The 576,716-nt window shown below is 35.0% G+C and overlaps 1 protein-coding gene, 1 non-coding gene and 1 pseudogene across 2 annotated transcripts; all 3 read left to right on the top strand.

Annotated features, from left to right (window-relative positions):
• The first annotated feature begins 173,563 nt into the window (after positions 1–173,563).
• Positions 173,564–499,002, top strand: HCN1 (hyperpolarization activated cyclic nucleotide gated potassium channel 1). The gene is made up of 8 exons (XM_074357958.1): positions 173,564–174,095; positions 216,613–217,036; positions 361,897–362,058; positions 407,504–407,722; positions 440,678–440,824; positions 461,107–461,347; positions 492,098–492,262; positions 495,485–499,002. Exons 1-8 carry the CDS (start codon positions 173,686–173,688, stop codon positions 496,342–496,344), a joined length of 2,628 nt encoding a protein of 875 aa, XP_074214059.1. The 5' UTR covers positions 173,564–173,685; the 3' UTR covers positions 496,345–499,002.
• LOC123611671 (U6 spliceosomal RNA) lies at positions 393,990–394,092 on the top strand. Its single transcript, XR_006718773.1, has one exon. It is a non-coding gene; the product is annotated as a U6 spliceosomal RNA (small nuclear RNA).
• A 51,820-nt stretch (positions 499,003–550,822) lies between the features above and the next one.
• Positions 550,823–551,704, top strand: LOC105077870 (small ribosomal subunit protein uS2-like; annotated as a pseudogene).
• The last annotated feature ends 25,012 nt before the right edge of the window (positions 551,705–576,716 follow it).

Raw genomic sequence — 576,716 nt, 5'->3', positions numbered from 1 at the left:
TAATCCATCACCTTTACAAAGTTACCATTGTGTATGTGTGTTGAGAAGATTTCATTTAAGATCTATCTTCTTAGCAAGTATACAATACAGTACTATTAACTGTAGCCACGACACTGTACATTTCATCTGGCATAACTCAAACTTTGTACCCTTTGACCAACATCTCGTTCCAGCTCTCCACCCCTCCTACCCCTGGCAACCATCATTCTGCTCTCTGCTTCTGTGAGTTCCACTATTTTAGATTCCGTATATATGTGACATCATGTAATATTTATCTTTCTGTGTCTGGTTTATTTTACATAGTTTAAAGTCTTCCAGGTTCATCCATGTTGTTGTAAATGGCAGCAATTCCTTTTTTAAGGCTGAATAATATTTCATTGTCCATATATGTGTGTCACATTGTCTTCATCCATTCATCCAAAAGTGGACATCTACATTGTTTCAGTATCTTTGCTGTTCTGAGTAATAAAGTAATTAAGAGAGTGTGCAGATATCCCTTCAAAAGACTGTTTTCATTTATTTGCATATATACCTATAAGTAGGATTGCTGCGTCATATGATAGTTCTATTTTTAATTTTCTGACGGGCTTCCAAACTGTGTCCTAAAATAGCTGTGCCAATTTACATTCCTACCAGTAGTGTGCAAGAGTTCCCATTCTCCACATCCTTTCAAATACTTATCTTTTATCTTTTTGATAATATCCATTGTAATCTGAAACTCCCTTGTTCTGAAGGATATTTACCTGATAAATTCCTCAAAGTATTACTCTTCCCAAGTGGGTTTTAGTTCTAATGGATTCAAAATCATGAGCTGAAGAATTATAAGCCTATGCAGGAAGTATAGGTATCAACAAACATGAAGAGAATGATTTGGGGAAGTGGCAGTCTTTCCAGCAATCTTGAAATGGCTACAAGAAAGTAGTTTTTATTTCTAGCCATATCTAAATTCAGCCTTAGTAATAAGGAACTTACTTTTAATATGTTGGCTTTTGACATGCTAATATATTTTATGCGCTGGCTAGCTGGGAACAAAACAGAAATGAAAAGAATATTTGTAACAGATTTAATGACACATAAATGATCTTGTTGCATATACACTGTAGAAATATATACTCTGAGTTAAACTCAATTAGATTTAATTCTACAGTATTTTATATGAGACTCTCTTGGTAGAACTGGGAAATGTATGTTTATATTAGATATTTTCAATTTTCAAGAGTCAGTGTATCTACTGGAAAATATAGTTTCATGCATATTAACTTGTTTGGATTAAATTACCTTTGGGATTTTAACAACAAATGTTATTTGTTTTCAATTCTTCTTGTCTTTATGATTGTTACTTTAAAATATTTCTCTTCTTTTCTCAACAACACACTAACATTCAAAATGAACATATGCCTTTGTAAGTAAACATAAATTCAGTTCTCCAAAAAAATCTGAGTTAAAGCTAAATATAATCTAGCTTTTTCACCATCAGATGTTTGACATCTGCACTGATTTTACACTAACAAACTGAATATTTCTTGAAAAATTCTCACCAAAGAAAGTGCTATATAAAAGGAGATTTAAAATTTCTAGTGTTTAAGAGAAAAAAGCAGCTTAAAATGACATTTTTCTGTTTTTGATACTCATTCTGTTCTCTTTCAGCTGTTTTTGAGGTACTTTTTTTCTCTTTCAATATTAATGCTGTCACCCACTTTGATAATTAATCAGTATTTATTTCAATTCACTTCTATAATAAGTGTTATCTTTTAGTAATCAGTATTGTCAACCCAAGAAATTAGCTAAGTAATTAGTATATAAAACAAGTAAATAGTGCACCATTTAAAAATGTTATTTTATTGAAGTATAGTTATTTAAAATATTGTATTAGTTTCTGGTGTACATCAAAGATACATACATATATATATATATATATATATATATACATATATATATACACACACACACACATTCTCTTTCAGATTCTTTTGCTTTATAGTTTACTACTATAGTTTACTACAAGATATTGAATATAGTTCCCTCTGCCATATTGTCTGACCTTACTGTTTATCAATTTTATATATAGTAGTTTGTATCTGCTAATCTGAAACTCCTAATTTATCCTCTCCCCTTTACCCTTTGGTAACCATAAGCTTGTTTTCTATGTCTGTGAATCTGTTTCTGTTTTGTAAATAAGCTCATTTGTATCTTTTTTTTTTTTTTTTTAGATTCCACATATAAGTGAATGATACGGTATTTGTCTTTTTCTGTCTGATTTACTTTACTTAGTATGAGATAATCTCTAGGTCCATCTGTGTTACTGCAAATGGCATTATTTCATTCTTTTTTATGATTAAGTAGTGTTCCATTGTGTGTGTGGAATTTTTTCCTTTTTTTTTTTTTTTTAATCTATTCATTTGTCAGTCAACATTTAGGTTGCTTCCATATCTTGGCTATTGTAAATAGTGCTTCTATGAACATTGGGGTGCATGGATCTTTTCAAACTAGAGTTTTCTCCTGATATATACCCAGGAGTAAGATTGCTGGATCATATGATAACTCTATTTTTAGTTTTTAAAGAACCTGCATACTATTTTCCATAGTGCTGCAACAATTTACATTCCCACCAAGAGTGTAGGAAGGTGCCTTTTCTCCACGCTCTCTCTAGCATTTATTGTTTTTTTGATGATGATCATTCTGATAGGTGTAAGGTGATACCTCACTGTAGTTTTGACTTGCATTTATCTAATAAACAACTTTTCATGAGTGTACCATTTTTAAATTCCAAATATACTGCCTCTGTTTTCTACTGGGAATTACTTTTAGCTATGAAGCGTATTATCACATTAAAAAAAACAAGAAACAAATTCTGAAAAATTTTCAATGCCCTTTGAACAAAATATATTTCTTTCTCTGGGTTTTTTGTTTGTTTGTTTGTTTTTTGTGCACTTATCTACTCTTTCAGCTAAACTAGTGAAGTTTACCATCTTTCATGGATTAGAATTCAAGTCTTATTTCCTCCATTATTTTCCTGAATATTCTCAGTGCCTCTGAAACATTAGTGTGAATGCATTTTTAAAACCTAGGATGTGTATGTTTTTGACATTTTAATATTTCTGACATCTGAAGCATGCTCTGTAATTGACTGGAATGTTTAATTTGGTAGATTTTGTTATCCCCCAAAGCTGGACATTGTATTGTTTTATTTACTGAGAATTTACTTAACTCCCTCTTGCGTGGCCTTTTTTCACTTAGAACGTTCTTCACAGAATAATGTTTTTTTGCCTCTCCACTCTTGGAGGGGTGCCATTTTTACTTGCCAAATCAGGGTTGGCACTTCACTTAAGTTAGGCCAGTCTGATCCTAAATTTTTTTTTTCACCTGTACCTGGAGCTGAGAAGAGAGAGTGAGAGAGACTGAAACTGTTGGTAGCATTTGAGTTCTGTTTTCTTTTTTTTTATTGAAATACATTTGATGTGTAACAGTATATAAATTTAAGGTATACAGCATGTTGATTTGATGTTTATGTTTTGTTATATGATTGCCATTGTAGTGATAGTGAACACTTCTATCAACTGTTGTTTAGAGTAGAAACTTGCAATTAGTAGTAAATAAGTCCTAGAGATCTAATGCACAGTGTAGTGAACATAGGCAATATTGTAATATAATCATCAAGCCTTCTAAGAGACTAGATCTTAATTTTTCCAGCCACAAAAAAAGAATGATAACTGTGTTCTGTTTCATATTTTCCCTAAGCCTTTAATGGACTATCTCTGCAATCCCATGGTATAATAATGGCTTGACTTTTACTTTCATTACGTAAGATACCGCTGTATACTTATGATCAATCCCCTCTTTTACGTAGGAAATACATAGAGTTCTCACTAATTCAAACTAGTATTGGATGATGTGTCTTGTAATCAGTGTTGCTGTTGAGTTGAAGAAATCTTTTTTTTTTTTTTTTTCATTTTTTACTCTTTTGTCTGCAGCATCATTGTCTGTTCGACTGGCATTTGGTAATCACTGCTCTATCTCAGAGCAGAAATGTTTTACATTTCATTTGTTATAATTTCAGGTATGTTTATCTTGTCTCCTAGTGTTAGTTGTAACTTCTTGAATTTAGGAATCATCAAAAAATGTTCAGTATCTCCAAAATTGTGTTATTTATTTTGGCATCAGAGTTTAGGGAATTTCCAGTAAAAAGTGGTATGAGTGATGAGAGTGTGGAGTGACTGTAATTAATTAAATGATTTTTGAAAGCAAAAGTGAATTTCCTGTATTGAGTTCATTAATTTCCAACCTGATTTTCAGTTCAGCCACTGTCAATCAAGAACCTAATTACAACATGGCCATAGGTCACATAACTGACAATAAAGTGAACCACCATTACTAAGTAGCTCTCTTTAGATGCTGACTCTGTATAGTAATTCCCTCAGATCTTACCTTGGAACTGAATGAAATTAACTAATATTGATATGACACTTGTTATTACTTAAAGCTGTTTTGGCTTTCAAAATCACCTACAGGTTGAATTTTTCCCTTTAGTGTTTTATATTTACCACATCAGAACCAGTATAACTGTAAAGTCTTCTATCATTTAATCTTATATTGTCTTCTGCAGTAGAAAAATTGTTTTCATTTGTCTCATTATTCCTAAGGAGAGGAAACTATATTTGAGATGGATGAAATCCTAATTCCTGGAATCCTCAATTAGCTACTTAGAGCTGCCTCAGTGTCACAGAGGAGAGATGTGAGTTAACGACAAAGCCAGGCAAATTACCAAATTATTAGCTAGAGATATGGCGTCAAACCTCTAGGTGGGAAACTGATTTCTCTTTGTTAGTTATGTCTTAATCCTACCTGAAATATGGAATCAGGGCTCCATGGTTCTTTTGTCTACACTTAGACCCTAATTTCGTACTTCTTAATAACAGAACAGCAAAATAGAAATGAAATCAACTAATAGCATACCAAGAGAAAGGAAATAATTTGTACCTAAGGTCTAGTGAAGAGCTGGTTTGATCTGTCACTCATATCTTCTGATGAGCAGAGTGGGGTAGTTCAGGGAGCAGGAAACCCTTCATCAGGCAAGAAGTTGCCTCAAAATTATTTTACCAAAGGTAAATACTGTTTTACTATGTCACCTGCTTGGGTTGTAGGACTTCAGAAAAGGATGAATTAAAAAAACCCAGACTAAAGAAAACCAAAGACCCCTGCCACCGTCAACAATTAGAGCAGCAGCAGCAGCAACAACAACAACAAACAAGCATTCCTTATGCATCGGCTCTAACTGGTTTTGTTTTTGTTTTTTGTTTTTTTTGAGTAAAACTTCCTTCTCAAACTTATGTGGTCCATCAGATGATTGTTTTGGCTCTGAGCTATATGCCACATTCCTACCTTCAGGAACAACATGAGTAAGTAGATGTAGTGTAGGGAATTATAAGGAACAGAAATGTTCCTTTAAAAGTTTTAGCTCTTCTGAAGATCAGTGGCCAAAACAAAGATTTCTAGGCATGAATAGATACTGGCTTTGTGCAATGGTACATGAACAATTTTGTTTTTCTTCTAATAAACTTTTTTTATGATGGCCAGCATACTGATTTTTCACCTACAGGCATTTAGTCAACACCCCTACCCGGATGGTTTTAGTCAACAGTCTGAACTTTACATTGAGTTTTAAAATACAGTTCTTTGGTCTGGCTCTTTCTTTGGAACCCAATTCAATATAAGTAAATTTAGGAATAAATTTGGCAAACATAGAAAGATTGAAAATCAGGTACTATTTTTCTACTCAGAATTTTTTACATTAACCTACATTCTGTCCTCATTAGTGTGACATTTGATTACCTGGAAAGCTTAATATTATTTGCTTTATAAAATATCAGGTAATGCTGGTCTAAGTATCATCGATGCTTAGGGAATCCTGTTGTTTAAACAATCCTAGGATAACTTTCTGTTTATCTTTTTCCAATTTCCTCCCTCTAAGCCGGGAAAGAATTCCTTTTACATATTCCTGTAACACAATTTCCTTTTGAAAAATTCTATCGTATGTTAGAAATTAAAAAAAAAAAATCCTGGTTTATCCCTATTTGCATTCTAATTTTCTCCCTCAGTGACTACCTCAAGATTAGTTAGCCATGAGGTTCCTCACACTTCTTGGCCTTTACCGAACACAAACAGTTTATGTTGGTTTAGTTGGTATTTCACTACAGAGTTGGTCAGCTTGCCCAAATTCAGATGAGTTCATTTTGAGCATCCTCCTTGGATGATTTTCTATGTATAGAGCTAATACTGGCATGCTGTATTCTAACACCATGCTTATTTTGAAAAGCAGGCTTCATATTTCCTCTCTAAGTTTCTTTGTCACTCTGGAGTGAATACATTGTGAACTCAGTGATATTCTTACATGTAATATGTCAGTTGTCCCCGGGTACACTGAACGGTGACCTTAAATTTGTTTTGAAGCCAGAGCAAGCACTATTCTATTACTTAGTAAAGACTGCTTATTTTTCCTCTATGTCTTATATGACAATTGCACTGGGGAACAGCTATTTTTATAAAACAGACTTTTATGCAGAATTTTTATTTTGCTTAAAATTATTGATATCTTCAAACAGATATCTAATCAGAATTATTCTAGTGAGAAATGATGAGTTGAAAGTATATACTTACAGATCATTTAAATTAAATTTACTTTCATTCTTTCAGGAAAAACATAATAATAAATTTCTTCTACCAAAAATATTATTGAAAGAAGATTACCTAGTGGGTTGGTACACAAGTATTATTATTGTTTTTAAGATTCCTGATACTGTACTTTTTAATCCAGTAAAATTTTTATTCTGTTTATATAGAAGTGTTTTTGGATGACATGATCATAGCTAATGGAGTACCCAGTTATCAACATTATGATAAATAATTATTTATCTAAAGGTTTTTTTAAACCATGGTTATGATTACAAATTTTAGTTAAAACTAGCCATTCACATAGATTAGTTTTATCCTGGTAGACTTTCTGTATCATTCTTCCTCTATCTCTCTTTCTGTCTCTCTGTCTTTGTCTCTTTCTCCCTCTCCAGTTCACCTGGATCTGTGCTCTGTGTTGTAAATGCAGAATGTAAGAAAAAAAAAAAAAAAAAATCATTGTGATTGAATCATCTCTGTCTGTTGACTTTGGTCATCCTAACCTTGACCAGTATTATTAGAATAGAATATAATTTCCAAAGTGGTCTGAGCTGGTTGCAAAATAGTTTGAAAATAGAAAATGAATTTATTTTATTTTTTGAGCATAGAAACATCTCATATTCCATTATACAAGCTTAGAACTTGTTGTCCTCTTCAGTGTTTACTTTTTTGTTAATGACATACATGAATCACTACCTCTTAAATATTCAGTCTTGATAAAACTATATTTATTTCATTGTAACAAATGGCAAACATAAATTAGAAAATACAAAGAAGATGTTTAAAAAAGGATAGATTTGAGGAGCAGTAAAGATCAATTAATCCTACTGAGTTCAGTAAGGAAACTGCAGTGTATACAATTCAACAGGGAAATATCTTTTCCTGACCTCTACAGTATCCTTCAGACATCACAGCAGGTGTGTGAGAGAATTGTCTCAGTCACCAAGTTATCTCCTTCCCTTTCCTGCACCCTCACTCTAAAAAGTGAGTTAAGTATGGAATTCTTAGTGTAATTTTTCACACTGTATCATATATTAAGCATTAACATTTGCAACTACTGGAAAAGATAATTTTATAACCAAGGAACAAGGATGACAGCCATCTCAATATTTTCCAGAATTTTTAGCCAATGTTAATAACAAAAGAATATAGGATATGAAGGAATTCTAAAAAGTCAATATATTTGTACTTTGCATATGAACTGATGATTTACTTAGAGAATGTAGAGCACTAATTAAACAAACTCTCAGAACCGATAAGAATGCACAAAAATTGACTGGATATAAGACATATCAAAAATCTAGTAATATCTTGGAATATAAGAACTAAACTGCTTGAAAATATGAACCACAATATCCTATTTACAGTAGCAACCTAATCAGATATCAAATGTATCTATAATTGGAAACTTCAATACTCTTCAATAATTCATAGAACAACTAGGTAGAAAATCAGTAAGAATACTGAAGAACTCACACCATTATCACCCAGAAGGATATTATCAACATTTATGGAATAATCCTCACAACCACAGCAGAATATAACTTTTTTTAAACAATTGCCAACAGAATATATAACAAGATAAACCATAGCCTGGGCTATAAAACAAACCTCAGCCAATGTAGAATTGAAATTGTACAGAGTATAGTCACTGACCACAGTGGAATCAAACTAGAAATCAGTAACGGGTAACAGGAACTCCTTGAAACACTGCAAAACTAAACAGTAGACTTCCAAATAATCCATGGGTCAAAGAAGTCTCAAGGAAAACAAACTGGAACTGAATAAAAATCAAAATACAATATCATAAAATGTGAGAAGCAACTAAAGCAGTGTTGAAAGGGAAACTTACAGAACTAGATGCTTACATTTGAAAGAGAAAATCTGAAGTCAATAGTCTAAGTTTCTATATCAAGAAATTAGCAGAAGAAAGAGAATAATAAACATAGAGCAGGAATCAATGAAAACAAAAAAAATTAGAGAAAACAGGTAAAACAAAAAGTTAGTTATTTGAAAAGATCAATACAAGTGACTAACCTGTAGTAAGACTGACAAAAATAAAAATAAAAAACAGAAGGCACAAATTACTAATACCTGGAATGAAACAGGGGATATGTCTATAGATTTTGGAGACATTAAAAGGATAAAAAGGAACATTATGAACAACTCTACACATGTACATTTAACAACTTAGATGCAATAGACCAATTCCTTGAAAAGCACAAACTACCACAGCTCCTTCAATTTGAGATAGATAATTTGAATAGTCCTATAACTACTGAAGGCTTTGAATTTGTAATTTAAAACCTCTCAAAAAGCGTCATAGGAGAATTGTACCAAATATTTAAAATAAGATTAACACCAATTCTATACAATCTTTTCCAGAAAAAATTAGAGAGAATACTTTCTAATTCATTCTACAATGCCAGCATTACCCTGATACCAAACTAGATATAGTACCCCTGAAGAGAAAATTAGGTATCAATATCCCCATGAATGTAGATATAAAACTTCTTAACACAACTAGAAATCAGCAACGTATAAGAAGAATTAAACACCATGACCAAGTGAGGATCACTTTAGAGATGCAAATATGATTCAATATTTTAAATCAGTGTAATTCATCATATTAATAGTCTAAAGAAGTGGTATCACATGATCATATCAATTGAAGCACAAAAAGGATTTGACAGAATTCAACACCCACTGGTGATAAAAAGTCTTAGATAAGTATAAACACAGAGCTTACTCACCTTGATTTAAATACATCTACAAAAATTATTAAATGTAACATTACACTTAATTGTGAAAGACTGAGTGCTTTCCTCTAAAATTGGAAACAAGGCAAGGATGTGTGCTCTCTTCACTGCTGTTTAACCTATGTCGACTGAAATAAATGTGCAGCCTAAAAGTTAAAAGTTGTTTTATTTGGCGGGAGGACTCGAGCCGGGATGGCAGCCTCTCATATGGCTCTGAGGCTCCGAAGAGGTAGGGGAGGAGCTAGGATATATAGGAGCTTTACAACAAAGACCAGGTAGTTGGAACAATAAAAGATTACTTGTTATCTAAAGAGAATCAGGCATCTCAAGTTAAAGAATTTAGTGCTTTTCTATGTATGGGAGGAAGCAAACATTAGGGCTCACTGAATTCATTCCTTTGACTAGCACCTAGCTATCTAGGGCCAGTATCCTGTCCTTTCTTATTCTGAGTCCGCTCAGAGTGCACCATTGTGAGTGGCTGCAGGGGCTGGGCTGCAGGCCTGTCCCCACTGGGGGGTGGCGGCAGCCACTGATGACTTGGTGTCAGCATTCTTTGTTTACTGCTATGTTTGCAGTATTTTCACTCACATTGCAGTATTTTTGTTCACAACATCATAGTCAAGACTGTGCCATATTAGAGGAGGAACAGACCCAAAGATCTATGGAACTGAATAGAAAATCCAGAGATGAACCCTTAAATTGATTACCCACTGATTTTTGACAAAGGTGCAAAGACTATTAAATGGAAGAAGGCTAGTATTTTCAACAAATGGAGTTGGAATAATTGCATATCTATAGGCAAAAACAAAACAAAAAAAAAAAACTTTGATCTAAACCACAGCTTTTACCAAAGAATAGATCCTAGATTTAAGTGCAAAAAGTAATATTATAAAACTTTTAGAAAATAACATATGAGAAAATCTTTGGACCTAAGGTATGTTGAAGAATTTTTAAGTATGGCACCAAAAGGATATTTACTTTAAAGAAAAAAATCAAATTTATCCAAAAAATCAGAAAGTTGTGCTCTCTGAGAGATCTAAGAGGATGAAAATACAAACTACACATTGGGAAAAACATTTGCGTACCACACATCTGACAAAGGACTCATATCTCTAACATATAAATAACTCTCAAAACTCAACTATAAAAAGACAAAAATATGCTTTGAAAATGGGCAAAAAGATTCATTTCATTGAAAAGAATATATGGATGGCAAATAAGAATATTAAAAGATGTTTGGACAAATTATGACCACTATGAAGTATCACTACACACCTATCAGAAAAATTAAAAAAAAATAGTGACAACACCAATTACTAGTGAGTAAGTGGAAGAAATGGATCACTCATATATTGCTTGTGTGGATGTATAATGTTGCAGCCACTTTGGGTAATAGTTTGGCAGTTTCTTAGAAAACTATACTTGTACTTACCATACAACTCAGCAATTGCACTGTTTGGCATTTGCCCCAGAAAAAAACCAGAAAACAAAAACTATGCCCACACAAAGGCATGAACACAGTTATTCAAATGGCTTTATTTGCAATAACAAAAAACTGGAAATAATCAAAAAGTATGCACCATGGATGCTACTCAGCAGTAAAAAGCAATAAATTACTGAAACATAAAACTTGGATGAATCTCTGAAATACTATGTTGCGTGAAAAAGCCAATCTCAAAAGGCCACATCTTGTTTAATTTCATTTATATATATTTTTTGAAATGACAAGATTATATATTATATGGAAAAAAGATTAGCTGTTGCCAGTGGGTAGAGACAGTGGAATGAGATGGATGTGATTATAAAGGGGTAGTACAAGAGAGTACTTTGTGGTGATGGCATAGCTTTATACCTTAATAATGGTTGTGGTTACATGAATCTGTAAACGTGACAAAAAGATTTATAATTATATACATGTTTCCAATGTCAAAATCCTGGGTTTGATATTGTGCTATAATTATGTAAGATGTAACCATTGGGGAAAACTGGATGAAAGGTACAAAAGACTTCTCTGCACTACCTTTTCAACTTCCCATGAATTTTTTCAAAATAAAAAATGTTTAAAATATATAATGGATTCAATATCCCACTTACAGTAGTAACTGTACTAAGTAGGGTTCTTCAGAGAAATAAAACCAACAGATTATCTATATCTATATCAGTCTGTTGCTCTAAATGTTAATCTCATCCAAAACCCCTTCATAGAAATACCCAGAGTAATGTTTGAGGAATAAATATCTGAGCACCCTGTGGCCCAGTCAAGCTGACACATAAAATTAACCTTCACAGCAACCTAGCCAAATATTGAGGAATTAAAAGAATAAGGTGTAACCATAAGGTAATGCGTTTGATTTAATCCCCAATTTTGCATGTCTTCTTTTGATTTGATATTTTAGGCCAAGAATATTGTGAATCATTTTTTTAAATTCTGCTTTTGGAATTATCATTCACTGGTAGTAAATATTTTTGGCTATTCTGAGCGTAGCAGAGCTTAATCCACTGAGAATGGATGTTACTTTTTGAAATAATAAAATTCATTCCAAGTAAATTTTGGTGAATACAGTAGTTTAAGTAAGCTACATCATGTCATTTGTTTTAAAAAGCAAATATGTGTTTAAATTAGTCTAACTTGTTTCTTTGTATAGCAAATAAAATCCTCATAAAACAAGATCCCCCAAAATTAAGGAATATTTTGCGTAATAGCAAAATCAACAGAATAAGTATGTTTTCCACATACCAATATTAAAGAGCAGGAATCTTTAAGTTTTTTAAATCCTTAGGTATTTGTTAAAAATCAGACTCATTTTATGTTACAGCCATATATTATATTTCATATGCTGTAAAGTCTTAAAAATTATCTTCAATACTGTCAAGTCCAACTCGTCGTTAAATTGAGAACACTGAGGCTTAGAGAAGTTAAAATGATTTGTCCAAGGTCATGTAGCTAGTTAGTGGCAGAAGGAAAACTAGAATCCGGGTGGCTGGAAATTTTTTCAATAATAAACTGGGAAATATCACGTTAAGAACTACAATGTCACTTTCTTTTTCAGTGTACTGTTAAAGAATGTTTTCACTTTATCTTTTAAATAGAAGTAAGATTGCAGATTTTTTGTAGTACAATTTTGGAAGAGTGAATAGAAAAGAGGAGCTGTTTTTTAACCATGCTGTTCTTATTAAAGGAAAACAATTTTTATCTTAGCTCCTTTCATTTAAGGATTTTAAAATTAGGTATTATTTTATTATGTTTCTCCTCTTTTCAAAAGGAAAGCTAGAATACAAAATTGAATGATGTCCTCTAGTATTGTGGAAGTGGATTTTTACTTCAAATTGAAGTAATTAATTTTTTCTGTAACTTTTCATTGCTAATCTTTCCTTTTCTTTACTTTTATTATTATTACTTTTAAGGTTGGGATAGATAAATTCATACACTAATGTTGAATTGTAGAAAGAAATTTAAATAGAAATTTTAGATAATTATTTGTATAACCCAAATCAATGTGCACTACTCTGTTAGAAGCAACTAATCAAGACCAACAAACATTTCTATTTGGTTTTACCCTGAATTGAGGAGAAAATAACACCTCTTTTCCATTTCACTTAGGAATCTATTGTTTCCAATTAGAAACTTCATTGAACACACTGAAGTTTATATAAATGTAACTTTAAAAATCTTTATCTTTTTCCAACACTAAGGAAAGGGAACGCTCTCTTACTAAGGAGAATTCTGAATCTGTTCAATTCCCAGGCTGTTTGGGGGCAGAAGTAGCATTATAGATGAGAGATAAACAGAGAAGCACCTAAAATGCTGGACTGATTTGCTTTGGAAAAGACATCGAACTGTAAGTGGACGAGAAGAGGGTAGATTTGTAGCCCATTTGCATTCTTTTCATATAATCTTGGATCCTTTTTATTATTTTTGTGCTCCCATCTCCCACCGTGTCTTCACACCAGACCCTGGGGCTCTATGGAGGATTACCCTCAGACTGATTTTGGTTATGCACTTGGAGGACAGAAGTGCCTGGGAATTAACACCCCCTCCCCACCTTAGCCTTTAACCAACAACAGTGCAGCCTATAAATACTCCAACTTTCTTGCCCTAGACTGACACTACACACAGAGCTCTCTGTGGGATTGAACCAAATTGCCTCTCCATGAAACTGTAACTGAGATTGCTCCCTTCCTTGGACTCCTTCCCTTCCCAGAATGATTTCCACACTCCCATGTTGAGAATCTTTTCTAATAAGTTATTTTCATGTGAATCTTTAACTCAGAATCTCTTTCTGAGGACTCTGACCTAGTGGGAAGTGACAGATCACAAAGACAAATTTTGCAATAGGCTGAGCTAGGGAATGGAGGAATTTGGAATGAAGAGAAACTAGAGAAGGTGAAGGTGCTTCTGGGAGTGAAAGAGCTCTATTTGTAGAGGAAAAGATTTGACGAATTTTATTGTATCTTATGAATGGAATCCTACTGTCTTAGATTGAGTTTCCTGGAGACAGACTCTGAGATGGACTCTTGCGTGTAGAGTTATTGGGGAGTGCTCTTGGGTAGTACACCTGTGTTGTTTTTGCTTTTCCTGAACTGATATTTCTTTTGAGTGCAGTACTATAATGAAGGGAGCTGCTGTGTAATCTAGCTTTTTGTGGTTTAATAAAAAATCCTGTCTTTGTATATATCAAAGATAAACAAAAGTGAGTTTCAAATAAATATTTTTTCCCAATCAACAGAAGCTGAAAAAATGCAACAAAAACAGATATTGCAAGAATATTTTTATGCACATGTACATATTAACAACAATGTTGGACTATATATAATTATTGCCTATAAATCTTGAGTAATAGAAAATAATAGATTAATTCTGAAGAAGAGATGTATCTTAGTCGAGCTATAAACTTAAGAAAATGTATACAACTTATTCAGGCTTGTTCTGGTAGTTGAGTCCTATAAGAATGTGCATTTAGCAAACTGCAGAGAAAACTGTTACAATGCAGTATAATGCTACCCTCAGCAGCAGTTGATTGTTTTAAGTTAAACACTGGTCTTAAACTGAGTCAAACACAATGGCCTGTCTTTTAGCCACATTTAATTGGTCCATGATTAAGCATCTGGTCCAAATTTGACTAGTGTGACTTTTCTGCAAAGTATTTGGACTTGGGATTTGTAGTGTAAGATGTCTCAATGTGTGGCTGATGTAAAAACAAAACACCTTTGAGCTGTGTGACTTTGTTTTCTACCCTGAGGAAGATGGAAAATAATCTAATCTGAAGGAGTGAACAGTGTGAAACACACATGAAGAAGGAAGCAGAACCTTTCCTCAGAAGAAAATAGAACCTCTCTGGGACTCGGTTCCCTGGTTCCATTTATTCCCAAGGCCAAGATGTAAACCTGCGTTTGAGACGGCCTAAGTGTTGGGCTCATCCTTAGAGGCGGGAAGTGACTTTATTTAAAGTCTTTGTACATTTGGGAAAGATATATATCTGAAATGACCTCAATGAGTGCTAGATTTAAATCAATATAAGATAGGTTTTAAAAAGGCAGTGAAGAAATTGAACATAGATTTAATAATTATCCAGGGGGGAGGATCTTATAACTGCAGAGTCAAATGCCATTTTTATGAATTTTTCAAAAAGACTACATAAAAGGCAATGCACTTATTATCTACTTGTAAAATCCAAAAGAAGATAAGCGTGAATTAGTATGAATTAAAGGATCTGTGAGTTTTCTGTATACAAAATAAATATTCAAAAGCAACTGTTTTGTGATAAACAGTTAAAAAATGAAATTTAATGAAAATCAGATATTATTTTAAATGTATGACTAGATGAACACAATAAAATAAAATTTTCTGAACATTGAAAACACTGAAATAAACATACCATATAAATGTATTGAAAGTATCAATATAAAAAATATGAAAATTTCTTCTATACAGCTCTAAGATTCAGTGAAAATAGTTTGTTTTATTTTTGGCAAGACAGTGATGTGGAAAGAGCAGAAGAAAGAACTGCATACAATTATTTAATTAAATTGAAAGTGGGCAAGTATTTTGAAATTTGAAGTTAAATATTTATATGTAAATATATTAAAATAGATGTTTACCAATTTCATCTATACTCTAAATATTTACACATTAAAATTGAACAAAAATTAATTTTGGGGAAATAGGAAATCACTTTGTATTTATAACTGCTTTATATTTGGTCATATGCTGGTGAAGTAAGTTTTTTTTTAAGAGCAGTGTAGTTCCAATTTACTTTTTCTGGCTAGGTATTTTAGGGGTTAAAATTCTCTGATTAAATACCTTAGCTAGAATGTGGGTTGTGTTTCCCTCCTCCTGACTTGATTTTCTCTGTCCTTCCCAGACCTCTGTGTTTTCTCTCTGCCAAGACCTCCTCCCACCTGTCAGATCCACTACATATGATGATTAGCTAGTCCCTGGCTTTTCTGTAGTGGGTGAGGTCTCTCCTATGAGGGTGTCACAAACCTTCTCCTTTTACCAACTCCTTTGGCATATCATCCATTTTTAGCTTCTTTACTAATGTTTAACCACTCCTTTTCCTTTCTCTCCTTAAAGATCTTTTTCCTGATATTTTATTTTTACCTTTGGGTTGCATAATGAATCTTATTCCCTGCCCTTTGGTTCTAAAACTGGGTATCAAAATCTAACATGAGTTATACCAGGCTGAGGGACTTGGCTTCCCTCCCTGCTTTCTGTGTCTACCTTATTGGAGGAAGAGGTTTTCTCATAAGCAAATCTGAAATTTATAAACAATCAAACAAAAGACTCATTCAATCCTTCATCACCTAGTTTCTCTCAAAATTTTACAAATTGTAGCTACTTAAATTTGCTTAAGTAACATGTTTGTATGTTTTGTTGGTTTATTTTATTATTTTTTACACTTTCTCTAATTCATTCCCAATATTAATTCCAATGCTATCCTCCCATTATTTTGTAAACTTCTTAAGACAAGGGATGATTTCTTTTCTTAATTTTGTTTATTTACTGAAATTGAAAATGGAGTATGAAGAGTATTTCAAGTTAAATAAAAGTTAACTGTTTTGAGAAAGTAAATATCGCTAGTTTCAAATTATTAATTTCAGTGGAGAAGAAATTTTATCTCAATGGAGAAGCAATAAGTCTCAAACAATGCAGAGTACCTGCATATACATTTTTCTTTGAGTTCTTAACACTAGAAATTCATGACATATTTAATAGTAATAATAATAATAGCAATAGTAGATGTAATTAGTTATTCTAGGTATTTAAATACATCATACTTTTCTTACAATGATTTTATGAGGAAAGATTTATTCATATAAGAGAAAGCTGAAGCACAGACGAGCTGAATAAGTTGACCAAAGTCATCTAACTATTAAGTGGTTAAATAGTGAATTGAATCTTGGCATATTTGATGTCAAAACCTATCTCTTAAGTAAATTAAAAAATCTGTGCAGATTTGCTCCAGCATGATTTGAGAAATTGTTCACCTTCTCTGTTCTATTTCTCTGCTTAGAAATCTTTCTTAAGGTTTCTGTATAGGTCAGAACTGCATTTTACACTGAGTAAATACCAGCCCAAACCATTCTCCCTAAACATGAAGGTTCAAGTTTAGTTTTCAGCGTATAATAGATGCTCATTAAATGATAACTTACTTTTATTAATCCCAGGGGAATAGCAATTGTTCACTTTAAATGTTCCTAATTAGGGTGTAGATGTTGTGGTATAGGTGATTAATATGATTACATGTAGTGAATGTCTAAGTTAGAAAATATTGTGATCAATTATGTTAGCATAAATTTTATTTCCAAATTTCTACATACTAGGAAATAAATTTTGCGATTTTTGTTTTTAAATGTACTGTCATAAGCTTTTTTGGAAACTATACAAGTCCTCTCTCATATCTAGATTTTCTGTTAATTTGTAGTTTTTTGATATGGTTTCTATAAAGATAATTTTGCTTTATTTTTCTTGATTTATTTCTCAAAAATACTGCTTTTATTTTTTTATCTTAATCTTGTTTTATTGGTCAGTCTTCTATTTTCTTATGTTGTTTGTATTTTTTTTCTATTTTTCTTGACTTCACCATATTTTTTAAAGAAAACATTTAAACATTAATGAAAACACTGATAAATTTTATTACACTAAATCTAGAATTATATTCATCAAAAGGCATCATGAAATGGATGTTTTCATCATGGATGAAAACAAGCAGAAACCTGGGAGAAGATATTTGCAACACATAAAATTGACAAGAATTATTAACAGTTTGCCAGTTTTAAATTTCAACGAGTGAGATGATTGTTGCTATATATCTGATAACTACTTGGTAACAAACTAAAATGTGTTGTAGTAATTGTAGAAGATGTATTTTTAAGTTAAACAAGAGACACATGCATTGAAACATAGAATGAAAGTGGTAACCAATGATACAGATTTCACTGAAGATACAGATTTAAATCTAACAAATAAAGATGGATGAAGTTGTCTTGGAATATTTAACCATGAAATATGGGCAGTAGGGTTGCTCACTGCTATCGGTTTGGTCATTATTTATTATGGAGTAGCATTAATGTCAAAAACCTTGGTTATAATTTAATCTTTCCATTTTAAGTCACCTTGCAGAATATTTGGTCCAATTGAAAATGTTCATAAGACATTTGTTCCACTCCAAAATATCCTTGAAATTTGGTCCTATCCAAAATGATTATGAGCATATTTGGTCCATGCCAAATGGTTTTGGATAGGACCAAATAGCAAGGACCTTTTGACATGGACCAAATATGTCCATAGATATTTTAGACAGAACCAAATATGACCAAATTTCAAGGACATTGTGTTGTGGACCAAATGTCTAATGGACATTATTTTGTACAGGACCAAATGTTCTTGTAAATATTGAGGACCTTTTGGCATGCACCAAAAATATCTTATGGACTAAATGTCTTATGGATATTTTGAACAGCCCAAATATCTGCTAACCATGTCTTTATAAGTCACTACAGTATGGTTTGGTATTTGTTTCTCTGGGGATCATCATCTCAGTAACTCAATGTACTCTTTTCATATGTAGTTAGTTTTTATTTTTAAATTTTATGATCTGGAGCTACATATTGAAAGAAAGAGCACAACATTTTTCTGAGAAGAAGCTCACACTGACCAAAGATGGGTCTCTTTTTCAGAGATTCCAATTATCTGTATGTTGGATATTCTTTGTCTATTTGATATTTCAGTTTTCCTTGAGTTATTTCTTTTGTTTTTAATCTTTTGTTTTTTAAGGCATAATGTGTTATTTTTAGAGTTGTATTCCTTCAAGTTTAGTCTTCATTATGAAATAATTATTTTTCTTTTATTTCTTTTGCTTTTCTGAGTTCTGTGATGTTATTTTTTAGTGTTTCTATTTCTATTTTTTATTTTTTCATGTCTTGAATTATATGATTAGTGTATTTTAGTTTGCTTTAAAATAGGATATTATTGTTTAATCTCTTCTATAAGATGTCTAGCTGACATTTTAGAGATATTATTCTGCTCCTTTTTCTATTTTTTCTTTGTTTTGGGTTTGACCTCAATCGTTCCCTCTTGTTCCCGTTTAATGGGAAATTAGTTTTCCTTAAATTTTTGAAGATGTGTTTCAAAGTAGCTTTTATAAGTTCACAACTCCTGCTTCTGTGATTTTCCTGTTGTGTTAAAATTAGAATGTTTACTCTGAGCTCTTCTGCTTCTGTCAGCCTGCCTCCACTTTTATCTGGTTTTTCTTTTTCCTTCATTTCTGTTGCACCCTATCTACTCAATTTTGATTCTACTCAGAGTTGTTACCCCTTGGTGTGAGGCTGTATGCAAGAAGGAAATCTTGCCAGGTCAGTTTAGCAGGTTTATAGGGGATGGACTGCACTTACCACCATATTCCTGCTGTAGACCGCTAGGACTCACCTGCTGTTGGGATGGGCAAAATCTCTTCCAATGTCAGCTGCTATTCTCCCATTTTCTGGCCTTTCTAGTGAATACCTGTTGACTGTTTTGGGATTTGGAGAGATTCAGGGACTATGACACGATTACCATTATCTCCCCAGAATCTCCTTGACTTACATTTAAACTACAATTCAATGACTATTTATTTGTATTTTTCCTACTTTGTAGACTTCAAGAGATTTATCATATATTTATTGACTTTTTTTCAATGCCCCTGTACTTAAATTTTGTCTTTTGGAGCTACTATCATCTCTCAAGCATGTCCTAGTGAGACACTACCATTCTACCTGTCCTCTAAGCCCTGACTGAATTTTAAGATGGATGTAGTTTTATTCCATTTGAGACTTTAGTTATATAACATTTGATATTTTTATAGCATTTATGTAGTAGCTGGACCTCTTAACTCAGAAAAGCGTGATTCAGTATCTTTCAATAACTGCATGAAATTTCTATTTTTAAAACTATATTTAATTTCTACAATTTTGATAGCAGACAACTGACCTTAATTCAAGACTTCCCCTTTTACCCAAGTTTGTTTATTAGTCCTTAAGAGATAGTCTTAAGGCATTAGATGTTATCTGGACCTTGGAGACATCATCAATCAATAAAGTAATCCATTGAAGTATCTTCATTCCCATATGGTCTTGTCTCAATAGGGTATGCAAGATCAGTGCTCTCTCTCTTTCAGTTTCCTTCTTGACAATCCTAGAAACTTCACAGTGAATCAAGCTTATGATTTCACTGACAATTGTTTGGCCACTTATTTCTCATTGGTGAAACGTAGCTGAAAGACTGGGAAGGTGGTGCTTTTTTTCTTTTCTCTTTGGCTGGAGATGTCCCACCATTCCAAACAAATATGGATTTGATTAATAGGGAATAAGGGAATATTTACTAGCAATTTATAGTTCTGTTATCTCATTTATTATATGAGAAAACTGTATCATAGAAAATTTAAGTAACTTCTCAGACATTCCCAACTCCCAGAAAGAGTAAAGCTGGAAATTATTTTTAATGTCCAAACAGTTGGTTCTCATTTCGATACCAGTATAAATAGGCAGAATTTAATTTTGATGACTTTTTCTCCTTCCTCTTTACAGTTTTCTTACCTGTCTAGAACCCAATTGCTTTAAGGCTACCTTTCCTGTTCAAGTTAGAAATAATTTTATTAAAAAATTATATTTTTAGTACTTAAAGTTTTAAAATGATTTCATATATTCTAGTTTGTCTCTTATGTAGATCTGTGCATTAGGAGGGTAAAAGAGGTGCTATTCCCATCATTTAGGTTAATAAATCGGGATTACATTTATAAGTGATTTGTCCAGCATTATGCAACTAGGTACTGGTGGATACAGGACTCAAATTCATACCTTCTGATTCCTATTCTTATTACTAGTATGATATGCTACATGGTCTTGAGACAGTCTTTTCTCTTATGGCAGTTGTACTCAAATTTTATAGTGAAGAGCTCTTTATATTGTCAGAAATTACGCATGCTCTGTTTGATAGTAGTTGTATTTTTGATTGTTAATATTTGAAATTGAATAATTAAAAACTACCATATATTCTACAATATAAATATTTAAAGATATTTTCCAGGTCAAATCTCTATTCACTGAATAAAAATTAATAAATAATGTTTAATAATTTTATAGTTTTTGTGTGACACAGACTACTCTTTATCTTTATTATTTATTAACTCTGCAAAAATTCATTTCAGAGGATCAAATGTCTAAAATTGCATCCCAGGTAATGTGGGAGTTGGAATTCAAATTTATCTGATTGCAAAGCCTTTTAGCCTCGTGTGCTCAAGTGTGTGTGTATATACCGTACTTATTGGGTATACATAAAGTATATATAAAGTGTTTAGTTCATAAATTTTGCAGCTCCCTACTCTATATTGACAGCATCTCTAGTAGGTCAAAAATTGAGTCTAAAGAGTTAGTGGCTTAAGCCTTAGTATTACCATTTTATTTTCAGGATGTGATGCTTAACTCAAAATAATGGAAGATTTACATGCCTTCCCTGAAATGATGCTTACAATAAAATTGTGCACTTTATGTATCAAAATGAATATTTTTAGCTTAGGCAGATCTTTTTCAACAAGCTTCTAAGGTCCTTAATAAAAGACAACTGATTTCATTTTTACTAGTTTTGCCTTTAAAAAGAATGTTTCAAAGGATCTATTGGAAACCTAAGGGCCCAACCAAACAACTCCAAAGAAGAACCTGGGTCTATAACGGCAAACCAAGGGACTGAGATGAATAGACCATGACTTGCATTATTAAGTTAGAGTAATGTACTTTCCAAGATCTGTTGTGTTTAATCTCAAGATTAACACATGTGGTGTGAGTTAGATAATGTGCTTCAGTTCCAAAGACACATAGGAAAATCAATGTCATTACTTTAAAGTTACACCTCATTTCCCCAAGCAGCTACTCAGTAGTTGCAGTTGTTAATTACGTTACAGTTAGAGGAAAATGTGTCTTTGTGAAATGTATTTTCATTCCCTCAAATGTTTTTCTGTTTTCTGAATTTATTGGGGAGACTACTTACAGTAGCTATCCTTTGTGAACTCATGTGTAAATAATTAATTCAAAAAAGCCCTATCAATATACCTGTATAAGTTCAGAACCTGAGAATGGAATGAGATTAGGTGAACAATAGCATTGTTATTCAAGGGAGTAGAGCTCATATCAGTTAGCATGGACATTATTATTATAAAATTTGAACCTCTGGACACTTAAATTTGAGCACAGTTTAACCATGAGGCATGCAAGCTGAAAAGATTATCAAGTGAACAGATGATTATAAGTAGACACACAGAGAAATTAACTTGTTAAATTATACATGGATACATGTCTGCTTAGTCACCAGTATCATATCAATACCAATTCACTTCTTGATTGAAAATGTTACCAGTGTGTAAGGCCAAGACAATGAAACCATTAATGGACCAATCGATGCTAATGATATTGTAGACCTGAATTTTGTGTTTATAAACTATATCAAGCTCTAAATAATCAGAAAGTTGAACTAAATGCAACTTTAGCAGAAGACTGTAAGGAAGTGAAGCTAATAAAACTTTTTTTAAAACCTGAGCTAACTTGTCCAGAAAGATCTCAGGAATATCTTCTCATGGAACATATGTGTTAATAGGGAAAGAAGATGAAATACTGTAGGCCTACATATATTGCTTGTGTGTTTAAAATAATTGTCACTCTAGTCTTTAGTTTCACAGGACCTGCGATGTGTAGTACTTTCAAAATATTTTATTTTCCTGGCTACAGAAGTCATGTACTCAGGCATTACTTTGAAAAGCACCTATATCTAATGCAAAACAGTCTATTAAAAATGTGTATGAGTAGCCAAAATCATGTTAAATGAATAGCATGTTTCAAGCAGACTTCTTTGGAATGGGTAGTCAACCTGCAGAGCATGAACTAGCAGAAGAGTGTTTATAGCTTGAGGGTAAACATTGTGGCACTGTCCTTAAGATGGTCAATGCTTAGGTATACTTGCCTCACCTTCTAACCACTGTCCATACTTCCTTCTCAAACCACATCAGAAAAAAGTTTGCTTTATTGGAAATTATTCTTATAGGAAATGACCTGACAGTTGTCTAATTTTCTAGAGACTGTTTTCTCCTTCCATATTGAACTGTCATCATAAAAAATTACCCTCTTTTGTTAGTTCTATCTCTTTCTAGCTCACTTATTAAATAAAATCCTGTAATAATTTGCTGCTCCAGGATTTTCTTTTGGAAATTAACAATCCTATAAGATAACTGTAGAAGAAAAAAATCTTATTCCTTTAATATAACATGTATATTTTCACTGTTTAATTCTAAAGGAAATTATTGTTATAGTCAGAAATATTGCATAATAATGATATTGGTAACACTGTTTACAGAATTGAAGAAGTTCAGGAAAATTTTCAGTGTTTGAAGACAATATACTTACGTAAAAAAATAATGATCTTAGAGTAACAAATATTGATGATCCAAGAATTTGACCATTTTCATATTTCAGTGGTCCTCAACTAGGGGTGATTTTGTCCTCCTTCCCTGGGGGATTTTTGGGGACATCTGGAGAAATTTTGGTTGTGAGATTTGAGGGAGTGCTGCTGGCATTTAGAGGCAGAGGGCAGGAATGCAGTTAAACATCTTATAATGTACAGGACAGGCTCTTACCTGACCTAAAGAACTATCAAGCTCAAAGTGTCAATAGTGTAAAAGCTGAGAAACCCTGCCATCTGATTTGTTTTTGGTATTGCAACAATGTGGTCTGTAAGTTACAATATTTAAAATGTTGTATTTCTGAGGTTCTGGAAAGAGATCCCTTCTCTAAAAATGACTGTTAGCTTCAGAGAAAATAATCCACAAATTAACTTTTGATAATAGTTTTCTTGTTCATATGTGGTTAGTAATTATATGAAGGAAAGAAAGAAAAACCAGAATGTTATGTATAAATGTAAACACAAGGATTGACAAAAACTAGTTTCTCATTTAATATACAAGGTAATAGAGATACATAGAGTTTACTTGACCTACTAGGAGTCACATATTTGGTGGCAGGGCTGGGCATCATAGTCTATTACCCTACAGACTAAACTGAGATTAACGATTTTATCCATAATTTATATTATAAATTAATTTAACAGTATGTTCTATTGAAATAAATATGATACCAAATAATTAGTTAAGAAAGGGGAGTAGAATTGGTTTAAAACTGCTTAAATTATTTCTAACGTGTATAGATGTTGATTTATATTAAAAGATGCATTTTGAATAAGACTTCAGTTCAAAAAAAAAAAAAACCAGTAAATATTTGTTCCCTAAAAAGGATCTGTACCTGAAATGTTAAATATGGTAAGAGTTGAAATGCTGTTTCTATTTTAGAAAAAGCAATTATGGAAACTCATAGACATTCTCATTCTTTTGATACCAGCATATAATTATTTTGAGTTTGATTATCTTTGGTGTGAAATGAAAAAGTCCTTGCTCTCCTGATGTTCTGATTTTTCTCATTTTATTAGTTATTAGCACCTGTCCTGGAGAGAGAGAAAGAGCAAGGAAAAGAGATGAAATTTTAGGCAGTCAATGTTTTTACTTGTTAATAATAAGAGAAAAGGAGAGAAAGGTAGAAATAAGATTTTATTATCCTCCATGTATCTGAGTGTGACTCACTGCAAAAGACAGAGAAAACAGGGAAGAATTCTTCACAAATCCTTTACTAAGGATAATATTCAATTGTTAAATATATTGGCCCATTATCTCTTTAGCTCATTGGTCATAAATAAAAACATACATTTACTGTGTTTTACAAATTAAAATTGACTTCTGCTTTTCATCATTTATTGTCACAATATCCCTGAAAGTTGATCAAACAGGTGTTAATACCTCTTTTTGTACATATGAAGAAACTGAAGTTCAAAGAGGTTATTTTTTTCAAGTTTACATGCCTAGAAAATCATCAAACTGAGAATGAGACTAGATCTTATGACTCCTCAACTAAGCTGGGACTCTTTTTAATGTTCCGATTAATCCATTTATTTAAAACAGGGTTTTAGGTGAGAAAGGACTTAATTTATTTCTGGGTTTTATGGAGCAAATTTTTGTAAAGAATTATTCTTGTAACTACAATAAAGGTATTCATATGTGCCTAACTTCATGAATCCTTAGAGATCAAAAGGATATTTTTTGAAAGTTCAGAACTTTTTGTTTTGGCTTGTTGGTATGTGTTTAATGTTTTATTTTTCAAGTAGTCTGTGGTGAAGATTGCATATGGGACCCTCCATGGATAATTCAGCCACTTGCATTCAAACATTTCTCCAAATTGTGAGTTCTTGGAGAACAGAGTGTCTAAACAATATTGTATTTGCTGAAGCATTTAGCAAAATGTGTGGCATACAATAGACTTGCAGTATATGTAAGAAGCAAATAAATTAAAGAATAAATGAGTATATTGCTTTGGAATCTTGACAAAGTAAAAATAGTTATATACTGTGGGTAGCATATAGGAGGACTGAAGTTCTGAGTGAGGAGGAATCATTGTCTTGAGCTATCTTTAGGACTTGTTTGATTATTGTCCTGGGAATGAATATAAATGTGAATATATTGCAAGTGAATGTAAGCTGTGTTTTAAAATGAGAGTCTGATACTCCTCTTTACAACAGTGCTCAAAGTCAAAATGCAGTTGAGATCTAGATAAGCAGGTCAATAAAACGTTGAAAAAATGTAATCAATCTGATTTGGAGCAATCACTTTTTCTTGTGCTGCATTTCTCCATAAAAATCTAGGTAAATTCAGAGAAGCAAAATGGGCTCCCCAAACTCACTTTTTATTAAAAGTTGGACTCAATTCATGAAAATACATGAATGAATTCATGGCATATATTCATGGCAACTAAGAATATTAGTATAAGTCACCTTGAGGCTAAGAGGAACTTGAGTTGTTTCTCAAACTTTAAGGATAGCAGCTGGAGGTTGAGTAACCTCAGATAATGACCCTCAGATGAAGGGTTTTTTGGTTAGTGTTTCAGGGAACAGAGCTGGACAGCAGAGGAAGATTAGTCTTGGTCTTGAGGGCAAACCCAAACTAAAATCCAGTCTTAGCAAAATAAGAGAGATAACAGGGACAACAGCTCATTTTCTCCAAGTGAGCGTTCTTCATCAGGAGAAAATGGGCTTGTTTTTCATAAGAATGTTTGAAAAGCAAACCTTTTTTCTCTACAATAATTTTTTGCAAAGAATAGTAATTCTAAAAAAGGTCAACATTCTAATTAGTGCAAATAATAAGTCTTACTCACTAAACCATTAAAATGCAATAACCAACAAATAAGCTGAAAGTTTTGGTTTTTGTTATTATTATCATACACGTGTTCTGATTTTTGACTAAATAGCTATGCTAGCTCTTCTCTAAGTCACAAAGGCACTTTCTTCCCCTTCTTTCTACTTGGAGTACAAATCTGTCTTTTAGGTCTGTGAATTCTGTCAGGGTCTTATTCATCTTTGTATTTCTCACCCTGCTTCACAAAGCCTCAACAGAAGAGATATCCAATATATATATATTGAGTAAAGGAGTGACTGAAAAGATCAGAGTGCACAAGACAGGCCTAGGCCTAGGGAAATGGTTAAAGAGTGTTCAAGATCATGTTTGAATATGATTTATAATGAACTCTGCCACCATGAATATTCATGTATATTTCTGGTTCACATGTGAATGAGTGTATTTAGGATACATAATTAGGAATGCAATTTGTGAACTGTGGGGCATCTACATCTCCAGATTTACAGAATAATTCTGAATTGTTTCCTGAAGCAGGTATACCAGTTTACAGTTCTATGAATGTTGGATAAAACTTCCCAGTACTCCACATCCTTGTCACCATTAGATCTTCAACGACTTGTCTTTTGCAAATGATATTTCTGGACTCACTATTCTATTATTTTCTCTTCTGCAATCCTTAGCCATCTCTCTTAGTTGCTGTAGCTTTACAGTAAGTCTTGATATATGGTACGGCAATTTCACCTGCCTGGTTTTTTTTCCAAGGCATCTTGATTATACTTGCCTTTTTTCTCTTTTACAAACAATTAAGAATCAGCTTATAAAGTTCCCCAAATATTCATTTTGGATTTCTTTTTTGGTAATTATTTTGAATCTAAAATTCAACTAAGGGAGAATTGATATCTTTTAATACTTTAACTTTCCATCTATTGACATGATGTATCTGTTCATACAAGGTAATATTTTCTCTGATTTCTTTCCCCCAAACTAGATTTTAAGAAGCCGTGTATCAAAGTCTGCATACAGGCAAAGACCATTCTTTTACTGCTTCACTTCCCCAAATTCTTTTTATGCTTTTGCTATGAATGATGGACCCAGCTGTCATTATCACAAACACGATGATCAACTAATATTTGAATGGATATCAATGCCATATTATCCATGGAACAGAAAATAGTTTGTCCTTGAAAAGAAGTTATTAATCACAGCAGTAATGGAGAGGAGGTAGTCAGGTAGGAAAAGAAAGAACAGATCTAAGGCCTCAGAAGGAATCACGGTTTTCTGCTTGTCCTCAGATGGCCCAGAGAAATAAGATCTAGAGAGCAAAGTATCTGAAGTAATGACAAATCTAGTTTAAGACAGAGCAACTTAGTTGTGAAAAGGTGGAAACTTGCTCTTTTGGAACTGAGTAGAATTATTTATTGTTACTTTGAATGTGAAAAATGAGAATTTGGAGACAGCAGAATTATACAGGTGATTAGACTATATCAACTTTAAGACCCTTGTACACATTCTTAGATCCTTGGCTACCTGTCAGGGTATGCTTGTCTAGCAAGTACAGATATTAGCTTCCAGATGAACAGGTGGATATTATGTTGGTGACTATCAATGTGATTTCTTCTTACTTTTCACTTTCACAGCACTGGTTGTGTCTTACCAACTTTATACATTTTATTTAACTTTGAAATTTTATATTCACTTAAGAACACAAAAAAGTAAAATGTACCTGCTAAATTATTGCAGTGATTTCTTTTCAGTTTTTAAAGATTCAGAAGCTGAAACCTTTCTATTTATCTCTTTATCAAATCTCAGACAAGGATTATCGAACATTCTGCTCCCAATGAGTACCATTCAGGTCGTTCAAAAAGACCATTTCTACATTACCTGTCCTGGACCCTGAATATCATGATTTCCTTCTCAAGACTTTTATTTTTATGTGCATAAAATGTGACTGCAAAAAAAAGAAAAAAAAAGGCAAAAACCCCCAACAACAATATGACGTCTTATATTGATCATGTGGCTAACCTGTGTTTTACTGATGACATCAGTGTGATATTTTACTACCTAGTTCTCTCTTTGTTTCATCACCTAAAGTTTGACTTGATGGTTTTGTTTAAGGTCAGTCACATCATGCCAAAATTTCTATTATTAAAGTTCTAGAAAGCATAAATAGTCCATTATCTTTGATTTGAAATAGGAGTGTCACGGCAGAGAAAATAGTCTATTTTGGCTTCAGGAACATAATACAAAAAAAAGCACTAAAATATTGTTTCAAAGATAGGTGACATATCTATGATATATGTGTTTTCTCCAGTGTGTTTTCCAGTGGCTTTAATGAATAGCAATGCCTATTACCTAGCAATGCTTAGTAACAATAGTAACAATGCTGGAAGTAGCATAAGTTTGCTTTCGCCCATATTATTTCCCCTTGGTGAAACTCAGCCAAGAAAGATATTCTTCTTTGTAACTAGTGACAAAAAGGGTAAAATGTTAAGCAAGAAAAAGAAAAGCCACCCAGTATGCACTAATAGCTGTCTTCTTTCCCTAAACATGCAGTTATAAATAAACGTTTGTGATCATACAGCATATGCTATTTGGTTTGCCTTCTGAGCATCGTTTTTAAAAGAATTAACCAATTCAGCAAAAATTCATCAGAGATATACCTTTAAAATAAGATAGTGATAGTTGTTTTGAGCAAATTGAGGAAGAATTGATTTCTTGATCTTTGTTTTATATATTGACAAATAGATGATCCAACATAGTTTGAGCAGAAGGGGACTGGACCTAATATTTGTTAAATATTGAATATATGTCAGGAATTATGCTAGGTAGTATTAAAACAGAGAAAGAAATATAATATTGTGTTAACGTGACAAAAATATGATCACTCTTACAGACAATTTGGAGAAGAAGCCCGAGGGACTGTAGAGTCTGAGAGGGAGGAAGCGTAATGAGAGGGGCATTGAAAGAGAGGCAGACAAGTGACTGTGGGGAGAAGAAAGTCTGGGGGAAAGAGTACAGATATGCACAAGGCAAGGATAAAGGTTCATCATGTTGTCTCCGAGAGACACAGAAACATCAGTTAAGCTGGAGCATGGAGTCATGTAGGAGAGCAATTGGAGATAGAGTAGAAAGATGTTTAGGGACAGGATCCAGGAAAAAAATCCTGTTATTCAGGCTCTGAAATTTGAGTGTAAGTCAGTCCTCCAAAAGAGAAGAATGATTGTGTGTTTACCTGTTTTTTCTATTGAAAGTTTCTGGTCTACACGTAGGAAAACTCATCAGTAACATTTGCTACTGGCCCTCTGGTGTTCCTTTCCAGCTTACTGGCTCTTTGGAAATCCCCCCAGGAATACTTTTTAGCCCTGGAGCACCTTGCTAAGCTTATTCCCAGCTTTTGGGAAACTTCTTTGATTGACCAGATTGACCTATCTAGCTAACATTCTTTCTAAAGAATATATTCCTTAATTTTTATCCTTTCTGCCTGGTTAGAATACTCACAGATTATGCATCTGGAGACCATCGATACACCTTCTGTGAAAAAAACATTTGCTAGAGAAAAGAGGAGTGAAGAGAAAGTTCTAGGATATTATCTAGATACAAAGCTTTTTCTATACTTAGAATTATTTTCTTATCTTTGTATTTCTTTAACAGTAGTTTTGCAAATTAAATACATTTACTTGTCTTAGTTCATTGTTAGATCATATCATACACACTTTGCTTCTGTTTCTTTAGGGTAATTCCGATTTTATTAGCTTGCTATTACCTCCTGAGGATTTAAATTAGTAGGGATTTGATGCAAGTGCATTGAAGTCATTAATTGAAATGTTTCTCATCTTATCTCTTATTCAATGATTATGACCTATCCTGGAGTATCCCCTCTGTCAGCTATGACAAATATTATTTATAAATGCAAAAGCTTAATAAGAAGGCCTTACAGGAAATTACTAGTACGCCAAATTATAATTTTTCAGGGGATTTTATTAATTGCAGCTTTTTCAGTCACAGATTCTCATTCACATAAATATAGACATGAACATGGCCATGAAGGTACATTCTAGTTGTTATTTTGGACCATAGCAACTCTCCTGAGTTATAGCCAAATGAGTATGTTGCAAGAAATAAGTGAGCAAAAAGATATGGAAGGAGAAAGGCAGGAAGAGAAGAGAGGAGGGATGAATAGAATGTTAACCAGGGAAAACAACAGCAAGGAGCAGAAGAGACGGGGTGGAGGAGAGTAATAAAGGCAGTGAAGGTGTGTGGATGTGGGTGGAGAGGATGGGCATGGCAAGTCTGGGTATAAGTAAATCATAGATTCCAAAATAATTGCTTTCTTTTGCATCGTGCTCTCCTTGTGGGACATGCCGATATTCATGCTTTGTTTCTTCCTGCATTTTTCTAAATTTTGTTGCTAGAGTCACTTACCGTCCACCTATGTAGCATGAACCTAATTTGTATTCTAAGACTCTTATTCTGGCTTTATGAAAACACCTCAGTTGATTACTTTTTAAAAATAATGGCTGGGAATTTGAGTATCAGTCTGCTGTTTGGTTTTTAACAGAACAGTGTAAAGACATCTTACACATGATTGGCATATTTGATACTTATGGTTTAAAGATAATCTGCAGTCAAATCTCGCTTCCAAATTAAAAAAAAACTTACAGGCTATAAAAACTAAATTATTGTTTTATGATGTACGTTTTAATAGATTTTTGTAGTTTGATATGAAAGACTATAGAATCATAGGGCAGCCACTAGAATCATGGATTCATATAAGTGACCTAATTTATTGATAGATACTCCAGTGTATTGTTTAACAACTTAAATTCTGGAATCAAATTACTTGTGTACAAATCTGACATTTAATACTTTCTAGCCATGAGCTCTTCATGAATAATTTAACCTCTCTGATTTTCACTTTTCTCATGTGTTGAAAGGAATAATAATAGTGCCTACACAAAGAGTTGAGATATTGGATACCTGAGACTTAAGGTGAATTGAAGCTTGTTTTATCTTGGCAAATTTATGTATGTGGTTCTTTCTGCCTGTCCAATGTTCCCTCCAGCTCTTTTCATGGCTCTATCCCTTATTTCATTCAGGTCCCTTATCACTGATGACTCATTTTGAAAAAGTATCCATCCCCTTCCCTTGTACTCTCTTCTTTTTCCTATTTATTTTCCTTCTGTACCTGAATTATAATAACTTATATTTGTCTGCCTCTTCCATTTCAGAGAAATTTGTCTAACTTGTTTATCACTATGTCTTTGGCACATAGAAGGTGTTCCAATATTATTAAATGACTAAATAAATTGATGTAATTTATATAAAACAGTCAGCAAGGGAAACTACCATTAATTTTAACCATTAAAGTTAAGTGCTAACTGATATATATGAATTCTTGCATTCTGTTTGTGTTAAAAAATATATATCAGGTAAATTTCAGTTTGACCTTGAGATTATAAAGTTACATGGTATTTTTTCATAAATGCTGGTCAGTATCATTCTTAAATTATATTTTAGATGTTTAATCAGCTTATCGGTATTTGAGGACATTAAGAAACAGACTGACTGACTTGTCTGAGGTTTTTGTAATTCTAGAATGTATTTTTTGTTAAAAATAAACAACTAAAAACTTGTCTTTTCACCTATGAAAATTTATATTCACCTATATACATGGAAATGATACAGAAATAGATTTCCAATTTTTGAAGACTGTGGTTAAAAATATGAATCAGAAAGAATGACTAGTTTTTCTTTTCTGTAAGTTGTTAAAATTCATTTTTGTGTTTAAAGTTAAGAAGGCTAAAGATCTTGCTGCCTATCGTAAATTAAAATTAACTTCATTGAGTTTTTAAAATTTAATGGAGTAATGCACTATAGTGGGATGAGTTGTTCATCCTAAGTGAATTTTCTAGATGACTAGAGCTCGTGCTTACTCTGTTAAGCATCCATACATGCACACACACAAACTCACACATACGAAATTGATTTCTTCACTTTCTTAAACAGAATATACTTAGCAGAATTGAATTCAGTAAGCACTAGTCTGAGTTAAACAAAGACACCACTGCATGTGTTGACAGACTGGCAAAAATCGCAAAAGCAAGCAATGGAAGTAACTAACACAATATTGTAAGTCAACTATACTTCAATAAAAGCAGAATGCAAATGGAAGTAGTGAGAGAGAACCGAGCATATTGTTAGAAGTTCTTTACCTTTTTTGGATATAGATCCCTTCTCCACTCTTAAAAGTTATTAAGGAGGCCAAAGTACTTTTATCTATTTAGGTTATATCAATTAATATTTAGTGTACTAGAAATTGAAATTGAGACATTAAAATTTTATTTATTAATTCATTTAAACATAATAAATGTATAGCACATCAACATAAATCCATTTTTTATGAAAATAACTGTATTTTCCAAAACAAACAAAAAATAGTGAGAAGAGTTATACTGATTTTACTTTCATACAATCAAAAAAATTATCTCGCTTAAGAAGGCAGCAGATTCTCATATCTACTTCTACATTCAATCTGTTACACTCGGTTGTTTTGGCTGACATGATAATGAATATTCAGACACACACAGGAAAGTAGTTGGAAAAGGATATGACAGCATTTCCAGAACATTTGAGATATTTTATTTGTATACTATTACCAACTCAATAAGTAGTAGTTTCTTACAGGATAGTTGAGATGTGGACTCTGAAGTCTTATCAGTGAACTTTTCTTACTTTAAAATGATTTGATCTATGTCATATTTTAAAAGACTCTCTTACCCATACTAGATTTTGTAATATCATGCATTGGTCATTTGGAAAGTGTTAGTTTACTGAGTTGTGCAGATCTTCCAAACGTTAATGTATTTTATTAAGCAATATCAAAAAATCAGATGTATTAATATCACCACTAATCTCCCTAGAAATTGAGAAGCTGCCAAATTCATGGTGGCAGTTGAAAGTTTCCCCAAATTCTAACTTTTACTCCAAAGGTCAAGTTTTACTATCGGAAAAAAATGTGTCAGTTGTTTTCTTTGCGAGGCTCACTTTGTTCATTTTGGGGAAGAAATACTATCAAGTATCCAAATGTAAATAACTGTAGTTTCTCTGTCATTATTTCTTTCAAAAAATGGTATTCGATGAAAAAAGAGGCTAGTTTAACTCAAAATTTAAACAATTGTGTATGTACAATTACTTGAGATATTCATCATACTTCATAACGGAATAAACGTGGTTTATGCATGCTTCCTGTTTTGTCACATAGAATAATAAAAAGACATTAAAAACTCATGTACTCAAAGGTTGATCTTTATCTATTTATTTATTTTTATTAACTGACAGTTAACATAAAATTATATTAGTTTCAGGTTTACAATATAGTGATTCCATATTTTTATCCATTATGACACAATCACCACAGTAAGACCAGTTACCATCTGTCACCATACAAAGTTATTACAATATTATTGACTATATCCCCTATGTTGTACGTTACATCCCTATGATTTATATGTTATATAAGTGGAAGTTTGTACCTCTTAATCCTCTTCACCTATTTTGTCCATCCTCCCACTCCCCTTCCTTCTGGCAACCACCAGTTTGTTCCCTGTATCTATGTCTGTTTCTGTTTTGTTTTGTTTGTTTGTTGTGTTTTTTAGGTTACACATATAAGTGAAGCCAAATAGTGTTTGCTTTTCTCTGTCTGGCCTATTTCACTTAGCATAATACACTCTGGGTCCATCTATGTTGCTATAAATGGCAAGATTTATTCTTCTTTATGTTTATGGCTGGGTAATATTCCATTGTGGTTGTATACATCACACCTTCTTTATTTATTCATCTATTGGTGAGCACTCAGGGTGCTTCCATATCTTGGCTATTGTAAATATGCTGCTATGAACATTGAGGTGCATGCATCTTTTTTAATTAGAATTCTCTCTGGGTATATGCCCAGGAGTAGGATTGCTGGATCATATGGTAACTCTGTTTTTAATCTTGTAAGTAATCTCCATACTGTTTTCCATAGTGGCTGCACCAAATTATATTCCCATCAACAGTGCAGGAGGGTTCCTTTTCTCTACATCCCCTCCAGGATTTATTGTTTGTAGACTTTTTAATGATGGCCATTTTGACCGGTGTGAGGTGAAACTTCATTGTAGTTTGGAATTGGATTTCTTTGATAATTAGCAATATTAAGCAGATTTTCATGTGCCTACTGGTCATCTGTATGTCTTCTTTGGAGAAATGTCTATTTAGAACTTCTGCCCATTTTTTGATTGGGTTGTTTGTTTCTTTGTTATTGAGTTGTATGAGCTGTTTGTATATTCTGGAAATTAAGCCCTTGTTGGTTACATCATTTGCAAGTATTTTCTCCTAGTCTGTAGGTTGTCTTTTTGTTTTGTTTATAGTTTCCTTTGTTGTACAAAAGCTTATAAGTTTGGTTAGGTCCCATTTGTTTATTTTTGCTTTTATTTCTATTACCTTGGGAGACTGCCCTAAGAAAGCATTGCTACAATTTATGTCAGAGAATGTTTTGCCTATATTCTCTTCTAGGAGATTTATGGTGTCCTGTCTTTCTTTAGGCCATTTTGAGGTGCCTATATAATTTTCCTATATCAGATTCCCTCTCCCATTATTCTATATGGTAATTTATTGAATCAATTTGCTGTCTTAGTAATCAGTTACTCCTGCATTGGGGTCATATCTTGTCCTCAACAGGGGTCATATCTTGTCCTCAACAATCCTGGTGCTTAACATAGTATGATATAGAGAAAAGTAAATATAGATTCCAGAGGACCTGAGGTTGAACTTTGGCTTACATACTTTACTGGTTTTGGGGCTCAAGAAAAGTGTTTAGCTTTTATCACCCTTTATTTCCAAATAATTGGACTTTACAATTATCTCTCTTTTAAAAAAAATTATAAAGAAAATTTATCCACCTAAACTGATAACTATTCAATGAACATAGAATTTGGATTTTTCTTCCTCTTTTCCAGTGGAAAGGTTCATCATTATTATGGCTATTTTTGTTGAATAACCCCTAACATCTGATTCAAACATTAATTTGTATATGCATACCTTATAAAATAAGCAATGTAAAATACTTTGCTTTTGTTTAAAAATGCAAACTGTTTTGCAAAGAATTTATTGTTTACTTAATGCATAATAAAAATTACTATGCGTTAAATGAACCACTCTATAATCAGAGAGTAGTATCACATATTACCTAAATTAGTGATATTTTGAGGAGGATGCCTGTTTCAAATGAAAACTTGGCTTCACCTACTGTTCTAATCTATGTGCTGAGTACAGCATCAATCACCATCTGTTTTTTCCCCATCATTCATTTAATTTGTCTCAACATTGTACGTAATTTTTTGTGGGTGGAGACTGGGTGGGGTAGTCATATATTCCGCCCAAGTTTCCTCTTTTAAAAATAGCCAAATGTTAGTAACTGATTTTTGTTTCATCTTTAATATTTAATTTCAATATTTTTTGTATAAAGGTAAAAAGGAAAATGAAGAATAAAGAGATTAATTTCACTGTTCTAAAATAATGCAGAATACTAAACAAAGTCTAAAATTTACTCACTTTATAATTAATATGTAAGATTGATTTTCTTTTAAATAACTTTTTTTATGATTAAAATCAATACAAATTCATTATTGAAAAACTGAAAAAAGAGAGTACAAGGCAAAAATAAGCATGACTCCAAAGTGAAAATAAACTGACCCTCAAATAAAAAAAAGACCCCAAAGTAAAAATGAGGCTGATTTCTACAGGTAACACTTATTTAAAACTTCAATTAACACATATATACAGTTATACATGTATTAAATGAAGGTTTAAATCTAGGTTAGTCTTTCCTCACTTTTTAATTTCTTTGGGTTTTGTCCCACTACCAGTTTTGTTATTTTTTATGTTTGGTTTATTCATGTTGTCTTTCTTTGATCGTATCTACTCTACTATAAACATTACCTTGTTTATGTAGAAAATAAACATAAAAAGTCAACAGTTGTAATCATTTTACTAATTGACCAAGAAGATTTGAAATGAGTATTTGACTAGAAAATTACCTACTTGTGAAGAACTGGAGAGGATTTTTATCTTACCAAATTTAGGTATATTTGTATTTATAAAATAACAGCCTTTTGAAATGGAAGTTTATGCTTTGATTATGAGGGTGAACTTTGAGTTTGTACATACATCCAAAGTTAGAGTAAGCCCTCCGCATTTCATTGATGGCCCAAATATAAGACAGTGTAAATACAATGTGCCCTGTGCTCATCAATTAGAGTTATGTGAAGGATATGTCACCCTTAGGCCCCATATGAAGGAGGAGGCTTTTATTATTAAGTACGAATTTTTTTTCTAAAGTGCATTTAGCTAAAGCACACCTCAAGAACAGTATTATTTCTGGAGACATTATATACTTACTTGGTGATTTCCTTCAAATTCCTCTCTGCAAGAGTACATCATCCCTTCATTTTTTGTAATTGTTAGTCATCCACGAGGCTTCTCACAGTTGCTCAGGCAATAACACTGGCCTGATGACTGTCATTTTTGTATAGTGCTGTCAAAACATCTCATTGATTTTTCAAAATAACAAACTTTCACATTCATACTTCAGTGTGTTGAGTTGAAAAGGCTTTTCATAAGGACATGGTAAGGCTGAAAGTTAGCTAAGTAATTTAATGATGAAATTGAAAGTATGGGGTCATATTATTGTAATTTATTTTTACCACTTTACACTTGCTATAACTATTAATTTCTGAATTAGTTAAGAAATAAACAGGAAACAAGTGAACAGAATTTAGAATTGACTAGATAAAGATATAAAGGTTTGTTGTGTTTCACTTCCATCTTTTCACTTCCCGCCTCCTTAGACTTCTTCTTTCTAATAAACTATATATCTCACTTTTTGATGGAGATTGCTTCAGCTAGTTTTTATTCTAGGAAGGAAAACTAGTTAAAAAAAATCTAAAATGCTAAGATATTAACTTGTAATAGCTGATAATATTTATATTATTTGCCTCTTTTACCCTTAGCAGTATTTTATATTCTCAGGCTATTAACCCATGTAATTCTAAAAAGTTTTGTGGTGATTGTTAATGAACTAAGAGCAAAGTGCTTTCCTCAATGCAGTGAAAAATCAAGTTTAAAATGGAAAGGAACATATGACAGATAAGCACAGTCAAAATTCTCATGGAAAGGGAAAGCTCATTTACAGTCTAGAGATAGAGAAGGAAGAAAGAGATTCATATTTTGAAAATCTCATAATAAAACACCATTGTTTGTTTTCTTTGATTGCATAGTATAACATAGATACCTCCAAGGCATTTGGTCATCTGAAGCCATCCTCTATGTTAACAAATAAGTTATATGGCTTTATCCTGTCTCATGTCCTACAAAATGTAATCCCATTGAGAGAGAGAAGCGGGAAGAGAGAGAGGGACAGAGACACAGACACACACAGAGAGAAAAACTAATCCAAATACCATGTTACACAGAAGTTTCCTTGGAAATTTTGAAGATAGTTTTCCAAATGACATTAATATAATAAATAGATAAAATACTATCTGGATAATTATCTTAATTTATATATTTTAAGGAAAATAAGTACATGGTGGTGAAGGTAGAGGACAGTGTAAAATAGACTAAAAATACTTCGATAGTCCTACATTCATGCACCTAAGCTGGACTAGTATAAATTTGCAGCACTAACGACAAAGACTATTCTCTACATCTGTAAGGGAAAATGGATTTATTTTAGCATTGTAATTTCAACTTCACTCTGCTTGAATATCATCAATATTTATTTAAAAATCCAGAAGAAAAAAATAGAATATTACAAATATTTTCTGAGTGTTTTTTTTTTCCTTTGGACAGCTACAGCTTTTGAGAATGGATAGAATGAGGAAAAATGATATGTGCTGAAAACTTCTATTATCCAAGCCTCATTTAAATAAAATTTCTTAGTAACTAAGTGTAGTTATCAAAATTGAAAATCAAAGATATAAACTTATAAATTAAGCAAACTTTTAAAAGTAATATTAGCTCCATATGGAGTTACAGGAAAAAGTAGACTTATCCTGATATATTTTTCAAGTTTTGAAGTGATCATTGAAAAAACTATGTCATTTTTTTCTTCTTGACCTCATATATGATTCACTTTTAGAAGGTTAGAAATTTCTGACCAAGTTTTTTCTCAATGAGAAGGGTAGAAAAAATTTCACACAAAGACACATAAAGATTTAAGAAAATGTAATATTTGACTTTAAATTCTGACTAATAATGATAATTTTTAAGAAATTAAGGAATTTATATTGAGAGATCTGCCCTCAAAGCAGAACTTAAAAGAAATTGCCTAGAAGGAGTAAGTGTGGATTTCATATGACCTCTGAGAGATAGCCTTAGTAATCTTGACTTTATGTTTTTCTTTAAGATTCACGCCACATAATCATAGGTTTGAGTAACACTTGCTATAGGATTTGTCTCCATGTTCTCATGCAATTTCCTTATCTAGAATTTTCTTTCCTTCTCTTAGATTCCAAGCAAATAACAACATACTCTAAGTCACCACAAGAATTTTCTTTTCTTTTTTTTCTAATAATTAATAACATTATTATTTTATTTAATTTATTTTTTTCAAGGTATTATATATTATTTAATTATTTGTTTTTACATTTTTTATTGAGTTATAGTCATTTTACAATGTTCTGTCAAATTCCAGTGTAGAGCACAATTTTTCAGTTATACATGAACATACATATATTCATTGTCACATTGTTTTTTAAATTGTGAGCTACCACAAGGTCTTGTATATATTTCCCTGTGCTATACAGTATAATCTTGTTTATCTATTCTACATTTTGAAATCCCAGTCTGTCCCTTCCCACCCCCTGCCCCCTTGGCAACCACAAGTTTGTATTCTGTCTATGAGTCTGTTTCTGTTATTTATTTATTTATTTATTTATTTATTTATTTATTTATTTATTTATTTATTTAATTTTTTTTTTTTTTTTTTTTAGATTCCACATATGAGCAATCTCATATGGTATTCTTCTTTCTCTTTCTGGCTTACTTCACTTAGAATGACATTCTCCAGGAACATCCATGTTGCTGCATATGGCATTATGTTGTCGGGTTTTATGGCTGAATAGTATTCCATTGTATAAATATACCACATCTTCTTTATCCAGTCATCTGTTGGTGGACATTTAGGCTGTTTCCATGTCTTGGCTATTGTAAATAACCACAAGAATTCTCTGATCCTTAAAATCTGTGGTACATTCCAGCCTGCTGTTTCTGTGGCTGCCAGTTTTCTCTTCTGACTCACTTGTCTATCCATCTAATGAGGGCTCTGCTTCAGGCCTGTTTTGGATACTGGCTTTGCTCAGGTAGGAGATCAATTATCTAATCTGCCTCCCAAATGACCACCATTTTTCATTCAATTTATGTTTTCTGACCTCTAATGATTACAGCTCTTATAGTAGCTTTAAAGAAGACTTATTCTTTCATTCAGATTTATCTATCTCTCTAAAAAGGAACTTAGAAGGTCAGAGGACACCAAAAGGATAACACGAAATAAATATCCTTATTTCATTTTGAGGAAAAGTTGGGAGATGATGTGTATGTGTGTGTGTGCACACGTGCGCATGTGTGCACATGCCTGTGTGCATAAGTTTACATACATACTTCAATGAGACTTCTACAGGTTAAATATTATTTCATTCAGAGTTAACATGAAAAAAAAAATAGGTCACAGAGAAGTAAAGTAACTTGTTTAAACTCACAAAACCAGTGTCTTACAAAAGAAGATTCAAACCCATAACTCTTTCATCCAAAAGCCCATGTTTTTTCCATGCCACCATGCTGTGTCTTGAACCAGTTATTTTTATCAACCTAACTGGCCAACCAATTTAAACAGTTGAACTTTATATCCCTATTCACATCGTTCCCATTCACTCCATTATTCTTGCCATTAATTCTTGAAAGAAGAATTGAGATCTGAAAATTAGCATCTGTTTTGTAAGTGGAATGGAAATATTCATGGCCAGTTTTCTTAACCGTGGGGGGAAAAAAGGCCCTTTTTATGTAACGCTCATGGCCTGATGAGTAATCACAGTACACCTGTCAACATTATGCAAACACTTTTTTGAAGGTTATGATTTTTTTTCAAAAGACTGTCATAAAAAGAATCAGTCTTTTTAAACTTCATGTGGTGATGCCTCATTGCCATGACTCAGCAGGTGTTCTTATGACTCCCTGGGCAGAAGACAGTTTTGAAATGATTCCATCAGATCTTCAAATTCAGTAATCTTCTAAAGAAATTATTTTAAAGGGTTTTATTTATGTTATTAAATAGATTTGAGAGGTCAGCTTTGGCCTAAAATAAAATCATACAGTAGATGATATTTGCCTTTGTTTTGCCAATTTTATTATATTTTTCCATGACCTTTTTCCAGTTATCCTGTGTTTTCATACCTTTTCTGAGTTTCTCCAGTAATAAGAAAGTGAGGGATGGATTAATTTGCATTAAGATGTGAATAACTAGCAAGGTGACATCCTCAAAAATTTATTTTTTGAACACAACTAACGAATTATCTCTGGTAAAAATACCAGTCTTGGAGACTTTTATAACTGACAGGATGCCTTCCTAGCTCCCTCACAGTAACCCTGTGTAAATGATTATTTTTCCTATGTGCAGTAGTGGAAATGTAGTAGAAAGATTTACCTGATGACACAGAGCCCTTTTTCTCTCACTCACAATCACTGCTGCTCTAAAGACTAGAAGTCAATGTTTTCATATTCATCTTGGATCAAATTAAACACCATTATATCTTGTCAAAACTGATATAATCGTTTATTACAGAGTTGCTGTTTATGCAGTTTTACAGAAATGATGGCTGATTGTTTTGTATCTTTTCACAGGGTATAGGGTTATATAAATTGTTGAAGGACTCTAAATTACTCTAATTGCCTTACTAAAGTTTTCCTGGTTTATATTCTCCATTCCTATGTGATGTGAGAACCGCATGTAAATCAATGAAGTTAGAACACTCTCTCACACCATACACAAAAGTAAACTCAAATGGTTTAAAGACTTAAACATAAGACAGGATACCATAGATCTCCTAGAAAAGAACATAGGCAAAACATTCTCTGACATAAATTGTAGCAATGTTTTCTTAGGTCAGTTTCCCAAAGCAATAGAAATAAAAACGGAAATAAACAAATGGGGACTACTTAAACTTATAAGCTTTGGTACAGTAAAGGAGACCATAAACAAAATGAAAAGACAACCTATGACTGGGATAAAATATTTGCAAATGATGCGACTGACAAGAGCTTAAGTTCCAGAATATATAAACAGCTCATACAACTTAATTAACAAAAAAACAGACAAACCAATCAAAAAATGGACAGAAGACTTAAACAGAGATTTCTCCGAAGAAGACATAGAGATGGCCAATGGGCACATGAAAAGATGCTCTTTATATTACTTACATATATTATTTTTTCCCAATATTTCAGATTTTCAGATCTTCCAGAAAGGTTATCGCAATTAACACTGCTATCCCTATAATGCATATTATTGTCTTTCTCATTATATCTTATATTTTAAAAATTTGTACCAATTTGATAGGTAAAATTATTATTAAATTATATTGCTTTAGTTATTATGAAAGTTGAACTTTTTACTCAAAGAGTTATTGTCTGATTAAGTTTAGTAACTATATTTGTTTTCTTTATTTTTATATTTTAAACTTGTGTTTTTCTTGAATTTGCAAGGTAACATTAAGGCTATATACTTAAGTGTACGTATTTATGCTTGTTGTTGCAAATATTTTCTAGTCTGATTTTTGTCTTTTAATATTGTTTATGATTTATTTTTGTATACTTGATTTATAAGAGAGGTATGGATTTTATTAATTTTTCTTTTGTGATTTCTTCATTAACAAGAGCAATTTTAAATAAATGACTTTATAAGCAAGTCCTTACCAAGATTTCATGTTTATATACTTGGGATATGCTCCAAATCTCTGACATTAGGAGAGAGGTAAAAGAGACTCGAAATGGAAAAAAGTTTCTTTTTAAGATTGAAAAAACAAACACAGTGCAGATCACATTAGTATAAAAAGTTTAGTCACAACCAAGGGTATTATGTATAATATTTTCTGTCTCATAATGTTTGGGAAGACACTACTTTCTTCAATCAACAGGCAATGTCAATTGTAGTAAAAATAGCCACAGACACCAAGGAAAGCATGGTCCTGATTTCCTGTTAGTCCCTGACTGAATAGTTTTCTTCATGTCCTCAGACTTCTTTTCTGAGAACTTAGTCATCATTGCTTTAACTCCAAGTATTTTATCTTTTAAAAAGCTAAAGTCCTACAATTACTGACTTTCATACTATCTTTTCATTTTATCCATGAGTCATTTCTGAAACCTTTTTAGAGCCCACTAATCATAAAAAACCTTTCATTTCCTTTAACACTGTAGGCAGATCATTTCTAAGACTCTTATTACTTAACCACTGTGATCTTCCTTGATAAACTCTACTTAAATTTAATCATTCCACTTATTGAAACTTTTTTTTAAAGCAATAAATATTGTCCAATTTGGCTGTTTTCATAGAAATACCTCAAAAATCTAAAAATAGCACTTATTGCCAACTTGTATAAATATCAAATAATTCTAAGTTTTATACTCTATTTGATCTTTACTCTTTCTGTCCCTTCTACTCTTGAGTCTCTTTCTTTTTCTAAATATCATGCCTGGGTCCCAATGATTAGGCTTAAGGAAGATGCATAGGTCAGGGATATTATAATAAATTTTAAAAATAGTGGCAATGATAATGTTAAGGTGGTTCAAGGCCAGCATTAAAATCAGAAAAAAATTCTATTTCCCTTAGTAAACATATGTGAAGTGAATTAATTCCTAGAAACCTCAAATTACTAAAACTGACTCAAAAAATAGAAAATTGGAATAGACCTATAACAAGTAAAGCAATTGATATGGATATTAAAATTGTCACATAAAGAACAATACAGGCCAGATGCTTTTATTGATGAATACTATCAAATATTTAAAAATAAATAAAAGCAATACTTTGGAAACGCAGAAATTAGAGGAGAGTGAGTATATAACTGCTTATCTATGAGACCAGTGTTACCCTGGTACCAAAGTTAGACAATCTAAATACATCTCAAGGAAAGAAGATACAAACCAATATCCTTTATTAACATAGATGAAAAAAATCTTCAAAAAATATGATTAAACTGAATCCAGCAACATATAAAAATAATTATTTAACATGATCAAAAAGGATTATTCTAGAAATTCAAGGTTGGTTTAACATCCAAAAATAAATTAATGGACTACACTATATCAATGAAATAAAAGAAAATATATGATTATCTTAATAGGTACAGAAAATTGACAAAAAACAATGTTTATTCTTGATAAAAATTCTCAGCAAAATGAACTGTAAATAGAATGAAAATTACTTAGTCTGATAAAAGCATCTATAGAAGTCTACAGCTAACATAAATAATGGTATAAGGCAATATCTTTCCCTAAGATCAGGAATAAGTAATGATGTTCATTATTATACAAATTTCTAGTCAATGCAGTCAGGAAAAAAAAGGAAATGTAAGGAATCTAGATTATAAAGGAAGAAATAAAATTGTCCTATGTACAGAATACTTGATCCTATAGATTGAAAAATCCTAAAGTCACAATAAAATTACAACATAACTAACAAACAATTTCAGCAAGGTTACAAAATAAAATATTGATATAAAAATAAATTGTTTATGTAAGTATATATATTCAATGAACAATCCAGAAATGAAATTAAGGAAATAATTCCATTCAAAATGATTCAGAGTGAAAAAATAGATAGGAATAAATTTAACAAAAGAAGTGCAAAACTTTGTGTACTGCAAACTATAAAATACTGGTGAGAGAAATTAAAGAAAGTCTAAATAGATGGATAGAAATTCCAGGTTTATTGATTGGAAGACTGATATATTAACATGGTAATTCTCCTCAAATTGACCTATAAATTCAGCATTATGAAAATTAAAATCCCAAAAGCCCTTTATTTTTTAGAAAAATGACAAGCTACCCTAAAATTATATGGAAATGCAAATAACCCAGAATAGTCAAAGCAGTTTTGAAAAAGAACAAGAGTTGGGAGTCTAAACTTCCCTATTTCAAAACTGATTATAAAGCTGCAGTAATTTAACTGCATGGTGCTATTGTATGGATAGACATAGATCAGTGGAACTAATTGAGAGTTCAGAAATAAACTCTTATATTTGTGGTCAATTGATTTTCAAAAAAAATAGAGTCAAGACAGTTCAATAGGAGAAAGAATAGTCTTTTCAACAAATGATGTTAGGATAAGAGAATACTGGCACACAAAAAGATGAATTTAGACTCTTACCTCACACCAAGCACAAAATTTAACTCAAAGTAAGCTATAATCCTCTCAGAGGCCAAATTATGAATCTTTGAGAATAAAGTATAGGAGAGAATCTTCATTACCTTAGGTTAGACAGTTTTTAGATATGACACCAAAAACACAATCCGTAAAATTTCAAAATGATAAATTAGGCTTCACATTAATTTTTAAAATTATATTTTGAAAGGAGGGAATGTGGGTTGACTGAACTTTTTGGAATGATGGAAATATCCTACAGCTGTATGGTGCTGATGATCATATAACTTTAAATTTACTAAAAATCACTGAGTTGTACACTTACAATGTGTGAATTTTATGATATGTAAATTATATCTCAATAAAATGTAAAAATATGTCTACTGCATATCTATGTTGATGTATCTTTTGTGCATGTGACTATAACTTGAATTAGATCTTTTAATTTTTTTTTTTGTACTCTCATTAAGATTCTCAAATGCAGAGACCCTTTCCTTTGATTGAGCTCTAATTTCCTTTATACATTATCTACACACAATAAGCACCTAATAAATATCGCAACTGGTGACTCACTCTCCACAGGAATTATGAAGCCTTGGTTTATTCTGTTTATTGGTTATTCTCTTTGGTATTCTATACTGAAATTCTTAATGAGCTATTTTATGTATAATAAAACATTTAATTCTCATATTAACAGTATAGGGGACTATTTTTGCCATTTAAAACATGAAAATATGTGATACATAGATCAACCAAGGTAGCACAAGTAGGGAGTGGTCAAATTAAGACTTGGAACCAGACAGTCTTTGCATTTAACCATCTTTAGTCTCCTGCTTCCCATCTGAAAACAGTTACTTCTGAAGTACATTCATTTTATAAATAATTTTTTTAAATAAAGAAATATCTTAGGAAAGAACCTTGGTGTAGAAGTGAACTTTTTAACTTCATACTATGGGAATTTGTATGGTTATCAATGTTTTGAGAAATTATGTATAAAGGTGGTAAAAAAAAGAAATTTGCAAGTAGAAAAGAAGCATATGATACTGTAGATAATAAAAGTGAGGTCCTCATTTTAGGGATGGCTTTAATAGGAGAGAAGACAGTTTTTACTAAAATAACTCCTTTTTTACAAAATAAAACAGAAACATGAACCTCTTTAGTTCTCTAATCCTGAGTGTTAATTCCTAAACTCTAAACCTATGATTTAGCAAATTGAAATAGATCTCTTTTGCGTAAACCAAGTTTTGCCCTTGTTAATTGTAATCCTTAAGGTTTATACATAAATTTATAATTTAATTGAAGGATTTAAAGAACTTTCTTGAGACCATATTTTGATTAAGTAACAGTTCATCAAATTCCAAGGAAATACAATAGTTATACAGCCTGGTACCTGGGAATCAAAAAAGCAGGAAGCGGAAGAGGAACATGAAAGTGAAATCTTGGAGACAAACTTCACCTTCCTCAAATTTTACTTTAACAAGGCGTGTATCATATTATATTTAAGATCTGAGTATTAGTGAATTTGTTAATTAATTTATTTATTAGCTCAGTCAGTAAGTGTCTGTTAAATACCAACAATGGGCTTGATACTGTTCCATCCCCGGATTAAAATACTGTCCAAGATTTCATGGAGCCATAGTCCACTAGGGGAGGCAGTTAATACTTAAATAATCATGTAAGTTAACAAATTTACTGAGGCTCTGCTGGATTAGTATGGAATTCTAAGATAATATTTTACAAGGGGATTTGATCTAGTCTAGAGACAGTGAGTTGAAAGAACTTTGAACCGAAAGCCACACAATGTAGATATTAACTAGATTCAGTGGAGTTGCATGGGTAAGAGGGCAGGAATGATAGATAGCCACAGAAATTACCAGGACTTTTCTTTATGGTGTATTTAAATTCTAGAATATTTAAGAATGAGCATAGCCCATTTAAATTTTTCCCTTTTAGAATAATAGTCTTTTGTTAAACTATCCAGATGTAAGATGAAGAGAAATTACAATAATATCTTCTGAGTCTCTCAACATTGTGAGATAAACTTTGTTTATCCACTTTTGTTTGGGACAATGTCTGGCAAAAGAAAAGTACTCAAGAAATATTTATTTATTGAATCAATCAACCAATTAGTCAGTCAAAAATATCTCAGAAAAACACTTTGAGTTTTCTATGTGACCATTTCTCCATTAATTATTATGTACTACATAAACAAATACCAAAACGCTTACTTATCTTTTTCAGCTCCTTGCTGCAATTATCTTCTGAAAACATAACGTTTCAACTCCCCCACAAAATGTGTGAAAGCTTTGAAAGCAGATGGACATTGACAATATATTCCCTTGTTTCTTGATGATTTGATTCAATGTGCAAATGATGTAGTTAATCACGCCAAACTAATTCCTAATGCCTGCCTTTTCTCTGATTTGCATATTGTCCTTTAAACAAGGCCTGGGAATGCACAGTAAAAGTCTGATTGGTATACTTATATTGCTTTATATATTCAAATTTTTACTATCTGATTATACTTGCTGCTACTAGGATTTTTAAATAGAAAATGTGTTCTATTGTAAATATTTTTGAATATATTAGAGTCATAATATCTTGCTAAATATCAGAAAGTCACATCTATGGTCAGTTAATACTATGGATTATGTATTTCTCATAACTCTAAATCTTTGTTTTGTGTAAGTTCATCTGTTTTTTGAATTCTTGAATACCAATGCTTCTTTATCTTATTTAATTACCTTCTTAAGTTATCTCTGAATAGACACCCAATGATATGCTTTTACCATGCAAATGAAAATTTAGTTAAGAATATTTTCAATTCAGTTACCCAAGATGGGCAAATTCTCTTAGTCATCCATAGTCAAAGAAAGAAATGGCAATAATTGAATATAGATAAATAGAAGAGTTGAAAGTGGCAATTATAAATTTGTTTATAATTAATTTTAAAATAAAGATAAGTCATTCTAATAAGAGTTCTCTTTTCTGGTTACTAAAATTTCCAAAGGAGATACATTAAAATATTAGCATATATATATTTATGATATACATATTTATATGTATGAATATGTCATTTATTAATTGGCTGATTATTTTTCACATGGATTGATAAACATCTATTAGGCTATGCATTTCCACAAATTCAGTACCATAGTTATAGGGTCATTAACATTTGATTGTTATTAATAATTCTAAAATATTTATAAAATAAAAATGCTTATACCATGTGTAATGTTTAATAATAGCAGCAGATGCTGTGGTGAACTGACTAGATCTCCCCTTCAGAACTGAGCACTCAAACCCCTGCTGCTGGGAGATCTGACTGCTGATGTGTCTGAGCTGAATCCCTTGTTTGGAATTGCACTCAGTCAAAGAGGGCTGCCTTGCTAAAGTCATATCGCCTTCACAGAGGGCAGCCAGTAACCAAGGATTGCTAGATGCTGGTTGTAGAAGCCCACCCTCCTTGGTTCAAGGTGAGATACCATGAGATACCATTCCAATTTCAGTGCTCCCTATGAGGTCAACTGAGGCCTCTATTGTGACTGTTAGAGGTCAGTTCCTCCCTCTAGCCAATCCTGATTTCTTTATTTCCTCACAAATGTTGATTCCCAAGGGTGCTCCCCAATTTCTGTCCTGCATGCAAATTTCTGCCTCAGAATGTTTCCTGGGAAATCTGATCTTAGACTATTGGTGCCAGGTGTGGTCTAGGGAATCTGATTATAAAAGCGATTTTGAAGTTAGACCACTAGCCAGCTGCTGACTTTGAGAGCCCCGTCACTAATGACTGGTGGAAAAGTGATACCTCTGGCATGCTGTCAAGATGCAGTAATGACATTCACTGGGATGGAATATCAGAGGATGCGAATGCAGTTGTTGGCACAATATCTCAAGTTTTTGAGATATTCAGAATATGCAGAATTTATAAGGACAAGGAAATTGAATGGCTCTTGCTGAGTGCCAGTTATACACTGGAAGAAGACAATGAAAATCTGAGGCAAAGTATGAATGTGGAAAGGCTTCCTCAATAGCATTTAAAGCAACTGTGATTTCCTACAGCTGGAGGGCAAAAATCCTCAAAATCATGCCTAGGACTTAATTCTAAGGGTAGATTACCCACAGAGAATGTTGACTGTTTAGCCCTGGAAAGCCTACCACATCAAGGACAGGTCCCTGATTGGCAAATGCACAACTTAAGAGGGAATTCCTCCTTAATATGTGTGTTTTAGCTCCTTCTTGACCTCACCTTACACTTGGCCCTGACTCTGAAAAGGAGAATCCAGCTGGCTAGTGCTGATGCTTCTGGGTGGTAGCACAGTGAAACTAGTTTTAAAGTGTTGAAAATAATGCAAAATAAATTCACCTGCTGTTACAGTAAGGAACTGCTTCTGCCAAATTGAAGAATTATAGACCAAAAAAAAAAAAAAAAAAGTAGACAGCCACAATAACATATAGGAAGTGCAAGTCATTTCTTCTTCCTCCAGCCTTGCAGTCTCTGTCTAGTGACACATACTGGCAGATCCTATAGAGAATCAGCAGGTGAAGCAGAAATGTAGTTTGCAGAGTCCCAGGACCGACATACTTTGAATCTACGAAGTTGAATACAGAAGGGTAAAGCTGACAGATAATCATGTAGTAACTGTTCTGGTGGATTGACAGGAAGTAAAGCCTAATTGCAGTGGGTAACAGAGACAATTGAAATAGAAGATTTTGAGGCAGTGAGTATATAAATATCTTCAGGTTTCTATCACGTGATGCACAAAAACAGGTCGTTAGCTAGGAAGGAATGAGAAATTTAAAAACTTATTTTTATTTTTGTAAATAGAAGAATGTCTATGTGTTGATAGGAATGATTGAATAAGAGGGGAAAAAAAGGAATCTTCCAATGTGGACAAAGGGAAAATCACTAGAGTAATGTTCTTGAGTTGGTGAGATGGGACAGAGGAGGGTTTGGCCTTGGATAGAGGCACAGAGAGTTTGTACATATTAGTAATGATGGCAGAACTCATCAGAATGGATGAACTTAGTTTTATAGGTGTGGTAGATGGAATATGTGAATGTTGTTCTCACTACTTACTCTTGGTGATGTAGCAAGCAAGGTGACCAACTGAGAGGGAAGAGAGGTGGGAGAGGAGGTTGAGGTGTTTTTAAACATTTGTTCGAAAGAGTGGTAGAAGAAAATGACCAAAGAAAGGATCACTTCAGTTTAGTGGTCATGAATTTAAAGTGAAGTGTGTCAGCATGTGTTTTCTCCAACTATATTCAACTGTGAAGAGAGAGGTATGAAATAGGTTGACATTTGTATAATGATAAGATTGGGGTTTGATGGGACAGAGAGACAAGGGGATGGTTTTAATAATATATTGTTGAATGAAAGAAAACTAAAGTGCAAGTAAGAATAAGAAATTTGAGAGACACAATAATGTCTCTCAAAAGATGTTAGGGTGAAAGGATAGTATCAAATGAGCAACAAATAGAGAAAGAGAGTGTGCTGAATTCTTACTGATTAATTTTGATCTTCCTTCGAATCTATTTTGGAAGATAAAAGTTAATCCATAAGCAAGCAAGCAAGCACACATTATGTACACAATTCACTAGTGTCAAAGTGGTTTTTGAAGTGAAGGTAGACTTTATCTTTACCAGTAACTTTTTGTAGTATTAGGTGGAAAGCAAAGTGGTTCGATATAAAACACTGAATATTATGAGATTCAAAACAATATGACACTAAGGATTTGTCACAGGTCTATTACATTGTATTTTGTATAATAGGAACTGTAGAAAAACTGAGGCCCTGACTAGCTTCTCTGAGAGAATTTAACTGGAAAAGTAGGAAATATGACGCCTCTGTTACTTAAGAACTAAAACCACCATACATTCTTTCACCTATGCTGTACAATTCTGGCAAGGAGCATGCTTTTCTCTTTCTGTACTAAACAACACAAGGACTGGGAAAAAAATCAATTGAGCTACTTGCTCCAAGAAATATTTGCTTCTGGAAGATAAGAACAACTAACTTTGGATGGCAGAATTCTAAAATGATCCACAATGATCTATGTCATTGCATAGTCCTCTCCTTTTACTGTGGTGGTATTTATAAATTGCTTCTAAGCAATAGAATACGGCAAAGCGATGGCATATTACTCTTGTAGTTGTGTTATGTTATATGGCAAAAAGTGAAGTATTTTATAAATGTAATGAAAGTCCTGAATTAGTTGACTTTGAGATAATTAAAAAAGAGGTTTTCCTGGGTAGACTTGGCCTTACCAGGTGAGCTCTTTAAAAGAGGCACTGGGACCTTCCTGAGGTCAGAGAGACTCTCCTGCTGTCTTTGAAAAAGTAAGCTACCATTTCCAGAGATGGCCTGTAAGAAGGCCTCATGGCAAGGGACTGTGAAGACCTCTAGGAGCTGAGAGCAGTCCCAGCCAACAGGCGACAGGAAAGCAGGAAACTTAGTCCTGCAACCACAAGGAAGTGAATTCTGCCAAGAACCTTGTATTCTTGGAAGAGGATGACCAGCACGAAAAAGGAATTCAGTCTGGCTGACTTCTAGATTGCAGACTTAGGAGACCTTGGGCAGAAAACCCAACTAAGCTGTTCTTTGAACCAAGGAAATTGTGAAATTAAAAAATGTTGTTTTAAGCCACCAAGATTGTGGTGATTTATTATGCAACAATAGAAAACGAATACACTAAATATCAGCATACTTATCAAATATCAGACTTTTCTCATTACTACTTGCATTGCTGCTCATAACTCCAAAGCTATAGTATCATAAGCTCTGCCCAAAACAACCAGTAACCTACCTTGCAAGACCTGCCTTGAAAACACTTAGCCTAGACCCTAAATCTCCATAAGTAGCTTGTGAGGGTAGAGAGTACAGCTCAGTGGTAGAATGCGTGCTTGGTGTGCATAAGGTCCTGGGTTCAATCCCCAGTGCCTCTGTTAAGGGAGAAAAAAATAACACTGTCAAGCTGGTGTTCTTTCTCATGCAGTAGGTTTCATAAAGTGAGTTTTTCTTGAGCATCAGGATTTCTGGTGGTCTTCTGGAGAGTCAACATTAATTCAGTCTCTGTTACTGTAAATAATGTCAATTAACAAAATAATTAGATGATCTAAATAAAAGAAAGAAAAGGAATTTAAATGTGTATTAAAGTAATAAATATGTATATACACAAATATAAAGTGAATTAAACATATGTCTTGCTTTTTTTTAGAATGTCTCAAGTACTGACTCACTGTAGGTAGATAATAAAGAGCTGCAGTCTGAAAATGTGTTATGAGTAACCCCCTCATGTTCACTTCCATGGGGCTAATTTATTGAATAAGGATTCATTTTCCACAGGCATCAAAATAGAAAGTGTTCCAAGCTGCCTATGTATTCCCAATTGGTTTTGGGGACAGAATGAAATTCCCACTTGTCTCAAAAGAACTCAGTGTCTCAATGTACAGAAATAAAGTATTTACCTTGTCCTCTTTCCAAGGATGCAGGTCTAAAATTAGAAAAACAGTCAGATAAGTAAAACATATCTGAATTAAAATTGTTGCGGTTGTTATTTCATGAATTCCTTCAGAGACAAAAATGGAAAGCATTATTTTTAAGGTTTAGATACACAACCAATGAAAAATTGATTTTATACATTTACAAACAACTCAGCATTATATCAGTATAGTCCTATCCAAACAGGTAGATGTGGATGAAGATGAACCCAGATCACTTCAGTCTTAATTCACTTCACTAGTCCACAGTAGGTGGCATCTACTTACTAAGTGATACTTCACAGCATGTGTCTATTTCCTTTCTAATAGACAGTAGACTTTTTTTTTTAAACTAATACACAGATTCAGAGGGTATACTTCTATTTACAGAAACTAGGTTAATTAAATAAATACATCAGTGTGTCATTTTCAGAAACAACGAATATTTCTTGATTGCCTACTCTTTGGATCAGGCTATATTAAGTACAATAGTATACATCAAGGATCAGCAAACTATGGCAGGTGCAGCCCATAACTTACTTTTCTATATAGTCCATGAGCTAAGAATGTTTTAACATTTTTAAATGGTTGAATAATAATAACAACAATGACATTTGATGCATGAAAATTATATGAAATTCATCTTTAAGTGTTCACAAATAAATTCACTGGGATCACATCAACATTAATTTATTGACATATTGTCTATGGCTACCTTCATGCTACAGTGGCAGAGCTGAGTAACTGGAACAGAGACCATATGTAGTGGTCTGCTCATCAGTGTTCACTGCTGCTCAGTTCACTACAAAATCACAGGGACATATTTATAACTCAGTGATGTTTTAAGCTCAATATTTTTTAGGTGTTATATATGTATGTGTGTATTACCAGTGCACATCTGTTATGTCAAAGCAAGGAAAGAGACTTGAATGTTATTCTTTTGAGACAGAGTCGGTTGTATGTTATTTTGTTATCAAATTTTGTGGCAAAGCATCGTGTTTATTAAGCAGTGACACTATATCTGCGTTAAAAGAAAATTATTAGACTAAGAACCTATCATAATATTCCAAGTTCATACGAAAGCAATGATCAAAAAATTAGAAAATTAAAAATGAGTTATCAGGACAGAATTTTTTCCAAGAAATAAAAGAGAAATGAAAATGACATTACAACCAAAGTTTCCAAGCATCTCCTTTGCTAATCAACCCAGGAAAGTCATACCAATAGTGAGTTAATTAAATCGTATTTGATTGCAGGAGCTAAAGGAATTTATTCATAGGAAAAAAACTTGTTTAAGTCTATTACCCTTTAAGCAAGAATAGCTGTAGGAATTGTTGAGAACATTGAGAAGAACATCAAAAGGAAAACAAGGCAGATTATTTTGAGTAATTGTACTTGGTTCATGATGAGTTCCCCAATGTTACCAACACTGTCAGTTTTTGGTTTTTTTTTTAAGAATGCATGCTGAGATTCAAGGGACTGAAGCATTAGCCTCTATGAATAGTCTGTGAGAGTATTTTCAAAGTTTAGAAAACTCTAATTCATTACTTACTTAAGTAGAATCCACTAAGATTTTTGACACCATGAGTGTTAAAAATATATGTGAAGCAGAAAAGGACATAGTTGAACAAACTTACAAAGCTTGTGAAAGTTATAACAAGTGTAAAACCTATGATTTATCTATTGTATTATTAATAGGTATTATGGAAAAGATTTCAGTGTGTCATGTGCTGTTGAACCAGTAGTGCCAGTGATGAATTTCATTTGCTTTTGTGGACTTGAATATCCTGACTTGCTTTACCGAGGAGCAGCTTGATGGCTTAGCAGTGCTTTGTTGTTGTTGTTGTTGTTGTTGTTTGTTTTGGGGGCTTTTGTGTGTGTGTATGCAGGATGCTGAGGGACGAGATGGAAGTTTCCTGAGGGAGAAGAACCATCCTCAAATACGACTATCAAACACTAAATGGCTTTGGAAGCTAGTTTTTGCTTCAGACTTGATAATATTTCTTAATGAATTCAACAAAAATTACAAGACAAAACAGTGCTTATTTGTGGAATTCACACTACAGTAAATTCATTTTGACAACTAATATTTTTGAATTCCAAGTACTGTCATGCTGCTTTATACACTTCCTGTGCTGTCAAAAGTTAAAACTAGAAGATCTCCATTCCCACACAAATCATAGTGAATGTGTTTGCTCAAACCACAGTTCCATTAACATTTTTTAAACTTCAACACAAGTGCAAAAGAAATTTATGTATTTCAACATCTGTTTAACTTTTCAACTGAGGAGCATCCAGTTAGAAGGACTAATCTACAATGCAATGACACGCTAAAAGGCAGATATCAAGAGAAGAGCCTAACAGAATTCTATAAATGCCCTCCAAGTAATGAATATACGTAATTCAAATCACATGCTTGTGGATTGATATGAGTATCATCAGTATTTAGCAATACCTACCTATGTGAAAAGATATTCTTAAAGATGAAATGTATAAAATATTATTACAAATCAGCATTAATAGATAAATATTTGTTATCAATTTTGATGACAGGAAACATTAATTTTAAACCCCAAGTAAAAAAAATCTTATCCTCCCTCACAAATAGTGATATTATTCTCATTAATAGATCTGTGTTACAAAACATTTTTACTCAATTATTGCTATCATATTTAAATTTCATCCAACATTTTGGAAAATTTTTCTGTTCTATGACTACCTATGTAATATCCTAGATTTTGACTCTTGGTCCACAAAACCTTAAATTTTTACTGTTTGGCTCTTTAAAGAACTTGTCTGACCTCTGATAGTTGAAAAACCACAGAACTTAAACATGAAAGAATAAGGAACAATTTAAGTTTTTTAATGTGTCAAATGAGAGACATTGATAATAAAGAATGTTGGGACAAATGGAGTAAGACCTCTCAGGGAAAATGGGATTCAAGCTGTGCTTTAGGGGTTGGCTAGGAAGGAGGTAGGAGGAGAAAGCATGAAAGAAGTTGCTTTATGCAGGGAACATGACATACACAAAAGACAAAAAGGCAGAGATCTAAACGTTATATTTAAGAAACAATGAGTTGGTCTGTTTGGGTAAGAAACTTCACTTAGGAGGGTGTAAGATTGAAGGGAGGATAGATAAGTTTGTCAAGGCTCCTGAATGCTAAGTGTTATGGACTGAATGTCCACTCCATCCCTAACCCAAATTCATATTTGGACACTCTACCCTCCCAATGTGATTGTATGAGGAGGTGGGCTCTTTGAGGATTAGCTGAGATTATGGAGGTGGCTCCCTCATGAGTGGGGATAGTGAGTGCCCTACAGGAATCATGAGAGAGTGCTTCTCTCTACTCTCTGCCATGTCAAGATGCAAGGAAAAGTGGGCAGCCTGCAACCCAGAAGAGGGCCCTTACCAGAACTCAACAAGGGTGCACCCTGATCTTGGACTTCCAGCCTGCAGAACTGTGAGAAATAACATTTCTGTTGTTTATAAACCACCCAGTCTATGCTGTTATTATTATCACAGCCCAAAGGTGACTAAAACAGCAGGGTAAAGAACACAGACTTATTTTGTGGCACTTCGGAGATTTGTGATACTGAAGGAACTACTCTTACATGCAAATTTCTGTTTATCCTTCACAACTATAAATATCATCTTCTTGATGTTTTCCTTACCTCCTTCAAACAGAATAGCGAATAGAAAAAAGATTCATTAACAACAACAGAAACAAGAGTTGGATGGCTGCATGACAGAAAGAACACAATTAAAGAATATTTGACATTAGCTCATTCTGGTGTTGTATGGTTCAAGGCAGCTGTGGCTTTGTGAGCTCTAGAATGTAGTATCTTAAGTCAAGAAAATTACACACTGTGGTTTCAGAAAAAGAAGTGAAACATTTGACTTAAAAAGAAATTTAGTTTGGTGTCAGATAGATGCCATACATGCTGCACCAGGGATATCACTGACCAAAATAGTATAATTTATTTTTAACCAGATTACTTTTTATTGATTTCTGAATACAATTAAGGCTTAATCCAAGTCCAAGCTTTTGTCCTCATATTGTGGTAGAAAACAATTTTGAAAAAGAAAAGAGGAGGGTTGGAAGGAGAAGGATTAATAACCTTATTTGCTTTCTAATGCCTGACTTGTAATATTATCTCAGGGTGGGCTGGAGATTCCCTGCTGAGTAGCTAGCCCCAACCCCAACTGTCTTTATCTTAGAGAGAAGGTTTGTCAAAAGCAATTTGTAAATTGCAACAGCTGTGTCCTAATCTGTGAACAAATAGATATAATATATCCCATCTAATTATTAATTAAAATGACTGGATTCATCACAACCTTAACCTGGAATAAAAGATATCTAGTTTATATAGAACTTTACTAACTAAGTGAATCTTAAATTTTGCCTGCATTCATTTGTTTAAAAGCACTGTAAAAACATTACCTCTCGTTATTGAACATAACATTTGCTTTTAAATAAACCTATTTTATTATATCTTGAATTTATAATGCAAATGAGTATGTAAAAGTTGGATCTGGGGTTAAAAGCATTTTGCTACCTCTCTCAATGAAAAAATGTTTTTAATAGAGAAAGGAAATGAGAAAATATTATTCCATTAATGTTATATGTCTTTATAATATTTGACTGTCTGTGGCTCAGGGTTCTACTGCTAGGCTTGTTCAGATCCATGAGAGCTGACACAGTGTAATATGAGAATTTCTTACATCTTACCTTGTGTAGGACTATTTTATTCATGCAAAGTTATCTAGTGTACAGTTTAAATGTAAATGATTTATTATATTACTATTTCCCTTTTCCTATGAGGGTATTGAATAGAAGGCTAAGTTTACCAGTGATTTTTTTGCTAAGGCGGAGGAAAGATGATCTGTATCCTGGAGGCATGGTTACTATGAAAATTAAGAAAGCCCATCCAGGTTTGTGAGTTGAGTCAGTAGAAACTAGTAAGGTATAATGAATATAAAACAATAGAATTCAGACTGTCTTTGAGAAAAGAATTATGGAGGCAGAAAATTGGGGACCAGATAGCCAAGTTTTAAGAGAGGCTTGTTGATCTTGGGCAAGTAAATTCTTGAAACTCCAGATGTTCCTGAGACTACCCTCTACACTTATTCTCTAGTCATACATGATTCTTGGATCAGGGAGAGGAAGCACATATCTGAATAAAGTTTCAGTATCTGAGATAAATGAAGTAAATAAAAATGAAGTAGATAGGTTATTTGGTGAAAGGAAAAAAGGAACAGAAACAGCCTATAATGTATGTAGGTAAGCTTTGTGTATTACTTCAGGAGATTCATAAACATTTACCCATAAACACATATACACACACAAATTTTCTGTGATCAGATAATACTCTCCAAATTTATTTGATCATATAAACTTTTTTCCAGTGGAATATTTTGTGTGTGGATGACATTTTATGAAACAAACCTTGAAATTTAGGCACCTGATTTCACTTTGTGATGACAAAAAAATCCTTGAGATAACAATTCTGTCTTTGTATCTCTGTATGCCCAATGCCTGGCGGTGGTCAGTAATGTTTGTTGGCCCTCATTGCTTGACTCAGTAAACTAGCTAAGCCTGTACTAGTTTACCTTTATAAGTGAGAAAGCTGAAGGAGAAAAAAGTTGTGAGTTATGTGCCCAAGGATAAGGGAATTAAATGTGGATCTATTTGACTCCAACCAGGGAGACACCATCTATGCAGATTATAATGTGCCTCACACCTCAGGCACAGCTCCAAGAAACGTCATGCCAGTGATAGGCCCCCTGACTCATGTCATGTGTCCTTGCAAAAGCTGTGTACTTTCCATTCTTGTTGGGCAAGAGTGCCCGCACCTCTTTGTCCTCTTCTAACTGCCCGTCTCTAGCATAAGTCCAGGGGTCTAAGAGAATTTCTGTGGATGTTGGTCCTGGTTTGGGCAACCATGAAGGATTTGGTCCTGGATAATGGAACTTTGAAAAGGTGCAGTCATTTCTAGGACACTGTAGGATTTCTGTTCAATTTGCATTGTCTCTAAGGAGCATAGGAATATGGCTTAGTTGTTACCTTTTTGTCTTTCCCAGAGTGGTGCTTCTCAAACTTTAATATGTATGGGAATTACTTAAGGATCTTGTAAAAATAAAGATTCTGATTTGTTAGGTCTAGAGTGAGGTTGAGATTCTGTATTTCTAATAACCAACAAGATGCTGATAATGCTGCTGGTCTGTACACCAACTTGGAGTAGTAAGGCCCTAGACTATCTTGAAAATCACTGTCAGACCCTTCCCCCATTTGAAATTTAGAATCTTTTTGATACTCTAATCATTTATGATCTCTAATCATTTGTGATAAGTGAGACCAAAATTACCTTCCTCAGTTGAAGAGTACAGTAGTGGGCAAGTCTTGCTTTCCTGAGTTGTCACTGAACTCAGTTGTTCTAGAGTTGGCAGGTGGCAGAGGCTTTTTATAAAACTTCTACCTGGTTGTCATTGTGACTTCGGAGTCTGGTTTTCAAATAATATAGAATGCTTTGGTAAAAGATCGGAGGAATCTTTGCGGGAGGGTATAGCTCAGTGGTAGAGCGTGTGCCTAGCAAGCATGAGGTCTTGGGTTCAATCCCCAGTCCCTCCATCAACAATAAATAAATAAATAAATAAATATTGGAGGAATCTTTGATATGAGTAAAAAAATTGAGAAATTTATGAGATTAGTCACATTTCAAACTAAAAAAAAAAAGATTTATTCAGTTCAGTAGTGTTAGATCACCTATTATTTTGGAGATGAAGAATTCAATGATAACTAAGATAGCCCTGTTCTTGTGGAGGCTACTATCTGATAGAGATAAAAAATTAAAATATAATTATTAGGAAGTTCAGTAACTATAAAACAATATTGCTATATACAGTATAGTATGGGTACAGAAAAAGAACTATATAATTCCACATGGAGCAATTAGGAAGGGCCTCAAAGGGACAAAATGGACAAAGAGGTGGAGGCAAATCTAGGCAACTCAAAGAAGGTAGTCAACAACACTAGGAATGAAAGTGCAAGTGGATTTGAAGGATTGTTCCTCCTGTTACGTGCACAAATTTCCAGCTTGGAATTGTGATAGTGGGAAGATGGGTAAAGATGAGTTTGGGAAGAAATACAGGACCTTATGTGAAAGGGCTTTACATATTATGCTAAGAGATGTTAACTTTAACCAGTTGGCAATTGGCAAGATAGAGTTATTAGTAGTTATTAAGTGTGGAGGACATAATCAGGTATTTGTGATAGAAAGTCACCTTGGTGGAAGAGACAGGGGAGAGACTGGTAACTGGTGTACAGGACTGGGGAGAGACTGGACTCAGAGAAACGAGTTTAAAAAAAAAACTACTGTAATGATAATAATGGGGCCTGAACTAAGGTAAATAACATCTGTAAGATGAAGAGGACAGAACAGATCCCAATTCAGAGAATAAGGAAAAGGTCAGAGCTGAGGAGAGTGCTAAAAGGAGACGTTTTAGCCACTTGGTAGAAGTGATCTTACCCTTTAGAGCTGGCAAGTGACTATAAAGATCATTTGGTTAATATGATAGGTTTCGCTGTATTACAGCACATTTTAAAAACATGCACTTGCTTTTTAAATTTATATTGCTTTTTTTTTTTTTTTTTGTGAATAAGAGCACAAATGCAGATTCACTTGTCCTTTTAGCCCTACCCACATGGACCTTTTAGCCAGTTGTATCCAGGGAAACTGATTGGGTCATAGTGACATGAAGTTGAACTGTCCAAGACACAGAGGGAAAAAGTGTACTCCATCCCAGGAACTTGCTTAGGTCAGCTTGCCCTATAATCGATAGCCTATGTGAATTCCTGGCTGTCGTTTTTCTCTGCTTGTGATATTTCTTGACCACTCAAGAGACAGACCTCTTCTTCACACCGACTCTTCTAGCCTTGTATGCTACAGTTTTCTTCTGTCTGTTTCTCAGGCTATGAAGCCATCCATACTGATCAATACCATGGAAGTTCCTCTTTGTGTTCCTTCTCTAAGAAAGAAGGCAGACACAGATGGATTCACAGACTGAGGTTTATATCAACTACATTTTATGACATGTCCTTCTGGAGTCATTAAACTAGAAGTGCTGAATTACATGTTATCTAATAGAGACCTTCAAAACTTTATAAGGTGCATTATTATTCTATTGTATCACTTGGTTGGTTTAATAAATGCTTCATTTTTATTGGAAAATGCTTTTTGGAAACCCATTTTGCTGTTTTACGTGTAAATGTACAAACTATCCAATCCAACAAACATTTGTTGAAATCTTTTCATATGTACTTCACTGAGATAGGTTCTATGAGGATCCAAAAACAAAAAAGAGGCACAAGTTTTGATGATCTTATAATATGGTTGACTAAATACATATATAGAGAAATAGACGGACTTATACAAATATTGGCATGATACATGACTGTCACATGAATGTAAACAGATCAAATGAGAGCCAATTAATGGCATTTGAAGACTTTGAAGAAGATTCCAGAATAGATTAGTGGGAAAGAGGCTTTGTAGAAAGTCAGGAGTCTTCAGTTTGCTGTTTTATTTTGTAATATTTTTGAAATATTTTCTTCATCAACTCCTGAACACTTTAAAATATATTTTAAATAACTTCTCACAAGCACGTTTCTTGCTTACTCTCTCCATCCACTCAGTTTCTCGTTCTCTCTCCACTTCTTTTAGGTGCATTTTTGAATGAATTCCTCTGAGGAAGGTCTGATTTTATAGAATTCATGCCCTCCGTCCCTCAGAAAGCTTCCAACTGACTTACATGGCCCTCCTCAGACCGAGTCTGACTCAATTCACTTTCACAAACCATTAGACTGCAAGCTCCTTGAGGTAGGAATTGTCTGTATGAAGTCCTGGCTTTTGAGGAAGCTGTGCTATGGATTTACTACATTACAACACAAATTGCATTTGTTCTTTAAAATACAGAGTACATATTTGTTTTATTTAATATTGGTTGGATAATTTCCTTTTAAAAATATCAATCCCTGTCAATTTAGCTCTATTGCCCTTACAAGTAACTAGAAGACCTATCTGACTTTGAGAACGGATTTTATACAGTGCCTGGCATAGAGTCCCAAGAAAAGCATTCATAGATGCGTTGTTAATGATGCTCATAATGACAAAATTTTTTTTTCTAGAATACGTGTTATGGAATTTTATAAATGAGGAAACAGGTAAATAATTTAAAAATTACTGAGTGTACACAGTGAAAAGCAGTAAAAAATAACTTGCTTTTTGGTCTTATAATCAGAACATTAATACATATTTTTTACTTCACTTCTAATTAAACAGCTAAGCATTTTCTAATTAAATTGCTAAGCATTTTCTAGCCCAAATATTATCTTTATTTGTCTCCATAAACTTATCTTCTCCTGTGCAGCAACACTTAGCATAACATTCCTTTATTTCTAAATAGGAAATTTGGCTTTTCTGCTTTAATCTATGTATGTTCCTTGACAAAAATAGTATTCTAAGTAGATTTTTATCAAGTTTCACAAGGTCTAGAAACTTTTATTTGTCTTCCATTTGCCCTGTTAACTGATACTTAAAAGAATCTTTCTACTTCACAGTCATGAATTCCTTGGATTTCTCACTCTCATTTTACCAGTGCCAAAACTTCTAGAATAACTAAACTAATCTTTATGTAAATAGAAACATGCCCCACAGTGCTCCGCAGCTGCTATCAAGATGAAAATACCAATCTTCACCTCACTGTGCTTACACCCAGCTAAGCAGCATCTGTAGCCAAACCTCTTTTGCCTCCAAACAAAGAATTGTAATGAGGTAGTCCATCTTCACAGAGAAGAGATTTGTTTATTTTTTACATTTCCAGAGATGTGTAAAGTATTAGCAGGATCTGATATTAAGGAGTTATTTTATGCCATCCTCATGAAACCCTGCCAAATCTGAGCACGTTTCCTGTTGTACAGTATGATCACAGTTGGCCACTGCTGGTGTCTTTGACTGTAAGGTATTATTGGATATATCCCTAATCCAGTTCCAGGGAGATACCTTGGGATGCTATTTAGCCAGAATTAATTCTGGTTCTTTTACTGGAGAGAAGCTAAAGCTTGGGGCCATCACCATGGGAACTAGAACTCTTCTCCCGGTTGAGTTTTGCAATATTGCAGTTTTGTAATAGCCATCCAAAGTATGAAATTCCAGTGTGATTTAAAAATACAGCCGGTATAAATTTTCAGAGAAAAAATACATATTATTGGAGTTGGGAATATAAATGAAAGGAAAATCCAGTGTAGCCAGTTATGTAAAATTTCAAAGTCTAGGATGAGTGTACTATCTTCAGTATAATTTCTTTTTAAATTTAAAACTATATACATGACTTCACTTGAAATACCTGAATGTCAACTCAGATAAATTATTTCACAGTTAAAAAGATTAGTATAAAAATGAATATGACTCAGAGTTGGGAGTGGGAAGTGTGAGAGCAATAGTTTGAAGGCAAGAAGTGAGTCTTTAAAGTGTCTTACATAATATTCAAAATAAAAATACAGGATGATACAAGCATTATCTTTGCAGACATTGATGATGTATGTGTATAATTTGTGTCATTTTAGAATTAACATTTATATAAAATTTTCTGAGTAAAATGCCTTGCTGGACTAAGCACATTCGAGCAGAAAATCTTTTTTTTTTTTTTTTTTTAAAGCATGGATATTCTGTATCAGTGGTATATAAGCTTTTTCTCATGGCAGAGAATCTAAAAAGTTGAGCTAGGAGTCAAATGGTCCAAAATGAACGATTAAACCTAACAATTACACTGTTGAACCTTAATAATGAATTTTTCCTAATTATTTTTTAAATTGTTTGTGCATATCAGCTTGTGAAATGAAGAAATGATGAAGAATCATCACAAAAAAAAAACCAGACTGTTTTATTCACAAAAATATTTTAAAAATGATTTGTTTTGAAAAACATATTTGTGAAAATAAGGTAGTATTTTTGGTTTTATTTGTTGATAATTTTCAAAAACTGTCATTTTTTCCTCTGATTATGATAGGTAGAATTCCAAGATGGCCCCCCAAATTCCTCATTCCTTGTATACAGATCACATTTGATCTCCAGGACTAGAAATATGATAGATTTTGCTCCTGTGATTAGGTTATGTTTTAAGGCACAGTGACCCTCAAGACATGGCAATCATCTGGATATTCCTGACTGCATCATATGAGCCATATTAAGTAGAGAGTTTTTCTATGGGTGATCTCAGAAAAAGAAGTCAGAGAGATTCAAAGCATGAGAGGGGATTGAAGCACGGGCTGTTCTCCATTACTGGGTTGGACAAGGCCACTGGCAAGGACCTGAAAACAGCCTCAAGGAGCTGGGACCTGTCCTTGTCCACAGCTAGCAAAACAACAGGGATCTAACTTCCACAGCCACAAGGGAATTAATTCTGCCAACAACCTCAATGAGCTTGGAAGCAGATCTCTTGTCAGAGTTTCAAAATAAGAATGCAGCCTGGTTGACACTGTTTTCAGCCTGTGAGACCTTGAGCTGAGAACTCAACCACACTGTGCCTGAACTCCTGACCTGTAAAACTGTGAGGTAATAAACAGATGTTGTTTAAGGCCACTAAGCTTGTCATAATCACAATAGAAAGCAAATACACTGACTTTTCCCAACATGATTGCTTTGTGCTTAGTCATAGACTTAGAAGCTCAAAGCTAGACAAAGCAAAACAAGGATAATAGGGGACATGTATTACTCTTTCATATCATATTTTATAGATTTGAAGAGAGAATCAAGTATGTATTTTCTGTGTAAAGTGCTTCAGGCTACTCTGCTTTAATAACCTGGAAATTCCATTTTATTAGTCAGGAAACAAAACCAATAGGATCTCTCTCTCTGTCTCTGTCTCTCTCTCCACGTAGAGACAGAGATTGGTATACTGCAAGGGATTGGCTCACATGATATTATAGAGGCTGAGAAGTTCTGAGATCTGCAGTCAGCAAGCTGGAGACCCAGGAGAGCCAGTGGTTTAGGTCCAGTCTGAATCCACAAGGCTCAAGACTCAAGACATAGGAAAACCAATGTTTCAGTTAAAGTCTGATGACAGGAAAAAACAAACAAACAAACGGATGTCCCAGCTAGAAGGCAGTCAGGTAGGAGTTACCCACAGGAAGATTATCATTTTTGTTTTATTCAGTCTTTCAACTGATTGGATGGGGCGCACTCACATTAGGGAGGGCAATCTACTTTATTCAGTCTACTGATTCAAATGTTAATCTCATGCAGAAACACCCTCACAGACACATCCAGAATAATGCTTGACCAAATGTCTGGGCATTCTGTGAACCAGTAAAGTTGACATGTAAAATTAACAATCATGTCTATCATGAATTACAGCTTTATAATTAGTGTTTACATGTACTTCAACACATAACTTTCATATTGATGTTTGGGAAGAAGGGAATCATAGAAAAAAAAAACTGAGGGTAGAAAGTGGTAGGGTGAGAAGATAGGGAGAGGAAGAGGGAGAACAATAGGGAGATAGAGGGGAGGGAGGGAAGGAAGAAGAGAGGGAGAGAGAGAGAGAGAATACAGAAACATCAGAAGCCAAAAACGTTTACTTAATAATGTAAAATGGATGATTTACAAAGCTGGCAATGAAGCAGTGGCCCTGAACATACTGTTCAACCTCCTTCATGCAGCATTTCTTCCTTTAAAATGCTGTCATAAAACTACGGTAGGCACTCTGGATCCATGAGTCATTCACTGGTTTAACTATGTTAGGATCCGTGGTTGGTTGAATCTGCAGATGCAGAACCCCTGATATGGAGGGCCAACTATGGGACTTGAACGTCAGCAAGTTTTAGTGTCAAAGGCAGGTCCTGAATCCAGTCCCCCTGCAGATACTGAGGGAGACTATTTAATTTCTCATCCTCTTTGTCAAACTTAAATGAGCACTGATTCTATAACCATAAGCCCAAGGAAAGCTAGGCTTTGATTGCCTATTAAGTACCACTACTTTTTATTCATTTTATATCAACTTAGTGATGTGTTACTTATTATATATATTTAACTTATTAGCCTTTATGCTTTCTTGTTGGTTTTAATGATAGTATTTAGTATCTACAGAAATTTTGTGGCCATGATACTTTTAACATGTCAATAACATTAATTTTCATCCAGAAGAATGTGAAATGTTTGGGAAAATCACAAATTGTCATATTTCAGTGCAAGGAATTTGATCATTCTTTAAAAACATTAACAAATCAGAATATTTGTAACTTGTTTATAAAATGTCATTTTTTATGCTCAATTTCCTTTACTTTTACCGATCTATTTCCATATGCATATTTCCCATTTGACAAAATTACCAAAGTATTTAGAATTTATATTCATTGAGATGCACTAATAGCCAAAGAAATTGTTAAAAGCTAAAAGCTGAATTTTATTATGGTATAGTTAGTTACTGTCTTAGATATGACTATAATTAATTCAATAAGCATTTCTCTATTCATTTATTCACTCAACAAATATGCACTCAATTAATATGCCAGACCTTTGTTGAGTTCTAACTATAAAATGGGATAGATATAACTTCTATATCTCCAAAGCGCTAAGAATATAAGGATGAATAAGACATTAACCTTTCTGTGATTATTTGGGTTCTCCAAATGAAATTAAATGAGCAATACATTTATAGTGCAGAAGGATTAAGGAGCAAGAGATAGAGAAAATGGGAAGAGTCTTCAGACCATGATGCAGGTTTGACACATTTGAAGTAGAGGAAGAAGGAAAGAGGACTGGAAAGGAAGATTCTGAGACTCTAAGAAAGAGCCTTAGAGAATTCTAAAGTGTCTAAGAAAGTTTGGCCATCCTTGGTTGATGAGCTGTTCTCAAGTCATGACTACCTGTTAAAAGAGTTCAGCATTATGCAGAAAAAGGCCCCCATTAAGTATTTCCTCTGGGCTCAGTCATTGGCTATACGCAGCCCATAGGAAGCATGGCTTTAGTACAAATGTGATGGTGGATTCAAAAAGGCAACGTCTGGGCTGTTGGTCAGCCATGCTCCTTGGTGCAGACGTGGTAAATTTTCATGGCCACCAGAGTCTACTCCACAGCACAGATCTACTGCTCCCTGTATATCTTGAGAGCACCTTCTCCATGGTTCCTGTGGCTTCTTTCCTGAGGGCAGATTTGGAAAGGAGAGGTTAGTGGGATGAACTGTACCCCTTACCATTTTAATTGATCTTGAGGCTGAAACTGATGCTTTCCTCCTTTACTATCCATTTTATATTACTCACACCCTTACTTATCACACAGCTGGCTTAGTTGGTGTGATGACCTAGAATCTACCCGAGATAGTTGAGCCCTTGCTAATTATACCCTTTTCAGTCTGGGTGGCTGTGTGTGTCCATTCATGGTTAAGATGGGGAAAGTTATAAAACCAGGAGGTACTCAAGCGATCACTTTGATTCTACCGATCACTTTGGTGTATTCCTTCTTAACTACGCTGTGTAAAAGAAATCCTTTTCTTCCTGCTGGTCAGAGTCAATTACCCCTCCCACAATGATGAATTCTTTTGACTGACACTCTCTGGGCACAAGAAATCCAAAAATGCCTTGCTGGCAGCCATTACCTATAGATCAGTGGAATCATTGCTATGCAGTCTGGAAAGAGTATGCTTCCTTTGAAGACTAGGACTTCTAAACCTGCAGCCTAAATCTTCAGCAATAGAGTTGCAGGGATAAGAAACTCAAATTCTCTGGTGGGTTATTGAATGAGATGGCAAGTGGGGCCACCTTTGCTTTTACCTCTGATTTTGGACCTATGTGTACTTTGTATAGGAGACAGAGTGCCATATGGAAGTTTTATGCATCCTAATGAATGGCACTCTGTTGTTTCCAAATGTTACCTCTGAAGTGGCACTTAGTTTTGCTGCGCGTTTAAGGTTATTCCAAAGCTCAGTGAGACCAGCCAGCTTTGGGATGGTATAGTTTGTGATATGGCCATTAGATCTTATGGTCACGTGCCCACTTTAACACCTCCTGGTCAGATACTATTTTGTGTGGATTCCATGCCTGTGAACCAAGCATTTAGTTAGTCTCCAGATCATGGTGCTGACTGAGGCTTTGTGGACAGACCAGCTAACACCTGGAATAGATGTTTATTGTAGTGAAAAAATATCTCTGATCTTTGTAAGGAAAGGGGCTTGGTGTAGTTGACTTGCCATCCAGTTGCAAATTGGTATCCTTGAGGAAGAGTACCATATCAGGGGCTCAGCACTGATCTCTGTTGCTATTAGATTGAGCATTCAAAGTCCAGCAGTTGCTAGATAGGCTTTGGCAAGTAGAAGGTCATGCTCTCGGGTTAATAGATAACTTTCATCTCTGTCTCTGTGGACAGGTAGTTCACATGCTCATTATCCTTATTTAAGGATGGCATAGATTAAAATTCTCAACTGTTAGAGTTGTTTTATCCACTTAGTTTTTTAGTGTTTCTTTCATTGTGGATGATGTCTTATAGGAATTAATGTGCAATATAAAAATCTTCACACATTGTAACCACTTTCATATGTTCACTGTTGAAATTTCTCTCCTTTGTGTTCTCCTCACACCTTATTTATGTAACAGTATTACACTTGTTGCAATTATTTGTTTATATGACATTTATGCGTTGCTACCGTTTCTTAATTCTTATAGTCTTACTTTCATATTTTTATGTTTTAATTTAGCTATAATAAGTTCTCTGTTTTTCCCAAACAAGTTGACTGGTACTTTCTTTTGCCTTTCTTTAGGAATGGTAGTTGGGCTGGTTATCTTCAAAATCATCTGTCTTCAATGCCATAAATGCTACGATGTTGTCTTCCAAAATTTGGCATAGTAAGTAATAAGACTGATATTAATCTGATTATCTTTATTCAGGTAAAATATTTGTTCAGAAATTGACATGATTTTTTCTTTATCATTAGTTTGCAAACTTCACCAAAAATATATCTGGGTATATATATCTTTATTCAATGTTTGTCACTGAAATCACATCTTTGTTATTCTTTCTTCATTATCCTCAATCACCTTTTCTGAAAATCTTGTCAAAAGTTTTTATATCTCTTCAATTTTTCCTTTTTTATGGTTTTCTCTCAAGTTTTCCTTTTCTTACTGCTAATAAGATGCTGTTATATGCCAAGTAGAAAGAATATAAACCAAAAGGCTGATAATAACACATCATTCAAGGATATGGGGAAAAAGTAGAAAATTTATATACTTCTGGCAGAAATGTGGAATGTTAAAGCTACTTTAGAAAATAGTTTGGCAGTTTCTTAAAAAGTTAAACATCTATTTAATTCAAAATCTAGTATTTACACTCCTATCTATTCAAGGAACTAAAATATAAATGTTTGCAAAGAATTGTTTGTGAATGTTCATGCTATCATTACTACATAACAGTGCTAAATTGAAAAAAATCCAAAATCCATCAACTAGTAAATGGATAAACAAAATGAGGGATATCTATATAATAGAATACTACTCAGTGGTAAGAAGTAACAAACTATTGACATATACAGCAACATGAATGAACCTCAAAGACATTATATTAAATGAAAGAAGACAGACATGAAAGTCTACGTATTGAATTACTCCATTTATATGAAATGTCTAGAAAAGGCAAATATAGAGAGACAGAAAGCAGATCAGTGACTGCTTAGGGCTAGGGGTGGGAACTGGGATTAATTACAAAGTGTCATGAGGGAAATTTGGGGGTTGATAGAAATGTTTTAAAAATTGAATTGTAATAATGGTTACACATCTGTGTAAATTTACTAAAAATCATTGAACTATTCATTTTAAATGAGTGATGGCTCTACTATGTAAAGTATACCTTAATAGAGCAACTATGATTTTTTTGTTTCTTTCTCTTATTGCTCTTGACAAATGCTGAGTTCATATCCTAAACCAATACTGATTTTTAGCTGAACTTATTCTAATATCTATTAACCATATGTGTTATTTTCTAAAATCTACTTTTGTTCTTTTTATATGGCAGACTACTTATTTTGAAAATTAATAGATTTTAAATTTTCAGAGAAGTTTTAGGTTTATAGGAAAATCCTCTGGAAAGTACAGAGTTCCCATATAATACCTCCCCCACACAGGTTGTCCTATTATTTCCATCTGTATTGGTGGGATACATTTGTTATAATTGATGCACCAATATTGCTACATTATTATTCACTAAAGTCCACAGTTTACATTAGGTTCACTGTCTTGGTCATTCTGTAGGTTTGACAAATGCATAATTACATGTGTCTACCACTGTGGTATCATACAGAATAGTTTCACTGCCCTAAAATCTCCTGTGCTCCAGCTATTTGCCCCTCCTACTCTTTGCTCCCCACTACTGACCCTGAGCCCCTGATATTTTAACTTTCTCCATAGTTTTGCTCTTTCCAGACTATCATATATTTGGAATCATATGTTACATAGATGTTTTTAGGTTGGCTTCTTTCACTTAGAAATATGCATTTGAAGTCTCTCTATGTCTTTTTGTAATGAAATATCTTATTTCTCTTTTAAATTCATGAATAATACTTCCTTTTATGGGAGTTCCATAGTTTTTTCCAATCCATTCACCTATTAAAGGACATCTTGTTTGCTTACAAGGTTTAGTGGTTATGAAGAAAGTTGTATAAACATTTGTGTGAGGATTTTTTTGGACATGAGTTTTAAATTCATTTGGGTAAATTAAAAATTTCTGTTCTGTGGAAATGCAAATCAAAACTACAATGAGGTACCACCTCACACCAGTCAGAATGATCATCATTAAAAAGTCCACAAATGATAAATACTGGAGAGGGTGTGGAGAAAAGGGAACTCTCCTACACTGTTGGTGAGAATGTAGTTTGGTGCAGCCATTATGGAAAACAGTATGGAGATTCCTTAAAAAACTGAAAATAGACTTACCAAATGATCCAGCAATCCCACTCCTAGGTATATATCCAGAGGGAACTCTAATTTAAAAATATACATGCACCCCAATATTCATAGCAGCACTGTTTACAATAGCCAAGACATGGAAACAACCTAAATATCCATTGATAAATGACTGGATAAAGAAATTGTGGTATCTATCTATCTATCTATCTATCTATCTATCTATCTATCTATCTGTCTCACGAACAGAATACTACTTAGCCATAAAAAAGAATAAAATAGTGCCATTTGCTGCAACATGGGTGGACCTGGAGAACATCATTCTAAGTGAAGTAAGCCAGAAAGAGAAAGAAAAATACCATCTGATATCACTTATATGTGGAATCTAAAAAAAAAAGACACAAATGAACTTATTTACAAAACAGAAACAGACTCGCAGACTTATGGTTACCAAGGGGGAAAGCAGGTAGGAAGGGATAAATTGGGAGTTCAAGATTTGCAGATACTAATTACTATATAAAAAATAAACAACAATTTTATACTGTATAACACAGGGAACTATATTCAATATCTTATAGTAACCTATAATGAAAAAGAATATGTATGACTGAAAAATGCTGTATATCAGAAATAGACACAACATTGTAAACTTACTATACTTCAATTAAAAAAAAAAGACATATGCAAGACAAAACACAAAAAACTTCTCCTCTGTGAGAATGAGAAACCACAGACAAGGAGAAAATATTTATAAAGCACTTACCTGATGAAAAATTGGTACACAAAGTATACAGAGAACTCTTAAAACTCAACAATAAAAAAATCAAACAAACAAGTTAAAAAATGAGCAAAGATCTAAACAAACTCACCAAAGAATATATACAAAAAGCAAATAAGCATATGTAAAGATGCTTGAAATGTATCATTAGAAAATTAAAGCAGCAGTGAGAAACCAGTATACAACTATTAAACTCTAAAATCCAAAACACCGACAGTACCAAATGTTGGAGAGGATGTAAAGCAACAAGAACTCTCATTTATTGTTGGTAGAAATGCAAAATGGTATGGTTACTTAGGAAAACAGTTTGGCAGTTCTTACAAAACTAAGCATACTCTTTACCATATGATTAAGCAATTGTGTTCCTTGTTATTCAGCCTACTCATTTTAATTAGTGAAATAGTATGATTTAATGAATATCACATCCTTTTGAATCTCATTGGCAGTATAACTAGATTTTTTTTAACTCTGTACTTTAAAAAATAGTTTAATTTTGTTTGCATGTAATTAATTTAACGTTTGCTTTAATACATATTAATAACTAGAGTGAGTTCCCTGTGCTAATTTTTACTGGAATATAATCAATATGTAACGTTATATTAGCTTCAGGTGTACAACATACTGATTCAGTTTTTGCATATATAGCAAAATGTTCACCACAATAAGTATAGTTAACATCCATCACCATACATAGTTAACAATTTTTTTCTTCTTATGATGAGAATTTTTAAGATCTACTCTCTTAATAACTTTCAAATATGCAGTACATTATTATTAACTATAGCAACAATGCTGTATGTTACATTCCCATGACATTTATTTTATAACTGAAAATTTGTACCTGTTGATCCCCTTCACCCACTTCAGATTAGGAGCTGCCAGAGGCAGGAGGTAGGGGGTGCCCTATGCATTATTTTGGGTTATAGTTTTTTAATCTTCTGAGAGTCCCCCTTGAAATGTAAAACTGTGGAAATTCTTGAGCAAATTTCACCCTGTGCATACCAAGTGGGCACTGACTGACTGTGAGCCTTCTTTCCTGGTCAGCAGACATTTAACAGATTAACATGTTTGGTTGTTTGGAAGTATTCAGCTGGAGGATTGTCAGGTTCTTTTATCAGCACTCCCACTCACCCCCAGCCCATATCATGCTCAAACCCACTCATCTCCCAACGTCTGCTGGTGGGATTTCAGTTGTGGCAGTGTGTCATGAGAGCCTTTAGTGCCAGTGAGAATTATGGAAGCTGTTATCGTGGTGGCAAAGGGAGTTAGCTGCGCTATACTGTGCCGAATGTGTTTTTCTCTTTATTTCTTGAGGCTGCCCACATTTGAGTAGGACATTATTCCCTTTCTGTCCTAGCTTTTTCATGGCCCTACCACTCATGTTAAGAAGAATGTCTCGTTATATTTAGCATGTACTGTGGAAAGTCATTCTGGACACTATTGTGATTTCACGAGTCCTTCTGTTATCCTCACTGATCACCCACGGCTCTAGTACCTCAACGACATTTCTGAGCTTGACAGTTGAACTTTCCTATTTCTATTTATTTCTCATTGAGACCCTCTCTGCTTATGAAGTCACATGCTATACACCCAGCAATGACTGTTTTATTCCATCAGTTTGATCTCTCGTGTATCTCTCAGAAATTCCTCAGTGCTTTGGTGCATCAGTAACGCCCTTCACATCTTCCATGAGTATATGGATTATTTTCTTATGTTTTTCATTTCTTTGGATATATCAATGAGATTTTTTTGTAAGGCAAGAGAAATAAATGAGTAGGCTAATTTTATCTTCTTGGAAAAGAGTCCCAGATTTAGAATACTTTTTGCAGTTTTCTCAAATATATTCTGTCAATCCTATTGAAGTTATTTTTAATACAAATTTATTAATACATTAAGTCAACATTCTTGTGATATTTAAATTTTTTTATTTAGAAACATTGTACAATTCTTTGTGCATTTACATTATCTATTACATTTCTAAACAATGTTTTGAGGTCCAAAAATAACAGTTTTGGAAGCTCTTTCTTCCCCTTATCTGGGGTTAGTCTTATTTTGTATACACACACACACACACACATATATATAAACACACATATATTTTATATATATACACACATACATTTATTTTATATATGTGTGTTTGTGTGTGTGCATACATAAATATACATATAGCAGTGGCAAGTCACGAACACAGATGGTTGTTTCTTAAAATCTGTGCTAATATTGGAAAACCTAAGTGACAAAGGGAGACTTAGTGTTATTTTTAGCTCTTAGATCCAGTGGATTTTGACATAATTGGAACGTACAGAGACTCTTAATCTTTGACAGGGTTTAATCAGTTAAATCCTCATCTTCTTCTGCATTGCAGGGTGCTTCTCCAAGGGCAGAACACAACTAAATTTCCACGGGAAGAGTAGACAAATTTGGCCAGGGAATACAAATGAAATATCTATGACCTAATCACAGAATTTTAATTCTGGTAAATTAAAATTTCAAATAGTCTAAAATTAATAGAGTACGATTTATACTTTGGTATAGATGATTTGATGCAGTGATTATGATTTTAATTTTTTTGTATTTTGAATGCTAAATGGATTCATACATTGGTTGTTTGTCTTTATTTTTTGTAGCAACAAGGTGTAATTATTTTTAATTGTATTTTGAATTATATGTATATTGTCAAAGACTATTTTTAGAGCAGTTTTATGCTTACAATAAAACTGAGAGGAGATTATAGAGGTTTCCACATATCTCCTTCTCCCACACATGCATAGCTTTCCCCACTACCAACATCCATCAGAATGTTACATTTCTTTAAACCAAGAATGAACTACAATGGTACATCATAACCATCCAAAGTTCATAGTTTACATTAAGGTTCACTCTTGGTGGTGTACATTCGGTGGATTTAGACAAACATACAATGACATAGATCCAACATTTTAGTACATACAAAGTATTTTTACTGCTTTAAAATTCCTCTGTGCTCTGCCTGTTCATCTCCTATGACTCCCATTCCTGGTAACCACTGACCTTTTTTATTGTCTCTCTAGTTTCAAGAATGTCAAACAGTTGGGATACTGCAGTATTCAGCCTTCTCAGGTAGGCTTCTTTCACTTAGTAATATGCATTTAAGTTTCTTCCATGTCTTTTCATGGCTTAATAGCTGATTTCTTTTCAGCACTGAATAATATTCCATTGTCTGGATGTACTACAGTTTATCTATCCATTCACCTACTGAAGGATATCTTGATTGCTTCTAAGTTTTGGCAATTATGAATAAAGCTGCTATACACATCTGTGTGCAGGCTTTTGTGTAGACATACGTTCTCGACTCCTTTGAATAAATACCAAGGAGCACATCTGCTGGTTCATATAGTAAGAGTATGTTTAATTCTGTAAGAAACTGTCAAACTGCTTCCAACGTGGATATACCATTTTGAATTCCCACCAACGAAGTATGAGAATTTCTGTTGCTCCACATCTTCACCAGTATTTGGTGTTGTCAGTGTTGTAGATCTTGGCTATTCTAACAGGTGTGTAGTGATATCTAATTTTTGTTTTAATTTGCATTTCCCTGGTGATGATTTGTAGCATCTTTTTGTATTGAGTTATTTTTGATAATACAATTTCAAGTGTTATTTAAATAGACTTTTTATGGTTTTTCAGCTCTTTAAATAATTTGAATATTATATTTATAATGTTCATGGAATTAAATCCCATGTAGACTATACTACTGTATAAGTAGAAATTAAATTCATTTTTAACATGTAAATAGGTCACCAGTTGAACTAGAACAAAAACAGTCAATTTACAGCTCATTGGCCTCCCACATGTGACTATTTTCTTTGCATAAGGCTGAGTTCCCATCATAGGGAAAAGTAACACAGATGTTGGTTGATTATCTTTTGAGGTCGTTTTGAACTTAAGATAGGTTATTTCCACCATGATTTCCACATGTTTTGAGGAGCAGGTGAAGGGAGAAGTGCAGTGAACAGAACAGAGGGTGAATTTCTTACATTGTCAGTACCCTCTGCTTATTAGTGATGCTATTTCTACTATTTCTAAATGACTTCAGATTAGAAGAAGCATAATCGGGTTTAGCCATCTGGGTTTGTGCTGAGAGATTGTTCATTCCAGGAAACCTGAACACCATGGTATCTGGGACTGGACAGAGGAGCAGAATCAGTCCTCATGACCTTAACAGAGGGACATTAGCTGAAGATTTAAGTGGGGAATTTCCTTTCTCAGTGGCTGCCTGGAAGAAGGATAGACCTAATCTAGACGTTTCTTTTGACTTTAATTTGTAATTTTAATGTGAAAATAATCTTTAAAAGTTGTACTGTGCATGCATACATTATATAGATCTATCATTTGTTTATCTGTCTAAAATAAGAGCACATTTTGATGATACAATTTTCTCATTTTTTAATTTTAAGATTTTTGTTTTTTTTAAAGGTGGATACTTTTCTACATTTTAATATCAACCATATTTTATATATGACTCTCCTCTACTTTTTAAAATTTCTAAATCTTAACCACATTTTATCCTTTATCTTTTAATCTTTTCCACAAATCTTACTTAATTACTCTTTTGATAATGACTCAATATTTTTGTGATACTAAATTTCATCTTTTACTTTTTGCTTTATGTTTGCAACCTTTTAAAAAGTTTAGTTTTCATTATTTTTTGTTGGTTGCAAGTTCTCTTCTTATTTTAAAATGCTAGTAGTGTTCTCCTTTAAACATTTTCATTTGACCTCAACTTACAATTTTATTATGAAATTTTTACTGTTTTCCTTCTATTAAGTGTAGTCAACTCATTTGAACAACTTTAAATTGTAAAATAGTTATTTTATTCTTCTTGGTATTCGCTTTCAAGACTTAAGGAATGAAACCAGAAGCAGATTTCCTGTCTCTGCAGCCTGTATGGTTTCTTCTAGACCATATTACTTTCTCTAATAATGTGATCTGACCTACTTAGTTGTCATAGAGAGGCCAAAGCATCCCTTCAGTGAGGACATGCAGCTAATCTTGCATTATCTAGGCTATTTAAGGAAAACAGAGCTACACATAATCTAGTCAGGGTGAAGCATGCTCACAAAGCCGTCTCCCCATTCTGTCTAAAATTCTTTGTTACCACACATTGTAGAGACATTTTGCTGAGCCCCAGTATATGAAAATGGCAGGGAGGGAAACTTGTACTCTCTGAGAGACAAGTACATGATGTTCGTATAGCTAACTGTACCATTATGAGCTAGGCATGCTTTGTAATCTGGCTTAAAAAGAAATATGTCCTTCCTCATAAGCAGGGGGAAAAAAGTAACACAATTAGATACCATTTCAGACCCATTATATTGAAAACAAAATACAGTTTTTCAGTATTCCAAATGTTACTAGAGATATGGAAAAATAAGGATCCTTGCAAACTGCTTGTGACATTATATTTGGTGTAACAGGACTGAAGAATAAAATTTCAGTTTGTGCTAAAATTTACACATGTCCTACACCTCATTATTTTTGCTGCTAGATCTATATACCCTTATAGAAGTGCTTCTCAACTTTTTTGGTGTCAGACACCTTTAAACTGTAAAAAATTATTTGAAGACCTCAGAAAATTTTGCTTTTGTGGAATATGTAAATATATATATTTTCTATAGAGAAATTAAACTTCAGAAAAAATTAAATATTATTCATTGATTTATTATAAAACAACATAATACATTCATCACATGTTAAAATAACATACTTTAATGAAAAGTATTTTCCAAAAAAAGAAAAATTAGTGGAAAGAGTAGTATTGTTTACATCTCTTTATCTGGCTTAATAGAACACAGATTCTCATATTATGTCTATATTCATGATGATTTGGTATGTTGTTTTGGTTGAACTATGTGAAGAAAATACATGTTTCAAAAAGAAATGAACCTTTGAATAGCCTTTTCATATAATTATGGATATTCTTCTTTATGCTACACCAGAACTCAATAAATATTGCTTTTTAAATGTTTATTTGCAATGTAGATTCTGCAGCCATGTCAATAAGCATTTTGAACTCTTTTATGTACTAAGATCCATTGATCTATCTTATATTTTGAATAGGTCTTATAACTGTGCATAATTTTGTTACATAACCCTGGACATTAAGAAAATGTTGGTTCAGGAGTTCACTTATGAGACTGTATACTTATGAAAATGAAAAAGTCAAGTAATTTTTAGTAGTAGTAGTATAAAAATGTTTTTGACCTCATCTATGCTCTTAGGAAAATCTTGGGTACCCCTAGGGCCTTCATACTAAACTTTGAGAATTGATGACTTAGAGTAATCTTGCAGCACAAGAGACATGATATATGAGGCTAATTTACATTTTAAATATATTGGGGGAAAATAAGGAACATCTGAATGTTCACAAGGAGAAAAGCAAATTTATGGTAGAATCATGTAGTTAATTGAATGAACTACAGATAAATGCATCCTCATGAAGAAATTTTAAAAATCTAATGTTTAGTAGAAAAATTAAGTTCAATATGATATAATGCATGAAAAATTTAAGACCACGTAAGAAAATGTTGCATATCATGTATGGATACATAAGCACATGGTAAAATATAGAAACCTGTGCAAAAATAGCTGCTTGAGGATGAAGATGCTTTTGTTTTTTTTTTAAGGCATTGGTGACTGAAAATTGTTGTTTTAAATGTTCAAATTGTTGTGCTAATATGCCCATTTTCTAAATTTTCTAATTTTTACACTATCTCAATTGGAATGTGCTTATCTCTTCCATTATTTTTTAATTTCCAAATGTGCATTCCTACCTCATTTGTGGTTGCAGACTGTAATTGTTTTAAGTTGATATCACAAGAGAATAAATTATCTTTATTGCTTTTTGAAAAGTGCATTAAGAATAAATCATGACGTGGCTTTTGACAAATGAAGTAACTTACAGAGAAAAACAGTCAATTATTTTGAATTACAATTTCAAACATCTTGATTCTTAATTTTCAAGGATTCAATTAGTTGGATGCATATAAATAAAGTGATCCAATTTCATTAATTTGTAGCTTTGTAGTACATTAAAATATTATTGTCAATGAGTTCCTATATATTTTTCTTTTAATTCTTGTGCACCTACAAAAAAACTCAGAATTTTCAGAGAGCCCCTGAGTGTGAAAAGACTATCTTAAATTTAAAATGTTCTATAATTACCTTATATTGGATAAACCATGCTTAGTAAAGAACATTTGAATGAAATCATTCAAAATAAAATTATGACCGATTGGAGGGTTTTTTAAACAGCCAATGGATCTTAGGATGTGTATAGTTTATATTACCTGAAGAGATTTAATCCTACTGTCGGATAATTCTGTGTGACTAAATTATCCTAAAAATAAAGGTAATCAAAAACTTTAGTCATAGCAAGAAGTTATAGTCTTCATAAGCAAACATTTTTCAAGTGCACATAAAATGTAAATATTCTTTAAGAAAGAGTTTTAATAAATGTGAAGCTAAGATTATCTCTTTAGGAGGCATACAATTTTAGAAGCAAATAAGATAAATATTCAGTAAATGTTACTTAAAATTCATCATATGTTCTGTTTCATTTTTTCATTGTGTCATTTTTAACACTTTGAATGTGAGAAACCCATAAAAATATTTATCTTAAAGTTTGTTTAATTTTTTCCTATCCTGGTCTCTTATATCAATCCACAGTGTCCTTGAGAGGATACTTTCAGGTCCAACTAATTTTGGAAGACTTGCTAACTTTTTGTTAATTCTATATGAAGCTAACACTAAGTTTGAATTGATGTTACGTGATCCAACACCATAAGATCAGAAAGTAAGAATTCAGAAACTTATTTTTGAATGTAGATGAATCCCCTTCAAAAAAAAAAAAAAACCTGAAAGTATCCTTAAAAATATGCACTTTTTTGTGGATATTAATCCATGTTTCTAAAGGTAAAAATGGTTGAAGTCAATCACTTTCTCCCTCAGGATAATAATTATGCTGAATAGTAAAATTAATAAAAAATGTATTACTTCTGACTTTTACTCTATGTCTTTTACTTATCAGTGTCTAATTTGAATTCCCCCGGAGCATACACTAACTCGGAGACTTGTGTTTATTTAGGAGATGATCCTTGGAAGCACAAGTGAAACATTAGCAAAATGAGACAAGGAAAGGGCATGAATAAGCAGTTTACTTACTTTAACAGTTTTTCTTTTTCTTTTTTTTAAATAAAACTGTTGGAGAACTGGGTAGAATTTACCTCAGGATTGTCTCTCCAGGATACAGGATAAGTTAGGGTATTTATCGCCCATTGGAATCCATCTTTGATTGGGACTTCTCTCTGGAATATAAAACTTTTTCAATACATCTAGGCTGTTGTGTATGCAAAATAAGGAGGCTCTCTAGAGAAAGTCTTTAAGTGGAAAAGCAGAGAGTTATTGTCAATAAGGTGAGAATTTGTCAGTGTACCTAGTCACCGCTGGTAAATCTTAATGGTAGAAAGGCAGTTTTCTTTTTGTTCCCTGTGCCACATCCTGTAAATATATGTGTCACGTATACAAATTAATACAGAAAACAATATAGCCTATCTTAGGTATAAAACTGCTGTCTCCTAAGTTCCTACACCTTTATTTTTCTCTTCTATACTACTAGGTTTTTCTGTCATTCTTCCAACCTTGTATTCACATCTGTGTCTGATTCAGCTCTTCCTTGCTGCTGTGTGATCTATTTGGGCCCCTTTCCCTGGCTTACCCTCACTTCCTTCTCACCCCTTCAGCTCAGCACAGAACTTTTCTCTTCTTTGATTTAGTTGTTGGCCACTGAGTTTTTGTTAATTTATGTCCTGTCCTCTGCTCTCATCTCCACAGAGAGTAGGATAAGGTGATTCCCATTTCTCATTATGTCTGTAATATGGAGAAAACATGTCCAACAAAATTAAGACAAAACAGTATTACCTCATTTAGAGTAAACATTCTCATTTCATCTTCATGAGTAAACTTATCTAGTATCAATGACTAAATAATTCTTTTCTAAAACAGATAATCAAAACCTACATCTAACCTGGTTGTCATCTCAATGAATACAGCAAAGCAATGAATTTGCATTTTACTCAATGCCAGCAAAAACATATTTGCATTAATATATCTTTAAATCTGACTAATAGTATTTATGAGAAGCTTACACATTTTCCCCCAAGTCTTGAGTAAGCTCATAATGCAATTTTATTCCAACCATTTTTAATAAAATAGAATATTGAAGACATTCTAAGATATAAACACTGAGTGGTTAATGACATTCGCTTAGCATTTCCTAAAGTAAATTATGTTGAGATTGGATTCAGTGATTCAGGAAGTCTTATTAGAGCTATTTTGGATGCTCCCAAATTGACACACATCATTTTATTTGCACCAGAATATTAAATATTAAATTTACAATTTTCTTATGAAATCTTAACTATTCTATGAGTAAATGCATAATAGAAAATACAGAGGAAATGCTTTTCTAAATGACACTAAAACTCACTTTGAATTATTTTGTGAGGGTTAAGTTATTATGAATTATAAAACCTGTTTCAATTGGAATGAAAAAAAATTAAATGAAAAAATAATTTTTATACAGTAATTTTCCACAGGAACAATAAAATATATTTTTTAATATAATAAGAGCAAAACTCTTAAATTGAAAGGGAAAACAGGTTTAGGGTTTTAATTCACCAGTGCAAATATATCAATCAATTACTCCTGTTTCTTCTCTTTTCCAGTATAGATAGTTTCTAAAGACGGAACTGATAAGGTTAGGAGAGATATTTTGGAGACACCAAAAGTACCAAAGAGAGAAATCTTTATTAGCAGAGCAAAAAAAACCAAAAAACAAACAAACAAAAAAACCGTGGCTTAGACTTCTTTAATTTGAGGTCAATTTTCGTGCATTTTGGAAATGTGAGTAAAATCAAATTTATACTGTTTCCTCATTAATAAAGCTTTAAGGATGAAATCAAGAGTCTGGGCTTCCTAAGGGTCCTCATAGGACACTAAGGAATAGTTTTGCTTTGAGAAAATTTCTGATTATATAAAAGAAGATTGATTCAAGTACATTGTAATGTGATTGGGAGTCAGGCAGAGAATTCTGGGGAAATGACTACCTATTTTCCAGTACCAATTCCTTCACCCCTGACAGAAATGATAGTGAATTCCATAATTGATTTTATCATGCTAAATTATCTTTGATATCAAACCTGATAAAGACAATACAAAACGTTTAAAAACTATATACCAGTTCTCTGATGGATACAGATACAGCATTTAAATAAAATGTTACCAAATAAAATTGACAAACATCATTCACTGGAAAGGCACAGGGACCCAGTGGGCTGATACCAGACTTGGAGGAAGGGATTCTGCCTATTGGAGGGTGAGGCTTTTGGGTTTTGTAGTCCAGGGAGCACTAGCTCCTCCCATCATATGATCAGGAGGCACGACTGAGGTCTACACTCGTTGTTGCAGCTGTATGAGGTGGTAGAACCTTAGCCTACCTATTCTGCTCCTGCAGGTTCATGGTTGAGGGAGCACTTGAACTCACTGCATTAAGCATTTGGCTGTAGCCCATTTCCTGGGAGTTTTTCCAGGAAGCCACCTGCCTCTCATGAAGTCCAGTCTTCAAGTGATTAGACTTGGAAAAGTTAATCCTGAGCTCAGAACCCCAGTGAAGAAAGTGTTTCAGTTGTGTCAAATGCAGCACATTAAGTTAAAAGAAAAGTGAGGATTGAGAATTAATTATTCGACTTATCAATATCCATTCATTTGGCTCCCTGAGATGAGCTATTTCAGTGGAGCAATGAGTTCAAAGCTGGATTAAAGCAAGTTTGGGAGGATGTTGGGGTATAAGGAGAGGAGAAAATATTTATAGGAATTTTATTTTCAAAGTGGAAAAGAGAAATGCATGATAACACATGTGAAATCTAGAGGTCTTTTTTTCCCTTCTTCATTTTCTTTTTTTCCCCTCCATTCCTCCCTCCTTTCCTCTCTCCCTTCCTTCATTCCTTTCTTTTTTTCAAGATAGAAGGTATGTCAGCACATTTACTTGTGATGGGAAGGATATATGAAAAAGTGAGGAACTGATGATTCAGGAGACAGTGTGGACAATTACTGGAATAATTGTCTTTGAATGGTAAAAGGAGGTAGAACCCAGTGCAGCAGGGAGGAGTTCGTTTTAGACAGGAACACTGACAGCTTTTCATTAATAACTTGGGTAAAGGCAGAACAATGTGCATAAAGACAGATAGCCTGATAGTTATGGTCATAGCATCCTGTGGAGGTTCTCTCCTATTGCTTCTGTGTGCCCAGTAAAATAAGGAGCAATGTCATTAGCTGAGAGTGAACAGAAAGAAGAGTAATTGGAATGCGGAATCTTTGAAAAGATAGTAATCAAATAAAATTAAGTATTTACTTGTAGAGAGTCATTTTCAGTTCCTATTTTGTTCTCATTCAGTGATTTTAGAAATATGTATGTGTGTGTGTATGTGTGGGTATATATATATATATATTTTTTCTTGTTTGAAATGATTCCCTCAGGTTAAAAATTGGACCTTCATTTAAGATTCAGTAAACAATGTGGTTAATATTATTTTGGATCAATGGTTAGCTTTGGTTATAATTTCTGATAGTGGTTACTCTTGACTTAAATATATGTGTTAAGTCCTTCATTTACTATTATATAGGGCCAAACAAACAGAGTTGGCATATTTGGGGTGCAGAATACCTCAATGGGTTAAAGAAGAGAGAACAATTCATATAATTGAGGATGGTATGGAAAGATCTCTTAGAAGAAATGGTACATAAGGTTTGATCAATCATTATAAGCGGCAGTGATAAAACATACCATGTGTGAGAGAAATAGAAGGTCCAAAATGGAATCTTGAGCAATGTTTATAAATAGAAAATTGAAAGAGGAAAAGAAGGAAGAAAGGATGACTAGGAAGAGAAGAAATCAAGGTGAAAGGAGAACTAGGCATTTCAGATCCTCCAGTTATTGAACCATTGCTCTGCTGCCAGGTTCTCTACTCTGGGAACACAGGGGCGAGGCCACACCTCTAAAGCATTCACAGTCCAATGGGGAGACTTAACTGGATGTCTCTCCCATAGTTGGACATTATTAGGTTGAAAAAAATCCTGAACACTTTTAAAAGAAGGGAGTAAAGAGCCAGAGAATAAGGAAACAATTATAATATGTTGAAAAGTGAGTTATTTAATCCAGATATTTATTAGTACATAGACAAGTAAAACCTGGCTATTTTGTTGAATTCTTTTTGTTTATAATTCACTTTACTATATACAAGCAGAAAAAACCTTTAATTGACTACTTTGGGCATCTCTCCTCTGTTTCTGCTTGCTCCATGTTCTCAGGACACAGCAGTTCCTTAAGTTTTTGATGCTGTGAAAGTTCTATGCAGACTGCTGGACTGATTGTACTAGCTTAGGTAACCTTTGAAATTTTGCCATTCAGTGGAGCATGAGGCCATGAAAAATGGCAAGCTGGGAACTATTGGTGAGTTACATACGTCAGAACTACTTATGACTACATTTTCTTCTATAATAAAGGACTTTCTTGCTATACAAACTTGTTGCCACATATAACTTGATTCTTTAGAATTTTATTTTATTGAGTTATAGTCAGTTTACAATGTTGTGTCAATTTCTAGTGCAGAGTACAATTTTTTAGTTATACATGAACATACATATATTCATTGTCACATTCTCACATATATAACTTGATTTAAGACAAAACTCCATTAGCTGAATATCTGCATTTAGTTGACAGAATAATTCAAGTTAAAAACTTATTGCAGAATGAGCTTTCCTCCATAAAACACTCCAGATTATTTTCTTCCTCTGAATAGTAATTAATGAAATGTAGAGAAAGCTTAAATACATCATCAAAAGAATATCACATGCATTTAATATGCATTAGCAAAGATTTTATGGGTAAGAATTTTTCTCCCCTTTCCATGTGAGGTCCTTAACATTTTTAGCTTCTCTAATTTTCATTGGGCAACCCTTGTAGTGGCAAAAGTTACATGCTGGTTGGAGCAGACCTCATTGTTGCTTTTAAGAGTGTTTGTTCTTAGGCACTGAAGACAGGGCTGTAGGCATCTGACCTATGGCATGATTGGGCTCTCAGTGTAGGACTCACACTCAAATCCCTCCTGGTCCAATGCCTGACCTGTGACTTAAAATATATATTGTTTCTTACTAATGTAATCTGTATGTCTCCTTTATTATCTTGGGGTTATTAATTAATATCACATCTATCTTAGTAATTAAGCTAGCAACCCTGAACTTCCCAACCCATCTCTTGAAATATCTTCCTTCTTTTATCAGCATCAGTCTAGTAAACTAGTGCTGTCACTGTCTTCTAAAATGTGTGATTTGGTGACAGAGTCATGAGGTAAAATTGAGATGCAACTTCATTTTAGGATGCAGGAGAAAAGGGAAGACCCTTTCTCCTATTGTTATGCTCTTCTGTGGCCTCACATGCCATCCTGATACTACATACCTCAACTCCTTGGTTCTGAGCTCTTTCCTGAAACAGTTCCTTCCATTTACACACACAGGCAACACTTAGATGGGTTAGAGTGGCTGAAACAGGAAGAGTTTTTATTGTACGTAAACCAGCCTTCTCTAGTGACATATTTGATCTTGGTATGGAGTCTGAATCACTTGTTTGGAATCCCCTCACCTATGAAGAATTTACCTTCTGCAGCTGCTTTTCTGCCATGGCCTTAGATCAGATCACTTCAATTTATTGGAAATATTTCATATTTCATTTGAAGATGTGATAGTCTGACATGTCATTTTATTTGTTTCCTCCCAGGACATTTCTTGGTTTCCTATGTAAATATTTTTATATCTCTTAGCAGTTTTTAATAGCTTCTTTGATAAAAATACAAGTATAATAAAACAAATCAAAAACAGAAACAACAAAAGAAAAAAAGAAAATATTGAAACTCTATCCCAGCTGGCATGCAGTGCTGTGGAAACACAATATTTGGAATTGCAACTTCATTGGGGAGTATAGTAAGACTTTGTGTGGTTTTTTAAACATTAAGTCAATAAGCAAAAATGTCCAGTTCACAGAACAATTTAATTTTTAACAATACAATTGTGATAGCAGAATAAATCATATTCCTAAAAGAAAGAAAAATAGTGAAACACGTTACAAGTTTCAGGAACCTACTCTCATGATCTGCCTTTTGTGGACTTAGTATAACATAGGAAAGAAAAAAATGTAAGACTTAAAAAAGTTACTTTGTCTGGGTCTTCAAAATTGTAGAATAGATAAACAAGATTATACTGTATAGCACAGGGAAATATATACAAGATCTTATGGTACCTCACAGAGAAAAAAATGTGACAATGAATATATATATGTTCATGTATAACTGAAAAATTGTGCTCTGCACTGGAATTTGACACAACATTGTAAAACGATTATAAATCAATAAAAAATGTTTAAAAAAAGTTACTTTGTTAATATCAATGCATACTTAAATTATTGCAACAAGGTGATAGGTACTTCCAGTCTAACTTTGACCAATGTTTATGTAAATCCCAAACCACTTCTTCCATGGGAACGTTTTACTTTTTTCTCTCCTCAGACCAGAATATCATAAAGGGTAAGAGCAGAAACTGTGGGCCCAGACAGCTGGATTTAAATCCCACCTCCACTACTTATTTATTAAGAGGCCTCGGGCAAGTTAAACTCAGTTTGCCAATCTATAAAATAGGAATAATAAATTTATCTATTTCAGGAACATAAAATAAGATACTTCAGCAGTACAAATCATAACTGAGTGGACTTGTTTAATAAAGACATGCTCTGTAATTGTGGTTTTTCACAGATTTTACTGCTAAACTACATAGGAAAATATAAACCACTTCTGACTCTACGTCCTCCTTACTCCTGTCCAATGCAAGTCCCTGCCCTCCTCATCAGAATCAATACAGTAAGTCAGGTAAAAATGGCACTTCTTCAGAGTAATGCAATCTGCAAATATATTTAATTACTCATAAGTCATGATTCATATCAAAGCTTAATGTGACACTTGCTAGCAGAGAAACTTAATCAATTTATCATTTGAAATGTGTTTATCTTTTGAAATGAAGGGCTGAGTTCATCTTATAAAATACTGAGAAAATTAGATTAAGTAATGGGTTTAAGAGCATATGAAGTCAACAGTTGGAACAGGATTGAGGACTCCTGATTCATGGCCCCTTCACTCAACTTTCAAATAATGTTTTGCCTTATGTCGTTAACTTTAACTTCATAAAGATTCTTTGTGGTTTTGTTTTCTGTATAGATATGTAGCCCCAAGTTTGATTATCTAATTAATCTGTAGATGAAACTATAAAGATAATTATATTAATTTAAAGAGGAAGAACCACTTTAATTTCACCAGGTGCTAGAAAGCTTTCACAAGGATTGGAACACCTGGCATTTGGCATCTATTAGGTCAGGATACTCTTCCACATATCCCTTCCTGTCAAAGAGTTTGTATTTTTACTAAATATGTACTTGGCCTTGGATGAATGCAGTTAACTGATCCTAAAATATAGTAATCCAGGTTCTTCAAGAGGTATTTGATGAACATAAAATAAGCATATTTGGAAGTTACCTCATTTTTAGAACTAATGAAATTAATATTGATATTGTTATGGTAACCCCTCTTGGTCAATTGTGCACAGTGTTCTGGGCACTGTATGTCTTAGGTTGGGTTCCTGGGAAGTAGCCTTGAGATGAGGATCCTTCTGCCAGTGATTTATTGAGAAAGGGCTCCTAGATGAATTCATTAAGGGAATAATGGGGTAAGCAGGGGGGAAAAGTGGAAGGAAGACAATGTGGATGCGATTTAGGCAAGCTCTATGGAGGCTAGGATCAGCCTGATCCTACAGGAGCAGCTTGGAGAGAAGGTCTATGCTTCAGGTGTATCCTGATTTTCTATTTTCTGTGAGGGAGCTGGCACCAGTCAGTTGTTGATTAAAGATCTTTGTGAGACGAATGTAAACTCCCAGGCTTTCCACACTTTTACTCTGCAAGGAAGCCCCAGCAGCCCGTGGGCAGTTCTCCACTGTCGGGGGAGGGGTGCATAAAGAGGATTATCTCTGTTCTTTGTGTGAGCTGAACATTAACATACAAAGTTTAGTTGAAGAAACTGAAGAAATTTGGCAAACTGTTAAAAATGACACAATAATAAAAGTTAGAGGTTGAATTTGAATAATTTTTAATTCTTCACAATGATAATCTGTCTCAGATTCACAATGAATTTATTCAAGACACTAAAATAAATGTGATTTTGAAATGCCTCACTTTTATAGAGTAGGTGAGAAAGTGATAATATATGATTTAATACATACTATTCTTGACAAAGCGTTTTCAGAGATGCTATATCCAATTTTTAATACTTCTGAATAAAATAACATCAGATTACTATAGTTAATTGTGTGGAAATTGCCATGAGAAGAATTTCAGAAGAACTTTCTGAAGTTTCAGGATTGGTTTAAGTTAGCAATCACTTTTTTATATGATGTGAAATAATTTACTGAAATATAGTGGGGCCTGGACCTACTACTAGACATTAACTATCTGAGGTTAAAGGGCAAGTGTCCCATTTAAAATAAAAATCTCCTGGGTGGGGTGCTCTTGCTTTAGAGTTTACAATGAATTTTCATGAGCAGTATCTTACTTATTTCCCATACTGTTCCTTGGCTGTAGTCATTTTTTTTTATTATTGTTACCTTATACATGAGAAAGTTTAGGATCAAAAAGATTAAGAAAAATTTTCATGTCACCTAGCTAATTAGATTCATGATCCGAGCCCAGTATTTTGACCCAAGAGCACCATAGGACACTTCTGCATTGTGGGCCAATACTGAGAAATGCACTGTATATCTACTATGTTCAGTATGCCACCTTCACATGCCTAGTATCAGAAATTAACAAATCATCCACATTAAACTGGATGTGTGTGTGTGTAGGGGGTGGATTATGGGCCCAGTTAAGGATCTGATGAAAGCCAATGATTCTCTCTCACAAGAAAAATTCCTATATACATCCATTTTCATATATAATTTGAGTTGATTTTTTAACATCTGAATCCCCAGACTGATAACCTTGTTTTAGAAAAGTCTTCAAGTTTTAGTATCTAAGAGTAGGATGAATGTAAGACAAGGGCTTGAGGAGACTTAACCACATGGTCTACATGTGAGAAACCTGGAGTTCAGGACAGAGGGAAGGAGGTGTAGAAAGTGGTAGTAAGTTACAAAGTTTCATTATCATGTTCATCTATGTTCCCAGATGTCTCTGAATATTCTGTCATTCAATTTTGAGGATGAACTGGTCATGATCTACCTACTCCAGGTTAATATCTTGATTTCCCCAATAGGTAGAGTCTCTGTATTCTGATTACAGTCTCTGTAAACACTCCCCTTTACCTCCCCTACTCATCACTAGGACCATAGGTATCAGTTAATGTTCCAGTAAAAAAACAACAGCATGCTCACATGAAAATAACTTCAAGAATTATTTTATTAAAAAACTATTTACAAAGATTTGTGTAGGCTACAGAAGATGTACAGAGAATAATGCAGTAAGTACCCTAAGGCTGATAACAGTGGGGCTATTACTGACATATCTTAGTAGAGGGTGGAGTTGTTACTAGATAGTGGAAGCAAAGAGTTGTGTAAAAATAATTGTCCCACTTCTTTTCCAATTTGGATTACTTTTATTGCTGCGGCTAGGGCTCCCAAAACTATGTTGAACAGAAGTGGCAAGAAAGGGGATCCTTATCCTGTTCCTGATCTTAGAGGAAATGCTTTCAGTTTTTCACCATTATGATGTTAGCTGTGGGTTTGTCATATATGGCCTTTATTATACTGAGGTATTAATCCCTTTATGCAAAGAGGATTGTCCTAAAAATAGCTATGACTTTGGTCCAGGGACACTCTCAGCCTGAGATAATCACTCACAGGATCTAGGGGAATAAATACTTCCCTCTCCTAGACCCCTCTGATTGTTCATGGGCTCCCCATTGTCCAGCCAAACCCAGTATCAAGTGTTAGGGAATCCCCTGCTATGATTCAGTCAGGTCATTCTCCCAACAGAAAGCAACTTAAGCAAACAGAAAATATCCAGCAAAGAAAGCAAGAAAGCATGTACATACACACAGAGAGAAACACACACACCACTCCTCTTACCTCAGTCAAGTCCTGGGTATCATCTAATTGAGGCAGAATTCAAATTGCTCCTCTTTATGAAGTGTTTTCTAATGCTCTGACCCATACCAGATCTAAAGCGGGTCTTATTCTTTGAAAAGGCATGCTACTTTGAGCTAAATCACTACTCTGGCACTTTATCTGTTTTGCACCTTACTTAAGGAATTGTTTGTCTTCAGTTTTATCTTTTTTTTTTTATTAGTTTAGGAGTGTCTTAAATGGAGAGGCTGTATCTGATACAGTTTTGACTCTTTCCCAGCACCTCAATAAATGTTTGAGTGATTAGACTGAAGGCTCTGAGAATTTAGTTTTGCCTATCTTAAAGTGGGGTATAATTACCAGTAATTTTCTCTTAAAGCATACATCTCATCTTTTTTTTTGCTTTAAGCTTAACAGACTAAAAAGCATTTTATCTAGGTTGCTTGGATACTAATCTTTTCTTCTATGCTGTATGAAAAGACTCTGTAATGCCTTTCAAGCAATTTATTCAACCTTTTAATTTTCTCAAGTATGGAAGACATAGCCAGATGCATTCTAATTTTGATTTGCTTACTCTACCCAAATAAGATTAACATAATGCTTTCTCATATATTAATTTATTTTTCATTCATGTAATACATACTTTGAGATGAGATAAACATATAGAATTATGATCAAAGATGGAAGCCATTAATTGATTATATAGGGAACAGCACATTAAGTGAGATCAGAAAGGGAACGTTAACTTCTTGAAGGAGGCATGCAGAAAGGTTTTCTTCATGATTGTGGTGAGGAGTGTGCTGACAGAAGCATTTTGAGGTGGCTTTGACTTAATGCAAGCATCAGGAGGAGTGAACAAGGTGATCTACATCTTTCTGCCTTTGCTGATACCAACTTTTTACTCTTATTATATGCTTATTTACTTTCTGCACCCCAGATCCATAGATTATTAGATTTAGAAGGGATCTGATCAGTGGTAAAAGTGATACCCAGGGAACAGAATTGGCTCAAGAATAAACAGCCAATTCTATTCTAGTTTTGTTTAGAGACCTGATCTTTTGCCTCCCAGACCAGAGTTCATGTTGCCCACAATCTTTTTTTCTGGAAATATCTAGTTAACCTCAGAAAGCTGATGAGAAGGGTGCTAAAAGCATTTGAAGCTAGAGAGGAATAGAAGGAGTAAATATTTCAGAGCTGACATGAATAAATCTACAGTCCTGCCTGGTTTCTTAATACAAAGTATGATCTGTGCAGATTCCAAAAGCAGTGATTCTGATAGAGCTATAAATCACAATAAAAGATTCATTTTTCTACCCTGGAAGTGTGTTTGAAACTTCTTGTAGGTTGAGAATCCGAAATCTAGAGACTATAAATGAAGAGTAAGACTTAGAGTTGAGTGGACAAGCCAAATATTTTTAAGAAGAAATGAAAAAGAACATATAGAAGAGGTGAGACAGAGAAGCATAAAATATGTGACTTGGCATTGCTCTTAGATGGGAAATGAAGTTCCGTATATGACAGGTCTTTGCCAAGTGCTGAAACATTGTCTTACTTCCTGAAGTGACTATAGATAAAAAGTAATGAAATTATTTCATTCACTTTATTCCATAAAGTCCATACTGTAACTAATTGGAATGATAGGTTAATGTTTATAAAAGTGGGAAAGGAAGCTATATATAATATAGGGATCTATACTTTTTAAAAATTTTCCTTCATTTATAACAGAAAGCAGAGCTCTCTTTTTCATTAAATCGTTGGAATAGCTTTTACTGAAAATTGAAATGGCATTTAACAACATCCTAATGATCTATAATACAGATTTGTAATGTGAGGTATAATAGTTGATTCAGGAAGCTCTTGTCTTCCTTATAAAATTTTTGACAGTCCATACATTATTCAGATTTCTTAGTTTTTACCTAATGTCCTTTTTTCTGTTCGAGGATCCACACCAGGATATCACACTACATTTAATCATCATATCACCTTGGGATCCTGTTCTTGCTTTTATTGTTGCTTAGCATAAAATCCTTCTCTGTTGCTTAAATTATTCTCAAATGTTCTTAACTGGAGTAAGGAAGATAAACATAGATAAAAAGTGTGAAGATCAGGGTGAGAAGAATGAAACTACTTATATTTTATATTTGTATTACATCTGCCTCACTAATTCTGTGCCTTGGCTTTCGCTTCCTGGTATTTTTAATATGAATTGAATTTACAGATTGATTTCAGTTTAGGGATGCATTACCATCTTGAAACATAAGAAATCACATGTTAGGAGGCTGTACATGTGAGCCAGGAAGTCCCAAATGAGAGCCTCTCTATCTGTGTCATGAAAATGCAACTTAACAACATTCATGCCTTTCACTGAATCTGCCAATTACATTTTAGCCTGTGGGCTCATTTAAAAGCATCACAGGAAAACAGACAGCTCTTGCCAACATAGCTAACAAGACGGAATTAATAGCACTTTAAAAAAACATAATTGTAACTCAATGTTCAAAGCAAGGATATGTTAAGGGAACCATAGAATTAAGTGAGGGGAATACTTTAATAGAATTCATTACTTTAGGCACATCTAGAACCAATCTAGTATTGCTTGGAATATGTACAGCTATATTATATGTGTATAATACATACACATAATATATCCATGTATATTTAATGTATACTGTATATGAATGGTTTTCCAAGGCTCTGGTGAAGAAGTGAACACAAAGATGAATTAGACATGATCTCCATCTTTAAGGATCTTACAATGTACTAGGAGCACCATACATGTGTTCACAAATAGGACAAGCAACATTGTGAAAGGAAGTTCTGAGTGTGAACTGAGTATGAAAATGGGCATTCCCAATGCTCTGAATTAGGTACTCTGATGAGAAGTCTAGTCCTAAATTCTACCCCAGCCCAGCATTGAGATGAGAAGAATGAGGCAGGGTGGAAGAACCAAAAGGCAGCCTGCAAGTAAGGGGTATTTTAAAGTCACAATATATTGCCTGTAAGGAATGAATCTTGCTTCTTTCATAGGTATCAGACCAATAGGTATCTACTAAACATTCTTGATGCCTACAGAGCCTGTTAGCTTCACAATGCAAATGGTAAAACAAACAAACAAACAAACAAAAACCAGTGCTTATGTAGGAGAGCAAAGATATGTTTCTTGGTCTCTTGTTTAGACATATTCCTCATTTTTAGTTGTGGTTGACCTTGTAATAGAACCAATTAGCGAATGAGTGGCCCAGTTAGGAACAGCTCCCATTCCTTTCTGTCAAATGTCTGCTTAAATTTCCCTATTAGACCCTACTAGAGTTGACAACAAAAAGACTCTGAAAAGTAAGTCATACTGTTAGTCTCTTTGCAGTGATAGTGAAGTACAGGATTTTAGTATCTTTGAACTCTGAGTTAATGTATATGTACATCTCCTGAAAACAAATTTTGGTGAACTCCAAACAGCATTAGACTATGTAAAAAATGCCATATGCCACAGCCTAGGGGAACAGTGGAGCCAGGAAGTGTGTAGAATTACATCAGAGAAGCCTTCTCTCACTGGAGAAAGCACTGATGCTCACCCCATTTGTTTACTTTCTTTACAGCTCATTGAATCTCTGCAGGAAGATGAAGTGAAGTACGGGTGAAAGCTGAAGCATGTTTGCATACAATCTGGATTGATTTTCTTTATGTAAACATGGCTAACATTGTTGCAGCTTTATTTAAAATAGTTTCTTTTGTAAATGTAAAATAATAGGATTGAAGGCACCGTTTCACCATTGGTTTTTATTTTCATGTAGGAAGGAAAAGAAAACAACCAGAGGATATCTGTTTATTCTTAAGTTCTCACAAAACATAAATTCCACAGAATAAATGCAGGACAATCAAAGTGCTCAGATATAAATATGAGGCCCATGTAGCTCATTCAGAAAAAACTTCAGCTTAGTATGAAACTGAATGTCAGGATAAGGTTTACCATTAGGAACATTCACTAAAGGAACCTTCCTTCACTTTAGGAACCTTACAGTAAATTCTTCCTACAGTTCATTTCATCTTCCTACAAAACACTTTAATACTGTTTTATGAAGCTTGCGTGGCCCTTTAAGAGTACAGAATGGTGTTAATAACCACGACTACTAGTAAGAGAGATAAAATGTCACTGATACAAGGCAGGGGAAGAAGAGTAAGGAAGCAGGTGAGGAATGAATGAACAGGGGAGAAAACGATACTTAACAGTTAACAGATCCATGATTCAGGTACCAGTCTATAGCACCAATGGCCCATGAAACAAATACTACTCATTTTGGTGGTTAAAACTAAACCCTCACAAGTAATAAGTACACATTAAAACTTCATAGAAAGGATTAATATACTCCTCCCTGGCAAATATTTGTAACAAATCCTTCTGATTTAAGAGTAGTGCTCTAGTGTGAGCTCATGCAAACAATAACAACAGGTAACATTGGAAAATGACATGAACAGACATCTATAATGTTTTTACTTTTTAATGTAATTTTTCATTCTATTGACAAATATTTAATTGAATAAATAGAGATTTTCTGGGTATGTTGCTCAGCACTGTGAGTGTGGAGGTGACCATGATGGGTTTCTTATTCTTTTTTTTTTTTAAGTCTTTTTCTATTTCTTTTTTTATTGAAGTATAGTCTGTTTATAATGTTTGTTAATTTCTGGTATATAGCATACTGATTCCACTACATATATGGTATTCTCCTTCACATTCTCCCCCATTATGGGCTATTACAAGGCATTAAATATAGTTCCCTGTGTTATACAGTAGGACTTTGTTATTTATCCATTTAATATATAGTAATTATGATCTTTAAATCACAAGCTCCCTGTCTATCACTCCACTCCCCTTTCCCCCCTGGAACCACAATTTTGTTTTCTATGTCTTTGAGTCTGTTTCTGTTTTGTAAATAAGTCTGTTTGTCTTATTTTTTAAAATTCCATATATAAGTGATATCTTATGACATTTTTCTTTCTCTTTCTGGCTTACTTCATTTAGTATGATTATCTCTGGGTCCATCTATGTTGCTGCAAATGGCATCATTTTATTCTTTTTTATGACTGAGTTTTATATATATATATATACACACATACACACACACAAAAACACACACATACATACGTACCGCATCTTCTTTATCCAATCATCTGTCAATGAACATTTAGGTTGCTTCCATGTCTTGACTATTGTAAATAGTGCTGCTGTGAACATTGGGGTGCATATGTCTTATTCAATTAGAATTTCCTCCAGATGTATGCCCAGGACTGGTATAGCTGGATCATATGATAAGTCTATTTTTATTTTTAAAGGAATCTCCATACTGTTTTCTATAATGGCTGCACCAAACTACATAAAGTCAGGTTTCTTATTCTTAAAGAACATCCAGTCACTTTGTTAAAGATAGAAATACAAACATGCAGCTTAAAATATAAAGATATTAACAAACCATTGAGAAAAGCCAGGGATGGGTCTTAGTGGAGAGAAGTCATTAAAAGATTTTTCAAGTAATGAAATGGTCAGTAATAGGAAAGTGGGTGGATGAGAAGCATATTCCAGGGCAGAGGAGCAACCTAGTGAAACACACTGGTTTCAGTGAATGTGGAAGTAGTTAGCTGTATTTAATTTTTGCCTCCCTTTCACTCTCCCTTTCTGTCTCTGGATAGCTATAGATAAGAAGAGAGATCTAGCCATGAAAAGAAGACATATTATACATCTAAATATTCATTTCCATTTATAACAAAACCAAATGCTATAGATATTAGAAGGGTTGAATTTTAGAAAAGTGATATTTAAGACCGTTCAGAAATCAGTGTAGAAGCCATTTGGGTCATAATTGTGCTATAAATTTCAAAACAGTAAAACTACTGCAGCCTGACAGTGCGTAATAAAATTGCTCACATTTAGTGATATTTTCCAAAACAAAATTTGGATCCTGGAGATTTTTTTGAAAAAAATTATACAATTAAGGAATTATTTAATATAACTCATGTTTTTTAATTGTTGTTAAAGAGGCAGTGTAACCAATTTTAGAGCTTTGGAGTATGCATGGATATTCCTTCCTAAGAAGTGGTCTCCTGATTCAAAAAGGGGTATATGGAGAATATCTACAAAATTTCACAAATAATAATATACCTATATATGCATAGGTTACATATTAATAATTTAAACATCATCTTTCTCTGGATACTTTGCTGGCTCACATGACTTAATGGCTTCTTGAAGCTGTGGATAATTACTTCATCCTCCTCCTTAGCTTTCAAATATAATTATCTTAAATAGCACTTATTTCTGGTTGTTGTATACTGTGTTGGAGGATAATGGAAATGCAAGTAGGCTGAAATTTCTGTATGAGATTTCAGGAGACAAAAGGAACTTTTAAAATGTGATTTTGTTATTTTTTGAGGTCAGAACTATTGTTTCCCCCACCCAGAGGTACACCTCTTCAGTTTCGTTGTGAAAGCAATAAAAAATACTCTTCAATTCCATTTTTCTTACACTTCTCTTCTACTCCTTCAACTTTTGCAAAAAAGAAAACCAATTATTTTATGTCAATTTTGAATTATATGCTGCAATTCTTATGATGTATATCTCCTCCCATATTATGGGAGTGTTGTTTTTTTTTTAACGATCTTGTGCAATAGGCACTGATGTTAAACAATATTCTGATACCTTAAATAATTATTTATTGGTTACCCAATAAAGAAATCTCCCACCACCCTTTTCCTTAGTGATAAAAGAAATTAACATATATCATTATTTTCATGTTTTGTACATCTTGCTGATAAATGTGAAGAACTCATTTCCTAATTATATTAGCGTCTCCTTTCTAATTTGAATCTGTTCTCTAAAGATGGACACAATTCTGGGTTTTTGAACCTCAACATGTTCAATTTTATATAGATTTCTTGATGAAAATGTCATGTGTTCCTAGTATAGAAAATTAATCAGGTCTGCATGGGCTTAGAGCCCAAAATAGGAGTCCCTATCCCCTCCTTCCCATTCTGACTTTAACTATTCATTGGAAAACACCTCCCACCTGCCTAGCTGTTTCTTTAAATTTATGCCTCTAAATTTCTAAATATCATACCTACAATGATATCTTGCTATTATTTTTCAGTTTTAGGTAGTATCTATTGACTTCCCAGTATGAAAGATGGGGATATAGTTCTTCTATACTACCATCTCAAAAAAAATTTCTTTATTTCTTTCATTTTTCCAATGAGTTTTATATCATAGTTTTCATTAGGTCACAATTCTAAGCTTACCTTACTAAGGGTATGTAAATATTATTCACAACCAAACCAGTAGTGTATGATTATTTTGTTCTCTTTCCTAACTCCTTTGGTATTCCAGGAGTTAATAATTGCCTCATCTTTTATTTGCTCAATTCTCAATTCACTGTGTCATTAATCACCAAACCCTGAAATAATGTATATCACCTCTTAATATATGCTGACACATTTGGAAATTAATAAAATACATCCTTTTTTTTCTTAAAGTTATTCCTCCTGAAGCCGTCTGTCCTCTTGATTTGGTCTAGTATAGATGATCATTGGGTTTGCTGCACAAATGTCATCCTTGAATTTCCTTCGTCTCTCTCATGGGTCAGAGCCCATGTATCCTGGAGCCAGTGCCTTCTACTTCATTCGGTGTCTTCCGTATTTTGATGGAATGATTGTGATTTTTGACAAAGGCTTCAGGGGAAATAATTTTTTGAGAACTTGCATGTCTAATAGAATACTCATTCGATGCTTATCAGTACATGGCAGTATGGTTATTTAATAACACTAGTTTGGGAATTCTTTTCCTTCAGAATTGTTAAGTCATTGTTTCATTCACTTCTTTTTTTACTGAAATATACTTATTTACAATATTTTGTTAGTTTCAGGTATACAGCAGAGTGATTCAGTTATACATATATATTTTTTTCAGCTTGGTTTCCAATATAGGTTATTACAAGATATTGAATATAATTCCCTGTGCTATACAGTAAATCCTTGTTGCTTATCTATTTTATGTACAGTAGTTTGTGTCTGTTAATCCCATACTGACTTCCAATTTCTAATGTTGCAGCTAGAGAAATCCAATGCCACTCTGCTTCTTTATTATTTCTATGGGAATTGATTCTTTTTTCCTTCTGGAAGATTTCATGACCACTTAATTATCTCTAAAATTCTAAAATTTCACTACCTTATAATGAAAAGTAGATTTTTATACTACTAAAAATTATTTTAAAACTGTTTTATATTTACAGAAAAAAAATTGAAGGTAGTATGGAGAGTCCCCATATACCTCATATCTAGTTCCTTTATTATTAATATTTTACATTAGCTTGGTCCATTTGTTTTCACTAATAAATCAATATTGTTACCATCACTATTAACTAAATTTCATGCTTTTTAAATATTTCTGTAGTTTTTAACCTAATGACATTTTCTGTTCCAGAATCCCATCCAGGTTATTGTATTACCTTTAGTAGTCGTATCTCCTTAGGCTCCCCTTGGCTGTCAAAAGTTTTGCAGTCTGGTCTCTCAGGTGCAGGTCTTAAAATCTGGGGTGCACAATGTGGGATCCAGTCCCTTTCCTCCTCAGGAAGAAGCTCGGGATTTTGAGTTCCTTCTCTATTATGGGTGGTCACACCAGGAGTAGGGGTTATGCTAGATTGTGTCTCAGTCTTTCCTCTTTCCTACCCAGTGCAAGGCGGGGTTTTTTTTTTTTTGTTTTGTTTTGTTTTCTCATTTGCCTAGTGTGTATGAGTTGTTCAGCTAGTTTGGGGTTTTTTCAGGGGAAATTGCTCCGTGTGTAGCATAAATGCAGTGTGTCTATGGGGGGAAGTGAGTTCAGTATCTTCCTACATCAGCAGCTGTATGAACCTAGAATCTGAATTTGAATTTTTTTACAGGAAATTCTTTATAGGAGAATACATTTAGAGTTAGGCCCTCCATGGCCTTAAATTTTTTCATTAATTATATAGATTAAAATCGTTTATTCTGAAAACATTCTACATTTTCCTTAAATTATTTAACTTGGAGTTCCACAAATCTATTTTTGCTACTTTTTTTTTGTCATTTTATACAATGCTAGAAACATGGCAATAGCTTTTTCGTTTCTCTTCTCTTTTTCAGTTTTAGTAGGAAAGTAGGGAAAGGTATTTGATCATCTAGTGCAGATAATCTAATCTGCCTCTCCTTTAAAGCTGCTCTGTGGCAGCTACCTCTAGTATGTTTGACAGTGGCATTAATGGCTCTGCCTCCAAGACTGAAATTTCCTTTAGCTTCTTCACTTCCAACAGCCCATTCCTCCTTCTCTCTCCAGTCTCCTTTGTGTCTTCTCTAATCTCATCTCCTCCCATTTTGGTAACCTTATTCTTCTGCTTTAAATCCAGCATTGCTAAGCAACTTTGAATGAAAAAGCATGGTGTCTTCCACTCCTGTGTCACAGAGCTGCTCCCAAATTCTCAAGTCACCTATGAGCAATAGCCTGAAAGTCATTCAAGAGACATGCAGAACGCAACTGATATAGTAAGGTCACTGTATAGGTTCAATTTTCCATAGTCCACAGTTTGTAAAATACACCTATGATTCTTATAAATATTCCATTTAGCTAAATCATATTTACTTCTCTCTAGATATAATAAAATAGAAATAGCTTTATTTTTAAAGGCAACAAAAATTTAACAATAAAGGCAGTTTCCATGAGCAGAGTTTGAGTCTTTATCAAGATTTTAAGTTGCAAGTGTTAAGTAAATAAACATGCAACCCAAATAATCCCTTTTATTATTTTAAATTTAGCCTTTAAGCGGCCAGTCAATACATGTCTTCTAAGTCTTTTTGCTTTCAAGTCCTCCTAGTAAGATAGCAATATTACTTTTCTTTGTGGATATTAAAATTTTCAGAAATAGCTTCCCTGAGCCAGCAGTTCTGAGGTGGTTTATTGTAACATGCAAGCAAAGACAGAGCCTGGCACAAGGGAAACTAAGTAAGAATTAGGACGCCTACATTTATTATTTCAGTTTACCATCATTTTCTAAGATGAATTAGGGCACAGAATTTTATTTCCTCACAATTCCAGTTTTCTATCTGTAAAATGGGAAAGCTATTAGTGTTTACCAGATGACGTTTCTCATAAATCAGGTTTATGAACAGAGAATGAAAAGTATAGCATAAATTCAATATATTTAAACAGATTATTCTAATGTCAGCCTACTCCCAAAATATGCTATGCTCTTATGGAAACTTATTTCTGCCTTGCAGTATCTTTGTTGGGTGAGAAGTCAGATAATTGCACAATTTGTTGGGCACTGTCCAAATGAATTTTATTCTGTAGTCTGTTAGGGTAGTTAAAATATTTTATTAAAAGGGATTCATGTCTTTGGGGAACTATAGCCACTACTTATGAATCTCCTTTATCAAAGGCGACAATATTACAAAGACAACAAACAAACAGAAAGGGAAATAAACAAACAAAACTAGATTACTTGAGAAAGATGCCTTATCTCAGATCAGTTCCTTATCCAGAAACCTGAAATTGTTTCACAGTTGACAGTCTCATATATGGCACCAACCTGAATCCCAGCTTGCAAATGTGTTGACGATAATGTAGCAGAACATTATTATTAAAATATTTAATAAATAATTCTACCCTGCAACAGGAACATTACAGTGAAAGGAAGCCCCAAATATACCACAGCCTCCCAGGGTCCCTGTGCAAGGAAACTTCCCTACTCTTAACCCCCAATGAGCCTCTCTATAGCAGAGTTCTCTGTGCACCTCTTCTCTGGATGTGCTGTAGTATACCCATGGGAATTTTCCAGCAGTTGAACAACTATCCAGGGTCCTCTTTTCTGTTGATGTGAATACTTTGACAACTACCTTACTGCTCAGTATGGACTGTCCTCTGCTGGTCCTCTTGAGGCCTTCTTCTCATGTAACAAATATACTGTTGTGGTGCCAAATGGCATTACTGGAGGAGGCTATGTATGTGTGGGGACAGGATGTAGGGGTTACGTATAGGATATATCTCTGTACTTCCTGTTCAGTTTTGCTGTGAACCTACAAGTGCTCTAAGAATAGTTTATTAACTTAAAAAGGTATAACTCTGGAAGCAGTAGTTAATAATATAATTTTTAACATTTGACTTATTTCATGATTTTATGTGTCTGCAGAATACCCACACAAAAAGTCTGGGAAAAACATACACAGACATATTACACCATCATCCCTCGGTATCTGTGGGGAATTGGTTCTAGGATTTCCTGTAGATACTAAAATCTGTAGATGCTCAAGTGCCTTATGTAAATGATATAGTACCGTTGGCCCTTCATATCCCTGGACACAGAAACTGCAGCTATGGAGGGCCAACTGTACACCTTTTTACTATATATATATATGAATAAACTGTGTCCACCCAAAATTCATATGATGAAACCCTAACCCCCAATGTGACTGTACCCTACAGATAGGTATTTTAAGGAGGTAATTAAGCTTAAATGATGTTATAAAGCAGAACCCTAATCCAATAAGATGATTTTCCTTATAAGAGGAAGGAACACCAGAAGAGTGCATGTACAGAGAAAAGGCCACATTAGGATTTGGCAAGAAGGCATATGACTGCCAGCTAGGAAGAGAGGTTTCATCAGAAACTAATCCTGCCGGCACCTTGATTTTAAAATTCCAGGCTCCAGAATTGTGAGAAAATAAATGTCTGTTCTTTAAGCCACCCAGTCATGGTATTCTATTATGACAGCCCTAAATTAATGTTGTATATATATTTATCTATTTATCTATCTTCAGCAAAAAGCAGTTTGTTAAAGCAATATAAAGAGATTATACAAAAGAAAGCCAAAGTGTGAGAAAAAATCGGAGTCCAAAACCCTGGACAACAATAATAATTAAAGGGACATGATTAAAACCGACAAAGGAGTTGGAAAACATAAAGCCTCTAAAGAAAGTCATGAAGAAAAGAATTGTAAGTAGGAAGTATGCAAGAGCATCAAATATTGCAGCCAGTCCTATTAGCACAGCAATGAGAAGTAAGTAAAAGGATTTGCAAGACTAGTAGAGGGAGAACATATATAATGAGTTTCAGAGAGGGGATTGAGGATGTGGAGAGTGTAAACACAAATTACTACTTGGAAAAGTTTAGTAGTGAAGAGAGGGAGGTCAGTCAACCTCTTGAAGGTAAGATCACATCAAAGAAAGGGACTATTTAGGTCAATGGGTTGAGACTTTTTGTGGGCTAGGGTAAAGGAAAGAAAGGGGAGAGAAAGTCCAAACATGAGAAATAGAAGGTGAACAATTATCAGAGTGTGATCAAGGAATGACAAATCCAGGAAGCGAAGGAGTTAAACTTGGGAAGCAGAGAAAGCATCTTGGAGAAAGGCATAGTGGAGGAAGTGGGCCGTTGCTTAAATTAACTCTAAAAGTAGGAGAAAGGAAGGTTAAGAGTATAGTACATAATATTACTGGACGAATGGTCTGAAATACCAGCGAATGAAAAGTTCAGTCACTAGATTTTTGTAATTGTACCTTTGCAGCATACGTTTTCTCCGTTCTCGGTCTAAATTGGTGGCTTATTCTCCCTCAGGTGCAATAATGTAATGTGCTCACTTTATTATACAAGGCAGACTGACTTGTGCGGTGATACTTTTATCCTCAAGACCTCAAGCTTTCCCTCTTGTCATGGTTCCACTCTCTCTAATTTCACTAGCCCCCATCCCATTAATACGAACAAGTTGTGCAATCCTCAAAATAGTTGCCTGGCGACCTGGTAAGTGGTTGAATGTACTAAGATACCATATAATTGCATGTATCTTATTTATTAAAAGCTTATGTATTCCATATGTATCAATATATTTTATATAATAAAGCTATAACATTCTTTATTTGCAAAAAGCTGCATTAAATGGCAGCTAAACTACATCTTCTGCCTAGTTCATTCTCTAGTATAGTATCGATTATATGGATAATTCTTTCAAATAGCATATTAACTTTTTACAAGAATCTCCTATTGTTACCAATGTAGAGATTTTTTAAGGTACTGTATAGAATGGATACTTTGAAAAACTTCTACATTATAAACAGTAGAAATTTCTTATAAAAAGTTATTTAGTGTATTATGCAGAAAGCATATTGAAAAAGTACTTGAGTTCAAATTGATCAATTTTCCATTTGTTTTAGAAGAACCTTTACTTGAACTATTCTTCTAAGTTATATATCCATGAAAATAATTATTTTCATTAAATAATTTAGAATTTAAAAACTAGGAAGAGTATATAAAATTTACTTCTCGAAGATCAGGGTATTCCAGACTCCACCTTTTTAAATGGATAAAGAACTGTAATTAGCACATAAATTCAGAGTTATTTAAATATATTAATGTGCCATTGATGTATAGTTTATGAAAATATAATTTGGCCTTTAGGTAAAATATCTATTTAAATTTGGCATTGCAACACATAACTGGCAGGTTTTTCTTTGAAGGTAAATAATGCATAATAAATAAATTAGCACATGCATTTTTTAATAGTGGTGTGCTCCACGGTGCTTCAAACCAATTAAACAGATAATAGATAAATGAGTGTGGATTATCTCATGTAAAGTTTCAGGATTACATGTCATCTATGAGGCAAAATCTTTCAGTCTAAAACAATCTCTATTTTTTTTTCTTTTTATCAAAAGCCTCATATTTGAGTTAAACGGAGGAAACTTTCCTTTTCCTTGTGTTGTTAGTTTTAACTGTGTGAGACAGGCAGCAAGTAGTAGCAACAATTATTAGCAACTATCTAAATTTTCATGGGAAGGTGAGCTTGCAGCTTATTTTTTTTTTTAAAAAAAGGACACAACTACAGTGAGTACATATGCATGTGAGTGTGTGGGTATGAAGGGAAGAGAAGTGGAAAAATTAGTGCATTTTCTGGGTAGGGATAACATATACAAAAATGATTTGCTCATTTATTTAGTTAGTTTTAAATCATTCCTGTTGAAAAAGAAATTGTAACTGAGAATGAGATGTGCATGAATAAATTACATTGGGGATTTTAATTATCCATAATGTAGAACACTGAGAAAGGTAATTGAGTTATGGGTGTAGTCAAAATGGTGTTGGGACCTGTGTACAGTTGATAGAAGGCTTTGAAAGCCAGAAAGAGACACCTGAATTGGGGTGACAGGCTTCCATAAGGTGCGGGGAAGGATGGAAATGATAAAAATACAATGAGAAGAAAATGACTCAATTTAACTTTTTAAATTGATTCAACCAAATGTGAAAATATTAATTCTTACAGAAGAATGGTGGCCTTGGAAATAGAAATTAATTATAATCAATTATAGATAAATCCACGTGTGTCAGTTTGGGTTGACTCAAGAAAACAGAGACTATGCTAGGTATTTTGACAGAGAATATTTAATATTAATGGTTTGGTTAAACAGGCATAAAGAGAATGAAAAAAATGAGATGACACAGGGATAATAACTTCAGGAAACAGCTACCACTCCTAGAGCTAGGAAAATAGAGGTTGGGAAGAAGCAGGATCTTTAAGTTTATAGGAAGGACCTCACGGAGCTAGCACATGGCATGATCTCTATGGGTATCTCTGAGAAGGGCTGCTAGACTGTTCTGGGGGTGGCGGGATGCCAAAGGAGCTGGAGGATGGAGCCAACTGACACTGCCAAGGTAAAAGCAGCTGTGGTGATGCTGACAAGGATGGCATGCAGACTGGGAGAAGATTCTCTCTATCCTCTTGCCTTCCAGTCTAATGCCCCCTATTGACCAATTTATCTAATGTCTCCTATAGGCTGAATTTAAAAGGAAACCAGCTGGCAAAGGAGAAATATAGTTTACTGAATCCCAGGACAGCATCACAAAGCAAAATGTAAGAGTGGATAAGGAGCTAGGAGACAGTAGCTTAACAATCACATTATATAACAATAAAATTAATTGAGAAATAACTTAGAATGGCAGCACAAGAGCTATAAATTAGATATGGTAGAATGAATTTATAGTCATTAAGGTTTGTACACTGAAATAAGTTATTGGAAAGACTGGCTTAGTAAGAAGGATATTGATACATAATCTTTCTCTGAGGATCTTTAAAAGCAGAAAATAATTTGAATCTGTTGGGTGGTTAACAATTCTCCTGTTTAAAGATAGGGAAACATTATTTTCCAAATCTGTGATTCTAATATCCTTAACACAAACTTAATAATATAAAAGGAAGTCCTCTTTATTGGCAGAATAATCTTCTGATTTATTAGATATATACATTCCTGTTATAAGCAAGGGAATATGATAGATGCAAATATGTATCATATATTAACCTTAACTTCAAAATGTGAAGTCTGTTGGGTGAAACCATCCATGTCACTAAGTAAATAAAATATGGGATATTATAATTTGTATGTGCCAGGTAGATTCTTTATTTTTTAGGTGATAGAAGACCTGAGAAAATTGCTTATGAACAAAGTAAATGAATAAATAATTCAATTCACTGAAGAGTGCAAGCTCTACTGGTTTCAGGATTTCAAACCTGTCAGTAGACAGAATAGTGTTTCATCCCTCAGCTCTGGTTTCTGCACTGTTAGTTTCATTCTCAGAGATTCTGGAATGGTCAGAAGGCAACCAGAAACTATGGTTCTATATTGGTATCTTAATAGATTCAGCAAAACTCGTACTGAGACTCATTGTTTTCCATTGCGTGATGTGGCCAGCCATGAACCAATCACTGTAGAAAGAAATTACACTTTAATTGGCCAAGCCTATTTCACTCATTTCTGGAGTCAGAAATAAAATGAGATCCACTTGAGGTAAATGGGGTGAAGAGAGGAAACTGATTTCATGGAAAAAAATGGAGTTTTACTGGTAGGGAAAATGCTAAAGGATACGTGTCAGCAAGAGAACAGATATCTGGTACGTGATGTAATTGTCACAGGGAAAGACACAATCTGCAGGCATTCAAAGGTAGAAGAAAGTAGTTCCAAGGAAAGTCCTCAAGAAGATAATCTTTTGAGTCTAGCCAAGAGAAACTCTGAAACATAGTTACTTCCTTGCCCTTTTCACCTTCTAGAGGCTACCTGCATTCCTTAGCTTGTGTCCCCTTCTATCTTCAAAAATGACAGTAAACATCTTCAAATCTCTTTCTGACTCTCACACCCACTCCCTCATCTTCCTCGTTCATCTATAAGGACCCTTGATTACATTGGGCCCAACAGGATAATTCAGGATGTTTCCCATCTCAAGATCCTTAACTTAATTACATCTGTAAGGTCCCTTTTGTCAGGTGAGGTAACATATTCATAGGTTCTGGGGATTAGGATGTAGACATCATTGGGGGGATATATTATTCTGCCAACAACAGTATATAATATGATAAACACTCAGAGAAAAAAGCACATTGGCCCAACATTTCAATATCTTGCTAAATACTGTGTCATCTTTCTGGGTGTTTAGAACAATATCAAAATTGGTTTGGGATAACCTAAAGCAATTACTGAATTGAGTTATCAGATACTTCTCTTTTAAATTACTAAAAGTATTACAAACCATGTACTTGATTTTTTTTTAACAGACTTTAGGAAATAGTGGTAAACTGGAAAAAATGGCCACCACATATTGAAGATTCTCACAAATAAACGCAGTTTCTATTTTTCCACCTGTTGCATCTAGGCTTGGATATGTGACTTGTATTGGCCAGTGGTCATTAACAAACATGACACAAGTTGAGGTTTGAAAAGAGCATGCACATTGAGACTTCCTCTCTCTTGCTTCTTTCTTTCATCATTGTCTGAACAAGCCTAGAGGACGAGAGATCACATGGAGAGAGGCATCAGCCACCCACATGTAGTAGCCATCCTTGTCATGCCAACTAGGGGCTCAGACACGTGAATGATGTCCTCATAGACTATCCAGCTCCAGGAAACTGGTCCAGGCCATAAGAACAATCCAGTCAAGCCACAGAAATGTGAAACATAAATGTTTATTGTTTTAAGCCACTAAGTTTTGGGTGATTTGCTATACTGCAAAAAATAACTGATACAGAGATTACTATTGTAATTGATATTGGAAGGCTGCTGCCTGTCATAGAAAGCAAGCATGTGATCACATTTTTTTTATGAAATGACATGAATTGACAAATAATGTTTATCTTCATTGTGATATAAAATAATACTTTGATTTAGTACTAAGCCACTTTTGAAAGGTCGTGTTAGGCACACAATTTTAGGAATTAGAAACCCCAATCCCACTGAACACTTTAGCTGTCTGGTTTATTCCAGCATTTTCAATCAAGGATAAGTGTTTGTGAGTGCTTAGTATGACTATCTGTCCAATTTCCCTACTGCATTTCACCGCAGCTTCCTTGAAGAGTACAGCTACTCATGTCAAGTAAGAGAGCACTGCTTCAGACATTCTGAACATTTGATAGATTCACAATCTAAAATCATGGTTTTATTTTTCTCCTTTTTTAAAAAGGGGGATGCCGTCTTGCTCCCCCAGAAACTCAAAAGATGAGTCTTTCCTCCCAAAAAAGAACATGGTAGCTATTCTTAGGTGTTTCTCTAAGGACAACAGGACAAAATATTCAGTATGAACCAGATTGGGGCTACTTCTTATTGATGTTTACTGTTAGAAGGGAGAATAATTTCTGAGATATTTAACCAGTATATATTTTATTTACTGTAAGTCTTATTTGCAGCTCCTTATCCATTTAATCAAAGACATTCCCAATTTAGGACAGAGTCATCTTACAACTGGTTTGCTTGGGAAGTGGCTTCTTGTACAGAAAAAATAACTATGGAACAAAGTTCTGAACACTTTATATACTTTTATTTCTTATTTTAATCCTACTTTATATATCTCAAGTCTAAATTTTAAGAGAGGTATGTACTACCTCCACATTCCTAAAACAATAGCATAAAAAAGTAAATATTTCAAGCTAGCTGATCCATACATATATAAGTGAAAAATGTGGATATTTTACCAAGAATCAGAATCTCAGAATCTTACATGTATGGCATCCAGTTTAATTCTGAAGATAGTATTTTGGATTCTCATTGAGAAAGCATGCTGAGAAAATATTAATAACACAATAGAGAATAATGAATTATTTTCCATGTTATTGAAACACATTTAATTCTAAGTATAATAGAGTTCATGTTTTTTTAAATGAAATGAAAGAATAGTCTACCAAACTTGGAATAAACGACAGCTCCATGTGAGCTCCCATTTTATGTTTTTAATGTATAAAGTGGAAAGAAAGCAATGTAACAAGAATTTCATAAATAAAAACTTCTGAAATGTAAAATTCAATAATTTTTTTCCATTTAAATAATCACATTGGAAATCAATCTCTTTCAGACTTATAAATAAATTAAATGTCCTTTCCAGAGTGGTTCTCTGTGAATTAGGGTTTTTTTGTTGCCCTTATGGGAATAATCTCAGTGCTGTCAATTTCCAGCTTGGGGAAAGTAATTGTTGAGCACTCTTCCCAGGGCAATGGATACTATTATATTTGTAATAACTATTTTTATGAGCATTTTCAATTTTTCCCTTTTTTCATTCAAATATTTTGCCTCTAGCTCTTCCTGCTTCTCTCTGTACATGCTTATTTTATATAAAACTTTCATAAATGTGGTTGACCATGGTCATAACTTTGTAATAATAGCATTGTTCTAACTTATTTTTGTGAGATTTTTATTCAAAGTACTAAAAATTACTCATATATCATATTCATTCATCATATGTCATTTCAGTGAGTTTAGACAAATACCGGCTTTTTTTTTTCCCACAGATAATGTATTTGAATCCTTTAATATTTAGAACCAAAGGAATATCCCTAGGAGTGAGGATGCCTAAATGTATTATATAATGTGTGTTTGTGTTTAATAATAACGCTGAATGCATACATACGTATTTACATTTATATGCCTATGTACAAACATTTACTTGAAATAATATTTTAAATGGCTTTAACAGATGAAGGCATAGCATGACACATATGTGGCAGAAGTCAGAAACAAAGAATACACTATAAAGGTGTGCAGACATGACAAGTAATTTTATCCACGTTGTTACATCAGCCCCTTAACTTACATCTTTTCTTCCAATCTCTAACTTTGAAGTTTATTCTCTATATTTCTTCTAGAATAACCTCTCTTATTTGCAGATATGATGATTTTACTTCCGTACTCAAACCACTTCAATGAGATTTTACTTTTCTACTCACTTCCAGAATGTTAAAAGTTACCAGGGAGACACTTTATGCCTCCAACAGAATGGTTCCTGCCAAACTCCCCAGTCTTATCCCCCATCATTCCACACAAACTCTACACTCTGGATGTATCAAACTAATTATTACCCCAATTCACTCTGTTTCAGGAATCTATGTATCTTTTTAATATATTATCTCCTTACTATTAAATTATTTACTTTCTGATTAGTTTGTGACTATTTCAAAATTCATATTAAGCAATTTTTTTCTTTGGGAAACCACTTGCAGTCTACCCTTGCAGGGCTAATCAATACTTATTTTTTGCCACTAGTGTGCTAATTATTCATTTAATAAAATGTAATGTGGAGTATTAATAAGCATACTTTCAATTAAATTATTTGCCTCTCCTAATAGATCATGGGTACCATGGCAGTAGAGATTTTATTCATCTTTGTATTTAAAGAAACTAACAGTCATTGAAAAATAAAAGCCCTCACTAAATATTGATTAAATAAAAATATATATAATAACAAAATTATGTATATGTTATATATATGTAATATGAAAATATGTTCCTAAAATGTTAAACTGGAGAAATTTATTACAAAACTATGATTTTATATTCTTGAAAAAAATTGTATTTTCATGAGTTATTTTAATGATATCAGTTAAAATTATGTTTTAAACTTTTCTTATCAAGTTAATTAATTTTTAGTTAAATCTCAGTAACATTTGAATCTTGATCAACATGAATCCCACTCATCATTCTTATTATAATGCTCACTACTTGGCACTGCCCCCCCACAAAGACCTCCTGAATTTTAACATTTAAAAAATGATCCACAAATAAGGATTAAGATAAAATAAAATAAACAAAGACAATCCTGCTTTACTTTTGGAAAATAATTTTTTCTTTGGCCAGTGTAGAAATAAAGTTCTTTCTCATCCATGTTTTTTCTCCAAATATATATATTTTTAAATTCTAAACACACAGAAAAGAAGCTTTCCCTTGTTTTCCTTTTCCTTCAAGAAACATCAAATGCTTTTTCCTTTAGTTTTAAGTCATATTACATCAGCAACTACAATATGTATCTCTTGTACCTTAATTTGATACACAAAAATGGGAGAACTTTTTATTGTGTTGTATTTTATTTTAGAATAAAGAGAGCATGTTTTCATTACACCTCAGTAGAATATTTGACTCAAGGGAATATTTGAAAACAGCTATAGAGAATCTTTCTAAAATTTAAAAAACAACAAAATTTTAACCACAGAGATTTGTATGCAATTAATTGTCTTTCACTTGTAAGTACTTTGTTCGTGAAAGAAAGGCACCAGTGACAGTGGCTGTCCTTTACTCTTGCATCTCACCCAGAGTGATAGACGTGTTCCATTACAGTGCTGATTTTAAGTTACTAGGTATGTAAAGGCCTAATGAAATTTTGTTTCCTTCACATGCTGTTTTCAGTACCACCACCACCACCCCTGCCCCACCAATTTATTTGCAGTTGTTCGCCTATCCCAATGCAAGAAATTCAAGAGAACGTTAATTTTGAGTATACTATTTATACAGAGATTACTCAAATTTGACATGGCCCAGACTAATTAGGATGATTATGTTCAGTATCCTCCAAAAGAGTCTCTTTTCCCATCTATGAATTACACCATCGTTCAGACAATCACTTGAACCTTCTATATTTGCAACTTCTTTGTGCTTCACCTCATATCAAATAAACCTCATAACTATTCTGATTTAAGTCCCCATTTCTCACTCCATTTCTACTGTCTTAAGGCAGATCAGATACAGATATCCAGATTGGATAGGATAAAAAACTTCAGGAGACCCTGAAGAATGAGATAATATCTCCTCTGGGATAAAGACTAGACTTGCTTAAAAGAGGTGGATTACCTGACTTCAGTGCTCCCCTTCTGTAACTCAACCCACTGCACATGTGGTCATTCTTCTAGGTCCTCCAGAGCTTTCCCATGGGAGCTGGGGGCCACGGAGAAGTGATGCAAATGTGCTGATGCTGCTTGCTGTGGTATTATTAATAAAGTCCTTTGTATCTGTTCAAGGAGTCCTGTGTCTTCTACCAAAATGTGTGAAACAGTTACAAGCTGATTTATCATGTGGTAAATAGGATAAAATTCATCTTAGATCTGATATCAGTTTTTTTTAATGTTAAACATACACTTACACAGCAATCCCATTCCTAGGTATTTATCCACATATGTCCACATAAAGATCATATACCAAACCTTTTGAGCAGAATTTGTGCATAATTACCCCAAACTAGAAACAAGTTAAATGCTCATTAACTTTGACTGGATAAAGAAACTGTGGTATATCCATAGAATACTATTCAGCAATTAAAAGGCACAAACTAATAACACATACAACATGATCAATCTCAAAATCATTATGTTAAGTGAAGGAAGCTATATACAAAGGCTCCATATTGTATGATTCCATTTATATGAGATTCTAAAAAAGGTAAAATTATAGAGACAGAAATCGTATCAGTGATTGCAAGGGACAGGGGAGGGTAATATGTCAGAACTGACTGCAAAGGGATATAGGGGAACATTTGGGGGAGACAATCTATTCTATAAATTGATTGGATGGTGATTACACAACTGCATATATTTGTCAAAGCTAGTAGAATTTTATACTTAAAAGGGATGAACTTTATTTTATTTATATTTCTAGAAAAAATGTTAGTTGGAAGTTCAGTCAAGTGTTTGTTATGTTTTTATTTAAATCAATATGCTTATCAGAAATAGTTGACAGGTGTAGAAAAATGAGAAATGTAAAGGTCCCTACCATTATGAGAGTCAGTGTTTGGTGGGGAAAGCATATATTTCCAGAAGTAATGATATCTTGTTCAGGTACTAGCTCTTCTACTAATCAAGGGCCATATCTGAGATTCCTAGGACCTGAGGTTACTTCAGAACTAAAATAAGAAGGTGGACTATGGAGGATTTCTGAGGTGTTGCCATATTTAATCATTCCTGCTAGAGCCTTAAGAACCACCCATACAAACTTCATCTGCTCAGTAGTTATTGCCTAGAAAATCTGATAATACTCACTTCAGATGCAGCAAACTACTAACATATGGTAGAGTTTATAGGACCAATTGGGAGACTTAGGTGATTGTTTTAAATAAATGTATTAAGTAGCCTGGACACCATAATTTTTTTTAAAGTAATTAATGATCAAAACCTGAGATAGTTTCAGACAATTCCTTGGACTTTACCGGTGGATGTCCTGATATTTTTCCTTCTTGATCGTAATTGCAGAGTTTAGCTCCATGCCTGGATAAAGTCTGTTCACTTTCTCAACAGGGAAGCTGAACTCATCTCTCAGCTGTAGTAGGGAGACAAAGCCAGTGAATGGCACATCTCTATTTTCCTGTGTAAAAGGAGACTTCATCAGGTTTGCAATTGCCAACTGACTCATCTTGGCAGAAGATGTGTAGGGGCTCAAAACATATTTGCAGCTGAAATTAAAATCAGCTGCTTATTCTAAAGAGCAAAGAGAGTTTTAGCCTTAGGCTTCTTTGGTGGTTGAGATGATGTTTGCTGATGAAGGGAGGCTACCTGTTGTCTTCTCATTCAGAGCTTCCACCCAGTTCAATTCCATGCTGTATAATTTCAGCATGTCCTAAGTGTTAATAGTTTTAAAAAAGCATTAAAATCTGTCATGATAGTTTAAATTTCATTTATCGTAACTTGCACCAGAAATCCTCCCTTTTACCAAGTAGTATATCTTAGAAGAGCATGGATTTCAAACTTTGTTTCTATTAACATCACTAGGAGGGCTTATTTAAACAAAATACTTGAATCTCATCCTAGGAGAGTCTGAGTAAGTATTTCTGAGAGGGGATCTGAGAATCCTTTTTAAGCAAGCACATGGGTGACAATGATGCCAACTGCCATTTAACTATATTGAAAGTCTACTTCTCAGTTTATATTATAGCAAGATCTCTAATATTAAGAGGGGTTTTGCATCTCCTTTGACCCCAGCATCCAATCATCTGGCAAGTTCAATGGATGCCAGCTCTTCAGTGATACTCATTCCCATTGCTCTTTCCATTTCTTCTGTCACAATGGCAGAACAAACATTCTGAGCACCTCGCCATGACCATTACAACAGCATCCTGAATCCTCTTGACTTTAGTCATGTCCTTTCAAAATATTTCGTATGTGATCTACCTCCTATAACTTGTTTCCTGACACTTCTCATTCAAAGATATTTTAAGTCCTTCTAATTTTGACTTACTAAAGTTCAAGGCTGTCTATCAAGTCCCTTTCTCACCCAAACTTACCCTGAATATTCAGTGTTATGCTATAAGCTTCTCTTTGCCTGAAAATGTCATCACGTGCAATCTCTTCCTGACAAAGTCCTATTCGATCCTCTAATCTGTAATTTAAATATCTATCTCCTCCATGCAGCCAATTCCAATTCCCTTAAGCTTAAATAAATATTTCCACAGCACTTATGCATATGCCTATCATGTATATTGTATATAATAGATGCTCAATAAATATTTAATAAATGAAAAAAGTTGCATGATTAATTGCTATGAATCACTTTTTCCTCACACCAAATTAATCATTCAGCCATTTTGATTTTTTTAAATGTAATACTAAAGTAAAGCACACATATGGAAAAGTGTAATAAACATAAGTATGTGACAAGATGATTTTTTACAAAGTAACCACACTCATGTGATCAAAACTCAGATGGGGAAACAGCACATAACCAGTAGCCCAGAAACAACCTCATGGCACCTTCCCATTCCTATTTCCCGCAAAAAGTAGCTAGTCACTTGGCTTCTAGTACCATAGATTAAATTGCCTGTTTGTGAAACGAACATAAATAGAATCCTACAGTATGTACTATTTTGTGCCTGACTTCTTTTTCTGAGTACTGTGTTTGTGACATTTCCCTACATTGCTGCATTTTAGCAATAGTGTTCATTCTAATTGCTATATAGTAATTCATTGTATAAAAGTACTACAATTTATCTACTCTATTGGTATGGGCATTTGAATTATTTCATTTTTATATTTCTACTGATAATGCTACTATAAACATTTTATACTTGTCTTTTGATAATTGTATGAAAGTATTTCTGTTGAGTATATACCTAGGAGTGGAATTTCTGGGTCAAAAACTATGGATCTTTTCTCTTAATATTTCACCAATACATAGTCTTCACTCTTACTTCCACTGAATTCATTAATTCAGGCTCAGATAATTTCTAATTGGGACTAGTAAAGTGGTTTCAGAACTGGTCTTCCTGCCTTTTTCTATCACTACCATCAATTTTCCAGAATTTTGATGGAGAAATCTGTATAAAATACAATTATCATCATGTGTTCAATTGCCTAAAAAATTTTTTTTTCTACAGATTCCCTGCTACTTACAGGGAAGAAAATGAAGTTTTATATCTGGCATTTGGTTTACTTCATGATCTTACCAGTACCAATCTTTTAGTGTTATAACCTCCAATTCTCAGTATTGAAGTTTGTATCTCATTTCAGTGCTTTAAAATTTCATTGTAGCAACTCCCCTTATTTATTTAGTCAACAAGAAACTTGAGTGTAGAGATCTTTTTGTTTGTTTTAGGGATGTTCGTCTTGGCCTAGAAGGTCACTCCCATCGTGTTCTGGCCTCATGTAGGCATTAGTCGACCATTGGCTCATAAAAGACTTTGGCATTCTTTTGGTTATTTAACAAATATTGTTGGAGACCCTGTGTCTTCAGTTTGAATCACGGAAGGTTCAGATGCTGTGTTCATCCTTTATAGATGGAACAGTGTTGACTGAGGGCTTTAGATAGGCTGTGTCCCACGTGGGGTTTAGTGGTACAAGTAATGGAGCTACATAAGGTTTCATGGAAAAGCCTGTCATTTAAGAGGGCAATTATTTGGGTAGAGGCAATCCAAGCTTCCTTTGAATTTCCAAAACTCGTTCTCTATCTGAAGAGCATTTTTCTCAGGAAGCAGGGAGTGGAAGGCAAAGTCATGATTATTCATGATGGATTGTTTGATGGTAAACCAGAATGTTGGCAGCAATCAAATTGGGAAAGTTGATGTGAGCCAAGACTTGGAATTCATCTATACAGTGGAGAAATAACAATTTTTGTAGATTATGTGGACTACTCCAGTGAGGGCTATTAAGCTAGAGAAGAATAAGATATGTTCTGTCAGACAACTAATCAAGTTTAGAGTGCTGGAAAAAGAGAAAGGGGGAGGGACCAAGTTAAAAATAAGCGAACAAAGAGCTATGAAGCCCATCTAAAAAAAAAACAGTTGTACAGTAGGAATTCAGGCTGTAATCAGTTTGAATAAGTAAATAGAATTTCATACAGAGCTAGTGGCTGTTTGAACAAGAAAATTCTCAGGATATTCTTCTGCCAGGGAATATCTAAGCTTCTCAAAAAAAAAAAAAGAAAAAAGAGAGAGAGAGAAAGGTTCTGAATCTGCCAATGAAGCCAGCATTAAGAGCTGACTACTTGATAGGTTATGTGATAGATGTCAGAAACACTGAGGCACATCTATAGGATAACTGCTGGTGTTCAAAGGCACTCTTATTTCCTAGAATTCAATACAAATTTCACCCTTTATAGTGTTGGTGTCAGGTTTTTTGTTTGTTTGTTTGCTTATTTTGTTTGTGTGTGGGGTTGGAGAGTAACTTTAATATTGCATTAATGTAGAAACTATTATTGGATTATTAAGCTGCTAGAATATAGTAAGATCCAGATAGGTCATTGATGGATAAATATTTATCCAATTCTGATAAAAGAACTATGTTAAGTACTTATTAAAATCACAACTTCTGGGCTTCTTCTCAGACTTAATTGGCTTGGAAATTTCCAGAGGGAGGGGTGGTAGCCATCCAGAAACTACGTTATAAAACAAGCAGCCCCCATGATTCTTCTCTTTAAGAAAATTTGAGAAACTGTTTATACAGGGGTCAAAATATGATAGCAATAGGTCAGAGCAAGCAACTAGTTTAAGAGTTAGTAGAGGGCAGATTTGAAAGTTTCAACTAAACCCTTAGGAGGGATAGAGAAATTGCTATCCTATGAGTCAGGACAGATGACTGGTAAACAGATAGTTCAAATCAGAAGAGTAAATTTAGAGTCAAACAAAAATAGGATGACATGGAGAAATCTGTTCCAACGTAACAGAGAGGGTTTTAGGCAGATGTAAAATTCTTTTCTAAACGAGTTACTCAACTTGGGAATTTGGCCTGAAGACTTCTCTTAATAATCTTGGGCATATTTTCAATTTGGAACTCAGTTTGATAAAGTATTCTCACTCTTTTGTGATGTTTGCCCCATGGGGCTGGAGAACCCTAATTCCCTCAAGAGATCATGGTACTCTTTCTTGGGAGGCCATGTCTGCAGTCTGGGCTGGGACTTGAGAATCTCTGTATTCCCAAGGGGGACTGCTTTGTTGTGGGCTTAGTCTTTTGCTTCATACTCTGGTTAATGGTGTGTGTGTGTGTGTGTGTGTGTGTGTGTGTGTATATATTTCTAGTCACCCTCTTCCTTGTCCATAGTTACAAATCTTGTCTGGGTTATGGACTCTGATAATAATTTTATGCATTAATGTTTATTCATAGAAGCTAATATCTTTATAATGCTGAAAAAGAAGCCTTTTTTTTCTAAGAATTCATTGTATAATATATAAAGGCAGATAAAAGTCTTGAAGAAGGGAGAACATATATATATATATATTTTTTTTTCTTCCAATGAATCATCAGGGGAATTTCCAGTATATTTCTACTTTCTTTACTCCCTTTAAGTCCCTCAACTTGTCCGATTTATCTTTTCTTTTCCTTCTTTTTTTTTCTGGCAAAATCCACTTTATAGTATTCTCTATTATAAAAAAAATGTATTTGGGCCTTGGGAAATGACTTAATCAGTTAATGATTAATAAAATCTTAATGCTATATTAAAGCTAAAAGCATTTATTACAATGTATTTAAATTACTCTGTATCGAGGGATATAAGTCAGTTTAATTCAATACGTATTTCTGGTCCCACTATCTCAACCCCCTCCCCAAACTTTATTATATCAACTGCATTTTGTCATAGTAGTTTCTAAAATGTTCACCTTTGAATAGCTATTTTCAGGAGTACAAAATAAGACTTACTGGCTTCAACCTCTATTTTGCAATTAATAGAGTAGTTCCTATCAGTAACCACTGGGAGGTAGCACATGTATTGTGTTTCCATTATTTTCCTGTGTAAAGTTATAAACTGGGTTCATATTACCTGAAGTTAATGATAGCATTTTTTATTATTTGTCCTAAGTTGGTGTTAAAATAGATAATTAAGAACTATGGTTAAGTTGGTGAACAGCAAAAACTGAACAGTAAAAAGCAAAAGTGCCATCCATGCTGTATTTGGAGGTCAGTGTTTTCCATTGTGGAAAATATGTACAATGCTGAACGCTTGACTATTTTGCCATCTCTATCGCTTTCTGAAAAACTAAGTAACAGGATGTCTTATTTATGTTCAACCTGAGAGTAATTTAGACATAAAAATAATTATAGTTACGTGCCCGAGTTAGAAAACAGCATCTGCTATAGGAAGCTGATTTACAGGCCTGAACATATAATGTCTCAGTGGAAACATATCTCTGCTCTGAATAGATTTACTTTTATTCATTAAATTGTTACTGATACTAAAGTATATTATTGGAAATTTGGACAGAATAGATCTAGTGGAAACTCATCACAGTTAAATCAATTTCCTGTTCATACCATGCTATTTCAAACTTTATCAGTGTGAAATTAATCTCAAAGCATTTTTTTTTTCCTGTGGAGGCTAATATCTTTTAAAAGTATCAAATACTTTGAATTTTTGCCAATTTTAGATATGTCAAATAAAAAAGTTTTTGCTCGAAGAATTTTGGGTTAGGTTTTGACTAATGTTGAATTCTGATTCACCTCCTTCTCAGTAGTTAGCTATAATTCAGTAGTAATGTTTATAATAGAGAAATATTTTGTAGTTAAATAATAATTGATAAATTATATCAGAAAAATTACAAATTTATCAGGTATAAGTAGTTTATTATTTGCCTCATATAGTCTTTAATTGAAATAAAATCTTAAAATAGATCCTTATTAATTTAATTACTGAAAATTTTTATACTCCTACCAGGACAAACCACCTTCAAGAAAAAAAAAGAAAAGAAAACTTCATGTGATTGCTTGATTAGCAGAAAGAGAAAATATCTTACACCAGCCATGGTTAGGAAATAAGAAAATATTGGAGTGCCTAAAGTGACATCTAAAGACTATCTTTCCTTGATATTGGTTTGACCTTTTAGAAAATCTAAAGGGTAACACTTATTAATTATAAGTTTACAAAATTAAATATAATAGCTACTTTATTTCTATTGTGAATATTTATTTTGCACTTGTTATTTTCCAAATATATAAACCCCATGGCTATTATAATGAATCAGTGTTTCAGGAAAAAAAAAACAAAACTCTGGGATACTAGTTTTTGCTATATAATTTATAGTGGTTTTGGAGCCTCCTAAACAGAATAACAAAGAATGTTATCATTTTGCGTTTTAATCTGATAATTTCTCCTCTCATTACACAAATCTGCCTATATAATTACCAGAGCATGTCCTTTTAGCTCTCCAGGTCAACCCTGGACATGAATTCAAATAATTGAAGCCCAAATATATTATAACCAGAAAAAGATTAGAAGCTCTCTTAACCAACCATCACATTCATCTTGTCTCTCTTTCCCCTTGAAAACAAAACTGACTGATGTTTCTGACACACTGAACAAGGTGTTTGCCCGCCAGTAAACCTGCAGCCTTCTACCCTTCATTGTTTGCTCATGTGCTTATCTAGTGTGTCAGTCAGAGTTGTTAGTTTTCTATAATAGAGCATCCTTGAGGTAGGTTAAGCAAAAAAACTGCTTACCTGAAATACGAAATAACCAACAGAAATTCCAGAAAGGCCAGAATCATGGCCTTAGGAGCATGATTGCCCCAACATTTGAGGAGCTGGAGAATAAGGAGTAGAACTCTGGCCATGACCTCCATTCTCTTCACGCACTTGATTCCTTCTCACCCAGGAGGGACTTCATGAACATTTGTGTGGACAGACCAGTCTGCAGGAAGCCTCTTGTGGCCTAGAGATACACAGGTATGCTACAGTTAGCCTTCAGGAGGACTGACCCAGCAGGAAACATGAAAAATGCCAACAAAAAGGCCCTTTGGCCAGGAAATGCCGGGGTCTTGAGTTGCCACAATATATTATAGAAGCATGTTCTTTAGCTGGTTACTTCCTTTCTGTGCTACGGATTACTTGTTTCATGAGGAGGGGAATGACTGAAACAGTGCACCAGTTCCTAGAGTCTAGAAGGGGAATTGCTTGGAGGCAATGCAGTCTGGCACAGTGGAGCTCTTGACAGTCAGTGTTTGCAACTGGCAGCCTCATATCAGAATCTCTGTTACTGCTGTTGGAAATCTTCACCACCAATCCCATCAGAAAATCAATGCTTGTAGCCACTGTTTCTCCACAGAAAGAGAATATAAGTAATTTTACCTCCTTTCTAAGGTGCCCACATCTTAACTATAAGGGAACTTGACCAAGAAAAATTCTAGCTTCTGTTTCAGGGAAGCCTAACTCAGAATGTGGAAAATTCTCCAAATCCAGGAAGAATGTTTAATATTTCTGCATGACCCCAAAGACATATTCAATGTTCACTAGGGTTAGGGACTAGGTTTTTTGTTTGTTTGTTTTGTTTTTTTGCCAAAAGCAATTTTTGTTGGTTGTACTTATGCAATTATATAATTTAAAGAAAGATTATATAAAAAAGTAAATAAATAAAAACTATTTCTTTGAAAGCTTTGTTGAATAGTTTGGAAAAACTTGGTGAAGATGAGTTGCTTTAAAAACACTATTAAGTTAGGTGTGGGTGGAAAAATCATTAAACTCTAAAAAAGCGTCTGCAGTTAGATTGCTTTTTGGTGGTTTTAGGCTAGGTCTTCATTTCACTTTAAAGAGAGCAAAACTTGAAATCAATTGTAGATAGTCCATTATAGGTTCATATAGTGAAGAAAGGCAATAGATTACTTCAGCTAGCAGGTCCCTGTTTAAACAAAAGATGTTGACCCTACATCAAAATGTTATTAGCACAACATTTATTAACTGGTTTGAAAATTGGAAATTTTAATCCAAAAAAACAGTACTGAACCTTAGAGGAGGGGTATCCATTTATCAACCTGCTACTCAAAATCTTAAAGAAGCACTGAAGTTACTTACTGATTGAAAAATAACTCCACAATACAGCAGATTTTGTTTTATGATTCTTAAATTGTCTTTTTAAAAATGAACAACTGATGAACTTTGATCCCATTGGATAAGATAGTTTCTCCAATATATCCAGATAATTATAGTTACAGCTGTAACTTGAATAGCTGTGATAGGTTACTTTATCTTTGACCTAGATTAATTTCCTGTGGATTCAGTTATACCATATTTAAGAGAATGGACAAAACATCAGCCTCAATTTATTTTTGCTAAATTTGCACAGATTAAGGTAAAGTGAAGAATGGAAATTATTACATGTAATTAATAAATTTATTAGATTCTACTTTAAAGAAGAGGGATTGGCAACTTTTATGAGTCTGCATTGATTTAAGTTACTATTCCTATATAAAAGGCAATGTTTATAAAGGATTGTGGAAAAAAACTATTGTACAAATTGTAAAAAACAACTAGGTAATTCATTTTTTTTTTCATGCTCTATACTATCAGGATCTGTGTTATGCAATTTGTTTGCTTTTATATATACATATACTATCTCGTTTAGCTGTTATTCAAAATTAATAAAGATTTTGGATGTATTCTGCTTTAAAAATAACACTTTCCTGGTTTGGTTATCTTATGTTGTTTCCCTTGATACAAGTATCTCTGGTCTTAATTGTTATTTCCAGTTCCTAATACTTATCTAGACTCAGTCTTCTGGCAGTTGCTTCGTACCAGATCTTTTCCAAATCTTGCACTCTGTTCATGTCCTTAATTTGGGTTAACCATCTTAAGAATGGTTGATGCTCTTAAGGTCACCAGGATTCTTATACAGCATTCCTACTTTTCCCTGATGACCAGTTTCTGGGGCCTACCTGAGTGCAGTTCCTATTCTCTGCCATCCCTACTCTTCTATATCTTGCCTGGTTATAACTTTTTTCAGTTCTAGCTCTTTGCCTCCCATTCATCACTTGCTGAACCCAAATACCTAGAATTTTCAGGGGACTGAACTATTTCAAAATATAACTATTAATCCTCTTTGGTCCCTGGTATCATTTATCTTTACTTTGTGCTGCTCTGCTGTATTTATTTTTCCAATTTGTTTTTGTTTATCAGCCCATATTTCTGAAACAAATTGATTCTATCTTGTCATTTCTAAGCAGAGCTCCATCCATTATACCTTAACATTTTATCAGTCAGGATTACATCCAGCTGCATAGAACAGAAAAACCATCTAACAGTTGCATAAATAATTAGTCATCCTCATTTATTTTTCCTCCACTACAAAAATGTGGTGTTAAGATCAGCTGAATACTATCAACAAGGATCCGGATTCCTATCTTCCGACATAACTTAGCCTGTTACTTTTGTCTTTTTAATGGCGTGATGGTCTCTTTTGTTTTTGCCAATTTTCAGCTTCTTCATCCTTTCATAAAATGCGTGCTTTTGAAATTTAAAAAATTTTATTGAGGTATAATTTACACGCAATAAACTGCACCTATTTAAAGTAAACAAATGGATGATTTTGAGCTTTGTATATACACGTGGAATTTTCACAACAATCGAGATAGCATACCCATTTCCCTCAAAGATCCCTATGTCCCTTTGTGTTCTATTGTATAGTGAAGATAACACAAATCATTTAAAGGTTTTAATACCAAGTCCAACACTCATTAGCAGAATGAACTTGGATAACTAGTATAATCACTTCTGATTTTCTAATCTGTAAAATAGAGATAATAAAACCTATTTATAGGGTTGTTGTACATTTATTATTAATATATGTAGAATATCTTATGTGTGGTAAGCATGATTAAATGGGGCTAAATGTAAGAATACATAATGATAGAAATAGTGTGAGAAAAATCCCGATTACTTCCTTTACTTATTTCTATAAAACAAACTAAACATTGGGCCCTTTATTTCCTTCTATTTCAGAGAAGATACATATTTATATAAATTGCTTTTGTATCTCCTTATCCCACCCATTCCCCCAAGCATTAGTGCCTCCGTTGCCATTTTTTAATAATGAGAATAAAATTTAAAAATATGATACAGTGAATGGATCCAAGCTCCACTGACTTACTGTGGTTGAGTTTTAATAAAATAACCTCTTTTCCCTTGGCTTTAGGGCCAGAAACCTTAGGCAAAAGTGAATTTATGGAACCAACAAATTTAGTATGTATTTTCAAGCTTAAAAAAATCCTGGTCAATAATTTGTGGACTTACAAAATGGATTTAACTTAGATATGAAGGCATTTTCAGTCAGTGAAGCTGTCATTGTGCCATTGCTCTGGTGGCAAGTTTATTTCAAAATTTAAATCTAGGATGCTAAGTGTCATTGGAGGTTTTTCTTGTAATAAAACATTTATGGGAAAAACAAAACTGTGGTGACCTTCAACATAAATAAAATAAGTGGGCTGTCAAGAAAAATGGCATTTTATGATTCCTGACACATTGTTGGAATCAGAGCATTTAGTGTTAGTCCCCAGTCAATTAATTAAAACTTCTTATTCCCTGATTATGAGAAAGTATGAATGATATGGTGACTGGGAGATAGAGAAAAAGTTTGCAGTGCCTCTAGTTTAATACTTCAGTTATTATTACAACTCATCTTGATGCAGGAAAAACAGATGTGGGGCGTGAGGAGGGCTGTGTCCCAGGCTTCATTTGAGCCCCTGGGATGTGCCCTGCCAAGTGGGGTCCTTGACTAAGGGCAGGAAAGAATTCAAGAGCGAGCCACAGTTGAGTAAAGGTAGATTTATTTAGAGAGATACACTGAAAGGCAAGAGAAAGGCCACGAAGTGTGGGGGTTTGGTGCTCAGAATAGAGTAAAATTAGGTACACACTCCATAGACAGAGTTCTGACCGTCTTTGAACAGAGAGAGAGAGAGAGAGAGAGAGAGACAGGCTGTGAGGGGCAGTGTTGCCCATTGTAATATGCAAATAAGTGGAAGGACCTTCTAACTAACCTGGGGAAGGGGCTGGGATTCCCAGGAAGTTGGCCATTTCCCACTCTTTGACCTTTTGTGGCTAGCCTGGGGACTGTCGTGTCACCTGCAAGCAAGTTATTCACCATGCTAATATATTACAGTAGGCATATAACGAAGCTCAAGTTCTACTAGAAGTTAAATCTCCCATCATCTTGAGCCTCAAGCCTCCTGGGGTTGAATCTTTCACCATTTTGATGTTAATTGCTGTAGCACTCCTTGAATGGCTGTGCCCTGCCCCCTTCCTGTCTCAATCTCAGTGGGACCAGACATTTCAGTTATACCTTATGCTGTGTCTATTTTACAGAGTCAAAATGTTCTGTATTAGGATTTCTATATCTTATTCTCTAAATGTTATTCTCCTCGTAAATGTGCCTGACACAGTTAAAAGCTAGTGACTAATGTGTCAAAAAATTTAGGGTATGCAGTATGGGAAAGGTAAGGGTTGAAGAGTAAGACTCAATTCAAAACTCAGCTCCAAGATGGATCTCCTTACCCAGGCATCAGGGTTAGCGTCTGGGTCAGAATCAGGATCAAGTAATTAACCTTCTATGTTTCAGTTTCCTTCTTTGTAAAATGTGAATAATAACATTTTTCCAACAGAGAAGTGGTGAGTAATAATCAAGTACCTGACACAGGTCATCCTCCAAAAATTGAAGCTTTTATACATGGTATGACTTTGTACTATATTGCGGTATCACTTAGCAAGGGTGGGTTTAAATAGTGTGAAATAACATCTTTTCTCTTCCAATTTACATATCTGGCTGATAGGAAATTGTACTTGATATTATTGACAGCCACTCTGTCACAATTTAAGAGATTTCTGTTATGGGAACAGTGGGTAGAGAGAATGTCCAGCCAATTCAAGGTTGTAAAGGAATTTCTTCCCAATAAATTGAGGGGTTTGCATAGTGGAGCAGAAAACATGAGTCAGATAAGGATGCACAGAGCGCTGAGAAGATAAGTTCAAGAGAGAAAATAGGAGTATATGCTCTAAGTCATGTTTTATTGCTCATCCACCCTGCCATACTGCAAATATCATTTCATTAGAAGGACACAGAATAAATCAGTGTGTATGTGATGTGTGTGTATGAGTGTGTAGATGGATGTATTTGTACGAGTGTGTATGTGTGTCTATATTCACACATTTTGAAAAGGAAAAAGAGATATCCATTTGTTTTTTTAATCCCTTAGCTATTTTTTACCGTCTCTCACTTCTTTTTCTCTTTCATCTGTCCTAACACCTGGTACAGAAAAAATGTGTCCATTTATGTAGTGACGGACATAAAGATTCAGCCTGAGTTTAAAATAACAACCACCACCACAACAACATCTTGGGAACATTTTAAATTCAAGAGTTATTAGTTCTGATTGGAACTATTCTGACCATTTGCTGCCTAAATGAAGCTCTAATGTGTTATCCTCAACTTAAATTTCCAGGGAATGTGCAAAATATTGCTTTGGAACTCCAGGAAGAAAACATCTTGGACATAATAGCTTATATGCATTTAGAGGCAGGAAATTACTAATTCAGCTATAAAATTGTTTCATGTGAGTAAGATGCAATTTTTAAACTTGCTCTTTCTTTCAAAAGTAGAAAACATGGATATACATATTACAGAGCTATAAATCATATTTAATTTAAACATAACTGACTTTATTAATCCCGTCCTTTTCTTAAAGCTTTTTTGTAATGTAAAGAAATGCAAACATCAGAGCATGAAACTCAGATACAGTTCAGTGCTTTCACATATTTAGCCAAAATTCTTGTTGCCAGTATATACAACTGGTGTTCCAGGTTCTTGTCCCATCCCAGAAAGAATTCAGAGACAAGAAGTAGTGGTTAAAAAAAGTAAAGTGAGGATTTATTAAAGGATGGGTAGTACACTCTCAAGGGGAGAGTGGGCAGGCTCAGGTGAGCGGCTGCCCTGAGTTTCTTTGGCACATTAGTTACATAGGGTGTAAAAATGAATGGGGGGAATATTCACTGGGGAGGGAAGAGCTTGGGGTCGTATTCCCTGATTATAATCCCAACTCCACCTTCCCAAAGGGAGGAGGGGTTTTTGTCCTTATTTAGTCTGGATCGGAAGTGTCATGGCGTCGGTGCATGATGGTTACTTCTGATCTGCAAGGCTAATTTTAATGAAATGAGGGCATAATGAGCAAAAGGTTCCATTCGGATACTGGAAATTCCTGCCTTTTCTCACCTTTCTTTGCTGGTCTCCAGGCCAAAAGGTGTGGTGGCCCCTCATCAGCCCAAAGGTTCCTGCTTTTCTTTCTCTGCCCAGGGACCCCTGGTGCTTACATAATGTATGTTTTCCTGCATTTGGCTTGTGCCCCTCCTTTCTGCCCAATTCCTGACATTTGGTCTGTGTCCCCCTTTCTCTGCTCATATCTAGCTGTCTGCCTGCTCTAACATTCTGATTTAGCAATTGCACCAAGTAGAAGAGCTTGAGGCCATAACATTCATAAACATTCTATGAATATTTTGATAGCTTTTATGTCAGGAACAAATTTGAGAACTTTTTTCCTCCCTTTGAATCCAGGCAATTCAAATGCTATATTTGCCAGTGAATATAATTTTAGAAATCATTAGAATTAATGAAGTCGTATTTTCAAACAAAAGAAATAGTCACTGCAATGGAACTATTTTTGGATATATGGAAATACATTATATTATTATCATATGTTCTGAAATTCTCAACCTTTTAGTTTTGGGGCCAGAGATTGTGAACAATTTTACTAGGTATCCGGGGTTCATGGCTTCCCCATCGCAAGGCCAACTTCCTCCTCTTTTTTTCTGAATTGACTAAAGCACCAAGAAAAACTCTAGCTCTTTTTTTGAAATGCTGTCTATATGTTTACTAAGTTCATATAACTTTTTGAGATCAATACCTTCAGTAAAACTTTAGAAAGCTGAGTTGCATATGGGACATGCTGTTATCTTTATATTGTGAAGGAAAAGCCCAGCTGGGCTAATAAGCTAAGTCACAAATCTAAATGTAACAAGTGTCGGATTACTGATCTGAGTTCTGCTGGGCTAACTCGTAAATCTAAAGTTTAGTGCAGTTTATTGGGCTAACGAGCTAAGTCACAAATCTAAGTGTGATAAGTGTCGGTTTACTGATATAAGTTCTGCCGGGCTAACTTGTAAATCTGAAGTTTAGTGTCAGTTTACTGGGCTAACAAGCTAACTCGTAAATCCAAGCTCAACAAGTGTCAGTAACGTGATCTGTTCCAAATTGATAAGCTCCAGTGTACTGATTTCTTGCTTTTTGTTGTTTAAACCTTATTGGCTAATAGCCCCATACTTGTAATTAACCCTATAAAACCTCATGTGCACGTCTTGGAGGTGCTCAGAGCTTCGGAGCAGAAGCCCCTCTGAGCCCGCCGGCGTAATAAATCTGAGTACTCCAACCCTCCGAGTGGTACTTGTTTCTTGGCTGGCCTGTCATTTCCGTAACAATATGAAATGAGCTCACATCTGCTTTTGTATTTCTGATTTTAATAAGCAAAACTAGGTTGAATAATCAATAAAAGTAAAAAAAAAAAAACTAAGTTTTTTTTGTATTTTTCCCACTTCTATGGTTAATTCCTAATACTAAACCCAGACGTCAGTAGTCTGAGTTACTCATCATTAAGGATTCAGAATGTCCGGTGGCTAACAGCCTCATCTTTAAACCCAGAACTCCTTTAGTGATGGAAAATAGGATAAAGTTTAGAACTTATAATAGACCTTACTGTTTTATTCTTTTAATCTCTCTCTTAAAGACTCATTAGAGGTGAAAAGTGAAGGCAACCACCTTCTTATCAAAACTACAAACTATTGTAACCAATATTTTCATATCAAAGGGAGACAAGCAGTTAACACACCCCCCACCCCTAGGACAGAAGGAAATTTGCTTAGACAGAAGTGTGGGTTCTGGCCGGCAGAAGTTCCACCGCGACGGAATGAATTACTCGAGACTCTGTGGAAAAAAGTCAAGAGAGCGAGAGGGAGTCGGGAGCCAACTCCAGGAGCCTCTCAAATGCTCCCACATTTATTGTGTACAATCAAAGGAAAAATCACTAACAATTGTTTGATGGAATGCAGGAATTTAGGGAAAGACAGGGTGGGATTGAGATTGTAGAAATCACAATGAGTACAAAGGCTTTGTTTATCTTTAAAGAAGTCATGGGAAGAGGGGAACAAGATACATTCTTATAGATATGCTAAAGCAGACCACCAGACCAGCCAGGTCCTTGCTTTGGGGATAGAAGACTATCTAACAGCAGGCACGCCCAGCGTTTATAGCCGAGGGCCTGGGTCAGTTGCTTTGCAACGAGCAGAGTGCTATCTAAAACCTCAACTATGCAAGCAAGGCATTGTCTCTGCTTTTTACATCAAGGAGACAAGAGTGCAGGTGCGCAGGCGCCTGCTTGCAAGGCAGTTACTAAGCACGTTTGTTCTTTAAGGAGACAAGCGGCTGGGGTCTGTTACAATTGGTTAACCCAATCATGGGCTCCCACACAGGGGAATATTGTACAGGCCAAGAGATGTTACGATCTTTTTCATTTCTTAGGGTCATTTACTTCAGTGTCTTAGGGGAGGTCAGGCTAGACTGTCCTGTTGAAAAACACTCATTTGTTTCTTTTATTCTGTTATTCTGTTGTGAGTGAAAATATTGCAACCATATTGTAAACAAAGAATGCTGACACCAAGTCATCAGTGGCTACCGCCACCCCCCAGTGAGGACAGGCCTTCAGCCCAGCCTCTGCAGCCACTCACAATGGTGCACACTGAGCGGACTCAGAATAAGAAAGGACAGGATGCTGGCCCTAGATAGCCAGGTGCTTGTCAAAGGAATGAATTTGGTGAGCCCAAATGTTTGCTTCCTCCCATACATAGAAAAGCACTAAATTCTTGAACTTGAGATGCCTGGTTTTCTTTAGATAACAAGCAATCTTTTATTGTTCCAACTACCTGGTCTTTGTTGTAAAGCTCCTATATATCCTAGCTCCTCCCCTACCTCTTCGGAGCAGTCCCTCAGAGCCATCTGAGAGGCTGTCATCCCGGCTCGAGGCCTCCCACCAAATAAAACATAACTCTTTTAACTTTTAGGCTGCACGTTTATTTCAGTTGACACTGTTATAAATGTAACCTTTTTAAAGTTGTGATTTATGCTGTTTATCAGTATTATTCTAGGCCACTGTGGCTGAGGGAAGTTTAATGGTGTTACCTGCCATGGTTTTATGCAGTTAAAGATCTGGTTTTTGTTTAATTTCTAAGCAGAAAGAGATTCTTTCTACCATCATCATCCCAGCAATCAGAGAACACAGAAGTCTCAGGTTCAAATTTCAGAACTATAGCCCTATGTAAACATTTGTGGTTAATAAGAAAAAACTACAAACTGCATAAAGTGACGTTACATAATTATTTTCTTGTTTGTTAGTAGCCTCTTCCATGAGATTGTAAGCCCTTTGAAGCCCTCTGGATCACTTCTGTTATCTGCTGTACTTAGAGCAAGGTCACGCTTAGTATAGAGAGGTTTAATAAATGTTTGTTGGATGAATTAATCAATAATAAGAGTCCTGTAGCAAGAAGTGAGTATTCTGGCAAGATAACTCTGGTGGGAGAAGAATGATACAGGGCACTTAAAAAGAGACAAACAGAACATCAAGCCAAGGACAGAAGCAGTTCTCTAAGCCATGGATACATATGGAGGATCGAAATGTGATATCAGAGCACACACCATATATTTCACTTCATATTTTATTGCATAGAAATACACACACACACACACACACACATACATAGGTTATATATAGCCCACTCCAAGAAAATTCTTCTATGAGAAAAAATCAATTAAAACATAGGTATTATTGACTCACAGATAGAGAGGTGGGGTATTAATTAAAGGAAATTTTAAAAAATTCTTTTCTAAATTGGATTCAATTCAGATGGAGATAGTTTGCACTTAAGAATAGGACTAATTAAAAAAAAAAAAAAAGAATAGGACTGATTTATAACAAGCTTTTTGTGAAGACTTCTGGAGACATTAGGATCCCAGCATAAGACTGACCTTGAATAAAAAGGCTAGGGAACTTCCTTACTGGAAAAGAGAGAAAAGGGTAAAAAGGATGTAGATGCCAAGAAGTGGAAAAACTGGACACTGGACGAAAATTGAAAATTTTGCAGAAATTGGATAAAGGAAAATGAGGTAATTAATGGGAAAAGTGGATGGCATAAAGATAAATATTGAGATTGCTTTTCAACATCAACCGTCCAATTAAACGTGTGAAATCATGATTTTATACTGGAACCAATATGCTCTTTTTTCTGTACCTTCCCCACAGTCTTTGCTTCAGTGGATTATGTATGGAGAAAATGAACATGCCTGAATCAGGGTTTACCTTTGGAATTGTATATTACTCATAAAATCTTCCTCAAAATGGCTTTCCCCTGAGATATTTTAATTCCAGTAGGTGCCTAAATCAAATGGTCTTTATGGAAATTTCTTTGAAGAGAGCTAACGTGAGGTCATTCAAAACTAACTGGCATTTATTCCATTGATAAGAAAGCCATGATAATTTTGTGTGTCAACAATTACTTTCAGGCCATGGTGCAGCACTATTTCTACATGTGGAAATGTTAGCTTTTAATGGAGAAATGGCCACTGTTTAATAAGGTACTGTTAGAATTCTTAATGCAAGTATAGCAAACAAAGTGAATTTCACTTGATTACAAAGTTAACAATTGCTACGTTAGGTAAAGAATGACCGGTGTAGTTTTGTTCTTTGAATTTAGGATGTTACAAGCAATATATGTCCCCTTAAATGTGGAAAGGAGACAGCCCTCTAATTACTTCTGCCTGGTTTCACTGAAGTCATTCTATCCACATCCATTTCTCTTTGAAGACCAGTGGACAGTTGCTGAGGTTTCTTTATATATCTCCTGCTAGGAAAGAGAGAGAATAAGAAAGATTAAATAATCTGAGTACAGCTTGAGTTGGACATTGAGGTGTTTTGTAACCACACATTTGAATGTGGGTTTCTTTGCTCTTTTGATAATTCAAAAGAACAAATAATGAAATGATGCTGCCATACTTTGATACAGATTTAAGGGCATAAGACCATTAACTTTTGCCTTCAACCTGCCACAATATTCATAATTCTCTCTTTACTTTCTATGCACGCTGGCTGCTGGCAGGGTATGGTATCTCTTCTCAGACGGATTCTAAACCACAGTCTACACTGAAGTGCTCTTATAAAAATTATGGCAACTCTGGGTCATGTGACCTTAGGCTGATACAGTAATTAACTCTTTTTGCCCAAATGACTGAACTGCATGCTCTAAGACTGAATATAAACAGAATCAACAAAAGGATTGCCATCTACTTTGATAATTAATTCACCACTGGAAAATAAATCATCTTCCTGTGCATAATTTTTAAAGATTATAAAATAATCTCTAGCTTGTCTTGGGAGATACAAAATTCTGTAGTGGAAGAGTTTGATTCTGCATAGTTCCTGGCTCTACAGTCCTCTTCCTCATTTTGCACTCAGCAGAAAAATTAGCATCTCAGCTCTGGAACTGAGTTGGCAAATTAGCCCTGCCTTGGGATATCTGCTACGGTCTGGGTAAGTTCTTGTTCCTTTCTGTGCATAAAGTTGCACATAACCATGTAGTTTTGTACTAGTGTTTATTTCAAAAGCATTTATTGAATATCTTCTATGCATGGTGTGATATCAGAATGGAATATAATTTTCAAAAATGTGAAGAGGCTGAGTTCTTCAACTCAATGTAAGGCAGCCTATGAATGAATACCAAAATTTTAGAGACAATAGGTACTAGAGAATGGAGAGAAACTCTGAGTGGCTCCAGTGTAGGATATATTTCTTCTTAGTCTTCAAGACCTGGATAACTAGGATACAGCATTAACTTATTTATCCAAATTTTCAAGATTTAGGTTCAAATAATTAAATAGGTGCTTTAAAGACACCCTATAACCTCAAGTCTGTTTGCTTTACAGGATTTTGTTTGCTTTCCACATAGATTATGCAGAATTCAATGAATGTGCCTGTGATCTGAACAATGCTGAATGATTTATTTGGCTTCAACTGATAAAAAGAGGTGTTGGCTTGTTTGGTTGGTGTGTTTTATACAGGGTCATAGTGAGCTATTGGAGTTGTCATTTAGAAAAGTGTCTGTGTGAGGCTACAAACTATGGTTCTTTTGGTACTTTGCATCATCCTGGCTGCTTAGACACTGAGGAGACTAAAAACATATCAGATTTGGGAGAATCTGCATTTATCCAGAGAGGCACCTGTATGCTGAGGAAAGTAATCTCCAAATTCTGGTGCCCTGTGGATCAAATCAGGCAGACATTCTGTCACTAGAGTCAGGTGTAACTTTAAAAAAGTGAATAACTTTTTAGGAAAAAATACACTGAGGAAATCAGTTCTCAAAACGGAAGGGAAAAAAGGAGGAGGAAAAAATATATTTATGATACATACCTAGGTATTATATCTATACATCTACATATACATATATAAAACAGTTTTTAAAGCTATTTCCTGAGTGCATGAGAAAATCAGATATCATTATTGTACCAAATATATCCCCTAGCATCCATGAGTATACCTTGAACTGAATAAAAGTCAATCTTTTTCTAGTTGTATTGGCACTCAGAAGTTATGGAATGGGTGTCCATAATTAATCCTTTAATTAATTTGTCAAAACAAACCTTTTTACAGTTGAATTGTGTAGCAACTTCCTGGCAAACTGAGGGAAAAGAGTAGAAGCAGATCTAACAGTCATTTCAGGTGGAAAAAAAAGCTTTCTGACAGAACGTAGAATTTCTATTACATAAAATCAATGAAGACATGATGTTTTAAAAGTTTGTTTGTTTTAAAACAAGATATAAAGCAACGTATAAAATGCTAAGGCTCTTTTCTAGCTAAAATTATGCTGTAGATTCATAGTTTCTAGACATAGTTTACAGAGCACTATTTCAGAGTATGTAAATAGATACAGAAAAAGTTGTAATTTGTGAAGGGAATTTATATCTCAGTCTAGAAACTTCCGTTCATAGCACCTTGTAAATGATACTGAAAATTCTGTAGAAAAGAAAAGCATAATATTTTCTAATTGTTAGCCATAAAACACTTTTTTCCTCAGCACATTTGTAGAGGAATACCAAAACACTATAGACTTATCATAAATTTGAAGAAAAATTTTGTACACCTGGGGTCTGGGAATGCAAAGATACATAAGTCACAGTGACTATTTTTGAGGAGGGGACAGGCAGATTCATCATAATGAACCACAACAATTATAAATACACATTTGATGATGATGATGATGATTATGATAATAATAATAATAATAAATTCATGTCTCCAAAGTAGTAAAGAGATGGGACTGATCACCTTGCCAAAGAGTTATGGCCTCACAGAGAAAGTGAAAGTAAGATTTGGGAGAAAAATGAGTTTGAAACTGTTGGGAAAAGCATTTCAGTCAGAGGAAACAGAGCTATAAATCCCTGAAATTTTTTAAGCAAGGAAGATGCAAATCAAATTTAATTTTTAGATAAATATATCTGACAGAAAATTAAGGCTGAAAAGGAGAGAATGGTGACACAGTTCAGAGGATGTAGTCATTCTGTGACTAAGGAAATTACTAGCGCCCTCCCTCCTCACTTGACTGGTGCAGTCCTCCCACCTTTGGGGCTGAGAGGGATTTGATGTACAAAATAACACTAAATTTGTCACTTAAGCTTGTAACTAAAGCTCCTTTTACTTCCAATTCATCTAGATTGTGAGTTAACTTGGGCTTTTATGAGTGGGTATAGAAAGATGACACCTGCGTCTATGGCATCTAAGATTCATAACACTGAGGAACAAATGTTTTCATAGGCCAGAGACTGCCTGTATCATCGTATGTTTTTAGGAGCTAGGACCTGACTTATTCTGTCTCTAAGCAGCAGGATATGTGAAAACTACTGAAAAATAAGTAAGCCCTCATGCACTCTGGGAACTGGCAAAGACAGAATGGTGCCATCAAGCTCCATTCCAAATTGAAGGGCAGCTGAGAGACAACAAAGTCGAAACTTCCAGGTGATAGTGAAGCATGGATTTCCCACTCACATCACAGCTGGCTTCTCCAGTTGTCTCATCAATATCACCTCCAAAGCATTCTTTCCCTGAGATAATTTGGCAGAATCTCCAACCCTGGAATATTGGAATGCAGTCATTCTATCAGCATAGAAGTTAGCTCCCAGTAAGCCCATGTGGCTATTGGATATAGGACTGACTGCAGGAGGGTGATTCTGAGCAGCTTGGAGAGTAAAACCTCTTTATGGGCATAATAATTTGTTACTCAGGATTTTGGAAGCAGTTTATGCTATTTTTCCGGCAGTAAAAAGCTCCTCAAGCCCTCTGATTTTGTTAGCTTATTTTATTTTGTTTTGCTTTTCTTTTCATTTCATTGAAATAAAACTATTTAAAGCAAAGGAACACCCATCAGCAAAAGAATCTGGCAGACCATAAAGCAGTGTGTACCAAAAGGCTGAATTTGAGAATAGAAGTGTTCTAGTCACAAATCAGAGCACTCTGCCATCTTGTCTCAACAGCAGGCCTATTGGGCAGAATTCATGGTATTTAATTTAGGATAATCTGTGGGAACAGCTAGTCAGTTCCATTAACTTCTACAAAGCTATCCTTATGATTATATAACAAGTGGCTGTCATGATATGGAGTTTATTTGCCCCCAATTTAAAAAGAGAGAGCTGCTTCTAAAAAATTTTAATAGGATACTTAGAAAGTATAATAATAGGCTTAGGAGGTTTCAGTTGTGAGCCCAGACACAGTAGAATAAAGGTGGGTTAGTTGTGGCACTAGGGATGAGGGTAAGGGCTGATCCTCATCCTGTGACCTAGGATGAAGTTGACCATTGAAACTGTCTACCCATATTTACAGAACAACTGTTGAAAGACAGACATGTTGGGGTGGGGGAAGATTCCCAGTTACCCATGTCAGTCGACCATGTCTTTTGTTCATAAATATAAACTGACAACCAAGGATCACTAGACACATGAAGAAAATCAACAGCATAAGAGAGAAATGCCTAGATGAACAAACAGAACTAATAATAAAAAGAAAAAAAGTCACTTTGAGAATGAGAGTAAACAATAAAACTGTAATTTCTATACTCAGATTGGCTTGAATAAAGAGTACATCTATTAAACAAGAATAGGTTGCTTTAAAACAGAATTATGAGAGCACAAGAAAAAGTTGTTTCCAAAAAGACAGTAATTTCACCACTCCCCCCTACCTCAAATTAATAGCAGTACTAAAAGACGTAGGGGAGGAAATTTAAAATGCAGAGCAAAGCAACATAAAGACAGAAATCAGGGGGAAATGTGTAAGATGTGTAGACAATCAAGCCTGGAAGCCCAGCATTTATCTAACAATAGATTTAAAGGCAAGAGAGAGCAAAGAAATGGTGAGGAGAAAAACAGTAACAAAAGCGTTTTAGTGAAATAGAAGAGAAGGATGTGTAAGAATGTTTTAACAGCATATTTCCTTTTCCGAAATAAACAAACCAAAAAAAAAAAAAAAAAAAACGAAAAATAAAAAAGCAAGTTACAGAATATTTATAATGTGCATTGCCATTATAAAAAATTCTTTAATATGCAATATTACAATATTGCAATGTTATAGCAAATAACACTTTTGTAAAACCTTAGTATATGTTCTTTACTGATGTATGGAGATTGAGAAAAATCATAGAAATTTGCAAGAAAAAATGATAAACATAAAAACATAGTGGTGGTTAATGCTGGGGAGGGAGGGAGGACAATGGTTTAGAGGAGTTATATATACTGGGGTCTCAAATGTATCAGTAATGATTAACTCTGTAAACCAAATATAAGCAAATATGCCATCATTTTATGATTGATACAGCTGAGTGGTGGGTTCAGGGATATTATATTTTTTCTATATTTTAATGATTTGATAGAATTCATAATTTTTTAGATAAAGTGGAATTCTAACTATGCAACCATTGCCATGAACTTCCTGAGAAAATGCCTTTCAAGAACATACCTTTATATGTACTGTTTCTTCCTCCTTGTCTATCACCTACTGCTGTGATAAATTTAAAACTAGGGAGATCATCTTGGGGAAGAAATTGAAAACAAAGTGAAATTGAAGGGATAGCTGCTGTCACATTTATGAGAAGTAGCAAACACTGAAAAGCCTTATGAGAAGCCTAGCAAATTTACTGGGTTCATATGAGATTTTACCTATTTCCTTAGGGTGGGAAGACTTTTGAGGGCAAAATCAATCTGTCTGTGTGTTGATGAAGCTTATTGACTCAAGAGTAAACTGTTTAATGAATTGGGAATAAAGAGACTATGATGATTTGCTCTAAAGAATTATATCATTTCTACCTGATTCACCCAGAATCTTAAGGGTATTCAGAATTGTATTTAGTTTGTGCATGTAATAATGAGAAATTTCAATCATTTTGCCTCTTGAGGTCATTGTGAAATGCTGTATTTTTTTCATGTACATTTGGGGCACTTTTTAAATTAAATATTCATTACTGGTCCTTATTCATTTTCAAATCAGTAGCAGAAAATAAAGGCAGAAGAGATGGCAATACAAGTAAATGGTTTGAACTGAGCAGGTAAATATGCTTTCTCCCCATTCGCAGGAAGCTGTATGTAGAGCATGCTGCATAAATCTTGATACATCTATATGCTAAGAGAAGTACTCTGATAAAGATTCTGCAAATATAAAGAGGTAGCTAGATGACAGACAGGTAGATTATAGATAGGCAGACATTCACGTATGTCTACAGATAGGGACGTGAGATGGATACAGATGTAAACATAAACTATATAAAGATTCACGGAGACAGAGTTAGCTAGGGAAAATGCACTTGATCAATGCCCTCTACATCAAGGAAGGTATAGAGTTAGAGTATAATTCAGGTGGAATGCGATGTCATGATTAGCTAGTTAGAAATATAGAACATGGAAGGTGGAGCTGAATATTTCTGTAGTTTTCAAGTGACTTTTCAGTTCACACAGAGCTCCCTTGGATGAGCTTCTGAATCCTTTCTCTTCTGTCTTCATTCCTCTTCTTAAACAATCTCATCTGCTCAGTCTTTTTCATACCCTTGTCCTACTCATCTCTGTCCTAGAGATGGCCTCAGAATCTCGAAAATCATGCACAGAATTTGTGCTTCCAGGAAGAGTCATAGTAGGCCCTTGCAATTTCCATGGCAGTGACTATTAACTTCCACATAATTTAGAATTAAGCCTCTACAACTTTGGTGGAGTGTCCGAAGTGGAGCACATACTCTCCAGGGCTGCACCACATGATCTGTCCGAGTTCAGGATACAATTTTAACAATTCTATTTATATTCAGTTTTTATAAATCCTTTGTAATATATATTTTTATAATGCTCTATATTGTAATAATATACACACATGTAGTAGTACATAAAATATAAGTATAAATGGATAAATGTACATATACTGCAGGTTTAGTTTGTTTAACTGAGAGAAGTGGAAACTTAGAAGCCTATAAAAGACAACTCTGGAGAATAAAAAACTATCTCTGATATTGTTTAACTTAATGTTTTAATTTTGCTGCATTTTATAGAATAACAGTAGCATCAGGAAAATGCTGTTTTTTTATACTATCTTGACAAATTTGCTTTTCCAACTAAGAATAAAGAGAAAGAAAGAAGGGGCAACCCTCCCCCACTACCTCATCCTGCCCTAGAAAGGAAATATTAGAGAGAGAAAACAAATTTAAAGATAGCAAAGAGCTGTGATTTTCAAAGAACAGCTGTTCTCACAGGCAAAGTAAAGTGTCCAGAAAGAACATTGGGTGATCAGATTGCCTTTAATGTGCTGGGTTCTGATTGGTCTCCCTGCTTCCCTCCTGCCTCCTCCAGACTCTGCCACATATCAGCCACCAGGATCCTTTGTCTTCATAAATCAGAGCATGTCATTCTCCTGGTCTCAGTCTTCCCTTTCTGCCCATCTCACTCAGTATAAAAGCTAAAATCCTTACCATGTGCACAGAGTCTTGCATTATCATCTGTCCCTGGTTACCCCTCTGATCCCATTTCTTCCTCACTTTAACCTTTGCTCGGTATCTCAATCCAACAAACGCCTTCCCTCCTGCCTCAGGGATTTGCATTTCCTATTCTCTGTGTTCAGTAGTCTTCTGCATACTTGTGTGGTTCCCTTCCTCTCCTTTATTCATACCTCCTTTTAAATGGCCCCACTATTCCGAATGACCATTGTAACTGAACTAAGATCCCCGTGTCACTTTGTATTCTCTTATTTTTCACTTACTACTTGGCACACTATACAGGTATTGGATTAAAATAATGAACAGGGGAAATTCATTCAGTCCTTTGACTTCAAATTTCTTATCTAAAAATATGAAAGAGTTAAACAGAATTAATTTCTAGGACCTTGTAAAGACCCATGGGAGTTTGTAACGAATGTACATTTGTCAGACTTAGCTTGATTTAGTGGCATCGTTCACTTACTCAACGATCACGTTTAGAGGAAGCTTTTTGGTGGATTTGTACTTTTCCTCCAACTAATGTTTAGTTTTAGATGAATGAAACTTTTGAAGCAGGTTTCCTTTCAGATAAAGAGGAGGGGAGTAAATGAGATGATGTGGAAAGCCAAAGGCCCTTTCCCAATATTTTTAAGTATATAAAAGTTATAAATAGAACTATTCTCTTATCCCAAACTAGTTTCTTTCAGTTCCTCCACCCTCATCCAAAACAGTTCCTGGGGTATACACCTTGGGATCTGGAATCTGAAGGGGCAGCAGTTTTCCCCAGCCAGCCCTGCTGTCTAGAAGCCCAAGTGGTGGTAGGGACCCGACGTGACAAGGCATGGTGGAGGTAGGGCTTTGGTGGCCACAGAGCCTGCCTGAAACTCTGACGGAGGCTGACCAAGCCAAACTCCCCAAAGAGCCGGAAGGAGGAGCTACTCCAACTTATCACTTTTCTGAATCAAAATTTCTGGGCAGTTCTGAGAACTATGGCACACCCCTACCTGTTCTAGCCTGAGTGGCCCAGTTTGCTTGGGTGTTCATCTCCTGAAGTTTTCATCATAGTCCAAATTGTTACCCAACTTCCCAAAACGTTTCTTATGTTTATTTGTGTGTCCATACTTGTAATATGTAGGATCCTCTCAGGATTGAGGTTCAGAGCAAAGGTCCTTGTTGCCCAGGTCTGAGGGCAGGACTGGTAAACCATATCATGCTGATTATTTGGAGAATTGCCCGGTTCTCAGGGGTTCACTGACTCACTCTGGCTTTTGGACATAACACTTAACATCTCAATAATGTTATTTCTTTCCTGGTCGTTTTAAAAAATAAAAACAGTTTCTACAACTATTATGAGGGTATAAATATTATATATGTTAGTTTTAATGCTTAGAAATCACTTCAAGGAAATCTGAAGTAATTCAGAAAGTTGATGTCATAAGAAACCTACCCCCAAGATGTTTTACAGAAACTCCTAACATTTGAGTCTAAAATTTTTATTAAATAATGTGTAATTTGCATCCTACTATATGAAAAAACACCTTTCTTGAGTGAATCTAAGTTTAATTCTAAGTTGATGTAACTAGTTGCTTGGTAAAATACATTAAACCTTAAAATAGTAGTTATCAAATGAATTCTCATTTAGTATAATTGGACTTTCTTTAAGATCACAGACTGGACCATTGTGTGTGCGGGTGGAGCTGAGTAAGACAGCCACCTTAAGACATAATAATAGTTGTAATAATGAGAATAGTAATATTTCAAAAGCTCTAAACATTTCTTATAAGTTACAATGTTAGATATATTAAGTTTTCATTTAAAGATGGCATATTAACACATATGCTAACCTTAGCTTTTTTGAAAGGTTGATTCTAAACAATAAAAATGTCAACATACTTACTGAGTTCCTATTTAGGTTAAGGCATAGTGCTGAGTGTTAAGGGGATATACAAAGACAGGGAAAACAGTTCTTGATCCTAAGAAAAATATACTGTGACAAATATATAAATTAGTATTGCATAACCCTAAGTCCAATTAATGTGTTTATAAAATCTCAAAAAGCTTTTTTGTATGTACTGTCATCCTGAAAAATACATAACCATTCCATATTATTAATCATTTTACAGATAAGGTTATGACTTGATTGCTGGTACAACTTAGCAAAAGAGAGGCCTGACGTTGGAGCCTTAAGTCTTGGATTCCAAACTGAGTGCTTTTCAATCATGTGATGCTTTCTCTTTCAGATGAGACACAGTGAATCTTACAGGGCAAAATATTTTGGTTCTGGCGAAACCTCTGTTCAGCTGATGACAGTGGATGTTAGAGAAATCAAATTTATTTTAAGTCTAAGCAATGTATTATTAAATAATATTGTCATCAATTATGAACCTTATAAATGAGACAGATTATCTGATCTGCTTTCTAAATGGGAGCTGACTAGTCTTAAGGAATTTCTCAGGCATGAGTTGAGGGTGGGTGAGGGTTCATTTGTTCTGTAGGGCTATGTTTTGTGAAACAATTACTACAGGGTCTGCAGTTTGTAAGTGCTCAATATATAATAGCTATTATTATTTTTTAGCTCCTTTTGAGTTCACAAGAGAGTCAAGTAAAGCTTCGGCTCAAACAGAAATACCAGACAGTAGACACCAAGCTCCCTGCCCAGCAAGGCAAGGGACAGATATCTCACAAAGTGACTCTTGCCCAGGGCCAGGGACGTTTGCCAGGGAGCTTGCTGGTGAGAGACTTGTTGCAGTAATTGTCCTTAGAGGTTCTAATTCATCATGAATTCTTAACTGCCAGAAGGGAGAAAGACAAAAGAAAGGAGGAAGAACACTTAACATACTGTGCTAATGATTGCCTGATTCTGTCTGGTGTTGCCTTCCACCTGGTAAGGGAGGGAAGTTTCAAAGCTGGCACCAAGTTCACACAACCTGTGCCCGGAACTGCAGGGATCACCCATCTTTATCCAGTAAAGAAACAAATCAACCTCAGGGAATCTCAGTTCTGTTATTTTACAAATAATTTTTTTTGTGGCTGTAATTGTATTTTCTCTTTTTCTGTTGATTTCTGCAAGGCACGCTCTGCTTTGCTCACAGTCAGTAAACTTCCTCATGTTTGATTTTGTCAGTGTCCACCCTAGACCGTGACCTTCCAATGTAGAGGCCAGTGTATTCTTTTCATTTCAGTCATCCTCCAGCCCTATGATGATGCCATGCACATAGCACTTAACCAATGAATGATTATAATAATATTAAGTTACATACACAAGGAGTCCAACTGATAATCTCATGAAACTATTTAGACATTTAAAAAAATAATTGAGTGAGCATGGTTCTGTTACATAATCCAACTATAAATACTGTAACAAACACTGGAAGCAATCCACTGAAAATTGAAAAGAAGCCCTGGCATTGTAAGCATAGTTTTCAATTTGTAGATTCTACAAAGATCCGAAGATTATAAGAATAGATAGAACAATTAAGCTTTGTCCTGATAAATCGGCCTCAAAACTTAGAATCAGACGTTTTCTAGTGGCTGGAGTACTCTCTGTAGGATGTAATTTTGCTTGTTTTGAAACGACTAAATTCTTCACGTGACATGTGGGAGTTGATTTTTGGACCATTATGTTCTAGCTGGTAAAAGAACATAATACATTAAACCGCATGTGAAGTTTTCTATAAATAGTTCCTTATGTCATATTTGTAGGACAGAGGCCTGCAAATGGAAGTTTGATTTCATAATTACGTGTGTATATGGTTTATACTGGATCTGTGCAACATAAAAGTTTATCTTCAGTTCATGCTGGACTGTCAGTCAGTATTTTCCTCTCGCAGAGAACAATTTAGTCTGTTGCATGTTAACCAGTTGGCTACGTCTTCTTAACTGCTAATTGGTGTTAAATAAAACACTGATTTCAGTTAAACAAATGACTTATTTGAGGCATGTTGAAACAGTTCAACTTGTTTTTACATTAGAAAGCATTTATTTCAACCTTATTTTCAGAATTTTTTTTTCACTCTAAATCACTGTTCAAGATTATTAGAATACCGCACAGATTATAAAGGTAGAACATCAGGTAAATGATACTTCTTCCCCACTCCTTTTTCATTTTTATGCTCTCTCTCTTTACTACCTTTGACTTTTAGAACACAACAGTGTTTGGTACATAGAAAATATTTACTAAATTTTCATCGATTGAATTAATCAACAAATGGATCCTAACAAAGAACATCTATCTGCCGACAGGTTTTTCTTTGGAAGATGAAATGTAATGATATTTAAGTTGGTAATTTGATGTCACTCTGTCCTTTATTTTTGAGGATGCTTTATTCTGTCCTCTTGAAAGAGAATGGAACCACACCAAGGCTTCCTGTCCAGATGCAAATTAGGTAGGGTACTGGTATTCATCCAGGTTCTGATCCAGTGCAGCAGAGTCTTACGTGAGCTATGCTCAGATTGTTGGATCAAGGCATCCTGGAAAAGGATCAAAACTTTTGGGAGAATAGCTCGGTGTAGTAGTGTATGCCAGGAAACATATACAAGTGGTTCTAATTTTCCAATATTCATTTTCAGTGTTCCCATGATTACAAGGTAAATTGAGAAGCAAAATAATTACAAGGCAACATAATTCATTAGTGAACCGACCACTTATAAAATTAGTCTGAATTCAAATTTCCCTTCTCCATTGTGTTTATATGGTCAGTGTTTTGTGAAGCATTGGCTGCTTGCAACAGTATATAATGCAGTGTGGAGCAAACTGATGACAAAGTAAAATTGGCAACATCAAGATTTTATGAAACCAATAATATGATGCTGGACAACTGCTGAAATCCAATGCCAAACTATTACCCAGTAAAGATATAATGGATTTAGAATAGACACATGAGTGAAAAAAACCCACTAATTCTAAGAGTAAACAAACAAAATGAATGAAGTGTGTATGTGTATGTCTGTGTGTGTGTGTGTGTTTGGATGAGGTAAATTTTGGGACAAAGTTGTATGAGAGAACAGTAGGTGTCTCAAAAGAGAACATTTTGACTATCAAGGAATTAAAATACCAGACAAAATGCTGATGAATCTTTTTGTGCACAAAAATATGATTTTCAAGGGGTAATTTAGCCTTGAAAGTCAAATGTGATGTAAAGGCTGTAAATTTGTGGTACCATAAAACTTCATCAGAAAAATTACTACCCAGTAAATGAAGACAAATACGTATTTGATTCATTCATTATTCAAATATTAGGCTCATTTTGGTAATTACTCATTTTGTTAAATACAAAATAGTTTGAAAATTTTAGCTTCATTTTAAAATAGAAAATCCAAATTAAACCATTAAAAAAATTGAGTGCCCAATTTGAGTGGTCATTTTCCAGTATTGTTTATCCTTAAATAGCAAAAGATCTTATCTTTCTAAGCAGGATGCTGACAGTATCCAAAGATATGGACAACAATATGGATATTCTCCTACAGTTATCAATTTCATAAATTTCACATTGATTGAATACTTTTATCTAACCTACCATAAGTATTACAGTTTTGTTGATTGACACAAAATGTTCATTGTAGAATTGTTTTTCCTCCTGTATAAAATCCAGTCAAGAATCAGCTTTTGCGTTTAGTTTTGGTGGGTTGGCCTTCTTAATCTGAAACATTTTCATACTCTTTCTTTTTCATATCAGCATTTTTGAAAAACTCTCTCTCTCTTTCTCTCATTTTTAGCCTTGCTCCTCATTTTGGGATTTGGGTGATATATCTCATAATTAGATTCTGATTATGAGTTCTTGACTAGAGAGATACCAAAGTGATACTGTATCTTGCTCTGGGATTCACATTTGGAGGCATGTGATGATGATGATCTGTCCGTTAGTGATGACAGTTTTGATCAATAGGTCAAGGAGTTGTCTGGTTTCTCTACTCTATGGTTACTGCACTTTCTTTACAACTAGTAAGTACTCTGAAGGGTAGTTCTTACTAGTTCATACTAGTAAACCATTATTTTGATATTTTCCTGGAAACAAAAGGTCTTCCTCCCTACTTCCTGCTTTTTTATCTGTTTATCTTTTTTAAATTTATAATTTATTATTCTTCATTATTTTGATGCTCAGAGTGACCCAGATTTTGCTGGTGAGAGACCATTCAAGCTGGTTCCCATATCCTTGTGACAGGCTTACATAATTTTTTGATCGCTTCCTTACTTTCTGATACAGCAAGATGTTCTAGACCCATCTTCCAACCCAAATGCTTCAGCCCTGCAGTCATTTTTGCAAGGAACCCAGGATTATTTTAAGTGGGGAATAATAATAAAGAGATAATCTCTGGTCATTGTATGCTAATTTTTATTGTGATGTCTTTACTTCTAGGCTCCTTCAGTAGCCAGAACTAGGAAAATACACACACACACACACACACAAACTTACATATATATACATTCTCATGTGTACATATACTGACATGCATACATATCCACGCACACATACATACTGTAAAAATCGGGAGTTTGCACAGGAACATACAATTCCAATCAATTCACAGAGGTTTTTTTCCTTTGTCTTCTCCATTTCGTGTGTGGTGGATCTTTTCTTCTACAGTGAGAGCTCTGGCTCCCAACCGCATTAAAACATTTGCTCAATCCTATAATAGATCTAAAATCGTTTCAGAATCACTTCATCCATAATTATTAATCATGTAACTCTGACCATACTAGCTTTTTTTTTTTTTTCTAATTCTGATCCAGCAGAAGTATGCTTTATTACTTTTATTTGAAAATGAACTGCTTTTTCATCTTTTGGAGAGGATATATACTGGCACCCATCTGTTATTGCTGGTTTTAGATTAATTTTGTATTGACAGGGAAAATACCTCCTTCCTCATGTATCAGAATTTATATCAAACATTTTTTAAGTAACTCTGAGGTATCTGTAGAAAGGAGTGTTAGACATAATTAAATTATAATACAGATTAGAGACCACAGCAGGACTTACCCAAGTAGCCTTCCTCTGTTTATTACCATATTCTCAAACCACTACTTCACTGAATGTTCCTTCATCACTTGCACTATCTTTTCAAAGTTACCTGTGAAGAACTAGAGAAAACCACAGTATTAAGAGTAAAGACCATCCAATCAGACAAGTCTAGTTTTGAGGCCCTAACTTACCACTTACTAGATGAGTGACTTTTCTAAGCAACCATATATACAAACCTAGTTGAAAGACTTGTTCTGTGGATTAAATGAATAATTAATGTAACAGTGCTTAGCATAAGGTCTGGCAGAAATGAAGAGTTTAATGATCACCAGTATTATTCTTATCTAAAAGGGTATAATATCTGCATATATAGTTTAATCCACCAAAAATCTCAGCACCTTACTATAAATTGTGACTCTGTAGTTTCCCATTTTAACTGTATTTCAGAGTGGAAATTTACCAAGTATATTGATTGCTGTATTTTTTAATTCACACAGCCTTTCATTAAGAGATGTGACATGGTCAGTTTTTAATTTCTTTTGTCTATTAGTTTATCATAAAATAACTCTATCGTTTGCAATTGCTCAAAACTATAAGATTGCCTAATTCTTAACTAGCATATAGATTCATTGTTCTTCAAATACATTCCAATAAAGAGATGATCTTAAAAATAAAAAGGTTGTAAAGTCTAAAAAAAGAAAAGCTTTTGAAAGGTAGAGGTGAGAGGAAGTCAGTCCATAAAATGCTGACCTTTCATCAAGTACTGATTTTTCTGCTTTCCTGTGGGAGCATTAAAGAGGGAGTGATCTCATAGATTTCAAATAATGTCATGACCTGTAGCTTCCGCCCCATATTTCTGCCAATTATGGAGACTTCCCTATCATCCTCAGGATGTGCTTACCTGTTTTCTTATGCTAGGTTGACAGCTTGTTCTGTTCCCTTGGCCTTGACCTTGGCTTTGACATCCACAGGAGGTAGGCAGGCTGTCAATACAGAATAGACTGACATCAGAATAGTGCAGAGACCTTCTGGCAGCTAGAATCTGGGACAACTTTGGCAGCTTCTGCAGATTTGTATTTTCCATGTGATTATTCAGCTGGCTCCCCCCATCCTAAAATGTTAGAAGGCATCCCAATGCAAGAGGGCTAATACATGTAATTAGAGAGGCGTGGTTTTTGCTTTTCCCATCCCATCTGCAACAGCTTGAGTACCACGGCATTACTCATTTGGAGTCATAAGTCCTGACCTGCTGGATACCCAAAGGGCTCAAAGGCTAGGGGTGGACAGCTTGGAAGGGAGCCAACATTGCTTCTGACCTTGGGTGGTCAAATCAGCCCAAACAATATTTATATTCTGCATCTCCCATTTAGAAAAAAAAAAAAGGATTTTAAAAGACTCCACTTTTATGTGTTTCCATGTGACCCACTATTTTTAGCTATGTTTACTTTTTTTTTTTTTACATTTTTAAATTTAGGGAGCAGTATAAGTGTAACAATATAGCATAGCAAATTAACAGTTCCCAAAAAAGACTCAAAAAGTCAAAAATATGAAAATGTATATTGGAAAAATACTCTTTAGTTATTTCCATGCTAATAATAGAATACATTAATGTTCATTGTTAATAATTATGAGTAAGACAAGTTAAAAAAGTTCAGAAGAAATGAATTTGCAACCTTTTTGTTTCTGGAAAATTGCTCCCCCCTAATTGGCTTTATAATTTGGGCAAGTTGGTATTCTGAACAAATCAGGTGGTACCTAAAAACAGGTGTAGATAAGATCATTGTCTTCGAAATTCTATTTAACAAAAACAAGAAAATTGACTGAGTTACAAAAACCAAATGATGAATAAAGCTTCCCGACAATGCCTCTATTCATGTTCTTGATACTGAGGGAAACTTCCCAGAATATTTTCCCAGTGGTGACATCACACCTGAATGCTCTCCTGACCCTCTGTCCTCCACAATCATAACCACAGTGGTGTCTGGAAATGGAGAAAAGTTGTATGGAGGGAGAGAAGAAAGAGGGAGGAAGAGAAAGAAGGAAGGAAGGAAAAAAGGAAGGAGAGGCAAGAGGGAAGGAGGGAGAGATAGACAGAGAGAAAGAGGGAGACAGAGAGAAAAAGACAAGAAAACTGATGAAGAAGACAGAATAAAGGCATAAAAATGGAATAGAGGAAAGAGTACAATGAAGTAGTTTTATTTTGTACTCACCAAGAATTTTTTTCTAAAGAAATGTAAAGCAATGTCATGAATAACTAGCAACAAAATTACCTGTACTCTGCCCTCTTAACTCCTCTCTCCCCTACAACTTCTGCTCTTAGGATTTCTTGTCTCAGTAATAACAACCTCATTCTTCCAATTGTACTGTTGGGAGGGAGACCTTGGGGTCATCCCTGCCTCCTGTCTTTCTCTCACATCCCACATCTGCAAATCCTGTTGGCTCTATACTCAGAACAAATAACTAGTAGCTTATGATTTCTCTTTGCCTCCACTGATGTCACTTTGCTAAAAAGTACTATCATTTTTTGCCTGGATTTTTGCTTTAGCTTTTAACTGGTTTCATGTTTCCATCCCTGCCAACCATCAGTCAAAATCTCAATGAAGCAGCAGGAGACATGCTTTTAAAAACATCGTGTCACTCTTTTGCTTAAAAAAAAAATAAATTTCCCATGTCAGAGTGAAAATCAAAGACTATACTACAGTTTGTGAGGTGCTGTCTGTTCAACTGCTGTACCTCCAGCCCCTGCAACCACATCACAACTAATTACCTTTCTGAACTCAACTGCTACCATGCTTCCCTTTCCTCTTGCTCACTCTGTTAGCAGTTCCTCCAACATACCAAGTATGTTCTTGCATCAGAAACTTTGCACATAATACGGCCTATGTGCACTCTGAAACTCATCCTCAAGTTTGTTCAGTTAACTTTGTATCACTGAAGTCTCTCCCGATCATCCATTCATCAATATCTAAGATACATGTTTTACTTATTTATTTGTTTGTTATCTGTCTTCCTCCACTAGAAAAATATGAGAGTAGAACTTTGCCAGTTTTATTCCTCAATTCCCAGGACCTAGAATTGGTTGGATTTAAGACAGGTAGCATATAGCAAGTAGTTATTCACTGAATAAACTGATGAATGATAAGGCTGAAGAAGTTAGATTAGAATAGGAAAAACTGGACGTAGGGAAAACTGGAAAGGAAGATTAGTTCAGTTTGCTCTCCCTCAGTCTGTTTTCCACTTTCTTACTCCTCTCCTGGGAGGCTGGTAGCTGGGTGATGAAAAGAACATGGAGTTTAGAATCAGAAAGACTTGGGAGTGATCCTTAGAGACATCGGACAGGTTGTTCCTCATTCTGAGACTTTGTTGTTCAAACATTAAATGGTGCTAAGAATATAAATTGTCTAGTGCAGTTTTTGGCAGAGATCCTCTCCATTTCCTTTAGATACTGGGGACCACTTCTGCACATGCCTGCCCAGGTTCTGTGTGCTTCCTTAGGGCTACTAAAGCTGCTGCGTGTGTGTTGTTAGAGGCAGAAGTACCTAGGAGTTTATATCCACCCACCCTCACCTCAAGGTCCTTAGATGTTGACTGACTTGTGTGGGGATATAGAAGTTCCGTTTCCTTGCCTCTGGTTTGGATAAACTCTGAGATCCCCTCCAGAATAAGACTGAAGCTTCCCTTCATTCAGAATTTTACCTGAATTTGCAAATGTCCCTTGGTTCTTTCCCTTCCCTATCTTGCTTCCAGCACTTCCTTATGTTTTTCCTGGAAGTGCTTCCTCAATAAGTGACTTACACACAAATCTTGATCTCAGGGCTGCTTTGGGGGAACCAAATCTAAGAATTTTCCAATAATAAATGTTGGGAGGAATCATTGATAAGTTAGAACCCAGTGGTTACTTCATGCTTGTTTTCAATCTAAAGAAAGCGTTCCTAATCCTAAAGCATTAAGTAATTAAGATTCTCAACAATTTTGTATAAGAAAAGAGTGTCACACCCATCAAGGGGACTTGAATTTTCAACACTGGAATCACTTTTCCTCATTCTCCGTCATGTTGATAAGATCGAGGCAGATAGGTTTGTATTGTGTGTTTATTTGCTAGTTCTGTTTGCTGTAACACTGTGATTTTAAGAGTCAGTCTTCTAATACTCAGTTGATTACTTTATTTCTTAGTGTTGCTCTTTTTCCCCTTTCCAAGAAGGCCATCTTCACCTGTCCCCAGCCCACTCACTCCTCAATCTCCAGGCCATTCCCTCCTCTATAAAACGCAGATAATACAGCTGACACACTCCTTTCTCTAGTTCTTTCTGTACTAATATTCCTTGTAATAGAATTTAGCATACTTTCCAACACGGTTTCTTTCTCTTACTTTTTCAAGTTTTGTTTCTCTCCTATGTCTCACTAGATGACAGCTAAAATGTGAAAAGAGACTTTTTTGTTTCTGTTTTTTTAAATTTCAATTTTAATTTTGAGATAATTACAGATTTACATATATGAAATGATACAGAGATCTCATATCCCCTTTACCATTTCCCTTCACGGTAATATCTCGTAAAACTCTATTTCAATATCACAGTCTGGATATTGGCATTGACAGAGCCGACAATAGAACATTTCCATTACCACAAAGATCTGTCATGTTGTCCTTTCATAACCATCCCCATTTCCCTCCCACCCCTACTTCCTTCTTAACCCCTGGTAATCAGTAATCTATTCTTCATTTCTGTAATTTAGTAATTTCAATTATAATACATAAGTGGAAGTGCACAGTATTTAACCTTTTGGGTTTAGCTTTTTTTACTCAGTATAATTCTGTGGAAATTCATTCAGTTTTATTTCTTTCTTTTTGATTGGTATTCACTTTGCCTTTTTGGCTTCTTTTTTCTTTTTCCTCTTTTTTTTTTTTTTTTTGCCTTTGCACTGGCTGGAACTTCCAGCAGTATTGTTGAATAAGAGAGAGAAGAGCAAACATGCTTGACTTCCCAATCTGACAGGGAAACATTATTCAGTCTTTTATCATTAAGTACAATGTTAGCTATATTTTGTTAATATTTCCTTTTCATAAATTGAGGAAACTTTTCTCTATTTCTATTTTTCTGAGAGATTTTATTATGAGTGGGTACTGAATTTTGTCAAATGCTTATTTTGAATTGCTATGATCATATGGTTTTTCTTTTTATCCTGTTAATATAAGAAATTACAGTGATAGATTTTTGAAATAATCAACAATCATTCATGGAATAAACCCCACCTGGTCATGCTGTATAATTCCTTCTGTAAATTGAATAATTAAATTTGCTGAGAACTTTTGTTTCCATATTCATGAGACATGTTGATCTGTAGTTTTATTTTTTGTACTGTCTTTGTCTGACTTTGGTATCAGGGTAATATTAACTTTATAAATGAATTGAAAAGTATTTCCTTCTCCCTCTGTTTTCTGGAAGAAATTGTATGGAATTGATGTTAATTCTTTGAATATTCAGGAGAATTCTCCAGTGTAACCATCTGGGCCTGGAGATCTTTCTTTTGGGAATGTTTATAATCATAAATTTAATTTCTTTAATTGTTACAGAGCTATTAAAATGATGAATTTAATATTTGACAAGTTGTGGTAGTCTGTGTTTTGAGGAAGTATCCCATTTCATCTGTGTTGTCAAATTTATGTGTGTAGAGTTATGTCTAGCAACCTTTGATTACTCTTTTGATGCTGCCGGGTCTGTAGTGATATTGCCTGCTTCATTCCCAGTATTGGAAAGTTATGTCTTCTCTCTTTAATTTTGGTAATGTTGCTGGAGATGTGTCAATCTTATTATTTTCTCAAAGAACCAGATTTTTATAGCATTGATTTTTTTCAATTGTTTTTCTGTTTTCAATTTCACTGGTTTCTGCTCATATCTTTATTATTTCCTTCCTTTTTCTTGCTTACAGTTTAGCTTGCTCTTTTTTTTTTTTTAGGTTCTTGAGATGGGAGTGTAGATGACTGATTTGAGACTTTTTAGCTTTTCTAAGTATATTTCCCTCTCAAGACTGCTTTAGCTATTCCCCACAAATTTTTATGTGCTGTATTTTAATCTTTATTCAATGCAATATTTTTTTTTGAGTTTTCCTCTTTAAACCATGGAATTTTTTTAAAGGTATGTTGTTTAGTTTCCAAGTGTTTTGCAAATTCTGTTATATTTTTGTTATTGGTTTCTAGTTTAATTTCATTGTAATTAGTAGAGATATTGTGTGGTTTTAATTTTTTAAGGTCACTGACGTTTGTCTTATGGCCAAAGATAGGGTCTAAATTGGTATTTGTTTTGTGGGCACTTGAAAAGAATGTGAATTCTATTGTTTAGTCAACTGTTCTATCAATGCAGTTATATCCTCTTGCTTGATGGCCATTGAGTTCCTCTATACCCTTGATGATTTTCTCTGTAGTTATTCTTTCCTTTTTTAAGAGGGGAGTTGGAATCTCCATATAGAATTGTGAAGTTGTCTATTTCCCCAGTTCTGTTAATTTTTGCTTTATGTATTTTGCTTGATGCATATATATTTAGGATTGCTATGTCTCTTTTGTGAAACTACCCTTTTATCATCATATAAAATCACTCGTTGTCTCTGATAATTTGCTTTGCTTTGATGTCAAATTTGGCCTTTGTTGTTGTACATGGGTAGTTTTTCTTTGGTGTTTTCCTGGAATAAAGTGATTATTGTCTGAAAAATTTCTGCTTTCCTGCACGTTCTTTGGCTAGAGAGAGAATATGCTTTTGTTAAAGTTTTTTGTTGTTTATTTGTATGTACCTGTTTGTGTTTTTGGATTGCAGTCTCTGAAATGCTCAGTCTGAGATATACGAAGTAAAGAGAAAACTTAGGGAAGTACCATAACCCTTTCTTTGGGTTCAAACATTTCTAGCTATTCTGCCTTCTTCTATCTTTCAGAATCTCCTCATGTTTGTTACTTGTATAATATCACGGGTTTTGGTTTTTTTTTTTCAGTAATATTTAGGAAGGAATAGGAAAAGTATGTTTATCTTCCTGGGATCAGAAGTCAGAAGAGATTTTGTTGTTGTTGGGTATATGTGAATAATTCAATAACTGCTAATTTCATTATTGGTAAGTTGAAATAAATACATAAAACAAATTAGAAATACAGTAAACTGTCATCTAATATATAGTGATGAGATAAATGCTTTGGGATATAGTTTGGTAAATCATGGGCTTAAACCAAAAATAGTCACAGCCATGATATTATAAACTAGACAGCAGATGATACTCTAAGGTGCCCCTTATGTCAGTGTTTTAAAATAGTAGAGATAATCATTTTTAAAGTTTATAAATATTTGGGTTTTCCACTACTAAATCCATACCTTCTGCCAAACCACAGAATTCTTCTCCATGCCCTGAGGAAAATTTATTAAGTGGCAGTTCTTATTAAGGTAACTGTATTCTAGCTTCAGAAAAGCTATTTAGGGGCAAGAAAGACCTTTGCCAAGGTGTCCAGTAAAAATTTGTTCCTGTAATTTTATGTGGGACAAGCATTTGGTGCCTAGGTCACATTAAGACTTATTTTAAACTCTCAGAATGACTGGGAAGGAATTTTGACTTTTCGGTGTACACTTAGATGAGATGAGCATTGCTAGGAGAAACTTTTAATGATACTTTATATTTATGGATATAATATTTGGAAACTTCTATAATGTAGTTTTAAAATGAGTTCTGTTCTTACACTTGTCATTCTAAGTAAGTGAGCTGCCTCATGTATTGTTCTGGTTTCCATAAAACTGCTTAATAAGTTAAGTGCTTATAATTTGTGGGACCATGTAAAAGAGAAAGAGAACAGTAAAAAAATTAACAGAAGGAGAACATAGCTTCCTAATTATGTTCAAAAAGTGATATTGTGAGATTCAGTCTAAAATAGAAAAATCTGTGTTTTTTGTTTAAAAGCTTCTCCTTCTGTTAATCTGTGATCTATGAGGGATAAAACATACCACAATGGGAAAGGAAGGGGATCAGGTTTTGAAACAAGTAGGCTCTTTAACCTAGTGCTTAACCAAAATGTGTTAATTTGTGTTACATGATTTGTGTCATAACGTCCCATGTGTTGCACTGAGTTGTTACCAGAGACTGAGAATATTCCAGTTTACATTTAATAAGTCAAGTGTAAGCAGATATCATATGGCATAAATCCAAATTTCAGTGTATTATTGGTGCCATCATCATCTGGTTGATAATTTTTTAATAGTGATGTAGTATACTGCCTTAGCTCATTAAGAGTGGGGCAGTTTGATTTTTTATAAATGTAGAGAAGCTGCAAAGAGATATTGATATATTGTGTAATATCTTTTCAGTGTTTCTCACACTTATTGATTGTAGCCTCTCAAAAAGCTCTCAAATAAGGGAGTTTCTGCATATTTACTTCTAAATTAGAGAGGATGCCTTGAGATACATAGTTAAAAGTGACCCCAAAACTGGGCTATCAATAAAAAAATCTAGGATGTAGCCCTAGATATCATTAATCCAGATTTCTCTTACTCCTGGAAAAAAATCACTTAAACTTATTATAACCCAATCACCTCATCCACAAAATACAAAAGCTGCCCTAGATCAGTGATACTCAAATCAGGGTCTTGGAGTTCTAAATTTCGCAGCGGCATGTCAGGGCTGCCTCAGGACATTGGGGTTTTGGGCTTCCTTAACCAAAGTAGCGTTAATTCTATTTGGTTATAGATCAAGATCCTCTATAAAATTTAATTAAAAATAGGTTCTACTTTAAAAACCAAAGTTATAAAACCATGTACAAGATTCTTTCTGATTCCTCCCTGCTATGTGTTTACCTGATTTACCAAAGATTGTAGAGGGAGATACTGATAGGTCAAAAAAATAAATTCTTTATACCAGAACAAAGAGTCTAGATTTTTAATTTTTTATTTAGAATTGTAAAAGTAAGTTTTTTATGTTTAGTTTTGGTTTTGTTTTTTCAGTAACAGGAAAACAATAGTGCTTCATTTTAACAATGAGCAGAATTAGGGCCAGACAATATTTATGGCTTGACCTTACGTTATTTTGAATCAAAGTTCAAGATATATATAAATCTTGGATTCAGGGTGATTTTAATCAAGGAGTAAAGAAAATTTTATTAAAGGTTACCAAGAGCTTAGCAGTGTATATCTTTAGGAAGAATAGCATGCCTCTGAGAATAGTTTCTTCCTAAAAGGGACCAGGGCTTTTTGGAGAAGTGGCTGACTCCATTGGAATGAGGCAGGAAGTATATGGGTTAACCTGGAACGTCCTGTCACACCAGAAAGCACACAGACAGACTGTCAGACTGTTGAAGGCGTGACAAGAGGACTTGAGAGCCATTCTGAAGATGTGCTTACTGGTCAGTAATGGAACAACGTGAACAACAACAAATAACTACAGTGGATTGAGACACTGCAAATATATGTAAGTCTATGAACTCATAATCATTGCCTACTTCCCCATCCCACTTCCCCTGCCAAAACAAACAAAACCCTTGTTGCTCACTTCTAGAGGATTCTAGTGAACTAATTTATTATTTTGATGACTGGTAAATAAAATGAAAATTCAGTCATAATTCAAAAAGTATTAAAGGACAATTGAGGAAATTTGAATGCTGGCTGGGTGTTTTGAGATACTCAGAAGTTAGTGTTGTGGATATATTACACAATATTCTTTACTTTTGAATATATGTGAAATTCAGTGTAATGTAATTTAAGAGGCAGTATTAAAATTGAAAGTAAGACTCTGTTCTTAACTAAAATTCTAATGCTGAGATATTGTCACTCCTAGAGTCAGTACAATGTCTCCACATATAGGTGATTCTTAGAAGGTCCATCAGACCATCCCCAAACTGTGAATTAAGCTGGTAGTATAAAACATAATAGATGCAAAGATATCTTCAGTCTGGCAGTGGACTCTTCCTTTCCACATTGCCTCTTTTATTCTGGATGCCAAAGATTCTTCCTGCCTATTTGCTAAAGTAAGTAAGGCTTACGATTTTCTGGGAAGAACTGGGGGTGGTGAGATGGATGACAGTGCGATGAAGGTAGTTACACAGGCCAATTCAGCCACGTGGTCTCAAGAGCAGGAAGTCCTCCTGTTCTGGGCAAAGGCTGATGTACATGAAGCTGTCCATGGCCCCACAGTGAGGAGCTAATGGGGCCCCTCAGCGTGGACGTGCTCTGACTTTTCCTCAGGTGCTAAGGATGGTCTCAGCACTGGCTCTTTTCCGTTTTTGTACTGTCTCCTAAAACACTTGGCAGCCCCCAGAAACTGGCCCTGATTCTCTACACTGAGTCATCACATGTCAGAACCCTCTTCTCTAACTCTGGTTCTCCAGAATTAGGCGGGCTTGGGGCAGAGTGGTAGTTCTGAGACACAGCACTTTAACTCAGCTTCATGAAAAACGAGTTGGAGGTATAGATGCCAAAGCTGTGTTTAGTCTGGTTAAGAAAGGAGAGAGGGTATTTCACATCGGGGGAGTAGCAAGAAAAAATCATGTAGGATGCTCTGGGCCAGTAACTAAGAGCAGCTTTGTGTTATTTGAACATAAAGTATGAGTCAGGAACAAGGGGATAGGTCACACGCGTATGGTTTTTGACCAAAAAAGATCTGGAGTAAGAGTGACATGGCTAGATTTGTTGTTCGGGTAGTTTTCTCTGATCGTGTGAAAAATGAACTCCAAGAAGCAAGACTAAAGCCCTGGCAGAGCTGTTATGGGCCTGAACGGGAAGAGGGCTAAGGAGAGAGGAGAGGAGGGGAGAGTTTTGAAGAAGAAATTTGATGGGCAGGAGTCCAGAAAGAGTCGAGGAATTGTGCAGGCTCTCATCAATGCCTTTCCCTGACCCCCTCATCATTGCTGGCAAGAATGAATAAGAGGATTTAGATTTTTTCCTGGCAGGAAGCTCTCCCCCCCGCACCCACCCTCCTTTCACTGCCAACGTCACCACCATTATCTCTGTTGACACCATCAGTAAAAATCTCATTAGGCCCTTTATCCGCATTTGCATCAGTCATCACAAGAAGCCCAGGGACTCCCAGGTCATTCTTCATCCCTAGATTCTAATCCCCATCTGGCTCCTTGAGCGGTGAGCCACTGCTCTTCCTTCTGGCTCTCCCTCTGCTCTTTTCCCAAGATTAATTTTTCCTCCAAGCATTTCTGACATATTGTATATTTTACTTACTTATTTGATTGTCTCACATCCTCACGCACCTCTAACTCTCCACCAGTGTGCACCAATGCAGAATGTAAGCTTTACAATGACATCAATTTTTGTCTATTTATTCATGGTTATTTCTCCAGTATTTAGGACAGGATTGGGCACAATACACATTTGTTGAATGAGTAAGTTTCAAAGTAAAAACAGTGCTTGTCTAACAATTGTACTTTGAGGGCAAGGAAGAGAGAGCAGTTGAGACTGACTTCAGTTTTTTGGCTTAGATGACCTGATAGTATAATTTTAAACATTTGATAAAATCAGAAGTAGTTTTCTTCCATATACTATACTAATTTTGGCTTCTTTATTTTAGGCAGAGAGCATTCCCCTGGCAATTTGTAAACACTTCATGTTTTATGTGTTGCAAACAGTGAATTTTTTTTGGAAAACATCACAGAAATTTAAGCATGCCTATTTTCAGCATGATAGTCTACAGAAAGAGTTTTCTAATCCCATCTCCCAAGAATGTGAAAAAAATATTAATTGTATGTTATGTATCAGGGCAAAGCTATGAAGATAAATTTGTCCAAATACTCTCCTGGAACATTGGCATCAGTGAACAAGAATAAAATAAATAAAAAGAGATTTGGAATTGGGAAGAGAAAGTTGGAAAGATTTTCTTTTCGACATTTCTGAAGAAAGCCAGCCTCAGCAAAGGACAGTAACAGACATGGAAGCACGAGGACATTAACAAGCGGTACCAAGTGCTGCACCAGCCAAGGATAAAACATCCATATTCTGAGGCGTGTTTCAATTATCTTATCATCCCATAAGAAATTACTTCATACCTGAATTAAAAAAAAAATCCTTCTAACTCCCTTCATTTCCATTTACACACTAAATCTGCTGATATACAAATGACCCAAACATACATGTACACAGATTTCTATGAAAGATTTTATAATTTGGCTCCTGATTTATATTGGCTACTGCAGAGTCATGATATATAATTCTATGTAAATGGCTAGGAGGATAGATGTAGAAATATAGTGCCAATTAGGAAAGGAAGTTAAATGGAAAAGTGAAAATGGAGCTCTTGCTTATTGTCACAGACAATATTTATATACCTTAAACATATTCTCATGTAATCATTACTACCATCCTGGAAAATATTTAGTATTTTCCCAATTTTACAAAAGAGGATAAAGAATAAAGTCACTCAACTGTAAGCTGAGGGAATGAAAATCTAATCCATATGTGACTTCCAGTGGACAGCTCTTTGCATCTATTTCATAAAATATTTCAAAAGAAAAAAAATTTCTGTATATGAGGTTCTAGAAGTCTCACTGTACAAAATGAAGAACATGGCCATTGCGTTTAGACTGCCAGCCCTTCCATGTTTTGTTGGCATTTATAAAATTCAACTAAATTTGGCTTAGAAGCAATACACATACTACAAGGAAACAGTTGTCTTGTGAGTGTTTTGGGAAGGAGGAGAGAAAGCAAGAATGCATTGTGGGAGTGCAGACAAAGAGCAGTGTTCTTAATGTGCAGCGGTGACTAAGAAAGATTTCAAGCTTCAGAAAGAGTGGGAGAAACAAAGCCGAGTACAAGATTAACCTCGATTATAATAAAATGTAAAAACTAGGAGTTTCCACTCCATCTATCATGGACAAATTTTTTTTAACATATCCAAATATTTAAAAAAATTATTTCATATTAGTATATGTGCTTCTTATTCAGTGGCAGCAACACATTTATCCGCAGCCTAAAATTAAACACGGAAAATAATTTTTTAAATGCAAAAAGCACTTTTCTACTGAAGAAAAATAGTGGATAAGTCATGTAGGTATGCCATTTTAGAGAATGGAATGATGCCTTTGAAATGTACATGAAAGAGATTGCTAATCCCATTCTTCTGTTACACTGTAAATTTAAAAGTCTGACCTACTTGGTATTTATTTTTGGCATGGCATCCATAACCTTATTTTATTTCTAAGTTCTAAACTGTTGGCTAGACAAATGAACTTTTGGAACATAAGCATTCCTAATTATAAATCTGACTGTGTTTACGAGTTTATGTTGAAGTCTGCAAAGGCCTCTATATACCTGGGAACCAGTTAGTGATTGCACTGCTCCAAACCAACTCCTTCCTTGAAGTAGAAAGGGTTTTAATTCTGTGTCTTCTACTTCGTGGGATTTAGGATAATTAAATAGACTCTGAACTTTGTTTCTATAATAGGATGATTGAGAAGATTAAATGAGGTAGCATATAAAAGCACAGTGGTTGGGCTATGTATGCATTCCATAAGGATAATTGTTTTTGCCTTTTGCTTAATTAGGGGGCAAGAGATGAGTACAGAGGAAAAGAACAGAAAGAGAAAGGGAAAGTAGAAAAATGAAAGGAAAAAGATTGTAATGTTATAATACTTTATGTGAAGAAATCTTTCAATTTCAACAAAAACAACTGTAGAATTAAAATCTTTGAGTGACCTCACAGGTCATGGGACTAAAAACTATGTACTAGAAAAAAACGTGTCAGTTAAGTGTCATTATCTTTCAGAGACGACTAATTCTACAACATTTAAATGTTGATCAAGTTCCACAGGTGGAAATAATCCTATATCTTTATTATTTTCTGGGAAAAAGAAAAAGCTTTATAATTAGAGTATTACTGTAAATGAATCAATGAACACTGCTGATATTTAATAAAAAGACGCCAAAGTAAGAAACAGGATAAACAGTTGCTTTTAACTATATTTTGTTATCAGAGTTTATATCAATACTATCTTATATATTCTTTAAGATGGCTTAGGTTTGCAAAATTCCAATTATTTAGAAATCTATATATAACAAAGAAATATGTGCCATGACATGGATCAAAATACAAATAAATTTCATTTTCCTTTGTATTGATCATTTATTAAAAGGATTAAAATATATATTAAGCACCTGGCTTAAATACATTTGGTAAACTGATATCAAGTTTCTTTTACTATAATAGTTTTTAAATTACAGATTTTTCTATTAGTCAAAAAATCCTAAACATGATTACATATCTATTGTAAGGCCTTCTGGGTATAGGAGAAAATTTTCCGACAGAGACAATTTGGCAGAGAATATTCTACAGTAGAAAAATAGGAAATGTAAGAAATAATTTAATATTGCTGAATTTTGTTCCTTTGGGAAGTGGCTTTAAAGGCTGCTAGCAGATTCAACTGTAGTCTCTTCTGATGGCCTGTAATTTATTAAACATGTTCCCCAGTCAACAAAAAAATTAGAAACAGTGGTTTCCTTTAATAAGGCAGGCAGGTTGGTATGTATAATGTGCATAATATGTTCAAAAAAATTATTTTTTACATTTTGCACAGGATTTCCATTTACTGGAATATATTTGGCTGGAAGGAAAAAACTCAACTGTTGCTATTTCTCATCTCTTTCCAGGATTTTTTGTCTCTGGAATCCCTAGTTATCTGAAGTCTAAACTTTATTAAATACAAACGGAATGGATAGAATAATTTAGAATTTAGAGATATCTATCATTGAAGAAATGACAGAAATGAGATACCATGGTGAAGGCTGGCTTTTGCAATGGAAGGCAGCTCTAGAGAAAGTTACATAAATAAATATAGATTATGATTTGAAATGACCTAGTTCTTTTGGGATTGTTACGAGAAGCTCAAAGCATCTAAAACTTTTTTTTGTTTGTTTTTGTTTTTAATGAATGAGAGGTGAGAAATGGAAACAATTTATTTCCTTTAATGTAGGAGTGATGTACTGTGGTAAAATTGGGAGTATTTACCACAAAGTAGCTTGATTTCAAAAGCAGAAATTAACTCAATATTATAAGAATGTTCAAATGAGCTTTGTGAAAAATCCTCTTTCCTTTTCATATATACCTCATCATTTGTCCTATGAATTAATGACAAGCTTATGGAGATGATGTGAGGACAAGAGTGTAGGGAAAAGGAGATCCTTTCACTCTGCATTCAGTCTACCACTAGAAAAGAAAGGGCAAGTACGCGTTATATTGTTTGATTCCTATGACCAGGTTGTAGTCTTCCTAGTATGCTGTTTAAAAAGAAGAAAAAGTTTGAGGACTCATCGGGGTCTAGTGAAGCACAATGTCATGATCCACCAGTAATAGCCAAAGACACGGGCGAGAGGAGTGACTGTTTTTCTGCTAAGTATTTGCGACTCCTGACCTCACACATTACTGGTACTTAATGTTGAAAATTTCATGGGGCAATCAGTATTTGTTATTAATAGCTTTCTATTCATACAAACACAGGGTTTGGGAAATTTCAGTTTTGAGAGTTTCTTGTTATATTGCTAACCACTAGTTCTCATTGCTGTCTAAAGACTGTGATTTTGGTGATGCAATAGAATGGTGAAATGAAAAAACCAAGAATGTCTTGACAGAGAAAAAAGATCTACTAGTCCTCTGGAACTTCTCTCCTTTTACTCTCATACACTCCACCCTCTACATCTTCTTTGATCTCTTCCTTTCTGAACGGAATTATTTTAAAAATGTTCGCTGAAGCAGCTAAATTTGAACTGATGTATGCAGTATATCAGTTCCAAGTTTATCAGCAAATACTCAGCAGGAAGCTACCCCTCAAAAGTGCGCTTGGGGTTACTGGCAGCCACGATGCTTTGAAAGGCTGCCTTCCTTTTTCCTTGGTTAAATGATGCCACTTGAAAAGACAAATACCACTATAATTCCTGTTGCGCTGGGACACCAGCCTTCATCCAGCACACTATGATTTCATGAAAGCATAAATCAGCCTCACAAGATAAATCTCTGAGTCAGCTGTTCCTACTTTTGTATTGAATCTAATTAGAAGCGTGAAACAAATGCTTGTCACACATTCTGTCTTATTGAAAAATAAATAAATAAATAGATACCAAGGCAAAGACTTGGATGAGTTGGCAGTTGGAATAACAATAGATAATTTTATCCAGAGGGGCCTCAGTCAGCTCTCTGACATCCAGAAAATCAGTTTAGCTAAAAGCAGATAAAACATGTTAAACGTGTTCGTTGCTAAAGGATTCAAATTAGTTCCTTAGAAAGATTTTAGGATGGATGGCTGTCAAGTAAATAGCATACGCATCTAATGTTCCAGGTATACTAAGATAATGTATCTCTGATTAGTGTTTTTCTTAGTTCATGATACAAGTGAGTGCTGAAAACGCTTCTGTGTAATGAAGATTATGTCAGGACACAGGCATATATACGGTCACAAAGTACAACAGGTGCTTTGGAGGTACAAGGACTTCTTTAAATCGGACCGAGGGAAGAAAATATTCACGAGGCTGACAGTTGCATGCTGTGTGCCGGGACTACAGTGGTTTCCTCTGGCAGGGAGAGCACCACTGAAACAGCAGCTGGGACTGGCATCACCACACCCGGTTAAGCTTACAGTGACCGCTGCTGTTCGCTAAGATCCATTCTTCTTTCTGCACTGGACAAGCTAGAGAGGGAAAATGGGATATTCTGTGACTCGACAGCCCTGCACCTTTCAAGTCTTAGTAGTGGTACAGATTCCTATTACCCAACAAAGAATACAACACTTCTTGATTTAAAGTTTTTATTAGAAGGGATTCTAGGGCCTAGACCTGGTCCTTCCTCCCAGAATAGCTTATTCTATAGGTCAGGAGTCTACTGGATGCTCCTGCCTGTTGCCAGGAGGTCTGGTGCTAGCCAACCATATTATCAAAACACATATTGGAAACTTTTACCAGAGAAAAGGGACACCAAAGAATTAAAAATGAAAAGCACTTAATTTTCTGAATACTTATTAACTGACAAGTTTATTTTATTATATTGCTGGATTTATAGTTCTTTTCAGAAACTTTCTTTTTTCAAAAATACAATTATTTGTAAAAACTTAAAACAGCATATCTGTATCATAGTATAAGATACTTCTATTGATTATATGAATTTTAAAAATAAATTAAGTAGAACATAATTATTTTTGGAAGATTTTACTAGTTTGATTTGTAAATAATTCTGCCCAAATATTCTTGAAGGTACTATATTTTCAATCATGCTAGGATATCATGCTATAGCATCATAGAAACTTGACATTTCATTTCATTTGTGTTCAACATCACATTCATTGAAAAAATGCTGCCTGTTATTGCTCTGGCTTCACCAGGGCAGCCTGGTGGTTTTGTGTGTCCTGCAGGTCCCAGCAAGGTCTGTGGTGCACTGACCAGTACACCAGGTGGCTGGTAGTAGCAGCGTCATTGTCTGTTTTTTCTACTCTCACTGGAGATTTGAAAGTGTTTGGCATTCCTGGCCTTTCATGTTGTAGCAAACTTATTTTATCAGTGAATGCCTTCATGCTGTCCTTGCAAGGGGGCTGTTAGATGCATCATGCTGAAACGTGCTGGGGTAAAGGATGCTTAATAATGAGCGCATCTTCAGTAGCAGACGTAATTCATTGGTCTAGAATTAATGTATTCCCTCCACATATCTTCTTTAATACCTCCCATATCCCAGGAATGCTAGAGATCAGAGTGCTGAACTAAAAACTAAAAACTAAAGTGGACTAAGTCTCTGTCTTCATGGAGTTTATATTCTAGTGGGGAAAGGCCAAAAATAGCTATTTTAACAGCAGAAAAGAACATTTCAAATAAATGCTGTGAAAACAGTAAAACAGAAACTCCTCATGCTGTTTATATTGTTTCATAGCAACACAGTTACCTGGTAATCCAGAGGCTCGCTCTCAGTGGGCAGCTGGTTCTAAGTGGCCACAGGTGAGCGCTTAATTAGCTGTTTGGACATTTCACTTGGTACTGAGTTTCTAGATTCCATTACAAGGATATGAATGGAGTTTTGTTGTTTTTAGTTCCATCTTGGCAACTTGAACAATTTCAAGTACCTCATACCTCTTTGATGGTCTATGTCTTAGTCTGTTCAGTCTGCTATAATAAAATACCTGGACCCACAGGTTCTCCATTTGTGCATTCAACCAACCACATATAATTTGGTTTGCAGATGGTTGAGTCAGAGGATGTGGAACCCTGCATATGGAGGGCCATTTTATATAAGGGACTTGAGCATCCATAGATTTTTGTGTCCATGTTGGAAGGGGATGTCCTGGAACCAATTACCCATGGACCTCAAGAGATGACTGTATCACAGACTTGGTAGTTTATAAACAATAGATATTTCTTTCTCACTGTTGGAGAAAGCTCACTGGGAGTCCAAGATCAGGGTTCAAGCACAGTGGGGCTCTAGTGGAAGCCCTCTTCCAGATTGTAGACTGCTGGCTTCTTGCTGTGTCCTCTCATGGTAGAAGGTTTAGGGAGCTATGTGAGATGGTAGAGACTCAGGAGCATCCTCTGCCCTCTTTTAAAAGGCACAAATCACATTTATGAGGCCTAGATACCTCCTAAAGGCCACTTCATTACCTTGGGATTAGGATTTCAACATATGAATTTGGGGGGACACAAACATTCAAACCATAGTAGTTTACATTTGCACCCCACTCTGTCACCACCCACCTCTGACACTACCCAATGTCTGTATCAAGATAGTTGGGTACAATCACAGAAACTAAATTCAGCAAAAAGAATATCCATAAGATTGATGAGAAAGCTGAAGAAATCACCTTGAAGAGGACAGAAACCAAGTATATCCATGGTATTTTGAGTCAAGAAGAGCTTAAAACCCTCATTCATGTGCCATTGCTGGAATATGTGAGCAAAATCATATGTATTTTTTCCCCCATCCTTATGGTGCTCTACTTAGGATTCAAAATCGCAGGAGAGGAAGAGCTCAGTTCCTGTGTTCTTCCCTTGGCTGTATTGGAACAGTAGGAAGAGATTTGTTTCTTAAAAGCCTCTGCCTTATTTCACATTTCTCAGGGGTGGACAGAGAAGCTTAATGTGGTGTGCTACCAAGACAGATAGCTCACAATCAGAGAGGTCATTCTCAAAATGAAATTGGAAGGCTGTTAGGTATGAGAAATGGAAGCTAAGAAGTAAAAAAATCACCAAAGTCAACTCCACCATTTAGCGACTGTCTCCTATCAGTACAAAGAAACCAGAACTGACTTGATTTTACTTATTTGGTTTGAAATCCATTCACATGCATTTGAAGGAGAGTTATTACTCTCTTCCTAATTAAGTAAAATAATTGAAGGGCAGAATTGCTATGCTATTCTGTCGTCCCAGATTTTTCTTACAAACCTATAGTTCTACACATTTGATAGAAGATACATATGTTTCAATGATAACTATAGTAATGAATTTTTGCAGACCTTCATATAGAGAATCACTTTCTTGATAGGCCTGATTTTGAGAGGAGGAAAAGCCACTCCTCAGGTAGCACAAACTTCCACGTTATTTAGTAGCTAGTGAGTAAATCTGAGGTTATCTTCAGAAATACTCAGATGTTCATTGCTCTTATCCACCTCTCTCTCGATCACAAATGTCTGAGAGTCCCCAAGGGTGTTGCCTTCGTGCGCACGATTAGTTCACCCTCAGTAAATCCGGGGAGCGTGGGGCATGGAAGACCTTGCGGCGAGCTGCCTGTGTGTGGCAGACAGGGCGTCACTGATTGGACCTTGTGGTCTCTACTTCCTCTCAGAGGGCATATCTCTCTTGCTGGTGCCGTGCGTGTGGCTAGCGTACATATGAGTATATGTGAGTCAGTGTATATTAGAGAGGGCCATCCTCTCGCCACTAGCATTATGCTTTGATATAAGCATCCCAGCAATCCATTTCCCTTATGTTGGGTGCATGCTAGTGAAGCAGTTCTTTTAGTCTCTCTCTGCCTGGGATACGCTGACGTCTACTAGGGCAGGTAGGGGTGAAGCTGATCTACAGGCACTAACACTGCCTGAGAATCACTACGTCCTTTTTTATCTTGGGGCCGTTTTAGTGCTTACAGTTTATGATGCCTGCTTCTGTCCTTAGTATGAGTTTCCTTAAGGAGCTTTTCAGTCTTCACCCATGTGGGCTTCTGATGGCTCATCGACCCGTTTTCCAGGCACTGCTTTCCAACACTCCCAATTTGTGTTAGTACATCCAAAGTCAACTCACCCCATAGAGATAAAAAGTGTTTTTCATTAATTGGTGATCCATAGTACCAATTATTTCAACTGACCTCTAGGGCCAGTACTTGAGTCTCCTAAATCCACTTCAGGCTCCAGTACTTCACGATTCTGTGAGTTTCTTACTCGTTGGACCACCCTTAGGATGATTACTGTGCCTTATTTCCAAGCCTCACTATTCCTGAGAAGTTTAGTCAAGCAATGGCTCAGGATGAGTTACCTGATTTGTACCATTTAACTATCTCCAAGGCTGCTGGTGAATAAGGACCTTTCATTCATTTATTACATATTTAAAGACCCCAATAAAATCTACTGTTAATTCCATCTACTTCTAATACATGCCATAATAAACTGCCACTTCTATTTCTACAGAAAAGTTAAACATTTTTAAGCTATTACTCATAAATAGCACTTTCCTTACCCAAATTAAATTTAATGTTTATGTAATGATAACTAACATCTCTTCTCCTTTTTTCTAGAAAAATCATATTGTTAAATCTAAGATTTGGAGTCAATCTCCTTTGCATTGCCATCTGAATCATATTCAATTATAAAATTGACTCAATAATTTTATTGCTATTATATGATTTGGCATGAATTGACCCTAGTTCTATAATATGGTGTTTCCAAAGAAAATATAGATGAAGATAGAGAAATAGTCTGTGATTTTTTTTTTCTACCTGGTAAGAGGATCTCCTTAAGCCTTTAGTCAGTTGTATTAAAAATAAAAATTTCAATAATTTTGTAATTACTAATACAAGACTAGTTATCTTTTGTTGGAAATTTCTTACCTTGAAGGAAGAAAACGAGTCTATTATATCATTTTTTCAAAACAATTTATTGAATAAGACTAGGTACCAGTCATTGTTCTAAATGCTGGAGACACAGCAGTGAATAAAGCCTATGGGCTTACATCCTAGTTGGGGAGACAGACAATCAATAAATAAAGAAGTAAAATATTGAGCATGTTACTTGATGTTAAGAGCAGAAGAGAAACATAATGCACATAAGAGATCGAGAGAAATAGGAAGGGGTGCCTTTCATGCAAAGTGATCAGGAAAGGTTTACTAAGAAGATCACCTCCAGAAAACAGCTGTTTGACATGTGAGAAAAACACTGCAGGTAGATGGAACAGCATCTGCCAGTCCTGAGGTAGAAGTGAGCCTGGAGGTTTGAAGAAGAGTCAGGAGGTCTGTGTGGCTGGAGCAGAGTTTGGGGGGGAGGGGTGGTAGGCAATGGGATCAGAGCGGTAACAGGGTTTAGGAGGCCATTGTCACGATTGTAGCTTTTACTGGGAGAGTCGTTCCCTGAGAGGATTGGGATTAGACGGATGACCAGGCCTGACTTCTGTTGTAAATGACTCACCCTGGCTGTAGAGTCTGAGTCTAAATTATAAGGAGGCAAAGTAGAGCGGAGAGATCAGATTCAGAATGTCGAGAAAATGGGAAGTGTTGACAGATTGGGTATAAGATGGAAGTGAAACGAGACATCAATGACAAAACCGTGTGTTTTTTTTTTTTTTAATCTGAACAGGAGAATGTATATTAGGTTTATAGTTGATGTTTCACAAAGATTGTTACCAAAAAGCAGATGTAGGTTAAGAAACTTTTCTAAAGATAAGTGTTGCTGAATAATTCTTAGAGAACACATTGAATTATACATAGAAAGTTGGCTAATACTTGTCACATATACACATAATGCAAACTAAACAATTTTGATTAATGTAGATAGACAAAAAGATAGGTCGATGGATCTGTGGGTCCTTTGGTGTGGGAAACAGATGCCAACTCTGACAAAGGAATGTATTAGACATATATTAGCAAGTTTTATCAGTCAAGATCCTGGCAAGAAAAAGGTGGCATACTCAGCAGATTTCACTGAAGATATTTTAGTGAAAGATATGGCATGCAGAAATATGGGCAGAGTTAAGGAGACCCACAAGGATGGTGAAGCAGCCGCGTGGGAACTAGGAACAGCAGGAAGGCATCACTGCTCCTAAAGTGGCAATTATTACTGAAGTGGGCAGAAGCTATAGCCATTGAGAAGATTGTAGGAGCTGTGTCCACAGAATAAATCAGCCTGAGACAGAACCATGGTAAGGGAGGGGGTGGCACAAAGGGAATAAAATCCCAATTCTTTTTCCCCTCCTGCCTTTCTATTTTCTACTGGTCCTTCCTATTGGCTTTGAGAGGTCAGAGTTTTTGGAGCCCTGGTGAGGGGCAGTCCATGGGTATCAGCCTCTGTGGCAAAGAGAGAAAAGAAGAGGACAGAGATTAAATCTGGAGGGACAAATAAAGAATATACAGTGCAGAGTTACACATAATTTAAGGAAGATCTGAACACTGAGACAGAAATGAGGGCAGCTCTATGAAATTCCTGTAGGAGGAGAATCTAGGGATTGAATTTCTACATTGTTACTGTGGAAAACTCAGCTGCAACTGCCCACTTTCTCTCAGTCTGTGCTGAAGAGCTCAGGTTCTGGGAGAATAACTTCCATGGCCTGGCTTTGAGTCAAGCACCCTCACTTGTGATGGGAAGAAGGGGTAGCAGGGTCCAGTGACTGGAGCCCGATCCTAACCATGTTGAATGGAAAGGGGACTAACTCAAAGGAAGGGATTATAAACAAACAAACAAACAATCAACAGAAAACTCTTTCCTGCATGTTAAAATATTTATATCCAATATTTTTAATAATAATAATAAAGAAAAAAGTTTCTGTAAATGGGCACCAATATTCCAGAATACAGGGATGTTTAATTCATTTCTCAATTCCAATGAGGTTAAAGCTTTGTCCTTTTGTGGGATTGTTTATCCTCTTTTTTCCAGATAAAATTTTATCCTTAATTGTAGGCCATTTATTTTAAAATTAAAACATTCCATTTATAAACATCTTAAGATGAGGTACGTGAATGGGTTAGTGTAAAGTAATTGCCACTGTTGGAGTGTGAAGGGCTGGGGGCAAAACAAACAGATAAACAAAACCCCAAAATGTAGGGTTTTGTCCATTGCTAGAGTCAACAAGAATCACAAAATTTAACCTTCTTTAACCCAACTTATGCATTCTAATTGATTCAGAGGCGAAAACAATAATAGTCTCATTTATAATAGTATGCAACTTCGCTTCCAGACTTTCTCTGAAGTTTCTTGCTAAAAATGTGGAGAAAATCAGCTCTGAGACCCAAAGTTGTTCAATGGCCTCTTTGTTGGTGACAATCCCCACCTCCTCTCTCTCAGACAATGAGTCATGAGGTTTGGCCTTGGAAGTGAAAGGTTAAAAGAGAACAAGACTTTAAGAAGGAAAGAAAAATTCATCAGTTCAGTATTGGCAAATTATTAACTCCATTTTGTCTTGTTCATTTATTTGCTTCTTTATTCATTCATCTGGTGATGAGACATTTAATAATTTTCAATGCCAAGAAACGTGAGCATGAAAAAAAATCTTATCTATCTATCTGTCTGTCTATCTATCTATCTATCTATCTATCTATCTACCTACCTACCTACCTACCTATCATTAAAATAGGAAGTGTATCATTTCAGTTAGGGGCACAGGAAGCGTTAGACTCAGATGGAACATGGTTAAGAGGTAGCTCTGCCACATAAAAGCTATGTCAAATTGTTATGTTAATGAACTCTCCATCCTACCATGTAAAATGGAAACAATATCTGCCTGATGAATTAAAATGAGATATCTGTAAGGAACCTTGCACAGGGCCCAGCACAGAGTAAGCTGTATTAACACCGGAAGTTATATAACTAAGATCGCTCACACTCTAAGGTAAAAGTTGGAAATCAATAATTATCACGCACTCTGATCGTCACTATAGAAGTAAAATGCATAGTGATAGACAAAATGAATTAATAGTCAAAAACTTATCCAAACAAACAAAACAAAATTTCCAGTACTTTGTTAAATAAAAGTAGTGAAAGCAAGCATCCTTATCTTGCTCTTAATCTTGGAAAAAAAGCTTTCAATCTTTCACCATTTAAATGATGTTTGCTATGGGTTTTTCATATATGGCTTTTATTATGTTGAGGTGGTTTCTTTCTATCCTAGTTTACTCAAGGTTTTTATCATGAAAGAGTGTTGGATTTTGTCAAATGCCTTTTCTTCATCAACTAAAATGACCTCGTGGGATTTTTTCCTTCATTTTGTTACTGTGGTATATTACATTGAGTGATTTTCATATGTTGAAATAGTTCAGGAATAAATCCCACTTGGTCAGTGTATAATTCCTTTTAAAATGCTACTGAGTTTGGTTTACTATTATTTTGTTGAGGATTTTTGCATAAATGTTCATAAGGGATATTGATCTATAGTTTTCTTATAGTTTATGCTTTGTCTGCTTAGGTATCAGGGTAGGGCTAGACTCATGGAATGAGTTTTAAAATGTTCTGTCCTCTTCCTTTTTTTGGAAAAGTTTAAGAAGTATTGGTATTGGTTGTTCTTTAAATGTTGGGGGGAATTCACCAGTGAAGGCATGAGGTCTAGGGCTTATCTTTCCTGGGAAATTTAAAATTACTGATTCAATTTTCTTACTAGTTATAGGTCTATTTCGATTTTTTGTTTCTTCATGACTTAAGTTTTGGTAGGTTTTGGGTTTCTAAGAATGTATCCTTTTTATTTAAGTTATCCAATTTGTTGGCATACAATTGTTCATACTACTCTCTTATAATCCTTATTATGTCTGTAGAATCAGTAGTAATGTCCCCATCTTAGTTTCTGATTTTAGTCATTTAAACCTTTCACTTTTTCCTTTCTCCATATAGCTAAAGGTTTGTCAGTTTCGTTGATCTTGCCAAAGAACTAACGTTTGATTTAATTAATATTCTCTAATGTTACCTGTTCTCTATTTCCTATATCTCTGCTCTAATCATTGTTATTCTTTCCTTCTGATAACTTTGAGTTTAATTTGTTTTTCTTTTTCTAGTTCCTTGTTTTGTAAAGTTAGGTATAAATTTCCCCCTTAGCATTGCTTTCGCTGTGTCCCGTAAGTTTCGGTACTCTGTGTTTTTGTTTTCATTCATCTTAAGTATTTTCTAACTTCTTTTGTGACCTCTTGTTTGATCTATTGTTTAAGAGTGTGTTGCTTAATTTCCACAAGTTTGTGAATTTTCCAGTTTTATTTCTTTTATTGATTTCTAACTTCTTCCCGTGGTGGTCAGAGAAGATAGTATGTATGATATCCAACTTTTAAAATTTGCTGAGGTTTAATTTGTGGCCTAGCATATGGTTTATCCTGGAATATGTCCCCTGTGCACTTGAGAAGAATGTGTATGCTGTTGTTGTAGAGAATTGTTCTGTATGTGTATGTTAGATCAAGTCGGTTTATTGTGTTAAATCCTTTGTTTTCTTACTTCCAGTTGTTCAATCCATTATTGAGAGTAAAGTATTGAAGTCCCCAGCATTTATTGTAGGTCTGCTTCTCTCTTCAATTCTGTCAGTTTTTGCCTCATATATATTGATGGTCTGTCACTAGGTGTATAAATGTTTATAATTGTCATGTCTCCTTACTGTATTGTACTTTCTATTAATATATTATGTCCTTCCTTGTCTCACAACTTTTTTATTGAAGTGTAGTCAGTTTACAATGTTATGTTAATTTCTGGTGTGCAGCATAGTTTCATTTTATATATATATATACATATATATATATATATATATATATAAAAGTATGGTTATCAGTGGGGAGCGGGGAAAGGGAGGTGGAGGGATATATGGGGAATTTGAGATTTGCAGATACTAATTAAAATATATAAAATAGGTAAACAACAAGATTCTACTTTATAGCACAGGGAAAGTATATTCTTATAACTTTCTGATTTAAAATCTATCCTGTGTGATATTAGTATAGCTAACCTTACTCTCTTTTGGTTACTATTACACGGAATATTGTTCTCCATCCTTTCACCTTCAGTGAATTTTCCAAGTTTACTTTGTATCAACTTTCTAAATTCTATTATTCTGAATCCTATTATTAATTGTGATGGTTATAGAGTTGATACTTCTGGGTTTTCAGGGAGGTGATGTTATCAACTGAAAATACTACATATTGCAGACATGCTGGGTCTGAATGTCTTGTTCTGACTTTAATAGCTCTAGTGTTTCACATTAAGCATGACATTGGCAGGTGCTTTCCAAATAGATAATCAAGTTTCCCAGTGCATAAGACACAGAGGGGCCGTGAAGTTGCTTGTGGTCAACTATTCTTTTCACTGTTCCTTACCATTGCCTTCTTCAACACAGACGGATCTAGCTTTATTTCCTTACATGTGAAATGCATATTTACCATATTCTTCTATCCTAGTAAGGGGACTAAAATGTTTTTTATACCTTAAACCTTTAAGTTTCACTGAGAATTTTCCAATAATTTTCCAAACTTCAAGTTGCCCATCTATCTTTTTTGTCTCATTTCACACGTGCTTGCCTCTGCTGTATGAAGGTTTTTAGTTTCATATTAATCTGCTGCTGCTGCTGCCTGCAATTTGATCTTAAGCAGAGTATTAAAGGAAACAAGGAGCATTTAAAAAGATGCGTGATCTCTGTATGAACTGAACAACACTCATTATAACTACTGACATGACAGTTCTCATGAAATGAATTCATAATTGATATTCTCTGATGAGACCTCAAAGATCACATTCTTTTGAAGTTCAAGGCACTTCAAGACATCATGGACATCTAATGACGTAGAGTCAAACATGATAGTAGTCCTATTTAATTCTAAGATGACTGAAAAAAACCCCACTCTTATATAGCCCTGTGGATTTCAGCCTGAGATAGTTTCTCAATGAACAGACATGGAAACATGCCAAGGAGAGGTTATCCTTAACATTCAGGCCTGCCCTGGGTATGATACACAAGTGCCTAGAGTGGGTAGAGATGGGATAGGATGATGGAGGGGGGGAAATGACCATAGGAAAGTAGATAGAGAAGAATAGAGCCCAAATGGCTCCTATCTTATCTCCTCAATTTCATTCTCAGCAAATAATTGGTCCCTAATTTCTTCCATGATCAAAAACTAATAATTCATTCAATGAATTCAGAAACAGAGCAATTAAACAATGAAAGAAATTTGTGCTAGCCACGGAAGTTGTTTCATGATCGAGTCACATCCTGAAACACATTTGCTAATTCTGTCTGTCTCTTATTACTTCACTCTTTCATAGCTTTCACACTGTCCTAATCTACAAGTTCTCACTTTTTTTCTAAGAAAGCTTTTTATGTAAGTCCACATCCCAAATGACTTTAAATCAACAGCTAGAAGTAAAGTAAAGAAACTTGACTTTTTCTATTGCTGGCAAATTTAAGTTAATAAATGGATAGAATATACACATTCTCTAAATTTTAAAAAATAATATATTTTTTAAGAATTTGAATGAATGAAAATGGCCTAAAAGCTGTATCTAGAACAACCAGTGAACAATTTGTGATCCTATTTAGACATTTCTTTGTTCTATTTCAAAAAGTTGTTTTTCAGTAATTCTGTCATATTAGTTTAACACAGACATTGAAACTGAGAAAAATTCTGACAAAAATAACTGCCTGGTCATGATTAAGATTAAACTGAAACAGAACAAATGGAAGGATTGGCTAGAAGAAAAGAGAAAGTGACTGAAACTCAGCATAACATTTTAGATGGTATATTTTTAAATTATTATAAAATTTAAAATTTATGTTAAAATATACATTGTCACACTCATGCCTGAAAATAGAGGGATTGGAGAAGCAGGCAGAATGGGAGAAAAGTAGGGAACATCTTTAGTCTAATAAAGAGAAGCTGCCTGAGTGATCGGGCCTTTCTTAGGAAGAATTGTGCTTTAGGCAGTGTTGGTTTTTATCCATCCTTTTGGCCTCCTTCTTCGCTTGGCACCTGGTATCCTCATCTGACCTCTCGGATTTCCAAAGTCCCTACTTTGATAGATCAGAGCACGTACTGTTCGTATTTCCTCTACTTCTTACCATTGAAATCTGGCCACCTATACTTATTTCTTAAGGTTCTGGCTTTTGATTAGTTGAAAACAGATGGTGTCTGAGTCAGGGTGGAGCTCCCTGAACACGGAGATTTAGCTTAGACTATGGTAAGTGGAATGGGAAGGGGAGCCTTACAGAATTAGAACCCAGCTGGGCCTACGGGCTTCTTATTTCTGCTTCTCTCGACTTTTTTCTCTGTTCTCTGCTTCCTTTCTCAGCCTCCATTAACCTTTCATGAGAGCATCCAGTTGTCTTCCTCAGGCATTATCCTTGCCTTTCCTATTGTTAACTGGCTTCATCGCTGTTCAGTTTTTTAGGAAAGCACCTTAATGGGCCCCACTCATTTTTTTTGTGCTAGGCTGTTGGTCACCAGCTTGTCACAGATTCCTTCCCTGAGGTACCCACTCCTCTCCCCCTAAAATGTGTCTGTAGCAACAGGAACCCATGAGATCAGAGACTCTTGGCAGGGCAGGAATTCCTTTAAAGAGGCTGTGGGCAGGAAGGTAATGCTTGTATCTGGAACAGATGTCTGGGGACATTTGGAAGTCCTGAAGCTCTTCAGATTTCAGGGCTGCCCTGCTGAGTGACTGGTGAGTTTGGCAGCAAGTCTTGTTTCCTTTAGCTAATCCAGTGCGTTTGGAAGACACCAAGGGAATAAGAAGACTCTCAGAATGCTTTCTTCAGCATCAGCAGCAAGCTGTAAGTTTCATTTGAGAATACTTTCCCCCATCTGAAATGGTGATTACATTCTGCTGAGATTCCAAGACATCTTGGCATCCTGGTGAGGCGTAGGTGAAGACTGACCAACACGCACGCCCCTTAGTGTGTTTTACTGATTACATAACATAAAAAGATAGGTCAGTTCTGGTGAGGTTTCCTTAACACACTTTTCTCTGAGTATTGGCTGCTGGAAGACCTGCTCGCATGTGTATTGATGTGAGTGGCCTTGGGAAAGAAGACATCCCATCCTCTGCTTAAGAAGCTCCGAGACAATAAACAAGGACAAGTGTAAGGAGGTCAGCTGTTTGTCCCTAGGTGCAAGGCTTCATCTGAAAAACCCCAAGCAGCTGATTACCCTGGGATACACAGAACGTAGCCTCTTTCTCTGCTTCTCTCCTTCAAGTGCACGTGTATCCTCCCCCACCCCCACAGGTTCGCGTCTACTCATGAAATTTATCATCCAGTCAAACTTTACTTTCTTATGTACATCTAGCTTTACGGTGAATTTTCTGCACGCAGAGCCAGCCTCTCCCCCTTTTTATATCTGTAACATCATTCAAACAGGCGTTCAGACAACGTGACAAGGTATCAATGAGTTCAGGGATGTTTGTTTCTCTTGGACGAACATACAGCCGGTAGTTCAGTCTTTCTGTCTTTCTGCCTCTCTCTCCTTTTTCGTGCAAACATATACCGAGTCTCTCACAAAATGTACAAATAAATGTGTCCGAGGGCTCCCCAGTTCAATGTCACGCTGGGCAGAAGTGGAGCTAGAGTGGAGGGAGAGCGTGCCGTGTGCGGGCGGGGAGAGTCCCTTTCCGGCCAGCAGAGGGCAGCCGAGGGGAGGCGCTGGCGCGCGAGGGCTGAGCGGAGCCTCGCCTCGCTCGGGCAGCCTCAGCCTCAGCACCAGCCGCGCCGGAGCCCGGAGCGCAGCCACTGAGGGCAGCGGCGGCGGCGGGAGCGAGGCGCGCAGCGAGCAGCGGCGCGGGCGGGAAGCAGGAGCCGCCGCCGCCGCCGCCGCCGCCGCGACGGGCAGCCAGGCTCGGCGGCCGCCAGCTCGGGCCCCTGCCCCCTCCGCTTCGTGTCCCCGGCGCCGGGCGGCCGGCGAGTCTGGAGCCCGCGCCGTTGCCGGCCGCGTCCTCCGGGCATGGAAGGAGGCGGCAAGCTGAACTCGTCCAACAGCCGGGACGATGGTAACAGCGTCTTCCCCTCCAAGGCGCCCGCGACGGGCGGGGGGCCGGCCGCGGCAGAGAAGCGCCTGGGCACCCCGCCGGGGAGCGGCGGGGCCGGAGCGAAGGAGCACGGCAACTCCGTGTGCTTCAAGGTGGACGGCTGCGGCGGCGGCGGCGGCGGCGAGGACCCGGCCGGGGGCTTCGAGGACGCCGAGGGGCCCCGGCGGCAGTACGGCTTCATGCAGCGGCAGTTCACCTCCATGCTGCAGCCCGGGGTCAACAAATTCTCCCTCCGCATGTTTGGGAGCCAGAAGGCGGTAGAGAAGGAGCAGGAAAGGGTTAAAACTGCAGGCTTCTGGATTATCCACCCTTACAGTGATTTCAGGTGAGGACTCCCTGTCGCCGCCCCACCCTCCCTTCCGGGCGCGCCCTCAAACGCGCTTCCCCGCTCCGGGGAGGGGGCGCCCCGGGGCTCGCGGGGAGGGGGTGCGGGGCGGGCGGCGGGTGGCGCTGCCGGAGGCTTCTACTCCGGCGGCGGTCTCGACTCTTCTCCAACTAGTTTCCACCCAGGATGGGCTGGCTAATTAGTTCCTGTTGCCCGGGAACCCCAGGGAGGTTCTCTTCCTTTGCCTTGGGAACTTTGGGGCCAGATCGGGAAAGAAGGCCATGTGACCACCGAATGGAAAGATGCTAAGTTGTGCGGGGAAACTTTTACTTCGGTGATGAGAGTGTTACGGAAGTGGCCAGAAAGTCGTCTTGGGGTGCCACCCTTCCTCGCACTGCTCCCCCAAGAAGTGGGTCCCTTCCAAAGGGGAAAAAGAGCGCTCCTGGGGTGAGGAGAGGATGGGACGACCGGAGACAGTGACTCACAGGTCCTAGCCGTTCCAGCCTCTGTCGTCCCTGGGGAGTGTTAATCTGTTTTTCATCTGTTTATAGGCACTGGGTATCCTCAGTGCATTTCTTCAGAATAGTGGCTGGCAGGCTGAGGAAGGGTAATTTGCGCTTGGATAGTCCCAGACTTGAGATTTAAGTGGAGCTGGCGCTGCCAGGTGGGGCAGGAGCGTGACAGGAAGCCTCAAGTTCCTGAAACGGAGACAGGGGGCGTTTCCAGAGCCCCCTTCCTGAAACAGAGGGACACCGTTTCTTGACCTTGGCTGTAGTCTATTTCAGAAATCTCTTTTCAGTTTTCCAGCTCAGAAACAAGGGCAGGAGAGCTGTCAGGGAAACTCTGCTTCGGCGAATTAAAATTAAGACGTTTCCTGATCTTATTTGTCGCGCAAATATTCATTCGGTTATAAATAAGCATTTCAGAGATTATCAAGTGAAGGTCGTGAAGCAGATCCTCTTATTAGCGTTCGAACACCCTGCACTCACGTTATATTAGCGCCTGAATAAGGTTGGGCTTTTAATTAAACACACACACACAGGCATACACACACACACCCACACACACCCACACACACACCCACACCTACCTCTCAGAGTGGATTTATCCGTTTATTTAGCTTAACTGGTTCGAAAAAGAAAAAGAATCAACAAAAAGAGTATTGTGCAAACTAAGCAGTTTTAATAGGCGGCTATTAAACAGTAAACATACATAGCAATAAAAAAGCATTGTTTTGAATTATGTTTAGAAACTAAGGAAAATTGCCTTAAACTCCACACCTTAATGGGAGCTGTCCACAGTACTGAATGACATTAGCTGTAGAAAAACCCACACCCCTTCCACAGGAAACCTTGGAGCAACTGTCATCACCTTCTCTGAGATATATATACACACGCATATAAGTACTTCCATTATTTATGCATCGAGTGAATGGGTTTTAGGAAGTGTGTAATTTTAAGGCTATTATTTGCAAAAACACATGGCAAAGTCCAATGGAGGACTTAGAAAAACTAACAACATTTATAGTCCATGGAAAATAAAGAGTTTGACTGAAAGAACGTTCATATTAAAAGTATCTACTAAATAATCAAACATATTTCCTCCATTAGAAAGATACTTACAGAAGTAAACTTATGAATGACCTTGTTCTAATATTGTCATGTTCTTTAGAATTTTAAAGGTTGAAGCCAAATGTTGAATACTATCACTACCTCAATCTTCAATGGAAGTATATTGCAATCCATATTACAGTTTTTTTCATGAAAAAAAAAACTTTACATGGAAACAGACTTCAGTTTTAATAACAAAAGTAAGCATGGTATTTCCAGAAATATATGTGGTTCAATATTTACATGCAAATAAAATACTAAACTTTGTTTATTTAATTTCACACTCAAATGGTTACTTACATATGATACTTTTGTTTCTTGAACAATGTGAAAAAAGACTATGCTTTTTCAAAATGGTGACATAGATCAAATAATTAATCTTTTGTCACTTACTAGATAAAAACATAGGGCCACCTTTCAGGAATTGGAATAGTGTGCCAAAATCTTTTGAATGAATGAAATTCATGAAATGAAAGTTTCTCCACATTTTTCCCAAGTAATTCATATGAGACAAAATGTCTCTTTTAAAATGAAAAATTACTACTAAACGAGAAGAAATTGAAATCAATTGATAGTTCAATTTTATCATGCATTTCAAAGAAAAGGGAGATGATTAAAAAGTGAGCTAAAACTCTAAACAAACTCCAGTATGGAGTAGTAGTTTGGAATATTTGATATTCCCTTGCATAATTGGAAAAAGAAAATGACAGATATAAATTAAACAACTGCTATGATTTAGATTTTTAACTGGAAAGAATTTGAAAAAAATAAATTTTGAAATGCACAATTACTGTTTACACCAGTTTTCTAAAACAGTAAACTAAAGAAATAATATAAATACTTGCTTGCATATGTTGATATTTAAATCTTATTATATCATTAATGTTTTTGTATGATCTCAATACCAATATAAGATTTCCCAAAATCTATGACATGTCAGGATAATGTAATGCAAAAAAGCAAAAATAAGAAAGACAACAATTCTGGCAGTCTATTTTTCCCTGAAGGAAAAGCAGTATGAGAGTAATCACCCAGATAATAGAAATGTTATGGTCATGATCTGTTTACCTCGGACCCTTTCCTGATGAAGACACTTTAAGGGAAGTGCTTACAATGCCAAACTTATGTTCAGTAACGATTTAGTGACTTGGAAAGTGACACTTAAGAATATATTTCCATGGAGGATGGGGAATATACCAGAAATTAAAGATACCCAGGTTTTTTGTTATTGTTGTTGTTACTTTTTTTTTTCCCTTCACTACCCTAAGCCTTTGCATGACCAGGGAAGTTTGGTCGGTCAGCTCTTTGGTCAGCCCCACACTGCTGAGTGTAGCCGGCCCTGCCGCTCCAGGGCACGTCAGGACTGTAACACTGCGGCTAATGATCTAGTGTCCCTTCTCAGGGTGATTGATTTCTGAGGCAGGCTGTTCTGGCCCTGAGACTCCCAGAGAGCTAGCTCGGTGCCTCTCTCGCCGGCCTGGGCCCAGGAGTGCTGTTGCTGTGGCTGGCAGGTAGTTTTCTCCTACATCCGGTGTAAGTAGGGCAGAGGCGCTGTATTTCCCTTCCTCCTCAGGGGAGGATGATGTTAGAAACCTTCAGGGACCGAAGAGGAGTCAAATACTATCAGTGCTGTTGGAAATAACTGGGTGGATGCTGCAGAATTGAGTAAAAATATCATATGCTTTTGTTTATACCATGGTATATAGTCACCCAAACTAGGGAAAATATAGTTACTTAAAAAGTAAACTTACACTGATTTTTCTGTGGGGAGGACATGGTCTTGGGCTTACTGAGTTCCCTGTGAACAACATACCCACATAAATATTTAATTGAAGGTTAAATATGATTTTGAGGTTACTAACAGTGATTATATGTTTATTAGTTAAAACTGTACTTTTCATTCATTTAACAATTAAAAAAAAATGACCCTGGCCAAACACTGTGCTTTCATAGCCAGTCCTTCACTATGATATAATCACGCAAATGAACTGAGAGACTACTTGGAACACTTCTGTGGATGGTTATTATCATGTGAGTAATTTATCTTAGAAAAATTTATTAACAAACTATTTGCCGTTTCAGGGATTCTGACGTTATTTTGTTGGATCATGCTTACATAAGTGCTTTTTTAAAAATAATGTTCCAATTCCATATATATTGCCAGCCAACATCTTGCCTCTGGTAAGGGAGAAGATTTTATATCTTGACTCATTATTTCTTCCACTGCTTTTCATCAATTAGTGTGAGTAACTGTGAAAAGCTTATTGTGTCGTAAGGATACAAGGACCCTAGAGACCGAAGTCACGTCCCGAAGATGCTGCTGGTCCTGGCCTGCTGCCTCTGCCTCATGTTGCAGCCACGACTGTGCTGATGTCAGAGGTCACTGATGTGTTCATTAGTGAGGGGAGGCTTCCTTCATATTACAGTCAGTCAGAGAGAGACCGCTTGTTTCTAGGAGCTTCTCATGAGAAAACAATTCAGCCTTCTGGGGTTTAAGGACTAATTAGCCTACTGTTGTGTTATCTTTGTGCTGAATGCACTCTGTATTCTCCCAGCAATGCTCCTTTTCTTTGCTTTCCGTATCAAAGAGAGCCAAAATTAACCATAAGAATTTATTTTTTTCTCTGTTAGGCGAAACTTTTTATATCTTTTAAATTCAATTAAGTTCTTATTGGTTTAGCAATTGTTAGGCCCAGTTAAAGTGGAATAATTGGAAAGATTTGGAAGTACGAATTTATTCAATTATTTTTTCTTAGTATATGTGTAAGTTATAAAACTTCAAATTTTATTAAATATTTCATTAGTTAATTGCACTTAATAAATATAGTGATTATACTATCAAAATATTATAGGATGTTTTCCATTTTTTTTCCTGAGCAACCTTACCTTTAAACCTACTTTTGGGGACTTGGTGTAAATTAAGAGTCTTTGGGCAAAAACACTTTTACCAATTCATATTTAATTATGTGGACTTGTATTTACAAATTTGTATGTTGAATAATAGTGAAAGAATTTTAAATACATAGGAACCATGTATTATTTATCTTTGTTATTGTAGGCTCATTTAACGGAAGTTAATTAAACTATATCTGCTTGATACAAAACCACAAACCAAAATAGCACCAAAATATCACCAGAAAACAATTTCAGTAGTGTCAGTTATTCTGCGTTATTGCGCTCAGTGAACCTGTGTCCCAAAGTGAGTATGAAGCAAGCAAAATATATCTGTGCCTTTGGTACGAGCACTTTGCCATTCTGAGTATTATTCTTCAGATAATTGACTTAACTACTTGGAGACAAAAATTGGGCTTAGGATGAGGACTTTGAAATAGAGTTTTTTGAAAGTATAGTACAAGTTATGGCAGACTGTTAGCACTGCATGAGGAGTGCTGAACATGTTCGGGGTCTGTGATAAATTTTCATTTTGTCATTTTGGGTACAGAAGTAGCAAACTATGAATTAAGCTGACACCATATATTTTAGGAGCAGAGGTAGTGGTAATGAAGAAAAAAATCTGCATGCACTAGTTAAAAAGACTGTTTTCACTTACTCTAAGTACTTCCCTCCTAAAAATAATTTTCTTTGTGAAGGCATCTTGATGGACAACTTAACATTTTTTTTCCAGAAAAAAATAATCAAGGAAAATGGTGATGCTCCCTGGTTCATCCTGGAATTTTCTGTTTTTGCAAAATAAACCTTCCTGGCTCTATTCTGTGTATGTTTGTGTGTCTGTGTGAGAGAGAGACAGAGAGAGAGAGAGAAACTATTCAAGGGACATCTGTATACAAGGGACATATGATAATTGCTCATTTATCTGACACATTTCACCGAAGTTTGAGTGATAAAAATTCATTTCATGACCCTTTTCAATTTTATTTGTTAATTTTCTCATAATATTCTTCAACCGTTTCACCTAAGAAATAACTACTCAGTTAAAGCAAAGTAGTATAATTATGCATGCTTTAGATTTACAATTTGACCATCTTATTTACATAGACCTGGTTTTTATTTTCAAGATGTTAATTATAACTCTAAAGAAGTAAGGCCAAGTACACACACATAGAGTTAGCAACTGTTTACAAATTTTGAACGTTCAGGATTGCTTCCGGTATTTCAGTATTATAAACAGTGCTGCTGCAAACGTTACTCTTCATTATATTCTGAGCAGAGAGTAGGGAATAGAAATACTGGCTATGAACATTTTGGAGATTCTGTACATATTGATTTTACCAATTAATACTGCCACCAGCTGAGACACTTCTTAAAATTATAAGTGATGTTGGTTCACTAAGGTTGATGTTCCTGTTCAGATATACACAGGGAGTTTTAGAATAGAAAGTCAAAACTGTCCTTCATTCTTTTCATCACAGAGGACATAGAGCAGCAAGTCTGATCTTACATTATGTTATCTAATGTCTAGTAATGTTATCACACTGATTAAAACCCTTTAAGGGCTTCCCACAACTCTTAGAATACATTTGATAGACCCTACGTGAGCTCCAAGAGCTTGCATAGCTTCAGCCTGTCTGTGCACCATTATCACACACCACTCACTCCCTCAGTTTTCAGCTACCTGGGTGAATTTTCGGCTCCTAGGATCTGCTAAGTTCTCTCCTAGCACAGAGATTTTGATGTGACATTTAATTCCACTGTTTGCAACTCTCTTTTCACTTTTCATCATTCTGCATCATATCTTATTTCTCCTGGTCAGTTGGATTTCAGTTTAATCATGGTGATCACCTTCACCACCTCCACCTCCATTTTATTTTCTGTCTGGGCCTCCTGTTTCATCAAAATTTATAATTATATTTTATGTATGTCCCTCCACTAGAACTTAGGCTCCATGACTTCATTAATAGTATTCAGTTTTATATTCCTAATGCCTTAAAAAATGCACATAATAGATTTTTTTCCTAGTAAGCTTTCTCAGAGGCTTTATTTTTAACAGGTTTTTTTGAGGTATTATTCACCTACTATACAATTCACTCATTCGAAGGGTATGATTGAGTATTTTCTAGTACATTCACAGAGTTGTGCAACCATTACCACAATCAATTTTAGAAAATTTTATCGAGAAGGAACCTCAGACCCATTAGCACTCGTTTCTATCTTCTCCTTCCTCCTCCCTCCACGGCTCTGTCCAACCACTAATCTATTTTTTGCCTCTCTAAATCTTTTTTTTATTCTAGACATTTCATATCAATGGAATCATACAATATGTGTTCTTTTGTTACTGGCCTCTTTCATTTACCATTAATGTTTTCAAGTTTCCTCTGTACGGTAGCATGTTTCAGTACTCTATTTCTGTTTTGCTGAATGCCATTCCATTGTATGGATATACCAAATTTTATTTATCCATCCTTCAACTGATGGATGTCTGGATTGTGTCTAGCTTTTGCCCTTAATGAATGCTGCTGGAATGAACATTGCTATACCATTTTTTGTGTGTGTGCAGAGATGTATTTTCATTTCTCTTAGAAGTGAAATTGCTGGGTCAACATAACAGACTTTTAAAAAGTATTACGGAATGAACAGACAACGAATTAGTGTCCAACCAGAGTATACCACATTTATTCTTAGCATTAGTAAACTCAGATGAAGAAAGCTTTCTTTGCCTTCAGCAATGCCTGGCATCTCCTCCCTGCTGCCACCTGCAAGTACATGCCCCAACTGTTACATTTTCCTGCCCAGTATACAAATGACTAAATGAAACTTCAGGGAGATGAAGCAGCATGAACCTGGTGACATAGATAGACAGTAAGAACTGGGCCAGGAGTTCAGCTCTTTGAATCACTCCAGTCTTTCACCTAAAAAGAAACAAGGCTGACAGTATAAATCATTCTCCAAACCTGCAGGGAAACATTGTTACACCTAATTGTTTGTTTTTGCTCCCTTGTGAAGCCATCCCAAAGTAATATGAAAAAACACAAAGATGCACAGATGACTAGAAGAAAGAGGAGAAAGAAAACAAGGGATCTCAGAGCATTTTGGAAAATAGAAAGCTAATGGAGAAGTTATTCTTCTTGCACAGTTCTTCATCGTTGAGCCATAGTAGGGTTCAGGACATGAAAGGACCAGTTAAGAAATAGTTTCCAGGAAAACCAGGCTGAAACCAGGAGGCTTAAATAAGGGTCTCCTTAGTGAAAACAGAACTCTTAATCCTAACATTAGAACACTCATATCTGGTCGGTTCTTCCCCGGCAGCAAACTGGGGAAGAATATTTCCAGTGGGAGACATTTCAAGGTCTTCCAGTAAAAATTCTTTTTATTTGTTACCTAATGACCTTGCTAAAAGCCTCACCTATGTACATAGGGACCGTATGTATATTTTGGTATTACATTGTATGATATAATCTGAAAGCAAAAGATTACAAGACTTTTGAGAAAAGTCTTCATCAGAAAAGAGAAAAACTAACCAAACAGCAAAAGAAAGTCGAGAGAGCAGAGAAGCATTTGGGATAATGGGAAATTCAACATTATTTAAAGATACGCTAAAAATGATATCTTTTGGAAAATATTTTATCTGCACAATAAAGACAATATGCTATGAAAGTTTACCCAGGATGTAGTAAGTTGATACAGAAAGTATAGGGAACCCTTAGAATTAGAGCAAAAAGAAGAAAAAGAGAATAGAAAACATAAGCAAAATAAAGGATAATTTATAAGGTCAAAGTCTATAAAAAGAATTCCAGGATAAGAATATAGTATGAAAAATGGGTATACAGAATTAACAGAGAAATTTGAAACAAACTTTTCCAGATAGCAGGGAGTGAACTGTCTTTTCTGAGAAACTCAGCAGAGTGTTCAGCACCATAAAAGGAAAAACCCCACCAGAGGTTATCACACAGAAGCTTCAGAACACTACTGAATCAGGAAAAAAAAAAAAAAAAAAAAAAAAAACCTTTTCAAAGAGAAAGTTACATACCAAGAAGTGGGAAATACTGTAAGCTAAATGATAGTGTGACAAAGTCTACAAAGTTCTGAGAGAAAGCGACTTCTGAAAGAACTGTATAACCTGCCATAATATGAAGATTAAATAAAGGCATGCAGAGTTCAAGAACTCTGATACTAACCACCCACATATCCTGTCTTACAAAGCTACTGGATGATGTGCTCCAGCAAAACAAGGAATTACACTAAATAACGTGAAGCAGAAGATGAGATATGGGATCCAACACAGAAGAACTTTGAAAGAGTACTCTTGAGTAGCTAGTCTTGAAGGAAATCAGTCTAGACAGAGGGCTCTAGAGAAAGGCCTTCAACATCAGCATTTGAAAAGTACTTTAATAAGTGTTGCACAGATCATCTGGAACCAGATATCTACAACTTTCATATAAATATCCATTACATTGACTACACGAATAAACAAAAGACCTTTATCAACTGCAGAATGATTTGCAGGTGTATAAAAAAAGAAAAAGAAAAAACAATTGGCTCAGCAGGGAATAACACCTGGTCCTAATAATGTAAACAAGGTTGACTGATTGAAGCAAAGATTATTGTCCAGTTATTCTGGGAGGACAGGGGAAAGGTAGAGGAAGGTTGGGTATTCTCAAAAGCTAAATCCTCATCTGCCATAATTGGAACTTAGTAGGGTTTAAAGTTGATGTATCAATTTCCTTTTGAAATATGAGTTAAACGTCAAAAGAAACAATTAGGGTGTTTGAATTAAGGAAGTGGGTGTGTAGAGTGAAAGGAATGGAGCAAAGCTTACGTGTTCTTTCAATCCTTCAATACTATTTTACTTTTTTAAAACAGACTATGTTTTGAGGTGACTTACAGTTTTGTTAGGAACACAGACTCTGGAGCAAGGCTGTTTGGGTTAAAATCCCAGTATCTGGGCCTCAGTTTCCTCAATTATAAAATAGAGAAAATAATTTAGATATAAATCTTACTGGGTTGTGGGGAAGATACATATTTTATATCTGTATTATGAGTATATAGTGTCTAGATATGTAGTGCTTAGAAATTATGGTCTGCTTCTTAATGCTATGTAAGTGTTAGCTGTTATTATGAAAGTAAAATTGAAACAGAAGTAAGGGTGTGAACTATTTGAGAAAGAAGAATATCCTTTAAGTACACACGTGACAATCTTCAGAATTCCTTAAGCAGCTGTGTCTGTGAAGGCTGGGCCCTGTAAGTGATGTGCTGTTCTGGTTTCTTTATATCCTCAGGGAAGTCTCGGCAGCAGAAGCCCTGCTGTGCCTCAGCAGATTTTGTGGGTGCTCTAGGAAATAAGTTCACTCTTGAGGCAATAAGCACTGGGAAACTTCTAATACATCTTCTATCGGCAAGATTTTCCAGATACAACAGTATTATCTTCTAAGTTGGTATAGAATGCCACTGTGTTGACCATTTAGAAATAGCTTTTAGGAAAATTCTAATGGCATTGAGTTGCATATACTCTTGCCCATTAATCTTTATTTTCTTCAGAAAATGGCAAAAACCATTTGGGATCTCATTTCAAATCAGATAATGTTATATTTGAGCCAAATAAGATGATTCATAACTTGCCAGATTCTTTCATTTTCCTTTTTGTGGTCAGTTTTTTTTTTCCACCCATTGGAGCATAATTGACTTACAATGTTATATTAGTTTCAGGTGTACCGCATAGGGAGTCGATATTTTTATACATTACGAAATGATCACTGTGATCAGTCTAGTTAGCATCTATCACTATACAAAGTTGTTATGATATTAATGATTATATTCCCTATGCTGTATGCTACATTCCCTGTGACATTTTAATTTTATACCTGGAAGTTTGTACCTCTCCATCCCCAACATCTATTATTTACTGTAAAATTTAATAGTCTATTAAAAATGGTTGTTTAGAAATACAGTTTAAGAACAGATCTTTTTTTATGTCATTTTAGAGCAGATGTCATATATTGCCCTTGGAATGTGTTAGCCTTGTTATTTTTTAAAAAGAAAATATACCTTACTAAAAATCATACAATCCTGGTTATTTGAGAGATATGAGCAGAGGCTGAGAAAATGAATATTGAAGATTTTATGAGTAATAGTTCTAAGGAGAATGAGTATTCTTTATTTTTTCTGTAGAAGAGTCATTCATTGTTGAAATACTTATTCTTAAAAAGGTTCTTTGTTCTGAGCAATAACTTTGGTGTTGGTGTTGAATAATCATGTAAGTGAATTAGGATGAAGATTAGAAATAGACTTAAAGATTTAAATAAAGATTTAAAATAATATAATTGTCTGGGATTCAGATGTACTTTTAAAAATACATAAAATAGCAGAAATATGTGCTAAAATCACTTAGTTATGGTTGTATGTGTATTGAGTAATATAGATAACCCCAGAATTCTACTTGTTGTGATTACTGATTCTACTAATCATTCGTGACTGTCCATTTCTGTCAGTGACGCTTAGGCTTCTAGGCCTAGAGAACACCCTAAGAATCAAATGAAAGCTGTCGATTTTCTGCCTGGGAAAGTGCTTCTATTCACAAAATTTCTGTCTGTGATTTCAAGAGGTTTGTGGTTCCCTTGAAGCACATTTATTTTTGGACTCCACCTTAAGACTTCTTGAACTATCCAATATTTTTACACAGGAATATGACACTAAAAACAATGTATGGAAGACCCAGAGAGAAAGCGTTTTGCTTCGGTCTTTAAGAATTAGAGCTGTAGCTAGAAAGATTTGCTTGGGAGGGAGAGAATTCCATTAATCGAGTTAGTTCAATTTTGAAACTATGGTTGTGGATATATAATAAAAATGCCACAGACAACAAAAACCAAGAATATAAACTATATATAATGAGTTATACAATAAAGAGTATTAATCAATTAAAATAATTGAGTAAAGTCCATTGTTATCAGATTGCAACAAAATTGAATCCAAATAGATTTAAATTTATAAAAGGTAAAAATAACTTGAATCAGAGTTCCTAGAAGAATATTAGTGAATTATTTAATAATATTGCTATGGGGGAGAGCTTTCCATCAGGTGACCCTAAAGACTATGTAAATTGTTGCCACCTTTCTAAAGGTCAGTTTGACCCAATATAAAAAGTTTTTGAAAATGTATAGGCTAGTACATTATTTTACAGGAAAAATATGATGCATTTGTAAATACATGGACATAGGGATGATTCCTGTAATATTCTTCATAGTAACAGAAAATCATAAACAAATAAAATGTGAGTAAAATTTCCACCCTATCCTAAACCCCAGTTAACAGGTATGCCCTGTATCTCTGCCCTGACTTTTCTTCATAGAATTTCTCACCATTTCTTATATTAAATATTTTGTTTACCTCATTTGATTACCTCTCCTCATCTATAATTTAAGCCTCACTTAGGGTGAGAATTTTTTTTTATTGTTTTAACCATTTTACCTCCAGACTAGATGCGTGCATGACGCAAAGTATGCACATAATAAATATGAATGAGTGAAGAAACTTAAGAACATGAGGCTTAGTCTTGGGTTTTGTACACAATTTCCCCTGCATTTTCTACAAAAAACCTGAATATTTTAATTTACTGTGGATAGCTTAATCTGATATACAGAAACATGTTTTTAGAAATAAGATTTTATGCTATTTAAAATAATATACAGGCGTACTTGTATTAATTCTATTTACAATAATGCTTGCTTTTATGTAGTTTCTAAAACATCTAAAACATCTCTTGGGATGGCTTGTTTCACAACCTATAAAAACTAATTTTATTGGCTTTGGAATCACTGGAATCAATGCTATCTTCATCAAAATAGAGTTGAAAATATATTTCTTTGGGCAATGACATTAAGAAAGAATAACAGTTTACTTTCTTGAATTCTTGTATGTATTATCCTTTTTTTTTTTTTTTTTTTGCCAGATTGCACTGCTTGGTATAATAGTGAACATTTTGTTTTAAGCCCTATTGTATAGGAATGGAAAATTAACACTGTTTCTATAGGTATAATTAATAAAAATATTGAGTCAGTGTTTTGAAAGAGGATTAATTTTGAGTTTTAACTCTGTGGTAAGCAGGTTCTTTTATTGTGTTCACTATAAAGATCAAAAATTTTAACCAACATTTTTCTGAGTAAGCACTACTAAATTGGTTCTTACGTAGTTAATGGAAAGGATATCATAGCCCTCAATACAAGAAAATTGAGGTTGGCATAATTTTCAAAAGGAAAGGGAACTTGAGTCTAAGAAGAAAGCAGTAGTTTGGTTTTTGGACATAAGAGCAGAGCAAATGGGTAGTAAAACCAAAAATACCCTGGACAACTGCTACAGCAAGACTATCCCCTTGAACCTGAAGGGTAAGTCCCACTTAGGAATCGACCTGTGACAACCGCAAGACCTGTGTTTTGTGAACCTCCACGTAGGTCAAAGGAAAGAAGTAATGGGAAGCAAGGTCATCTGATAGACCTGAGACAGGCGGGCCTCCCATGTAACCAACTGGTATTTGTTGGAAGAGGAGCCAAAACTGACATGGGATTTGCACAATCCAGTAGCAGGAGGTCTGCAGTCAATCTGGGGGCAGGAAATATATGTTAGGGGCCTGGAACAACTTAACATACCAGACAGTAGGGAAACTGTCAAAGACTACCAAGGTAGTATAAAAAAATATATAGGGGTCAGCTTGAAGGAGCCAAGATGGGATTCAGGAAGCATAAGAATTTCAATGAATTCAAACTTACCAAGTGTTTAAACTTAAGTTCATAATAATATAAAAAATGATTATCCAGTGAAACTCATAGGGACCCAACTCATTACCTTGAAACCTGGGAAAACAAAAGGAAAGAATCAGGCATTTACCCTGCCTTTCCTATTTTATCTGAACCAATGTTTAAACTTTGTAGTGGAGGAAAAGAGTATCCTTATAAAATTATTAAAAGTAATACATGAAAAGATAATAATATAATTAGAAAATCATGATTTTGCTATCCTCATTCAATGAATGATCTAGATATTGGTCAGCAGTAGGCACTCAAATACAGAGGGTGGAAGAACATGCTGAACTTGGACTTTGAGTGTGTAATCAGCAAAATCAAGTGTTGGAGAACTGACTGGCCTGCCACCCAGGGTCTTCCACAGATAAACAGTAAGAAAAAAATGGGATGGAGGGGAATTTGTCAATTAAGAGATGTTCTGAAAATGGAGGTTTTGGACAGAACAAACTATACAATCTAGGGATGCACAATTGTGATGAAATTATAGTGAAATTTAAGGAAGCAACTACTATGAAAGTCAACAGAGCTGTTATTTTGGAGGGGGGATGGGGGCTGTGATGGGGACTGTGTACATGAATGAGCTTCTTAGGTGGGTGGCAAAGTTCTAGTTCTCATCCTGGGTGGTGATTTCAAGGTTTTCTGGCTTATAATAAATCACTGTTATCTCTAGTTTTCTGTATCTGTTTTATTTTACAATAAAAAGCAAAGAAAAAAAGGGGATAGGTCTTAATTTCCAAAAAGAAAGATCAAGCTATAATGAAAAGAAATACAATATTACTATTTATCTCTGTGTTTTACTCACAGATCTGATTTGTATTTGCAACAAAACTCTAATAATGCTAAGGCAAAGCAATGAGATGCCACTTTATGGTGGGGAAATGACTTGTATAATCTCAGAAAAATCAGAACCTTAATTCTTTTAACTTGATTTGAGGAGATGTTCAACCTCTTTGAAGCTAATCTGTAAAATTTGAGAAAATCATGTCTATCCCCTTAAGAGATAATAAGATAGTGAAAAGTCTCACACGTATCCAATAAGTAATGAATATTAAATTCCCTTTTCACTTTTTTTGTTATCCTGTTAATGGTATGTAAGTACAAATAAGTAAGTAATAGTGGTTTTTCTAAAACACATGAGATACTCATAAACTCACTCATTCAGTACACATTGAGTGCTGAGTATGTTTTCAGGGACTATTAGATGCTTTAGATACAAAAAAGAATAAAACCAAGTCACAGCCTTTTAGAGGTTTTTTTGTCTAGTAAAGGAGATAGGCACAAAAGAATGTAACTCTAATGGAAGGAAAGAATACTGATAAGAAACTTGTATAAAATTGTACCACTAGAGAAAATGATGCATTAATTCTATAATATTTAATCATCAGCTAAATTTTAGAATTTTAAACTATTTCTCAGATTTTTTTTCACAAACCATTACAAATAATCAATACTTTTGTAAGTAATTTTTTTTTTTCCTAAAAAAGCAGTACCTCTGCTGGGGTAAAATTCTCTTGGATTTTTAACATTTAAATCTTTATAGTCCTTGTTACACTATTGTGATTACCAGAAAGCATGAAGTATTTTCAGGCTTGTTTTAAAAGGCAAGTTGAGAATTACCTCAAAATTATGTATTTAAAAGAAAGAACAATCCACTGGAAAATGGCAAAGGGATTTATTTACTGATTGAAATGTGGACTGCCTCTGTATCTCTTTCCGATGTAGAATAAATCTAATGTATATTCCTTCTGTGTTAACAAATCATGTTGGAAAGAGAGAGAAAAGCTCTTAACCTACTTTCCTATCTTCAGTTTTTAACTTTATCATGCTTGTTAATTGCCTGGGTGTCCTTTAACCATCTATTTCCATGATTCTTTCCCAGAGGCTTGGTTTAATTTTAAAAGTGCAGTGTACTCAGCCCTAATTATGTGAGAGCTCACTGTAGGCAAACAGCAAGAGATAGTAATGACCAAAATGTCTTCTTAAATCAGTGCCAGGATACCACAAGCACAATGCTGTAAACATTTAATGACTAGGAAATACAACTATATAAGGTAATACTTAGATGCAAGTGATGTTTGAAAATAGGATTCCTTCCTTAGAAACATGACTTTACTAGGTGTGATTTTTAAAATACATAATTTTTGTAATTTTACACATTTTATTTCTCTTATCAAGTGTTTAAACAAGCTGAATACTCGCAGTCTCAACTTCTTTTCATAATCAGTAACTAGACATGAGGTGGTTCTACTTTATCTGAACTGGAATATAAGTTCACAGAATATGCAGTCTGTGTGCCTAGAAATACTGTCCCTTGTTTTCTTTGAAAAGCATGCTACTATTTTGACTTAAATGTCCAAAGTAAATCAAGAAATTAAGTATTATCTGTCACTGTTATTTTTACGTTAATTTAGTGGGAGAAACAATTACTGTTGAAATGTTTTAACTGGCCATATATGGTAAAATCAAGAGTCAGTGGTTTATTCTACAAAGGATGGTCAAAATGCAGGATTACCTGCTAAGTTCAAACTGTCACACTCTTCTAAGTGCGTTTATTTATATTGTCTCACTGAGTCCTTGGAGCAACTCTGCAACAGGTACTATATGCATCAAACTAGAGCTTAGGAAACCAGATTATGGAGAGGTTAAGGAGTCAGACAGCTTCTCAGTGGGAGAAGCTGGGATTTGAACCCAGGTTCTGTGTGAGAGCCCACACAGAATTTGCCCAGAGGAATTCAGTCATATCCTGATCGGGTGTTTTTCTGACTTTATGAAAAATGTACTGTTGGAATTTATTTATTATTTTCCAGGCTATAAGAATCTTATTTAGCTGATCATATTGAGTAGGAAATGCTGCCCCATTAGCCAAATATTGGCTGCAGTGTTTTGAGAGCTTCATTTCTGGTTCATTATGTTGGATTGGAGTCTATGAGTCAAAACCTAATTATTTCAAATGTTCATTTGTTTTTCTATAAAGCTAAATATTTGACAGTAAAGAGTTAAGGGTAAATCCTGAAAATTGGAATGTTCTTATTCGAGCAGGCAAATAAAATAGAAATGAAACTATAATGACTTCTTTTGACTCTGCTTAAGTTTAGTACTCCAGAATGTATAAGAACCAGTGAAAACAATTCTAATCCTAAAAATACTTTTGATTTCCTTTCATTATGTTTTCCTGCATTCTTGTAACTGACAGTGCTTACATACCAAAACAAGCAGACTATACAAATGAAAATAGCAATGAAGAGCTATACTACTCAAAACGAAGGCATTGGGAGGTATTTGGAAATAGAAAGAAGCTGTAAAACTTTAGCTACAGATATTATTGAAGAGAGATAGTTATCACACAAAAAGGTCAGTGTTTGCCATTAGATTGCAATCTGCCACCGTATAAATGTTATATATTGGATAGCTTATAAATTGTAGTTCTTTAAAATAATGGATTACAATTGCTTGGGAAAATTTAAGAGGGTTTTCGTTAGACTTAGAATGTACTGAAAAAAGGCAACTAAGAAAGGCAAGAAACTGTGTAAGGTTTTATGTGGCAGATGCCTAAGAAATTCCCCCAAACTATTGTCCTACTGTGCTTCTGAGATCATTCCCTCTCGTTTCTTAAGGTACAATAACAGGATGATACATCTAATGGAATCACTGCTTCCAAAGATAATTATTTCATAACTCACCATTGCTTACTGGGACTGTGGAGCAGCAGAAATAACCTGAGAACCTAAATTCCAAACAGAATTAGGAAGAATAAACACAAAGATATTGGAGAAAGGAAATACCCTTCTGAAACTTACCAGTTTAAAAAACAAAATTAATTTTAAATCCTTAGAAAAATAAGTTGGCTAACATTATCACCAATCTTCAAGATCAGAATTTCCTGGATAATAATGTGTAATTAAAAAATGTATTTCATCATTTCTCCTCTCTAACTTAAGTAAATTTAAATTCTTTGTCTGTAAGAAACATGCTTAAAGCACTTCACACAACACAAAACAAAACAAACCCTTGGCTCTTGGTGGTTTTTGCTGCTTTCATAGTTTACAAACTTTTGTAAAGATAAATTTATATTCACTTTCTCTCCCTTGTTTATCATTACTCCTAAACCCTACATTACCTGGCTTTCCATTTGAGTAATATCCTGGAAAAAACCAACCAAAGAATCAAATAACACATCTTGTAAATATCATTTAACTTGCTTGTTTCTAAATTTAGTAAACAGTTTCCAGACCTTATTTAACTTGACCCTTATTGGTACTTGACACTCCTTGACTTCTCTGTCCCTCTTCTCCTTTGGTTATCTTCCTGCATCTCTGCCCACTGCTTCTGAAAGTCCCTGTCAAGCTCTAACTCTTTGACCATTAGCTTATATGTTGATTCTCAAGGTCTAGCTTCAAGGCCTCTTCTCTCCTCTGTACGCATGCTCCTTGGGAAACGTCATCCATTGCCATGTGCTGAACTACCACTGCCTATATGCTAATGATTCTCTGATGTGTTCCAGCCCACAGTATATTCCTTAGTATCAGACCACATATCCAATGGCCTTTTTAATTTATTGTGTTACCTTTGACCTGATGTCCAAAACTGTTCCTCATCTTATCTTTCCTTAAGGATGGAGTGATTAACATTCCTACTTAACCCTAAATCTCAGTATTATCCTAGTTTCCTTCTTGTTCTTCCCTGGCACTCAGGCTTTGGTGCACAGGTGTGTACATGGGCATGTATACACCACACACACACACACACGCACCAGACTTACTGTGCCTTACTCATTCTACCTCTTAAATAGCTCCTGAATCTGTCTCCTCTCTACCACCACTGCCATGGATCGGGTCCTCTTCTCTCTTATTTTTCTGTTATGACTGGTCATTGGTTTTTAGTGTGGCTCCACTTCTGTCCTCCAAACCAACACTATGTTGTGCCCACCACATTTTGGTTGTTTGTGAACATACACACAATGGTCTATCATGTGTCTGTATTTTTTTCACATTTTCCCAACTATTTAATATGTGTTTAAGGACAAAACCAAAATTAAAAGCTAAATAGAGAACTTTATCTAGTTATCTATTCTTTGGAGTTAGGCAGAGAAATAGTGCTGGGTTACAGAATTAAACTAGAGATAATAAACCAGAGCCAGATAATTTGTAATGAAATTCAAGAGGCAGGGCTCTGGAGAAATTTCTCTGAAACTCCACAGCTCTGCAATTCAATTTAATACAGATTTACTAATCACCTACTGTGTACCAGCCACGAAGCCTGACCCAGGATAGAGCACCGACGAAGGCAGACATGACTCTTGTTTTTTTCTGAGCTTACAGTCTTGTGTGAAAGACGTGCATTAAGTGAGTAATGAGAGATGATCACTGTAAAAAGGAAAACTACGGGGTCATATATAGAAGGATGGGGCTAGGGGTTTACTCTAACTCAGGGGGTTAGGAAAAGCCTCCATGAAAATATGACAGTCGAACTTAGAATTTGAAGACAAAAAGGAACTAGTGAGGTAAACCGGTAGTTTCAGATGTGAATGAGACTAGAACTAAAAACCTGATAAATAACTCTTGTAAAGAAGCAACTGCTGATAACATTTGTTGTTTTCTATCAGTATTAATTGGGTAGATAAGATAGGCTGATGATAGATAGATAGGTAGGTAATAGTTGTGTCTCTTAAGGAAAACACTGCATATTTATTTTTTATAATGTGTCATTATAGCCTTTGCCCGGTTACCCTCTGGCATTGATTGTATTTGAAAATACTCCCATTCAAGGCTCAGGTTTCCCACAAATCTTTCAACACATAAATGACCATTCTTTTAGTCTGTATTCTTTTAAAATTTATTTATAATTCATATTCCATTATCCTGAGGCTGCATACATTTTCTGATTATTTTAGCCATTCTATTTTTTTTTTTTCAAATTCCTTCCGTAGCATTTATGTCTTCTACCTCCTTTTGGCTCTGATCCCCCTCCTCTACCATTTATATGAGTAACCTGAATGTCTTGTTCCAAGACAGGCTCCAAACATGTCTTACTCCAAACATGGTAAAATTCTGACTTCCTTAAAGAGAAACAGGAATTAAAAAATATTTTAATAGTGCAATTATGGTTTTCCTTTATTTTACTTAATATACCTTCAAAGATATCTGAATAATAAATAGAACTATATAGGTTTATATAGACTTGCCTGTGCGTGCACATGTGTGTGTATGTATTTTTCTAGAGCAAGTTACATCAGTCTTACTCTATATAATGATAAGATGCATATTTAAAATATGATGGTTTTTCTGAAGTCTTCATAGGCAGTCTGATACTCATGATGACAAAGCAGATTATACTGGAAAAGCTAGGTGATAAAATGTATGTGAAGATTTAAATAAAGTAGTACCTCAAACAAATCTAGGAATGAAGCTTGTGTGTATCAAGTCCAGCCGTGTCAGTATACTCACATATTCATATTCATGCACATACATACTTTATAAATTGTGTGACGCGGGGAAGTCCATGCACAGCTGCAGTGGAGAGCTCCCCATTTGTCTTGATCTATTTAATGACCAACAGGGCTGAGTCTGGGCAAAGTTGTGAAGCACGAATAATCTGTGGTCTGCTCATCAGCCTTTTCTACAGCATTTTCCCTTTTTACTCTTGAGCCTGTTTCCCGTTAAAACAGAAAAGTATCTGACATCAACCATTATTAATGATATCCAAAGTGTATACCAACTGAGGCGACTTTATCCTATTTTTGTACTTATATTTTTATATCTAATGCTGGAAGAGACATTGTTCACAGTGGAAAGAAGTGAGCAAATTACTTGGATGCAGGCAGGTGATGGGAGCTGCGCAGAGATGACCCTTAAATCATATTAGGCTTACTTGGTTCTTCCTGAAGCTAAAGCTGATTTAATGCTTTGGGATGATCCAGGGAAAGGTCAGAAAATACAGTCGACTATAACATATGGGGCTGAGGCTGAAGAACATAAATTTGTAATACCATCCTTGGCATGGTGGTATGATTTTTCTCGAACAGTTCTGCATCTCTGTGTATGCAGAGAGAATTCACATCATAGCCTAGATCCACATTTGGGTTTGGCTGGTGGATGCATTTGAATGAAGGATCACTGGTGACCCAGTGGGCTAGAGAATGAATGCTCTCAGTGCGAGGTCCAGGGTGTGTGGGAGAGGAACAGCCAAAAAACGTTTGAATGAATGAGTAAAAGACATAATGTAACTAGCAAATAGAAAGAAAGAGAGGACTTGGCTGGCCTAAGATATCTTAAGGGGCAGACATTGATTTCATGCCATATCTGAATTAGGAGCAAAGCTAATATCAGACTAGGTGTTTGAGGAGTGTTGCAAATTATCTGGAAGTATGTGGCAATAGGTCTCTCCCAAGATATATCTTATAAAATTCAGAGTAGTAGTGAGGATACTGGTTCCAGAAGGGTTAGTGAATCAAATTTTCCAGGAAATTATATTGCCACTTATTTATATGTTCCAAGTAATAATAATTGGTTAGGAATTTGGAAGTTATGTGCTACCCACACACAACAGGCAGTAGGTGCTTTTATATCTGGACATTTCTTACTGAAAACGCATTCCATTCATTCTGTACTTTATTTTAAATCCCCAAATATTTTTAATTGTACTCTAAAATATATTAATGAAACATTGAATTTTCATGATATTGAAGAATCTTGTCAATTTAAACATAATTTTCTGATTTATGTGTAATGCCTAAATACACCTATGATAATTTTAAATTAATTCTAAGAGATGGAAGAAGACACAAAAGTTAAGTTGTATCAAATAAAAATGCATTACTGTTAGTCCTGGTATATGTCACATAATAAATATTCTCTGTTTCATCCTTACAAAACTTTGTTAGGGTTCGTAACATAAGTTTAACATAAAATTATGAGCAAATATGCTAAATTATGTAGATAGAAGATAATCAGTGAAGAAATATATTCTTTGTAGAATGTACATTTTCCTCTTTTTATTCATTATTTTATTGAGCAGTCTTAATAATTGCATCCTCAGAGAGTTCTGTGGCACTTAAAAATATAGACCTCTAAGTTTTCCTTATAAAATTGTTTTAAATGACTAGATTCTCACGGGAGGCATTTAAACATTTTTGCGTATTCATCCCAAAGAGCTAATTTACATAATTCATAACAAGTAGCTTAATTTCAGGCAGATTTGTGTATATGTATAGACTAAAAGTCAATGAAAATTAACATTTTAATATTAAAATTTAAAGCATAACTATTTTATGGAAAGCTTAGTATAATACCTAAAATGCTTTCATTTATTATTCAAATGTCCTAGTCTGTTATTTCATCAAAGAGAAAAGCATTATTTTGCCCTAAACATTAAAAGAAAAATTACTGAAAATAATTTTTGAAAATAAATAATGGGAAGTAACTTGGGGAAATATGTATGTTCAGACTTGAAATTGTGAGTAATGGAATAAAAGCTAGGACCAGAATGATTCTGCTGTGCCTTTCTTGTGGTAAAAAGCATAAGGTCAAATTTGTGACGGTTGCTTAGGAGTCTATTTTAGAATGTCTTATCAGCTGATTGTAGCTATAGAAAACTTTATTTGAAGACAAACATGTTTCTGTATCACCTCTAACCTCCCACTTGTGATGCTGATATAAGCAAAGAATTGTGCTGCTTGAAAAAGCCACTAATGACTAGGGATGGTTGGTGGAATTTAAAAAGATAACCTAAAGAGCTCCCGGTGTCCAAAGATGGAACAAATTGAGCAACTAAATAAGTAAAGTAGTATTGAATTATAACCCAAAGTTTAAAATAAATATCCATGAGTCCATTTTGATGTAAATAAATGACTGAATCAATCGATAAATGGAGAAGAGACAAATCTCCCGTGTCAAAGAGTTCCAAATAATTTATACAGCTACTCATCCCTAAAGGAAGTGCGCTGTAACTCCCCGTTCTTTCCTTGTGTGCTGTTAGTAGTGACTTCTTTCAAAATAAGAGTGGAAACAGGAGTAACTTTACAGTTGAGAAACCTGACCAACACTACTAGCTAGATGATCAAGATTAACAGAGATAAATTATGTTGCTGGTTATATACTCTTGAACATGATGTGGTTTCTGTCTCTGGTCTCCCTTCCCCAAACCCATAATTCCAGTCTAATCATGAGAAAACCATCAGACAAATCTTGATATTGAGGGATATTTTATAAAATATCTGACCTGAACTCTCCCCAAATATCAAGGTCATCAAAATCAAGAATAGACTGAGAAACTCCCACAACCAAGAGGAGCTGAGACATGACAGGTAAGCTGTAATGTGATATCCTGGATGGAATCCTGGGACAGGAGAAGGACATTAGGTAAAAAATAGGGACATCTGAATAAAGTAGGAGTTTGGATAATAATTTACCAACATTGGTTCATTCCTTAGACTAATGTAAGATGTGAAAATAAGGGTATGAGGTTAAAGAGAATTCTGTACTGTCTTTGTAATTTTCTGTAAATTTAAAATTGTTCTGAAACAAAGCTTATTAAAAAAAAAAGACAATCAAGGCAGCTTTTTAACACCAGAGATTCAGAGAACACAGGAAAAGCTACAAGCCTCTCTAATTTAAAAAATGCTGCTCTTTTGCATAACATTTTTCTTTATTTTTTTCATGACACCATTTATATTTCCAAACTGTTTAATATGACAATCTTCTGTTCCAAAAATTAGACCAGAAGCAGATACTTTTAGGCAAAATAAATCTCCTTACTCTAGTCAGATATTTTGACCTGTGTCCCTAACCAGTTTTTAATTACTTTATGGAATTCAGTTCTTTTGTTTCACACTGAATTGGTAATATATTTACTTGTTATGTCTGCAAAGGAATGCTAGTGATCTGCCTGTGAATACTAGTAATACACTTAGTTTAGAGAGGTGTCCTCTGAAAACACACTATGACCAGTTGAGCTTACTGAAGCCGAGGGAAGGTTTTACCATCATTTCCAGCTTTTGAAATCCATTATCTTGATGTTAATAATAACATTAAAAAAGCCAAAATTCTGTAGATGTGTATAAAATAACACCTAGCATTTTCTGTACAAATACACTAATAATTCAAGTAGCCATTGTCTGTGCACAGTAGATAATGTGGCGTGATAGGATGCTCACATGTAGTTTGAAGCTTGAGGCACAAGCCTAGTGACCCACAGTTCTTCGGTGTTTTATGACTGGTCAAGTGCATTCCAATAGTCAAACCAATTTATACAGCTAGACGTAATATTGGATTACATATATTCCACAAGGATCTTTCTCTTACTCTTTCTTTCCCCTCCTCCCATTTCCCGATGACACTTTTGAAATTCAGGAGAAAAAACATTTTAAAATACAGTCTTTAACTAAAGTATTTTGACTCTCAGCATAAACATCTTTCTTATATGGATTACAAATTTTAAACCAGCTAAGAAAAGATGTTTTATCTCCTAAGTCAGATTTAAGGACTTTGCAAGAAGAAAATCCTTGAGTGTAACAATAGCAGGTTCTCTGCTACCTCTGACTTACTTATTGGTAACTCAGAACTGAAACCATGCCAGTCTCAAGGACACAGTCTTAATACTGAACTAATGTGTATAGTGGAACATTTCATTCAAAGTTTTACTATTGAAGGTGAATATATTGAATTGAATAATTATGTGACAATTGCAATTGAGTCCATCTCCATAACTTTTTTCTGTGTGGTAGTTAGCAAAGAATATTACACTAATCAGAATTTACTCAACTTCTAAGCAATAAGTTATAATTATATATCACCATGTTTGAGGTGCTGAAATAGATTCAAAGAGTTAGTCATAAATCTTGCTCTCAAGGGCCTTATCGTTTAATGGAGAAGGGAAGATTGAAGGCTGTAGAACTTATATAAGACATTTTAATAATATTTTATCATACATATTATTTGATAATCTATTGCATACTGGAAATGGTTTTCTGGTAGTAAACAAGGGTTAAAAGAACAGATTAATTACTTAAAACTTGGAAGTTCCAGAGAGTTAATGGAGGGAGGTGGCATTTAAGCTGGACCTTGACAAGAGGTGGGATTTCGGTGGTGGAAACAGAGAGGAGAGAACAGGAGTTTTAAGCACATGGTACGACGTGAGTGATAACAACAGAACAGTAGGAAAGAGTAGTGGGAGATAGCAAGGAAGGTATATGGAAAATGCATTTTTCTCAAAAATGGCTGAGGAATGGGTTTGGGTTTTCTGATTGAGAATGCATTTAATTAATGTTTTAAGCACATATGTTGCCATTTTCCAAGGAATTGAAGGACTTAGTGTTACATTAAGAACAATTCGTATGATGGCAAATGTAACTTAGGGTAATTAAGTTTCTTTATCATCCATATGTATCAGTTACTCTTGTAAAGTGAGATTAAGGAGTATTTATTTGATCTATTTTGTCACGTACAGTTTACTTGGCATTTTTCCAATAAAAGCTAATTTTTGGGGGGAGGAGGAGATCTCCTTCTTGATAAGTGCATTGTAATTAACTATGTTGTGGGATTTTGTGATTATATATGTTGCTTATATCCTTTGAAAAATAGGCATTAAAAGGAGGATTTACTCATTTTCTGAAAAAAATGAGACTTTTTTCCCAGGTGATAAATCCTGGGGTAAAAGAGCTTATGCTGAGTATAGATCAAACATTAGAGAAATTTTCAGATTAGACTGTAGTAAAAATGGAGGCTTCCTTGGATTTCAGTAGTGTGGGGACCTGACAGTTTAACAAAGTAGCCCTGTTCAAATACACGGTCCGGATTTATATCATATTCTAATGGAAGCTGATTCCCTGTTAGCATTCTTCACCTGCATCTCTCCAGGAACATGCACTGCTAAGTTTGTAAGGTCTTTGGGAGCAGTATTTTAAAGAAGCCAAAGAAGCCCAGGGCCTGCACTGGGAACTGAAGTTCTCTCCTCGTTTCCATGGTTTGACTCAAAAATAAGTAGAATGTGTTAGATTTAGAATGTTTCAATTAACTTGTTTTTTCAGGAAGAAACAAGTTTTGATAAAGCATAATTTGAAGATTCAGGGAATTTTGTTTTTTGGCTCTGTGTTCCTAAATTTGCCTTTCCTCCTTTTCTTTCAGTCTGTGTGGACTTAACATACCGCATCTATGATTCAGAGCAAATTTCTTCCCCTTTGGTCTATATCTCATGGCTCCGCTCATCCACAGCTATATTTCCTTTGTGTTTACTCTTCATATTCATTTTCTATTAGTTTCTATACAATCAGCTTTCAAATGTGATCAGATTTCTCCTAGTCTTGAAAAACAGTAAACAAATATACACCTCCCCTCACTCCAGTCACAGAGGGAGATTTCTTTAAATAAATAAAAGAATAGGCAATTGGTAATTTGTTCTTCATAATACCTTACTACCATCGCTTTTGTAATGGTATCCTATCTTTGCATGATTAATCCAAAACGTTATCTCCATCTTTATGTTTCTCAAATCTTGAGCATCATTCCTTGTGCCTGTTTCCTAGTTTTATCTGTGCTTCTCCAACCTTGAACTTTCTGCTCTCTGTACTTAACCTGCATTCCTTTATTCCCCCTACACTCACTACTCATCAGCTCTACTCACATGAGTCCTAAACCAGCACTTCTGCTCCTGACAGTCCTCTTAGACTATTTTTTTTTCCAACTGAAACAGACTATTTTTACAGAGTGTTCTTCCAGCCTCCTCAAAATGAACATGTCCACATGTAAGTGAAATCTGACCAAAAACTAGATCTTCCCAGTTACTCACTTCAATACTTGGCATCACCTTTAAAACCTTTATTCCATGTCCTCCAGTTGAAATCTTCGTATCAGCTTCCCTTTCCTTCCTTCCATTTCTGCACTAGGTAACGTCAGAAGAGGAACATTTTTCCTCTTTCTCTTTTGTTCCCACTGTCTCAAATCAAGTCATTCACTCATCATCCTCATCACCTCCTACTACCATAACGTACTTCTTACCGAAATTGCTTTTCATTTCAATTTATCATTTACATTGTTTTCACTGCAGTTTTCCAAAAGAAAAAAGTCATAATTCATTATGCCACTGTTATTGGAGAATTACCATACCTTCCTGTTGTATTCTATATTGACTCCAAATTCTTTTGGCTACTTTTAAATTCCTTTCTGGTGGAACTCCATTGTACCTATTCTCTCTATTTCTGACTTCTTTTCAGAATTTCTGGAATTTCCAGAACTTCTCTTTTGCTCTGCAAGGACTGATTTCGGCCCAGCCTTTCAAATATTTCCACACTTCTTTACATACTGGCATATTTGATTCCCCTGGCCCCTTTCCTTTTGTCTGTCCAAATCCCACCTGTCAGATCTAGCTTTATCAGCCCATTCTCTCTCCGTTTCTGGCAGGTGTGTCCATTTTTTGTTTGTCTTCAACTGAATTCTCAAGAATTCATCGCAAAGCTTGGTAGTAATTATTGGCTGGGTCTAGGAAGATTAGCCAGCTGTTAAGATCAATTATCCAGTTATTCACACTCATTTCATAACTCATTTTACTTCTTTGCATGTGATTGTTTAACTTGCATCACTGCTTATAACTCTCTTTTTGGGTGAAGAACTAAAGTGTGCACAGGAAGATGAATGTAGTCTTTATACACATTTAACGTGGAAACATTAAACCTTTGGAAAAATTTAGATGATCCATATGCACATTTACAAGATTTGGCTGATACAGTAGCTATTGAAGTGCCTATAGTAGCACGTATGAGAGATTATAATTTCAGGCCAAAGATCCTCGTGCACAATTTGTAATAATTCAATTAATTTTTAAAGTCAGGCTTCTACAGTTTGAGCTCAAGTTTTTCAGTAAAGACTGTAGTTCTTCTTAACTCTCATGTGTGGGCAGAGAACAATAGCATTATCAATAACCAAAACTATCTTCATTTACCTTGATGCAATCTACATCCTAACTGAATGATGATTTTCCAAGGCTTGCCGGGTAATTCATTAATTACATCAATACAGCAAATGTATTTGGAGCACCTGCTATCTCCCAGGAATCCATCAGATGCTGGAGCTGTAGTCTCTGTATTTACTCACTCTGGGCCTTTCCTGATTCTTTTTTTTCCCATCCAAACAGCTCTCTTTAGCCCCGACATCATCTTCACTTATCAAAATCCCTGTATCAGCTAAATGTCACTTCTTTGCAGCTTCTTCCAGTCCCCTGAACTAACTAGTTTCCCTTCCTCCTCAGCTTCCAAAGTGCTTTGTTTATGGTTGTATTAATTGTCATCCACACTGATCATGCTGTACCTTGTATTTTAGTCATTTTTATATATCCTACTTATGCTTTTCATGGTGTCTTGCAAAGTATAAAAGATCAAAAATTTTATTGAATTGAAATAAAATTTTGTTGGACTGAAGTCAGAATATGCCACTACTAATACTATATTTAGGTGAATTATTCAAACATACCATTTCACACTGATCAGTATAATTGCATGATGACTTCTCCCTTGGTTTTAGGTTATTGAAATCTAGCCTGATGACAGACTTAAGCAAATATGTGTTTATTCATAAAAGTGAATTGTATAAGTTATTCAATTTTCATTTTAGAAAAACTTTACTATCAGAATGGTACAAATGGTGCAAATAAATGACACAGCAATATATTAATTGTTAAGACCTGTAAAGAGATATAAGAGCTAAATTTATATAATTCTCTTGGATTAGTCACTCCACCATTCTTGGAAAGATATTTCTTTGTTCTCTCCATGCCAAGCCACTGTCTCCTTCTCACAGAGATTCCATCTCAGCCTCATTTCCTGGTTCATATTCTTGTTTCATGAGAGTGGACTTGGCTTATGACCGTCACTTTAGCTCTTTCCTCCTTCCTGTCTTTAATTTCTTCCTTTAAGGACTTATGCTCTCCCATGGTTTCAATTTTCAAATCTACACAAAAGACTCTTAAAGTTGTTTCCCCAGCCTTGGCATCCCTTCTGAGTGCTAGAATATTACAGTCCAGCTGTCGTCTGTCATGTGAACATGACCCATATTCAGTACATTACTCCAAAACTGGACTTGTAATCTTCCCCACACCCACTCCCAAGACTTGCATATTATCATTTTCTGGTTTCTCTAGCATAAGACACGGGAGTTTATCTGACCCCTTAAACTTCCTTCTCCCCAAATCCAGGCAGTCCTACATCTTACTTTTCCCTCACAAGGATTCTTTACCCTGTCTTTTCTCTGCCTTCCCAAAGTTAGTTGTCATATTAAATTTCTTAAAACATTACTTCAGTTCTCTCAGTTTCTTGCTCTGATATACAGATAACTCTTACAAAATAAAGCTCTTAGATTTGAGAAGCTTGTTGGGGCCCATCTAGGTTCGCTTTCTACAGGGAAGATGATAGAGACCCACAGTGAGGGGATTTCCTCAAGATTATAAGGTCTAGATAATGTTAAATATGAGAATTTCAGCATTTCTGCACTAATCTAGTCTTCTTTCTGCTATGTCATACTGCTTATTCTTAAGTAGGTTTTTTTTCCTAACACCAATAAATTGATTTCGGTCAATGATAATCAAAAATACAGCTGACAACAAGATAATAACAGACCACTGTTTTTGGCTTAAAGTCATAACTATTATTTTTCTATAAAATTGTTTTAAAGGAAAGAGCAATTAAGTTGGAAAATATTAAAGCAAAAAGCCAACATAATGCTTATTAAATAAGACTCCTGTTACTCAGTAGAATGCTTGTCTGCTAATATCCATAAAGGTTGGAATTTAATAAATGGATGTCATCTAAGTCCAAATTATGGATCTACTATCTAGGATGCATTTTCAGTAGAGCATATTTGGAGTGGAGCCGGAAGGAAACACATAATTTTGCATTTGTGACTATATTTTGATAATTAATACTAATTATTTTTCATTAAGTCATGCATACATATAAGGAAAATTGTGCTATGGCAGTGGCATAAACAATATTGCTTTTTGTGCAAAAGTACAAATAAATACAGGTTAAAATAAATAATGATGCATGATGTTAGACTTGGAAGAATAATCCTGGGTTGGTTACCAGAAGACCTGGCTCTCAGTCTCAGATGCCACTAACTAGTTAAGTGACATTGTCTAAGTCTCATACCATTTTGTTTCAGATTTCTCATCTGTAAATATAGAACTAATAAAACATTCTTTGTCTCACTAAACTGTTGAATAAATACAATGAAAATGATTATTGTGAAAATACTTTGTGAATACTAAATTGATTTATAGCGATTGGGAAATAGCTGTTGTCTGACAAACTCCTACAATGTCATCGTAGTTTGACAGCCAATTTGAAAGGTAACAAAGTAGTGCTGTGGAGTTGGTTCACCTTCCTAGTATTAGTTACTAGAATTTCATCAAGTTATAATTCAGAATATCCTAGAATGTTTGGGTGGATAACTCACAAAATGTTTCGTGTTGATGCTGGGCATGATATTTTTTCAATGCGTTGTTTTACAATTTAATGTGGCGTAAACTTGTTAAGGGCATCAGTCTCTCGGTCTCTACTAATGTGTTTTCCAGTATGCTTGACACTGCACTAGTACTTAAGATGCCTCAACTCATTGTTATTTTTCTTGGAATTTTTTAGAACACTCAGTAGTTTTCAGTGTGAAGGGGTCTGTCATTCTAAAATAATATCTTACATTCATTTCAAATCTGACATACAACTTCCACTAGAAGGAGGAGTAGTATAAGACAAACAGGTATTAAAAAATTTTTTTCCCTTGTATGTTTGTTTTGCAGCAAGTGATGTGAGAATGACGGTTTCTGCTCGCCAGGACCAGCATGGGTCTCTGGACAGGTTGTAGGCCAAACAAGCCTTGAGTTCTGATCTCAAAACAAACCATTAGGTAACCTCAGGGGCCTACGATGTTTGAAAGATATTCCTCTGAATATTCTTACCATGCCCCGCTGTGGCTCATTTCTTGGAAGCTGTTGGGGTCTGTAAGACTAGGCAATGTGAGTCCCATGGCTCCTCCTTTACCCTCTTCTATACTGGTTAAATTAAGACCTTGTTTACTTTCAAGAATGTGTAGAATCTGTTCACATTTCTTCAGAGTTTCAGTCTAGCCAAGTTTTATGTTTTCAGTTTTTTGAGTCTTTCCTCACAAGTAAGGCTTTCCATTTCTTTAATCATCTTTCCCCCCTTATTCTTTTTTGGCCATCTTCTAGCTTGTTCACATTTTTATGATATTAAAATGTTCAAAACAGAATAAAATATTCAAGAGACAGATACTTGTAGACTGAAATTCCAATATGGTTCCTTTACTTCTTAAAGCCTTGAGTATTCATGCATTCATTTATTCAGTAGATGTTTAGGTAGTTCACTGTAGCGCAGGCGCTGTGTTAGACAACGGGGATGTGATGCAAAACAGAAACAGATATGGTTTCTGACCATGGTACGTCCACTATATTTGGAGAAAAATAGACCTTAGAAAAATTGTCCACACACCTATAAAAATACAAAGCATTTTTTGTATGTGAAGGAAAAAAGCCAAAGTACTTTGGGACTGTATGACTGGGACACCTGGCCAAGCCTGGAGGTAATTTCTTCATTCAGTCTGTGAATGCTTCTCTAGGGCTTACCATGTTCATTGTCCTGTTACAGGTTTTCTTTAAATGCAATAGAAGAATGATAAAAAATAGTCATTGCCCTCCATAGAAATACCAAGGGATGGCTTGTGAGAGCTTATGCCCACTCAGATAAGTTTTGCAATCTTGCATGAAGGGTGGGTATGTATCTTTAGGATATATTGTTATTTTTTATTGAGCCATAATTAAAACTGTTAAGCGAAAACAGTGTGTTGGCTAAGGAAATAGTTTTACTTCAAATCCTCTTAAATCCCTTTCCCAAGCAAAAATTTGCCCCTCCCAGTCCTATCCCAAAATTAATTTTGGGGATGCTCCTGCTTGATCTTAGATTAGGCTTAATACATTCTAAGGTTCACGAGCCACACGGGTTGAGAGGAAAAAGAGGAGAGACTGTGCCTTAGAGACCTTAGGGTTGGGCTGGAGGAGTTTCTGGTCCACTCGAGGATGAAAAGATAAGGAAAAGAAGAAAAGTGTGAAGTGTATTCCAGGCACTTGCAGGGAGCAGTTGTGCAGAAGAAATTAAGAAAAGGAGGCACAGAGGATAAGTGATTAGATTAGCCTGTGTAAAGCTCCATGATCACGTTGAGGATTAGTGAAAGAAAAGGTCAGAGATAGGGTAGAAAATGTAAATTAAGACATTTACACCAGTTCTAAACTGCCAACAGTTTTGGCATGACTTAATTCTCATAAACATATTCTATAGGTTGATATTTCCTTTTAATCTTCTATGTTGTTCTGTAGCACCATCTGGGTTTTGAAATAATGACTTTTGACTTAGTAATCTTAAAGCACACAAAATAATTATTTCAAGAATTGCTATCTTTGACACACATATAAGATCAGTTCTTGAGTCTTTACGTTTTTCCCCAATTATCTCTTTGGTACCAAGAAAAGTCTGAAAATTTTATTTATTCACAAGTTTCCTGCTTTTTGTTATTTGCTTTTTTAGCTGTTGAAGAAAGTAAACACACAACCTGTCACTTACCTGAAGGTAGAAGCCATGTCTTTCCTTCAAAATGAACAAATCACAAAAACCTCTTGCAGAATGTAGTAAATTTAAAATTAGTTGAACATTTTCCTTCAAGTCACTGGGGTACATAAAAAAGCACATGTGACTTCAGCCTATTAAGGGGATTCAGTTATCTACTGAGCAACATCCTACTGTGGGTATCTTTTCCGCTGAAGCAGAAAGAGGGTTGATAAATGCCACTGAACAAAGGCAGAAGGGATGTAAGAAGAAAGAGCAAGCATTTCTAGTTACAGCTTCATATATATTATATATATATGAATTGTTTGTGGGGACTGAAGTAAATTGGAGTCCCTATTCATTCGATTCATTTGTAGGAGACTGAAAACGTCTCATCACGCTGGTAGTTCTGCTTTAAATATGCCCTAGTGTTTGTGTGAGTTGCCTAGACGATTAAAGAAACTTGGTCCTCGATTCTTAAGTATTCCACAGCAAATGCTACTCTGCCCACACACTCCTGATACTTGTTCCAGACCTGGGAACATATGCTCCCAGTAGAAGCATTTTCTTCCTTGACACATCACCCCTTCTGCTCCTCAGATAATATGGAGCTGGAAGTGGGTGAAAACCTCAGTGCAATTCAAGTATGAAATTACATCTTTAAGTATTACTGTTTTAGGGGAAAAAAACATCAACTAAATGGAAGTGATATTCCTATTTATCCATGTAGAACCCAAAATTTGTGGAAATTAATCTTTAACTTCAGAAGTCTACTGTTAAAATAAATACATAGATATTATTATAAGAAGTATTTTGAAGAGAAAATATGGTACTATAGCATTTACAACTATAAGCAGAACTTAACATTTTTTAATTGAGCTTTTATTTGATCACATTCTTGGCTGTCCTTGATCATGATCCTTCATTTTAACTAGGAAAACAAAATATTAAAATTTATGAAGAGAAAACACTCAATGTAGCTTTGGAGCTAAAGCATTAACTAGAAAAGTAAATATATTACCAGACCTTTTAACTTTTCATGGCATTTAATCCCTTTATCTCTCTACCTTGAATCTATTTCTCTTAGTATTCTTAGTGACAACGCTAGTGGGTGTCTAGTGGCAACCTAGAAACTCCCACAGTTTTGGTGATCGTTAAGTGTTTGTGGTGTCGTTACATATACCAAAACAAGTTTTTGCCATTGTGTAGGGAAAGTGTCAATGCACTGACTCTACGAAATCCTTCCCAAGTCTCCTGTCCTTCCCCCAAGGAAGACTTGATCACTCTCTCTTTTCTGTGCCTTAGGATTGCTCTTTTTATAAATCTATTTTAGATGTTATTGAACTGTTTATCTTTCCTAGACCTTATTTTCTTGAAGACTGGGGCTGTGTCTGATACTCTTTGTTTGTGTAGTGACTAGCCCAGGAAGCAGCACATACTTGTTCATAAATTAATGCTTGTGCTGTGAATGAAATGCAGCCTCAAGAACTCTTCAGCAAGTGCTATCTTTGAATTTCTTTAATAATAGTACTCTCTTTAAACAGATGACCAGTTGGTTCTCTCTTATGGTAATCCGGAGTGCCTCTAGTATACTTTTTGTGAACACGTCTCAAATTCTCTCCTGGTCTTATTTGATAAGTACAAGTCTTCATTTTCCTGTTAAGTTGGAAGTTCTTGAGGACACAATTTATAATTTATGTTTGCATTTCTCAGAATGCTTAGAACAATACCTACTGTGTGGAAGATAGCCAATGCATATTTGTTGGAATTATTATAGTGTAACTATTTGGGGAAAATATTTGGTACTAAATTTGACTCTTGCTTTCCAAGTGCTTTTTGCCTGTGGAGCATCTGAACTGACTTTGGTTTGTACGCTTGTGAGATATCTTTGCAGGCCAAGGCAGAAAGAATTTGAAACAGGCAATCCTATAGTACTTTATTTAGAAGATGTGTGCTACTCTATGGGTGTAGGGACAGATGAACTATCATGTTGATTCTCTGGGAATGTAGGAGACTCACAACGGTTTCTACATGGAAAGGCAAAGAAACCAAAGAGCAGCCATTGAGTCATATCTGCAGCACCATAGTCAGGACCTAGACTTTCCCTTGTGAAAATAGTTTTGTTCTCATTTCAGATGAATGACTGATAAGACAGGCGAACGTGTGTCTATATTTTGTTTTATTTATTTATTTTTAATGCTACTTTTAAAATTCTTGAATCATTTATACAGGCATTGAATATGGTGGAAGGAGTGAATTGGTCATGGGTTCAAAGTAATTTTTCTCACTTCCTGCCTACACGAATTTAAGAAAGGTCTTTTGCTGGATGGGTTTCAGTTTCCTCTTGTTAAATTTAGGTTACGCTGCCTACCTCTCTGGTTGTTTTGAGTATCAGATGAAACGATGTTTACCAAGTGCCTGTTATCTAATGAATATTGCTTACACTTTATTGCCTTGATGCTGCCTTCCTTTTCAAAATTCAGTGAGGAAATTACTATATATAGACATGAAGACCATGGGCGCATTCCAAAACTTCCATAAAATGTAGACATTTTGCAGACTTCCAGACACAGTAATGTGTTTGGTCTCTGATTCTGAACTTTCCATCACACCCTCAAACTGTGGCATCAGCAGCTTAGAATGAACAAAAAGGATAAAGGTTTGTTGAGATCTGTAGAGTAACAGGAAATCCAAGGGAAGTGACCTACATTATCTGCAACAAGAAAGATAGAATGGATGATCTGAAAATAAGCAATACAGTGGGAAAATTATGGTAGTAATGAGGGAAGAATTATTCTCAAATTGAAACTTCCAAACTTGAATACACCTTAGCTATGTATTTAGACAGGGAAGAATTCAGTCACCTTCCTTCTTTTAAAAATTTCGGAGTGGTTGGATGAAAGTATATCAACAAATCTAAAGCCCTCAGCAACTGACAGTTATTTAACTGAGCTTCAAAATGAAGTATCTTCATTGTCTATATCATGCGACTATCTGTCATTGTGATCACCTAATGTCCTTTAGTCTGTCCCTGGAAACAGTTAAAAAATGGACTCAACTTATTGAATTTCACACTTTGGTGCATAGAGTACATTTTGGTTGACATGACCACTGACAATATTTTTGCTTTTCTTTAAGGAATAAAGAGCTAAAAGCCAAAGGAGAGTATAAAATTAAAAAAAAAAATCACTCAATGCAAAAAAAAATACTAAGAAGCTAAGGAGTAGTTTTAGATTGGACTTTTTTAAGAACTCTAAATTTAAACACTGAGAGCTATTTTACACATTTTCTACACGCCTTCTATAAATTTAGGATTTTTATTTTTATGGGAAATCTATATGGCATCATAAAGAGAATTCTGCAGCATAGACCTACTTAATTCTCAGAGAGTTCTGCTCCGTTCTGTAACTTCTGATTAAAGCTAGAGACTTACAGAAATATAATTCATGTGGGACATTTGGGGATAAGCAGACATTCTGATTCAATGGAATGAATGTTGTGGCCTTCATTTGAAGTAAATTTGAATGACATAATGAAAGTACCCTTGAATGACGTTTTCCTTCCTGTTGTCTCAAGCAAGAAAATCAGCATAGTTTAAAAATATGCAATATCACTCAAGGAGAAAAAGGCTTGTACCTATTTAATTTCCAAACTATTCAAAAGAACAAATAATCATACATATTTTAATTAAAATCTTATATTATAATAAACCTTCATTAACATAAATGTGATTAATTTGGAATTTGATCATTGGGAAATCAGAAGCCCATTTGCTAGGCAATTTACTTGTAAAGAAAATTGGCTAGGAATAGCACAAAAGCAACATTTTCAGACATTGTTTATTAAGTGGTCTTTATCAAATTATTACTGACAGCACGCATTATGGTGAGGTAGTCACTGTTCACTAGTCGGTGCCCTCAAATGCTGGAAATCACAGAGTAAAACTGAGATAGTAATTTAGGGCAGGGAGGAGATAAACTCCCAACTAGTCTGGGGATGGGATGAAAGAGGGTGCTGTGAAGGAACTGGCATTTAAGTTGACCATTGAAATAATATTGGAAAATATAGAAGACGAGTTTGGGTTCTAGGAAAAGGAAATCCCAGACATTTGTTGAGCAATGGCAAAGACAAGGAGTCTGAAAAACAGCATCTTTTTAAATTTAACTAAGGATCATGTATGTATAAAAAGATAAGCTTCAAGTTATGGAATTGGGATACACTCTAGAGGATTTTGAATGATTACATTTCATTCTGCAAGCAATAGGCAAATCTGGTGGATATAAATAGGAAGTAATTTACCGGGGCAGGTTGAAACAGGAAAATTTGTAAGCATAGTAATGACGTAATAAGAACTTCATAGAGGATGATGGCAATGGAACAAAATGAAAAGCTGAATATGAAAACTATTGTATTAGGAGGAATGTAAGGCTAGGCAGAGGATCAAAGGCCAGAGCTGGGCTGACAGAGGAGTCAGGGATGATTTTTAAATTGTATGCCTACTGGCCGGCTAACAGAAAAAAGAAAAAAAAAGAAGCAGCAATGCTATAATAAACAGAAATAAAAATACCAGGAGAATTATTTTGGGGCCATAAGGTTAACTGATTTCGATTCCAACCTGTTGAGATGGCTGTTCCAGTGGGGCCCTCAGAGGCCACTAACTATGCAGGTTGTAGTTGGAAATGCATAACTCCGTCTCAGAGGTTAAGGCCAGTGATCGAGTTGGGAACCGTTTATGTAACCTATCAGTTAAGCCTGTGGGGATGATGAGACCAAATGATAGCACAAATAGAGGGGTGAAACGTGGCAGGAGTAGTCATGTAGAATGCCCACTCTCACGGTGGAAGAAGAGAACTCAGGTACAAGTTGAGGAAAATTAATTTCTGCTAATATATAAATATGAGTGAGGAACTACGAAAATGCAGAATCATAGGAACCAAAGATCTGGGAGAGTTTCAAGTAGGAGGAGTGAACAGTCAAAATAGTAAAATGCCACAAACAAGAGTATATGGACCAATATAAGGCCATAATATTGGCATTTAGAAGATTAACCCACAAAGAAAAAAGTACAGTTTCAGAGGAAGGGAGAAGCAGGAAAAAAAAAAAGTTTACTTTTGCCTGGACTGGTGCAGATCTTAATACCTTCACAGGGATTAAATTTCTATCCCATTAGCTCATTTTAATAAATAAGATTAGCAAAGACATAATGTACCTCCTCCCCATCTCAAGTTCTCATTGGGTAAATGGCAGTTTACTGGAAAGCATCTAAATGTTTTCAAATACAGTTTAACTTAATTTTATCTGTAAGTTAGGCTAAACTTTCCTACGGTTGGGATCTTAGTAAGATTTCACCGTATTCAGAAAGCTTGCATATTTTCACTTCAAAATACCAATATTTGAATTGTCTGTGTTTTCTGATATCTTTACTTCCAACCCCCCAATAGGCAATGAATTTGTCTCTGTGAGACATCTAGGCATTAGATCAAGTGACCTGACCTAGAAAATTTCTTTGCAAAGCTTAGGAAAGGTATATGTCCTACAAAACATCAACCCCAGGGTGCGTGTTCTGTATGTAAGTAATGAGGTTTATAAGGTGACGAAGGATGTCCGAGAACCCATCAGCTAAAAGATAAGGTATTGGCTGCTGAGACCTGATGGGATGAATTGCCACAGATAGCACTAGGAAGAGGACATAGCATTTAAAAGAAGATACTCCATGTTATTTTTCAAGAGATATGTGCTCAATAATGAGGCTGTTAATTGGACTTATTAAAAATTGAATTAGTTTTAAATAAAATTTGAAAGATAATTGCAAGGACTGTGTGTTTTATAAAAAGTAAATCCAGATGGGCATTTGTTTATTTGTTTAAGATTGATAAATAAGTTGATTCACAGATGTATGCCCAATTAATGTTTGATATCTAAAAACATAATTTTTAGGAGTGAGCCTTAAGTGTCATGGGACAGGTTTGTCACATCAGTTGACGTCAGCCATAGGTAAAATAGTGCCATGTATAAATGTGGTACCATTTCAAAGGTTTAACCAGAAGTCCTTCCCCCCATTCCATTTAATGACAACTATTTATTTACTCAGAGAGATGAGGGAAGAGAACTTTCACTCAATATTTAGAGACAAAAATTTAAAGATAAGCACCTCTAGCAGTTGTTTGAATCTTTTTAAGGCTTTAGGTTAGAAATATCTGACATCAGATTATTTCAGCCATAAGGTGGGAGGGGATCCTGAAGGATGGTGGGAAATTCTTGTTGGGGAAGTGGGATGGTCTTTATTCACCAGAAGCCTTGGAGAGATCCAAAGAAGCACGGCTGAATTCTGAATTCTTTATAGTTTAGTATCATGGACTAATCTTTGCAATGCCACTTTTTTCTCATCTAAAAACTTATAAGGGGAACATGGATTCTTAACATAAAAATAATCTATCTATGAAAATTCATTATTTGTTAGTAATGAAAGTGATCATAGTTATTAATGATATAGTAATTATAGTTAAAATGCCATTTTATTTTGTCTGTTTTACCTACTTTCAGTATATGGTAAAAATGATTCCCTAGGTTATTATTCTGCTGTAATTATCAAAGACTTGCTTTCCCAGTGAGTGCCCTCTCTACTTTGCTGGTTTTACAGAGAAAGGAACCTTCTAAACCATACAGCTAGTGAAACTAGGATTTGAACCATAGTCTGCCTTAGAGTCCAACCAAGATCTTTTACAAATATTGTCTCTCTAGAGCAGGATGAATAAGGGGGTGGGGGGTGGGGGTTAACATACAAAACCAGCTGCCAAATCCAAAACTGTTTTGTTTGTAGGTTATCTACCCTAAGAGCATATTTTAAATCACTTCCTATTTATTTTAATGTAACCCATGTTACAAAAACCCTCAGTGATTAAAAATCCAGAGTTAAAAAGAAGAAAAATTAGGAAACTATTTACTGCATTAATGGCCTTTGGCTTATTAGAAAGGATTTCTTTAAATATCCCCACTATGTTTTTCCACTTAAAATTCAATTAATGTATCTTCTTAGCATTGGCTGTCCCGGATACTGTCTACATTACTGCAGAAGTTAAACAGAAAAACGAGAGAGTTTTGAATTTCAAAGAACTTAAATCCAGTAATGTTGGAGAAAACAAAGACAAATAATTGGTAACAAAAGCAAAAGTAAAATAAGAAGCATACAGAAAATATACGTTACTCTGGGTGTGGTTTAAAAAAAATACTAAGAAATTCATTGCCAGAATGGGACTTGGAGGATAGGTAGAATGCTAATAGGAAAAAGAACAGGTGGAATGGAAGTAACCGTATCTCCTGTACCTGCTCCTTGGTGTGCATGATGGCAAGGTAGGAGCAAGTACTTGCTTGAGTGATCAGTATTTGCCATAAAGTGTTAAAGAAGAGACCAGGAAGGGAGGAGGAGACTGCATCAGGGAGTGCCTGGAGAACCAAGCTAACTTGTTTTTACTTACTTGAGGGTCCATGATGGTTTCTGACTTGGCAAATTACGTGTCAGATAGGTTGCTCTGGGACTGTTGGGTAGAATTGATCAGATCCCATAGACAGGGGGCTCTTGAGGTATTCCAAACAAGACCTAGCTCTGCCCCAACTAGAGGGGTAATGGTGGGAATGAAAAGAGAGGGTGGGTAGGAAAGACAATTCCGTAATAAAATGTACAAGACATAGAAATTGGGACTTAAGGAAAAGGGAGGGCCTGAGTATCCAAGAGAAATGTTTAGAGCAAAGGGTTAAGAAGAAAAACTCTTGGACAGGGAGGCATAAGAGTCTCATGAGGTCAGTTTTCAGGAACATATTCAATGCTGTTTTTTTAAAGCAACTTCTAGTGTGGGTGATAACTGTGTTTTCCTTGACTAGCTAAGGAATGAATCCGTGTTAACAAAAGAAAGTGTTACACTATGCAGAGTCTATAGCATGGTCTGTGCTTGTGTCTGTAAAACAGAGTCAATGATTCTTTGGAAGAAAATTATAAGGTTTAATGGAGCTTCATATCGATACTGAGATATCTAATGGCTTCAATCCATACTAAGCAACACTAATAAAAAGCTATGGTGTTATTGCTATCATAAAGAGTGGATGGCACTTTATTCTTCTCATTTATATTGACTAAGAGGGATAGAATATGATTTTTCCTTAAAAAATAGCTTCTATCTTAACAACAGAAATACCAGGATGTATGTAAAAGTGAGTATTTTCCAGTGTGCTCCTGGCTGTTCCTTACAAAATTGGATTTCTTTTGGTAAGTAAGGAGAGGTGAATGAATACTAAGAATGCCACCAGCCTTGTGTGCCACAGCTTGTTCTATGCTAGTATCTGTGATTTGCATATAGTGGTTTTTTTAAATCTCTAAAACTCTACGCATTTGGTTCTATAATAATCTTTATTTTACAGCTGAGAAAATTTAGGATTAGGGAATTTAAGTGACTTGTCTCCAAATTAAACAGCTGGTGAAAATTTCTGGTTGAAGTCAGCTGCAGTGGGAATGGTAAAGGGCAAATGGATGAATATAACTTACATCTACGCGATAGAACCAAACAGCCTTGGTGATTGATTGAATAATGAGATTGAGTAGCTTTCGGGCCAGGAGTTCTCTAGGATGGCTCCAAGTTTTCTGGCTTGCAAGTCAGATACAGAGTTGTTCCTTTTCTGACATAGGGAACATCTGAGAGATGTTAGTGGGAGGGGAGATGGGAGATTGAGGTTGGGCATGCTGTTTGACCTAAGTGTGAGACATGCAAGGGGACAGATTTAGAAGACTGCTGATTATAAGGATTAGGAGGCTTAGAAGACAGGAATGGACTGGAGATAACGCTTTGGAGTCACCTGCTATGAATTAATCATTAAAGACATGAATGAGTGTATAGTATTGCCCAAAGAGCATGTGTAGAACAGAAGATAAAAGGGCTATGTGTGACTCCCAGGGGAACAGCTGCCTTCCAAGGGAAAGCAGAGAGAGAAGCCCACAGAATAGACTGATAAGAGTGTCCGGAAAAGTGAAAATCCTCAGGGCACACACGATTTCATTTTGGAGATCAGTGACATCACTTCTTTGTGAAAAAGCTATTGCAATATTGCATCTCCTCTCCATCTCTCCCCTGTCTTTAGTGTATTAAGTGGCACATTTTGTATTTCCATTAGGAGAGGAGAAAAAAGAAGAGAAAAGATTTCATTGATATTGCCAGTACATGGTGTATGACTGATATGGGCATTTGTATGCTTGTCCATAACTCTGTAGCTAGGTTTCAACAAAAAGACGGGTGAAACCTTCAAAATGACAAACGCTTATCTTTTGCATAATCCTGGGGCGGGGGTAGAAACAATGGGAGAGTAGGACTATTAGAGTTCTTTTGTTGTGTTACTACTTTTATCCCAGGAGTCATTCATAATTAGGAATGATAGTAGCTTTGAAAGGTTTATGCAAATGTATACCTTACCAAAATGTAGCCCAAATGGTCTAAGCAGGAGCATTAATGTAAAATAAAAACTTCTTGGTTAACAGAAATTTCTGTTATGAAAGTTAGTGCCATCTATGTAATACAATTGCCAAAAGAAGACACCTTCCAGCAGGCTGAAGCAGCTCATGTTTCCAGAGACTTATTTCATGACTACAGAGTTGTATAAGTTGATGTGTTTCTTCATTTTTATAAGCCTATACTGTAACAAGTATTGTCTATTACCTAGTCTAACTATGGTGTCAGTAGACTTTGAAAGAAACCAAATGAAAATAACATTATAATAATCTCTGATGAATTTAGTTATGCTATGTTAACCTGGAATAAAATTCCTGGTTTTCTCACAATTTTAAGATAAGGTTAGACAAGAATGTTTGAAAAGATAGTTAGTGATTATAACTGTGTTGAAAATTAAATCAGAAAGTTTAAAGAAAAAAACCTGTTTGGAATAATAGTGGCAATATATTTAAAGTAGTTGCTCATTGAAGCAGTGATAAAATGAAAATTTTAGGTACATTCTAGTTTCAAACCAATCTGTTCAAATATTTTCAGCTTCAGAACAAAGTGAGTTTTTGTGTTTTAAATTAAGAAGAATTAAGTATAAATATCTGAAGTACCATGAAGCTATGGCAATTCAAGAATTCATGATTAACCTAATCTTTACTCCTAGAGATAAATTTGCAGTACCAATGTTTTTCATGTGCCTTATTTATTACTGGTCATTTTAATCTGTGATTGATAATTTTATATATAAAGTACTTCAAAGCACCTCCAAAGAGTCTTCTCAAAAATGCTTTTTTAAGATAGATATTCTGGGTCTTCTGCCTTATTTTCATCCATAGTTAACTATTGTGGGGGTTGTTTTTGCTTCTTTAACAGATAGATGGGGGTATGGGAGTTCTTGAATTTATTTCTATAATACTTTACATCAAATAATTTTTAGAATTCTATAATCACAATGCTTTGCTTTAGGAATTTTACTTATAATTTTATGACCACTGAAGGAATTACCTTATTTACAACAACCAACACTTTGTTCTTTTACTCATTTATTTAACCATAAGTCAGTAATAATTTTTATGGTGGCAGAGGGAGGAGAATGGGCTGGTGACTATCTACATCTTAAAATCTGATTTTTTTTTAAATTTCTTGTAGGTTTTATTGGGATTTAATAATGCTTATAATGATGGTTGGAAATCTGGTCATCATACCAGTTGGAATCACATTCTTTACAGAACAGACAACAACACCATGGATTATTTTCAATGTGGCTTCAGATACAGTTTTCCTTTTGGACTTGATCATGAATTTCAGGACTGGGACTGTCAACGAAGACAGTTCTGAAATCATCCTGGACCCTAAAGTGATCAAGATGAATTACTTAAAAAGCTGGTTTGTGGTTGACTTCATCTCATCAATCCCAGTGGATTATATCTTTCTCATTGTGGAAAAAGGAATGGATTCAGAAGTTTACAAGACAGCCAGGGCGCTCCGCATTGTGAGGTTTACAAAAATTCTCAGTCTCTTGCGTTTATTACGACTTTCAAGGTTAATTAGATACATACATCAGTGGGAAGAGGTAAGACATGTCTTTTACTTTTTTGAAGTATACCATGAGATTTTAAACTGTAACTTTTAAAATGAACAGCTGTGCTATTTATAATGAGTTTTATGAAATTCAAGAAGAAAAATTTCATTTATTTTTCTTTTTGGTACATAAGTGATATATTTTTATCTTCAAAAGATACGGTAAAATACTGGATTTGAATGAACTGGAAAAATTAGTGATTGTAAAACACTTTTTTTATGCCAATTCAGTCTTTTTAAAAACAAATCTACTTTAATCAACGAATTTTTATCCTAACCAATGCAGCCCCTCTTCACCATGGGAGGCTGTTTTTATCTAATATCTAATATTAGGTTGTTTTATCTAATACATCAAGAATTATCCTTGATGAAGATGTGTAGGGTCTGATTGCTAACCTAGTTTGTATCATTAGTTCTGTGAAGTAATGTAGGATATATTTCCTCTAATGTTGAAATATCAGAGAATTTGTGTTTGAAGAAAACAGATTTTTCTTAGTATTTTCAAGTTGCATATTTAAAGACTGACTTTAGCATGATAATTTTGCTCATTGTTATTCTTTGCCTATAATTATTTATTATAATTTCTCTCTATTAGTTCATTTCATAGTCCTGAAAAGCAGCATGCCCAGGAGGGAAATTACTACATAGAAAACACAAATAGTGCAGTGAATACATACATACAGTAAATCTGGCCAGTATTTTGCTGACTAGGGCATCTGTTGCTGTTAGGCAGTTGATGGGACCTAAAGAGGCTCAGACGATTGGAGTTTCCAAAGATCTGAGTTAAAGGTACCATTACCAAGCAAAGGAGTTTATGTCCCTAATTCCAGAGTTTGCATATTAACTTTTTTGTTTTCTTTTCCTCCTATCCCTCAAAAATTAATTATAACCTAAATTTTATTGTCTGTACAAAAATGGGAGTCAGGAAGGCCTCCAGAGTGCCTATACCTGAGCTAGAGAAAACAATATACTGGCTGGGGATTCATTATCACTTCACTAGCTACATAAATGCTTTTAGCATTTTTGGGCTGAATTATGTTTTGGAATTTAGGTTTGAGCAAGTCATAAAATGGAACTTCTGTGAACATTAGCTCTGCTTTCTGTGAGGCTGAAGCAGTGTTTGTGTGTGCTTGTCAATGACATTTTGGCTCATAGAATTTCAGGAAATGACATACAGTAATAAGACACAGCATAAGACACTGCTAAAAAGGCATAAAAATGGATCATCTTAAAATATGAATACGGATTATATTTAAAATCAAATGAAGCACATTTGAGAAATTGGATTCATCTTGTAATGTGTCTCTGTATAGCACATTCCACCTAAAATGTAATAACTGGTTAGTTCTCAAACATTATGCATATGTTACTATCAAAACAAGATGGTTATTGAGAATAATAGCTAATATTTATTGAGGGCTTGTTATCTGTCAAATAATGTATTTGACTCTTTACATGGATTTGTTAATTGCCTTTTCCTAATAACTCTGGTAACTTGCCCAGATTCACAGGGTTCATAGTAAGGGGATACTGGGATTTGAACCTTGGCAACCTGACTCTAAAGCCAAAGCTCTTAACCACAAAACTGTACAGCTTCTCACTGTAACATATGCTCTTTCAATGATAAATAACCTTAATATTATACCAGTTTATTTATATGTGTGTATATATATATATATATATATATATATATATATATATACACACACACACACACACACACACACATATATATAAAATCAAAAATTGTAGAAAACTTTTCTTAACTAAACTTTATGGTCCAAGCAATGTAAGATTTGAATATTTACCTCTTAAAACATGATCACAAAAAGTATCTTAATGAGTAACTTATGAGAAGAAAAATCACTGATATAAATACCCAGTCAATTAAGAATACAGTGGACAATGCTACTATTTTAATGTCTTGTAGTTTTAACCTAGTTACCCTAGAGAATGGCAGAAGGATGAACAGATGGTGTTCTATCAGATAAAATGCGAGGCTAGGCGGTCATACATGAGGACACTCCGTAACGCTGATGTCCCGCGGTTCCTGGCAGCGGTCACAGGCACCCAGCTCTGTGTAACTTGATGGTGCTTTAAAGATGCCATGATACAATTCAGGAACAGCGGCTCACTGCCATCAGTACTGTAAATGCAATTTGATATGCACTTACAGACATTTGGTAATCAAACACATTCAGGCTAGAGTTGTGAGTTGGCAAGATCTTTCTTATAAATAAATGACCTTGATAATAAATGAACCATAAGCTCATTTAATGAAGAATGTTTTCTTGATTATTTGATACCCCCATATAATATCACATATATCATGCATATTTAATGCCTGTTACTAATACTGCTAAATAGAGGAAAAACAGTAGTAATTTATGCAGAATTTAATATGGATTTATTATTTCATCACCTCCATGATTGAAACCAAAATCACAAAGAAACTTAATGGCTCCAAACTGGTAAATCTCTACCTTAGTTTTATAAATGCCACCAGGATGTGTTTATAAGTAGAAATACAACAAATAATCAGAAGTCGCTCTGTGAGCATTTGGAATAAGAGTGCAGAGGAAGATGTAGGTTCACCCACACGCCTTTGAGTTCTGAGTGTTTTAGTACCAAGCTGGCTAATGCTAAATCCAGCAGATTTAGGGAAGTAATGTGTGAAGTCTGGAAGCTGCCACTGTTCTGAATGAATCATTCCCAAGGAAAGTGCCTGCCTTCTATAGGAAGCTGCTTTCATCTTCAGTGATACACTTTTTTTTTTCCCCTGGTCTGAGTAAGTTCAACTGAAAAACCACAGGAAGTGCCAAAGCCAGATAAATTAGAGAAATATTGTGAATGAAATAAAGAAACTTTAAAGTTTAGCTCTTACGTTACCATCCTTGTTAAAGTTGAGTAGTCGCTAGTATGGAAGGAAAGAGCTGATTTGGCCGACTGACTTATAAACGGCATTGTGTGACGAAGTGAGGGGGCAAGTTGTTTTCACAAGGGAATGATAGGATCAATGGCTTTAGGATGCAAAATTAAGCTTCTCTCACAGTAGTGAAACTTTAGATATATTGCCAGGTGAGGTGGAAATCTGGGGCAATTATTTAGATAAATCAGGCCAGCAAAATCTTTTCTCTGTAATTTCCAGAAAACTCAGGTGAATCTCTCCCACTCTTGTATTTTGACTTAAAAAAATAATTCCTTTATTTAGCATTGTTGTTGTTAGTTATTGCTATATTTCAAGTGAAGTCAGTGACCCAGGGCACAGTGCTATTTTGTGACATATCGCAGGGAGAACCTGTTCTCTGTGATCCTCCTGAAAGAGACATATGGTGAGGAAATCCTCAGAAATTAAATGGAATATTATTAACAGTTTTTGACAATCACAAGCCAAGAGGGTAGATTAAGAGCTTAGTAAGTAGATTATTCGGTTAGCAAAGGTGAAGAGTTCTAGGAACATAGAATGCTACAGCTGCTGATCCCAGTTATTTTACCAAAGGCGGATGATCCTTGAAATTATTAGATATTGAGGGAACAGTAATTGAACAAGGAACTATTACTCTGTAATGGTTATTCTATTTGTAGGATTCAATGTCACAGAAAGTAGAGATTCTTCATGGCAGTGTAAAAAAAGTGTGGTAAACGCATGATACTCGTATAATAACCATCGCTTTGGAACACATATCTGTAATATTTTATTTTTCATTCCTCATGAACTATCCCCTCAACCTTCCTTGGGTAGAGTTTAGACCTGTCACAATTAACTACACCTGTCTTGAGGCAAGAAAAGCATCCTGTAGTTCTGATCTTCGTATGTGTCTGTAGCAATTTCAGATGAATAATGTGCCCGGAACATTGCAGTGCTCCTCTAGCAATCAATATTAGATTTTTACATTGGCTTAGGGGCAGATTTATGTACAAATTATGTCTGTACATTAATAAACATTAATAAGAAAATTTATTCTATGGGTAGCTAATACAGACTGCAGTTTCTGTCTTTGATTGATTTTAGCACTCTAATTGGTTTGGATTAGAATTAACTATTGCTATAAATTGTTTACATATAATCATACAATACATATTATAACTACTTCCATTTTTTAGAAAACATATAGAATTCTAAGACTTGCTGTAAGGTAACACCAGTGTTTCCCTAAACCTGCCCTCTACTAGACCTTCGGGAGGCTCCCTATTGCCCATCACATCAAATCTGTGTTTCTCTGCTGTGCCTTCAAGGCTCTCCAGCAAACCATTCCCCCGTCTCGCCATTGTCACTTCATATTTGCACCCAACAGCTCTTTTCTGTGTTTTAGTTTCATAATGCTTCTTGCAGAGTATGATTTTTTTCTGCTTCTATAATTTTGCATGTGCCATGCCTCAGATTTGGAAAGCCTTCTTTTTTTCCCTAGCATTCAGTTAAAATTCAGCTAAAATTTTCTCCAGAAAATATCCTACATTGGTGAACTGCACTATAAGGGGCAGTAGTTACACTTTGACCAATTCTGCTGGCTCTGTCTGCATTTGTTCATGCTCACAGCTTGGTGAATACTCGTATATACATTTCCTTTTCTTTTCCTGGGCATAAATGTCCATAGGGAAGAGTCAGTATCAACTTTTGCCCTTGAATCTCCTTGTACACTAGGACAGAGTTCTAAATACAATAGGTTATCTGAACATACCTGTCTGCTGAGTGCATGGCAATCCTCCACATTCTAAATCCATTATATAATTACAAAGAAAGAGTCTTTCTTCAATCCCAAGCATTTACTGAGTAGCTTCTCTTTGCAGATGCTACATATGAGAATACAAAGCAGATCCCAACTTTGTAGGAAAAACAGACATATGAGCAAATAATCCCAGATGGTGTGGTAAATGGTGGCATAAAAGAGGAAGTGTACAATGCAGCTTTTTTTGCACATGAAGAAAGCTTCAGAAATTCTTGAACTGAGTTTTGAAGCTGGAGTCTGGATGACCAAACTGGACAAAGTGGGGCAGTGGAGTGCATTCATAAAGACATGAAGCACACGCAGCCTAGCACCTCCAGAACCTCACACGCAGTGGCGGTGAGCTTGGAGGGGTAGACCAGAGTTCCTGTTAATGGTGGACTTTCTCAGTAAGGTGACACTGAGGCATTTTAGGCAGGGGATTTGCATTTTAGAATGCTGCAGAGTCAAGAGGATTGGAGACAACTGAGGCTAGAGCTAATAATACCAGTTAGGAGAGGAATTTGTCACTCATTTGAATTTTTTATGTATAGCTAGCATCAAGCAGGATTCTTTTTAGATATCTAAAGGGAGGTTTATCTTTACCAAGTGAGTATTCTTGCCCTTGAAATACTTGTATCAAATAATAAAATATGATATGCCGTTACATGAAGTCTTTTTGTAGTGTTTTACAATTTAAATATTATATTTGATATAATTGATAATTGTTAATATAATATATTGTATTAACAATATGTTGATATAATGTTATATCATTGATACAATTATATTTGAGATTTACATTTCACACCACCAGAAACATGGTGTAAAATGGATCCTATGCTAGAGATTAGTATATATGGGTGTTTATTCAAGTTGTGCCTTTCAATTTCTATTTAATCTAGGGAGAAGCACTTAAGGTGACTTATTTATGTCTACATAAATAATAGAACAGTTTCGAGGTTCAAATGAAGTGAGATACATGGAAATTTTTTGAAATATTTAAATTGATATATGCTTATAATATTTATAATTGTAGGAGTCATAATGTTGTGTTTCTCAGATTGGCACACTGACTAACAATAGCATTACTGCATGTGTATGTGTAAGTTGCCCAATATTTTCTGCAGGCAAATATTGGTTCTGCTAAAGACCACTAGGTGTCCTCTATTGGTTGTGTTACTTCAGGGTTCTGTATTCTGAAATACCGAAACTGTCTTCTTGGAAATTATTCATTTATACTCCCTTAGAATCACCTAATTGCTTGGCTATCTATGTCTAGATGAAACAGACAATGAAGGTATTCATATATGTAAAGATTTTTTTCTCTTTATCTATGCTCAGGCTAAAGAAAGAGTTTGTTAAGTTCATTCTCTAAAAACATAACTTTCATTCTGAGAGAATTGTTTCCAATATCATATTGTGTATTTCTTAAGATGATATTCTAACAGAAACCCTGAAGTGCTAAGGTACCGAGTGATGATGAGTTTTATTTGGATAGGAAGTATTATTAACACAATTAATAAGAGATTAACAAACTATGTGTGGGTGTATGTATGTGTGGGTGTATGTATGTGTGTGTCAGTGGCAAGACAGATAATTCTATAAATGCTTTTTGGCTAATGTACTGCTGCAGATCTATGTGATCCTGATGCTTTTAACATAGAAATATCAGTTTAATGCTAAAACATATGATGAAATTTGAAACGTTCAGGTCCTATTTAATGTTAAAACATTAGAATTTCTAAATGCCCCAGTCATTGCCTAGTCTGTTCCTGTTTTGCATGTGTTTATATGCTTCCAAGACTACAGGTTGATAACAACCAGACTTGCATCCAAAGGTTCCAAGTTATGTACCCCTGTGCCTCAAAATCTACATGACAGTGTGACATCTCTATAAAGATACCACTTGAGCTCTTCAAGCTTAGTAGGTTCATTTCCCCTTCGTATCTCCTCCTTCTCTCTTCTTTCCTGTTGCTCAAATCAGAAATCTGAGAGATTTCCTGGACTTCTTCTCTTTCTACATAGCTAATAATGACCACGTTCTCCTGCTTCTCCTTTGTAGAATGTGCTTTGCATTCTAGTACTTCTTCAATCTTCTCTGTCACCATCCTAGTCCAAGGATTTGGACATCAATCATTTCTCATTTGCATTTTTATAGTAGACTCATGACTAGGCTTAAAAATTCCCCTTTGCTTGTCTTCCTAGGGCCTCAAAAGTGATATTTTTGAAGAGCAAATATTACCATATCATTTACCTGCTGAAAATATGTCTGTGACTTTTCATTATCATTAGGACAAATTCCAAAATTCAAGGTCCTTTGAAATCTGAGTTTTTCCCAGGTCAGCCTGGGAAACTGCTTGCTCATTATTTTTTAACTATTCTGAACCTCTTTATGTTTGTCATATATGCTGTTCTAAGGCCTTTACATATGTTATTCATTTTTTCAAGAACTTTATTCGTTTAGCCAACCCCAGTTTATCAATCACATTTTTTTCCTTTGACTTTAACTTAAGTTACCTCGAGGTGGAATTAACTAATCTCTCAGGTGATGTTCGTTCCATCTGTAATATACTGGCATAGCCCCTAATGCTTTTGCTTTGTAAAATGCGTAACTTTTGTAATTTATCTTAAACAATGCCTGCCTTCCCAGCCACATATTAAACTCCAGGAGGGCAGAAACCATAGATTTTCTGTGTCTTCAGCTGCTAGCATAGTGTCTGGGAAAATAATGGGGCACAAGAATACTTGTTAAATGAGTTAAATTATGCCTTCAAGGGAATTCCAATTTAGCAAACATGTGAACAAACAAACATGTAAGAAAAAACAGTAGAGTGTCTTGAATCCAATATTAGAAGCATTTATAGTAGGGACCAAAAAAACAAAAGAGAGAGAAATAAACTAGGTGAGTGCGGTAGAGGGTCAAGAGAGGTTCTAAATGAGGCATCCTAAACACGGCCGCTTTGAAAACCAAGCTTGAAAGTGTATGTCCTTCCAAATGGATAGGCCTGGGAAATAGTTCAAGGGAATTTAGAAATCATGGTTGAAATCAATCTAGTTCCTCCTTTGTAGGTGGAGATGATAATAATTTTCTGTCCAGTCTCATAGAATGGTTTTGAGACTCCAATGAGAAACTATTGTTGAACATACTTTAAAACTATAAAGTTTATAGAAATGTACATTTTTGTTATCACAAAAGTCTCTACTTGTTTAAAATATGTAAAATCTCAACAGAGAGTAAAACTCTTGGTCCTTCAGTGTGCTTACTCCCATTCTAAATATTGGAAGCAGTAGAAATGCTATTAAGCATTATTCCTGTTCAAAATATACCAAGTAGAGATTTGCAGCAGTAAATAAATCAGGGTAGTTTAGGACAAAGTACATTTAGCTTTACATTTCTCCAGAGCTTCTGGATAGATGTCTCAGTTTTCCCTTTCATTGCACATGGCCACTGCTGCTTTAAACTCATCTATGTGCTCTTAGAGAGAAAACTGGGAAATTGGGAATGCCATTGGTTCCTGAGTATTGGACACAAAATTTGTGATGTAATTCTGCTTTAAACTTGAATTCTAGTTCAAATACCAGAGTGTTTCATAATAAACACTTTGTTATGCGTTACTTTAGTTAACTGGGTAGTTGTCTCAACTGAACACGTTTCTTTGTTTGGTCCTGTATACTGTGGGGCACCTGTCTACAAATGGGTGATGTGCAGAGTCATGTCATAAACTGGAAAATAATACACCCAAGGATACTTTTTGTTACAATGAAGTTAAATTAAACTTATCTCTGAAGGAAATGTTGAATATTCTCATCTAATCATAAAGGGAAAATATGTGCTTTTTTATTATCAGGTTTTAACAAATCAGGCTTTCAGTTTAGTCAGATACAATGTCAAAAGTGTTTTTATTAACTTGAAATATTTTAGAAAATAATTATGCTTGCATTATGTCAAAAGTAGTAGTTGATTCACATTTTATTGAGCAAAGCACAGTCATTTAAATATATCAGAAATTGTCACAGAAAGTCAGTTTTAAAAGACATTATAACTGTGTTATGAAAGCTCAAGAATAATTAGAACCCTTGAATTGCACTGGGTAATGGCTGAGAAAGACCTACTTCAACTTCTCTTTCTGTCTTGCTGATGTGTGCACTTTAGATTTTGTATTAGAGAAGTCATGTCTTAGTGTGAAAGGGAAATACATTTGGTTGGTTATGTAATTCTGGTGGCTATTTTGAGTGGAATCTGCCATTTACACCATTTTTTTTAAAAGATAGTCAAAAATCTTTTTCTTATTACATTTTAAAGTGAAAGTAGTCATGAGCAAGTATTCTGGAAACTAGTCCCAGGATTTCATATAATTTAAAGCAGTTGTGAAGTAAGAGAGTAGTAGCTACTTTGACAGAATCTTATTGTCAGGAGTGGTGGAATCAGAAAGGGTTTTTCATTAAGGTTGGTCATCAGTGGGAATATTTGCAATAAAAAGCTGATTATTTCAATGTGCTGCTTTTTTATTGTTACTCATGTGGAGCTATGAGTCGAGTGAACATATAAAATGAAGGAAATTCAGCTGAATTGAAATGAAAGTCAGGAGTTCCTTGCACAAGTCATTTCTAGATGCTTTTCTCTCATTTTAAAATGTGAATAATGGTTTCTTGGCTTGTATGGTTGTTTAATAATCAAAAAGAAAATCCATACAAAAGTGCTTGTAAACTTTAAAATTGAATGTCTAAAGAGCATATTATGTAAGATGTAGCTAGCCAAATTATTTCACTATTTTCTTAACAAAAATCTCTGAAAAAAATGAAATTCCTATCTTTTTCAATATTCGACATGATAGTAGAGAGTAACGGTAGAATTTAGATTGTGGTAGTTTTTGCTTTGACATTTAGAATCCAAGAGTTATAACTCCCCAATAGCATATAACAGAAATGTTTGGGGAATCAGCCAGCTTTGTGGAAGTTAGTGTTTTAGTATGGGAAGCAGTTCTCTATTGTATGGAAATATTAACTTCCATGATACTGCGGAGAAGGATAGATGTCCAGAGCAATTTCTTCCAGCTGACTGGCATTGAATCACAAGCATTCAAGTTCACAGGTTTTAATAATACTGTACAATTAAAACTGCTTCTCCATTTTATTTAATCTGAAATTCAGAGAAATGCAGATAATCCTTAAGCTGGTAGAAGATTACCTCCCCTTTTCCCTGGCACATGTTTGTTGTAGAAGCAAAATAATTTTGTGATGACAAAATAATTACAAAAAATGCTAATAAATTTGTTAGGAAAGATTTATTGAAGAACTTCTCAATTTATGATATTTTAAGCTCACATGATTATTTATTTTAGAATAATATTAGAACATGTATGAATTCCCAGAGTAGTATATGTATTTGCTATTCTGAACACACAAAGCCAAATTATGAGTCATGGACTCCAGAAGTTCTAAAGGACTAGTTTTCTGTTTTCAAATATTCCTTGGTAATTATGACACTAATTTCACCATTGGGGAATGATTCCCTTATGTTTCTTCAAGAATGTCTTATAGAACTTTGAATATACTTTAAACATTTTAGTTAACATTTTAGCAGGCTATTGGTTGGAAGGTAGTGAGAGTAATTCTCAAGTAGTTGAGAGTAACTCTTATACAAAAAGTATAAGTATATAAATATGGGTGTCACAACGTACATTTGTGTGAGAGGATTCCACCACGATGTGAGAAGTGTATTTGAACTGCAGAGGAGACAAGAAAATGCCAGCAGGTGATTAAAAAAAAAAGAAATTCACAATTTTGCTGAAATCTCTCCCTATTGCCAAATTACCAATATTTGCCTAATGTCAAAGACAAATGTTTTAATATTTCTAAGTGTTATTGCTGGGAATGTTACCAACTAAGTCATCCATCCCCCTTTTCATTTAGTTGAATTGTTATTTCAGATGTTCCAAAAATCTCCCATGTCTTGAAATTAGAAGATGACTCTTTGGTTTCAGATGGAAAAAATTCTAGTTAGTACATGTTCTGGAAAAATGCTACTATTTTTGAAAGAATTCAGTTTAGTAACACATTTCTTAAATGCACGATTCTGTACATCCAGAAAAAGCATCATATGTGTAATCACATACTAATCCTCATTTGCAAACTTCATATCTTTATATTGTTATCAATGTAGTATTTAATATATATTAGTTGGCCACCCACCAGATACTGAGCACTGTACTGCATATAGAAATACAAAGATGTATACTTAACAACTACTGCTAAGAGGGATTTTGTGATCTAATGAAGGAGTTAGAAAAGGAAATCAACAATCGTATGAGAAACGTGTGAATTCCTACCTATTGGAAATTGTTGAGTGGAAGATTTGAAGAATGATTCTAAGTAGACATCTCAGTGTAGGCAGAAAGAGCTCCACAGTCAATTCCCTAAGTCTGCTAAAGGAGCGGGAGTGAGGAGTGGTGGTGGCTAGGCCAGATAGATATTCTTTAATTAATCACTTGAAACAGAAAGAGTTCTAAAATACCACACTTTACTAAAATGTGAAATTTGCTGAGTTTTACAAACAGAAAATTTTTTATTTAAAATAGTATCAGTACTCTGTTGAGACTGCAAAATGTCTTCCTCATCCTGGACTATGAACATTTTCATTTTGTTCAAATCGTACAAATTTATGAAAGGTTTCTAAATGTTGAAAGTTTTTTAGAAAGCAGAAAGAACATTATATTTAACTTTTGTGCGCAGTATTACCAACTCTGTGATTAGCGAGAGAATTTAGCAAAAGAGAACCTAGTCTCTTGCTTGCTCACTCTCTTGATCTCTTTTCTATAGCATGGGTGCCCTTGCATGAAACCCCTAACCAGAAAATTTGTCTTCACAATTACTAGAAGAACAATCCCTAACATACTGAGAGACTGAGCTTGCATTCAGGGGCCTGGGTGCCCAACAGCAAATCATTTATTCTGTAGTTATGGAAACACATCTCATTCAAAATGCTTGAATTTCCTCTACATTTTACCCGTATGTATATTACTTGTTTGCCCTGTGGCCTCCCAGCCCCTTCCTGCATTGAGTCACTTGTAACCCAGGCAACTGGTGCAGGCATTGCTGCAGCTTCCTTTCCTGATGAACCCGTAAGTTGATCCGCCTGCAAAAGGAATGCATTCTTTCCACCAAATCTATTCTCAAAAACAACTATTTATTGATGTTTTCATTGTTGTTGTTGTTGAGAGAAGCAGCAGGCAGTGAAGTCACTCAGAATCTCAGTTTGGATAACTGTCCTTTGAAGAAGAGAGGAGTCAGATGACTGTAGCTCTAACAATAGCCCTCAGGAAGTCGACTCCTTTCCCTGCTTCCTGAGAAAGCAAGGTCCTGCCAATACTACGAGTTCTTTTTATCATCTTTACTTTTATGGAAGCAGAATTTTTTCCCTTTCCTCCTCTTCTGTCATATTTCCCACAAGATTTGCTAACAAAGAGTGTAAGCAAAATATCTATTAGCCATATTTTTATAACTGGGAAAAAAAGAAATAATATTCTTTTATTAGAAGACACATACACACACTGTGGAGCCTTAGCCTAGGGCCAGTACCTCCTACTTCAGGACTCAGGGTGTATATTTTATATCATATCTTCAACTGAAGGGTGGAGTATTGAGGGTGAGTAAACCAAAGTGATCCACCCCTTGGTTGGAGAGCCACTGATTTTGTCTATTCATTAATTGTTATGTCATTTCATTTCTGCCTTCCAAAACAGAAAAAAGCGGTCCTGCTCCTTGTCACCTCATACTTGGATGTAGACTAACTGAGCAGCTTCCATCTGGACCATGGCCAGTCATTTTCACAAGGAGATAGGAAGGCCTGTAGGGTTTTGATGGGCAATGAAATGATCTGACTCAAAGTGATACATTACTTTTTTTATAACTCTTTGGCCAGAATTTGTCACATGACTTCACCCAGCCAACAAGAAGTCAAGAAGAGCAGTCCCGCCGTGTACTGGCAGGCAAAGTGCTGGAGCTGTTTGCTTAATAGCACTACTTCAGGAGTTGGAATAGCTGAGACAGGGAGAAAGGGCGTGCCTTGAATGGATCCCTGAATTTCCCTGTGGCTCACTTGCATAATAAACTTGAGTCTATTCAAAATAAAATCACGTGATCTGCTTGATCATCCTATTGTCTTCCTCTCATGAGTATTTTTGGTCTTAGACAAAGAACCTTCTAGCTAGTGAATAATATCATGATGGAGAAAATGTGTTATACTTTTCTATGATACAGTCATTGCATCAGCTATTCATTAAATGATTAATCCTTTTGTGTTTTATTAAATACATTTATAATGGACTCATAATATATGCTATGCATGTAGATTATACCAGTACACAAAAGTTGTTTTCCTTCTTAAATAGCTGATGGTCCATGGTCCAAAATCTTAACAAATAGGTCTTGCTTCTTCTCTGCTTCACTGTGTTGGGTGTGAATATGACTGAAAGCAGCATCAAAATGGTTTGGAAATGAGGCAGATAAGATCTGAGGTAGGGCCTCTGATATAATTTAAACAAGAGATGAAGTGTTGGGATGCTGATAGTGGGATGCTTCTGTTTTTCCTGTGCTCACAAAGTGCTTAGAAAGTTGATGGACGTTACATTAAGCATCAGAGGAAACTCCCTCAGAGAAGCTTCTTGAGTATACTTATTATAAAGCAATCCTTATTTTACTTAGTTTTTGAAGTGAACTCAACCTTAATAGGAATTTGAATCAGTCTTTTAATGGCAGTACCGATTTCCAAGCTTCAAAACATCAGATTTAGTGAGTTTAGCAATTTATTAAATGTAGATGAACATTTGCATAATTTAATCTATTATCCTCCACACTAGAAAAGAATTACAATGCTTAATTTTTAGACCTTTGCCCAATCAAATAGAGAACAATAAATGTTATGAATATATGATATAATCAGAATAATTCTTTTAAAAGGAAAATTTATTATACTTGTAATCTTGAGAACTCTTGAAATGCAAGTGTTAAACAATCAGATCTTAAGTGTGGCTCATAATATATCCATTTTCCTTAGAATGTATTACTTTTGTTTGGACTTCATTTTTCAAATAATTCAGACTTGAAAAGTACTTAAAATCTAATATAATTACTAGACTGTTTGCAAATATTACTACTATTATCATATCTTTAATCAATTTTGAATTCTATGTCTCGTTTGTTAGGCCCAGAATAGGTCTATCTTAGTGGGTGTTCTATATGTCCTTTTTTAAAAAAAAAGTATTTTCTGCTGTCATTGGTGTAAGTGTTCTACAGTTGTCAATTAGGGCAATTAAGAGTGCTACTCAAATAGTTTATATCCTTACTGATTTTATGTTCTGGCAACTCTTGAGAGAGGGACATTTAAATATGCAACTATAATTTGGGGACTTATCCATTCCTCTTTGAAGTTCTAACAGTTTTTACTGCATGTACTTTGAAGCTGTCTTATTAGGTTCATACATAGTTAGGATTGTTATGTTCTCTTGATGAATTGCTATTCTCTTTAGCACCATAAAATGACTCTTTTTATCTCTGATATATACTTTGATATTAATATAGCCACTCCATCTTTAATTAATATTTATATGGTATGTCTTTTTCCATGTTTTATTTTTAATCTGTTTTTATTTTAAAGTGGATCTTTTGTAGATAGTGTATAGTTGAATCTTGCTTTTGTTTCTTTATCACATCTGACAATCTCTATCATTTAATTTAAACCATTTACATGCAATGTAAATGCTGTAGTTGAGTTTATCATCTTGTTATTTATTATTTATCTCCTATGTATTCTTCCCTATTTTCTTCCTCACTTTATATTAATTAAATTTTTTATAACTGTTTATCTCGACTGTTGAATTAGTAACTATGCTTCAATTTTTTCCAGTGCTTGCTCTAAGATTTACAATATGCATCTTTAGCTTATCACAGTCTACATTCAGATAATATTATATCATTTCACACAGAGTATAAGAAATTTACAATATGTCCCCATTGTCCCCTTGCTGGCCTTTATGCTGTTGTTAACAGACAATTTATGTCTGTTTGTTTTAAATGCCATAATATATTGTAATAATTTTTCTCCAGACAATTGCCTTTAAAGTATTTTTTTAAGTGAGTTAAAAAATGTCTTTTATACTTTCTGTTACCATTGCTTTGCATTCTTTTGTGTAGGTCCAAATTTCTATATGGTATCATTTTCCTTCTCTATGAAGAACTTCCCTTAACGTTTTTTGTAGTGCTGGTCCGCTGTTGATGACCTCTCTTGGCTTTTGTATGCCTGACAGTTGGTATTTGTCTTGATTTTTGAAAAGTATTTTTGCTGCATAAAGGTTTCTAATAAGACTTTTTTTCTTTTAGTACTATAAAGATACCACTTGATTTTTTTTTTCTGCATGCATTATTTCTGACGAGAAGTCTGATGATACTCTTTTCTTCGTTCCACTCTATGCAATATGACATTTTTCCTCTGGCTGCTTATACGATTTCTCTTTAATATCACTTTTCAACAATCTGGTTTTTAAGTGCCTTAGTATGGTTTTCTTCATGTTTCTTCTACTTGGTATTTGTTGAATGCCTTTGATCTGTGGGTTTATGGTTCTCATCAAATTTGTAAAAATGCTGGCCATTATTTCTTCATGTATTTTCTATTTCACCTGCTCTTTTTGATAATTCTTTCCCTGGCCTTAGTAGTGACTTCACATGCATGTACTGTACCCAAAGACCCATTGAAGGGGTCCCTCTGCCGATCTTGGTACTCTCACTCAGTGCAGCTCCCTCCCTCAGCTCTGGTAATTTTGACTCGCAAGTTCCAGCCGCCATGACCTTCCTATCTTTCCATGTTGCCTCTCAACTCTGCAAGCCCACTAACTCTCTTTGTGGATTTCTTTTTCCTGCACTGTCCCTTGGAAACTCACTCTAGACAGGGAGCTGGTGCAAGATTACTGATCACCTTATTTGCATCCCTTCTTCCAGGGATTTTCCTTCTGCATCACCTGTGATCCAGTATCTGAAAAGTTTTCCAGTTGGTCAGTTTGTCAAGTTTGTCAGGTCTTCTAGTTGGTTAAAGCAGGAAGGGAAACCTGGTCCCTGTTATTCCATTATGGCCAGAAGCAGGATGACACGCCTTGTTTAAAGATAAAAAAATCGTATTTTATAGAGAGATTTTTTGATTTCAGAGATGGGTGATATAATTTGAAACAAAGATAAGGTCGTCATGATTTTTGTAATTTATATGGTATAATAACATAACTAGCGTGTTATAAATGCAGCAGAATTGTAATATATGGCATAATTTGCTTTATGCAATTATGTCTATGTAGAAGGTTTAGACAAACAGAATAAATATGTACAGCATAGAAAGCTTTTTTGGTGGAAGAAGTAAAGGTCATTTAACTGACCATGATCATGCTTAACTAGCCGTGATTAGGCTTAAATTAACAGCTGTAGTTTGTTAGGTCCTGGCTTTTACAACTGGGATTCCCAGTGCTTTGAGTTAGCTTTACCCAGCCAATTCACTCCATGTGGGCAGTTTATATTGCCAAACATAAATAACATGCCCCTTTTGCGGACAAATGATTCCAAAAATAATTCTTGGCCACAATGCAAAGTGTCACCTGGGTTCTTTATGTCATCTTGGACAGTGTAGAAAAGGCACGTGAAAAGTCAAAAATATTCTCCCAAGAATACAAAACACGGAATTAGCCTCAGGACTCTTTTATTCATTCATATGTCAAACAATTTTATTATGATAGAATAACAACGCATTTTAGTTACCGCTCACTTAGTACTTTTAGAGGGGAGGTAATATTGAGGTAGTGTGACCAATCCTGGCTAAAAATTTTTTCATTCCCTTTTTCCAGTTTCAAAACAAATTTTGTTATTGTTTTTATTTCTGCTACTAATAACCATTTTCAAAAGAGACATGGTTCTATCTAATTCTTAACCCCATTCTCCTGATACTCAGGGTCATTGGTTCTAATCTCAATTAAATGGATCTGCCAATACAGGAATACTTTAGGATCCAATATATTTAGTGAGGATATTTTATATTTATACAGTAAAAGAGTAATAATCAAGAATTTGTTTTTATGGATCTAGGTAGAAATGTCCATACACTTTTTGTGCCCCTTTGCAGAAAAAAAAAGATGAACCCTTCTGAAGAGTTAAAAAGTATGAGATTTTATCCCTGCAATTACAATGGCTTTATCCACTAACAATTGGCTCAGTTACTCGAATAGCAAATCTTTTTAGGCACTGAATTTTTCCCAACAAAGTCTTATGAAAATTTTCAAATATACAAAATGTTGAAATAATTTCACAGTGAACACATATATATTCACTACCTAGGTTCTTTAATTAACATTGTAGTACATTTTCTATGTGACGTATTTATTCTTCTACTCACATGTCAGATTTTTTCTTTGATGCATTTTAAAGGAAGCTGCAGACTGCAGTCTTTTTTCTCCCAATATTTCAATATGTATCAGTTACTCTATTTTTAAGCTCTCGGTTTCGTACATATATTATGACATATAAAATGCTTTCTTTGGTATAATACAGTTTTATAGCAGACCAAGAATAAAAAGTGATCAGGTAACATAAATAATATTATGAGCATTAAGTAACCTTGAAAAGTTTAAAACAAATTTCAATAAAATGGTTTCATCATGATTATGTTTATCCAATTAATATCATATTTTCCTTTTAATGCCTCTCTAGCTTCTTTAACTGTGAGTCATTTTATGATCAAATTAGTGAGACTATCCTTGGGTTGGAAAACATTCCTAACTTTCTTCTTTTGGTCTTGGTTCCTTCACCTCTTTAAAAAAAAAAAAGTCGAATTGAATAGCTTTTCCAGGCTTGGAATTCCCTGATCCTCATTCTCCTCCTTCCAAATCATTGGGTACACTCTGTCATGATTTTTGAAAACAAATGATTTGGAGCTTCTTCAAACTACTGTTCTTTATGACTGTATTCCAGATGTATTCAATTGGCGGTGGGGGGCGGGGCAAGAAATTGATTTTCTACTAATAAACATTTTATTGCTTGCTTATTAATATGTAATACATTTCTATTCACTAACTTTCTTTTACAAAACTTCAAAAAAAACTTTTACTGCTTTTCTGTAGCTTGTGTTTTATCTGTAGTTTTCCTTTTATGATTTTTTTTTTCAAAGTAAGTGATTTCTTGAGAGCCATATGAAAGGGATTACAATTTAGAAAATAAAATGATAGTACTAATAAATGTTCTTGGTAAGTGGTGCCATGGCCTGTGTTATTCAAGTGTGACCTTTAATGTCTGCGAGCACATGTGTATTATGTAAAATAGTCAGTTATGTTACGAAGACATTAACTTGTTCAGTTTTTTTTGTTGTTTGTTTTTGAAGCTCAACTGCAGGCAGTCTCTACCCACAGGGCCAACTTTTATTTCACCAAGTGAAGTAAAAAATCAAGTTTGAAAACGCAAGTTGACTGGCATTTTATTGTGACTTTATGCTATCAGTGTTCTAGTGTTTCTTATTGACTGTGACTGAAGTGTTCAAGAAGTTGCTCCTTTGCCTGTTCTCTATTCTGCTATGGCAACCCGTGTGTTATTCTTTTTTCCTCTATACTTTCTGGGTTCCAAAAGTAAAATGTGATATACTTAAATAAAGGTACCTAAAATTTCACAAATAAACTGAGAATATTATGTATACTTTGGCCATGAATGGTTTATGAAACCAGGGAGTGATAATACTTCTGAGAAATACTATATTTGGGATTATGTTATGACATTACTCTGGTACACAAACACTTGGGTAATGGTAATCAAGAAACGATAATACCTTCTCTGCCACTCAAACAAAGTAAATGTATGTTTTCTTTTTTCCTGTCTTGTCTATTTTACCTAAAGTTGCATGTTGTATTCATAGATAAAAATACACCTGAGAGATTATCTATCTTGACTGTGCACCCTAAATTGGTGATTCTCAGATTTTATTGCATAGACAGGGAATTTACTTTTTCCTCAGAGTATATGTATGGTGCAACGTAGACATACTAGTTTTTATTTTGACAGTGAGGGAATTAAAACTCGGCCATCTACCATTATTATAATTTCATATTACACTAGAAATACAGGAGACCATGACGAACAGTTGATGAAAAACTCTTGCTTCCCTAAGTCAGTGAAAAAAACTCACCACGGCTGCTCCTGGTCCACAGAGGAGCATTTGGAGTGATAGCTCAGACTACAGCGAAACATCAAAGGGATGAGCAAGAACTTTACACATCCTTTTCACATGATGTGAACTGATCATATGCCATCATATCTCAATTATTCTGGGAAAGAAATGACACCTGTGTAACTTAGTAGAAGGCGACATTCCTGCTATTCAGATATGAAAGCTTCTAGTGACTTGGAATGATAAATGGCTGATTTTGCAGGTTCTACATTTCAATGTCAGTTACCAAAAAGAAACCTGTCATCTAGAGAGGAAGAACAAGATGAAATCAGATTTACCAGAATTATAGAATTGTATTCCTTCCTTCCTGTAGGTGTGTTGTCTTATTCGGCATCAATTCTTAAGCATTTGACTTTGAGAATTATATTTGAAATACAAGTGTAAGCAAATGATAGACCCTGTTTGTCATGTATATGCACATAGATATATGTACACAGCAGTGTGTGTGTGTGTGTGTGTGTGTGTGTGTGTGTGTGTGTATGTATGATTTCCTTCCTCTGAGATTGTTTGAGCTTTCTTTCTTTTCTAGATTGGATCTTGTAACTCCTCTAAATCCTCTGATTAAAGCCTTCCAATGACTTACAATAAAGTCTGAATATGACTTAGCACAACCACCCATGACCCTGCATGATCTGACCTGGGCTTACCTCTCCAAAATCAGCTTGTATCACTCTCTCCTCTTGCACACCATTCACTGACTTCCTTAGGTTTCTTCTTGAAGCTTGGTCCTTCATTAGGAATTTTTGCACTGGTTATATTCTTGACCTCCCCAAACTTAGCTTAGACATTATCTTCTCAGCGGGTGATTTCCTGGACACATTTAGCTGAAGTTGCTATTCCTCTACATTCACCTTCACGTTATCATGGGTCTTTGCTTCCTGGCATTTCGAATGGTTTTGTTTATGTGTTTACTGATTTGTTGCTCTGTGTGTCCCACTAGGATGTTAGTTGATAGTATAAACTTTATCTTTCTCTATTAAAATTGAACTCCCACTGCTTAAATTGTACCTGGAACACGATAAACACAGTAGTGATTGTTGAAGGATGTTTCTGAGAGCAGTCACTGCTGATTGTGATACTGCAGTGATTTCCACATCAGTATTCAGAACTGCTGGTCTAGATAGTCATGTAATTATTTTCAACAAAGAAGCACTATTAGATGTTTATTTGCTATTGACATGAATAGTCTTTCACAATTATCATATAATTGATTAAGTGACAATGTGGTGTGGTTGATGTACACGATTGGGATGAAATTTTGTTTCTGCTTCTTATGAGCTCTGTAACCTTGCTAAGTCTCCACTCCTCAATCTACAGAGTAGGAATAATAGATAACTCATAAGAATGCTGTGAATATTGAATGAGCAAGGGTATTTGTCAAGAGCCCGGGACTGAACACAGTGCTTGCCATGTGGAGGAATTTTATGAATCATTAACATAAAACTTTTGTCTGTATCATTCCAAATTTTCTTCTTTTTGCTATAAATATGCCTTCTATGTAAATGAAACCAAAGAGATAATAATACACATGAATCAAAATAGTGGCCTAATTATGTATTAAAGTATTTTTCTGGTCTTTGTAATAAAGTAATACATTCCACAAAGACCCTGAGGTTAAGAATTAGATCAGTGCAACTTTGCATTTTAATTTTTCTTGCATTGTATTGATATATTTTATAAACATATTGTTGATATACATTTTTGCACACCCACTTAGGGTCTCCCAAATCTGTAAATTTGGCTTCTTCTTTTCCTTTCTAATGGAAAGCATTTTGAATTCTCTGATTTTAGAGGTACAATTTTAATTTAGAGCTGTGTGTATTTTTACTATTTCATATCTAATCAAGAACAGGTGCATCACCAATTAAATACATACTGCCTCACACTGTATGCAGGGGCTAAGTTTGCAGAGGGTGGTGGTGTGAGGTGTTAGGAAGATATGGGCAATACGGCAAGCCTAGGGGAACTGGGGCGGCCCACCTTGTCTTTGCACTTGCTGTAGGAGAAGGCGAATCCTCACTAACTGCACGTGCAGATCAATGCTTGTCTGATACTAACACGTAACCCAGTACCTCGAATACCTACACACTGTTAGATCAAACATTTCCATGAGAAAAACCAAGGATAATATTTTGACCAGGAACCTGACAGCAGAGGAGGGAGAGCATGTTCTTCCTCATCATCTCAGAGCATCACAGGTTCCTGGCAAGAAGGAGCTCCTTCCTCCAGAACTGACTCATAGCTTCATCACCAAACCATTCACCTGCCTGAAACGTCATTCACACTAATGCCAGTATGCCCTGCATCCCCGTCTGCCTTTGTAAATGCAGGAAGCCTCAGATTTCCACATTTTCCCCATTCTCCTATGGTTCTGTACATCCACTACCCTGATTTCCTCCCAAGACCCTTTCCAGCCCCTACGCCCTCACACCGTCCATTGGGTCCTGTGGATCTAGAGGTTTTATCAACAAAGTCCCTCTGACCTTTAGTTCATCTTTAAATATTCTGTTCACTTTTTTTTTTCTCAGATAGAAACTCAGGTCTCCTCTGAGGATGCTATTTCCCCTGTAACCCGACCAAATGGTGACGTTTCTCTTTCCATCTGTTCATCCTTGGGCCCTGTGAGTGGGAGAGGTGTGTTGATCCTTGTTATCAATTACAGTCCATTTCCCTCCCTCTAGCCCATTGCTTACTTGACTCCTTCTACCCTACATCTCCATTTCTAATCCATTGGCTCTATTTGAAAACAGATCTGGAATTTGACCATTTCTGAAACATTTCGACTTTTACCATTCTGTTTCAAGCTACCATCATCTCCCACCTGGTTTATTGTACCACTTCATGAGGGTTTTTATTTTTTTCCTACACTTGCAACCTTTGGGCTTATTTTTCATAAAGCTGTCAGAACATTCCTTTGAAAACCTGTCAAATCTTGTCACTTCATGGCTCCAAACCTACAGTGGTTTCCAATTCCACAAAGAGGCCCATAAAGTCCTACATTATCTGACACCCCAGCAATTCCTGTAATCTCATCTTCTATTGCACAGTCCCTTTTTACTTCCTTCTAGCCACACTGCCTCTCTGCTGTATCTAGAACTCTGCCAAGAATGCCCTTCATGGCTTTTGCACCAGCTTTTTTCGCGTACTGGGATACTTTTTCACCAGATAAGTATCCCATCTTTTGAGTCTTTCCAATCTCTACTCGAGTTATGAGTACAAGGTCAAGTTATGAGCGGGATCTTCCTTGACTACCCTATATAAAGCATGTGTTCTCCTCTGTTCTTTATCCATTCTCTGTTTTATTTTTCTTCATAGCACTTATCACAACTTCATATATTATATGTTTGTTTATCCCACTCCCCCTAGAATGAAAGCTCTGGGAGAAATGAGACTTTGTTTTACTTATTATTTTGTCATCTTCACATAGAACAAGTTTTAGGATTTTATAGATTTATATTCATCACTTGTTGAATGAATATTTAAGTTACCTCATTACTCTTCTGAATTAGGGAAGATGGATTCTTCACTTCAATCACTAGATACTTCTCCTACCTACAAAGAAAAACTGTCATTACCAAGTTCCAGTGAAGTAACAGGATAAGAAGAAAATGAATGTGGGATAATAATATTATAATGGTTATCATTAAGGTTTCTTGTAAAGTTCATATTTAAGTCAAGAAAAGGGCATTATAGAATATATTTTTTAAAGCTTGGAATTTTAGAGATGCAGATGATCTTAGAGGAAATTAAGACATAAAGAGGCAAAGTGAATGTGTCCAAAATAATGGAACTAGTCAGTTGGCAGGCAGAGCTGCATCTCTGCCTCATTATTCTCCATTGGAGATTCATTCACGCAGCAGTGAATATCCACTGAGTATCTACTCAGGGTGTGCTGTGGTTAAGGAAACAGACACAGATCTCCTCTGATGGATCCTACAGTAGCAAAGGACATAAATGTTAAAAAAAATATTGAAGTTCAACACATACATTGTTGGGCTATGTACTCTGATGGAGGCAGCATCTAAAAAGTGATATATTTATGAGAGGGTACTGACCCAATCTGAAGGATAAAGTGAGTCTTCCCTGGTTAGGTGTAATAATGAAATGAATGGACTTTGAGGAGAAGTTAGCAAGAGGAAGAGGAGGGGACTGTTCTTCTAGCAAAAAGATCAGACACTTGTTCCTGGAAGGAGCAGGAAGAAACAGTGCTGTCACCTGATTGTAGAAAGACGCAGGTAACCTTTGATAATGCTAGACTCCCAATTCGGTATTATTATTGTTATATTGACTACTTATTGAAGAATAGTAGATATTGAGAACTGTATAACCTTATACACAATTTAAGTATGAGCAAAATATTCTTTTGCCTGCACTTTCAATTTCAAGGAAGAGTTTGCCATTAGCTGAAAAGTTTCAACCTCTGTGCTTGTTTGTGTTGATGGACTTATTTTCACTTCCTTGTTCTTCCTTTCAAAGAGCCTTCTCCTGACAATCTAGCTCTTTGTAGCTCATCTTTTCTCATCCAGCTAGTTTCCTATTTTTATTGCTGACTCATCCAATCAGGCTTAATTGTCTCTCTCTCCAGCTGGCTCTGTCCTTTTGGAGAAAAAATTCTGCTCCAGGTGCATTTTTTAAAATTAGGAAAATATGAGTGCCTAAATATGGACACAGCTAGAGTTTAATGTTGCGTTCTGAAGTTACAGAAGATGATTAGCATCTTTCATCTTTCATCATAGTGACCAGTAGATTTTGAATTGTCCTATCACCAGCTAACACATAGCCCTCACTGATAAATTTTTTTTTGAAATTCCTTTTGCATGATTTTTATTTGTTGCTTGATTAGTTGTTTTCTTTTTAGAAATTTTAGATTAATTCAGAACTGACTCATACAAAAATTTTTTCCCGCAAAGGAAACATGGTTTGAAACAAAAATGCAACTAAACTTAGAAATCAGAAGTTTTAGAATTAATGATAAATCACTTGAATATCCCCTCTATTATCCATGAAAAACAAGATGTTCAAGTAGATTCATTGTTTACAATGATGTTAAACCTGCTTAAGACAAAGGCTTGTAAATCCTATCACATGGAAGTCTTTGGATGAATGTTAAGAAAAATATGAAGTTAACACATATGTAATGTTTCTAAAATACTTTGTTTCATGTACTTGAATATAAGAAAACGACTAATTTTAATATACTCTTTTGGTCTTCCCCAATTGGTCCTAATTAGTGAATTACATTAAATGGTAAATTAAATATACATTTTTTCTACTCAGCTTATTCAAATATTAATGTTTAATATATTAGGTTAACCTGCTCACAAAATTCCACTTATATTATCCCAGAAAATATATTTTGACTCATGTAGATCAAATCAAAGATTCAGATTATTTGATATATTATGTTTTATGGGGACCCAGTCTCTATATTTATGTGATATTCAGAATGTTGCCAGAAAACGTCATTTATCAGATATTCAATTTCCCCTTTAATGTATTCATATTGATCTAGCTGTACAAATAATTCTTGCTCAGTTATTGTACACTAAATTTGATTTATGGTGCTAAAGTTGATGGGGAAATAGAGGGAAAACTTACTTTAGCATTTGTAGATGTTGTGCTAGCACTTCACATGCATTACATCAAATAATCCACACAGTGACTGCAAAGGTAGACATTATTTATCTCTTTCACAGGTGAGGAAGCTCAGGTTCAGAGAAGCCAAGAAATCTGAACATTATAGGGAATCCATGAAAATATTCTTTAAAGAAAAAATGTTTGATGATATACATGTTGTGAGCTTCATAAGTGTATTAATGCCACATTGGAGTCTCCATTTTTTATTCTTTATAGCAATTCAGAACACCTTTCCCTGATAGTAAGAGTACTTACAGAGAAAGAGAATTTAATGCAGTGAGATAACGTGAGGTGAAATAAGGCAAACATGAGGAATCGGGGACTTCTATTTTCAGCGTTGTCACTATCTCATTAAATGAGCTCAGAAAAGCATTTAACCTTTCGAAGCCTGACTTTACACTTCTGGGAAAAAAAAAAGAGTGGAACAATTGTGAGATTTATCTAACAGGGGTTTTCTGAAGATGAAAGTGTGAGTTTCAAGTTCCTGGAATAAAGGTTGCTAGAAACAAGAGCTCTTTGAATAAATCATTATGATGAGCTCAGATGACCCTTAAAGTTTGGAGAATTTTTTCCTAGCCACAAAGGAAACAAGCACATTTTGTACCCCTCCCAGCGTTTCTTCTAAATCCAGAATCATTGTTTGGATTGAGAAGAAAATTGCTGAAAAGAGACTGATTTCTAGTCTACTTCTGTTTTTAACCTACTGTGTGATCTTGGTTAAGTCATTTAAATTTTCAGGCCTCAGTTTTCCCATTTGAGTAATCAGGAATTGACTGCCTGTTTCAACTTTAAATAACAGCAGTGTGTTTGTGTGTTTCAGTCTCCCAGATTGTCTATCCTTGGCATATAATAGAAGCTCAGTAAATACTAGGTGGAATGAATGAATAAATGGGTCATTACACTGCTTCCATTTGCTTCATTACCTCAGGTGCTGTAGGTGTATCAGATAGAGAATCTACAAGGATACCTGTGAGAGAGCAGTACTATGAGGGGAATGTTTGAATGAATGTTTGTGCTCTTACTATGCTCACACAGGAGGATTGGGCTCCTGGAAATTTGCTGAAATTTACTCCGTCATCTAAATCACCTCTTGTATGTATTTGTGTTTCTGTCCCTAAACCTCTTTTGACTGCAAAACTGTGATTTACATAGTAGAGAACTGATCTTGGTACAGTGATCATGCAGGTATGTTTTGGTTCATTTCATTACATAATTTAGCCCCTTAGTACTCTCCATATTTGTTTTCTGATACCAGTGAGGGCTTTTTTTTAAACTTTTAATTTGAAATAATTTTAGATTTATAGGAAATTGTAAAGATAGTAGATAGAGTTCCTATATACCTTTCACCCAGATTCCCCTAATGTTAAAATTTTACACAATTAATGGTACATTCATTAAAAATAAGAAATTATATTTGGTGCATTGTATGTTGGTACAACATTGTTAACAAACTATAGACTCTATTTTGATGGCACCAGTTTTTCCACTTATGCCCTTTTCGTGTTCTAGGATTCCAGGATACCACATCCCATTTAGTCATCATCTTTCCAAAGACATATATAATGTTTGTCAATCTTTCCTTGTTTTTATGACCTTGACACTTTGAGGACTACTGGTAGCTATTTTGTAGATTTTATTTTTCCTGAAATTTTCTCACGATGAGACTTGAATTATGGCTTTTTTTAAAAAGAAGAATATTACTGATTGCTTGTAACATGCCAAGAAATCTGCTAAGTGCATTACCTGCTTCATCTTTTTCATCTTTCTTTGATTACTATATCATAATTTCCCATCTGTTTCTGCCTTCTCTGGTAGAGTGAGCCCCTGGGGAATGCACCAGGCCTTCCTTTTGTTGATCACCGATAATGAGCACAGTTTCTGGTGGATGGTAGGTCTGTAATATCCTTTGTAGTGAATGAATGAGTAGACTCTGGAGCAGGCTGGTGTGGAGGGAGAATAATTATAGCCTTCTCAGAAAGTCCTTTTTTGAATTCAATTTCTATTCCTAGAAATTCATCATGTGGATGAGAACTAGTACAACAACCAAGACTGGTTATCCCATACTGAATATTTAAAATAAATTTCTCCTAAGTTTATTACATGCATTTTATAAATTAACCTTCACAAAATACCATAAAATAGGTTTTCTTCCTAATTTTACAAATGAAGAAATTAAAGCTGTGGCAGAATTTTTTGGAGCTGCTTCTACAGCTCACGATATCATTTTGTTCATTCCACCTGAAGGGTGGGAAATGAAGTGTCAGGACTGAGTTCTCACCAGCGGAATGCAAGTGAATATAACGTGCCTCATTTTTGTGCTTGGCCCATAAAACCTTCCCATGCTCTCTTTTCCTCTTCCATTCTCCTTTCCTTTCTCTGGCTCGAGCCATGGTCACTGCTTGTTGAAGACAGTGGAACCTCAAAATGGAAGGAGCCCGAGTCCCAGAATTTCTATGTGGAGCAGACACACTTAGTAATGAGGAACACACCCTTTGGACTTCAGTGAGAACGATTAACTTCTATTTTGTTATAAACCTAAGGATTTTAATTTAGTGGTTACAACCGCTAGCATCACCCTAATGCAGAGGTGAATAGTGGTTACTTAACTTGTTAGAAGCCACACATTTCTGTAAAATATGTGCAAGCAATCAAAGATCAGGTTTGATCTGACTGTATAGTTTATGTTCTCTTAACTTATATGGTATTCTGCTCTCTCATGTTTAACTGCCATTAAAAGTTTAGTCATTACAAATGGTAGCAGCTTTCCCACAGTGGTGTCTTTGTCTCAGGCATCTTCAAGATTAGGATGATTGCTGATTAGATGTGGGACATAGTACTTGGTGATTAGAATCAGTGACATTTCTAGGCTTTTGACTGTGTATTGGAAGTACAGTTGATGTATATTCATGGTGATATAGTGACATGTTATCTTGGTTAAAAGCTGAAGGAAAAATGGAGCTAGATAATATATTTCAATCAACCATGTTTCTTTTTAATTTACTGAGAGAGCCAAAGAATGTCATTTCTTTAACTTATCTCTCTTCTTTTTCTGGATTTTCAGGATAATGTAAAGATTATGGTTTTATTAATGTAAAAAACTTGAATTTTCTGGCATAGTTCCAACACTATTGAACATATCACTTTGAAAATTTTCTTTAAACATCTGAGAGAGTTTTATTTGTAAAATGAAAATAATGAAATCTTACTAATAGGATTAATATGAGAAATAAATGAAGTCAACTAAGCGTAGAACCTAGCACATAGGAGCTAACTCAGTAAATGTTGTTAGTGTTTATTATAATTATTACTCTTGTTGTTTTAATTTTTTACACTAACTTGGGCATTGTGTCAAAAATTAGAGTAATATGAATTGCTCTCTAACTCTGGCTATTGGTTATTGGTTGTCTGATGTGGTTTCTTGGTTTTGCATTATATATAATAATGTACTAAAAGTTTCTGTACACAAGCATAATCCTACAGATTAAGAGTGTTCCATGTGTTACATCACATGTCATACCCATAGGTCAGGGCATTGCTGTGTGAGGATTTTTCTGAGCAGAGTTATTTCCATGACTTATTTTTTCTGGTACTTGTAATATTTATATGTGAAATATCAATCTTTCCAGTACTTAGCTGTATAAGTCTTCGGAGAGAAAGTTCCATCTTTAAAAAAATTATCATTCTAGACCCAATACATCTTTTAGTCACCATTTGTATACTTCACAGGTACATAAAATTACTTGGAATAATACTTTAAACATGTCTTTAAAAACTTTTAGTTTAGTTTGTCTGTTTCCCCAAATCATTTTGGAAAAATAACTTCAGTGTCTTAAATAAAATAACTATTGTATTTCAACCCATGTTACAAGTCAGCAACATAGGAGAGTCATTTATAATCAGAATTGTGGAAGAAAGGAATGAGATCAGTACATCATATTCATCCTCAATCATTTATGTTATCAGAAGAGAGCCAGGACTTGGATAATAAGAACATAATAGATGACCCCCAGCCACTTACATTTGGCTTTAAAATGAGTTGAGAATCTTAAGAAACAGATTTACTTTTTAAATATTATCCTTAGACAAATATTAATATAGTTTTATTCCTGAAGTATATAACAAGTTATACCAAGGGGCTTTGGCTGAGAATTGTGTCACAGGCTAGAAAGAGACAATGAGAATGCTTTCTATTGACTCTTCTCTATTCTAGAGTCTTGCCATTAAATGCTGCATTTTGTACCAATAGTAGCATGTCTATGTCTATGAAGTTGCAGTGTGTTTGCAAAAAAAAACCTTTCTTTAGTTAAGGCACAAAACATATCCCAGTATTGTTTCCGGCTTTGGTTTATATTTGGAAGAAGATACCAAATATCTAGAGTAAGTCATGTGACCATGAACATAAAAAGTGCTTAAATTCCACTTGTCTTTATTTTTCCAAAAGATCACAACCTACCATATTAAGACACCTAGAATTTTCAAAAAGTGCTTAAATTGCAAGGATTTTTGTTAACCAATTAATGTAAATGTGCTTCTCTTTTTAAGTGCATGTGTTTATGTTTATATTACATTTATATTGTCTTGCTTAGGATGAAGGCAGCAAAAATGTGATTATAAGAAGTGATGCCTTTAAGCTCAGAAACATAAATTAACATATAGGGAGATTAGCTTTGGAAAATTATAATCAAATTAACTAAGTCGACTTGAGGTTTTAGTTTTTTTCTCTGTGGTTTTGAAGCATATTCTACTCCCCACCTGTGAATGTACAGTTTCCAACTAGAATAGCCAATGATGAATTTCCAAATTTGGATCGGCTACTAAACTCATTTACACATTTCTGATGGAAAGATTATACTTGGTAATTAAGTTCCAACAACAATCAACAAAACTTCACTTAATTTAAAATGCATAAGACAAATATGAAAATGCCACAGAAAATAAATAGTATACTTTTAAAAAATGTACTTAAGAAATATGTATTTACAAAATTCCATATATGTTATTCAGAGCACAGGAATAATGTCCATGTGTCAAGCTACTGTTAGATATCTGTAGATATGTTATTTAAGAAGATGAGAAGACCAAGGTGTGAAGTCTGACTAACAATTCCTGGCCATGTGAAATTATAGAAGTTACTTAAAATCACCAGAGTTCCCTCACCCATAACCATCATAATATCTTTATAAGGAATAAGGTGAGATAATGTATATGAAAATTATTTGAAAACTGTACAGACAAGCAGAAGCTAAGAGTTCAGTACCACCAAACCAGTTTTACCAGAAATGTTAAAGGGACTTCTCTAAGCAGAAAAGAGAAGGCCACAATTGGAAATATGAAAATTACAAAAGGAAACATCTCATTTGTAAAGCCAAAGTTACTGTAAATGTAGTAAATCAACAATGTGTAAAGCTAATAGGAAGGTTAAAAGACAAAAGTTACAGCCTAACACCTCAGAAATACAGAGGATCAGAAAAGATTGCTATGAACAATTATACACCAGTAAAATGGACAATGTAGAAGAAGTGGACGAATTCCCAGAAATTTACAATCTCTGAAGACCAAACCAGGAAGAAATAGAAAATATGAACAGACCAGTTTCCAGTAATGAAATTGAATCAGTAATAAAGCAACTCCCAACAAATTAAAATTGTAAAACTGGGATGTTAATTGTAGTTATATATGATGCACATGAAGGTTTGTGTTTATCTACATTAAAAGAACATTATCTCATCCTGTTTATTTCTTTTATCTCCCGTTTATATTGAGATATAATTGACATACAGCTCTGTATAAGTTTGTTATACCACATAATGACGTGCCATACCAGTACTGTGAAATGATTGCCACAACAAATTTAGTTAACGTTCATCTCCTCATATAGTTAATTCCCCCTAATTTTTTTTCCTTGTGTTGAGAACTTTTAGGAGTTACTCCCTTAGCAACTTTCAAATATACCATACTGCAGTGTTAATTAGAGTAATCTTATTCATTATATCCTCATATTTATTTATCTTATAACTGGAAGTTTGTACGTTTTGATCACCTTCATCCAGTTTCCCCACCTTCTATCCCTTGTCCCACTACAGGTAACCATTGATCTGATCTCTTTCTGTGTTTTTTTAATTCCATCTATATGAGATCATATATTGTTTGTCTTTCTCTGCCTAAGCATTATATGAGCATAATGCTCTCAAAAATTTACTCATTTTATCACGAATGGTAGGATTTCCTTCTTTTTTAATGGCTAAATAGTATACACCAACACACACACACACTTAGGTTGTTTCCTTGTCTTGGCTATTGTAAATAATGCTGCAATGAACGTTGGGGTGCAGATATCACTTTGACACAGTAAATTTGTTTCTTTTTGATATATACTCAGAAATGGAATTACTGGATGCTATGGCATTTCTTTTTTTAATTTTTTGAGGAACTTCCATACTGTTTTCCATAGCAGCCATACCATTTTGCTTTTAGTACACAAATCCCACATGTTGTAAATCATTCTAGGTTAAAGATTCTTTTGCATCTAAAGGGTTAACTTACATTAAAAAAATAATTTTGATTTTATTTTAGAGTAGCATTGATAATTACTGCTTCCAACAAAGATCATGAATATTTTCTGTGGAAGTTATTATGAATAAAAGGACCAAAAGAGACAATGTAAACACCTTGGTACTAATTAAATTTTGCACATTCTCTGCAAAGATAATTATTAAGGATGGGATGAGATAATTTGGAATATGTAATATGAAAGTGAAATAACACAGAAAATTGAAAATCCAAAAACATATGGGAACAACTGAAATTCTAGCACAAGAATGATTATATGTATGAAATTTTACTGCTTTGGGTTTCTTGTCTGTTTTTGTCTCATTTAGTATTAATAGGGCCTCTGTTTAAGGAAGCAGCCGAAGAGGAAAAATCAGATTAGAAAGAGAATTAGTTAGGGACTGATTAGATAAGCAGTCCCTATATAATTGAGAAATGATTAGATTTGAAAGACAATTTATCAATAGCAAGAAACCCTTAGGTAACCTTAAACCTCTGACCATTGTCAATCGAGAGAAGCAATCTGGTTCAGGTTTCCTCTTTTTCTTCTTTATCCACTCTGGCAGCTCTTGTGGATGAACATCATGGCACACCCCCAGCATGAAAAATACGAGAGAACCCTAGTTTGTTTTAAGACATATGTGTTACAAATAGATCCCTATTTTTTTCAGGAATGTTTTTCACTGATTTTATTAAAATGATAGATTTATATTTTCCTAGGAAACTGGGGGATGGATGGATGATCAGATTGTTATATGTAACATGAATAAATAAATGAGGGAAATGCCTCATCTTATAGGGTGAAATTAAAATAAAGAGTTTCTTTTGATCTTCAAAGTAAGATACAGAGAGAGGGACATTTGGAAATGGTGTTTGGGTTAATAGAGGAGTCCTAATTATCAGTGAGAAACAGAAGCCCATTGCTACTGTCTTAGCTATAAGGAAAAAACTGGATCTGGGGTGCCATTAGTATGTTTTCCTTTACCTGCTCCAGTTGACAAGAATAAAACTGAGTCTAAACAGCTAAATTTTAAAAATGCATTAATCATTTTATCCTATTTTTATCACAATAATCATTTATTCCTACACTTGAATTTGGTTGGCTCATAAGATTGTAGATTATCTACAATACCCTGGATCATATCTGAGAATATTTCTATAAGAGTGCAAAACATACTAATTTGCTGGTGACTACTGAATATAGTAAAAGTGGTTGTTTTTAATTTTACTGAAGAATTTTAAATTGAAATTAAATTACACCAAATAGTGGATTTCTCTATCCAATATTATTTGTCTTTTTAAATAATTAACTACTTGAAAATAGCCATTGGGTATATTGCCAATTGAAAATAGCCTTAAATAAAAATATACATCCATCAACATTTTATTTCTCTTTTGTTTTTCTGGAACATGCCGAGGGCATAAAGCTAAGTACCCTTTTGTCTTCTAAGGTCATTTTCATTTAGCCTTTTGAAAACAGAATGGAACAAAGGTGATAATGATCAAGAGAAATGATTATTATATTTGTCAGTGACTTTGGGTTTGAAACATGCACTCTGCATTCAGGGTTCATCAATTGGAAGATTGAGTTCATTCACATGAACCAAAAGAAATATAAGAACAAGCGAAATAACATGATCTGATACAAATCAATAGACTATAAATTACACACACTTAGGTCTCTGGGAACAAATATTTATTTGGATTACATCATAATATTTGGGATTATATAAAATGTAGTTATTTTTCAAAATGAGAATAAATCATTTAAATTTTAATAAATATGTGTTGATTCTAAGTATGACTGTTTTGTCCTTTATGCACTGGAAATGGAAATTATTATAATACACACAGCCTGCCTTCAAGAAGCTTACATAGCCTACTGAGTCAGGAAATTAGAATAATATCTTTTACAGGTTAAAGGTATATTACTGGTACAGATAACAGTTGTCATTAAAGATTGGAAGTCACTGAAAATCAAACATGATTTCCTGGAGGAGTTAGGGCTTGATGTAGTACTTGAAAATAAAAACATTATTTAAGTAAGAAGGAGGAGACTGAGAAAAATTAGTCAGGACACCAGAAATAATATAGTGACATTTAATTATCAAAAGACTAGTCAGTGTACTTGTGAAGTGACGGTGTTTGTTACTTGCATGTCAGAGGTTTTTAATCTGGAAACAGACTTCAGGTATAAACTCTGAAAAATTTGTTTGCAATCATTTCTGTGTACGGGCAACAGAAATATTTATAGGAAATATTTCAGGTCCATAATTTTTGCCAGCTTCATAAAGGTGTCTAACTCCCTTTAAAGGTTGAAAACCTCTGCTCTGTGTTCAGAGCTTTCTTCCATAGATAAGGACTTTTTCATACTCATTAATCTGCTTAAACTTGACTATGTTATTGCATATTTTATGCTAAAATAGTAAAGTTTTGACAAAGATGGTCTCCTTAGTCCACCAAATAACAAATTGAATTGTTAAAAGGAAGAACCTTATTTGAATATCACCGGTATGGCATGAAATACTGAAATAATGCAATGTATGAATTCTAAGATTATTTATGGTTCTTGTTTTTTATTAAAATAAGTAAGTTTGAGAAGACAAACTAATCAAAATTTGTTATCAGGAATTTAATGGGTAGTACTTAAATTTCAGTGGCAAAACTAAGGAACATAGTTCAAAATGCTCATTGTATTTTTTGATCATCTTTCACAAGTTATATTTTATTATCATTTAACAAATCCAAAATGAAACCAGTTTTTTGAAAAGAAATACTTCTCTTTTAAGTTGTTCTAGATAAAAATAGCCTTAAATAATGTTCCAATTATACTTAATTTTACAGTAATTGTTTTATGGACACATACCTTTTATCTGTACAGAAGTAATTTAGTTATTATAAAACAAAGTAGGTGTGCAATTTAAAGAATATTTTAAGATCCCTATTCATCTAGTATTCTCTTTATTCTCCATTAAGTTGTTAAACTAATTATGGTATACAAAAGTATAAGTTAATATCTTAATTAGTGAAAATTATATCCTTAAATCTAATAACATGAAAGCCTTAAGAAAAATATTTTATCATAAGAAGTTTGGAGTTAGAACATATATTGGTTAATACATATATATATGTGTGTGTATCACTGTATCTTCTTAAAATAGAGTTGAATAAAATTGAAATTGGTGTCCTTACAATATTAAATCTTTTCAGCCATGTACATGATATGTTTTCTGTTAATTTAGGTCTTGCATATATATTGTTGGATAAATCCCTACATGCATTCTTGTACATATTTCATTAGATAGATCCCGAAACATTTAATATTTTAGTTGTTATTTTAAATAGTACCTTCTTTTTAACTTTTATTTCTTATTGTTACTAGTATGGAGAAATGTAGTTGACTTTCGTAGATCAGTTTTAAAATTAATGTAGCAACATTCCTAAACACTTTTATTAATTCTAACAATGTGTTTCTATATTCTTGTAGTTTCCAGCCTAGATAGCCATATCTGTGGCTAATAAGAGTTTTGCTTTTTTCTGATAGCATTATTATAACTATTGCTTTTAACATCTGCTGCATGGGCTAGGACCCAACATCCAGTGTTGATTAGGAAAGGAGACAACAGGTAGTCTTACTTCTTATTTTTGAGAGAATCCTTTTAGATTTCTACCAAAAAAAAAAAAAAAAAAGATCTTTGCTGCTTTTGTTGATACTCTTTATTAAGGTTAACAAAGTGTTCTTCCCATTGTTAGTTTGGTAAGCGTTTTCACCAAGTATCAGTTGTTGGATTTTATTCAATGCCCTTTCTTCTGCATTTATTGGGATGACTATATATATATATCTTATATACCATTCCCTCTATATGATAGAATGTAATTATATAAAATACAGTATTATTTATTTATAGTATATATATTTATATTTTATGTATAATGTGTGTGTATATATATATACACACATGTATATAATTGTGTATAGTTCTTTTTTAATCTGCAGTGTGTTGAATTAATTACATAGGGGAATGTCTAGTGTTGAGCCAAACTTCTGTCTTGCATTCCTGGAAGAAATTCAGTTTGCTCTTGATATCTCATGTTTTTTTTAAACCTTATTTTGTTTTGCTATTATTTTGCTTAGTATATTTGCCACTATTTGATATTCAAGGCTTCTTTTTTCAAAATGACTTTTTCTGGCTTTGTAATCAAGATTACAGAAACCACTTAAAATAGGCTATCCATTTTGTTCTATCCTCTTTAAAAAATTGATTTAATTAGATATGTCTCTTCCTTGAATGTTTAATATAAATCCTCTTTAGCCTTCTGACTATGAGATTTTTTTCTTGGAAATAATTTTTAGTAATGATTCAGTTTTCAAGTTGTTATTCAAATTTTCTGTTTCTACTTTGAATCACTTTTGGTCATTTGCATTGTTTTCTAAAATATGACTTTACGTAAGTTTTTAAACATGAGAGCATGTAGGTACTCATAAGTTATTTTATATAATCATTTTAATATGTTCTTCATCATATTATTTTTTCTTCCTGCTTTCTTTGGTTTTATTCTTCTGTTTATTTTCTGACATCTTAGCTTAGGTGCTTAGTTCATTAATTTTGTATATTCTTTTCCCTATTATATGCATTAAAGCATGCACACGTGCAAACACACACAAACTTCTAAGTACCACTTTAGTACACCTGAGAAGTTTCATATGTAGAATTTTCATTATTGCTCAGTTTTACATGTTATCTGGAGATATATATTATCTTCACTTTTTAGATTATTCATAGATTCATACTAACAACGTGTTATTTCTCTTTTCGCAAATGTTTTATTTCAATTTTTTAAGAAAATTTACTGCCTCTTTCGAGTTGAGTTCTTTTTTCCCCTCATATCTTCCCCTTCCACCACTATATAGCTAATCACTTAATCATTTTATCCTGTTTTATTCTAAACCCAGGCCTAGACAGATGGTCTCATCTTGTGGGATGGGTTTTATTCTGATTTATCTACTGGGAATGTGGCTTTTGTCCTGTGTTTTGAGATATTAGGGGATCCCTGATTCAACTTTGACCTGCTGAGGACCTCTGCACTTCCTCTCACCCCACTCACCTTTTCACTAAGTATGTACAGTCCCTTCAGACATACTCTACACTAGCAGAGTTTGGCTTCTTTCCTCAAGATGAATTCCAGAGCCTAAGTTTACATCGTGGAATCATATTTTCTTACTGTTCCTATCTTATAGTTACTTTTCTATATCAGAATATAGTTACTTTTTTACATCAGAATAAAATTTATAATATATAAGTTAGATTATATTCTTATACAGTAAGATAGCATGCTCTTTTCATTTTCAGTTGTTCTTGATAAGCCTTAAATATAAAAAAGTTGTGGTGTTAATGTTCTCTTTTTATTTTGATGAAAATATAACAGAAAGTATAGTAAAGCAAAACCAAGATTTGTATAGTTGCTGGGGCAGGCTAACTCCTTTTATTTCTTTGCTCAATCCAACTGCACAATAGTGTTGTTTGATAAATTGTAATTAAAGTAAATTACTGTTTAGATGCAGACTTTGGGTAATTTGCTGAATATAAAGCTATATCCCTCTTTGCCCATATTTGTGAATTAGGTATGGAATTCATTGCTATTTTGATATGTGTCTTTGGTTTCATTGTTATTGCGTTTACAATTGTTCTGTAAATGTCTCATCTGAGAAGATTAGCCGCTTACATTTACTTTCCAGTTCTTAATGTTAAAGCATTCATTTGCTTAAGTGTATCATTTTTAAAAATTTTGATATATTTAGCTTCTGTGAACACATGACATGCAATTTATGTCCCTTTATTATTAATACATTTTGAAGGGCCATTTATCAGACCACGGAACAGTAGCTAACAGATGTTCTGTCACCTATGTGTCTGGCTCCCTAATTTATTACAAGGCCACTGTTTATTGATAGGACCTCTTTAGTGTGTCAAAAGCACAGATTTTTTTAAGAATGTTCCTAACTTGAAAGTTGAATAATGACATTACTAGCAGAATGGTTAAGAATGTGTAACTGCCAACCAGACTGCATGTGTTGGAATCTTGGCTCAGCTACCAGCAGGCTGTACCACCTCAGGTACAGGCAACTTGCTTATATCCTCTGGGTAGTGGCATCTACAAAATGGGAGCAAGTGTAAGACCTTCCTCTTCTGTTGTAATGAAAAAGAAGGAAAGAAGGAAGGAAGGAAGGGAGAAAAGGAGGGAGAAAGTTGATTAAACCACTTACAAAAGTATTGGCTGTTGGATTGTATATAACATCCTACATATTTTTCCTTTGCTTCTGTGTATAAATCATATATTATATATATGATTTGGAATAAAAGCAAAAAAACCCATGTATTATATAAAACTAGTAAGGGCTTTTTCAAAGTGGTTGTACCTTTTATGTACCTATCAGCAATGTATGACAGTTTTGGTTAAATCACATCCTTACCAACATTTTGCATTTTCAGTGTTTTAAAATTTTAACCATTCTAGTAGGTGTATAGAGGTTATTGCTAACTATTTTAATCATCACTTCACATTCTAGCCATTATTTTTCGTTCGTTTGTTTTGTTTCTTAAAGAAATTAAATGAGGAGATCAGAAAAAGTTCCCAGTGTTCTGGATTTGGCTGATTGCTTCTTCATGGTGTGATTTAACTTGTTTGCATGTCCTCTTCATTTCTTATAAACGTTTCTGGGGCTTTTTTTGTGTGTATGTATATCTGTGTTTTTAACTGATATAATCTTACTTCTGCATGAAAGGCTTATTGGTACGTTTCTTACAAGGAAGAGCTATTGGTGATAAATTATTTCAGCTTTTGCATGTGTGAAAACCCTTTATTTTTTCTTTGCCTTTACAAGATATTTTAGTAGAATAAAGGACTCTAGGTTGACTGTTTTTCTTTCAGTTAAAAAAATCACTCCACTTGAGTTTTGAATTCATTTCAATGCGGTTGTGAATGATTGTTTCAGGGTTCATGGCTTATGAAGTTTTAAATGGCTAAGTGATTCCCATTGAAAATTAAATTTTTGTATTGCATTAACTTGAAAAAAGGCAAAACATGCCTCAATTGTTTATATAGTTGCTTTACTTTACCTCAATGTGTTGACTCATATATATTCAGAAACAAAAATGAAGTGAATATTTAGTTAACTAAATTATCTTAGATACCAAAAAAGACCACACACAAAGCAATAAAAACCTAATATAATTGTAACTAACATATTTATGTCATGAAAGAAACTGGAATGCTTTTATATACATATATTTTTTTAAATTGAGTTCACAATGTTGTATCAATTTCTGGTGTACAGCATAATGCTTCAGTCATACATGAACATGCATATATTCATTTTCATATTCTTTTTCACAATAAGTTACTATAAGATATTGAATATAGGTCCCTGTGCTATATAGTATGAACTTGTTGTTTATCTACTTTATAGATATTAGTTAGTATCTGCAAATCTAGAACTCCCAGTTTATCCCTTCCCATCCTCTTCTCCAGTAACCATGTTTATTTTCTATATCTGTGAGTCTGTTTCTGTTTTGTAAATAAGTTTGTTTGCCTTTTTTTTTTAGATTCCATATGTAAGTGATATCATATGGTATTTTTCTTTCTTGTTCTGGCTTACTTCACTTCGAATGACAATCTCCAGGTCCATCCATGTTGCTGCAAATGGCAGTATCTTATTAATTTTTATGGCTGAATAGTATTCCATGGTATAAATATTCCACAACTTCTTTACCCAGTCATCTGTCATTAATTCAAAGAGTTACATGCACCCTGATGCTCATAGCATCACTATGAATAGCAACAGCATCACTATTTACTATAGCCAAGACATGGAAACAACCTAAATGGAATGCTTTTTAGAAAAGTACCTGACATTCAGTTACCTCCTCTTTTTATAATGGCAAGTTTTATCTCTATGTATCTAGAATTAAAAGTTGCCTCTGACACAAATGTTTGTTAGACTATTAGAGTTGGCATTGCTTGGTTTTCAACTATGGGATAGTTTTCAAACTTGTTGTAATAGAAAAACTACTATAAGGAAACTAGCTAATAGGAGGGAAATAGCTCCAAAATACTTGCTTGAATCATCCAAAAAATAAATCTTTTACCAAAACTGAGAAACAAAGAGCACACTAAGCTTAAAACCCTGAGTGGACAGGGAGCCTGTTTTTATATCATCAATGTGTAAAAAGTGACAGGGGCCTGGAACATAATAGTCTTATAATAAAGATGAGATAGTAGAGGAAAATAATTACAGGTGAGTGTGGTGTCTGGGGTGGAGGCACAAAATTTGCTTTCTCATCTTATTGCAGTTGGTGGTTGAACACATACTATTGATACGAAGTATTAGCACAAAAAGAACTGAAATCAAAGAATCATCCACTGTAACGCTGAAACTTCAGTCAAGGTAGGGTTATTACATACAAAAAGCCTACCTGTGCTAAAAGACAGGCTTTCCACCTTAAGAAAAATTAGTATGTAAGAGTATTTTTAAAACTGCATATAGTTGAGATTCTATTTCACTGGACTCATTGCTGTCCCCAGACTAAGTAAGACTCTATCTTATTGGCTGAGAGAGAGAGAGAGAGAGAGAAATGATATTGCTCACTATGACTATGCTGTATCTGAAATCTTTTACTGGAATTATCCAGAAATGATGACATTAAATTTTTATTTTTATATTGTCAGAATAGCTATTTAATGATCCATTTCTTCTTTGAATGTGTAGCAACAGTCCAAAAGTGATTTTGGAAAATGAAGAAAAAACTACTCAGTAGCAAACATAAAATTTTATTGCAGCAATCAAAAGGAAAACCAGAAACCATTTCTTTTCTTTAAAAAGGCTTAGAGTTGTAGCTTCAAGCAGTAACTAGTTTGTCATACAAGTAGTCATATTTTAAAACCCATATTGGCAGTGTTTCAGTAGCCGGCTAGGTTTCCTTTTGCCTCCTGCTATCCCTTTGGGCATGGCCGTCCATAATTGATTACTACTTTAATGTTATGCCTGGGAGTAGAGATTTTGTCGGCAAGGCTTTCCTCTATAAATTGCATACAAGAAGCCATATATCTGTTTTTCTCTCATAACAGATCCAATTATTTAATGCTGTAGTTAGAATCCCTTTTAAACATTCTATATAGAGAGCATAAAATAATTATTATATTAAAAAGCTACCTGGAAGATGTGTTGTCACCTACTTTCATCCAATATTCATCTGTAAGAAGCTAGATTACATCACGTTTTAAATGCCTTTCCAGGCCAAATTGTCTTGTTCATATTTATCATTGGACAGCATTTTACTTTTTTTTTTTTAACCTGCTTTATTCAGAAAAGTGCTGGAAACAAATTGGCAATTATTCTAGCGATTAGAATATCTATGATCCATATCAATCTTAATGTGTATGCTTGAAAAGATGTCTGAAAACAGAAAGAGAGTGGTTGGAAAATTTATTTTTGGCAATACTGAAACAGGAAGTGGATTGAGAGTACATTAGGTGCTGTGACAATAGAGATTTGAGTTGTCATCTATGATATTGTAGGGCCTGGGTCTCTGTCTTCCTAAACTACTAAATGGATAAGAAGTAGGGAACAGTCTCCACTTACAATGACTTATGAAAAATAATTAGTTGAAATCCATCCAACTAGATTTTTAAAATTCCACATTTTCTAACTACTTTGACTATTTCTCCCATTGAATTGGACAGATGTTTGATTGAATTAATTTGTTTGTGTTGATATTATGTGGGCACAGATTGCCTCTAAGCAATAGAGAAAGAAAAGAGCTTAAACACACATCTCCTTTCACTGATGGTTAATAATAATGGAAATGAAATCTGATCACAAAAATTCAAGCTTTTTTCATGCTACTGTGCCAAAGCTGTGTGCACGTATATTTGCCAGAAATTTAATGAACACTGAGAGAGTGCTTCTCAGACACTTGAATCTGAAGAGAGGATTACAAAGTTATAAATACATGTTCTATCTTAATCACAGTAGAAATAAAGAGAAACTCTGGCACTGTTTCCCCCGTCAGCAATCACAAGAGTATTCAATAAGAAGCAGCCAAATTTTAAAAATATTTTAGGTAAATGGAGAGTGAGGAAGACACATGTATTAGTTCACTTGGGCTGCCCTACAAAATACCACGGACTGGGAGGCTTAAACAACAGAACTTTTATTTTGTTCACGGTTCTGGAGTCTAGAAGTCCAAGGTCAAGGCATCAGCAGGTTTGGTCTCTTCTGAGGCTTCTCTCCCTGGCGTGCAGATGGCCACCTTGCTGCTAAGTTTCCTCACCTGTTCCTCCCTCCGCGTGTGCTTCCCTGACGTCGCTGTGTGCTTCCCTGATGTTGCTGTGTGTACAAATTTCCTCTTCTTCTAGAAGGACACCAGTCCTATGAGATTACAGCCCACCCTGATGGCCTATTTTTAATTTAATTTAATCTTTTGAAAGACTTTATCTCCAAATACAATTACATTCTGAGATACTGGGGTTTAGGACTTTGACATGTGAATTTGGGGAGGACAGAATTCAACTTGTAATGGGACGCCTCTCATTCTTTCTCACTTTCTACATGGAAAATGCAGATGCATTAACAGAATATATATGTAAAATGTTTTTTTTTCCCAATTTTAAACAAAAATATTAGGAGTAGTTTTAGAATCCCTAGATATTATGACTGATCAAATAACTGGAACTCTACAGGCAGTTTTAAAGGATTGTGAGCTCCCTAACAGATATCATGAAATCCATGTGCAGAAGATCATCTGCTTTACTCATAGAAACGTATTTTAGGCTCTCACTCAGATCTGATTTATTTTTAATTTATACATATTTGTAACAGAAACGATAATCTGGTTTCCTGGAATTGTAACATTAGAAAAGGATTAGGATTAGAAGGAAAGTTGACTTTAGTTGTCATCTCTCAGCTGCTGATTTTATAAGTGAGAAACCCGGGCCCAAAGGTCGGTGGCAGAATCCACACTAAAACCTGCCATACTGGCTGCATATCCAGAGCTCTCAGAGTTGCTGCTTGCGACTTGAGATCGGATTCCAGCATCTGAGGTTCTGGAAGCTATTCCTTATTGGAAAATGCTGCTGAGATTACCTACCTATAGTGGAGCAAAAAACTTCACTAGTTTTTGTTGTTTGTTTCCAAACCATAGGAGAAAAATTTACTCAATAAATCAGATGCCACCGAGATACATGACAAAGGCCAGACATGCTCACCCACTCACTACCCAAGGTGGTCTAATCAATGTGGGTCCTTCCCTATGCTCTAATTTTTAGAAGCCTTATTCATTTTTAGCACTTTCTGATACTTGGCCAGAGATGAGAAAGACATAAATAGGAAAAAAATCTCTTTTGTCCAACTCTGTACCCATCTCCCATAGCCTTTATGATTTCAGTCTTATTTACTAATAACAGGACAGAAGTGAAGTACTTCAACTTCGCTTTTTAGACTTTTCCTGTCTTACTTCCCAGGGTTCTCTTTTCACAGACAAAAATTTGGGCTATTTAAAGCCTGCTTAAACACCGCTTTTCCAGGAAGTGTTTCCTAACTTCTCTAACCCACAGAGCTCTCTTTTCTGGAATCCAAAGTAATACCCACTGGCTGGAACCTTCATTGGCATTTATCTTGGGAGGTGTGTGACTTTTTTCTTAAATGTCTTGCAAGCCTCTTGGCAGCGGAAGATCTGTTCAATATCCCTCCGGACTTGCTGGTTCCCAGGTCGGGAACTGCCAACAAAGTGCATTCTGTCCCCTCCAACTGTTTCCGGTCTGATAGCTTCAAAGTGAGTTGCTGTTAAGACCTCTCCTTCCATGTGAGCTGGCCTGTAGGTTTCTGCTGGGGTCTCCTGATGGGTGGTATCATTTTTTAGTACAATTTTACATGGAAAAGAATGTTTTCAGGGGCTCTAAAGTTCTTATAGATACTAAAATATTTCATTACAAATGAGAATTCCAATGATCCTACATTAGTTATTAAATACCAGAAAAGTACTATGATTTGAAGAACGTGAGTAATTTAACACATTTGGATCTAGAGTATATAGATTTCTGGGAAAAGAGGGAGGAGAGAGTAGGAAAAATATTTTTGATTCAGTTAATCAAAAATTTTGCTTTGAACTCACCTGTTTCTTATTGCTGTTCTGCTGATGTTACTGAGAGAAAGACTCACACACACACACACACACACACACACACACACACACACACACACACACACAGAGGAGTAGGGGGAGAGAGAGAAAAGGAGAGAGAAGGAGTGCACAGTGGGAAATTCTGCTTATAACTGTGACTGTTTTTATAGAGCAAATCAAAGTAGTGACTTAATCTGTTCTTGTTATAAAATGACATGGCCACACATCTAAACAAATTACGGTAACTACCCTTGCTAGTTTGAAGATGCCTCTTGGCTTTATCCTCCTAAGCCAGGAGGTGGTGAGTTGTGAGCAGGCCTGGACAAATAGTAATGATCTAATTATCATTTCTTATAGGCGCATTATCTCTGTGTGCCCTAAACGAGAGAGAAAAGAAAGTTCCATGTCTTTTCCATGTCCCATGTTTCATTGTCTCATGTTTGTTTTAGTGAAATCGCACAGAAAATTAAAAGGTTTTAAAAAAAATAGAAAATAATACTGTGCAACCTGCCCACAGAGACTACTTAGCCAGTGACACAGCCAGTTACCTTCATGGCAACCATCACCAGAGTCCAAAACATCACAGAAAATTTTTTTCCCAACAGTGATAAAAAGCAGCTCACTGACTATGATTTTTAAGAACTATCAGATACTAATACCAAAGGAACGTTAAACTGTTCTAAACCCCAAACATAATGTCTTTTGTTGACTTTTTTCTTTTTTAATGTAAATTCTGCAGTTTTTATCTGAAGTCCATTCGAAGGAACTTTCTCTTTTAAGATAAACAAGCAAATCATTAACAGCCAAGCAGATAAAAGTACTATTTGCTTTGAAGGAAATTTTAAGCACCTTTTTGTTTTCTAGCTCTTTTTTGTCTCCTTTTAGATAATCTTCTAATTTTATTTTGGATGATGCAAAAGTTCCAGAGCTACTCTAATTTAGTTTATCCAGTCAGCAACTTTCTCTTCAGAATATAATTCTAATGCAAATTATGGATTCTTCTCCCTGAAAAAAAATGTGCATAACAGAGCATAGAACTGTGCACATAATTTTATGACTCATGGGAGACTTCTACCCCCTCCGGGGGTCCTTGTTTAAAGACTATCATGAAATGGCCATTTGACAGGGAGAAAACACAGCTTCACCAGCTGGTCCATGTTCTCATCCCCTGTTCTGAAAAAGCAGCAGCTGGAGTTTTGCTGTTTGCCATTCATGTATTTCATGTCACTCTCCACGTGTACTGCTGACCCATGTATGATTGTGTACATAAACTATTTATTCCTCGATACTCCAATTTGTCAGCTTAATTTTTCTTCAATGGAGAGTCAAGCTGAATGAGTTATTTATAGATTGCAGTGTTTGTGTTGCCTCTGTGTACAGTTCCTATGATATGGCAATTTAGAATAGCTAATGATTTTGACCACCTGCGATGAGCAAGGCTCTATTCATGCACTGCCTTACTTAATCTTCAGTAACCTGAATGAGGCAAATGCCATTATATCCACAAGACACTGAGGAACAGAATGCCTTTTGGTTGTTTGGTTATTGTTTGTTTCATATAGAATCAAATAAAAACTGTAAAACCATATATCTTATCAAGTATAGAGCCAAAATAAGATGCTGGACTCAAGAATTTCAAAGTCTATGCTAATTTCTCTAAGTTGTACTTTAAACATATCTCAACTCAGAAGCAGAGTGAAGTAACCAGGTTTGGGAACATAGTTCCTTGAGGGTTGACTTTCTCCTTGTGCATCACTGGTCCTGGCAGCTTGGATGTTAGAAGGCTTCTGGCTTTTAGCTTTTACAAGTTTGCATGTACATGCACTTCAATGCCTGTTCATCTCTATTACTTTCAAACACAAAATCTCCTTTTCCCCCCTATTGCCTGGCTTATCATTTGCATTTCTCTCACTAGGTAAATTCATTCCACACTCACCACGTCCCCGATAGAGACTCCCACATATATATCTCACCCCCAGCTCTGCCCTGAACTCCAGTTCCAGATTACTCTTAGTTTTAAGTTAGACATTCCACAGACCAGAATTTCCAGATAACTTCCCTCCCCATTTCTAATTCCATTCTCTATACACACACTAATGTAACTTCTGTCTTTTCAACATTATCCAACTGAGAGAAGGTAGCAGGGGGAGGTTATTTGGGGGTGAGAGAGATGATAAATTTGGTTAATGTAAGGAGACATCTCTAACATGCAGCTGGAGTGAAGAGCTCAGTGTTGTATTAGACAGAGCTGTAGTTTGGAGAAATAGAGAATCTATGTGTGGAACATGTGTCTATATTTTATTTCTTCCTTCTTTTTCTTTTTCTTTTCTCTTCTTTCTCTTTTCTTTTCTTCCTTCCTTTCTTCCTTCCTTTCTTCCTTCCTTCCTTCCTTCCTTCCTTTCTTTCTTTCTTTCTTTCTTTCTTTCTTTCTTTCTTTCTTTCTTTCTTTCTTTCTTTCTTTCTTTCTTTCTTTCTTTCTTTCTTTCTTTCCTTCCTTCCTTCCTTCCTTCCTTCCTTCCTTCCTTCCTTCTTTTTTTCTTTCTCTCTTTCTTTCTCTGGAAGACTCCCTCCCAATGTTGCTAATGATGAGGTTTAATTGCTTAAAAGTCAAGTAATGCTACTGCAAGAATTTGCCTTGGCAATTATTTACCTAATGATTTAACTTTTCATTTGAGGAAAGTAGGACCCAGAAAAGTTAGGCAACAATGGTCCACATTTCAAGCTGGGACTATTTTCCAGGGCTCCTCATGTTCAGTAAACGAGTCAGGAATGCCTCGGTGTGCTGGCTCCATTAGAATGTCTCTTCTCTGTGACTGATTCAGTAAAACTGATACCTCTTCTTTCATCTCAAAGAGAGGATGCCAGAGGCAGCAATTTATCTGAATTTAAAATAACAGAATCATTATATCATGATACTTTGGCCACCTGAAAGCAAAGAAGATGCACCATCATCAAACAGCAGAGGAAACATCTTTTTCCTCTGAGTCTTAGGACTCTGAGACACTTGGGAGAGAGGCATGATAGCACTTTGATTTCACTAAGGGAAACCATTTAGTAAGTTGACACTGAATACTTTTAGAGTTCCCTAAGAAGTCTGCAAGTGTTAATATACCTCCCAAAATGTTGGCCCAGCCCCAGGGCAGAACAAAGATACTCTCAATTTAGAGAATATTAGGGAACAATAATAACAAATACCAATATCCTCTCGTACCCTTTTAGAGAGCCCAGAACACATTTGTTTTGCTTCTCTGAATCTTTGTGTTGGCAGTAGCAAGGTTAAATGACGTTTCTTGCCTGTCTGTTAAACATGTGGGTATTCCCATTGGAACTCTGCCTGGGTGTCATAGAGATTTACCAGTTTTACTGTCTTGCTAAATATGGCTCACTGTCGGGGGTAAGTAAGGTTGCCGTGAGAAAACTGAACTTGTAGTTGCTAATATGAACATAGCACATTGTGTCCCATGTGTCATATATGTGAGTGTGTATGAGTGTGTATCTCTATGTCCTTGTCAATCTGGCTGTCTCTACTGATGTCTCTGTGCTTGTGTCTTTCGGTGTGTGTGTGTCTGTGTGTGTTTAACGGCTAATAAAGTCATCATTCTAAAAATAAGAAAAATACTAATAGAATACTAATTAGAAATTAGAATACTAATAAAGGAAAAATATTTCTTTGATGATCCAAAGGATTTGAGGGGGAAATCTGTTTTTCAAATTAGTATTCTCTTCTGAAAATTAAACAATGTGATTTTATTAAACAGTAGTTTAAAAATAAAAGCATTAGGGTATTTTAAAACACATTTTATTTTCTTAAAATTTCCAAAATGGAAATAGTTTGATCCATGACTTTTTTTTTTAAAGAAGTAACCTGGATTTTCTGACAATGCCTTAGTGAAAGTATCTAGAGAAAGAAAAAAACAGCTTCTCCTTGTTAAACAAGTCTCAATTCTCAGTGGTCCTGCTCTGGCACTTACGTTGAAGTGGACACTACTTAGGGGGTTTGTAAGGTCTTATTCTATGACATTGTTTATGCAAATACAGATCCCTCTAAAGCATTAAAATAATTAATTTCTTGCATTTGCATAGTTATACTAAAACTATTTAACTACATTTCTTTAAACACATTTATATGTACTGAGTGACATACAAGGAAATAAAAAAAAAACTAAAAAAATAGTCCATTTCAGGCAGAGAAAACTTCCTAAGCAAAATCAAACTTTTTGATCTAGAAAATATGATATAATAGAATAAAATTTATTAAAGCCATTGAAATGTGTAAAAAGAATACATGGATAATTGAAAACCAACAGCTACTTGAAATCCTCTATTTTTTATTTTTTCTCTAAGATATTTTTGGCTCCTATGAAAAATGAAAGATTAGGGTAATATTCAAAGTCACTCAAATAGTGACTTCAACTGATGTTCCATGATCAGTTTTACTGGTGAAATATCTTCAATTATTTACATCTCTAATTAAGGATTCCTTCCTTCTCCTTTTATTTTCTTTATAAATCCTAAATACTTTAAGATCTTAAATATTTAAAAATATTTGGGTCCTTGTTTCCAGTGTACTATTTTACTTAATATGACGGGGAATTTGACTAATATATTTCATGGGGATGAACTTTTAAACAAAATAATGTGAAAAAAAGATTAGAAATTGACTACCAATAAACAGTTCTGTTAGTCACGATCTACCTGGAACTATAGAAATTTTAGAACTTGAAAAGTTACATATGTATAATAAATTTTCTTCATTTAAACACGAAAATTGAAGAAGGAAAATATTTATAAATGGAATAATTACTGTACCTATCCAACTGGTGTTTTCTCTCTGATGATTGATATTATTTTCTAAGTAGACTGGGCAGTGTTCACAGTCAAGGACAAAGTCACTGCAGGGTGTCAAAGATGTGGCCAGTGTACCCATGAGCCTGCAAATTTTTAGATCATGGGGCTCCCTTAGACAACTTGTCCAGTGTCAATTGATTACTTAAAGGAGCTTAACTATTAAGGGATTCCTTTTCCTAATTAACTGTTGACACTTGCAACCATTGGATACATAAGAATTATTAAATAGAATGCCAGAATCTGTTGAAATATTACTACTGCCCATAAGAAATACATGTTCCCATTCACCTGGAGGTAATAAACCCTCCAGAGCTTATAACCTCCTGTTCTACCATCTCTTCCTTGCTAACCTAAATAAAGAGGTAAACTGAAGCAAGCTCAAATTAGCAGAAATTGAGTTTATTTGGAAATTGCAAGTCAGGAAGTGAATGCTGTGCAAGCTACAGGCAAATCCGTTGAAGGTTTATTTATGGGTATGGAGGGCAAAGAGGAGGAAGTCCAGCCAGAGTCCAAGCAGTAAATTCACTGGCTTGAGGATGGGGAGAGATTCTTGGAGGATGTTCATTGGTCAGGAGGTGGATAAATCTCTGTCTTCTGTACATCAGACATTTATGGGAAATTAATCTCTCAGTTCTTAAGTTTCGTTCTTCTGAGGGCACAGGCATGAGATTCTCCATTTCATATCCTCCGGCTCCATTTTAGGTTGAAATCCTTTCACATCCTCATTCGCTTGGGGATCACTGCTTATCATTTTGTCCACAACCGACCAGCATGCAGATGTTCCAGTGTCTGTACCTCTTCCCTGACAGTGACCTCAGCACTGTGTCATCTCTCCACACGCATGGCCATTTTATCACCCCACAGCCTTACACCAGCACTAGTCCCTACCAACGTCTCCTGCCACACTTGTTTTCATTAACCTTAGTCTTTTCTCTGTTCAAGACGTCAGACTTATTATCCTCTTTATCCAGCCAGTTTTCCACCACCATAACATATTTGTTTCTTCCTTACTACTCCAGACCCTACAACTGGTATTTTAATTACAGCCTCCTCATCTCCTTAGTCCCAGTGCCCTCTCTTTTTCACATACTCAGCTCAAGCAGTTTCTTGGGCTGAAAACAGCTCCTGAAGCTGATTCTTACGTTTCTCACAGGTAGTGCTCACACTGGAAGGAGAGAAGTCTGTCTTTCTAAGATGAGCCTTCCTATTTGTTCTCTTTTATCTTTTCTAGAACTTTATTCAGCTCTCTGATTCATAGAAACTCTCCCTCTGAGCTGCTGCTACCCTTACCTCCACACAAGGGTGATTTTTTTCTACTTTAAACAAAGCAAACAAAACGACATCAACAATCCCTTCTCTATGCACACAAACTGTCCTTCCAGCTGTTGCCATATCTCACTGTTACAACCAACGTGTTTTCATCAACGTCAGATAAGTGAGATAAATCATGGCAGAACTCAGGAAGCTCAGCAAATGGTAAACGCTCAGGGTAATGTCACCCGTGGTTTACACCATTTTATTTGTTACTATTAGCAATAATGGAGAAAAGACGGGTTTTTGGATACAGAGAGGTATAAAGGCTTAACCTAACTTCCCAGCCAGCCAGTGAGGTCTTCCTGGAGGGAGTGACCCCTGACTTGAATCTGTAAGGGTAAGTCAAAAGATAAAAAGGCTTGGAAAGAGAATCCTGAGCCTTTTCTTATTATCTTAATGACTGATGGGGGTAGGGGAGAGGGTACTGGTACTTAGAGGACTCAGCTGAGTTTCTAGCCATCCTGCAACTTGTCAGGTAATGCTGCACAACTAAAGATTATTCTGCAGTTAACATGCACTGCAGTTTTCAATAAAGGAATTTCTCTACAGATCAAGAAAAAATGACATAAAATTTTGGTTTGGAACTTTAATCAAGTAGTGTTCTATATCACACAAAACCACTCCCCTACTCAGTATCTGAGATGCAACAGATCTGACTCAGTCTGCAGGTACATTCGTGGTGATTCTACCTGTAGGGCAAACATGTAACTACTTCATCCTGTCTTCTGGTGCAGCCTTGTCTGCACTTAATTATTTCATGATTCTTATTTTCTTGTCATTTATCCTATGTATTACCTATAGAGGATTATATATTTTAAAAATGTATATATATGGGTAGGCTATATACTGGATTCCTTTATTAATTCCTTTAATTAATAAAATGGTGCTAATATTTCCTAGAAATAGAGGCATTGATTTTATAGGTTTGAAAGTCACTGCAGCATATTGAAGATATGATGGGAAGACTGTAGCCAACCTTGGCTATTGATGGCCAGTGGAACTGAAATGTCTTTCTGTTGTTGTTGTTGTATTCTGGAATTTATTTTTAAAACAAAATATTCCAAAAGGTTTACTAAGATACTCTGTTACAAACAGCGAACCATATAAGCTTCGGTGATCAGAAATGCTTATTGATTTATTTTCTGATAACTGTGCTAGGCCGGTGTATTAGGTTTTTTGGGTTTTTTTTTTTGTTTTTTGTTTTGTTTTTTTTTTTTTGCTTCTGTAACAGATTACCACAAATTTAGTGGTTTGCAGGAACGACAGATATTAATTACAGTTCTGTAGGTGGGAAGTCTGGCGTGGTCTCGCTGAGCTGCGTTTCTTTCTGGGGACTCGAGGGGAGAATTCGTTTCTTTTTCTTCCCTGGTTGCTAGAAGCTGATTGTTCCTTGTCTTGTGGCTCCTTCGTACCTCCAAAGCCAGCAGTGGAGTGTTGAGCCCTTCTCAGTTTGACTCACTCTGACCTAACTCCTCAGTCACATCTCTTTCTAATTCTCCTCTTCTTTCTCTTTCTTCAACTTTTAAGGACCCTTGTGATTACATTGGGTCTATCTGGATAGTCCAGGATAAAGTGCCTATTTTAAGGTCCATTGATTAACAACCATAATTCCATCTACAAGCTTAATTTTCCTTTACCATATAACCTAATATATTCACAGGTCCAGGGATTTGGACATGGAAATCTTTGCAGGGCCATTTTTCAGCCTTCTGCAACTTCCACTGTTGTATGGACTGAAGCCTTAAAGCTGTATGCAGGATCCTGGCTTTAAATGGAATACCTCAGTCTGTATCTTTCAAGTAATATTCCAGAGGACTGGGGTCATCAAGGGAATTTACACTTCTAACTGCTAGCACATTTCCAGTTTAGCTATCCAAGGGAGTTAACCTGTCAACCTGCAGAGGTGCATTAACTCATGTAAATTAATCCGTTAGCACATTGAGCAGTCAATCCCACTTACTCTACTCCATGGCTACCCTGTTTAAAAAACAAAAAGAAAAAGAAGAAGTGTCTTTCCCTCCTCTTTTTTCTATACATATAAACTCAAAGTTCCCTTTTCTTTATCATTCAAGTTGATGTGTCATACCTCTCCTCCCTCCAAAATATGAAAATATTTTGTTGTTTTTTCTGTGTCTAATATCTAAGCCTTGGATTACAATGTGAACAATTAAAAACTCAATTGGAAATCAGCACTTATTTAACGTCCTCCCTTTTTTGTGTTTGTGCTCTTTTTGTTTTAAATTATTTCTATCTACAGCTAAATTCTCCCCTTGATAATTTCTCTCTATGCTCTTTTTGTTGCAGGATCTTTGAGGGACCCTAACAGGCGTATGTGGGAGACAGAAACATGACCAAACGAAGGAAGGCAAGGGGCTCACTTCTTTGAGACAGGACATGGGAGACTGGCTAAGTTAGTGCTAGTCGGGTCCAACTTATGAGGTAGCTTACAACCTAGAACTTGAGGATGACTGTAGTGAAAATATGACTTTGTACCTTATAGCTCGACATAGAGGAAAAAATACTGACTCAGATCAGCTACGAGGAGTTTATTTGACCATCAATAACCTTGTATTTCTGTTTTTCATTTGTCAGCTCTGAGGACTAGACTGATTTTTTTGGATATCTTCAAGTTTTAAAATTAGTGACTTCATGTCTTATTTCTACTCTAATAGTTCTGTGTATATGGAATTATTAGCTTCACTTTTATAAACATACATATAATACACAAATAATAAAGTTTGGTTTAAATACATCCTTTTTGATATGATAGGTTACTTTAGGAAGTTTGAAGTCATGAAATAACAGTGATGACATCTGCAAAAAATTCGTTGCACATACTGACTAGTCCCATCCAGGTGAGTGAACACCAGTAGAGTATAGTGGACATGTAGCTCAGATGTCACTTTTAATTTACTATTTTACTTTTGTTTTGTATATCTTTCCTCCTGTCTCAGAATAATGAAAATATCTACTTTTCTTTGCTCTTTTTTTCTAGAACAAAACTGCCTTGTTTGAATCCCAACCTGTTGTTTCAGCTGTGTGGCTTTAGCCAAGTTAGTTAGTTTTTCAGTGCCTCCATGTTCCCATCTGTAAAATGGGAATATTAATAGTATCTACCTTGTAGAACTTTGAGAAAATTTAAGTGACTTAGTACATGTACAGCAGTAACAACACTGCCTGTTTAGAAAAGTAAATCCTCAGTACTGATGAGCTGTTAGGATTCAGAAGTCATGCAGTCTTCAAAATTGGCTTAGAGACAGTGTGACACTGTAGGATATTTGCTTCACCACCTCCTACTCTTGTCTAACGCTTCTTAGAAACACTGGAATAAAGTTGTGAACACACTGGAGTGATGTTGACTAGGTGCATTTTCCTTTTTTTTTTTTTCTCTCTGTGGCAACAAGGAAGGAACACTATATGCTATGTGTGAGGTCAAAAGGCTTCAGTTATTTTACTGTGAAGCCTGAATCTGAAGTCAGTTTACATTCACTGTCAGAAAGAGACCACCTAATCAGTGCCTGGGAGGCGCTGGAGCCTGGTGTTGACATCCCTGACATACTCATGTGAGCCGTGCAGGACTGGCTTCTACTTTACTGATTTGGGCTCCATTAGGGCCTGTTCATCCCATCTGGCTTGTCAGGACCCAGTGGTGGGCCATCCACAAGGACGAACAGGGGAAAGCAGCAGCTATGAAAACAACCAAGTCTTTCCGTACCACACTTGTGAGAGGACAGTCCTTCCTTGCAGGGGTTTAAGTTGGCTTAGCTCCACTGTAACCAGTCAGGGGATATCACGTTTGTGAGTCTCCCCACGTCAGTGAGTTACAAGCATGTGTTCAGGTCCCATGAGTTAGAGATGGGACACAAAAGAGCAGCTCCACTACTCCAACCAGGCTGATCCTTGGTTAATGAGATCTGACGATTACTAATGTTTAATATCAATCCACAGAACAATATTATTTCCTTAATTTTAAAGTTCTTTTCTTCAAGTTCAGTTCAAAAGAGATACATTGCTTCATATTTCTCAAGACATTTAAGGAAACTAGATGTCAGACATAAGGACAAAAATATTTTATAGATAAGGTTTGTGATGTCAGAAAGATTATTATAAAAAGGTTTGTGATGTCAGAAAGATTATTATAAAAGCTCATTTTAGAATTTGCATATTAGTTGTCAATGTAAATTTTAATATAACTAGAACGTTGTGTTAATTACATTTTAAATGACTTTTTCCTCCATGTGAAACTCATTACTTAAGGACTGGAGACAGAATCTTTTGTGAAATTGCAAATTATTTATTATATAAATAATCATTGTAACGTATCTATGCTAGGCCTATAATTTTATACTTCATACATTCTTATGTGAATACATTTAACAGTATAAGACGTTTTGCAGATTGAATACATGATAATTTGTGAAATTATTTTTATGTACACTTACCCAGATGCAATATGACATAGCACAGCTAATTCCCCATCTTGACATTTTAAAATTATATCTAACCACCAAGGCCCAGCACAGATGTTCCCTTCCCTATTAAGGTTTCTGGATCATCCCAGCCAGAAGAATTTTATCTTCCTCTGACCTCTAGCAATTCTTGAATATAACACTCGTGTTGCTCTAATTTCCATGTGTCTTTTTTTTTTTTTCATATATTAGGTTGTAAAGACATTGAAAGGAAGAACCATTTGATTCATTTTATTTACCTCTCACAATGCTCTAATTGTGCCAGGAAGTTAATACTATTTGTCAATTAAGTGTCTTTGTAATGAGAGTAACTGTCAGTGAACAGTTTATTGATACTCCAGCCAAAATCAAGGTGTAGATTCAGGGAGAGACTACTGCAGATGTCGGTCATTCCTTTGGCACAAAGACAAGTAAAAACACAACTTGTAGCACTAAGAACATTTTAAATCTGAAAGTAAATGCCTTGGTATATTTACTTGGCAGTGGGAGAGGTAAAAGATTAAGTTTGGGATGATTCAGGAATCTGGAAGATGGACTAAACTGGGAAGCTTGAAAGAATTTATGTAAATCTTTTTCAGCTGTAATAGCTATGTATTCTCATGGCCTCATAAATAGAAAAAAATAATTTTTATCATTTAATGGCATTTTCAAATGGAATATTACATTTAATGATCAGTTGTAAGCTGTTCCACTGAGCATGTGCTATTGAGCATCTACTTAAAGTAAACTTACAAATTTTAATATTATAAGAGAAGATATTAAATAATTATTTTGTTCAGAAACCTCATTTAATGTTTTTCAAAAACACAAATCCTAAAGATATTTCTTGTAATGTAAATACATTTTATTTTTCAGAAACTTCACTTACTTCTTAAAAGACGACTCAGAGTGTAATTTCCCAAGGCTAAATGTTAGCAGTCAGAAGTAATAGATACCTTACGTCAATCATCTTAACATTTTTCAATCCATATATATTTTTTTTTCTGAAAGAGACTGTAGTGAGTGGAATGGCACTCAGGGAGCAATTTGTGAGTCTATTTCTGGAAGACTCTCTCCGTTAGTAGCACACAAAACCATTTTTTTCCCCTCTTCTATTTTAGTTCTCTGACAAAATGAGCAAATTTATAAAATAAACAAAAAAATAAAGGGAGTTCACAGATAACTGTATTTGTACTGGGACAATATTTGCAAAGGGATTTTGGTAGTAGAAAATGCATCTTTTCTGATGAGATAACACTTAAGTCAGCTTGGGAGGTGACTTGGGGGAAGGCTTTCTTAATGATGTCTAGATTTTTTAACTGAAATGCATGGGTGGTTGCTCACCTTTCTCAGCTGTAAGAGGAGAAAAAGGAGAAATTGATTCAGGAGAAGATGAATTTAATTTTAAATGTGTTTTAGCTCAGATTCTGTTGGGAAATTTGAATACAAACCCTTGTACACAGAGACTGTTATGTACATGGAAATGTCTTTAAATTAATAAGCTCCTTTCATCAAACTCTCAGGCATGAATTTCTATGCACCAAAAATATTTTGCACAACACATTCCATCAATTGCTAATGCAGGTGTTTGCCCAAATGTCATTTTTTTAATAAGGCCTTTCCTGACTACTTTTATTTAAAAAAAAAAAAAAAAGCAGCTCTTTGCCTTATCTCCACAGTCCCTATTCTACTTTTCTGGATTTTTTTCTTCCATATCATTAATCACCATTTGACATTTTGTATATTGCACTTACTTTTTTATCTCCTCCTCCCACCCACATCACTACAAAGTCCCTCCATGAGGGCTGTGACTGGAATTCAGTGCTGTATCCCCAGCAGCTAAATTTGTGCCTGACACATAACAGATGCTTATAATTGTGTTGAATGAATCAATAAATTCTGAGTCAGTTATTAGTCCTTGAAATTCCGTATCAATAGTCTTTTATATGTGGTAAGACTATTTCACCATTAAAAGTGAATAAACATGTTTCTCCAATTAAACAAAGTAATATATCACCCTCAATCTTGACCATGTGATTATACCAGATATAAATACATATAACTACAACTGTGTATTCAATACATAGTTGTACAAAGCAGCAGTTGTACATCCACCCGTACAGAGATGACAAAACCGTGCTTATCTGTGGGAAACATTGCAGATATTTTCAAATTAATGGATCCTTAGTATGTTAGCCCCAAATAGACTGCAAGATATCCAAGTTCATTCATTTTAAAATATTTTGCACACACCTAACAGAATGAAGTTTTAAGGCCAAGGAATGGACTAAATATGCAGATATCATTGGGAAAATATTAAAGAATATTAAAGTGAGAAGTCCTTCCAAGTCTTTTACAATTTCTGTAATTCTTTGATAAAGTATTTCATTCCTCTTGGTTAAGGTCTGATTTAAAGTCCCCTGAAAGAATGGAAGTGCCCTGTGAAGGGTGTGCATTTATTACTTATCCTTCAACATTAATTAGTTATCAGAAGAATTTCAACAGTGAGGATTATCTGAGGGAACGATGACAGTGCACATGGAGTGTATGAGCTGTATGGAGTGGAGGGAGTGGAAGTTATGTCACTGCTTAGGAATCAATAGGTTCCTCTGTTCTGATTGAATCAAACACAGCAGTGCCTAACAAGCAAGGACATGCATGCTTTCAAATGCATTTGTAAATAAAATGCAAATAGTCGTAAACTTTAAACTTAACTTTAAACTGACTTTAAACTTAAGGTATTTGTTATGCTTCATACTAGATATCCTGAGATAGAGCAGATATGGAATTGATTAACTGAGTGACTCAAAATTTTCATCCAGCATCCAAGTTCTTTTACATCATCTTTCAGCTCCACCATCCTTAGTATGTCTGCTTTCGTTTTTGGGTCCCCTTTGCCCTAGATCACAAAATGGGGCAGAAATTCCAGGTAATATAATGTTCAGAAAAAGAAAAATATAGCATCTTTATTTATCCTTTACTGAGTCAGGAGATATTTTCAAAAAGGACACATGAAACCTCCCCCACATGCCCAATTTTACACCAGTCCCTGGAATGGGGCATGGGATTACCAGACTCATTTACTAATCTGGAGCCATATAAATTACATGAGGACCAGTGGACACACCAGTAAAATGAGCTTCTCCATGCCCTTAGGAAAGACTGAGGAATTGGCCATCATTGGACAACAGTTGTGCCTGCTCTAGGAAGCAAGAGGTGCTAGAAATCAGGACTACTTAATTAAATCCATGTCAATATGGAAGAAATTGAAAGGTGAAATACACAAATAACCCTCTGCACTATTTTACTCAACAATACAAACAAAGCAAATGTTTAGGTCATCAAGTGAGCAAGGTTGCCCATAATCCTCATCAAGGCTAATACCAGAAGTATAAAATGTGAGTGAGCATGACAGAAAAAAGAATATACTTGCCACAAGGACAGACTGTCACACAAGAATTTGAAATACCCTTCGTGTTTTTTTACACATTGAATTTCTTTGTACATTTGTTTAGAAACATTAAATAACTGTAGCATAAGGGTAATAAAACTCAAAGAATTAGTCTCTGATTTGACTTTGGATGTCAATGTTTTAGTCCTTTAAAAGTTAGAACAATAATAATGTCAGGTGTTTGGGGTTTTGTTTTGTTTTATTTTGCTTATAGCTAGGCCAGTTCAACTATCCAGTTTACAATTTAGGGTGAGTTGGATATAGGCATAAAAGTTAGTTAAGTGTTTCAAGTAATGCTTTAGACATCTGGTATGGAAAATATTTGGTCTGCTGATTTCCATATCTTTTGTGTAAACCATGAGAGCAACAATAGATTGCCTTATCTCTATTTTAATTATTGCTTCACTAAAATTTCTCCCTCAGCAGGTGAGCTAGTATGCTGGTGAAAAGACTATTGCCGAAAATCTTTTAGTAATAAATTAGTCTTCCTGCTAAACACGGAGATGATGAGATGAAAAATGAATGTATCAGTGATTCCATGCTCCAGATGACATGGGATCTAGGAAGATGTAAAAGGAAAGAAACACAAGCAGAGGCAACAGAATAATATAAGTCAGCTTTAAAAGATGCAGTAAAAATTATCTGGGGGATGGGGGAATAGAGAAAGTGAGGGGAGGGTGGGAGGGAGGGAAAGAAAGTATCAGATTGAATTAAATATTCAATATTTACTCAATATTAATGTGGATAAAAGATGGTTTTGGTCTCATAATTAAAAACAAAATAACTTTGGTAATTAAAAATAGTGATAGAACCTCCTTAATTTGCACTGACATTTTATAGCACAATTTTAGGAAATCCATTTGGCAAGTACCTGCAAGTTTTTTACTTCAGTCAGTGGGCTGCCACTAGTCAAATCTCTCTGGAAGGTTTGGTAGTTAAGCTTAGTTTTACCATCAAGATACATAAGTCAGTTATACTCTGTATGTTAAAATATACTGGCAGAAGGTATGCTATATTCTTGGCCCCAAAGCAAATCATTAATAATAAAAGATGCACATAAAACACTTAAAAATTATAGTTTAATTAAAATTATACTTGCTAATCTTAAGCTTCCATTAACAATAGTAAGGCATTAGATATAAAGTTATATCAATTTAAAAACTGAATATTTGAGTTTTATGAGAATAGGCAAAGACTGTGAAAATCAGATAAATCTTATATTACTGAAGAACTCTATAATGAGTAGTTTTTATTTCTTTTGTACAATGTTAACAACACACAAAAATATGAGATTAAATCAAATAAACAAATGTAATGTTAAACATGGTGAAAAGTTATGGACTAAAGTTTCAAAGTGTGAATTTACGTAAGTCTTGAGGTTTCACATGTCAAGCAGAGTTTCAGCCGTGTGTAACAGTGTTATCAACATCTCTGACTTTCCAAAATGAATTTTCAAAACATAAATCTATCTTTCCATATGGGCAAGGGCTCCAAAATTACATAGTTTAAAGCTACTTTTTAAAAAACAAACTTACTGTTTTGAGTAAAAAATTATTTGGTTGGTTACAGTGCTTCTAAGATTTTCAAGCATACTTTAAAATTCAATGAGCACTTGAAATTTTTTTCATGTTTTACTTACCAATTTAATGAATATGACTTGTTTTAAAAATGATAATAACAATAAAAATAATTAGTAACATTTAATAATGCTTATTCTGTGCACTTCTAAAAATCTTCTAAACAACACATATTAAATAATTTGATTCTCATAATAACTGAACATTGGGGGCTATTTATGTGCCTAATAAATGAAGAAACTGAGACGTGAGGGGGAATTTCTAGGACCAGTACTATTTTGGATCAATTTACTGATTTTTCCAACTTTTGTTCTTTGTAATTCCAAAAAATTAATGTGATCAGGAAATTAACCCAAGGCCTTGTATCTTTCCTAAACTGTACAAGGAAGAGTGGATTGTGTTTTGGATACAATCCTGTTATTAACGTAAAAAGTTAAGTGAAGATCAAATATTTTTAAAAAGAAAACTTTGTTCAAAATGTACTTAAAAATATCTGATATAAAATTAGCTTAAAATGGAGAAAAGCTTCTAAAAATGATTTTTCCAATGTGCAATTACAAATGACAATGATTACTAAAATAGTAGAGATAGCAAAAACAAAAGTAAAAACAAAACCCTTGGCTACACATGAGTGCAATGAAAAGAAAGTCCTATCGTGTATTATGTCTGGACTGGTTTTAAGCCTTGATTAACAGTGTAATTTTGGGCAAGTCTCTTAGTGACGATCTTAAGTACCGTAATCATTTTTTGGTGACTTTACAAATGAAAGTAAGCTAGAGATGGTACATAGAACACTTTTTGCAACTCAGTCATTTTGAGAAGCTGTATTCTTTTGTGCCATCATGCTTTTTGCACTTTTTTTTTTTGGCCTAAAATAAATGCCTTCTCCCTCACTCTCTGTATCTAGATAACCCCTGCTAATGCTTAAGACTTACTTCTGCATGCTTAGTTCTGAGGATGCTTAGTTCTGAGGACAGCTCAGAGCTGCCTGGCTCTCTGCTCTCCCAGCTCCTTCCTCTGCGCATGTTCATCACAGCACTTCCACCAGCACTGCAAGACTTTGTTCTGTTACTGATCTTCACTCCTCTGTAAGAGGAAGGAGCATTCTTTGACTTTGCATTTGAAGCGCCAAGAACAATTTCTGACACATAGGAGGTACTGAATAATTTTTGAAGAAGGAAGGGAGGTACCCAGAGAGCAAGACCAAAAGAGAGGAAGAAAATATTTTGTAAGGCAGGCAGCTGAGTACATCTCAACTCAATGTCTTCATTCCATTTTGATGCAATTATCTCATCCTGATTGTCTTCATTCTTTTGTACACTACACATAATTTTAAAAGCAATTAAGTGACATTTCCTTATGACAATAGTATTAAATCCTAAAACATTTCATGAGCTTCAAGTGGACAAATCCACAGTTCTTTGCTATTCTTGGCCCGCATCAGAGAGAAAATAACATTGAGGGGAACAGAGTGACACTGTTACTGTTGGTGTGTAGGGCTCACCCCAACATTGATGTGTCCTTATCCAAAGGCTTTCTGCTTTTATAAAAAGAAAAGAAACCACCTGAGAGTTCTTGCTCAGGCATTTTCCCTCTTAGGGAGAAACCCACCCCACAGTACAGAAGACCTAATCTTACAGAAAGTCATTGTGATGGGAAAATTCCACTCAGACATGGAACCTGTTTTTCCCTCTTAGGGAGAAACCCACCCCACAGTACAGAAGACCTAATCTTACAGAAAGTCATTGTGATGGGAAAATTCCACTCAGACATGGAAACTGTAGACTAAAATAAGACCTGTAGTCTTATTTTAGTCTGCCTCAATATTCTGCTTTTTTGTACTTAGCTTTCTTTCTTCTTTTCTTTTTTCTTTGGGAAAAATTATCAATTTATACCACGTGATTGCTGATTAGAATTGTGTCATTATACCCTTTTTTAATTCTGAATTTTGATTTATAAATCTGTAGTTATCTTTTGAGGCAAGGCTATTTAAAAATACTTAATGTAAAATTTTAATATTGTGGTTTAAAATAAATGGAAATATAACTATGACTTCTTTGTATAATTTAATTAGAAAAATTCTCTGTATACTGAAATATCGAAGTATCTAGTAGCAAGTTTCTAAGTATTGCGTAATGAAAAGTGAGCATTTGAATGTTAATTTTTAGTTTATAAATGTGGGAGAATAATGGCAATTATTTAAAATAATTACCTTCCCCAAATTAATTTATTAGACCTATTTCATTCTTGAAAAATAGATAAGTAGGTATAGAGCTCAAAAAAGATCATACTTGTGTAGGATCAAGGTGGTATTATAGAGACTGGTATTAGTAGAATCTCAGACTAGGAAGGAGGCAGAAAGATGTGTAAATCCATTGTTAGGAGGACAGACTCAACGCTGGCTTTTATTGGAGAGAGAATAATATTGGCGTGTTATAAGAGCTATTCAGTTTAACAGAACCACGATGAAATAGCAACATTCAGGTTCTGCTGCTTATCCACAACTCATTACTACACCATATCAAGCTATGCCAAGAATGTAATTGAATTTTATTTTTGTTGCCAGAATGAGAATGTTCTTCAAAGTAATTTTGTCTCAAAGCTTCAAATCATGTTTAATTAAGATAATCTTTGAGTGATTTTATCAAATAGAGTGCTTATTATTTCTATAACTCTTAAACAATCTGATAAGTTGATTCCTATGCATGCAAGATATTACCCCTCAAGGAAACTGTCTTCTGCATTACAACATTGTTTAGTGGTGGTAGAACAGGCAAGTTATACACACAAATATATTCAGTAGAGAAAATCATTTGTCTTATATGGGTTAGTTTTATGAGGCCACCCAAAGCTACAGAGAGAATATGTGCTGGAAAAGATGTCAGCTTAATGATGACACTTCCTCCATTTGTTGCTCCCATTGGTTTCTGTGGATAGAAAAATATATAATGAATTTGATACCATTCCCCAGATAGAACATTAGGGAATGTAGCAGAGGATTCCAGGGATCAAAGGAGAAAATATTCACTCTGTGTATAATAACTCAGAGTTTATTTGTCAGCTCCATTGGATTGATCCTTAAATCTGACAGTTCAATTTTCACTTACCTTTTCATTGTTTTTTCTCTGATATCTTCTTCCTATGATGAATTTCAGTTCCATTTAATTTGACTACAATACACATAAGATTCTTCTGACAAGATAATTACTCTGGGCTATTTTATAAGGTATTTTTAGTTTACAGGGCAGAGAAAGAAAGGAAACTTTTAACAAATACAAATGTGTAGCTCCAGTGTGCCTTACAAATCCCTTTATGTTTTTCTCCTGCTGTCTTTTCTTTCCTTCCCCTCTGATACAGATTCATACCAGATGTAACTCAAGCTGCCACCTGTTCCTTGTTTATCTGAGATGATTCCTTTTTATCATCTCGTGTTCCTTACTACTGATAATTACGGAAAGCTTATTTTAAAATCAGATTGTGAAATATGATCCCTTATAAAGAATGAAAATAATGCTTGGCATATTTGCTCTTATAAAATGGGACTTGCTTAAAGGACTATATAGTCAGAACATAATTAATTGCTATTTTAAGACTCTGTCATTAAAACATTCAAGGAAACATATTGACTTTTTTTTTTTAATGCAGACATGACACTTTCAGTAGACTAGGCGTTTGGAGTTGGAGTAAGAGTTTCCTGTGGGTGCATCCGCACTTAATTTCCTGTTCAAGTTACTTATACTAAGTGGGAGATGCGTTAGTGAGGTACCAGAATGGGATTAATCATTTAAAATGTCATTGTGGAACAGAATGAAGTTATATTAGTTGAGTGTTTAAGTTTTGATTAATTAACAAATTACCTTTCCTCAGATAAGAATTTTACTATGTCCATGATTGAGTCTGAGGATACAGATGGTCAGTGGGGAGGCCAGAACTTTTACCCAGGTGTCTTATGTGTTAGTATATTCACAACTGAAAAAATTGCTCTAACCCACAGACACCTAATATCAAATAAAAATTAAACTAACCTAGACAGAAATTGGAATAAAACTCATAGGAAATAAGAAAAGGACCTATATAAATTAACTTAAAGGACTTAGGTTTTAAAGGCAGAAGGACCTGGGTTAAAATCTCTCTTTCTGCCACATTGGAGCTATATATTCTCTGTTCTTTTGCTTCCTTTTCTGAGTTTCAGTTTTTCATGTGTAAAATAGAAATCAAAATACTTACCTTGCAGGATTGTTGGCACAATTACAGATAATGTTTATAAGAAACCTTGTAAAAAGTGTCTGGCATATGATGAGTGTTCATAAACAGTTGTCCTAAATTTTCAAAAAGTGAATGATTTCAACTTTTTCAAAATTTTGTTTATGAATTGATGTGAAATGTTATTGGAATTTTTGCAGGAATAATTTATTGTCTTAATTTTCTGATTTGAGAATCCTTAAATTGGCTCCTCTAAATGTAGGAATTCTTATGTTTGTAAATCTTATGTTACTTTCAGTATGTATTTGACTGATAAATGTAGTGATAGAGGGATTTACTACATAAATTCACTGTATAAACAGAAATATAAATCTAGGTATGTACAGTATTATTTACCCTAGGTTTATTAAGAGCTTGTTTAAGAAAAAGCCATCAAAATACTTAATTTTTTTCATATGAATTTTATCCTGTGAGCTAAACTGTTACAGGACAGTATTCTTTTACTCAATATAATGCGATAATGCAATTTACTCTCCCTTTCTTCAGGTTCTAGTTTTACATAATCTATCACCTAACTTATTTATTTTGTTTAATGAAATTAAGGTTGCCTTTTATTATTTGTCCACCCAGAAAACAAAATGTCACTAGTGCTGATAGGAAATCATTAAATCCTTTATTAAGCTATTTTTACTCTGAGGTGATCTGTAGGAAGGAAATGTGGCACTTCTTTTGGCCTTTCTGTTGCTTTCATTTTGGCAATTCTCACTTTCTTACCTTCCAAATCACAGGTTTCATCTCAAAGCATTTACCTTTGTGGCTATTTTTCACTCAGATATTTACTCATAGCTTCTTATTGTGATGTGTGTGTGTGTGTGTGTGTGTGTGTGTGTGTGTGTGTGTGTGTGTGTGTGTGTTTGTGAAATTCACCTAAATTTTAAGTCAAGAGACTTTCCCAGGACCTTTTTCTCTAATATCATTCTGCTGGTGGGTATTCAGAGAAAGCAGCTTGGGACGCACACTCTCGTTGATTTGGAGGCCATGACAAGTATCCAAACAGAGAGAAGATAAGAAAACCTCAAAATGTATGTGATTGGGTGTACTCTGATACAATTGTGATTCTAAACACCTGGAGTTAGTGTACAAGTTCATGGGTTTAAGAGCATGAAACCCAACAAGACTGCTGTCACTTCAGATGCTAACCACAAATTTGGAGGCCCCCAGTTCACCAGTATTTCTGACCAGAAGTCCAGGGAGTTTCCATGACCCCCTTCAGATTTGATAATCCATTAGAATGACTCATAGAACTCATGAAAGCACTTTACTTATGATTACAGTTTTATTAGAAAGGACACAAATCAGGACCAGCTAAATGAAGAAAGACATAAGAGAAAGTATGGGAGAGTCTCAGACACAGGGCTTTCCTGTTGCTCCCCATGGAATCAGGAAGCAACACCCTCCAGGTAGATGTTCACCAACCAGGAAGTTTTGGTGTCCAAAATTTTTATTGAGGTTTCATTGGGTAGGCATGACTGATTGAAACACTGAATCATTGCCCACATGACTGAACTTAATTTCCAGTCCCCCTCCCCTCCCTGGAAGTCAGACTGGCTTAAAGCCCCATCTCTCTAATCACCTGGTTTGTCTTTCTGATGACCTGTTCCCATTCTGAGTAATTGTCTTAGTAAAAACTCAGGTGTGATCCCAGGTGTTCATAAATAACAAAGACACTCCTATTACTTGGGTTCCCTCTCAGGAACCTGGGACAGAGGCCACTCAAATTCTTTACTGTACAATAGTGAAGAATCCAATATTAATTATAAAAGTATATATTTCATCTTGCTAACACACATTTTCTCTTTTTACTACCCATTAGAAGTCTGATTTACAAAATATGTTAGCCTTTGAAGAATGACATTAGAAACCAACCTAAGTGTCATAATGGGACTGAACATTTTGCTAATATCAGTCTACTAAATTTTGTGTCCATTTTGTTTAAAATCTATTGAGAATTTAATCAAATTATTTGACAAATGATATGCCAAAAATCTCATTTGGAAACTTTCAATTACTAGAAATTATTAAAAATAAAGCTGGCAAAGAGGAACACCTCAAGATTTCCTATAAAATCAAGGATAAGTAAACAAATTAAATGATGATAGCTCAAAAGCTTTGGAATATCTTGCAAAATGTGAATAACTTTGGATGGAGTTCCTATGTTTACTTACAGTATTATTTTTTTTTTTTTTGTACCAGAGTGGAATAAAAGTAGGAAGGTTTGAAATTTTGCAGACTATAAATTTGGTGAATTACTCAAAAGAATCATTAATAGACAATTGACTTAACGTGTTTTGACTTTTGAAAATATTTGTTGAAGAAAGTCACTCTGAGTAGAGGCAGAGAAATAGGACTTGCAAAAATATTTGGCCTGAAAGGGTTACACATTTTGCTATGAAAATCTCAGAAAATCCTAAAGTTACCAGAATTTGATATGAGCTTAGCAGATGTCTTAACACCTGTAAAGAGATTAATTTAAAAACTTGCAGTCTGTTGAGAAAAGTTAATAAAAGTACAGGCACTTTTTCATAAAAAGAACCATTGAAGGAAAACAGAATAAGAAGAAAAAGGCAAATTAAGAACAAAAACAAAAAAATCCCAAAATCCCGAAAGTGAACATTGGGAGACATTTGGGAGATTTGTTATTTCTAGCTTAATGGTGGTTAAAAAAACAAAGCTCTAAATTTCCAAGGATATTGGAGATTGTGCTAAGTCTATAGTAAGAGGAGTGATAGACCAGTGGCAGAGGAGATGAAACTGATGGAAAGAAACTGGAAAATGAAGTTTTAACGAAAATGCAAGTCAGAAATGGATAGAAAGTTTGAGAGATAAGTTCTGCTTTAGACATATGGTTTTTAAGGTATAGATAAGATTGCCAAAAGATGAACTTTCGCTGCCAGTTGGCAATCCAAAGGAGAGATTGAGGTGGGGTATAAATATTTGTTGTCATCACAGAATTGTATGAGAATCAGTAGGAATGGATGAGAGAAGGAACATACAGGGAGAAACCATAGTGGAAAGAATGAGTTTCGTGGAGAGTCTACACTAGAGAGTTTGAGAAGGAACTTCTAAAACATGTAAAAGAAAATTGAAGCAAGTGTATTCCTGAGGGTGAAGAGACCAAGACATCCATTTCTGTATCTTCAGTGCTTGTCAATTATTAAATAGGAATCGAATAAATAAAAGAATGAAACTGGGGGTAAGGAATGAGTATTATGGAGATACAATGTCACTCAAGGGATTTGGGACTAGAGAAAATAAAGTCTCTGTAGAAGTTTACATATAATCATGGTGAGATAGGACTAATTAATGGGAGAATAAGAAAAGGATATTGAGCTGTGGACAGAGAACAATGGCCTTGTCAAGCTCATTTTAGTGTGAGAAAAGATGCGACATTATCTGAGGTTCTCACTTTCTATGCTGACATCCAGAATTTCCTGGAAATGTGCTAATAAGAGGTGAAGGATAAATTTGACTTAGGGTTTCAGTAGACGTGCAGGAGATTGATTCTTTGGATTTTTATAGCAGTCAGCCTGTTTATTAGTAATTATAAAAGCACACTATTGCTTATAACATTGAACTGCTGTATGTAGGAGAAGAAGAGGAAGAATTCAAAAGTCCAAGTCGAATAAGTAAATGTTAATTACATGGTTATAGAAATGGTTCTGACATTCCCATTATCTCTTTAAGAAAAAAATGAGGATTTCAGAATTTCTTAAGTGACATAGGTGAACATTTTGCAAGGTTTTAAAGGAAAGTGATTGTGAACATGTTTATTCCAAATCAGAGTGTTTTTGATGTGGGTGTTTTGCCTTATGGACATTTTGAAGCAGACTCATCAAAACAATTATAAAAATGTAAAAAATAAGTTACTGTTAAAAAGAAATCTCTTATTTAATATTTCATGCCTGAGCTCCATCCCCATTTCCAAGCCTCCATTAAACACAGAGAAAGGCTAAGTGTTATGTAGGGAATGAGATGCTCACGTATATATTATTAAGAAATAATACAGAAGAAGGGTAAACATTTTGTCAGACCGGAGAATCACATTTTAAGATCAAACTGGCCTTAACAAAATACACATTGATTATTCATGGGCAATTTAATAGCTCCTTTCCCAATATTACTGGTCTGTTTAGTTTCATGCTGATTGCCTCAAGAATTGTTCTGACTCCCCATGGGGTGAATTGGACTATACAGTGTCCAGATAAATAGTGTTGAGCTAAATAGCTTCTGTTTATTGTGTTAACGAGGTTTTAAGATCTGCTAGACAATCTCTATAGGAAAGAAGCAGTTTGGTAACCCTGGGCTGAGACCCTTCCTCTCAGTCAAGCCTGAATTTCATTAAGTTCACAGACTATTAGCAAGAGTATTACGTCTGCTTAATAAGAACCTTATATATTAAATTTTATCAAATTCATGAAAAACAGAACAGTAGAATTGGAAGGGAACTTAGGGGTCTTCTAGTTCAACCTTCCTCCTAACCTGAGAACCTTTTATAACAACTCTGACCTCTAATTACTCATTTTGTCCACTCATTGCCTGGGAGTCACAATTTCATGAGGATGCCTATTCTGTATTTTAGTGGGCCTGTCTGTTAGTGATAATAAACAACGACTTCTTATTTAGTTCTTCACCACTGCGAACTTCTTTTTGCCACATCTGGACTCTGCTGGGTACAGTTGCTATGAACTATCAGTCAGATGGAGTAGGAAAAGTTGAAATTAGGGGTAGCCCAGGGGTCTAGGGCAAAGACGGAGGCCAGGCCAGGCATCCTATAACTAACTTGGATGTTGGAGTTCCAGTAAGAATTTGAGGTAAATGAGAAAAAGCTGAGATATCAAATACAGTGGGCAAATAGGAATGACAGAATATTTTATTCTTGCTATTCTTAAAGTTAGGGTAGTTGCAGCGTACTTTGAGGTATATCTTTGATTGTAATTAATTTTATCATTCTTATCTGATCTTCTTTTAAGATCATATCCTAATATATGTGCCTCCATCTGCTATGAAGAAGATCTGCATTTGCAGTGTTTTCTGTTTTTCATGTACAGTATGGCATGCAGAATGCATTTATCCTTGTATTGAACCCAAATCACCTCTCTTTAACATCTGTTCATAGGTACTAATTCTGAAGATAGACCTACAGAAATTTATAATTAGTATTTAAAGAAAATATTATTCATGACACTTGTTAAAACATTAAGGCAGACTTTGTTTAAGAAGACTGTCACCTTAGGTATAAAGACTACTGAAATGAGGTGTTGCAGTAGGGAAGACAGATGGGGCGCAGTTCCTAATATAGCAGGGAACACTGGAGATACATAGCCAGAGAGTAGGTTGAGGGGTCAGTGGGTGAAAAATTACTAAGAGGAACCATCAGGGCTAGGAGGTATTCTGACCAAACAGGCCTAACAGGATTCTTGCTGAAGACCAGCCAGGGTAATCAGACATCATCTGGGGGATGGTGGAAAATGATGACTTTGATCAGATACTAAAGGTGATCAGGGTGAAGAATTCTGGCTAAAAAGATTTAGTAGGACTTTTGCTAAAATTGACCAATGAAAAAATGAATGTGAAAGCCCAAAAGTCAGGGCCTACCTCCTTGAGAAAAGAGTTCAGAGTAGCCCCACTAGAATTTGTTCAAAGTTATTTGTCATTAGTTATTACGACCTTCCTGAGATTTTTACTTCTATAAGATAAATGATATTTTTGAGTGGATAAGGAAAATACAGCATGTTTCTAGACTTTGCAAATCTTTCTTACTGTTTTTGTAAGCTCTTTCGTTTAATTCCTCCTTTAAAGCAAAGACCTGATAAATTAAGACTGTTTTAGACATGACATTTCCAATACAAATTTAAATGCAGTGATATTTTTGTCTTAGAAATCTACTCTGTTTATTCAAGGAACATATTTCAAGGCTTTTACTTGATTGTACTTATGGGTAGAAATACTTAAGAAATATAAAATAATATTATGGAGTTGGTAGTTTTTTTGGTTGCAGAGTTGCAAGATGTAACTACATTGCAAAGGAACACTTCAGCTGCCAGTGGAAATTAAATGCTGTGTTAATTTGTTGACTACTGTATTATTTGAGTTCCTTACTGCTTTTTTTTTTTTAAAAGCTAAATTGTGTGAACAACAACTGCATTACAAACCCACAGTTTAAGGATGGGGAGTACTGCTCAGACATTAAAGAGGGAATGTGCTGCTGAGGAAGTTAATGGAGAAGTCAGATTTAATGAAGCCCTTGCAGTTCTTTGGAGAAATGTGATAGATTTCACTAAAGATGTTATTTATAGAACAATCTTTCCCTTAGCTGAAGCTAAGATGCAGAATTTCAGGATGAATCTGCTTCTGTTAACCACTGTCTTGTTCATGGATTTTTCTTGAAGAATGTAAGATGATCTTGAATTATAATTAAAATTTGGGCAAAAATGTCAGAGAGCAAATCAGTGGTCACTGTGTATGTATTTTAACTTTATTTTGGAATTTGAACATATTCTAATATAAAACTAATACCTTTAATCTGTGATCTATTCTTAATCTGTTATCCTTTTGACTACTTACACATAATAAAATTATTTTTCAAAAATAGCCAGTTTTTGTACCTTATACATAGTTGAGAAATAGTCATTAGTTAAGAAATATTCTCCACTAAGCTCCAAACTATTGTTTATTATTATACATTCCTTTTTTCCCCAGTCACTTCTCTGTTTTATCATAAAGGTTTATTATTACACATTTTTGATGGAGTTGCTCAGAATCATCCTCCAGTTATTAAGTTGTACAGGGCAAAAAGAAAAGATAATTGCCAGAAATAAGTATCATTGCTGAGACAAATATAATGTGAAAATGAATGTCTTTTAGCAATGACATTTTACATCCCGATGTTGACTATAATCCGAATCAACGATGCCTTTTGTGAGGCAGTGGTTTGCCTTCTTTTTGAAAATAAAGATCACTTTTACCTATCTCCAACTTTCTACCACTTTCTAATTCTTCATGATTGTTCAAAGGTATCATCTCCGTGGAAACATTTGAGAGTTCTATTAGTATCCTGGGATATTATTCATTTTTATCTAGACTTGAACTTATATCCATATTCCTTCATGGAATAAACAAAAAAAGTGTTATCAGATTTTACTAAAATCTGGTGTTATTTCGTTGTGTATTTGATCTGAAATAAGATGTGTGGCAGATAAGAGCATGATATATTTTTTTACTCTTTGATTATGGATAAGTTGTTCATTATCGTTTACTGACCAGTTCTTTATTGCAATACCCAACTGAAAAATTGGGCAGAAAATTCTGACAGTCAGACATGCATATCACAGAATATAAAGTGACTTTCCCAAATTTAGGCCAGTGAAGTAGGTAGATAGATATAAAGGACTATTACAGAATGTTAGTAAGTATCAGAGTTTTGCTTAAGAATAGAGATAATGAGTTACCATTCTGTGAATTATTAAGATCTGTATGCTTAAGACGATGTAATTTAGTTTTCTGTGCATGGCTTTCAAAAATAGTATGATTCCTTTTCTCTTTTTCTAACAAATGCAAAATCCATAGAAATGAAAATTAGCTGCAGCTGTGATTTTATGAATGGTTTCCTAGAAACTACATTGAAGGAAACTTCAACCCACAAATGAGTTTTATATTGCTCTTCTCAGCACGTGCAGATGGGAGGTTTGTGAGCTCACAGTTGCTACCAAAATATATTAAATATATTTTTTGTAGATGATGGTCACATTTTTTGAAGTTTCATGTAATGTTTAAATAATCTTGCAATTCCTTATGGGATGAACAATTATGTTTTAACAATGAAAGCTTTAGCAGTTGCCCATTAAAATGAAAAACTCATCTAATATAATATTTACCTACTTAAAAAAAAATCCAAGTTTCATTGGTTTGTAATCTATTTACACAAACTGGTGACTCCCTTATTGTCTCTTAATGCAGGATGATGATCATAACTTATTTGTGCTGTTAAATTCAGATTTATAAAAGTGTATTTATATAAAGTGTATTATTTGAATTCTTACTATATGCAAGACATTGGTACTTAGTAGTCTTGGTGAAAAAAATCAAAATAATCCAGACAGCATGTCTTTTTTAAGTTTATAAACTTAGGAAGAAAAGAAATATGTATCAATAGATTGATGATAGACTATAGGCAATTCTAAAATCATTTATTAATGTATAATTTTCTAATGCTGGAAAGAAGAGATGATAGTAGATGCAAATGATATTGTACTTCATGAACATATCATATTCAAATAACTATTTTTTTCTTTGACAAAATTTCTATTCTGGTCAAGCAAAGAAATACAGAAGATGTACTATGTCTGAAATACAATTAGGCATTTTACAGAGTTTCTTTTGTCGAGGTAGTGAGAATATGGGTAGATGATTGGTAATATATTTACTAGTAAATATTGGATTGACATAACAGCAAAGTTTCTGATAGAAAGGATCAATATCAACCTGAAAGACAGCTTCTTTTTTTTTTTAATTTATTGAGAGGCAGTTTCTAATGGGCAACCCTTTTATCTGCCCTATTATCTATCACAACATTTTATGTATTTTACATATTTCTTTGATGAAGACGTTGAATGCTTATTTTCCAAAATTGTGGATGAAACAGATTTTTGGCGTATCAAAAAATGGCTTGTATGTTCCACACTTGGTTTCAAAACACACTCAAAATGTTTTAAAATACAGATAAACAATGTGGATATATTCATGTACATGAATATGAAGCACTATGGAGAAGATTTAGCTACATGAATGTTCACCATGATATGAGTACAGAGACTGCTCATTTGATCTCACAAAGCTGCTTTAATGAATAGATACTGTCTCTGCTAGTGTATCCTGTCTATTCAATAACTTATATTTCTCCCTTAATATCAATAGCTAATTCATACTCAGCATAGTAGAAGCCGGAAATTCACCATCCCAATTGTCCGTTTTTCTACTTTGACTGTTCCAGCAACTCCTTCTTCCTCAGTTGCTCATTCAGGAAGCTTAGGAGTTGGCCTCAACCTCTTCATTCCTTTCATACAATTAGTCAGTGTGTCTGACGTATTCTGTCAATATACAGTAACTCCAATATAGTTGGAGTTATTTAGAGCTGGGTTGGAAGTGAGCAAAAATAGTAATTTTCTTTCATTCATTCATTTGTTCACTCATTCATTCCTTCATCTAATAAGTGAAAAAAATGATTATTGAATGCAAGCTATGTTTTCAATGGTGTATATCCCAGTAACGAGATAAAAAGTTGTAACAGAATTGGAATACAATGTAGAAATTTTAAGTGCTGAAAGGTGTATAAGTTAAATGATAATAATAGTTGAAAAGAAATGATTACTAAAGCAAGTGATTAGTTTATCATTAATTACCTTTAAAGAAAGGTAACATAATTCCATAGGATTTTCCCCAGTGTCTTCTTCTGAGTTTAATATTTTTTAAAGCTTCCCTTTTAATAGAGTCACTGTAGAAAGTAAACTTTTGACTCTGGGATACATCAGTTTTGAATGTCATTTTGATTTTGAAACATTTCTTATTAATTTACTAAAGTCACTGCAAGCAACAATCATTCTGAGTTTACATGTAAACTCAAAATGTTCTTCCTTATAGGAATAAGAAGAATCTAAAATTGGAAGAGTGGTATTACTTTTTAGAGAGGGAGAGGAAGATGCCAGTTGGCATCTTTTGGGACTATCTTCTATTCAAAATGTAATATTTGGATTTTGTTAAAACAATTAGTACCACAAAACCAGTTTAATTGGAGTTATTTTACTTTGACACAGGTTGACATAAAAATAATAATTATAATGCAGAGGTAAGAATGTATTTTTCCATTGGACATATTCATAGTCAATCAAACACACTCTAAACACAGCCCAGCTCTCTTCTGTATGGAACAAGTCTCCAGTTGCCTGAACATACACTGTGCTTTAAATGGCCAGAACATTTTAAGTGATGCTGTTCAGTATCTCAGTGTAATAGCTTCTCCCAACTTCATCAAGATCTGATTTCAGCTAAGCTCTGTTGGAAACACAGACCTAACAAAAACAGCAGAAATCCTGTCACTGGAAAATACACAGGACAACTCAGACCTCTCAGGTGACTCCCCCCTGCCTGTTGCTTGTCATAGTTCTTAGCAAAGTTTATTAGAGGGCACTTAGTTGCTCTTCTACCCCTGTCACCACTGCAGTAGTCATCAAAATAACACCACGGAAAGAAAGTGCAGCAACGTCCCCAAAGAACTGCTAATCTGAAAAAAAAAGGCTTTTTTTAAAAAAACTTCTTTTTCTTTGGCTAAAAAAGCACTAAAGCTATGTCAACAGATATTGTAAAAAGAAAAGATATGCAGTAGAAAAAAATTCTGACATACAACAGAGTCAGATACCAGGATACAATAGGATACATCTACCCTAGTCCAAAATACAAAGAAAAAGCATCAATCAACTTATTGGGAAATTATTTAGCAAAATGACATTAAGGCAATGAATAATGTAGAACAAAACTGCCTGTATTTCATTGTATAATAGTTGGTTATTTTAACGTTGCCTGTGTGTGGTTTTAATCTTTATATGAACAGTTGAGAAGGAGAAAAAAACTTTTAGCCTCCAGGTGAATGCTTAGGGAGGAAGTGATGAAACTATCCTATAATCAAACACACTAATTTTTTTCTTTTTACCAATTAAGACTGTGTATGTTCCTGCTAAAGTAAGGGGAAAATGTGTATTAAACAATGAAACTTTGATTACAACTTCTAATGCTTCTGCATATTTATGTCCAGGATAATTAAATAGTAATACTCAGGGAAATAATAATTTTTTTCTGATTTACCTGGCTCTTCACTAGAAAAATCTTCATTTTAAGTCTCTTTGACATTCCATTTTAAATGTGTTATCTATAGTGTGTAAAAAGTTCACATTGTACCATGTATATACTCTTTAAAAAATACTGATAAACACCTACGTGTCCACAAAAACTTAAGAAAGAAACATGTCATTGCCTTTGAAGACCCTCTGCAAATGCATCACGCCTCATTTTTTTGGTAGTAGCCTTTATCTTGAATTGAGTGTTAGTTATGCTCTTGCTTTTCTTTGTAGGTTTTCTTTTTTTTTTTTTTCTCTCTCTCTCTCTTTCTTCCACACATACATCCTATATTCAACTTTGTTTCAATAAATACATTGATATTTAATGAATAAGAAGTAATTCTTTTTTGGTGGTTCAAACTCATGCAGCCAGTCAGTGCTGTTGGTCTGTCTATCAGTTAAGGTTTTATGGAATTGACAAAGTAGAATGTGGGAAAGAATTTTGACTGAATGGGACTTGAACTTAATAACATGCTGATTTGGAGATAGCTAGGTTAAAGCAGAAGTGGGGCTGGGTGTTCTAGGGGAGTGCAAAGAGATGGCCTGACACTAGTCAGCATGTGGGAAATCACATTTAGGACAGTTGGAGAGCAAAGTTGTAGAGGATGCCCAGGAAGGAGTCGATAGTTCTGGAGATCTGGTGATAGATAAGCTTTGATAATCAAGAAATTATTGCATTTTGTACAGAATTAGGATAGCACTTAGGGGAGCTTTATCAACACCCTATGACATTGCCACCATTACTTTATATAGATTCATTTGTACAACAAGCATTTTGTAGCAATATGTATGGGGCACAGCCCGCAGATTTTATTCAGTTTGTAATAGAGCAATATTTTGGGCCTTATCCTCTTAGATGAACATTTTCCTGCATGGAGCTAGTGGAATGATTGTGGTGAGCACTAACTAAAGCATATTAACAAAGACTTGTGTATTTCAGAACAAATCAGTCATATGCATAATTCCTTTTGGGTTCTAATTTTGTTCTATATTGAAAGGAAACCAATAGTTGGAATACATTTTGTCACTTCATGTTATAGACATATATTTCTTTTCTTTTTTGAATTTTAAGATCACACAAGGTTAGAAGTGCTTAGTAGAATTAAAAGATAAATGTACAGTGAAATACTTTCATCAAGCAGAACACATTAGGTATGATTGTCAGATTACTACATTTAGTATATGTGCAGTTTCAATGGCTCAATAAGAAAAAAATAAAAACAGCAATAGCAAAATGTATAAAGTAATGGAAATGTGTGATTTATATATTATGAGGCCTATAGAAATAAACACATGGTAAATTGGGAAAACATATAGTAATAAAAATCCAACAACATAGTGAGTTAGCATACTTACTATTTCAGCAAACATTATGAAGATCAAAGATGAGAATTTTGTGGGAAAAAGCCATTATCATACTTTTTTTGTTATATATATTAGCAAGAACTCTCTGAAAAGCCATTAAACAACTCTACCTAGAGTTTAAAAATTTATACTGTTTGACTTCAATATTTGGATTCTATCTGAATGGACAAGCAAAAAATACAGGACAAGCTCTATTTGTAATGTTATTCATTGCAGCATTCTTTACAATTATTTAGAATTGGAAATAATCCAAATACCATAAAATAGGAGAATGATTAAGGAAACTAGGGTCTATCTTGATAATGAAATATTTTAGAACTTTCAAACATACATGTGTACACAATTAATAATATTGGGATTTTTTTTTACACTGTTAAAGCAAATGAAGAAATTATATATTGAGTTTACTTGAAATTATGCAAAAAGTATGTATATAAATGTATTGATGTGTGTGTGTGTGTGTGAAAAATGATTTATCTTCAAATAATGGAATTGTGAAAATATTTTCTTAATTCCACCTTTGTGTACTTTCCATATTTTCTATTATGCTTGGGTTCATTTTATAGTTTGGAAATAAAAAGGCTTGTGGATAGAAAACATGCAAATAAGAAAGGGGAAAAGGAAACAACCAGGATTTATAAGCATCTACTATGTGTCAGAGGCTATGTGATTTAATCTTTAAATCTAAGATGGAGATATTATCTCCACTTGATAGACGAAGATACTGATGTTTAGAGGGATTTAGGATAATTTGAGATTTGACAGACTGGCCCTTCATTACAAATAGGAAGAACTGGACCTGATTTTTAAACCCAATCTGTTGATTTAATACGCCTTCTCTTTCCATATTTGCTTCTACATTAAGTCAGAGGATGGGGAAAGAATATTGTCATATAGAGGAGGGAAAGAAAGGCCACTAGCACAAAATGAACATGTTACTTAGGAATCCTATCTTGTGGTATCTGGAACTTGAAACTAGCAATCAAATCTAACCACTCCAGGTCTAGTCCTTTCTTAAAATTGTTCCTTGGGGGCATTTAATAACCTTGATTTTCTTTGGTTCTCTATTCACAACATGAAGATTTTTAACTTGGGTGTGTCTGTTTTCTCTACTTACTATAGAGTTTTAGTTACTTACATTTACTTCATAATTTTCAAGTGTCACCTGACTTCTTAATATCATGTGAGCACTTTTAACCTTATTGCTCTTTCAAAAATATTCATTGAATAATGCATATGTAGTAGATAAATTCAGACTGAGACTTCTTATTGGACGTTTAGAAAGAAGCATGGGATATAACTTTACAGTTAATCAGATACCAGATCCTAGTCCTGCCACTTGCCAACTATATAGATTTGAGCAAATGATTTAGATTTATAAAACTTCTCTCCCTAAAAAGCAAAATTATGGTCAGTTATCGCACAGGATTGCAGGATAACTTGTAATGTATATGTAGATATTTTCTACTTAGCAGTTATTCAATACATAGTTATTATTATTAATGGAGTCAATATTTTTTATTTTTAAATAAATAAAATATAATATTACATTGAGAAATTAGTAGATTCTTGTTTCCAAGGTGAAGAAACTCACTCCTTGCTTTGCCACTGAAAGTGTGAATTCAACACTTCTAAATCCCGATAAGGTAGAAATTGGAATGAGAAGATTACTCCCATTTAGTTCATTTTGCATAGAACAAACTCCACCAAGGATTAACAACACTTCAAACTGTTAAATCAGCCTGGTGGCACTTTACAGTATTTTTGCACCCCTTCCCTGGCAACCGCTAACTTATCCGTGTAGATGTGATTTTTACTAATATTGCATAGGAGAAGTAAAGTCTAAACTGTAGTGGGACCATTGATTATTCAATGGTAGTAATTCTTCTTTTACATCACAGCTAAAGGAGGGTCACTTGACTATTTCAAAGATCTATTAACCTTAGAGTCTATTACAAAGCTAGTGCTATTCTTTAAGCTGACATTTTCAGTCTCCTAGCTGACTCTAGGTACATTCTTTATGTGGTTATAGTCAAATGGCCATTAGCACAAAGGGCAAGTGGGGAAAAGATAAGAAACAAGGAGAAACCAAACATTCAAGTAGCAAGGGAAGAAGGTAAGAAGATAACAGAGGGACTATAGAATCTAATGGTACCTAAATTCAGTAAAATCAATGAAACAAACAGCAGTGAAATGCCAATGTTTTGCAAGAGACTCAAGATCTAACATATTTGGCAGATGTATTCAGACAAGTGTACTGTTTAAAACCACTCAGGTAATATCTCTGAGTCAGTATTTTCCACATAAAGACTTAGCAATTTAAAATACTCAATGATAAAGCCTTCATCATTTGATAAAACTTCAGCAGATAGCAAGCATAAAATCTGGACAAATTTTCTTTTAAATCATTTGAAAACACTAGAGATTAGTAAGAGACTAGATCTAATCTTAAAAAAGCAGGGACTGTACCTGATGAGATTTTTACATTTGATGTTTTTTATGCCTCAGGACTTTCTCCAACCCTAGTACAGATTTGAGAACAAAAAGCTCCAACTTTAATAGCCTGGACTGTCAGGGGACAGATTTGGGAACTGAAAGAGAAGCTATAAATTTAAGAGGAAATCCTCAAAGGGAGGAATTCCTTCATAAGGAGGGAAACACTCAAATCTTAGTACAAAATACACCTAAAATTTTGTCCAACTTATAAATTACATATACAGTTTGAGAAAAAACAGCAGTTAGTAGCTGGAAGAATTGATTGGGGATTTTAGCTGCTGCCCACCTCAGGGAAGATTTAAGTTTAAGTTCAGATAAGTTGACAACTTCTTAGGAAAAAAATTGATTTTCAAAGAAATGTAACAAAATCCAATTCCTCTTCAACTTCTAATTTTAAATATTCAGTATCTAAACAAAAATCAGAAACAAGAAAATGTGAAACAAGAAAACAAGTAGTTAGTAGAAATGACAGTAGCGTAATTAAGTTGTTTCAATTAGCAGATAAGAATTTTAGAGCAGCTATTACATTTTCAAGAACTTAAAGAAAAATAGCACAGAATAAATGGACACCAGAAGGAATTTCAGCAGAGAAATAGAAACCATAAAAAGATTGCCTTGGAAGCTCTAAAGCTTAAAATATATTAACTGCAATGAAAAGAATTACTGAGTAGGTTTAAAATAAGATTGAAGGTGGCAGAAAACAAATAGTTAACTTGAAGATGTAATTTGTCCAACCTGAAGAATAGAGAAAAAAAAAGATCGAAGAAAAATTAACAGAGCCTCACAGACAATTCAAGTGACCTAACATAATGTAATTGGAATTCCAGAATAAAGTAAGAGAGGAATTGTGGCAGGAAAAAAAAAATGAAGAAGTAATGGCTGAAAGCTTCCCCAAAGACATCAATCTACAGATCCGTGAAGTTCAGTGAACACCGAGAATGATAAATACAAAGAAAGAATACCACATCTTAGGCACATCATAGTCAAACTGCTGACATCTAAAATTAAAGAGAAAGTTTTGAAATCATATAGAGGATATGACAAATAACTAAAAAACAAAAATAACTGTCAATCAGAATTATGTATACAGAGATACTCTCCATCAGAAATGAAGATGAATAAAAAATTTTTGAGAGACAAGACCTGATTGATTGCATAATTAAAAGACCTGTACTATAAGAAATTGAAAAGGAAGTTCTTAAGTCTGAAGGGAAATGGCAACAGATGGAAACCCAGATCTACAAGAAGGGATAAGACTACCGGAAAAGTTTAAAAATAATAAATGTATATAATGTATGCAATCAATGTGTGCATATATATATATATATATATATATATATATATATATATATATATATGTTGCAGGCTGTATTTTTCAAATTTAACAAAAGACAATGATGGAAAGTACTTATTTAAAAATAATTATTTAATGCAAAACAATGAGATTTTTTGAATTATACATCGCATTTCTGAATGATGAGTTTTGCTTCTCTGTTACCTTTCTCTTCTGAGAGGAGATCATTAAGGAATACATTAAGACATTTTTCATTCATTGTATATAGATCAGGGCCAAATAGAGTTCTCATATTTATGCTATAAGATAGACTGCTGTTTTGTATTTCAATATAGGAGAGTCTAAATGTCATTCATCTGTTTGTTTTATGAAAAGATCATTATCTTTATTCATGTTGTTGTATTATTTGCCTTCCTTTACACTAAGGGCATAATGCTGTTTTCAATTTTATGGTGCATGGTTTAGTTTCAGAGCAGGTAAATTGTTGCACTGAGCAGAATGCTGATATTTTATTTTGAAAAGATAGGATTGCTAGGTCTTAGCGTTTCAATAGTTTTCAAGTCAAGCATATAATTAATGTATGTGTATGTTAAAATATGTATTTAAGCTTAAAATGGTTTTTCACATTTTGAATTTTACACTTTGCAAGAAATGTTTAATTTAGACCAATACCTTTTCTTCTCTCTGCTCTGAAAAGAAACCATATGTTTCTAACCAATTAAAATAGACTATTTAGTAAATGAATTCAAAGCATAAGATTAGCTCTTTTATTTCCAAAATCATTCTTCCTAACTAATTTTGCTGAACCAGTTGATGCTTGTTGAGGCTAATTCTTACTTTTCTGTTTCTTTCTTTCTTTCTTTCTTTCTTTTTTTTTTTTTTTGCTTAGAATTGCTCAATGGGCTATGTTAATAAGCTAGATCCACATCTCTACCCACATCTCCATCTTCCTTCATGCACTCTTATCGATTTCTTACATATTGTGTAAGTTAATGTCTTTCTCCCTATCTGGAGCATCTCAGGATTCCCCTAAACTTTCATGCAGAAGTGGTCTTACAGCAATCCCCTGGAAAGCACACCAATTCCCATCCACAACTATTGACTTATTACTTTCCCTGTTTAAATAAGCATCTCAGAACATACCATGTGGACATTGGTTAGTAATCCTTAGGTGACTGAGAGCAGAAATCTGTGCTCAGTATTACTAAATTTTCTTATAAATTTCTCACTTTTAGCTAATGCATCTTAAAAGGATGCCAGCATTTTGCCCCTCCTTTTTTTTCTCTTCTCCCCTCCACTGGCTGCTTAGCAGAGAGCTTTAAGCCCGCTGAACTGTGCCCTGCCACACTCCACTAATAACCTGTTGTCAGCACTCTTTATCTTCTGAGGGATCATGTAGTTTGCACAGCACACAAAGGCCCTTCCAGGAGGGGAGAGTAAGGGCTGAATTCCAGCTCAGGCTCTGTTCCCCAACCTTTATTCACTTGGCAAGCTACCCAAAGGGAAGGCTTTTCCCCCCAGCTGTATTTATTGTCCCAGAGTGGGAGCCTTTCTCTAATTCTTGCCACGCTCCTATATATGGTTATCTGTGCGCATATCAGAGAGTACATGTGAAGTTTTGGCATAATGAAAGTACTTCCTTTCAATATTGGAATATATTAATGAGGATATGAATTAACTAGTTATCACCCACCTTGACAAGACAAATCAGTACATGTGAGACTGTCTCTCCAGAATCCTTGCAAAGAAAGGAAGAACTGGGCTTTATCACATCACTCTACTTAGGGAAACTTGAAATGGCATTTTAATAAGGCAGTTCCCTGGAATAAGACTAAATTTGGGGGATGTAGAAAGGAACTGACATGGAGTCCTAGATTTTAGTGGGAGGATTTTGCTTTTATTTATGTGTTTTTTGTTTATTGCATGTGCTTTTGAGTTACTGTGAACAAGTAAAGATTTGTATTTTTCTAATTAGTTCTCATTTAGCAAATGTACAATGTGTGCTAAAAAGAAAGACTATGTAAATAAATGCATCATATATGCCAATAGCACTGATTCTCCAAAGCTTATTCTGAACCTGACACAATTTAGAATTGTGTCCTCAGTGCAGGAGCTCTTCCCTTAGAGCTCAAAATCTTAGCTGTCAAACTTCCCCTAAACTCATTAGGACTCATTTGTCTCTGTCAGTGACGTGTTCTCAAGAGCCAGTTCATGCCAGGCTGCTTTGTCTTACAGCCACTTTGAATCAGGCCAGTTTTCAAGAAAAAAAGAGAACCTATAATTGGGAATTATATAAATTTTTCTTTACAAAGTTGCATTTGCAAGAAAAAGTGCAGGTTATGCACTGTCTAAATAAATTAAATGGTGCATAATAAAAATATCCTTTCTATAGAGAACTCAACTCAGAATACTGTATCCTGGTCCAAATGAACCTAGTAGAGAGGTTCTGACCACCTTTTCTGCAGGACAACAAATACTGGAGGATAATCTCTTAATACTCAGCCGAGAAGTGCCTTAGTATCATATGTTGTGATAAAAATAAAACATTTCTAACACTCTGGTTATTTGTTTTAATTCAAGGGTAGGTTTTTATCTCATTTCAGGAGTAGATGATGGATGGAATTAATACCTAAAGCCATGATTTATAAATGTAATTTCTCTTAATCTAGTTTTATTTTTTAACACAATTGAATGTGAATTATTTCTAGGTTATACCTAAGTGGCTATAATTTATAGTACCAAATTTTAATAACAGAGTCTTAAAAGCTGGAAAGGACATGCTTATATAAAAATGGGATAAACTAATGAAAAATAGCCAAGCAGAAGGCTGCTACAATTGTCATTATTGTCTTCAAAGATTTCTATTGGCTCAACAGAAAATCAAATAAACTATTGAGGTTACAAATACCTATACTATAAAGCTTGACCACAAGTTTTTTAGCCTGTAAAGTTTTGTTAAGGTCTGTGGTCTCTGATTTTGAAGGCCCACAGTCTAGTGAAGAAGTTGCTATTTAACAAATGGTTAAAATGAGACAAGTGCTAAAAGCATATGAACCAAGTGTTACGGAAACATAGAGGAGGGAAATTGACTTTGACCTGGGAAAGCATCTTGTCAAATTGGAATATTATTTGAAAAAGGTCTTTCTCATTTCAAACTCCTTCATCACCATTGCTCAGTCTCCACAATGCCTCTGTATGAAGTGGAGCCAGCAGAGTGCCAGGAGCAGGTTTACAGTTTACAAGAAGACCTATTTCAGTGGAGAGGCTATTTCAAAGCCCAGAACAAGAGAAGTTAGACTTGAAGTGGTAGAAGGAAGGGGAATAAAGAGAGGCAGAATAAATTAGAGAAACATTTAAGAGGCAGAATTAATGATGCCAATTAGATGAGAAGAATCAACATGAAGAAAAATTTACCAGGGCTTACGCAGTTTCACTGTTCCCATGGATTATTTTTACACAGCAACTGAATTTGGCAGAAGTTATGACACAGTTTTAAGCATGATGATTATTGCTATTTTTTCATGTGGTGCTATGATTTTGTGTGTGTGTGTGAGCATTCCTTTAATTTTATATTGGCAAACTACACCCAATATTTCTTGGCATTCATATCCAAAATGTGGTATATTTTTTTAAAAACTTGTCCAACAGCACCATCACTAGTCTCTATTACCCCCCTTTCTTCTCTCTCCTGTGGATCCAGGCTGACCGTTTTCACCTGTTATCAGATTTGTGACCTTGGAAAAAATGTGGAAACCTCCCTGTGCCATCAGTTATGTTACTTGTCAAATGGATATGATAATAATAGAGCCTATCTCATAGAATCAATGCAAGATTTAAACTAGTTAATACATATGAACTTCTTAGTTTATTTTTTGGAAAACAGAATTTAATTAAAGTTAAACTTTATTATTTTGATAGATCCTTTGGGAACAAGCATGAGGAATACTTCAGATCAAAGTTATCTTGAAAGCTGAGAGCCTAAGATGTTTATTGGCTGTAACCTTTTGTCACCCCAAACATACTTATTCATAGAATCCACATGAGGGTTCCATAATTGTAAAATATTATAAAATGCATAAAGCATAGTCCTTATTAATTACGTCATGCCAGTAGTTTTTGTCACTCCAAAAAGTACCATTTTTTAATTAAATTAATATTCTGTCACAAATTGAAAGGTAATTGGGTAAAATTAGAGATGTCAATCCTTTTAGATATTGACTCATTTCTTCTTTACACAGAAATTTTTATTCTTTCAAGTGCAGATAAAATTCTTATTTTTCACATTTAAGTCATTCAGAAAGTCTCCAAAGCACTTAGAGCATTAACGTATAGAATGTAATTCCCCCAAAGCCACAAAATGCCATATTCTGAAAAGCAGCTGTACATTATAAACTTACTGAAAATTAATAAGGTTTTTGTTTTTGTTTTTGTTTTTTAAGTAGCACAACGTGAGTTGAAGCAGGCCTGTGTTGATTTTTTTAGTATATTTGGTGCTGTATGATTTACAAAGTATTTTCAATCATAAAATAATCCAGTGACTTAGGAGTGGGACCTGATTTTTTCTTGATATTTGGAATAGGGAGCCAAGAGGCAAAAGCTTTTCCTGAGGTGGCGTATTCAGTAAACACTGGAGTCAATACTCACACGTCCAGGTCAGCATTGTTTTGTCTGTAGTATCCCTCTCTTAATTTACCTCTATTATTGTGTTTGCATGTGTAACAGATGTATCAGTACAGACTGTAAGTATGCACAGAGACAAGAAAATCCAGAAATTTGCTTTATTGCATTCTACATATCTTTTTTTAAGAATCTAGAGTATCTACACAATTCTTAAAAATAGTCACATCTATAATTTTTACCTTTATTTGGGAAGATTTGGCAAATGTGTAGAAAATATTAAAGATTAACTCAGTTTTTAAAATGGAAATATTTATTATTAGTTAGTTGCAATTAATAAAGTTGAAAAATTGCAAACCAGATCTTCATAATAAAACATAAAAAGTGATTTGGCAACTGTGGAGAATACTAGATTTTCTTAAGAGCTTATTTTATGAGAAAATGTTTATCTTCAGCTGTTTTTAAATTCAAGTGAGTACTTTTGATTTTGCTTATTTTAATTTGGTGTTCTGCCCAAGACACCATTTGGATCTGATCAAAATGACTGGATTTCAATGCACTCCTCATTTCTGGATTTTTCCACAGTTATCATTAATTACTTGTTCCTGCCCCTCAAGCTACACAGTATTTCCTTCATTACTTTGACACATTTTAGGTGACTAGGAGGCTAGTTCTCAAATAAAATACATAGGGCAACCTCACTATTAGAATAAGCCTCCACAGGTACCTTTATACTTGCCTCTACCTCTCAGTTGTCTAATGAAATAATAAAAAATGGCTTTATCTGAGCTCTGGGTTGCCCTCATTATCCATTATCTACCTAATTAGGGACTAATTAGCCCATAAATATTGAAAAAGCAAAGTAAACTATAATGCTTATGTTTTTATTGGAGTGAGAGAGAGCGTGTTCTGGTTACTTTAGAGTAATGTCTAGTTAAAGAAAGAAATGTTTAGGAGAGAGATTCTTGAATTCATGAAACTAAAGAAAAAATATAATATCAATGCATCATGATGGACTTCTTTTTCTCCTTTAGGCTTAGTGAAAAAAGATCTTGGGAACTTTAAGAAGCATTGAGAAGAACTTTAAGGAACATTCAGCACTAATGAATGATAGGAGAATGGATGGCCTACAAATGATCTGTTTTTATTTTAAAGCTTAAAAGTATATGTCTATCTTAACTGTGTTTGAATTCATTTAAGAGTAAGATATTTCTTGGCCCATTTATCTCTATTAAACTTTTAGATTCTATAAAGCTAATGCACCTTCACTAAATTTTACTTGTCTTTACTTTCCTAATCATGTCTGTGATCTTTAAGTACCATGCCAATGAAATTTGCTTTGAGAACCCATGCTTTCAATTTTAATGACATGCTCTAAACTTATCACTGAGACTCAAAATTACAAGCAAAGACATTTTGGAAGAGTTATCTTGTCGTATTTCGTAGATTTTGCCCTAAGGCAGAATTTGAAAAGAGACCATTGTTTTCTTTGATGTCTTTCCAGTTCCTCTTTCTGGAGACGTTTGCTTATTTTTAACATTTATTAAGCAGCATGAGCTTTTGGAAGGTTCCTTAACCTCCCTAAGATCTGGATCCCACATTGATAAAATTGGTATAATGATATCTGCTTTTTCCTCCTCTTAAACTTGTTCAAACAACAAAAAATCAAAAAGAAAATTTCTATGATGGAAGAGGGGTATTAATAAAAGTATGACCCAGTAACGAAAGCCAACTGACTTACAGTACTGGTATATACAGGCTAAAAGTCAGTGCTGGTCTAGAATACTTGTGATAACTCTAATACTATACTTATGAAATGTAAGCTATTAGTGATATTGTTCACAGGAATCCCATAGATGACTCTCAGAACAGAAGACCTTAATTTGTAAGTACAAATCAATAATGTTGGGACTGAAGGAAGGCAGTCAGGAATTTGAAGGAAAAGTGTTCTTCCAGAATGTATCATATCAGATTGCATAGGTAGTTAATCGTTCTGTTTATTATGTTTGAGAACACACTAGAATATAGGCGAAGATTTCTTTGCTTAGCATTCATTTATTTACAAGATTAAAACACCAGGAAACCCACCTATATAGTGGTAAAGAAATAATGAAATTAAAGGTAACTTAATTGATTTTATTTTTAATTTAAAATTTATTCTTTTTCTAGGACTATAGAGTGTCCTTGGGTTAAAATATAGTCAGCTCTCACTTTGGATCAGATAGAGTTTGGCTTATAGCTCATCTCCGCCATTATAGGCCATGTCACTTTCAGCAATTTAAACTACTAAGTATTTATTACATGTACAGTACGTGCCATGTAATGGAATTATAGAAGTTAGTATAACATGGCATCTACCCACAATCTTCTCATATTCTATTCATAGAGATAAGCAAGAAAGGATATTATGAAATTGTAAAGGAAGTTTCTGTTCCAAAAGGAAGAGCACCTATCTCAGTCCGTGTGTGTGTGTGTGTGTGTGTGTGTGTGTGTGTGTGTGTGTGTGTGTGTGTGTGTGTGTGTATTGTGAGCAGGATACAAAAACACTCTGGTGGAGAGCTGAAACCCAAGTTGTACCTTAGTCATTTTACTTAGCTTTCCTTCTATTTTCTGCAATTTAGAGGAAATAGCACTGAGGGTACTTTTGGAGGTCAAGAGGGTTAAACATGATAATATACTAGAAATGAATGTGACTGAGCATGACAGGTTGACTTGGAAAGGCTAGAACCGAAACCAAGGCCCACAGTAAGATAAGGAATGGGGAAGAGAGGCTTATACAGAGTGGCAATCGAGGAGATTTTGGCACAAAATCCTCAGCTCTGGGCCCCAGGAAGGAGGAAGTTTAGATGAATCATGTTATCTGAAAGATAGGGGCAATCCGAAAACCAAATGAAGGGTATCTCTAGGAGAGAGATTTTTTTCCCAAGACCAAAGTATCAAAACAAATGGTTATCTACAGAAGAGATGATTGGCAAAGCCAGAGTCCCAAGGCCTGGATACAGGAATAAGAGTCTAGCCTTTGAAAGAAGGAATGCTGGGACTGGAACAGGCAGGAGAAAGGTGGAGTCAAGGACCTAGAAGGCAGCAGACAGATTATCTAGGATGACAAGTTTGACATAGTGCATGGAGGCTGAAGGCCAGCTGCAGAAACTGGAACCTATGACCAGTGACAGGTGAACAATGGCCACTTACTGCTATATCCATGAGAATTTAGCCAAAGCTCCTTTATCTTCCCATTTAAGGTAAGCACTAATTTAGAAATTGAGTTTGGGATGAGTCTGAATTCTCCAGTGAGCCCAACAGTGGGAGAAATGGTTGGGAATTAGAATCTGATACTTTATGATAAATTCCTTGACTCACTGAAGGTCAGCTAACAAGAGGACTAAGACTAAATATTATAGAGAACATCTAGGCACAGAGGAGAGCCGCAGTGGACTTTAAAACCTAGCTTGTGCAGGTGACTAGTTCCATGGCCTTGGGCAAATCATTTACCCTCTGAATTTCACCTTCTTTATGTGCATTTGAACTTGGTTTGGGGGACTTAATGGTGTTTTAAACACATTTAATTTACTTTTTATTTATTTGTTAATATTAATCCTGGCCATTTAAAGATAGAATTTAAAGAAGCAATTGAGTTTGCAGGGGACTTAATATATTGACTACTGTGTGAAATAGTACTTTCTTTTTTACTTTCAGCTGTCATCAGTACAATTGAGGCAGATGTTCAACTGTCTCTAACTTAAAAGCAACGTAAAGTGTTGCACTTTTTTTTTGTATATTCAGGGCAGATGAGGCCAATTTTCTTCTACAGGTTTAATTGACTGAAAAACTCATACTTTATGCATTTTCTTTTTAAGTTAGGGAAAAGGGAACTTTAATCAAGGTTGGTATAATAAGTACTTGTATTTTTAAATTTTCTTTTTAGTTTGCTACTAGAAAGAAACTCACATTTTAAGGATTTCTCCTAAATCAAAGAACCTTCTTGGTAAAACTGTTGGCAATATAAGCAAAATTAATTATCCCTTCAGGTTACATTTCTTTCTAAATCATGGCAGTAAACAAATACTACTCATTAGTGCTTGTACTTTGAGATGCTACTGAGGGTCACACTATGGCTCATTGTGCACAGGTTTGAAAATTAATGCATGATTTAGTTCAAATGAGTAAATCTAACATTAATTTTTAAGACAGTGGGGATTTTGACCAAAGATTTTAGAGATAATTTCTATAAGCTGTTAAAATTGTCACAGATTTTTAATTATTTATACAGTAAGGTTAAATATGTGGCTGAAAGTGAAGCTGAAGGTCATAAAAGCAAAACTATTTCTGGACAGATGATTTTTGTAATATTTTATGAGAATCAAATTAGAAAGACTGTTAAGAAAGTAAATTTCTACATTTTAAAATAATGGAATAAGGTGAAGATTTTCACCTGTATGACGGTTAGGTCAGATAGGAAAATACAGTTGAATGAAATGTCAAAGTCATTTAGTTTATAGACTTTTAAAATTTAGGAGTAATTTAAGCTGAGTTAAATCAATCTCATCCATGAACAACTAGACTCTAGAATGTTCTTGAAATCATCTGAGTTTTATTTATGTTGAAAAATCTCTAATACTTTGCAGTATTATTCTGCCAAAGGTAATAATTTCCTTCTTTAATAATATAGTTGATTCCAGATTATTGAAAACTGCTGGGTTATATCTTTGCTGACAATGAGTAAGTAAAATTATAAAAATCATTTAATATCTAGACCATATCAGTGAGATTCCTTGCTGTTAAGGACTGGATTGGGTCTCTCTCAAAATGTGTTGAAGTTCTAATCCCCACCACCTCAGAATGTGACCTTATTTGGAAATTGGGTCCTTCCATAGGTAATCAAGTTAAAGTGAAGGTTAGCCCTAATCTAGTGACTGATATCCCTATATAAAAGGGATAATTTGGACACAGAGACAGACCTGCACAAAGGTAAGATGGTGTGGGTGTGAAGGCACAGCGAGAATGCTGAGGCTGACAGAACCGAGAAGAGAGGTCTGGAGCAGTATCTCCCTTACAGTTCTCGGGAGGAACCAGCCCTGGGGACACCTTGATTTCAGACTCCTAGCTTCTAGATCTGTGAGACAATACAATACCATTGCTCTAGACCACCAGTTTATGGTTTGTTACTCCAGCCCTCAGAAACTGACACACTGCCTGCTGACTTCCTGTTACGTTAGGCCAGTGGGAGGCACCAGTGTGTGGGTGGAGACAATGAGTCGGGCCAGTTCAGCACATTTGTTCTCCAGCCTCCCTCTTGACCAAGACTCTTGGGTGGGCTGCACTCTCCTAGGGTGCTCTCTCCACACAATTATTCCCTCTGGATTCCTGAAGCCACCCTCCTTGCCCCTTCCAGTCCAGGTGTTCAGGCATTATCTCTGTTCACCTCAATCTTTCCCACATCATTTAAAATAATCCTTTTATTAAACTCTTATGAAAAGATCTACTTTGGGTGTGACGTCTTTTTCTCAGAAGGACGTTGACTGATACACTACCTCTCTTAAAGAAAATCGCTTACCCTTTACTTCCTACTGTGACTGTCCATGGTACATATGATAGCATTTACCACTTTGTTGTATTCTAATGATTTGCTTGAGTAAATATTTCCATCTATAAGAGAAATTCCTTGAAGCTATTTATTCTTCATTTTAAAGCCAGCATCTCATACAAGTTCTAGCATAAGTCCTCGAAATACACTTACTGAATGGATGCATAGCTGACTATTTTTAAAATGTTTGCATATCCTGTCATCCACAAAAAAGAGACTTCAGGTTAGCTAACAAAAATAAACATCATGTAATATTAAAGTTAATAGGTGAAGAAATGAAAACTACAGGATAATAAGGTCAAAGAAAGAAACATGAATGTAGAAATAAGACTAGTACATAAAATGTCATAATATGCTGTGTACTTGTATGAGGTAGTTAACAAATATGGTTCCGTGTTTTCTAACGGACAGTGTGGAGGCAAAAGAAGGTCAGTTACTTAAATCACAGTGTCATAAGTCAAATACAAACTAATCACTTATGCAATACACACATTTTACAAGTACTGAGATCAGATGCAAATATTAATCTGAATTTTCATGAACAGGCAAGCATATGATGCAGTGAACAATGGCTACAGATAACTAAAAAGTGAGTTTCCTAAGGATATTCTTGTACCATACTTTCTTGTGACCAATGGTGTAATGCCCAAATGCTCAGTAAAGATGATTCCAGTAAAGCAGGCTAAGCAAAGCAATACTGATGAGGTGCCCTGCCAGAATGGATTAATCTAAGTAGGCATTCAGAAGATCTAGAATACACGAACTGCCTATAGTTTTGATGATGTTACGATTCATGCCCATAATATCTGTATCATAAATGTTATACATAAATATTATTATTTATGTATGTATTTTGTAGCAATGAACTCAAGGCTTACAAGAACTAAGAATGTAGATAACCATTGTTAACTGTTACAGATGAACACGTGTTTTTACAGAAAGCCAGGCGATGAGGTAGAAACTGCTTACAAGTATTTTCAGTCACCTTGTTAAGTTAATATTGTATTTAACAAACAAAATAAGGGCTGATAATGATTAAAAAATAGAAATACTTTTTAAAATAAATGAATACAAGCAAGTTTGTAAAAGCCAGAAAATATAATTTCCCCTTTGTCCTTCATAGATTTTTTCCAAAACAGGTTTCAGTGAGTAATGAGATTTTAAGCTCTGTATCAGCCATTTGAAATGAAAAATACTATTGAATAATGTTTTAAAATGTATGTGATAAAAGCTGATACTCCAGACGTATTTCTTTTTGTTGTCCCAGGGGAAAAACATACCAGGGGAAGTCCACATAATGCTCACTGCTTGTCTCAATGAAGAAACTACACATTGCTTTCTATCAAAAGATTAGAAACCCAACGCTTACAAATCTCTGCATGTGAAAAGTACAAATTAGCAGGCCTCTAGTGAGGAAAGTGTGTGTGTCTCAGCTGGGCATCTTGGACTTCTCACAGTGCCAGGGGTCAGTGGTCTTATCATCTTGCCGAGTTAGGAGGAGAAAACTCAGATTCTGACTTTTCAGTGTCGTTCAGTCTCAGGAACTTTGACTCTTGTTTCTCTGTGTGGGAGCGTGAAATTCCTTGTAGTAAAATTGGTTATACTGCCTGTAATTAATGTGGCTATAATATATGGTAGCATAATTTGATTTTGATGGCTTTCTTCTTTTTCTGCTACTCAGCCACCAGGATGGTCTTGGTACCCTCTGTGAAAATTATATTTATATGTAAATAATTTTTTTAAACATCAGGACTTGTGTCCATATTTAGGCCACTCATCATCTTGTATGAAGGTATTTTCTTGATGTTTTTCTTAGTTTAAGAAACTCAGATATTTCTGGGAGCTTATAAAGAGTTCATCTATTTCTTTAGTGTACTTTTTGCTTCTCATATGCAAAGATTCCCTTCCTTTTTCTCTTTTTCCACAACTTCCTGGCTCAGAGTACTTTACCCTACAATGTTTTTGTCGCTTCTTGGTGAATAATAACCCCCAGATTGAATTTTCCTTCTTTTCTCATCTCTCCTCACATTCAATTCTGTCTTCGTCTCCTGAAGGAAATGTCCACAGAATTGTCCCTTCCTGCATTTCTCTCACACCAGCAGAGCCACAGCACTTACATTCTTGGACCTTCTCCTCAAGCAGTGCATATCTTAGGTTAACTCCACTTTCAATATGACCTCCTTCAAGTCCTGTGTATCTTGCTCAGACCTCTGGTCATCTCTGTAGCACCGGAAACTTTTTCCACTGGCCAGTGTAGTTATGCTGGTTCTGTGACTGGGTTGCCACACTACCATGCCACCACTCAGGAGTGGAGACATGGACTTGAGCTTGAAGAGAAAGCTCTCAAGTGTTCCGTAGGTGAGGATCCATGGGATGTCAGCAAACAGAATTGAGATTTTGTCCACAACAATTTAGGGTCTGCTTTAATGCAATGAGAAATAAATGATTAAGATGCCAAATCTTCAGCATCATCAATTATGTTCTAAATAATTTTAGCCTGAAAAAATTAGACATCTTGCCAAATGTACTAGTTATACAAAGAAAATATTAATTCAGTGCCCAGAAAGTCTCTAATTTAAACAGATGTACTCTCCTGGTAAGTCCTCTAAGATAAACTTGTCTCTTTTTCTCTTGTGGCAATTGAATAAATTAAGTTGTTGTATGAGCCTTTTAGCTACCAATTAAATGCTGAGTGTCACCAACCAAAACTAATTAGTTGGATTTAAGATGAGTTTATCTGAAGTTCTCATTTCTGACAATACTTAGAAGGATGTATCAGTAGGGCTTACATTAAACTACATATAGCAAATACTCCAGATTACAATAGCTAAAGATTGCTTTTGTTTTTTGTTTTCCACACTGAGACAAGTACAGAGATAGGCAGTAAAGAGCTGGCATGGTAACAACAGAATTACACTAGAGATACATTAATTTCCTCTTAGTTTTCTGAGCCACCATCTCCAGCTGTGGTTCTTGTCCTCATGCTTACAAGATGATTGGAACTCAAACTATTATGCCTCTCTCTCTTTCTTTTTTTTCCCAAAAGAAGGAACACTAAAGAGCCAGTGGTAATAGGATACAGACCACCTGAGTCAGTCCCCTGGCAACTTCATTGCTAACACTTTGACTTACATCACATAGACACTTTCATTTATTAGAATTAATTAGAGTGAAATATAGCTTTTTAACCGGGCAGTGTTTGACTGCAACAAAAATCACGGTTCTGTTTTTAAAGAAGGGGCCAATTGGGAATGCAATATCTGCCACAGATAATCAAATAACTTTTGAGGCTATATGATAATCTATGTGTAGGAAAAATCTCTCTTTGTTTTCCACAATACAGATATACCTGAATAAGCATGTATGTCTGTGTGTGTCTGTGAGGGGTCTGGTGGAGATTAGAAAAAATGCATGCAGTCAACTCATCCAAAAGTAGCATTGACTTATCAATATAGAATTAAAAAGAAGAGGGTAATCAGAATGTATCTTCATTTCACCCCAATGGAAATTATATCTAATTAGAGGCTATTTCTGCTTATTCTGTCATGGTTGATTCCTCATACAGGTTCTCATTAACCATCAATATCCAGGAGCCTGTACTGAGGTCACACAGCTTATGCCTATGGCTTATTCTTGTTTGTGAAATCAGAGGCCTCAGAATGTTAATAGAAACTCCAAGAAGTCTTACACTTTTTTTTCCTAACATAGGTTTAGTTTTCCACAAGGCTTGAGGTTCCTTAGAAGAAATTAAAAATGTGAGAACTATGTCTAAAGCCTATGCACTTCTGTTCTCTAGTGTTATCCTGACAAACTTTACAAGAAGGAATCTGTTTATCTTAGATGAGATAATTAATGAATTAATGAATCTGTAATATGGGACATGATTTGGAGAATAACATAATTTTAAACACATAATGGACTTTGGCTTTAATAAGATAGAATCATAGTGTGATAAGATGAAAAAATCATGGGGGGGGTTCAGTAATTCTCTAAACAGTAAACATTCCCCTGAGGCATTATTAGCTTGAGTTTATTAATAAGATTACTCTATGATGGAGTATTCCATGGACCTATTTGCATATCATCTTGGAATTGACGAAGTGTAGAGCAATTTATAAAACCAGAAAGTAAAGTTACAAAAAATCTCTAGTAAGATAAACTGACTTGCCAAATTTAGTCTATGACTTACTCCAGTTGAAGAAATTTTACTTATGAATTCTGGCCATCTTATCTTTGCATCTCAAGAAATACTGAAAGGACTAGAAAAGAAAGAAACAAAACAAAGTAATATCATTTCTTAGTTTTTATCCCTTTAAAAAAGTAAGTTTTGTAACATATGTGTTACTTTCCATGGAGCATTCTTCTGGGGACATGGATGGTGTACTCTAATCAAACGCCATGTGTTTTTTCCAGACTACAAATACTCTCATAATTTAAGGAGAGAAAAATTACTCAGTGCTGAAATGGCTAGGAAAGGCTGGATTAAGGAGAAACGATGTAAACTGTGCTTCAGAGAATGGGTCAGATTTAGAGAAGTCAACTACAAAAAGGAGACCCCTTACAGAAGGACACGCATGGGAGTAATCTGTGTATTTGTGAAGTAAACAGTTTCATTGGCTGAGGTGTATTTGATGGATATTAATGTAAAATAAATAGGTATGAGATATTAAGAAAATGACTGCTTGGAGTTTTATCACCTTAGAAAAAAGAATAAAAAGTTGACTTGCATTTGTATAGCATGAACAGTGACTTTCTGTATTCATAATGTTTATTTTTAATTTTTCTTGAAAGAAAAGAACAATATTTGCTAGTAAATTTAATAAAGATGACAGATTCATTTTTTGTTTTATCATGTGGAATATATTTTGACATTCCTTTTTTAAAGTTACATTTCAAAGTTTATGTATTTACTCTTTGAAACCAGTAGCAGATATTCTTAGAATGGGAAAGGGTGTGCTATTTCATAATGTAGTTGTTTATGCATTGAATATGTAGTAGCTGGCTGGACTGATGAACTCTTTATCTGTATCCACTCCATGTGGGACTTGAGTAGAATTGTAGCCTCACTCACTATGGTATCATTGAGTGAATACTGTTATCTATTTATACATTAGCCAGTCCTAGACGTTGTAATAACTTATATACTTGGCTTTCCTTGTATGTGATAACAATTATGAAGACAAGAGTGATGTCATTTTAATCAAGCAAGTGAGTAGTATAGAGTAGAAGCTGAACACATTTTTCTTAAATTGAATTGAATGGTACTCATTGCTGCATGATTTTGTTGACATTTCTATAAGACATCAACAGATCCTTGGTGTGTCTTTGTTGAATGAATAAATTGACCGACTATAGCAGTTTCAACAATGACTCTACTGATGGCTTTGGGCAAATATGCTTAGTTTTTGAAGTTCCTTGTCTGACACCACACAACTAAGCGGGCTGCATTACTGATAATTAGAATGTCTTTGGGCAATTAATTAGGTTCTCTTTAAGGAGAAAAATCCAAAAACTAATACAACATGATGGACTTCACAGGATTAGCAGCAGTTGTCATGTGTTTTGACATCAACTGTGATTTTCCTTCTGCCCTCCATATGTTAAAATGAAAACTGTGCACATATGGTCTATATACCACAATAAGCTTTTGTGAGCCTACATCTATGTGTAGTTCTTATCTCTAAACTATCATTGGATAAATAGAAAATAAATAACAAATTTTATTATCAATGAAGTTTAATATGAAGAACATTTAAAAATACTCAAATTTAAGCAGAATTTTCAGGATAGCTGAATAGAAGTTTCAAGAAGACAAATTCCAGTTCAATAAAAAGTAAAGAAAAATCTTAACAATTAATTGCCTTATGAATCAATGAATTATTTTTGAAATATTCAAATAGATGCTGATTTTTTTTTTTTTTTGGCCAGAAATTTCTTACATGAATAGAGTGAATAGATTTCAAATCAATTCTGTAAACATTCACCAGATGTGCACTTCATTCAAGGTTTTATTGAAAATGTTCCTCCTAGTTGGATATTGAAACGCAGGAAGAAGTTCAGTAGCTAGGGTGAGATGCAGCGAAGCTCATTTCAAGTGGTCAGATTAAGAAGGAAATAATTTGACGAAGAGTGATTAAATATTGAGGGAGAAATATCTTTGAAAAATAAGTTTGGATTAACTTATAACAGGTCTTGAACTCAACAAGAAATTTGGACTTAATTCTTACTTGAAGCACACAATCCTTGTGGGTTTTGAATTACACTATCAAGTTAGTGTTTTAGTGAGGTCATTCTGGCTATAACAAGAGTGTTGGATTGAAGCAGAAATATTGGAAGTGACGAGAATGGTTTGGAGGCTATTTTCATGATTCAGACAAGGGATGGTAAGAGGTAGTAAGGAAACAGAAGGAAAGAGGACAAGGTAGTTGAGGCAGAATTTTAAAACTTAGCATACTGATTCTTAAAGCTGAATAATAGCGTAAGATTTTTAAGCAGCAGTTTATAGGCTATAGATAGATATAGATATATAAGTAGTTTTTTTAAAAACTTAAATGGTGAGGAGAAGACATTTTGAGAAATTTCATTCGGTGTTCTAATGTTTCGTCTCTTGGGCTTAGGCTACCCCAGCTGTTGACCATTCTGTGAAATACAGCTCCTCACTTGTCCTTTTCTGGGAGCAATTAGCAGGTGAAAACTTACTAGCAAAGAAAAACTCAGGAGGTTGATCAATATGCTGGATGCTTTCTTCTTATCTTTTGCTATCCTTTTAGCCCCAGAGAATTTGTGTCCTCTTAAAATATTTATATTGTGGAGTTTCTAATTTTTACTTATTTACCTTAATGTGGTCCTAATTCTGTGGAAGTCTATTTATAACTGCTTGTTCTAACCTGAATGGTTTTATATATTTGAAAGAAGTATCTTTAATGCAGGTGGGGATTATTTTGATTCTGCAGTTTAATCATGTAGGAAATGTAGTTTTTACCTATTTCTTTCTTATCTATCCACTCCACTCCTTCCTTCCTTTTAAAAATCTGATATACCCTCCCATGAGACTTCATTCCAGGCTTCTCCTGAATTATTTACTTTATAATTTTACTTCTTGTTTTATCATAAATAATATCATTTTCTAAAGCAGAAGTAGACAATGTATTTGGTTCTTTACTCCTTTACAAAATTTAATCTCTTTCTTGATGTGTTCAATGTTTTACTGGTGATGTCAAAATCTAAGATATTTTTTGAATACTATCACTCTGCTTTATGTTTTCTTAATTCTCTGTGGATATTTCTCAAATGTAATCCAGATTATATTATATTACAATGTTATGATTTGTGTCTTTATATTTTATCCAAAGAGTAAGTTTTTTTGATAAATAGGGATATACTGTATTCATCTTTTAAGTTAGTATGTAGCATGAATTGGAACACACTAAGTAAGTATTAATAAATAAAAAATATTTTTATTCTATTAAATACTTTTTTGCTCAATCTAAAAATCTCACATTTACCTTTTATATCTATCAAGTATATTTGTTGTCTACATTTTGGTAAATCAAGCTAGCTTACAGCAACATGGTGCAATTTATAGTTTTTCAGTATTTTTTCTAGTTCATGTTGTCTTCTGAATTCCTTTGTAAAATTTAGAGTATGTTTTATAGAATCCTTTATATGAATGTGACAGTGGCTATTGTGGAATTCAGTGCTAGAGCATTTGTCCTCTAGACTAATATTTTTTAAAGAGAGGCTACTCAATAAAAAATATAAAAATACCCATGGGGCATGGCTTTTTAAAAATTGTTGCCTTATAGAAAAAAATTAGACTATATAACTACATTTTACGTAAATTATTGGCACAGTAGATATCAATAAAATGATCTGATTGTATTATACTCGTATGTTAACACCTAGTTGGGTCTGGAAACAACCATATGGAGCAAGTTTTCTAATATTTTAGCCTGAAATTAGATCTTGAACTACAAACTAGGAAAAGACCAAAAAGATGGGTTACATCTGACATGAGTGCTGTTCAACAGTTTTCTAGAGCTTTAGATCACATTAACCACATCATATTCTAGAAGACATAGTCATTGAATCTTCAAAAGACATTAAGGAGTTCTGAGCAAATAGCAGTTTGTAAAAAAAATTGACTTTGAACAGTGGAATATATGAAACAAAATACATATGATTGAAATACCTTTGATCTGTAGCCAATAAGAAACATAAAATAGGGTTTTATAAATAGAGATAGGGAATTCACCTAGGAGAGCTAGCTAGTTGCTCACATACAGAATATGAATGTTATGTGTGAGAATGAAGATCTCATCCTTAACTTTATAGGCTATGATTTAAATTGGCTTCTTTTTGCATAACTTATTAAATTCAGTTTCAAAATGTTTAAAATAAACTTAATTTTATGATAGTTTTATATTTACAGAAAAGTTGCAGAGATAGGAGTGTTTCCATATACCCCACACTCAGTCTCCCTATTTATTAATATCTTACATTGTATGATACATCTGTCAAGCAATGAACTAATACTGATACATTACTGTTAACTAAGTCTATACTTTTATTCAGATTTGCTTAGGTTTTAAAAATTTAATGTTCTTTTTTCTGCTCCAGAATTCCATGCAAAATCCACATTATATTATATTATATATGTTACATGTATTATATGATTATATAATATATAACATTATATTAAGTCCTCATGTCTCCTTAGGCTCTTCTGGACTGTGTCATTTCTTAGACTTTCCTTATTTTAAATGACAGTTTTGACAGTTTTGAAGGCAATATTATATAAAGTGTCTTTCAATTAGTGTTTGGTATTTTTCTTATGGTTAGGTTAAGAGTTACAAGTTTGAGGTAAGAAGACCACAGAGGTAAGGTTCTCTTCTCTAATGGCACATTTATATCGAAGGTAAATACTGTGAATATGAATTGTCACTCATGATGTTAACTTTGATCACATGGCTGAGGTAGTGTTTTTCAGGTTTCTCCACTATAAACTTTTTTTCCCCCTTACTATACTGTACTCTTTTAAAGGAAGTCACTACGTGCAGCCTACACTTAAGAGATGAGAGTTTATGCTCCATATTCTTTAGGATAGTGTATCCACATATATTATTTGAAATTCTTCTGTAAAGGACATTTGTCTCTTCTCTGTCATTTATTTATTGATTCAATCATTTATATTGTTAAAGACTATGGATATTGATTTTATCTTTATAATTCAGTACTATGTTATTTATTTTGTTGCTTAAATTTTTCTGGTTTTGGCCGTTGGGAGCTCAAGAAAAATGGCATTAGAAACCATCTAAGCACTAGGTGTGGTCATTGCCACTGTGGTGTTATTAACTTTATTAACTAATTATTAATTAATAAAGTAAACTCCAAAAATTTTCGACAAACTAAGTAACAACTTAAAATGTATCTCCCATGTGCTAAAATCCAAGCTCCGTGAAACTGGGTGGCAGAGTATTTTCTATGTTGTTCCCCTTAATAGAACCCCTAAATATTAACTGGATCTGGACACCAACAATAAATCCTACAGTTCTAAGCCCCCTTGAAGTTAGGTATGGCCAAGCGACAGTTATTAGAGATGGGATGAACCTGGTATCTTTAAGCCTCCTTCTTGTCCTTAAATGGAGGAGGCGTACCCTTCTTCTGCCACTTCTTTTTGCCTGGCTGGCATGTGGAGTTGATGGTGGGACACTGAGCAGCCATGGAAAGTATGACAACATGGTAGAAAGAATTAGGGCCCTGTTCTTCATGTGGTCAGCATACACAGCCTGGGCTGTCAACTCTTAAAAGGGAGAGACATAAAATTTTCTCTTATAATCCTTTGTTATTTGGGGTTTTCTGTCACACTCAAATGTAATTCTAATTATACTTGGTGTATCAGGTTTTTTTGTGATATGGATCTAGAATACATCTTGACCTGTTGCCCAGTAGCTTCCCACTTCTGATGATTATGTGTTCCAGCCAATTATGTCTAATTAAACAAAGATTTGTTAAACACCTCCTGTGAGCCAGGCTGTGTAGTAGGGGCTAAGAAGAAATTTCAAAATGAACAAGTTAATGATTTGCTGCCCTATTGAGGCTATATTATAATCATATAATAGGAAGTTTCCTGAACACACAATTCAGTTCTGTATATCCTTTGTATATAAGCTTCTACTTGAGATGCCCTTCATTTTGTGAGATTGCATGAAAATCTAATTGTCAAGGCTCTTCAGGGAAATCTTCCCTGACATCTCCAAGGAGTGTTAGTGACTCCTTCATCTACACTCTTGGAGCACCTACTCAATCTCACTATCAAGTCATATCATTTATCTAGTAGATCAAAAGCTCCTGAAAACTGGTTGTGTATTTTCATTCAAGCATTATTATCATCTACTAAAATTCTGGCAGATGCAAGATGTTGGTATAATTCGACTTTATTAATTTATAATGAGTGACATTCTATATGAAAAGAAGGTAATATTAGTATCTATTGTACTATACAGGGAACTCCCTTTCCCTTATCTTGGTGATGGGGAAGATCAATTAATGATCAGAAGTTTGCATGATGATTTAAGAATCAAAACGTAGCTTTCCTGTATGACCTGGAGGGTATTTGAACCAGGGCTTGTTGAAGTCTGAAGAACAGTTACTGTCCACAACAGGATATATTGCTAGGATCATCTTTTTTTAGATTCAAAAGTATATCTCATTACAGGGAAAAAAATGAACAAACTTGAAAATCCTTCAAAACAGCAGCATAGATAATATCTATCAATAGCTTTAACACAGCTAATTTTCACATGCAAATGAGAATAGATCACTCTATTTTCGTTGAACAGAAATAGAAATAATTGGCTTGGATTTGGGGGTCATATTAGAGGAAGAAGTCCTATCTTTAAACACTGGAAGCAAACTTGGCCCACTGAGATGCTCCTAAGAGAAGCATATAAAAATTGAGAAGAAAGACCCTGGACATCTGTGAGTGTAGTTCATGTTCACACAGTAGCGTACAGGCCTGGAGTGTGGCCATGACTGGAGTCTCCTGAACTGTTCCAATGATTGCCGCTTTCTCGCTCTCTTTATTTCTTCCTTTCTTCCCAGCTTCCCTCCTCTCCTTCCTTCCTCCATCCTTCCTTCTTCCTTCCTTCCTTTCTCTCTTTCTTTCTCTCTTTCTTTCTTTCCCACTCTCTCTTTCTCTTTCTTTGTCCTTTATCTATGTCTTTCCCAGCCTGTGAGCATGTATAGTTGAATTTATAATTTTAATATGCATGTGATTGACTCTATCATGTAGCATTATGTAACCAAATAGCCAAAATGTGTCTCAGACCCCTGAACAACCAAATCAAATCACTTGGGTTATTTTCACCTCTGGGACATTACATTTTTTGTGTGGTAATCTCACTGTTCTTGTTTGGTTGGAGGTGACCTCATAGTTACAAATGTAAAATGTCAGTTTAGCAGAAAATGATACAGTGCTGAGGACATGTTAAATACAAGCATTGATGGTAATATGTAAGATTCAAAGAAGAAGCATGTTGTGTGTTGATAATGGTTTAAGACCGTGAAGGTAAGGAAAATGTCTTTTTTATCCGAGTGCCTTGGGTGTAGCAAATGAGATGATGACATAGACCATTCGTTTAGTAGCCATAGCTCTTTTGACTTTGACTCCCAAAAGGTTCAAATTTGGAAGCAAATACCTTACCCTTGTGAACAGGCTCTGCTAATTCCTCAAACTAGTACTGTAATACAGCACAGCTGTATTCTCTGAATGTCTCAAATTTACCTGTAGTCCATTAAGAACCATCATTTCTTTTATCGGTACAGTTAGAATACTGGTTAATACTAAATCACAGATATTTTATATAGGGAGGTTTGACTTTTAGTGAGAATGCTTGAAAATGTCAGTCTTTGCACTGAGGCTACCCTGTGTTGTTGAGCTTTAAGTGCCATGATCCTTAGTACAACATGCTGCTTATCTCTTTTCCTAATTTTTTTCCAGAAAGACAACATACACATCTTGATTATAGCAACAGAGGTAATACTAGCAATTTGAGGAAAAGTTGGTCATGTATCTTCTATTATTTAAATTACAAAAAGGTGAAAATTATGAACTTGGAGAATAATTTGGGTTGTAAGACAGGTGGCAGAATCTGACTCCCTGTGGCTTTCAAAAGTAGGACACAGAGGCCTTTGTCTGGGATTTTTCTGTAGTCTTACTTGGAAGTGAGAGAAAGACAAGATGACCTTTTAAGACATACCTCCAACTCAGTAATTGTCATGTGAACCTTAAGTGTTAGTAAGATTCCTACTTGTCAAAACCTTTCACAGTAGGCTTTTTTTAAGCTAAGAATTTACTGATTTCTTTTGTCCTTTTAGTTTTCAGTGCTTGGTTTATATGTCTCCTTTCTGCACACAATGCTTATAGATATCCCTAATTACCCTCAGAATGTATAAAATTAAAATAAGTTTTTGGTGAAATTCTGGTAAGATAGAATTTTCTGGAAACATGAGGGTATAGCTTGTTCTTTTAAAATCAGGAATTCAATATTGGTAATAATGATTTTTTTTGACATGGAATTATAATATAGTAGCTAGAAAGTGCTTACCTTGTATTCATTCAAATTTCGATGTAGCAATTTGAAAAGTCAGTGCATGATTTTCCAGTTAAAAAGGAATTTTCAAATATTGATCTAGCACTTCTGCCTGCAGCTTGTCTTTCCACCCTTCCATTAGTAAAAGCCTAAAAACCCTCCTTCATCACTTTCACCCCTTCATCATGTAGTCCGTGGGTCACCTTCCAACCATGTGAAGGTGTTCCTTAGCTCTCAAATTGCAGGGTTAAAATGTTTCTCACTAATACATGTTTAATTCCCTCTGGAAAAGGTGTTTCTCTATTGTGAACATCTGTTGTGAAGCTGTTTTTTCTGTCACATTTTTAGTGGGACCTTGGAACCATTTCAACATCTCACCAAGGAGCATGGAGATGAAGTGTGCTTTCTTTCTTATCCCATACTGTCGAAGCCCTCTTAGCTGCTGCTATGGCAACAGACTGGCAATAGTTGTAGAGGAAACCATGCTCAGACTACGGCCAGATGGAGGGAGTGGGTGCCAGTGGCAGCATCGCAGGGAAGCTGTGTGTAGCAGTGATGAGTTGAACTTGGCTGTGTTCCTCTCCAATAGAGAGGCAAGATGGAAAGGGAAGGGAGAGTGCTGAAACCACGGAGCATCACATAAGCCGAGCAATTGTTCACTTGAGTGTGGTCCATTTTGATGTGAAATGTAGATTTTCTACTTAATTTTATTTTTATTGATGTAAAACATGCTAATATCTATGCTCCATTTTTAACCTCTGTCTTTGTCTGTCTCTGTCTCTCTTTCCCTTGCTGTTTTGTTTGTGGGAGAAGCCTACTCTTTTGCCTTTAGTTCCTCAAGGTCTGGAGTTAGCTAATTTCAAAATGTTCTTCTCTCTTTAGTTCCTTTAAATTGGTAACAAGATTCAGGTTTGATTTTTTTTTTTTTTTTTTGCAAGACTGAATCACAGGTGGTGGTGTGTACTTACTTCAGAAGGAACATAATGTCTCTCTTTGTGAAGTTAGCAGCCACTGCCTAAATCCATTACTTCATTAAAGTTTGCAAAATAATGATTTTCTAATTCATGTACTCCTTTTTCATTTATTTTCTGGATACCTAGCATTTTATCAAATATTCTTAACCTACAATAAGTTCCATGGAGGAAAGAAGACATAAATGCTTGTTTCTTTCTATTAATTTACTTGCTTTTCATTTTAACAATTGTGATGTATTCTATTATGTGTATACACCAACATTTGCATTTTTGCCAGTTTTTATAGATATAAACAATGCTGCAGTATAAATGCTTATACATGTTTTGACAATTTCTACTTTAATATTTCCAAATTTTTCTCACATGCAGGACATAAAAATTTCTCATGACCCAACATTCTCTCTGTTTATTTTTTATTTATTAAATGTTCATTATTATTATTCTTGCTAGTTTCATGAGCTTAAAATGATTTATCATTATTATTGGCTTGTATTTGCTGAGTGCTTCTATTCTCAGGCCTTATTTTAATTTTGCTGGCATAATCTTATTTAATTTACATAGCAATTTTATTAGGTAGATAATGTAATTATTCTGAATTTTCAAGTGGGAAAATGAAGGCATAAATGTTAAGTAATTTGTACACAGCTAGTGAGGAATAGAGTCAACGTTATTTGACTCAAGATTGTCTTAAGCATTAAACATTGGTGGATGCATTCCTTGATGACTAGTGAAACTGAATGTCACTTCATGTATTTATTAGCCATTCTGATTTCTTCTTTAGTATTTTGCCTTTTCATATCCTTTACCTTTTTCCCTTCTTAGATTATCTTCATTTATACACGAATGTCAATCCAACATCAACCTGTTTATCCATTTACCAGAAATCTTAATTTTGTCATTCTTATGAATATAAATATTGAATACAAGTGTAGCTGTAGTAAAATCCTTTCTATTTACATTTGGATTTTAATTTGTGAGGTCATATCCTTAATGGTGCTATTCAAATACACCTCGACTGTGGCTGTTAAACACTAAATGATTTTTTGACTGCTGTGTAGTAGTCCTGAGGGTGACATTATCTTTAATCAAATACAAACACATATTGTTGTTTTAAACCTCTATTGGGTCTAAGCTAACTACATGTTCACCACTGTGTCAAACAATGTGAGAAAAAGCAGGAGGCTAATAAAGCATTATTTCTATCCTAAAGTTTACAGTCTGTTTGACAGGACAATTCCAACACAAATGAAATTAGGGAATGACTTAAAGGAGCATATAATCACAGTCTAGGTAATGTGAGGCACAGTGAAACTCTATGCTAAAAAATATGAAATTTTGCATTTTAGAAGAGTTTTAAAATATTTTAATGTCTTCTTAGGAAAACAAACATAATAGGAATCTAGCATTAAATTAGCTCTTAGCTATTTAAAATAAAGACTATTTCAAATTTAATTTTGAATATCCGTTCTGTCCTGGAGAGATAATGATAAATAAGATATGATCTTCTCTCAAAGACTGCACTATTTGGTAAAACAAAGTAAATGAAAATGAACTGATTTTAATAAGCCATGGGTAACTTCAGTTCATGCTAATTACCCTTGCACTATAAAAATACTGTAAGCTTATATATTAGGATGTTAACAGTGAGTAGATTTTTGAAGATGGAAATATGTGTGTGGTTTTACTTTCTTTTATTATATTTATATTTTCAAAATGCTTTTTATGATCTTGCATTGTTTTAAACTAAAGAAAAGTGTTCATGTACAAAGTACTGATTAAATGAAGGTTAGGACATCCACATAATAAAACACCGTGAAAATGTTAAAACTCGATTGAGAAAATTTTCAGTGTGTTAATAAAGAAAACCTTTCAAGAAACAGTAATAGAGAAAAACAAGGTAATTTAAGCATGTGTAGTATTCTTATTTATGTTTATTTAAGAAGGTTGTTTGTATGCATGTTTTTTTTGTGTGTGTGTAATATTTGCATTAAAAAATTCTGGATACGTAAGAAACCATTGACAGTGGTTCTGGGAAGTGGCTTTGGAGTTACCTTTGAAAAGATAAAAACTTTTGAACTGTTTACACTTTTTAAATCATGTGCTATCAGCTATTTTGTCATAAAAGTATAATATTACTGAATCAACAGGAATCTAAGACATTTAAAGTACATGTTTTATGAAAACTATGTTATTAACATAGAGACAAAGATATGTGTGGGGCTAATATACTTCAAATTTGTAAGCAGTTATTACTGTTGATGTCTTAATGGGAATATACAATTCCATGTGTCCTTGTGTAAGATAAATTGATCTCTTGGTCCCTGCAACTTGCCACCTTTCAATTTAATCCCTGGGTGTTTCATTACTTGACATGCATGTAATTACTAAAAATCTCAAAGCAGTATCTACAAGTTTTGTTTGCTGGTTAGTAATGTTTTTAGGAAAATAAATGCATAATTATTTTTCTTCTAGAATAAGAATCAACAGTTGTGTTCAAACTATTTTATTAAGCATAATACATTGCATTACTAAAAAGATAAAGCATATTGTTACATTCTTTTATAATAATATAAATTCCAAAAATTATTTAAGAACCCTTAGATGACACTAGCTGCTTCAATGTTTAGGGAAAAAAAATCTCTAAATCATATTAGAAAACTAACGCAATAACATTTTTCCTATTTCAACTGTAATAGAAGTATCCTTTCATAAGTCCATTTTTCCCTCAAATATGTTCCAAGACATTCTTGATATTATTTTTATTGACGTTATTTGTAGAATATTTTTATTGGGGAGATATGAAGAATTAAAATAATAAGCTATTCTTGGAAATAATTGTAAGGACCTTAATCTTTTATTTTCTCCTATGTATTCATTTTTCTTTACATACCTCTATCCATTTTATTATTTAGCTTCCACAATGAGATTATTTTGAAGGAAGTTATGTTTTTTTACATGCTATCCATTTCAAATAAAATAATCAATTAGTAGGGTATTTGTAAATGACAAAATTAGTGTCAAAAATACTATTAAAAGTATTGTTCATATTAATAATTCTAGGCAATAAAAAACTGATTATCACTAAAAAACTAAACATGAGTGTGTAGTGTGTAAAATAAAAAAAAGCTTTTCCTTAGATAAAGCTTCAAATTGTGCTCTACACTGGAATTTGACACAATATTGTAAAATGACTATAACTCAATTAAAAAAAAAAGCTTTGCCAAAATGTAGCTCTAGTACCTTAACCATTGTAAAGACTGGCTTCTAACTTGTTTTGGGAAGTCATTTGAAGGTTTCAGCAGATGAGGGGTGTGATATGACAGGTTTTAGTGATTTGGCTGCTGTGTTGATGATGGTGTAAACGTGGACAGATGTCTTGGTTATTCTAGGGATACAGGTGAGAGATGAGGATGGTCAGACCAGCATGTTTAAGGAATAGGTGGTGGAAGAGGCTGGGCTCTGAGAATATTTTAAAGTTCGAGCCTTCAGGTGACTTGCATATGGAGTAGGAGAGTATGAGTGGAACCAAAACCAACTTCAAAATTTTTGTTTATATGAGTCTAAATCTAGATAAGGAGTTAGTTCTTATTTCTAGATTTGTGCATGTGCTAGACAATGCAGTGGGTGCAGGAAGAAAATAGGGCCATTTAAAATATTGGGAAATAATAGAACTACTTCTTGGAAGATTGTGGCCAGCCTTCACAATGGTAGAATTCAGAGGCCAGAACTCAGATTTACTCAATACAGAAAGGTGGTCCAATAACCAAAAAGGCAAATCACTGTTTGTTCCATGTAGAGAGCCCAGTAAGAGAGGGCAACAATTTCTAAAAAAAAAAAAAACAAACAAAAAACTCTGGGAGAGATTCATATTTTAGGAAATTATGACAAAAAAGAAGTCAGGGGATGATTAATTATCAACACTTCATATCTACACATGACATGCACACACGTACCCAAAGACCAAGGCGACTTGGCTGACTTCACACTGCTAAAGAAAATTAGTTACAAGTATAATAGGACAGAATCAGGATTATTTAGCATCTTTATATGTAAAATTAGATAATGGCAAGTGTAATACAGTAGAATCAGGATTATTTAGCATCTTTCTCTCTAAAAGTAGATATTGCTCTTGGGGAGATTGTAATCAACCATCATTTTGCTTCTGCTGCCTTCAGTCATTATTTTGAACTGCCACCTATCTAAGTTTGAGCTTGCATATCAAACTTTGTATAACGTTTCTAGTCATCAATCCATCATAGTTTACTCTTTGGTAGCATTTGATTTGATTTTACAAAAAGTATTAGGATAGAAGGTGAAGTTAAGTAGAAACAAATTAATCAGTATAGGGGTGGCACATTTATTGATGTGAATTTTCTGATATTCTAGAAAAAGTGCCATTAGGAATTTTTATAATTTGAGGAGAAAATTATGCCACCTCTTACTGAGAAAGAATTATTAAACAAACATCTGAGTTAGCTTGCAGAACATAATTTTCTTAAGTGAAGTGATTTACATCTACTACATCTACCACTAATTTGAATTAAAGGTAATATGCCCAAGCTATTAATTATAGGATTTATTTATGATTATGCATACCTTTTAACCTGTATCACCATGGTGACCAATATAGTCATTAAATTATGTGCCAATATTAGATAAATTATTGCACAAATGCAAATCAACTAAACAAGAATTGCAAGTTACTGAAGCGACACTGTGAAATGATAAGTTGATTATTTACCTGTTAGTTCTACCAGATCTAATATTTATTCTAATCCTGAAGTCCTCCACCTGTATGTCTACATACTACATACTACACACTGTTTTAGGTGCTGTGATAATTGTTTGTGTCTATGATAAGAATTCTTCATAAATATTTTATCTTTATTAAACCACATTTCTTTAATTTCAACTTGATTTGCACAATCTTGAAAAGTTTTCTATGTAAATTAATCCATAATTTTTTACCTGAACCATTGAATTTCGGGATCTGTCCATCCTTTAGTTCCTTCTCACTCCCTCAAAGGGTTGTTCTAAGAATAAAATTCAAAGGGAGAGGATTTTGCAAAGTACTTATAACTTAGAAAGAAATATATTAAAATGTAATATGATACTATCATCTTAAATATAGAGATTAATTGCTGACAACCCCAGAATGTCAATTTTAGCAAAGGACTCTGGCATGCTCAGATAGAGAGGGTTTTACTTTAAAATACGTATTCTTCTTTCATTAAAAAAGGTCTAAGGATCTTGGTTGCACTTGTTCGTCAAACCTACTGAAGAGGTTTTTGTTTCGTTTTGTTTTGTTTTAATTTGCAAGGGTAAAGTAGCCCCTTGTCCAGTGCTTATTCTCCCTGTGATGCAGGGGCCCTTCTAAGAATGTGCTGTCGTTAAATATGGGTTGAACGCTCTATGCGGTGGCTGGCTGTGATGGGGGAGCAGCTGGCCGGACACTCATTATGACACAAGGACAGGTGTGAGAGTGACCTATTGCTTGTGTAGTGTGATACCCAGGGCCCAGAAATTCAGTGAGTGTCCAAAATTCTCAGGAGAAAAAGTGAGAGCAATTGAAATGTTTTTCTTGGTTTGTTATAATTGTTTTTATATATTTACATGTTGTGACAAAATGTCCCAAGTGTCAGCATGGCCAGCTATTACATTATATGTAGGTAGTGCTTATGAATCATCTGATAGGCCCATGTCAGATCTTGAATTCATGAAAAATAATGAATTTGACCCTAGCTTTCACAACTTCCTTACCTTCTTATAGAGGCAGTATATCATTTCTGTAAGAAATATGATTTTATTCCCTAAAGTATTTGCATACATTATTTTTCTCATTTGTTCCTCAGAATACTGTTTTGATTTTTCCAGCTAAAATGAGACACCCAGAGAGAGGGTCAGAACTATGTTATTCAGGTTAAGATAATCCATGGAATAGATTCCACATGTCTTATAACAAAAGGCAGCCATGCTGGCAGAACAAGTGAACAAATGCTTGAGCACACAGGAAGTCAGAAACATTCAGAGGGGTTAGGAACTCACCAGGTGACTCAGAGAATGACTGGAGAAGCTGTGAACAAGTAGCAAAGATTTGGACAGTGTGAAGACCTGCCCAAGGAGGTTAAAGGCCCCTGAGAAAAATCTCAAATTCATTTTTTGAGTGTTTCAAAGGACTGCATAAAATTAAAATATGCTCCCCAAAGTATTATGTATTATTTAGAGCCTGGATAACACTTTGTGCAAACCTTGTGACAGATTAAGAGATACATTTGAGGCTGATTTAGAGTTCCGGGGCAGTGCATGCTAATTTTTAATTTGCAAGCACAGACTCTGCATCTTATTTATTTATTTATCATCTTGCTGGAAGATGGCTCAGGGAAAAGCAAGTGCAGAAACCAAATCTCAGTAAGTTCAAGGGGGAATGGGTTTTTACAGAAAAAAAATCATATGGCAAGGATACCAGTGGGTGGGTAAGGTGGATAATAGGAGGAAGGGTTTTCTGTTTAAGATGGAAGATCCTCGAACAAGTTCACATGCGGAACAGAGGGCTGTTTGAGATGGAGAAGTTGTAGACAAGGGATGATTGGTGGAAAAAGGTCAAGTGTAATTAGGAAAGAATGGGAGCAATTCTAGAGCAAAGGTATATATTAGATGAAAGTCCTCTTTCGCTGAGAAAAGAGTGAGAATAGTGAGAAGGTTGGCCAAACAATTCCAGAATGATGGTTATGTCAGCAGCAGCAGTGGCCACGGTGGTGGAGGGGAGACTGGGAGGAGGGATCATGGGTCAGGGCAGACTGGGAATTGTAGCATCACTGCATTGGCATCATATTTCTGGAAAGAAAGAAGCAAAATCTTTTGGTTAGAATGCTGAGAAGGAAGATGGCATAAGGAGGCATGAAGAGAATGCAAAAGTTTGAAATAACTGTTTAGAAAAATAGTATTTTTAGATATATTAAGGAAAGAACCCATGGCCCATACATTTGTCAGGGATCACTGTGGAGCCAATCAGTTCAGGAAAGCATGCCTTTGTAGTTAAATCTATCAGCAAGGCCAGTCCCAGCATGATCTGACTCCTGGCTACCCTAGCAAATGATCTCTTTGGCACTGCACTGTTGGGCTTCTGTGCCCTCGTCGCATTGAATTTCCTTGCAGTTTTCCAAATGAGCAGTTCTGTCTACTGCTGCCGTATGTTGCACATGTTGCCATTTTGCTCCTTCTGTTTCAAATTTTGTTTTCACCCTGTTTTATCTGGTTAGTTCTTACCTTTCAAGATACCGCCCCAGCAACATCCTCTCCAGGAAGCACTGTCAGTAGGGTTGCCAGGTAAGATCCCCAGTTAAATTTGAATATTTGGGATATATTTATAGTAAAAATATTTTTCATTGTTTATCTGAAACTCAAATACAATTGGATGATCTGTATTTGTATTTGCTAAACTTGACAACCCTAGTTGTCAGTCCTAGATAGACTAGGTTAGTTGTTTTTTATGCCCCATATTAGCACCCACTGCGGTAGTCTATGTTACACTGCCTACTTCTGTCTCTTGACTGGCTGTCTCTCATATTTTATTCTCAGGCTTCTTGAGACTAGGGACCACATCTTGGTGGACTCATCACATAGACAATGCCTGACACATCATAGGCTGACTTATCACAGGCTTTTAGTGCCTTCATTGGAGAAATTTAAGCTGGCTGCCTTAGGGCTGTGGACCTGACTAAAAAGTAGCCAGGGTCCAGTTTGACCATACCTTTAGTCATTGATTTTGGGGACTGAGACTGCCTTACTCTTTGTGGGTAAATCTGAGTGTGGGAGGTACATGGCACCTCTGAAGAATCATCAACCCTCTATAGCCCTGTGGTCCCTCTGGAGTTGTCAAGCACTTACAATCAGAAGAACACTTCTTTTTCCTGAAATTGATCCAAATACGATTTTATTTTCTTGTTAAATTTCTTTTGGAATTCCCCACTATGGCTTCCAGATCAATCTAAATGCTATTCCGTGAGTTTCATGGCTCTTCATCTCAACCTTTCTTTTCACCCACCATGCATATGTTTTTCCTACATGCCCTGGCTTCCCATCAGACAAAACTATTACTTCTTCCTCAAAATGCAATGAAACATCACATCTCAGCAACTTCATGCCATACATCAGCTTTCCTCTTGGCTTCAGAAATCCGACCCCAAACTGCAACTCAAATAAAAAGTCTTACATTCTGTGTTGCCTATGCACAATGTCCTTCTTCTGAACTCAGGGTTAACTATTCTCTGGGAATTTCTTGAGACATCACCTGTGTTAGAATGAAGTAGGTACACACCAACCTTTCCTAGTACATCATGAAATATCTGGGGACAAAGATGTGATCTGGCCTGTTCATGTGGCAGACATTCAGTAACTGTTTTACCCAGTGAATTGTACAATCAAGGATTTAGGGCTAGAACTTACAATGCAAACTTTGTTGCCTTTGGAGATGACCTTTGAAGGGAAAATTTTGGTTCCTTAATTTCTTGACAGAATTGTGGTCACAACAGCTAGTATAAAATCATAGACTAAACAAAAATACTAATCATAGGAATGGATGGAAGAATAGCAGTTGCTATGATATTATTTATCATATAGTTACATGGTTCTTTGGACCTTCCCCAATATTCTCTGACCTACCACATCCTTTTTAAGCTCAATGGAACAGCAACCTTTAGCTTCTGAATCACTTCTATTTTTTTTCAATATAAAGATTGTTGCAGCAGATTTCAAAGATCGAGTTTTATGAACTCTGGTAGCCCCCAAGGGCATTTTAATATATTTTATGATAATATGGAAATGCCATACATTTTTTAAAGCAATATTATTCAGAGTTTAGTGAACGTACAACTGACTTGTGCTATTATTTTTGTTTTATGATTAATGTAATTGGTCTCTGCTCTTTGATCAATATGAATTTCTGTAACATGGAAAAAGGAAATATTTTTGTCCAGTACTCCTCAATCAAGGTAGTATTGTTAGTCTTCTAACAAGTATTTATTAAATTACTATCAACTGCATTTTAGTGTTTAAATGCTTAGGATCCATTGTTAGTGAAAAATAACAAAACATATTGCCTTTCTTATGAAATTTCTGTTTCAACAGAGAGGCATAGAGGATTAAGAGTAGTGGGAGCAGGGGTGCTGGGAAGCTTTGGGAGAAGGCAGTTTGTAGTAGTAAACCAGATGGTCAGGGAAGGCCTCAGTGAAATGTAAAATTTGAGCCAAGACTTGAATAAGGAATAATGGCAGATGTTGGTGGCAAATTCTGTATACATTCATCCAAATTTAGACCATCCTGATATAATATATGTTGCATACTCTCCAGTCAAGATTACTATATTCACAGTGTAGTCCGGCTTCTCATAAATATGAAAATCAGTTGTGTTGTATGGTTTAAAAATAGCAAAAGTCAAATCAGTATTTCCAGTTCAAGACCTGCATTTCTCCTCTATCACCCAGCTAGTGGGATCTGACTGTGACTTTATTTAATCCAGGCTTCTAAGATTAATTCACTCACATAGTGTGCATGTCAATCTTGCGTTTTCTAAGAACTTGACCTGAGTATGTTAATCTGATTTTATTTACCTATCTAGGCACATTTGAAAGAAGTAATTTCACTAAGTTTTCATTGCATTTTCTTCAAACCTTGATACATGTAATACACTTTCACAATGACAATATTATTGGATTATTTTGAAACTATTAAAAATGTTTAAGTACTAGAACTTGGAAAAAAGAACTCACGTTATTTTGCCAATTTTCTCAGGAGGGATTTTAAAAATTGGAAAATTGAAAAAAAAAAATAGCCCATGTGTATGCACATATGTCTTTAAGAAGTCATTTATGACAATAGATTTTCATGTTCGTGATACTCGCATTAGGGCAAAGCTCTGATAGAATAAGCCTTTTAGTTTTGAAATGGCCTAGATATATCAAAAATAGTGATGGGTCCACCATACATTGCTCTAACCAAAAGAAAATGTAGAGCTGATTCTGCACCATTTCCATCATCTTACCGACCTTTTAAATGTACAATGGTGTTCTCAAAAATGTATTTGATATTGAACAAGAAATATTTTTAAGAAAGCCTGAGTGTGTCACCAGATACAACTTCTGTTCTTCCTGTATGAACTCACCAAGTACAGAGCATGGCAAAAAATACATGGTCATCATTTTCAATTTATTAATATCTACTGATAATTATTTACTAGATTTTCAACTTGAGTGTATTAATCAGAAACACTTTTAGTTCCCCAAATCATTATTAAATACACTGTGGTAATATTTTAATGTAGTGACACTACTGTTTCAACTTATTTTGGCATTAGGTAGAGGAATGTTCAAAGTTTTGATATATTATTTTCAATTAGGCAGTTTGAGAAAGTAAGAAACAACTACTGCTAGAGGGGATGCAAAATGCCTAATGAGTTACAGGTAATACTAATGGAAATGTGGAAGAGCTATTCATTAAAAGTAGACAATAGAGATTGAATTTTGGACAACTAGTATAATTGTGAATATCTGCTCTACCAGCTAAAATAGATGGTTTGTTTGGTTACTATTATTTATCTTAATATTTGAAGATATATATGAATAATTTCTCCATTTTAAAAACTCATGAAGATTTTTATTTTATATGTATACATATAATTTTATATATGTATATTCCTATCCTATATTATTTCTTATAATGATATTCCTTTTTAACTCCTAAAATATTTCAGTAAAATTGCACATGAAAGATTTTGATGAGAAATTATTCTCCTGCAGGGAGGTAAGTCTACTCTCTGTAGTTAGGCTAAGCTATGTAAGCACAGTAAGATAATTACTTTTTCATGGTTTATTTGTTAGTACTTCATTTTATTTTTTAACAGTTTTTTTGGTTATTCATTCTATTGAATGGCTTAAAAACTTACCCTGAAATATGTCATAAATGATAGAGAATGAATGATTCCCACTTAAAGGATAGAGATATAGCTATAGCAGCAGTAATTGATGGTGTATAATTCTGGATACATCCCTGAGTGATGTATCTTTTTTTTAACATCACATGTAATAGTTATCTTTTATATGAATCTCAGTGGAAAAATAGTTCTTTATCCCTGGGGTGTTGGTTAGAAAGCAAGGTTTTGGCAATAGAATAGATTTGAAATATGGCTCCAATTCTTCTAGCTTGGTAAAATTTGGTAAGTTATCTAATTTTAATGACCTGTTGTTTGCTCATCTGTGAAATGGAGATAATAAGATAGTACAAATCTTGAGACTTTTTTGAGGATTAAAAGTGTAAGCACTTATAATATTAATCAATATGTAATAGCTCTGCTTCCTCCTGTTGCAAAATCCATGAAGAAGGATAATTTCCAAATCTGTTTCTGAACACGTGGAGTTATCACTGCTGACTCTATCTGCCTATGTTTCTTCTATTACTTCTGTTACTTGGAAATACTTGATCTTGTCCTTTGGGATACTCCCTAGTATGCAAAGCTAAGAACCATAACACTATCATCTTTTCCCCATTTTCTTCTTTTCTAACACTGAAATTTTTTTCTACATATGTGAATAAATTTCCTTTCAACTCTTCTTCAGAGAAAAAGAGGTAATAGCTTTTATAAAAAAAATTACAAATTAATCCTTAGTCTAAAGCACTATTGAATGACTGGCTTCGTTAAACCATAAGCATTTCCCTACTGCAAAAGTTGTTGGGAACTTATAAAATGGAAATTCTTTGTAATGATTCAAATAAGGTGAAAACAGTTTTATTGCTTAATAAGCAATAAGACTAAAAATTCACTTTGTTATTGATGTCTGTACTTTCATCATTTTTGTTGTAGTAATCCCTCCCAAAATTTTTACTGTACATCCGAAAGGAAAAGGAGACAAATCAGGAAACTGGAGGAGAGAAGGGGAGAGGAAAAGAACATGGTTTTCATTCAGGGTTTAACAGTAGTGATAGTCATTTGCCTAAGTAGAAAGAACCGGAAATAAAGTGTGCTTAAGAGATATTCACATGGCAGAAAAACATCACTTATTTGAAGTAAACAGATTCTTTTAGAGCCTGTATTGAAGTACAAACCAATCAACTGCTTTCGGATATTTTCTTAGAAAACTTTTTTTTTTCCATTGACAAATGTAGTAAGTGATAACATAAGGATGCTAAGCAGAAAACTAGCATATCTGAGTGAAATCTATCAGGAAGTGAGGGCATATGTGTGGGTAATGAGTTTACCCGAACTGGGTTTTGGCCACAACTCCAAAGGCCAGGCTTCCAGTTGCCAAACTGCCACCTGTGCCCTACATACCACAGGTGTTCAGGCCTTCAGAGCAGCTCCTCTTCCTAATGATTTCTGGGCCAGTAGCTCCCACACACCCAGCATGATCTCGTCACTGAATCGATACTCACTTCTGCACCAAACATTGACTTTCACCTTGACTTTGAACATTTTCTAATCTCTTTTTTTAAAGTTCTAACATAGTAAAAGTGTAAGCTTTGTATCAGTTAGGAATAGGTTCAGCTCTTCTTATTAGAGACCCAAAATAACACGAGAGGCCAGGGGAGACATGGCAGCTCCGTGCCCCAGCTCAGGGACCTAGACCAGTTCTCTCTCATTCCTCCAACCTAGCCTGAGGTATCCATTATTAAGTCTGCATTACAATCACAATAAGACTGCTGGAGCCCTCACCTTCTTGTCCTTCTTGTGAAGGGAAGAAGGGGAAGGTCAAGATGTGAGCTTCCTCTGAGTCACTTCCCTTCCTTTCTGAAAGAGCTTTCCTGGAAGCCCCGATGAAGTACTTCTGTTTATATTATTTTGCCTACTTCTATCTATGAGGGAGCCTGAAAAATGTACTTTATAACTAAAAACATTTCTGACACTATCAAAATGAAGTTACTTTGAGGAAGAAAGGGTGAAGGGCTCTTGGATAGGCAACCAAGAGTTTCTACCATACCTTTTTCTTTTTCTTCTTTTTAAATTGAAATGTAGTTGATTTACAATATTGTATTTTTTCCTGGTGTACAGCAAAGCAATTCAGTTATATATATATGTATTTTTCAGACTATTTTCCATTATAGATTATTTTAAGATATTAAATATAGTTCCCTGTGCTATACAGTATATTTTTGTTGCTTATCTATTGTATGTATAGTAGTTTGTCTCTGCTAATCCAAACTCCTAATTTATCCCCCCTCCCTCGTTTTCCCTTTGGTAACCATAAATTTGTTTTATGTGTCTGTGAGTAAATTTCTATTTTGCATATAGGTTCAATTGTTTATGTTTAAACTAGATCAAGTATCTAAAAATGCTTCCAGAAATAAATAGAGCTAGTAGCTTCTATATAGCTGTGCCTTATCTTAGGGACAATATACGTATACCAATGACATTCAAAGTTCAGTTTGCATGAGAACATAATAGGGGTTTGTATAAAATACAGCTTCCAGAGGTTCTGGCCCACAGGGCTAGTGAGGCTCAGAAATCTCTTTGAGGTCCCCAAACCATCTTAGAGTTATTGACAGCCCCTGGCTATGTTGCTGTGGACAGTCTTCTTTTTGAATTTTTTCAACCGTATTAAGTCCAGAATTTCTATTGGAGCTTAAGGGTAGGGATCTTTTTAAGGGGGAGAGGGGATGTACAGAGTGTTGGCAGCTGCAGAGGCAAAGCCTTTTACATAAAATTGAGACAGGCCTCTATATGAGAGAAGTGGGCAGACACGGTTTGTGGGTGGGGAGCATGACGCCCCTTTCCCTGCCGTTTGGGGCTGTCGCTATTTGTGAACCTACTTACCTTCTAATTCCAGACTTTGCAACACATGGAAGATCAGCAAATCACTGAAATGCTTCAAACTCAGCCTTTGTCCTTTTTTTCATCTTTGCCAGGTTCTTGATGCTAGTGGAGTCAGAATTTAATTTATCAGATGAATGTTAGCAAAGCAAGCCAATCGGCCAATTGAAAGGAGAATGAAAACGATAAGCCTAACCAAGATCACTTATTGGGTGCCTATCAAATGCTTATCTTCAGTCCTTTGTTTTTTTGTTGTTTGTTTGTTTGTCTGAGGATTTCAGTTAATCCTCAGTTACAGTCCTTCAAAGTAGATATTTTATCCATTAATAAATGAGGAAACAGAGACCCTGAGAGTAAACTAAAAATTCAAAATTACAGTTGGTAACAGAAAAAGACAGATTCATACCTGGATGAATGAATGAACTTCAAAGCCATGTTCCTTTGACTCTGCCTTACTGATTCTTCAATGGGAGAAGGAGGGAGACCAAAACCCCGAAGTCTGATAATCCTCCTCTCCCTACCTTAACGATACTGTGTCCACCTCCTAATTGACTGGCATAAAGGAAAAGAAGGGGATTGCAAAAGAAAAATGGAATCAGTGCATACCTGCGGCAGAAAGTAAGCCAGGAAAGCTTGTCACAGGTATACTTCCCAGGTGAGTTCTTATGTCACTCTTTATTCCAGATCCTTCCTCAACATCCCGGATCATTTCCTTTTAACCCCAGTTGCTAAGTCACAGTTCAGGTTCCTTCTCATCCATCCGTCCTCCCGGTACCAGCCCAACCGCAATCTTCAGTCATGTCTGAAATCAGTCCTCACTCCTCTCCAAACTCAGTAAGCGCTTTCGGGTTTGATCCTAGCTACTTTCATCATTCTGCATCCAGTGCCTTCCTACTTTCCATCTGACTGAAATATGAGAAAACGCAAGTAAGTCCTCTGCACCTAACCAAACTAATATCTAGCTTTAAACTTTATTAGAAGAATCATTGAAATCCATATTGCTTAAATCCCTCATTTTTCTGTCAGGAGAGGAAGGTGATGTACATATCCTTGTTGTGTTCATGACTGAAGTCAGCAGCCACTGATGCTAATTTCTCTTCTGCCACTACCTCGCCTACATTGTTCTTCTGTTGGTCTCCTAATGGGATGGGTCAATACTAGGTTATGTTTTGCTGCTCTGTTGACATAATTTCTCTTATCTTCATCTTTTTTTTTTCAACCTGAGCTGGTCATGTAGCTCTTCCTGAACTGTCAGACCCTAGTAAGGCAGCACAGTATGGTTATTCAGCTCTTTTCTCTGCCGTTAACAAACTGAATAAACTTGCAGACAATGTTTAAACTCTTCCTTCTCATCCTCCACTCTTTTCTTCTTCTTCCTCTTCCTCTTATTCTTAATATTACTATTATTGTAATTTTGCTTGGATTTGTAAAAATGGAATATATCTTAGCTGTTTTACACAGGAATAATATTTTATTTTATTTTATTTTATTTTATTTTATTTTATTTTATTTTATTTTATTCATTTATTTATTTTTGCCAGGATGAATTCATTTTAATTATTAGGGAATTAACTTTGGAAATATCCCCTCTCCCTTCTCCATGCTCCTGCCCCGGGACATGTCCGTTCTAATTTGGGCAGGAAGCCCCTTCTCCTAGAATAACTTATTATTTCTAAGTAAATAAAACGAAGTAAAATATCTTTCAGTTGTACCCTTGTATCCTCTGTAGACACATGCCCTTGAAAAAAAATAGTTTGGTTTATTAAATCACAAAGAGTATCTGGAAAATGTGAAGTGAATGTGAAATTGTTGAATATTTGCTGTAAAGTAGCCTAACAAGATCATTTTAGAAAAATAATAATCATAAGCCACTAATAATAAAAATAGTAATAATAAGCCACTAATATTTTAATTATATTAAATACTGTCTGCCAGGATTATTTTCAGCATATTGAAAATATATATTCAAATAATAAGAAGAACCACCACTAGTCACTGAATGCGTATTGCTGCAAAAGTATTATTTCATTTATTAATCAACATAATTTAAGTTGAGGATTTTGTCCTCATTTTATAGGTCAAGAGACTGAAATTTAGGGAGATTAAGTCATTTACTGCCTGTCATTCAGGAAGTGGCAAAGTAATGAGTCAAACCATGATTTCAGACTCTAAAAATCTATACAAAATATGAAATTCACATTACCTTTGAAATATACTGTCTCAGAACATACACTAAAACTCTAAATACATTCAAAATAATTCAGATAAATTCATGACTGCTGGATTTCAGTGGGCCAGTAAAGGAACAGTTGACAGCAATGTAATATAGCAGGGGAAAACATGCTTTTTCACAGTAGACTCACTTTTTTGCTCTCTTTCTCTATCACAAAGAGAAAGTCACTAGCATAAGCCATTAATCTAACTCCTGTTCTGAATAAACACTTGGTTTACATTTGACAACATAAATTTCTGTAAGCTCCATCAAACACGGAGCTTTGGGGATTTTTAGATCAACTTTAATATTTTCATGGATGATGGACTGTTTCCTCTTTCCTGACAGGTGTTACTATTGCTAGCACAAAGTTTGTTTGGCAGTATCGCTGAGCACATAGTCTTTACTAGGTAGAGGGCTCCTCCGTATGGCTCGGACAGCATTCTCTCCTGGGGAAACCAGCTCTGAAAATAAAAACTGGGGAAAATACTGATCAAGCCAGTATGGGAAAATGGTGGTGAAATCAGTCAAATACATGACCATTTTCCCATGATAATTTATTTTGCTTTTAAGAAGGAGGATTTTAGAATGCCTTAAGGTTTATTCACAATGGCTGTACCAATCGTCTCCTTTGTATTTTAGAAGATATTCTAGCATTATCTGGAAGATCAGAGTTAAATCATCTTATTTTTTTTTTTCTGTTCTGCAAGCAGGATATGTACAGGCTAAAGATAACTTGCTATGCTGTTGCAGCTGACTTTGACACTTTGTCACACATTTCAGCCCACCTCAACTCATTTTTTTTTTAATATATGAAATGATTCCAAATTTAAGTGACCACAGAACTAAAACTATACTGCCATATTACCCGAGGGAGGAAAAATGTCTCTTTTGTTAGACTCTCATTTTGATAATCTGACCCTCATTGCAACTTCCTGAGCAATATGATAAACCAATGGGTTTTAGTTTATAAATCCACTCTATTGCATTGACACTACTTCAATTCTAAACTTTTCTCTAAAAGGAAAGAGTTAGAAAATTTTTAAAAACTTTAATGATTCTCTAATTATAAAATATAAGATAATTAAAAGGATTTCATATTCTACAAATGTAGAAAAATGTGATAAAATACATGTTACTGTCAATCTAATTATGATTATCATACTCATTTTATGTACTTTCTAGTCCTTTTTTTCTAGATATTAATTTACTTTTTTAAAAAGTGTTGGTCTTCAGCGGTATGTCTTGGGTTACCTTTCCTCAGCTTCTAAACTTCGTGTCTCTGAGGCTGAGACCTCACTGAAGGATGACTTTGTCTAATTATTTGTCCAGAAATTTATTTTTTCCCTTAAATTATGGAATCATGAGTTATGGGCTACCAGTTATCATGACCATAAAAACCGCAGTGGCTTCCAAATTCTTACCTCTTGCCAGATCCCTTTACTGAATGTCATATTCAGATTTTCCAAATGCCATGGATATTTCCAAGGGGGTAAACTCTGGGCAATTTAATGTCAGATTGCACAAAACTGAAGTTCTATTATTTTTTCCTCTGAAAACTGCTTTATTTTTTCTATATTGGATGTTGGATATTTCCACTCACCCAAATACCTCCACTAGAAACATGGGAGCCACTTCGTCTCTTTTCTCTTTTGTCTTCTGCATCCATCCAGTTCACCATCAAGAACTGTCAGTTCTTTAAATTGCTTTTAATCCCTCTGCCACTGATTCAGACTACATTATCTCAAGCTTAGTCATACAACAACAGTTTAAAATCAATGCCATTTTAGCTATATTTTCTCCTTTGTAAACCATTCTCCAGTGTAGTTAAAGGAGTGGTATTTTAAAACAATTGTATCTAGTCATTTCATTCCCCTTTTTAAAAGTCAATATTCTTATTTTCCTATGTAAGGCTTCTGGAGCCATTCATACTTGAAGGTTTCAATATCATCTTTCATCACAGCCCATCCTTTCCTTCCTGATATCCTCTCCTCTTCATTACTCTACATTTCGATACTTTATACTGAATTGTTTTAAAAATTTCTTTCTTTATTGAAGTATATAGTCAGTTACAATGTGTCAATTTCTGGTGTACAGCATGATGTCCCACTCATGAATATACATATATATATTCATTTTCATATTCTTTTTCATTAAAGGTTATTACAAGATAGCAAACAATCTTATGGTTACTGTAGGAAAGTAGGTGGGAAGGGATAACTTTGGAAGTTAGAGATTTGCAAATGATAACCACTGTATATAAAAATTAAAAAAAAAACAAACAAATTCAATATCTTTAAAAATTTCTAACATACCAGGATCTCACTTCTAGGTTCTCTACCAGCTCATCTCTCTGTTTAGCTTATTTTATGATTCAGTGATAAAATATTTTTCCCTCAGGTCTTCCTTGGTGTCCAATCCCACCACCACTTGGATTAGCTAACTTTTTGACATCAGTTAGGTTCTTGTTTTCCTCCACAAAATCGACACACATACACACTCCGCAAGCGTTACTTCTTTGACTTTATTTTCTGGGAAAATTCTTCTTCTCCTTCCATTATAAAACCACATTGGTCGCCTAGCAATTTTTTTTTTAACATGCCAGATATGCAGCCGCGTCAGGGCTTTTACAGTCATTGGCTGACCTCTCTCGCTGCTGTGATTCTTTTCTTCCAGAACGGACTGACTCTGCCACCTCATTTGAGCCATTCAAGCCCTTGATAATCCCAGTTTTTTCTGCAGGTGCCCAACCCTTGCCCGCCTCTAGCCAAGTCACTTGCATTTACTGATCTCTCTAACATCACTCTTCTCTTCCAGTTTTGTTTGCCTAAGACTTATAATGGTCTTTCTAACATACTACATAATTTAAGTATTTTTTTGTTTATTCTGTATCATACCCTTTTCTCCTCCATTAGAATGTAAGCTTCCTGAGAATGGATATCTTTGTCCATTTTGTTCACTGATGTATCCTGAGAGCCATAGGTAAATATCTGAACACAGCTCTGAGCATTTTCACAGAGCTAACTCTCGTGTATTAAGTGATTATTTCAAAGTACATGGAATATTTTGAAACTGATGCATTGTTGTCAATCTTTATATCAATTTATAGCCCAAGCAATAGTGAATGAATCCACTTTTCCATGTCTTTAATAGGAAAAAATATTCCAAACTAACATATATTACTAGTGGGGAATATCTTATTTCAGAATGTTAAATAATTTTTCATTACTCATAGATTGAACATTACTTGTATTTTTTATCAGTGAAATTAATTTTTTCTTTCGTGAAACACTTTCATAATATTTGCATAATTTTCTGTTTGGATGTTGGCATTTTCCTTGTATCTTTGTGATACATTTTTGCATGTTAATTACATTATCTTTAACTTAAAAATGTTTGATTAAAACTTATTGCCATTTTTCTAATAATTTATCTTCTGCCTTTTTTTGTTTATGGCCTATGCTAGCTTCATAAACACTCATTACCAAGTTTACCAACAAAGTAAAGAGGTTTTTTTTTTTTCTCTTGGCCTTTTCTTTCTATTGTTCTTTTGTACAAGACTTGCTTTTGACTTTGAAGGTTTTATCTTTGCCTGTTATTTCTCAAAGCACTTTTGGGGTACTTCCTTATGTCATATTTCTTCTGCAGACTAACTTAAATCACCATTCTGAATGATTAGATTGTTTTCCTCAAGATTCACTTTACAAACAACGTCCCTGCGCCCGTAACCTTGAGCAATATAGGTATGATATCATAGTCTATTACCACCTTTCCCCTTTGGCCAAATTCCAGATCTTCTCAATAAAGTAATGAAACAGAGGTTTTCTGTTTCTGCAGAGAATGGTTTAATTGGTTTTGAGAAATGATGATATAATGCAAAGTGTTGTGGTTGACACGGTGCTGATTTATACCATGTGATAAGATTTTGAAATTAGGTTGGATGTCATGTCCTGATATGTTTATGAGGGCTCAATTAGGTATGTCTTAAGATGGCATAAATATATCCTGGGAATAGTGTGGAGTGAAATCAACTAGATATATGATCTTGCAAATTTGTTTATTCTTATATTTTAAAATTAGCAAATATTTACTCCTCTGTATGCAAAACTAAAAATACACGTAAAGTACTAGAAATATAATGAGAAACAAACCATAGTCCTTCTGTACATGAGCATACGGTGTTATGAAGAGGACAGAGAAATAAAGTCAATTACGCATCAGCAAAATAAATGCTAAAATAAAGCAGGAGGGTGCTGTGGAGACACATAAGGAAGGATTTCCAATACAATCCCCAGGAGTACAGGGAAGGTCATTTAGAGGGGGTAAAGCTATGCTGAGATCGAGTTTGCAAAGGAGTTAAGTGAAATTGTAGAGAAGATGAAAAAAAGGGGCAAGAAATCCACAGTCAAACATGGCCACTTCAAAGCTTTTTGTTTAAATGATAAAATGATGAGATATTTTAAAGAAGTTTTAAAGTGGTGGTGTCAATATGACTCGTGTACCCTATTTGTTGTTGGTTTTTTTTGAGCTCATTCTAGATGCATAGATAAGTCATTTGCAAATTACATTTCAGTTTGTAGATATTACAGCTTAGCCCCCTTTTCACTTTTCATTATTAATAAAGAAGTCTATTAGAAAGAATAAAATTCTATGTTATTAGATATAGGAAAAAACTACTTTGTTTTTCCAGTTTGTAATTGTTTTATATAAGTATAAAGTTGTTTTCTATTGAATAAAAAATGTTTTGCTGAAAAATATAATCAAGATTTGTGCACATTCCAATTTATAGCTCTTGTCTTCTGTCCTTAGGGAAATATATATGCATATATGAACATTTATATATGTGTATAGATATAAAATCTCCAAAATGTAATAAAAGGGATGTATCACAAACCATTTTTATCATTATATCCTAGTTTCAGTAAAGATGATGGATTTAAGGACAAGTTTATATAGTAAATTTAAATAGCTATAATTAAGACAATACTGTTAATAAATATCAGGAAATTATTTTTAAATGCAAAATTGCATTGTCCTTATCTAAAGGAATGTTAATTCCACTTAGAACTAAATAGAATCATACTTTGCAGTAAATTCTGGTGTGCATATTTTATAATATTACAATTATGTCACAGTGGAAACATGTTTGTTTCATAATCTTTCATAGTGACAAGTGGATCATGAGTTTTCTATTCAAAATACATTATCCACTTAAATTGCAAAGAAGATAAGCCTTTTTCTATTAGCTTCAATGAACAATTTTTAAAAATATTTTCATAAATTATGATAAACAACTTGACAATCATTAGAGTTTGTGCATTTTAGTTTTGATACTTCAAAGAGTGAATAAATTCTAAAACTAAATTTTAGTTCAAAAAATGTATATAAGCCAAAATAAATATGCCTTTCCCTTGTATACTTTATAGGCTGATTGGGTAAGGCATATACATATCATTGTAAGGGCACTGTGAGATATTTAACTGGCAGATTTTAGATTAATTTAAGCTGGTTTCAACAAAATATAACCCCCAAAATTTCTCTTTTATTCAAGATGATCAGGATGTCAAAGGTAAAAATATGTATTACAAATGTAAGAAAAAATACACTCACATTTGCACACACACCTCTCAAAATATTTTGAAAGTAAAAGCCAGTTGCAAGGTCAAAGAAATTCATCACAGTGAATGATAAAAGCATTCAAGGCAGTAGAAGTACTAGTCCTTAATTTCTATAATTGTGATGGTCAAGGGATTTATTCTCTTTGGCTACCCTGAATTGTCAAAATAATCTTAAGGAAAAAAGAACAAAGCTGGAGGTATCATGCTTTATGACTTAAGATATACTGCAAAGCTACAGTAATCAAATAGCATGGTACTGGCACAAAAAGCGTCACATAGATCAATGGGACAGAATAGAGAGCCCAGAAGTAAACCCATGCATTTATAGACAATTAATCTACAACAAATGAAACATGAATATACAATGGAGAAAAGACAGTCTCTTTAATATGCAGTGCTGGGAAACCTGGACAGCTCCATATAAAAGAATGAGATTAAAACATTCTCTAACACCATATACAAAAATAAACTCAAAATGGATTAAAGACTTACATTTAAAACCTGAAAACATAAATCTTCTAGAAGGAAACATAGGCAGAATACTCTTTGACATAAGTCATAGCACTAATTTTTTGGATTCGTCTCCTAAGGCAAAAGAAATAAAAACAAGAATAAAACAAATGGGACCTAATTAAACTTAAAAGTTTTTGCACAGTGAAGGAAACTATCAACAAAAAACAAAATGACAACCTACTGACTGAGAGAAAATATTTGCAAATTATGTGACCAATAAAGAGTAATGTCCAAAATATACAAACAGCTCATACAAGTCAATATCAAAGAACCAAACAACCCCATTAAAAATGGAAGGATGACCTAAATAGACATTTTTCCAAGGAAGACATACGGATAGCCAACAGGCATATGAAAAGATACTCAACATCATTAATCTCAGAGAAAACTACAATGAGATATCATCTCACACCTGTTAGAATGGCAATTGTCAAAAAGACCGCAGATGACAAATGTTGGCAAGTTTGTGGAGAAAAGAAAACCCTTGCACCATTGATAGGAATGTAAATTGGTGCAGCCACTATAGAAACTAGTATGGATGTTCCTCAAAAAAATAAAAACAGAAAAACAGAACAACCATATGATCCAACAGTTCCACTCCTGGGTTTAGGAGGAAATGAAGACACTCATTTGAAAAGATACATGTACCCCAATGTTCATAGCATTATTTACAATAGCCAAAATATGGAAGCAACCTAAGTGTCCATTATCAAGGGAGTGGATAAAGTTGTGGTATATATACACAATGGAATATTACTCAGCCATAAAATGAATGAAATTCTGCCATTTGCAACAAAGTGAATGGACCTAGAGAGTGTTATGCTTAGTGAAATAAGTCAGGCAGAAAAAGTCAAATACTCATATTATCATGTATATATGGAATCTAAAAAAAAAAAGCAAGTAAATGAAAAAGTCAAATACTCATATTATCATGTATATATGGAATCTAAAAAAAAAAAAGCAAGTGAATGTGTATAACAATACAGGAACAGACTTACAGATATAGAGAGCAAGCATACTCCAATAAAAATTTTTTAAAAATTGAATAGGGAAGATGTGCTTTATAGGAAGAGCTTTTGCACGGACAAGATGAAAGGAGTTAGCTAGGGAAAATGAATTTTCAGTAAAGGACGACAACAATAATGATAAAAATCAATTAATGAGGCTAGAAGAAGTAGTATGATAGTGTGGATGTCTTGAAAACTGAAGGAGTAGAAAGTTTCAGAAAGTAAAAATTTTTAATGTGAAAAGTAATAGGGACGTTAAAAGTAAATATAGACTGCAAAATGTAAATTTGTTATATGACAGAGGATACTGATGTGGACTTTGGCAAGAAGAGACACTGGCCACAAAAAGTAGAGTATGGGCTAAGACAGTGAGTGGAAAATAAGGAAATGTAGACAGTAGGAGCAGCACTTATCATAGGTTTATCAGAGGAGAAGAAAGAGAATGGTTTGTCAATGGGAATTTGAGTGAAGAAGTTCTTTATAATTTTATTTTTGTTGTTACTTTTATTTATTGATTGATTTTTACAGGATGATTGAGACATAAATAGGTTTATAACATGAGATGCAAAAATTATTCAAATTAAAGAAAAAAAGTAGTAGGGGATAGCATATGTGATTATATTGTCCTTTGTTTTTTCCCCCAAATGGTATCTAGTTTGGGTAGTATAAAAATTGAAGTCTCGTCACACACCAACTGACTTTGGAAGAGACAAGTCAAAGGTGTGAGGGAGATGGTGAGGAAGACAATTTAAGGCCGAAAACTTCAGATGGTGCCATCAAGAAGAGTTCACTGGTGAAAAAGCCAATCCAAAGATAGGGGAACCATCTAGAAAGCAGTAACTTCCACCCAAAGAGGAATTAATATAGATCTAGAATATGAATGGAGCAGAAGGAATGGGAGAAGAGAGTAAATCCAAATGAAAAATAATTGGTGACATATGAAGAATACGAACTTCTAAGCATCTCCAGGCTTTCCAGTCATACCGAAGCAGTGAACCTCCCTGAGGGTAAGAAGCTGGTCACTGGTCCCACTGCACCTGGAAGTGTCTGGGTCTCATGGTCCCCTTAGATGCTAGGTTTTCATCTCTCTGAGCTACTGGTGTTGAGTCTGCTTTCAAATTTGTCTACCACTCATCTGTTGAATCTCCAATTTCTCCATTAGTCCAGCAATGACAGTTTTACTCTGTGTTAACTTCTGATCTTGCAAGTCTTGTAGACTTCCCTAGTCCAGATTCTGAATCTGGATCTGCTCTCCATTCTCTGACATGCCCTAGGAGACAAGTCTATTTGACCACAAAATTCAAATATTTTTTGTATATACTTAAAAATACACATATTCCACACTAATACATACCATTCACTTAATGCTAGGTTTACTACATACCACTCAGCAGTGGGTTCACTGTGAATTCTCACTGAAAATATGATAGTTGAGTCTTTTAAAAGGTGTGACTGTTTTTTCCATATATTTAACTAACTTATTTATTTGAACTTGTTAAATGAATATGACTCTGCAAGTTAACAGTAAAACCAGTACCACCACATCCTAGTCAGCTCGGGTTGCTGTAACAAAATGCTGTAGCCTGAGTGGCTTAAACAAGGCATATATTTCTCACACTTCTGGGGGCTGGGACGTCCAAGATGAAAATGCTGGCAGATCTGATGTCTGGTGAGGGCCCTTTTCCTTGTTTCCAGATGGCATTGTCCTTACTGTACCTTCATATGGCAGAGAGAGAGAGAGAGTGCGCGAGCAAGCTCTGGTCTCTTGATACAAGAGCTCTCATCTGGTCATAAGGACTCTACCCTCATGGCCTAATTACCTCCCAAAGGCTTCATCTCCAAATACTATCTATCACATTGGGGATTAGTGCTTCAAAATGAATTTTGGGAGCACACAGTCCATTCCATAACATTTCCTTCGAAAGTGTGGTTATCGATAAATTTGTTTGATGAGTAGTAGAAGTTCTAAAATCCTTAGAACTTTGTGGTATTGAGTGCATCTCTAGGAATCTTGAGAATGCTACAGGGGAAAAATATTTTCCTGTATCTACTCTCAGCTGCTGCTTTAAAAAAATGTTTTGTAGATATTTTCACTTAAGATTTAATTCTAAATGCTTTACGATTTCTCTCATTCTCTTCTTGCAACCCAGAAATTGGGCCCTTGAATATACGTATTTCCTTCAGGAAATGGTGATTCTTTTTGAAGAGCATTAGGAAAAGGGGTTAGAGATGCAACTACGGAGGTAGACATATTAGAACTGTTCTCTCTTGATAGTCTTAAAAAATGCATGTTTTTCTTTCTAAATAAACTACTGAGCATAATACAAAAATATTCTCGTCTATAAACTCTCATACTACATAAATACATGAGAGGAATGGAATAATGTGGAGTCCAGAATCGATGCTGAATTTAGCAGAAAACATGACAGTGACTTGTGAGTCTGAATGCTGGGTGAAAGCCCAGATGATAATGATAGTGACCTTTTGGACTCCTCCGTTTAGAACTTGTCAGAAATACTGGATTCTATTGAGTTTAACTCATGCCAACTCAATAGGAATATATTCAAATCTACAGTTTTTCAGAGTCAATTTTGGCTCAGTCTGGGTGTCTGTTAGAGGGTTAGCCCATTAGCTCAAGTTGATAAAGGTTCTGGAACTCCTTAAACACAGTGGGATTTATGTTGTTGCATCCATAAAAGGAGAACAATATTTTTGGTTAATTCAAAACAGTTTCAAAACTCAAAATAGTCTTCTCCACCATAAAAAGAATATTGCCAATCCTGAAATATTTTGAAAATTCTGCAAGCGTAACAGGCATTCAGAAAATAGAAACCAAGCTTTTCTGTTTAATAACAATGTTATGATTATAGAACATATGAAAATGACCATAAAAGTCATTAAAACTATTTTCATATACTTGTGTATAATCGAAATTTAATCACTAGTTCATTTTACATACTCATTATGTAAGCCACAATTACATTATTGTTACTCAAACAACAAAGAAACATAGATTTCAATTAGTGACTACTGGAATTAATAGGGAAATAACTATCTGAAATCATTCAGATTTTTAAAACCATGCAATTATATATTTTTAAATTTTTTAAGGGAGAGGTAATTAAGTTTGTTTGTTTGTTTATTAATGGAGGTACTGGGGATTGAACCCAGGACCTCATGCATGCTAAGCACACGCTCTACCACTGAGCTATACCCTCTCCCCCATGCAATTATTTTTAGAGTAACACCTGTATTGCAATCTTTCTGTGGTATTTATTTATATAAACATGAAACTGAATTAAGATTAACAGGTAGTAAATTTCACTCATCATTCTCCAATCATTTAACACGTTTATTATAATTAACAGTATGCCAAAGAATTTGAGATACTAAGACAGATACTATGTTCCCCATCAAGTTTATATTTTAATGGAGATAGGAAGAGAGAATCATAAGGTAATTAAATATGATGAACAGAAGTAAATGATATGAATGCTAAGAGAAGGGGATGTAGATGAGGCATGGGAAGTAAGCAGTGGCCAGATCATAAGGGCTATATATTGCTAAACTTAAGATCTTGCTCTTTAACTAAATTTATTGGCACATCTTTGAAGATTTCCAACGGGAAAAGTGACATCCTCATATTTGTATTTTGTAAAGAAAACTCTAGTTGCAGGGTACAGGAGGGCAAATCTAGAGAGATGGAAATAATTTAGGAAGTTTTTAAATAACCCAGGTGAAAGATGAAGATTGTCTGAATTAGGGAATTTGCAATTTAAGAACTTTTACTGAGGGAGATTTATAGAATGTAGGTACTAATTGAATATGGAGGGTGAGGGAACAGAGTAACACTGGCATTACCCTGATGAAAGGCTACTTTGAAGCTTGATGTATTTTAGTCCCTGCAGAGAATTCAAGTGAGATATGGAAGGTGGGAGATATAGTTTTGGGCATCTGCAGAATGACTGGGTTGTGGGTTTTTAAATTAAGAGGGTTGTCCTCAGTAGAAGTCAGGGTATTAGAGTTCTTTGACTCTAAGTGATAGTTGAAGTTACGGAAGTGGAAGGGTCTTTCAGGAGAGTGTGTACAGTGGAAGCTGGGTAATTTCAATCCTAGAGAGAGCAGAGAGTGTATAGCTTAAGGAGACTGAATATAATTGACCAGCAAAATGGGTGTAAACAGAAACAATAAGGAACATTGCCTATCAGAAAATGAGAAAACAGAGTGTCAAGAAGGAATAGCTGAAACCTGGTAAATATGCAGGGATCAAGCAAACGTGATTTGCAGATTGCTCATTGGATAGCAACAGAGATATATGCCAATTTTGTCATAAATGTTTTCATTTGACAGATAAGAGACACCGGGTTCCAAAATGTTTAAAAGTTGAATATAAAGGGAAAAAGTGAAGACTGTGTTAACAAGTTTTCAGTATATGCAAGAAGAGAAGTAGATGTTATTAAAGTGAATGGAGTGAAATATAGGAGCAATGTACAATTTTTCAAATACATATAGGAGAGATTTAAGCATGCTTAAATGCTGATGAGGGAAAATATAGGGAAGAGTATGAGAAGGAAGAGAAGGGATAATTAATGAAGCAAGGGATGAATGAAGAAGGGATAATTAATGAGCATATTGTAAGATAAAGAAAAGGAAAAAAATAGAAAAAGAGACACATCATGCTCTAGAATAAGGAGAAAGGACATAAACATGTTTGTAAATGACAGTATTTTTTTTCAGTAAAATTGGAAGTTAAATATTTTCTTAGGATGAGGTGAACAGGCAAGGTATGGTAGACTTCGGGAGGCATGGGAAGGTTTGAGAATCACGTATGTGCTATCCAGGAATGTGCCAATCTCACTAAGCAGTGTTGATGTTACCTAGTTGATGCTAACACCATGAGCTAGTGGGGATCTCTCCAGCAATATCTAGAAGCTCATATATAGGAGTAAGAATGTGGATAGTTAGTTCATCTTAAAACAGGATATTAACATTAGAATACAGCAGATAAGATAATTAACAATTTTCATAAGATATTGGTTGAAATAATAGATTTTTGTGTCAGACTGGATAAGGAAGGAAGCAATGATGAGCAGAGAGTAGATAGTGGAAGAAACTAGAACTTTTCAAAGGCTACTCATCTCAAACAATTAAAAACAAAGTTCAGTGAGAGTAAGACAATGAAGAATGAAAACTAGATAGAAAGATGCCTTCAGAGAAGTAAATTTTGGTAACTACAAGCTTGAATAATGACAAGGTACAGTGATGACAAGGTTTATATGGATATTGATCATGTAACTGGGGTGTGACCAAGGATGACAGATATTCTGGAATTAATAATTACCGAAATTACAAACAAAATCTGTATGCAAATTTATTTCATTACAGGTACATGATAAGGGTTCTCTTCAAATCAGAATATCCATCCTGTTGTCTACAAAAAAAGAATTTGCTAAAATATATAATAATCCTAAAGTTCTCATTTAGTAAAATGTGCCAGTTATTTTTAAACTGGGGACTACCTCATTCCTTCCCTCCCTCCCTCCCTCGTTCCTTTTTTTTCCTTTCTTGTTCACTTCCTTCTATTTTGTAAACATGCATTTAAGTGTTTGCTTTGTGAATACAGTCCTTGACCTCTAGGGGCTCACAGTCTAGTGAGGACACAAACATATAAACACATAATTACAGTTGAGTATTAAACACTTTTAAGAGTTATGGACTAGGTCCTATGGGAGGAAGCTCTTAATTCTTTCCGTGGAGAGTTCAAACAAGTCTTTCCTGAGGAAGTGATGTTTGAGCCAAGTTTTGAAGTATGAATAAAGTCAGAAAAGCTACAGAATGAAAGAAATTATACCAGGAGAGAATATTATGTAAATAGATGCAATCATGTTGAGTAAAGGTACTATGACAGTTTTGATCGGCCTCAAGTATGGAATACCTACAGAGGAGGGGCAAGAGACAATGATGAAATGGTAGCAGAGGACAGATCACAACAGGCTGTTAATACCAGGCCAAGGAGTTTGGACTTCATGAAGATTCTCTAGGTCTCCAACAGAAGTTCAAGCAGGGGACTTCCATGATAAGTTTGAATCATAAAATGATGATTCTGGATGCCAAGTAGACTATATTTTCAAAGGTGAGACTGGAGGCTGGAGATATGAGGTAACTGATGTTGAAAAACAATGAAAAACACAAATTAGTATAGGAATTAAATCAATTACAACAAAGCCCAACATAATTTTTTGAATGGGAGAGAGACTTGACAAAGTAATTCTAAATTTATTTTTAAATATAAGTGTGTGAAATACAAGCTATTTAGGAGAATTATGGGGTAGGGTTACTTAAAGATTGAAAAATATGCTACAAAGATAAACTAATTTAATCAATGACCCACTGGTACTTGAACTGATTAACAGCTCATTGGAACAAACCAGTCAGTCCAGAAAGAATATGCAGTTGTGAATTTGAGTTTCCTAAGTCCTTTTATATTCAGGGTTAACAGAAAGGATGCATTATAAAGTAAAAATTTCTGTTTCTAGAAAATAGATAAGACATAGAGGTGGGTCTTCTGTCCCTCCTAAGGCTCCAGCACAGTTAAAGAATCAAAGTGGAAAAAAAAAATGTGTCTATAAAACAGAAAGGAACGAGAGCAGAGGACTGTTATCTAGAGGAGAAAATTCTCAAAATATTTAAATGATTAAAAACCAAAGGGAGTAGAATGAAGGATGGCACAAGGAGAGAAAATCCTGGAATATGTTACACAAGGGCCTGCAAAAGAAGTGAGAGCCAGTCTGTACTATGAAGCCACTGAGACATTTGGAGTTAGAGCTGGAAGGCATAATGCAGAACGTAATTGAGCAGTAGGGCTTACACAGGAAGGACACTTAGTTTAAGGTCAGTGTGACAATTGTAAGAGTTTTTACCCATAACCCATTTCTCATATCCAGTACACACACACACACACACACACACAGAATTGAGCAGTTTTCACTTACCCCTGTGTAAAATACCTCATCTTCTCACTAAAGAAATTAAACACATATTTGGAGATACAAATTCACTAGATGCTAGAAGGAATGGGGTCAAATCTTCGAATAAAGTGAAGAAAGTGATTTTCAATCTAGAATTCTATACGCAGATAAGCTATTGTTAAAGAGGTAAAAGAGAAAGATAGTCTCACCCACGTCCCTGCTGCCCTAATCACACGCCCACCCCAAATAAAGGTATAAACTAAGTGTGACTACTACAAGATGTGTTCAAGAAAACAGCAGTTACGATAGCTCTGCTGCGGGTCTAGAGAAAAATGAGTCCTGCTTAGAACATGTGGGTGGTCTCTGGAGAAAAAACTGTTTGTGTGAGTGTGTGAGTGTATGGTGGAGGCAATACCATGAGCACTGAAGAATCCTGAGCCTAACTTTGTATTCTGCATAGAACCAATATTTGATAGGAGGTTTTTGGTGATAAGAAAAATCAAATTTATACAAAAATGACTTACTGCTTTTAAGGGTCCTTCTGCATATATCAGTTTATGTAATTCTTATAATAATTCTGATACATAACTATTTTCAACACTTCAGGTTGTCTGTCAAATATCTTGATGCACTATTACCTGAATTGATGAAGCATTATAATGCATACTTAGTTCTGGAAGGTGTCCAACTAGTGAATCTGAAATCGTGCCATTTTTCCATTAGATCAAATCTTACTCAAATGTTTCTTGGGTTGCTAGCAACTTTGCCAACTCTTGTTAATTTTTTAAGTTTATTTTCTTTTTTGGGAGGTTGCAATAATAATATATTTTTCTCACTTACTAGGTTTCATCAGATGGCATAAGGTGTGGTTAATTCACTAAGATTTGAAGTCCTATTTTACTGACTTCATACCCAAAATCATGTTCTTAATGGTTTCTTTCCAAGGGATTTGCCAAGACAGTGAACCAGCACCATTCCTTCCAGAGCATCACTGACACAAATCCACTCAACTAAATTAGTGTTTCAAACTTGACTGGCTCATCTGGCCCAAGTAGCTAGATAACATGCCAATGCATGATGTAACTCTGATGGCCACTACTAAAAGATAATGAAGAAACATTATTTTCATCTTAGCAGTTTTTTCAGAAGTCAGCTTTCTTTTCTCTTGGAAGTCTCCCCTGTTGACTTCTGGCAAATGGTGGAATGTGCTGGCTGCACATGACCTTTCTAGACTAAAAATGATGAATAGAGGCTGGGGATGTTTTGAAAAGACATTGTGCAATTTATCTAGATGTAATGGCCTCTAACACATTCTATTTTACCACCTGTTAATATTACCTTTAGTTTTATTATATTCTTTTTTTATTTTTATCAATAAAGGCTTAGAGAAATCACTTATTAAAATAGTGTTTTACTTGTAATTTCTTTTCCATTTGGTATGTGTATGTGTGATAATTGGCTTCCTTGTGTTTCACTTTTTAAAAAATTGTACTATTTTATTTCTAAAGTAAAAGTATTATTGAATTTTATATGTAAAACATACTTCAGAGTTTATTTGCCCTGTTTCCTTTCTTCTAGTTGAAAAGCTAAGACAAATTTTTAGAAACTGATTAATGTAGAACTCTAGAATTCTCGTTTGTGGTTAGGCATTTCCCCAATAGACAAGTTTTTAAGGTCCTTACATGGTGAAAACTTTTGGTTAGTAAATGTCTTTTGATTTCACGTTTTGTTACTTCACAAAATAATTCCTCAAAGATTTGGATATATATATATATATAATTACTAAGCAATTTAATGTTCCATGCCAGTATATATGACAAATTTTAAATATTTTTATCACACTACAAACACTACAATTTTCAATATTTTAAGCCAAAAAAAAATTGGTTGAGATGCCAAACACTTGTGAATTTAACAAATTTCATGACTGTGAGACCAAAAATGTTGGAGTGGATTTTTTCCCATAGAACATACAGAAAATGTAAGATATAACAGTACATAATATTTTTGGGGGGTATACTTAAAATATATTAGCAAAAGACCACTAAAATACATTGTGCATTTTATGTTTGGGAGACAGTCTAATAGATTTTGCTTACCTGAGGATTAGTACAAAATTATTTCTGGATGATATATGAATAGAATGGAAAATTATGTCATATTCTTACTTGGTAATTTTAATGCAATTCAATAGACATTTATTGATTATATAATATCTATAAGATACTGTCTATGGGAAAACAATCTACAGAATGTATAATGAGTTTAAACATCCTCTGCTTTATTTGCTTTTATAGTTCAGTTTCCAGAGATTGTACACTGAAGTGGTCCTCTCTGTTTTAAGTGTGTTTATTATTTACATGAATTAAAAGAGAAAACAAATTTCTGACATGAAGTCTCCAAAGTAAAATATCTGTTCTTACCAAGACTAGGTACATTTCTCTATTCCTTTGTATGGTGTATTTTTGGCCTTCAAAAAGCATAAATCCATGTGATTGATTTTGTATGGTGAGGAAATGGACTACATAGTAATAAAAACTAGAATAGTTTTGCTATCTGAATCTCAAGATGCAGAGATAACTAAATTTGTACTTATTGGAGCATGTAACGTATTACAAATTTGATGAGACAGCAGTTACACAAAAGAAAGGGAGCAAGCAAAAGATTGACATGAAACTGGTAAGATAAAGATGAGACTATAAATAGCATTATGTTATTTCTGAAATGAAATATTCCCCAGTCCTCTCCAAAAAACAGTGTTAGGAAACTATCATTTGAAATTAGTTCACAAGAGCTACTCAGAATTGACAAAATATCACTAACTGGTTTGATTTTTCACCTTCTTGCTCTACACATACGTACAAACATACATTAGCCACTTAACAACTGTTTTCTTGATTATAATTTTCTTTACTGTAAATGAGACAATAAAAAGAGAATATTAAAACTTTTTTATTAAAAATTAATTTAAAATTTTGAATTTTCTAGACAAGATTTGCAAAAAAATCCAGAAGAAAATCAATCATATTTCATTAAATTAACATCTTAGTGCTAACTTCATGAAAGTAACTGCTGACTTAGTGAAATTAAGTGTGTAGTAAGCATCAGATCGCCTTCATATGACCATCCTTAAGGTAAGGTTCAGAGATCCATCATACAATGTGTGTTTGTTTTTATTTTCTTCATTGAAATATTTCACAAGTTGTACAATTTGTATATATTCTCTACATTTACAGCCATTTGAAATTTGTAATAGAATAGACAATGATCTTAAATTGTTTCATTTTAATTAATTTTATTTTTCTGTAGTACTAATCTGTTTAACTCTCTTCTTAATAGGGCCATTTTCAATATTCATTTGTAATTTGATTTTCCCAAGTGTAAGCTACTTCTTAAAGTAAATTAAGCACACGGGGGTTGTGTTGGCTCTTTTGTTTTTCTAGAGCACTGTCCAATAATTAGATGTGCTATTATTCTACATAGTCCTCATATAAATTTAAAAGATGTACTTCTCTTTCCTAAGGAATTTTTAAAATGTGATGTTTTGGGTATATTCAGTTAACAAAATGTAACCTACCATAAGCATTTTTGTTGCTGACCTATTCTCATTTGTTAGATGATTTTGACTTTAAATTCCAAGGAAAATGAGTGATCTTAGTAGAAATGTTTCATCTCAGTTAGGTACTCATTAACACTGACCCATTTATGTAAATGCATTGCTAGAAGAGTAACTTCTGTGGGAGAAAAACATTTGCTGAGCAAAACTCTATACCACCAGACATTGTGCTTCCCAGTTTTCAAGGTTTGTACTTTTATAGCTTACACTATAATTTACACTATAACTGTTTCTATTATTGTTTCCTACCCCAAATATTGAAAGAATCCATATTATTTTACCATTTTTTCTTATGTTTTCTTAGTAGCTAATGATTTTTGCTTTTTCTCAGGCTAGCAAAACTAACAAAGAGCAATTTTTGCATGAAGAGATTTTTTTTCTAAATGTTCATGTATAAGGAATTAAAATCTTATGTAAAATATATATGATTAGAAATGGCTGATATATTTTACAGTATCAAACTAATGAAACAAATTTATACTATCTAGGTGATAGTTAAGAAAAGATAATTAAGAAACATGACAATTTTTATAACTAAAATATTTAAAATTTATTTCTTTTCATTTTATATATGTGTGTTTGTTAAAGATATATGTGGATATGATCAAAATAACACATGTATAGTTAGCTATATACTTTATTTTTTGGCAGTCATGATTGATAACTAGTATATTCTATTCCATAACTGTACTTCTGTAAGTATGTGTAGTTGTTATGGCTATATAGTACTGTTACTGAATCCAAGCTCATACTGTTCACTGCACAACAGTCCAATCAACTGAGCAATGAGGTGTTTGGGCAAGGAGTAGTGACTTTATTCAGAAAGCCAGCAGGCTAAAGAAAAGGGTGGACTAGTGTCCCAAAGAACCATCTTGCCTGGGTTTGGATGCTAGTTTCTTTTATATAACAAAGAGGGGAAGGTGAGAAGGTAAAATAAAACAGTGATAAATTGTTCCAAATATTTCCTGGATCCAGCCAGACTCTGGAGGGAATGTGTTAATTTCTTCTTTCCACAGGTGGGCCTGGTCAGGATGTTTCCTGTGAGCTTAAACGTAGGCATTTTAGCTTAACCCTCATTGCATAGGAGGCAGAGTTCCTGGGAATGGGCCATTATATATAGTTTAAGCTATACACATCCCTTTAATGGTTAACTTGTAGCAAAAGCAATAGAATACAAGCGTTAAAGTAGAAGAAACAGATCCAATATGGAGTCAGATTTGTTCTTCCCTCCTATAGTCCTGTTCAGTATTTGCAGAGTCATGTAATGATACAGCCTTCTCTATAGTTCCAATGATACGCTATCTGTGCCACTTCAAAAAGAATTCTCAGATGGATGCTTTTTTTTTTTTTTTAAGTTTCAAGCCCACATTTGGGGAAATGAAGTCGACTTTAAATTTCTTCACATTCCCCTAATACATGGGGAAGAGGGAGAGGGGAAAGAAACACAGAGTAGCTATGACACATATGTTCCTCAGGAAGTCAGATTTTGCACCAGGTGGTAATTTGCACATGTAACTGTGAAAAGAAAACCACTTTACCTACTGGGGCAGGCCAGCTCTCTCTGTCTCAGATTTCCAGTGAGGAGAGTTTGTTTTTTTGAGAAGCTAAACTGAGAGGACTGTGTAAAAAAATGAGAATGTACCTAGGAAGTAAAGATTATTTTTTAGTTTAAAACATTTTTGATAAAATGTGAAATTTTATTGTGTCTAAATATGTGTAGAAGTTAACAATTTTAAGGAAAAACACAATCTAGTAATTATAGTAATTTGATATTGTCACCACAACCAAGAGGATAAGCATTCGGCTTGTATTATATATGCCTTTTTAAAAATTTTTATCTTTATATTATTTTATTTTTGCTCTACTTTGCAAAAGTATCCGTCCCCAAATGACAGCAGAGAGAGTTGATTTTCATCATAGACTGGGGACTTCTAAACTAATTATTTAGGTTCCTGGAGGAGAAAAAGTCAGATTAATATCAAAACACACATCATTTGATACCAGGAAAAAGCCAGTAAGAAAAACTGAGGATATTTGTTTGTTGGAAAGTACAAGGGGTCAGAGGTGAGGGAACTCAAACATAAGAATTTGTTTCCTTTGAAAAAGGTAACATTTTAAGCTAAAACTCAGCAGGATAATCATGGTCTTTGGGGAATGTGAGAAGAGAGGAAAAAATATAGGATAGATGGTAAGAGGGGAAAACTGTAGATGCTAAGAATAGGGAAATGAATAGACCATAGCTGAGGGCTTCAAATAAGGTAGCTATCCTTTAAAAAAAATTCAGTGAACATCATCTACAGTTTCCTGTCCAGTAATTTTGATTATCTCAGGTATAGAAAATGGCTGTTTTGATTACTCAAAAGTTGACATTTTGCAGAAAAAGGCAATCGAAAAATATAGAGTCCTTAATAAATAGAGATGTGTGGTGGGTGGAGACTGAGAGGTTGTAAGATGCCAGAAATGAGGGCAAGTAATGGGTGGAATAGCCAAATAGAATGAACATAGACAAGGAGGAATTTTTTTATACAGCTGGATAAATAATTGAAAGTGGCAAAGAGGACGGAGGGAAACGAGGGCATTGCCATCAAAACCTAAGGCTTATGAGGTATGAAAGAACTGAAATGACTATTTGAGAAAGCTACCAGAGAAGAGGAGACTTTGGGAAGAGGGGTAGGCGTAGTCATAAGTCTCAGGAAAAGCAGAGAAGGAGAGGAAGAATTTTATGAGGCTGAAGGTATACAAAAATTAATTGACAGTTAATTGGAAGCGTTTTGGAAGTGACAATAGAAAGAAGAACCCAAGAAAAAGCATTCAACAGCATGAGGATTGATAATAGGTGTGGTGAGCTGGGGAATAGATAACTGCATTTTGACTGGGGACACAGGCTATTAAAGATGAGAGGACCTGAAGGTTATGGGCTGGCCATTCCAAGTGTGATCCTAGGTAAAGTAGGAGACTGATCAGTCCAATGACTGCAGTCGTCATCAGTGTTCAAAGAGGTCTCTGTGAAGAGGGCTCTTCTCTCACATACCACATAAAGCCCTCTACACTTTACCTAAAGCATGGTAGGATAGTCTAGATCATTTTCAAGGTAAGAATTACAGAAGGCACAAAAGGGCTCTTAAAATATTGATTTTAGTATTGATTAAGACTACTGCATATTGAATTCTGGATACGTTAGCTGTGAAATAGACCCAAGAATCCGACTTTATTTTACACCTTAAAGATAACAATGTTCTGTGTCAAGAGAGCCGTTTCTGGCCCATTTGACTTCCTTAATGTTACTTTGATAAGAATTCTGAAAGCATATTTGAAGCCTTCAATCAATAGAAGATCATAGAAGCAATCTAAATATAAATGATTCCCATCTGTGAAATCCAAGATTAAGGATAGATCAATATATTCTTTGAAAAATCTTGAATTAATCTTGACACTTTTTTTGGTTAGGTAAAACATAGTAGATCAGATAGTTAAAGGCAGATTAAGGTCCACTGATTTCACAGGTGAGTGTTTAGATTGAGAGACACCTAAATCCAATTTATCAAGAAAAAATGTGGAAGCATTTTGAAATCACTCTGCTAATTTATGGATATCTGCCACACAGCACAGTTTGGGATTTGACTGTTTAAGAACAGGATGGGTTATACATTGCTCTTGGGAAAAATATTACAAAAATATAATTGTGGTGAACAATTCTGCAAATATTAGAGCAGGATTTGGGATTCTGCATCAAGTTATCTTAGAGTATTCTTCAAATTATCTTACTCAGAGAATTCTTCCAGCTAGTCTATCTGGAGTTATAAGACTCCAACAGGGCAGAATTCTAGAACTATAATATTTTTTTAAAGAATTCAGTGACTATTTGTGATCAGCTCTTTCCTCTCACTGAAGTCATATGAACAACACAATGTTCTGAGCTGGACAAATGTAAAGCACAGTACCTTTCCACTGACATATTTCCAGTTGTTGGTGAAAATAAAATTGAAGAGCTACTTTAAAAAGTTATTTTTATTATTTTTTTCTATCGACTCTCATAAGTACCACTCAAAACATATTGCTGGTGGGTCAGAACAGTCTGTTTTTCTGCTACCCACACCCTGAGCACTCAGATCAGGTTGCAAATCAGATTACTTGGAAGGTAGAAAATAATGAAGTTATTTTTTTAATTCCCTGTTTTAAAACACAAAAGCAAAAACTTTACACTCTTAAGATCAAAAGCTGCTTGTGCTGTTATTGTTAACCTCCTGCAACATTCTCATCCATTCATTTAACAACAACTTACTGAGTGTCACCTACAGTGCTATTTTTGTGTAAAGTCAGATTTGCGTGCAGTAACATTAAGATAATTGATTTAAATGGTAATTTATCACTCTAAGATATCTACCTCATAGATGGAAAAAAACTGAAAATATTAATGAATTAACCAATGGTGTTGGCCACTTGGTCAGGATGTTGAATAAAGTCACACTGAGCTTATCCTACAAACTGCCCTGAGACTACAAGAAGTTGTGGCTATGCTTAAATTAGACCAGACATTTCCTTCTATGGTTACATGACTATCTCCAGATGTATGTGCTCCATAAGGAGGTAGTCTTCTCATTCCAAATCTTCCATGAGCAAGGTTTTAACAGGAACATTGATGTCTCCCATATGACCTAGCTGTCCCACTTCTGGTATTTATCAAAATTACACAAAAACACTAATTTGAAAAGATATATGCACTCCTATGTTCATCACAGTATTATTTACAATAGCCAAGACATGGAAACAACCTAAGTACCCATCAATAGATGAATGGATAAAGAAGATGATGTGCTATGCGAATACAATGGACTATTGTTCAGCCATAAAAAGATGACATCTTACCATCTGTGACAACATGGATGGACCTTGAGGTTATTATGTTAAGTGAAATGAGTCAGACAGAACAAGACAAATACCATGTGATTTCACTCCCATGTGGAATATAAAAATAAGCAACCAAAATATCTGAAATAAATGAACAAACCAAACAGAAAAATAAATAAACACATAGATTCAGAGAACAGAGTGAGTGGTTACCAGAGAGAAAAGGCAGGTGTGTGCAAAATGGGTAAAGGGGATCAACTGTATGGTGACGGATAGAAACTTAAGATTTTGGTGGTGAGCATGCTGTACCTTACGCAGAAGTAGAAAAATAATGTTGTACATATAAAGCTTATATAATGTTATAAATCAATGTTACCTCAATAGAAATAAATTTTTTATAAAAAATTAATTAATTAATTAATTAATTAATTAATTAATTAATCAATCAATCTTGGCAACTGGTCACATGTGAAGATTATGCCTGCCAAAGTATATGAATTATAAGAGCTCAACAGACAATCACATTGGGCCCAGGCACTACGCACACTCATGTGTATGTCAAAAGTAATATTACATATATTATGTTGTTCTTTTGTCAGGTAGATAGATCAGAATGGAGGTACCTAGATTTGACTGTCTGTAATTAGCCTCTGATATTAACCAGTGTCAAAATAGCCAATCTGCTGTGCTTCTTCCAGTGTTAGAGTTTGGGATAGTTCCAAAAAATGAGGTCACTTTTGAACACATAATGTTAAAGGCCAGAAAGGGAGACTCTTTATAAAATTAATTATGTGAGCTATTACTGAGCGCTTTCTATATAGTAGAGTTAGTATGTAAATCTAGCACTATGATACAGTATGCCAACATTGTGAAGGTGGGAATAGAAATGGGGTAGAGGTTAGGCTTAAATCTAGGGATTATCCTGTACAATAGGCGTTCAGGAATTATATGGCAGCAAAGCAAAAAAATGTGTTTCTTATAACCCCATTAACTCCCTTTATGAAAAGAGCGGTTATTTTTCTCTGGAAAACAGTTTAGAAATAACATGGTTTTCTTAAAGGAATTGGTAAATAACTGTTAGAATATGTTATTTTATTTCAGTAAATAATCCCTTAAGATCACATGAAAGGTATCTAACTTCTCAAAAAGAAAGTAGTAAATCCGTAAGTCAGCTGTGTTGAGAATGGGCCGTAGTTCTCTATAACATCCCAAACTTCACTCTACAAAGCCTGATCATTGGGTGATGGTTGCTGCCCATATATTTATAATTTATAGACTGGGAGACTGTTTCGGATATTATTTACTTCAAATAATAAGGTTGAAAAGAGATTAGTTTCTTGTTTGATCCAGAAGCTTATATTCTGCAATTTTACCCAATTTCTCATCTATGTAACACTTAACACAAAGATATATATTGAACATTTGGTCAGGAAGTGCTTAGATATACACATAAAATTTTATTATAAACAAAAAATTTAAATCTGTGGTTTTCTTTTCCTGCTTTACTAGTGGAAACGTTTTTAAAATTATATTTTACTGTATTACTTTTAATGAAAAGTTATTGATGAAAATGTTGGTACAATTTTTATTTATAAATTTAGTGACCAAGAAATATCACAGGGAATAATAGCAAAAGGACTTTCCTGTGGGTTTGCCAAATAAAAAACCTAGCTAAAAAATATTTTGAAGGAAATACAATTCTTAATGCTTTAAAATAAATTGTTACATGTTTAGCTGTCTAATATCAAAATACGTGATCTGTTGACTTTAAAATGTAGGACCCCGCTCTTAAAAAAATTCAGAACAGTGTATGTATATATTCCCGCAAAGACAGATTTTTTTGCTCACTATAATTACTATGTCAAAAAGAAAGATTGTTTAAAGAAAGAATTAATGGCGAATAGAAATATATCAAAGTGAAAAAAACATTTAATTAAAGACAGATTTGGTGATTTTATAAAAGCAAAACCCCAGCTGTGCTGTCATGTTAACCTCTATATACTTCAGTACACATTTCTTAAGGACTACAGAAGTTTTCTTACTAAGATATAGTTTCTAAATCAAAATTTGTGGGTTTCTTCCTATTTCTCAGATAATTTCTCAATGCATGGTGTCCTCATTACTTCAAAAGTAGACCATTCTTTTGGTCAATTATACAAAATGTGATTCTTAGTATCTCAAAATGCTGTATCTTTGTATATTCATGCATATTTGTTACTTTTATTTATTAACTCAGTAGTCCTTCAACAATTAAAAATTTTATTCTAGAATATAGGTCTGCTCCTAAGTGGGTTTTGTTATTCTAGATGAGGTGAAATATAAACAGAAACTGTATTAGCAGTTAGATTAGCAGGAGAATGATAAATGATAAATGATGAATTAGCAGGAGATGCTAGAGAAAAGATTCAGATTCTGAATGAGAAGTTATAGATATAAGTTCCACTTCTAAAATTCTGATGGAGGATGTTCATTTGTCATAATGTTTGTGCTTTGTAAATAATCTCACCTATCATAATGGATTTTGTGAAAATACAAATAAGAAAGTTTCACAGGAAAGGGAAACCTGTACCAGACAGATAATACAATGGAGATAACAATTTTAACTTTTAAAAACGTGTTGCACAATTGTTTTTTTTACCATTCAGAGAACTTTTATCTCAAAAGCCACTATCCATGTTCCGTATATTCAATAAAAGAAGTACCGCTACTCATATAGCAGAAAGTTAACTGCAGTTGATTCACAATCTAACTTTATGTTTTGCAATTTAATTACTTTTGCTAACAGTTTTCGGTCCTTGGTTTATTTGTTTTCTGGTTCTTTTTTTTTTTTTTTTTGGCTCTTCAACAAATCTATTAGCATGGGATGAGAAGAGAGAAGAGCGTGCCTATCATTTCTCAAATTTGTTAACTTATTTTAAAGTACCTTTGCTAAAATGCTTGGAAGGACAGTAAATGAAAACTACTGGCAAAACCAATTGTTCTTTAAAATATGACCCACAGATTTAATGTATTTATGTTACCTCTGTTCCTTATGGAGAACCCACAGTTGGTTGTAATAGTCAGAGTGCCAGCCAGACTTCAATGTGAGGATAAAGGCATGTAATCTCTGTTTCTATTTGTCAAAGTTCTTCCTGTATTTTTATTAAATCAATACTTGCACTACGTAATGTCAATGCCTACTGACACTAGTAGTATTCCTGACTTTTAAAAAATGGATTATAAGAATTGGTTTTGTATTTTGGTCCACAGATTTTCCACATGACATATGACCTGGCCAGCGCTGTGGTGAGAATATTCAACCTCATCGGCATGATGCTGCTGCTGTGTCACTGGGACGGCTGTCTCCAGTTCCTGGTACCACTGCTGCAGGACTTCCCACCGGATTGCTGGGTGTCTCTTAACAACATGGTTGTAAGTAACTCATACTATTTCACATTGCGTTTTCTATGTTTTGCCCAAAAAGTTTCAAATGTTTATGTTATAATGATCTAATTATCCTCCGTAAATGGTTAGAGAAAACTTCGCTTCAATGGATATAAAATTAGCTGTTATTTTTCTCTTTCTATAACTAAATTTTATTTACATGAAATATGCCTGGGGATGTATATGTTACAGCATCTATTTTTAGATATCTTACTCTGTGTATTTTGAGATATATTTTATTTCAAAGATACACATACAAACACACACATATAATCATATACAACATTCTTTTAAAATTACCTACTGCTCAGAATGACTTCTTTCTTTCAACGTGATCTTAGCATTTACTATGTTCAAGACATGAAATTCTAGATGTTGTTAAACATGCAGACACATATACATCAGTGTAAATGCAAATGAGATGCATTTGACATGCAATATTTCAGGTAGTACTTCCTTCTAGTGAAAATACCATGGAAAAGGCAGCCTTTAAACTTTGCCCTGAAAGATATGTAAATATAAAAATGTCTATGAAATAAAAATTTGATTTTCACAGTTAAATGTACTTACATTCACATTTAATTTTAAGAGTGTATGTTTTGATCTACATAGTGCAACACTTACAAAGGAACTGAAACAATAGTGAATATTTTAATATATATTCACAAATATTTGTTCTCTTTTTATATATGTTTCATATTTTCTTCTTGTATTACATTTTAATTATTACATTTAATAAGATGTTACTTAAGTTAGCTATATATTAGAATAGCCTTCTCTTCTCTTTGACATTTGATAGAAAGTACATTTTGTGAGACTTTCACAAATTTTAACTTTGGCATAAATTGAATACCCTCTTCTTTCCCAAACTGTTTTTTTATTAATTTCATAGCTTATTATTATAGCAATGACATGGGCATCTTAGAAATATACATTTTTTTCTCCCAATAACTGTAGCTCAGGTTTTGTACTTGAAGGCCAGAGGGTTTATTGCACGTGTAAAGAAGAGTGTCTTTTTCTCCCTTTTCTCTCTTTTTGCCTATGTATTTTCCTCCCTCCTTCTCCCCTCCCTTTCTTCCTTCCTTCTTTATTGCTTTCTCTCCTTTCTTCGAGACCTGATATTCACCTGGATCTCTCCTTCATTTCATTCATACCTGCTTAAATGTCACTGCCTCACAGAAGCCTTCCCTGACCATCCTAATACATCGCCCAATTTGTTTATATTTCATCTTAAAAGAATTTAGCAACACACGTACATGCACGTGGGCATGCGTGCACACGTAATCTGTTGTTTATATTTTTGTGTGTCTCCCACACCGGAATGTAAGTTCCACTAGGTCAAAGAATTTGTCTTTTTCTATCCTTTATCTCCAGTGCCTAGAAGAGTTCCAGACACAGTAATTTGCTGTAATCTAGTCACTTATCAAAAGTTTGGGAAATGTTCTATATGGGACTTTCTGTATCTAAAATCAAGCCAGGGAGTTTCTTTTCTAATCTCTTTTCTAGCTCTTTTCTGTTCGAACTCACTTTTCTAATCTGTGTAGTTCCCTTGATTATAGATTTACCACTTTTCATATCATTGAAGATGCAATACATAAAGACAATACTAAGATATTTGGGGGTGAGGAAAAAATAGCTCTATAATCTGGCTACTGACTGAATGAATAGTATAAAAAATACTAACATTGCTGCCAAAAGATGGTTCATCATTGGCACCGACTAATATTTAAGTTTGCAAGTAATTATTATTTTAAATTTTCCCTAGGTATCTTTCAAAAAATAGCAGTTGTCATTATTGGAAGAGTAAAGGGACTGTTTTTAGGTATCCATAAATTGCATGTAATTGCATAAATTGCTTGTTTAATTGCAAATATTATAAGGTTGGGAAATATAATACTTAATACATACAGTGGGAAATGCATTTAATGAAGAAAAATTTTAACGTCTTGCTCATTTTTCTTTAAATGCCTCTGCATGTGCTCTTTTGTGTCTGTGTTTGTGTTTGAGCTAACATAGCCAAACATTTTTTATATACTAATGTTGAACAAAATACCCTTTCCTGAATTTACAGTTCAGTTTTGGCTTTTTTTTTTTTTCTTTTTGGCTGCAGTTTTACTTACGAAATGGGCTCCTATTTTCTTTCATATTTATTGAATATTATTTCCATGTTTAATGTAGAGGATAGGAAAGAGTTAACTATAAAGACCAGAAATTCTTCTGTATTGTGGATATTAGTGATAGGAAGGAGATAACGACCATAAAAAAGACCATTTTTAATCAATAGAGAATCTGATGGTGTCATCTGACCTTGCAGATCCTATTTTCTATCCTAAAGCTATTGAGTTCTCGAAAACCTTCCATCCTTCACAATAAAACAGAGAAAAATGTATTTACATACAAAGAGAGTTGTAAAGAAGAAGTTAAAATCCAATATAAGCAAGAAGCACCCTGTATTTACATATCATGCTTAAGCCCGGAGCTTCAAGAAATGCTATCTTGTTTGGTTCTCACCTCAGAAGAATGAGAAGCTTTATTCTCTTCTGTTTTGCAGTTCAGAAAACTGAAACTTTTAGAGGTTAAACTATTTGTTCATTGTCACACATGCAGATTGTAGAATCAAGATTAAAATGCGTATCTATCTGACTCCTTAATTTCTGTTCTAAACCATGTTAGAATACTTTATGTTGCATAGATTATTAATAAAACAGTTAAGAAAAGTAGGTACAAAAAAGGAAACCTGTAGTCACAGCATGCCAGTTGTAGTATAAAGTCACTTGAAAATCAGGATTTGACCTCTGACACTAAAAACTGGCAAGACTAATATGAGAAGCAGATGTAGAAAAATAAATGAAACTAGGAAGCAAAAACGGAGAAGCCAGATCAGGGTGGACGCGGAACATAATACGCGTCATTTTGGGGTATGGGTTGACAATTACTCTTTAACATTTGACATTGGTACTAAATGACTTAAGATAAAGATTAGGTAGAGTGTTCAGACAATTCCTTGTGCATTCCTGCCTTTCCATATCATGTACTCTTAAATATTATTTTGAATACTCCTTAACCATATTTGCATTTATATCTATACTTTATCTCCATATATATTTTAAATCTTTCTTAAACACATTTGCATATGTATCTATATCCTTCTCTCTGTATACTTAAATCCTCCTTAACGATGTGTGCATTTGTATTTATATCCTTATCTATATTTACCCATCAATGCCCTATGATGAGAAATGCCATAACTATACTATCTCACTAACTGGTAATTTGTCTGATATATTTATTCTTATGTTAATTGCTTCCAATCTGCATTTTATTCCATAGAAATAGGTTAAATTCCTCTTAGCTAATTCCTTCCCAGTCCTTATAAATTCTACCAAAATAATTCTTTAAATGCTGTTTTTTAAAAAGTCAATTGCTAACATGGTGGGCTACTTGAATTGGTGAGGTAAGAGATAACTGACTTGCAAAATGCAACCTGAACAGGGATTGATCTTGTGTCATATTTGTAGTATTTACTTTTGTTTCATTCAGTAAATATTTGAATTATTGAATTCTATTTGAATGAAAATCTTGGATTTGCCAGATAATTAATGTTTAATAAGATTAATTCCAAAAATCTTCTCATTCGTATGATATTTTTTTTACTTCCCCCTAGGATATTTTTTGACTATGTTTTAGGTTTAGCACACACACTGAAACTGCAACAGTCCATCATTAAATGGATTAGAGGCAATGGGTTTTTGGTTTAAATTATAAAATTATTATAAAATATTCATTTGGGAATCTAAGAAAATTCTAAAATATGATGCAGCTGACCTTGCATATGAATTTTGACGTAACTTAGAGAATGACTGTACAGAATAAAGAAAGTGTTGCAGATAAATAGTACATTCCTAGAGCAATGTTTCTCCAGTTGAGGTCTGCAGGTTCACCCTCAGGGAACCCACAGGTTTTTCTCCCAGAAATCTTATAAATGTAAGAGTACATGTTGGCAATAGTTTGAATGTTTCAAGGTAAGCATATTATGAATTTAGTTATCATCTGCCCTAAATATAGAGTCTGGATTTAATTTTGTAGTTGAATTGTGTTGTGCCATGAGGTGTTACATAAAATAATTCTGGCCTGTAAGCTTAATAAGTAAGTGATCCATTTATACCAAATGAAGGCTAAACGACATCCTGTTAAATGTTGTACAAGGGGAGGGTATAGCTCAGTGGTAGCATGCATGCTTAGCATGCTTCAGGTCCTGGGTTCAATCCCCAGTTCCTCCATTATAAATACATAAATATATAAATAAGCCTAATTATCTCCCCCCCAAAATTAATTAAAGAAAAAAATAGCTTTAATGTTCTGAAATGAAGTGATATGAAAATTAATGAAACAATTTAAAAAATAAAATTTAAAAATAATTTTCACCATAGGCAAAATGGAGAAATAGATTTGAAAACTAAGTCACTCATTACATAGTATACAATTTATGTGTTAAATTACATACTCTAGAAAAACTAGTATTGTGATAATCAGTGCTATATTCACCTTGTATGTAAATATTTGGTTTCAGCAAAAATACATCATCCATCACAATCAATTTACATTAAGATGTATTTATTAACTTATTATTTTGTTAACATTTGATTTGTAAATTTATGTCTGTTTTAACTTTACAAGGACTATAAGGATAAGAGACATACCTAGTTTTATTCTTGTATTTATTTGAGTTATATCTAGTTTTATTCTTATATTTATTTGAGTTATATCATCATCAAAATGATTTAAGCCAACTCAAAGATCATTCCTTACAATGATTTATTTTTTTGTTATTTGAAGGAGTCTATGCATTATTTCATCTTGAGAAATGCCATTCTAGAGGGCAGACAATATGTCTTAGAAGTATCTGTGTACCCCACGGGTCCTATGCCAATCTTGCATATATTGCTAAATAAATACTAATTGTTTATAACTGAATGGGTAATTAACAACGGTATTTGCAAATTAAATGTAAAGAAGTTATTCTGTTGTGCATTTTCAGTGTTGTTCCTTGGATACTTTTTGTTACAATAATTTGTACATCAAATTATTTCTTCAAAGATTAGTAATCACTTGAGCAATTTCTGGGCAATATAGCATCCTCAAAACTCATGAATCCAAATCAGTGAGCTTCTAATGCTTTTTATTTCTGTATAAATAACAATATTTTTCAGAAAAAAATTTGGGATATATGAACAATACTAAGACTATTGGAGGAAAAAAAGAAATATAAAATATCCAGAAGGGTCTAATTAATAAAAACTATGTGGAGAAAATAAGAGATTTGGTTGGAAAATCTAAATGATTGTCATTTTATTTTCATTTGAGACAGCGTATCAAGGACACTTACTAATAACCAAGAGGCCCCACACTATGCACATTTTCCAGCTTTCTTCCAGTTGGATGGGGCCCTATGATAGTGATATCGGTGGGCTCTGAGTTGACAGTATCATATTTCACTTGTAAGCCTAAGCATTGAAAAGCTGGTATGCAACCTCCCAGTTAGTTCTCTTTTCCTCTCCAGAGGCATGTATTTTAATACGTAACCCATAACATGTAATATAGTTTTTCCTGGCTCACCGAGGCTGCAGACTAGGGAGAGAAAAAAACTAGCAGAATTGAATTTACAGGGATTCATTCCAGAATTCCCTCTACCACTGCTACCTCTGTGATTTTAGGCAAATCACCAAACTTTCCTGTACGTCAGCTATGAAATGAGGGTATGCTGTTTACTCTTTCCCTTAGGTAGTCTTACTGAATACTTGCTTTGTGCCAGGCATTGTCATCAGCACTGAACACACAGTAGAGAATGACGTGAAGCCCCTGTCCTCGTAGTACTTACACTCTAATGTGCTTTCATTCATAGCACTGCTTCCTAGTACTGAAAACTGTGCAAAGATTAATTAGATTTTCTAATCTATATGAATAGAAAATTATGTTCGAAAGTCATTAATATAAATTGAGGCCTCTGAACTGTGTGCCTTGCTCAAAGAGCAAGTTAGTGAAATACTGTCCTCTTTCTGCTTGCCAAGCCATGTTCACTTGAACTTCCTACAATATTTCCCCCCTAATTTAGCCATCCAGAGAGTGCTACTTTCTTCTAATGACAGTGTGCTAGTGGCAGCCTTGTATGGACTGAGATAAAATCCATAGAGGATATAAACTAAAGCATGGGGAGACACAAAATAGGGAGATATGTATTTCCACTGCTGTCAACTGGTTTTGGATCAAGAACCTTCAACAAAGAGGAGGGATTGAGACACTTTGGTCACTTCTAGCTCAAAAACTGTAATAATCAAAATAAGTGCATGCTGTGGGGCTAGAGTAAAAAGGGCTGTTTACTGATTCTCAGCGAATGATTTGGAAAAAAAGGAATACATGTTATTCATATCTAAGTCCCCATATACAAATAGAACATTGAAACCTTGAGTGATTATATTACTTCCTGTTGATATTTTAGCAAATGCATGAAGATAAAATAGATTCACTTTTTGTTTTACAAAAACCCATAAATTAATTAGATAATTATTGACTGAAATATTACAACTAAGATAATATAAATAAGAAATGAAGCTAAAAAAACTGAATTAAAATGTATATTTCTCCTCTCTTGAAGTCTAGCAATGTACTTTATTTTTTAAGTGATTTTTTTTTTAATTGACATGTAGTTGGTTTACAATGTGTTAATTTCTGGTTTATAGCATAGTGTTTCAGTTATACATATATATATATATTCCTTTCATATTCTTTTTCACTGTAGGTTATTATAAAATAGCAATGTATTTTAGATTTGAATTCTATAAATTAGAAATTGTATTATATATTATTGATTTTTTTCTAAGTAGAATGTGTTGCCTTAAGTCTTAACAAAAGGTAACTAAATTTGCTGACAAGTCACTATTGTAGCTCTGTTTTTTTAAAAAAGTGCATTCATAGCTCCTATGAGTTATAATAACAAAGTAGGTCAGCAGACTGCTGAGTGCTGTGATTCTCCTTCGCCATCCTGTTTCTGTCTATTAGGAAAGCTAGCCTGGTGACTGTTCTCTATTGGATAGAAACACAACCTCATCACAAAGGTGAAACAATTCACATGCTGACTTCTTCCTTCTCAGATGTGTATTCTTTTTTATGGGAACGAACATACGGAAATGAATTCTAATCTGCTATTGTGTTTTCAAATGAAATGTGCATTTCAGAAAAACTTTAACCTGAATTATAGTTCCATAATAGAGAATGACAAAGGATATTATTTAAATTATATATTATCTGCAGCTGTATTAAGTAGCTTCGGCAATAATAGGACCAATTCATGAAGTTCCTCCAATTTTTTTCTCACATAGACTAGCTCTTAAATTTTGAGTAATCAAAGGCTAGAAGAAGCACCATTCATGAAATAACTTTATCTAACAAGTGGTATCTACTAAAATTGGAAAAGAAATAAAGTATCATATAGTTCAATATTTTCTCCAAGAAGACTAATTTACTAGACTTTGTTCTCCATTTCCATATATATATATTTTTTTTTCATATGAATACTGTGGAGACTTTCACAGAGGTAATGTAAAGATATATGTACCACAGTATCTCACTTATTCTGAACCAAAAGAAAGCATATTCATTCCCATTTTGCAGATAAGTAGTCTGACCCAGAGAATTCTTACTAGGTTTACATAAAGCCAGAAGCAGATAGTATGGGAACTGGTGATGAAATCCATTTTTTTCCCTTGAATTAATTCTGAACCTACCATAGCATTTTATTTCATGGGCCCCAAAGAGCTTCATCCATTATTAATTGTCAATTAATGTTCACAGAAAACGACTATAAATTGATTGCACCAGTGGAAGAACTTGGAATATATGTGGAAATATTTGAAAAACTCATTGTATTTTGTATGTGTATCTTGGTTTTTAAAGTTTCTCCTTTTCCTACTGTCATAAATATAAAAATAATTTGGCAAAGGAAAGAAGTTTTAACTTTGCATTTATTCTGAATTTCTCATTTACTTGGGTTTCACATGACATGAAGAAAGCTATGGGATAAGTGAGGGATATAAAAAAACAATAGAGGAAATGTTTTCTGAATGTTAGCATGAACATTTTCATAGTCCCATTATATACTCTATTATTTTTGAGAAATATTTTGTTGTTTTTAAAGATGCAATATATTCTAGAAATGAGTAATCCCTATGAAAAATTTAATTTGACTTGTGAATCTTTAGTTTATTTCAGTTATTACATATATATATGTATATATAAAGAGCATAGACAATTTATCATAAGATATGAAGAATATGTACTGAAATCATTGACCAGGCTTCCCTGTGCTTTGAGAATATAGTGATGGGTACAATGTGACCACATTTAAATACTGTTCTAGTATTAACCAGCTAGGTGCCTCGGAAACACGGCTCCACTTAAGCAAGAGTTACTTAACACTTGGCTCTGCTGTACAATCTGCTGTCTCATACTGCATGCATAGAGTTGTGAGCACAGCCATCTGTGGATGGTAACCATTTATTCTAATTGTATAAGTTTGATAATGATGAAAAATCACATAGGAAAATATGAGAATTTGCCACCACATCTTTTTAATTTATACAAGTATGTATAACAGTGAACCATCCTATGTTCTCTATACTGCAATAGCATTTTCTAGAGCATATCATGAAGTCAAAAATTTTTCTCTGAATCTATTCTAAAGATAGAGATAAATATTAATTACAATATCTACTTATAATGTCCACCAAAGCAATTGATGTATATGCACAGAGCATCTTGTACTAGCCTTTGCCATTGTGATCGATGTGGTAATCTGAGATCCTGATTCTTTTAAGTTTGGAAAGGCCTTCCAGTAAAAAAAAAAATTCTTTAATTTCAGTTGTATTAAAATGAAAACATAATTAATTTGACTATTTCAATTTGCCATAAACTATGTTTTTGTCCTTTAGATGATCTTTTAAATGTGCTTGTTCTGATGTCAGCTATTGTTTCATGTTTTTAAAAAGATATTTAGTTAAATAGAATTATAAAATGGGAAAAATACCATTTCAGGTGGAACCCATTACTAACTCCCCACTACTCCCAAGCTAAAACTAAAGCATTAGTGCTCCATTAAATGATTACATTTTGTTTAGCACTTATGTAATTTTGCTTTCACTGGATCAACAATTCTTAAGGGAAAAGAAAAAAAAAGAAATTTAGCATAGGTATATAATGAGTAAATCAAATTTAAGTTGGTATTATTCTATAACAATTATGGAAATCATTCCCCTGAGGGTAGTTTCCTTTGCACTCATTGATGTTGTAGTTTGTCTATAATTTTTTCTAATTATTTTACCGGGAGATTATAACTTAAAAAAATAGCTCTTTAGAAATGTATGAAAAAGATTCTATGTATTAATTTTTATACAATGAAATATATAAACATGAAAACCTTATAAATGATAGATCTTGATGCAGTATATATATGAAAACTTATGAGAATGACATGTTCTGTTGTGTTCTAATGTATTTTATCATTTAATTTGTATCATAATGCATTGTGTGAACAAATTATAGTGGTTTAGTGCTCTATAGGAATTAAGTGACCACAAAATTTGAAAGAGAAATAAAGAGGATAAGCTAACTATTTTACATAAAATAAATAAAAGAATAGAACCAGGAGATAGGAACCAAATAGCTGATGCAGTAAAAGTAGATTGCCTTTTCTCCTTTCAGCTGTGTTTCCACCATTGAGGCCATCTGCCATTTTCACTAGATGTCTCTGAAGCCGGCTCTGTTTCTCCCAAAAGAAAGAAAACTTATACTCTTTATCATAACCAGCTATTGTTTAAGATAGCTTGTTTCATTTGCTGAGTTATATTCTTATTAAGATCTTCTATTTCTCATCTAGTAAGTAAATGATGTGTTTATGAGTATATTTCTACCAACTAACCTATTACAAGAGTTCTAACTTCTACCAGATATCTAATATTTAGTATATACAGTCAGGTATTATTATTGTTTGGTTCTTTATGCATCTATCAGTTTTGCGACATCCATTCACAGCCATGCTCAGCAAATCATCTATATTCAGTGATGAATAAAGAGCCAATTAATTGCAATGTCATAGTTTACATTGCCCCTTTACCTTTTAAAGATCTTTTTGATACTGAGTCCAAACTTGTTCTGCTTGCAGCAACATAGGACCATAAATTGGGAGACAAGGTGTTGGGGACATAAGGTCTTATAATAAGAATCAGAAAAAAAAGGAAAAGGACAAGTACAAGAATCAGACACGGCTCAGTCAAAGATGTGAAAAATACATAAAATTTTTGTGGCTGTAATTTCAATATATGTCAATAATTAAGATACTGCCCATGTTAAATAAATTAAAGATCATAACTGACAGTATTTTTAGAAAAAATTTTATTGAAGTATAGTTGATTTAGAATGTTTCAGGTGTACAGCAGAGTGATTCAGTTATACACACAGACACACACAATATATATTGCTTTTCAGATTCTCTTCAACTATAGATTATTACAAGATATTGGATATAGTTCCTTGTGCTATACAGTAGGTCCTTATTGTTTATCTATTTCATATATAGTAGTTTATATTTGCTAATCCCATATTCCAAATTTATCCTTCTCCCCACTTCCCCCTTTAGTAAGCATTAGTTGGTTTTCTATGTCTGTGAGTCAATTTCTGTTTTGTACATAAGTTCCTTATTTTTTTAGAGTCCACATATAAGTGATATCATATGCTATTTATTTTTGTCTGACTTACTTCACTTAGTGTGATAGTCTCTAGGTCCATCCATGTTGCTGTAAATGACATTATTTCCTTCTTTTTTATGGCTGAGTAATATTCCAATATATATATATACCACATCTCCTTTATCCATTTATCTGTTGATAGTCATTTAGGTTGCTTTCATGACTCAACTATTGAAAATAGTCCTACTATGAACATTGAGGTGCATGTATCTTTTCAAATTAGTTTCCTCCAGATATATGCCCAAGAGTGGGATTGCTGGATCCTATGGTAATTTTATTTTTTAGTTTTTTTAAGGAGCCTCCATACTGTTCTCCATAGTGACTGCACCAACTTACATTCCCACCAACAGTGTAGGAGGGTACCGACAATATTTTTACAAGAAAAAATATTTAATGTAATTTTGGGCATCCAATTCTAAGATCTTATAATTCTATAGATAATTATTTTCTGACCAGAAGAAACCTAATTATCTCTTTGAAATGTGAATGCTCACTGGTTATCTATTTTTATTCCTGAAATTATGCTTTTAAAACTAATTTAGATTCATTTATAAAATCATTTGTATGTAAGATAAATTAAGGACATTGTGACACATCAGTAATTAACTTTGCCTTTCAATAACTACTTTTCTCAAATAACTCACTTGATCACTTCACAGAGTATTTAAGTATTAAGAAAGCATTAAAGCACACTTACATATTGTAAAAACCTAGGAAGAGTGTAGCAAAGAGAATGAAATTATGCAAATTGAACAAGAGATCTCATTGTTTTTACACTTATTCTTCTCAATTATGTAAACAGGAAACAAAGGCTCTTTCCTTTGCAGTGTTTTTCTTTGTAGTACATCTCTTACTGTGTAGCCGAATTTAGTTCATAAATTTGTATCACTCATTTTGACAGAGCACTCTGATGAATTCCTTAATTGAGAAACTTAGAAGTAATGTGGCTCTGCTTCCATAAACCACTAACATCTTGTCTTATTTGTTCTATTTTTCTTTATTACTTGTAATAAGAAAAATCTTTTAAATTATGACAAAAATATTCTCCTGGATTAAATTAGTCATTTGCCAGTTTCCACTTGGAGCACAATCAGAGCAAAAGATTACTTATTGTTTAATTTACAGCAAGACAGTCAGAAGCTGCATATTTCACATTTGACTTCACCAAAAATAAAGCCATCCCTAATATAATCGTGATGCATCTGCTCATTTAATTGCTGATTATTTCCATTGCAGCCAAGTTATGGTAAATTGAACTCACAGTTTCTTAAAAATGCTTATCTCTTCATTTAGAGATAAAAGAGTTAATTGATCATAAGTTAACTCATCTTCTCTCTATGAATCTCTCATTTGTGAAATTATATTTCTTTAGAGGATCCAGAGCAAACTTGAGAAAAGGGATACAAAATAAGCAACCAATCAACCAGACACACATAACCCATTTCATTAATATTAATAAAACACAACTAATCAAAGCCTTTAAATAGCTCAGTTTTTCACTTATTTCCCAGGAATTTGATGCGAGTTCAATGGCAAGAGAAGTGAGGAAGGTATTTGAAATTTATCCTAAGAAATAATCTTGACTATGGAATTAATGTTGAGTGTCAGCTCAATCTAGTGTCCTATGCTATACTTCTTTGTAATATAGTATTGACAAATATACAATGTGATCCAAAAAATATTGACTATAAAATAGTAATTTAATGTATTTCATAATATTCCATACAACATGACAGGAATGAGAAATTTTTCATCAACTTTTGAAACCAAAAATTTGCTATTATTATAAGAGTCAAAAAGTCAACAAAAATAACCTGAAATCTTTGTTCTCTAAAAATACCATTTAATGTATAAATTAGACTGCACATGGAAAATTCTTTAATAATCACATGACAACTTGAGGCTATCAGATTAATCTAGTGTTTGAAAAATAAATAAAAAAGAAAATGCAATCAATTCCATCAAAAGGTATTACCCAAACATGGTCTGGTCTAACCAAACTGACTTCGAATTTAAATACCTACATGAGCCAATCCAGTAATAAAGATGTATGAATTAGACCAAGTATAAGAAAAAAAACAAGCCTTGCCTCTAGTGAACTAGGCAAAGCTTATCCTATCTAAGGGACACAGCTGCTCCTCAGTTTCAGCTGATAATTATCACGTGGAAGTTTATATATACCCAGTGTTGCCCAGAACTAGCAAGGAAAGCTGGCATTTTTATGGGAAATCATAATTTTTAGATATAGCAACTACTATACACACAGACACACACACACGACATACCTCATTTTATTTTTCTTCAACTGGTTACATTTTGCAGATTTCAATTGTGTTTTTTACAAATTGAAGGTTGTGGCAACCCTGCATCGAGCAGCTCCATTTTTCCAACAGCATTTGCTCACTTTGTCTCTGTGTCATATTTTGGTAATTCTTGCAATATTTCAAACATTATTATTATTATTGTATTTTTATGGCAATAACGATCAGTGATTTTTGATGTTACTATTGCAAAAAGATTACAACTCACTGAAGGCTCAGATGATGGTTAGCATTTTTTAGCTATAAAGTATTTTTAATCAAGGTATGTACCTTTTATAGACATAATGCTATTGCACACTTAATAGACTATAATATATTGTAAACATAATTTTTTTTATGCACTGAGAAACCAAAACATCCCAGTGATATGTTTTAATGCAATACTGGATTTATTTCAGTGGTTGCAAACCAAACTTGTAATATCTCTGAGGTGTGTCTAAAAGTACAATTTTATATATATATATATATATATATATATATATATATATATACACACACACACACACACACACACACACAAGTGTATATACATATTGTAAAAGTATGTCATTTAATTATATACGCTTATATATCATTTTACATAATTATTATTTTTTAAAAATAATGTGTCCCCAAGAAGAAAACACCAGTAAGCATGATTTAGATCTAGGAGGCCATCAGCTTCCAACTTTCTAGATTAGTCATTTAGTTCATAGGGTTGAAACCAGTAATATATGCTTTGTCCCTACATGTACTGGTCCCTTCTTTCAGACCAGGTCCTAACAGAATTCCTCCTTGCTCCTCCATTTACAAAAGGGAAAATAAATCAATCAATGTAAAAGGTACCTGGGGAAAATGGGAGAAAGGGAATTTTTCCACATCAGCTTTATGTTAGTGATACAATCAAGAACATATCCAGCATCTTAAAATTTATCACTAGAGATATTTTTCAGTTTTAAGTATGTAGTGTCCGGGCTGGGTTGAAAAAGATTTGGAATAGCATTGTGTATGCAATTAGATATGAAAGCCCTTCCCACTGCACCACAGGACCAGTTTGCATCCACTTATTTGTATGAGATTAGGATGCATTAGTAGCATTTAGCTATCATTTATCTAGCTAGCTGCTTATCTACCTACCTACCTATTTATTTATTGAGTGATGATTTTTATATCTGCTGATCAAATGGGAAAATATATTGACAATAAAACACATTCTTGCCTTCAGTTTTTCTATTTGGGAAAATAGAAAATAAACAAAATAAAGAGCTATAAAAGATAATCCCAGGCAGCACAAATCCTATTAAGAAATCTAAAGCAAGCGGACAGAATACAGTGACCTGGGTCAAGCAGATCTATTTAAAGGCGAGTAGTCCAGGAGGAAGGGACAGCTGACTTGTGTGGCCGGAGTGGCGTGAGAGAGGAGTACAAAAATGATGTTGGAAAGATACCCAGGGCTAACCAGATCAAAAAGGGTCTTGCAAACTATGGGAAGATTTGAGGTTTTATTCTCTGTAAAGTGGAGAACTAATTGAGACCCAGCAGCCTATGCTGTGAGAACCCCTTCCAGGGCAGAACGCAGAGGACGGAGTCCTATTTTCCTAGTTTACAGAAAAAGCTATGGCACCAGGCACTTAGCTGCAGGAGGGTGAGCACATGTCTAAGTCAGTTGACAACAAGCTAGCGGTCGGGGCAGAGCAGCAGAGTCCAGAGCAGTGCAGAGGTTGGCCGTGCGTGATGAAGGCTCCGGGCAGCGGGGCAGAGCCACACACAGCAGTGAGTCTGACCTCAACTAGTGAGGTCTGGAGACGGAGCAGCAGCTACTTTCCCCCTGGGTAGAGCAAGGAAGCACAGTGGCCTATGTAAGTAGGTCAGACTGATTTGAAACGTGTGACATCTTCCTTAGCATTTCAGGTGGAAGAGGGGCCTCAGTTTCTTTGGTCATGAAGGTGGGAGTGGCTAAGATCTTATATAGATAAAACTTTTTAAATGATCTTATCTTATCCTAAGGAGAGAGAATTTGGGTAGCTTTGATCTTATGTTAATCAACAAATATTTATTGATTGTCTGCTCGGTGCCAGGCACTGTTGTAGATATTATTATCCTGCCCTGGGAGGTCTCCATTCTAATTGAACTTGTTACTGTACAAGGAATAATTGAGAGTAAGTTTGCTTTCCTCAAGTATCATGTTCAGTGATGAGAAACCGAGACAGATGTTTGATTTCTGGCAGTCTCAGATCTTCAGTGATGCTTGAGCTCTTTGATTTATGTTTCTATCTTCATTATTTGAAAAATTCTCAACACATATTCCAAGTTGAAGCTGATGCTTTGTCAGTATGTCTAATGATATTGTGTGTTTATGTTTTATTTTTCTTTTTGCCTTCCCTTCAATCTCCTTTAATATCACTACTTCTGGGAAGTCTGTCTATGTTAAAGTAGTCTGTGTACTTGCATTTATATCAAATGAAATCATTAGGAATCCATTTTAAAATGTTTAGGCTCCATTTGTAAAAATAATATCCTGTTGGTTAACGGATCATCTTCTTTTAACCCTGGAGAGGATCTTCCATGTCTCTATGAGCCATTTGGTCATTCTTGCTCTACTTATCTAGTCATGCAGGGTTTATGGAATAACTTCTGGAAGTCAAGCGGAACTCTGTTTAAATAAAAGAGCAATTTGAACTTGATTCATTTCCCTCTAAAAAAGACAGAAGATGACATATTAATTTACAATGTTTCTCATTTTATCATTGTACTGCATTTTTTTTTCTTTTCCTGGAAGAAAACACTTACTAGAAAACATTAGATTATTTTGTGTATTTAAAGGCTAAGATACCATTTGGTGCTCCACGTTTCCCCAGTAATGACATATTTTCCTTATCCGAAATTTGATTTTGTCAGGGTTGCAGGATAGCCACTCTGAAACATATAAGGAATTAGAGAGAGAGAGATTTTTTCTGAGTCGTAAACTTCAGTTTAAGAGAGAAAAGTTACATTCAGGCTCCTATTTATTTTCCTCTCCTCACTCCATCACCCAACAATTTTCTGAAAGAGAGAAAACTACACTTCAACTCAGAAGGAAACTATTTCTTAGTCATTTTCCAGTGAAATTTTAATTGACTCCTGGTAGTTGAAAACATAAAATAATCAATTTATTAAATGGAAATAGGGCTTTATTAAAAATACAATCATGAAGTGAGAATGCAGACAGAGCATTCATTGAAATAGATCTTCCAGTTCTTCAGAAGAGTTACAAATTTTCTTTTGACAAAAGAAAGCTATTCATGGAGCCTAAGGAGTATTCAGAAGATTACAAAATTCTTTCAGTGCAATTGCTGTCATATTAGGTATCTGATAGCTGTGCATGACTATTTTCACAGAGGTTGCTCTGAAGAGAGACATAATTTAAATGCACATTCTTTCTGTAGTTAACATATTAGATTACTGTAGACCAATATAAAGAGAGTATTCCTCTTCCTGGTTGGCCCTTAATGTTTGTTCTTAACTATATGTTAGGGATCCTGATGTGCACATCATCTCATTTAATCATTGCCACCTCTAAAGCATGCATTGATAATCTCAATTTTATAATGAAGAAACTAGAGCTCGGAGTCCTTAATATCTCTACTGTAAATGGTAGAGCTGAGACTGAACTCAGGTTTGTCTAATTTCAACCCTCGGAAGCTCTTCAATGCCTTAGCCATTCTGTCTTCACATTTAGGACTTTATTTATTACTTCATGTCTTAGCTTGGGCTGCCAGAAAAAATACCACACACCGGGTGGCTTAAACAACAGATACTAATTTCTCCCCTTTCTGGAGACTAGGAAGTCCAAGATCAAGGTGTCAGTTATTTTTGCTCCTGGTGAAAGCTCTCTCCTAGGTTTGCAGGTGGCCATTTTCTCACTGTGTCTTCTGGGGTGGAGAGAGAGGAAACTCTCTGGTCCCCTCCCATAAGGTCTCATGACTAATCCCATCATAAGGACCTCACCTTCATGACCTCATCTAAGTTAATTGCCTCCCAAAGGCTCCTTCTCCAAATACCATCACATTGGGAGTGAGGGCTCCAACGTGAATTGGGCAAGATGTGTGAGGGGAGACACAGTTCAGCACATAGCATCTAGCTTGTTTTAATTCCTTCTTCCAGTATAACCCCAGCCTGGCACATCTGTCAGGTGAGCAAAACTGGATGTGTCAGCATATTAACTCTTCCCCTGGTGTGGTAGCCAGTTCTGGCGATCCACCTCCTAATGATCACACTTCCCAGGTGCCAGGGTTGGTCTGTGTTACCAAAAAATACGTGGTAAAAATACATCTACTCCCTCTCTCTCATCACTGAACATTAAAAAATAAGACCTTCCTGGGATTGGGGTGGAAGAGCAGCTGCTATGTGTGAGCTGCCCTGGGGAAAGGCACCCAAGCCTCCTGCCAGCAGGCATATGAGAGGCTGCAAGTGGGTCCTCCAGTGCTCCTTCAGTGACGCGTCCCTGGCTTCTTTTGGGGCTAACTCTCATGAGAGGTCCTGAGCCAGAGGTACGCAGCTAAGCCACTCCCTGACTCCTGAGTCTCAGAAACTGAGATAATGAATGTTTGTTGCTTCAAGCTGCTAAATTTTAGAGCAATTTGCTACCCAACAATCGATAATGGATGCACTTGGCATTCTATCTTTTATTTTTTGTCAGCATACCCAAAGCAGCTTTCAAGCCATTTCTCTTCTCCACTCAGAGCATCCTTCAAATCTTCCATTCTTTACGAAAATTTTTACTCACTTTGATACTCTCAGATTTTAAACTTATGTCCTGGGTTAAATGCATAATGTGACAAATTTGCCATGCACACACCATGAATGTGAATGGAGGTCAGTAGGAAATATTCTTGGAAACAACAAAATGCCTTTACTCACGCACTATAAATTTAGAATTTGTGTTTATTTGGCAGGAACCAGAATAAAGTTTATCTTTGTGCTACCTTTGTAAAACATATTACTAAGCAAATTAAAAAGCATTTGTTTATAAAAATAAATTTAAGTATATTAAGTAAAAACATTTCATAATTTATGTTTTATAATCATGAGATAGGTAGTTTACATGTATTCATGTCAATGATTGCAACACAATTGAACTGATTCTCCTGTGTGGCTTGAGCATATCCCATTAATTTACATCTAAAATTTTAATATGCATTAAATTATTACCCTAATGTATATACCTAAGCATATCTTTGCTAGTGTAATTCCTAATTGATACTTAAGCTGGCAACAAAACTGCATTTCTTTCTAAAATACTCTGATTCTGACTTGCCACCAGTTTGGATTGACCACACTCATCTGGGTCTATAGCAGGGATATTTGATGTTTTAACATTAAGGAGGCAACGTTATACAGAGCAGAGTGCTAAATAGGGAAGTAGGAGAAATGTGTTTAATCTGTTTTCCCTTTCTGCACTGTTTAACCTTGTGAATAGAACTTATTTTCTGTACCCTCTCTTTACTTATGTAAAATGAAGAAGTTGGACTATTAGTAGTTAGCCTTAGAATTCTTAGTATTCAAGGAGAAACTAAGGACCAATATGTCAAATAAATATATATAAAAAATAAAGTCTCGTTGATCGGACTGAAGTAGGTTAGGGGCCCAGGAGTCCGGGCCTCTGTCTCACCAGGTCTTTCAAAGGCCCTGTCAGTGTTGGTGGGAACACGATGTGACAGCCCAGTGGATTAGAAGCTCTCTAGAGCTACTGTGTTTATAATGTTCCGAAACTGTATTTTCAGTAGCAACCAGTTAACAAATGTGTTACTTGACATGGCAAATAGTATTTGAATAAAGTGCTTTTCTTTTGGAGCTCTTACCAATCCATAACCACTTCTTTTTACTAGCTCATGAATAAATTATCACCATTACATTTGTATTATGTCATAATTAGTGATGTCTGTACATAGGCCTATATCAAAATTCAGTGGTACGCCTATATCAAAATTCAGTGGGTTTAACCAAACTACCATATGAAATAAATAAATGTAGCAAGTAACACAGGTGTGGTAAAATGCAGAGCCTCTTCTTTGTCTTAAGCATCAGATGCTTGAGCTAAGAACATCCGGAGCACTTCATCGAGTTTGTTGGGTTTAGGTAACAAAATTGGTTATTGGCTATGTGTACTGGGCTTCAAGCTGATTGGACAACCCTGAAACTGAGTAACCTACTGCCAGCGTGAAGTAAAAACTGTGGGAATGATCAGATCTGTGCCATAAGGAGGCTTCTCCGCTGACATTCGCAGAAGCGAATACAGATAATAATACTGTATTTTCCTTTTCAAAGTCAAAAGACCCAATGATGCTCACTCCACTGGGTTGTTGTAAGATTTATAAAGACTGTCTATAAAATGCTTACTACACATGGCATATAGTCAGTGCTCAAAAATATTAGCCATCAGCAATATAATACTCTAGTTCCAAAATTTGACAAAACTCTCTCTTTAAAATTCATCCATACTCTTCATCATTGTTTAGTCTTTGGCTTAAATACCTTCTCAGCTTACAACTTTGGATACTAATGATTCTGTATCTCATTTAATTTATTCTCAGAAAAATGTCAACCTTATCCCTCCTGGTTATGTCTACTTTAATGTCTATTTTCTGGTTTTTGGAATTCTTCAGCTCCATTTCCTTCTGACTCCTACTGACTAAGCTTCGTCCAATGTGCAGAGAATAATAATCTTTTCATTCAAAAGTCCAGGGGTGTTTATTCCAGTACTAAGTCTTTTGGGTTGGAATGGTTCTGGGGCAAATGTTTTTGGAGGAAGACCCCAAGTGTCTCTCCAGGGATGTTATCAATAGTAAGGAATCCATCATCTAGTACACCTTTATAAAAATGAAAACTTTCCCACTTTCTCCATAAATCCTACCTTGTGCCAAGAGGCTCAAATGTGAAGTCTATAAATCCTTCATAACCAACTTAAAATTCATTTCTTTTTATTCTCTCCAGAGAAGTGAAAAACACTCTCTGAGCTGAAACCCGGCACCTTCTACTAAATCACCTCTACTGAATACACCTTGTAGGGAGTGAGCAATTCACCTTCATATTTCTCTAACTCTGGGATGCCACTCCAATTTGATTGACTAGTGTACTGTGCATGAATTAATCCTACCCTTCAGATCACATTGGGTAGGTTTGAGGGTAAACCAACAGCTTTTGCAATTTGTCCATGTGTGATATTTTATTAATTTGAATTAGTCATTCAACAGACATTAACTGAACACCTACTATAAAACAGGCGTGTTCTAAGTCTTGAGGACACAGTGAAGAGGTCTTGCAGACACAGTGAAGAAAGGAAAGATATGTTTTGTGGCTTAGATTCGCTTTAAGAAAGGAAACCAACTAATTTGAAAAAGGTTTGTTTTCTGAGCATTTTAACCTTCAGAAATGCGCAAAAAAATGTACACGTTTCACCAGTCTAGCCACAAAAGAGGAGACAGGAAGAAAAAGAAACACAAGCAGCTATGTATGCCTTAGTACCTGGAAACAAACTAAACATCGATTAAAATATGATTTCCTCACAGATCAACAAATTGTTATGGATAACTGATGTCACTAGGGATGTCATTGTTATCTATGCTTTTTGTAATTAAAAATTCCCTAATTATAAAACAGACTTTGATGAATATTGTAGTTCTGTTCTTCGACACTCATTTGATTGTCTAGAGATTTACAAGAAACATAATATATTTGAGGATGTTTTTGTGTGTTTGTTCTTATTTAAGCCTAGAGGTGAATATATATATTTTGGACTTATCGCTGTTTCATTTCTTATTTATATTCCTGCTTACAGTCCATTCTCTTGCTCTTCTTCCTGAAACATCCAGCTTTGACGTCATAACTGTCACTAACCACCACTCTTACTACAGTCTTCTCCACTGCCGCTCCTTCCCATGCAAACTGTTTTCTAAGTTCCTTGAAGGCCATTAGAGTACTTAAGAGTGCTTAAGAGCACCCCCTGCCCCGCCAGCAGCACCAAGCTGAAGTTCTGATAGACGACCAGTACCAACTTGTCAGCTTTGTGAATGTGGCATCCTAGAAGTGGATTATCTCCACCCAAGTGAAAGATCCCATATGAAGCTGCACAGATCAGGGATGAGCCATTCTTGCTGATCAATGCCCAAAGTTTGATGCCTGAGCAAAATAAACAATGGTTGTATTTTAAGCCAGTAAGTTTTAGAATGATTTATTATGGAATAATACATAACTACTATCAGTAGTTCTAGGAACAAAATCTTGGTAACGTAATTGCCGTCATTTCTTATACACTCTGTGGTAATTGGAATGCCCGTTATCCTCTTTAAGACTCAATTTCATCACCTGGGGAAAAAATGATAATTATAATCCCTACTTCATAAGGTTATTTTGAGAGTTAAATGAGGTGATACATTTAAAGTTCTTACAGAATAGTCACTTAGTTTACAAATATTTTTCATTAGTTTTTGGTGATTATTAATTCTTTTGTATAATAAGTATTTTAATAAGTATTTTCTTCAGGGTATAAAATCTTTTTTCAATATTTTCTCTCAATCCTCTATTCTTTTCCCCTTTTCAGATTATATATAAAATATCACATTGTATTATATATCCATATTGCATCTATATATTTTAAGCCTTTTTTGTTCTTTCATACTGTTTTATTCCAAATTCAGCTTTTTCTCTCTCATTTTAATGGACTATTTTACTTATTCCTGCCTTTCTATCTTTTCCTTATATTATCCCAGGCCAAACTTGATTTTCAAAAGCTGTGGAGTGGTAATAATGTATGAATTTAATAGTACATGAAATATATTAAATCATTATTAATCATGAAAAATGTTTAACATTAAAATGTGCAATTACCTTTATCACTAGTAAGTCAAAATTAATAATTAAATATGTATACAAATTAGCTGGTAACCACTTAAATGTGAAGTTTACTAACATAATTCTTTTTTACAAATTCCTAAAGCATTAATGGTAAGTTGGAGTAACAAGTATTTTTTTAAAATGAATGTTTCTTCGTTGCTTCAGTTAGCACTGAAATGATCAAAAAGCAGACATCCTGATAGAGAGGAAAGAAAAACAAACATCTAAATGACCCTTGACATGGATAATCAAAATTTTAAATAGGACAAAATTCAAAGCAGAAACGAATTTAGCAGAAAATTTGAAACTGACTAAAATCATGTCGAAAATCAAATTGTACAGTGTTAATTTATATATAGTGAGAATATGTAGAATAGATTTTTAAAGTATCTGCTAGTTATATTTCTGGTATGCGCCAGGGGCTTTGCATTCATTATCTCATTTAATCCTTGTAGTGATTCTGCAAGTTGTATCTGCATTTTTATAACAGACGGTTACAGGCTCAGAGAAATTCAGTGGCCTCCCCAGCATAAAACAGCTGTGAAAAGCCAAGTAAAAATTTTACTTAAGGAACATCTCACTTTAAAGTATACCTCCCCTTTCCACCATACTACAGATTTTACTGGCTAAAGACATAATGTTCTCCTTCAGATAATGCCCTGAAATTTTGAAAATGGAAAGCAATCAAGAATGACCTCCATACAATCTCGGTAAAGTAGGATTTGTTCCCAGAGTTAAGGGTTAGTTAAGCAAGGACATGAAATACTCCCTTGTACTTGGAATGACCAAGAAACAATGTCATTACATATTGTACCATAAATCCAATCAGGTAGTTTCATCAATGCTAAGTAATTAAAGTTTTTATGGGTTAATACTTAAATTGAAAGTATTTTTCTACTGTATATATCAAACTTCCAGGTGACCTATATTCTTTATAAATATTTTACGCTTTGTTTTAATTGTAAATATTTATTAATAACTCATAGCTAATAAGTACAAGTAAAAATTAAAGTAATTTAGTGGAACTATACATTTGATATACAGATCCATATATTAGAAATATCACAGTTTCCCAGCACTATCACTTGAATCGATGCAATGTTAAGACAAATTTTCTTCACAAATGATGCCATCAAAAGCTACAACTTGCTCAAATCTAATAAAAATAACCATAATTTGCAGGCTAATTTGCCAGAGAAACTAGGGCTATCTAAAAGGAAATGCTGAATAGATTTTGGAGAACACATAAATATTCAGATATTTTAGAAAGAGGAAAAAGAATTTCTCCTGGCAGAGAAATTAGAAGGCTTAAATATTAATCATAAACACAAAATTGTGGAGGGTGCAGGCTTTTTGTTTTGTTTTGTTTTTAGTGTTTTTAATAAACTGAAAGCTAGGTTTTAGACCATTGGTCACAAAAAGATTAAAAAGATAAATCAGTGAACTACATTCTGGAGACAAGTATTAGGTTTTTTGTTGTTATTGTTACTTGACATTTAAAGGTTCGAAATTGCAATGTATTTAACTCTTGGTATCTTGGAAACAGGCAGCTATAAAAAGCACCTTAGGAAGTAAACATTTTAAGAACTATAGAGCTGATGAGGGTGACCTGGCTGTGTAGGAGTCAATTTATAGAAAATACTGGTATGCTAAAGCAATTTAACTTTGTCTCATTTGGAGCACAGCAAGAATATGCCTTTCATACTACAGCATAATTCCTATGATAAATTATAATATGAGTTATAGGCATATAATATGAATTTAGGCATATAATATGAAGCACAGCAAGACAACTAGAATGTGCCTTTCATAGTATAGGCATACACACTACCAAGTTTTTGTTGTTTTATGAATTTTGATTACATTTTCCTTTTATCTGCTCTGTAGTTTAACATTTTCCTTTTCCTTCAGTTAATGGGTGATTGGAGAAGAAATATGGTTTTTTTTTTTCCCTCTGTAGTTAAATTCAAAAAACACATGAAACTTTTAGTGTTCAAATGGTGAGCAGATACAAGCGCCTTTGAACTCTCTTCAGGGAACAGATCCTGTCAAAATTTGTGCTCCCATGGAGAATGAGGAGCTTTATATGACTTATTCTCATCTGCATCATAACCCACTTGTTTGTTGTTCCAAATAAATGATCCTTAAAGGAGATGGAACAAAAAGGCATTCAGAATACATGTAAATATTACAATGTAGAGTCACACCCAATATATCCGTCACACTTTATCTCAATGAGTTTTACCTATTCAAACAATTCACTAGAATTAACTGCAGGGAGAGGTGAAGCCATTCTCTAGATGAGGAGAAAGAATGGAAGAATCTTGATTGCCCAGGCTCAGGAAGATAATATCTACTATCTTTTAATCTCATTCCTACAGAATTAAAGCATCACTATTCATCCCTCATTTTTGCTTCCAGGTCATCAAGTTCTAAATCTTAATTATCTTGTGCTTTGTGTATGTTCCTTCTTCTGCCATTCCCAAGCATCTGTCTGTTTCACATCATCATTACCACACGTTTAAATATAGATAAAATCTTTTAGTTAATCTATCAGCCTCCCTGCTCTCTCATGATCCCATATCACATCCTCCTGTCAGTAGAATCTCTTAAATTCATGAATCAATCAATAAAAATCAATCACATTACTTTTCTAGTTCAGAATCACAGTGATTCTAATTCATTTCAAACTCTACAGCATGGAATTAGTTCAAAGCTCTTCCCCAGATGCCTCAGACATGTCATCTCTCACTAGTCCATTCTTAGCCCTTTATGTGCTTAGTTGTTCCTTTTCTTTCAATTATTTGGAATTCGATAATTCGATTATTCTCTTCTCTAGATGTTTCTCCTCCTTTCCATCACCACCATCTTCATACAAATGCCCTCTGCCATCTTCTCAGTTAAAATTACAAAATCACCCCGTAGTACGTAAAAGCATTATTTGACATCTTGATATGATTACTAATATGTTTTCAGAAATTAACCTATAGTAATTTCATGCATTCCTGTCATTTATCTCTAAGGATTTAAAGCATGTTTTTTGAGTTTATCGAATGACTCAATAATTGGATTTCTTAGGATTAAATGAAATGCCACACAGATGGTGTTAAATATTATTATGTGAATATAAATTACATAAGTGCTTTATTGTGTGACACGCAAGATAAGAAGTTACAAGCTGTTAATTATGAGCATAAACCACTGCATTTGAATTGATGACAATGATCTCATACTATTGCCTTCAACAGGGGAAAAGTTTAAATTTGGCAAGGAAATCACAAACCACTGTGCATCCGTTAATTACTCACTGTGTGCGAGGAATTATATGCCAGTAATTGTAATAAAATATCGATGCCATCATCCCTGATTTCATTATGTTTACATACTGAACACCCAAACTAAGGACTGTTATTGAGAATTATAACAAATGACTCCTTGATTAAAAACATCTTTTATCATTAGTGATGATACAGATGATTTCCTGTGAGTAACAGATAGTCATGTGTATATCTGTATATATTATATTATGTATGAAATACGCACAGTAGTTTAAAAATGAACATGTTTCCATGATAGACAGTAGCAATAGAAATCACTTCATTCTTCTATTATTTATTTGTTTCAATATATTTATTAATGACCTAAAATACTGAGGCTACACTTCTGTGTTTTAAATAATTTTTCTACATTGTCAGCAAGAAATGAAGTGAAAATATGCATACTGGGAATACGTTAAGGTTTATTAAAGAAAAACAAATCCTCAAATGAAGCTTAGGAAATAATTTAATATTTAAATTTGAATAGTAGCATTCCATGCCATCTTACTAGAGAAAGTAATGTTTTTCCCCAGAATTTTGGATCATTTTGGCAAATTTGGTTATGAAGAGCTTCTTTTTTTTTTTTTTTCATCTAACTTTTTATTCTTAACTTTAGGTGGCCTTACTCAGAAGATAAATATTAATTTCTTAATTTCTATAGAAATCTTTAGCACTTGGTGTCTTAGTGTATTTTTAAAAGTAAAACAATTAATATGTACTGTTAATTCATAATCACAACTTTAATGTTTTTATTCTTTTAAAGTAAATCAGTAATTTTTATAAGGTGAACTTGGCAAGATCAGGGAAAGTGAGTATGTGATCGACATAGTTGTTGCTCTCCAAGAAGTTTAGCGAGGAAGATGAGAAAAAGAAAAATACACAGTTTAAAGATGATCCCAAGAGAGTAGTTGAAGGTGTTTTGAAGTCTGGCCATTCAGAAACTCTATGCAGCCTTTATCCTGTGCCAGATCCTGGGATAAGCCCCGGCGCGCGATGATAAACCAGTGAGACAGGAGCAGAATGTACCATGTACGTATGTTAGCAAGTGAACATTCTGCAGATGAAAATTGTTCTAGTGGTTCTAAGGCAACATTGCCTAGGAAGAGGAAAAAGCTGAGCCGGATTTTGAAGGATGAATAGAAAGAGAGGAAAACAATAGTTTGCTGTTAAAAGCCACACTGCTATGAGCATTCTTCTTTACACACTTACCTGTGCAGGAATTCCTCTTGGGTATCTAACGTAAGTGGAATTGAGAAGTTACAGGATAAGTAAGCAACATGGATTAAACAAGTTGGTTGCTGCTTTTGGAATTAGAAATTAGAACCCTGGGTGGTTTTAGCATGGTCCTGGTAAGTTTTGAGAGAAAGGGTCAAATACAAGATAAGGAAAGAGAGAGCAGGGCTTCCTGGGGCACCTGAGTAGAGTCCCGAGCTGAGAGTTCCCACGAGAACCTGGTGGGTGGATGTGGCATGTGTGTAACTTGATTATGTTCTGCTATGAGTTAGAGAGACATAGAAGGCTTTGTGTTACAGAAACATAAGAGACCACATTATAAGTGACTGCTGCCAGCTAATAAATTGAAAGGTAGGCCATGCAAGGCTGGGTTGCCACTTCCATGATGTTTTCAGCAACCAGCCTCCATCTGCCACAGGATGTGACTGCTGCTGTCCCTCTCCTGAACCATCAAGGCTGAGCACCAGCCATCAGGTTCAGGCGAGAAGGAGAGAAAGGGCAAAGAGCAGAAAAGGACACCTCCAGCTGAGACAGCCTCTTAGATTTCCACAAACCTTGTCCAGTAACTTTGACGGTCACCTCATTGGCCAGTAGTTAATCACTCAGAAGCCCATTCTTCCAACAAATACAGTGTCCTGCATTAAGCTGGGCATATTGTCACACTAAAAATGTAAGAGAAGGTAAATGACTTTATTAAATTCATAGAATCATTAGTGACTGATCTCTTAAGCCAGCACTTCTTGACTCTCAGGTAAATTTATTTCTGTTTCCCCATGTGTTTCTCCCCTTTCTACCCCAAACACTGCACAGGCAGGGTCCCCACAGAGAACAGATGACATTCTCAAGTTACAAAGTCGAGGGAAAGCTTAAAAAGGAGACTGTTTGCCACATTGTGAGTGGGATGCTGGAGGCCACAAGAGATAGCAGGGTGCCCTTGACGGTAATCACAGAACTGTTGCCAAGACTAAAACCCAGAAAAGAGAATCTGTAGATGGGGCTATTTTGGCAAGAGTAGTTACCTTTAACAGAAAACAGTCCCCACACTCTTCAACATGGAAGCCCAAAATACTGACCACATTCTCCTTCTCTCTGATCATACGTCAGGTTTTCCCATTGACGTAATCCAAATGAAGTCAGAAGCAAGGGAGCAAGTTACTTTAACAGTCTCCTGAGCAAAGGGCAGGGTAGAGAGGGTTGAAGGACAGGCATGGAAATGCAGACAGACTTCAGCACGGTAGCTTATTCTGAGTTCTCCAATAGAAATACTTGCTTACCTCCTCAAATATCAGGGGACTTCTGGATCTTGCTTTTTCCAGCATCCTGGTTATCAGCACTTCTTTGGGCTTCTGGTTGACAAGTTACTGTTTGCTGCTGCTTCTCTCATTCCCCGCGATGTGAGGGTATCAGCGTCTCCCATAGGATGCTGATTTCTTGTATCTGAAGTACCTCTCATTACTTGCAGTACTGGATAAACAACCACTTGGTAAACTGCTCCAGTGTTTCCATAAGACTGTCCCATCCTAGTAACTATGCTATAGTTCTTTCAGGATATGAAATACAGCTCACAGTCCTTTGTTTGTTTGACAAAGGAAGCTTGTCTAGTGTCAATAGTGAACCATACTCTGAGCTCCCCCAACAAGGCATGATAGTTTTAAGCAAACCCGGACTGCCACAATATGATTCTCCTCCTAAATTCCTTAAAGTGTCCAAGGAGATACCTGGCAAAAGCATGAAAAGCATAAGTTTTGCATCACTGTGGTTTCCTGACACAAAGGGATGCGTGTGCAAAAGGAGCCCAAGGGTATCACCCTTTATCTCCTAGTAGTCTGTGATAAAGAGAAGTCACTCTGGTGTAAATGTGCAGTTTATGCTCTGGTATTACTTCTGGGTCAAGTTGTGCCAACGGTATATAGAATTAGACATAAATCTCCAAATTAAAATAAAATACTTTTACAGAGAGGTACTAGAACTGTCTACAGGCAAGCTGGCTGGATTTACACCTTCTGCTCAAAGGCGTTAACTCCCAGATGGCTGATGTCCTTAAGTACTGTGTTTGCTTCCATTTCCACGACTGTGTTTGCTTTCTCTTCCCACATCTGTGTTCATCTTAGGGCCCAGCTGTTGACAGTTACATTGATTTATCAGCATCAGAGTCTAACTGGAAGCTTACTATTATTTTCCTCATGGGCTTGCCAGCCTGCACCCATGACCTTTTTCCTACCATAATGTCATTTAGAAAAGATCAGATTGCTTGGTTTTAAAAGCTACATGCAAAACAATATTAAATAAATTAGAAATCCGTTAGTGCTATCAGCATTATTTTTGAGCTCAGATGAGCTCTGATGGGTAATTGCCCTCATTTTATGTTTTCTCACCATTCTTTGCTTGCATTTCAACATTATAATCACTTTTTCTTCTAAATAGGACAGGACAGGATTAAAAGATAAATAGAAAAAAGCAATTTTATCTATTCATAAAGTCAGTTCACAATTATTGTTGTTTTTTTCCCTTAAGACGCAATTCACATGAGAGGTCACTTTGGAATTTGGAGGTGCCCACTTCTCCATGTTCAAACTGGTGTGCAGATAATGCTCTCCACCACTCTAATAGGGACACCCCATGTCTGCCTCCAGCCTTGTCAGCCTTCCTTTGTAAAAATGTAGACCTCAGTATGTTTAGAATTTCTCCTTTTTTTCTAGCTTCATATTTGTCCAGTGGTCTGAATGAGATTTTGAAATCTGCCTGACAGTACTTGTTCCTCGTGCTTTTTAGTTTCTTATCCAGGAGGTGTTTGGAGGATTGAAATTTTCCACCATGAAGTCATACACCTTTAGCTCGACCTTGATTTTTTTTTTTTCCTCTTCACTAATGAGACCCTGGGTAGCTCTTATTTAAGGAAACTGCTTTTGTATGGTTGGCCAAATTAAATTGATCATAGCTGACTATGGGTAACCTATTGTTTTATTTATTTACATTTCTCAGTACATTCAAAAGGCCTTGAGGAAAATTCTTAGTTTTGTTTTTTGTTTTTGGTGTCACGATCAAGAAGATTTTACTTTATTCTTTCCTGTCACCTGCTGGAGGCAATGGCCTTGTATTTATTTTAGCAGTGAACTGAATATAACATGATCGCTTTCTCTGCAAAAGCTGTGGCATGGCAGAACAGCAGCTTAAAGGTCAAATATTACAAGACCTAGTAAACACAACTATATATTCTGCCCCTAAGTCTGACCTTGACCTAACAGTGCCAAAAACTGATTAAAAAAAAAATAGCTCCCCTGATAATTGCTGTATTTTTTCCAGGGAACAATATATTTCAGAAACATTCAGTAACATAGTAGCAGAAAAGTAAATTATTAGTGGTGATTACTAAACAAATTATTAGTAGCCGCTTAATACCTCAAGCCATCCATCAAAAATTGTCAATCCACTAATATTTGATGGGTGCGCACTATGTACTTGACGCTGCACTGATAGAAAACTGCATCTGAAGTTTGAGTCCTGCATGATGTCAAACTAGTTCAGGGTTAGTTATTGAGAAAACACCTTCAAACTGCAGTGTATTTAAATGTGTTCTCTGTTATTTGGTCCATACATGAGTAATGATTCCAGGAAGCCCAGCATATTCTACAATTAGGCAATTCAGAATGTTGGCATTGCCTTTATCTTTTTTTAATTTGTTAGGGGTAGCGGGGAATAGTAACGAAAAGGCTAAAATTCAGTGCCCACTATTCACCAAAGACTCGTGGCTTATGGAAACCTCTGCCATTTTCATTCTCCACCCTAAAGAGAAAATTGGAGCATATTGAGAACAATCATATCTGGTTAATCATGCTTTGGAAGGTAAAAATAGTATCTCTCGTGTTTAGTTTTTAATATGCATGGGAATCATCGGAAGCTAAATGACAACACTAGGTAAATAATAAGTAACACTGCACATTTATAGATGTGCCAACCACGCTTATCTCACAAGACCTGTAAGAACTCTGTTCACTAGGCAGGTCACATGTCCACATTTGAGTAATGGACCACACTTTTTATCTCCTGTGTGAATGTTAGATTTGTCATCCTCCTCTAAAGGAACCCAAAGCAACTTCTGTGGGCTTTTTGATCAGTTTATATGTACTGGGTATGTGTTCCATCTTCATCTCCTGAAGAAAATATGAAAAGGATGATATTTGCATTGCTAGAGTAGTGCTTCAAGTTTTACTCTTGGCACTTTGAGTCCAGAAAAGCATAAGTATAGCTCTGTGAGAGGATATTTACCTTCTTCTTGGAAGAAAAAAAGGAGGAATAGAGAAATAGTTGAAAGCATGTCTGAAAATGAGCCAGGGATGCCAGTTCCCTGATAAGGCACCCATGAAGAAACAAATACCTAATAAATTTGAAATATTTTATTTATTTTAATTTGTATTTTAGTATTAAAATATGTGCTGAGCTGTTTATGCCATCTGCTATACAGATATCAATTGGGAGAAGAGTTGCTCAAAATGCTAAGGGCATCTGTTTGATTTCATTAAATTTAAAGTTCACGTTTCAATCACAGTGGAAATACCCTGAATCTTAAAGAGAGAATCTTAATGAGTGAGGTTTCTTTTGTGGTTCAGGTGAAGGCATCTGGCCTTTCGACTTCCAACACAATTCAAGATATCTATGATAAATTTATAGACCAGAATAATACTCCAATACCATTTTAGGTCCGTTAAGTATTTCTCCTAGATTCTGTTAATATCAATCCCAGTTGGGTGTTTGTGATATAAAGATGGTTAGGATGTGGTCCCTGCTCTCAGGGAGCTTTGGTTATACTGGTGAAGCAAACAGAAACAGATGGTAGCATGTTATCACATGAGAAAGGAAAGCATAGTGCTGGGCTCCCAGGGCAAGAAGCTGGACTCTGCTGAGGGCTGACTTGGAGGGATCACAGCAGATCTTTGAGAATGTTACAAAATAATCTGCATCTTGAGAGACTAGCAGAAGTGGCCAGGCAAGGGGAAGGAAGCCAGAGCGCATACCGAGCCAGCTAAAATTACCTATTTAAAGGCATGGAGGAGAGTGAATTGGCTTGTTGGGACCTGCAAGCAGTTCACAGTGGCAGGAGCTGTCTGGGTCTTGGTGTCAGAGGTAGGAAAGTTATAGAGTGTGGCTGGAGAGCAGGGGCCACGTCCTAACCAGCTTGTTGGGATCCCCTTTGTAGATCTGACTTACTCTTGAGGCTATGAGGAAACGTTACGCCTGTGGGTAGCTAGACTGGACTTGAGGCTTCCTACTCTGAAGAATGGCCTGGAAGGCAGTTAAAGTAGAGGTAGTCAGTGGTAATTTGAATCATAATCTGTAGTAATCCAGGCAAGAAATATTCAAGAATAGTGAGGCATTTTTCATTGGGATGAAGAAAAGGAGCTCTAGCGCTCACTTCTGTAGCACACATGCTGAACTTGGAAGGACCGGAGACTAGCGTGGCCTCTGCACGAGGTTGACACACAAATTCCTGAAGCATTCTGTAGTTTTTGTAATGATGCGGGATGATGGATGTTAACTAAACGTATTTCGGGTACCACTTCACAATATATACACGTCAAATCATTATGTTGTATGTCTTAAACTAATGCAACATTCAAGTATCTCAGTACAACTGGGAAAAAAAGGGGAAGGAGATCTATCTTTCTATATAAGAGAAAAGTAAAATAAACAGTAAAAAGATAATATACAGCTTTAGAAATACAGGAGCAGAACTGAAGTCTAAGAGTGGTGACAGAACAGAAGAGTCGATGAATATCAACCACCACTGACCAGAGGATGGCATCTAGTACCTTACGAGGATGATGTAACCTAATTATGACGTAGAGTTTATCACAGAAGTGTAATTTGATTTTTAAAAATCTTGAAAGGGCAACAACTGGCCTCAGAGTTATTAACGCTCACAATCATGGAAGAAGTACACAACAGACAAGCATAGTTATTAAGGACGCCAAGTCACTTTCCATATTATAAACAATTGATAATAGAAAAACCAAAGGCAGGGCTTAATATGGCCTCAAACCAAGTGACATCATAAGATGTCCTGGAGGGAAATACTGGGCAGGGAATGACAGCCTGGATGCCATACAGAGGGGGGACAAAAAAAGATTCTTTTTAATTGTTGTTTATATGTGTTTGGTTGGTTGTCCTCTGATAAATAGGTATTTTCAAGCCTGAGAATTTGAGTAGTAGTGGAAAGAGACACTACTTAGCTGCTCTTCTTCCTGGGTGCTTTGGGTCCACCCCATGGAGAGAAGGGAAGTACAACATGGAGTTGTCAGTGATGTTGAACTGAGATGCGGGATTCAGGAACAGTGGGTTTCAGTGGTGGTAGGCTCAGTTTAGAAAAGTTCTGTTTGGACACACGGGATCTGGGACATCTGTTTAAAGCCAGGTAGGGGACATCCACATCAGTAGTTAGGGCTAGAGGTCAGGAAAGTGGTCTGTCTTATTTGGATGAATCATTTTCAACTCCATTCACCTAATTGAGAGTAAACCAGATGTGTGATCTTCCAGAGAATGTCACTGATTTTACTTTCTTACCCAAAACAGAGAGACTCAAGGTAACTTCCAGAAGAAGATATGGGACACATTGTTGAATAGGCCATTCATTGTCTTGATTCTCTGATTGGAGAATTTGGTACTCTCCTTTCAAACCTCCTCTACAATGTGATGAAAGTTGTTTCCACTGAGGTTTACTGCTGCCTCAGTCTCCACTGTCCAGAGAACCTAGCGTCCCCTACCAAGGACAGCACGCAGACTGAATGCTACACTACACCATTTCTAGGCAAGCCTGGGGTACACATACACATACACCCCCACCTGAATACACACAGACGATTTTGTTAACCTATGTCACTAGTGCCTAAAGAAAGGTGAGGATGAAAGACTATTGAATCACTGGAGCAGATTAATCACTTTAAAACTAGCTTGGGAAAATCTTGTGTGAGTCATGGAAGTGATGCACAAGAGAAATCATTAAGCGTTGAATGTTTACTTCTTTTTTTCTGAACAATCCCTACTGACTGAGAAATGCATGCTGTTAATTGCTAAGGCATTTTCTAGCTTTGTCAGTAAGCCACAGTGTTGTATCTTTCCACGTCAGAAGATGTTAAGGAAGACATATATATGACCTGTCCAGCTGTGTTCTGTAAAGTCAGTCTGCCAGTTTGGGGCAAATTTGTCATTTTGCCTGAATAAGATGTTCTGGATCAGCGTTCTACAGGAATTGCACCAAGCAGTGTTTCTCAGGAAACATGGGTTATCATGCCCCACACCCAAAGTGGTCAGAGTTGTGGGTGATGTTGGCATTGGGTAGCGTTAGAATTGGAAACAGGTAAGAATTCTACCAAAGGATTTAGCAACATTTCACTCCCGATAGCATTTGCCTTCTTATTAGGATTTTTTTTTAAACATGCGGACATAGAGTAAAGACTGCTTCTTTCCTAAAACTAAGATAACCTCAGTTTTCTCCATGCTGTAAGAAGATAGCTAGAATATGCTCATTAGCATAATTTCAGAGGAACCCACTGATGTCCAGTGGGGACCTGCTTCACGTTCGTATTTTCTTTGGCTGGTACTGGCGTGGTTGGCTGTGTGTGGGACAGTCGGCCATGTGTTTTTGTTCTGATTTTAGAGAATTGAATGGAGCTCATCAGAAATGGGAATTTTGTCTGCATCACCATTTTCCTAGTCTTATTGTAAGCTAATAGTACCAAAAACTCCCTCCCTCTTTCTTAGACACATAGACACATGCACACACTCACACTAAATTGTGATGTGAATGGAGAATTGATTTATCACAGATAGCTGAGACTCTAGGTTTTAACCTTTCTAGTCCTTGTAAAAAAATGGTTATTTGTTTTAATTGTATTGATCAAGAAATGTGTTTTGCATTTCTTCAGTATTAGTTGGTATTTGAATTTTATATGAAGTTGTATGTGAGATCAAGGAGTCCACACTTTATGAAACGTACATTTGTGTGTAAGGCTTATGTGGATTTGGAAGTCAAAGCAGAATATTCTCTCAGATCCGTAACTGCCGCAGAAGTCTTACACGCTAAGAAAACACTGAATACATATCATAGGATAAGAGCTTTAAGTTGAGGGTTTGGCTTCTAAAAAATAACTCCAAGTGCTCAATACTTTCTGCATTTTGCACAGCCTTACATGGCAGAGGATTTCCTAGGCTTATCTTGTTAGACTGCATAATCAATACACCAAATGCTAGCTTGCTTTTACTGGAAGGCTTTATTTGTTTGTCTGCAATTTAAGGTCATGCCTTTAGAATTAAATAACATGTACTGTTGCTGATTTGTATCATTATTACTTTGTGTAAATAATGAGGGTGAATTTTAAAGGTATTTCTCTAAAGTAGCAGAACAATTTTAACTGGCATCACTTGTCTTTTAAACTTGTGATTGAAATAACTTGAGCATAGGGGAATGGTTTTCTGTATAATTTAATTAGCCACTGATCTAATACAATCTATTCCCTGAAAGAGATAGCTTGAGGGCAATGCTGGGCGATACAGATCATAGAGGATGTCCTCATCATTTTACCCAGATGTATTGTAGTAATAATCTGACTTGTACTACCACTTTCAGGATGGAGATGGTTTCACCAGATCAGGGTTGATTTTTGTCCTCTTAAATACCCGTATGTGAGCAGAGTACTGGATAGCGATGATTCAATTACAGCTTAAAATGCACTGTATCTGCAATGAACCAATGGAAAGATACTGCTTCCTGCCATGAGACCATGGGCAAGTCAGTGAAACTCTGAGATCCATCCTCATCAGTCAAATGAAGTTAATGAAGGCCGTTCTAGCTGCCATAAGACTGTGGTGATAATCACCAAGACGAATTAAGTTCCTATTGTAAGAGATCTATGTAAACTGAACCTGGTGTTTTTGGTGGTGGTGGTGGTGGTGATGCTATGGGTTATTGTGATTATGCAAATTCAGTGGAAATGATACTTGTACGCATGTGGAGACAAGAGGGCTTCTTTTTGATTTTCAATTCTTAGACAAACAGAGTGAGATCTCAGATATATTGTTCCTTGCATATTAGATTAAAATACAGTTGGGTAGTCTGAATATTTTCATTTATGTATTGATGTGTTTATTTACTTATATATGCATGTAATTTCATCTTATCATCATGGAGAGTCTGACCCTCAGTTTGATTGTAAGGGGATAGACTAAATTTTTACCTAGATCTTATACAATTGTAACTTTCTATGACTCTGTGGATAAGAGTCAGTCTACTATAGGAAAACATATTTAATGGGTCAAAGCTTTTATTTTCTATCACTGTCCCTTTTTACCTCTGGTCATGGGATCCCTGGCTCAATAGCAAATCCAGATAGAAAAAGAAAAAGCAGAGAAGTTCATAAACATACCATCCAAAATTATGTGGATATGTTGAATGTTAAGAGCCAACTCTACCATTGCTAAGGTGGGATTTCAGAATCTGTAATAAATGAGAGTCTACCTTTTGGGTTAATGGAAGATCTCTTTTTAACCTCAACATAAATAACCAATTACTGAGTTAGCTTCTTGTCAGCTTCTTTTCTCCGTGGTTTAAAATTTTCTGTGCTATGCTTATCTCTGAACCTTAGATTTTAATAAAATTCTTCATGACTTACATGTTTGTAAAGAGATTAGAATTGTAGCTAGCAGTAGAAAGTGCTGTAAGCATGTTTGTTAAATTAAAACACGCACACATACACACACTGTAAATAAATTTAGACCCTCATTTGCAGAACTATGTTACATGGAAGACACTTAAACATCTTATTATGTATCCACCCTTTTATAAACAGCCGCTTTATGTGTCAGCCTCTTATATAAAGCCTCTCATTTAATCTGCATAAAAAGTACAAATTCTTTCTATATTCCACCATCTGTCATACAAACTGACATATATGCAAATTATCCAGGAAGAAAATCTAATTCCTTAATTTAGATGGTCCCATAAACATTTACATAAATAAAAATTGCACACTTAATACATTTTATGATCTAATTAACAATAACCACCCAAGGGCTTCACTTAGGCTGAAAAGGTGTTCGTAACATACTGCTTCTCTTATGTCTCAGGTGGCTACTTTTCTTACTAGGAGCAGAAGTTTGAGCCTAGCAAAAAGACTACAGTTCTTTGTTTCACTTTAATTTCACTTTAATTGTAATAGTTTTTCACATTAGCAATATGCTAAAACCAATAATTAATAGAGTTAACTTGAGAAGGTCATCAAAAGAGATACTCTACTAATTTGAAGATAATCGGTGCAGAGCTGCTTTGCTAAAACGCATACAGTTACTTTAAAGTGCCTATTAACTAACAGCACCTAGAAAATATGGCATCCTTGCTTATTTCGCTTCAGCCAGGTGTTGAATGACAGCGCACAGCATCCGCTAGTGTTTCACATTGAACTTGCTTCTCTATGTCACCTGCACCTTCCAGCTCTCTGGAGGATTATACCTCAGGCAAGAATTTCCTTCCAGAAGTTTCTCTCCTATTAGAGACCAGGGTAGTTTGCTCCATCTCGAGCTTTGGGGATGGGGGAAAGGAGGAGAGCCCTTTGAGAGTTTTTAGCCAATAGGAAGATATAAAAGTGAAATACCACCATGTTACCCAACCACCTTTATTGACCTCAGACACTCCGGGGGAATTTTCCCTCAGAGGTTTTCTCTGTTGAAAATCTGAGATAATTTTTTCCTCTAAATTCCCTTAAGATATAGTAGAGGTTTCCTTTCGTTGGTTGCAATGAAAATACATACATTCTTTAAAGAATTTCTGTACTACGGTTATGTTCTTAGAATGTTTGAAAATCTTGTATTATAATTATCATGAATTTTACTCATATAAATGGTTATGAAATATACAGCTAAGATCTTTAGAGTGGAAAAGATTATACTGTGGTTCAGACAGACCTGTGATTGCCTTCCAACTTTGCCACATACAGGTGTGTGACTTTGAGCAAGTTTCTTAATTTGTCCAAGCTTTGCATTCCCTACCTGTAATATAACAATATGAGGTTTCAGAAATGTTATAAAGAGCAATGAGATGATGTAATAGTACCTTGCAAGGAGTTAAGTGCTTAGTGTATGCTAATCTCTTCCATTGTTCCTTTATATTTATGCATGTATGTAAAATGTATTTACTAATATTTATATATGGAAAAATAAAATACAATTGCTTATATTAACTTACACAAACAAGCTAACAGGTACCACATGAAAATATTTTTCTTGAAATGCTAATTATAATTGAAAAATCACACTTAAAATCTTAATATCTGATTTAGTACCTTTCTATAAGTATTAATGAACTCTTAGTACAAAAATTTGGGCTAATGGACACTCCAAATTTAAGAATTATTAATTTATTTATGTTTTTATTTTAAAATAATGCACCAACATTGAAAGAAATGTGAGAAAAATATCCATAATCTCAAGCATCATTAAATTTTAATTTATAAATCTACTAAGTGCAAATTTTGTATTTTATCATCATTATTGAAGTACTAAGGAGAACATTTAGAACTCAAAGGATTCACTGGCCAGGGAACAGGTCTAGAACAAACTCTTAAAATGACACAGACCTCATTCTTTTCATAGCAGTAGCAGTTTAGTTATGCAGTAACTTTTTACTGCTAAAAACTGTTTGAACCCTCTATAATGCAAAAGGGTTGATGTCAGAGGTGAAAATATTTGTAAGTAGCTCATAACACTACAAATAAGGAAAAGAAATTTCTCCAGTTGAAAAATATATATAATTGTATATCTGATTTTTTAACAGTGTCATTGCTAGAAATATAGCTTTTAAGTTATTTGGAGAGATTGCTATCAAGAATGCAAATATATATCCCAAGAATTCAAAAGCTTTTATCATGTGAATGGAAAGGAAATAATCACTACTTCCTAATACATTGAAAAATACAGTGCTAATGTTACATAACAGGGTAGACAGGTCATGGAATCAATGAAAGCATGATGTTGGAAGGCTCTCCTCCTGCGCACTTTGGAGTTAAAATTTGCTTTGCACAGCACTATACTGTAGGGGAAATGCTTGCATCCTATATATATATTCTTTTAATCGCATGTATTTTTTTAAGAAATACTATTTCTTTTGGCTATCTCCATTTTTACCTTACACTCAGCATTGCTGGCAGTTTTTACCCCCGGTCTCCTTAGAAATGGCATGAACGTGTTTCTACCAAATAATTCAATTTAGGATGGCCTCATTGAGTTGATCGCTACTTGTCTTCCTGCTGACATTATCACTTACTATGATCTGTAACAAAATGTCACTATGTTTCATTCAACTAAGATAAGGATCTCTTCAAGGATGTTGTTTTTAATGTCTCTGTAGTAAGTATATGAATCCAATAATTCTAGGGGACACAATTCAAAGAACAAAAAAACTCAAATTACTACTTAACAACAGTGATAATTCTATTTTAATCCCCAATCAATATAAAGCTCACTCCCAAAGTCTGTTCATGGCTTACATTCTTCAGCCCTGTGAAACTGATGGATAACAATTGTTTACCACCCTGATTCTGTTCTCTTCTATACAGATAAAGAAAAATCATGGCATATTCAAGCGAGGACAATATCTTTGGAATTGGCAACCTATTTTGCTGACACTTCTTATGTCTTCAGGCAGATTATGTTGCACTGTATTCCTTGTCTTGAGGACTCCTTAATGCAGTTTTCAATCTGATTGGCATTGCTGTAATTGATATAAGTAATAAGTTTATTCAGTGACTGAAGAAGTAAGTTGAACACACTGATAGAAATTTGGTGACCTAGCTTTGCAGCGCTCATTCTCTGCCTGGCTTTCTGGCTCTACTACTTTGTTATTTCTCTGATTCTTTAATAATTTAGCAATTGATGTGTGAATTTTTTTTTAAATTTTTTATTGATTTATAATCATTTTACAATGTTGTGTCAAATTCCAGTGTTCAGCACAATTGATGTGTGAATTTTTGAGTCTTTAAATTCTATATATCATATTTTGCTAAGATTTTACCTACTTAACATACTCATACTCATTTTTACTTTCAAGAGATAAAGAAGAGTTAATTCAGATACTCAATAATGGAATATTTTGGCTTCCTAACTTTATAAAATTTCAGTTCATGTGAAAGGTGATGAACTGAGGAACTTTTGTTGCCATGGTGAGTTACTAAGTGACTTAGCTTGAATTCGAATGTCCTATGTCAGGAGAGCTAAGACAGTCTAGAATAAATACTTCTTTTCTCTCTCTCTCTCTCTGTTTTTTTTTTTTGTGCCATAGCCCTTCACCCTGACCCACATTCCATAGCAGTACAAAAAAGATATGAAAACAAATGCCTAGAAAGGATTTTAAGTTAAATCTAGAGAAAGCTCAAAATATAATTTTTCTATATGAAAGTTCCCCAATGGAATGATCAAGTTATCATATATATTTTTTCTCTTAACTTGGCTCAATACATTTTCTGCAAAAAAAAAAAATCAGTTTCAATGATGACTCAATGAAGTGATGAATTAAATGAGTGATCAATTTGAATAATAAAAAATTAATCTATAAGGAGCAGTTTATCGGTATATCATTACCTAAAATGAAAACGGGATATTCCCTAATTAAATCAGAGCTCACCAGTAATTTGGTTGTTTACTTTCAATAGGACTCAAATTATATGTAACTTGGTAATATTTGGATTGTATGGTAAAGCACTCTGAGCATACAGTCTCTTATTCATGGGGTTATTGATGTAGACGAACAAATGATAGAGTCATTTTTAAAAGAGAACAGCCTCATAAGAAAAAAAATAGGACATATTGGGAATAGAAACATTCCTGGATTTTTCACAAAACCCTCTAAGATCCTAGCTTTTCTTTCTTCACGCCTGGGCTTTACTTTATTTTAATTAACTGTGTTAAATAATGGTTGAAATGTGAAATTTGAGCTAATCGTTGGTCTTTCACTCCAATATCTTGCCCAAAATTATAAAATTATGTTTATAAAGTAGAGATCAGTGTCATGTAGTGGTTAATAATACATTCCCTAAAGCCTAATGGTCTGGGTTCAGAAAGCTGACTCTTCCACAGAACACATTTGTCACCTCGGGCGAGTCACAATGCTCTCCGCCTCAACGTCCTCACTCATCAGGTGATGATAAGAACTGTATGATGACAAGACCAAATTGGTTTAATGTAATACTTGGTGCTTTGAACAGTTTAGAGCCATGCATGTTATTTGCTTCTATCATATGTTTTTCAAGGGTAACACTGTATGTGTGTTTTATCACAGTCAATTTAGTTTTCCTGCCTGCATCTTTTGTGACTGGAGTGTGATGGTGGGTGGGGATGGTGGGGAGAGGAGGAGGGGATAAAAGACAGTGCAAGTGATGGTATAAAATATTGTTCCTCTACTTGGGAATCTTTCAATAGCAGCCTCCTAATCACATGGTTTTCACCTAAATACTCACATACCGCTTTGGGGGCTGGGTTGGCACTTGTACATGCAGTGTGTGTAGAGGAAATTCACTGTCTGAAGAGAATGATGCTGGTCTCAGAGAACAGTAGAGAAAATCCCCCACCTGATCACTCTCCTCCATAAAGACAGGCCTATATGTTAGCATGATTTTTCTAAATGTTTCCTAACCCCCTGAGGTATTCTTTCTTTTACCATTTCATAAGAACCTGATATGCTAAATTGTATACATCTTGTCTCCTCAAAATTATCTGTTGTTGTTGTTTTGTCCTTTGTAGTTTTATACTATTTCAGTTCTCATTTCACCTCCCTTAAACTTGTAGTAGCTTTTAAACTGACTTCTCTACCCATTGTTAAGTCCATCCTTCATATGAGGATTTCTCAAGCTTACCACTGCTGGCTTTGAGGCCAAATAATTCTTTGCCTTGGGAGAACTTACTGTGAACTGTAGGACATTTGGTGGCTTCACTAGCCTCTACCCATTAGACGCTAATAGTTCTTCCCCCTGTTGTAAGAACCAAAATGTTCTCTCTATGTTGTCACGTGTCCCTTGAGCAGCAAAATCATCCTCAGTTGAGAACCGCTGCTCAACAATGCTTCCTGATCAATCTTCCTAGTTCAGAGTGTATCATTCCCTGTTGAAAAACTTCAGCAGCTTTTCATATTATCCTGAAAAAGATGTTATGACCTTTTCAACTCTGGCCATCACTATGTTTCCTAGTGCATTCCTTATTCTATTACATATTGTCCTTATGATTTAGGCTTGCTGATCTATGAGAAAATCTTCCAATAGGAGGTAGGTAGGTAGGTAGATAGATAGATACATAGATAAATAGATAGATAAATAGATGACAGGTAGTTAGATAGGTAGGTAGATGAGGAATTTTCCAAGTTTAATGAATGTTCTCAACCAGAATTTTCTCCCAAGTACCCTGTCTCACATCCAGCCTCATCTATCCAGAATTTTTCCTGCTTAAGACACGTTCTTGCTCAAATTCCTTCACATAGTAACTCAGTTTAAATCCCTGCTGGAATTGAGAGGGTCTTTGCTATATAAAGTTTATTTTGTAGTATGGTTTGTAATGAATCCAATTTTATGTTTCTGAGTTGAATTTCAAGAATTTAAATATCCATTTAAAATAAAATGTATATTCAAGATTTTTATAGAACATTGCCTTGTTAATTCAATGCCCCATTTCTTGTTCATGGAATGTCTAGAATTTTTGGAACTTAAGTGTGTTCCTGAGACTAATTATATATATTCATGTAAGAACTCTGTTCATGAAAACTTGTGCATGGAGTTATTATACTATTTGCATTGTGTAATATAATATACAAATAATTTGCTTTCCTTAAAGTTAAATTTCATTTTATACTTTTCTCTCCATAAGAGAGAGAGAGAGACTAGTGAGTAGTTTAATATGAAAGCATGACCTTATTTTATAAAAAATAAAACGAATTTCACTTTAAGAATCTTAACTCCTTCAACTAGATGGAATTAGTTATTCCTTACTAGTCAGCAGCCACGTGCAGTTCCAAAGTTTGTGAAGTTGAGTTTTTAAATCTTATCATGCTCTGCTTTAATCTATGAATTTGATTTTGGAAAACCCTATTAAAACAGTGAACAAAAATATCCATATATATTCAGTGTATTTTTATGATAATTTAAGAATTCATTTGAGAGTCACAAGGATGGCTTCATGGGTACGTGGCATGTGACCAGCAGTTGCAAAGGGACCTGCTTTGGGAAGGACCCTGTACTTGGATTAATGCTCTCTGCAGCCATCTTGAAATTCATAATCATTTTATCTTTGAATTTATGTTTTGTAAGTGAAGTCCACTGGGACAGTGAAGCATGAACATGAGCATCGGAGCTGCAAGTAGCAGCTGTGCACACACAGGTTCAGGCCTGCGCGCACAGCAGGCAGTACAGAAGCCAAGCAATTGTCCTGGCAGCAAGGCGCACACAGGCACACCTCAGCAGTCTGGGATGCCATGTATCCCCGCTGTGCCCAAGCCAGAATTGGGCCCAGATGAGCAGTGGCAAGGGCAGTAGCAGAAGCAGCGGTAGCAACAGTGGCAACAGTGGGACTTAGGAGTGGCTCCCTGTGCCGGCAAGGATAGGACCCATGGTGAGAGCCACCTGCCTATCAGTCCCAGGAGTCCATCCCTGTAGTATCTACACAAATATCAAATCTCCCGCCTAAGTTCTAAGACAGAACCTGCAGAGCTCGGGCAATAAACTTTATCAACAAAGTTGTTACAAAATAAAGGCATTCGTGTGCCCACTGCAATAAAGCTTATTGCAGAGTTATTAGAATTCTTGAATTTAAAATGTCCAGATTTGAAAACTCTAGCAGTGTTGCAAAGTGAATATATCCACCAGCCTAGAAATACAGATTAAATTTAAAGATCATCACATAGGATGGAAAATAACACTATTTTCATACGGAGTTTTAAATGAGCCAAGGAAGACAATTTTTAAATTAAATTTTCCTTGTAATTGAAAATACAGGAATAGAATACATCAACAGGCATTATGGATTATATACAAACCATGAAGCTACTTTTGGTTTCTTGCACGACCTTGGCAAGTTACAGTAATGTCAGAAGAAATATTAAAATATCATTGCATACATTTACATTTAACATTGAACTTCATATAAAAGCAGTATAAAGTTTCTTTATTGTGATAGAATTGTTCTGTATCTTGATGGTGGTGATGAATACAGGAATCTACAGATGTAATAAAATTGCTAAACACTAAATACACACACAAATAAGTACACATACATTAGTGAAATATGAATGAGATCAGTGAATTGTACCTATGTCAATTTCCCATTGTAACATTGTACTACAACATTGGGGGGAAACTGAGTGAAGAGTACATGAGATATATATTATTTCTTATCATTTCTGTGTTCATCTACAATTATTTTAAAATAAAAACTGTAATTAAAAAATCATATTCGGGCATACATGAAATATTTATATGACGAGTTAAATCTCTATGGAAAAATTATTTCATGAGAATCGTCATCTCCAGATATACTAAAATTTATATATTAAAACAATTTATCAGAGATATATCCTAATGTTGTCACAGCCTATAAAATACTCTTAATAGTTCCAGTAACAGTTGCATCAACAGGAAGATTTTCCTTAAAATTAAAAAGTATCATAAATTATTTGTGATCTTGCATTAGAAAAAGCAACCGTTGTCACTTTCAGTTTTATCATTGAGATGAAATTGTTAATTGTATAAATTTTGATGACCTAAGGAATGAATCTGCAGAAAATTAAGCCAGAAGAATTCTATGGTCAATACAGATATCACAATAGTACAGTAATATTATTGTCATATAATATATAATTATGACACCAAAATATCTTTTTTTTTGAAATTCACAAATTTATGTTATTACTCAACTATCACTATTATTATAAGTTTTATAAGTAATAAAATATTTTAAAAGAAAAACCTTATATATATATAATCATCAACAATACTTTTTTCCCTATGTTTTGAACTAAAAGGCCTCAAATTTTTGTTTTGCCCTGGGTCTCATAAATTATGTAAATCTTGGACTAGGAAGTTTGATACAAATTGATTAAAAAACTCCTTAAATGTTATCACAGTATATAATATATATTGAACAGCTTATTTTTGTAGAATTGAGCTTAGAATAAAGTTTTGAAATGACATCAGAATTGCATCTAATAACTAATGTCAGAAATCAGCCTTTTTTTCAGAGGGTCTGCCAAGATATTATTTTGCTTATTTTATTTTATTACGGTATAGAAAGCCAACAAAATTCATCCATCATCAACCCTGACATTTGAATTCCAATATACATTGCTCAGAGAAGACTTCAAAGAAGTCTTTTCATTTATCAGACCCGTATTTCCAAATTGTGTTTGTTTATTTTTCATTTAAGACATACAGGATTAAGAAGTACACAAATGTACCATTTAGATTTTTTAAATTTAAACATCATAGTTTTGATAAAAAATTCCTATAGTTAGGCTTAGCTGTTTCACACCCATCTGCAGCATTTCTCAGCTTGCAAATATATTACTAGAGAAGGGCCAGATTTCCTGGAAACACTAAAATGAGCCCATCAGCATTCACTCTTGGCATTTTTATATGATACTCATGCCATTGTCCCAAAAGGAATTTTTAGTTTTAAAAACAGCACACCTAAAACTGAGTAGGATTGCATATTGTAACAGTAGACGCTTTCTATTTCATCTTGCAGTACAGGCTTTGAAAACATCAGTCATTTGATTGTTGGCTGGGGAGAAGTACCTGTGTAAATGCTCCAGGACAAGAATGTTACAGTGCTTCTGTGTACAGGTGATACTCACTTTTTCTTGCACCATCCCAATGCTCCTTTTTCTCTTCTGTTGCAGAATGATTCGTGGGGAAAGCAGTATTCGTACGCACTCTTCAAAGCGATGAGTCACATGCTGTGCATCGGGTATGGAGCCCAGGCCCCGGTGAGCATGTCTGATCTCTGGATCACCATGCTGAGCATGATAGTGGGGGCCACCTGCTACGCCATGTTCGTTGGCCATGCCACCGCTCTAATTCAGTCTCTGGATTCCTCAAGGCGGCAATATCAAGAGAAGGTAATTGTTTTCTGTCTAATGTGTTCAACACAGCTAGTTTGCTAATTTAATTAATAGTGTTCAGATAAGTAAACTGTGCCCTCTATCAAAACTATAATAAGCTAAAGTGTTTATAGGGGGAAAACACAATCTGTTCCCTAATTTGAAGTTTCATCAAGATGTAGCTTTTATTTTCAATGTCTCTCTTAAATAAGAATTTTAAAAAATCTGAATTTGCATTCACAGAAAAATGTTACATGTTTCAGAATATATGATGTTATATAAACGTATTATCATGGTTTATGTTCTATCATTTTTCAACAGTAGAAAGAATATAAAGGCTTCTCCAGTAGGTGTGAGAAAAATATGTTAGCTGATTAAATATGGACAGACAGTCTCTGCACGTCTCTCTGTGCCTCTATATGTGGTGCCATCGTAATTTATATTACAGTCCATATGCGTAGTGGAACATATGTTGCCATTATATCTAGATAAGTCACCACACCCTCCAGTCTTTAACAGCTACTATTATGCATTCTTACACACAATGTGTTAATTAACATGATTGCTGCTCTAAACTTTTCTCAGAAAAAAGACAAAGAGTAAATTTGTGCAATAATTTATTTATTAGATTTTTTTTTGATGCTGAATTACTGTAGTTGGGACTAGACCTTGGATAATAAGACAGTACTTAAATTATTGACCAAACATCAGTAACTTTCTGACAGATAAATAAGAATATTTTATAACTGAAGGAAGAATTTATAATGTGGGAGCTCTGTTGAGCATGGCAGAATATATAATATGCACCTTGCAAAAGAGCAGATCTGAAAGTAATGGTTAAAATAGTTCTAGAATATTTCCCCTGGTGAGTGATAACAGCTTAGACTCATAATTACTTGCAAAACAGCCAAAGATCCTTTCATTTGTGACTTTATTTACTGAAGTTTTCAATACTTTAATCACACAATAGGAAAAGGGAACCCAGATACTTTATTTCTCATGAATGTAATTACACTGCCACCAACTATTACAGTGAGTCAGCTGATATTTTATTTCTGAAGTAATGAAAAGATGAACCACCAAAATTGCTTTGAGGTTCATTTTAAAATAAAGCCTCCCATTAAACAGGAAAGAACAAAGGACATAATAAGGAAGAAGAAACTTCATACAGTCATTATTTTGACTAAAAATTGTATACTCAATAGAATTTGGGCAAATTTATGGGGATTTAAGATAAGATTACAACATGGTACATGCTTCTGTTACACAGTTTCTTTGTCCCTTTCAGTAGATACTGCTTTTCATAAAAATGCTCTTTTCCCTTTTCCTTATGCTTGCATCGTTGCTGTATATTTTCTTAAAAGCAATCTTTAATTTCCAGGGTTGCATTTATTATATTGCAGATTAAGTCAGTTCACCATTTTTATGTTTTTAGACCTGCCCTATAAACCACATTTAACTTGGGAACCCAATCTATTGAACTATGTAGTCATAAAATATTTATATGCAAAGATATTATGATGTTTACCATAAGTCAAGTCATCAACTTCTTGATCTTACAAGTGTTTAATAGAGGACAAGGATACTAGGGTAACTTTTTGTTACTTTCTGACATTTGGAGCAATTTAATAAGGAACTGCTTATTAAAAGTGTGTAATTTTTTTTGTCTCCAAATCCAGATCTATCAAGAAGTTACGTTCTAGAATACTGTTCTCATTTTCTAGTCAGCATAATTCAGGTCCTAAAAATATTGTTACTTTAAAAAATTTTTACTTTTATGAACAATGTATGTCTTCTTTTCAATCTTATATTGTATAGTGTATGATTGATTTGCAGCTGCTTTTGTGATTCAGCCACTTTGGATTTTTCTTTTTTTTAGATAAAATGCTCCTAGTATAAAATTCACCAGTTAATGGTGAATTTTAAAGTGTACATCTCAATGGCATTTAGTCCATTCACAATGTTAAGCTACCAACACTATCTAGCTCTAAGACATTTGCATCCTTTAAGTGTTTGACAGTCATTCCCCATTTTCCCCTCCCCCAACCCCAAGGCAACTAATAGTCTGCTTCCTTTCTATTGATTTCCATATTCTGTATGTTTCCTATGAATGCAGTCATATAATATGTGACCTTTTTGAGGCTCATCCAGTTTGTATCATGTTTTAGAGCTTCATTCCTTTTTGTGGCTGACTAATATTCCATCATATGGATATAACATATTTTATTTAGCCATTTATCACTTGATAGACTTAGTTGTTTCCACCTTTGGCTATTGTGAATAGTGCTGCTATTAACATTTGTGTACAAGTATTTGTTTGAGTACCTGTTTTCATTTCTTTTAGGTTTATACCGAGGAGTGAAATTGCTGGGTAATAGAATAATTCTAGGTTAAACTTTGAGCAACTGATGAATTATTTTTCAGTTAATATTTGTCTTTAGGTGTATTGGAACCATCTGCCATGGATGTCTGCAAAATTAATATTGATATCATTTTCACCTTTATGTACCCAGTAATATATTTTTGATGTAAGAGAAAAAGCTGTACCCAATAGCTTTTATAGCAGCCATTCAGAATGTGCTAGTGTTCAAGCACCTAATCTAGCTCCAGAATTCACTCCTAGACATGAGACTCTACCGTCTCCCCATCACTTATCATACTCTTCGACTCAGGTGAACATATTGATCATGTCTAGTCTGCTGCAGGTCACCTAGCTCACTATTTTAGTTTGGAATCTTAAGAGTCATTTAATTCTTCCTTCTAAGGGAACATCTCTTCAACCTGGATCCCCCCAGGTTTAAGTAGTTCTGTCATCCCAAGCGGTAGAATAAGGTCCTCTGATTATGAGAGCTTTATCTGCACAATTGTCATTATTATTATTTTCTCTCTTAGCCAAAAAAAATGTGTCATGATCATTACATTGTCACAGTGCAGATTAAACTTTGACTTGAAATACATTGTATGCTGCTGATTTCATGAGCTATCATGTTTTGTATTCTCTTACATTTCAGACAGCTGCATTTTCCCCTTCTTTTAAATATGGACTTTGGTGTAAGATGGGTGGTATTTAAAATGAGCCTTTCCCAGTGCTCTGCTATGGATTGCCAGCAAGCTGCAGAGTTTCTGCTACTAGTTACTGAACAAGCTCAACTTCAGAAATATCCAAACACCATTGTTTGGTTTTGGTTTTGTTGTTTTTTTCTCTAGTTGGTGTTTTAACTTAATTTAGTGAGGTTCATCTTTTCTGGGCAAATTAAATCTCTCCCCACCCCCTACCTAGGACTTTTGGGGGCTGGAAGAACCAGGAGTGAGGAAAGTAGGTGTGCTCTGTAGGCTCTCCTCTCTCTTCTATGGTGAGCCTACCAGGAGCTGTTCTTTGTCTTCTCATCAAAGTAGAATAGCCCTGGGGAGGAAAGGGGAGGGAAGAGGCAGTTTGAATGTGCCTGCTAGAGCTTTTAAACGAGTGTCCCTGGGTGGGTTTGGCAGATGATTAAAGCTGGCACTTTATTTGAGAGATTCTTTTGGGCATTTTCATTGAGCCCCACTGAGTCCATCTCCTGTATTTCCTGAGATGAGACCCTGAGAATCAGACAGTCATCTCCAGCCTCTTTCTGCTGAGGGCTTCTTGCTCTGCCAAGAGGCATTCTTGCACAGGACCTAAGATGTTATGCTGGCCCTCCCGTAAGGCTCGATCCGGTCCACAGAGAAGCACTCGTGCATCTTTCCCTTAGCCCATCTCTCTGCACTCTGCTGCCTCCTCCACTAAAGCAATGAGGAGCCTGTGTCTGGACTCCTTGGATTCCTTGGCAGAAGTCAGACTCCCATGTCCACAGGCTATTTACATGTTTTCAGATGTGATTCAGGCCTCAGACTCATGTCTCCCAACTATGAGAACTTGTTTCAAAGATCCCCAAATGGTTTTCTTGGAGTTCCCCTGACAGGTTAAGTGTTAGAAAGTGGCCGTCCTATACCTCTGACCCAAAGTGGGTTAGGAAAGGGACTCACAGAAGAGCAGTCATTTTCTTCAATCTTTTCACTATTGTTTTCAGAAAAACTCTCACTCTCTCCTCTGACTTCTGTAGAGCTTCGATGAGACTGAGACTCCAGGAGTCTTGATCCTTGGATCCCAGTTTTACTATAGTAAACCCGTGTAGGAGAGAGCCTCTTCCACAAGCAGTATTCTGATATCTCAGATTAGGAGCTCCGTGAACATGAGGAAGGAAGAGTGAGTCCCAATCTAGCAACACAGACCTTTCTTTATCTCAACTCTTCTCTAACCATCTTCCACAGATAATGTAAATAAATCACAAATATATACATATGTATATATATACATACATACATATATAAGGTTTACTACTGAATTACATATATGATTGTTCCCTGGTCATATCAGTTTGGAAATGTTTGAAGTAATGAATTGAAGTGGAGCTTTTTGCTGTAAATGTGTGTACCCTAGACATTTAAAATTTTGTCTCTGCCCTCCATAGCAAGCCTCCATGTATTTTAAGTAATTGATGTACACTTTGGGACATATCTATCTAGACAAACTCCCCACAGTGACTATTCTTTTTTTTTTAAACTGACCTTGGGTAGTTACTACCTTCTCTAGACATATCTGCACATATCTAGCACATTTAGTCTTTATGAAATGAAACTGCTCTGAATCACTGTGTGTCTTTATACTATTGTGTCTAAGTTCTTACATTTGGACACCCCTGGGAAGCCTACTATTATTTGTAGACTTGTCACTCTCTTTCCTGTCAAATAATTATAGTAAAAGCAGCTCTTAGATGTGCAGTTTTCCCTCTGTAATAAGAAATAATTTTAACACAATACACATTATGAATTTAGAGCAAGAAATTTTTAACTCATCTTGGTATACTTGATGTACGTGAATGATTTTTACTGTGAAATTTGAACATGAAAAAAATGTAATTATATGAAGAAATTATCAAATTGAAATAACTTTGTACACTGAATAGCTTCTGTATTCAGGAAGTGGAGCGTATATAAATCCAAGGCAGATCCAGGAATTATTTGTTTATATAGACTGTGCTTTCTAATGGTAGGGCACGAGACAGTGAGCCAGTGCTGCTTAGAGATTCAAATATTGATAATGTTGCACAAAACTGTAAAAATTACTGATTCTCAGCTTAATAATGATAAGAAATTAAAATTCTAAATTTATCCAAATGGGAAAAATGATAAAATTTATCCATATCAGAAAGAGTTTATAGGATACCCATTAAAACCCCTTTGGAATAAGAAGGTGAAGTTTTATGTAAGTAGTCTCTGAACCATACAAGTGAGTTTTTTTTATGTAATCTTGCATGAAGCCATATATAATTATACAATTTTATGTAATCAAATCAAAAATTTACATCCTAAACCTTGTCAGTTCAGGCAAATCTTTTTTTTCTTTGTTTTACTTAATAGCCCATAGATACTTATTCTTTCTTTGTAAATGAAAGACTACAATCAGGACTGTCACATTGGTTTCTTATTCCATAGAAATATTTGTTAATCAGTCTAAGTCTAATTTTCCAAATTTGTATAAACTAATGGTAAGACCATTGACAGAAGACTGGACACCAAGACCTGCTCTCATTTTCAAGCTACTCAATCCCATTTGCAAGAAAGCAAATTTCATGTCATTTAAAATAAAGTGATTATGGCATATGTGTATATATATATATATGTATATATGTGTGTGTGTGTGTGTGTGTGTGTGTGTGTATATATATATATATTATATTCATATATATTTTCTTCTCTTGGTAAATGCCCTTCAAGGAGGATTTGGATGGAAGAGGAATGGTGCCAAATCAACTTTTCAGCTCTTTTGGATCTTACAGCCAAATCTCTCTTCCAGCCAGATAATTATTGTTCTCTCAACAAAAATGATTCTGACCTACCTGCCACACCTTTCATCCTCTCCCTTTACATACTTATCCCTTTCACTGTTTACACAGGTTCTGCCCTTCCCTTTGGAAGGCTGTGACATCTTCCCTGATAATTCCAACCTATAATAATATATTTATTGTGTATATTCTGTCTATTCAAGGGGAGGATAACACCATGATGGGAAGACCTGTATCTCTGCTCTTGTGTATTTCATCCCCACACACAGAAACCTCAGTACTGTGATGCTGAAGATAAAACAGGGCTCAGAGGGGACAGTGAGGATTAAGAATACTTACAGGTGTCCAGCTTTTATTTCAGCACATGAATGGGAATAAGAGTTCATATTTTGAACTTTTCTGAATGCTGTCACTTGAGTATACATGAGAGCATCTTTTTAAAAATATTTATCCTGTTTATTCACATGGATGCAAACGTACTGTCTCCGGTGTTACAGCAAGTGCTTATTTATGTAGGTAGGTAGGTAGGTAGGTAGGTAGGTATGCATTTAGCTCAAACACAGATCACTTTTTGAAAACTAAATTTTCAATATGCTTCCCCTTCTGGCATTCTGAGATTGATTTCCTGTAAGTAAAAGGTATATTATCAAAATGTCTTTCATCAAGGTTGAAGCCATTTCTTGGTTGCTGGATTGATCAGTAGTCTGTTCTGCTTTAGGACAAGATGGAATTCTTTGTTTCAGGAAGAAGGATGGGACAATTTGTCACTGATATCATGTAATTCTGAGTCCTCAATTGAAAAAAAAAAAAAAGAGAAATTCTAAGACCAGAGTAACGGCAGATCAAAAGAGAAAAACTTGGAGCAATGGCAACTGGCCATGATGGTTTATAAATAATACTATTGTTCAGTTAAAAAGAAAAAAAGTTGCATCCTATGCTGTAACCCATCTTCATTATATCAAGAAATTAGTCAATTGAGCTACTAATTTGTTTTACTAGTTTTGTAGGCTAGAATCGTATTGGTCTTCAGAAGAACAAAGGGGTTTTGGGATTATAATGATCTTGAACTTTGAAAATCATATCGACCCCAGTACTTAAATGAAAAATAACCTGAAACCCTCATTTTCACTGGGAGCGTTTTTAGGGGAAAGAGGTAGCTCTAAAATCCATGTGCCTTCAGCAAAATGTTTCACTTGGTTTTCTTCCATATTCGTAAGTGACTTCTTCCTTCCTTTACAAATGAGAATGCCGTGAGCACAACTCCCACATGGTTCCTTAATTAGCCAGAAAGATTTCCAGTTCAGCTATACTATATTCTTGTGCTTCCAAGGAGCTCAATTTAAGGTACTCTGATATGTTAGAGTGGTAGTACTGCCAAGTGTTCCCAGGCAGGACATCCTTGGACTGGGAATATCCGCAAGATTTTTCTCATAGGAAAACAGCAGTGCCATAGCCCTTGGATTAGCTTCATGTGGCCACTTGAGCTGCTAACAAGTCAGACTCCTGGCAGAATAATAACATTACATGCTCAGCAGGAAAAGATTTTTTACATTAACTAAGTACTGTTATTAAGATAGATACAAGTAAAAGGAGGGAGTTTGAGGCTATTAATTTAACCAAGGAGAAAAGTAGAATTTTGCCAATTGTGAATCTCTTATGCTACTGATTTTAATCTTTGTATTTTAATATATCCCAATGGGAGATAGAGTATCCCCTTCACTCAGTGATACTTTCTGTACCAATACTAGATTTTCTATGCTGAGATTTCCTGCATCTTTACTGTAGATGTTCATGGTTTCAAGTCTGTACAGATTGCTAGAGATTTGTCCTCACCAATCCTTCATTTAGTTCTTTGCAGTTTATATTTAATATTGACAGAACATCTGACAGCTTCTTGTAATGGTACTAAAGTAGAGCTGCATTTTCTACTGTTTTCTTTTATTGATTGATGTATGGATTTAATTTTTTAGAAATGTCTAGATTTTCATTTGAATGAACTCCCTAAAGTTCTCTTTCAAGTGCTTTGCTACATTGTACATGTGTCCCTTATATGTCATACGACCAAATACACAGTTGAGCACTAACACAAGGCAGATCTTTTCACCAGGGATCCACTAACCTGACAAGAACCCACAATGGACAAGAATCACTGAGTGTACTTGCATTTGTTTAGTTATATCTCTGGGATCCATTGGAAATGGGCCTTGAAGAACACAGAGGAAATCAGCAGGCAGAGATAGTCACCATGGGAGAAATGTCCCAGAAAAGAGCTCTAATTTTGAGAAGATTCCTGGCAGACAGTAATAAAATGTGCAAAGGCCCAGAGGTGGCTATGTGTGGGGAATACTGAACTGTCTATTTTGAATGAAGCAAAAACTACCTTGCTGGGCAAAGTATGAAATAAGATTGGGTCATGATCCACTGAAGAATAGTTTTCAATGCTGAAGTGATGAGACTGTCCAGTAGGAAAAGGCTGTCCCTTGCAAAATTTTAGCTATGGGAGGTAGTCATTGAAGCTGTCTTTTAGGAAAATAAATCACAGCAGTGCATGAAATATGGTGTACTCCGAACCTAGGTTGTATGGTTCCGAGAGCAAATAGATCACTTCATCAATGCTTACTAGTAGAATCATTAGAACAAACATAGTAAACAGGGCAAGAATGTCAGCCTTTTAGGTCTATAGGGATACTCTAATCAATAAAACTGCCAGAAACAACAGTTTTTTATAAAGAAGTAGGATCCAAATAGTCTTGGGAGTTGAGATGTCATGTGAGTTGAATCTCAAGTGTTCCACTTTGTATCCAGTTGATGCATGTTTATTGAAGGCTTACTATGAGTCAGGCCTGGTACTAGATGCTACACGTACAAAGGCAGCTGATTGATATGGGACCTTCCCTCATCAAGCTTCTTGTACTACACTGGGGCAAGTGACGGGCACCACACTCAGCAACAAGGCTCATAGAAAGCAATACATTATTATAAAACATTTTAGTGCTGAGAAAGGAAATGTAAAGCTCATGCTAAGAGATTTTAAGGCTTTGACTTGATTCATAGGGGATATGCTGTGGGTGAGGGAGAAGAAAAAATGATATTTAGGAAATGACCTGAAGAATGAGTAGAAGTAAGATAGTGAACAGCATGGGACTGAGTGTGAAAAAGGTGGCCATTATTCAGGAACAGACAGGAAGAAAGTGTGACAAGAGCAGAGAGAGAAATGAAATGGCCCAGGGTGAGGCTGGAGAGACTGATGTGGGTCACGGTGAAGGCACCTCTTAGGCCATCTTGTATTTTAGACTAAGTGCTATGAAAGTCTAGTAAGAATTTGAAGCAGAAAAGTGATACAATTAAAATTTTTAAAAAGTGTTTGGTCAACAATATGTATAATAGATTAAAGGAAAGCAAAAACGGCCTAGTGTTCTTTGGCATTAGGTAAATGGGCCAGTGCTAACTTGCACAGACCCAGGTAGGGTTTCAATTTTAGCAGGTGGAAATATTAAACAGGCCACTCCAGACTGATTAAATACTACTCAGGGCAAATGCTGTGCTGCTGTAAGAAGGTGATCCAATGATTCAGTGACCTAAAGAACTATATAATTTGTGAAATGAGAGGCCAGGTCAGAGGGGTGGCACTGCTCCAGATGGTCATTTTCAGAACAGTCTTCCAAATTGTTCCTCCACTATCCCTTGGGATGGTATTCCCCAGCATTTAATAGGCATCATGACTGCCTGGAGAGCCTGTTGAAACAGATTTGTGGCCCCAATTCCAGAGTTTCTGATTAACTAGGCCCAAGGTGAGGCCTGAGAATTTGCATTTCCAACTATTTCTCAGATGCCACTGCTGGTCCAGAGACTGGCCTTCAAGAACCACTGCTCTAAGGTATCAATCTTGGCTGCAGGTTTGAAGCTATGCCATGGACATGTCTGTCTTCTAGCTCCTGACAAGAAGAAGGAGAAAGACACACATCACTTCTACTTGCATTCCATTGATGAGAAATTATACATGTTGTTATTTAAGGAAGCTGAGAAATGTAGTCTAATTGGGCAACTCTGTGGCCAGCTAGCAACTCTGTATCATACAAGAGGCAGAGAACAGATTTAGGTGTGAAACTGGTAGCCTCTGCCACAGATACTAGAGCAAAAATAAAGAATCAGGAAAATGCTTGAAATTTTCTAGGAAGCATACACTTTGGGTGGGTCATGGAGCACTTGAAAAACAACAGTAGATACATTGCCTAAAGCCATTTGTATTGGACTGGTAAGTAATGGAGAGCCATTGAGATTTTGAATATATCCTGACTCTATAAGAAGGTAGATGCTAGAGAATGAGGAGATATATGGAACAAGAGATGATGGAAGTGTAAAATGGAGGGAAGAACTTATGTCTTCCATTAAGCCATCTGTTAGTAAACTTGGAATGTGTTATCTAGAATGCTTCTTATGCACTGTCTTATCTACCGGGTTAATGAAATATCTTAAAATAAACCATTAGTGGAATGTATACTCTCTATTAACAAACATATTACTGTTATAAAAAAGTCTATTTTATAAAAAACTTAGGTATCAATAATTTTATTTCCTCTTGCTTTTCAATTGTGATCTGATTAGTCATAATGAATCACTAACATGGATCTTCTCTGTCATTATCAATGAAAAACAATTTGTATAAAGCAAAATTACACCAGATGTATCATAAATAGCATTCACTATTCACTGTCTGAAGTCAGAAATTTTTCCTCTCTGAAAAATGTACGAAATGAAATAACTCATGAATTTTGAATTGAGTGTATTGATAGTTTGAACTTGGAATACAAATTTAGAACTCTTGATATACAAATGAAGCAAGCACAAACCACTTTAATGCAAAATATTTTCAATTTTTTTCTGACTATACCCATTTTACTTAAATAATACAATATTTAATAATAACAATATGTAATATTATGTTTATTATTACTATGTTATTGTTGACAAAAACAAAATACAATAATACAATATTTTACTTAAAGTGTATCTTATTTTATCAACTGAATGTATAATGATAAGGATAATGACCATTATCAGGTGATAATATAAGATATAATTCAGATGATAATATAAGAGATTATTATAGTCCACATTCACTGCTTAAGCTTTGCCAAGTGAAATTATCTTAGAATGTATGTTCATTTTCAATGATTTCTTACTATCCTCCTACTTCACCAAGTTATTATTAAAATTAATGAAGTAAAAATTTGAAAGTTATTTAAGCAGTTGGTGAAAGGCACTATTGAAACACCTAGCATTAGCATATTTAATGAAAAATGACTTTCAACTTTAGTATTGTAGTTTTATTAAGTGACAGGCTCCAAGATGTCTATTAAATGATGAAAATAGATTATTTCAGTTTTTTCCTCAATGGGAACATAAAATACTGAATTTCATTTTAAGGTTATGATTTCTTCTTTCATTTCCCAGTGGTGGGCTGATCATTAAAGCACCAAATTATTTTTTAGTTATTAACATAAACATCTCACTTACCTGGAGCTCAAATTGCTAGTAATCATGACTTCCTAAGTTAAGCTCCACCCCAGAATTTAGTGGAAAAGCAACATATTAGAAGTAGACGCAGAGCTGCTAAAGGTAGGTGCATGGAGATGAATGGGGGGAAAAGGATCTATAAGTGAGAGCAAGAAGAGGAAAATGATAAAAACCAGATTTAGCAATGAAGAAGCCAGCCCCATGACACAATGCAATGTAGGTCCCAACCTTGCCTGTCTGTGAAGGTAGCTTTCAACTGGTTCAGTCAGGCTCTGGTTGGAGGACTCCCATCCCACATCTGAGCCCCACCAAATGTTGATCAATTTATAAAATGTGTTTGTATTACAAAGAGAATTCCTTCTGTTTTGTTGGCATCTGGCAGGCAAATTGTAAAGCTCATCTAGTCCTACAGAATTTGGGGTCACAGATGCTGTTAGAGGGGAGGAGGTTCCAAATCACACAATGGCAATGCCCAGAAAATAATGCACAATTCATGCTTCCCCCAAAAGCAGTGAACATCTCAAACAGACACATGGGGCACAAGTGAAAGATGGTAATTACGGAATTTTGTTTTCCAGTTTGCCCAACCTTACTTTTTGTTTTTAATTGCATCTGCCATTTAATTTCTCCACGTTTTTCAACCAAAATGTTTAGTACTTAAAAACAATCCAGAAATCCTAAAAGTGAAAAAACCAACCAAACAAAAAAACCCCAAAACACTAAAAGGCACTTTTTAAAAGGCGATAAACATTACTTAAAATGTCAGGAAAATTTACGATTAATTCAAAGAATGTTGTAAAATGATTATAAATCAATAAAAAATGTTTAAAAAAAAGAAATAAGAAAAAAAATCAAAGAATGACTATTCTGAAGTGTATTTAAATGTTTTTAAAGGGTGAAAGTGTGAAAGCCTTAATTGTTCGGAAGTTTTCTTTATTGAAATACTGTTCCCTGATTGAATGACTCATTCTTCCCATCTTGGCAGTAATAGTATAGCGTTCTATCTAGTCATACAAGCTCCAGGAAGTTGTATGTTGGAGAAATTACAAAATTTAAGACGTTAAATTTACAAATCAATTCTCTCTTCTTTCTATAAATGATTCTGATGACTAGATTCCAAACTTTAAAACATTCATAAATTATGCAATCACAGTGATCATTCCTTCTATTAGCAATATAAAAAATCTAGCATAAAGAACGCTGTATCATTGTATCTTACAAGCATATTATAAAATAGCATCCCCTTTTCATCTCAAATTTAGATATTAATGACTGGAAGCCAAATCTATACAATTCGTAAGAGTCATAACAAAGAAAATAGCCAGTATTCTGAGAATGAGTGTGCATGAGGCCTATCAGGGTTAGAACATATCTATAAGAACTATAAAAACATTAATAAATAGAAATCTTAATTCAATAGAGTTGGGAGAACAGACGGGAGATCTCTTACACCCTGCAGCAAGAGCAGAGCCCAACAGGAAGAAAAATGACTCCCCTTCTGTGTTGGCAAGGTCTCAACCCGTGAAAAGCCGTGGACTCTGTTTAGTATAGCTTTTCTAACTTCCTTTTCTTCTCTTTAAGAGTTCTTCCCTTGCTGTGCAGGGACTTGCACATGGCTCACCATGGTTCCAGACCCCAAACTGCAATTCTCTCCTGATCCCTAATCAACCCATCTTTGCTAGAGAAGTATCTGGCAGTCAATCTGTTTCTGGTTAACAGGACATATCTGCATTTTTAAGTGGCTAAATTATCATCCAGATCACTAATACTATCTAGACAACAGTAACATAAACATTTTCTTAGCTTAAAAGCTGTTAAGTTATTTATTTATTTTTTATTAATGTTTCTAGTCCTGGGCAGAAGGAAGATTTTTCTATTTAGGTATCTTTATGATGATATAATTCTCAAATAATTCACACTTTAGAGATAAGAAGGCTGAGATCCAGAGAGATTAAATTATATTTCACATTCACACATCTAACTAGCAAAGTGGTAAAGGAACAAAGCAGCATTCTTACTTTTCAACACACTATGCTTTAGAGGAATTCAGAGGTAACTTAATAATATTTTCAGGAGTACTTTGCTGATCAGCCTTTGCACTTACCTTCCAGACTCCAAAAACAGACCATAACAACCAAAGAAGATCACATTGTGAGCTACAATTACTATTATAAGATTGTAGCATTTATATAAAAAGCTTTTTTTTGGTTGTATTTTTGAAGGTAGTGTTGCTTATGTCAAACATTTGATAAGCAGACTAATTACATTCTTCCTTGGTTGAGCCCTTCTGCTTGGTGAGCTAGTTGTAAGTGGGCATTTTACCCAATATAGATAACTTTTACCTAAAACATTATTTTGCAAGTACAGTTTAGATGCTTTCAGCTTTATAAATAGTGAATTTACTAGAAAATCAATTTGCATGATTTTTATTGACAATAAGATAGTATTCCACAGATTTCATATAGCTTTAAAGTTTTTCTTTGGCCAAATTTTATGTAACATATACATTCAGATGCCAATGAGGGTTATTAGTATCTTATTACATTTGTCAATAAAATGTACACAAGCTTTTATCTGAAAGCAAATATATTTGGCACTGCAAGCAGCTTTACAAAATCCTAAGTACAGTGTAGAGTTAAAAAGGGCAACAGTGCATAATGTGGCTGTTAAGCACTTATCATTAGAATCTCCCAACAAACTTGTAGAGGTGTTACTTTTCATTCCTAATGACTGGAGAAACAGTGGTATAAATGGATTATAAAACTTACCTCAGGACCACAGAACATTTCACTGCATTAGAATATAAAGAAATAAGTTAATTCTGTGGGTTTTGCAAGCAACTTTATATGTTTCTCAGATGTATAAACTTTTTTTTTCTGGATAAGTATGCAGAAATATGACTTTGGTTAGTATTTTATTATTTTATATTTTAATACTAAAATGTTGCTAAAAGTATTAAGTATGTTTGACATTAGCTGGAAATAACCCATTATTTTAAATGAGTGAAAGTTAATAGGTTTTTTTTTCTCATGGAATTTGAAACCTAGTTGTAGATTTTGAAATTATGTACTCATGTTTTAAAGTGATAATGGTTTGTTTTTTCAGAAAAATTAGTTCAAAAAGTTACAATAATTTAAAAGAAGACATTGTGGCATTAAACAGACAAAAGGTATCATGACATAGTAATCAGGAACAAATTACCAGAATATTTGAGTGATAATGTTGGCCCTGATGTTTCCACAATGATAGAAGGGGCACCCTGAGATCTACTATTTCTGTAGAAACTTATCTGAAATTCACAGACTAGATTTCTGTGAGTTTTGAAAATGTCTTAGAGTTTTTCAGAAGAAAAAATTTAATTATCTTCAAAGGTATCAGGTTTTATGGGGAGTTTACCTTATGAATAGGCTATGTTAGTTTTTGCATCTGCCTGATCCCATACTTACTATTAAGATTCTTAAATAAATTAATTTTAAGAGATTGTATAAGAAATCTAGCTTTGTTCCCTGGAAAAGAGCTTTGCAGTATCATAACAACTCTCTTCTAAAGGAAAACACTGTGTGATTCAGTGTAGCTGAAGATAGCTGCTAATAATTACTGTGCTCACAGCACACTTATCTTGACTGTGCCACTTTCTCTAAAATGGAAATAACATTTAATATTTTCAAGTTTTACAAAGAGTAAGGAAATTAACCTTAATTTGAACAAGCAACAGGATATCTTAATCTTTTAGTCCCAGAATATTTCCTGTGTAGAAAGTAATGAAAAGATTTTCTTACGATCATCTGACGCAAAATATAGTATTAATGTATCTGTAGTTTGAAAAAGGAGGTACAGGGCTTGCAAAGGCACACAATGTACAAGGAATTCATAAATGTCTTAACAAATGGTAGAGCCATGAAATATTATGCTCTTTAGTTTTTCCTTTCTTGTGTGAGGTAAAAGGTGCATGACATAAAATTTACCGTTTTAACCATATATCCCTGTAAACGTATTATAAACATATTTAATAATCTAGAGCATTAAAGTCCTCGTAACATCACCCCCAGTGTAACTTAAGTTCTTCCAGAATGTCTTCTTAGCATGCCCTGGATATTTATACTATATACGGAATATAGTGAATTCACACACCTCAGCTTGTTCGAGTTCTTGCTTTTTCACTTAATAAATACATCTTATGTATATTTCCATATTTGTTATTTAAAATTTTTATTTAATTGTCATAAGAACACTTAACATGAGATCTAACTCTTTACAAATGTTTAAGTATACAAAATGTTATTGACTGTAAATACAACGTCGTATAGCAGCTCTCTAGAGCTGATTCATCTTGCTTAACTGAAACTGTGTGCTATTGATTAGTAACTCCCCTTCTTCTCCTCCCTCCAACCCCTGGAAGCCACCTTTCTCTTCTCTGACAACATGAATTCAATTATTTTAGATGCCTTATAAAACTGGAATCAGGCAGTATTTGTCCTTCTGTGACTGGCTTATTTAACTTAGCATAATGTCCTAAAAGTTCATCCATGCTCTAGCATATTGCAGAATTTCCTTTTTTAAGGCTGAATAGTATTCCAATGTATGCATATATACTACATTTTTTTTTACTCCATCTATTGATTGATGAACACTCAAGTTGTTTCTACATCTTGACTATGGTAAATAACACTGCAATAACATAGAAGTGCTAATATCTCTTCAAGATCTTGATTTCAGTTCTTTTGGATAAATACCCAGTAGTGGGATTGCTGGATTGTAGGATAGTTCTATTTGGAAAATTTTGAAGAACTTCCATACTGTTTTCCATAAGGGCTGCACCATTTTGAATTAACACTAAAAGGATACATGAGTTCCAGTTTATACATGTTCTCAACAATATTGTTGTCTTTTTTTTTTTTTTTTTTTTCAATAATAGCCATCCTGACAAGTTTGGGATGATATCTCCACTGAGGTTTTGATTGTCATTTTCCTGATGATTAATGACTTTGGGCATTTTCTTATATACCTCTTGGTCATTTATATTTTTTCTTTGGAGAATTGTCTATTCAAGCCCTCAGCCCATTTATAATTGGGTTATAGGTTTATTTGGGGGGATATTATTGTTGTTGTTTTTTTACTATTGAATAGTTGGAATCTGTTGTAAATCCACCTCACTCTTTTTTTTATTAATATATGCAGCCATCACCACTATGCATTTCCAGAGCTTTGTAATCATCCTAAACATTAACTCTATTCCCATTAAACAACAACTCCTATGCTTCCTATTTGTTCTTACTACAAACTTTTAGATACGGCTATACTTCTGCCTGCTGTCAAGTAGTAGCTGAATAAATTAGCAGATACCCAGTCAAAAGGAAACCTAAGATTGTATTCCATAGTGCCTTGAGGTTCTACACAAGCCCCTTGATATCCCTTCTAGGGAAATATTTGTTAGTCTAAGCTTTCTTCATAAATCTTACATAGATTTATGGTAATCATGATTTTTTAATTGATATTCTTTCCTTGAGAAGGCAAAAAAAAATAGAGGGACTTTTTATAAGATACTCATGGCAACTGAGAAATACCTTGCTGCTTTGGATTAATTATGAAGATAAAATATTGTTTATTTTTGTTATAGTATAATTGTAGACTTTATCCAGGCCATTCCCTTTCATTTCTAAACCAAAATCCAAGGCTGTTTTGATTAATTCATCTTTCGCTATTGTCTCATAGCTTGTTTGAAATTATGAATGAGAAACAAAATCTCACTTTTATTTATTTTGGACAATTATTTGTTAGCAATTTATTATTGCTTCTTATGTTAAAAAATGAATTCAGTTGAGATATGGGAGCCATAGTTAGGAAACATTTCTAAATTTAACTTAATTTTTAATGTTCAAAATTATACATTAATATTAGATTTTCAAGATTAACCAGAATTAGCTCCTATTTTATCTCAGCCATTTTATGCCATCACAATATATATATTTTTTTTTACTGTATTGAAATTTCCTTTGAGACCAGAAAGAGTGATTTTAAATTCTGTTTAAGTCCTGGACCACCAAGTAAATATGTCATTGGTGCATAGTTAGCACTGAGCACATTTCTTAAATAAAATGAATAAAATTAAACAGATGTCTAAATAATTTGCCTTTGGCCACTGAGATTATGAATATAAAGTCTTTCTTCTGTCTCAACTTTAGTCAAGATTGATTTACTCCTTTTCAAATGAGACCCACTTAAAACTGAAGCCAAAATGTTATTGCCTATTATTATTCTTATCCTTGAAATCTTTTCCTCTTATTTCATAGGGACAAATTGTTATTTGTAACTTACAATTTAACAAAAAAAAATATGAAGGAAAGAGATACACATTTTACCAGTATAATAATGATTTTATTCTTGAAAAAAATAACTTTACAGTATTAACCTAGAATCTATTAGTTAGTAACTTCTAAATTGGCTCAATATATTTAACTTATATTTGGAAAAAATCCAAGTAATAAAACAAGAATATTTCTTTTATGTGGTTTCAAACACAAGAAAATGAAGGTCATTATAATGTTTCACTTTCAGAAAAAAAGTTACTTCTCTGATACACAGTTCAGAGACTATATTCAGTGAATATTTTCCTATGTTGCCGATTAAGAGGAACATATTATAGAAAAGTGCAAGTGATTAAAAAAAACAAATACTCGTGACCTAACCTTGTAACATTAATCAATGAATGAATGGATGGATGGATGGATGGATGGATGGATGGAGACCAGTAACTTACAGAGCCCCACATGGAGAACGAGTTCTGATGTCTGGTCCAGCCTCATCTTCAAGCTCAGGAGGAAACACAAGCTGTGGCACCAAAAGGGAACACTTTCTGCTTCTAGGAACATTTTCTAAATGTCACTTTACGTGGTGCTGTTAAGGAAATTAGTTTTCTAGTGTATTAATTCTTATAGTTAACACGATTGTCTTAGTCTGAGCTGTTATAACAAAAGACTATAATGGGATGGCGTAGAAGCAGCAGAAATTTATTTCTCACTGTTCTGGAAGCTGGGACATTCAAAATCAAGGCATAGGCAGATTCAGTGTTTTGTATTGTCTGTTTCTGGTTCATAGATGGTGCCTTCTCAGCTGTAATCTCATGTGGCAAAAGGGGCAGTGGAGCTTCCTTGGGCCACTAGTATAGGGGCATTAATTCTGTTCATTCATAAGGACTCCATCCTCATACCTAATCACCTCCCAAAGCACCACCTTCTGATATTATCACCTTGGGGCTTAGGTTTAAACATGAATTTCGAGGGGACACAAGTATTCACACCACAGCAAGAGCTTTAAAATTTAGACCCAAGAATCACCCTTTTTCATAGTACCAAGGAATAATAAACCTTACTGACTAGTGTGGTGACCTTGGAGATAATGAAAAGGCACTACATTAAGAATTCAGAGACCTGGTTTTATTCCTGATATTTACTAACTAGATGTGAAATTTGTATAAATGAATTTGCCATTCTGGGCTTCTTTTCTTAATCTGTGAAATGAGAGACTTGAAAACAATGATCTCTGTGGTGCCCTCCAGCTCTGAATGTCTCTTTTTCTGCTAAATATGGTAATTTCCCTTGGATGATCCAAAAACCACTGTAAGTTCCTGTTGGGTCACCCTTATAAACATAATTCATTAATGTGTAGTACTGGTTGGGGATACAGGGTGAGGAAATCTTAAAATTATATGACTTTTTATTCTACATACAGATTTTCAGGGTATATGCTAACAATTATTTACAATATTAGATACTATATTTTAATATAGCCTTCTTGGGAGATTTTCTTCCACTAGTTTTGGGTTTGTAGCTACAATCTAATTTGTTACAGCATTACACATTTATAGTAGCACCCAATCACACAGCTACCTGACTTCCAACTTCTACCTGACTTCAAATGGGTCACTCCCAAAGCCAAAAATAATTAACATAAAACACCCCTGAGTCTTAGGGAAATAGGTATGGACATGTAGGTATAAGAAGTGTTTGCATTTCTTGTCTCCTCAAGTACTTAACATCTCTTTAGCTGGTTTTACAAAAAGCCATTGTTTTTCTAAGCAGTTGGACTGTAAGGCCATAAAGTTCAGGTTGCAGGTGATTATATGCAAAACAGACCCCTAACTATTTGGAGAATTACAGTTAAAAGATAGATCAGATCACAGAGAAAGGAGCTAGAAAAACACCAACAGCTATAGGCAAGGACGGCTTAGTGGAAAGCCAACAGAACTAAGTAATGTGGGAGCCTCTGAGATGAGAAATGAAGCAGAAGCCCTGGGAAAAAGCCAGGCAGTAACCACTGTACCATGTATAGTATAGGAAGTATTATTCATAATGATTACTGTGAATCATCAAGAGTGGTTTAAATTATGTTCAGTATGCTCTGTTTACTCTGGCCACGAAGTAGAGGGTTGGAGAAAGATTTAGAACAAGAGAGTTTTAATGTTGTTTGTGCAGAGATCTCCAAACTCGAGATTTCTGGGGAGACAAAGAAATATGTCTTCATTATCTTTGCATTTATAGTTTTAATGTTTATAATAATACTTTAATTTTGTGCCCTTTTATATTTGAACTTCCTTGGCCATATTTCAGTGTCTTTGTGCCGGTGCAGGGAATTGCTACTAATTAGGTTGGACACAAGGCATTATCTTCAGTCCATGGAAATACATTTCTTCCTTAAATTTTACAAGACCAAGTTCAGAAGCCATTTTTAAAATGAACACATTTGTTTTTAAAATACTAACCAATAAATAGTATTTTAACTAACCATGAACTGAAGAATGGAAATTAGGTTCAAGACAATTGAGAAAGTGTAAAACTATCTTGAAATTTTAAGAGTCTTTGAATGATCTCTTATATCTCTTAATTTATGTTACTGGTTTCGACCATTTTCCTTGAGCTATAGTTGTTCATTTTTGCCTGAGCACTTTCCTTGACATAGAACTGACTTCACAAGGCACACATTTATTTTGAAATGTTTTAATTTTTTGAATATCAAGCTGTCTATTAATTTAGCATCTTTATCTCTCTATCTCCTAGCCAGACCAGAGCACAGTAAGTCAAACCTTCTCTTTCAAATACTTTCTTTTCCAGAATAGCATGCTTGCTTTTCTCAATGAGTCCTCATATACATATTTTTTTTCTCATTTTATAAACTTCTGGTTGTTTTCTTCTTATTTTAGACCAGTAGTTCTTAACCTGGGCTGAACATTTGAATCACCTGGAAACCTTTTAAAAATAATGATGTCAGGAAGTTACACCATATTTTCACTGCCTTTGTTAACATCTTGGAACACATAATCCACAGAAAATATGGGTACACGTTCTGTGTGTGAAGAACATGAGTCAGAGTTTCAATTCCTCAGTGCAATTATTGTATGGCCTTCGGAGTGTTAATTCCCTCCTGTGAGTCTCAGTCTTTTCACAAGGATATAAACATAACCATGTCTGCTCTGCCTACCTCATGTGGTAACTGGGAAGAGTAAATGTTCTTTGTAAACTGTAAATTACCAAAGAAACGTTATCACTATTACTGTCATCACCCACTAAATTCTAAAAATGTAGATTGCCTTCTAATAATTCTTCTTGTCCACATGTCTGCTTATTCAGTATATTCCCTGACTCCTTTTCTTTTCTAGCCTTGATTTAGTCTTCCCCTTTTCATTAGTTTTTTTAAATAAAAATAAGACAACCATGGAACTAAACAAATACATGCATTTGTGGAATGTCGGTAAAAAGAATGAAAAGGAGGATCTAAGTTATTAAATGGCCTGTTTGACTTAGTCGTCACTCTACTGTCTTTTTATTTCTTTTATAATTATATACACTTGGAACAGTATTTATCGTTAGCATTTTTATGTGTTTTGTGTTTAGCTAAGAGTGCCATTGTGCAATTGAAAGAAAATGTTTCTAGTGTTTGCTCTGTCACAGTTTTCTGTGGCCTAACAGAGTTGTAGAGAAAGTACTTGGAAAAGAATAATGAGGTATATAAATGTAATGAATAGTAAACATTAGTCTACTTTAGGAAAAAAATTATGATGATAAAAGCTCTCAAATACCAGGCAAAATCTATATAGGTTTTAATATTTAAACATTTAACTTGTATTTTCATTTATTTATAACCTCCAGTAACCTCTTCTTTCCTTAAAAACTTGATGCTAAAGTACAGAAGAGATACAGGAAAAATGGATGTAGGGTGTGAGGGGGGCCGTGCCCCAGACTTCGGTTGAGACCCTGAGACATGCCCTGCCAAGTGTGGGTCCTTGGCTTCCTGCAGGGAAGAATTCAAGAGGGAGCCACAGTTGAGTGAAGGTAGATTCATTTAGAGATACATCAAAAAGCAAGAGAAGGGCCATGAGGGTGGGGTTGGGTGCTCAGATTAGAGTAAAAGTAGGTACACACTCCATAGACAGAGTGTGGGCCATCTCCAAAGAGGGAGAGAGAGGGGGACACCACTAGGCTCCGTGTTGCTGGGTTTTATGGGCTCAGTGGCTTCATATGCTAATAAGTGGAAGAATCAGTCTAACTAGCCTGGGGAAGAGGCTGGGATTCCCAGGAAGTTGGCCATTTCCCACACTTTGACCTTTTGTGGCTAGCCTTGGAACTGTCATGGCGCCTGTGGGCATGCTATTCACCATGCTAATGTATTACAATGGGCGTATAATGAAGCTCAAGATCTACTGGAAGTCAAATCTCCCACCATCTTGAGCCTTAAGGCCTACAGGGGTTGAATCTTTCACCATTCTGCTGTTAATTGGTGTATTATTCCTTGAATGGCTGTGCCCTGCCCCCTTCCTATCTCAAAACAACTTATATTTCAACAGTTTTTCCTAGTCTAAACTATAATATGATGTTGGAGATGTGCTCTGTGTTTTCTGAAGTGCTGAAAATATCTGTGTTAGTATCGGTGAAAATTAAAATGCTGAAATATACTGTTTAAGTTGGGAAAACTGGGAGTCTGAATGAGTCATGTCTTATAGTTAACACTTTATTTTATAGTAGTTTGCTGATCCCAAGTTTATTTTCACTTTCAGGGGTTTTATTCCATTCTGCTTTTTTACAATTTGATATTAGGGAAATATATTTGTTATTAAACAAATGTGTGAATAGTTCTGTTTTTCACACTGTAGTATTTTGATATACTCCATTAGCAGTGAAATAGAGCCACATGAATAGACTGCTACATTTTTAAAAGAAACATGGATGTCATACCATTTTTATTTTTCTCCAATAAAAATTAGCTGAGTCTTTTTTAATTCCATCCAGTGAAAGTAAAATTTTAGTCAAACACTGAATCCTCTCGCGTAGTGTATTGTGTTGCTGTTGTTGTTGTTACTAACTTGGAAACTTGATTTAGCAAAATACAGAGCTAAAATTAACCATTCTTGGAGGTGCTCCTGCATCAGCCTTAGCTCAGCTTGAGCAATGATTCAGTTTTGTTAAGCTCATGATCCAAAATGATCAATTAAGCCAATGATTTCCACATTTGTTTACCGAGTACAATTAAAGTGCAGAGAAATGTAAACACGTACACCAGAAGGTTTTGGACTATAGACTAAAGCCACTGGTCTCAATATGAAAGTTTATTTAAAAGTTTAAATTTTACAGTATATTCTACAATTTATCTCATTTTAAGGATTTAAATGTCTCACCACTGAGGAAGACTGATGAGTCAGGAATATATGATATATTATTCCTTGTCTTCTCTGAAACTCTGGTACTTTCTTGTGCTCTCTCCTGTATTTCCAGGTTTAAGGTACCAATCGGATTGGAGTTCAGTGAGGAAGGGGAATGGTATTAGGAGAAGCAGGAGGAGTCTGGGTCACCTACGGACTCGTAGATCACTGAAAGGTTTCAGCTTTCACTCTAAGATGAGAATCCTTGGAGGATTTTCAACAGACATGACATGGTCAGACTTACGTTTTAGAAGGACAATACTAGTATAGGTTTGAGAATAAATTTTAGTCAAAAGTTAAAGCAGAGACCAATTCAAGACTATTGAAGTCATCCACATAAGAGATGGTGGTGAGTTGGACCAAGTTTATAGGAGTAAGGATGAATAAGTGAATATATTAAAAAAGCAGATCCAGGAATATTACTCAGCAATTAAAAAAGAATATGTACTGGTATGTGCAACAACATGAATGTACTGCAGAATATCATGCTAAGTGAAAAAATGACAAGATGTGAAAGATTGCATATTGTATTATTTCACTTATGTAAAGTTATGGAAAAGGCAAAACAAGTAACGGAAAATAGATCAGTAGTTTCCTTGGACCAGGGGTGGAAGTGTAGGGTAACCACAACGGAGAATGAGGGAATTTGGGGGAGTGATAGAAGTGTTCTAAAATTTGGATATGGCAGTGATTGCTTGTAGAAATGTACGCTTAAAGTGTTAATTTTATTATATGTAAATTTTACTTCAGTAAACTGTAAAGCAAAAAAAAAAAAGGCATCAAATAAGATTTACCTATGAAAGTGGTGTATTAGAGAAAGAGATATGGTAAAACCAACTGCAATGTTTTTGGTCTCAGCTACTGGTAGGAAGTTATCATTATCTGAAGGGAGAGATGAGGTGTGATCTGGTAAAATGAGGTTTAGGGGAAGAATTTCAGTTTTGGATGTGTTAAATGGGATGTCCTTATTACACATCCAAGTGGAGATGCCAATTAGGCAACTGGACATATAAATCTGAATGAAAGAAGTCTAGTCTGCAGACATACATTGAGGACTTCACCTTTTATATGTATATAATTATATAATGTAACTTCTCCATCAGATTAACAGAGATATTTAAATTGTTCCATGGTGAAACTGACAACTGATCAATACTTGGGTCTGAAATATGGATATATCTATAAAGCCAGGAAACTAGGAAAAGACAGCATTCTTTATCAATGAATGTTGATACAGAGAGGGGCTCTAGAATAACTTACAAATTCCTCTATCAGTTGTCATTTCTATTTAAAATGTCTGTAACCCACTAGGCTGCCCAGCTAAATTATAGGAAAATGCCTGGCAAAACACCTGGTTAAAAAGATGCTCATTAGCAATGACTACTGATTGAATGTACCTCCTTAAGGCCGTTCAGTATTGGGCTGAAAAAAAAAAAGGGTTAAACTAGCGTCATCATCTTGAAGCTTCAGATGATTTTGAGAAATTACAATTTAAGGCCATAAATACCAAATGAAGCAGAATCTAGTCCTATCAGAATAAGTTAACAAAAAATCTTATTGATGATTAGTAACAATGAAACCTCCTGGCCCCTTTATGGTTGAGTAGAACAGAATTGGAAACTGCTTCACTTTCCGTCTCTGCTCAAATGTCTTTGACGATGGCTATCCAGTGACCTACTGGTCCATTTCTTTGATCTGCTTCATTTTGCTTGGCTAATGCCAAGCCTGATAACACATGTTTTGACTCATCTTCATATTGTATCTGGTACCACTGGCATTGTGTTAGGTCCAATATTTTGTAAGCAGCTGCTTTCATCCTCTGCTAAGATGTTTCTCTGGCAAGCATGTTTTACATTGTTCTGCTAAACTGTTCTAACTTTAATAAGGCATTTTTTGAATTTATGCTAATTAGGTTGGAAGTCTTTGTCATCTCTCTCTACTTCAGAAAACGTAATTTGGAACTTATGATGTTGGTTTGCTTCTGGAAAGCCAAATTTTATATTAACCAAAGAGTATTAGTTTTATAGGGTTAGAGTTGCTAAAGTTTGGATCCTTATCTTTTATAAATTCTATGATTGGTTTTCTGAAAGTATTTCCTTTCCCTTGGCATTATTACACATGATGTTTATGGTGCTGGTTTGCTATCAAACTCAAAAGCACTGTCAATAAATGTTAATAAGCCATTGCCAGTTCAAACTACTATTATTCAATTTGAATTACTTATGTAAGCTTATATTCAGAAATTTATATTTCTCTGTGTTGATATATATATATGCAAAATACAAACATATACCTGTATATTTGTGTATGTGTGTCTGTATGTTTTCTTTTAATCTCAATCACAAATACTCACCTTTGATTAAAGGCTGAGCTTTGCTTAAACAAGACCTCCATTCTTTTTCTCATTCTGCAGTGCTATACTTAGCACTTTTTCTAATAACATCTCTTTACTCTCTAGTAGATATTTACCAAAGGTTATTGTAGTAATTATATAATGTAACTTCTCCACTGGATTAGCAGAGATATTTAAATTGTTCCATGATGAAACTGACAACTAATTAATACTTGGGTCTGAAACATGGATTTTGATTGGTTGTATTTAATATATGTATGTGCTGCTTCATTGCTTCCTAATATCACATCATGTCAGACTCAATGAGTAATAACAGATAATGGATAATAATATCCATTTCAACTGTGTTTTATATTGTGTACTTAAAGAATATTATTCTTTTAATTTGTACAGAAGGAATGATATCTTTGTTAGAATTGTTCACTTTTGAAAAACAAATTAATCCAAAAGAGTGTAAATGTTAAGCATTGTAAGAGTTCCTTTCTTCATCAAATGTGTTGCTTCTCCATGGTAATTTGTTGATGAGTCATTAATTCATTGTCTTCTTTTAGTTATTCTCCAGATGACATTTACTCTTAGTAATTGTTATGTATCTTCAGATATTCAGTTGCTTTAAATTTGGAAAGCTATGGACAGTGAAATAGAAACAGTTGTCTTAAAAACAACCTAGAGAGACTTTCAAAAGTAAATCAAGCTATTACTAATGCTAAGAAATATTTTGACCAGAAATAATGAAGAATATCAGTGATATTTAAATAATGTCCTTACCTTCAAACTATTAATCTTTTTAATGCACTTATATAGGGCTTATGTAAATAATTTATTACCCATCAGTAAAAGTTTAAAAGATTGGATGAGGGTGGTGGAAAGAGGATATTGGAAAAACATTATTAACAGAGATGTTTAGCTCTTCATTGCAGAGTAAAATTATCTTCCCAATGGAAGCGCAGCATAACTAAATTTGCATCTTTTCATTGAAGAACCCGCCTATACACACACACGACATACTGCTAACAATCAGTGTACCTAATATTTTTTAAATTTATACAGTTTTTAATCATTTTACCCCAGATTATTAGTCTAAAAGCTGCAATCATGTAAGTTTCAACCTTGAGGTGAAATATTACCTCTAGATTTATAACCAATAGGTTTTATGCTTTAGTAAATATTTTGTACTTCACCATTTAATTTTTAACCTAATTATCTTCCCTCACAAAAGTAAATAAATAAATAAATACTAATTTTTAAAAATTAAATGATGAATTATTTAAATTAAAAGTTAAAGTAGTATGTTATAGATCTTTGAGCTACTTCAAATAAACCATATTATCCTCAGGAAGAAACAAAAGACTGGGCATTTTGTCACAATGAATAGGTGTCTGATTTTTCTCTGCAATGTATCGTTAAAATTTTTTAAAAAGTAGTAAAAGTAATTTGAATGTTTAACATATATTTGGCCTTACCAAAGAAAAATGGAATTTTTGCTAGTACTTAAAAAAAGGACTTCAAATCAAAACTAAGCAATATAGTTTACAAATATGAATATTCTAGAATATATATAACTAATCAATTCAGCAAATATTGAACACTTACTGTATATGAGTCACTGTTTAAGAGAATAGAGATACAATGGTAAGGAGATACCTTGAGATCCTTATGGCCTAGTAGACAATACCCCTGCCTTCAATGACGTTACGATCTAGCAGAGAATTCAGACAATTTAATAAGCAGTTATGATAGTGGCGAAGAGCCAGGGTATGGGCTTGGTGTTAGGGGAGCACAAATGGCCCATCTAGTCCAATCTGGATCCTTACTACTGTGATGTTCTGCTAGCCAGCATGAGCATCACCTAAGGCATTGTTAGAAATGCCAAATATCAGTTCCAGCCCTGACATACTGAATGTGAATTTCTAGTTCACAAGATCCCCATGTCATTTGAATATATTAAAGTTTGTGCCAGATATTAGGGAAAAATATTCAGAGAAGCAAACAAAAAGAAAAACAGAGGATACTCACAAAACAGCTTTTGTGTTGCCTCCAGAGCTTGTTAAACCACGAGAGTTTTTTGCAGCCTTCATTTCCTGACATTAGTACAGGTTTGATACAGAGATAGATGTTATTATGGTGACACCCTTCTTAAAAACTATATGTTTATTGTGATTTTCAAAGTAACATGACTGTAATTCTTATTTCTAAAAACATACTTTTCACTTTCTTGTTTTTGGAATAGTTTTTTTTTTAATTAAAGAATAAAACACCTTTGTGTTGACAGTAAATAGAAGGCAATGAATAACAATAAAAAATGAATTACACATTTAGTATAAACCACTGCATATTTAGGCGTGCAATTAAAGCATTGTTGTATTATAGGTAATTATTAGAAAATTGTTAAATAGCAATTAGTTTAAAAATCTAGTTGAATTAAAATATGCTTCATGCTTAGTATAAATACAACATATAAAATGATGCCTAAAATGACATTTTTCTTACAGAATGAAAAAGTAATGTAAGTTTTGTATATTCAAATGATTTTAAATGCAATGAAAAAATAATAATTAATAAAAACAGAATATTTGAAATTTCCTTTCAGAGACCAATAATCAATCAGTTACTTTTTTCTTTGTTTTTATATTTAAGCCAGTCATCATTGGATTTATGACTAAGCTATCTTATTTTTTACAAATATATTTTTAGTTTTGCCATTTGTATACATTGTAACTGAAGCCATGGTTTCTATTTTGATCCTACATTTAAAAATAAACAAATATCTTATACACACACACACAGTAGAATACTACTCAGCCATAAAAAAAAGAATAAAAGAATGCCATTTGCAGCAACATAGATGGACCTGGAGATCGTCATACTAAGTGAAGTAATCCAGGAAAAAAAAGAAATATCACATGATATAACACTTTTATGTGAAATCTAAAAAAAAAAAAATAATAAGAAAAGAAAGAACACTAATGAACTTATTTACAAAACAGAGACAGACTCACAGACATAGAAAACAAGCTTATGGTTACTAGTGGGGAAAGGCAGGTGTTGGGGAGATAAATTGGAAGTTCAGGATTTGCAGATACTAATTACTATATATAAAATAGATAAACAACAAGGTCCTACTATATAGCACAGGAAACTATATAAGGTACCTTGTAATAGCCTATAATGAAAAAGAATATGAAAAGGAATATATATATAACTGAATCACTATGCTGTACACCAGAAATTAACACAACATTGTAAATCAACTGTACTTCAATTAAAAAAATTGGTTTTGGTGTGTGCTGGAGATGCATAATGCAAAGTATATGTAATAATGAGTAAAACCGTTAAATATCTATCTAATTTTGCCTATATTTAGTATAATAATATGTATACTTTTCTTTTTTGCCTATTCATAAAAAATTAAATGAATATTATAAATTATGTAAGTAAAATAGAATATTTTGGAAATGTACTGGTAAAATAGTTATTATCAAATATATTCTAAAGAGGACAGGGTAATTTATTTTGGATGGCATATGTTTTTGAAACTCATTACATATATATTTTTTCCACAAATATTTATTGATAATTATCCATAATAAGTTTATTATTTGAAGTACTGCTATTTGTCAGCATTTTATTAAACTGAAGCTAAATTTATTTTCTAATGAGATTCCATATAAATATCTTGAGGAACTTGGTATTTGTATATGCCAATATTAATTAAGAAAGGTATATTCTTAGCCATGGCATAAAACTGGTAGAGTTTTTGTTAAACAGGATATTATGCTATGTTGTATTATTTTTTAATGTTAAGGTAGGAATTTAGATTCCCTGTCTTAGGTTACCTGGGAGCATTTACTATCATCTCCAAAGACTGTGCTGCACTGCAGGAAGGAAGCTGAGTTTTGGTGGCAAAAGTCTTACCATTAATAATTGTTTCTGGAATCATTGAGAGTTTCCCTATGTAAAAACTTTATGCAAGAAAAAAAAAACTTTAAAAAGTGATGAAATGACAGTTAAGTGACATGCACACAGTCCACAGGCTGAGTCTGCTGTGGGTATGGGTTACATTATAAAAGATGCCCTGAGCTGTCATAAAGCCCACTGTTGTACAGTAATTCAGTGCTTCCCAAGATGCCTAGTGATACAGACAAACTAAGCAATTAGATCTTTGGCTTGCCATACAGATGGGGCCACTTAAATAAAATTTATCTCTTGTGATAACTCTTTTTCTGGGAAAAAAATCCCCAATTTACATCATTCTAGGTGGTTAAGGGAGGAGCAGTAGTTTCTCTTGAGCCCACAGGGCCTGCCCTGCCTTTAACGCAACATGATCCACGTGCCAAAGTGACACATCTTGGGGAGGCCTGTTCTGAAGCCCTACAATATCATGTGCATGCATTATTTATATATACATTATGTTAATTGCATAGAACATTTAAAACACCAAAGTACATTAGAATTTTAAATGGTAAATTGTTTCATAGTCTTCTAAATCTGATGAGATGAACTTTTGATTTTATATATTCAAGAAAGAATTGTATTTGCACCTTTGCTTTTCAAAAATCTATTCATCAGTGATATTCAAAGTATCAAGTCATCTTTTGCATGTAGTATTTACTAAAATTAACAGAAACTGCCATTTTATGATTTTTTACTCTGCCAGCTTATGCATAACTTCTAACATCTGGTTTATTTCATTATCCACCTACCACAAGGTGTCTTCTTCAAAAATGTATTTGATATCTTTATTTCTTCACATCACACAAAGGTGATATTTTTATTCATTCTTGCAAGTCTTGTTATGTATGAGGGAAACAAATAAAAAGAAATGGCTCCTGTTTTCAGTAAGTGTTGTGTTATAACAGAGATTACTACGTAATTCGCAAATTCACTGACCATGGTCCGATACCTCTGTTCTTAGAATGTACTCCTTTTCAGTGCCACCACCGTTTTCAAACTTTATCCTTCTTTGGATTCTGATAACCAGGTTTTTCTGGTTTTGCTCTCACATCTTGCTGGCTAATGTGAGTTCCCTTCACTTTCTCAACCTCTATGACTCAACCACTTTTAAAATATAGATTCCACTTTTTCTTTTTATCTCTCCATTTGACACAACCTTAGTGATCCCTTAGCCAGTGACTATGTGTATATTTTCTCTTCTGACCTAAATACAGGCATTAGGATGCACCATGAGCTTCTTAAACTTAGCTTGTCAGAAACTGAATTTCTTTTCTTTCCTACTCACTCAAATGTACTTCCGTATGTCCTGAGATAACACAGTACTTGGCATATAGAAATGGTTCTATATTTTAGCGTCTGGAGGACCTGTTAAAACAGACTGCCAGAGTTTCTAATTTGGAGTTTCTGATTCAGTAGGTCTGGGGTGGAGACTACCTACGAATGTGCATTTCTAGCAAGTTCCCAGGTGACACTGATGGTTTGGTAATCATACCTTGAGACCCATTGGCACACAGCAATCCACTAAAGCTTGTCAAATCAATAATTACTATGAGTAAATGGATGTTTAAAAAATGTAAGATAGGCTCAACAATCAAATGAACTCAGTAAATGACAAGAAATTTTCACAGAACTTTTGTCTGAAGAAGCAAGGAAGATCTTTGGTGCAACACTCTCATACTATAGATTGGTAAAGTAAAGTTGAAAGGGATTTACTGATTTCTGTGAGGAAAAGTAACTAGACTGGTTTTCTTTGCAGTCCAGCTGCAAATCAACTTTATTCTACACAGCAATCTTGTAGAAAAGGCCACTGAAGTATCTTCTCTATAGATCAGCTGCAGGAAGGCTTGAGCAGGCTGAATCCCAGGGCTTCAGGGGTGGGCATCCAAGGTTAGAAGAATTACAGATTCTGACCCTCTCAGGAAAAATTAACCCAGTCCTTCTCAAGTACATACTAGAAGCCACTTACACACAATGACAGTGACAGCATTGGTGTCTAAATTTAGAATGCCTAAGTCGTAATCAAGTGGCTTCAGAGAGATATGTGTATGTATATATATACATACATATATATATGTATGTCTGCAGGCTTTAAATACTTTAGGGAACAGTCTGGTGACCAAATAAAGGAATCTGATGACAAAGTTGTATTTCCTTTGAGAATACAAATCTCTAAAAGGGAATGTCCAAAAATATGAATGTTATGTGTAAGGAAAGTATGCACAAAAAAATTGAAGAAATACAATACAGTGGATGCTGTTTCTCATTAGCTGTATATTATCAATTGCCAATTACAATTACAATAATTGTGGGCAAGAAAGGAGTCTGGTCACCTAGATTTTCTAGTCTGAGCTCTGTTATCAGGAAAAGATTTGAGAAAAAAATTTCACAGATAATACATTAATTGTGTTGTGTTTAAGAAAAGAATTTTATTCCATTATCTTCATCCAGTTTTATTACCTACTTTTTTATTTGTACTCAATTTTATCATCTGTGCGATGAAACTCATTTTGGGGGCTGTAACTAAATTTTTCAAAATGTGATCCCATGACTCCTTCATTTGAAACATCAAGGGACTGTTTCTCAGACTTAAATGTATACGAGTCATCTGGGGAATCTTTCTAAAATGCAGTTACTGATTTCATAGGTCTGAGGTAAAGCCTGTTAATTCTGTTCTAGTAAGCTCCCAAGTAATGTCCATGCTTCTGTGTTTCGGTTCGATTTGCAGGGATTTTTTTAAGTGTGTATGTGTATGTACAAGAGTACATGTATACATTTACAAAGGCAGATACCTCAACGGGATCAGTATCTGGAGTTAAGCCTGCAAACTTGCATTCGCAAAAGACAACCTCATCCCAAATTTTATCAGCCATCAAATTTAAGAACTGCTTGTTTAAATGAACTTTAATGTCTAAGTCAAGTTTCAGCTATAAAATTATGTGGATCTAGTTTCATCTGGTATTTTTCTAAGTCCTAAATGGAAGCCTGACATTTTCTCTTAATTTATAGAACTTCAGTGTTGCTTGAGTATCTATGACTTGCAAACGGTTGCCAAGCTTTCTGCCTCCAGATTCAAGTTTTAGTTGGGTCTGATCTTTTGATGTAAGATCTAAGGTAGAGGCTTTTGTGCTACTATCCATAGTTTTGAGATTCTTTCTCCAAATAAAGAGCAAAACATCAACTTCATACCTTTAGAACATAGCTACAAAAAGAAAAAAAATCCAAAGACAATGCCATCACATTTTTTTCCTTGCCCCATCACTGGCTTTTCTGGGTCTATACCTGTAAATTCACTCTGTACTCCTTTCATCCTTCTTTTCCATAACGTCACAGTTCCTTTCAGAAGGTGTTTACCAAAACAAGTTCTTTCTACAGTTTGTGATACAGAGTAGTTGCATTACTACTGTGAGGAAAAATAAGTTACATTATAAGTAACTTAAAAATAAGTACATTAGTTCCTTCTCCTTAAAGGATTTCTTCTTTTTGCGACTGTTATTCAAATGTTATTGAATATAGCACGACCAAGTAGCATCATGATTCCTCATGAAGCCTAACAGTGTTTCCTAATTTCCTAATTTCCTTTTTTCCTTTCCTTACAGTATAAGCAAGTGGAGCAATACATGTCATTCCATAAGTTACCAGCTGATATGCGTCAGAAGATACATGATTACTATGAACACAGATACCAAGGCAAAATCTTTGATGAGGAAAATATTCTCAGTGAACTCAATGATCCTCTGAGAGAGGTAAGATTTATGACCCTCAGTCTCCACTGTGCATGATCACGGTTTATTTTCTCTTTCCCTGGGAAATCGTCATGTTTATGTTTTGGCACTACTCGAAAGAAAAATTAAAACTTAACATTAAAACATCTTTTTTGCCCTTATTCTCTCTTATGTTCTCCCATTTACAGGCATTTATGTTAACAAGACTGGACAATTGGGTCCTCTTGTGATTCTCAGGATACTGTTTTATTTTCTGTGTCCCTAGTTACAAGATTCCTTCTTGTGCCCTCATTGTCCATATCTTCCCAGTCTCCCACTCTATCACCTCATGCTCACATAACTGTATCTTTAACTTCTTTTTGATTTTTACTTCCGTCCTCTGTTTGTTCTCCCCGTTTACACACTGACCTGACCTGTTGTGAGTAGTTCGTTTCCTGTTACCTCATTAAAACACTTTGCAACATCAATAACCACCTCTTTGCCTTACGTCTCCTTTCCATCCCTCGCTGGACGTCTTCCCTCCGCCCGGTGGAATGTTCAGGCCACCCCTAGGTTAAAAGAACAGTCTCTTGATTGTTCGTGTTTCTTACACTGTTTTGCTCTCTCTCCTTTCTTTTACTGCCAGCCTTCTCAAAAGATTGCTCTATAATTATTGCGTTGTAGTTCAGTCTCCACGTTACTAAAATTGTTTCCTTGGAAATTATCAATGACCATTAATAATGGTCATCAAATCCTTTGTCTTTGTGCCATTGGTGGTACTTCTAAACTCTTAATAAAATACATATCCTGAATCACTATTGGGGACTTCTTTAAAACTGGACCATCCCTGAGCCATTGTCTTTACTTATTTATTTATTGTTTTGCATGTCTGTATTATTCTTTTTTATTTAGTTCATCTTATCTTCAGTTCTGTAAATTTGAGCTCCAACTTCTTGCCATCAGCTCTGTTTTCTTAAAAGCTACATGATCTCCCCTTACCCTGTGTATATAATAAACTGTGTACTGAAGTCATTATCTTCTATCACTAAACCATTCGTCTTTTGAAGTCTCTCTCTGTAAATGTTTTAGCTATTCTCTCAAGTCATTTGGAATGTAAAGTTTTAGCCTTTTTAAAAAATCGTTCTCTGTTCTGCACATCTACCCAATCACCAAATACTGTCAATTCACTGTGACAATACATCTCCCTCCTATCCCCTGTTTCTTTTCCCAAGACATAACTCTAAACTTATTCCTGACACATGGACTATTGGCACTGTCCCCTTAGTCTGCCTTCCAGCCTTTGGTCTGTTTTCTCTAACTACCATTTAAAGCAATGATGCCAGATTAATCTTCTTTTATGTGTATGAGCTAGTCATGTCTCTGCTCAGAAAATTTCAGTCTTTACATTACAAATTAAATCAAATATAGCCTCCTGAGGCTCATACTCTGTCCCTTCCAGGCCCTGATCCTGACTAAATCTCCAGCTTTACCTTCCCCTGCTGTCCTACATGTTCCAAAGTGGCCTACAGCCAAACTGTACAACTATTTTGCGAAAATCAATTCTAATTTCTCCACTTGCATCATATGTTTTCCAGATATGTTTTCATCTACTGGCAAATCTAGTTCAAATAGTATTTCTTTATTTATACCTTCTTTGATTTTCCAGGTCAGATCTGGTCCCTCCTTACTCTGACCTCCCAGTGCACTGAGTCTGTTGCTCTCCTGTGCTACTTATCCATTCTGTCCGTTATCACCATTTCTTCACATTTGTTTTCTCCACTTTTGCCTTAAAAGTTCTTTAAGAGCAAAAGTCATTTAGTCTATAAATTTGTCTTGAAATTCCTAGTACATGTTGCATATATCAAATTCTCAATAAATATTTTCATTCCAACAAACATCTTTACCATTTACAACCATTCCTAAGTGTCTGCATCCATTCAGCAGTAAATATCTGCTATTGATTAGCTTGTTTTCTCTACAGAGTCCTCAATCAAATATGAATGTACAAATCTTTTTTGCCTTGAGAAGTATAATGCAAACTTTTGCATATGAAAAGAATAATATGTCATTAATAAAATCTATCAGTATGCTCTGCTTTATCTCATTGTTGAATCACAGATTTTGCTTTCAATCCAAATCCCTTTCACTACGAGGCAGAAGCTCAAGATACCTGAACCAGGTTGTGTTCTCAGTGGCCAGGTGGGGTTCAAAGGCTGGTGAGGACAGGCAAAGGTAATGGAAGAGACAGGATCAGGGATTAAGGTCACGTCAATAGACACGAGGATACAATAAAACTAAGAGTTTATTTCAAAGAAGCAGGGAGAAGGAAGGATTCCAGCTTAAAATGTCATTGAGGGAATACAGAAAGCTGACAGAGGAAGTGAGCAGAAAAATAGACCCTAAGTAGCTGCCTGCTTACATGGGAAGCATTCCTCTCGATGCTAAAAATGCTCAAAGTAGTGTAAAATCAGAATAAGAAGAAAATTTTCTTAATAATGTGTGTGCTATTTACTACTTTATCTTGCCACACTTTAATTTACTCTGATTTTCAGTGGAAAAAATTTCCGCTTTGTATTTTTGCCCCCTTAAAGACATATGTTCAGTTTTCTCAGTTCCTACAACTACTCTATCATTGAGTTAGAAAAAAAATTTTTCCTTATATTTTCAAATGCTATATAGTTCAGTGTCTCAGCATCTTTTACCTCAACTTCTCAAGTGCACTCACCATTTTTTATCCCTACCTTTGATCTCAATTAGCTCAAATGCATGCCATCTCATGGCTACCGTATTGATTGATGTAAAACACAAATTTAATGTTACTTTCTTCTTAGAACCTAACCATAACCTCCTATCCCCTGCAAGAAAAAGTCCAAACTGCTTAACATAGCACAGGAGATGCTGCATGGCCTGCCTGCATCCTCATTTCTCTACATTCATGCTTCATTGACAGGGAATTGTTGATAATTTCCTGGGGGGAAATGTTGTTGATTGCCTCTTTGCCTTTCTTCATGCTCCCCTCTGTCTTCACTCCCCTCTACTCAGCTTACCTTCAACTTACCATCAGACACTCTTACCGGACATGACCTTCTTCAAAAAGTTTCCCTCCTATTCTCTCCCTATCACTGTATTTATCACTTGTCAGATTATTGTTTGTCTCTTTCAAGCCTATGAGCTTCTTGAGGATAAAGACTGTGTCATAATATCTCTGGATCTCTAGTGATTAGTATGTGGTAGGAACTCATTAAATATTTACTGAGTGAATGGTCTTCAACAGAATCATGAATGAAAAGCAGGGTAAGAATCATGGATACTTAATAAAATTAGAGATCCTAGAAGTAGAAGCATGAAATGCTCAAACACTTAACACCTTAAAAAGGTGAAAGAAACAATGTTCTCCATGAGTTCATCTGCTCGTCAGCTTTTGCTCTTCTAGCATCAGAATCACACGAAAGCCTAAATTTAATGTGACGTCGAGTTAAGACTTTATTAGAAGGAAAGCAGAAAGAGTAGAATAGGACAGTAAGGAGACACATTGGCAGAGGGCTAACAGAAGTCATCATTTAAATAAAACCTGGATCTAGAAAGACCAGACATGCCCGATGCAGAATGTTGAATAAGAACAATGGAAATATGTCCTGTTCGCTATTAAATTGGAATATTACGTACCTGCCCTGTTCAGGTGAGAGTGGTAGATCACAAGAAATATTTTATAAGTAGTAAAATACATTACTTAAAAATAGTAAAATATATCATTCCACCTTTCCAAAGCTGTATTCCAACTTAGAAAATAAGGCATTAACTTATGCAAAGGTGTATTTTGGTCCCTGTTTTGCCTCTAGTGTCTAGAAAAGTGCCCAGCGCATAAAAGACATTGAATGATTGATAAAATGAATGTCAAATGAATGAAACTAGGATATTTAAAAAGAGAAAGCTAGATTTCTTGATATGTATTTTGTAATAAAAGGTTAAAATATGTGCTTTGTATACACATACACCATGTATAATTGTTAATCGTATATTCAATTTTAAGTCAGCAACCATCTGATATTTTAACAAGACTTTTAGCTTAAAATGCTTCATTGTCCAGAAGGCTCATTTTTATGAAAGTATTTTGCATAATTTGAGATGCTAATGTATACTTAAGAGCAGTGATTTCTGCTAACCCAAGTCTGGGTACTCAGGAATGTATAAAAGTGAAGGACAGGTCAAACTTCAAATTCTCAGAAACTTATACAAAAAAACCTATGGCTTAAAAATAAAGAAAGTAAAATGCAATATTTATGAATGTAAAAATTATTGTACACTCATAATCAATTAAGTCTATATTATGTTATATTCATTTTATTCTCCAGTCTTTCTTTCCAGTGTGTTGGAATGTTTTTATATCTGAAGGATCTCTAAGATGTAAAATGGCAGAAAATTTCATTTGTGTGACCTTTGAAGACTCTTACAAAAAACTCATATCATGCATATGCAAATTAATTCAGCTAGTGGATATTTTGAAAGCACTACTTTATTGAGAGCGTTCTTCTACTTCCATTTCTGTGCAGAAATTAGGTGATTTATCTTTTTCATACACTGGAAACAAAGTGCTGAAATGCCTTCAACAAACACCTGGCCCATTCTTACTGTTCAGGTCTCATGGATGTTACCTCCTCATCTAAATTAATTCCCTCACAGTCATTCTCCATCACATCAGCCTTTTTGTTGTATACACATCACTCTTTTGTCTTGTCGTCTCTTTTTACTTAACTGTCCACTCTTCTTTAGGAACTCAGGATCCAAGAAAGCAAGGACTTTGTCTTTCTTGATTTTTCACCATTGCTTCAGCCCCTAGATAGTTCATATTAAATAATTACTTACTGGATAAATGAGAAAAGGCAAATTAATAAGGATCTCACACTTGGCAAACCATCTCAAAGAATCATTGATTCTTAGAGCTTGGAGAGAGCGTTTTATAGACAAGTCAGAGGTGGTGGCACTAATAAGAAAAGTGATGCCCAGAACTACGAGGTTCTGTGGCCAGGCAGCTTCCTCAGTACCACTTTAGATGATGCTATGGAGTATCTTGTCTCTAGTATATAACAAAAGGATGTTGGCCTTTTCAGATTCCTCTGTGATTTTGTTTTGATATCTGCATCATAAGCCAGAAGTTTCTGTCTTGAATGTGGTTGTTTTTGTTTCCTTTTTAACTTTCTCGAGATTTACACACATTAATGGTTTATTGCAGAGTCCACCTGGTAGTGGGGGAATATTCCAACAGAGTACCATTATCAAAGGTATAGAAGTGTTTTGTACAGTGTCTGTAATCTAATAAATCCATGGAATAGATAGAAATAAGTACTTCTTTTCTTAGATTGCTATGCCAGTTTTGCCTAGAATATTGTCAGTGGCTAACAAAATAAAAGTTGCTGGATTCCTTGTCCAAACCTCAGTAGTGAGCCACCTCCAGGTGTAGAAGATTCAGAGGGGCAGATAAATCAGTGTATTCTTCATCCTCAGTCTAGACCATGTGACCTGAATACTGACTCTACTGCATTGTCAGCAGTCTGGGAAGAGATTGTAAAGTCATCATAAAAAATTATCTTTGTTTCGCTGTGAACTAAAATACATGGGCCAGGAAGTAAAGGAACAACTACAGTTTTCTAAGAAAAATACTTAAGATGGTACTCAGAAGCTTGGAATTTTATGTTAGAGCCACTGTTTTGTGATGCATTCATCATCCATCGTCTGCAATCTTCACTCTCCAGTTGCTCTGTGGCTGTGTCTAGTTAAAATTCTGAGACTGCAAAGCTGGACTTCAGTGATCTCTAGGAACTTCCTCTCCTCCCAGTTGGTACCTGTCCCAGCTTTCTCTGAAGAGCTCTCCTCTTTCCTCTCCCTCCATCCATGTATGATACGCTCCTTTTCTCCCTGGCTGCTCAGAACTATTCAGTTTCAGTGTTTTGAATAGTTTAAATCCGCTTTATGGTAGTCTCAGTGCCACTAATAGTTCTGGGTATACCTTCAGTTATATATCAAGTCCTGGGTGAAAACCTACTATGGTGGTTAAGGGCAAAGCCCTGGTTCCACCAGCCTCTTTTAAATCCAGCTCCACGACTTACTGTGCACAACTTTGGGCTACTTTGTAACTTGTATGCTTTTCTACTTTCCACATTTTTAAATATGAATGAGGACGGTAACTACCTCACAGCATTGTTATAAGATTGAATGAGCAAAAAATATAAAAAGTTGGAAAAGTGCCTGGCACACAGTAAGTAGCCAGTGCAGTTTAAGTCTTGGTACTGCTATGACTCAATGCAGAATAGAATATGTCCCAGCCCTCATGGCTCTTACAGCTAAGTGAGAGTCGGAAATTTAAATCAGCAATTACAACTGTGTATAAGTGCTGTGAGAGGGTCATTCAGAGGGTGTTAGGCCGTACACCGGAGGGACACCGAGTCCAGCCTTCTCATATGTCTCATTTCTTTCTGAATTTATTCATGCAATCTGCTAATAGGCTCTTCCTCCATTTTAACAGCCAGCCTTCTGGAGACAGTGTCTTAGCCTCCAAACTTGGCATTGAAATGTTAGGATCAGAGACTGATGACGCTTTAGTAAAAGCAGGCAGTATCTTTAAAACTAAAAACTAATTAGAAAAATTCAGTGAACCATCCCCTTGTGCTTATGAGAGCCTGTTGGAATGTGTACAAAGTAAGGTCTATTTTTAACATGATCGGATTTATACTGATTTGATTAGAGCAAAGTGGCAAACTTAACAGTCGAGAAAGAGGTTAGTGCCCTTCTAAGTCTGTCTCCAAAGTTCAGAACTGATCTATTTTTAAACAATGGAGTGTGAAGAGCCGTGGGCTGAAAATAGGTACAGATCATGTGTTCCAGGAGAATATAGGACGTCAGTATATTTCATTTTCACAGAACATGAATTGGGCTGAGGTCCTTCTGACCTTTAATTTGTCGAATAGACTGTTAGGGAAGAAACCATAATTTGCATGAGTATTTATTTAGTGTGATTCAGAATCATTTTTTCAAAGTATATACTTGATTTTTTTTAAATGCCTTCTGAAAATGTGTTTAGTTAAGATTAATTAAAATAGACTGGAATCACAGTATTGTAAAGCTATTGTGTGATCTTCTAAATTATCAGATACTTTTGTAAGAGACACAGTAACCAAAGGCTAGAAAATTTATGTAAGTGGCCTGGTCTTGGTCACATTACCAAGCAAAGAAGTTGGGTTATCTTCTCTCTTTTGGCCTGGAGCTTTTTGCCTTCATCTCTAGTTTCTAGAAAACAAACAGACAAAAACAGTTAATGATTTCTTAATGTGTGCAAGGTATTGACCCTGGCGTGATGGGAAGGTAAATTGTAAAACGTGGTTTTCAGTCTCACAGTGCTTACTATATGCTTGTAGAGACAAGACAAAAATACTTTTAAGAAAAACTATAAAGGAAAAGTTAAAATACGTTACTAAAAATACAAGGAATGTAGGAAGTCACATATGGTTAATTGCCAGAGAAAAGCAGACTACATTGAAATTCAAAATGGATTAAAGATTGAAATGTATGGACCTGTGATCATAAAACTCTTAGAAGAAAACATACGAAAAAAACTTCTTGACATGGGTCTTGCTGTAATGATTTTTTTTTTTTTGGATCTGATACTTAAAGCACAAGCAATAAAATCAAAAGTAAAAGGTGATACTACATCAAACTAAAAAGCTTGTGCACAACAAAAGAAACCATCAACACAAGAAAAGACAACCTATGGAATGGGAGAAAAATCTTTGCAACCCACACATCTGATAAAGGGTTAATATTCCAAGTATATAAGGAACTCATACAACTCAATAACAAGGAAACAAATAGTCTGATTAAAAAGTGGGCAAAGGACCAAAGAAGATGTTCAGATGTCCAGCAGGTGTATATGGAAAGGTGCTCAGCATCAGTAATATTAGAGAAACGGAAATCAAAACCGCAATGAGATAGCACTCCACACCTGTTAGAATGGCTGTTATCAAAAGACAAGATTTCATGAGTGTCGGGGACGATGTGAATAAAAGGGAATCGGGCACCTGGCAGTGTCATCAGTGGCATGGGGAGGATGGTTTGTGTCACTGAGCAGGAGCCAGGTTACTGGGCCTTTTCCCTGATTTCTCCTAATGGCGCTTTGCTACTTCCCCCCACCCCCCTTCAGTATTTCCCTGGGTGTCAGTGCTTATTTCTAGGACTTCAAAAATTGGTCCTATGCTAATATTGTGTAATTCCACTTATGAGGCCCCTAGAATAGGCAAATTCATAGCAACAGAACATAGAATAGAAGTTATCAGGGATTGAGAGGAGGGAGAAAGGGGGAGTTAAGAGTTTAAAGGTTACAGAACTTATGTTGAGACTGATGCAAACGTTTTAGGTATGGATAGTAGTGATGGTTACACAACATTGTGACTAGACTTGTGAGTCGTATACTTGAGAACGGTTAAAACTATGAATATCGTTGTATATGTTTTATACAAATCTAAAAAATGAATCTTATAAATTGGCACTCAGTTCTGTATCTAGTCCTGCTCTCCAGAGCCATTTCCATCTGCCCGTGACTCTTGTCACCTGAATGCCTGTGATGCTTCACACTCGATACAAAAATAAAGAAAATCCTTTTTTCACATAAGTAAAAAAATTTTTTTGAATTTATGTCACTCGAGACAGGAGCTCGGCAGTTTTAAGTGTGTGAGTTGTGTCCCACACCTCCTCAGAGGGATCCCAGCTGTATCTGGATCATAAATATTACTCCCACCACTAAGCTAAGTTGCTCCCATCAGCTCCCATTACCATCATGTCTTGGCAGATACCCAGAAGGGGGCAGCTTCATCCTACCTGCCACAGCCTAAGTCGCTGTATTAGTTTGCCAGGCTGCGGTCACGAAATACCACCGTGGCTTAAACAACAGAAATTTATTTTCTCACATTCCTGGAGGTTGGAAGTCCAAGATCAAGGTGTCGGCCAGTTTAGATTCTTCTGAGGCCTCTCTCGCTGGCTAGCAGAAGACCACTTTTCTCTTTGTGTATCCAGTTTCCTCTTCGTATAAGGATAGCGGTCAGACTGGATTAGGGCCCATTCTAACAGCTTCATTTTAACTTCATCCCCTCTTTAAAGGTCCTGTCTCCAAATATAGGCACATTCTCAGGTACTAGGAGTTAGGGCTTCAAAATATGAATTTAGAGGTGTTACACGTGCCTGCCAACACATGCAATGCTCCATACAAATCTAGTTAAAGTGGCAAGTAAATGAATGTGTAATGCATCTTAGAATTCCTGCCTGGTTTTAGGGTGTGGCCTGATTTCCTCATGTCCTTTGTAACATGTGCACATACTATTATGTAGGGATTATTTCCATTGCTGACCTGTTGATGAAGAAAAGGAATTTATGTGGATTATATTGTAAAATGTCAAATAAAGGTTTTTGTCAAGTTCTCCAAATCACCTCTCAGAGTTAAATGTTCTAATTCAACATACTATCTGCTGGTCCTGTTTTAGCAAAATTTTTTAGTTTAGCTGTCTGATGTATTTGCTGTATTTGACAGTCCAGATTAATCTGTTTCTCCCGTCAAGTAGGCTTACCTCCTATTCTGCAGATGACTCTGACACCTTGCTTACCGCTTGCCGGCCACTGGAGCTGTGCTCTGCTGGTGTTTACACAAATCCTAACTGAGCTTCAGCCTGGGGTTCCGGAACCGGGCAGAGATATGAAACCTCTGATGAACACTGTTGTTGTCAATACACAGTTTTTTGATTTAGGGTTTTTTTGGTCTGCTTCTACATCATTTTCTTTCCTATATAAGCAAATTTAAGTGAATGCTGAGAGAACTTTATGTCATCTGCTGAATTCCTGCATGGTACCCTAACTGAGTAATATGTTCCTCTGTTCTAGGAAGGCAAAACAGTAGGACTATGCTAAGACCAAATTAATTTCAAACTTCGTGTGCATTCATATTGTGAAGTTTAAATGTGATTTATTATCTCACAACCAAATTAGATGCTTATGAGAACTGTAACTACAGAAAACGTTAAAATGGTTGAATCTGTGTCTCTCAATATTCAGCTTGTTCTGAGCTATCCTTTGCAAACAGGCAGATTTCATTCAAGCCACTTAATCATACTTTGCCATTTGTATATGCTAAGATTTTAGACTGATTGCTTTTTAACTCATAATTTGAAGATACTGTGCATCTAGCAATTGATGGTATAGCTGAGTTTCAAAACAAGAAATCGTGAAAAATGCTAAAGTTTGCCAGTATTTAAGAGGCCACTGCAGACAATTTTTCTCTCTATCTCTATTGGATTTTTCTTAATAAACTATGATTAACACAAGGTGGAATATTGTGTGGCCATTAAAAAGAATGTCAATGAGGACTATATCTCAAAATGGTAAATATTTTATATTATTAAAAGTAGGGAAAATAGAAACAAATATTAAATGTGTATTATGATTACAATTATATTAAAGTGAATAAGAGATTATATTAAGAGAATATATAAATATATTAATTACTTTCATTACGGTTAAAAAATATAGAGATTTTTTTCTTTTACATATTTTAAGGGATATGTGTATACTCATTTTGTTTTTAAAGATGTTTTTTAAAAATACAATTTGTTTGCTAGTAAGAAAAATTGATTACTCTTCTTTAATGAGATGGAAAACTACAGTAAACTAAGATCAAATCTCCCTCTATTAATTCATCAATCCTTATTTTCTTATCTCTAACTCCATTAACTTCCCCACAATAAATATTAAAGGTAAGTATTTCTTATCTTTGAATTTTATTATATTATTTTTATATTCAAATTATTTAGGAGTTATAGAGTTAAACACTCTCTTGAAAAATAAGACACATTATCTCAACTAGAGAAACAGTATATCATAAATCCTCCCTAATAGGGACACAGAAATCTGGGGAAATGCTTTGAGTTTACAAAATTGAAACAGGTACCTAACGTGTTAGTCAATATTTGGATAAATGTTTATAACATTTTCAAACATTGATATTTGTATGGGTTGAGTTACTTACATATGCAGTCAACCATCTTGCAATTTAGAAGACAAACTAGCAGATCAGTATAAGCCAGCTGGAAATGCTGAGAGAAATTTTTTAAATTTCCCCCATGTGTTTCCTTTAAAAAAATGGAATATGTAATTTACAATTCACCTTCTAAATTTACTATACCATTAGGACAGCTTTATTATAAGAATCCTATATTTTATTCATTGACTTTAGCCAAAAGGAAATTTCACTAAGACTGTCTTGTCATTTTTATCTTCTGAATCCCTGCACCCATTATGATTTTGATATTTAATAACCGGTTCCCCACTTAACTTTTTTTTTTAATATGACCTAATATCTTCTTAACAAACTACCTTGAAGTCGTTCTTTGACATTTTATAGAATATATGGTCTTTATCATTCATTTGATTTTAACAGGTATTCTTTTATAATACAACTGTTAGTTATAATGGTTAATAATAGGTAACATTTAGTGAACTTTGTTAAGTGCTTTACTTGGTTATTTAATTTAATCATCACAATTATCTATGATAGAGTTGCTAGTGTTATCCCAGTTTTACAGGTGAAAAGGTTAAGATTTGAAGAGTATGAGTCACTTACTACAGTCACCAAGCCAGTCGGTTTTGGAATTAGGGATTGTACCCATATACAGACATACACACACACACACACACACACACACACAGGGGAGATTCTGCCATGTTTATTTTATTCTTTGCAGTTATCTTATACTAAATATGTACCTATATTATGTATCTTGCTTCTTGAACTATAAACTTTCAGATACTGCTTTATTTTAGGAACCATGGTTTCCACATCTGACTGCTTATGACTCGGAGTGTGTTATTAAAAGCACAGCTTTTGAGTCATATCCCCTGAAGATTTAGATTCAGATTCTCTGAATCTGGACTGGAGCCTAGTAAACTGTATTTTAGAAAAAAATGCCATAAATATATCCAGAGAGGAGACTGCTGTCTTTGGTAGGTCACTGAAGCTTTTTTTTTTTTTTTTCTTATCAGTGCTGTCTACTTGAGAGCCATGATAAGGGTAAGGTCCCACAGACTCATCTTGAATATGTTCTGTTATTTCCCCAGAACAGTCCTACAGCATACCAACAAACCCAGACTTTACCCCACTCTGGGCATTTTCTATGCACCCTGCCCTGTGTTGGACCCTTCAGCAGTCGTTTCATAAGAGCCCTCTCCTAGGACACTAAGGACTGCTTAGACGCTGATATGGTTGCTATTTTATTTATTGCCCACAGACTTCATGTAGTGGTCTTGAAGGTATGATTGCAGATGGCTTCCTTAGTAGAGCTTTTCAGTGAGGTCTCTTAAGAAACTTTGGTTAGCAATTTTCAGATATTGATTTACTCTTCATGGAAGTCTTGGGATCTAAATTTATTCTTTCCAAGAGTCAAAGTAAACCACATTTTACTCTTCTATGGAAGTTTCTTATTCTGTTTCACCTCTCTCTTCAAAGTTTAAATAAATGTCAAAAAATTATTCTTTATGTTTTTCTTGCTGGGTTCTTCAGTAAATAACATATTTAACATGAAGGTTTTAAAAAAAATCTAGAGCTGAATTCTGTTTGCCAGTCCTCTTACGTATTAAATCATGTTTGTTCTATGGCAGTGTTCTCTGTCCAGTAGAAATGTAGTGTGAATCACATATTTATTTTAAATTTTCTAGTAGTCACATTTAAAAATAAAAAGAAATATGTGAAATTAAGTATAATAAATTTGTTAACTAAGTGTATTCAACATATAATTTCAACATGTAATCAATATAAAAACATCATTAATGAGATGGTTTACATTATTTTTTGTATTAAGTCTTCAGAATCTGGTATATTTTTAATAATTACAGAACATCTCAATTGGGATGCTAATTTTTTTTTATAAAAATCCTTGGTCTGTTTATAGATTTCATGAAATTTACAGTTGAAAATGCATATTCACCTATCAAAGCTTTTCCAAACAATTTAACATTTTCCAATAGCTGAATTATCAGCTCTTAACTTTAAGCTTAAATGGTGACAGTTAAATCTATTAAAAATTTATTTTCTCAGTCACTCTTGCCTTTTGTCTAGTGGTCAGTAACTCCATGTCACTAGTGGCTACCATGTCAGACGTTGTCACACTAGGAACAAACTGTTTAAATGCTGTTAAATATTGGGCTCACTTCCCACGTGCTATGTGATTTTTGTGAAATGACAATCTCTTTTAAACTCATTTGGCTCATCTATACTGCTGGGTTAATAATATAACTATTTCATGGGGTGGTTGTTATCATTAAATGAGAAAAGACAAAATATTCAGTAAGTATTAGCGATCGTCATCATCACAGTCATTATACTACATTTAGACCAATGGCACTTACCCTCTAGCTGACAATGGCCCTTTTGGAAATCTTGTGAGCACTGCCATCTGTCTCACATAAGACACAGGGACAGTGTACACCTGTTTGTGTGTAACTTCCAACAGGTTCGGGGCAGCTACCTGAAGCCTAATACCCTTGTCAAGTATCTTCAGGCCCCAGCTTTACAATGCTTGATTTGTATTAACTGCTGTACGTATCCAGCCACCAGTTCCCCATCACAGCCTTCATCATTTGTGTCTATGTCATGGGGTTCTTTGAGGAAATGAGTTCATGTTGACTTGGAGGCTTATTTATCAGTATACTCCAAGTCATTTAGTTATCCTTTAAAATCTCATTTGTTTTCTTCCAATTTACCTTTTACACTAATTTCTGATGAAAAGAAAGTGCTTCTTATTTACCAGACATGTAAACGAATGTTGACAATTGAAGATAAAATTAGATTAGTACATAAAAGAACCATTATATTTCTTAGTTTTCAAAATAATTTTGGGGTAATTATTGTTAAAGCAGCTGTATTTTCATAGGAATTGGTTCATATATAATAAACACAAGCAAGATCCTTTTTATGTATTTTTAACTAGAATCTTGTGTTTTTTGAAGAATTCCACAACAGTAAATATCTTGCTGTGTAATAATCTGCCCTGAAAATATATATATTGCATAAAATGTGGCATTCAAATTAGTTAAAAATGTAAATAATTTCAGAAGTACATCAAAGTAAAAAAGCAATAGATATTTGCCTGAAATAGATAAAGTTTTAGATTTAAAATGTTATAAAATACTAAAAGTGACTGTTTTCAACCCAAAGCTTAGGCGGAATTGCAGAATATAAGGGTGAGGTTAATTCTAACTGCTAATAAGCTTTTGTGATTTTGATCCAGGTAATAGGGAGGCCCCTTGGTGGAGTTGAACGAGCAATGGTTTGGAAGTCAAACATAATGGTTAGTTTCTTTAGACGTATTCTAGCTCTGAGGCTTGGGCGATGTATTTCCCCCCTCTAAGCTCCACTGTCTTCATTCGCTTGTATATTTGGGAAAATAGAACCAAATTCAAGTTTATTCTTTGCTTGTTCTCCTCCAGGAATAAATGAGATATACTATGTGAAGTACCTGCTTATTATGTGCACTTAATAAATCTTATTCCCTTTCTCTTTCTTTCCACATGCCACGTTTAACTTGTCAAATTCAATTACAATGTTCCTTTGGGGGCTATTCAGGGAGAACTGGAGATATCACTGAAGAAACAAATGGCCAGAAACATTTCTTTAAAAGGAAGAAGTAAAGGGCACACATCAACAATGACCCCTATAACACAAGAGATACCCACTCCCACAAACAACCACAGCAAATACTGGTCTCCTTCTCGTTTCTTTTACACTCCCTTTCTTTGCAGTTCAAAGATCTCAGATTTTACTGATTTACAGTGCCAGTCAGATAGCCTAATTGTATGAGGTAGCATGTTTTAAAACCTGGCAACCTGGAGCATGGATGCCAATGTAAAGACCATCAGATTCAGATCTTTAAAATTAATTGCTGTGGGGGAAATAAAAACAGCCATGTTTGCCGCCTTACATGTCAAGCTCTCAAAATGTGTAAAGTTGGAAAGAACAAATTAATAGTTAACATCAAAATCTCCAGGGTTTATGGTGATCCTAGGTATTTGTAAAGGTAAGATAGCATCTTAGAATCCATCAACACCCTAAGTTAGGGAGATGGGCTGCCCGAAAAACCATAGTTCCTCCCCCTGCGAGTGAGTGGGCCTTGGCGTATTACTCGATATCCTCTATAAGGTGGAATAGTAATGATACCTAAGGCATAGGATTTTGTGACGATAAAATAAATACTTGTAAATCACTTAGAGCAATACGTAGAACCAGCAAGAATTTAATAAATATTGTCTCCTATTTTTACTGTGTTCTTTCTTAAAATTACCGGCCTTACAGAAATCCCTAACACATCCGATTACTCTGTTTTGATTCTAACTACCTCTGAATTGGAAAAAAAAAAAATAGGACTTCAGCAGCACTGTTTTATAGGATATTCTAGGTGACAGAGTGTCATTCGATATAGATTTGACTGTATGTATTTCCTTGTTTCTCAAGTTAATACATAGAAGCCTGCACATCTGGATGCCATCCGAATGTCTGTCTGATGTAAGTTCTTAGAAGGAAGCTCTTGTGTGCTCTGCAAAGTCTAAAAATACAGGGTGTGTTGGATGTAGGGGTTTAGCAATGGAACAGCAGCTCTGTTTTGTTAAGATTACTCTATGATTCATTATTGTAATGATGGTAATTATATTTATAGCTACCATGCTTAAAACTTTTTAGAACTATACTGTGTAGAATAAAATCATGGAGAATGGAGAGCTGAATGTTTCACAAAATGGAACTTTCCATAGTGATACTTGAGGTATTGATAAAGAATTGTAGTGCTAGGAGGAGCCTTAAAACATTGCTGTGCGTTGTAATAACAAACAAGATATTGCTTAAAAGTTCCCAGGGTCTCAATGTATGCACGATTCCAAAGCACAGATTCATGGTTAAAACGAATCCTTCTTGAAGCAATCTAAATATATCAAATCCCATTTTTTCTTATTGTCGTAAAGTTAAACAAACTAGGAATCAAATTACCAACAAAACAATAACAATGAAAGATACCACTGAGAGCCAGTGAAAAGGCAAGTCACACATGGCGAGAAGATACTTGCAATGCATATCTCAGCAAAGAGCTCCTGTCAAGACTATAGAAAGAACTCCTACAATAGAAAAAATAGGGAAAACTATTGACTGGACTTTTCACCAACCAGGATCTTCATCTGACCAATAAGCCTATGAATATGTACATAACAATGTTAATCATTGGGGAATGTAAAATAAAACCACAATGAAAAAGAATTTTAAATAAGATATCTCTACATACCTATTAATGGCTAAAATTAAAAAGAATGATAACATCAAATTTTGCCACCAGTGTAAGACAACTAGAACTTTATATATTGCTGGTATATGAGAAAATAATGCTATCATTTTAGAAAACTTTTGACAATGTCTACCAAAGTTAAATATACACTTATCCTATTACCCAGCAATTCCAACATAAGGCAATATTCAAGAGAAATCAGTGTATAAGGCACTTCAAGAATGGTTATGAAAGGTTTATTTTATTAGCCTAAAACTAGAAACAACCCAAATGTCATGAAGAGTAGAATGAAGAAATAAATTGGGACATAGTCATAAAATGAAATACAGCCAGAAACATAAAAAGAAAGAACTGCCACCACACAGCAACATGGATGAATCATGCTGACGTAATGAGCGAAAGAAACAAGACACCAAAAACTCTGTGTTGCACGATGCCATTTATAGGAATTTCAAGGACAAGTAAGACTGCTTGTAGTGATGGCGATCAGCACAGCCAAAGCCTCTGGGGTTGGCTGGAAAGGAAAAAATTGAAGCCTCCTGAGAAATGTTCCGTATGTGGACCTGGGTGGTTACATAGGTTCACGTGTTTGAAAATCTCATATAAGATTTGTGAACACTTACGATTTGTGTGCTTTACTATATCTATGTAACAGGTTAAAAAAAAAAAAAAAAACAACTCTACACTGCGACCGAAAAATGAACATGAGTAATTCTGTTGCACTTCAGCAAAATAATGGGAAGGACTGCTGAAAAAGAAAGACTTTCATATGTTAAATAAACTGACATTATGTCAAAGTTAAGATCAAATGCAGGGCTCTTCATTGTTCTTGTTTGATTTTTGCATCATGCTGTTTTTAATAGAAAAAAGTTGATTTACTTGGAATTTGAATAGAGTTGTCTGTTTTCTCTCACTTTTTATAATTTACTCAGTCATTTATTTATGTGAGTACAGCCTCATAGTTATTTTATATTTTGGCGTTAATTAAGCCAGTGTTACACTATTTATTTTGTTACCCAAATCGTTACACCCTTGTTTGGTAGCTCTTTCAAGTTGGCCTCTTTGAAATATATTCTTTTCATTTTTTTGTTGATGTTTTTGCTTGTTACTTTGTTTGTTTTCTAGCATGACCATACTTTCTGGTAGGATAAGATGCTCTAGGAAAGAAATAATTGTATTTTTTTTAAGTTATGAAGTAAGCTTAGTAGTTTGGAGACATTATTATTAAGGTCAGGACCACATATCTGATTCCCTTAGAGAGCGAGCATTCCTCAATTTAATGCACATAGACAATATTCCTAACTCAGGTCAAACATATTGCTGAAAAGAAAACCTCATTATAACAACTGCCATAAAGAATCTGGATGGAGATTAGAGATATTCATAGCTTTACTGTGTGTTTTATGTAATACAATGTGCTATAAGGACCTGTGATTGATAGACGAGCTTTAAAAGTCTTGTTTTACTAATAGAGAGATATTAATAACATAACTAAATATGTTCCCTCTGCAAAACTGTGCTATAAAAATGTGATTGATGAGGAAGAGCTTTTAAAAGTTTCGCTTAACTTTTAGACTCACTTGATTGTTTCTATTAAACTACACACCCTCAAAGCAAACAAATTTCACTGGAAGACGAAGGGTTTTTAAATGCAAATGAGTTTCTGTCTCAAGACATCTTATTTCTGTCAAATATTTTTTAGAATTTACAGTTTAAATCAGAAAGTATTCACATAGAGATAAAAGTTCTACAGAGACAGAGAAAAATGAATGGATTCCTTCAAGCAGTAACAATAATGTGAAATCATCTTCGCAGTGATATAATCAAGGCAGTTCCAATGGTGCACCTGAATATGTGATGTATCATAGAAAAAGAGTTGTTTATATTAAAAAAGACACATTTAATTGTTTATAAAATAGACTTTCAAGTATTTTCTAAAATAAAAGGTGAGAAAACAATGAAGAGAAAAAATTTGTATAGTTGAAACAAAAAACATAGATGAAAAGATTCTCTTTGCTTTATTATTTTTGTTTGACAACGTTTATTTTCTCTGCAACCTGACTTATTTTCAGTTTCCTACACGGTATCCTTCTACGTCATTTTACATGTGAAATTATTAACTCTCTAAGAACCAGTTTGGTCATTTTAATGGACATATCTCTGTCTTCTTTTAACTCACATAGTTACCTTGAGTACCTCGAATGGTTCACCTTTTATCTTCCTGTGGTGTTTGTATAGAAGTATATCGAATAGTAAAAAAACATATTTTATAGACATAAGACTTGTTTCCCAAGCTATTTGCTTGAGAAAGCGTTGTAAGAGTTTTCAGTAGTCACTTCCCAACAAGAATAAAAATTAGGCTTTGTGAGCACTTTTTTTCCACTGCCAAACTCCATCTTCCCTCTTCCCCCTATTCTTCCTTTTCTCTGCCTTCTGTTCATTCAGACCTGCAGGCATGTTTATTGAGCACTTACTATGTGCTGAACTTATTGTAGCCCCAGTCTACTCCTACCACGGCTCTTCAGCACCAGTTAAAACTAACCACAGATCATATAAGGTACAGCCACGCGTGGAGTCAGCTGTGTACTGTGGGGCCTGGATGGTGCTGCACCAAGTACCACATGTAATATCCTTCTCTTGTCTTTACTTTCTAGTTATTACTGCTGATTTTTAAATATTTTGCCATCCTCCATGAAACCCGCTATTAGAGGTATTTCTCTGCTCTGCTGAAATCACAACATATTGTTGAAGATGAAACACCTTTTCCATGGTGGACGCAAAATTTTGTGCCCTCTGCATCAGCTGAAATTTTGTTAACTATCTTGGGATAATATTGGGTGATTTTATGAAGTAAAAACAAACAAAGTTTGTTTCCCCAGTCTTAGAAACTGGAATTTTGTATTCCCAAAGCAAGAATTCAGACCTCAAACCTCTTTCAATACTTCCGAATCTTTTTGCCCTTTTCCCACCCCTTAGCAGAAGTGACTTCATTTTCTTTGTCTCTTAAACAAGTTACAAACTCAGGTTCAACCTTGTTCTTTGGGGGCTCACTGGAGAAGATATTTCTGAGAAATGGCATTGTGGTAAAATTTAGATTCCTGTTGTTTATTCTGTTCCGTATCTAACTTGCAGGATTGAAAATGACTGGTCCCACACCCCTATTTTGGTTCATAATGACAACCCTATGTCTAATCTGGACTAGAATCCACAGAATGAAGTCAAGCATATAAATCTCTTAATTTAGAGTTGTCCTGCTCCCAGAAATAAGATGAACAATTCAGGAAAAGGAAAATACGGCTTCTGTCCAGTCCAGGACTTCCCATGAAAGCCCAGGAGGCTTTTTAAGGAGGGATTTTCTGATCTAGCCCAGATACAGACTGAATGTATAATTACAGATTATGTCTAGTCTCCTTTGTGCAATGTGTAATGTGACACTACGTCTCCTTGCTTTAATGGGAGCAACATTAAGAAGAAAACGTCAAAATGCTGCTGGCATTTTGCTGGCAGCTGGGCTCTTGTTTCAGAACTCCAGTCAGTAGGTGCAAGTTAGATTTTTCAGTTGTGACCATCGAAGCAGTAATGTCATGGCCAATAGGAAATGTTACGGCTTCCTTTCTTCATAAAAGCAGATCAAAGGGAGGCTAAAACTCTTCCACAATTTTGTTCTAATTCTGTATAAAGAATAATAAAGAAATGGAAAGTTATAAAAGGTAAACTGGTATATATTTAATTCACATTTATTGAATGTTTAATATGTGCCTATACTGCTCTCCGTGATGGGAATATGTCAACAAAAATAAAGCATAATCCCTGGTTTCGAAAAGATATGAAGATTATTAGAGCTTATGTATTTTTAATTCTTAATTTAAATTGCAATGTATACTATATATAGAATTTTAATTTTAACATATGATTTTCTTCCTGAAATGATTAATATCTCTTTTAATATTTGTTTATTCTTGCCATCTTTAGGAGATAGTCAACTTCAACTGTCGGAAACTAGTGGCTACAATGCCTCTTTTTGCTAATGCGGATCCTAATTTTGTGACTGCCATGCTGAGCAAGTTGAGATTTGAGGTGTTTCAACCTGGAGATTATATCATACGAGAAGGAGCGGTGGGTAAAAAAATGTATTTCATTCAACATGGTGTTGCTGGTGTCATCACAAAATCCAGTAAAGAAATGAAGCTGACAGATGGCTCTTACTTTGGAGGTGAGTGAAAAAGAAACTTCAGCTGAGCTGAAGTCTAATTTACCTGCGATAAGTATCTTTATCAGAAATTTGGAGATGTCAGGATGTTGTTTGTTGGTTTTGAATATGGGCTTTTATTTGAATTCTGATAAAAAGTCTATACGGTATGTTTTCACATTTCAGGGTCGCCCGTTCAGGGCACATGCACTTACTACCCTATTAGTTAGAGTAGTCCTTCACCTTCTTGAACTGAAACCAAATAACAGTGGCTTAAGCAGATGGACAGTATGTTTTCCTCTCAACAAATGTCCCAGGAGGGTCAGATGGCTCCCCTCAGGACAGTTTTCATGCACCCAGATTTCATTTATTTTGTTGGTCTGACATCCTCTAGAGTGTTTCCTCATTTTCACAAAAGGCATTGGTTCCCTTCCACAAATTGGGCCACAGGAGAGGGAGGAGGGGACAGAGGAAGTGAAGAGTGAGCAGTTTCTCTTTAGATGTGTGCCCAGAATGGCCAACATCACTGCCCTATCACATCTGATTGGCCAGAATTTAGTCACAAGAGTACCTCTAGGTATAATGAAGGCTGGGAAATGTAGCTTCTGGTTGAGTGGTGTATTAGTTGGAGATCTCTAGAGAAACAGAACCAGCGGGATACATATACACAGAAGGAGATTTATCATGAGAAACTGACTCATGTGACTATGGAGGCTGACAAGTGTTATGATCCGCCCTCTGAAACTGAAGAACAGGAATGCTGGTAGTTTAATTTGTCTGGTTCCAAAAGCCTGAGAACCAATGGTGTAAATCATGTCTGAGAGCAGAAAGTAAGATGAGATGTTAGCTCAAGCAGTGAGACAGGAGAAAAGGAATGAATGCCTTCTGCCGCCTTCTTTTTTTTTTCCTGTTTAGGCCCCCAGTGGGTTGAAGATGCACACCCTAGAAAGGAAAGTTCACTTGACTGAGTCCACTGGTTCAAATGCTAATCTCACCCAGGAACACCCTCACGGACATACCCCCAAATGATGCTTAATTTGAGCACCTCATAGCCAGTCAAGTTGACACATAAAATTAACCGTCACAAGTGGCAATTTGCTTTGTTAAAAATTCTGACAAGGAAAAAGAGAAACTGAAAGCTGATGGAAATAAATAAAAGCTGATAGTAAGCAATACAAGTATAATCCAGCTTTGGGGGGAAGTGGTTTGGGGAAAAATGTTTATGGGTTTGTGTTTTGTTTTGTTTTGAGATTTTTCTTGTTTTCTAGTACTACATGATGCTCTAAGCTCATCTTACACGTTTCCTTACTCAGTCCTAGAATCAGCCATTTTTCCAAGGATCCCTGATTCCTTTGATTGGAGATTGGTTTTAGAAACCATCATCTGGACACTAGGTGACTCATTTCTATTACCATTACTTCCAGGTCCTCTCAGCTGACAAGGCAAAGTGAAACATATGTACATACTACGTTGTATGTATACACATGTCTGTAAATATTTCTATGTGTAGCCATAGTGTATCCATATTAAGCTAAATATGAATACATACTGATATTTCCAACTCTAATCCATTACCACAGAAATTATTCTAGCCTCTTTCCCTTGTTTATCTGTAGTACACCCCTCAACAGGAAGAAATTTGGTTCCCACAATCCATCATCCATTTACTTACTTAATTATTCAGTTCTAGTATAGATTGACAGTGGTTTTAAAATTGTTAACCAGTACATCCATGGGAAATAACTTTATCAACTAGAGTACAGTCTTACGTACAGTTCCTTTTGCCTCTTCATTCATTTGCAAAGATGCTTAGGTCAGCATCTTATTCCTCCCCCTCCTTCACTGAGGTGGTTTCATACAACTGTAATAGACTTACATTCTTTTGTTACATTCTGAATTCCATCCAGAGAACTCATGACTACCTAAATTATTTCTTTTTTAATTTCCATACCATCAGATTTACACTTACATTTTTGTGCTGTAAAGTTTTACAGTTTTTGACAAATGTTTACTGTCTTGTATTCACCATTACAGTATCATCCAGAATTGTGTTTGACAGCAATACAATAATTGTATTGATAGCAAGTGATGTATAAGAAAGATAATGGGATTAAATGAGGTTTGTTTTTAAAGAGGAATGAGATGGTCTTCAATTACTAAACATAGTTATAAAAATCAAAATGCAATTTTATATAAAATACATATTCTTCTCCATTCTTCTAAATTTCTTTTAAAACCTACGTGATCAGTTCTAAATTTAACCTTATAAAATTACCAGTGAAGTTACCTCCCATTTTAACCATTGAACAAATATTTCTTCTGTAGTTTATTCTTGAGTCAAATATCTACTTATTCAACCCAACTCATTTCAGTAAGAAATTCTACAAAATAATACTTTGTTTGGATTCACTGCTTTTAGTGTCACTCATAATTTCACTATGCTGACCTCAACAGGCTATTAGTGGACCTGTCCTTTGATGAGAATTTTATGGAAGAAAATAGGTCAGCATACTTTCAATTCTTTTACACGTGCAGTGGATATTTGTTCAATTTAAAAACCAAAGAATCCAAACAAAGGCTATTAGAACCCGATAATAATAATAAGTTGTACTTATTTAGCATGTTAGGGTTTACCTCTTTATGTATACCTCTTTAAGTGTCTAATATGAAAATTTTGAAGTTGATAGAGTAAACTTTTGTAGCATACTAATTTTACATTTCCATAAGCTGAGCATGGCAAGTTCATAGTACTCTTAAGCAGAAGAGCCAGTGATCAACTGAGGAATGCTCTTTCCATTCTTCTAAAGTGTCTGGATTAAGTAAATGTATTCAGTGCACAGAATACACTCCAACTAAATGGCAAGCAAAATAGTGAGATAAGGAGACATTCGAAGAAAGCTCGCATTCAGAGTTCTGTGTTTTGTGCATAACTTCCTAACTTGATTTATTTCTGCAATAATACTGGGCTCTCTCTCTCTCTCTGTATATACACACACACACACACACACACACACACACACACACACATGTGTCTAGAGAGGTCTCCCCCCCCTTTTTTATGTGCAGGTGGGAGAGAGAGTGTGTTATATTAACTCATGCATCATTGTATTCAGTGTTCTCACCAACAGAGTTCCAAGTAATGTTCTAGGAGACAGAATAAAAGAAAATGAACATTATCTAAGTGCCTGCTGTGTATTAGGCAGGTTTATAGGTACTAGTTATACAGCATTGAGCAAAATAGACAAAATTATCCACAGTCATGGAGCTTTTTTACGTTATATTTTAAAGAAGAAATTTAATAAAGAAATCTGGAAATTACTGAAATATTAGGCCACAGTATCAGATGGTGATAAATGCTTCAAGGAAAACTGAAGCAGAGAAGAAGGATAAGAAACACCTCCTTGCCCTTCCTTGCCAGGTGGAGATTAGCATTCGGGCATGCGAGATTACCTAAGAGTCCCAGGCTTCCTACTGAGAGTGATGGACAGTGGGACTAAGAAAACTAACGAGATTGGTCCTCATGGCTGAGCCCAGGTAAATGGTGAGGCAGTGAGTTTTGGGTACTAAAGAAGTAAGGGTCTTCCTTGCAGAAAAAGAAGTTCCTAATCTCCTTGATTCCTTCTATGAGGAAAATTTTTATAATTCTCTTTTTACGTATGAGAGAGATGAGCCTCAGAGAAGTTTAACAATCTGGCAAATTCCATGTACCTGAAAAGAACAAAGCCAGGTTTCAAACTCAGCTATGAATCTGACCCCAAAGCCTGTGTTTTCTCCACTGGTCTTCACTGCTTCCTAAGAGAGGGTATGATGATCCTCTAGGATGTCAGCTTTAAGCATTAGTACACCTTAGCTTCCTTTCAGAGCCATCCATGGCCCTTTTATACATGCATTTGTTAAACCATTTTGTAATCAATATGTTCTACCTGACTCTCCTTTTAATCATGCCATTAACATATTATCCACTAAGTTAAACTGCTATTCATATACTTCATTAAAATTTCAGTCTATCTTTGTATTCAGTAGTTCATGATTTTAAAGACAAGCTTTTATTTTTTTCTAATATAATGTTTCATTGTTACTATTTCTATCCATTGATCTCTTAGAGGTTGTCTTTCCACACCAAAGTGTTCTAATTGATTCAGTCTCTTGACTTTGCTTCTTTCCAAATGTTTGTCCCATAAATTCTTCTTATAGTATAATGATGTGAAATAAACTTAGCAGAAAGAAAATACTTCCCACAGTTGTTGTCATTATAAATCATTTGGTATTAAACGCTGCTTAATCATGTCTAACATTTTGACAACCTCAAGGAGACTGCCAGATACTTTATATAGTTAAAGTGCCTATTTAAGAGTTTTATGCCCAAAAATGCATCTGGTCAGATTACAATCATCTGGTATTTTTAAATTTTAAACCAAGCCACAGGTTTGAAAAACCACAGACAATTCCATCATGGTGACTATTCATTATTTGTAAGAGGAATGGAGCATCTGCCAATCTGTAGCTTACAGTTTACTCTACCTCTAGTCCATTGTACATTTCTAAAATTATTTTAGTGAAAAGTATGAAGTTCTATGGCAAGCCAAAACAAATCTGGCAGGTTATGACTCACCTTAGAATATAAAATTGTTTTGAATATTTTTAAATGTTCTTTCTCCTTCTTTTGAAAACATAAATTGTGAAAATTTGATTACCAATACTCTAGTACTCACATTTTACTTGTGTTATTCAACTTTTGTAACAATAAACTCTGTATATGCCATTAAGGGAATTTCTGGTAATAAAGAACAGATGGAAGATTTTTTCCCTCATTTTGCATAGCTCAGAGGGTAGAAAGAAGTAGGGCTTTCTATCAAGCTAACTGGAGCAAATACAGGGTAAATACATCACCCAATAAGGATAGTCTAAGTGAAAGCTATCTCCTGGATTGATGTTTTCTTTAAGGGTTCTCCTTGGAGGAGATCTGCATTGGTGATTTGAGAGTAACCAGTGGGCCTTTTATTTTGAAGCCCAACCTTTCCATTCATGCCTGTGTCCCAGCACTCCCAGAAGGGGAGGCTCCAGCCCCCTGCTCTCTGTGCTCTCATCCACTCTAGCTATTCCTCATTCAGGAAAGTTTATCTGATTGTGTCCCTTGCCTTTTCTACAAAGAAGAATAATACCCAAATTCTTTAAGAACATCTCCAAAACCCTCTACAGTCTGGCCAAACCTATTTTCCTAATCTCAGTGCATATCTTTCCCTTCTGACACCCTTACCCCAACCCCCTAAAACTACTAGTTCTTATATAAGCAAGCAAATGTTGCCTTTGCAAAGAATGATCCCTTTGGTTTAAAAAAACTAAAACTAAAATGAAAACAACCCCCTTCACTCTTTAGGCTGACACATTGCTTCTCATGTTTTTATGACACCACTCAAGTATTATTTTTTAATCTCCCCCAGGCAGGCAATTTTTTTCTTTCTGTTTTCATAGTACTTTAACCTTAACCTAATATTGAACTGTTTTCATTATTATTTTATACATCAATCTTCCATATTAGATTATGAATTTTCTAAGTTTAGATACTGTGATTTTTTTTCCAGTTTAAACCTGCAACACCAAGGAACAATGCTTGAACTGTCACACAAAGTCAGTGAGAACTTGTACAGTGAGTGAATGGATGAATGGATGGTGGATGGATATATGTTCCCTTGTCTCTATTCTTTATCTCTATCTCTTCTTCTGCTTTTTCTCCAGCCTCAAAAAAGAAAAGCAGTCAAGCATCCCATTCACTTTTGTATTATACTGGATTCAATTCATTCTCTTTATCTCAAGATTGGAAATCAATACAAATAATAATGATAAATTATAAGCTAAACTAAATGAAACACAAGACATTACCTGTTTCTGAGAAGTTCAGTGTTAATATTTAAATTACTTTCTATGTAATTTTAAATAGATCTCACTCTATTAAGGATAATATAGTTCTAGAATTTAACAGTGTAATCTGGAGCAAGGCTATCCAGTAGAACTTTCCGTGGTGATGGAAATAGTATCTACTTAATACTGTTCAAAAACTAGCCAGGAGCAATATGCAGCTATTGAGCATTTGATGCTAGTGTGACTGGGGAATTAAATTATTAATTTCATTCTATTGTAATTAATTTAGATTAAATATAAATAACCACATGTGGCTAGTACCTACCATATTGGATAAAACAGATCTAGATTGCTGTAAAAAGGGGCTGAAAGGAATTTACAAGGTTATTTTATCTAGCATAGTATAAAGGAGTGTTATCTTTCCCTATTTTTTTATTCTTAGATATTTTCCAATCTTTCAAAAAATCTTTATTTCATGCTAATCCTCAAATATCCCTAAGAGTTAATTTATCTCATAAATGTAGCAAATGATATCAATTTCCTTCCTTTCTTCCTTTCTTCAATCCTTCAATCCTTTTTTCCTTCACATATAGATATTGAAAATCTTCAGTGTTCCAGGCAGAATTCCAGGTATTAGTCATAGAGTAGCAAATAAGATAAAATCTTAGAACTCATGGATATTATGTACTTGGGGAGATATCCAACATGCAAAAAATTAATGAATACATGAAATAATTTCAAGTAATAGATACCATGAAACAAATAATAAAACAAGTTAATGAAAGAAGAGTTGAGTAGAGAAGAGACCTTAATAAAAAGAGGTAACTAGCCATTTAATTTCTTCAGGAAAGGCATGGAGAATAGCAACAGCAAAGTTCCTGAAGTGGAAACAGAGGTGGTAGATTCCAGGAACAAAAAATATCACCTGACAGAGCAAAGGGAGAGATGGAAAGGGTTATAGAAGCCGAGCTCTATTTTGTATCCAGAAAAAGAACTAGCGACATACATAGAACATGATGTACTTATAAGTCATCTTAGTGATAGGCCGGGCACCCTAACTTAGTTACGTGGGAAGGTGGTAACCAGAGGGGGGAATAAGAACTGGTGCTAATGAACTGGATGGACTTGTGGGATAGAAAAAGAATTACTTGAGTTAGAGCAGTAGAATCAATTGAGTTGGAAATCCAAGAAGTGGTGATCTGAATGGCAGCTTTGAAGTTGGCTAAGCTACTGATAACTAGGTCTAGGATATGACAGTTGAAATAATGGCTAAATAGAAATTTAGAAATGAAATATTGTTAAGAGTGAGTTAACCAAAGAACACTAACAATGTGTTAAATGAAGCATCTCCAAGCATTCTGATGGATACAATGATGATATGTTTTAAACGTTACAAAAAGAAGAATCTATATTTCAGGGAAGGCCTACTTAAACTAAGTTAAGGTTATACTTTTAAGACTTTTTCCCTTCATGTGTTATTTACACTATTTTCCTTATTTTCTCTCCATCTCTAATTATTTTCTGATTTATTTGCAACATTTATATAAAAAGTACACAGAAACTATGGGACTAAAAGATTCCTACTATGCTGATCATTTTATGTTTTTATTTGCATCTTCATCTTTAGCACATTCCCTGATAGATCTTTTTAATGGAATAAATATTTGTGGCATTGAATCTAAATTTGAAATCATCTTTAATTAAATAATATTTTACATCATGAAGTCAGTTATCAAGCTTTTAATAAATGATCTCTATTTATATTTCTTTTCAATTTTTCAAACATTTAATTGTAGTATCTGCCCTTCTTTGTTTTTCCTCTGGTTTCTTAACAAAAATCATAAATGTGAACCACATCATTAGACTCAGTATTTTGGTAATACTTCATTTGATGCTGAATAGAGCAGCAAGATTCCTTCTGAGCTTTTTTTTTCTGAGTTTTTTGTTTTTATTTTGTTGATGTTGGCTTTTTTTGGGGGGGGGGTGTTATTGGTTGTTTTGTTCTGTTTTTGTTTTTGGGTTTTTTTTGTTTTTTTTGCTCTCCAGCCTCACATTTGGCTTTGAGAGCCGCAGTACCACATCGCTGACTAAGGTCTTCTTGCCCCACTTCAGCAGATCTGTTCATCCCCGTCACAGGCGGGTATGATGAGTGAGCTAACATTAGTAAAGTACTCCCAGTTCTTTGGATTAAAGTTGTGCAAGCTATTATTCTGTTGTGACACCTTCTTTAAGGATCATTATTGTACTTCATTGTATTTGTGGAGTCTGGGAAAGAAAGTGGGGGAAAAGTCTTTGAGTAGGCACACTTCAACACAGTGTAAAAGGACAGCAAGTTATGGAAAGAGCTTGGGTTCAAATTTTATTTTTAATATTATCTTTTTTTCCTCCCACTTTTTCTATTCTATACTATCAGCCCAGAGTGGGGTGAGTTGAAGGAAGACCATCTTTCTGTGGGAATAATAAGTGGTACCTTCTGAGGCATTAGGTATACATTTGGAAGCAATTAAAAGTTCTATGACATTCTCAAAGCCGTATTTTTATCCTATAAAAGAGTTAGGAGGTATGCAAATGAAGCATTCCAGGCTCTTTATCATAATGTAGAATTTCAGTTTAAAACATTGTTAAGATCTTATTTGATAAATGCTCCCAACACAGTATTTATGATCTTGGACAGCCACTCTTTAAACAAGTTCATTTGGAGGCAGTGGTGTCCTGTGGTTAGTTTATGCATGTAATTGCTGGTAGACAGATGGCTAGGTTCTCACTGTGTCCTCATTTCAACTCTATCTCTAGCTTGCTCCTTTTCCATGTGGCCTTCCACGTGTGCCAATATCAGAGGCTTTTAATTCTGTGTCCAAGTTTTACTTACTCTTAAATTTAGACCCTCCCCTCAAGTCTGAAGTTCCACATTGCTAAAACTGTACCACTGTACAGTGGCAACCCCTGCTGACCTGTGCACCATATGCAGTTTATAAGGTTATGTCTCAGTAGCTCAAGCATATTTCATTGCTTGATTGTTCCGCTCTCATAATATTGCAAATTAAATTATCAAATTCTATCTTTAGGAACAAAACTATAAGAGGATCAGGAAGCCACATGATGTGGCAGAGCGCTCAGCATCCACAGCGCCAGGGACCAGTGCCATCTCTGTCAACAAGACCCAATCCAACTGCATGTCCTCTGGCAACTTGTTTAATGTTTTAAGGCTTGGGATCATCATCTGTAAAATGAGTTATTAAAATGGACACTGTGTGCAGCCTTCCAGGTCTGTGATTCTGTTGGAATGGCACTCGTGGGAGCATCTCCTTTTTGCCAGCTTGCTTGTTTTTAATAGCTTTTTGAGTATCCAAAGTGTCTTCTAGCTTATTCTAGAGTCCACAGAAGTATTATCACTGAGGATATTTTCCAGTACAAGACCTTAGCATTAAAAAAATGGAGGCAGGTGATACTGGTGAAGATTCATGTTCTAGTGCGTGAAAATTAACTACAACCCTTTTTCATGGGTAGCGAAAAAGTAGAAAGTGTCAGGGGCTGGTTGTGAAGCCCTTTGAAATGTGACAGAAGGATACTGTTTAAGGGTGTGGGTGTTCAGAGTCAGATCTTGAGATGCTGTTGGGTTTTGAGAAAGTCTCTGATCTTCTCCAAGCCCCTGTTTCCAAATCTGTAGCATCAGGATGATAATAGTAATTTCTACCTCATTAGGCTTGTTTAGATTAGTGGATGATTTAACACGTACAGAATGCTTAGAACAACAGTTGGGACATAATCTGTGCCATGATATTAGTTGGTAACAAAAGCAACTGGACTGATGTCATATAGAGCAGCAGATACCCATGCAAGATGTTACTGAGGTATTTTTGAATCAGTGCTCATGTCGAGTGAATCAGCACTGGAGAACTGAAAGATCTATTTGTATATTCTTTGGAGTCAGTGTTAGTCTTAATGCAATACCAGTGAAATTCACTCTAAATCGGTTTGTGGCTATGGTTGGACACAGGAATGTGGAAGTGAAATAAATAATCTTGAAAGCTTTTACAAGTTAAAAGTAACCTTGACTCTGAACATTCTAATTCCCTCATTGTACACGCATGCGTGTATATGCATATTCACACACACACACCCAAGAACTGACACTTAGGATTTCATAAAATCCAGATTCTCCAGATAACTTGTGTTCAATGTGTCAGGCATTGTGCTAAGTAATTTGAAATATATAACTCCACATTAGATTAAGGTAACTACAAAAATATATAGTCTTTATTACTTTCAATGTCAATTTCCCAAATGCATTAGGAGGGAAATGGAAGAACAGACATATTTTTTTAAAGCTAAATTATTCAGAAACATTTCCGTAAAATTTGGAATTAGGTAGGCTCTAATCCATTATCTCATTCCCTTGGGCAAATGAGGAGCCTGAGAGATGCCTAGGCCACAGAGATCGGCAGTGACAGTGATAGACTGTCACTTTAGGCCACTGCTCTTCATACAGCAGAAGGTACACTACCTGCAGGTGGTTAGCAATGTTATTACTTCATAGCATTTCAGAAAACAAGGATTGTTCCTCTTAGATTGAATTATGAAACACATTACACACACAATTCCCTTCTCCTAGCCTGTTGCTGAATAATCTGTACTTGCTAATTCTAAGCATGCTCCACTTATGCGTGATTGTTTTGACCTATCTATTACCCATGGAGACACTTCTCCATGGCTGCATTTACTTAGAACAGAAGAGTGAAATTACCGGTCAGAATAGTTCAGCAAAAGGATAATGAAATGGGAAAAGTTTAGTCACTTTAAATTGCATTTCATCACCTATTGTGCAGGGTATAGTAAGTTTATTGAAATGTTTGAATATCCTTAGAAATTTAAAGTGCCAGGCGTATTTACAAAGTTTCTCTGTACCTCATACTATATGTCACAAGAGAAATACATTAACAACAAGTTGATGTTTTAATGACATGCAGTGAGTGGTTCCCTTTGCTGGGATATGCATGTGTGCTCCAAAGAAAGAAGGTTCCAAAGATGTGTCCAAATATTTTTGATGCCAGCAAGTCAATTAATAGCCACTCACACTAACACCATCACACTGGACATGAATGAGAACCTTAATTACAGTCCAATACAGATTAGACTCCTTAAAGAAAGAGCATTTGAAATCTTAATTTAATTCATTGCACAATGCAACAGTTCACTTATTAATTTAGTTCATACTTATTTATCCTCTTGTAAGGACTTAAAATGAGCACCACAAAAAGTTCTTATTTTCTTGGAGTTTATAAGATATTTGTAATTGTAAAACAACCACAAATATTTCCTGCCTCAACAAGAGACTGGAAATATTGGTACTGAAACATTTTTGTATGTGTAATATGCATGTTTGCGCATGTATTGTTACGAGTTGGAGAAGGGAGAGGATACAGTATCAATGTTTGGACTCATCATTTCTAACAGGTTATCATTTTAAATAATATAAGTGGATTAGGGTATCATTATTATCATTATAAATTTGCCAGTGAAAGAGGAACCAAAATAGTACTTCCATATCTTGTGTTCTACATGTCTTCTCCTTTTTGTATCTGACTAGAAAGGAAGTGATCTAGATAAGAGTTGATTCCCAGTTTGTGAGACTCTTGGACCTGGTCTAGCTTGTTTTTTGGCTTCAGTGCCTTTAGAATCAGGGCATTCTGGCTACAACTACATAGTTCCGAGTAAAGAAGGGATTTGAACTAAGCTGTTTGGTCATTCTAGAGTTCAGTTTTCTGATTTCCTTTATTTTGGGTTAAATTAAACACACAGGTGTCTGTCCACATCCTTGCAGTATGTGGACACAGCTCTACCAAGATGTTGTATTGTAGATGGAGATTAATTTTCTTACTGGACGTGACTGTGATCACGTGTGATCACAGATCAGCTGCGGAAGAACAACAGAATGTTACAATAAAGAATAACATATTACAGGATTTCAAAATGCTTGTGCTCCAGGCAGATAATCTTACATGGAAAATTTCAGGCAAGCTAAATTAGGGAAAATGATAATACTAGAGCAAATACATTCTGAAAGTATCATTTTGCATCTTGAGCTTTTATTGCCACATATATTCTTGTTGGAGAGATCAAGAAAGGAAATTTAAAAACTGAATCATAACCTCTTCCCCTTAAATATGAACTTTATCCAGTAGAAGTTTGCTGTTGTCCCAAACCTTGGTTGATAAAAAGCCCTTAACTATGTAGTTGATTAAAAATTTAAGTTCGCCTCCTGTGATTTTCTCCTAAACCATACAGGGAGTTTATCAGAGACGATTGGGAATAGTTGGTGTCTGATATCTCATGTATGAGAGAATTACTGAATGCGGTTGAACAAATACTAGGTCATTTCTGGTTTACCGAGCTCTTCTGAATGACTTATTGGTCAGGATTACCATGTTTTTGTGTGAATGTAGTCTTACACCTTGCAGTTTTGCTGGAGAGTATGTACTGTTTTGGGGGGGGGGAATCAACATCCCTGCCATCATTAATTTGAACATCTTCAAAGCCGAGCCCTTTTGTCACTAAAACTGTGAAAAGAAGAGAAACAGGCAATAATTGGTCTTGGCTATATTTTCAGACTGCCCTCTTGAGATTTTTCTTGGGGACCACTGAAACGAAGAAAAAGCCAAAATATTGATACCTTTAATAACCAAAAACTGAAAAAATTCAGTAAAAATGTTTCAGCGTAAAACTCTGCCTAATGGAATTTAGTGTTTTTAAAGTGTCTAAGTCTGTAGGACTTTGGGAATACCAAAGAATAAACCTAATTCCCAGTGGTTTCTGAGTAAGAAGTCTATAATGATACACGAAGGGTGAAAATGAGAGAAAAAAATGGCCCCCGGGGGATATGAAATTTCATTTCCAGCCCAGAGGATAACATTTTAGAAAGATTATCTTGGATTTAATGTTTGGTTCTCTGCATTTGCTGTGTTCATTGGCCCACTTGTGCCGGAACTAAATGCCTGAGGGCCTGAGAGGAGCCAGGGAGAGGGAAGAGGTGGGTCCCACAGGAGAGAAGTGATTATTTGGTGAAAGAGATGACCTTCAGGCGGAAGCGTTTGCCTCTGCCAGTGACTCTGAAGGAGAAGATTTGCCTTCTCTCAAAAGACCCCCATTAGTAACTCTAATGGCATCATCATCATTGCAGGGATTTGGACAAGAATTTGCTACAACATCTTTGGGGAGACAAGATGAGGTGAACACGTCAATGAGAACCTTGGGTCTAGATCAAAGCTTCAGAAACTCTACATGTTTTGAACTGAGGAAAAGAAAATCTTTGAAGAAAAATCTAATCATTAAAACAAATTAAAAATGATTAATATAGGTATTAAATAAATCCTGAATCACCCCCAATCCTGTGATTATGATGTTCTGGACATGCACTAGCACTGTATCACTTTACCTTGTGTTATTTTTCTACAGCAGCCGTCATTATTCGAGTCATCTTACTCATTTAAGGTTTTCCATGTCCTTCACTAGCATGTTAGTTCCATGAGAATAAGGAACTTGTCTTATACCTGCAACACCTAGAGTGGGATCTGGCAGGCAGTAGACTGTAATACAAATTTCTTGGATGGATGAATGAAGTAATTTCCGAGCTGAGCTGTAAAAACTGTTCAGTAGTGTGCTGAGCCAAGAAAAAGTTGGGATGGAGATAGCTAATTCAAGGAAAGGATGGCCTGTTTTAGAGAAGGAAATTATGTGGAACCACTTCTGTTCTTTCACCTCAGGAAACCCATTCCTGATGGTCTGAAATCAATCCAGCTCATTCCAGAGGGAAGTATGACCCTAAATGTAGGCTTAGAAATTGATTTTAAAGAAGCATTTTCCCTTCTGCTATGGAATAGAAATTTCTGCTCATAATGTAATATACTTAAAGTTGACCCCCCCCCTTTTTTTTTCAACTTTAAATGGACCCATCACTCTTATGGGGCATAGGAAGGAGGGAGGAACACTTGGAAGAGATATAGGAGTCTCTGGTCCATATCTCCAAACTAATGACTGTGACATCAGAGTTAACAGTTTGATTTGAAAGTCTCTTCTCTTCTGCGAAGAAAAACTGCCATATGGCCGACATTGTGGTCTTTCCACTTACACAACAATTTAATATGCCGGGTTCATGATGAAATACCAGCTCCCGGCTGGGAAGTTAAAGCAGCATTCAGCTCCGCTCAGCAAGAAGGTTTCAGTGTGATATATTCTGTAAACTGGAGTCTGCATTAGCCAAGGGAAGGGACTGGCATCGTTAGGAAACACAGTTGGACTTGTTAAAACAAGCGTTTCAGTGCACAGATGGTAAGTCTCTTTGGAGCTATGCTTTGGATCACTTTGCCCCTACTTAGCTATCTACTAAATATATTTTTGTTTCATTTCCTTTTCATTTTTATCTTTACAACAATTTATATGAATGCAGTCTTCTACCTCTAAGATATTTCAAAAATGTTTGTTGGGAAAGAAAGGGCTTCCAGTGTATTAAAATATTCTCTTTTCTTTATAAGTGCCATTTTAATCGGCCCCTCAGAATATCTGTCAAGGTGGCATAGTGGAACAGGAATGACCTCATACAGACAGAAAATCAAGTGTTGGCCCTATTACCAATGAGTTATTTAGCCTTAAGTAGGTTAATTCAGTTCTCTTAGCTGAGCACAGCAGTCTGTAAAATCAGGATGATAATGCTCACTTTGTAGGGCAATTGCAAGGAATAAATGATTATGTATTATATATGTGTCTGTGAGTGTCTGTATAAAATGCCACAGCTCTATCAGCATATGCACAGGTGTCTCCATATCCATTCAGTTAAAGATTTGTCCCAAGGTGGTGTGCTTGCAGTGACTGACCCTCTCTCTTTAAATGGCTTTCCAAGCTCCCAAGGTCTGGGAGATTTCTGAAACATTTCATTTTCCAGTGAAATTCTTTAGCTAGATTTCATGGTTCAAGGTGATAGCTAGTAATGTTTGCACATATGGCACAAGCCAGCCATTCCTCTTCTTCACTTCTCTACTTTGAACTAATTCTTCAAAATATTTACTCCTCCAACAAGCCTGCTCTGAACCTCTAGACTGATCCATGGATTCCTCCTCTCTTTTTATAATATTCTTAGCTTATTCCCATCTTTTTATTGAATATATTACAATTAAATCATCTGTGCTTGCCTACTGCACTAGACTTTTTTTAAATTTTGTAACTCTGTTCCCTCCCCCTGGGTTTTATAGGTCTTCAATAAAGTGTGTCGGAATAACCATCCACACACAGATACATGTGTACATATACACAAGCATATTTTGTTTCTCATTCATCATTTGCTTCCCCATTATATATCAATATCTTCCTAACTGATTTATAGGCATAAAATTATTTGCCACCTATTATTACTACTAGTCATTTAAGTTAAATATTGATTGTGTTATAAATGATATAACTGATAATGTTATCAGCAGTTTATGCTTTGACTAATACTCATTTGTTCCACAAGCTTTCTGGAGACTCTGTATGCCAGTCACTGTGTCTTCAGTATGTCTTTAAGAAAGTAAACATGTAACAGGAAGTCAAACAACTATGCAGACCAGCACAATTCAATGCATCACAATTCAATAAAATCACAACTTAAGATGGAGGAATCTGCCCAAAAAGCATCCTCTCTGGAGGAGGTGACACCTAAATTGAGTCCCACAGTCTGAGTAGGAGGTAGCAGATTAAGGGGATGTTTGTGGAATGAGCATTCCGGATGGAAGGAGCAGCAAGTGTAAAAGCAGCGGGTGGAGAGAAGATGGCGGTTTGAGGAAATGAGCATAGAGTATCCATAACGTTTGGGATGTAAGGTGGGAGGCAGGCAGCAGCAGCAGGTGAGTGACTGTAGATCTATGTGTTTGCAAGAAATTAGGATTTCATCCTACAGGTAATGAGCAAGAATTGGAGGCTTTTAAAATGAGGAATGGAATGATCAAATTTACTTGTTCAGGAATAAGTATTCCATAGAGAGAGGCATTGCACAAGTACACAGACAGTTAAGAAGGTCTTAAAATAACCTAGAAGAGAAGTTATGAGGATTTAAATTAATTCTCAGGATAGGATTAGAAAAGATACTAAGGAAAAAGAATCAGTGGAATTTACAGTCCTGCTTCTTATGGAGAGTAAGAGAAAGAGAGGCGCCCCAAACGATAGCATGTTTTTGGTTTGGATAACTGGGTAAACATGAGGCCATTTACCTTGGTAGTGAATATATTTAAAGCAAGTTGGCAAGGTTAGCAGTGGGAGGAAATAAGCCGTAAGTTGGGTGTTGGGCTTGCTAGACTACACATTCTAAGAATGCATCATTTTGACAGTATTATCACCAACAATTGCCACATTTGCAGTTATTTAATACCTGTGTTTATCCAATATCTGTTGGCTGAATTGATGAGTGAGTGCCTGTGAACCAAGCAGCTTGTAAACGTCCGGGAAGATCAATAGTCTGTTTGCAGTACCAGGGGCCTGCAGTCATGTAATGAAGACAGAGATGACTCTGGTTCACAGTAAATTAGCAAAACTAATTCCCTTCTGAAAGCTGCCACTGACCTGAGAGCAGAAAAGATGATCACTAGCCTCATAAACATGGGGAATTCTCACAAAATTGTAAGAGCGTGTCTCCCCTCCTATTGTAATCTGTTGTAACATATTGAGTCCTCTCCCCACTTAGTCTGCTACTCTCCAGCCCTTCTGAACCAGAGCCCAGACAGACTCAAGCGCTATGGTCTTAAGTCATATATCACAAGCAATGAATTAACTTAGCATTTAACATGTCTAGGATGGTACTACTCACATACCGTCCTTGTGAGAATTCATTAAATAGTGACTGAAATGATTATCTGTTGTATGGTTTAGATTAGGAGCCCTAGCTGAGAACGTACCCCCCCCCCCAATATTAGACCAGCCTACCTCCCATTAAACAGTATGCTGAGTTATCAACAGGGAAAGCAAAAGAAGTGATGCTCCTGTCATTAGAGGTACAATTCAGTTTCCTTTCTACCTCTCACAAGTTTCTGGATCCATGCTTCTAACCCTATGTTTTTTCTGTAACTATTCTATACATTACTAGATGTTTCTGTTCTCGAAAGGGCCAGGTCTATACCTGAGCTTTACAACACCCGGAATTTTTATGTAAAATTCTTAAGTTACATAAATCTTGCGTAGGAGAGAGGGAACAGAGTTTCCTATCCAGTTATGCTCTCTAATACTCTAATTGTCAATTAGGCTATAAAAACAAACACTCTTGATAGAATGCCTCCAGCTGTCTCTGCTGAGGAAAAGACAATTTATCCCTGCAATGGAAAGATACACACCATCATTAAACCTTTACGTAGGAGAACAAAGGAAGCTGAGACGTACCAGACCTTAGGGAAAGTTATTCAGCACGAAGGGCTTTGGTAATGAGAACAAGAATAAAGACAAACCTCTAACTCTAAGAACAAGGAGAATGAAGATAAACCTCTGACCCTAAAGCCGATTTACCCAGCACTGTATACTTTATATTTTGAAACTTTAATGTTAGACTAACTCAGTAGTCTGGGGGCTCAGGAGAAACACATGAGCTCAGGATAAAAATAACAATTAATAGTTATTCGTGTCATTCCCATGTGTCATAATGGAAAGCCACTTTTTATAGCTGTCTCCCAGGGGACGAGCTCTGCAAGATTTTTCACTGGTCTGTGATGAAATAAGTAATATGAGAACAATGGATCGACTTATTCTTAGAGATGAGTTTATTTAACTGTCTTGCCCTTTGTCCTGTGTTTATTTTTTATTTTGGAATTACTCTTGCTATTTCTATGTTAAAATATCTTTTTCTTTTATGCACTGATGATGATGGTGGATAATTGTTTTCCTAATTTTTTTCTTATCTTTTTATTTGTGTCCAAACCAAGGGAAAAATAGAATTATTTCTTGCTCCTAATTAAACAATTTTTAATATTATTGGTTCATCATACCTAAGTATATTATAACTACTTCATTCATTAAATTATTCATTCTTTCTTCAGCAAATATGTTTTGAACAACTGCAAAGTGTCAGTTGCTGTTGTCGGTAATGGCAATACAGTAGAGAGGAAGAGAAACAATAGCCTGCCTTCCTGCAGCCTTCGTTCTCATTGAGACAGACAGACAATAAAATGGAAATAAATCAGTAAGATGATTCCAGATAGTTAAAAATGCATTGAAAACAAACAAACAAAAACCAGTTTCTGGATGAGGGTTTTCCATGGCCAGGTATTGCACCAGCACCACACCTTTTTTAACCGGACTAATATGGATTATTACCCACCCACCTACTCCATGGAGTCAGTCATTGCATGTACGCGTGTTGCTGGGGCTGTTGCTCATGACACTACGTGACAGTGCCACGTGACACATACTGGACATATTTTATTCATTTTTCTCTACACTGCCCCCCAAAAAACGTTTTGCTTTTGTATCAGAGAAAATGCTGTAAGATTTAACTAGGCATCCCAGCACTAAAGAAACACCGTCATATGTGGCTCTAAGCATTTCCCTAACCATACGATATCGCTAATCAAAGAAAAGGCCTTCCCTCTAGGCTTTGTTGGCATACCTTCAAATACTTTTTGGTTTCCACACACTGTCAGAAAGCCCCAACTTAATCAAACTTTTTCTGTCAGAAACAATTTGCACATTGGTTACTATTTACTAACACTAATATACATTTTATTTTCCTTTCTCTCATTTTTTTCTGTATCTCTATGTCATGGACTCTTTAGCTGAATCTTTTTTTATTCTGTTTAATTAAACTAGGAAACCAACTGGAGTTACCTGAGACTGTAATGGGACAGGAAAATAGATGGAGATTTCAAAAAGCATTTTTAATATGTTTAAATAGCTTTCTCTCATTAACAAAGTGATTAGCTTTCAGTTTACAGTGCTCCAAGATAATCCAAAAAAGACTGCATAATTAAGGCAAATGTCTCAAAGAGTTTAATCATAAATGCTTCGATATCTAAAACATAATTTTAAGCTTCTGTTGTTAAGTTGATATAAAAGTACAGAGACACAAAGCAATAGCATGTTTGCCTCCTTGGAATTTTAGAGCAGGGTTCATGAAGTTGTGAGACCAAAAGTATGCCCTCATCAACGCTACTGTCAGTCCATCAGTAAAGGTGCTTCTAGTGTGAGGGTTTTGCTACTGGCATCTGGTAGACAGAGACCAGAGATGCAGGGGGACATTTTACAACACACAGGTCAGCTCCAGATGCCAAAAAAATCATCCAGCCCCAGATGCCAACAGGGACAGAGAAACTCTGGTCTAGAGAGTCTCATTCAGTTTGATATTATTGGAACACAAGTCCAATACTTCATACATTAAGTCCAATAATAAGAATTATCTTTCTTGCATTTGTTTTGTTTTTCTCCTGAGGTCCTTTCAGCAATTCGTTCATTCTCATGTGACCTCTGAATTTTCAGCTGTCATCCATCCTTCCGTTTAGGGATTTCTGCTAATAATGATGATGATGATAATGATGATGCAAAAAATAGTAAATAAAGATATACCTCTGTAAGTCAATTTTCCAGGTCTATGGTGTTTTAGTTACATTTTACTGGTGTTCAACAAACAAAATCCCTTTTTGTTTTCAATTGCTATTCCTTAAAAATAGGTTACTATCCCTTTCTGAAGCAAATGAGTATACTTTTCTTGTGCTGGGACAGTATTATAATGGATTGCATAGCTTTCATCTTACAAAACTTATTTTTAATTATTTTAAGTGTTATAGGTTCTCGGGGACATTTCTGTTTAGGCTCCTCTGGGAAGGAGAGAGAGTTGTGACATGATGTGGAAATCACCTCTCCAGAAAATGTCTTCCTGTTTAGAAATTTGAACACTGACTGAATGTTTGATAATATTAAGTTATTCTTGTTAATTTTTACGTCCAATAATTATGGTGATTTTATTGTAGAATTATTTATATATTAGTAATGCATACAGAAATTTTACAGTAGAATTAATATATTCGCAATTTCCTTCAAAATAATAAAGGAGAGGGGAAATATGTGAGGTGGCAGTGAAACAAGTTTAGCTGTGAGTCAGTAATTGTTTAAGCTGGGTGATGAATACATAGGATTTATTTTACAGTTATTATTTACACTATTATACAAGTTTATTAGACTATGATTTATACTATCATACTAGTATTTAATAGTATAGTATTATACTGTTCTTTTTTTGTATATTTAAAATATTCCATAATAAGAACCTTAACAATCAAAATAATAAGAAAAAATTAGCCCTTTTTGTGACATTTAACTTTTTAGATGTGTTCCCCCTGCCCCACCCTTCTCCACAAACCTGAGAGGAAAATACTGGTTGACTGAGTACCTGGTTGAGTGAAGCTTCTATTGGATATGATTTGAAAAGAATGGAATCACCTCTCAGTTAAGCTTAGAAAGCTTTCCTCCACGATGAGAGCCAGGCCATCTCTGGTGGGAGGGTTTCCTGTTGTCTATTTATCAAACTGGCCAAGTAGGAATTTCTTAAAATGTGGTTTGGATAAACTGTTGGGCATTTGACCCAATTCTTCAGTTCGCTCTGCTAGAAATCATAAGCCAAAACCTAGTTCATACATCTTTAGCCCAATGATTACTACTCTTTCCAGATTTTTTAATATGACTAAGTTAAAATATAATAAAAGTCATCTGTGTAGAAGGGAAAAAAAAAAGTCTGTTTAACCTAGGGGTTGACAAACTTTCTGTAAAGAGCCAAACAGTAAATATTTTAGGCTTTGTGGGCCACATGTGGTCTCTGTCACATATTCATCTTTTTATTTATTTATTGTTTTACAGACTTTTAAAAATGTGAAAACTGTTCTTAACTCAGTACAAAAAGTAGCAAAAAATATGATGGTTGAATTTGCCTATAGGACTTTTGATATAAATAACCTCTCATTTCAAACCTAGCCTATCTTCCAATTTAACTCATTCTGAATAATATAAGGAAAATAAGTCACTGAAATATATTTTACTTATTATCCCTTTAATGCATTTTTCTTCTATCAACTAATACATGCTACTAACTAAACCAGCTAGTTACTGATGTGGATTTTTTTTTTCATCAATATACTTGACCTTACACACAAACTTTGATGCAGAACTTCAGCGTCATTTCTATGATTGCAATTATTACCTTAACTTCACTCACTTGTCAAATAGAGTGATGCTTCTTGGAGTGAGAAAAGATCAGCAGATAGTTCCTTTTGTTAGGATTAATTTGTGAATGTGCCTGTTCTTTTGGTGGGGAGATGTTAGTAAGAGTGCTTTCTTGCCTAATACATTTTTGCTGTTCTCTTGCACAACGAGAGATTTCCAGCGGACCTCTCTACTGATACTTTGGATTACTCAGAAGTAGAAAATGCAACCTCCATGGGTAGGATGTTAATTTGCAACTCACTTCAAGGCCTCTCTATGACTACTCATGTCATGGACTTAAAGAACGCACTGTAGTCTCTCAAGAGAGGGAGAGACAAGAGAAGGCAGAGGCTTCTAACAAGATGGATGACAGTAAATATTTAGAGGAGGTGGGAGACGGAGACGTGTGTGAGTCAGGCACTTTGGAGCTGAAGGGCACAGAGAAGTGCAGGTTAGCTGAGATGACAGAGTCTATTGTGAGCGAGCACATGAAAAAAGGAAGCACAGCAAACCAGGTCAAGACCGTCAGAGGCCTCCCGACTTTGTGGCAGTTGAGAGTGCTGCTTGGGAAGCCCCAGGGACGCCAGTGGACTTTTAAGAGCCACATTAAGGCTACACCTTTCCCATAACTTAAGACTGTTTTGGCTGTTCATTCCTTACTTTCTGAATCCCCATGAGAAGTTATCATTTGGCCTGTTAATCACAATCCAATGTAAAGCATCCCCAACAGGAAGAGTTTTCCAGCCAGGCCATCCCATGAGCTGCTGACCAGTTACAGACAACCATCTTTGGGACAGGCATCAATACTGGAACCAGTTATCACAAATATGCAGAGTCATGTGATAAAAGCTTACCAGCTTGTACACACACAAGGCAATTTTATAGAAAGGAGCTACTGGCTTAATGTCAGGAAGATTCTTGTGAAATGAGGTTTTTCTCTGGATGCCAAAGTTTTGCTTGATTTTTCTCTGGTTCCAAAGTTTTAGTTGATTTTTTTCAAAAACAGCCTTTCATCTTATCTTCACTCACTGGACAGATACCGTTTAGTGGTTTTCCTTTACATCTGGGTTCAAAATTGCGGATGCTTCATCATCTTTCAAGTTCTTTTGAAGCTTCCTTTCATGGGGATTCTTAGAAGAGATCATTTCTGGGCACATTAGCTTTATTTCAGGCAAATTTCCATCACCTCATACCCAAAATTATTATCAAAACTTCTTTATAGATCTTTTTATAACTGCAAAGAATCTCCCTTTTAGTTTATTTTATAAGCCAACTATAAATTAATATTCTTGTGTCATAAAACAAAAGGTTTGAAAGAGAATACATTTGCTTTTAAGAGAAAGAGAGAGATGGAGCACTTTTCCTGTATATGGCAAGACTCTGGAGAGCTAGAACTCCCTACTCTATTTCATATAATCTCCTTTCCTAAGACAGTACTTTATGCACAGATTCCTTCCTTAAGAACCTCGCAGTACCACTGCGGATCAAGACCCAGCTTCTTGCCACTGGAGGACTACTCTCTGTGCCTAATCAAATTCCTGTAATCCTGTGAGGCTGCTGGTTTTACATTTCCATGAAAACCTCCTTACAGACTCTTCTCTGAACCTGTGCGCATGATTATTTCACTCTAATGTCCTTCGTCCCCCCTCCCCTTCCTTTCTCCCTGTCCTCTCCATCCTCATGGCCTGAACAGTTTAATTTCTGCACCTTGTTCAGAGCCTAAGGCCTTTCATGCCACCTGAGGTGTGCAGAACTATACGATGACAAATGATGTAGTATCTGTATTTTTAGAGTTTTATAAACTTTAAAGTCACTAGCAGAAAATGTAGCTTGGAAATCATTCTCAAGCTTTTGTTACATATTGTGCTTGAATTTCTAGTTAACTATAAGCTCTTTGAGGCAGGATCAGTGTCTTTCATTTCTTTTATATTTCCCATAGTTTCCTGCAACGTGCCGGTACAAGGAAATCATTCGTTGATTTGAATTCATGCTATCCCTTAATTTCCATTTCTTTTCACCACCTTTTCCCAACTTATTTTAAACAAGGAACCCTGTTTTTGCTTTAGTGCTCACAGCTATAAGAATTCATTTCCCAAAAAAACTTGCATGATTGGTGTGACCTAAGAACTTGGTAGAAATGCAGTCTCAGGGCCCACTTCAGATTTATCAAATCTTAATCTGCTTTTCAGCAAGACATTAATATGTATAAAGTGATTATTATGCAAATTGAAATGTGGGGAACACTGCACTTAAGAATCTAGTCTGAATCAGTTGACCGTTGATTTTTTTACATTAAATAAATCAAGAAAACGTGTATTTAAATCTTATTTTATCATTGGTACGTACATGTGTGTTGTGTGTGAAAAAGAGAAGCTAGAGAAGAGAAGTTCTCTTTAACTAGGGGAAATATTGGAGACAGACAACTTTTTTGCTGCAGTAGACTCATTTCATAAATATCTAGTGAATATATTCTCTATTTAGACTACTTTTTCTGCTGTACTTTTTTTTTTTTCATTTTTGTGTTAAACCACATAGGAAAACAGAGCTGTCAAGATACCACTTCAGAAAACACATGAGCTGAAGTCATTTGATGAATCTTTTAAAAGCTGGCTGCTTTTTAAAGGCATTTATAATTCAAGGTGTTTGATTAACTTTTAAAGAGTTGAGTGCTGGTAGGTTTAAAATCAGAAGGAAAGATTTGGAGTGGTCTGGTGGATTTTGAAAGATGGATAGAAACAGGAAAACTGTGGTCTTACTTTTCTTAGCTTTGATATTTTTATGTGATTTTTGTTCCAATCACGTAACAGATCACCTTTTATCTTCTGGATATCACGCGGGCTAACACAGAGCTAGCAGTGATTGTTTCTCATCTATCCAATAGATAGTCTGAAAATCACTGAGATGGGCCATAAAGTACTTTAACTTGCCAATGACAAGAAATATATATATATACATAATAGAGTTCAGTTTATAAACAGTATTGTGTAAAAGTGATTGTATACAGATATTAGCCATTAGAAGGAGTCCCAATGGAATTTAAAGACTCCTCAGATATCCTAAGGTAGAGGAAGGGGTGAGAATTTAAGGAGTGAAAAATATAAACCTTAATGGAAACCTCCACATATCCAACAGGATGAAACAATCGTGTCATAAACGTGTTTATAATCAGTAGGAACCAGATAAAAGATAAGAGCGATGTAACATCTAGTGAATAGGACCAACACTCCTCAAGGAGATCTGGCTCTTTGGGATGCTGTGTTCAAATGTGAGCACCCTGTTTTATGAAGGATGTTTCCAATCTGGTGTAAGTCACTCTGCTTCTCATTAATTGATTGACTCATTCATTCCTTATTTCATGAACCAAGTGACAATGTGTGACATAGTACATTTCTATGGTAAGGACTAGACATCGCAAATGTGACTGTTGAACTTTTCATTAAATACCTTATAGTTTAGTGTAGAGAAATAGCATATAAACAAATAAGTTCAATAATGTGCTGTAGGGGCTAAGATGCAAGATGATCAGAGTGGACACACAAAGATGAATTCTACCTGGGGTAATTGAGAAAAAGTGTCCATCGGTGTGAAGCCTCGTACGTGAGACAAGTCTAAAGTATTGGGATGATTAGTTCATGAACAAGTTGTTTATGAGAGGGTAGGGGGGGTGAGAGATGATAGTTATATTTCACAAATTTGGAGAGTTACTTGATACATGAAGTATTACTTTTTCTTTGGTTCTAGCAAGTCAAGCCAAAAATCAAAGGAAGAAAATACAGAGAGAAGAGAAGGAACATAAAGAAAAAAGGAAAGGAACTCATGTTGTAACAGTGCCCATACTGTACGAGGCTTACACTGGGCACGTTAGAGGCACTGTAGTAGTTAAACCTTGGCACGTTAGAGGCACTGTATTAGTTAAACCTTGTAACAGTTTTGCCAATGTGTAACTTGTCTGAGGCGTTGCTACCAGAGTCAGTACTCAGAGCCCCAGGTGATCATCCTGATCCTGTGTTTTAAGAGAAATAAATTGACCAGACATATGGCGAGAGCTAAGATTTGTTTGACAATGCAATATCGTTAAATGACTAATCATAAATAATAGTATAAACAGCAATAGAGGACACCAGTAATTGTGCATGTATGAGTGTGTCCCCAGAAATTGAAATAATCAATTATATCTTTAGAAAAAAGCAAAATTGGGCAATTCTGTTTATTAGAGTATTTATCGTGATATAAAATCTATTTATATATAATAGGCTATAATATAATATCTGTACTTGAAAATATGTTATATCTAATCTCTTTTTCAGAAAGTTATACAAAATGTGAAATTTTTCAAAATACATCAAATACTACAAAATTTACATCTATTTTGTTTTATCCTTCTCTGTTTCTTTAGATCCTTATTCAAATCCATTTGACACTTCTACCAGCCACATTTGGTACGCAGACTGATTTAAGTCGGATGTTACCATATCTTATGCCACAGAGGTGACATTTTACGACTTCACTAGTACAAATATAGAAACATTACAACTACAAATAGAAAATGAAAAAGTGATATGTCCTCTTGCACATTATTATGAGACACTGGATTAGAAACCTAAGTGGTTTCTAGGAAATTAGTATTTCGATGCACAACAGAGGGTTACTTTTATTTCATGATTATCAGATACAAAAGAAGAAAGTAGTTTTTGCTTAGGTTGCTATGAGCAGCTGAATACAAATTTTCCCATAAATTCTAGAAACTCAGGTTACCTTTCATTACCTTACTAATTTCTGCAATACTTTCATGATTAACTCTTGTGTTACCGCAATGTCAAAATCTGTTTTAGAGGTCAGAGAAATATTCTGAATTGCAAAATTCTTGAGGCCATTTGCCTTGCCTTATAAAACAACCATTTTTATAGGTGGCAGTAATGTCAGGTGGGCTGAAATGTTCATAGTCAGGTTAGCTAATGTCAGCAAAAATAGCGTTGGGTGGTTGAAATAGCTTATCCCCTAAAGACTATCAAAAGCGTATACATACACAGTGTGGGAGGACACGTTTAATCTCCCGGGACACACTTCTTATACTGTTGAAATTGGAAGTAGAGATTTCTAATATTCCTGTGATGGGATTCATTACTCTCAGTTTTCCTCTTGAGTAACTGAAATAACTTACCCAGGAAAGAAAATAACTTATCTTGTAAAGAAAAACAGGAGAATCATGCAGAATTAAAATTAGTACGCCAAGTTCCCATTACTTGTGCACTTAATTATAGTCTAGAAATTTACTTCCAGAAGAAGGGACGTATTTCCAAATAAACTTCCACTAAGATTTTTAAAGCAGCAATTGCACCACTAGGAAATTCCTAGTTGAGTTCTCAGAGAGTAAACAGACAAGAAAAAAATAAAAAAGCAGAAAGACTGAAACAACAAACAGGGTCTAGAAAATAAGCCAAAAGACTGCTTTAAAAAGGTTCCATCTGTAAGCTACACTCAGCTGGTTCTTTGGGAGTTCAATTTTACTTCATTTTATATTTTATTCTCCTTGTGAAGTCAATCTGAGCACCCAAAAGCAAATTAATTTTTAACCTGGTGAGTAAGGACATACCTACTTTGAAGAAAACATAACCAAATCCTCTGTATACTTTCTTCATTATATACATTGCGCAAAAACCTCGAAGATACACCGTGCTGCTTAGGAAAAGTACATAAAGCATTTGGCAAGTTCTGTTACAAAGGGACGATGCCCAGCAGGGGAACCAAGACATCTGTGTCATCAGAAACTGAAGGCTAGAACTTCCTGTCAACCTCGAGTTTGTCCGCTATCACTGTAGTCATAAGCATTTTAAAACAATTTTCTCTGGGCTCAGGACTCAAGGTAGCAGGCACTTCGAGGGATAAAATAATGTTACTGTGTGGCTATTGTCTTTAAAATGTCTTAAACTCACCAGGGAGATTAGATCAATGTTTAGGAAACAATTAGAAAACACAGTATAAGAAAATTAAAATAGTGATAAACTAATATATACACAATTTCTAAGGAACCTAAGGGAAAGTATTAGATACAGATGTACAGATGACTAAATTTTTTTTTCTCTCTGTCCTTTACCCAAGCACACACACACATATATACATACACACACACACACACACACACACAGTAAATATACAAAAACTCAGTCTGTAACACCTAACACAGGACTCCCTTCACTCAATACGTGAATCCCCAAAATAACTTAATATCAAGAGAAAATTAATTTTGAGAGAAACATCTGTTCCATTCATATTGAATCTAGGAAATTTGGTTCATGAAATCTAAGACTCTTTTATGATCAAGTTTACTTTTTCTCATTGCTAAGTGTGTGATATTGTTTATTTCTGTTCGTGGTGGTAATAAAGAATATGGAGGCATTAAAAGGAGAAGGGACTAATTAAATTGTTTTTCACACTGACTAGTGGCTATTTCTGTTCTTATGGATATGCCTTCATTTGTTCTGTTCCTTACTAAGAAATTGCTGAGGGGATGCTGAGAGATAATGGCTGAAGAGCTTTGTGTGGGGAGTGAGCACAGCTCATTCGGTAACATCTAAAAGGACTTTGCTAGTGTAAATCTATATTTAGCTCTTAGTTTTTCCATGGGTGATTGAAACTCATCTTGTAGAACATGTTGCTTTTTTGTTCACTGATTCAATTCAGCAAACATTAAGTGCCTACTGGATGCCACAGAGGCACCAACGATATAAAAATCAATGGAACTTTAGATATCAACTAAGACTGAATGAAGTCTGAAGTATTGTGGATTAAATGTTAATTTATTGTTAATCTCCTTTCCCACCCACTGCTCCAAGCAACCACTAACCTGTTATCTGTTACTAGAGATTTGCCTTTTCTAGAGTATTTGTATCAGTGGAATCATGTACTATGTGGACTCTCATGTCTTGCTGCTTCTACTATGTTTGTGAAACATACTGAGGTTTTTCCATGTTGTAGTATACACTCATCGTTCAAAACCAGAACTCTTAACAACTATCAGAAGATAGAGAATATTACATCCAGAACAGAAGAGGAGGATATAACGAGAAAGCAACAAACATAGGAAAATGGAAAGCATTTGTAAATTAAATAAGTGCCAAAATAGAAATACATTGAAAACAATGAAAACTAAAGTTGAGGAAATTTCCAACACTAGTAATCACTATTAATAGCTTTGTTTATATTCCTTCAGATCTTGTTTTTTTTTCTATTCTGTGTTTTCCTATTCTGTGTATTTCCTATTTCCTTAGATATTACTTTTTAAATAACATTTTAAAAGTGAAAGTTATATACAGCCACAAATAAAATTAATTTATATAAAAGAAAGTTGAACAAAGACAAAATGTACACAGTATATCTTCATAAAGGAATATTTTCCAACCAGAGCAGTGCATATCGGTAGATTTTATTGTCGTCTTACTCATACTATATGTGGTCATTTTTATCATGCTGTAGTTATAATCTTGTATCCTGCTTTTCTCACTGACGCTTTCATGACCATTCTCCTATTAACACATAGACTTTAAAAGCTTTACTTTTTACAACTGCCACATAATTCATCATGAATCTTAACCTGTTATTTAAGGCATTCTCATATTTTCAGATGTATAAATAAATGCATAATGTATATCACCATGTAAACAACATTGTTCTGATCACAAACTGTTTCCTTAGGCTAGATTGTCATGTGAAATTCCTGAGTTAAAGAGTATGGATACTTCTTCAGATCTTTGTTACATATTATTGGGGTTTTTCTGACAGACTTATAACCTTTCTATATGACAATCTGTACAGATTTGAAAGCAGCACTTAGCAATAATACATTTCTCATCTTTTTTTGTCATAATATTGTAATTCTAAATTATATAATATGGCATTAGTACTTTAGCAACACAGGAATTTAATTTTGGGATAGTGTGGAAAATACTTTATTACATTTTTATTTTATATTATTATTTTATTACATTTTTTAGATTACAGTAGCTGAAAAGTGCCATGGTATGATGATATACTTTATCCTCCAACATTGACCAGTAGAGATTCACCTTCCTACCAGTGTGCGTGCACGCACACACATAAACACACAAATATGAACAGTGCACAATATTTTTTCATTTTTAATGGCATTTACTGTTTTCTTTCTAATTTTGTAAGCAATGTTTGTTCATTGCAGACAACTAGATATTCATAAAAACATAAAGTGAAAAATAACAATCATCCATAATCCTCATCCCCCAGAAATAACCTTCATTAGCATTTTGATGCATTTGCTCGTAATGTGATCATCCTCCTATTTAGGGTTGCCTCCCCAGGGCTGTGGGTCCTGACTGTATCGCATGTGTGCCCCTCCTACCTGACTCACTGTGCTTCCTTCTTTGTATCTTTAGTTGTAGAAGATCTTTTCTACTACTCTTCAGGTTGTTTTCATCAACAGTTGCTCTGTAAATAGTTGTAATTTTGGTGTGCCTGAGGGAAGAGGGGAGCTCAGTGCGTCCTACTCTGCCATCTTGGCCCCGCCACAATATTATTTATTAAATTTGAAATATGTTTACCAGCATGAACAATAACATAATTGGTGGCTTAGGTGGCAGTTCCTAAAATCCTCTCAATTGCCAGATTGGTCCAGATGCACTTCTTTAGTACTCCCAGAATGCCTGCATTCTCTTTTTCTCACCAGATTGCATTTAAATGAAAATGAAAAGGAACTAATTTTTCTTTTTACCACCAGCAGGTACGTCATACAAAAGTAGATAGTATGTTTGATTCGTGTTTCCAGCTCTAACATCAAGTACCTAGTGCCTCCCACATAATTTACCCATGAAGTTTATCAACATGGATGGAATTTCTTTAAATAAGTTCATTGGAGTGTGAATTTGGGTCACTTTCAATAATTATTTTGCTATATTTCCTTCTGCTAGGAGACTGTGCATTTTGGAAACACTTCTGCCATTCCTTTTTTCAAATACGTTATCTTGAAGCAACATTTTTCAATTAAACAAGCAAAGTCTACAGGATTTTAATAAATTTTGGAAAATGAAATAGAAAATCATCACTTTTTTAATTTAGTGAGCTAATAAGAAAATCCAAATTTGCAACTGTCTGCTTACCTTTTAGTGGGAATCAAAATTTTAATGAAGGACTTTCCTTAAAATTTACTTACATAAAAAGCCACTCTGAGAATTAGGAAAATAATGTTTTATACTGATCTTATTGGAGTATATGAACTACCTAACGCATGCCTACAATGCATACATCTGAACCTGTGATCTAGTTTTGCTTGATCATAGGACTTTCTAAGCCAGTGATTTTGAGCTCCCTTTGGTTTCTGTCTTCCAGAATTCATAAACTTCTGTCTGACCATAGTCTCCTCTTGTTTTCAGCTCCATTTTGGATTTATTATTATTTTTCCTGCATTTTTTTTGGTTGTTATTTCAGAGGGATTGGAATGGGAGCCGAAAGAAAATAAAGTTCTTTCAGCCTTACCTTTGTACCAAAAGCCTCAATTATTTAAATTTTTTTTTCAGATTAACTGTTAGCAATTGGCTACTTTTAATTATCAGAAAGGATTTCCTGATAAAGTAGAAAATGTTGCTAATCATTGATTTCTCACATCATGAAACTTTTTTTTTCTTTTTTTTTTTTAGGCTTTAACGGCCTTTTGCAGAAAATTACCAAACAAATCGTTCTTTCTCGTCTTTTTAGAGATTTGCCTGCTGACCAAGGGACGCCGCACTGCCAGTGTCCGAGCCGACACATATTGTCGTCTGTATTCTCTTTCCGTGGACAATTTCAATGAGGTCCTGGAGGAATATCCAATGATGAGAAGAGCCTTTGAGACGGTTGCCATTGACCGACTAGATCGGATAGGTACTCTGCTTAGTTTTCTTCTCTGTGCAAAATTTAGTTTTAATCAAGTGGACTGACATATATATATACATAATTTCAATTGTAAGTCCGAAATGCTAGTTTATAGATTGCTTCTTAATTCGCATAGAAATAGCAATTAGCTCTAGCCATATTTCTAGAAAGATCTGAGGCTCTATCTAACTTTCTCTTCTAATTATTCTAGGTTTGTTTATTCATTTCTGTTTTTACTAGCTACACAGTCTGATTTCCCCAGTGATACCAAAACAATTTGAATCTTAAGGTAAAAGCAATGAAAAAAATTCTAGATTGCATTAAAATAGAACTAAAAATACAATAGTATGAGTCTACATTACAAACCCAATTTTATAACAAGATTTTTAAGGATCAACTTTATATTTTATTCTTATATTAAGAATTGAGAACTTGTGCATTTTAATTGTCTCAGGAGAAACTTCTTGAAATGTTTGTAATACAGACTCAAGCAGAAAAAGCCTTAATAGAAGTACCCACATAGATGCTTTACTTTGCACAGATCAACTTATTTTAAAGTCTTCTCTGCTCTCAGATAAAAATATGTAAGTTAGACCTTATTAGTTACACTAGTTTAAAGATTTGGATAATTGCCATAGTGAAGTTAGATCAGATGGGCTTGCTGCTAACTTCCCAAGATATGCTGGAACATTCTGATGTCGTTAGGTGGTATGCATTCATTTTCCACACCCAGATCCTCCTGCCTCACCCTACCCTCCTGTGCCCCCTTTCCCTGCTTAACTCTACTCACCTTCCTATCTCAAGTTAGACATCACTTCCCTGTAGAAACCTCCATGACCACCCACTCCCTTACTAGGCTGAGTACCCTGGATATGTTCTCCCTTATCGCTGGGAAATTTCTCCATCACAGCACTGCTTTTATTCTTTAAGCTGCTCTAGCGATGCTAAGCTTTGTGAATGTAGAGATCATGTCTAATTCGCTGTTAATTCACAGTACCTAGTACACAATGAATATTGGTGAAGAGAGTTAGGGAGGGATGAAGGAATCAATGAACTCAAAGGAGATGGGGTTGGGAATCACTGGAAAGTAAACAAAGAGGTACTTCAACTGCTTCGTTCTTATAAAAGGTAAGGACTTCTGATTGATGTATTGTCGTGCCAGCTTTTCTCCTGCACTTTACTTCTTTCTTTTCCCCTATATTGGTAGGACAACAGACTGCATAAGGATCTGAAAGTAGATTAGGAGAAGTAAAGGTAGTAATTTGGACATTACCATTAGACATCACATACGTATTAGAAAGTATACTGATAGTTTAGAGATGTAACAGGATGGTGTGTCCAGGAGACAGTGCCCAAAAAAGAAGTGAGTACATCTGAGAGCATCATTACTTAATTTGAAAATAATTTCCTTCTTTGTGGTATGTTGAGTATTTATGGTAGAACCAGAGACTAATTTCTGAGTGTATGAGTTTTTTTCTAAGCCAGCTAGACATATTTAGCAAAAGCACCAAAATCAGGTTATTTCAATAGAGAATTTCCGTTAATCTGATAGAGCAGCACACTCATCTAACTTATTGCAATTGATTTTTTGTTAGAAAGTTTGCGTGAAGTGGTTTGCAATCAATAATACAGGCAATAAAATTGCTGGTGAGCACCAAGCATTTGCATTCTTAATTCTTACAGGATTCTAACAGTGCTTTAAAAGTTATAGTATTTTTACACACGGGCCCAGATACTTAAATGATGAAATGCTGACTATTCACATGATCACAAATATTATCCTTCTCAGTTTTGTGGCCATTGCTTATAAATGTATACACTATAGTTAAAGGAATATGCTAGGTAAGCATTTATATTTTCTACTAATGTAGAAGTCTTTGTTCTTTGGGAAATTAAGACAATTCTGTAAAGAGAGGCAGGTAACTATTCATTTCGGTAGCCATTTAAAATGATTACCTTTCCCAGCATCCAAGTAAATTATAACACATACTGCATTAAAAAATATACCTTGTTACTTTAGACGTGATACTTTATTTAGTGATAATGGCAAATTAATTTACTTTTCAGTCACTATATTTACCTGGGTATGACTTTATTGATGATGTCATTAAAAAGTCACCGATTTCCCTTTCATCAACCTGCAGTTGATTCTAATTGCCACTTTGCTAGAGAATGTCTTCTTACTGCAAACCACTCCACAGACAAGAGCGGGAAGGAGAGGCCCTGCTTCCTGAGGTCCTCGATGAGCGAGAGCTTGCCATACACGATGCCCCTTGGTCCTCACAGCAACTTTTCAGAAGAGGAAAGATTGTGAAACGCTTCTCAGTCTGGTTGCCCATGAGAACCCCCTGGGGAAATTTGCTTTTAAAGTACTGAAATCTGGGCCCACGTCTGGTTAGGCCAATTTAATTGGCAGGGTGCAGTTGAAAATCAGTCCTTGGAAAGCTCCAGAGATGAGAAGATGCAAGTAAAGTGGACAGTCATGGTGGGGGGCACTGGTCAGAAGCAAAGGCCTTTGCTTCTCAAACTTGCATGTGAGAATCACCTGGGGATCTATTAAAACACAGCATCTGCTCAGCAGGGGTGGGGGTGGGGGCGGGAGCCTTCATTTCCAGCAAACACGAACGGGATACACGTGGCTGGCTCACAGTCTGTAGTAAGTCTGCCATCAGAGTTACTGGTTTCCTTTCCCAGCCCGGTCACTTGGTAACCATGTTTTCTTGGGCATTATTCTTAACTGCGCCCCAGTCTACTTTTGGGTGAAATAGGATTATGAGCTCCCCTACCTCAAAGAGTTGAAGATTAAATAAAATAAATCTACCTGATGTCTTGTGTAGAGCACCTGTCACAGAACAAGTGTTCCATTGCCCTCTCTTGAAAAAGAAGCTTTAAACTGAAATCTTGATTCCAGGCTCATCCTGATCCAAAGGCCCTTTTTTCCCTCCCAAGGTAGCCCTCAGGGCACATATCTCCATTTCTTCTGTAAGGTGGCTTTTGCCATGTTACACACTTTTCAACCTGACTTGTGTAGAAGGTAAGATTTCCCAGAAAGATACAGGAAGTGTGAAAGGCAGGAGCCACGTTTCTGTTTGGTTTCCGAAGGTGAGTACGTGGCGTTTAAGCCCCTTCCATGAGACACTGCCACCCTTCTGTCTGCAAGGTCACTCTCACTTGGAGTTGCCATCAGTCTTTTGTAGGCTTTCTAAGGGCCTATCTTTCTTTCGCTGACAGGAAAGAAAAATTCAATTCTTCTGCAAAAGTTCCAGAAGGATCTGAACACTGGTGTTTTCAACAACCAGGAGAACGAGATCCTGAAGCAGATTGTGAAACACGACCGGGAGATGGTGCAGGCGATCGCTCCCCTCAGTTATCCCCAGATGACGGCCCTGAATTCCACATCTTCGACGGCCACTCCGACGTCCCGCGTGAGGACACAGTCTCCGCCGGTGTACACCGCCCCCAGCCTGTCGCACAGCAACCTGCACTCCCCCAGCCCCAGCACGCAGACCCCGCAGCCGTCGGCCATCCTCTCGCCCTGCTCCTACACCACTGCGGTCTGCAGCCCTCCCGTCCAGAGCCCGCTGGCCTCTCGAACTTTCCACTACGCCTCCCCCACGGCTTCCCAGCTGTCACTCATTCAGCAGCAGCCCGTCCAGCAGTCCCAGCCGCCGCCGCCCCAGCCGCCGCCCCACCAGCCACAGACATCCGGCAGCTCGACGCCGAAAAACGAAGTGCACAAGAGCACGCAGGCGCTTCACAACCCCAGCCTGACCCGCGAAGTCAGGCCCCTCTCGGCCTCGCAGCCCTCGCTGCCCCATGAGGTTTCCACCATGATTTCCAGACCGCATCCCACTGTGGGCGAGTCCCTGGCCTCCATCCCTCAGCCCGTGACTGCGGTGCAGGCAGCCGGCCGGGGCACTGTCCCCCAGAGAGTCACCCTGTTCCGACAGATGTCGTCGGGAGCCATCCCCCCCAACCGAGGAGTCCCCCCGGCACCCCCTCCACCAGCAGCGGCTCATCAGAGAGAGTCATCCTCAGTCTTAAGTACAGACCCAGAGGCAGAAAAGCCACGATTTGCTTCAAATTTATGATCCCTGCTGATTGTCAAAGCAGAAAGAAATACTCTAATAAACTGAGAATATGCTCAGACCTTATTTTATTCTATCTCCTGATAGATCCCTATAGCCTACTATGAAGAGATATTTTAGACAGCTCTGGCCTACATGCAAAATGTAAAATATATATATATATACACATATACTATTAAATCTATACCTAGAAGTCTCAAGAGAAGTTCAACAGACTTGTTTAGCATTCAGTGTTATATGTCTTCCTTTCTTTAAATCATTAAAGGATTTAAAATGTTGTTGTAAGATTATTTTTAACCTACTTTTACTTAATTCCTTTGATATATGTATTTCTCTATTTTATGAAGAGTTCTTGAATTCAATGGAAACAAACCTCTGGTTTTAAAAAGGCAACTCAAGTGAGCTACTGAATAGCACCAATCAAAACTTATCTCATTAGCTGTCTCTGCATCTAAATTGTTAGTTATTAATTATGGAGGATTCAAGAGCAAATCCCATTTTATAGCTCTAAATTGTTTTTTGGTGCTTTCAATTTTGAATTAGGTTAAAGATCACACCTTATGCTTGGCCGTGGTAGGGGACTAGCATTGCCACCGCTATGACTTTCTCTAACCTCAAACACGTCCACGATCTTTTAGAGAGCCGAGGGGATATTTCTCTTCACGTGTTATCGGACTTTTACCAAGACTCAATCAATGTTAGTTGTAAATAACTTTTCCAACCCAGATAAAAATATCTATTCTGTGCTGTATGAAGGTAAAAGTCATCGTTGAAGAATTTAGTTTTATTGCTTCACTTCGAAACTTAGATTTTAAATTTTACAAAACCTAATTGTGACACTTATTCAACTGTAATGCAATGGCTTGAAACCTACAATATTATTTTAACCTGCAATGTTTTATGCAAAACTGTATGCTCGATTCTACAAATTGCTTGTATTACACCGAACATCATTCCTTTTCTTCCTTCTTGCCATAATCAAGCATCCGAAAATAGGCCCTGCATGCTTTTTGGGAAAAAAAAAAAAAGGTTCAAAGCAGTCATGTAGGGAAAGGCTTACAGTATTTCTCGTTCTTAGAAAAGTATAACCATTCATTAATTGCCTATCTTAAAATTCCTATAAGGCTGACTTGGATCTCTGACTTAAGTCTAGAAGTGAGGTTTTCACTTTCGTTTAATGTTATTATTATTATTATCATTATTATTAGTATTATTATTTCAAAAATGATTTGTAAACCATAGCTTGATTTGGAGTCACCAGTGTGTTCTATGTCTTCACTGTAGTTGGTAGTTTACAGTGGTGTTAATTTAAAAAAATAAATACACTATAGCATCATGTCTGCTTGGGAATACACACTTTGCTCTATGTGTATTGTAACTAAATGGCTAGTAACTCTGAAGGCATGTGGTGACTAACATAGCCCTTAGATAGGAGGTTTGGTGTTTTAAAAGTGCTGCAAAAAGTACAGACATGGTGCCAGCAAGCAGGGGTCAAACCGAATGTCTGTGAGCATTGTTTGTTTGTCTGTTTCCTTAGCTCTTTCCACGATCTCTGAGCATCTGCTTCTTCTCAAAGAAGTCCCTTAGAGATCAGTTGTGCCTAATGCATCCCACGAATATGGTGGATGACTGGAACACAGGTGGAAGGTTCCTAATAACCGACTTCTGTACACAACCCAATTTAAGACAATGACCTAAAGGAAGGTCTTCCTTATCTCTGACACTGGCGATCCATTTAAGAAGAACTTGACAAAGATCATGCATGAAATGGGGAAGGGGCTCCAGACAGACTTGAGGACAGAAAACAAAAACAAAAGCAAAAACTCTAAATTGGATCCTTGCTGCCTGTTATGCCTTTTATGGAGCTGATACCTATAATACCAAAATGAGTTGTTATGTTTAATTTCTAACAGAGCCCAGCTTGTGTGAAAGGAATCAATGTGATGTTATCATGAACATGCTGGTGCTTCAGGAATGGTGTAAGAAAGGGATTGTTCAGTCTACCTAGAATCTATGGGAAAGCTGCAAGACCATTTACATATCAGTACAAAACTCCTTTATTTTATTAAAATACTGAGAATGAACTTCAATTTATGAGCATCATATACTGGCCCTTTAAATTATTAAAGGTTTACATTTGATAGGACTAATGGGTTTGGTAGTGAAATATTTTTATATATATATATAAATTTTTGGTTTTTTATTTTGAGCACTATTGAGAAACGTAAGCAAAATTGAACTGCATGGTCTTTCAGTGCAACCATAAAATTTTTATTCACTTTGTAACAGAATGGACAAAAAAAAAAACCCTAAGGTTTATATGTTAAAAATAAAGTGGTACAGGGTAAATTATATACATATATATGTATGAATATATATACTTAGGTTAAGAAAAATTGACTCACATTCCTGTAATATAAAAGTCCACTGCTAGTTGAAAAGTGGCCTCTTTTCTCTGTACATAGTTAAGCCCATAAGTATGGAGTTTTAAACTGTACAGAAAGAAATGTATTATTGAAAAGACTGGTCTTCCTGCTGCTGGGAAAATAGTAGAAAAGCTAATTCTAACAAAAACTGTATGATCAGGGATGAGTTAGAATATTTCTTTTGTCTTTGCTCAAAGCCATACATATATAAATATATATAAAGATTATTAATAAATTCAACAGAAAATAAACTAAAACCATGAATATTTTATTTTATCAATATAGTCTAATCAAATGTTTTGTTTTATTAATGAGTACAGATTTGCCTCTGTCTTTCTGCCTTTACATGGTAAGATTTCCAAGAGGGCTTATACTCGATAATCACTGTAAAATTAGTTACAGGTTTTCTATACGTGTAGAAAGCAAAGAACTTAAATAAGACATGGATTTTCCAGCTATTCCTGTGTTTTACATCTTCTACAGTGTACAAGTTGAGTTTTCTTTAATTCTTCACACTATTCTTCCTTAGTGTATGATTGTTGTCCATTTTCAAAACACAAACGTTTCTGTACTATTATTGGAAACGAGGATGACAAATAATTGCCCTATAATTTACATATACGAACCTATTTTATGATAGACTTGAGTCTTGCCAAGGCTTTGGAAAGTGATATAACCTCCCTATGCAAATGGGTGGATTTTGAATCAGACCTAAAATCCTGAGACAGAGTTTATTACAGTGAGTGAAGGATTCTCGAAAACTCTACAGATAAGTGGCAGGAATGCCAACAGATTATATTCATCAAATACATGGCCTGTCTCCAAGTCTCGGGGACCACCCATGCCTAAAGTGAATAATTCCCTGATGCATACTGCTCCACTTTCCAAGGGTGGTTATTTTTCCATTTACAAACCTAAATGAGCATAATATTTGCAGGAAACTACAAAGTACAGAGTCAGGTTACTAGAATAATCCTAATAGTTAGGGGTGATTTAAACAGAACGACGTGTTTTGAATTTTAGATATATTATTTCAAATCCTGAATTAATTACCCTTCAAAGTATAAGCAATCTCTACCGTCTTTCAGGTTTATTTTTAAAGACACCATGGCTTCTTTTTCCACTTGTGTTTGTGTTTGTCCCTTTTATTATTCCACTTTGCTTCTGTGGATCTCGCTTTCATCATTTATAACATTAAGCTGTTTCTCTCCTTTCTACCTCTATGCTTCTAGAATATGTGTCATAAAACCCAGGTGTGGTTAATCCTGTTCATTTGCACTACACCTAGCAAAGCTTCATCACACGCTCTATTTGAAAAATGACTTACACTGTACAATATGAAAGAAATGTAGTCATTATAGAATAATTGGATACTGGGCATCAATAGCTACTTGAGTCCTGAAAGGAATAGTCAGAAATTTTAAAGCGTGACTAGCTTCATGCATGGAATTAGAGCTCGGCTCTATAATTTCATTCACTCAGCCCTTTTTCTAGGGGAAAAAAAAAAAAAAGGATAGAACAATCAGGGTTAAGTATACCTGCTACTGGCACTCGGGAGCAGTGATTTTCTTAAATAGTTTTGATGCTTTCCTTTTTTAAGAAAATGACATCTATATTTTATAAATTGGCCAACAATGAAGTCAATCATGAAGAGAATCTCTGCTTTTAAAAGACTACAAAGAAAGTAGAAAGTACCTTGTCTAAATTCATCAAGGATTTAGAAGCAAATTGGCCATATTCCTCCTCCTCCCATTTTGAAGTTTTTGACCAAAGGCCACATTCCTTCCTTCTCTGGGAGCAATCGACATTTCCATTAAATTTTGTCATTTTGTTCTTCCTCATTTCCTTCATAGCTTTAGGGTATGAAAAGCATGAGTTTCTCTACACAGGAAAAATGTTATGGCGTATTCACAAATCTGCTGCCAGAGAAAGATAATTTTATTATATTTGTTTAGGAGAAAATGTTAGTGATTTTGTGACACTTGATTACTTTTCAGTTTTGATTACTCCCTCAATTGTACTGGAAAGGTGCAGGTATGAACTGCTCAAAGTATGACGTTCTGCTATCTAACGTAATGAAGTGTTTCATTTGAGGAATATTAAATAGTGCTTAGTAGATAAAGTACTTGCCTACACTGTATAGCATGTATTCTCCATATGACTCCATGTCAAAGATCAAATGTATATTAACTATATTGGCTTGTAAACCAACAGATGGAAAGATTCGAGTGATTGTCCTCTTCACAGTAATTACCTTAAAAAATCCCAAAGACAGTAGCATGAGTCAAAATAGGTTTGGCCACCCAGTTCAGAACACTCTAAAGACCAGTAGCAAGTTGATATGCGTGTCCTCAACTGTGATTTATCTCTACTTGGTAGCAGTAAGTTCCATTTTGGGAGTCAATCAAAGCTCATCTGAAGCCTTATTTTCTTAATACAGTAAATGATTAGTTTGGCATTACTACGATCAAAACAAATTGTGATCAGTTTTACGTGTGGCTCATAAACTGTCTCCGAAGGCCTTCTATATTGTTCCAAGACCCTTTAGATATGTATAGCTTTCCAAATTCAAACTCTCAAGATTCTAAACATCTGTGATGTTTATCTATAAAGTTCTAATAATTATAGCTTTATACCTAACCTAAGCATTTGGGTTTTTTTACTCTAATAGAAGAACAATGATCCAATCCATTGATTTGGGCCTTTTTTGTGTGTGTGTAGTTCTTTTTAAAGGGATGATTACATATGACATCCTGTATTTCTGTGAATACATGGTATTGAACTTAAATTTCTCCACATTTGAAACTCTCAGATAATAGCTTTTTAAATTGGTAACTGTAATGAAAGTTTAGTCTTTTTGAAGCTAGTTTATTATTAGCCTTTACAAGAGCCACATAAGCAGAGTTCTTCTACGTGATTTTAATTTCTCCAAGGTATGAGTGTTGGCAAGTTTTGAGACTTTATCTAGCTTGTTAAAACAATTTTTCATATAAATTGATCAAACATAATTTATAATTCAAACTTAACAAGAGAGTTCGGTCTAAACCCGTTTAAAGATTCCATCTAAGTAGAACTATTTCATAAGAAAATAATTAAAAGATTGGTTTAACAATCACTTTTTAAGAAAATTATCTGGTTAAAGATTATTAACCTTTTTATAAATCTGAGTATTAGTTGAGTGAGGAAATATTCCCAGCAAATATCTTAATTTCTTGAAAATCTGTCAGAAAATTGCTCAAGAATTTTATTATGAATATTAACTTCTTTCCAAAAGGACCGTAAAATATGTTTCAGAAAAAGTTCTGGCCCTAAGTAGGTTTGAGAAATAACTTTCTTTTTGGTTGTAACATTTATGACAGTAAAAGGTAAATTTTTCTGCACACATTTTTAGGTGACTTCAATAGTCACAGCTATCTAAGGAATTAGTTTATATCTGCGAAATGTTAAGTGTCTGTACCAACCCATCTAAAACAATTCTTGCCAATAGTCTCAGCAGAACATAGTTCTCAAAACACATGTTTCTTTGATGGCAAAAAATAGCAAAGTTTCTTGCAAAACAAAAAAAAAAGTTGTGTTTTTCTTTCCCTAAAGCTGCTGTATCTCCCCAAATTATGAAATATTTAACGACTCAAAGCCTCGTGTTATACAAGGAGATGATGGCTTTGGAAATTTTGCAAGCTGACTTTATTCCTTTAGTTTAGATCTGAAAGCAAAAAAAAAAAAAAAAAAGGGGGGGGGGGAATTGACCACCACTCAAAAACAAAAACACATCTCGTCTTGATTCTCAAACTGTCCTAATCTCATCTGTTATACCTCAACACAGTTCAGGACTTCTGCCTCCGCACCTTACCAGGCATTGTTTTAGGATCCACAGGGGCTACAGGCATTTGGATTCACAAGGAAACACACTTTGCCAATTATATATATATTGGAAAAGCAGTTCAAGTACAGTGCCTGAAAATACCAAATGACACCAGAGATCAAATATATATCTGAAAAGAGCTTTAAGTATTCATTTTGATAGTGAAGAGTGTCACCGTGTTAGTTCCAAAAAACAAAAAGGAATATGACATTGAAGAGGATGCAGATTTACTTCAGAACGTGTGGCGTAGAAGTTGGTTATCATGAAGGGGCTGACTGCTGTCATCACTTATTACCACATTCTCCCTCCCTACTTTCCTGCTGGTGTATTTTCACAGATTCCTCAGGCTTTTTAAAGATGTTTTCTATGGACCTTTTGGAACAATGTGCTTAATAATCTGTTATAACAAGTCTTCTCAAATAATCATGTGTTCCTGTTTATAATGAAGCTAAAAATGTATGCCATAAGCAAAGATATGCATTTCAAAGAAAGTCACACTTTTTTTTTAAATAAATAACAAATAAAGGAATGGGGCAGAACCAGTTAGCTTATAATACTGAAAGTAAAGGGAGAAGACATAGGTTATAGGAGCTCAGTTTCAACAGATTAGAAATATAGGCTACATTAGGAAGGAGGAAAGTTGTGATATTTTTATGCCTGTTTCAGAACTTCTCTTCTTATCTATGAGATATTAACGACGGCATTGATATAAATCCTGAGCACTTCGCCTCAAAAAAAATGTGACTGCTTTGGAGAGGGGAGAGTGTAGACTGAACTAAGAGTGTGAAAAGGCTTGAAAATGTGACCTCTTCAGAAATAAGAAACCACCAAAATGCAGCTTTTCAAATGAAAGAGATGCAATCATACGAGTGGACAAAGAATGGCTCCGTGGGAGGGGAAATTTCTATGTGCAAAGGGCAGGACACACGGAGGGCTTCTGCTCCCATACAGCACACTCAACAGAGAAAAGCCATCAGAGGACCACAGAACTCTAACATAAGAAATCCACTAATACTACGTACGCTCACACAAAACTGTCTGAGAGCTATATCATCTCGTGTACTTAACAATAGCAGAATTCTGTATGTAAAGACTTCCAATCTAATGGGTACCAATCCCTAGAGTGCGTGGGTTTGTATAGGGAAATTGAGACTTTTAAAAAAAGAACTCTGATGTAACTAAGTAGTAGTATTTATACATTAATTTTTAAATTCCTTTATTACAAATATCTTTCTATTAGTTCTGATTCCCATTACACTTAAGAAATGACATGTATTCATTTAAAAAAATTTTATTTTCTCAATGATTGTCATTTCAGAAGAGTAATGGCACTACTGTAAAATATTAGTTATAAACAGGGGACTCAGATAGGGATAAGAACCTAAATACTGATATGTGCAGGAATTTGTGCTGTATTCTCTGGATTCATCTTACTGCTAAACAGCTATTCGGATTTCTATATAATATTACATTTTATAATAGAAAGTAAATATTAGGAATTAGGAAGAATAAAAGTGAGTAAGAATAGGCAGCAGCAAGGGAAAAATTATCAAATTAATTTGAAAATAGGAAATTAGGCTCTACATGTCCTGCAGGTTTCCTATCATCCAGTTTATAACGTTTGAAATGCAGAATATAGTTATTAAAATAACTTAAAAATAGAAGGCATGGGCTTTATTTTTCAATAATTAATTAATTAAGCAATTAATCAACCTCTCAGTTTTGCAGACTGCCCAGTAGTAGCTGATTCTTTGAACAACCAGAGGAGTCACCTGGATGGTAACACCTAACGAAGGTCTATGAGTCCTTTTATCCATAATATTCCCCCAGTGTTGCTTGGAATTCCTGATATTTAATCAATCCATTTGGTTTCATTTGTGTCCATTTCTTGTGTACATGTTACCTTAGAGATTCAAACACAATAAACCGTTAGTTCTACCTATAATTTAGATGGTCTATTAATACATCAAAATCATTCCCTGAGCACATATGGTATGGCGAGAACTGTTGGAGACAACGTGGATATGGCTGTGAACAAGAAAGACACAAATGTGTGCCTTTATGAAGCTTATATCCTTCTGGGAAGGAATACATTATAAAAAAATAAGAAATACACAATAATTGAGGTGGTGAAAAAAGCTTTGGAGGAAAACTGCAGAAAAGAGAGAAGGGAATGTCAAGAATTGGGATTGGGGAGGATTTGCTATTTTAAGCAACATGATCAAGGAGATCATCACTGAGATGATCATTAAACTGACCAAAAAAGGTCTATCAGTCATTATAACCAGTCGTCCTTCTGTGCCTTGCTGCTTAAAGGATGTTCCTGAATCCGTATCACGTGGGTGTTTGTTTGGAGCACATACGGAATCCCAAGCCTCCCCTGTATCTAGTGGCAGGAGTCTGCATTTTAACAAGATCCCTAGGCGATCCATATGTGGGTTAATATTTGAAAAGCTCAGGGCTAATACAATTTTAGGAGAGGTAAATAAATTATAAGGGCATTTTAGGAAACTTCCAGGTATAAGGACATTTCTGGAGATACCAAGTCAATGTTAGATACCATTGCAACTGATCTCCGCTCGACAGGAAGAGTATTAAGACATTACATAAATATGAATGTCAAAGAGAACAAGGCTGGACAGCTGTGAATGCCAGTAAATCAGAGTTGATTCAGACAACTACAGTGGGGGAGAGAGACTCGGTGTAAACTGAGCTCACTCAATTCCACTGGGGGTAAAAAAAGGTGGGAGCCTTTTTAAATGCTGCAGTGTGCCAAAGAATAGTAGTAAGGATGTTAAGGCGGGTTGGTCAATGTGGTTTACTGATTGACACTTATCTGATAGAGAAACAACTTTTCATATCTTTAGGAGAGAAGTTAGCTTTGCAAATTGGAGCCAGGTGCCCACCAAGTTAAATTCTCAGCCTCCCATGGGAACTGGGAGCCCAGAGAACTGTGTCTCTAGATGTTTATATTTCAACAAGATGACTCCCAGGTCCTCGAGATGTTTCTGGGTGGTAGACACTTTACATCTCAAAGGGGAGAGAAAGGATTTATAATTGCAAGTTTTTTTCTTTAAGTAGCTCCTCTAAGAAAAGGGCAGACCAGGGCCCATAGTCATATTTTGGCTGTGGAACAAATGGTAAATTCTTTTCGCATTGCTGAATTTTCTCAGGCCAGGATTTTGAGGGGGGCTGGAGTCATTCTAGGGAGATAGTCTTGGACCTATAGAAGCCATGTTACAGTTTGCTCACGTCTCACAGTGTGAAGGCTCATGGGGCTGTTGGACAGAGTGCCAAGAATTTTTACATTTTATGCAGACACTGAAACTGATGGCAAACTACCTAATTAATAATTTTACTCTGGACCTACTTTTGGTCACACTGCCTTTCCTAGCTTGCCTCCTGGCACTTCCTAGTTAGAAATAAATAGGGAGAAATTCATCCCTGTGAGGTGTTATCATTTCCTTATTTGGGATGAATTTTGGTGCCATAGGCAGCCATGTTGCTTAATCTCACATCAGTCCAACATGTTTATTGCTTCTTGTAATATTTTTAATGCTAACATTAATACATTGACACTGTAAAAGTAAATAAATTTGGTCAATGTTTTATAAATGGGCTTCTATTCTGCAGTGCTTCGAAAACCCAGCTACAATGCCTGGTTATCTGAGTTAGCATGGAGCCATGGTAGAGTTACATAATCTTGTTATATTTGAGTTTCTGTAACTGGAAAGTGAAGAATTGAAATAGTTTCTGCTTCCTAGGGTAATTAGAAGTATTAAATGAGATAAACTTTGCAAAAAAGTTGATCCCAACTCTTGGCTCACATCCAACATTCTAGCTGCAAGGAGCAGAATTTTGTAAGTCATGCTGCGCTGCCTAGAATATGAATGAGGTGAGTCGGATGTCTCACTCCCAGCTTTCGCAGGGGAAGGAGCTATACGTGAAATCTTGACTCTTCAGGGAAATTCAGGCTTCTTCTCTCCATGACAACATTCCTCAGGACCCAAGACCTCCAGGTGTTGGGCAGCTGATGTTTTCAGATGCCTTCTGTAAACAGCCGACAACCACATATCCAGTTTTCTTGAAGTCAGTCCATCCTACTACTGACAAGGCTTTTTTCTCATGTCTGTCCCGTAAAAGATAAAATAGCAGGAGGGTGATGTCCCTCCACTAGTGCACTGGTCCCAGCAAGATTCTCTGTGAGATATGAGACAGATGGGGGGCATGAGCCTGCTCTTAGCATAAATCTTGTGACAGAGTGTTGCGGAAAAACCGGCTTCTGTACCCTGATGGGCAAATTGAGACTCGGAAGCAGAGTTTTGGGAGAATTAGAAAAGAACAGCTTTATTGCTTTGCCAGGCAAAAGAGGAGTCACAGCAGGTTAGTTTCTCAGTGACTGTGAATCCATCTTGGGGTTGGTGTATTGAGGTTTTATAGAAAAACTGGATGGAATAGAAAGGCACCAGCAATCAGGGTGTTTTCCAGGGCATTGCATTTTTCTTAATCTTGAGGAATTCACCTCGCGTCACAGAGAAACTCCAGAAGATCTGTTCATTCTTCTGAAGCTATCAGCCCGTGACTACCTTTCGGGAATACGGCTTCTGGGTTAAAGGATAAGCTCTTCTAGGTTTAGGATGTATAGGGAGTAGAGAGTATAAAAAGCAGTTGGGCAAGTGAAGCACAGATGGGGGTTTGCCAGAGAAAAGAGAAAAACAAGTTGCAAGGATTTTAAGTCGGGGGGACTCAGCAAACAGATACAGCATGCTAATTTCCTGCTCTTTCAGCAGTAGAACTCGTCCTACTGCCTGGTGGGCGTGGTGCACGAGAGGACACACTCCAGATAGGATACCACGTACGACAAGGGGATGGTGAACATTGTTATAATCACACCTCTTTAAAATAAAAATCGGTAAAATGATGCAGAAGTCACCGTGTTGTTGGTAAAGTTGATGATGATTAAAACCAAACACGTGAGTATACACACACACACACACACACACGAGTTTGGTTACACATATAAAGCCTTGTCTTTTATTGACTTATTTAGGAAAAAAACAAGTTTCTGAAAGACAGCACACTCCAAGTACTCCCCTCTTTGAAGTACAGATCCAGTTAAAGGGTCAAGTGTCTATTTCTATCTGATGTTCCAAGAAAGATGACAACGTGGAGCTCAAGCTCTGTAGGTGTCTGAGTGTTATCTGACTCCTCTGGCATGAAGCAAGCATCGTGCCCCTAGGAATTTGACCTTCTCCCCTGCCCTTGCCTTTAAATTCAGGCTCTTGGCTGGACAGCAAGCTCTTAGGGAGGAGAGACAAGACCATTTTTTATAAACGATACTTTAAAATCTCCTACTGCAATTACAAAACCATAACATCTTTTGGGCGGGTAGGCTCTGCAGGAAATCCTCTGGACTGAGTTCTTAATGCTTTGTTCCCAGCAGGAGCTGAGACCTAAACTTCTCACTATTATTTCTATTATATAGATTATAAATGCCTCACATTTTATATAATATAAATTATAAACTTACTATCATTTATATTGTAAAGTATGTAAGATATTTTTATATATGTATATATTTATAGAAGAAAACACCCACCTCATGTCAGAGAGCTTTGGTGTTTCTGGTGTGAACACTGTTGTTAGAGATTGGTAGACAGGTGATGAAAGTGTACAATAATCAAAGAATTATGAAGTTTGAAATTTGAAGCTTCCAAGAGTTTCAAATCAGCTGCAACTATTGAATCAAATATTCAGCCCATGAGTAGAAGCCTAGAGCTATTCATTTCATGCTCTCTTTATTGCTAAAATAGACTAAGTTTTAGCAGATTAGCAGGGGGAAATGGATGTCTATTGGGGCAGAATAAGAAATTTACTTTTATTTGTAAAGATTAAATGTAGTGACTTTATTGTACTAGTGATATAACTAAGAAAGAGACAAACTATTTTTAAGGAAGATAGTTTACTACACACACAAACTGTAGTGTTTTGTGACTTTTTTGTGTGTCTTTTTGTCTTAAACTAAAGTGCTTGTACAGGCTCGTAGTTTAGCATAACCTAAAATTAATAGACATGAATTTTTGACATTCGGCAAGACACAAAAAGCTTAAATGTTTCCTGTGCTCTTAACATACCTGATTTTCCTAGACTCTGGTCAATTTTTAACACTTGAGTCTTTTTTTTTTTTTTTTTTTTAGCAAACTTCTTACTTCAATGACAAGTTCCTCCCCGTCACGCATAAGCAAAATCTACAATTTTTATTTTAATACACATATGATCAAAGTGAATTCAGCTTTGAATCATCGAATTACCCTTTTCTATATTATTTCATCCTTTTGCAATATTTCAGTACTTTTACCAGAAATAAAATAGATCTAATATCACTAAAAACTTAAAGTGACTTAATTAGATTTTAATTCTTCTAAGTGTATTTGACTGGAGGGAAGAGATTTTATAGAAAAGAAGGTACTAAACTGAGTAGAACCTTCATTATAACCCTAAAAACTTTCAACCTTAACAGATAGGCAAACCTCATTGATGTCATTTGAGTAGAAAACCAAAACCTTTCAGAAAGAATATCATTCTACAGTGGACCCTCTGGGTCAATGGTTTCTAGGTCTGTGGATTCAACCAAATTTGGATAGAAATATTAAAAGAAAAATTCCAAAGAGTTTCAAAAGACAAAACTTGAATTTGCCACATGCTGGCAACTATTTATATAACATTTACATTGTATTAAGTATTTATTATAAGTGATCTAGAAATGATTTAAGTATACAGGAGGAACTGTATAGGTTATATGCAAATACTACACCCTTTTCTATAAGAGGCTTGAGCACCTTCAGAGTTTGGTGTCTGTTGGGGATCCTGGAATGAATCTCCCACAGACACCAAGGGATGACTGTAAAGGATGAATTAGGTGACAGAGGCTTGAATCTTATGGAAAAGTTTGCAGATGTGCGCTGAACTCCTGTCATGAAGTTCAATTTGCAGTTTGAACTTCAATGAGATTGGTTATTCATACAAATGATACCATTATTTGCACAAATCACAAATTTTGAAAACTGAAGCATAGTGCCAGTTACATAGTAGATACTCAATGAATGATTGATTGAATGAATGAATGGAGTATAACCATCCTAAATACCCTATTAGAAGAAGTTAAAAAATAAGTACTTGTTGTCTGTATTAGAAGTTGTTGCTTCTTTCTCTTGAAGAATCACTGGAGGAACATTGCCATTTAAGATATTATCTATAAAACCAACATTCTTTGAGATAGAGTGAATTATCCTTTATTTTTCAGCCTTTTTGGCAACACAAGTTAGCTTCCAATAAATTGTGTCTTGAGTCTGAAATAACTGGTAAATCTGAAGTCAAGGGTATCAAAAATAGCTATGTATAAAACAATAGCTCTCTGTGACCTGATTATCCCAATAACGGTAACTGTTGCATGGTCTCACAGGAAAAATATAGCTTCTAAGCTTTTGTACCAAAGAAAATAGTCATTAGGCAGATATCATATATGCTCTTACATGTCCCCAATTTAGAAAAGTTGACTATAAAGTCATATTTTTCATCTTAAATAAAGTAAACCTGCCTGTGGCTCCCATTTGACCAAGATGGCCTCAACGTTTATCTAAGCCTGACTAAACTTTAATTAGCCTTCTTCCTAAGTGACCTCCTTTTCTAAGAACATTTGCTTTAGAAAACTTGCTGTGAAAATTTGTAAATTCTTTGTCTCCCTTTTTGAGATGTAAATCTTTTGCAAACCTGGAATGTCTTTCTCCAGGAACTAGAGGTCATCTCTTTTGAAATGTAATCATCTAGAAAATTAGAGCTGCTGTCTCTCAGTCTCTAAGGGAGGGCAGGAACCTAATTTTAATAAGCCAGTTAACAAACACAGATGGCCTAATCACATTGACCAACCTCCCTGCAATGTCTTCCAGTACTTTTCCATTAGCTCACTTCAGCATTTAAAAATCCTCCTTCCTTTCCTTTCAGCATAGTTGAGTTCAGTCTCTCTCCCCTATTGCAATAGTCTCAGATAAAATATTCCTTGCTCAGTTAACTAGGCGGATGAAATTTTTCTTTTATACTTTGTAGTTGCAATCCAGTCCTGTTCCTTTCTCTTCCAGTTCATTTCAGACTTGTTTCCTTGGCCTTTTCATCATTCTTCTTGACTCAATTTCGAAAATTCTGTCTCTACCATCATTTTACAGAAGTCTCATTTTTGCCTCACTTGATTTTTTTCACAGTTTTCATTTTCATCACCTCTCTTTAAATCCAATATTCTTTCTTGAAGTTTCTTCCTAGACTTCCATGATTCAATTTTCCAATACATTACTTATAGGATACATTTTATTGTCATTGTCTTTTACCCTGTTCAGTTTTAAAGTGTTCAAGTTTGAATTATTTTATCCTTCTAAACCACAACCTATATTTTTCAGTGGCACCAAATTTTTACCAACACCCAAACCAGAAACTATGATCCACAGTTAGGTTTTTTTCCCTTTCCTGTTTTTATGCCTAAACACAATTTGTCACATTTCCCTTTTTATTTTTTTCTTCCAAATTGTCTTATGTTCAATCATCCAACTAACTCCATTTTCACAATTGCTATCCCAGTCAAGGCTCTCGTCTCTAACTTGGTTTTTCCAACTTTGGTTTCTGCAAAACTTTTCCTCCTGCCTTTTTACCTTCCACATAGACTTCCTAACATACCACTTATTTCACTTTGTTACCAAAGTTGGGGGGGATCTCCAAATTAATCAAGTTAATCTCTCCAAGTTAAAAATGCTCATTTCTCCCTGTTTACTGATTCTACCCACCAATTGCCATTCCAATTGCAAACTGGAATTCTCTACATTATCTCCTCAACATAGCTAAACACAGTAAAGCCATTTAAAGTCCAAGTTTTCTGCCAAGAACTCTTGCAACTTTTTTTCTGATAACACTAACTTGTTTTTCTTTGAATCTTTATTGTAATTATTGACAATATTATCTACCATTCTACATTTATCCCTAGCTGCATAGAAATAAGTATTTCTAAGTATTTCCTTAATTATTTGGTTCAGTAATCTAATAGATATTTATTGAGTAGTGACAATGCATCAATCAACCACTGTATACAGGAGCTTGGGATGTAAGTGTAAGCAAACTGAAGAACTCTGACTTCCACGAGTTTACTTTCTAATGGGGAAGTAGACTTCAATAAAATAATTATGTATATGTAAAATTGCAAAATCTTAAACTTTATGAATAAAAATTACACACTATTCTATATCTGTGATAGGGAAATTTTTGGTTTGACATCCCTTTAGTAAAGTCTTGAATATTTTACACAATTCATAGTGACTTGGCTGCCCCCAAAACTTAGAATTGCCAACTTAATGCCAAGTTAGTATTTTGCACTTGTTATTTACCTATTTTATTATTTTTGAGAAGAGGAAAGTACCTGCTCAAAAATACTGAGAAAGAAGAGAATGATACAGCCAAAGAGATAAGCAAATTTAATAACATTGTCTAAATTCTTAAAGAGACACCCATATTTTTTAACTTTACCATCTCTTTTGCAAGTTCCTGTGATGGCTGAGAATAATCTTTTAGATCTGGATATAATCTTAGGAGAAATTGTTGTAACTTTCCCATCTCTTGCTTTTCAGATTTATCTTAGAACACTAATTAGAAATTCTCGTGTTCCCTCCCCTAACAGATTAATATCAAAAATATCATATTATGTGTTTCACAATGTTGAGCACAGAGTAAATATTCAAAATATAGGGAAGCAGTGGTTGAATAGAAAATCATTAAATTAGAATTCTTTTGATTTCTTTGTGTTGTCCTGTTCCCACTTCTTTTCTCACTCTTCAAAAATTCCTAAGCTAGCTATTTCAACTACTTGCTTTATGTGAAGCAATATAGAATAGAGGTTAAGAGTTTGGACTCTGGAGCCAGAGTGTTTTGTTTAGAACAATATCCCTGCCACTTCCTACCTGGATAATTTTTAGCAAAGTTACTCAACCTCTCTGAGCCTAAATGTCCTCATCTGTGAAATGGAGATGATGATGACAATGATGCACCTTCTTCACAAGGTTCTTGTATTAAATTACTGGACCTCTGATGTGAATGCTACTGTGGGTGATCAAGTACTAACAGAAACTCTCTTCTATGGGGGAGGAAGGAGAGGTGATTGCAAAAATTCATAATTTATCTATTTCTTTTCTCCTTTCACATAATAAAAAAAAACAATGTTTTTTATAAAATACTTGATTTTCCTGACATGGCTCCCAAATCTGCTCTTTTCATATTGATCACTAATTAGCTCAAAACAATGGTAATGTTAAAGGATACAGGGAAAAAGCTGGTTAAATATTTATTGTAAATATACTGAGTCGTTTTGCCCATCTCTTCCTGAATCTAGGTGGATAAGTCTGGGTAGAAGATCTTTTCCATTTCTCAGTTATGAAATTTGAAGAGCTTGAATCAAGTTTTGATATATGTTAAAGTCACTGCTTCCATTTCAAGGCCTTTCTGAGTGAGGACAATTTTTTCTTTTAGAGGACATTAGTCCTTCTTCATTGCCCTTTTGTTAGATACAGCTAACTGGTTTTTTTTGTTGTTTACTTTTTTACTTTGAGGGAAGTGGAAACAGTACAGTGTTTATTGAATGAAGAACTAATGTCTTTTTAAAGTGTAGGTCAAATAAACACATATACCACCTACAGATACTCCCACATAAAGAAATCTTATGTTTGCCCTTTCTCTTTATTCGCTTATCCATCATTATTTTTTAGCTATAGAAGACATGAATACTCAGTGTAACAAAAGCAAGATCCCTTTCCTTCAAGCAAATATATTCCAAGGAAATAAAGAACATTTTTCTTGTTTTTGTTCCTCTGAGGGAGTTCAGACTGTATATATGTATGTAAATTTATTTGACTATGTAGTGATTTCTTTTTCTTGAGTGTATGTGGGAGGAATAGAATGTTCAGTAAGAACAATTTTGAAATATTTTACCCTGGTATCACTGTGTGAAATGACTTAGCAATTCAAGTCAATCAGTTTTTCATCTACTGCTGCTATTAAGGTACATTTGTATTTTAGAATTGATTTCCTGCTTAGCAGAATATTGTTTTTGAATGTCTGAAGGCAGGTTTAACTCACATTTATCTAAAAGCCTCCTACACTGCCATTGCAACAATCAAATCTTAATTCTATGGAAGTTTTATATATATATATAGTAATTATTTGTGTTCTGGCCATTAAAAATAATTTTTAAAGTATACCAATAAATACATCAATCAGCTAGCACTATGCTAGGCAAAGAGAGGATACTTACAAAGGAATGGAAAATAAAGACTTCTGGTAATGTTAGTAACAGTTCAGAAGGCAAAATCAAGTACATCTACGTGAAAAAAATAAATCTGCAAATTAACATACTAAAAATACATAAGTTTCTTATTGTAAAAAATGTTGACTTTAGAAATATTTCTGAGGAATTAACTTATGTACTGACTTTCTAAAATAAGAATATGTTATGATTTTTGAAAAGATATTTAATTTAAACATTTATATGGCTATTTTGAATTTTATTATTATAATTCTAGCTCACTTTATCAGCAACCCCATACTGAGTGCCAGCCAGGTATGGTATAACATACAAGATTCCCGCCCTCAAAGAGCTAACAGTACAGATGGAAATAAACCACTGTAACCCTACATGGTAATTAACAAATGATTAACTTTATCAGAAACTGTTCTAGAAATGTGGTTTTCAGCCTTAGCTGTGCATTAAAATCACCAGGGGAGCTGATGCTGGAATCCATCTCCCAGAGATCTGGGTTTAGCTGGTCTGAGGTATCACTGGGCATTGAGATTTTTGAAATTTTTCTACAAGATTATAATATATAGCCCAAACTGAGAACCATTTCTACAGGTCCTGAGAAGAAAAAGCTACCTTCACCTGGAGTAATCATGGAAAGTTTCCCACAGTTTGTGGGTTTTCCATAGACAACCAGTTAAACTGAGTTTAAAGGCTAGAGAGGTATCAGATTATGTGGAGAAGTGTCAGGAACATGAGAGACATGGGTAGTGAGGCAAAGAATAACACTAAGGCAAGAAAGTACAAGTTATATTTCTTGAACAAGCGGAAGACAGAATAGGTGATAAAACCAGGAGAACATGTGAAGTTGAAGCAATTATCCAGCTAACTGTATGTGCTGTACTGTTTCTTTTGATTTTTTACCCATACTTTATAATGCATACAAGTGACACAGTGTCAAATTTATTTTGTACCTCTGTGGTAGACTGCATAAATGGCCACATCCTTAACTTTTACCTGTATCCTGACTATTTGCAAGACCTACCATAAATCTGTGATGAAAAGCAGAGTCTCTTTTCCTCGTCCTCAATCTGACCTGGCCTTATGACTTTTTGGCCAATAAGACACAGTAAAAGGTCTTAAAGGCCAGATCCAAGCACAGGCCTCAATGACTTTGCATGCTTCTACCTTTTCTATTTCAGAGCCCTGTCCAGCCACAATATAGGAAGCCCAAAATAACCCGCTCAAATATGGAAACCACAGTAAGCAGAGACTTGACATGCCAGTTGAGGTCATTCTAGGCCAGCAAGTGTCCAGCGATGAGCAGCTGACCCCAACTCTATGAATGAGCCCAGCCAAGACCAGAAAAACCACCCAAAAAACAATACAAATGACCACCCCACAGGATTATATTCTAAATGAATGGCTCCAATTTAATTCATTAAGTTTTGGGGCATCAAAAGCTAACTGATACTGTCTCATTTCCACAGCTACTGTGACTGATCCATGCAGTAAATCAAGCTAGATCAGTGCAAGTTCTTCCTCAAAATATTTTTCAGCTGGAACTGGGAGAGAGATACTGTCTTTCTCTTGGACTGTCAAACTGGAAGTCTATGAGTACAGAACTTTCTAAACACCGGTATCCAACTGCATGGAGAAATATACCTGCAGGAAAATAAAAGAACAAAGCTTAAATATAAGGAAATGATAACAAGAGACAGAAAGAGTGACAAGGCCCTTTTTGACAGTCTGTTCATCCACGATTCTAAGTTTCCCTTAAGGCCAAGTCCACCCCTGTCTCCTTTACTGGAGTTTAGTTATAAGTTAATAAATTCCCCTGTTTGGTTTAAACTAGTTCCAGTTGGGTTTCTGTCACATGCCCTTGAAAGAGTCTTTACACAAACTGTTTAGCCAATCTGGAAGAAACAAAATAAAATGTGCTTGAGTTACTGAACAATCCAATACATCACACATAAAACAAATCATTTAATCAATAAACATTTGTTTAGGATCCACTCTAAGTAAAACACTAAGTTAGGAGATGGAAATATGATCTTATTCTTAAATGATTTGTATTCAAATAGGGACGACAGACTGGTATACCTATAATTAAGCCTTACAATCAGGAGACAAGAGGTATTGGAAAGCTTCCTAACCCAGCCTTAATAAGGTGGAATCTTAGTTTAGTCCTGAGAAGAAAGCAAGGTTCAGCTCAATGAGAATTTAAAGAAAGCACTCTAGTTAAGGGGTTGTGACTGTAGCCTTATTTCCGTGAAAATATCCCGTCCTTGGATTGCTGATGCCCCACACCTAGAATATTATTTTTTAAAAAATAAGATGCTGAAGAGAGGAAGAACCAAAGCTAACATTTTTTTAGATACCTACTACGTACAGAAACTGTTTTAGATACTTTATATATCATCTCTTTTAATGCATTTTGTGAAGAATTTGGATTATCTCATTAGACTTTCACAGCAACTGTGTGGAATAGGGAATATTAAATCCCATTTTATCTCATTATTTCATATGTTTTAGGACAAAAATTAGCTTTGGGATTGGTAATTGAGTTTGCATTTTTTTCCCTTGGAAGAGTATCTAAGAGACATAATTAAGTTTAATATGTAATATATACTAAAATATATATGTGTATATATACTCTAGAATGCATAATATGTATTAGAATATACTAGATATAGTCTATATTCTAAATATCATATAGATGCGAGAATACACTATATATATATATATATATATATATATATATATATATATATATATATATATATCAGGATACATAAAGGAATTTAAAGATTTTTTTGGTATCAATTTTGTTTATTGACAGAAACTGACATTTAAAAATTTTTATTTAATTTTTGAGTTTAACTTAATTTTTAATTTTAATTCAATTTAATTTTAAGTTGATATTGAAAAAACTTCTGCAAAAGTTTATTTTATATCTAAGACTATGACTTAAGTTTCTTATCACAGTTTCATTTAATATACTCCCAGAAAGGTAGCTTGAAGACATTAATAACACTGCAATTAAATATTATTAGATGAAATTACAATGCATAAATTATCCCTTAGGGTTGAAAGTTCAACTCCTCTGGATCTCAGTGGGATTCCTGAGTTTATATTTATTATGTATTTACTTTTTTTAAATTTATAAACTTTGATTTTTTCCCCCACATTTTTCTTATGAAAATTTTCAAAAGAACATTACACCCTGTGCTTGTAGCCATTATATATATGCTTTACAGTATTTGACTAGATGGACAGACAGATTTCTGGTTATGACCACAGAGAAAAGATTAATAGTGCAGGAGAATAAGGATAGCTGAAGGAAAAAAAGTCTGTTAGGTAAAAGGAGATGGGACCATAAGTGCCAGCAGGGGAACTGATGGGTGACCTCTCCCATTGTAACAGAAGGAAAACAAAAAGAAGTGATACAGGTGCAGTTGCTGTTGTTACTGCTGATGCCATAGTTAGTGCTGTAATTGATGATGATGATGATGATGATGATGATGATGATGATGATGATGATGATGATGGTGATGTCCAGGGTGGCCTGGAGGTGCAGAAGCTTATAGGTGATGGTTTCTGTTTTCACAATGAACTATGAGTTGAGCCATTTATTCCCAAGTAAGGGTGAAGAGGGAAGGTAGATTTTTTTATGGAGAGAGGAGATATGAATGCTTGGAATTACAGAAAAGGGAGACTTGTAATGCAAGATTTGTTTCTACATTGGTCATGTCCCAGTGTCTTTTGACTTCTTCAATGACATACTTCATTGAAAATATTTCACACAGTTGTATAATTTTCCCGAGAAAAATCCAACCTCTGCTTGTATGTATGGAGAAGTCAGATGGTAAGATTTATCGAGATTGGGATTTTGCCAGATATGATCTATGCAGGGAGCGTGTGGACCTTGTCACTATGATCATCCTGGATTGGACTAGTGATAAACATTTGGTTGTAAACTGAACCAATTACTCTCCTGAGACTGAAGTGACTATGTAATTTCTGTTGGGTATTTGATAGGATAAATACTACATGATTCCACTTGTATGGAGTTTCTCAAATAATCAGACACATGGAGGCAGGAAATACAGTGGTGGTTGCCAGGGGCTGAAAGGAGGAAGTGTGGGGTTTTTGCTTAGAATATAAAGTTTCAACTATGCAAGATGGGTAAGTTTAGGAGATCTGCTTCACAGCGTATTATCTATAGGTAACAGAGTGCTTGAGCACTTCGAAATAGGAGGATAGATCTCACGTTAAGTGTTCTTGCCACACACTCACACACACAAAACAACAAACAACAAAAGAACAGAAGAACATTTTTGGGGATGATGGATATGTTTAATACTTTGATTGGAGCGGTGTTTTTATGGATATATGCGTATGTCCAAACTCATCTAGAGGTGTACATTAATTTGTGCCACTTCTTGTGTATCAGTTATACATTAATAGAGCTTTAAGAAGGCAACAAGAAGCTGGAAATGAATTTGTCATTTATTTAATAAAACAAATGATGTGCATAAGCAGAGAGAATAAAGACATGTGTAATATGTACAAAGTGTAAACCAAAGACCATGACTTCTTTACTTTCTGGTCCCCAAATTTATTATCTTATAAATCCTTGTTGCTACCATTTTGCTCTGTGAGACCTAGCTTCCTCCTTCCAGTAAATTCACCTTTAGATTCCCAAGCTTTGTTGATTGGGCCCCATTATTTGGAGATAATATGATCCCTGACTAAGACACTTTGACAACCATTCAATTCAGAGTAGACTGTATTCTCTTTCAGCATGTATTACTCCATCAATCCCCTCAATATTTTTATTGCCATTTTGGGCAGAGTCTAGTTCCCAAAGTATATTAGCCTTCTCTGCCAGTGATCCTCTGATTTTTGAAATTTGACCACTGGCAGTTTCAGTCGATTATAAGATTAACAGAACAACAAGGTTGGTATGGTTGCCAGTGACCCTAACAACCTCCTGGAGGTGTATGTCCGGAACAGTGGAAGTTCTGACAGCAGCATATTGCTTTCTGAAGGCTATGAGAATGGAGCAACCAGGAATGGTGTGTCTTCCATTCAATGTAAGCTTTACTAGCTCAGCAAGATTTTTCTCTCTTGTTTACCAAATTCCGCAGTGCCTAGAGAATAGGTGCCCAATAAATTTTTGTTGAACGACTGTAAACCATATTGTATTAAAAAGTCTTGTCATAACTGGAACCATCTCACTTGGAGATGTGGACAAACAGTGGAGAGGTTTCTGTCTGCAAGTACTTGAAAAGATGGCTTACTTCCACTGGCTCAAGAGGGTAGAATTATAAAACTAAATACTCAATCTTTAACTTTCTGTAATCCTCCCATACTCAGAGTATTTGGTAATGTTCTTTGTCTCATTAGGGACCTGACTCTTTATACTAAACTGTGTAACTACATCTGAACACAGGCCTCTACCATATGCCCATAAAGCATCATCTTGACATATAACTAATGAGACAAGGTTTTCCTCCAAAAACTGCTGCTCTATGACCCCCCCCCCCAACCTGCCATGATAAGTAAGGCTGGGAGTTTTAACCTTAATCATTTTCACACATCCTGTATGAACCCAAGATGGATATTCAGTCAAGTTGATTACCTGGTGCACACCTGCTAACGTAATTAGGACTAGAATATGATGTTTTGCTCATTTACTAAACTAAAAATAGCTTAAACCAAGTTTAGCACCAGTGTTTGAACAGTCAGATACCTTTTGGGTACTTTGAACATCATACTCTTATTAAATCAAGCACTGCTACCTTAATTCATTTTTTCTATGCTTTAGTTCAGTGATTCTGTGGGAACTAGATATAGCCTAGAAACCTACATTTTTAACAAACACCCAGGGTGTAGCTGGTAGGTGATAGACAACACTTTGAGAGACAATGCCTTGAGGAGAAATTAAATGAAGCTGGTTTCTGGATATTTATTCTCTTGTGTTGTGCATTTTCATTTGAGTTAAAAGTTTCTAAGCTTAATTATGCTCTATGGGAAAGCTAGTAAAAAGTTCTATTGACATTTCCAGGTTAACTCTTTAATGTTGATATAGGCAGAAAGTCTTATTACTTATGATCTTCCTCCAAGCAAACACAGGAATTATTTAAAGAGGCCTCCCATTCAGCCTTCGATATAGAACCTGGAGATAAAGCTTCTATATGTCTCTCCAGTCATAACCTCAAATCATACCTGGCAGAATCTTTCCCTGTTGGACACAACCTACAACCTTATGTGTTAGATATTCTTTGCTTAGACATTCAAGAACTAAATTGGAAGTCAGGTAGAAATATTTAATGCCACGCCTCCAACAATTTCTTCTGTTTTTATTCCTGGATCTCCAGTCTTCTCCTCTCTACTAGTGAGTGCCCTTGAGGTAATTAGCTCATTTTCTCTCCTCCCTGCTCTTAAACATGTTTTCTTGCCGATATTCTCTGTCACTCTAACTTTCCTAATTTCATGAGTTCCATTTTCTGTATTCACTGTTGAGAAGACTTTACATTTTCTTTTTTTTCCCCCTAAGTAGGAGTGATTCTCTTAGTCAAACTCAGATCACCTTAAGTTTTATAAATTTATGCTTGTAAGTGAATGTGTGTTTCATTCTGAAGAACTAAAAAGAGCTACTTCATGAGTCCACAAGGATACAAAAATAAGCATATAAAGAGATATGCTGAAGCCAGGTGCAAAGTAAAAAGATTGGGGGGAATTGCAGGAGATAAAATGAGTCAGCAAATAGGTAATACCAGAACTGAGTTAATTAAGCTCACTGAGTCAGAAGGTAGAAGACAGTACATTAACAAGGCCAGTGGAAAATACATGGAGAGCTGGGACATTAGAAGGAAACCAAAGCATGCAGTGAACTGCAAACTCAAAAGAGTGAGAAACTGCATCGTTTCAATTTAGTGACTTAGGATAATGAAGACACATAATTTTTTTTTCAGTCCTTCATGGATCAGGGAAAATGAAAAGAGAAGGAAATATTTATAAAAGGAATGTGTTTTTTGTTTTTGTTTTTATCCATAGTTGCCATTGGCATTGAAGAAAATAACTTCTTTTACCCTTCCAACCACTTACTTCAAGGTAATTACAGTGGTTTCTTGAATTAAACAAGGAGGACATTTGACTGAGGTGCTTCTAATACCGTAGCAGCCTAGTAAGCAAACTGAAACCTGAGTGTGTCATCGCCTCAAGGTTAAAAATCAAAATCTAAGGACAATCAAGCTCAGACAACTTGGCTTTTCCAAATAAGGCAAATGCTTAAGATATAGCCAATCAGATCACTTTTTTGCTTTACTTTTTATCTATAAAAGTCTTTCCACTAGCTCCTGTCCACGGACTGTTCCTAACCGCTTCAGTTTGGCTCTGCAATTCTGATTAATTTTTGCCCAAATAAACTCTTAAAAATCTTAATATGCCTCAGCTTATGTTTTAACAGGAAACCTGTTCTATTTACAAATGAGGAAACTAAGACTCAGGGAAGTTAAAGAACTCATCCAAGATCACATGGCTATTTAAATATATTTAAATATTTAAACCCAACATTCATGTTTCTTTCTTTCTGCCAAAAAAAATTAAAATAAAAATCACAAATTCAAAGAGCCTGAAAGAAGACACCACAACTTCGAAAATATACAAACTGTATAATCTAAGATTCATTCATTCATTCAAAACTACTTGAGCAGCAATAAACATTCCATGGGTGCTACAGGTTCTGAAGAAATAGCAATGGACAAGATAGACAAATGATTGACATTAAACACTCCAAGTGTCTCCAATTTGTTTGCCTGTATTTGGTCCTATTTTGCTTTGCTTTAACTCCAGTAAAGTAGCTGAAGTAAAGTACACCATGCCTGAGGAAGAGAATAGAAATGAAAATAATAAGGCTTGGAAATGTAGCCAAGGTCAAACTTTCCCTTTGCGTGGGTTGGTAGCAACAAAAGTAACATGAAAATAAGGAGACCTGGAGTATCATCAAGGAAGGGATTTTCACTTCACTGCTCCATTACACCGGGATCAAGACAGGCTTTTAAGCTATAAATACTAAACAGTGGAGTTGTTGTAGAAATTTGCACGAGCCCTTTGATTTAGACAAAAGACAAAAAAACATAAGTAATTAGAACTCTCCAAGGAAATAAAATAGAAGAAAATGGAAAGTGAGTTTATGATATTATATTTGGTTTTAGCCATTGTCCCCTCTTTTATTGCTTTATTTTGGATTAATTGGGACTTTTTCTGTCTTTTCATCTCATCTGTTGACTTACTAGCTCTTTTTGTTGCCCTACTTACGTGGTTGCTTTAAGCTTTACATGATGCATATTTATCTGATCATGTTCATCTTCAAGTTTTATTTGACTACTTCACATACAGTAGGGGAATCTTACAATCGCATACTCTCATTTCTTTTCTCCAGGCCTTTGTGCTCTTATTATTTATAAATTTAACTTCTATATATGCTATAAACTTTCTATCCATTGTTACTGTCTTTTCTTTGAACAGTTGATTATCTATGTAGGGGATAAAATTTTTTTAATTATAATTACGCATGTATTAACCATTTCTGATTCTCTTCATACCTTTATATAGCTTCCATCTTTTATCATTTTCATTCTGCCCTGTGTGAACTTTCAGACTTTTCACTCTAATCCTTACAGCTGTCTTTCCCCAGCCCAGAATAGTTTCCTCACCTGCACGTGCTGATCTGAGTACTTGAGTGTGACCCCTGCAGTTGTCTGGAGTTGTCGTTAGCTGCACATTCCTCCTCCCCAATACTCTGGGGACCTGTACGTTCTGACCACCTTGTTGTCCCCACAGCTCTGTCTCCTCAGCTGAAGAGGTCTGGTTGACTCTGCCTGGGATCCCCTTCCCGAGCCACTGCCTGGAATCTTTCTTCAGGCTGGGGCAATTATAGGTCTCACCTCCTTTGTTTCTCATTTCTCAGGGGTCTCTGACCCTTGTTGCCTGCTGCTCAATGACTTGAATGTGAGTTCTCTCATATAGTTTGCCCAAAATTTTAGTCATTTCAGGTGAGCAGATCTACTTGGTACTCGGTACTTGGTACTCCATCTTGACCTGAAGCAGAAGTCCAAAGCTGTATTATTTTATTTAACAACTCTCTTACACTACTTACTATGTGTCAATCACTTGTTATGTGTTTTGCAAATTTATCATATATAATTCTCATCACATCCATCTCTGGTAGCCACGGCTACCACCCTACCCATTTTATAGATGAGAAAACTGAGGCATGTAGGGGATAAGAAACTAGTTTAAGATCACATCAATAAATGAGGCAGCTGGTTTTAACTACTGAGGAGTACTGGCCTGTAGATAGCAGCCACTAAAATGTATTTCACAGACACTGGCCTTCCTAGTTTGACCAAGGGTCATGATCAGGAGGAGGTGGAGAGAAAAGTAATGCCTGATAAGTCTACCTTAGCACCTGAGTTTTTAGATCCCTGTTTCCATAATATACCAGGAACTTCTGACATTTCAAATTCTTTTAGAGTAAGTCACTACTGAGTCCAGGTTTTGGTCAGTCAATCAAGATGACAATGAGAAATATTTTAAACTGTTTAACCAAGACAATTAACCTAAAATCTTAGGTAATATTTCAATAATCAAAACCCACTTGACAATTATACTCTTCTCTACCAAATGTAACACTCTCTGAAGCAATTTCCACATGTATTTTCCTGATTTTTACTGGAATGATTAATGTATTGCAGTTCTTTTGGTGTTAACTCATCTTCATCTGATGTAGGCTTTACTGACCTAAACACAAACACACACACACACACACACACACACACACACTCACAGACACACACACATACACTCACACACACACACGCACACACAGACACACGCCACTCACTCCCCAGAGTGGGAATCTAAAAGTATTTAGTACTTAAAGCTCTGGAGACAGCGATGGATGATGGAGTTTAGGTGTATAGGAAATGACTTGCCCTTGCAAGGTAATTACCTCAGTCAAGATTTTAAAGTAAGTAATGATTTTAGTTGATAATGTATTGAAGATTTTGGGTAGTTGGATTTGTTCTTCCTCTTACTATATATTTTCCATTCCAATTTTCAAGTACTCCTTATTTCCTAATTATTTTGTTGTTTTCCTAACAAAAACAAAAGCAAACAAAAAAGCCAGGGAAATTGTAAACTTGGTCAACATTGTAACAAAGTAAATTTAATTGTCAGACTTTGCACTTAAATTTGAGCTACCTCATTCTTCTAGTTTTAAATGGTAAGAAAATTTATTTAACACATTTACAGAAACTCATTCAATTCTTATCTGTGACTTGAGCCAAAATTAAGAAAACTATCCTGATTATTTTATTTTGTTAAGATTTATAGAGTGAGTAGAAGCCAGTCTATCCCAGAGATCTTGAATTTTTGTCGTTCTTTCTTTTAGTGTTGGTCACCTTAAAGCTCTGTGTTCAATGGCATTTCGTTCCAGAAAACCATGGGTGATAATATAATTAATTTTGCCCCTAAAGATCTTGGGTCTCCAGACCTTTTCCCTTTTTAGGATCTTCAGTCTTAATTGAACCAGATAATAAATCTTGAAACTACACTGTGGTAGGCGGAAAGGCCACCAAGATGTCCACACCCTAATTCCTGCATCCTGTGAATGCTTCCTGTCATATGGCAAGAGGGACTTTGAAGACGTAATTAAGGCTACAGACATTAAAATAAAGAAGTTAACCTAGATCATCCAGTGGGACTTAGCATACATGAGCCCTTAAAGACAAAGAACTCTCTCCCCGGAGTGAGATTCTGGAGAAGAAGTTGGAGAGAGTTGAAGCATGAGAGGTACTTGACCCATTGGTTCTGAGTGGGGACCACAAGTAAAGGAAGAAAAAGAATGCAGGCAACCTCTAGGAGTGAAGCAGGGACCTTGGTCCTACAACCTCAAGGAACTGAATTCAGTCAACAACCTGAATGAGCTTGGGACAGATTTATTCCCAGAGCCTCCAGAAAAGAATGCAACTCTGACAACATCTTGATTTCTGCCTGGTGACACTCTAAGGAGAGCCACACTATGCTATGACTTTTGACCTTCAGAACGTGACATAATAAATGGGTGTTGTTTTAAGCTGCTAAATTCCTGGCAGTTTGTTATGGCACAGACAGAAAATGAATACCATCATTTTCCTGAAAATTTGTGTCTGAAACTAGTACTTACCCCAATTCCTATATCAATCAAAATTCTTAATATAATTAACAGAAACTGATTTGGCCTGATTTAAATAGACTATTAATACAGATTTATTAAAGAGAAAGTAAGTTCATCACAATATCAAGAGAAAGGAAAAAAAAAAAAACAGATTCAGAAAAAGATAAGGAACTAAAGTTAAATCTCATTTCCTTGGGGCCAAAAACATGTCTGAGAACCAACAGCATGATGACATCATCTCTATCCCTCCCATGGAACAACATGTCTCAATCCACCAATTCTGCCGGCTCCAGACACTGGATAACACAGTCTTAACCACTGACCACATGGCTCCTAGCAATTGTCTGCAAGTACCACCACCATCATCACTAGAAATTAGTCTCCTATGTCAGTAGTTGCCCTTTATGTCATTAACTGCCTCTCCTCACAAGGATAAGTCTAAAGCCTGAAAAGCTAGTTAATTTTGTTGTTGTTGTTGTTGTTATTTTTTAATTTTTTATCTAAGTGTAGTTGATTTAAAATGTTAGTTTCAGGTGTACAGCAAAGTGATTTAGTTATACATCCATATATATTCAATTTCTTGTAATAACATATTATGGAAAAGAATCTGAAATGAAAAATATGTATGTAGGAGAGAAAACATTAATTGCCTTTTACTTCAACATCTGAAAATGGGTGCATTTGAATGGCTATACCTAGCTTCTGTGCATGTAGGTGAGCTGTCCTTGCAGCTGGAAAAGTGAAGTGTGCTGTTTTGAGGCATAAATAGATGTGCACTTCACCAACCACCACTCAGTTGGGAGTTCTCCAAAAGCAGGGAGGAAGAGTTTTCAAAGGAGGGGCAGGCAAATGTTCCCAATTATTTAGCTCACTTGCCTAAAACTTCTAGAATTCCTGTCTTGGGTTCCTTCAGACCCCTGATACAAGTTTCAGAATCTATCCTCAATTTCTTGAATTCTCTGAGGCCGCAGGGATCACAGATAACATGCTGGGAATGTATAGTCAAAATCTGAATGTTGCCTTTTCCCCAGGAAACAGTGATATTATTAGAACAGAGAGTATACAAGCATCGTAGTGGAACAAATATAAAATGTTCCCTTCGAATCTCAAGTGAGGTGACCTTGGCTGCGTCTCTACTCAGCCTTTTTACATCTGTTTCATCAAGTGTAGAAATGGTAATGAGCTTACCTCAAATGGGTATTGATTAGTTAATGTGATATAAAGCTATTTAGAGAAACCTCTGGAGAGCTAAATGTGGATATAAGACAAACTGTGAGGGGTAGTGGACAGGGAGAATGGATTAAATGTGAGCGTGAACTTGGGTCTTACATCCCAGGTGCTGCCTTCTGAAGCACTGTATGTGTGGTGGACTGAATGTTCTTGTCTCCCCAAGTGCACACTTGAAATCCCCACTCCCAGTGTGATGGTATTAGGAAGTGGGGTCTTTCGGGGTAATTATGAGTGTGACTAATGCCCTCCTAAAAGAGACCCCAGAGAACTCTCTCGCTCCTTCCACCACGTGTGGTTACAGTAAGAAGTCAGCAGTCCGCAACCCAGAAGAAGGCCCTCCTCAGACCATCACCGTTCTGCCCCCCTGATCTCAGACTTCCAGGCTCCAGAGCTGTGAGGAATCAATTTCTGTTGGCTGTAAGCGGCCCAGTCTAAAGTACTTTGTTATAACTGCCCGCAATGACTAAAGCTGTATGTTAACAAGTCTTGAGAATGCGGCAAAACAAGGTAAAAGTCTGTTGCCATGACATCACTTAAGCCCTCTTGTTGAAGAGTTTTCTAAAATATATATAAAATATATATTTTCTTCCCCCCCCTGCTGACTAACGGTGCTCTGGATGAATTGTCCTTTATCCTCTACCATTTTCCAGTCTCCTCAGTTCTTGATTTTCTTGGAAGAGGCGCTATACTATGTGGCTTCCATAATACTTTTCTTAAATGGCTTGTATAAGAAGCTGACTCCTTAACTTAATGGAGACAGTGAAGTAACTTAGAGCGTTCTTAACCTGTTTAAATACAATCTATTCAGATGTCAAACTACCCCACAAAATTAAATAGGATAACATAAAAAAGATGGAATGATAAACGAATAGAAAAAAGGATAGGTAGAAATATATATATATAAAAGACTAAATATTGAAAACTATTCACTAAAGAATCTAGGTGGTAAGTATATCACAGTTCACTGCACAATGCTTTTCACTTGATGAGATAAATACTTTTTTATTTTAAAATTAAATATTAGATAAAACACAAAGAATGTTGGAGCTAGAAAAAGCTTTGGAGTTTATAAAGCACAAATTCATCATCACATGGCAGATTATTGTACTTAATAAATAATTTTTGTGTGAATGAATGGAATGAATATGACAAATAAAATCATGAGTCAGGATGGATAAGGCGACTGCTAAATTGCATAGCTAATCATTGGCAGAATCACAGCTTAATTCAGATTTTCTGAGTCCTAGACAGGTGATCATTTTATTTATTAGTCTATGTTTACAGCTGGATAACTAGCCCTAGGCTCAATTAATATGAAGCAAGTCCAGCTTGAGACACACACATGTGTAAATTCTTAGGATATGGTATGGTGTCTGGCATAAATAAAAAGTTTCCTTTCTTATCAAGAAATGGTGTTTATGGTCGTTTAATGGGTTTTGAAATTTAATCTCAAGCTAGTAATCATTTCTAACATACCCTCACTCTAACTCTAAGCTTTACCATTTATGCATCAGGATTTCCCTTTGCTGCATATACGTGTATGTTTGTAGGTGTATGTGTTGGGTCGAGGGAGAGGTGGTGATTGACGGTTAGGAAGGAGGGCACAGTGGTACCTCCTTCCCTACACAACTCAAGAGGCTACACTTAGCTCTCCTTTTCTTCTCTTTCCTACATCAACAAATGACATTTTGAGACTTTAAAAGTTTGGGGCTGGATGTGTTTCTGAATTCAGAATATTTTAGATTTTAAAAAGATGTATTGTTTTTATGTGCACTAAATACGTTGTGTCTCCAAAGTGGCATGGGTTGTGCCCCATAATCAAATATATTAAAATACCCAAATTGAAATATACCAACATTTACAACAAATGGGACAAAGAAAGACTATTAATAGCCTCACATTAATTCCTCTCAGGTCAAGGTTTTCTCTTGAATAAGGAACCAAAAAATATTTCAAAGCTTTTTGAATTTCCTAATTGCAGATGAGAGGTGTGGGTCTAAATTGCACTCTCAGTATCGTAAAGCTTGGATTCTTGGGAAAATGAGGAGTGCTTCCCTAACATGCTGCATTCTCTTCGGTTCTCACGCGTTCTCCATTTGCAGTGAGGAAAAAAGTGAGACACTGACATAGATTACAGAAGGATTTAGATTAATAGAATATAATTTGTTCCTTTGTTTGTTTGTTTATTTCTAACTTGCTGCTCCTAGACTAGCAACTCTGTGGTTTTAAGCAGTATGCTTGGCCCAAATGCTAAAATTTGGTGTTAAAAAATGGCATGAATGATTTACCAAAGAAATTCCCCTTCTTCAACGAGCTGACCACTCTACATCATTTTAGGATCAGCTCAGATGTCATCTCCCCTAGAAATGCTTCCATCACTTCTCAGATGAAATTAAATATCCATCCTATGTGTTCCCCTAACATTCCGTGTCAGCTTTCAACATACCACTCTTTCCTGCTATGTTTATCTACATCTATCTATTTCCTTATCTTTCTTCTATGCTTTGAGGACAAACACTGAAACTTTTATGTATATTTGTTCTCAGCATTTGGTAGGTTCTGTATTAATTGAGTGATTCAGGTTTTAATTGAATGAGTGAGCATATAGCTGTTCATTAAATAGGCACATTGACTGATGTAACAGCACTTTTTGCTGGATCCAGTGCAGAAGCTTGAAATTGTTGGATGAAATTAACTTTAGTCTATGTTAGTCTCTTCCAGGTAACAGGGAAAGAGGAGCAGAATACCTTTATTTATTGGATAAGAATATTCCTGGAAGTAAAGATATCACGGAACTGACCTCCCTTCCAGATTTTTCCCAAGGATAGAAATCATGTATCAGAATACAATGTGTCTCCGCAGGTCTTTGCTCCAATGCTCTGCTTCCATAGGCACTCAGTCACTCTTGTCTCTGTCTGCTGCTTATACTGCTGTCGCCACCTCTAAATAACTTAACTCACTTTCTCTTGCCTTTCTATTTCTATTCATTTATGTCTTCCAAAGCTTCATGATTTGAGGGGTATCTCTTTTGTAGAGAAATTTTCTGCCTTGGTCTCCCAGTTTTAAGTCACAAAAAAAAAATAAGATAAATTTTTTATCTTGTCCATAGATACCAATTAGTGCTGAGAATTTCCACTTAACAAAGTTATTATAAGAAGTCATGGGCAAGGGGGGAGGAGAGTATAGCTCAGTGGTAGAGTGCGTGCACGAGGTCCTGGGTTAAATCCCTTGTACCTCCATTAATAAATAAATAAATAATAATTAAATAAATAAATAAAATCTAATTACCTCCTTCCCCCTACCACCACCCCAACAACAACAAAACTTTTTTTTTTTTAATTTAAAAGAAAGAAGTCATGGGCACTATGTTTGGAGAAGAAAGCTAGTGATGGCCTGGGTAGTAGAGAGAAGGTAAAAAGCAAACATAAAAAGCTAACTCTGGTGGCTTTGAACACATCCTCTAAGCGCAATTGCCTCTTTAGAGCATAAATTCACATGAGGTGCCTTATTCTTTGCACCGCCATTGCACTAGTACATTCCATTACTGTCTCCACTGGTTGATGCCCAACTACTGATTAATATCTCTCATCAGCTTGGCAACCCATTAGCACACATCCATCAGTTCAGAGTTCAAAATATAGTCAATAATTCTTTGGATAACTCTCTTTAAAAGCACCATATACCCATTTCAAGACCTCTGATCAAGGTAAAACAACACCAAAAACCTCAATAATAATTTTAGTCATCATAATTAAATTCCAGATGATTATTAAAATGATAAAAAGCTCTAGAAATTGAGTAAGAAAAACTGAGTCATTCTCTGCCTCCATTATGGTTAAGCGCATCAAATACCACAGTAAAAGCAGCATAGGAATAGAAACAAGGTAATCTTTGTTTTTGAAACAAACACAGACAAACTAGCAAACAGAAACAGGACCATCCTGTCTAGAACTAGCTCCTAAATTTATGAGGCTTGAGCCTTTTTTCTGACAGGTGTTAGTGCCCTTATGAAAAGAAATCTGTTCCTGTTCTGCAATATGATTTCTGAAGATATATGAAAGTCCTGTAGATGTATAATCACATGAAGAGACTGATGTGTTTGCTTTTTTTTTTTCAATTACAAACAGACTAACTGCACCCTGGTAACCATATGATTTTATTCCTTTTAATACTTTCTGTGTATTTTTTTTTGGAGGGGTAGGAGGGAGGATGGTAATTAATTCTTTTAAAAGCTAGACTTTATTTTTTAATTTTAATTTTTCATTTTTTTGTCTGGGCTTAAGTATAGAGACAGAGTGCCAAGAGCTGGGGAGCCAGGGCAGGGTTTATAATATTTATGAAACATCTGAGGAATTGGTGGGAGTGAGATCAGCATATGGGAGTAGAAGTGAACCATCTATGTAGCAATAGCACAGAGCACATCATGGAAAGTGACATGCTCAAAATTAGTCAAGTGTCTAGCTTACCACAAGTTTCATGTTGTAATAGAAAGGCAATAATGTAGGAAAAATAATATAATCACTTCAAATATCATGTCACCACTGGCTTTTTACCAAGTAGAGGATTAATATGCACTCTTGCTAATATTCAGCTGCACAGAGATGTCTTTTGTGATGAATATTTTCCATGTTGGAAATCCATGTTGAAATTTTCCTTGTTGAAAATTCTGTTAAGGAAGAGTCTGAGACATCCAAGGAGCGTCATTATACAATACACTGTCTCTGCATCTTTTTTCCTTTGCTATCCTTCTCAATAAAGTAAAAAAGCCTTGTTTATTTTTTCCCAGAAATCATGCAAAATGCAATGGAAGCATGATTATTAAAGATGATTTTCTTTCACAGTCTTTCAGTGTGCCTTGTTTCCACAACATCACTTTTGTCCTAGCGCTCACTATGAGATGAATATCCTGAGTTTAAAGTGAAAATATACAGCAAATACATTTCTCTGTGCCACATATAGTGATTAAATGTAAAAGATAAGTTATCACAGCCACACTAGATAATATATTTATTTCAGTAATCATGTTCAGAAATTATCTATCCACCTCCTACCTCTCCCGAGGAATGGATTTCCCCATCGTTTATTCCCTATAGAGTTAAATGAAACTTGGTTGTGTTTCCTGATGTGGCTAAGTATTCATCTGTGGCCCTGATTACCACCATTATTATGTGCTATTAACCAATGTGAAAATTATCAAGTTACATAATGATAGCAGTCACTTAGCACCAATTGCCTCCACATCCTTACTTTAAAGTGTTTTCTGCAAATGAAGAGTTTAAAATTAAAATTTGTCTTTTAAGCAATGTAGGTATAGTTTTTTGGGTGTGTTTCAAATATTACTTATATATTATTATTATGTATTAATGTATTACATATAATAATATTATTTTAAAATTATTTATATTATTTCTCCAAAGTCTCCATCAAGTGTGAATAATAATCATTGATTTACTATGGGATTAAATACAATTGCCTAGGATGATAATGGCTCTGGAAACCAGACTTGGCTAGCCTTGGGGGCAATTAAAAGAGAGATCTTTTCAGAATTTCAATTTCAGGCTTTCTCACTGAGTAAATTATAAAGATGCACCCCGGGGAACTTTAAGGAAGTAATGAGGCTTTCGTTTCCATATGTTAGATTAGTTTTTTCCTGGTGTACTTATTATCAGAAAAGGCTATGAGCTAATTTTTTTGTTTATTCAAAGCAAAGAAGAAGACCCCGGACAACATTTTCCAATAAAAAGCACAAGGAGAAAGTCAGCACTGATGGGAATTTGCCGCCAGAGTATTTTTCACGCTTGCCATGATTCTATAGGACCAGCTGAGGGCATTTGTGCAAACAGGCGTGTGCAGAAGAGAATCCACCTTCAAAGTGTTATGACATTGTCTATCCATGCTGTCTGTATCACTCTTACCAGTGTCAAGGCTATTTGATATTATCAAAGATTTGGAAAACACACTTTGAGTCATAGTGTCTCCAAATCGCTCATTTAAATGGAAGTTCACTGGCTCTCTCCAGCTGCTTGTATTTATAAATCGCTATTTTAGAACAGGATTCTAAAATAAGAAGATCTTGTTTTGAAATACTTTGTAACTGGCCTGCACATACTATAGGTCCAGATGGTACAGCTAATCCCCAGGAGGGGCATTTCATAGATTTGAGCAGTCTCAATGACTGAGGCTACATCACACAACTATTTCATCTGTCTTCTTGTCAGTATGTGATACTAATCACATGCTCTTGGCACCTTCTGGGATCCCATTTGCTCTAATACTGGTGATGTTTTGGATACTAACCCACACTCTCAGTTTAGTTTCAGGCACAAGCCCTGCTTTATATGGAGGGGGATTTTTGTTCCTGAGAGAGGTAAGTTTTGCTGACAGACCATCCAAATACAACAAAGAGTCCCTGCCATTTCATATAAGAGTAAACTCTGATTAATAAGTCTCTTGGTGGCACCAGGTCACAAAGCTAATATCAGCTTCTCTGAATATCTCTGCAAAGTCCTCAAACTAGTAACAGTTGATCCAATACTTTGGAGGCTTTTTGAAACAGGCTTCTGAGCACACTGTGTGTGCTCAGTGGAAAATTATTTTAACCAGCACATTATCTAAGAGTCAGAGTATTATTTAGAAAATGATGAAACTAAATGTGTATAGAGCTATTTCAGTTAAATGCTTAGGATGGGCATGATAACCAAATTTGGTTCACCAACATAGAGAATACATTTTTTATTTGAGAAGGGGAATAAATATAGAACTCTCAGATAAAGATGTTCTCCATTTTTATCCCCAAGCTTATTTTGGTTTTGATCAACTTCAGAATAAATGCATTTAAAAGAAACAAGTAAACCTTACACTCCTGAATTCATACAGTACTCAAGAAAAACTCATCGTTTGACTTTATAAGTGGATTAAATTGGCAGTAAAACAAATCTTTGACTTCAGAAAACTTCAGACAATATATAGATTCTATTACTTAAATCATGAAAATCATAAACCTGCCAAAACAGTGCATCACTTGATTTGATAAACCAAATAGACTTCACCTTAAGGGATATTTATGAAATACACTTGATTTCCCCTTTAGAAAAATTTGACAGCACATCCTCTTAATATTGAGAAAATGCTTTATCTTTGATAGTAGCTAAATTCAGAAAATAATTTAAGAGAAATATTTTAGCACTCTCCTTGGTATCTTTTTCTAATTGTAAGTATTTTGATCCACTGTAATAAGTCACTGTCAAGTGAAGCAATGCCTCACTTGATCTAAAGATGCCAGTAACAAAAGCTATAAAAAGATGCAGTGGAATAAATTGTAGCTGATTACTGAGAAAGCATGTATACAGAAAACCAAGAAGTAATAAAATTGATTAATGAATGTAATACATAAAGTGGAAAAGAAAAAAAAGTCTCTTGGTCAGTATTCTTTATTAAAATGCCAGTATAATCCTAACTTCAAGACTTTCATACAATTACATCCCAAAGAGGTTGAATGGTAATAGAATGGCCCTTTTACTTAAGGCATTATTCGCATTACTCATCATTAACAAAGAAAAGAATAAAATTTGATTCTAGGTACTAAACACTTCACATCTGTTAACTCATTTAATTCTCTCAATACTATTATAAGATAGCACCTCCTAGAGGATTAGAAACCAAAGATTATGTTGGAAGCCAGTGAGACTAGAAAAACGAATTCAGGTCATGTTCACCTAAACTTTCTAAACTAAAAGATAGTTGTCTACAAAAAAGCAGAAGATACATCCTCTAACCTTCAGACAATATTCACCAAGTGAAAAAAGACTATAAACAAGTACCATAACACAAGTTAGTAAATGAGATAAAACTTTATATAAAATGACCACAATATATCCATCATATCATGGAGGTGTCTACAAAGTTCTATGGCATCAGAGAAAAATGAAACCAAAATCTACAGAAGGCATCAGAAAAGTCTTGCTGACATGATTAACATATGTAGTTAAGCCCCAAGTATCAGAGGAGATGACAGATTTGTCAAGCAGATAACAAAGGAATTTGGAGGAGATAATATTAAAATTTATTATGTGCCATATAGTGGACTTTAACTTTTCTCATAGCCATTGATTATTAAAATATATTAAAGAGGGTACTAACATAGTAATTTTGCTGTTTTAGAATAGGAACCTGGAAATGATATCAAGCTTGCATTTGAAAGGCTTAAAATGAAGACAGAACTATTGGAAAATTCTACATAAAAAAAGAATGAGAGCCTCTTCTGTGGCAGTGAAGATGAAAGGATGGCTAGAAAGATATTTAGGAAAATCAAATCAATTGGATTTGGCTAAAGGATGACAGGAAAAAAAACCTACATTTATTTTAATGTGTTTTAAAGTGGGTAAAAATATTTCACTCAAATAGACTGAAGACCAGAGTTTTAGTGTGTTTTCTGCTACAGATGTTTCTAAGAGCTTTGATTTATACAATCCATGAAGGCATTCTAAAAGAAGTAAGAACCAAAGCATAGTTTTTTTTTTTAATACCAATTCTAAGACAGCTTGATTGGTAATGAGGAAGGAACAGCAGTTAGGGAGTATGGAAATCAAGTCCTTACTGTTACCTACGTGTGTGAAAATGTAAATTACCTTCTCTGGACCTCAGTTTAAAGTGATTGTATATGAGAAGATTAAGAACAGTAACATTCAATTATCTTTCAGTTCATCACAGAGTTCTTGGGTACGCTTCTAAAAATAGCACTTTCCAGCTGTAAAGGCATCTGAAGGAAGGCAATTATTCTTACCTGGACCATTATTTAAATAATAAATATCTCCTGAGTTTGTTTAAAATGGTGAAATATATAAATAAAAAATTGACTCCCTTGAGTGATTTATAATCTCCAAAAGACAAAATAGATCAATAGTTTATTTGTTTCAAAGGGTTGTCATGATCAAATGAGATAACACATATAAAAGTACTTTGAAAATAAGAAGAAAATATAAATGTCATACAATATTTTTCTAGATAAAATCATTTTGTGAGAGATATCTATGGTACCAAAGACTAGAGTAACATTCAATATTTATTCAACAATTTTTATTAAGTATCTGCTAGGTGCCAGGCATTATTTTAGGTACTGACTTAACAGTTTCAAAAAAAAATGCCTGATTTTTATTTCCAGGTGTTTTAATTATACTTGGGATAGACAGATAGTAGTCAAGTAGATAGACTCAAAATATCAGCTGGTGATAAGTTCTGTAGTTAAAATATAATAGTGTTTGGGATAGTGGCTGAGAAACAACTTTATAAATGTGGCCAACCTTTGAGGTTGGAGCGAAAACTTGAGTGACAAGGAGAATGTCATATAATGAAGACCAAGAAGTAAGCAGGAGCTGGACCGCATAAAGCCCAGCAAGTTAGGAGCTGAATCTTCATTTTAAGGCAGTTTTTGGTAGGAGAGCAAATGTTTTAATTTCCACTTTAAGTGATTTTACTACTGTTTCTTTATGGAAAATATAAAAGAATAATATTGGAAGTATTATAAGTAATTAATTTATAAATATAAAATGATTGTGATTGGGTCTAGATTAGTAGAAGTTAGAATAGAGGGAAGGGAATGTATTTAGAATGGATTTTAGAGGAATTCAAAATTTAGAGTTGACAGGACTGGCTGACAGTTTAGATCTTGGGGTAGGGCAGGGAAAGAGAAAGAAAAATTATCTGGTATGTAGCTTCTTAACAAATAAATAATAAATAAACTTTTGAATGAATGAATGAATGAATGAATGACTGGGTTCTAGAGCTGAGTGTTGGAAGCTATCAAAGATTTTGCCCGATTGAAAGAGAAAAGGGGATTTAAAAGTAGCACACATTAAGGTTGGCAGTATCTTCTTGATATCTGTCTTTTTAATAGTCTAATTCTCTAGCTAGCTGAAGATTCACCCTGGAGTTGGATTATTGTATCTTCTCAAAGAGCAGGAGAGCATTCTCTCTCAAACTCAACTGGATGGGTAATGGGCGAGCCAAAAACACTGGCTCCATTTTCACTATAACCTTCAGGTCTCTTTGGCTATCAGCCTTCATGTTAGCCAAGCACTTGTAGAGACTAACTCTAAGTTTTTACTTCTAAAATACACTAATATAGGTACTAATATATATTAGAATATATTAAGATCTGTATTGTAAAATATCTCAAACCAGCATGGGAAGATGAGAGATTAGGGTTCCAAATCAATGCCTTTGCTAAGTAGAACCAAAGAGATTGCAGTTTCCTAATGAAATTCAGAAGTTTCAGTGAAATTCATATAAACAATAGACTCTTTAATTAAAGATAACATCATATGAAGGCACTGAAGTACTCTTCTAAAATGTTACCAAGTCCAAACTCATTCTGCTTGCTGCACGACAGACCAATAAATTGGGAAACCAGGTGTTGGAACAAGGAATAACAACTTTATTTGGAAAGCCAGGAGACTGAGAAGATGGCAGACTAATGTCCTAGAGAACCATCTTCCCTAAGTCAGAGCTGAGGTTCCTTTTATACTAAAAAGGGTGTGTGTGTGGTTGTTTGTTGCAAACTTCTTGGTGTTGGAACCCTTTGTTACTGCAGCTGTCCATGTAAGTCAGGTTGTAGTTTTCCTTCAATAAGACAAATGTTATCCTCTGTTCTCCAACTTTTTATCTCTATATGAATGAAAAAGTGTTATACCTTTAAAGATCAGAGCCTTGAGAATGGGCTGTCCTGTATACTTCAGGCTATAAACAACACTCTTTTACAAAATGTGCAGAACCAACATGAAACAGAGCACAGGGTTAGAGCTAAAGGAACAGCTCTAATATGGAATCAGATTTTTTCTTTCCTATTACAGAAGGAATTGGCTGATTGTGTTTACAGAAGGATTTACAAACGCCTCTCTTTTAGATGTGAAGCTGAAGGATTTTAGGAATTGAGGTCCCAAAATAAAAACTTTACAATCTAACAATCTAACTCATATATCTCGCTCTTATAATGATGGGCTTATGAAAATAATTGTTGACTCCTTCTGGACATTTATCATGTGTGAAGCACTATTCCAAGCCCTTTAAAGTTATTAACTTATCTAACTGTCATAACAATAAAGAAGGTTCTATTTTCTCTACTACACTGATGAAGAAACCAAAGCATGGAAAGGTTTAGTCTTGACCAAAGATACCAGCTTCTAAGTGGCAAAAAAAGGAGGTCTGAACCCGAAGAGTCTGCCTCCAGTTCATATTCTTGACCATGACAATTTTCTGGCAAAGAGTAAAACAAATGACTATATTTCATAGTTGAAAGCAAAGTACGGAACAATACCCTCAGTCAAAGGCAGAATGTGCCTAATATTTTCACCAATAATAATGTTTGTTGTACCCAAATGAACTCTTGAAATAATGCTGTTCTAGTGAGCTGAAAACCTCTTTTTCAACAAATCCACTGCATTTCTGGCAAAATATGTTGTTATGGACTGAATGTCTGGCACCTTTCCAGACAAGCTTAAAGATATTTCACTTTCTCTGTCTGACTTTTCAATTTGGTGGATTTTTTACCTTTTGCTTTTGTTTTGTATTGCTTTTGTTTGCCTGCTTTGATATTATCTTAGGAAAATGGTAGATTTGTATTTCTCTGTAGTTCAGGACATTTATTAAACATCACAGCTAATAACATTTTTTTACATTTACTCCCATTACCTTGTCCCTGTCATTGAATGCTGATACCCATGGGGCTATTTTTGTATGCAAAGAAATAGCCAATTAACTGTGTAACAAAATTAGCCGTGTCAAACTATTTGTATGCATTTTTAAGAGATATTTGATATCTCACATGTATCTTAACAATTGATGAATACCTAATCAGTTTATAAAAGAAACTGATCTGACATTGACAAAACTAAGGTTGATACATCATGAGTCACACCTATCCATGTTGGAAGCTCTCAAGGTCAAAGTATTGGTGCCAAATATAGGAATGTCCTTTTTGTGCATTCCATTCACTTAAATCAGTCAGGAATTGATGTTAATATTCTCTCTCCTCTATCCCTGAGAAAAGATGAGAAGCATCCATGTATAAAAGCTACATCATATAAAGTCCATTGCACTTAGCCTGCCAATTTTCCTTTCCTGAATTAGATTAGAGGCCATATAGGTTGAAGGAGTTATGATTGTCTAGGTTTTGCTTGTCTTTAGGGGCTCAGAAGTAGAAATGGATGCCTGACTGGCTCACTGCTGACCATTTACCAGGCACTTACCTTACTTTCTGAGTAATGGTCTACTGACACTGCTTCTCATCATGCAGCCTTCTAGCCTAAGACATCAGATTCAAGGAAATTGAAGACGTTTGCTAATTGACATTAGAAGACAGCTGTTGTAGACCATGCTCACAGTCATGCAATGACTCCACTTGATTAACTTAAGTCAAAAGACTTTTAATATAATTTCATTATTTTAGACAGAATCTAGAATTGTCCTTTCTCTTGACCACATTGTTTCAAATATGGCTCAGGTTGCCACAATTAACTAAAAGCATTTTCCCCTCCAGTTTTAACTTGAAAATAAAGTGATAATCTTTTTTTTGCTTCAAATTTTCGACTCAAGATTTCATGTTAAAAGTCAAGCAAATATTGAATTTTTTTTAAAAACGTGGCTGTGCAGATGGAAGTAATTTTCCTGATTATTTTGCAGCATACCAACTTCAGATGCACAAACAACTCTTGTGTCAGCAGACTCAAGATACACATTCTGAGGATACTTCTGTAGGGTGCATCGTGACTATGTAGCCACGTGTGAATTTCATTTCCCTGTTATGACTTCTGCAATTCTTGTTCCTACAAGGCTGTATTTTATGAGAATAAAAATGGCCTATATTTGGTTAAAAAAAAAATCAGTTGATGCTGATTACAAATGCTGAACAGCAGATCAAAGTGTCATTACCAAATAATACTACCATTACTTTCTTTTAGCCTCAAAATGTTTCACATTTTAATCCCCCTTTTTCCTCCTAGTGTAGGACTCTTATTCTGTGTTCTGAATAAGCTGAGTCCTACTTATAAGAAAAATAAATCCTAATTCAAAACTGAATTAAAATGTCAATTTACACAGAAAAAAAGGATAAACTCCAGGATAGTTTTGATTATCTTAATTACATTTCTAATAGGTCTCTACAGGCTTAGAAGTTAGAGATTCTTTTTGAAAACTTCAAACCTTCACCACTGCCAGGAAGGCTATATTTGAGAGACTGTAACTGTGCTTCTTAAATACTTAATTGTGACAGTTTCTTAAATGTTATTGTAATAATAAGATAAAACACAGAAAAGAAGGTTTTTATTGTTATTCTTGTCTTAGTTAAATACAATGAAAGCCCAGCTTCAGTCATATAATTTTCCTGATCAGAAGCAGTCAGTCACTCTCCAGTTACCTGCCGAGTGACATGTTAATCTTTCCAGCTGTATTTAAGGCTTTCATAATATATTTGATCTATATTACCTGACTTATCTCTCTGCTACATTTTCTATGCCTTAGTCAATCTTATTCTTAAAAATATTCAGGAATAAGATTAAAGAACTGCCTTTGATAACCTGCATCTATATTAAGCATTCTTATCTTACTCTAATTTCTTTCTACTATCTAACCAGATAGCTAAAATGTTCTAAGTAAATATTTCTGCTTTCAATCAAGACAAGGTAAGCTGTCTTGAAGAAAATAGACTACATCAATAGCATTATTATGCTAAATTTGCAAATAAAGTAATACATTATTACTATTTCATAGAAAATACCCCCCACCCATGCACAATGTGGACACCTTTAGGATGGACTCCATTTTGAAAATATTTCTATTTCTAAAGTAACATGCTCTTCTTCCTCTTCACCCCAGCCCCCAACCAGCATTACACTTGTCGAAGTATACTTATATTAATTCTTGCGACATACGGAGCCCACCCTACATGGGATGTTAAGCTGACTGAGGAATTTTTAGTGGTAAAAATTTTGGAATAATAGGTTAAATATTTTGTGAATAATATTCTTAAACTATATGCAGTAACAACAACTAAAAAAAAAATCAAGATGGGGTCTTTCCTGTGTAGAAATATATGTCTTTTTCTAACAACCTTAAGTCCTGTTAAGTTATATTCTATAATCTTGCCTTGGAATATATGTCCTCACCTCATGATTATTGTTTGCCACATGACTCACTGACCATAACAACCTGTGATCTTTCTCAGTTAACAAGGGATTATTTTACATTACAACCTTAACATTAGCATCATAAATTCCTTTCAAAATAGAATGATCTTGTTTACAACTGACTTGAACCTATATTTCAAGTGGTCTTTAGAGGTGATGTAATAACCTATTTATGTGTAAGAGTTTGGAATACTGGGGCTCTACACCTAACATTCCTAAACATATAAAGGTAGGAATGATGCTTCAGTGAACTTCCTTCTCCTTGGGATCCCCCTTTTCATAGTAGGAAAAGATTGCTTGTGTGCAGTTACCCAGTAGGTACCAGCAATACCGACCTTATGCCTCTAAAAATAACATGATACATGTCCATTCTCTCCTGTGAAATCTTCCTTGAATACCATCACCATCACAACAGGCACAAATAGTCTTTCCCCTCTCAAATTCCCAACAATCTTGTTGATAGCATAGCGTTACTGATTACTTTAAATGCTTACCATACATTACGCTAAGAATGTCTAGAGATCAGATGCTGTCTTATTCTTTTCTAATTCCCTCAAACTAGCCTCACAAATGGTAGGTACTCAATAATGACATGCTACTGAGTAAGTGTAACTTTTTTATGTTCTCTGATTTTCTTATTCTTTGAAAAACGTATCACTTTGACTCAGTGTTTTGATAATTAATCAAGTGTTGCCTTTAGTTGTTGCTTAATCATTTAATGTAGATAGTTCCATAAGGTCAAGAAATTGGCCATATCTTCTGTACCCCACTTAACTTTTAATCACTGAAAAAATTAATACACAACTGTTGAATAGGTAATGCATCAATTTCTAATTAATTAATTAATTAATTAATTAATTAAGCCATTTACTGACTACCCACTATGCAAGGACTGAGAATACTATGCTGAACAAATCTAAGACACTTTTGGTCCTCAGGTAAGGATTATTTCTTTAAAAAATTTTATTTTTATTTTTAAATATTTGAAGTATAGTTAATTTACAATGTGTTAGTTTCAGGTGTGCAGCAAAGTGAGTCAGTTTCTCTCTCTATAGGATATATATTCAGTTTTTTTTCCTCTCTCTCTCTCTCTCTCTCTATATATATATATATATTTCCAATTCTTTTCCATTATAGATTTTTGCAAGATATTAAATATAGTTGCCTGTGCTATACAGTAGGTCCTTGTTGTATATCTACATTAGATACAGTAGTGTGTATATGTTAATTCCAAACTACTAATTTATCACTTCTCCCCATCTCTCCCCTTTGGTAGCCATGTTTGTTTCCTATGTCTATGAGTCTATCTTTGGTTTGTAAATAAGTTCATTTGTGTCATTTTTTTTAAGATTCTACATATAAGTGATATCATATAATATTTGTCTTTCTCTGTCTGACTTACTTCACTTAATATGATAATCTCTAGGTCCATCCGCATTGCTGCAAATGGCATTCTTCCATTCTTTTTTATGGCTGAGTAATATTCCATTGGGATCTATATATCTATATATCTATATATCTATATATCTATATATCTATATATATATATATATATATATATATATATATATATATGTCAAACCTCTTTATTTATTCATCTGTTGCTGAATATTTAGGTTGCTTCCATGTTTTGGCTATTGTAAATAGTGCTGCTATGGACATTGGAGTGCATGTAACTTTTTGAATTAGAGTTTTCTCCAGATATATGCCCAAGAATGGGATTGCAGGATCACATGGTTACTCTATTTTTTAGTTTTTTTAAGGAACCTCATACTGTTCTCCATAGTGGCTGCACCAATTTACATTCCCACCAACAGTGTAGGAGGGTTCTTTTTTTCCCACATCCTCTCCAGCACTTATTTGTAGACATTTTAATGATGCCCATTCTGACTGGTGTGAGATGATTACCTCATGATAATTTTGATTTGCATTTCTCTAATAATGAGCAATACTGAACATCTTTTCATGTGCTTGTTGGCCATCAGGATTATTTCCTAAAAGATAACTTCAAACATTATTTCAAAACCACTGAATCAGAAATTTCAGGGAAAGAACTGAGAAATCTATGTTTTGAAGCCTTATAGGTGATACTAAAAATCAGTTAAGTTCTGAGATGTTTGAACAGGAGTTTGCCAAGAGGAAAAACAGCGTGAGATTGAAGACACAGTGTGCCTGCCATTCTTCATTGCCTGAATAGTGAATCTGGACACAAAAAGAATCCTTCACTAGGACTCCCTCAATCAGAAGAAATGCAAAAAACCAGAACCATATTTACAAATAACAAATCAATGACTTATGATGACACATTGCATATATATATATATATAGAGAGAGAGAGAGAGAGAGAGAGAGATTTTAGTCTGTAGAGTGGTTTCCTGAGACAGAAATAAAACTGAGGAACTCAATACTGAATAAGCTCTGAAGAAAATAAAAACATTCATGCCAATACAAGTGCAAATTGAGTTAGAGTATTTATGGGAGAAATATAAGATAAATGATAGAATGACAGAAATGTCTTAATTGGAACAGTGGAATAGCAGGTGGAGGTATAAAACTGCAGTTTTAGGTGTGGTTCAACATTTCATGGGCTCATAGAAAAGTCAGATGAATTTTAGAGTATCATTCCTGAGTTGACAGAGAATTTGCCTTTTGAAATATTAGGAACAGCATTTGGCTAATCTCTCACTGCAACCCTGTGAACCCACTGAACTACTAGAAGAGTAAAGCTAGGAGAAACCTGCTCAAACTGGGAAAAATAGTTTAGATAGGCACCATCAATCTTTTATCAGATATAATATATTATTTCACATTTATGCAGAAAGCTAGGGGCAAAAAAAGTCCCTGGGAAGATCAAACCGGTGTGAAATTATGCACACAGAACCGATGAAAGCCTGCACTGAAATACAGGCAATTCTTACATCATAAAAGACAGATGGGAATTTTTTAATGGTTACATTCTCTCATTTTCCAAATGAAAATATTCATCATCTGTGGACCTGATTTCCTGATATTTTTAGGATAAAGAGAAGAGTCTCTAATATTACACTAATTATTTTGGGGATAGTGACTAAAAATAGTGTTTTTAAGGATATTTATGCCTGGGTGTTCACTAGAGGGCTGTTGAGTGTTCATAAGGTATTCTGAGCAGTTAATTTAATTGATCTGCAAATGGATGGCGTTAAGACAGTCTGGTCAGAGTCCTAACAGTTTGATAAGACTTGAATTTTCCCCTTTGGGTTGCCAATGATACAATTATAATGTTGATACTGTAAACCCAGTAATGTGCTTTTGCTTTCAGGGGGCTAAGGGAATATTTGAAGTCAGAGATTCTTCATTTCACTGCTTTCCACTCTAAAAATTAGAGCAACCTTGAAACGGATGGGTATAATATACAAATAAAACCATAAGAGACATTCCATGACATGAAGAGACTCTAGGCTAACTTGATTTCCTTCCCACAACCATGCACTTTTCCCCTTCCTATCCTTTAGCTGTTTTAATGCTATAGAGCCTAAAAAGAAACCCACAGCATTTCTGTTTCCTTCTGATTGTTCATTGTGACTTCCTGCTATTACTTCATAAAGGTCAAGTAGTACTTGTAGACTTAAGATGGAAAAATAGAAATCATATCTTCACTCTGCCAAGCCCGGTGGATTTTCAGTATTGTTCAATCAATCAACTGAACACATGCATTTGTTAATTACCTACACTACATCAGTACTATTGACAACATAATCTCCTCTCAATGCCTTGGAGCAATGGAGTGTTTAGCCAATAATTAATTAACTACTCAGGATAGTAAAGGTTTAAGTGTTGAACTGTCTTTTGCTGAATCTTAATTCACATCAGGATTTTTAGGTAAGTGGAGAAGAAGAAAAGTGAAAGGAATTGGGGGTCGGTAGAATGACAAGAACCTGCAAGAATAGATACAAATAGAAATCATGCTTCATGTTAATTACTGCGTTTCCTCCATTTTACGCTGAACTCATCCATAGATAAGCCTTTCAGATAAGCTCCAGTTCCAAGTGTTTTAATAGTGGGGCAGACAGCAGGTGGAGAGAGAGAAATGAAAAGAGATGTACAAGGATGGAAAAGGCACTTTGCTCTTCCCCTCTTATTTCCTCTTCTATCATCTCAACACTCAGTTCTTCAAGGGAAATAACTAGACCCAGAAATAAGGAGTTCCTGGGAAGATTCCAGGAGAATTAGTTGCCTAGTCTGAATTCTCTCATTTTGAAGAAAGCAGACACAATCTCTATACTAATTTTTTGGCACCTAAACAGGTGGGGGTTATGTTTAGGAAAACTGGAAGAAAAAAAAAAAAACCCAAAGGTCTAAGTTTGCTTGTTTATTTCCAGGAATAAATGTGTTATATGTTTGCAGGCTAGTTTGTATGACTTTGCATATGTATTTCCCGTACAGTACACGTCATTTTCAGGAAGTTCCTACTCTGTATCAAATCAGACTGAATAATTAATTAAACTATGTACAACTGCTGCCTAGTTTACTGCTTTTTAAAATGGAGTTTATACCAGTAGAATTGTGGACCAGGTAGCTTTACACTCTCAATGGTCCAACTATAAGACAGGAAGGATTTGAAAATAACCAGGAAGCCAGGTAAATTAAGGTCAATGCTTGCAACTTTTAAATAAATGTTTTATCTTTTCCTGAGTTCCTAAAAGAGCATTTATTATTTTGGTGGAGGCTGATGGAGTGAGGTGGAGGAGAGAAAGGAGAATCAAGCTTGTGACAGGATTTCTAAACTTGGTTCAACATCCATTATCTCAAAGGTGACTGTGTCATAATGACAGATCAGGAAGGAGGAGTACTGATGATGAGCTGGAGTGGGGGTGGGGTTTAAACACAGTCACAGAATGCTCATTAGTTACATTAATCTTGACCTAATGGAAGTCTTGGCTGAGGAAGGTGGCATTTACATGAATGAGACTAATGTTCTAAGCGCAGGATGCTGGCAGAACAGAAAGTAAGTTACCAGAAGGTCACGGGCCATAATCTCAATATTTAGTTTATGGATTCTGAGAGATGAGTGATGAAAAATAACTATTGCTTAAAAAATATTTGGTAATGAAAATTGGTTTCAAACACCATAACACACACACACGCACGCACTATAGCTCTATGATAAAAGTTTAATTTGGGATAAGTGCTAAATTCACTTGCTTAATCTCCTTCGAGATGTCATTATTTATGTTTAGTCAAACATACTCTTCTTGTTACCTATGAATAATAGTTTTAAAATATGAGAACTGTGGAAAGAAGCCCAAGTTGCAAAATTAAAAGTAAAAGTGTATGTGCTGACAGTCTCCTATCAGATAACTATATTTGGACCACAAAGCATTTTAAAATAACTAATGGTTGAACTGCAAGAATGTCAGAGTTTATAATTTATCATTTCCTTTGTTTCATTTAGTTATAAATTAGTAAATTAGAGCAGTTGTGGGACAAGACTCTTTTCACCTCTGCTTGTCTTTTTTTTTTTTTGGTTTTTTTCCGAATTGGAATTTTGAGGAGTATCTGTATTAGCACAATCTCTTGCCTTTGTGTCCAGCAGCAGGGAATAAGCCAATTACTATCTCGTTAAGAGATATTCCTTGAATGAATTTTGGTAATTAAAATTATACTGAAATGGTCCTATATACCAGACTGTCAATGTCAGATTTGGGGCAATCTAAAACTTGAACTGTATCACTCTCAGAAGTCAATCTGTTTCTTGAACTCTTGTAAGGTTTATTTCGGGTAACAGTTAATGGTATATTGATTGGTAGACTGAGGTGGGGGACAGAAGGACAGAGGATAGGATAAGGAATATTAATTTTTTTTTTGTAATCGACTAGAACTTAGGCCTCCTAGGTTGTTCATGTGATAATGCAAAGGTCCTCTATCTTTTATTAGAAAGACTTAGGCACTAAACCAAAACAGACTTTTCTAAAGGCATATACTCATATTTCAAACCCTATATTTAAAGGCAAGGAAAGCTAAATCTAAGGAAAGATAAACCCGAGGAAAAGCATGCCAACACATAGGATTTCTTCTCCTTTGCAAAGTTTTTCTATAGCTTTAAGTTTTCCTAAGCAACTAGTTTCTCAGGTTGTAGGCAGCGTTAAGTTCATTTTCACCACATCACCGTGGGATAAGTGATAGTGAATATGCCAAGGAAGGAATTATAAAATAGATTGTTCCCTAAGCATTTGGGCTTAATCAGCATCTTCAACACTAAACTACTGATTAAAATTAGCAAAATCTTCTAGGCACTTGGAATGTAACATTGAACAAAACAGAGAAAAATGCCTCTTTCTTAAAGCTCACAGTCTATTGGAGAAAGGCAAAAAAAAATTTTTAATGTAAGTATCTATTAATAAACAAATAGCACTGCCTGTGTCAAGTGCTGTTCAAAATGTTTTATAAATATTAATGCATTTGATCCTTGCTACAACCCTGAAGCTGGAGTGTGAAGCGGCGTGTTACTTGAAGGTAGATTATTCTAAGTTAAAGGTGTCTACACAAATCCTGAAGCAACCACTGTGAGATTGGTAACACTCTGATACAAAAACTTGACAGAAACATTGAAATAACAAACTACTGGCAAATATCCTTTATGAACGTAGATGAAAGTTTCTTATCAAATTTTAGCAAAAGCAATCCAATATAAAATTGAATATTTTATAAATATGTATATACCAATGATAATAAATCATGCGCAAGTGAGGTTTATCCCAGGAATGCAAGGTTGGTTCCCTACCCTACTACTCTCTCGCTCTCCAACTTTAGTACTATTTGCTAATTTATATTCATTCTACAAGTATTGCCTCATTGTAGGATTTTTTTTTTTTTAATTTCAAAGGCTGATTAGTTTCCTTTTCCCCATTCTTTCCCTGTCTTCTATACTTTGCTACTCATTATGGCAATTGCTATGTTCTTGTATAGTTGCTTCTGTCATTAGATTACACATTGTTGGAAGCTGAGGCTGGGTCATATATATCTCTGAATTTTTGAAACCTGTCATTCTTCTGTTGCTCAGTACTTATCTGTTGGATTGAACAGACCTAGAGGGAACCCAAACAGGCCTTAACTCCAAAATTTTCCCTATTTTCCTATTGTTGAAATTTCTTCCTTAAAACTTATGTCTTTGGGAAAATGCTCTGTCCTTTATTAGTAAGTAAATACTTTTGACTACTTAACACATTTCAGACTTTGTCAGATATTTACACCCTAATGTTAATTGCTTTATCAAGTCTTTCTACTGCTATTGTTTGCTGCCAGCAGGTTTTTAATAAGGGAATATGTATGAGTGTGCATGTATGTGCTGTGTGTATAGAAAAGAGAAAGGAAAAAGAGCCTAAATTTAGTTAATGCCTGGAGGGGAAGATAATTAATAGAATTTAGCACAAGAAAGGTTTGCCTAGAACCAGAGGGGACAAAAAAAGTGAAAACTTGTAGCAGAATAATAATTTGGTCCCTTGCCTGGGGTGACTGAAAAATTTGGAGTCATTAAATATTTTTTAAATATTTGTTCAAACATTCACTAGGAGAATGACAAGATAATGGAATACTATTCAGCCCTAAAAAGGAGGAGATCCTGCCATTTGAGACAATGTGATTATTGATGCTCACTAGACACTCTATCTTCATCTGTGTTTCACATGAAAACAATACAGAACAAAGCACCAAATCCCAAGAGACATGATACAATTAATATTTAATGCACCTTAATTTTGGAAATAAATATGTTAATTTAGGATGACTGCTCTAGACCATCTCCCAATACATGTACAACTTCAGTTTGCCAGAGATTCTGCTGCGTTTTCTAATGAATATTATTGTAACACATACAATAAGATGTTAAAGTGAAACATTTTTCTCAGTTTTAGCTAAGGTGTGAGAAATCCAAAAACAACAACAAAATAGATGGCATATAGTCTCACATTTCAAACAGAGGTGGTAGACATCTCATGCAGTATCTATAAAAGACAAGGTAGAGAATTTTTTATGAGGCCATAAACCAAGAACTCACCTCTAAAAGAGTTAGTGCTGAAAAGTCTGAGAGAAGCTATCTGTTTGGGAAAAAAAGTTGTGTTGAGACCCTATGGAATTTTACTGTTCCATACGGGAAGGAGCGAAAAGACCAAGTAAGAGAGACCTTAATACTATGTGCCCTGAACTCTTAACCTGTAACTTGAAAAGTCTAAACTGAAAAATGGACTTGCTAGAGGCTCTGAATGAGAACAGGCAGCTGCATTTGAGGGTTCTAGAATCCAAGATTTTCTCAGTACCCAGGATGCATTAGTATTTCTCCAAGGACCAACTTTGGGTCTCACAGAAGAATATGGAGGCACTTCAAACCTTGCCTCATAGTAACATCAGTATACATCGTGGAGTACTGAGCTCCAGGGACTGAAAAATGACATGTACTTAGCTAGATGAAAATGCATGGCCCACTTCTTGGGAAGCACAGTCAAATGGTCTGTGAAGGCTTCTAGTGAAGCAATAAAAGCATCTGTTCTCTCTTGCATCGCTAAACCCAGGAAGCACCAATGTGAATTACACTGGGTACCAATTTAAAAAGATATTACTTTTGTCCCTTACATCATTTCTCTCTCCTGCTTCATCCCTGCAAGAGCCAAAGGCAGTTTCTTAAGTGGAGAATAAAAGAAGAAGAAATAAGAAAGTTAATCGTTCCCTATTTCCTAAACCTAAGGCAGATCTTTTAATTCCTACATACTTCAGTGTGTATTTCCTAAAAACCAGGACATTCTTTTGCACGATATTACAATGGTTGAAGTAGGAAATTACCTGATACAATATTGTTATCTAATCTATAAACCTTAGTGGAAATTCTACTAATTTTCTCACTAGTCAATTTTACAGCAAAAGAATGTATACATATATATATAAGCATATGTATATTTTTCCTGATCCAATATTCAATCCAAAATCACAAATTACATTTATAGGTCATTTATATTTAGATGTCTTTAACCTGGAAAAGCCTTTGATGATATTACCTGATCTTCACATGATCGATGAATTCAGGCCAGACTGTATGTAGACTTCTCTTATTGCATCTGTTTGTTTGTTTGGAGCTTTTCTTATGATTAGATTCAGGATCTGCATTTTTGGCAAGAGCATCCCAAAAGTGATAGTGTGTCCTTTTCAATGCATAATGTCAGGCAGCACCTGACACCGATTGTCTCATTACTGGGTAACCATGATCCCTTGGTTAGGTGGTGTCTACCAGATCTGTGTACTGTAATATTTGTTCTAACTGTTTTTAATTAATAAATATCTTGTGGGGAGATTCTATATGAGTTGGTAAATGTCCTGTTTTTCATCATAATTTCACTCACTATCGTTCACTCACACAATTCCTACCTAAACAAATATTATGGTAATGCCTGGGAAGTGGGTAGTTTTGTAATTCTAGCATTTCTTCCATGTTTATTGAAATTCTCCTGTAAGTAAACATTTCCTCTCTCTCCACTTACTTGTTTTATTCATTTATATTGACATGGACCCCTGGATCTTAATTTACTCTCCGAGTAGGAGAGAGTCCATCCCCTACACTAACTATCAAACAACAGTATTGTGCTTCACTTTGGGCCAATTTAAATTACATTTCTACATTGAATCAAACACTGTAAACAGATGATTTGCACACTTGTCATCTTAGGCCTATTTGAAATATCTATCAGTAGAGTTTGTGATGGGCTCAACCTCACCCAAACCACGAGCTGCTATACAGTGGGGGTAAAAATGAACTGATGCTGCAGAAACGTCCACAATATACAGAACACCCGGTAACCACTTGAGATGTACCAGTATATCTGTTTGAAAGTAGGGGTAGGGGAGGTACTCAGTTGGTACAGCTGCATAGATCATTTCCATATTTCCACTTTAGAATTCCATGAGGAGTTCCTCTTTCCTTATCTTGAGATGCTCAGACTCCCAATATCTATAGGGCTTTTATCCTTGGGCCAAATTAAAAACAATGTTTTAGGTTCTCTCCCTATCCCATATATCTCTGTTCTTACTGATCATCGGATAGCAAGGGGTGGATGAGGGGAGGAAAAATTTAAAGACATTCTCATGTGTCTCCTTTTCCCTTGTACACTCTATTTCAAAACCAAAAGAAAACTTGAGCTTTTCCACGCTACCCAGAGAGGGGTCCATATGGCTCTGTTCCGGATTCCCATCGTAACTTAAAGGGAAACTTTCACAATGTCCAGAGCCCTTGATGTCTTGCAAATGAAGGAGGAGAGTGTCCTCAAATTCCTTGTGGCAGGAGCCCCCCTAGGGTGGCAGCAACCTTAACCTCCAAATGGAGCAGTGCATCTACAAAAGGAGAAGTGATGGCATCTACATCATAAATCTGAAGAGACCCTGGGAGAAGCTTCTGCCGGCAGCTCGTGCCATTGTTGCCATTGAAAACCCAGCTGATGTCAGTGTCGTATTCTCCCTGAATACTGGCCAGCGAGCTGTGCTGAAGTTTGCTGCTGCCACTGGAGCCACGTCTATTGCTGGCCGTTTCATGCCTGGAACCTTCACTAACCAGATCCAGGCAGCTTTCCGGGAAAGCTTTCTGGTGGTTACTGATCCCAGGGCTGATCACCAGCCTCTCACCAAGGCATCTTACATTAACCTGCCTACCATTGCCCTGTGTAACACAGACTCCCCTTTATGCCATGTGGACATTGCCGTCCCATGCAGCAACAAGGGAGCTCACTCAGTGGGTCTGGTGTGGTGGATGCTCGCCCCGGGAGGTTCTGCGCATGCGCGGCACCATCTCCCGGGAACACCCGTGGGAGGTCATGCCTGATCTCTACTTCTACAGAGATCCTGAAGAGACTGAGAAGGAAGAGCAGACTGCAGCTGAAAAGGCTGTGACCATGGAGGAATTTCAGGGTGAATGGATGGCTCCTGCTCCTGAGTTCACTGCTACTCAGCCTGAGGTGGTAGACTGGTCCAAAGGTGTTCAGGTGCCCTCTGTGCCTATTCAGTGGTTCCCTACTGAAGACTGGAGTGCTCAGCCCATTACCAAGGACTGCAGCTCCCACTGCTCAGGCCACCGAATGGGTTGCAACAACCTCCGAGTGGTTGTAAGCTGTTATTTCCACAAACTCTTAAAATGGAAATAGATTGACAGAAAATAAACAGTTTCTAAAAAAAAAAGAAAGAAAAAAGAAAACTTGAGATAAGGTTATTTGTTACAAAGAAATATTGATAAGAAAGTTAACGTATTTTAAGAAATTTAACATGTTTGAATTTAGAACTGAGTATGATCCTTTATTTCCATTATGGCAAGAAAAGAAAAATGGAAAAGGTATCAAGGTTTAATAATAAAACATTTCCAAGATTACTTGTACTGTAACTCAGTAGTTTCAACTTTTTTTGGTATACATGTATTTTTATTGAAGTATAGTCAGTTTACAATGTTGTGTCAATTTCTGCTGTACAGCACAATGCTTCAGTCATACGTTGAACATACATATATTTGTTTTCATATTCTTTTTCTCCGTAAGTTACTACAAGATACTTAATATAGTTCCCTGTGCTATACAGTATGAACTTCTTGTTTATCTATGCTATATATATTAGTTAATATCTTTTCTATTTTCTGTTTATGACTTACAAGACTTTGCAGTGTGGGAAAATGTTCACAGAAATGAAAGCATTTAATTGACACTTTTTGTTTTTGATTTCTTCTTGCTAAATGTGTGTTCTTGTGCCTTAAAAAAAAAAAAAAAAAAAACTAGGAAAATTTCTAAATGTGATGCATACCTGCCAAGAGAAGAAAAGTCTCATTCTTAGGAAAATAGACAATTGCATTAGGATAGCTTGATAAAAATAAAAATTAATTATTTGTAAGTCTTAAGGGAAATCATTAGACTAAACAGGAATGCTAACAGAACATACTGTTTAAGGGGAAAGGAGGCTCTTTTCCCATCACACTGACTAATTAATGCAGAAACTAAACATAAATATAATAATCATGGTGTATTTGTTTCCACTGCATTGTTTGAATGAATGTCTCCAAGGAATAGACAATCAGGTGGAATCAGAATTAAGAACATCTTTCCTGAATTTCAAAGTCCCAAATTAGCATTAACTGTTATTCAGAATACCGATCTTCAAAACTATCTTATTGAAATCATCTTTGTTTTTGGAATACATTCCTTATTATTTGTTCAGTGTTTTGAATGTAGCTCCTCAAAGAGAAAAAATTTGCTAATTAAATTCTTTAAAAGGATGTAGAAGAACAGAGACTGTAATTCCATCCCGAGTTAATGAGTAGATCCCTGGGGCTCAGTCCACTGCACAATGACATGAAGAAGGAGACAATGGACCTTAATTCCTGACAGGCTACAAGCATTCTTGTGATAAATAAGATGAGTAGCCCCAAGGCATGTTAAGACCCATATGGAATTCACCATCATAATGGGGAAAATAGAGCCTCCAGAGGGAAGGACCCAGAAGCCTGTAAAAGAAGGGCAGAGATGGGGCAGCAGTGAGTTATCCTGACACCTCCATCTTGTTGCCTTCCATAGAGATTGTCCCAATGATAAGCAGGGTTGATAATGTTCAGGCAGCAGTGTAAATTTCTGGCTAGATGGGTAATATGGGCAATGTCTATACACTGCCTTTGGAAGTGAGAAGCCTACCATCCTGTGGGGATATGAAATAATAAGTTAATTTGGTGACACCCTCTAGGATCTTCCTTCTCTCTCTCTCCCAATCGCCACCTGGCAGAGTCAAGACTTTGCATAGAACATGACTACCTGCAATTCTACAGGGTAATGATGACCCAGAGAATCATTATTTTATTCCTTGGAAATTTTTTGTGACTTCGATATACTCAAGATTGATGGCCTAAGGAATATGTATGTATTAAACACAAATATACTTTTACACTTTTCCCTTTACTTTCATACAGGGAAGAATTTATCAATATCTAAAATCTGAAACTGTCATCATCATTATATTACTTATGTATCATCAAATTTTCAGGTATTAATATGAAGAATGAACTTTAAAAAATTAAAATTTGCCTGGTGAATGAACAGAAGTATGTATTGCCTGAATTTTTAAGAAATTTAAAATGTTAAAAAATTTTAAAAGACTATCAAAGAACTCACCAGAGCTCTTACTGGTGAGGTGTGTAACCTGGGTTGCTTCTTACCATGTAGTCGATTGGCTTATGTCCTGGATTCCCTGACTTGACCCATCCTCCAGGATCGTTTCCTACCAGGACTGCTGTGGGTTGGAGGAGAAGTTGGAGGCACAGGTTACAGGTAGAGATTTGGGGGTGAAAGATTCTGAAGACCTCTGAAAGCAGGTGAAGGAATGGAGGGATAACCTGAGCATTCCTTTCTTGCACCAGCTGGAAGCATTTTTCCTCCTGTCAGCAACAAGCTAATTGTCCTGTTCAGTCTTCAGGTATGCCAAACCGAGCTCTGTTGGGTTGTTGCTCCAGTCAGATGGCAGAAGACCCTTTATTCCCTCAATCTGTAGATTTCCAATCTGCTCACTTGTTTACCTTCCTCTATGAATAGTTTTCCAGTGTGGACTCTCTCCAGATCTTTTTTACTCTCCCTTATGTCTCACATCAGCTGGTACAGATTTAAATGTTACAATGTAACAAGGAGCTCTGACTGAATCTAGGGTTAGCAAGATGGGGTGTCCTTTGTCTTATGCAAAATACATTTAATTCCTAAATCAAAGTGGACAGATATTACAACAAGGCCTCCTTTTCAGGGTAGCCTAACATGTTTGTATTTTTGTAGAAAAGTCATGGAGCTGTGGATGGGCGCTAAACCAGTTCTAAGAGGAGGTTACTGGAGAAGCAAGATGAGAAGGAAAGCAACCATATAGGTATCTTATCTGGCAGTGATGCAAAACCAGAAATTAGGGGGAAGAATCACTGACAACGGCAGATGACAGAGGTTAAAAGCCTACATTTGGGGCTCAGACCACCTAGATTTAGAACCTAATTTACTATCTTAACGCTTTGATTTTCTCATAAGAAGTGGGGCCAGTATTCTTCACTACCTATTTTTAAAGTTGTTATGTCAATTGCAAGGGCAATCATTAGTAGGTGCTAATTATGTTATCAAAAATTTTCTGATTAATAAACCATCATCAGTCAGAGGAAACTTGAGAAAAAAGAGAATTCTCTTCAAATGTTTAAGTGGCCTAGCTGTCAATCAGAGAAGAATTACCTATAGATCTGTGGGTTTGAACCTGAACCAGCAGAAGGAATTTAACTGGAAACAGATTTAAATCACTTCATGGAAGAATTTTATTATTTTTAATATAAACTTTTAAAATAAGAAAATTAATAGGTATTTATAGCAGAAATTTTGAAAAATTGAGAGAATTTCAAAGGAAAAAAGAACAGCACAGAATCCTAGGGATGGAAAAACTCTTTCCCCTGGAGATAGTTGAATAAAAGTTATTTATTAGAATTTCTTTCACTGTTAGAGATTCTTCAAGTTAACTTTTTTTGATGCTCAGTTTTCTTATTGAATTTGAGAACAAATGAGGAGATATAGTCAAGCCATTGCTTAGCTAAACAAAAATGACAGGAACATCTGAGAATGTCTGCAATAAAGTGTGACCATCTTCATCAGCCTGGCTTGTTATGATGGGTTCTGCTTTGTTGGGATGAGAATTATTTTGTTCCTGTATGTCATGAAATATGCAAGTGTTGCCCCTCAAACTCACTAAAGGAATTAAAACTATAATTTGGTATTTTCTGAAGATCAATCAATAGCCCTGTATAAAATATATATCCTGTATAAAATACTTTATACTTTAGAACAGAACATTGATATTCTGTTAACAGCCTGTTTTTGTCCTAGTTTAAAATAAAGATTACGATTATGTAAATTGAGTCACCTCCTAGCTAATCATTAACCGAAAGTATGTCACTTAAAGCTCCTATTGCTTTAATTCACTGCATCCCCCGAACCCAGCCCTGCTAATGTGTTAGTTGGGTAAGATTTCTGCCAGTAACTGGCCAGAACTTTTACCCAGGCAAATTAACAAGTCATTTCAATGATGCTGGACTACAGTTTTAGTTGCCTTTTCTATGCTTAAGAGATTTGCTTTTTCTTTGTGACAATACTGAGAATCGTTCAGGAAGAGGTTACCTGTTTCTTGTCATTTTACACCCATTATCTTGTTCCATTGCTATCTTGACATGTTTGCTTCTCACAGCTTTGACTCAGGAGACTGAGATAATAAATGAGTTTAGGCTGTGCTTGGAAAAGACTAGAAATTCTTGAGAATGACTGCCCTCTGAGAAGCCTGAGCAGCTTCACTCTGCCCCCATTCGGCTCAGCAGGCTGGCCAGGGCTGGCTTCTCTGACTAGCATCAGTAGTTCTTCCCTGAGCAGAATTTACATTCCCCTCTTGGATGGAAGAGGAGACCCTTGTGCAAAAGATTGCTATGTAACAGTTGGACCCATTGCTCATATGAATTCCCTGAGAACTCAGACAGGAGTGTGGCGAACCTTGCTTCTTCCTCCTGAGGAATAATTCCTGGAGATTAGATGAGGATCTCATTCCATTCAGCACTCTAGTCTATGTCACTTTAGCTTTGTCACCTTCTCTAGTCAGCCACAATCCTCTATCCCCTCATCCTGATTTCTTCTTAGCATTTCCATCATCCGATCTATTGTGCTGTATTTTGTTATTCAGTTATGTTTGTCTTCATCCTCCATCAAAATAAGAACAAGGACTCTGCTTTTACCTTCCTGCAACCCCTATGCCTAAAACAGTATCTGGAACTCTGTTGATACTCAATAATATTTGTTGAATAAATGATAAATGACCTTGCTGGAGAGACGGATTACAGAAACAGATGAAAACTATGATAGTTTGCTTTATCATGCACATGTGTTTTCTTGCCTCCTGCATAAGCCCTCATGTTGGCATACAAACATAGAAATCAAGAGTGGTTTGTATGATCATCTCCTATGAAAAAGGATCCGTACTCAATAAATAGTTATTGACTGAGTAAAGGCATTAATGAAAGCATGAATTTGACAATGAGTGCAGAATTGTTTTTCTAATTAGAGCTCTGAAAGAAAAATCTAGGAAGGAAAATAGAAAGAAATGGGACAGCCTTATTATACTTTCTTGCAAAACTGTGGGGATGTTATGAGAAAGGCGGTGATCTTTTCCTTCTAATTGTTAATAATGAGATTGTGAGAAAAATCCTAGATCCCCAAATAAAATATAAACCAATGTGTCCCATTGGATGATAAATAAGTTGAAATTTTCATAGAAGAGTTAGGAAAACGTTTCAATTTGCTCCTCATTTCACTGAAGATACAATTTTAACTTTTTGGTCAGAGGTGATGACAATTTTTCTCATCAAAAAAGCACAGCTAAATGGAACAGCAAGGCCTGCCAGAGTGTCTTCCATCTCAAGGTCCAATTTAAAAATAACTTTCTGTCTTCCCTAAAGATATGGTAATAGTGTGAAGAGAGCCTTGAGCGGTCTCCAGCAGATAGGTATTTTCAGTCCTTTAATAAACATTGACTGGACCTACCTTTTAAAGACACAGCTGGCTCCCAGGGCACTTTCAGACCTACTGTGCATAAGCTGGACCACGAGGAGGTCCTGAGACAATGGATCACCTTCCAAGAGCCAAGGAGCCAGCAGCACCACATTACCTCCCAGCTCCTGGGAGGATCTTCTTGGTTTAGTCCTACACATAAATGCACAGATGCTCTCAATGGCCTGGCAGGGTGCCCAGTGCAGGAAAATGTGTGATGCTTCTTCTTGCAGAGTACCATTAAAAGTCATGGACCATGACCAGACTGAGTTGTGAGATGCTCCTTAGCTTTCTGGCTTATTTCTTGTGTCTTCAGTGTCCATCCAAGTTTTCTCTATAGCCGTTTCTCAGTTCCTAAATTTTAGGCAGTACAGTTTGAGGAAGAATTTCCCCTCACATCTATTAAGTAATAAAATATTAAAAAGTACATTTCAGAATGCTAATTAAAAAAAAAACTTGTATCTAGTGCTATGTGTGCAAAGTACTATCTTTATGGGGACTTCTTTAAAGAAAAGAACTTCCAGCTTCTGACAGCTTTCTCTGACAATCCCTAATGATAATTTTTCTTCCTTTATAAGAAATGAAAATTTCAACTTCTCAAAAATGTTAGACATTTAACATACATTAGGTCACTCAGTCTTCGCAACCATTACTATGATGGATGATCATGTTTTTAGAGAGGAAAGAGCAGAAACACAGAGAAATCAAGCCACACACCTAGTAAACAGTGGACTTGAGATTCAAAATCATGTAAAAGTCACCAGTTGCTCCTCAGTAGAGTGCGTGAGGCAAGCCCTCGAATATTTGTTGAGGGAACAGTTATCTGTTGAGTGTAGAGCTGTTGGGAGGCTTAATGTAGCAAACATAAATCCTCCAAAGTAATTCGGAAACACTCACAGTTCATTTTAGTAGTATATTCATTGTTAAGTCTCTCCCAGTATCCTCTCGGAAGACTCACTGTTTTCACCATCCTTTTGTCTCACGACTCTGCCCCAGACCAGTTTGGCTGGTCCCATTGTATCTATCAATGAAAAGGTCCTGCTAGAAGTGGTTTGAGGTGTGCTTTGGTGCACCTTTGTGTGTTTCCTACACCCACCTCCTTGCAGCTTCATTTGTAATGCTTAGTTAAATCCTATTCATATGTGTGCCCTCTTCTGGTGCCCTGGAGAAGTACATAATTTTTTCCCTGACATTCTCTGCTCTTGGGCTATGTCATTTCACATGCAATCTGTACCTTTTTTCCTGACAAATCTATCTTGCCCAAGTTCTCAGCCTAATCTTTGAAGACACAGAGCCGGAAAGCCCTGTTGCATGGGAAAGGTCAGTTGGTCATGAACTAAAAGAGACAGACAGTTCATGGTTTGCAGCCTCAGAATCAAGTAAGAATGCTTAACTCTCAAGGAAAGCTGACAGAAGCTTCTAAAATGCATCACACTCCCCTACAATGAGAGTTGGCTACACAGGGTTGAAAGCTAAGAGACACCACTCTAGCAGTGCCACCCTGTCATATTTTGAAAAGTTGCTGCAAATTACAAATATCAGCTTTTTAAAATATATAATAACCAACACAGAGTTCTTAGAAGGAGGTCATGAGTAGCTTATTCCGTGGTATTTCAGAGAAGTGCTTGAAGTAACCAGGGTCATTTCAATTCCCAGTACCTCATCATGGTAGGCAAAAGAGGCAGCGCCATCATATAAAGACCCCATCCTTCATATGGGAACCACAACACTGCCAGCATCGAGTATTTCTTCAGTATTTACTGTGTACAGGCTTAGCACTAGGAACTTTACATATATTATGATATTTAGTAGCTGAGACAGGTACTGACATTATCATCTTCATTTTGCATATGAGGAACTTGAGACATAGGAAAATTAAGTAACTCACCCAATGCACAACTAAGTAAATGGAGTTAAGATTTGACCCTGGCAATATAACTGTTGCATAGCCTTTGCTTGCTTAACAGGAGCCAGGATACAATACTTGAAACTCTGGCAAGGATCTCCAGGAATGTGGCAAACACAATGCTAAGATGGCGCTTAGAGAGATGAAGAGAGACTGGGCTAATGCGGAGCAAAGCAGAATGCCTGAGTTGCCCTGGAAGATGGCAGTGAGGGAATACCAAGACTGAGGAAAGTGGGTGGGGAGGAATGACACATTATGTGAATTAAGAAACCCCCCCAGAGGGTTGTGTACCACGGAAAGGCTCAGAGGAGACGACAAGATGTTTCCCAAACCTATCAGAAATGATCTGGTATAAGAGGGGTATCGGCAGCACTGAGAAGTTCAGAGGTGGCTCTACAGGTCGGGGCTGATGGTAGTGGAAGCAGTTCTAGGCTTGAGCTCATTAATATTCATGGAGATGATGAGGCTTCAAATTAATAGAGGTTAAATGTTGGTGCATAATTGCCTAACAATTTCTTTAATGACAACAAGGTTGAAGGGACATCCAGTGGGCTTTGCCTGACCCACATAGAGTTGTGGAGATGGCTAATAGAACATGGTGTCCCTACAAAAAAAAGTAGACTAGCAAGTATTTTTTTAAGGTTAATGTGAACAATTAAAAGGATGTAAGAATGAAAGAAAAGGAGACTGAAGATGGTAAGAAGTCACAATCTCTTGCTTAGACCCCAGAACTAAGTTCATTTTCAAATCCAGAACCCACTGACAGAAGAGGTGACTGGTTCACTAAGAGAAAACAGCATGAAATACCACGGCAAGTGTGTTCTGCGATGATTTCCCCAATTCTTCCCCAAAGGAACCTATGCCTATTTACTTAGGTGACTTTTCCTGGAGGAAGAATATCCAGGTATTCCAAAGACTATTAGACCTGGTGTCTGAGCTGATACCAGAGAACCAAAGCATCATCACAGTCACCCTATTAGAGTAGGGACTTATAAGAGCAGAGTGATAAATGGATTTCCTGCACATAGTGCCCATGGTCAAGTGTTCTCTCTTAATCAGGGCCCAGTTATGCACCAAGAGCTGTTTCTCAAAAGGTTTATACTCTAGCAATGACATCAGATTCATGCAATGGCTGCAACAAGGACTTCTACTTAGTTAAGCCTACACTAATCTACATTCTATCATCACTCTCCTGGATTCATCTAGATTCTAGAGGTGGAAGGGCAAATTAAACCTAGATATGTATGATGCTTAATTTTGTATATCAACTTGACTGGGCCATCGAGTACCCAGACATTTAGTTAAACATTATTTGAGGTGTGTCTGTGAAGATGTTTCTGGGTAAGAGTAACATTCGAGTCAGTAGACTGAGTAAAGAAGATCGACCTACTTGATGTGAGTGGGGCCTCGTCTAATCAATGGAAGGCCTGACTGACTGAGTTGACACATTCATCTTTTCCTGCCTTTGTACTCAAATAGAAACACTGGTTCTTCTAGGATCTTGAGCCTGCTGGTTTTCAGACTGGAACTTAAGAAAGCTGTCCTGGTTCTTGAACTTTTGACTCAAGCTAGAACTATATCAGTGACTCTCCTGAGTCTCCAGCTCGCTGACTGCAGATCTTGGGACTTCTCAGCCTCCATATCATGTAAAGTGATTCCTTACAATAAACCCCTTTCTCTATCTGCCTGCCTGCCTGCCTGCCTGTCTATCTATCTATCTATCTATCTATCTATCGATCTATCTATCTATCTATCTACCTACCTATCTACCTACCTACCTATTTATCCTTTCAAACTCTTTTTCTAAAATTCATCAGTGAGTTTGCACCAAGGCTGCATTTCCCACTGACTACTGCTTCTCCAGGACTGGCAGGAAGAGATAATAATGCAGGCCTATTCCTGGGAGAAGTAAGGCTCTTTTGACTGCAACCTTGGCTCAAGGACTCCTTATTGACTTTGTCACAATGTTCTTAGACATGCACATCAGTCTAAGACTTTTCTGACTCAACCTTCATCACAGGAGTTAGACTTCTACCACAGTCTGTCAGCCCCCTTTATATCATAGGTATTTTCCCCAAGATATCCCTTTACCATCTAGTCATATCGTGGTGTCTTCCTGAAGGACCTGAAAAGAAGAAGAGAAGCTTACTTTTCAATTTTGCCTTGGCCTGTATTCTTCCAAAAAGCAGCACTTGAGATAACTTCTTGGGTTCAGTCTATCTGGGAGACATTCCCAGGATGCTGAAGTGGGAAAGCAGAGAGAGTGATACAAGGAAGGAAGATAAGCCAATATGAGGATGTGTTATGAAGGTTACTGTAGTGGGCAGTGGGGACTCCACTGTGACATAAACTACTCCTAGAATCTTCATCGTAAAGGACAGGAGCTGGATCGTTTATCCATGAGCTGCTTCCCCCGTTGTTGAGGGTTTCTCCACAGTTCCAGGCTGTGCTGGGTTGGCTCCTGCACATCGGAGAATGTGTTAGGGCAGAGTGTGAGACGCATGGTGCAGGGGAGAGCAGGGTCACTGCTGATCTTTTCCTTTTTGAATTTCTAGTGCCTTAAACACTTATTTGTTTCTCAATAAACACTGAATAACTGAATAAGTAAATGAATGAACAAGGAAACGATGGATTGTTTAAGATCCTTTACTTTAGCAGTCCTCAAGTACCAGTCTGTGAATGGACAGTATCAGAATCATCTCTGGAGATTAAAAAAAAAAGTCAAATATTTTAAGGTTCTGTCTTTTGAATGCTGATGATATGGTAGACTTGATATAACCCAATTTTCTGTTTTTAAAAAAATGTCTTCTGTGACTTAAAGGTAGAGCCCACACTGGGGTCTACTGATCTGATCTCACCAACTAAAGTTCCTCTTTCTTTGCTTCTAGTGGAAGATACTTTGTGATATGTTCTCCCAAACACCTGAGCTGTAGCTTTTTAGGTTTTGTATGTAAATCTTTCACTCAGTTTGACATTTTCCATTTGCCAGTGATTGAGGACAGTTTTAGAGACAGAAATAAAATCTATAATTATATGTCATTTCAGGTATAGACAATATTTTCCCACCACAGTTTAGTACTAACTGAAATGAATTAAGTTTCACATCTTTCCATTTCCTAGTTAGGAATTATCAGGAGTTAATAATTCTAAAGCCACCTTAAATAAAAGGTATCTTCAAAAGGAGTGTCTCAGTGCTCATGATTGGAGCTGAGCTCAAGAGCAGACACAGAAATGACCAGAGGCCAGGCTTTTGGCATTGCTCAGTTTCACTTCTGATAACTTTTAATTCTGTCATTTAAATGCGTAGGCTAAAGGATAGAAAAAGAAGTTTTCTACAATTTTAAGAACTCAAGTTTTAAAGAGTGAGGGAAATAGATATAAGAAAGAGGGTGTAGGAATTTTGAGGTATGAAAGCATGCATCACACTTGTCCTAGAATCTCGTGGGCACACTTTTTAGTTTTAATACATATGGGGAAGCAGCTGCTTTGATGTCATCTTTTGGCCACTCAGAGCCACCCTCTGTCTTTTTCAGGAGCTTCATCCGAACAATCCCATGTATAAATTAATATGTAAAATCAAGACTTCTATGATCTCTTTCAGGCCACACTATCTCAGAACAAGATGACAGTAATAATGGAGCAGGAAAAAAGATGTGACCCGTAAACATCTTAGCACTGCCTCTGACTTAAAATATATTTTCACATTATAGAATAATGTAGACTCAGAAAATTCAAAAGATTCTAAGAAGGAGCAAATAGAAGATAAAGGCAACCAAATATAATTAAAATTGTGGTTTTATTTCTTTGTAGTTATATGTGCTTATTAGTTTCGAGTAGCCTGTAGGTTAATCAGTGAATACGTGAAAAATAGCTGATAAATGGATAGATAATGTCATTCTCTTATATACAACATTTTTATATACTTTTTCAAACTCACAAGTATAAGACAATTATTCATTGAAAATATTTTATAGAAATTTTAATGGCCGCCTGTACATATTCTTTTTTTATTTAACCTTTTCCAAATTGTTACATAGATTCATTTTCCCTTTTTCCCCCTAGTATCAGTCACAGTATCACAATCATATACATACAGAAAGTTTTTTAAGATATTAACCATTATTTCTTTAATTTTATAAAAGAAGAATCATGGTGTCAAAAAGTTTGAAAGTTTGTACATGTCTTGACGTGATATTTTTAAGCCCTTGAGGAAAAGCCAAATGGAAGAAAGAAAACACTATAAATGTTCATGTGGATTGCACAGTGTTTCTATTTTTAGTATATAATTGTTTGGACATAAGCTGGAGAAAAGGACAAAGAAGAGTAGGAATACACGGGTCTAAAAAGGTGTTTCCCACTGGAAAGCATGATGGTGGCATGGGGATTTCCCCCCTCTTTTCCTCCCACTGCACATTAGCCTTCTTGGATTATCACATGGTTAAGGTTAGGAAGCAGCTGTGAACTGTCAGGCACAAATGGGAAGATATCTTCCATTTATTCACTCAACAAATGTTGATTGAGTTACTACTGCATGCCAGGAAACATTAGGTACTGGAGATGTAGAAGTGAAAGAGAAGGACAAAATCCACTGAGGAGTCAGGAGAGTAGGTGCGAGGCAGAGGATTTCAAGCGGGTCACGCATAGGAAGTAACCAACTGAATTGCTGCCTTGGATTTGGAGGTCAAGGAAAGGCTCTCGGAGGAAGACAAGCTGAAGCTCAGATGCAAAGGGCAAGAAGGAATCAGTTCTACTGGCCCTCAAAGAGAAAGACTCTCAAAGCATGATGAACAATGAGGACAAGTTTTCTTGGTAAAGAGTTTGCTCTGTCATAGGAAATAAATGAAGGGCAGTGCAATTGAAATCTATCACCCTCTTCAATTATGAATCTAGGGAAAATAAAACAATATAGCGTAAGAAGTATCTGTTATTTTATTATTAGAAATCATATATCCTTTCATATTAAATTATAGTTTTGCAGCTATATTTAAATTATATTTATACTCATCATTACTTTAAAATTATAGTAGCTATTATATCTGTTGCTAAATGTTATTATTTCATGTTTTAATAAAATAGCATATTTATTACTGTAACAAATTTCTTTTAAAAATATTTTGATGACTACATCAACATAATTGGTTTGCTTTTTTAACTCTATGACCTTCAAACATTATTCTGAAAAAGAAATCATAATTTCATCAAGAGGTTGAGAGGATTTATGGCACCAAAAACATTATGGACCGTCGTCTAAAGAAAAGGAGAAAGTTTGTGGAATTTTTATCAACAATGTGATAGAGATTGAATCATTAGTTCTTGGCTTGTCCAAACCAGGTCAATTAACCCAAATAACCACAGCAAAAATTCGTATGTGCTTTTTTCTTTTTCTTTTTTAAAAATCAGCTTTACGGTGACACATCATAATTATCTCAAGTCCATAGCTTGAATTAGGATTCATTCTTCATGTTGTACATTCTGTGGATTTAGATAAATGAATCATAACATGTATCCACCATTATAGTAGCATACAAAGTTGCTTCACTGCCTCCAAAATCCTCTGTGCTCCACCAATTTATCCCTTCTTCCCCACTACCCCCTGGCAACCACTGAAATTTTTAGTCTCCATAGGTTTTTCCTGTTCCAGAATGTCATATAGTTGGAATCATACAGTGCATAGCCTTTTCAGATTGGTTTCTTTCACTTAGTAATATGCATTTAAGTTTCCTCCATGTCTTTACATGGCCTGATGGCTCATCTCTGAATAATATTCCATTGTCTGGATGTACCTAAGTTTATTATCCATTCACTTCTTAAAGGACATGGTGGCTTCTGGGTTTTGGCATTATAAGTAAAGCTACTGTAAACATGTGTGCAGGTTGTTGTGTAGAGATGAGACTTTAATTCTTTTGGTTAAATAACAGAGTGAGGTTGCTAGATTGTAGGGTAAGAGTATATTTAGTTTGTAAGAAGCACCAAACTGTCTTCTGAAATGGCTGGACCATTTTGCATTCCCACCAGAAACAAATGAAAGTTCCTGTTGCTCCACATCCTCACTGGCATTTGTTATTGTCAGTGTCATGGATTTTGGCCATTCTAATAGGTGCATAGTGGTACCTTATTGTTATTTTAAATTGCATTTCCCTGATGGCATATGATGTGGAGCATCTTTTCATGTGCTTAGTTTCCATCTGTATATCTTGTTTGTTGATTTCTTAGTTCAAACAGGTGCATAGTTCCTCCCTAGCAAAGGACCTTTCATTTGAAAGTGGCTAGTAAATGTTTGTTCAGGTAATTGAATTTGGCTGCAAAGAATATGGAATCCATTTCACTGGTGATTTCCCAACTCAAAAGTTCGTTGCAGTTCAATGAGGGCCTCTTTTAGATATTTCAATGTTTAAATGTTTAAAGAGTCAAAATTTTCCCTTAGAAAGTAGTGAACCTAATAAATTTGTAGGGAACCTTCCAGTAGACATGCTTTATTAGAGGACCATAAAATGTACCATTAAATGAAAAGGATAATTTCCCAGCCTTCTCACTGCCATTTTGCAGCTGCTCAGAAATCTTTGAGAGGGCTTCACCCCTCATTAGATGAAATCCCAACTGGATCACTGTGATGTGACAAGTAATTTGGCCTCTTCAATTCTGTCAACACAGTTAGAAAACTGAATGAAAATTGAATTATTGTGAATCAACCTTTGTACCTCAGTTTATTTTCCCTGGGTAAAGGACAAGTAAGCATTTTTCATTTACTCATAGTGGGAAAAAATAATCCTTTGAATTGATTATAGGAGTCTTTAACTAATGAAGTGATCTCTGGGGTCACCACTTTAGATGTCTAAAGATAATTTGGTGCAACATACTTAGTACTTACCCGGAAAATAAAATGCACTTATTTGATAACTGAAGAGCTTGAACTGTGCACGCTTTATCAGCAAGCCATGACATTTGCATTTAAAATTTACCCTTACAGGTCAGAATGAAGAAATAATTATGAATATGCACGACTAGAGGTGTTGAAATACTATTTAGTCATCCTGAAAAAAATATTGCTGTGATTCTCTGTTGAGATTTCCAATACAGTTTACCTTGAAAATAATTGAGGCTTTGTCATGGAGAACAGGTTTGTTTGTTTGTTTGTTTTAGGATCAAATATGTTTTTAGAAATTTTTGGATATTCAATGGATTAGAAATGATAACTATTTTCTAGTACTACTGGAATTTTATTCTGTGTTTTAAACAGCTTTATTGAAGCATAATTGAAGCATAATCACAGTTTTATTTATTAATACAATTTGTTATTTTAAAAGTTTTAGGACTACAGAAAATTTACAATAAAGGTACAGAGACATTCTTTATACCTCAAACCCAGTTCCCCATGATATTAACATCTCATATTACTGTGATATATTTATCACAACAAATGAAATGATAATGACACGTAATTATTAACTAAAGCCCATGCTTTAGTTAGAGTTCCGCCATTTTTACCTAATGATACTATATTGCATATCATCATCATCACGACTCCCTTAGTCTCCTCTCGGTTGTGGCAGTTTCTAAGTTTTCTTGTTTTTGATGACCTTGACAGTTTTGAAGCATACTAGTCAGGTATTTTGTAGAATGTCCCTCCATTGGAATTTGTCCGATGTCTTTCCCATGATTACAATACAGTTATATGGTTTCGTGCGGATGGCCACTGAGGTCATGTCATTCTCATCACATCACGTCAAGGGTACAGATTATCAACATGACTTATCACTGTTGATGTTAACCTTAATTGCATGGTTTAAGTGGTGCTTGACAGGTCTCTGCAATGTTTCTTTTCTTTCTTCTCATATTGTGCTCTTTGGGGAGAACTCACTATGCATAGGCCACACTTAAGGGGTGAGTAGTTATGTTCTACCTCCACGAGAACACGATGTCTACAAAAATTGTTTGGAATTCTTCTGCATGGGAGATTTGTTTACTCTCTTACTTTATTTATTCAATTACTCATTTATATAAGTATGGATTTATATGCTGGTTTATAATTTATAATTTATTACTCTTATATATTTTTTTGCTCGAATTGTTCCACTTTGGCTAATGGGAGCTTTTTCATTTGGTTCCTGCGTCCCTTTGACAACTTGATCCATCACTGTAATTTGTTGAGTACCTCCTTATTTTCAGACTCTGTATAGTGTTCCAGGCTCATTTGATGTATTTATTGCTCCAGCAGTAGAATCAGCCTTTTCTTCAAGGACCCTTGGCTTATTTTATTGGAAAATGATATTAGAAAAAAGATTTGGGTGTGAGATGTGCTTGTTGCTACTGAGGTATTGTTTCTAGACCCTCTCAGGTGGCAGAGCAAAAATTTAGTGTGCATACTAACCCATACTCGTATAAAAATCAATAAATATTTCTATATGTATTCATCTGAATCTATGTCAAGCTCAAAATGAGCTCATACTGATGTCTTCAACTCTAATTCATTACCACAGGCATCATTCTACCTTCTCCCCTTGCTGGTCTGCAAGCCTCTTTTCTAACAGTGAGTCTAAGCATGACTCCCATTGTCTGCTATTTACTGAAATATTCAATTCCAATATACACATACAGTGACTTCGGAATTCTTATTCTTTATCCCTATGGGACAGAACTTTACCAACTAGAGTATGAATACTTTTGCCATCAGTTTTACAGTCTTTACCCATTTTCAAAGTTACTTAGGTAATTTTTCCCCTTTTTGCCTAATTCCCTTCAATTAGGGTATTTTATAAATTTGTCTTACAGATTCTTTTGTCATAATCTGCATTCCTTTATAGGGTCCCTCAAACTTAAATGATTTTTTATCTTTAATTTATATATTCTAGGTTTTACTTTTGTGCCATAAAGGGCTATGGGTTTTTGACACATGGGTAGTGTCTTGTATCTATCATTATAGGATTACATAATAATATACTGTTATAGCCCCCAAATCCCCTGTACTTTGCTTATTCAATCCTTCTCCCTCCCGAAAGCCCTGGGAACAATTGATCTGTTTACCATCTCCATAGTTTTGTCTTCTCTAGTATGTCACATAAGTGGAATCAAACAGTATGTAGCCTTCTTGGACTGGCTTTTTTCACTTAACATTATGCATTTAAGATTCATCATTGTATTTGTGTAGATTAATAAGCTCATTCTTTTTGTCACTGAATAGAAATCTATTATATGGCTATAGCAGTTTGTTCATCCATTCACCTATTGAAGGGCATTTTGGTTGCTTCTGATTTTTCACAATTTTAATTGTGCTACTATAAATATTTGTGTTCAGGATTTTGTGTGGACATAAGTTTTCAAATAAGTCGTGTAAGTACTTGAAAGTGTTATTGTTAGATCATATGGTAATACTATATTTAGCTTTGTAATTAACTTCCACTCTCTTCCCAATTGGCTGTACCATTTTACATTTCTAACAATAAGAAATGAGTTTCTGTTATTCTACATTTTTGTCAACATTTGCTACTGTCCAATTTTTAAATTTCTGCCTTTCTAATAGGTGTGTAATGGTCTCTCACTGTTGTTTTAACATTCATTTATGTAATAACATATAATGTTAAGCAATTCCAATATGCTTAATTTGTCTCCTGTCTATTTTTTGGCAGGTGTCTGTTCAGATCTTTTGTCTACTTTTCAACTCAGTTTTTCATTTCTGACTTTGGAGTTTTAAGATGATTATATATTTTGGATACAAGAACTATATCAGAAATGTGATCTGCAAATATTTTCTCTCAGCATATGGCTTCTATTTTTGTTCCTTTAACAATGTCACCTTCACAAACCAAATTTTTTAATCTTAATAAGATTTAGTTAATCAATTTTTTATTCAATGGATGGTGCTTTTGGTGTTGTATCTAAAATCTCATCACTAAACACATGGTCATGTAGCATTTCTTTTATCTTTTCTTCCAGAAGATTTATGGTTTATATTTTACATTTATATCTATGATTGATTTTAATTTTTTGGAAGCTATAAGTTCTGTGTCTGAGTTCGTTTATTTGCAAGTGGTCACCAAATTGTTCCCGATTGTCTTTGTAAATCGATCATCCTTTCTCCATTGAATTGCTTTGGCATCTTTATCAAGGGCTAGACATTTACCTGCTCTTCAGATGGAAGCCATTGTGTAAAATGGGCAGGCACAGACACTCTTTCCTTCTTCTAGTTCTAATAATGCACTGTTTCTTCCAACTGAAGAGTCCTTACACATATGCCTTCCTTTGTTTGGAAAACTTTTCTTCTTCTTCACTTATTTAACTTTCAGATCTCAAATCAAATGCCACATCCTTTACAGTCCTTATGACCATTTATAATGACTTATTAGGGTAATCTATAAGCCTGATGAGGATAGGACTAGTGCCTGTTTGGCTCAGTGGAGTTTATCCCTAGTGCCTACCCGAGTGCCAGGGACCATTTCCATGGAAGCCACCTTAAACAATATTCTGGGAAACCTCTTACCCTACGTCCAACATGTCTTTCTTTTATCTTAATGGAAATAGACTGGTGCACAAATTTTGAAATAAACTAGTTCAGCAAGTGAATACAGAATACTATACACAGTGCTTTGCACTTCCTGGAATTAGTTAATTGGCTTTTGATTTTTTCAGAAAAGAATCAAAAAAACCTGAAATTCAAAAGCCTGGGCATCAAATTGAAGGTCTATTATAGAAAAAAAATTGTACAGTGATGCATATTGTCAACAATTCTATGAAATGTATTCTAGATGGACCTTAGGAATCAAGTCCCCAGGAGTACATCTGGCTATGAAGGGGGAGCAAGTAAGAATCTTGTATAGGATTTGCCACTCTTGAATGTTTTTAGGCACTCCGAGAAGTCCTTCATTTTGTAAAATATCTTGCTCTCATGGAAACTACATATATTGCCTATCATGGTAGAAGTTCAAGAGCAAAATGCTTGACTTACGTAGAGACATTTAAAAAGTCTTTGAACATATTTTAAAAACCTCTCAGGATCTATTTTCTTAATTTTTTGTGTGAAAAAGAAGTAAAATGCATCTTGAATTCAGTACTGGAAAACTGATTAAAAATCATCTAAGTATGATGCATTATTTGGGCCATAAAAAGTCAGTTCTTCTCCAAAGTTAACCCTCTTCTCCATATATACATCATATGAAGATATGTGTATTCTTCATATACTTAAAATAAAATTTTGGAAGTCTGAGTTTTCTTGCCTGCATTTGAGTTAAGCAAATCAATGTAGAGCAACATTTTTTTCTATTAGTTAATATCATGTCAAAAGTTGAAAGAACCATTTTCTTCAGAAGGCAGAGTAAACAATGCCATGAGAGCTTATTTATGACTCAAATAAATTTCTCAAAAGAAGTTGGAGATTTCATTTCCAACCATAACTTAGTATGAAATATTTTTAATTATCCTTTTCACCAATATTTATAATTAATAAAGGGGAAAACATGGAAATTCTAAATATTGGAGATACGAATTCAAATTCACATAAGAGCAGGTGTTAGGGAGTGCCAGGGCAGGTGAAGCATTGCTGGTTTTCAGCTAACAGAATGTCCCTTAATACAAAATGTACTTTTGAAAATTGCATGATGAAGAAGAAACACATGAAATTGCTTTTATGTTGTTTATTGACCTATGTATTACATAAATGTTGAATTGTGACTCAAAGAATGAAGAATTGTCATTGTACAGTTAGGAAAGAAAAAAATGTACTTAACATACAGAGGTTTGTCAAACTTCATAAGTCATGTTAATATGAATACATTTTCTTAATCTTGATATTCAAAAACTAAAAATAAATTTAAGTATGGATGAACACTGTCTTGAGCCTATTTGGAGCTAGCAAATTCTTCAAACAGTTACCTAAAAATTCTTCCTAACAACCAACCTAAAAGGACAATAAAGATGGAAAATTCTGGAAAAATAATAAAAGATGTTTATTTCATCAATAATTACTTAAAAAATTTTGTCCTGAATGATGACCAAAATGCTGTGTTTCCTCTTCTAGAAGTCTGTAGTTCATGTGCATTCAATAAATATTGACTCTGATTGTTTTTTTAATGTAGGACACTAATTAGACATATAGAATGTGTAAATAACTCTAAGGTCTAGTAGTGAAAATAAATCAAATGCAACAAAAATGTTATAAATCAACACAGGCGTATGTATTCAAGTGGCCAAAATAATGTGAATTTAAAAACGAAAGAAGGAATCTGATACTTTTCCTGGGATTTAGCAGCAGCAAATTGTTTCAGGACTTGAGACAGACAACAGTTTAGCAAAACTGTGATTGCACCAATGGACTATTGGGTTAGCATATTTCTAAACATTAAATCAGTTATGGAAAGTCTTAGTGTCTGGAAAGAAAAGGGAGTCTTTAAATTGCAGGAAGATCTAGCCTGGAGACAAGGGCAGAATCCCTACAGTTCTACCATATATTTTTGGCTAACCCCCTAGCAGCCCGCTTGCTTTTGGTGCAAATTATGGTCACTTCCCTAAAAAATATCTTTGTTAAGATAAGGGTAATGAGTTGAATGGTGCCCTCAAAGTGATATTTCTAAGTCTTTACCCCAGAAACCTTGGAATGTGTCATTTGGAAAAGGGTCTTTGCAGATCGTAAGATGAGATCATTCTGGATTATCTGGGGGAGCCCTATATCCAATAACAAGTGTTCTTGTCAGAGACAGATAAGAAGAAGACACAGACACAGACACCAATAAGAAGACCCTGAAAAGAGAGAGGCAGAGTCAGGGAACCCCTGGACTACCCGTAGCTGGAAAGGCAATGAAGAATTCATTTCTAGAGACTACAGAGGGAGCATAATCCTGCCAATACCTTGCTTTCAGATTTCTGACCTCCAGAAATCTGAGAGAATATATTTCTGTTGTTTCAAACCACCAAGATTTTGTTAATTTGTTAAAGCAGCCAAAGGGAATTTACACAATTAGCTTCTAAAAAGACTTGCCTTCTGTGCTGTTCCTCAAATGTGCTAAGTAAGCCCTTCTTTAGGACTTGTTATTCCCTCTGCTTGAACACTCTTCTCCAATTACCCTCCCTTCCTCACTCCATTCAAGTCTCTGCTCAAATACCACTTGATGAGAAAAGCTTCCACTGATCACCAAAGCTAAAATAGCAGCTCCATCCCACACTTCCTTGCTCTACTTTTCTTCTTAGCTTTGACTATCACTTATCAGTGGAATATAAGCATTAAGGGATGGTGATCCTATCTCTTGTTTATTGCTATAGATTCTACACTAAGAAACTTTCTTGCACATAGTGGGTACTCGATAAATATATGTTGAATGATTGAATGAAATAAAGGCCAAGTTTTTGTTTGTTTGTTTCTTTGTTTTGGTGGGATATATGGCAGACAGGAGAGAAAACTAGTTTTCAGCTAATGACAATAATATAATATTATGTAAGTGATGGCCTCTACTTACCTGAAACAAGCTCACTGATGATAAAACAGAGAGACCCAAAATTCATTGCTGATGCCAGAATATTAGGAACATGTGTAGGTAAACTTAAGGGTAAAGGCACTATCTTTAAATTTACGCACTTTAATACTAAGAAGCGTTATATGACCAATTGCTCATTTTAATCTCTATTTACATTAAGAGCATATGCATGACTGGAACATTATGCTGTACACCAGAAATTGACACATTGTAACTGACTATACTTCAATTAAAAAATAATTTTAAAAAAGAGTAGTGGCTCTTTAATTTTTAAGCATTAAAATTTTCTCTATCCTTTGTTCTTTTTCAAGCAGTTAATGATGTGTAAACACACTTTAATACAATAGGAGGGCATGCTGTTTAAAAAACTCCTGCTGGTTTAAGTGAACTCTTTTTAATGTAATGAAAGGGCCAATGCTCAATTTTTCCAAATCAGTTGTTTTAAATCACGTTTGCCACTTTAATGATAAGTAAGCTTTGTTCTTTTCATTGAGCTTTTTTCTTTTTTACCCCATGAATTGGAGATCTTAAGTAACATCTTTTTTAAAATTTCTTTTTTTTAATTGACATATAGTTGATGTACAGTATTATATAATTTACAGGTGTAAAATATAGAGATTCACAATTTTTAAAGATTATATTCCATTTATAGTTATTATAAAATATTGGCCATATTCCCTGTGTTGTACAATATATCCTTGTAGCTTGTTTAATACCTAATAGTTTGTACCTCTTAAGCTCCTGCCAAATTTTCTCTTCTCCCTTCCCTCTCCCCATGGGTAGCCACTAGTTTGTTCTCTGTATCTGTGATCTGCTTCTCTTTTTTTTGTTATAATCACTAGTTGGTTGCATTTTGTTAGATTCCACATATAAGTGATATCATACAGTATTTGTCTTTGTCTGACTTATATCCTTTAGCATAACATCCCCCAAGTCCATTCATGTTTCTGCAAATGGCAACATTTCATTCCTTTTTATGGCTGAGTAGTATTCCATTATATATGTATATATAATAACATCTATATATATATATTACATATTCTTTATCAATTCATCTTTATCATTCATCTTAATTGTCATCTGGACACTTAGTTGCTTCTGTATCTTGACAATTGTAAATAATGCTGCTATGAACATTAGGGTGCATTTATCTTTTTGAATTAGTATTTTTGCTCTTTTACTGATATATAACCAGGAGTGAAATTGCTGGGTCATATGGTAGTTCTATTTTTAGCTTTTTGAGAACGCTTCATACTGTTTTCCACAGTGGTTGTACCAATTTACATTCCCGCCAATGGTGTATAAGTGTTGCCTTTTTTCTACATTCTTGCTAACACTTGTTATTTGTGTTCTTTTTGATGATAGTCATTCTGGCAAGTGTGAGGTGACATCTCACTGTGGTTTTGATTTGCATATCCCTGATGATTAATGACGTTGAGCATCTTTTCATGTGCCTCTTGGTACTGGCACAAAAACAGACACATAGATTAGTGAACAGAATAGAAAGCCCAGAGATAAACCCACACACTTATGGTCAATTAATCTATGACAATGGAGGCAAGGATACACAATGGAGAAAAAACAATCTCTTCAATAAGTAGTGCTGGGTAAACTGGGCTGCTATATACAAATGAAATTAGATCATTCCCTAACACCATATACAAAAATAAACTCAAAATGGATTAAAGATCTAAATGTAAGACCAGAAACCATAAAACTCTTAGAAGAAAACATAGGCAGAATACTCTTTGACATAAATCGGAGCAATATTATTTTGGATATGTCTCCTAAAGCAAAGAAGATAAAAGCAAAAATAAACAAGTGGGACCTCATTAAACTTAAAAGCTTTTGCACAGCAAAGAAAACCATCAACAACATGAAAAGACATCCTACTGAATGGGAGAAGATACTTGCAAATGATACGACTGATTAGGGGTTAATATCCAAAATATATTAACAGCTCGTATAATTTAATATCAAAAAAACAAAAAATTCCATTTAACATAGACATTACTCCAAAGAGGGTAACATCTTTATCTGCTGCTGGGAGAAGAAAATTATAAGACCAGAATTAAGAAATTCCTTTTTTATACAATTCTATCATACATTCTATTAATTTTTCATAAGAATGAATAATTGAATCATCAACATTTTTTTCTTCAGACATTTCCCTTTCTTCCAAAAATTTTGGGAAATCATAAAAATCACACATATCTTCTCAATTTTCAAGAGTGAAAATTTATTACTTTTTAATCTTCAACTAATTGTGAGTTTAATAGGCTTGTAAATATCTAGTGCATTATTAAACAGTGTACTGTTTTCAAAAATCTTCAATAAAATTTATCAAATGAAAAAATTATTTTATTTTTGAGTTAAAATTATGGAAAAGTAATTTTTGCCATACTATATGATTTTGTTTTTTGAGTCTACTTAAAGAATCAACTGATTCAAATAAACTTTAAACTTTTGCCTCTTCTTTCATTTTAGAGTTAGAATATGAAAGAGTTGTCTTTAGAAGTTATTTTTCTTAAGTATTGAGGATCACGACATTGACCCAGTTCATCAAGTGAATTCTTTCCTATGAATAAAAGGGTAAGGAAAAATATTGATTTAATATTTTACTCTGGTTTACTATACAGAAATTTTAGAAATATGTTACATGGGGGAATAAAGAGGTCATTATAGAAAATGGTGTCAAAGCAAAATGTCATCAAAGTTAAATAGGCAAAGAAGGCTTTATTCAAAGCTATTATCATGGGGAGAGAGTACAGAACTCAATCTGAATTCAGCTGTTGAAAAAAATGATGGGGGGGTTCTTGAAGGGCAGGGACAAGCTAGTGGAAAAGTACTGGAAGTCGTCACAGAGGAGGTTGATCAATGGCATATGTTGAGTATATTGAGTTATTTCCTGAGTTTGCAAACAGTTTTTTTCTCTGTGATTAGCCATCTTTGTTTGCTTATCAGTGCCCATGAAATACAGGCTCCCACACTTACACAGAGACTGGGAGATATTGCTATCTTCCTTGACGATTACATTTTAATATGATGGCTCCCAGGCCCTGGAGAAAGACATTTCTTGTGTTGTAAAACTGGCAAGAGGCTTTTAAAGATATTTATCTCTCATAGAGGCAGAGAAATAACTTACAATCATAAGCTTTCTTAAAAAATTCTCTAGGTAAATGGACGAGAAGGACTTCTGTGTTCAGGCCATCTGAACACATCTCATAGAATTCTTATAGCGCCAGTGTGAGAGGGAGGTCAGGGACTTAGAGGCAGAAAGAAATCCATCTAAAGTTTAGTCCAGTTGAGGGAAATATAAAGGCCATCTGGTCAATGACTTCTTAAATTTTTAAAATGTGCTGCACTCAATTGATCGTGGGGGATTTTTTTTCCCCTAATGATCTGCTTTCAATATTGTACAGAAATAAATTCAATTCTTACAAAGCAGTAAAACAGAAGTGCACATGCCCTTGACTCTTAATGGTTATTGTAATATATTCAATATTGTTTGTCAGTAAGGATTTAATATTTATAATGTGGAGGAAGGACTTTTAGTTTGTACAGTAAACATGACTGACCTATTTATTTCAAAATTAATCAACAATAATTACAAGGTAATGATAGCCTCTTCGGTGCTAATAATAAGAATCTAGGCCTACTAGAATGGTAAAATAAAACAAAAAAATTGGTATTTTCTTGCTCCTGTAACTTTGTCCACACTTTGTTTGGGTCACATGGAGAAGATACCAGGGTATTAAAGAAACAAACATTTCAATATAGGAAATGAAGCAAAGATGATTGTTTAGGCATTTAATGTCATCCTGTAGCATTGTCTAACTGGCCCACTTCGGGTCATCTTACTCTTCAGGGAATTGTAACTTCATTTAATATACTAGTTACTATTGATTGTCTAGACATTTCTTAACTCCATAAAGTTAGAAACTAACTTATAGAAACTTGATAAAATGCAATAATAATTTTCTTTTTTGTCTATTAAAGAAGATTGCATCAAAAGTATGTTTTATTGCCCTGTAGGTAATTAACCAATTTTGTAAGAATTTAACATTATATTTCAAAATTTATTTTGTTTTTATAGACTATAGAATGCCAGGTTTTCAAAATGTCTTTGGAAATTGCTTTGTCATTCTTTTAGTTCCCTAAAACATGACATGTGTTTACTATCTGTG

Source organism: Camelus bactrianus, chromosome 3 (genome assembly GCF_048773025.1).
Source record: "Camelus bactrianus isolate YW-2024 breed Bactrian camel chromosome 3, ASM4877302v1, whole genome shotgun sequence".
Classification (NCBI taxonomy): Eukaryota; Metazoa; Chordata; class Mammalia; order Artiodactyla; family Camelidae; genus Camelus; species Camelus bactrianus.
Note: the sequence above shows the minus strand (reverse complement) of the source record. Positions and strands in the feature narration are given on the sequence as shown.

Coding starts and splice junctions, on each gene's coding strand:
- HCN1 (XM_074357958.1), top strand. CDS start 173,686: ATGGAAGGAGGCGGCAAGCTGAACTCGTCCAACAGCCGGGACGATGGT. Junction 217,037..361,896: donor ACATACATCAGTGGGAAGAG/GTAAGACATGTC, acceptor TTTGGTCCACAG/ATTTTCCACATGACATATGA. Junction 440,825..461,106: donor TCAATGATCCTCTGAGAGAG/GTAAGATTTATG, acceptor TGCCATCTTTAG/GAGATAGTCAACTTCAACTG.